A 498,400-nucleotide genomic window follows, 5' to 3' on the forward strand; every position below is an offset into this window, starting at 1 on the left:
AAAAAAAAAAAAAAAAAAAAAAAAAAAAAGACACACCATCCATTTTATAAGAGCTTTCAAGGGAAAAATAGAAGCACTACCCTAAATGTCACATTTACTTTAAAACTAATTAAAAATATCATTCATTTATCCATCTAAACTCTTTCTTCTCAATACCTAAATCAGAATTTGCATTCAAATCTTCTTGATAAATAGAAAGAGTATAGAGATCCTTCTAAATCACTTTCAGTCATTTGGCAGTTGTATTTAGCTTCTCACCAGTGCCTGTGGTCTTGACTTCTTTTAAGATTGACAGTAAATTTCAAACCATATCAAATTATATTAGAATTTCTTCCTCGGCATTTCCTATTTGGTTAAACTCAGTTTTGTTTTTTTGCATGATTAAATTATCTATTATACGTCAAACAGCTTCTCTTAAAAGTTAGCTGGATGGCCGAGCACGGTGGCTCACACCTGTAATCCCAGCACTTTGGGAGGCCGAGGCAGGCAGATTACTTGAGGTCAGGAGTTCCAGACCAGCCTGGTCAACATGGCGAAACCCCGTCTCTACTAAAAATACAAAAATTAGTGGGTGTGGTGGCGCATGCCTGTAATCCCAGCTACTCAGGAGGCTGAGGCATGATAATCTAATCGCTTGAGCCTGGGAGGCAGAAATTGCAATGAGCCAAGATCATGCCACTGCACTCCAGCCTGGGCAAGAGCGAGACTCTGTCTCAAACAAACAAACAAACAAACAAACAAAAGACAAGTTAGCTGGCAACTTTTAACATTTTGATATTCCATAACTGAATAAAGGACCTATGTAATTGCAAATTAACCACACCAACTTCTTCCTCCTTTGAAAAGTCTATGATCTGATGTAAAACACTTGGCAAGTTCGACACTCTTAAATGCCATTACCTTGTGTATGACAGGCAATCACCTATGTATAGAATTTATTTCCATTTCAGTGCTATATCATAAAGACAACTTTTTGCAAAAATTCTAAGCAAAAAAAATGGGGATCCAAATTAAATTTAAATTGAACAACTTGTTATCAACGCACAAAGCTCAACTAGAAGTGACAATAGAATGAAGAGATACTCTGATACACATCTTAGTTCACATATACTCAACAAATAACAACTACCACAACTCCACAACACTCTCCTCTGCTTGGGAACTCCAACTGTAAGAGTTTTCCTGTCTACAGAAATGTAAAGAGGAAAAAACGTAAAAAGGAAAAAAAATAAATAAATAAACCTCAGGCAAATTGGGGTCTGGAACAAAGTCCAGGGTGGGCCCCTTGCATACAACAACAACAAAAAAAAACTTCCTCTCTTTCCCCTTCAGACCAGGAGATATGGGATGTGGACAAGACTGAGCAGAAAGATTATTTTGGATGAGAGATGGGAGTGGAAAACAAGAAGAAGAAAGCAGAAGTCTTGTGTTTTGATATAAGGGGTGATTTTATTGAAGCAAACAAACAAACTTACTACTACCATACCCAAGGGATACTCAGATATGCAAATAATATGTGGTTTCTTTAATCCCTAAAACATGCCTAATCTTTCTCTTAAACCACCATTCTGCTAAGTAATGGCAGCAATTTAAACTTGTTATTTTATAGTATTTTGGTTTTCTGGTTAAATTATCTTCACTCATTTTAAACATTCAATCTTCCAACATTTTGTTTCCCTATCCAACTGGCTTAAAAATCTCCTTCGGATGACTCAGCTTTATGTCTTTCAGATTTCTGCTGTACCCCTTCTTGTCCCTAAAATGTCATTTTGAATATAGAGTATGGGGAGGTGTGTGGCTCATGTAATCTCCAGACAGCAGGGGCTGAAAGGTCCTCTAATCCCTACTGTGTCCTCTGCTATCTCCTCCTATATCTTTCAGCCCCATCTCTGCCCCCTCTAGTGTAATATTTCACACACACACGTATGCACACACAGGGCTGGCTCTAAACCTTACAGGGGCACAGCTTAGGTTGTCAACCCTGCAGCCCTTATCTCAAGCCACTTTAGCCCTCCACAGCAACAACCCCGCTGCACACTGGCAAGCCCTCCAGCCAGTCTCTCGGGGGTTCTAGGTTCCCCATCAAGGATATGAGAAAATACCTAGGTCCTAGCCACAGCTGAGGAATCGAGAGTGGCTTGGGAAATTTCAATTGTGGAATTTCTTCAGGCCACCTTGCTGAGCTTTTGAGTATGTTTTGATGCAGTCACTCCCAGTTTGGTGTGGGGTGGCCTGTGAGGTATCTTCTTCCAGAGTTTCACATGTACAGAAAGGCAAAAAGCCCCAAGTAGAGGGTGCTCCCTCCATTTCTCTGACACCCTACATCTCTATTGTCCAAGCCAAAGCCTGGAAAGGGATGAGCAGTCTCACTCTTCAAGACACAGGAGGAGTAAGCTGGGAGTGGAGAAATCTGATGAGTTCAACTGTACGTATTCTTATCTTCTGAGTGTGAAATGTCTGTGGTACATCAAAGAGGAGCTGCTCATTGGACACTTTGATATGTGGGTCTGGAGTTTAGACAGGGATCGAGGCTAGTAAAACAGATTTGAGAATATTTGCAATATTAATGATAGTCAAAGACATGAGAGTGGATGAGCTCACTCCCCCCAAAAGGTGTGTAAATTAAAAAGAGAAAAGGAATGAAAAAGATACCTGGTTACATTAAGATTTAAAGAATGCACAGAGAAAAAGGAGCAAAGATTGAAAATAAACATCCATAGAAGTGAAGAGATAGAGAAAAAAAGGAGAATCAAAGTCATAGCATTATAAAGTAAGGCATCTACTTTTTATTTATTATTTATTTTATTACTTAATTTTTAAAAAAATTTTAAAAGTTAACATAAGTATACGCTTTATAGTATTCCCCCTTGTGGGGTGTTGGGGACCAGGGACCTGGAGCTGGTTTCATTCAGACTTTTCATCTGCTAACCTGATCTAAGTTTTCAAGATCCACTCTTCTGTGGGTGCTGAAAACTGGGGGAAGGAGGGACTTCTTCATGAAGTGAATTGGACAGAAGCTGGGTTTCAGCAAAGGCTTGCACAAGGATAGGCAATAGCACTCCTGCTGGACAGTCAGCAGGCAAAGTCCTAGCATGGCCAAGGGAAGTCCTCACTGGGCTCCAATGGGAAAGGCAACTAGCAGAGTCCCTGGATGCAAGGACACTGACCTCACTCTCCAAAAGCCCTTGGACACTTGACAATGTCTCTCACAGTGGTCCTCCCCTGAGACAGTCCTCATTCCTGGCTGGATTGGCCCTTTCTGGTCCAGCCATTTTCTTCTCATCGCTATAACCTCTCTGCCCATTTCTTCAGTCTCTCTGCCTCTCCAATATAGATTTAGGAAGATGTTTTTCCTTTGAGGAGTCATGGGAAGAAAGCACTGCTCTTACTTGTGATGTTTCCCCAAGGAACCGTAGGGTTTTTTAGACCAAAACCAGGAAGATATTTTTGGTTTCTCTTTCCACCTTGTCATGTCCTTCCCCTGAGGCGATGAGCTCAAAGAACCTAGTTGCTTGAATTAGGAAGTGGGAGGGGATGTCAAAGGAGATGAAAGGGAAGAAAAATGTTCTATCAGTAGAAAAACATCATTTACTATATAAAATATTACACGGACAAAAAAAGCTGGATAGTGTTAAAAAGATGAGTTGGATATAGTGCAATAAGAACACTATTTGCCTAATGGGATACAGTGACAAAGGCCAATAGACAGTGGTGTAGATTAGGACCTTACTTTCCTTCTAAAGGAGAAGTTAAGATAAATAGATAGCGGTAATAAGTATTAAATTCTTACTGAGGTAGATTTTTCCAGGGCCTCAATCACCCCTCTACACCCAAAATAAATTTGTTATTTTGGACTGGACAATGACTCTTTCTGAGCTTCAGGGTACCATTTAGAATTCAGATTTGTATTATGATAATCAAGAGTCAGGTCATAGATGGAAAAGTTTTATCAGTCAGTATTGACCAGTTTCATATCGTTAGTTCAAACAAATGTGGCTGTTGATTAGTCCATGGAAACTATTTCCCATCCTCAGGTTCAGGTGGAATAACTGACCAGGCCACAGGCCCACAATTGAAAAGGGTAAAAGTGGCACCTAACAATGATATGTCCAACTCTGACCTCATCCTTCACCACACCCCAAGGTGTTAGACTCCTTATAAAGAGAGATTAGGGAATGATTCAAGTTCTTCTTACATATCACTGTCTATGTGTTTTTGAAACCTGGCCTTCCTACTTTAATTATAGGTTTTTGGCCAGTGTTACTTTTTATATAGCATTGATTTGTATTTCAAAACAAATATTAGAAATAATCACCTATATCCCAGAGAAAATATTCTAAAATTCAGAAATGGGAGGAAAATATAATCTTCTGAGTATAGTCCTCTTAATTAGAAGCCAACGTGGTGTAATGGGTAGGAACATTGACTCTGGAGCCAGGTCTCATGGACTAACATCACAACGTCACTAGCTAGATAACTTTGGGCCTAATATATATCCTCTCTGTGCCTCAATTTTCTCATCTGAAAATTTCAAAAACAATCTTGGCATTACATTATTGTTAAAACACTAAAGTTTTTAGGACACTGCCTGCCACATACTAGACACTCAATAAATGTTAAATGTTGACTACTGTTTTACACTTTTCAAAAGTTTCAGTTTGCTACTTAACTTTTTATCTTATCATTTTTCTTAAGGTCCATCTTTAATGCCAAAGATAATAATTAAGTCATTGATAATGATGATAACGCAAGTGATGAGAATGAGTTCTCAGTAAGTCTAAAGGGAGGTTTTTGGTCAAGAGTTTCTTGCAAATCTTGGAAAGATATTATTACAGAATCTGACCCCTACTCTGATGGAGACAAAACTTCAACTCTCAATAGCCAATTTGATTCACATTGTAATTTGCTCAAACAATCTTATTACATAATATAGTTTACTCTCAAAATGTTCATTTCAGTGGCTACAGGAATATATAATTTGTCATAAGACCTATTATTCTCATAACAAGATAGGAAATCAATTAATCCAACTAATTCAGTAAAAAATTCATTACAGTTAAAAAATAGGAATTAGTATTAGTCTGGCATCATCAAACCTTTCTTTAAAAAAAAGAGGTTTTCTGACAATGTCAGAGGGGAGTAAAAATGGACTAGATCATTGAGTCCAAGGTTAGAGATCATGGTCAGGGTGCTACTTTAATGAAATTTCTTATTATAAATGAAAACAGAGTATAGGACTTTTTAACACAGAGGAATAACCACTCTGGCACTTTAGCCCAAAAGGCTAAAGAGAAATATCTTTAATATTAACCTAATATTGTGATCTCATTATACCTTAGTCAGTGTAATCCTTAGCCATTAGCTGAGATACAGATTTTTGTACATGAAGGTATTGTTCTCTCGGTGAAAAAAGTGCCTGTAGAAACATTTCAAACATTTCAAATAATTTATTATAAAAGCTTTCTGGTGAAGCTGTGGGGTAGTGGTAAGAATGTGGAGGTAGGGAGAATGCTATTTTTAAGACTCTAAAATGACTTTCTGATGCTGAGTATAAAATAGCCTGATTTGAACTTCGAATTTCCAGAAGGATTTCTTGTTGAAACAGGACGAACTTCTGTCTTAAGGAATTCTATATTTAAATTAAAAGATCAAGGTCATTGCTGGGTGAAGTCAAAGTATGGAGGAAAACAGGAAACAGCTATATTTGTGCAGTGTAAGGAAATATGCAATATATGTATATTTATGCATGTATATATTATGTATGTATATGTATGTGTGAAGTATGTATGATATGTATAATTTTGTCTGCAGTATGCATGAATGTGCATATGTATATGTATGGCTGTGTCTATTATGTATGCATATGTATGTGTGGCAGTATGTACATCCTGTGGGGAGCCATCCAGATCCACCCTTTATGACCCAGGCATACACTTTGCCAGCTTCAAAGGAGACTGGTTGCAGACTAGTCACAGCTCAGGTCTCTCTGCCAATTGCCACCAGGGAAAGGGAGATGACTTGCTCAAGTTTGTACCCCTTGCTGGGAGAAGTCCCTATCCAATGACTAATCAGTGTGTAGGTATAAAAACCAGACCTCTTTGCCTCAATTTGGAACAACTCTAAAGGACAATCCCAGCTCCATAGCCCCTCTGTGATATGAGCTGTCTTTGTTGCATGAACATTGCTTTCCTCACTCCCTCATAGGGGTTGTTCAGGAGAGCATGCCACCATAAACTTCCCAAATATAAATCTCCATCTCAGAGTCTGTTTTCCAGGGAACCCAAACTAAGACATTAGTATTTATTATTTAGTATTACTTATAATAAAAGGTTCACTAACGAATTCATAAATGTTGAAGAGAGATAAATGTGGGATGGAGTCCTGAATTTAGCTAAACTATTCATTGATACATACAAGTAAAGAACTAAGATGGTGCTTTATGATTTTGTCAGCCTGATCGCTTTTGTGTCTTCTCTGAGGGCAGATTCCCAGACAACTGTCTAAATCATTTTTTGAAAGGCTTTCGATCCAGTTATGTTCATCACGCCTTCTAACCACCCAGACTACTACCATCACTGCCTTTCAAAGACAGTAGTTTTGGGGTTGGATGACCCTTTGAGAGTAGAAGAATTTAAGTGAAGATCAGGCAGATAACATTGCAAGGAAGGATATTTAACATGATAGAACAGCATGCCTTTCCAATATACTGATGAATAATGTGTGGTACTTTAGATGAGCTATAGGTGTCAGAGAAATCCAGCAAGCTGTCATCAGAACATGTCAACCATTGAATCTAAGTTGAGAGCAGGCGTCACTTAGAGATCACAGCGGGTAAGCAGTTGACATCAAAGACATCCAAAAGCAACACAGTCGTGGAACTGAGGTTCAGAGCTCGGTTCCAACATGGTGCACATGGGAAAGGTCTGGGCTGAAGTTTGGTAGGAATATAAGTATGTAAAAAAGAGTTACCATTTGACTCTCCCCTAAGTTCCTCAATATTTTGGTTTCCCACTATTTCCTCCATGTATTTCCATCACAGTAGTAATCACCTTTTAAAAAATGTTGACAATTTGTAATTTTTTGAGAATATTCTTATGGGGAGAAACCAGCTTCCACTGCTGCAGATCCAGCTTCTCAGAGACTAGAACATGGGCATAGGCTAGCAGCTTGGTCTCAAACAAGGCAGAGCCTGGTTGCCAAAACTCAGACATAAAGACAAACAGCAAGATTGAATAGATCCTTAATCAAGTTCTAAGAAGAGGACTGACTGGTTGATTTCAGAGCCTAGGGTGGGGCTGAACCTACAGTTAGGGATCAGGAAATCTCAGTTATGAAGAAAGGAAGCACATGAGGACAGTGAGCCAGGAATAGCACTGCAGTAGGATGGGGGCAAGTCCAGAGATAGTAACTGTCAAGTATTAGTGGGTGCTATGGTCTGAATGTTTGAGTTTCCGCCCAAATTCATGTGTTGAAAACTAAGCACAAATGTGATGCTATTAGGAGCCTTTGGCAGTGATTAAGAATGGGATTATTGCCCTTATAAAACAAGCCCAGAGAGCTGCCTTTCCTGCTTCTGCCATGTGAAAACACAGTGAAAAGACACTGTCTATGAGCCAGAGTGGGCCCTCACCACATAATGGATCTGCTGGTGCCTTGATCTTGAACTTCCCAACCTCTTGAACTGTGACCAGTAAGCTTCCTTGTTTATAAACCATTCAGTCTATGGTAGTTCATTATAGCAGCCCAAACAGACTAAGAAAAGGGGAGAGTGGTATTTCATAAAAGAGAAAATCATTATTGCAAAAAGAAAAAAAGAAAGAAAGAAACTACAGGTACAGAGGGAAATGAGAATGTATACATTCCACGTAATGCTTATGAAAAATAACATTACTCACAAGCATGCAAAGTAGGCCTGTTCCTTCACATGTAAACCTCTGAAGGCTTTCATTAAAGATTTAGAATATGTTCTCTACACTTATTCATCAACCTACGCAGATTTAGCCCCATTAGCTTTTTCCCCTGTGGTTCTGATAAACCCCAAAATTATATCAAACCTAATATACATTGGTCTAAATATATCTTAAGAGGTCAACTCAGATAATGATGACAGTATCTTATAGGTGTTTTGTACCTGATAAAACTTGATTATACATTATCTTACTTGAAGAATGTTATGTACTATTATCATTATTTTATAGATGCGAAAATTGAAGCTATAAGTGCTACTTTAAGAGGCATCTTGCCAGGAAGTATCAAAACCAGGACACAAATAGGTCTCTAGACTTCTAGATTAATTCCCATCACACCATTCTGTAGAAACTCAAACCTAGAACACCAAGACAGAGTCAGATATCCTGTTTATAGTTCATAAATGTTCATTAAAGGAACCTTCTATGACTACCATTATTGACCTGTGACATGACATTTTCTTCCACTTAGTGGTTTGCTAGACCTAAGCATATGAGGTTACCTTTAGGGACTCAGGTTCCAACTATTAAAAAAGAGATTTGAATAGACATTTTTTTTTTTTTTTTGAGACAAAGTCTGGCTCTGTCGCCCAGGCTGGAGTGCAGTGGCCGGATCTCAGCTCACTGCAAGCTCCGCCTCCCGAGTTCACGCCATTCTCCTGCCTCAGCCTCCCGAGTAGCTGGGACTACAGGCGCCCGCCACTGCGCCCGGCTAGTTTTTTGTATTTTTTAGTAGAGACGGGGTTTCACAGTGTTAGCCAGGATGGTCTCGATCTCCTGACCTCGTGATCCGCCCGTCTCGGCCTCCCAAAGTGCTGGGATTACAGGCTTGAGCCACCGCGCCCGGCCTTTGAATAGACATTTTATAAGATTCTTTCAGGGTATAAGATCTAACAGGTTTTTTCTCCAGTAAATGATGCACAAACCTTCACCATCTGGTAGCCTGTAGCAGTGTAGAGTGTGTGTGTGTGTGCGCGTGCGCGTGTGTGTGTATCTGTTGGCACAAAAGATTTTCTCTACTGATTACATCCAAAAGGTTGCTTTTTAGAAGGAGTTTTCATATTTTTACCAGTTTTCATATGAGCTCTGAGAGGTTCAACTATGTTTATATTAAGTTAATCCAACAGGAATTCTCTGCTGTTTATGAAGGGATATTTGATGGTTCAAAACTTGCCTACATTTCTTATCTCCACAGATATTTTTCCTTCCTATACATTTTCTTATGTATATTTAGGTGTATACCTAGTTAATTGATGATTTGCTAGTCCTAGTTAATTAAGGTTTAACTTTTATGACTGTTAATAATCAGTTACCACTAATATTGATGCAAACTGTGACACAGAGTTCAAGGAAACTTATGGAGATATATGCAGGTTTGCATTTACAAATCCAATTGTGTTATAAATGTAATTACTCTTAATTACAATGATATATGTTTACACATATAAATATATGAAAAGTAGAACACTTGGTACATATGGGTTTACAGTTTACAGCTTTCTTTCACATACATCCACAGAACATTTTGTGCAATATTTATGTGACCTTTGAGTCATCCTCACTTATTTCTTTGCCTAGGCTATTGAGTGGCTCTGATTGTCATACATTCTTTCCTCTGGTATGTTACAAACACAGCCCACAAACTTTAGAAATATGCCTACCACCCAAAAAAGCCAGCTTGATGTTTAACAAAAATCTAAAAATGGAGACTAAGTGACCTCAGTTATGTGAAGTATCTAAAATTTCAAAGTAATTCAATTCCATATGCAGACTAGATCATTTGTCTTTTTTAAAAAGCAGATGTACAAAGAAATCATTTGATTGAATCTCCTTATCTGTAAAGTATCCTTTTCGACAATCATGAAATTTTAGCTTCAGAAGAGATTTCAGAAAACTGCTGAAAATATGGATTAGGAAAAACTAGGTTGTTTCTGCTTAATTGTTACTCTTTGTTTCTTTTGATGAAAGCGTGTTCGTCCCAACAAATCACTTAATACAGAGAAGAATGCAAACTCTTACTGTTAAGCGGATGGTCCTAACTGTATGGGGAACTGAGTTCCTGCTCAGCCAGTAATGGAGATTGACTTTCAGCCTACTAATTACTGAGTATGAGAGATTGGACTGCTCAAGCTGACATCATTTTATTTTCATATACTCTATTATTCTTGGTGTACATGTTTGTTTTCAATCAATTTTTTTCCTCTTTTGACCTTTTCCAGCCACCACCTACCATTATTTTATATCGCTATTTTCACAGATTTTTTAATCTAATATTCTTATTTCTGAAGACTTGGATACTTATGAAGGAGGTTTTTACTAAGAATAATACATCAATCCACGTTTGAGCTTTTTCTTTTTTTTTTTGAGACGGAGTCTCGCTCAGTCGCCCAGGCTGGAGTGCAGTGGCCGGATCTCAGCTCACAGCAAGCTCCGCCTCCTGGGTTCCCGCCATTCTCCTGCCTCAGCCTCCCGAGTAGCTGGGACTACAGACGCCTGCCACCTCGCCCGGCTAGTTTTTTGTATTTTTTAGTAGAAACGGGGTTTCACCATGTTAGCCAGGATGGTCTTGATCTCCTGATCTCGTGATCCACCCGTCTCGGCCTCCCAAAGTGCTGGGATTTGAGCTTTTTCTTTTATAAGATGTATTTAACAATTTACTTTGACAGCCTGCTAATGAATTACTGAAGTTCTAATTTAGTTTATCCTAATTATTGTTTCATAATCTGATTTTTATTTTGTTTATACTTCACTTTCTTTGATTCTTCTATTAACTTTTCATGACAATATACAATAAATTTAGAACACAATAAAACTGAGTGACAACAAGATCAGTACCACATACGTATACTCTGTTCTGAAAAGTCAAATAACCACATAGCTTATTTAATAGAATAATTACACTACAAAGTAACATTCTGTCAACACAAGGGATAAAAATAGCCCATTTATAAGTCCAAATGATTGTTTTCCTGGGGTCCATTTTGTAAGGTCTTAAAATATAAAAACAAGTCTTTTAATATCTTTCTGAAAACCAAAACTAGTATGTAAGTTAATTACTCATTTATATAGACATTTGAACACATCTAAAAGCTCAACACATAATAAGACAGAAATAAATGGCTTTTATCATGTCACAAAGATAGAATTATTTTACTGCTTTACTTAGTCGCTACTAAAATGAATTTCTCTATTATGTCATAAACTGGGCCAAGACACCATTATGGTGTGTATATATATATATATATGAATGAGCTGCCATTTTAAATTAATTGTCCTGCAAAGAATGCCTCAGAAATTTGTGGGAAATCCTTGAAGAATCAAACCACTTTAAAAATAAAAAAAAACAATTGAATAGGGACTTAATTCCTTAAGCAAAATTGAAGTTACAGAAATTGCAGGGATTTTTTTCTGACTAAATTTTTTACTTTACTTTTTTTTTTTTTTTTTTTTGAGATAGAGTTTCAGTCTCAAAAAAGTGCAATGGCGTGATCTCGGTTCACTGCAACCTCTACCTCCCCGGTTCAAGCGATTCTCCTGCCTCAGCCTCCCAAGTAGCTGGGATTACAGGTATGCACCACCATGCCCAGCTAATTTTGTATTTTTAGTAGAGACGGGGTTTCTCCGTGTTGGTCAGGCTGGTCTTCAACTCCTGACCTCAGGTGATCCACCTGCCTCAGCCTCCCAAAGTGCTGGGATTACGGGCGTGAGCCACCTCGCCTGGCCTGACTAAAATATTTTAAGAGACTTTTTGATTTGAGAAATCATATTATTAGGAATTGTTGCATTTATTTTAAAATAGTAAATAAAATTGAGATATTTTTTAGAAGAAAATATCCTTCCTATATATTTCTGAAAAATGAACTGACAGATGCTGCTGGGCACATGAACTTAGGGTTTACATGAATCTAAAAGGCAAATATCTCCAACCATTCTAAACATATGGTTCTGAAAACATTTTACCATAAATTGTGTTTGTCAAAGTCCAGCAAACAGAACAAGATATGACTTAAGCCAAATTAAGTCTTTAAATAAGATTCCATGGACATCTGAACAGAGGATACTGCTGAAGTAGATGATTCAGTGTAACATCCCATCTCCCCATTTGCTCCTTCTCAACCCTCATGGCATTTAATCTGGTTAGTTGGTAATTCCCCATATATATGTATACATAATCCAATTTCAGACCTCCAAGGCCTAATCCTTGATCATCAGAGAAGATAGACCTAAATTTTACTTCCTAAAATGACTCTGGACAGAATCATGAATTTATAAGCAGCTGTAGCCTATGCCTAGAATAGAGATATAATTTATCACCAAACCAAGCTATTTTTGAGAGTGTAAAGGGACTCAGTAGAGTTACTGTATTAGTTACCTATTATTTCTGTACACAAATTTAGTGACTTAAAACACCACAAATTTATTATCTTATAGTTCTCAACGTCAGAAGTCCAAAATGAGTTTCACTAGGCCAAAGTTAAGGTGCCTGGAAGACTAGCTTCTTCTGCAGGCTGTAGAGGGAGAAGCTATTCTCTTGCCTTTTTCAGCTTCTAGAGGCCATCTGCTTATCTAGGCTCATGGCTTCTTCTCATGTCACTCCAACCTCATGCATCTACTATCACATTCCATTATCACATCTCCCTCTACTAACTCTGATCTGCCTGCCTCTTTTCATAAGTACTCTTGGGATTACATTGGGCCCACCCAGTTAATCCTGGATAATCTCCCCATCTCAAGACCCTAAATTAATCACATCTGTACTTTCCCTTTTACTATGTAAGGTACAAATTTATAGGTTCCAGGGATTAAGATGCAGACGTCTTTGAAGGACATTACTCAGTCGATCATAGTTACCATAGGCCAGAGGTATAAACTAGGATTATAAACTGGGACTATCCCAACACGACTGAAACATTAGGTCACCCCTTCAAATGAGAGATCAGAAGAGATATCAGCAAGATGATAAAGATTTCAGCCTTTGTACCCCTACAAAAGAAACAACCATTAGACAGCTATTCATGAAGACAAATAGCTCTGGGGATGCTCAGGAGTCCAATTAAGAAGCTGCAGAACACAGTGGAGTAAAATACCTGAGAAAAATGGTACAAAATGGGTAGGAAGAACAGTTTCACTTTGCCTGTATCCTCCCATCTCTGTGGAGTAGTGCTCATGGCTGAGCACTACTCAGCACTGAGAGGGAACTCCCAGGCCATGAGTCCTCCTCCCAGGGAAAGGGAGAGCAAGGTGAACAACCAGTTTCCCTAGCCTTTTGGGGCACTGCCTGCAGGACCCACAGTGTTTCACCCCAAGCAGCCTTTACCACTGAAGAACTCAGTAACCATCACAGCTGCTACAGAGTCCCTACAGCTTTCATTACTGAGGATCCACAATATTTGTTGGAATGAATCTCAGTGGCCTGCTTCACAGACGATCCTGGCAGCTTTTGCCACCAAGGGCTTGCAGTTATTTATCTTTGCAGACTCCAGCTGCCTGAGCTGCCATACCACTCACCCTGCCAGAGCTGCCCCACTTCTGTATGCATGCCCACTGCCAACCCCTGCAGCTGCATGTGTGCATGGTGCCAGCCCCAGCCTCCAAAGCTTCACAAGAACATGCAGCTAGCCCCCACGGCCACAAATGCACTGCAGTTGGCCCAGCCCTTGCCAATGGCAGCAGCCCTCACCATCATGTACTTGCCTGCAGCCAGCCCCTGTCACCAGTGCATGTGCCTTTAGCTGGCCCCTACAGTTGGCCCCTGTAGCTAAGTACATGCATATCATTGTCCACAGTCCCCACCACTGCCTTCCCTGGTCCCTTGCTGCTGTACCTAGAGGTGCTGTTAACCCCAACAGCCTTCACAGCCACTGTGAACCACCCCCACCCATAGCTCTTGCCACCAAGAACCATGCAAGTGCCAATGTTAGAGGGGCCAACTGCTTGTACCATCCAGACACCATGCCCCCAAACCCAGAGCCACTGTATTCCCCCACACTTGGTGCTATGTGTCTTTAGATCCAGTGCCACTAAACCTAGTGCCAAAGCACATTCCAGTGTTCCCTTCCTCCAACAGGCAAAGCTCTCTCCTTACCAAATCCAGTCCATAAAGCCTGGAAAGGTAATTGCTTCTTCAAATATGCGGACACCTAAAAACAAATGCTACAAAAATCACAAAGAATCAAGGACACATGACACCACCAAAAGAATACAATACGCTTCCAATAACCAACCCCAAAATATGGAGATCCAGGAAGTGCCTGACAAATAATTCAAAATAATTGTTCTAAAGAAGCTCAATGTGATATAAGAGAACACAGATAAATGATTTTAACAATATCAAGAAAACAACCCAGGAACAAAATTAGATGTTCAACAAAGAAATATAAAACACAAGAAAGAGCCAAACAGATTTTGGAATTGAAGAATACAATGACTGAACTAAAAATGCAATAGAGAGCGTCCACAGCAGCCTCCATCTAGCAGAAGAAAGAATAAGCAAATTCAAAGACAGGGCACTTAAAATTACTCAGAGGGAAAAAAAGAAAAAAGAATGAAAAGGAATGAAGTAAGCCTATGGGATTTACGTGACATCATCAAGGTAGCTAACATATACATTATGGGAGTTCCAAAAAAAAAAAAAAAGAAAGAAGAAAGGAACAGAAAGCTTATTTAAAGAAAATAATGCCTGAAAACTTCCTAATTCTGAGGAGAGATAAAGACATCCAGGAACATGAAGCTCAAAGGATCCCAAACAGATTCAACCCACGAAGGCTTCAATGAGACACATTATAATCAAACCATCAAAAATAAAATATAAATAACTTTGAAAACAAAAGAAAACAGATTTGTTACATATAAGGGAAATCCTATAGGACCATCTGGGAATTTCTCAGCAAAAGTCTTGAAAGTCAGGAGAGTGGGATAATATAGACGTGCAGAAAGAAAAAGCCTGACAACCAAGAACACTCTACCCACAAAGCTGCCCTTCAGAAATGAGGGCGAGATAAACACTTTCCCAGACAAACAAAAGCTGAAGGAGTTCATTGCCACTAGATTTGCCTTATAAGAAATGCTAAAAGGAGTTCCACAAGCTGAAACAACAGAACTTTAATAATATAGGAAACATGTGAAAACATAAAACTCATCAGTAAAGGTAAATATATAGTCAAATCCCAATTACTCTAATATTGTAACGAGGGTGTGTAAATCACTTATAACTCAAGTATAAAGGTTAAAAGACAAAATATTAAAAATAGCTATAACTACAATAATTTGTTAATGAATATACAATATAAAATTATGTAAATTGTGACATCAAAAACATAAAATGTGGGTGAGTAAATGTGCAAGAGCTCTTGTATATAATTGAAGTTAAGTTGTTATCTCAAAATAGAACAATATAATTATAAGATGTTTTATGTAAGCCTTATGGTAACCACAAAACAAAAACCTATAGTAGATACACAAAAGACAAAGAGAAAGCAATCAAAGCTTACCACTATAGAAAAGTATCAAATCACAAAGGAAGATAGCGGAGATGAGGAAGGGAAAAAGAATATACAAAACATACACAAAAACAACAGAATGTCATTAGTAAGTCCTTACCTATCAATAATGACTTTAAATGCAATGAGAGTTCAGAGATAGAATAGACAAGACTCAACACCTATGGCCAGCTTTTCCCTACATTCTTGCTCAATGCCATTTCCAAGTCCTCGAATGCTCTCCCTCTTCCATAATACCATCTCTGCTATTTGAAATACTTCCTATTGTTCAAGATCCATCCTAAAGGCACCGCCACCATGAAAACTACCCAGTTCAGAGTAATTTCTCCATTCTCTGCTTCCTTTTCAGCATGGATTTATATAATCTCCTACTATACTTACCACAAACTGCTCAATTTAATATAAATATATTTGTGAATTTGTCTTTTCTCCCATACCAGAAATAAGCTCTTATTATTAACGCAGATCTAGTGCCATTACTTATAATGGTGAAACCTGCAATTACTTTTGAACTAACCTAATAATAGGAACCATACTCTAGGCCAAAAGATAGCTGCAAGCATTTAATACCTGCAATGAAAACATGTCTGTAACCATTTTTAGGCCAATATCTGTTAGTGCAGCCTCTCCAAGCCAAATTCCTATCAGCTTATCTTGCCAGCCAGCCAAATGTAGGAGTCACTTGACACACTGGACAACTGAAGAGAACTTTCTACATCCTAAAAAGAAAAACATTTCACTAGAAACTTCCTTCAGACTGGGTTAAATCCAACATTTTGATGTACCTATGTCTATTAACCAAGATGATTTTTATCAATAGGATGCTGCCACCCACATCTGCTTATCCTGGTTATTCATTACAGAAACAAAAAATCACTTTGGATAGTGTTTAACTGTAAACTAAGCACTTTTAGATGTTCATCAACAATTAAAACTCAGCAGCGTTGTTTCTGTATTTGTTTAATTAATGGCAGAAGATGATAACACTGAAGTCTTTTTATCAAGGGAAAAATACACACTGCTAGAATCCCATTCAGTCTGTTATTGCTCTAGAAATTGTACATAATAGTGGGGTGATATTGAAATCCACAAGAAATTATGTTTATTTAGTGGACCCAAACCAAGAAAGGTTATACACTGAAACAACAGCCCTCAGTGCATTTGCTTCACCAGAAGCCCCCACAGCACAGACTCCCGATACTTTTCAGCATGATTTTAGTGTAGCAGAAACTGAGAGAGAGAATAGTAGACATTGTAGAATTCCTTGTTAGGCAAAAGCCTTGGAAGTCATTCTGACCACTTTTTTTTTTCTTTCATGATTAGTCCTACGTTCATTCACAACCCAGGGAAGGAAAGGCCAAAAATAGCCACGAAACCATTGTGAAGCAGCTGTCTTTGGTGCATGAAGGCAAGCAGACAGTTGGAAGTACAAGTTTAGATAGTAAACAGAGGCTATATTGAAACAGTAATCATGCTAATTAATCATCATTTTGTTAGCAAATGTGCTGCACTTTGTATTTTCAAAGCATTGTATCATCATTAATTAATCAGCTGTAATCACTATTGCAGTGGCAAATCAAATTATATACAAGACTTGGAAAGAAATTGTTTCATATGGACTTAAAAAGGGCAAGTCGTTTCTTTCTGTTATTGTTTTTTATTTATTTGTTTGTTTCTCCATCGAACAGGCTGTGCCGTATTCTCTTTCACTTTTCTGCCCTAGCTTATGCTGTTCCTTCCACCTAGATCACAGATAACTCCTGTTCCTCTGTTAGATATCATAAGCAATGCTTTTTCCTAGAGACAGTTCTGCAGTCCTGCTAAGCTATTTTAGGGACTCCTATAGTCCTTTTTCATAGAACATTTTATCCTCTATTAAATTGCCTATTTACTTGTCTGTTACCCGTGCTAGGCTGCAGGTTCTGTGAGGCAGAGGCCACAGATGACTTGTTCATCATTGCATCCCTGGCATGCTGCCTGGCGCTTGGTAGTCACCCAAAATGTGTTTTTTTTAAATAGAAAAAAAAAAAAGAATCCTCCATGAGAGAGAGGTAATAAAAGGCAGTTATTGTTAACGTGAGTTCTCAATATAAATTAATCTGCTCAGCACTCTAGATGCTTTATCTCATTTAATGCCCACCATGTTCCTTTGAGGTAGGTACCATATAGGCAATTGAAGTGACAGAGAGTAAATCATTTGCCCATGATCACACTGAAAGTAAATAATGAAATTGAGGTTGCATCATAGATTTCTCTGATTTCAACCCCACATGTCTATGAAAGCGATGAACAAGAAAATACGAGGCCCTGAAATCCAGAAACTAATCTGACACAACCAGGTTTCAGTGTTATCACAAACTGGACCGATGCTAATGGGTAGGCCATATTGTTCCTCTGTTGAACATTAGCAATCTCACAAAACATCAGCATGAGACAAGACCATTCTGAGACCATGATAAAGTGAAACAAAATATTAGTAAGTCCACTTCGTTATTTTGTCTAAGCACACATCAAAATAAGGCCACTGTGGCAACCCCACAAAATACCAAACATCACTTTCTCCTGGCTAATATGAGTCCCTGTTGCTTCTTTACTAATTATAGCTTTACCCTTGTTCTAATCTGCTGATATGGTTTGGATCTTTGTCCTCAGCCAAATTGCATGTTGAATTGTAATCCCTTGCCATGCTAGAGGTACGGCCTAGTGGGAGGTATGTAGATCATAGGGGTGGAAGCTTCATGGCTACGTGCTGTCTTCCCGATAGCGAGTTCTCATGAGATCTGCTCATTTAAAAGTGTGTGGAACTTCTCCACCACAACTCTCTCTCACTTGCTCCTGCTTTCACCATGTGACATGCCTGCTCCCCTGTTGCCTTCTGCCATAATTATAGGCTTACCAAGGCCTCCCTAGAACCAAGCAGATGCCAGCACCACGCTTCTGGTAAAGCCTGGAGAACCGTGAGCCAATTAAATCTCTTTTCTTCATAAATTACCAAGTCTGAGATACTTCTCTTTTTTTGTGAAAGAGTCTTGCTCTGTTGCCCAGGCTAGAGTGCAGTGGTGCAATATGGGCTCACTGCAGCCTTTGCCTCCTGGGCTCAAGTGATTCTCCTGCCTCAGCCTCCTGAGTAGCTGGCACTACAGGCATGTACCACCATGCTGGACTAACTTTTTTTATTTTTAGTGGAGACTGGGTTTCACCATATTGGCCAGGATGGTCTCTAACTCCTGACCTCAAGTGATCCGCCCACCTCGGCCTCCCAAAGTGCTGGGATTACAGGTGTGAGCCACCACACCCAGCCTTCAGATACTTCTTTACAACAATTCAAGAATGGTCTGATACACCTGCCTTCTTTATACATAAAGTTTATTGAGATACCCAATCATAAGATTTCCTTCACTTCCTGACAGCAGTTATGTGAATAAATTGTTTCCCTAGACTCTTTTCAAAATCACCCATTCAAAGTTCCAATTCTTTAATAAACCTTTCTTAATATCCTCTTATTGAAACAGTTCCCATGGCATGTCTTTTGGCTTGCTGCAGTGAGAAATAAAGTCAACTTTTTCAGCTACAGGGGGTTTCTGGCTAGAGAAACCAGACAGTGGATTAATACAAAAGCACCTATTAGGCTGGAGAAAGAAAACATGGGAACTTTTAATTATAAATTTTTGTTTTGAAAAATAAGAAAAAAATCTTAACCAATATTTAATACAGTATATACACATGGGTCCCTTTCTTCATCCTTCCCTCTGTGAGATGGCCACATGACAAATTAGGTACACACAATAACTAGAGGGTCACAGAAGGACAAATACTGTACAATTCCACCTACATGCAATATCTAGCAGACAAAATCATAGAAACAGAAAGTTGAATGGTGGTTTCCTGTGACCGAGGGGAGGGAAGAATAAGCAGTTGTTTGATAGGTATAGAGTTTCAGTTTTGCAAGATCAAAACGTCCTAGAGAACTGTTACACAACAAATGTATATCTAATTCATACCACTGAACTGTGCACTTTGAATGAGTAAGAGAATATATTTTACATTCTGTGTTTTCTGTCATGATAAAAAAAAAAAAAACAAAAACCTAGAGGGAAGAGTGAGCATTCTACTGGAGGATTTGACATGGCAGCCATAGTCTTTTGTTCCCTTGCTGGACACTGCAACACACTGCAGGTGACATTGTTTCCAGCAACAAAGTTTGTATCTTACATAATTAGTCACTGATAACATACCTTAGTAACTAAAACTTGAACCATGTTATGAGGGTACTGGTACTATTTATTAAACCATGGTAACTGAAATTCATTTGACGGACTTCATCTTTCATTTACATTTTTCTCGGAGAATGTAATAGTATATGCCATGTTAAAAAAATATATGAGAAGGACAAAATCCCTCACTTCAACAAGTTTACAGTTTAATGGGTGTCAATAAAATACATAAATTCTGTAATCTGATAAACATAATGATAAAAAATAATGTACAAGTTTACAGGTGAGTGAAATTACCCTTGGTCAAAGGATCAAAAAGATAATGAAGCTAATGGCATGGAAGACAAACATTTTCAAAGTTATTCCCGTGGTTTCATGGCTTTCTACTGACAGGATCACACTTTTACTTGTTTTTTCCTATTACCCAGATGTTAGTTGTTTTGCTGCTTTAAATAGTGTTACGATGAATAACTTTGTAATTGCAATAACTTTGAAGTGGAATACGTAGACAAATGGGCATGGAGATTTTTAAAGCTGTTGGTGCATACTGCTGGTCCTAAAATGTTTAATGCCATTAGCTTTTATGATCTTTGTCTTCATTCCTCAATCAAAACTACTTTTACTCACCTATGAGCTTTCATAGCATCTTTGATCCTTATGTTCATTGAGTTATATTATTCTATGCATAAAAATGTGGAAACAATACTTATAAGGTATTAGGGACCTATTTTTCTAGGGAGACAAAATTGGGAAAATAGCATGCATTGCTTACTGATTGCCAACAACCAGAGCTGTCTCAGAGAACAAGAGTATCTCCAAAAAATATTTTCTGAGCTTTCTAGGAATTATAATCCATGTGGAAAAATTAACCATATTGGTGAAATATTTAATAGTTTAGGAACATTTTGCACTTTGATAGCTTAAGAAAAAAACCTCTTTGTGACTATTCAAACAAAGAAACATTTTTAAAAAATGTAGTCAACTTGTGCTTGTCTTCCTTCTACCACCAAACTGGGTTCGGTGCCACTAACAGTAAGGGCTCTAGAGAAGAGTCAGGGGATAGATGGTGTGGGAGTGAATTTTGTTTATGTTTGGCATTATGTCTACATAAAAATTTCATACTGGCTTTGAAACCATACACAAACAGTGAGTGATTTAAAAATTAGAATTTTGCATATCTCAGGTTTTACATACCAACATGAAGCTAGAATTACTCTGTACTTCTTTCATGCTTATTCTGCTCTATTTCAGGAGAATGTAAAGATTATATTTCATTAATATTTTTCTCCAAAAGGTTTCCAAAGCATTAGGTACAAACATCAAATGAATATATGGACATTGCCTCACTTTTCCTACATAACAGGCTCACATCTTTGGATAAAAAGTAAAGAACTGGAGACTTTCTGTCTCTAGTCTGGCCTGTGAAGAACTTAGAAGTTGTCACACTTCCTAACAAGAAGCAAAAAGCTGAACAACCTGAAAAATCAACAGCACTTCTTAGATCTGTCAGAGAACTGAGGTCACGGGCAAACCACTGCCCCAAACTTGAAGACAGCAATAGGCAAACACAGAGAATTGGAATTTACCACAGCAGAAACCCCAGGGGCAGGTTAGAAAACCTCAGCCTAAACTAGTAGCAGGGCAGGAAAACTTGAATGTCTAGAGGCCGAGTGAGAACCAACATGAGACCTTAAAATTTTAGGAGGACCCAGGCATAGGGGAGCCCTCACTCTTTGTGAGTTTTAACTCTGGGAACTCTACCGTGACCATGTCCTGATAGTGAATATTGGAGAAAAATCTCTTTATGCTTCTGGCAAGGGAATGAAAAAAGAGTCTATCTGTTCTTTTTAACAAGTCCTGTCCTCAGGACCAGAAGCTAACCTGCTAGAGTTTTATCAGAGCCCATCCTACCTGGGGGAAGGGAAATATCCAATGCCAGCACTCTGTAGCCATCCTGTCCAGTCTAATAGGGGAAATAGCATTGAGAAGCACTGGCAAAGTACAGGCCCACAGAAACACTGAGACCTAATCATAGGATACAGAATGCTTTTCTTTTTTTTTTTTTTTTGAGATGGAGTCTCACTCTGTCGCCCAGGCTGGAGTGCTGTGGCTGGATCTCAGCTCACTGCAAGCTCCGCCTCCCGGGTTCACACCATTCTCCTGCCTCAGCCTCCCGAGTAGCTGGGACTACAGGCGCCCGCCACCTCGCCCGGCTAGTTTTTTGTATTTTTTTAGTAGAGACGGGGTTTCACCGTGTTCGCCAGGATGGTCTCGATCTCCTGACCTCGTGATCCGCCTGTCTCGGCCTCCCAAAGTGCTGGGATTACAGGCTTGAGCCACCGCGCCCGGCCACAGAATGCTTTTCTTCCTTCACACCTTACCACTACACCACTAAAGGCCTAGTTATTAGAGCTTCTTTTACATATACACCATGTATGATTTCAACAAAAAATTATAAGGCATACAATACAGAATATAAAAATTAAAAGGCAAACAACACAGTTGAGAGAGACAGAGCAAGCATTGGAACCAGAGTCAGCTATGGCAGGTATGTTGCAATTATCCGACCAGGAATGTAAAGCAACTATGGTTAATATGCTAAGGGCTCTACTGGAAGAAGTACACAACATGCAAGAACAGACAGTGTAAGCAGAGACATGGAAATTCTAAGAAAGAATCAAAAGAAAGGCTAGAGGTCAAAAACACTTACAAATGAAGAATGCCTTTGATGGACTCATTAGTAGATTGGACATAACTGAGGAAAGAACCTCTGAGCTTAAAGATATGAATAGACATTTCCAAAACTTAAAAGTGAAGAGAAAAATAAAATTGAAAAAAAAAAAAACAACAGAACAAAATATCCAAGAACTCTGGGACAACTGAAAAAGGTATACCACGCACATAATAGGAATGTCAGAAGAAAAAGACATAAAGAAAAGGGAAGAAACAATAACAATATTTAAAGCACTAACGACTGAGAATTTCCCCCAAATTAATGTCGGACAGCAAACCACAGATCCAGAAAACGCAAAAATCAGCAAGCAGGATAAATGCAAAAAGCAAAACAAAAAAAACCCCTACACTAAGGCATACCATGTTCAAACTTCAGAAACAAAAAAAAATTTTTTTGAAAGAAGTCAAAAGAAAATAAAAACCCCCTCACTGACAAAGGAACAAAGATAAGAATTACACCAACTTCTTCCCAGAAACCATGCAAGCAAGAAGAGAGTGGCGTGAAATAAAGTGTTGAGAGAAAAAAAGAACACCAACCTAGAATTTTGTACTCCATGAAATTATCCTCTAAAAGTGGAAGAGAAATAAAGGCTTTCTTAGACAAACAAAAATTGAGGGTATTTGTGGCCAGTAGACTGAGAAATGTTAAAATAACTTGTTCAGAAAGAAGGAAAATGATATAGACCAGAAACTCAGATCTACATAAAGAAAAGAAGAGCATCAGAGACTGAATGAAGGTGAAATAAAAACTTATTTTTCTTATTCTTAATTGGTCTAACAGATAATAGTTTCTTCAAAATAATAATAGCAACAGTGCATTTGATTATATATGCTTATGTATAAATGAAATGAATAACAGCAATGATACAAAAGGAAGGGAGGAAAGAATTAGACATTTGTAAAAGCCCATAGAATGTACAACACCAAGAGCGAACTCTAATATAAACTATGAGCTTTGTGCGTGTGTGGGGACAGGAGGTAAACAGGAATTCTACACTTTCCTCTCAATTTTGGTATGAACCTAAAACTGCTTTTAAAAATAAAGTTGGCCGGGCACGGTGGCTCACACCTGTAAGCCCAGCACTTTGGGAGGCCAAGGCAGGCGGATCACCTGAGGTTGGGAGTTTGAGACCAGCCTGACCAACATGGAGAAACCCCATCTCTCCTAAAAATACAAAATTAGCTGGGCGTGGTGGCAAGTGCCTGTAATCCCAGCTACTCGGGAGGCTGAGGCAGGAGAATTGCTTGAACCCAGGAGGTGGAGGTTGTGGTGAGCCGAGATTGTGCCACTGCACTCCAGCCTGGGCAACAAGAGCAAAACTCCGTCTCAAAAAAAAAAAAAAAAATTAAAAAACAATTTTTAAATAAATAAATAAATAGAAAGTTTAATAATTTTTCAAAGCCCAGCACACTGAGATGTACTATACACCTACACAATGAATAAAATCAGAAAGTGACATCACCATGTGTTGGTGGGATGCAGAGCAACAGGAATTCTCAAATTTTACTGACAGATAGATAAATGGTATCCCTTGCAATCATGCTAAGCAGTTTTTAACAGTTAAACACACATCTACTTGAAATAGCAACTCAACTCCTGTATACTTACCACAGAGAAATGAAAACATATTACTGTAATAAAAGAGTTGCGCAAGAATGTTCATAACAAATTTATTCACAATAGCCAAAGAATGGAAACCATCTAAATGTACATCAACAAGAGAATGAATAAACAAATTACAGTATATTGATATAAAAGAAGACTACGTAGCAATAAGAATGAACTACTGATACATAGAACAACATGAATGAGTCTTATAGGCAAAATTCTGAGCAAAAGTAGCAAAATGCTGAGAAAAACAATTATCTGATATATATTAATTTCCCTAATTATGTTATTACGAAATTGCACATTAAAACAAGATGCTACTACACACCTATTAGAATGACCAAAACCCAAAACACTAACAACAAATGCAGGCAAGGATGTTAAAGCAACAAGAATTCTCATTCATTGCTGGTGGAATGCAAAATGGCACAGTCACTTCGGAAGACAGTTTGGCAGTTTCTTACAAAACTAAACATATTCTTACCATAAAATTCAGCATTTACACTCCATTGTATTTACCCAAATGAACGAGAAACTTATGTCCACCCTAAAACCTTCACACAGATGTTTTTAGTGGCTTTATTCATAATTATCAAAACTTGGAAGCAGCCAAGATGTCCTTCAGTAGTAGAGAAACTGTGGTGTATTCATACAATGGATATTAGTCAGCACTAAAAAAAAAAAAAAAGTTATCAAGGCATGAAGACACGGAATAAACAAATGCATATTACTAAGTGAAAGAAGCCAATCTGAAAAGGGATCATACTCCAACTATATGACATTCTGAAAAAGGCAAAACTATTACAGAGACAGTAAAAATAATTAGTAGCTGCCAGCAGTTAGAGGGCAGAGAGGGAAGGAAAGACAGAGCCCAGAAGTTATTTAGGGCAGCAAAACTATTCCATATGATACTACGATGGTGAACACATGTCATTAAACATTTGTCAAAACCCATAAAATGTACAACACCAAGAGTAAACCATACTGTAAACTAGAGACTTTGGGTAATAATGTGTCAGTGCAGGTTCATTGATTGGAACAAATGTACCACCTTGGTGCCACATGTTGACAACAGGGGAGGTTGTGGATGTGTGGGGATGGGAGGTATATGGGAATTCCCTGTACTTTCTGCTCAATTTCGCTGTGAATCTAAAACTTCTCTCTATTAAAAATAATAATAATAAAGAATTAAACGTGGTTTTTTTTTGTTTTTGTTTTTTTTTTTCCTGAAAAGAGGGGCCGTGAATCTAGTAGACATTGACAGTATAGTGTAAAAAAGAAGAGAAAAGATAGAGGTCAGTCAATACCTATGATGCAAGAATACAGAGTTTAGTTCATTACCTAGTGGGATGTATAAGAAAATATCCCTAAGGTGTCTATAAATGTAGAGATTGGCATTTTGAAAAACCAGCAAAAACTTTGTGGGACTTCACTCATAAATGAAATGTCAACATAAATTGGCACAATTTATATAGCTAGGACAGAAAGGAGAATTTAACCTGAAAGAGAAATATTTTCTTTTCTTTTATTTTTTTCTATTTTTTTTTATTTTTTTTTGAGACAGAGTCTCTCTCTGTCGCCCAGGCTGGAGTGCAGTGGCCGGATCTCAGCTCACTGCAAGCTCCGCCTCCCGGGTTCACGCCATTCTCCTGCCTCAGCCTCCCGAGTAGCTGGGACTACAGGCGCCCGCCACCTTGCCCGGCTAGTTTTTTGTATTTTTAGTAGAGACGGGGTTTCACCGTATTAGCCAGGATGGTCTCGATCTCCTGACCTCGTGATCCGCCCGTCTCAGCCTCCCAAAGTGCTGGGATTACAGGCTTGAGCCACCGCGCCCGGCCGAGAAATATTTTATTTTCAAGAGAATTTTTAAGAATATTGTAAACTGAATATCGTGTTGCTGCTACTACAAGAACAAGTTTATCTCCATTATCGATGACAACTTTCAGAGAATTACAAATCCAGTGTCACTTGGGGCTCCGTAGTTTCTATTTCCTTTGGAAGAACTATAATACAGATATTTTCAGCAAGCAGACAGTACCACAAATCAGCCAGCCTATTTTAATATGTCCTTGTCCAATCAAAGTAAATGATGAATTAACCACAAACATCAACACTGTTAATGTTTATTGGTTATTTAAAATATAATAAACTAAATAGCACAACCAGATTGACACTTTTTAGGTAAGTTTTGTTCATCTGTATTTACTTTTGTTTCTGTTTCTTTATTTCCCAATGTTAGTTAATTAACACATATATACATAGATGTCTACACATTCTCCTCCCAGAATTTGCTGCTTAAAATGTATAAAAGTCATTTTTTTTTATTGTTAACATAGTATTTGTTCCAAAATCTGTTAATGCTCTCTTTCTTCTGGCAATGTGTTAATTGCTAACAAAAATAAGGTTTTGTTTACATAGTCATTACATCGACAAACACTTAGAAAATTTTGTTTGTCTTTTAAGAAAAGTAACAGTATGAATGAAATGGTCACTCACCAATTAAAGATGGTAGCTGACAACCATAAAACACATCATTCTGTTTCTTGTCTCTGCATTTGCTACTTTACATTAAATTCTAAATTTAATAAAATATTTCATTTCTGTCTCTCTCCAATGTCACCAAAATTTTCCCCCAATATCTGCGAGACGAAAATGCAACCTTACTTCCCTGAGACCTTATCCTAAGTAGTCACTGTTCAGCAAGCAGGCAGCATGTGTCCCCTACAGGCACACAATTCAAACCAAGAAATAGAAAAGTCTTGTTGAAAAAAGTTTCACATTCAAAAGCGGCACCTTTGTTGATCTCCAAGAGCTCTGGTACAGTTACTCAGCTTGTTGTCAGTTTTTGTCACTAAAATACTGCCACCTTCAGGAAGAAATGTAGGAATCTGCAACTGCATTAGTGAGGGAATCTCACTGAGAACCATTAAATCCAAATTCCACACAGCCCTTTATTAAAGCATAGCTATAATATATCCTGAGTTGTTTTTTCTATATACCTAAACATTAGTAATCTATTTTAGTAGACTTTTTTCCCTTAATAGCTTTTTTTTCTGAATAGCTAGGCATTACAGTGAAAAGCTGCCCAGAAATAACAAATGGAAGATAATTCACTATTAGAGATAAAAGTAAAACTTCTTCAGTAAGACCAGGAATTCTCAGGTATTAAATTACAAAACATGAAGAACAAGCTCCAAAATATTTTCTATACTCAAATAATGAAATACATACATAGAAAATATATATGTACACAGTTTTAAGAAATAATTCCATGACCCATTATACATTTTACAAGAAATATATCTCTTTAAATCCTCTTTCAGGAGCTAAAATAGGATTTTCTTCCCCTTTACCTTCTAGGTCCTCCTTCATTTATCAGTTAACATAAAATTTAAAAGCAACTTTGTGCCAGCTTTCTAGTGTTTAAATTGAACATTTCAGTTTACATCAAGAATGTTCTCATTCTTTTTCTCTCTCTTGCTTTTAAAAAATTTCTAGAAGTTCAACTCTCTATTTCATCGTCTGCTCTTGGTCTAATTTGATTTCATTTCCTTTCACTTATTCTTTCCCTTATCTTCTTTTCTATCTTCTTCTCTTCTTCATTGGTTGATTTTTACTTAATTTAGAAAATCCATTGTAATTAGCCAATTTCTTTAATGTCCCATAAGCACTATATACAGGGCCCTCTTTCTGTTTTCTCTTTATTCAAAATCCATTCCCTATTCAGACAATGCCAATAAGTACTTTCCATAAACAGGTTTTTTTTTTTTTTAAGTGTATGATTATTGTGGAATGTCACAAATATTTTACAAAACACTAATTATAGAGTCTGATTGGAAAGGACACATACGCAAAGCCTTCTCTTATTTTAATCCTCAGAGCAGTTTGTCAGATCACCCCAGATTAATTTGAAAATTGAACAAATTAAAATTTCAATGTGATAACTTTGGGAAGAAGGAGGAACTTTACAAAATAACTTTGATATTCCCCTAAAGGAATTGAGTGAAGACAATAACCACTACAAATCAAATTTCTGGAAAAAGAAGATTATTAAAAGAGAAGGTATACTATCAGATATTAATAACAATTAAAACTATGTGGAATCAGTGTCTGAAAACAAGAACAGATGAACAGAGTGCAAAAGGAGCCTAGTATAGATACGAATTTAGCATGCGTTAAAGTGAGGGCAGATTGCTTATTTTTAAAATGATGTTAGAACAACTGATTAACTGTTTGAAAAAAAAAATTAGAACTTCTACTTCATAAATACCCCAAAATGAAATAAATCCAGAAAAAGCAGAGTGAGCCATTTGAAAATTAAGGTCTATTTTAAAACACAAAGGAATACTTTTTTGATTACAACGTAGATAAGGAAGAAACAATAAAAAAGATTGATAAGTGGATTAACCTAAAAATTAAAAGCATCTCTGTTTAAAACATCATAAATATAATTAAATGACAAATGGTAACTTGGAAAAAATATTTTCAACATTAATGGCAGCTAAACGTTTAATATCTTTACATTAGAAGACATCTTACAAATAATAAGATAAATACCTACACAGCAGAAAACGAGCATTAACTATGAGCAGACCATTCAAAAGAAACATTCTTGTCTCATTAACATATTTTTTAACGTTCAATCTCATTAGCAATCAAAAATACAAATTAAAACAGGGAGTTTTGCTTTTAAAATTGATGAATATTTTTAAAAACGTAATACCTAGTTTCACCAAGGGTATTGCAAAATAGTGTTGCCATATAAACTTTTGGGATGACAATTGACTATTTCTATCCATAGTCAATCCCCCTACCCTTCAACCAGCAGTTTCTTAGGACGCAGTCCTATATGTTTAAATAAAATAATCAATATGTAAAAAAGATCTGCATATGAGAATAATCACAATGGAGATTGGTAAAATGAATAATGGCACATATATATAAAGGAATACTATTATTTATTCAGTTTAAAAAATAATTACATGGGGAAATATTCATGTATTTACTAAGTGATTAAACAATTATTAAACTATATTATGTAATAATCATAATGTATGCTTAAATACACAGAAGAAACTGAAAACAAATTGTCAAAATATCAAACAAATTTTTTATTTTTCCTGAGCGGTAAGACCATGGTTAATTTCTTTACTTCATTTGAATTTTTTTTTTTTTTTTTGGTTTTTCAAATGTTCTACAACAATATGACATTTTAAACAAAACAAGACTTGTTTTAAACCAGTGAAGACTCTCATTGTAATTCCATTTCAGGTCATGTATATTAACAGAAAAACAGAAATGTCATATGTAACATACATTTTTTAAAAAAAAATGATTCCTTTGTCTACACCCATAGAATGTACACCACCAGGAATGCACCCTAATATAAATTATGGACTTTGGGTGATACAATGTGTCAATGTAGGTTCATTGATTGGAACAAATGTACCAGTTTGGTGTGGGATGTTGATAGTGAGGTAGACTGTGTGCCTGTGGGAACAGGGAACTCTCTGTACTTTCTGCTAAATTTTTCTGCGAATGTAAAACTCCTCTAAAAAATACAGTTAAAAAAAATGATTCCCAGAATGCAAACTGGATGCAAAGTAAATCTGGCATTGCTTAGCACAGAAACATGATTTAGTGAAGAAGGCTTTGAGGTATGCTGAACAGGTGTCTAAGAAATTTTTAGATATCAATTGCTTTGAGCAAATCTATATCTCATATGAGTATAAAATTAATATATAATATTTTCTCATTTGCTTTCTTATCCACATAGGTAGAAGGAAGTGTCCTACACCAGCTCTGTTCAATATAAAATATAAGAGTCACATAAATAATTTTATTTTACTATTTTTTGAATTTTACTTTTGAGACAGGGTCTCACTCCATCCCCAGGCTGGAGTGCAGTGGCATGATTATGGCTTACTGCAGCCTCTACCTCCCAAACTCAAGTGATCCGCCCACCTCAGCCTCCCAAAGTGCTGGGCCAGGCACCATACCCAGCCTCTCACATATAATTTTAAATTATCTGGTAGCCACCATTAAAAAAAAATAAAAGGAAATGTGTAAAATTAATTTTAATAACATATTTCATTTAACCCAATATATCCAATTACCATTTCAAAATATAATCAGTATAAAGATTATTGAGATATTTTATCCATTTTATCATATTAAATCATTGAAATCTGATGTGAATTTTACATATGCAGCATATCTCAGTTTGGTTGCTAAATTTTCACTGGAAATACCAGATTAGTATTTAGATTTCATAAAATTTACTGTTGAAAAAGCAGATTAACATACCCAAGTTTTTCCAAACATAATTGTTTTAATGACTAACTTGAGAATCTGTTTTAAAGTTAAAATTATAATTTAAATTCAGTTTTCTCAGCTGAACTTGCACATGTAGCTAGACGCTAATTTGTTAGACATATCTCCTCTTGGAAGTGGTTAATAGTGAAATATTGTCACATGCTACTTTAGGGGAATAGGCCTGAATACCCCTACTACTCAGTAAGTTGAAATCTAAATTTTAATCATGTTAAAAGAATGTAAACTGTGTATCCTTACCTACTTTCTTGGCCTTCTTTAATATCACTGAGTCATATATGTGTTAAGTTATTCTTAGCAAATTCATTTGCAAAAAGGGAAGTCGTTTCCTACGCTAAAAATGAGGTATTGCTCCCAGTAATCAATTGGCTGCATAATTTCACTTCCCCTTGCTGGATTAAGGGATGATTCTGCCACTATACAATTTCTAATAGTAAAGACTAAGAGTGTGAAAAGTGAAAAAAAATACAGGCACATTGCTATTTATAGTAGATTGATTTGTGACCTCACAGGCAACAGAACTTCCTCACACATTTAAGAAGTCTTGCATGACCCAAAGGAGTGAAACTAATGAACTGTCCAAATTTCAGCTGTGTTTTGCAGCTTGCCGTACAAATTGGACAAGCCCTTTACTATTAGAAGCCATTCCTCCGGTGGCATTAATGGCTGTAATATTTTAAATTCATCACAAACTGGACTCAAATTCTCACACACTGGTATGGAAAGTTGTTTCCTGTACTAGCAATGGAATAGCTAAAATAGAACATACACAAACATGGCTTCCAATGATGATAGTTGTTTGGAAAAATAATAACGTATCATGACGAATGTCCCTTTCATTCCTCGGAATAAATATATTCCCCCAAATGTATTTCTTCACTTGGTAACATAAGTTAAAAAGCAAAACCAGCTAGGATGTGATCTGTGATAAAATAAGAGTGTACATGAACCACTAATTCCAATGTGTCAGTCAATCAGTCATCAAAAAACTGTAATTGTACTGCCTGCCAGGGACTTCAACCATCCTCAGGATACATACGTAAGTAATACAGTTCCTAATTAGGGAGGTTAGATTTGTAGACAGCAGAAGATAAGTAACAATGTAAGGTAGCATGTAGTCAAGTAGCAAGTAAGGGACCCAGATAACAACTGTTGTAGAACTAGAGCACTGGTTCTCAAAGTGTCTGTGGAGGTCCTTGAGACTCAGGGGTTCTGTGAGGTTAAAACTAATTTAAAGTACCAAAGTGATATGTGCCTTTTTCACTTTGCCAGTGTTTTCACTGATGCTGGGTGAAACTGTGGTGGTCTTGGCACCAAGCAAGGAAGTGGCATCAAACTGTAGCCAAAAAAAAAAGGTTCCACTCAAGAATGTACTGGATAAAGCAGTATATATATATATATATATATATATAGAGAGAGAGAGAGAGACTAAATTTATTAAATCCTGACCCCTAGGGTATGTCTTTTTAATATTTTGTGGGACAAAATAGAAATGATATATAAAGTGCTTCCGTTACACACAGATGTAAGATGGCTGTCTAGGAGAAGCACTAGTACAATTGAGTTTCAAGTTGAACTAGTCAGTTTTTTTAATAGAAGAACATTTTTATTTGAAAGAACAACTGACCAACAAGACAAACTGTGGTTATTCAGACATGAATATTTGGCAGATTTTTTTTCTCAGAAATAAACAAAGTGACCCTGTCATTTCTAGGAAAACAATTGACAAGATTTTTTTTTAACCAATGATAAAATTATTTGAACTTACAAGTAAAAATTAAAATATTGGAAAATTTGTATCCTAATATGTAAAATATTTCCTGATGAAATACAACTAATGAATATATTTTTGATATCATACAATGAAATAGACATTTGGAAGAGCTGCATAATTCAGTGAAGGAATAATTTCCCAGTGACCATTACATGCTGTTACAAATCACTCGATATATTTTGCTTTGTGTAAAATGTCCAAGCAATAGACCAGTGGGTTTTAATGTAACAGAATATGAAGTTTATTGATGTGGACTTAAATTCTGCATTGCAATTAACTTTTTTGAAATTATCACTTGAAGGATTTTGTAGTAGTATTAAAGACTATCCACAATTATCTGAAAACACTCCTTTCTTCAGTGATGTTTCTCTTTGGGGCCAGATTTTCTTATGTACTTAACCTACACAACACGTCACAATAGATGAAAATGCAGAAGCAAATAAGGGAATCCAGCTGCCAGATATTAAAGAGACTTCCAAGATATAAAATAACATTTTTCTCAAATTTTTGTTTGGGAAAACTTTTTTTTATTAAAATGTGTTATTTATGTTAATATGTAATGGCCTTGTCAGTATTATAAATTAAGTAATTCAAGTAACATATTTTAAACATTTCTCCAATTTTAATTTCTAATACAGTAGTATCAATAGATGCAATCCACATAAACCTACATAAACAAAAGCTTTATGGGTCTTTAAGATGAAGATATTTGAGAATCACTGGACTAGAGAAAGAGGAGCAATCAGGAGAAGTTAGAGAGACTGTTCCCTGGGACCTGCTATTTCATAATTTCCAAACACACCCTTCCTCCTCCAGCGCTTTATGACCCAGACTGAATGGTGTTGATTATTTAGAGATGACCAATTTACACTGGTGTTCTTCAGGTAACAGGTATATTTGTGGAAATGCAATATAAAATCCTTAAATGCAGCACAATTCCTTCATAATCACAGACCTTCTAGTAAGTGGCAGAACTAAAAACACATAGAATAAATATATGAGATTTTGCCATGTATCAGTGGTTCTTTTTCATGTCCAAAGCCTCCCTTTTAACATTTATTATTATCATTTTCCAACCCTTCCATGGACCTAATATAATTAAAGATACTGTCTAGCAAACAAACTACATTTATTAAGTAACAGTAAATTTATTTTCCTATTTTGGATTGACTTTATGCAATGCCAGGCAAAGCAAAAACAATAGAATTTTCTGCAGTAATCATGTGATTTCTGTTTAGAGTTTTGAAAATTTAATCCCAGCACTTTGGGAGGCCGAGACGGGCGGATCACGAGGTCAGGAGATCGAGACCATCCTGGCTAACACGGTGAAACCCCGTCTCTACTAAAAATTACAAAAAACTAGCCGGGCGAGGTGGCGGGTGCCTGTAGTCCCAGCTACTCGGGAGGCTGAGGCAGGAGAATGGCGTGAACCCGGGAGGCGGAGCTTGCAGTGAGCCGAGATCCGGCCACTGCACTCCAGCCTGGGTGACAGAGCAAGACTCCGTCTCAAAAAAAAAAAAAAAAAAAAGAAAATTTAAAATAGGTTGTAGATTCCTCCCCACCCCATCATTACTTCCAAAAAGCACTTGGTGTATAGAAACTCAAGGTTGAGATCCTCTGTGGCCTATAGGTTTTGGTTTTGGTTTTGTTTGAATTTAGTTTTTGGTTTTTGGTCACTCAAATCATGATAGAAATAAGTTTTCCCATTTTTGCTCAGTGATCAGATATCTGAGAATCCAATGTTTGAATCCCTTATACGGATACACGCAGTTTTAGGGTTTGCAGAGACACAATAAAAAGCCTGGGCTCTAAAATCAGAAAACGGCTTTCCAGTTAATAGCTGTGTAAATGTAGGCAAGTAGATCAAGTTCACTGAACCTTAGTTTCCTTATATGTAAAATGTAGCTAATGATATCTACCTTGCTTAGCTGGTGTGTGACACAGGAAATGATAGACATTATTATTCAGCAAATAAACCAAGTTGTGCTATAAATCCATAAATTGCTTTCGATATTGAAATTGTTGATATTTCATATTATTGCCAATTTGTGGCCAAAAAAAAAAAAAAAAAATGTGAAAGACACTTTTGCGATTGGTCCTTGGTTCAGTTTTGCTCCTTTAAACATGGACTAAAACGTGCCCATGCTCAGTGTGCAGTTCCTTAAACACATTTGAAGGTGAATAGTGCTGGTCCCTGACAAACTTAAAAATTGTTCAGGTTTATCTTTAGGCACAAAGAATAATCTGTGTTCTCAAATGCCATAGTGACCTCTATCCCATGGTTTAACAGCTGTAGGGCTATCCACAGAAGCAGCTGGGCCTCTGGTTTATCTTAGTATCATGAACCCAGTATGGAAATCCTCCCACTCAGATTTACTCACATTACTTCCCTGACCTAGACCACAAGTTAGTCCTTTCTTTCCTCTAATTCCTCCTCTCCTCTCTCAGATACAGATTTGATACTTTCCTACAAATGTTCTACGACTTTAATTCGTATTCATCATTAATTTGAAGAGTCTATATTCTGACATCATGATATGAACTTTCCATGTCAATGAAATTTCTGACAATTTAGTGTGCTATTGAAATTCTTCCCTTCTCTAGTAGTTACGGTTGCATTTCTAAAATCTGTTACGGTGTTGGAAAAATTACATTAATCGTAGATATCATCAAGGTTTTGTTCATTATTGTAATAAAATGAAAACATCTTAGTGTTGTGTTATAAATCCTATAATTAGACTGTAATCCTTCCCTCCCTTCCAAAAGTATTTCAGGGATTAGAGTTTTTAATTGTGCATGAGATTTATAAAGTAGGGGCACAGCCTTGTTACTACTATTATACATTTTGTTTTTCATTTGGATAATTTAGCCGTTATCACTTCAAAAAGCTATTTAGAGACGACTATAATAGCTAGTCTCTAAATTTTTACATTGGATTTTTCTTTCCTCCAAAAAACTGCTCCACAAACCCCCAAATATATTTTTAATTTAGGGAAAAAGTGCTCATATCTGAGAAAATGTGGATTTGGAGAATATATAGAACGCTTCCTCGGGAATTCCGAAAACTCAAGCGCTCTGGCTTACCAAGTGAGGAAGGTTTTCAGGAAAACCCAGCCCCTCAGGACTCTCGATCTGGACCAATCCCAGCTGCCATAGCTCCGCGCTCCCGGGATAGGGCTGTGTTGCCGACGCCTCGCGGCGCAGGAGGACACACACCCTGCTAGGACTAGCTCAGTCCTCCCAGTTTCCCTTCCGAGATGCCTCGGAATCTTTACCACGGTCATCAAACGATTCTGTGGATCAGTAGTTCCCAACTTCTAGGGACAGACGCCCCTTTAAAATTCAACGCAACAGACCACCACCCTCCAAAGAGACTGTGATAGCCGTACTTTTAAATTCTCTACTGATTGAGAAAACTCAAAAACAATCAAAAACTCCAATAGAGCCTACAGTACTTTCAAACGACTGTGTATTTTAATTATAGCATTTGCATACGTCGGAGTTTATTTATCTATGCTGTACGCTAAGTTTACGGGCAGGCTTGGTGCACAGATGGTTTCGCCCACCCGTTGCACAGGGGAAGCCCCCCAGGCGCCCAGGCTCGGAGGCCCAAGGCCGGGCAGCTGCTGCGGTGGACTCAGAGGCAGCAGGTCCTGCTTCTACCCCAAACGTTCAATGTAGTCGGATTCCCGGGGACAGCAGGGCAGCCTGCGTACACATCGCCGGGGCATCGCAGGACACCTGCTGCCCCCTATCGGTGGTGAGAACAATAACCAGAACCCTTTTGGAATCAACTGGAAGAGGCCTTTTGAAAAAAAGAATATTCCAGGACTACGCAGTAGCCAGAAGACTCTCTAACAGCCTGGGTTTCCGCAGTCGTCTCCGACTGCCTCGTTTTAATGCAGGTGTTCCAAAGTGAAGGACAGCATGCTGGATCGAAGAGGAATCTGACACTGCTTCGGTGAAGGCGGGGGTTGGGGAGGGGGCTGTTGAAGGGGTTCAAGATACACCCAAGGGTCTATTCGTTTTCCACCTCCCTATTCAGCAGCCCATCTCGTCCTTATGCAAAGCACTTGCCATCACCCAGGATGGGGACACACATCAGAGCACAGTGTGGTGTTTTCCCAAGCCCCCGAGGCACCTGTCCGCTCACATTACACCTTGAGCAGAGTCCAGTGACCTCTGCTGCAGAGGCGACAAAGGCTCCCGGAGAAGCCGGCCTCAGCGGTGTCCAGGAATGGATTACAAACAGCGTGTTACTCCTGTGGTCCCTTTAATAAACAGGAATATGCTTCAGAAAAGCAAAAATAAATGTCGAGAAGTAAAAGGAAGCTATCGGCTACCCCGTTACCTCTGATGCCCGTGTATGTGAAATTTTCTTCTAAGACTGAGCATTAACATTTGCTTCCACTTGGAAATAGCCAAGATTGCTAACAGGCTGGGAACGTGTGTGTGAGTGTGAGTGTGTGTGTGTGTGTTGCTACATACTCTGGGATTTCTAATTTTATTTTCATCGCTTTCTCCCCGCTTATTACTACCCCCCACCCCAATACACACACACTTGGCAGTATCCTAACTTGTTCACTCTTGTCCACACTTGTCTTGGCGCTCTGGGGAAGAAGGTAAGAATAGATAGATGAACGAAGGTGTGTGGAAGAAAGGAGGGAGGGGAGGAGGCAGAGTCGGCTTCTGCACTAGACTGTGCTTGTTAGAGCAGGAATAGTGGCGGGGTGTCTTCGAGAGGATAACGGAAATGCCCCACCACACGCCCACAGCGCAAGTGCCGGCGTCCCCAATCGGCCGGTGGCAGCAGCAGAACCGGGATCCACTTGGCCCCTCAAGGGCTCTCGCCCGTCCGCTCTGGGCGTCGGGCTGTCCAGTTTCGCTGCGAATCTGGGAGAGGAAGGAGGCTCAGCTGGCTCCGTTCTCCCTCCCAGTCCGCTGTGGCGGCGGCCCCTGGCCAGGGCCCAGCCAACTCCCCGCTCTTGGGCGGCTGCAGGTGCCCAGTGGCCCATCCCCAGCGGGGACGAAACGCCGAGCTGGCCGAACCTTCCCCACGTCCAGCTCGGAGTGCGTCTCAGTCGAGGGGCAGAGGCCCCTGGGCCCGGGCGCTCCGGGTTCCCGCGGCCTGTGGGCGCGGCGCACAAGGGCGCGGGCGGGCGGCGGCAGCTCCCAGGCGGAAGGCGCGGCGGGGCCACGGTCACCGCTGCCGCCGGGGCTCGGGCGGAAGCGCGGGCTCCGGGGGGAGGGGCTGCCGCGCCCCGCCAAGGCCCAGGGATCCCGGCCCCGAGCGGCTGCCGTCCGTGCAGCAGCGGTCCCCGGGCAGCCCTTACCCTCGCCTGGCAGGGGTGAGCCCTGCTCAGGTTCAGCCCCAACCCCGCGCGCGGCGGGGCGAGGCCGAAGCTCACGCAGGTCCGCCCGGCTGTGCGTCTTTCACTCGCACACACGGAGCCCCCTGCCAGGCGCGCAGGCCCCGGCTACGAGGCCGGCTGCTCCGCCGTCTGCCACTTCCAGGACCCAGAGCCGCCAGCCCCGGGCTCCCGGCAAGCTGTGACTTCCCGGATGGGGCCATGCTTTTCTTCCAGGACAATCGGGACTCCTCCCCTCCCAACGATCTTTCTAGGAGGCCACCTCCAGAGATTGCGAGGCAATTTCCTCCCTGCCGGTACCAAACTGTAACTCCTCTCGCTACAGAAGCCGAGAACCAAACGCTGACTATTTGGCGAGGGACCACCACCACCCAGAAAAACACACGGTTCAGGGTGCGTGGATTGTTTGCATCAGCGAGTTCATGGCGAATAGAAGTTCTCTTTCTATTTTTGATAGCCCTGATTTTCAAGCGTTTTAAAAGTTACGTTGTTCTGTTTTCTGCTTGGTCAACAACACGGAAAATAGAATACTGCTTTTTTGTGATTCAAAATCAATTGTAATTACAATGACTTTGAGAATTTCACGGCATCTTGTGAGATAAAATGGAGATGCGCACCTAGGTGAGAGTCACTGGAGTGGATTACGTAGTGGCCGGCTGGATCCGGCTAACAGTCTCTGAGGCTCATTCCCTTCCGTTCTCAGCTCGCCCACTCTAGAAGGACTTTCATCTTTAAATTATTTTTTAATTATCATGAGGCTCTCAGTCTAAGAAAGCAAAGATTGAGCGCCACATTTAAGCAGTTCTCTCAAACTAGCTTTACCTTTCTTGGGGAAGTAATTCCTGGGCTAATAATTTGAGATCTGAGAACAAAAGAAGTTGCTTAAAAAATAAAAATAAAAATAAACAAAAAAAACCCGCAAACTTTTATTTACGCAACAGATACTTATGGAGCGTCTACCTTGCACCAAATACGCACACACGAGCGCGCGCACACACACACATACATGAATACTGTGGACTATACAAATAACATATAACATCTGTTGAATGATTAATATGTGACAGGCAATATACTTGCTATTTAAAAAGCATTCTATCATTTTAGCCTTCCGGGGACATATGAAGTAGAGATACTGTCATCCCTGCTTTACCTTTGAGAAAAATACAAGTCATGAAGTAACTTACTCTAGGTCACCCAGTTAATAAGTGGCAGGACAGGACATTACAGTTTTACGCCCAGTCTAAGTCCTCAGAGACCTCAGCCCAACCTCTACACTGTCCTCCAGTGAGATCTGGGAATCTGTATATTTTGGAACCACCTTACGTGAATGTGATAAAAGTCGAACTTGAAAAGCCTTGACATAATCAAACTTCCTCATTTTCCTGATCAGAAACCTTCCTCATTTTCCTGATCAGAAAAGAAACTCAAAGAAGCAATTTTTCTGGAAACACACAATTGCAGAAAAAGATCCAGAGAGGCTGTTCCTGGTTTCTTGGCTAAGGTCCTTTCTACTATCCAGACTACATTGGCTCCGGAGGAGTTAAAGAGGGTAAATAATTCAGCAGTTACAAAAAGTGTACAGTCAATTCTTGATTATCCTTAGTTTTCCCTTCAAATTGCTTGCCTTCTGGATTTTTGACTGTTAATCTAGTTTCTCTCCCAGAGGGAGAGAGAAACCGTGTGAAACTCAATTATTTCATTTCTGCTAATGTTACCTGGTAAGAACACTAATATTAAAAAGGAAAATGGGGGCCGGGCATGGTGGCTCATGCTTGTAATCCCAGCACTTTGGGAGGCAAGGCAGGAGGACAGTAGAAGTTCAAGACCAGCCTGAGCAACATAGACAATCCATCACCCCCACCCCCGCCATCCCCACCCCTACCCCCACCCTATCTCTACACAAAGAAAAAAAAAACAAATGGGCATGGTAGTGTATCCTGTAGTCCTAGCTCCTCAGGAGGCTGAGGTGGGAGGATCACTTGAACCTGTAAATTCATGGCTGCAGTGAGCCAGGGTCATGCCTCTGCACTCCAGCCTGGGTGTGGTGGTGTGCACCTGTAGTCCAGCTAATCAGGAGGCTGACATGCGAGGGCTGCTTGAGCCCAGAAGGTCAAGGCTGCAGTGAGCCATAGTGCAGCACTGCATACCAGCCTGGGCAACAGACAGACCCTCTTTCAAAAGAAAGAAAGAAAGAGAGAAAGAGAGAACCATGGAGACTACTGTCTTTTCTCAACAATTCTGAGCAAATTATTTCCTTTACTTAAAATCATTTGCTGATCCCCTATCCATTCTGCAGGATAAAATTAAAATTAGACTTATGAAGAAGGCAGATAAAATATCACATGATATTACTGCTGACTACTTTTCTTCACCCACAACTCTGCCTGTCATTGAACTCTGAGCAATACTAAACAGGATGTAGTCCTCTGAACATATAATGCTATCCCCTGCATTATGTTCTTGCGTTATTCCCATCTTCTGGCTGACCTTCCTTCCCCACCTGTCTCTTGGAAAATGTCATTCATTTCCCAAAACCCTGCTCAGACAGCACCACACATGTGAACTTTCCTGACCCTCTACTACCTCCCACAGAGCAATAACCTTGCGCTTGTGAAGCAGGCCTCTTCTGTTCCTTACATAGTCTCTATTATGGCTCTTAATCTGTATAATGAGTTTTTTCCATATCCTTCATCTGTATAATGAGTTTTTCCATATCCTTCTCTTCTCACTAGAGCTCCTGAGGAATCTGTCTATATAAACTTAGTTTAGTGTATCTGAAAACTTAGGAAAGACGCTAAACTTATTTTAAATAGAATGTTACATTTTCAAATAATATCTTCAGTATGTTTAAAGCTATATGTCCATTTGTCATATACTACAGAATGTCAGAAAAATCTGAAAACAGAGGAAAACACAGTGTATTTATTATACTTTTTCACATTAACCCATTACTTTAAATTTAGAGGTATTTAAACTTCTGGAAACTTTTCTGGAGGCTGAGGAAAAACATACTAAGCAGATTGGAAAATGTAACTAAAATACTGTTTAAATGTGAGTATGCACTGTTTCCTGACTTTCGGACACCTTGTAATCCCAGGACCTAACACTATGTCCCAGTTTCCAACACTCAGAATCTGTTGAATTCTTCTAAATTGAACTGAGCAACTAGTTTAAATACCCATTGATCCAGGGCCTTTCAGTTCTAGCTCATCACAGTTCAACCTTCTGTCTCTCCTTTTGGTGAGCTCATATCAGCTTTAGTCACTTTGTCAATCAACCCCTGTATTTGCTCTTTCCATTTGTATTAATGCTTTTAGTTAAATTATAATTATATGTATGCTGTTTACATTTATTAGGGAAGGAGGTCCCTAAATTCTTCTCCATTGGTGACAGTACAAGTTGTTGAGGGTTAGAGACAATTAATGGAGAAATGGAGTAGATGAGGCCTTCAAAACAGCTCCTGGATCATTCATTCATTTATTCAACAAATATTTTTTCAGCATCCATTATGTGTCAGACTCTGAGCCAGGGAATGGCCTCCCAGACTTGTAGAGGAGTCCTGTTTTATCCAATATCCCCACTTGTACTTGTTGCACAGTTTCATACTGCTGGAAGTTTATGAGTGGGCAAATGTTTTCTGCACCATCTGGGACCATGAGGGTGTGCCAAGACTAGCCACTTAAAGATTTTGATTGAATAAATTTTCCATGTCAGTTCAACTCTTTAGTGAATAAAGAACATTGTGTATATTTATGCAAAATTCAAAAGGTAATTGATAAATATTTACAGAACCTCCGGAGCACAAATAGGTATACCCATGGAACACTTCCCTGACAAATGGTCTCAAGTTAACAAACTGATCTCATATGATAAGGAATCTGCATCTCTAGAAGGGTTTATTTCACATTTAATATAATAATACCATGACTATCTTATACATCTATTTAGATATATTAGTAATGTTTATATGCTCACAACAGGTAATTAGAAAGATTGCCTGTGAGATAATAGGTACAGTTTAATATACTTTTTAATATCATTAAAGTAGACTTCATATATCACTAGGGAGGAGAATCTAGAACTCTAGACTCTTTCATTCTAAGGAAAGCAATGGGAAATATGGCAAGCTATGGAGAATTAATGAAGTCTGTAGTTCAGAGAGGAGATTATATTCTCCAACAAAAATACTTCGGGAACTTTTGGCTCAAGATACATTTCTTAGAGTACAGATTTGAGAAATAAGGGATATAAAAATATCATTTTTTTTGGAAATGTAGTTTTGTTTTTTTTTTAATCCTCAGTGACACTCAGGTTGTGTCTCAATTTGCAAAGCAACCAAAAATATCCAGTCGATTATCTGAGTAATTTAGTCCCCTAGATAAATTGCTTGAATTACCTCAATAGTTATCACCATTATAATTGTATTAATTTAAATGAGGAGAGGTAACACAATGTATTGGAAATATTTGGAGCTGGATGATTTGGATTCAAATCCTGACTCTTCAGTTTACCAGCTCTATGACCTTGCATCACTTCTTTCCTTTTGTGATACAGGTATATCTCTACTGCCCTGTCTACCATTATGGGGATACTGTGAGAATCAAATGAGTTACTGGATGTGAAACTGCACTGTGAAACGCACAGTACTGCATATGTGTTTCTGATGTAGGTCACACAATTTTCAATTAAGAGAAATATTCCTTGAAATTTAATCAAAGGAATATCCAAATTGATTCTTGGAATCACTCACAGAATGGAATTTTCTGAATTAGATAGCAAGAAACCACTTTCTCAAATATTTGTCCGTTTTGTTTTGCTTTGTATTTGATCAGGAAAGTGAGTTCTGATACTGCTAGAGCTGCCAAACAATTTCTACTCTGATTCCTAAACTGACGAGGAAAGCACCAATGCAATGACAAAAAGTATCATTGACTTCTTCTGTCCTTTTACATAATTTATTTTACTATGAGTTTATATTATTTTTAGTAATTTATTTTATTGGATTCATTATTAGGATCTATAATGATAGCTAATAAAATATTTATAAGGGGGAAACGGGAAGATGGAGAGAGCAAAGGCTACAAAGTTGCAATTATGTCTGTTGAATAAGGCTAGAGATCTGATGTTCAGCATGACTATAGTTAATGACATAGTTAATGTAGTTAATCACAACGTATTGTATACAGAACTTTGCTAACAGTAGATTTTAGGTATTCTTAAAAAATGTAACTATGTGAAATAAAGGCTATGTTATTGTCTTTACAGTAAAGTAGAATGCATATAAAAATATGATGTACACATATATACACAATTTAAAAATTATTAATTCTGTAGCCATTTATTCAAACATTTGTGAGTTTATATGAAAGGCAAGGAGAAAACTAGACACAAAAAAGTCTCCTACTGCTAGGTCTTCACATTTGATTTTGAAACCATTTTTCCCTAAGCAAAAAGATGCTACAAATTCATACTTTTAAACTACTGGTGCTGTTCAAACTGGAAATGAGAGGAAAATGTATTAATAAAAATAGCTGTATAAGAATTAACTAGCTCATCCTAACTTAAAACAACACCCATTTATTCCAGTTACGTTTTCTGCTTCATTTCCCACCTCTACTCTTCCCTGTAAGTTAGTGATTTGTGATTAAAATGGACATGCTTTTCATAATAATTGCATTAACATGCCCCATTTTCATCCTACCTCCTAACTACTGCAGTAAACAGGAAAATTATTGCAAAATGAAAATAACCATAGGTTTTTTTTTTTTTTTAATTTATTTTGGGTAAGGAAAGGGAAAATTTGAGCATCACTGGCCAAAATAAATTACATACAAATTGTGTGTAAAATTAAGTTCTTTGATTCTTTTAAAATTCTATGACGTTACAATCATCCTGAGTGAGTTACTAAACTAAGCTTCTTTTTTTTTTTTCTTTGAAACGAAGTCTCACTCCGTTGAGTGCAGTGCTGCAATCTCAGCTCACTGCAACTTCTGCCTCCCGGGTTCAAGCGATTCTCCTGCCTCAGCCTCCCGAGTAGCTGGGACTACAGGCAAGCGCCACCACGCCTCGCTAATTTTTTTACTTTTTTAGTACAGACGGGGTTTCACCATATTGGCCAGGCTGGTCTCAAACTCCTGACCTCGTGATCCACCCACCTCGGCCTCCCAAAGTGCTGGGATTACAGGCGTGAGTCACCGCACCCAGCCCTGAGCTCCTTCCTGACAGGTAAAGAAACCAGGTTTGCGCTGGGCGCAGTGGTTCCCACCTATAATCTCAGCACTTTGGGAGGCCAATGTGGGTGGATGGCTTTCAACTCAGGAGTTCAAGTCCAGCCTGGCCAACATGATGAAACCTCGTCTCTATTAAAAATACAAAAATTAGCTGAGCATAGTGGTGGGCGCCTGTAATCCCAGGTACTTGGGATGCTGAGGCAGGAGAATCGCTTGAAACCGGGAGGCGGAGGTTGCAGTGTGCCAAGATTGTGCCACTGCACTCCAGCCTGGGCGACAGAGTGAGACTCCATCTCAAAAAAAAAAAAAAAAAAAAAAAAAAGATTTGAGATGATTTTTGATATCTCTGCAGTGGGGAGGGTAGAATAAGTAACTGGTAACTCCCATCTCTTTGCAAATAAGTGATGTTCGCTGGAGGTTTTCCTAGAAAGGCTGGGAAGTGAGTAATATTCAGTTACAGGGTTGTGAAGGTGTCCAGGGGTTTCTACTATGAGTATCTGTATGTGTGGATATGTTAGAGATTCCTCAGAGGCTAATGTTCAAAAACACTAGACAACATCCACTAGAATTATTGACTCTTCAGTATTATGATTGTATTTTCCTGATTAACTTGGTAAATTAAACTGTTCTTAAGTGGACAGAATAAGAGACAGGTACATGTTTACACAAGATTGTTACAGATGACAAAAGAAGGGGTTTCACGAGGAGAGTCAGGTTAGGTATGACAAGAAAAGAAGGATGAGCAGGCAAACCCTCACAGTACCTCCACGGTGGCAGTGCTTTTATAACTTTCTCCTATTTCTAATCTTTCTTGCAGACTAGAAGGCCTGATTTCTTGCCTTTCCTCAGCTGAGTCCTCAATGCTATTTGAGAGAGATGGCTTTGCCAGCAAGAGTTCCATAGCCACCGTGTTATCTTGAATTCAGCAGTGTGACTAGAGGCTGGAGGCTGGAGTAGATTAACCTGATTATGGACTGGCTTGGAACACGGTGTTCCTGGCCTCAGTGCTTGGGCTTCAGCCTTCTCTCCTGACCCTGAGTGTGTAAATCTGCACAATATATCTTTTAGCACATAAGCTTCCAAAGAATACACAAAATTTCTATTTTACTAACTCTGCAAACACTCTAAACCAGGGCTGTGACTAACTTCTTGCTGTGTTTGGGGCGACTCTTTCTACAGCATATTGACTCATAATTAGTAAAACTGAATAACAGTAAAACTGTTTTCAGCAATTACAGATTAGTAAATGATATTTACAATTTTTCCTAACGAATTCATTTAACAATTCCTGAGCAACCATTACATACCAGGCACTGTTCTAGGCCCTGCAGTTACAGCAAAACAAAACTGACAAAGACCACAGAAGTAGAATTTACAGTGTGTGAGGTGGTGATAAGTGCTGTGGACAAAAATTAAGCAGGGAAGGGCAATGGGGTGGGGGCTATAATTTGTTAAAAATGTCTTCACTGAGAGGGTGAGTGACCTTTAATTAATGACCTGAAGCAGAGCCAGCTGTGTGCAGCATGGAGCGAGAACAGGGCAGGCAGGGAGAGATTACAAGTGTCCAGCCTGTGAAGCAGGAGTGTGCCTGGTACACACAGAAGAGCAGGGAGACCAGTGTGGCTGAGAGAGGGCTGGGGAGAGGAGAAGGAGATGGGATCAGAGGTCATGGGTGAATGGCACAGACCAGAAGCACTGCGCCTTGATGCTGTTGTAAGGGCTTGGCCTTGATGCTGGGTGAGATGGAAGGGTTCTGAGCAGAGATGTGACATGAGCTGTCTTCTGTTTTATCAGGGTCACTCTGTCTGCTGTGTTGAAAATAACTAGAAAGGGACAAAGGTGGATGCTGGGAGACAGCAGCTGCTGCTGTGGTCAAGGGAGGGGTGATGGTGAATAATGGCAGCAGTGGAGGATAATGGAGATGGTGAGGAGTAGCACATGTATTTTGAAGGTACAGCTGGCGGTATTTCCTGGTAACTTTGATAAGGGGTATGAAAGAAAGGGAGGAGTTTAAAAAACAAACTATCAGAAAACCCTAATGGAGCCTGAGCAACTGAAAGGATAGAGTTACCATTACCTGAGTTTTAGGGAAGTCTGTATGAGGAGCAGGTTTGCAGAGGAAAATCAGGGCATTTTAAGTTCAAAATACCCCTATGTGTTCAAACAGAGATGCTGGATAGACAATTGGATAGATAAGTCTGGAATTCAGAAGAAAGATCCCAGCTGGAAATATCCATTAAGAGTTCATTTAAAGTCCTGTAAAGGAGCACAAAGGTGCTATTCAAAATAATTAACAACCAATATAGTAATGGTACTAACCAATCAAAGTACTGGAGTGCAGTTCTAAAGGGTCAGGTGGCAACCTTTCAGAAATTAGATCCTGGAAAGGTCTGAGGGTCCCAGAGTGAGGCCAGAGAGGTCAGAGAGGGCACAGGAGACGGTGAGGAGCAGCTCTCAGCTGGCCCAAATGGCAGCATTTCCACATTTTATCAATAGCATAGCACACCAGGGCACAGCAGGTGAAAATTACCCCCAAAGGAATACAGAACAAGAAGTCCTTCAAGGACTCAGCCATAGGAAGTCCAATATTTAGAGGCTGGGGGAGGAAGACAGCGAGGAGACTGAGCAGAAACAGCCAGCGACAATGGGGGAAATGCCAGTTGTGTGGTGTCCTAGGAGAACAGCAACTGTAAGGTCCAGTTGCCTGAGATGGTCCAAGTTGAGGCCTGTGTCTCAGCTGTACGTAGTAGTAGTACCACCCATCTTTCACTCTCAAAAGTATCTTTATTCTGATGATAAATTACCTGGCCTCCCTACATAAAAGCCAAGTGAAAGAAGTGGTGTAAGTAGAAGGAATAATCAAGTATTTAAATGCTGCTCCTAAGACAAGTAAGAGGAGGACTGAGAAATGGTGGCTGCATTTAGTGTTACGGAGGTCGCTGGGACCCTGTCAGAAAATGGCTTTAGTGCTGCAGCAGGCATGAGGACTTGAGGTCAAAGGAAAATAGGAGGAGAGGAATTGGTGACAGTAAATATAGACACATCTATTAAGAAGTTTTGCTGTTTAAACAACAACAAAAAAAGAGGCAGAAAATTAACGGTGACTGGTTGGAAATAGGCTAGTCAAGACAGGGTTTAGGGAGATGGGAAAATTGCAGTATGCTTGCTGACTTGGGGGTACCCTAAAAGAAAGGGGTAAACTGATGCTGAATGAGAAGAAAAGACCGCAGTGTAGTCAGGGCTATGTTAGGACTTCCATGAGCCCTAGGCACTTTTGCCATCATGGGCCCCTTCCTCCATTAAAATATTTAAAATAGTATGCATTATATAAACATGAATAAATTAACATATATCATTTTCTTTGACCTAGAAGTTCTAACTTTTCTTATGATTTTAAAGGTGCCTGTAAAAGTATCATGAACCCCAGGCACTGTACCTGCTAGCCTGTGGATTCATCTGCCCTCAATGTTGTTAGGTTGGTAAGAAGAGGATGGAGTTGGTGCACAAGTGGAGGGCTGGCCTGAGATGCAAGCCCTGGTTGTTCATCCACAGAACAGGACAGAAGGCAGAGTGCGGGGCACAGGGTAGGTGGGTGGATACAGTGATGGGAATGGGTGCAAGGTTTTTTTGTGTTTTTTTCTCTTGATTGTTTCTATTTTCTCAATGAAATAGCAAGCATAGTCAAAAGCTGAGAGTGAGGATGGCGGAGGAGGCATGGATGTTTGAGGAGGGAGGAAAAAGTATGAAACAGCCACCGAGGAGTGTGGGAGAGTGAATGGACTGGGAAAAATGGCGAAGGATTCCAGGGCAGCAACGAAAGCCCCCTGAGGTGAGGTGAGGAATTTCAAATGAGACCAGTCAGCATGAGTTGTGTGTTTTTGCTCCAGCCATATTCAGCTGCTTAGTTGCAGGGGCAGAGTAGGAGGAGAGTTGGAGTCAAGCGGGGATGGAGTTTTGCCAAGTAAGTATGACAAAGCAAGAGGTAGCTGGACAGTAAGGTGTATGCACAATGACTGTAATAATGGGCCATGGAAATTAAGCTGGGTAACGACAGAAGTGGGGATATGAAGAGAGTAGGGATATTGAAATGATAGGAGGTTTGATTGTGGATCTTTGTGAGTCAAAAATAGCTGGAGTTAAGCTGTAGAGGAATTGAATTGGAAAGATGGCTAATGATGGTATGAGAGTGGGATGCCTGAAATTATGGAGGGATGTGCAGTTATTAATAGGAGGCCTACATGTAACACATGAATATTTTTTGTTGTGCAAAAATTCAAATAACCCATTACCTCATACAACCTCCAAATATTAATATAATCACTGTTAAGAATTTGATATGTGGCCAGGCACGGTGGCTCATGCCTGTAATCCCAGAACTTTGGGAGGCTGAGGTGAGCAGATCACGAAGCCAAGAGATGGAGACCATCCTGGCCAACATCTCTACCAAAAATACAAAAAAAAATTAGCCAGGTGTGGTGGCACATGCCTGTAGCCCCAGCTACTCAGGAGGCTAAGGCAGGAGAATCACTTGAACCCGGGAGGCAGAGGTTGCAATGAGCCGAGATCACGTCACTGCACTACAGCCTGGCGACAGAGCAAGACTCCGTCTCAAAAAAAAAAAAAAAAAAAAAGAATTTGATATGTGTCAAATATATATTACACACACATACACACACTAACACACACACATTTAATGCCTATATTTAATTTTTTTTAACATACAGGGGATTATACTATACTATTAACCCATGCCTTGTTTTTTCATTTAACAATATATTCTGCAACTCTTATGATTGTTTATACAGATCTACCTCTTTCTTTAATGGCTTCACTGTTTTAAGTTAAATGAACTTCTAATTGAACTGTCTATGGAATATTCTAGACATATAGATAACAGTGGATGTGATATGAAACTAATGATGCTCAGGCTCTGGGTCCCTCACTCTCACAGGCCCCGTCCAGGGATCCTGATTGGGGGTTAGCAACACATTCATATGGCCATAGGTTTTTGTAAAATTTATAAGAGTAAGGTATTTCAAATGTGATTAGTTAAGACTAGTCTCTTTCCAAATCTCCGCCATGGCACTCTCCCTGTATTGGATGCTGTTGGAGAAGCTGTGAGCATTAAAAGTAAATATTCACTTCTAACAGAATTCTAATGGAATTCATTTAACGGAATTCATTGCTGAATAAGCATACATTGGTTTCATACCTAATTTTGTATTTTTTTAAGGAGGGCTCTTTATAATTGAATAAGCTTCAGGCCCTGTAAAACTTAGATCTGCCCTTACAAGTTTAGCAGCTCTTCTTTAAGAGTCCATTTCCTCAATGATGTCTAAATTCCTGGATTCCTAGCTATGTCCTGCTGCCCAAACATTTGTTGCTAAACCATATAGCAAAAGCCTCTTCCCTGCTGCCTCCCCAAAAGCCAGGCGACTTTCACTTTCCTAGAAGTCATGCTCTGTAAACCTAAACCAAATTTTTGTGGCAGCAGTTCTGTACACTAATTAGTATGAAGGTATTAACCCTCAAACTGATTTTACATAGTTATGAAAACATACAAGTAACTCTAATTGTCTCAAATACTCTAATTTGGAGTGTTTATTTCTATCATTGTTGCCTTAATTCTGTATCAACATAGATAATCATTAACTCAGAATTTTAGATGTACAAGATTATTTGGAGATCACTTAATCTCATCCTCTCATTTTATAGGTTTGTGAGCTGAGATGCAAAATAGGAGCTATGACTATTTACAATTCTACTGGGAAGGGTAATCATTTCGTAAGGAAAGCTCAGTCCTGAGTTAAGTGTAAGGTGAGAAGATCAAGTGAGGCAGGTCCCAGCTCAGAGACAGAAAGCTGCTAACCACATACTCTTGTAAAATTCAAGCACATTGTTTCTTGCTAACAGACACTAATGACTATAATAAATTAAGGAGGGTTAAGTTAAGCAATAAACAATTACATTGACACAGGGTATAAACTTGTTGTCCTAATTAATGTATTGACCAATAGATCTTTCTAGGCTGAGAACCCTTGTCCTAATTCAGCCATAATACATATGTTCTTTTTTTATGTACTAGAACTGAATCATATTCAATATTTAAATAATAGTTACACAGAGTTAGGTCTTCGAAAAACACAGAGAGGGACTCAGAATAAACCCAAGTTTTGTCACACTTTCCTCTAAGAGTGATGATACTTTGACTTGCCTCATAGTATTATGAAGATTAACAAGATTATGCCTATAAGTATTCTAAGCTCTTTGGATTTAAAAATTGAAGTTGGCTGCCAGTAACATTTTCTTTATGTCTAGTCTGTGTGGCTCATTTTATAATGAGATACAGTTTTAAAGTAAGGAAACTAATCTTGGACAAGCATATCCCATCAAGACTCATGTATCCAAACCTGCTTTGTCCTGCCATGTGGTCACCATGGGAAACTCTGTATTTGTTCTGATGAGGATTCCATTGCTTTTAACATTTCCTGAACTTCTCTTTAGGCACTGCCTTGGAGTCAGCTTATGAGACACAGGAGAAAAATAGCCTCCTTATTAGGGAAATTATGGAAGTACATAAAGTTCTTTAAAAAAAAGAAAAACTACTACTACTCATTTACAAGGTAACTCAGTACCCTGCAGAGACAAAGTTCTATGCATCTAGCAAAGAAGCAATTGCAGAAGATGACAAATGTCAGGTTAAAATTCCTAAAGGGTTGATATAAGGTTCATCAAAAGTATTTTTAAGCACATCTATGCATATGACATTCTTCTGGAAGATAGGAAGAGGAGCTTTTTAAATATGAAAAGTCAAACATCTAGTTTTCAGTTATTTTGACAGGTCATATGTTGGCCAACAATTTTAGTAAGTGTGAACATCTGTGTAGTATGTTATAATTGTTAAAGAGTTTTTATGTGCATTGGTTTATCTTCACAACAACCCTAAGATATTTCAAAGACAAATAATATTATCACCTTCATCTTACTTATATAAAAATTCAGGCTCACAAAGTTAAAAGAAAGCCCAAGTTGGTACAACTAATAAATGAGTCTGATTTCAGACACACCTTCTTCTAATTTCTCACCCTGAACTCTTTCAACATTTCAATTTTTTTTTTTTTTTTTTTTTTTTTTTTTTTTTTGAGATGGAGTCTCACTCTAACACCCAGGCTAGAGTTCAGTGGTGCTATCTGGACTCACTGCAACCTTCGCCTCTTGGGTTCAAGTTACAGTGTCAATATTTCTACCTGACTACCATCTCTCAGTAGGTTCCTCTCAGTTGTTCTCATTCACAGACCACTCTGTAAATCTCATAACACTTGCTCAGTTTTAAAATTTCAAGTGGATATTTATTCTATACCTCTTTATTGCATATCTTTTTCTGTTAGATTGTATGTTCCCTGGGGACATGAGTAATATCTCTTTCATTTACCACTCTTTTTCCAGTCTTTCACCCAAAGCCTGGCCCATAATATGCACTCACAATGTTTTTAGAGTAAATAAATGTTTTTGTCACTCTTTTTTTCCTACCGTGTGGTGCTCATAGGTTACCTCTCACATTCAGTAAGTGAAACATGCCTTTATGCTACCCAGCGGATGTACACACATACCTGTCAGCGTCAGTGTCTCATATCATATGATGATTTCTGGTCCCCACAGCCAGATTTTTCCTAGAGGTTAGCCGAGTATCTAACCATCATCTAGTCATAATAAATGGTATGCTGGGTTGAACAGTGTTCCCCAGAAATTCACATCCAACCAGAACCTCAGAGTGCAATCTTACTTGGAAATAGGATATTTGCATGTAATTAGTTAAATTAAAATGATATCATACTAAATTAGGGTGTGCCCCAATCCAATAACTAGTGTCCTTGTAAGAAGAGAAAAGAGAAATACAGGGACGCACAGACACAGAAGATGGAATACCATGTGAAGAGCAGAAATTGGAAAACTGCACCTACAGGGCAAGTAACCCCAAAGGTTCCTGATAACCAGAAGGTAGGAGGAAGGAAGGAAGGATTCTTCCCTAGAGCCTTCAATGAGGCCATGGCCCTGCTGACACCTTGATTTCAGACTTCTGGCCTCCAGAACCGTGAGACAATAAATTTCTGTTATTCTAAGCCACATAGTTTGTGGTCATTTGTTATGGCAGCCAAGGAGACAAATATCGATGGTGTGTATGGATATTGTAAAACTGAACTAATGTGCTAGATACACCCTTCCTAGCTAAGCATCCACTCTAGGTCTACCTTCCACAGTAATTAGCCCTATGAGCCTATTACATAGAGACTGACCACAATGAAAAGAGTTTCAATAACAAGTCCCCAGCCTATCAAATTGTTAATAGGGGTTGACAATTTATTTGTCATCCCTCTCAGGATATTTGCATTTTAATAAGATACTTAGACATTCAATATTCATGGAACCATTTACTCGCTGGGGTGTACTAAGTGCCCACTACGTCAAGAATTGCTGTAGGTCAGCCAGAGCGCTCTTTCAGGACAAAAAAGTAGCCTTCCCTGAATGCTTCAGATCACACCCTAGCAATCATTCAATGAGCTTAATGCACTTATTGGATATTCTGTCTGGGGAATACAATAACATGTATATTTTCTATTGAAGAAGAGGATGCTCTGTCTGGAAAAGTTATTCTCTGTGTGAGCACAGTTTGGGGAGATACAAATGAAGAATCAAGAGGAGGAAAAGCACTCATATGACCAGTCAAGCACAGTTAGGCTAATCATTGCTGGAGAATTCCACAACACACATTCTCTCGGCTTTACTCCTAGTTCTCTGGCCTCTTCTCTCCACCTCCTTTAAATGTTCATCTCCCTCTGTCCATCCTGCAAATGTTTGTGTTCTTCACCATTTTGTTCATAGGTCTACTATTCTACATACTCTCCCTGAATTTTTGTATCCAGTTCTATTGGTCTCAATTACCATTCAACATATGCTGATGTCTCCCCAATCCAGAACTTCCTCCCAAGCCCCACACCAACTACTTACTAGAGAGCTTCCCCCAGATGTTCTAAAAATATCTCAAATTTAACATTTCAAAAACTCAACCCATTGCTTTAACCATCAAATCTATTCTTCTATCATAATCCACCATGTTCGTTACATAAGAAACCACACTCTAATTGGCTCAATAAGGTTAATATGGTATTTCCATTACTTGTTCAAAATTTAGTTCTTTTGCGCTTTAAGAGCAACCCCAATGCTAGTTTTTCCATGATATTGAGAATACATTTCTGTTTACCCTGTCACTGATCCATATTTCTCCTTTCAGATTACAATCTTAGTTTCAAAAGTCCATCTCCATTTTTTTGGGCCTTAAGAATTACCTTGGTCTTCTCCAACTCTTTCACAAAAGAGCAGCTGAAATTTCTAATAGTAGAGTTCTGTTACCTCAATTATGACATATCAATATAATAAAAAATCATGTTACAGATGTATATTTGTTAATCTAAAAATGTTTATGATTTAATATTATAAAAAGCAGGTTTTAAAACTGTACAGAACATGGTAACAACTTTTGTTCCACAAAACAAGTATGATCACAATAGCCAGGTAAATATCGCAGACTGGACAATATTTACTTTTACTCTTCCTCAAAACTCCACTAAAATGACAATTCCATAAAGGAAATAAGAGAGAAACTGCAGGTGGCAGCCTTAGAAATGAAGTCAGGGAAGACGCCTCTGAGACAACCATGCGAGAGAAGTCATCTAACAGCTGAGAATGAGCCTCTGTGTGAAGAACTGGAGAGAAGCACACCAGGACTAGGGAATAAGGGCAAAGGCCCAGAGCTGGCAAAGGGCTTTTCATTTATGATAAATTAAAACCCAGGAAGAGCCGCCTTTGATGGGTTTTAAATTTGGGAGTGACATGATCTGATTTTTTTGTTTTTTCTCTTGCTATGGCAAGGAAATCTATTAGAATTTGGCAAGACTGGCAGTAGAGGACCAATGAGGATTCCATTCCTGTTGTCCAGGTGAAAAATGATGTCATTTGGACTAGGAGGTGGCTGCTGAGATTAAAAAATAGAAATATATTTTGGTGGTATGTTTTGATGATATATTGATATATTTGATGACAGAGATATATTTTGTGATATATCCTATTTGTTCCCTAGGACTTTAACATCCCTATTTGAATGTTAAAATAAGAGAAATCAAGCATGTCATTAGCTTCCGCAATGTGGCAAAGGCTGTGCCATCTACTGGGATGATATTTATATACTCAGGATATCTATTATGATTGATTGAGCATCAATGGGATGCCCCTTGTTGGGGGTAGAAAACTACTTAAGAATTACATCATTTATTCTTATGTCTAGATGTTGAGACTACAAATTACTTGCACAAAATTTCCAGTTCAGAGATGAATTATTTGAAAGGAAATTCCTAGTTCTATAAATAACTAAGATACACAGTTTTAAAAGTAGACATAATACTGGCTTCTTAAAAGTGTTTTAACACAATCTGTTTCATTATTTTACAAAGAGAACTTGTTCTTATAAGGCCATGGATTCATTTGCCAAAGGAATCCAGGCCTCTGTGGCAAAGGGATGCACTTATTGACTCTGCTTCTTGAGACTCAGAGTTAAGTAGACTTAGGAGGGTGGACAGAGTGGTCCTGCCCCAGGCTCAGTGGCTAAAACTGTCAAGGAAGTCCCTGAAATAACTTTGAAGAATGGGCAAGTCTAGGCTGCACTGTAGAGTCTCAATAGTGTGTGACTAAGGCTAGCCAGAGTCACACGCTTCCCAGGCTGCACTGTGAAGAGTCTCAATGGTGTGTGACTAAGGCTAGCCATGACGACATAGTGATATACAGAAAGTTTTGCTGTAGTGAATAATGACAGAGTATCTGCATGCAAACTAAGAGCTATAATTTCAAAGCCCAAGTTCAGAGCCCCATTTGTGTGCTGACAGGCATTCAGACCAACAAATGCATGACACAGAATAGACAAGCATCTGTTGGCCTTTGGGCACAGTCTTCAACAGTGACACTAGGTACCAGCCAGGAGCAATAGCAATCCTGAGTTGATTAGTCATTACTGATCCCTTTATACCCTGCACTGGGAGCAGGAATGGCCCTGGCCATCAAGCCATCCTCTGCACCAAATAAGTATATCCCTAGTATTCTTGGGAAATTGGCCCGAAGAGAGGAGAGATGAATTGGCCAGGTAGGTAGAGACAGCTCAAGAGTGACAGTTAGGACTTCCGCACTTAGTGGCTTGAAGATGTTTCACAAATAAATAAGTAAAACATATCTGCTCAGATTTATATTCAAATTTGAAGGGCAAATCATTCAAATGTGTATTCCTTCAAAGTTGTATACATATGAATGACATATAAGTGCATATATGTTTAATTTCCCCAAACATTAAAAGTTGTTATCTCTGAATGATAAAATATATAATTTTTTATCTTCAAAATTTTCCAAATGTAAAAATGATATGTCAGAAAAAAAAATAATAATGTTAGTTTTTTTCCTAAGGAGTGGAGGGCCACAGAGTTTAATATAGTTAGTTGAAAAACTCTGTTGTTGTTGTTTTTTTTTCTTGCTGAGTATCTAAGGCCAGTGTGCTACCCACGGAACCCATCAGGTATGAATTTTAAGGAGTTTCCACATCCTGGGTTCCCCTCCACTCCCAGCCCAAAGACTCCCCAGAACCAGCTGGGTAGAAGCAGACACTAATAGATAACTCAGACAAAGTTGGACCTCTGACCTTATAGAGCAGTAGTTACCATCACTTCTTGTGAAAAGTGGGAAGAGCAAGGAGAGTATAGGCTGGAAACGGCTCAGTCATCCCAGGTTACTCAAGAATATGGGTCTTAGTTATTCAGCATGCTATTAAATGTATAGTATGCTTCCTGACTTATTTCAGGAACAATGCTGACTTTCAGATCATTCTGAATGACAGTAGGCTCCTGCTATGATTTGAATGTATTCCCACAAAATTCAGATGTCACAATGTGATTGGGAGGCAGGGCCTTTAAGAGGTGATTAGGTCATGAGGGCTTCTCTCTTGTGAATGGGACTAAGGCCCTTATAAAAGTGGTTTTCAGGTCAGGCACAGTGGCTTGAGCCTGTAATCCCAGTACTTTGGGAGGCGGACGCGGGCGGATTGCTTGAGGTCAGGAGTTCCAGACAAGCCTAGCCAACACGGTGAAACCCCATTTCTACTAAAAATATAAAAATTAGCCGGGCATGGTGGTGCATGCCTGGAGTCCCAGCTACTCAGGAGGCTAAGACATGCAAATCGCTTGAACCTGGGAGGCAGAGGTTGCAGTGAGCCAAGATTGTGCCACTGCACTCCAGCCTAGACCACAGAGCAAGACTCTGTCTCATAAAAACTAAAAAAAATAAAAATCAAATGAAATACAAGAGGTTTTCACACAGCATTCAGCTTGCTTGCCCTTCTGCCTCCCACCACGTGAAGGTTCTTCCACTCCGGAAGATGCAACAGTATGGCACCATCCTGGAAATAGAGAGCAGCCCTCACCACACAACCAAACCTGCTGGCTCCTTGATCTTAGACTTAGCCTTTAGCACTGTGAGAAACACATTTCTGTTTTTTATAAGTTACCCAGCCTGTGGTATTTTGTTATAGCAGCACTTACACAGACCATAGACCAGCTTCCCTCCACCTGGGTACATGCACCTCCATGCTAACATTTCTGAAGGAGTCATTATAAAATCTTTATAATATTGATACTCATGTTCCACCAAATGGAAGTCTATGGCTTCTAGAATCTTAGTTGTATCCTGGTGAAAAGCTTTTAATTCACTTTAAAAATGTTAACAACCATTTATATTATTAATAAAATCTCTTTCTTAAAAGTTTCCAAATGTCTACCCCTTTTCATATAAAAAAATAGACCTTTTTTTTCAGGAGAGAGGGAAAACTTACTTTGTTATAATACATGGCATGAGTCATGGAAAGAGCTTGAATAATTTGTAGACACGTTGCTATTGAGTCATCCGTGAATGATACAAGACCACTTGAATACTGATGAAGTTAAATCCTTTATAATCATAAGAAATAAAAATACTACTTCTTTTTTTATTTTATAAAACTCAATTTCACTTTTACCCTAGAAGAGACACTGAGGCTAGATAGTAACAATTATCATTCATAGTTGAGGAAGCTTATTCCCTAAGAAGCCAAATGGGATCTTCAGCAGAGAGAAAGAATTGGAGGTATAACATGGAGTTGACCACAAGTATTACCTCTCCTTATCCAATAGATTTCTTTTGCTACCACAATAGGTAGAATATTATATTAAAAACCAAACTGTCCCAATTGTGACAAACATCCTCCAATATCTTGTGATTCTAAAGGTTTTAAGCTATATGACTGACAGGGTTTGATGGGTACATTGGAATGCCTGTGATTTATTATATAATTTAAGTGCCCATCTGTGCAGCTGGGCAAAGACATAGCTGATGAAAATATCAGCTGTCCAGCTGTTTTCTCTGCTCCATAAAGGTCATGAGGATTGCTTCTCTGGCTGCCATCACCACTCTAACAACCCCACCTTCTGTCGCAAGGATGCTTCATTTCCATACTCTCCTGAAAAAGCAACGACAACAACACTGGTTCTTAATTCTGAAGAAGATCCCAGATGTTTCCTAGGCTAGTTGCAATTTCATGATCCTTGACATTAGTTAAAGAAGTCATCCTCTCAACCTTTGTGTCACTTTGTGCCTCATCTTCCAGCTAGGTAGCCTGGGACATGGAGGGGCTGTGGTCTGGCCTAGTCTCCTGCTTTTAATTTCTTTATTATTATTATTATTATTATTATTATACTTTAAGTTCTAGGGTACACGTGCACAACATGCAGGTTTGTTACATATGTATACATGTGCCATGTGAGTGTGCTGCACCCATTAACTCGTCATTTACATTAAGTGTATCTCCTAATGCTATCCCTCCCTGCTCCCCCATCCCCACAATAGGCCCCGATGTGTGATGTTCCCCTTCATGTGTCCAAGTGATCTCATTGTTCAGTTCCCACCTATGAGTGAGAACATCCTGCATTTAATTTCTATTTCCTTACATTTGCCCTTCCAACCTTTACAAGAATAAATAAATTACGCAGCACCAAAAATAAGAGACACAACATTACCTTCCCACCTTTCAGGAGCTGCTTAGCTACTGACCTATTCTCCATGGCTCCGGAGTTATTGACAAGTGTGATGACTCTAAGAACTGTAGCAGCAAACTTAATGGTAATTTCCAGTGGGTCTTGTTTTGTTTTAATACGATTCACTTGAACCATATGGGCCTTAGCAGCCCTACTTATTATCCTTTTCACTGAAATAGCTACTCACTAAGTATTGGGGTTATGGTAGATACTCCATATACAAGTATGAACAAGAGGGAATGCTGGACAAGATAGTGAGTTGTTGACTGGTAAGTAGGATCAGAAGAAAGGATTGCAAATACATAAGCTATTTATTTAATATGCCATAGGCACAATGGGGATTCAGACTTCATACTATATTTATTGCCTACAACAGTAATTTAGACACACATCAGAAAATCAAGGAGCTGTGAGCAGGCTGACATTAAACATTAATTTCATAGTTATTGATCCTTTTCTATGTCTTTCAAAGCCATAAGTAGCAATTTTGACCCAAGTACAAACAGCAAAATAGTACCCTCAAATCAGTAGCATAGGGAAGAAAGGAGAGAGAGAGGAGGCATCCTGCAGGTATTAAGAGGCTTCCTGGCTCTGACTTCTGGCCCCCAACTCCATCATCTCAACTGGCTGCCAACGGCACTGGCCCAGGGCCCAAGACTGATTTGCCACCCTGACTTGTCAGGGGAGGCCAAGTAGCAAGTGGCTTAAAACCATGTGCAACTTTTAAAATTCATTATTCCAAAAATATTGGCCAGGTGTGGTGGCTCACACCTGTAATCCCAGCACTTTGGGAGGCCCAAGTGGGCAGATCACTTGAGGTCCAGGAGTTCAAGACCAGCCTGGCCAACATGGCAAAACTCCGTCTCTACTAAAAATACAAAAACTTAGCTGGGCATGGTGGCTTTTGCCTGTAATCCCAGCTACTTGGGAGGCTGAGGTCAGAGAATCAGTTGAACCTGGGATACTGAGGTTGCAGTGAGCCGAGATCACTCCACTATACTCCAGCCTGGGTGACAGAGTGAGATTTTGTCTCAAAAAAAAAAAAATATATATATATATATGTATATATATACACACACACACACACACATACACACATATATACACACATATATATACACACACACATATATATAGGAGCCCTTTAATATCAGTGCATCAGGAAAAGACCTGGTTATCTCATTCTAGTTTTGAAATCTGACTTTTTACCCAATAGCTGTTAATACCTTGAGAACAACTCCTAAATGTTATCCATATTGTAAGTAATAAAAAAATAGGACAGGTCCTATATACTATGCAAATAGCACTTCATTAACATTGAAACTCATTGCTAGTAATCATATGGATTTTCAATGATAAAGGTTCTTCTGTGTAATATATTCAGAAAAAATATATACACCAATGAGAAGATTTTGGGTAAAGTCAAGCAACAGAAGACAGCTAGATTTTATTCGCAGCATTCTAGTCTCCGTTTCTCTGAACCTCTTATTTTGTGGGGAATGAACAGTTCTGGAGGCTTCTCTTCAAATTTCTCACTCATTACAATAATAATAAAAGTATTTGAATAGTGTTTTAAATTTTGTGTTTTAAATAGTGTTTTAAATTTTCATATTCATTTGCTCATGCCACCTTCACTGATTACACAGCTAACATTCCCTTTTACAGGTGATGGGACAAAGGCTCAGAAAAGTCGTGATATACCCAAAGTCGCCCTCCAAATCCCACCCTTTTTCAACTATATCGTAAAGCCATTTATGTTCCTCCATTTTAGCTTCAGCCATATCTACTGCTTGAACTCTCATATGGGCAATTATGAGTCAAAAACTGTTATAAGTAGTATCAATAAAATTAATTAAAATTAAGTTCATAATTACTTATCCTTTCTTGCCTCCTGAGTCATATGTATGAAATTATCATTCAAAGCAAAATTACTGGCATGATAATAAACACATGTGTAGCCCTAACTAAGTATTTCTTTGTTTTCAGTGTGCTACAATTCATATTCTCACCTGTCACATAAGGTATGAACATAGGCTGAATTGTGTTCCTCCACCCAAGTTAATATGTTGCAGTTCTAATCCCCAGTACTTCAGTATGTGTCTGAAGTTTTCACTACCATGGTGGGATTTATGCTGAGCATTAAGGGTGGGTAAGGTTTTGACATAAGTAGCTAAGTAGTAGGAAAAGAAAGATACAATGAAAGTGAAAATTCATAGAGGACAACAAACAGGGCAGTTTGGCTGAAGCAGAAAAAGTGATAAAACCAAGTCAGTTTGGTTTCTGGGAGGAGAGAACTGAAGAGTGACAGGTAATCTCATTGTGAGAGGAGGGTGTGAGGATGAGCTGGACATATTCACTAGCTTCCATTCAGAAGTCAGCCTGTTACCCCATCTATAAGAACAACTCCATTCTGTGCCTGCCCTAGGCATTTATTGAATCCTTTTTCAGAAATATCCAGGGAAACAAATGCTTCTTCCTGTGGCAAGGTGGCTCTCAGAATCACATGGGGACATTTATTCACTGTCCCCATCCCAGACATAGTGAAACAGAATCTCTAGGGTCATGTTCTCAACTTTGGCTGTACATTATAAATCACCTGGGGAGCTTTAAAAAATTCTGTTGCCCAGGTTACAGTCAAAACCAATTAAATCAGACTTACTTGTGAGGGGAGCTAGGCATCAGTATTTTTCTAAAGCATCTCTCGCCTCTTCCCTACCATCCACCCACCACAGGTGATTCTAACATGTAGCCAAGTTTTAGATCCACTGCTATTCTGTAGGGCCTGGCTATCTGTGCTTTTAGTAAGCCTTCCGAATGATTCCTTCTAGGCAACCCATGAAAAACATTTGATCCTCAGCACCGAGGCATCTATCTTCTATTCCTTGGTTAGCTTTCTCTAATGCCCTAAAAAAAAAAGAAACATGTTTCCTCTTGTTCCCCACGCTTTCTTATCAAGAAAACTTCATATTTATTTAGCTAAACTTACTTCCCTATTTGGCAAGATAAAAAATAGTGTTACGCACAGAATATACAACACAGCGTCAGGGTCCTAAAATCAACTTGACATCAAGGCCCTTTACAAGCTATACTATGTATAGATGAGTTCAAGAAGAAGAGTGTTGAAAAATAAGACACTTATGGACCAGATTGTGGAAGGACCAGTTTTTCAGCTACAGACTCAATGGCCTTGAAAAAATAATATAGCAGGAGATTGGCAAGATCAGCATTAATTTTAAGGAAACTATAAAGAAAGCAATAAACCAAAAAAATGTGAAAGACAGTATAAAGGAGGAACAATTGAACTTGAGTGACAGTTAAGTATGTGAGAAAGTTGGGAATTAAAGATGTGATTCTGAAGCTGTAAGCCTGGGTGATAGAAAGAAATGACAGAAAAATGGGAAAATGAAGAGAAGGGGCTGGATTTTCTAGGGGAAAAGTGGCTACTATTACATTTGGGATTAAGTCTTTTTAAAAAAAGAAAAACAGGGGGGAAGTGGGGAGGGGAGGAGGACTGAATTAGGTTTTACTTGTCTGAGATAACATGGCATTTAGAAAGCAAGGCCAGTCTAAAGACAGAGATTTCGAATCTTCTGCCAAGGAGTCTCAGTTGCAGCCAAAAGAGAATATTGGGAAAGATGAGTAGAGAATCAAAGACAGAAATTTGAGAAATTTCAGTAGAAAACTAAGTGGAACCAATGAAGCCAAAAAAGAAGCACCTATTAGATCAGCAGGAGGAAAACCTGGATAAAGTCACAGAGAAGCGAAAAGGGAAAGAGGAAGTGATCCATAGCGTAAAATGGCTAAGGAGAAGGAAGCCTAAGATAACAGATATGATAACTGCTCATTTTGTAGCAGTGCCTAAGACCTTCCATTGGCTTTCCACTGCCTGCAGGTTAATATTAGCCTGATAAGAAAAGGCCTTTATAGTTGTCTCTAGTATACCTTTGTGATGCTTTATCTCCCAGCTGACACTGAACTACATACTGAATATGTATTGTTAACATGTTCTCCTAGGGTTTTTTATACATGCTACTTTCTTTACCTGATGACATTTGACTCATTCTTCAGGCTTCAGCTCATTATGCCAGCTCCTCCATGAATCCTGGCATACTTCTAGTCCCTAGCCAATTACTGTCTAGTCAGGGCTTTGTCAATGCTAACACTTCAGTTTGTACATACCTTAATGGTAGCACTTACCACATGGCATCATTATTTTTTTCCCCATCTGCTTCAGTTACCTATTGCTATGTAACAAATCATTCCAAAACATAATGACTTAAGTAATAACTAAATTATTAGTATCTCAAAATTCCGTGTGTTGACTGAGATCTGCTATGTGGTTCTTCTGCTCCATGTGACATCAGCGGGAGCTACAGTCAACTTGAGGGCTCAACAAAGACGGAGCATGTAAGACAGTTCACACATACGTCTAGAACTTTGGCTGAGATAGCTGGAGGATTGGGTTCAAGCTGGGATGTTGGTGTTGGGAAAGCTGGGCTTCTTTCTCTTCATGATGTCTCTCCATGTGGTTTTTTCATGTGGTCCCTCCACTAAAGCAGCTCAACTTCTTATACAGCTGCTCAGGGTTCCAAAATAAGAGTGTTCCAAAAGGAAGGAATCAGAAGCTGTCAGTCCTCTTAAAAGGGGCCCTGAACTGGCACTGTGTCACCTCCACTGCTATTAACACAAGTCAGGGGCCAGGAACTGCTCAAAGGCATGAAACGACACAGTTCCATAGGGAACACTTTGGAGCTGTTGCCCTCATTAATGTGCTACTTGCTTGAAGAGCAAAGATTATATCTTTTTCATCTTTGTGGCCCAAGTACCTAGTGGGGAACTTAACACATAGTGGACACCCATTAAATGATGGTTGAGTTGGATCTTGAGAATCGAGGAACAGGCCAAGTTAAGAAAATTAAGGGCCAATGCCAAGTTGAGGATGGAAGTGGAAGTATCTCAAAGTTCAACTTCTGGTGTTATATCAAAAGGAGGTCACACCTGCTGTCATCAATTTTGTATCTGAATTTAAAATGTTAATCTATTGAGTGGAAACATTTAAAATATGTCATAATATGTGTAATCCTGTTTAGCATATTAAAAAATACAGAAATGCTACACAGGATCACACATATGAAAGTGGCCTGAGACGCTCCTGACAAGTTGAGAGTCCCCAGGAATAACCATTGTTAAATGTACATGTGAGATAGTAACTTTTAAATTGTGTTGCTAAGAGAAGCCCTGAGAGTTCAGTGGAACTCCCTCAGGGACCACTTTAGAGGGAATGGGAACGAAGGGTGAGAGCTGAGTCTATGGGCCTGTGGACTCACAACCCATCCCTATCCAAACAAGGAAGCTTTTATTGATTTCACTTTTTTTGACACAAATAAGGTTTTATTTGGAAAACAAAGGCAGGTTTTGGGGTTTTCCCCCTACTAAATATGTTGTGAAACTTACATGCTAGGAAAAAAAGAGGAGATGAATAACAAGATTAACCATGAAGACTTAACTGGAATTGGACAGCCTAAATTGGCAGCAGGCCAGAACAGCATGGTCCTATTGGCAAGGCAAATATCAGAAGGGATTAAAATGACCAGGCTGTCTAGGGAGACAGTATGGAGGAGGGAGAGTGACACACTTTGAGTGTAGAGCCCAGATTTTAGTCCAGCTTCATCACGAACTGTCTCTATAGCCTTGGATAGGACACTTAACCTGAGTGGATCTCAGTTTCCCCATATGCAAAATAAGGCCATTGGTCTAAATGACTTTCAAAGTCTGGGGTTCCTACTCTAAGACTCTGTGATTCCAGGGGGTTCATGAAGCAATGCAGGTGATTGACAATAATTTCCAGGCTTTGCATTTATTCATTATTATCAGAGTAACCTCATTTTTGCATGGTATGATGACCAGAAAAGAAAGATGTAAAGTTTAGGAGTTTGAAACAAATTGACAAGAAAAAATCCAACAACTCCATCAAAAAGTGGCCAAGGATATGAACAGACACTTCTCAAAAGAAGACATTTATGCAGCCAGCAGATACATGAAAAAATGCTCATCATCACTAGCCATCAGAGAAATGCAAATCAAAACCACAATGAGATACCATCTCACACCAGTTAGAATGGTGATCATTAAAAAGTCAGGAAACAATAGGTGCTGGAGAGGATGTGGAGAAACAGGAATGCTTTTACACTGTTGCTGGGACTATAAACTAGTTCAACCATTGTGGAAGACAGTGTGGCGATTCCTCAAGGATCTAGAACCAGAAATACCATTTGACCCAGCAATCCCATTACTGGGTATATACCCAAAGGATTATAAATCATGCTGCTATAAAGACACATGCACACATATGTTTATTGCGGTACTATTCACAACAGCAAAGACTTGGAACCAACCCAAATGCCAATCAATGATAGACTGGATTAAGAAAATGTGGCACATATACACCAAGGAATATTATGCAGCCATAAAAAAGGATGAGTTCACGTCCTTTATATGGACATGGATGAAGCTGGAAACCATCATTCTGAGCAAACTATCACAAGGATAGAAAACCAAACACTGCATGTTCTCACTCATAGGTGGGAATTGAACAATGAGAACACGTGGACACAGGGTGGGGATCATCACACACCGGAGCCTGCTGGGGGATCGGGGGACGGGGGAGGGATAGCATTAGGACATATTCCTAATGTAAATGACGAGTTAACAGGTGCAGCACACCAACATGGCACAGGTATACATATGTAACAAACCTGCATGTTGTGCACATGTACCCTAGAACTTAAAGTAACATAAAAAAAAAAGAAGGAAAGTTTAGGAGTTTGATATTGCAGTATAGAGTTCTTAGCTCAGATAATATCTGATACTGACTGTGCATTAAATACTGCTATTGTACTAAGCACTCTACCCATAATATAGCATTTAATTCTCACAACATCTCAATCTGGTAGTTACTGTTATCCCAATTTTAAAGATGAATAAATTGAAATTTAAGAGATTGTCATTTGCCTAGGTGTCATACACCTAATAAGGGATGCAGCAGGGGTTTAAATCCAGGCATTCAAATGCATATCTTTACTTTTTCCCTTATTCATATAAAGTCTGCCCATATTATAAAGTCCTGAAGAGCTAGGCTTCTTAAGCTTAACTCACTTTATATAACCATAGCACATGGCATCAGGCATGCTGGCACCCAGTGGGAATCTTTTTATAATGATGATGCCAGTAGTGTTGACAATATTAATGCTCATTAAACAGAATTTATCTTTGAAATGCAAGTTAACAAACGGAATCTAGAATTTTAATATCAGTTCTATTCCACTGTTTGTATGTAACTCTACAGGAAACTCTACTGCTAAAAAGAAACTATGGAAGAATGGATGCGTTTTCAGAGAAGTTCAAAAATTTCAAATTCTACTCTACGAATTAGGTAGATGTGTAGGTGGCAGAAGCATCCAAAATATTTCACATTTTGGCAGCTTGTAAAATGGATAAGTTTAAAAAAACCTTATATTTGTAAAACATTACCAGACCACAGAGAAACTTCATAAATACTATTTCAGTTAATTTTCACAACTCCATGAACATTATCATCCCATTTTAGAGATCTAAAAACTGAGGTTTATTATAAGTTAAATTTTTTTTACCCAGGGTGATATAGCTAGTAAGGGGAAGCATATTTTTTATCTTCAGACTCCAAGTCCAGTGTCTTTCCATTATACTACAAGATACTTTACTAAAATGCACATTATGTATCAGTAAAATATCACAGCTATTACCTGCTAGAATAGAATTGATTAGTTTTGCCCCCTAGAGGAGGAAATTATATATTTTCCAAAGATTTGGCTGCTACAGGTAACAACTTGGAGTTACAGTATTAATAATACTGTGTTAATACTGTATATTGATATAATATTAATATTGTGATATAGATGGATTAAAATATGTGGCTAACACTCTAAAAGAGGCAAATAAGAAAAAAACCAAACATAACTTGTTTTTTTTTTTTTGAGACAGAGTCTCGCTCTGTCCCGTAGGCTGGAGTGCAATGCCGCGATCTTGGCTCACTGCAACCTCCACCTCCCTGGTTCAAGTGATTCTCCTGCCTCAGTCTCCTGAGTAGCTGGGATAACAGACATGCGTCACCATGACCAGGTAATTTTTGTATTTTTAGTAGAGACAGGGTTTCACCATGTTGGCAAGGCTGGTCTCAAACTCCTGACCTCAAGTGATCCGCCCGCCTTGGCCTCCCAGAGTGCTAGGATTACAGGCATGAGCTATCGCGCCTGACCCAAACAAAGTTTTTTTCTGTTGTTGTTTTTTTTAATTAGGACTGTGAGCCCAGTTAAATGCACTATTCAGTGTATATAGGACTAGGTAATGTATCACTATTTCAATGTTTTTAGGATTTTAAACCTAACTATTATAAATCTGCCCAAAAGCATTAATAGTTTATGGTTGGACTTTAAGCTACTAGTGGTTTTGATATTTAAAGACCTTAATTTTCTTGATCACAAGGAGAAAGCTTATATGCAGTATGTTCTTTAAATCCATATAGATTCGGGGCTTCCTCTGGCTCTATCACTAACTACCTGTGGGACCTTGAAGAAATGCATTAACCTCTGAATCTATGTTTCCTCAAATTTATATGGGGCAATCATTCCTATGTCATTGGATTGGTTTGAAAATTAAATATGAAAGTGTCAACAAAGCATATGGTGAAGGATCTGGCACTCAAAAAATAGTTCTCTTCCTTAAGGGACTTGTGAGTATTTGGTATATTGGGCTACAATGTGCCTGCTATAAAACCAAAATCAAAAACCCCTTCATCTCTACTTGTCTCTACTACTAATGTCAGATAGTAGACATTAATATCTGACATTAAAGAGTGAGCTGTTTAGCACCCCCTCTGGTACCTTGTTCACAGCCAGGAACTTGGTAGGTGCCCAATAAATGTTAGTTGAATTAAACTGAAATCAAATTACCACATCCCCTCAGGGTCTCAAGTGTTTAATTAGAAGCCCACCATAGTCAGTATCTCGTTGGCCAGTATTTGGCCAATATATAAAAGGATGTTGTCCTTGTAACATTCCTCCTTGGTCTCTGGGCCCTGCTTTTTTGTCATGGTTCATTCCAGCTGAACTAAAATTTCCCCAAACATGACTGAAGCGATGGGCCGAATCTAACAAGATTAAGTTTAATAGGGATAAATGTAAAGACTTATACTTCAGTCCAAAAAGAATCCTGTACAAGTGCTAGATGGGGAATATGGGGATTAGCAGCAACATGTGTGAAAAGGACTTAGGGGTTTTAGTTGATATTAAGCTCAATTAGTCAACAGTGTGCTTTTCCTAACAAGAAGGTTGATGTGAACTGAGCCTGCATTAACTCCGGCACCAGCCTGGCGATTACCTGACTGCACTAGTTTTGAAACTTAGCTATATCAGAATCACCTGGCAGGCTTGTTAAAACACAGACCATGGCCCCACCCCCCAGAGTTTCTGATTCAGTAGGTCTGGGGTGGGGCCTGAGAATTTGCATTTCTAGTAAGTTCCCAAATCGGTGCTAATGTTGCTGGTTCTGGGATCATACTTTGGGAATCACTGCCCTCCTTTATTTTGCCTGATCAGGTAACACGGGGACAACTAGTAACAAAAATAGTGAAGAGACTGAAAACATAAGAGGGGCGAGGAAGGAAGGAAAGAAATGAAGAGTTGTTATGTCCTATAGTGATATTAGTACAATTAATAATAATAGCTAACATTTGTTGAGAGTTTATTATGGACTGGAAGTTCTACCAAACATATCATATGCAATTAACAATGGTAATAATAACTACCAACCAGATAGCACTTACTGTGCCAAGTTTTGTTCTATATGCTTTACATATTTAACCCTTACAACAGTCCTAAGAGGTACATATTACTATGCTCATTTTTCAGATAAGGACACTGCAGCCCAGAGAAGAAACCTGCAAAGGCCGCATTCACACATTCACAAGAGATATGGCTGTGATTTGGATGCAGATGTGATGGGCTGACAACAAAACTCCTGTGATATCATGAAGCCTTCGGGAGGCAGAATTGAAGTGAAGATGAAGTTTAGCTTAGAGAAGAAAAGAATAAATACATACAAAACGTTTGACGGTGAATAAACAGAAAATGATGTATCCATACAACAGAATTCGACTCAGCAATAAAAATGAACCAAACTATGGAAAACAAAACCCAACAACAGGAAAGAATCTCAAAATAATTATGGTGAGTGAAAGAGGCCAGAACAAAACAACAAAAAAAGACTAGAAAACGTTGACTACTCAATAGTGATGAAAACCAAGTAGATCGGTGACTGCAGAGGGAGTGGGGGGAAGGGCACCCTGCAAAGAGGTAGGAAGGAAGGGATGATGAACAAGCAGAAGGAAACTTTTGAGGGTGACGGATATATTCATTACCTTGATGATGGAGATGCTTTCAAGGGTATAAAAATGCATCACATCATATGCTTTAAACATGCACAGTTTATCGTATGTTTAATTATAGTCCAATGAAGCCATAAGAAACATATTTGAATTTAGATCTATTTAGTAAGATCCACAAATCCTATGAAGGAGACCAGTATTATTATTCTACCAATAACAGATTGAAAATTGTGTTCGGTGTATCTATAAAACAGGTAATTTTGACATATAGCCCCTTCAGCACATCTAATGTATACTCAGTATGTCGTACCAATTTCCAAGTAGAAATTATCCATTAAATAATAACTTAGGTTCTATTAAAACCTAATTCAATGGAAAAATTCTATTACTAAATTCTAGCTTATTAAAAACCAATTTGGCCATAAGAGGTCACGAATTCTAAAAACTAATAATACTTAAATATATTACTTAAAATTACTTAAGTATTAAATAATACTTAAATATATTTACAATAGTAATAGTAGTAGTAGAAGTAATGCCATTTCCTTATTAAATTTCCCATTTTAAAAATTCCTTAAAACCTCTGAAATTCTTCTTCTGAAATAAATAAGAGGATAGATAGGATTATTCTCATTTACTAGACATTAATTTTTAAATTGCCCGAAAAATGCCTTTTCTACAACTTTTTTTTCATAACTGCTTTGATAACAAGAATCACAATCTGGTTGGAAGTTTGCTTTGCTCAGGGTCATAAGTTGGTTTACAATTCAATCAAATGCCCTGGTTTGTCATGGGAGCTCACCAATAAGCAAAACAGCCAAGTCTTTTAAAGACTAATTAGAAAAAACACAATAAAATCAATTCACACAGCACATGTTTTTTTTTAGACTTGGAAGAAATACACTGTCTATGAGCAAAGAATTCCAATCATATTTGGAGGCACTCCTATAGAACCGTTCCTGGGATTTTTCAGGATTACTAACACATGCTGTTCTCAAATTATTTGTGATTTAGTAGACACATAAAACTCACCTGATTAAGCAATCAAAACTGAATCTACGGAAGAAGTGGGTCTCATGCCCTCTGCATCTTTATTCTAATTTCAAGAGAGAACTGAAATGTTTCTATCCCCTGACTCCATTCTTAGGGAGAACAAAGTCATACAAGTCAAAGATAAACTCAAGGATACTGCTGGGCCTCCAAGATAAGGAGGAATAGAGTGTGGGGCAGCAGGAGTAAACACCAAGTTCTCTGGTTCAGGAAGATCCATTCTCATCCCTCTATTGCCTGGAGGGGTGGTTTGGGAAGGAGGAGAAAAGGCCTCGAGGAGATGACTTCCACCTGCCTGGAAGGCGGCCCAGAAGGAAAAGGAGTACACAGATTCTGTTTCAGCAAGGGACAGAGATCAGGGAGGAATTTGTGAGAAAGGCCATAGTGAAATAATCATGCAAGTGCCTTTGCCATTTCTCCCTCATTCCAAACTATGTGGGGGTAGATGACTGCATAAAAGCTCAGGATCCCAAGACTGGGGTCTTGGCTTTTAACAACTGACAATCAAGTGGGAAGGAATGCAAGCATATACTTCCAGCATGAATTATTGAAGTTCTTTTTTTTTTTTTTTTGAGTCAGGGTCTTGCTCCGTCACCCAGGCTGGAGTGCAATGGCACAATCTCGGCTCATTGCAGCCTCAACCTCTTGGGCTCAAGCGATCCTTCCACCTCAGCTTCCCAAGTAGCTGGGACCACAGATGCAAACCACAAAGCCCAGCCAATTTTTTTATATTTTTGGTAGAGACAGGGTTTCCCCATGTAGCTCAGGCTGGTCTTGAACTCCTGGGTTCAAGTGATTCACCCGCCTTGGCCTCCCAGAGTACTGGGATTATAGGCATGAACCACCACACCTGGCCCTAATTATTGAAGTTCTATTAAGAGCCAGCCCCACCCAAAAAATCTATGATGTCTTCCACTGTGGGATAGATAAAGGTTCTAGTATATTAAGAAATCACAGAATAATAAGAAAAAAAATCACAGAATCATGTTTACATAGCACCTCTATAGACTCAGTCATAATCTAGATTTCTCATGTGTGTCTAGGGATACATCATTTAATCAAGAAACACTAAGAACAAAATCTTGTGGAGAAGGATCTCAGTAACTGGAGGATAACCAGGACTGGTTTTACAAGTGTAGGACTTGTACAGTAACAACAGTAACACAGTCCCCAAGTGCCCCACCCGCCCCCCACATCCCTACTCCGTTTAATAATGCTCTACTCTGCTAAAAAATTCTTAATACATTTTGAACAAGGAGTTCTGCATTTTCATTTTGTATCAGGCAATATGTTTGTAGCCAATCCTGAGGTTAACAATGTAAGATCTGTATTATAGACCTCTCCTTGTTGGGAAATCTCTTCTGTCTGGGAACCTTATTGCTAGTTGCAATATTTGTCAGATGTTTTTCAAAAGGGAACATAATTAAAATAAACTGCTACTCCCTAACCATGTGTTTTATTGTTCTTTAATCATAATTTTAGGCCGGTGTGGTAGCTCATATCTGTAATCCCAGCACTTTGGGAGGCTGAGGTGGTAGGATCACTTGAGGTCAGGAGTTGGAGACCAGCCTGGCTAACATGGTGAAACCCCATCTCTACTAAAAATACAAAAATTAGCCAGGCATGGTGGTGCGCACCTGTAATTCCCGCTACTTGGGAGGCTAAGGCAGGAGAATTGCTTAATACCAGAAGGTGGAGGTTGCAGTGAGCTGAGATCACACTACTGTACTCCAGCCTGGACGAAACAGTGGGACTCTCTCTCAAATAATAACAATAATAATATTTAAATTTTGCAGAGGTCAAATATATTTAATCTAACATTTATTCTACATTTAAAAAGTGTGAGCCATTAAAAGTGGCTCACACTTGTAACGCTAGCACTTTGGGAGTCCAAGGCAGGAGATCTGAGTGAATTCAGAAGTTCGAGACCAGCCTGGGCAACAGAGTGAGGACTTATCTCTATTAAATTTAAAAAACAAAAAACAAAAATTCAGCCAGGCATGGTTGTGTGTGCCTGTTGTCCCAGCTACTTTGGAAGGTGAGGTAGGAGGATCGTGTGAACCCAGGAAATTGAAGCTGCAGTGAACCAAGATCATGCCACTGCATGCCAGCCTGCGCAATATAGCAAGACACTGTCTCAACAAAATAAAATAAAAGTAAAAACTATTTTTGGAATTGAGCATATACTGTATGAGAGACATCAGGTAAAGGGCTAATATTATAAAGAAATATAAATGCCAGAGATGTAATCCTAAGCATAGATTCTTGCAGAATTTTTTTCTTTATGTACCTTTGTGTTGTATTTGTATTCCTTTTAGCAGAGTAACTGTATCTGAACAACTACATCCACAAGTCCTCTGGCCATATCTATATGCACAACCTATTCAAAAGTGTTTGGTCAATTTTTATCTCCATTGTAAAATTATGCAGCTATTTGGATCATCCCGAGAAGTAAAGGTCTCTACTTGTGAGTACAGACTGATCCCCTACTTTGTCCCTTTTTGGCTGCCAATGCCACTGGCAGAGGAACCTCTAACACTATTTTCTAAGGGACAAGGCCCAAGTGAAATTCTGATCTACCAGGACTCGCTAATTATTAAAGTAAAGCTGAAATACCACACACAGAAAAAGTTACTTTATAAGAATGATAAGAATAGGTCCAGGCCATACAACACTGATTTCCACACACACACCTCTATTGTTTTGTGTTATTTTGTTTCCTTTAACTAAGCTAACTTTTAAAGGGCTATGTCTACAGCAGCCTAGGGAACACACACAGCTGTGTCTGTAAACAATGAATTAGATTTTCTGGTTGCAGAAAAGTTACAAGATCTGGGCCTCTTTGGGGTGAAAAGAGAGAGCTGAATGTGAATAATGCTGCAGTAGAGATGATGGCCAAAAAGGATGAAGACTACACAATTAGGATATTCAGAGACGGTTAATGTGAATTACACACTCTCTCGACAAGATCTTGATTTCAACAATTGTCCAATTAATTTCATGAGTACAGTAAAACCTCATTAATTTGGATGCTCTCAACTTAAAATTTGTATAAGTAATATAATAGAATTCTGTTGGTTTAGCTTTCTATAGTGGGCACAAAAATGACAGGTATAGGCCGGATGTGGTGGCTCACACCTGTAATTCCAGCACTTTGGGAGGCTGAGGCCGGCGGATCATTTGAGGTCAGGAGTTTGAGATAAGCCTGGCCAATATAGTGAAACCCTGTCTCTACTACAAATAGAAAAATTTAGCCTAGCGTGGTGGTGCGTGCCTGTAATCCCAGCTACTCAAGAGGCTGAGGCAGGAGAATCACTGGAACCCAGGAGGTAGAGATTGCAGTGAGCCAAGATCACACCACTGCACTCCAGCCCAGGTGACAAAATAAACCACCTCTTTAAAAAGAAGCAATTTTAAAACACCTTCATGTGCTTTATAATTCTTGGCTTCATTAAATAATAATTTGGGCTGGGCATAGTGGCTCACACCTGCAACACCAGCACTTTGGGAGGCCAAGACAGAAGGATTGCCTGATGAGCTCAGGAGTTTGAGACCAGTGTGGGCAACAGAACAAGAACTCGTCTCCATAAAAAATAATAAATAAATAAATAAATAAATAAATAAATAAATAAATAAAAATTAGCCAGGCATGGTGGTGTGTGTCTGTTGTTCCAGTTACTTGGGAGGTTGAGGTAGGAAGATCATTTGAACTCAGAAGATTGAGGCTGCAGTGAGCTGAGATCGTGCCACTGCCTGCCAGCCTGGGCAACGGAGCAAGACACTGTCTCAATAAAATAAAATTTAAAAAATCAATAAAACATATTTTTGGAATTGAGTACATACTGGGTGCAACACATTAGGCGAGGGGCTAGTATTATGAGGAAACATAGATGAAAGGTCTGTCTTTAGTGAGCTTAGAGGCCAGTGAGTGAAACAGGTCAGGTACATGGAAATGTGACTCTCAATACCAGGTAACTCAAAAACTATGGAATGAGGCTGGATGTGGTGGCTCATGCCTGTAATCCCAACACTTTGGGAGGCTGAAGCAGGAGGACTGCTTGAAGCCACGAGTTGGACACCAGCCTGGGCAACCTAGTGAGACTTCATCGCTACTAAAATTAAAAAATTAGCTAGGCCTGGTGGTGCACACATGTAGTCCTAGGTACTAGGGAGGCTGAGGCAGGAGGATCGCTTGAGACCAGGAGTTCAAGGTTGCAAGAGCTATGACTGCGTCACTGCACTCGAGTTTGGACAACAGAGCAAGATCTTATTTCAACAACAACAACAACAAAAAGTATGGAATATGGAGGCTACAGATAATTTGTTCTGTTCATTAGAGCAGAGCTTCTAAAGTATGATGTGGTCATTGCTCTATATAGAATTACTATAAATAATTTTTTAAACTTTTTCTTTTAAGTGCCATAATGCAGATTTTCCTCTTCATTGAAGCACTTACACTTAACTTTTAGTTGTTGAACACCTACTTCAAGTAAGAGATTGTGCTAGGTATTGGAAGGAACTTGCTGAGAAAGATGCTGTTTCTGATCTCGAAGACTTTTCTCAAATGAGTATTGCCCACGCTAAATGAAGTTAGGAAGGGGAAAGTCTAAGTAGCCTGCTATGAGAGCACAGGCACAGTGTATTACATTAGCTTCCACCAGAAGCCAACCATGAGACAAGAATGCACGCACAAGTGGTTTATTTAGGAGGTGATCATAGAAAGCACCAAAAGGGGAGTGAGGAAGTTAGACCAGCCCATAGCAAAAGGTACGTTATGGAATAGATTCCTGCTGTGAGCAACTGGGGCTCAATGCTGCTGGGGAGCTCTGGGGACAGAACAGAAGATGCCTTCGTTAGCCTGAGGGGCGAAGACACCCAGGTATTTATCTTCCAGTTTGCTTCCTTCATTGGTTAAAGGCTACTCCTGAGGAATGAAAATTTCTGGCACTTGTGAGCTGCCCTGGTACCAGGTGCAAGAGGAATGTCCTCAGGCAACTGCTCACGGCTGGAAACCCAACTGTGTTCCTGGAGATGATGTGCCTAGGGGGAAAGGGCAGGGTGCTCATCATATCTCCCATACAAGGGGGAAATATGATTCCAGATCTGATGATGAAGGAAGGCTGCTGGCAGAGGTGGTATTTTTAGTAGGGCCACACAAACATGGAGGTAGTGATGGAGGAATGACAAACGTGGCTGTAGTAACTACAAGACTAAAAGCAAAGAGATGGAGGAGGGTGCACAGTCATCACTAAAAGCAAATATCACTGCATAAACAGAGTTTAGCGTTCACAAATGAGGAGGAATAGAGGGAAGTATGGCCAAAAGACAAACAGTAATCAGAATGAGGCCTCTTTACATGTCCTGTCTAGCAACTTTAAACTCTAGCCCGAAGGGCCTCTATCCTGCAGTCAAGGAGACTAAATATGTTTGATTACTGGAGTGACATGATTAAATTTTTATTTTAGCAAAATTACTCTAGAAATTTTGGCATAATGTTTCAGATGGCCTGGCGGAGGGGACAGGAGACTATCATTAGGGCCAAGGTGAGTCGTAATCAGTGACGGTACAAGGTCATTAACAGTGAGAACAGAGAAAGGAAATAGGTGGAAGATACTCTGAGAGATGCTCCCGGGGTTGCACACCAGAAACGAAGATGGAGAAGAAGAGGAGGGTCTCAGAAATGAAGCCCAGTGACTCACTGGATTGATGTTGTCATAAACTGGGGTAATATATTATTGCAGGAAGAAGATAATTTGTGGTTGGAGTTTGGATCTGTTGACTGCAAGGCAGACTATTAATCTGGAGAAGTCTGGCAGGTAAGGTGTATCCAGAGAGCCAGAGCCAGAGGTATACATTTGGGATGCATCCAAACAAACTGACCAAGGAAGAGGATAAAATGAGACAGCTTCAGTTTGGTATTCCCCCATTATTAATTCCAAATTAATAATGTTTTTCCGTAAATATAATTTGGAACAATCATTTCAGGATACTCACTAATTGGGATATAGAATTTCCCTTTCCAATTTTTGTTGTAAATATGGGAGTAGGAGGGATGGCAAGATGGCCAAATAGGAACAGTTCTGGTCTGCAACTCCCAGCAAGATCAACACAGAAGGCAGGTGATTTCTGCATTTCCAACTGGGGAACCTGGCTCATTTCACTGGGACTGGTTAGACAGTGAGTGCAGCCCACAGAGGGTGAGCAGAAGCAGGGTGGGGCATTGCCTCACCCAGGAAGCACAAGGGGTCAAGGAACTCCCTCCCCTAGCCAAGGGAAGCCGTGAGGGACTGTACCATGAGGAATGGTGCATTCCAGCCCAGATACTATGCTTTTCCCATGGTCTTTGCAACACGCAGACCAGGAGATTCCCTCAGGAGCCTACACCACCAATGCGCTGGGTCTCAAGCACAAAACTGGGCAGCTGTTAGGGAAGACACCAAGCTAGCTGCAGGAGTTTTTTTTTTTTTTTTCATACCCCAGTGGCACCTGGAACACCAGTGAGACAGAACTGTTCACTCCCCTGGAAAAGGGGCTGAAGCCAGGGAGCCAAGTGGTCTAGCTCAGTGGATCCCACCCCCACAGAGCCCAGCAAGCTAAGATCCACTGACCTGAAATTCTCGCTGTCAGCACAGCAGTCTGAAGTCGACCTGGGACACTCCAGCTTGGTGGGGGGAAGAGCGTCCACTATTATCGAGGCTTGAGTAGGCGGTTTTCCCCTCACAGAATAAACAAAGCCACTAGGAAGCTCGAACTGGGTGGAGCACACTGCAGCCAGGCAAAGCCGCTGTAGCCAGACTACCTCTCTAGATTCCTCCTCTCTGGACAAGGCGTCTCTGAAAGAAAGGCAGAAGCCCCACTCAGGGGCTTATAGATAAAACTCCCATCTCCCTGGGATAGAGCACCTGAGGGAAGGTGCAGTTGTGAGTGCAGCTTCAGCAGACTTAAACTTTCCTGCCTGCTAGCTCTGAAGAAGGCAGTGGATCTCCCAGCACAGCATTCAAGCTCTGCTAAGGGACAGACTGCCTCCTCAAGTGGGTTCCTGACTCCCATGTCTCCTGACTGGGAGACATGTCTCAGCAAAAGTCAACAGACACCTCCTACAGGAGAGCTCTGGCTGGCATCTAGCAGGTGCCCCTCTGGGATGAAGCTTCCAGAGGAAGGAACAGGCAGCAATCTTCGCTGTTCTGCAGCCTCCGCTGGTGATACCCAGGCAAACGGTCTGGAGTGGACCTCCAGCAAACTCCAGTAGACCTGCAGCAGAGGGGCCTGACTGTTACAAGGAAAACTAACAAACTGAAAGGAATAGCATCAACATCACCAAAAAGAATTTTCACACAGAAACCCCATTTGAAGGTCACAAACATCAAAGATCAAAGGTAGATAAATCTACGAAGATGACGAAAAACCAGCACAAAAAAGCTGAACATTCCAAAAACCAGAAAGCCTCTTCTAGTCCAAAGGATCACAACTCCTTATCAGCAAGGGAACAAAACTGGACAGAGAATGAGTTTGACAAATTGACAGAAGTAGACTTCAGAACATGGGTAAGAACAAACTCCTCTGAGCTAAAGGAGCATATTCTAATGCAATGCAAGGAAGCTAAGAACCTTGAAAAAAGATTAGAGGAATTGCTAACTAGAATAACCAGTTTAGAGAAGAACATAAATGACCTGATGGAGCTGAAAAACACAGCACAAGAACTTCATGAAGCATACACAAGTATCAATAGCTGAATCGATCAAGCAGAAGAAAGGATATCAGAGACTGAAGATCAACTTAATGAAATAAAGTATGAAGAGAAGATTAGAGAAGAAAAATGAAAAAGAATGCACAAAGCCTCCCAGAAATATGGTACAATGTGAAAAGATCAAACCTACATTTGATTGGTGTACCTGAAAGTGATGAGGAGAATGGAACCAAGTTGGAAAACACTCTTCAGGATATTATCCAGGAGCACTTCCCCAACCTAGCAAGACAGGCCAACATTCAAATTCAGGAAATACAGAGAACATCACAAAGATACTCCTTGAGAAGAGCAACCCCAAGACACATAATTGTCAGATTCACTGAGGTTGAAATGAAGGAAAAAATGTTAAGGGCAGCCAGAGAGAAAGGTCAGGTTACCCACAAACGGAAGCCCATCAGACTAACAACAGATCTCTCTGCAGAAACCCTACAAGCCAGAAGAGAGTGGGGGCCAATAATCAACAGTCTTAAAGGAAAGAATTTCAACCCAGAATTTCATATCCAGTCAAACTAAGCTTCATAAGCAAAAGAGAAATAAAATCCTTTACAGACAAGCAAATGCTGAGAGATTTTGTCACCACTAGGCCTACCTTACAAGAGCTCCTGAGGGAAGCACTAAACATGGAAAGGAACAACCGGTACCAGTCACTGCAAAAACATACCAATTTGTAAAGACCATCGACACTATGAAGAAACTGCATCAACTAACAGGCAAAATAACCAGCTAGCATCATAATGACAGGATCAATTTCACACATAACAATATTAACCTTAAATGTAAATGGGCTAAATGCCCCAATTAAAAGACGCAGACTGGCAAATTGGATAGAGTCAAGACCCATCGGTTTGCTATATTCAGGAGACCCATCTCACGTGCAAAGACACACATAAGCTCAAAATAAAGGGACGGAGAAAGATCTACTAAGCAAATGGAAAGCAAAAAAAAAAAAAAAAAAAAAAAAAAAAAAAGCAGGGGTTGCGATCCTAGTCTCTGATAAAATACACTTTGAACCAACAAAAATCAAAAATGACAAAGAAGGGCATTACATAATGGTAAAGGAATCAATGCAACAAGAAGAGCTAACTACCCTAAATATATATGCACCCAATACAGGAGCACTCAGATTCATAAAGCAAGTTCTTAGAGACCTACAAAGAGACTTAGACTCTAACACAATAATACTGGGAGACTTTAACACCCCACTGTCAATATTAGACAAATCAACAAGACATAAGATTAACAAGAATATCCAGGACCTGAACTCAGCTCTGGACCAAGCAAACCTAATAGACATCTACACAACTCTCCACCCCAAATCAACAGAATATATATTCTTCTCAGCACCACATCACACGTATTCTAAACTTGACCACATAATTGGAAGTAAAACATTCCTCAGCAAATGGAAAAGAACAGAAATCATAACAAACAGTCTCTTAGATCACAGTGCAATCAAATTAGAACTCAGGATTAAGAAACTCACTCAAAACTGCACAACTATATGGAAACTGAACAACCTGCTACTGAATGACTACTAGGTAAATAACAAAATTAAGACAGAAATGAATAAGTTCTTCGAAGCCAATGAGAACAAAGATACAACATGCCAGAATCTCTGGGACATAGCTAAAGCAGTGTTTAGAGGGAAATTTATAGCACTAAATGCCCACAAGAGAAAGCAGGAAAGATCTAAATTCAACACCCTAACATCACAATTAAAAGAACTAGAGAGGCAAGAGCAAACAAATTCAAAAGCTAGCAGAAGACAAGAAATAACTAAGATCAGAGCAGAACTGAAGGGGATAGAGACACGAAAAACCTTTCAAAGAAAAAATCAATGAATACAGGAGCTGGTTTTTTTTTTTTGAAAAGATTAACAAAATAGATAGACCACTAGCCAGACTAATGAAGAAAAGAGAGAAGAATCAAATAGAAACAATAAAAAATGATAATGGGGATATCACCACAGAAATGCAAACTACCATCAGAGAATATTATAAACACCTCTATGCAAATAAACTAGACAATCTAGAAGAAATGAATAAATTCCCAGATACATACACCCTCCCAAGACTAAACCAGGAAGAAGTTGAATCCCTGAATAGACCAATAATATGTTCTGAAATTGAGGCAGTAATTAAATAGCCTACTGGCCAAAAAAAGCCCCAGACCAGACGGATTCACAGTCAAATTCTACCAGAGGTAGAAAGTGGAGCTGGTATCATTCCTTCTGAAACTATTCCAAACAGAAAAAGAGGGACTCCTCCCTAACTCATTTTATGAGGCCAGCATCATCCTAATACCAAAACCTGGCAGAGACACAACATAAAAAGAAAATTTCAGGCCAATATCCCTGATGAACATCGGTACACAAATCCTCAATAAAATACTGGCAAACCGAATCCAGCAGCACATCAAAAAACTTATCCACCATGATCAAGTGGGCTTCATCCCTGAGATGCAAGGCTGGTTCAACATACACAAATCAGTAAATGTAATCCATCACATAAACAGAACCAATGACAAAAACCACATGATTATCTCAATAGATGTAGAAAAGTCCTTCGATAAAATCCAACACCCCTTCATGCTAAAAACTCTCAATAAATTAAGTATTGATAGAATGTATTTCAAAATAATAACAGCTATTTATGACAAACCCACAGCCAATATCATACTGAATGGACAAGAGCTGGAAGCATTCCCTTTGAAAACTGGCACAAGATAAGGATGCTCTCTCTCAACACTCCTATTCAACATAGTATTGGAAGTTCTGGCCAGGGCAATCAGGTAACAGAAAGAAATAAAGGGTATTCAAATAGGAAGAGAGAAAGTCAAATTGTCTCTGTTTGCAGATGACATGATTGTATATTTAGAAAACCCCATTGTCTCAGCTCAAAATCTCCTTAAGCTGATAAGCAACTTCAGCAAAGTCTCAGGATACAAAATCAATGTGCAAAAATCACAAGCATTCCTATACACCGATAATAAACAGAGAGCCAAATCATGAGTGGACTCCCATTCACAATTGCTACAAAGAGAATAAAATACCTAGGAATACAACTTACAAGGGATGTGAAGGACCTCTTCAAGGAGAATTACAAAGCACTGCTCAAGGAAATAAGAGAGGACACAAACAAATGAAAAAACATTCCATGCTCATAGACAGGAAAAATCAGTATCGTGAAAATGGCCATACTGCCCAAGGTAATTTATAGATTCAACGATATCCTATCAAGCGACCAATGACTTTCTTCACAGAATTGGAAAAAACCACTTTAAACTTCACATGGACCCCAAAAAAGAGACCACATAACCAAGACAATCCTAAGGAAAAAGAACAAAGCTAGAGGCATCACGCTACCTGACTTCAAACTACACTACAAGACTACAGTAACCAAAACAGCACGGTACTGATACCAAAACAGATATATAGACCAATAGAACAGAACAGAGGCCTCAGAAATAACACCACACATCTACAACCATCTGATCTTTGACAAACCTGATAAAAACAAGCAATGGGGAAAAGATTCCCTATTGAATAAATGGTGCTGGCAAAACTGGCTAGCCATATGTAGAAAGCTGAAATTGGATCCCTTCCTTACATCTTATACAAAAATTAATTCAAGATGGATTAAAGACTTAAGTGTAACACCTAACACCATAAAAGCCCTAGAAGAAAACTTAGGCAATGCCATTAAAGACATAGGCATGGGCAAAGACTTCATGACTAAAACACCAAAAGCAATGGCAACAAAAGTCAAAATGGACAAATGGGATGGAATTAAACTAAAAAGCTTCTGCACAGCAAAAGAAACTATCATCAGAGTGAACAGGCAACATACAGAATGGGAGAAAATCTTTGCAATCTATCCATCTGACAAAGGGCTAATATCCAGAATCAACAAAGAACTTAAATTTACAAGACAAAAACAAACAACCCCACAAAAAAGTGGGCAAAGGACATGAACAGATACTTCTCAAAAGAAGACATTTATGCAGCCAACAGACATATGAAAAAATGCTCATCATCACTGGTCATCATAGAAATGCAAATCAAAATCACAATGAGATACTATCTCACATCCATTAGAATGGCGATCATTAGAAAGTCAGGAAACAACAGGTGCTGGAGAGGATATGGAGAAATAGGAATGCTTTTACACTGTTGGTGGGACTGTAAACTAGTTCAACCATTGTGGAAAACAGTGTGGCGATTCCTCAGGGATCTAGAACTAGAAATACCATTTGACCCAGCGATCCCATTACTGGGTATATAACCAAAGGATTATAAATCATGCTACTATAAAGACACATGCACACATATGTTTATTGCAGTACTATTCACAATAGCAGACTTGGAACCCACCCAAATGTCCATCAATGATAGACTGGATTAAGAAAATGTGGCACATATACACCATGGAATACTACCATGCAGCTATAAAAAAGGATGAGTTCATGTCCTTTGCAGGGACATGGATGAAGCTGGAAACCATCATTCTAAGCAAACTATCACAAGGACAGAAAACCAAACACCACATGTTCTCACTCATAGGTGGAATTTGAACAACAAGAACACATGGATACAGGGCAGGGAACATCACACACTGGGCTGGGACTGGGATAGCATCAGGAGAAATACCTAATGTAAATGAAAAGTTGATGGATGCAGCAAACCAACATGGCACATGTAGACCTATATAACAAACCTGCATGTTGTGCACATGTATCCTAGAACTTAAAGTATACATATTAAGAAAAAGAACATTAGGTCAATGGAGAATAACATTTCCCCTATATCATCATCACAATCATCACCATTATCATCACCACCATTGATAAAGGCCAGACTAAAAGACATGGCTTAGATGAGGAGCAACAGTGGGCATCCTAATGCTAAACCCTAGAATTAGACAAATTTATCCACCAAGTCATATGCAAAAGAAGACAACCACAGACCTCTCCAGGTGATAATTCACCTTGTAAAACTTCAGGCATGGAAAAGCTGACCAGAATTCATACACCCAGCAATTTATTCTCACGAGTAAAAGAGAAGGGATAGAGCCATGAATGTTAACTTCCATATGCCATACTCACCAACAAATTATTTCTTAAGTCACCTATAGATATGGATGCCCCATATCCTGAAAACTGAATTTAAACAAATTTCTTCCTTGTCACATCCCTCCTCTACCACCTTTAAAGTCATAGTCCAAGGACTTAAGAAGAGTTGGAAAATAGAACACAGAGAAGTCTTCAGAGATCACTTAGTCTGCCTCATCAGTGCAGGAAGGTGAAGTGACTTGTCCAAGGTCACACAGTTAATTAGTGGAAAGTCTTAGGCTAGTATCCCTTAGTTCATAGAGATCTTGGAAAATATGCTGTTACTTGATTCCATAATTTTTTACACCACTCAGAGGTGCCTTTGAGAAGAAACATCAGCCAGATGGTGATAACTTTTTCAAAGAATCTCTAACCCAGAGAGGGAATTTAATGAAGAAGCAGTCTTTCACATGGCCCTTATTTATCCTGATCTGAGAAATGTCTTCTGAGGCCACTAGCTGTGTTCCTTCTCCTACTCTGGAAAGTCCATGTCTTTCTACCCAGAAAATGACAAAGGATTTACTCTGTCCATTGCTTCCGGGGAACCACCTCCCAACTAGAACAGGACTCGATGCATAGCAGGCACTCAAGAGATAGTGAGTGATGAATGAATAAACAGGTTTTCCTCTCATTCAGAGAAGGGTATGAGATGAAAAAAAATCAATGCTATTCCAGTTAAGGCAATAAAGAAACACAATCGAGAATACATCAATTTACTAAACCCTGCCAAAAATATTTTCTAAACATTTTGGCCTGAAATGAATCCAATTATTAACAATTATTCGAATTGACTTAAGTGGAAAGAATGGAAAGGAAAACCCAGAGTAAAGAAACAGTGGGAGAGAGATGCAAGTAAAAAAATTAAAAGGTATTAGAGAACCTCAATATTTATGAGGGACAGTCCTAAGAATCCCATAATTTCCCAGATTGATAAGGGAACAGTGAGCACTGAACCCAGTTCACTCCTGAGTAAAATGCCTCACTTCTGAGTACCAGCCCCAGAGCCTTTAAGATTTATATTATGCCAGGAACTTTACATATCCTATTCTATTTTAACCTTACAATCACACCATGAAGTATGCATCACAAACTCCATCATATGAGGACGTTACGCTAAGTGAAATAAGTCAGACTAGAAAGAAAAATATTGCATGATCTCACTTATATGTAGAATCTAAAAACAATTATTAATATAGACAGAATAAAACAGAGGTTACTGGCAGAGGAAATGGGGCAATGTAGGTCAGAGTATACAAAGTAGCAGATATGTAGGATGAACAGGTCCAGACATCTAATGTACAATATGAGGACTACAATTAATAAAATTATACTGTATTTGGGATTTCTGCTAAATGAATATATTTTAGCTGCTCTTACCACAAAAATATAGGTAACTATGTGAGATGATGAATATATTAATATTAGTTGGCTTCATTACAGTAATCATTTTACTATCTATATATATCCCATGATATTATGCTGTACACCTTAAATATACACAATAAAATTTATTTAAAATAACAAACTCCACCATATACTATACATGTTAGGGACCTTCACAAATGTTAAATTGCTAGATACGAAACTTGTGCTTATAAATGTTTAAGTTTACTTCCTTCTCTCTCTCTCCTTTGGCTAAAAAATTTCCTCTTGTTCATTCATATGTAAGTCCATTGATTTAAAAGTATTTGTTAAGTAATAGATGGGAAAATAGATTAGTATATATGAACAATGAACAATTTGTAATAAAATTAAGAATACAATGCTATTCAAAATAGCATCACAAGGAATAAAACACTAAGGAATAAATTTGACAAAAGAAATGCAAGATTTATACACTGAAAATTACAAAACTTTGAGGAAACTACATAAGATCTAAATAAATGGAGAAACATTCCATGTTCATGGAATGGGAGACTCAATATTATTAATATGACAATTCTGCCCAACCTGATCTATACATTGCATGCAAATTTCCATATGCATTTTTGAAGATATCATCAAGCACAGCTAAACATTTATGTGGAAATGCAAAACACCTAGTACAACTGAAACAATTTTGAAAAAGAAAAAGGTTGAAGGACTTTCAGGTCTTCATGTAGACACTTATTATAAAGTCACAGCTGTAAAGACAGTGGGACTGGGATCAAGATAAACATATAGATCTGGAACAAAATTGAGAATCCAGAAATAAATCTCTATATTTGAATCAATTGAGTTTTGGCAAAGGTGTCAAGGCAATTCACTGGGCAAAAGATTCCATTTAACAAATGGTGATGGGACCAGATGCAAACCAGATGCAAAAAGATGAACTTAGATCCTCACCTCACACCATATACAAAAATTATTATGGATTATAGATTTAAACATGAGCTAAAAAACTTTTAGAATAAAATATAGGAGAAAATCTTCAAGACCCTGGGTTAGGCAAGGATTTCTTAGATATGACACTAAAAGCACAGTCCTTACCAGAAAAAATTGAAAAATTAGACCTCATCAAAATCTAAAACTTTTGCACTTCAAAATACATCGTAACAAAAATAGAAAAACAAGCAACAGACTGGGGAAAAATGTTTGCAAAACTCATATCAAAATAAAGGACTTGTAACTAGAATATATGAAGAATACTTACAACTCAATAAGACAAAAAAACAAATCAAACCATGGGCAAAAGACATGAACAGAAGACATATATGAATAGCTAATAAGCATATGAAAAGATGCTCAACATCATTATTCGTTAGGCTAATGCAAATGAAAACCACAGCGAGACACCATATCACATTCACTAGAATGGCTAGCAGACAGAGAGTAATCAATGTTGGTGAGCAGGTGGAGGAAAAGGAACTCTTAACCATTGCTAGCGAGAATGTAAATTATACAGCCACTTTAAAAAACGATTTGCCAGTTTCTCAAAAAGTTAAACATAAAACTACCATACAACCAAGCGATTCTACTCCTAGGTATCTACCCAAGATAAATGAGAATTTATGTTCACATGAAAACTTGCACCAGAGTGTTTATGCCAGCATATATTAAAGACAACCCAAATGTCCATCAATTGGTGAATGTATAGACAAACTGTGGCATATCATTACAACAGAATACCATTTAGCAAAAAAAAGGGAACAGACTAAGCTCAGTGCAGTGGAGAGAACCTGTAATTCCAGCTACTCAGGAGGCTGAGGTTGGGAGCATTGCTTGAGACTGGGAGTTCAAGACCAGCCTGAGCAAAAGAGCAAAACCCTGTCTCAAAAAAACAAAACAAAACAAAAAACAGACCGTTGACACAGGTACATGGTGAATGAACCTCAAAAATGTTGTATAAAGTAAAATAAGCAAGATACAAGAGATCATACATTGAATGATCCTATTCATCTGAAATGGTTTTTCAAAAAGATACATTTATACAGAAAGAAAGTAGAATAGTGGTTAATTGGGAGTAGGGTTATATGAACTGTGACTGTAAATGAGCATAATGGATCCCATTTGGGGATAAAAATGTAATAAAACCGATTTATGGTGATGGTGGTACCACTTGGTAAAGTTACTAAAAATCATTACACGGTATGTTTGAAATAGGTGAATATGTAAAATACACCTCAATAAAGTTGCTAAAAAAACTTAAATTTTAAAATAAATTATTAAAAGCTAGCATATCTTTGATTTTAGATCTAATGTACATTATTTGCTAAAGTTTAAACCTTACTTATTTTTATCTTTTATTTTTTGAGACAGGATTGCTCTCTGTCATCCAGGCTGGAATGCAGTGGTACGATCATGGTTCACTGTAGCCTTGACCTCCTGGGCTCAAGGGGTCCTCAGCTTCCCAAGTAGCTGGACTACAGGCACACATCACACTCGGCTAATTTCTTTTTTATTTTTTTGCCGTAACAGGGGTCCCGATATGTTGCCCAGAATGGTCTCAGACTCCTGGACTCAAGCAATCCTACCACCACGGCCTCCCAAAGTGCTGGGATTACAGGTATGAGCCACTGTGCCCAGCCAAATTCAAAGATTAAAGTCATTTTTGAAGCATTCCTCCTCTTCTTGGCCATACAGATGAGGCACCAAGGCCTTCTTTATTCTTCCTGTAAATTCTATTGCATGAAACCATTTCTTTCTTTTCCTCTCTAAAATATATATATATATATATATATATATATTATTCATTCAGGTTTTCCTTATTTCCCTTATTTAATTTTATTATAATTGTAGGTGGCTTCCCTATTTTTACTCACTTCCTACAGGTTATATAGCATTAATTACTAGATTAATCTTCTAGTGACATTGGTTTCATCAGGTGGCACTTTATCTCCAGACCTCTAATTGTTCTCATTGCAGGCAGTATACAGTGTGTGATGGTTAATTTGGGGTGTCAACTTGACTGGCTAAAAAGATACTCATTTAACCTGGTAAAGCATTATTCCTTGGGATGTCTGTGAGGGTGTTTCCAGAAGAGATTAGCATTTAAATCAGTTGACTGAGTTAAAAAGATCCCTCACCAATGTGGGTGGGCAGCATCCAATCACTGAAAGCCTGGATAGAACAAAAAGGCAGAACAAATTTGCTTTCTCCTCTGGAGCTGAAACATTCATCTTCTCCTGCCCTCAAACATCAGAGCTCCCCAGGATCTCAAGTTTACACCATTGACTCCCTGGTTCTCAACCCTTCAAACATGGACTGAATGACACCACTGGCTTTCCTGGTTCTCCAGTTTGCAGACAGCAGACTGTGGGACTTATCAGCCTCCACAACTGTGTGAATCAATTCCTATCATCAATTTCCTCATAGATCTCTCTATATATCCTGTTAATTTCACATCTCTGGAGAACCCTCACTAATATGATGTACAAACAATAGCCTTCCTGTTTGGACCCACACTATAGTTCCAGATTTACTTTTCACTCAATACAATTCATGTACTCTATCAGATTGGCTTCCATATTGTCCCCTGTATTAGTTTCTTAAGGCTACTGTAATAAATGACTACAAACTAGGTAGCTGAAAACAACAGTTATTTATTCTCTTACAGTTCTGGAGGCCAGAAGTCTGAAATTGAGGTGTCAGCAGCTGTTCCATCTGAAGGGTCTAGGAGAGGATCCTTCACTGCTTCTTCTAGATTCTGGTGGCTGCAGGCAATCCTGGTGTTCCTTGGCTGGAAGGCACACCACTCCAAACTTTGCTGCTGTCTTCATATGGCCTTCTTCCTGTCTGTCTTCTCTTCTAAGAACACTTGTCATTGGACTTAGGACTCACTCTAACCCAGGATGCTCTCATCTCAAGATCCTTAACTCAATTACAGCTGCAAAGGTCTTTTTTCCAAATAAAATCACCTTCACAGATTCCAGGTGGACCTGTCTTTTGGGAGGCCACCATACAATCTACTGTCTCCCCCAAGCACCCTATGTCCTTTTATACCTTTGGGTATGTTATTTCCACATTAAAAATTTCTTTTTCATTCTCTTTTCAAAATACTGCCCAGATTGTCTGTCCAGCTCACAAAGCCTCTCCTAGTCAGAACACCCTGTATTCGTTTCTCCTTTTTCTGAACTCTATCACACTCACTGTTCCGTACATTTCTGCATTGTTTATGATCATGTTTGTAGGTCCTGCTTGCCAACCAGATTTTAATCTCTTGTAAGAGGATCTCAGACTCTAAAACAGTGTTTCTCAACTTTGGCTGAATATCAGAATCATCTGGGGATCTTTAAAAAGACCACCCCAGAGGTTCTAATTTAATTGGTCTGGTTGTGTGTCCCCGGCACGAGTGTTTTTCTAAAGCTTCCTTATTTCACTCTAATATGGAGCCAAGATTGAGAACCCATGGTTTTAAAGCATGCATTCTCAATGGGGAGGGCTAAAATTGTTTCTCAGTTGGGAGGGGCGTACAAAAGTCTTAGAGAGTAACCATGTTTGTTTTTGGTTTTTTGGTTTTTTTTGAGACGGAGTCTCGCTCTGTCGCCCAGGCTGGAGTGCAATAGTAACTATGGTTTTGTCAGCCTTCAAATGGCCAAAGTACATAAACAGATATATGGTACCATATATTTATGCTATTCAAATTTCATGAGCAAATTTCATGAGGGGGGTGGCAATCAGAGGAAAAAAGCTTATTAGGGGGAAATAATGAAAGGCTGAGAAACACTGCTCTAAAGTATATCAAAATCATTTGTGGAGCTTGATAAAATGTACATGGTCAAGCCCCCAGAGATTCTGAGTCAGAAGTTTGGGCTGTGGACCTGAATTCTGTATATTTCATAACTAATATTTAACACACGCTAACTATATAGTAAATACTGTCCTGAAAGCACCCATATATGATCTTCACTTTACGGATGGAAAAACAGAAGCACAAGGAGCTGCCTGCCCAAAATCACTCAGCTAGTAAGTGGCAGGAAAAAAGAAAGCTACCTAGACATTCGTGTTCATGCACTTAACCCCTAATCACAGGACCTCAAGTATCAGAGCATGAGGACCACTGTCCTGGTAGAAAACATACCTCATAGTTCATTTCTGTTTCCTTCCATAAGCAGTAGAATGCTTCATATACAGGAGAAGTCGAAGGGCACTTTTGAGTAATGACCATGATTAAATAAAGAACCAAAGAATTGCCAGCTAGACTACAGTAGGGCTACAGGGTACAAAGTATCAAGATCACCAGTCAGGGCCACAAGGGGTTAGATTCCATGTGCTGACAGGGTTGGTTACTGTGAAGCTGGTTAAATGGACAAGGATAAAGAAGCTTTTGTCCTTAGTCTGAGGTTTAGGTAGTACTTGGGAAGCCTCCAATATATTAGTGGTGACAATTAACACAGAGTTAAACCAACAGAAATCAATGCTGGCCAGGCGCAGCGGCTCATGCCTGTAATCCCATTACTTTGCGAGGCTGACGTGGGTGGGTGGCTCACCAATCTGGGCAACACGGTGAAACCTCGTCTCTACAAAAAATACAAAAATTACCCAGGAGTGGTGGTGCATGCCTGTGTTCTCAACTAATCGGGAGGCTGAGGTGGGAGGACTGCTTGAACCTGGAAGGTCGAGGTTCCAGTGAGCTGAGATCACACCTCTGCACTCCAGCCTGGGTAACAGAGGGAGACCCTGTCTCAAAACAAAAAACAAAAAACAAAAAAACAAAGAAAAACTCAACACTCATTTCTATTATTTCAAAAGCCACTTGATGGTTTAGGATTCCTTTAGAACAGGGGTTTTTAACTTTTCTAAAATCCATAGACTTCTTTGGCAATCATTTATGATTGCCATGTAATAATATATGTTATATATTATGTCATATAGTAATATACAATTAGAAAATTATTCTGAGAAAGGTAAAGCCTATGGACTACATCTCAGAATAATGTTTCTAAATGTATATAATAAAATTACAAGCTTACAAAATTCAACTATATTGAATTACAGTTATCAAAATATTTTTAAAATGTGTGATAGGGTAATATCTTGTGTTTCCTTAACATTTTTAAAAAGATCTAGTGGCAAGTTGAAAAACAACTGTAATTTGAAGTTGTGATGAATGTAAATGATATTTTAAGCTATTCATAACAACTTAAATGTGGTAACAGAAATATCTGTGATTTCTAATGGTGACAGAGTCATAGGTACTGCTAACACCAATGTGGTTTATTGCCAAATTCATAGTAGAAAGAAATGCTAATTTTCAGTTACAGACTAGTAAGAATAAAGTTTTAAACTTTTTTCCCCCATCCATGAACCTTACAAGTGGTAAGATTCTTGTAGGGATCTGTGGACCCCAGGTTAAAAACCCCATTTACAGCATACAGAACTCCAACAGTTTAACCCTGTCTGCTTAATCCTGTCCAGATTGGCCCATCTTGATTTAAGAAAACTCCTTAGACCAGCCCCATCACTGTTAATATCATTTGGTCATGAAAATTTCTCCAGAAGTTCAGGACACATTCTCTTGATGGCAGCACTTTGGACATGGTGATCCTTATAATGACAAGAATTAAGCAGTGTGGTGGAGAAGGGTTAGTTACAAAAGTGTTTCTGGAAAGGAAGGCAGCCTTTATCTTTACTTTGCTTAATAACCAACTGGGGAATCTATTAAAAAATGCAGGTTCTTGAATTCTAAGGCACCACCTCCCATATAGCTCAAAGCTTCTATTTCAGTAGGTTTGGGGTAGGCCCCAGGGATCTGCATCCTACATTTCCAGGCCAGATGATTAAGCTGCGTGGATCAGGTACATGGGCCTGGAGGCTAGCTTGCCAGAGACCTCTTCTGAGAGCAATTTGAGTTTCCAAGTGGAGGAGAAAGAAGCAAGCAGCAAAGCCTTTCAGGGCATTTCCCAACAGTTGCCAGGTCAGCGCATCAGGTGAGTATTTTAGGCTGACCACAGCCAAGCTCTAGGGATTCACCATCAGGACAGAGTGGTTTATGGCTGCCATCAGAAATAAAGTCTTTTGACTAAATTTTCCTCTTTCTTGAAAAGAAAATTATTTTCTCTCCTTTTCTCCCCTACCTCCTCTATTCTTCCCTGGGGATGCTGCAAAGACTACCAGGGATACCATTATTCACAGAGAGGCTTGAACTCTTAATAGAAATGCCAGATAAATACACTGATGCTTCAAGAACCCTATAATTTTAGAGCACATAAGGTAAGGATTTCTTGGACCTAGGAGGCTTGCTGTTCCACAGTCCATGGGATCACTCCTTTATAATCTACTTATCTGCAGTCTGGAAGATAACTTCAGACTGTGTTAAGAGAACAATGATATAAGCCTCTCTCTCAGTCATTCGATCCTTGACCTTTTTCTAGAAGAAACACTGAAGGGAGGGATGTGGCTTCCTGATCCTTTTGTATCTTTAGTCTCACCAGTCAAGACTTCATTAGAAATTTTACTAGACTCTATCTAGCAGACAAGTGGTAAGATTCTTCATTCAGGCCTCAATGAATCTAAACTGACAGGTTGGAATTGTAGTTTTTTTATGTTAACAAAGAAGCAAATAACATAATTTCCTAAAATATTAAACAATCTTTTATGTATAACACTATGCCAAATTATATTTCTTAGCAATTACAGTGTGATTTATTTTTCCCGTCTTGTTATGGGGCTACTTATAGCTCCTGGCAGTAAATTTAATTTACCAGTATTTTAAATTTTTTAAAGCTTCCTATTTAATAGGTGATTGGTCAGTAAAATGAATAGAGTTTATGAATATCTTTCTCTTCAATGTTCCATCTCCCTCTCACAAATAACAATAGCACTTTTTACTACTTTTGTTTTTTTTCTTTTCCTGGTATCTCCAATGTTTAGAACAAAGTCTAACACAGACAGTAGTTCTTAAATAAATTCCATGCCAGGCACTGTATTCACTACTTTACTGTAGTTAATCTCATTTGGTCTGATTAATTAAATATTCTCCATCAAATTCTATGAGGCCAATTAAAATTATCACACTGTTATTTTATAAACTAAAAAACATGAGTCTATAAAACACTGAGTATATTTCCTAGGTCACAGGGAATCACTGGAAGAATTAATATTAAAACTTGAAGTTGCTTAAGCCTACAGATTCATAACTGCTTAGTCCAGGTGTCAGCACATTACAGCCAAAGGCCAAATGTAGCCTACTGCCTGTCTTATTGAAACTCAACTCACTCTTTATTTATTGCCTATGGATGCCTTCCACAGTGCCTTCAACACCACAATGATAGAGGTGAGAAGGTGCAAGAAACCAATGGCCCACGAAGCCTAAACTTACATCTGGGCTTTTCCAGAAAATGTTTGTCGGCCGGGCGCGGTGGCTCACGCCTGTAATCCCTGCACTTTGGGAGGCCGAGACGGGCGGATCACGAGGTCAGGAGATCGAGACCATCCTGGCTAACACGGTGAAACCCCGTCTCTACTAAAAATACAAAAAATTAGCCGGGCGCGGTGGCGGGCGCCTGTAGTCCCAGCTACTCGGGAGGCTGAGGCAGGAGAATGGCGCGAACCCAGGAGGCGGAGCTTGCAGTGAGCCGAGATGGTGCCACTGCACTCCAGCCTGGGCGACAGAGTGAAGACTCCGCCTCAAAAAAAAAAAAAAAAAAAAAAAAAAAAGAAAATGTTTGTCAACTCCTAGAAAAGCCACTCTGCAAGGTGATCTGAAATAAGGAATATTATGAACTCCAAATCCTTATATCCTAAACCTCAATAAAGAATAAATATGTTGGCTTTGGACTGCAGAATGAGGTAAAGAAAAAACAGTAAAATAAAAAAAGAATAAATATGTTCAAAATATTTGGCAACCTTGTTATGTTGATAGTACTTTAATACATCAACTCTACTTATATTTCCCAGATTAATCAGATCATAAAACTTTCAATTACATAGGCATTTACTAATTTATTTTTTAACTCTCTGTCCTGATGCTTAAGAACTGTGTGACTGTAAAACAGAGATGCACTCTGGAGAAAGCAGAAACCAAGGAAATCACAGAATCCAAGGGCAGGAAGAATCATTGAGTATTACAACTGGAATGAACTGAGAATAAGAAAGCTATCAGAGCCCACAGCCAGTTATGTTTACATCTTTTCCACTTTCCAAAACCACATGATCTCTTATCTCAGTGCTCCCTACTTGCTTATCGAACACACATGACCCACAATTAATACGCCTCAGTGATGGCCTCAGTTGCTATACAACCTTACACATCTAGCTTTTGTGGCCATTAACACAGTTGCTGATTGCATTCTTGGTTCATGCATCTAATGCACAATTGCTGAGAGAATACGTGATATAAACCTCTGTTTCTTCCAACATCGTGGAGGGTCAAATTCCTCAAGAAGGCTGTATAAGGAGAATAAATAGTGTCATCACTAACATATCCTATTATAATTCTTCTCAATGTGATGGGTGTGGGTGTATAGACAGACTGCATTATAAGTACTGTAATGAACCACTATTACTCATGGGCGTATATCACATCTTTCAGTTTTGCTTGTGTGGATAAGAGGTGGAAAACCATACTCTTGTGTGATTTATAATAATTTATCATGCTAAGAAGTAAAAGCTTTGTTATTTTCAGAAATATTATATTTGGAACTAACATAAACATGATGAATGTTGTTCCTTAAAATATTTAACTTGGTATATATCCTTAAACACCAACTGATAATTAAATAGAGGCATTGAGATGCTAATTTGCATGACTTCGATGTGCTATAAATGTTATTTTTCTTTTTGCTCCTTAATCTGACCTATATATTTGCTTGCTTGCTGTGTATTTCTTGTAATATTTATGCTTAGTAAAAGAGGAATACTAATAAGTACCACAATTTTATGAGGCTTGTCAAACAGGAGACTATCTAGTGTGTTGTTAGGCTTTAATGATGTTATCATGTCTCTGTCCCAGTACACCTTGTAGCAATTTTCCAGCACATTCTTAGGATTATATTTATAATGCAGTATTAATCCATTTGAAAACTCACATCTGAGGTTATAATGTTGACCTGCAAAATTAACAGTATACTCATGCCATTCATCTAGCAGCTAAGTATAACCTCCAATTATTTTAAAATTGTTTTGATGGCTGTAGTTTCTTTTGTACATGAAAATGATCATCCTTTCTCAGCTGAACTTACACTTGGATTGTTCCCCTTTGTGGTAAAAAGTACTCATATTGATAAATTAAGTGATCTAGACTGCTGGTGTTTTCCCAGACCAAAGAACAGCATCTTCCTCTATAAAATTACTCTCATCTATCCTGTGAGTGAGACTGATTTGGGACTATGAATTACCAAGCAAACATTTGTTCAGTGCCTACAATATTCAAAGCATTGTGCCAGAAGTTTGGGAGAAAAAAATGAATAATACAGTTACCGTCCTCAAAGAGCTTCTATTTTGTTAGGGAGCAGCCCCTTACACATCTAAACCTTACTAATTGTGGCACATGTTGTAATAGACTAGAGGCGTGGGCAAATGCCATGAAGATCAGAAAAAGAAGCTATTAATTATACCAGGAGTGAGGCAAGAAAAACTTCATATAACCACGACCTTTGAGTTTGGCCTTGAAAGAAAAAAGAAAAATTCAGACAATAGAGGGACAACATGAGAAAGTATGCGGAAGTGAGGCAAAATAATTAAATTAGTAGAAGAATTGTGTTTAGGGTAGCTGCAATATATTACGGAAAGAGGTACAAAATAAAGCTGGGTAAATAAAATGGGATCATGGTATCAAAAGCCTTACATGCCACCACAGCACATTCAAATGAATAATAGATACGATGGAAAATGATTGAAAATGTCTTTGTTTTTTTGATACAGGGCTTCACTCTGTCACCCAGGCTGGAGTCCTGTGGCACAATCACAGTTCACTGCAGCCTCGACCTCCTGGACTCAAGCAATCCTCCTACCTTACTCTCCTGAGTAGCTGGGACTACCGGCACACATGGGCCACTAGGCCCGGATAATTTTTTTCTTTTGTAGAGACAGGGTCTCACCATGTTGCCCACTCTGTTCTCGAACTCTTAGGCTCAAGTGATCCTCCTGCCTTGGCTTCCTAAATATTGGGGTTATAGGCATGAGCCACTTGGCCCATGAAAAATTTTAATTTGGGGATTTACAACTATACATTTGTATTTTAGAGAGATAATGCATGAGGCAATGAAGAATGATCAAGTAGCAATCATTTCATGAATATCCATTTAATATCAATCTATTTTACTTCATTCTGCAATTAAGACATGTATTTATCCATTTACTCATGTAATAACTACCACCCAAGAATCCTATTTTGAGTTATTATGGCCATGTCTATATAACTATCATTGATGGACTAAAGGTTAATTCCTTTTAACTTCAAGAAACCCCAATATTCTTACATTTCCTTTGTACTAAATCTACAAATGCGACTTTCATTAGTAGTTTATCTACATTTATATCAAGTTTGCTTCTTGCTATTTTTAATTATGTAATATAGAAATACATATAATTATTCAAATTATTTTAAAATGGTTTTAAAAACACAAGTTACCAACATCAAGAATGAAAGAGGAAACATTACCATAAGTCTTATAGATATTAAAAAGATAATAAAGAAAAATTATCAATACTTTATGTCAACAATTTCAACAATTTAGATGAATGAATTCCCTGAAAGGCACAAATGAACAAAACTGACAAAAAAGATTCAGAAAATCTCAATCATCTTATATCTATTTAATAACTAGAATTCCATAATTTTTTTTTTTTTTTGAGACGGAGTCTCGATCTGTCACCCAGGCTAGAATGCAGTGGCCAGATCTCAGCTCACTGCAAGCTCCGCCTCCCGGGTTTATGCCATTCTCCTGCCTCAGCCTCCCGAGTAGCTGGGACTACAGGCGCCCGCCACCTCGCCCGGCTAGTTTTTTTTGTATTTTTTAGTAGAGACGGGGTTTCACCGGGTTAGCCAGGATGGTCTCGATCTCCTGACCTTGTGATCCGCCCGTCTCGGCCTCCCAAAGTGCTGGGATTACAGGCTTGAGCCACCACGCCCGGCCTGAATTCCATAATTTAAGTAATGTTCTCACAAAGAAAACTCTAGGTCCAGATGGTTTCACTGGTGAATTCTACTGAATATTAAAAAAAATTAACAAACATGAACTCTTTAATAAAATAAAGAGGGAGGGAATACATCCCAACTTATTTTATGAAGATAGCATTACTATGCTATACACACAAATATTACAAGGAAAGAAAACTACAAACCAATATCACTCCAGACTCAAAAGTTCTCAAGAAAGTATTAACAAGTTGAATTCAGCCATGCACAAAAATAATATTATATTATGACAAAGTGGGGTTTATCCCAGAAATGTAAGTTTGGTTTTTATTTTATTTTATTTTGAGACAAGGCCTCAATCTGCCACCCAGGCTGCAGTGCAGTGGTGTGATCATAACTCAATGCAGCCTCCAACTCCCAGGCTCAAGCAATTCCCCCACCTCAGTCTCCTGAGTAGCTGGGACTAGAGGCATGACTCACCATGTCTGGCTAATTTGTGTTGCGCAAGCTGGGCTTCAACTCCTGGGCTCTATTGATCCTCCTATCTCAGCCTCCCAAAATGCTGGGATTCCAGGTCTGAGGTGTGACCCCAAATTATTTTTAAATCTAAAAAGGTAAGATTTAGAAGACAAAGCTTCAATAAGAGCACATGGTGTAAAAGACTGGTAGAGAGATGTCAGTCCTCATAGCTGATGTCTTATTTTCTTTTAGCTTAATGAACTTTGACCTAGTTGGATACCCAGAGAGGTCTGTGCAACCCGAGTCTAATATAATCAGCAACCGCCCCTCCCCTGGCCACAGTCATTGGTTTACGTGTAGATCCAATCAGAGTGATGTCTAAAACATCTATTTGTTTGTTTGTTTGTTGAGCAAATTGAAGTTTTCTCTTTCTCAGGAATTTGAGTCATACAGATGTGATCTCTTGACCTGCTGCGGCCATTTTGTTGTAAGAATGAAGTTCACATACCAAGATGTCCACTGTGAGAAAATCATAAAAAAAATACAGAGAAAAAGCCCAGATCAAACCATTCACAAAGCCCTTAATACACATTTTTCATAAAGCTAATTGATTTCAATCTTAACTGATTGGAATTTTTTTTATAACTAATAATAGAAGAAAAATCTGAAAGTACAGAAAGTCTACTATATTTCTATTACTTTCTTATTTACCATAACAGTTAATGTGTATGTTCAAAGATTACTCAATATCTGTATCATCTTCCTAAATAATACAAGGTCTCTAGAACACTTTAATAATCTTTCACAATTTATAGCTGTGTATTCTAGCTATATCTTTTTTAGTCTCTCCAAAGTTATTTTTTACAGTGTTTGTTTAGATTTGCCTATATTTTAAAATTTTGTTTTATCATCTCTTCCTGAATCCCAGGATTCAGGAATCTGTCAATTTGGAATCACTGTCTTTCATCGGAAGTACATTTTTTAGAATTTCCTTAGATTAGGAATTAATCACAAATTCAGGTTTTTTTGTCTGAACTGCGTTCATTTTGCCCTTGGTTTGAACTATGTTCTTCATGGGCATGCAGTTCCAGAGTGACAGTTATTTTCTTTCAGCACATTAAAATTATTCTTTCTTTTGTCTTCTATAGTTGTTCTCAGTTTAATTATCTTTTCCTGATAATCTGTCTTTTTCTTTTAGGAGATTCCTTGCTACTGGTGTTCTACATTTATCTACAAGGTGGCTGGGTATAGATTTCTTCTTTGGAAATGAATGTGCATTTTAAATCTTTGGATATACATTTTTCATGAGTTCTGGAAAGTTCTCTACTATTAACTCTTTTAATATTGTTCCTGCCCCATTCTACCTCTCATCTCTTACTGGAATTCCAATTTTATACACGTAGAATCTTCTCACTCTATCATTCATGTCTCAATGTCTTTTTGTTTTCTGCCTCTTTCTGTGTACCACATTCTGCATAATTTTTAGTTCTATCTGCCAGTTCACTACTTTTGACTGCAGAAGTTCTAATCTGTTTTTAAACCCACCTATTGACATTTTTTCAAGTATTGCACTTTTCATTTCTAGAGATTTTATGTGATTCATTTTCAAATCATCTTGATCATCTTTCAGTCTTTTATTTCTTTAAACATATGTTAAATATTTTAAATTACTTAAACCTACCAATTAAACATTGGTTAAACATACCTATTGTCTTGATAATTCAGATAGTTGAAGCTTTAGTGGGTTTATTGTTTCCACTGGTTCTTGCTCATTGTAGGTAGCTTCCTTGTGTATTTTGTGATTCAAGGCACATCCCTTCTGAGAGGATTTGTGCTTACTTTTTCCAAACCTTACACAAACCGACCTGGCATCACTTTAATTTTCACCTTGAAGTTTTTCAGACCACGTGAGTGGTGTGAATTCAGGTTGTAATCCTTGAGGGGAGGGCTTATGATTAGGGGTTCTGGGAGAATTTTCCTCCTTCAACCAGTGCCAAAGTTTAAATACCGCGATTTTCTCCGAAGTTCCCTTGGGAAATGGGGAGTAAGGGTGAGGTTATTTCACTGTCATAATGAGTACGTTTACAGATTCACCCTCAGTGTCTACTTTACTGAGTATTCTGCATCCTGATAAAATGTAATATGGTCTCAAAATTAGACTCTCCAACTTGAGAGGATCTTGGAATCAATCTCTTGTTCCACTGTACATCACGAGACCCTGAGAAGTGAAGTTCAAGTTCAAAATATTTGCAAATACTACCAAAATGAAAGCTATCTCCAGTGTTCAAGTTCATGCTTTAACTTAGTTTTAAGTGTTCTTACTTTCTTGCTATTTCACTGAAGCATTTAAGCCCAAGTTTCTTGTTTTAAAAATATAGGATATTTAGGGTTTTTTTGTTAGTTTGTTTTACAGTGGGAGCATCAGTCTGGGTATTGAGTTCATCATGCTGACAGATATGAAAGTCCTTTTTATGTGTCTTCTCTGGTGCTACTCCCACTTGCTGGAAGGCTCTCTTTCCACACTGTGCTGATTATCTATTTACTGTCTCAAGCCAGGCACAGTGGCTCAAGCCTGTAATCCCAGCTCTCTGGGAGGCTGAGATGGGAGGATCGATTGAGGCCAGGAGTTCAAGACCAGCCTGGTCAACATAGTGAGTTTCCATCTCTATTAAAAAAAAAAAAATTAAATTAAATAAATAAATTACTGTCTCAGTTCCAAATTCATACTTCATTACCTGCTGTGTAAAAATGCAACTGGCCTTTTAAATAGTTTTTATTTGCCAGTGGACATAATGCTAAACTTTGTCAATAGAGGGCGATTAATAGAGGAAGATACTGCAGGAGGAAGGGATTTTCCTTCTTGCTCCCAGTGTGCTCCTGCAGCAAGCTTCTGCAGCATGTGCAGCTTCTCCAGCACCAGGCTTCTCCAGTGCACATGGCTTCCCAGGCACCCACCTCCAGGACTGTGGGCAGCCTCTCCCGCACCAGGTACTGGCAGCTCAGGCAGCTTCTCCAATACAGGGCAGCCAGCACAAGGAGCAGCCAGCATCTTCCTCTAGCACGGGCTTGGGTTATTTCCTAGCAGAGTACATTCAGCAAGATACCTCCCTGTGAACAGCCTTACCCTGCACTCTGGAAAGTGTATTTCCAGGACTTCCATTACAGCCACTTCTCTGCAATTCAGTAAGTCCTAAAGGTCTGGATAGCAGACCTGGGGCAGAGGGGAGAAAGAGCTCTTCCTTGGGTGCTCTGTGACAGTGCTAGGGTTGAGTACTGGCTGATTATTACATGTATTTCTATATTTTTAGAGTTCTCTTTACTTCCTGCAATCCCTCATTAATCAGATCCCCTGTTGTAGTTAATAATTCTTCATATTAAACTCTCTATGTTCAATTTATTGCATTTCTTTTTTTTTGTCTCCTGATTTGACCCTGACTGATGAACATACCTTCGTCTGGTAATATCCTCCTTTCTCAGCAAGATTCATCTCAACTATTACTACCATTAGGATTTAGGTGTATTAGAATGAATTACATAAAAGTACCATTTTTGTAGGTCAAAAATAGTTGACTATTGACAATTTCAAGTGGTTCAAACTAGTATTTTCTCTATTGTTTCCACTGCATACCTCTACCGGCACTTCTCTCACTAATTGAAAATACCAATTTTTGAAATAATGTCACCTACTATAAGGTTGCAAATTCTTGGCAACAATTTTTAATCTTTTATTTTTAATGCCTAAATGCCTAATCTAATTCACAGTAATTACTATATGCTTCAAAAAATAAAATACACTGTTGAACTAACTGAATACTGGCAAATCATGTAGTCTCTCTAATCTTCAATTTCTTTCTCTTCTAACTGGGATCATTAACACCTGCTCTATCTAATTCTAAAGTTCTTAAAGCAGACTAAATGAATATTTGCTCCTAGTTCCTTACTACAGTTGAAGAAGGCAGATAATGCTATTAAATGTGTTATTTCATGTGGGAAAAATAACTGAAGAATTACTCTTTTAATAACAAGTTTTGATTTTCCAAATATTATAATTAATTGTAGCATTATTTGAAGAACACAAAAAGCATTTTAAAAATAAAAGTTATTCAAAATCCTATTAGCCAGAGATAAAGCTATTAATATTTTCATATAATTATTTTCAGCACTTTTCCTGTAAACATTGTAAAAACTAAAATAGAAAAAAACTATATGTGTAACTTTTTATCCTGCTATTTCCATTAATGTAATGTTGCATTTTCCTATTACTCTTTGAAAAACATGTTTTTATTGGCTGAATAATATTCTATGAATAAACATCAATAATTTATCAAATTATTTGAACATTTAAGTTTTAAATTTTTGCAATTAAAATATTATTAAAATAAACATTCTTACAAATACTTATTCATATCTTTTATTGTTTCCTTAAAAGAAATTTGTGGGAGGATATACCAGATCAAAGCATACAAGTATTTCTATGGTTTTTTTAAACTATTGCCAAATTTCCTTCCAGAAACCATGTACTAATTTGTACATGTACTAATTTGTACTCCAACATGAGAATAGCATTTCAGTGCATACTCAACAACAAAATAGTTCAGGGGAAAAATTGCGTATTTAGTTGTTAAAAACACTATTTACTTCCATCTGTGTTTATTTTTAGTAACTGCTGTGTATGTTTCCATAGTTCTTGTTCTCTGTATTCCTTTTGATATTAAGCATCTATTTATTTTGTACATAGTCTGTTTTATAAAAACTGGGATCAACATATTTTAATTTTTAAAAGTTGTTTATATATTATGGCTATTAACCAATTTTTCATGTATTTTGAAATTTTTTTTTTAATTTTCATTTTAGTTTTATAATAGGTTTGCAAAGTATTTATTTATTCATTTATTTGAGATGGAGTTTTGCTTTTGTTGCCCAAGCTGGTATGCAATGGTGTGATCTCGACTCGCTGCAACATCTGTCTCCTGGGTTCAAGCGATTCTCCTGCCTCAGCCTCCTGAGTAGCTGGGATTACAGGCATGTGCCAACATGCCCAGCTGATTTTTTGTATTTTTAGCAGAAACAGGGTTTCACCATGTTAGCCAGACGGGTCCTGAACTCCTGACCTCAGGTGATCCACCTGCCTTGGCCTCCCAAAGTGCTGGGATTACAGGTGTGTGAGCCACCGTGCCCGGCCAAGTTTTATATTTTTATGTAGTTAAGTATCTTGATTATATATTGATTACATAATTAGTCTTTTCCTTGGAGTTTCTTACATTGATTTTATGTTCAGCAGGTTCCTCCTCATCCTGACATCAGAGTCACCTCTATTTTACCTTTTTAAATTCACTCCTGGGTATTTTATTATTTCAGCTCTAGTGTACCACATGATAGAGTATGACTATTTTTTTCTAAACGTGTAATAATGTACTAATTATAATCTGAAAGTTAACCTTAATATATTTGAAAAATCTTTAAAAATACCAGGCATTTTTGGAGGGATGGAAATTTGGAGAAACTGAGTCATGTGACTTTTTAAAAATACTTAATGATAACTATGGTTCTTTATTTGTTTTATGATTGCCTGATGAAGTGTATAGTATCTATAATGGCCTAGCCTTTATAGGTATATTATTATTTATGATTTTCATTAAATAAATTATTCTTATCAACATGTGAGGAAATTCTGTCTGCTAAAATGAATTTTTCTAACTTGGTAGGAAAATTAATGGTGGGCATGTAATAGTCTTTCGAATTTTAAATACTGTCTTTGTTGAAGGTGTAGGAGTGTGTGTGTCCATGTACGAGTGTGTTTTATGCTAGTGAAATATCTGGCAGCAATTCCAGAGGAGTTGTAGGAAATGGTAACTTTACAAAGTGCCCCTTCCTACCCCATTCTTCTGGCTTGCAATGCATTTTCCTTTTGTTGCTTATCACAAAAGATGGCCATCTTGCACTTTTGTACCCCCAGCGAATATCTCACCCATTCAGAGTCCTTGAGGTGGGTTATATGAGGATGAAGGAGGTTCCTGAAGTGTTCTCCTTGGGTATGACACATGCCTTCATGGACTGTATTAGAAATCTTCAGGAGATTTTGGGTCTCCCTTCCCTCTCTGGGAGCTTGCTATATACATTTCCAGCCAGCAATTCAACATAATTGCCCTCAAGACTCTTTGAAAATATGAAATATAGACTTGATCATAGTTAGTACTGGAAAAAACAAACTACCACCCTAGCTAAATTACTTAGAAAAAAATCCCTTAATTAGTCGGGTGTGGTGGCAGGCACCTATAATCCCAGTTACTCGGGAGACTGAGGCAGGAGAATCACTTGAACCTGGGAGGCAGAGGTTGCAGTGAGCCAAGATTGTGCCATGGCACTCCAGCAGGGTGACAAGAGTGAAACTCCATCTCAAACAAACAAAACAAAAACAAAACAAAAAAACCTTAATTTTTAATTTTAAAAACTGTCCACATGACACAGCTACCACAGCAACCGCCACCACTGCAGGATGGATTCTGAGTGGTCCCTGCTTTTTCACAGCCTTACTTCGACTCGGGGTCCAGAGCAGTTGAATTTGAATGGTAGAATTTAAGACAGCTGCAAGGGAGACCGGAAATTGAGTTGCTGGTATTTTCAGTGTTAAGATGAGGGTTACTCAGATCTTATGAGTAAAGGGTTTGGACGCTGGGTAGACATAAAGAATGTCAAATGTCCATTCCCTAAACTCATGAAGATGAACATTACATTCAGTGCTTTTACAATAATCTGGGTGTCAGGTGACCAGAATTCTCAAAGGCATTGATACTACCTCTATAGCTGCTTATTTTACAAATATTTTCTATTAATAATAGAAACTTGCCATGGGCAAAGCAGTACTCCAGGTACTAGTGGGGATGACACAATGTATAAGAAACTCTTACTATCCTTAGCAGACTACAATCTAGTTGTCCAAGCAAGACACACACAAATAAGACTCAAAATATTAACTTAGCAAAAATACAAGAGCAATGCAAAGCAGTCCATAACCATTGTGTTTGGATTTCTCCCAAAGCAGAACCTGAGACAAAGACTTGAGTCAGACAGTCTATTTTGGAGGTGGACCCAGGAGGCAGGAGTGAGAGAATAGGGAGAATGCATGAGGAAAAGCCAATATGCAAGTGTCTGTCATGGGTCAGTACTGTGGGCACTGGGGGCTACTTTCTACAAAGCATACAGAATAGAATTACCCATCTGAAAAACAGAAAGTGAAAGCATTTATCCATTGGTTCCTACACCCCACTGATGAAGAGTTTTCCACAGGGATGATAAATTGCTCACACTTCTGGGCTGAGTTTGTTCATAGATCCTGCAAGTTCCCTGATATTGGAGAAAGCTCCTTGAGCAAAGGCCGTTGAAGAGGGTGAGGTGGGCTGCCCACTGAGAGAGGTGAGTCTGAACATACATGGGCCCTTCCACCACAGCTGCATTTGAAATCAGAGGTGGGTCAAGGGGATGTGACAAGGGCCTGTTATTATACAACTGTCAACCTACAGACACACTTAAGAGGAGTGATACATTCAAATGAGCACAAGGTCACTACAGGCTGAAGTGTTTGGGTTTGGGAAAGGCAGGTTCCGTAAGGAGGCTGAACTCCAGCTGAGCTTGGAGAGAATTGATAGAATTTCTCATGCCAAAAATTTTGCAGCAGATCAGAATCTGGAGCTTTCCAAAGTCTGGCTCTGCTGAAGGCAGAGGTTATATATTCCAGTGCACTGTGCTTCTGTGTTTCAGTCTATATTCTATTTCTCTTCTGGCAATAACATTACATTGAGGTTATGGCATTTAGGCATCTTTCAAATGCTTGCCAGGGTTTGACACTGAAAAACATTCCTTCAATCCAAGTGGTTTCAGAGTACTAGAAGTTCTGATAAAGTTAATAGTGGTTATTTAAAAAGTCCTATGTACAAAAAATATAATCCATGATAATTTAACTTAATGATGATTCTGACAAAATAAGCAATTACTGTTGGGTAAAATAGGGGATACGTTTTCCCCTCTGTATGTTCATAACCTTGCTTATAAAGTATCTGTAACATAAAAATAAAGAAATGTATTTATATTTAGGAGCCAACAATTATGTCAAAGTATGTATATTAAATAAAGTGTTTATAATATTAAAGTAAAATATGGGTCCGTCAGGAGATTTTTTTTTTTTTCATTCACCTCATGTTACTGCTGTCAATATGATCTATTCACTATACTGGAAGAAATAAAATTCCATTTCTCTTAAAAGTATATGATACATACTTTAGCTAAACCAGTCTCACATATTCTCCTATTATTCAGAGTTACAAATAACTAACTGACAAATGCCCCAGGCATAAGGCCACATACTGCATTTGGTTGTTTCCTTCGTTCCCTCACATGCAGTCATTCACTCTGAAATGGGATTCTTTACTCCTCACTGCTCTTCTTCCTCCTTTGAATGATGCCTCCACGGACAACCACTAACCTGAGCTGATAACACTATAGAAAGACAAAGAAATATCATGCATAGAAGTCCCATGCCCAGAAACCCCCTTCTTTCTTTCTCAGGTTAGTGGTAGCCCTACGGAATTTCTCTGGGCTCTTCTCACTCCCAATGCCCTTCTGCTTTCATCAACTGAGGTTACAATTCTTTCCACCAGAGATAACTGCTTACATGCAGAGGTTCTCTTAGATGCCCTTCTGATTTCCTTAGCTTCCTCAACTTTTGACAATCGCTGCTGTAAAATGTCCACCTCTTTGCTTGGTTAAATGAGACAATATTCTTGAATTAAATTTGTACACTGTAAAGCAATGTATGACTGCAGCTTATCGTCATCATTTATGATCTCCCCAAATCACCCAAGTCAAGCCTGATAAACAGTGTTCATAATATGTGCTTCCAGAAAAGGAGAAAAACCCAAAGTTTCATAAATAAAGCTTCTCTTTCCCCTCATTCTAAAAGCACACATTCTAGCTGAAGAGTGAAACAGTCTATAAAAATTGGCTGAGTGCAGCGACTCACACTTGTAATCCCAGCACTTTAGGCGGCCATGGTGGGTGGATCACTTGAGGTCAGGAGTTCAATACCAGCCTGGGCAATATGGCAACATGGTGAAACCCCATCTCTACTAAAAATACAAAAATTAGCTGGGCATGGTGGTGCTCGCCTATAGTCCCAGCTACTTGGGAGCCTAAAGCAGGAGAACTGCTTGAGCCCGGGAGGCAGAGGTTGCAATGACCTGTGATTGCACCACTGCACTCCAGTCTGGGTGACAGAGCAAGGCCTTGTCTCCAAAATAAATAAATAATAAATAAATAATAAAAGTTACCCTAAGTCTGACCATCTAAACTTAGCCATTTTTTCTTCCTGTTTTTTCGTATCTGCATTTTTTTTTATAGGTACGGTCATATTCTTTTTTTTTTTCTTTTTTGTTTTTTGAGATAGGGTCTCACTCTCTCGCCCAGACTGAAGTGCAGTGGCCTGATCTTGGCTCACCGCAACCTCTGCCTCTCAGGCTCAAGGGATTCTCCTGCCTGAGCTTCTCAAGTAGCTGGGATTATAGGCGCATGCCACCACCGCTCAGCTAATTTTTATATTTTTAGTAGAGACAGGGTTTCACCACGTTGGCCAGGCTGGTCTCGAACTTACCTCAAATGATCTACCCACCTTGGCCTCCAGAAGTGCTGGGATTACAGGTGTGAGTCACCACACCTGGCTTGTATGGTCATATTCTACCTGTAATTTTGTAGCCAGCTCTTTTCAATTAACATTATAGTATAAAAACTTTTTGTGTTATTATATGCCCTATAACATAAAATATTTTATTGAAATTTTACATAACAAAAATGCCAGCATCATTAACCTCCCAAATCTTTGAAGGTATTTAGAAGTCCCCTTTAAAACATCCATAAATTTCTCCAGCTATCCGCTTTGATTAAACTTGCCTTTATTCAAACGCTATTAAAAATAAACTCATGCACATTAAACAGGTTAATTGTATGGTAAAGCAATTCTATCTCAATAAAGCTGTTATTTTAAAAATTACAATACAAATAAATATAAATAATGCATTTCCCCTTAAACATGATTATATTTTTAATTAGTTGCTAGTGTGGCAGAATAATTTATTCAAATATTAATTTGTGTTTTGGTCTGTGCATTTTTTCCTGTCCTCAATCCCAGATGTTAGCCTCAAGATTTTATATTTCCTTTCTTCGGAGGTATTTGCATGGCCAAGTAGAGGCTACGTGAAACAAATTTTCTTCTCAACTTGGATACAAATCTAAACTTACCAAAGAGTTTATGCAAACTATCCCACAGAGTGAGGAGAGAAAAGAAAGACCCTTTGAAGTTTGCAAGAGGGAAAAATAAAGGCTGTTCTCTTGCCTAGGGAGAGGTCAGGGGTAGAAGGAAAACAGAACTCTGGGGCAGGTGGCCCTAGATTGGAGTACATGGCAGAGATGAGTTCCAGACACAGACTTGTCTTGCCCCAGCAGTGCCACCAAATCATCAGAACTCCTGAGACAACAGGTGCTCAGGGGCTGGCATAGGTTCTAGTGGAAACTAGGGTTGCCACAAGCATAATCAGATTGGCTTCCCAGGAGCTTTGTGATTTCAAGAGAATCTGGCAATCTTGTGTGAACCCTTTCAGGGATAGCGAGTCCTAATGATCACAGACTAAATCTCTCACGAGTCTGGAGGCACAATACTGCAGGCTCAGGTCTAAACTGGTTTACGGGACAGAAGGAAATGCAATAGCTTTTACTAAGAACATTCATATTCTTGATACTTGTACTGCAACCATACAGATAGTGACTATTTTCTAAATATCACTTCAAGTATGATGTTACTAATCAATTTTTATTTCTTTATTTTTATTATTTTTTTAGAGACAGGGTTTTGCTCTGTCATCCAAGCTGGAGTACAGTAGCACAATCATAGCTCACTATAACCTCGAACTCCTGGGCTCAACCTATCCTGTAGTAGCTAGGACTACAGGTGTGTGCCACCATGCCTGGCTAATAACTTTTTATTTTTTATAGAGATAGGGTCTCACTGTGCTGCCAAGTCTGGTCTCAAACTCCTGGCCTTAAGCTATCCTCCTACCTCAGCCTCCCCAGTTGCTGGAATTACAGACACAAGCCACACACGTGGCTCCTAACCAACTTTAAAAAGGAAGGTTACTCTCCTGTCCCACCCTCCAATGAAGTAGAACTGCAGTATTTTAAATCTGGAAGGGATCTTGTACATCTAGTCCAACTCCGTCATTTTACAGATTAAATATTCAAACCTTCAGAAGGAGGGACGAATTCTCCAGAGGCACAGAGTTAAACCCGGAGTAGAATCCAGTAGTATCTTCATTCAAGGGAGTGTTCCTTCACTTTCTTGAGATAGGATTTGTAGTTGCCACATTAAGGTGCTAATAGATGGATGTGTCATCAAGCCTTGCTGGTCCACCCTATGGATACAGATACTGAGTTGGATAATCACTACATATTTACTTGTGATAAAGCTTGGCTTTATTGCAATTCAGTTGAGAATGGTGGACTTTCAAGTTTGTATAGTTCAACAGAAGAATGTTATTGTCACCAAAACCACACACATCTACTATGGCACTTCTCCAAAGAACAACAATGAGCAACCATCATCATTACTATATACTGTATAAAAATATAAAAAACAGGCCGGGCGCGGTGGCTCAAGCCTGTAATCCCAGCACTTTGGGAGGCCAAGACGGGCGGATCACGAGGTCAGGAGATAGAGACCATCCTGGCTAACACGGTGAAACCCCGTCTCTACTAAAAAAAAAAAAAAATACAAAAAACTAGCTGGGCTAGGTGGCGGGCGCCTGTAGTCCCAGCTACTCGGGAGGCTGAGGCAGGAGAATGGTGTGAACCCGGGAGGTGGAGCTTTCAGTGAGCTGAGATCTGGCCACTGCACTCCAGCCCAGGCGACAGAGCGAGACTCCGTCTCAAAAAATAAATTAAAAAAAAAAAAATATATATATATATATATATATATATATATATACATATATAAAAAACACATTATCCCTTCATTGTTTCTTCTAGTGTTCCTACAGTGATTTCGCAAAGATACACTTTGACCTACGATTTTATTCTTTCTATAATGTGAGGATGTAATTCAGAAGTGAAGAACCAGCAGAAGTGACAAGATAATATACAAAGGGACAGAAATAATGTGAAACAAAAGAAATGATACCTTGTGCAAGGGTTAGTTTTACATAAAGATATGTAATAACATGAAAGATGAAGATGAAGGAGATGATTTTGCTCGTACACTGTTTGGAAAAATAGGATGCTCTTGCTTGTTGTACACTGCTTGGGAAAGTATGGAATGGCATAAGCATGCATAGTTTATTGTGACACACGCAGAACTGGTCTTTTCTTTGTCATCCTTTGTATGCTGGTTAAACATTCGTTACGCATTTTATCACCATTTAAGCACTTTTCCTACTCACTAACTTAGAAGCAATTGAAGCAATTTTAAATTCTCACTCTGGGAAAATAAAATTGCCATTAGAAGAAAACGCAATTACTTTGATTTATTCCTATCAATACATTTTAATTCAAAAATATCTTTTTCTGATTATACCTTTGTTCAATAATTGCAGTTACATAGTATGGCTGTTGTTGAAGGAATCAAATACACTTTTTATTTGGTAAACTCACTAAATTTTGTTCTAAGGTATGGGTTTTATTTATGAGAGTGGTTTCTTTCATTCTAAAAATGCAAATTTGTTAATAGTACTCTCTGGTAAACAGATTAGTTTACGAAATTATTGGGTCACCAACGTTGCAGTTAAAGTTCAGAAACAGGAGTGTCACAGGGAAGTGGCCAGCAACTGCCTTGACAAGAGGGTCAAATGACCTTCGAGGAGTTTCTCTAGGTCAGTAGTGGGTCCTGAACTACTGTGAGACCAATAACTTGATTTTGTCAATACATCCAGATTTGACCATTTCAAGGAAGTAATTCATGTTTATTTAAATTCTCAAGGGACTGACCTATAAACCTAGATGCAAATTTATTCCTTTATAATGGTAGACAGAACTTGGGCTATGATGTCAGCAGAGCTGGGTTCTGACCCACCCTCACCATTACTTGCTATGAGGGCAAATTACTGAATTTCTCTGAGACTCACTACTTGCATCTATAAAATGCAACTGTCGTGAAGATTAAAAGATATAAATAAAGTACAAAGCCCAGTACTTAGTGAATGCTCGCTATAAGGATGAACTTGATGATGACGATGAAAACAAAGAAGGAGAAGGAGGAAAGGGAGAAAAAGGAGGTTGCTGGAATCACAGGGATTAGAAGGCTTGTGCTGGAATCGGCATATTTTCTTTCTGAGATCAAAGACAGTCCAAGAGTGAATTAGAAGACACTCAGCTAGTAGAGAATCAGAGCAAAGTTAATTACATGAAATGCTATAAAAACTTGGGCCTTCACACTATGAGGATCTGGTAGATCCATCTCTATCTTATGGATATATCTGCCTGGCAGAGAGGATAAGTTGTTTTATTCCACCACCAAGAACAGTACCTGGCAAATGGCAGGCCGTTAGTAAATAGTTAATGGATGGACAGGTGGAGTACTCCAATTCATAGGCAGTGCTGCAAATAGTGATCATTCTTTTATCTTTGGTTCACCTATTTCTAGACTCAATAGATGTGTTATTCCCTCCATTTCTCCCCAATCCTCATACTATATGAACACAGAATTCCTTCGGTAATGTAATGAAGTGGTTCATATTTCTTTGTTATATCAATTACATTTAGACATTGTCTAATTAAACTTAAATGCTTTTATCATTTACTTCAATCATACTGCCTAATTCTGTAGCTAGATTATATTTATCTTGATCAACTCAGTTGTGGTCACAAGATTGAGTTCTAACCAATAGAATGTGTGCACAAGTGTTGTACATTTCTTCTAAGCATGGCCATCTTCCTATTTCTGATCTCAAATTTCAATCCAGAAGGAGGTAAAGAATCCAGTGGTCCTAGGAGATGGTGTAGCCAATAAAAGAAAAAGGTTGTGATCTCTGAATAATCACATGGAGCAGAGAGGGAACATGGAGCAAGTTCACATTTCTCTGTTACATCAATTACATTTAGACATTGTCTAATTAAACTCGAATAATTTTATGATTCACTTCAATCATACTGCCAAACTCTATAGCTAGATTATAGTTCTCTTGATCATCTCAGTTGTGGCCACATGATTAAGTTCTAACCAGTTAAAATGTGTGCACAAGTGTTGTACATTTCTTCTAAGTATGGCCATCCTCCTATTTCAGATCTCTTAACTTCAATCCAGAAGAATGAAGAGAATCCAGTGGACCAAGGACATGGTGCAGCTAATAGAAAGGAAAAGCCAGGATCTCTGAATAATCACATAGAGCAGAATTGGCCTCCCTTCTCACCATCACCTCCACACACATAGACCCTTCACTGGACTATGATGAGAATGAAAAATACACCTTAGTTCTGTATTCTGAAAAGAGTTCTATAAGCCGTAAGTAGCCCATGTATTATTTATTGACTAAACAAATGATATAGGTTGAGTATATATGCATTACTACCAAAGGACTTAATATAGATAATGCATATAGCATATGTGAGCTATTGTTATCACTACCATTTTCTAAATATATGTATTTGTGATTAACAAAATAAAATTTTATCTGAATGTAATCATTTGCAATATATTTCTTAACTATAGGCTGCTACAATATAACTACTATCATGTGCATCGAGGGCTCAACATTTTGATACTAAGAAGGGATCCATACTTAAATACCTAGAGACTACTGCTCAACATTCCAAACTATTTGCAATTCCTTGAATGGACAGTGACATTGATTTTGTATATGTGACAAATTCTGTGGCTTGGCTTGCTCAACCTCTACTCCACCTTACTTCATGGGTGCCTTCCTGGGTTGCAGAAGGTAGAAAGCTATCTTTCCCATCTTTTGCAGCAAGGGTTCCGGATGCACAAAATAGATGCATTAGTCTAAGACACAGAAATTGAAAATGGGGTTGAGGCCATCTACCTGCCTTTTTTCAGCTGTTTGTTTTCTACTGGTAAGCAATTTTGCAGAGAATGTTTTCTATAACAGTTTCTGTGTCCATTTTATAGCCTGAGTGTTAAGAGGCAGTTGCAGTGGCAGCATCTAGGATGCCTTCCTGATTCTTCATTAGTGGACAGCAAGAGGTTCTTGGGCTGAATAATTCCAGGACAGTACCATATCTTCTGGGAATCATTCCTGGTGGGCCAGCCTGTAGCTCATTCTTTTGGCCCTTTCATGATTTCTGTCCTAATTGCTTATGGCTTTTAGCCTATTCTTTCTGTCTTAAGATGACTGCATTGGTTTCTGTTTACTGCACTGAACCTTGACTGATACGGGCCTTGGAAAATGTTGCTGGGACATGGAATGCATATCCCCTCCTCCCCGGGTCCCTATCCTTTTCTTATCCTCTGCTCAAGTATCTACTTTTCCCAGACACCTTCACAAAGCCCTTCAGCTGAGTCAAATACTTTTCCTTTCTGTTCTAGTCATAATCCTTGATAGCACTTATCCCTATAGTAATGGTCAGTTATTTGTCTATACAAGTTAACTGGATAAAGCTACATTTTATTAGTCACTTGTCCCCAGGTATGTACACCATAAGAACTTGTGGAATAAATGAATGAATGAACAAATAACAATAACAATAACAATTAAAAATGAGTAACCAGTCCACAAAGGAGAAAATGAAGAAGAGAGAAGATGCGTAGCTTTCTTACAAAATGGTACCATGTGCCAGTATATGTAAAATAAGGCAGAGCTGAAATGCCATGAGTCTAGGTATGTTCTCCTTAGTCTCCTAACAAAGAGATCCATATGGTCTAGACCATATGGCAATTTTTTTTTCTGTAAAGGAACAGATAGTAAATATTATAGGCTTTGTGACTCATACAATCTCTGTTGCAATTACTCAATTCTGCCATCTTCTTAAGAAAGCAGCCATATATAAGCAGAAGAGAAAGCAGATTTAGCCTGCAGGAAGCAGTTTGCCATTCTGTGGTTCAGAAGATTAGGAAAGGCCTGGGTTTACAGTGTAGATGGACTGATTTTTTTGAGTGGATCTTGTACGCTTTTCAATTTTTCCCATATGAAATGAAGATGATAACATTTTATTTATAACATATTTCTGATATTAAACTCATAATGCTTAAAAGGCTTTGAGAGGCATGCATCATTTGTAAATCTCTTTAAGTTCACAAATAGTGGACTATTTTAAGTATGTGATAGCCAACATTTGATGACAAGGCCTTGAATTTCTACACATATGGCAAAACTGTGGTGAGCAGTTATGTGGTAAGAATAAATTCTCTCCATTTACAACATAAATGGTAAAGAGGCCCAAATAATATGTAGATGAATATCATTCCATTTTTGTTCCTATCCACAAATGGACAAATCACATTAACTGAAAATTTCAATAAAGCAGTTGTTAAGAAATTAGTCTTAAACATTAATATCTTCTTCAGCTTCTAGACAAAAACTTTCCTTGGAGCTTTTCAAAGACATATGGAATTACAGAGAGAGAAGGGACACTTCTTCCCACTCCCAATTTACAGACGAAAAAGTCTTGGGCACAGAACTGTCAAAGGACAATTGGTGGCCGAGCTAGGGCAGCCCCTGGTCTTTGAATCCCACTGCAGTGCTCTTCCTACTTTAACAGGTTTAAAAAAAATTCTGCTGCTGTTTTAATAAAAGTTTTAATACAAATTGCCAAACATTAAACCTAATCATAAATGTATAGTTAAATTGTGTATGTATCCCTGAGTTGCAAAGGATTTAACTTTGTTATATAAAACATAGTTTTATGTTATATAAACTCCATGTTACAGAAAACATAGAGATATAGCATAAGAGGCTCTAATTTCTCATCTTTTACTGATAACATTATCCATCACTCAAGATCCTGAGAGGTGAAACTGAGGCGGTTGAAAGATGAAGATTCTGTAACCTTGGAGAATAGAGGGGAATGAGATCAGAAACCGAAAACAAACAGAAAATGGTTCTCGCTATCCAATGGGCAAGTACCACCAACCTTCCTTCTGTTAATTTTCTGCTTCATTTGAGAAATTAAGGCATGACTTCCCAGTTGTTTTGGACATTCTAGACCCTTACGTTTGCCTAAAATTGCCCAAGTATACTGAGCTCTGCATAATTTCACAAAAAAGGTATTTCCCATTCCCTCTATGTTTAAACAACTCACTGAGGCCTATCATGACCATTGCATTTGAAACAGGATGGAACCTCTACCACCACACTCAGTCTCCATATATAATCCTACTCTGTTTTTTTCCCACAATACTAATCCCATTTAGCATACTATGTAACTTACTTACCATGTTTCTTATCTGTTGTATTTCTCCCCTAGCTAGGGTGTAAGCTCCATGATGACAAGGATTTTTGTCTGTTTTGTTCTGTGACTTAAGTAGGTAGAATAGTGTCTTGCACATAGTAGGTATTCAGGAAATATTTGTTGATTTAACAATGAATTTGAGAAAATGAAGAATAGGGAATTAGGAACATCTTGACATGTTATATGGTTACATTTGGAAAGATTTGGACAAAGGTGCGCAAAAAGAGTGGGACAATAGAATCATAAGAAGACAACAAAGGTGAACACTTGAGTGCCACTACATTCCAGGGACAATACTACAGGCTGTATGCCCATTACCTTATGTTTCTCACACAGCTATTATTATTCTCATTTTACAGTTTATGAAACTGAGAGTAGATAACTAGTCTAGGTTCACTTAACTGGTGAGCAGTGAAGCCAGGATTCAAAACCCACATTTATTTGACTCCAAAGGCTATGTGTATAACCACTGCTCTGTAACAGACTATAAGGCCACCCTGTGGCCCAGACAGTACTAGTGGGAGCCATCTCAGCATATGGGCCTGATTTTATTAAAGTTGCTAAATGGACAGACATCTTTCATGGGACAGGTGTCATCTTTCATTGTAGATTCATGCTGAAGAGATTTTGCTTTCCTGAATTGCAATCTCCAAATTTACCATATAAAGAATGTTACTTCCATTAAAGCTAGAAGGATTTCCTAAAAACATCTTTAATCAATAGGCAGTTAGCACTGTTTTCCTTACCAATCAGTCCCCTAAACCAGGGAACTTCAAATATCAAAATTGGTCAAGTTGTCTGAGCAGTAGAAAATGGCTTAGCAGGTTACATACTTGCAGAATCAACATGCTGAGGCAGCATCAGATGTACCTCCGTGGCTCAACTGTCTTTGCCTGTAACTACCTAAGGGTCTGGCAATATAAAGGTAGAGATTCTTTCCCTGAATTCATAGGCATTTGTCCCTTTCTCTTCCTCGCCCTCAATTCACATGGGCACTTCTACACATATATTTCTTCTCCATTTAGAAACTGGAACTTAGGAAAATACATTTTACCATTTTCATGGTTAACAAATTCCTAGAAGCAGAATTAGAGAGCAATCAGAGATCAAAATGGATCTGGAGCAGTGAACAAGACAGGAAGGGTCAGGGACATAAAGCTTGGTTTGCCAGAGACATATGAGACTTTAGGGACAGGGATGGGGGAGAGAAACACCAGCTTTAACAAGTTCAACCACGAAGAGGTTGGAATAAACCAGGGGTTCTCTATGGATACCAATCACACAACTATTAACTTTTGCCTCATCCCCAGCCCTACTCTTTTTATTTTCGGTATGGGGAGTGATGGGGAGACAGAGTCTTGCTCTGTTGCAGAGGCTGGAGTGCAGTGGTGTGATTTTGGTGAATTGCAGCCTTGACCTCCTGGGTTCAAACTATCCTCCTGTCTCAGTCTCCCAAGTAGCTAAGACTACAGGTGCACACCACTATGCCATGCCTGGCTAATTGTTCTGTATTTTTTGTAGAGATGAGGTTCTATCATGTTGCCCAGGCTGGTCTTGAACCCCTGAGCTCAAGTGATTTTCCCACCTAAGCCTCTCAAATTATTGGGATTACAGGCAAGAGCCACTGCACTCAGCTGTCCAGCCCTACTGTATTTGTTTGTTTGTTTTTGTTTTGTTTTTGGACAGAATTTTGCTGTTGCCCAGGCTGAAGTGCCTTGGCCTCCCAAAGTGCTGTGATTATAGGCATGAGCCACAGTGCCCAGCCAAGTCCTGCTCTTTAGTAAAAAGGATAAGCTTAACAATTTAGCTATTACCAGAAAAAGCAGGGAAAGACAATTGTTTCTCAAGACTAGAAGAGAAAGTTAATCATTATTAATCAAGTGATTTGGAAGGGGTTGTTAAGGCATAAAGTACAAAAAAGTTTATGTTCTGTGAAGGTGTCAGGGTATGTCACATAGATATGTCACCCAAGTTACTATTTAAATAATAAGCACAACCTGACCAAGCTTATTTGTGGAACACCATAATTTGTGTGGTCTAGTCATTCTGAAGCTTAGATGTTCATAAAAATCAGCTGGGTTGGACATTTATTTAAAATTCAGAAACTTGCCACATCAGGGCCAGGAATCAGAGCTTTTAACAAGTCACCTCCATGATTCTAGTGAACCACACTTTGAAAAACGCTATCGTAAGGCTATATGATACTAAGCATGCAATGAAAATTTAGAGCTAAAAATGAGATCTTATTCTCCTAGACACACATATGAAGAAAGCTAAATAAGGCCAGGCATGTTGGCTCACGCCTGTAATCCCATCACTTTCGGAGTCTGAGGTGGGCAGAGTACTTGAGTCCAGGCATTTCAGACTAGCCTGAGCAACATGGTGAAACCCAGACCCCAAATTTTTTTTTAAATTAGCAGAGCATAGTGGTACATGCCTGTAGTCCCAGTTACTTGGGATGCTGAGGTGGGAGGATTGCTTGAGCCCAGGAGGTCGAGGTTGTATGAGCCAAGATCGTGCCACTGCACTCCAGCCTGGGCAGCAGAGTGAGACCCTGTCTCAAAACAAAACAAACAAACAAAAAACTAAACAAGTCAAGTAAAAAATACATAAATACTCTGGATTTCTCCAGTGTTACCTAAATAACTGGGAACACCACTATCTTTTGTAAAGAAAATAGAATATTCAGTTCATCTCATCCATTGTATAATACTATGCCACCATATTAAATTTTTAGCAATCCTCAAAGAAAGGCCCTCCCAAATCTCGCAGTCATTTTAATCATCATAATCAGAAGATAACATTTCTATTTATGATCCAGGGCTCCATATCACTGGGCACTAAACATCACTGTATATCACAAGTCACATTTAAAATAACAGCTATTATTTATCGTCAGTGACTGTTTTTATATGCATCATCTTGTTTAATTCTCATAATAACCCATAAGGGTAGGAACCATTAAAATTCCCATTTTACAGTTTAGGAAACTGAGGCCAAAGCCTTGGCAGAATTAAGAAGCCTGGTCAAAGTCATTTCAGTAGTATGACAGAGCTGGTGTTTGAATGCAGATCTTTCTGACTCCAGAAGCACCAGCTTTTAAGCTCTAAGTAATTCTGCCTCCACTGGGAGCCTTAGTTCATACACACCCTATGAACATGTACAGATAAAGCAAATATCAATACAAATTGCATAGCTTACTGAGGATACACAATCCCAGTAGAATAACAGGTCTATTCCATAAGAAATGACATAAAATCAAAATGTAATTATGCCTCTCTAAAATATAAATAAAAACTAAAATCTACATCAATATCTAGTGTTTGCCATTCTTACCAGACATGCTTTAACTATGGAAATAGTCATTCTTGTTGCCAGCACATGAACTATTTTTTGTTCTGCGTAGCTGCCACCTGAAACCTCCAATGTGTAGTATTTTCTGATGTATTTGCTTATAACCACTAATACTTACATTTTTTTTGCTGAATATTCCTAATACATTTAGCCTCCTACAGAAATTTCTGAGGCAAGCAAAATAATCTCTCCCAACCACTCACTAGTACACACAAACCCAAGAGTTTAAAAAGAATAACAGTGACCACACAAATCAAAAAGGACACATCCCAACATGACACAGAATTTTTCTTTCACTTACAATGTAAAACCAAACTAAAAACCTAAAGATCCTATAACCCAGCTTTTTTTTTTTTTTTTTTTTTTTTTTTCCCTTAGCTGACTACAGAAAACCACTTTACTCTTTAAAACAAGCTTTAGCACCCTCAGGTCCTGAGGTTTGCTTTTTCACTTTTATATTCCTCTAGCATTGCAAGCTGGTTTGCTCTGCCTCCATCCCTGATTCCAAGGAATATTTTGTGTTATTTTGTATATTACAGCTGCCTCTGCTGCTAGACCATAAGCTCCATTAGCAGAGGGATCTGTTTGTTGTCTCTTACAATAATCATAGTACCTGGCACAGGGAAGCCAGGTTATAAACGTTGTTGAATGAATTAATGAGTAAATGACCTATACAATTTAGTGACTTCTAGAGCTTGGTTCTTTCTTCTATCCTCACCATAATAATAGTTTGAGCATTATTGGGTGCCTCTTTCTTCTTTACTTCACTCAGGTTTGAAGAGTCACTGTTTTCTCAGAAGGTCACCAAGTCCTTAGACCAGCTCTTCTCCATTCACACTTTAGAGATCCCTTCTGAATTGCTAGCTCTCCTCCTGCTGGAGTGATAGAGGTAATTTCCAGTCAATGACAACTGGGAGAGCAGATATAGCCTCCAAATTAGGAAGGGAAGCCTAGATGGGGTGGAGGTGCTTTCTGCTGCTTGCTTTTCTCTTCTGAACAAAGTATGGCTGGAGAGGAGAAGGAATCGGACTCTACTCAGCAATTAAGGTTTAGAAGGAAGACACACACTAAGTCAGGATGGCTACAGGGGGCCTTGACTCTGCTGCAGCTATGGACTCGGTCATGTCTAGAATAGATGGGGGGGCTGGGCACGGTGGCTCACATCTGTAATCCCAGCACTTTGGGAGGCTAAGGTGGGCGGATCACTTGAGAACAGGAGTTCAAGACCAGCCTGGCCAACACAGGGAAACCCCATCTGTACCCCCAACCAAATATATATATATATATATATATATTAGCTGGGCATGTTGGTACATGCCTGTAGTCCCAGCTACTGGAGAGGATGAGGCACAAGAATTGCTTGAACCTGGGAGGTGGAGGTTGCAGTGAGCTGAGATCATGTCACTGCACTCCAGCCTGGACAACAGAGTGAGAACCTGTCTCAATAAATAAATAAATAAATAAATAAATAAATAAATAAATAAGATTAAAATAGAGGAGATGGGAACTTAGTGGGCATGAAAACCCCTATTTCTCCATCTGGTGATATATCCCAGCTGTTGCTGTAGAGGCCTCAGGAGACCTCTTGCTTCTCTTAATTCAGAGTTGTATATTTAGCAAAAGGTTTCTTTAATATTACTTAATATTATTTCCTCCCCCTCTGCTCCTACTCGGGTCACAGTCCTCTTTATTTACTTCTTTCTTCCTTCCCTCCCTCCTATATTGTGACGGGCGAAATTATTCATTTTACTTTTCCTCTGTTCAATGGCACTGGCCATAGGTCAGCACTTTAACAAATTTGTAACAGTCAATCTGATAGTTAGAAAGAGAACTTTAGCAATCCAACAGGTTAGTTTGGTTTTTGAAGGAAGAAGATGATGTCTAAACAAAAGTGTCAGATGATGGAAAAGAAAAATATCTCTTTCCAAATAGCTAAGTACTGCTAAGTCCTGGAGTCCACTCTTCCCTTGTAAAGGGACTTCAGCCTAATTTCAGGAATAGTATTTAATGCCTCCTTTTGGAGCACTGTCACATTATTCTTTTTAAAGCTGTCCTTGGCTGGTGTTATGGCTCACACCTGTAATCCCAGCACTCTGAAAGGCTGAGGCAGATCACTTGAGCCCAGCAGTCTTGAGACCAGCCTGATTAGTGAGACCTCATCACTACAAAATATTTAAAAATTAGCTGAGTGTGGTGGTGTGCACTTGTGGTCTCAGCTACTTAGGAGGCTGAGGTGGGAGGATCACGGATCACTTGAGTCTGGGAGGTTGAGACTGCAGTGAGCTATGATGGCGCCACTGTACTCCAGCCTGGGTGACAGAGTGAGGCCCTCTCTTAAAAAAAAAAAAAAAAAAGAAAGAAAGAAAGAAAAAAAGAAAAAAATTAGGCTTGTTCTTTCTGGTAGGCCACTTTCAACACACTTGTTTTTTGTCAGCAACTCATATACGTGGGGGTGAACATAGAGGGGAATTTATACAATAACATCATTTAACTTCCCCCCATCTTAGTTTTAGCCCCTTTACCTCAAAACATCATTGTTTTAGTTAACTTCTCAATTGTATGTCCCATCCTACTGCAGGAAAAAGCAGACTTTCTCGCCAACTGTACTTCCTGTATTGCAACTGCACCTTCAGACAATGCTCCTGGCCTATCGCCTATCTCCTGTCTCCAAGCCCTGAAAATCTCACTTCATTTGAGCTTTCAGTTACAGCTTTCGATTACTTGTTTCTTGTAACCTTACCTGTATATGATTCTAATAAAGCCTCCTTTTTCCTCAGCTAGTTTGAGTAGATTACTGTGGAATATAATAGGAAGTTAAAGCGTTTAAAAATTTTCGAGACCACCTAGACCCTCAAAATGAGTTCAGATTTCCTACACTCATTGAATAATACCTGCGGGTCTTAAGAAAATATGCAGTTAAGATTGAACTGTTGAACTCTAACAAAAATCCTTTCCAGAACCAGTCAATGAATATAACAAATAAATAAACACATAAAGGAATACTTTATTTCTGAATATTTGCAGATGTAAGGTCAGGCCATAAACATTCTGAATAATTCTAGTTAAATGTCTTGGGGTTGAGGGGAAAAAGGTGAATTCTGCAAATTATAGAATGGTAAAAGAGACATTGAGCCTAGATAAGATTCTAGAAAGTGATATGTAGTAGAATGCCCATTACATCCTCCTATTCCCATGCTCACTTTAGAAGACTGTTTCTGCCTACAAACACCAAAAGAACAGCCCTCCATTACAGCTGAATCCTTGCCCTTCACCTGGTGACACTGACACCTAGTGACATAGAGGTGTGTGCTTTTGTTTCCATGCTTAGTTATCGTTAAAGCTCTTGAATTCTGTGAGAAATCCCCAAGAGCAGTACAATTAATTTCCCCCTTTTTAAGGCTCATCTGAGTAGCTTTATGGCCCTTGAAATTAAATGAAATCTAAGATAGGCAAATGTAGGAAAGACCTGTGCATACTTAGAAAAGGATGACATAATTTCTAGAAGCCAGCACAGTGTCACCAAGACTAGCCTAAATTTATATTGCTTTTGTAACAGGGTTAATAAATGATAGCTCAGTTGCATGGTGGCTGTTGGGGATGTTATAGATTTCTTGTTTCCACCTGTCTGGTATCTATTTGCCTTCTTCTCTTACTAGTTCTCTACTTTTACACTGGTAACCAAAAAGCCTTCTTTGCATGCAATGTTTTTTTTTTTTTTTCCTACTGTTTTGTTAAAGTTTATTTTTAAAATATTTGATACATATTACAAAAATAATGTAACATTTATATACCTTATAAAATGAACATCTGTGAATCCACCAATAACCATAGCGTTACCAATACATTGTATCCCTCTAAATATTTCTGTCCTAACTCGACTTCTTGTCTCCTCCCTCACTGTACCTCCTCCCCACACAAGGTAAGCAAGCAAAGTGTCCTCTACTACCCTAGCCAAAGGGTAAGCACAAAACATGGTGAAGCCATTCTCCCACTCTCTTTAGTGGCATGATACATGCATGGAAAAGAGTTTGAGCAAATCCATCATAATGAAGATACTCTAACCTAAAATGATGTCAATACCTGGAGGTGACACTGTTTTGGGGCTTTCTGAGATCTCATTCTCTAGCTTCTTTATTGCTAGGAGCTATCCCATATCCTTCTATAATTTCTTTTTCTTTTTCATTTTAATCAACCAGCATTGTTAAATACCCCACTTACCAAAGAACTCTCTGATAACATTAGCAAATGCAAATTTCTTAAACCCTTTTTGATAAAGTTACATCAGGTATTTTAATAAATGAACTGCAAAAAATATGGATAGGATGAGAGTGAAATGACACAATAACGGTCACCTCTGGGGAGAAGCGGAAGAGGACTGTACCAGGGAAGGTGGTTTCAACTGAATGTGCAATGTTTTACCTCTTATAAATAAATCTGAGGCAGTATAATAACATGTTAAGTTGTAATAAAGCTCCTGGGTGGCCGCTACATTATATTATTCTCTATAAATTTCTTTAGGTTGAAATAACAAAAATTTAGGTGAAAATAGGTGACTCTATCATGGCTCAACAACTGTGGCCATGGGAGTGCTAGTTAATAAATCAATGTTAACCTATTGGGAGGCGGGTGCTTTTCAGTTCTGCCTTGGACAATGCTTTTAAAAATGACTTGGAAAAAATGTAAAGAAGCCATGAAATTTGTGAATGAACCAAGATGCTGAGATCAATAGCAAATGTGTTGAATAAAATGATTATATACAAAAAGATGTTGGCAAAGTGGAATTATGGGCTGAATCTCATCGACTAAAAAAAAAAAAAAAAGAAAATGAAAGGAAAACTCTAATGTTTAGTGTGTGCTTCTTACGTGGCAAGAACTGTTTTAAGTATTTTACATATATTATTTAATTCTTATAATAAACTTAAGAGGTATATTATTATTATCTCTTTTTTACATGAGGAACCGAAGCAAAGGGAAGTTACATAATTTGTCCAAGTTTACAAAGTTAGTAAGTGTAGGATCCAAATACTGACCCATCTTGGTATAACTCCAAAAACTCAGCTCTTAATCACTGTACAATACCAAGGTTAAAAAGGCTTATGTCTCAATATGTCCCAAATAAATGATACAATGCAGAATGTAGGAGACACGGCTTAACAGCCCACGTTTTAAAAACTTTTTTTGTTTTTGAGAATAAGCACAATATGGGCCAGCAGAGTGATTTGTAACAAAGTGACTGCCAAAAAATCATGCTCTATCTCAAGCTGCATTAATAGAAATATTGTATCAAGGAGCCACGGTCATGCTGTTCTGCACACTGCCTCAGCTCCCACCTGCTCTGTAGATCACACATCAAGGAGCACAACCACAAAGACAACAGGCAGAGTTTGAGAGACCAAGAATCAACAATGGTCCCTAGGAAGAAAGTTTTAAGGACCTGGGACTATTAGCTTGGAAAACGCACAACTCAAGTCAGGGGGCAGTCATGATAGCTGTCTTCATATACATATATCAAGTGCCACATGGAAGAGGGATTAGATTGTTTTTTTTGTGGTCTCAAGGGGGTAGAAAAAGAAACAATGTGAAACTTAAAAGGAGAGAAATGATGTTAAAATACCAGAAAGAACTTTGTAGTGGTCAAAACTGTCAGAAGATGAAATAGACTGTCTTGGCAAGAAGGGAGTTCCCAGGATCTGGATGTGTCATAGCAGAAGTTCCGTGCTAGGGATGTTGTTGAAGCTTCTAATGGGACGATGGCTAGAAGGACCTCTCTGCTAACGCTAAAGCATACTGATTTGATGATCAACTCCATTAGTGTAAAATCATTGTCCACTTAGAGATCTATTCTTATAGTACGATCCTTAAGTGTCTCCCTGGCCACTCCCCTCCTCCTTCCTCCGAAAAAAAAAAAAGTAGACAGCTTCCAGAATGAGGAGTCTAGGACCTTTGTATTAACCCAACTTTGTTACTAGCTTTATAATATTAAAGGAATCATTTAACCTTTCCTTGCTTTAATTTTTTTCATTTTAAAAAGAAAGTCCCTCTATCTGTCTCACCTACCTCATCTGGATTTTAGTGAGTATGCTAGGCTGTCTCATGTAAAAGTGCTTTAGAAAATTAAAACAATATACAAGTATAATTTCTAATGTCTACAATGTAAGTTCTGTTTACCAGATATCTGGGACCCCCCAACCTTTTCTGACACTTCTCTTATCCTTGGATTCTTTCTGAGCTTCCTCAGAATTTATGGTATTTTTGTTTGTCTTTTTCATTTATTTTACAAATCTTTGTTGTTACTGTTACATGTCAGGCAATTTATTAGTTACTGTTCTAGCCACTGTTGGAAAACAAAACCTTGAAAGAGACAACATTTTCCTCAAGGTGTTTGCCATCAAATAAAGATCTCTACCAAACACACATAACATAATGCAAGGCAAGATAGTTGAATGCCTTAAGAATACTATACATCAAATGCTATAAAATGTCACAGGAGAGTGGGAATTCAAAGATGTTTGGCCCCAAGAATCACCCTAGGAAAGCAGGGTATTCTCCTCTTTCTTTCTTATCCCCAAGTCTTCCGGGACACAATAGAAGCTGGTTCTCTTCAAGATTATGAATTTCTGCATTGGTGCTAAGAAGTGGTCCAACTAACCAAGCTCTAATTTGTACTGCTTTTGCATTGGCCTGAGGAGAAAGGTATGATTTTCCCTATTTATTTTCCTATAGAAAGAGATAAAACACTTTTTCCTATAGAAAGAGAAAAAACACTGAAGCTCAGCAAGGTCAAGTACAAGTCATAAATTGTTATGTAAGGCAGACCCTCATCATTGTAACTATCTGGAGTTTCAGTGCACAAAACAAGGCCTGTTTCAAAGAGTGATTTATTACAAGTTTGCTTTTTTAGGTGCTTAATAATGCCCACCCAATAAGATGTTTGCTTTATCCTGGGATCAGGCTGACATCTCTTTTATGTGCAGAGGCGGTGGAGTTGGCAGAGTGTAGGTTAAAAGGAAATTGCAAACACTGGGCAAGTAAGTTGTAACAGGTTCCATTTGATATGATAGTTAAGTCCTAGAACACTTTCTATAAAGCATCTGTCATTGGTTTGTCTGGGTGGAAAGATAAACACAAACAATACTGATTGAACCTTTAGTATGTTCCAGGCTGATGCATTTTGTATATATTGTTTCAATTATGATTATTCACATTTGATAAACAAGGAAACTGAGTCAGAGTGATTACGGAATTTTTCCAGTTACCCAGCTAGAAAGTGGCAAAATCAGGGCCGGGCGCGGTGGCTCACGCCTGTAATCCCAGCACTTTGGGAGGCCGAGGCGGGTGGATCATGAGGTCAAGAGATGGAGACCATCCTGGTCAACATGGTGAAATCCCATCTCTACCAAAAATACAAAAATTAGCGGGGCATGGTGTCATGTGCCTGTAATCCCAGCTACTCAGGAGGCTGAGGCAGAAGAATCGCTTGAACCTGGGAGGCAGAGGTTGCAGTAAGTGGAGATCGCGCCACTGCACTCCAGCCTGGTGACAGAGCGAGACTCCGTCTCAAAAAAAAAAAAAAAAAAGAAGTCACATATGAATAAAGAAATAAATTGTTATGTGTAGACATTCATTTAAACAATATATGCATTTGTTTATACACATTTAAACACACACTTAAATTTACTTTCCCAAAATTATTTTATGTCACAAAAAATGGCCCATATAAAATTTAGAAAACAGACAAAACCATGAGAAGGAGAAGTAGGATAGTCATGTGAGTTTAGTCTATGATTGGTCATCAAACGTGAAAACAAGAAGGGAACAGGGTCGTCCCTTTTTAATGCCATTTTGCCCAAGTAACCAACCATTGTTTTTATTTTCATAACCCTACATTATAAAAATTAAGTAAACTCCATGAAAGCCATGATTTTTCCTGATATATTTTAAATTTCAAACATAACTAGCATTTAAAATTTCTTGATATTTATTCTCAAATGAGGTAATAAACATTTTTAAAGTACTTCCAAAATGGTAAAATACTACATTGAACTTAGTTCTAAACCTCCTTTCCTTACTTAGCAGTGAGGCCCTATGGATCACACAGGAGAAAGGAATTCTATTCTATCCCTTCTTCTAAGAGCAGGCAATTTTCCTCTCCTGGCATCCGACATGCACAAGAGCACATAGAACCCTCTCAATAAATATTCTGCCAAAGAATACTGAAAAATGGCTTATGCCAGAACATGATGTCCAATGGAAATACACTGCCAATATATAATATGTATTTTAAAAAGTGTCATTCTCTCAATCTGAAGGCCCTGTGAACCTACCAATTTTCTAGTAGCAGTAATGACTTATAGGAAGTCACTGCAAAACACTTTATGCTCTTCCGCATCAGTCTTGATCAGTTAGTACTTGCACTGTCAGAGGTGTCCAAACTGGAATGCAAAGTCCTGGGGCATGTGCTAGGACTCTATCATAGGAATCCACACTTCTATGGACTATGGAAGAAATTAAACTCTCATTTATTTTTTATCTCATGCTTTTAAATTTTGTTTTTGTAAATATATGACTTATAATAATAAATAATATATCTATGCAATGGTGCATTTTTTTTTTCTTTTTTGATAGAGATAGTGTCTCTCTATCTTGATCAGGCTAGTCTCAAACTGTTGGTTTTGAACCCCTGGCCTCAAGCAATCCTCTTGCCTTGGCCTTCCAAAGCGCTGGGATTACAGATGTGAGCCACGACGCCTGGCCCAGTGGTGAATTTTTAATGTGTATGTGAATATACATATTGAGACTACATGCTCAAACATTTGACTGATAGGAGTGTGTGATCTAAAAGTTTGAAGACTGTAACTCTAAATAATTCTGCTAAGGTAAGTGTAATTCAACAAAAATGTCTTGTGCCCATAAAAATATGAAGAATGTTTTCCTATGGTTGGAGGCTGGGGATAAGAGTGGGGAGTAGGCTAGTCTTTTCTATTTTTCACAAAATAGTTCCACTAGCAAATAATGCGCAACGCTTCTCTCTGCCATTAAATATAGCAACTCTGTTGACTTTTTTTCCTTTTCAAAAAGGAGCACAATGAAATACTAAGAAAGTTTTTTTGGTTTTCCCTCCAATTCCCTCTTGTCTCTGAAGTTCATGATTTGGAGGGAAGGGTTGTCAAATTACTCAAAACCTGGGCTGGGTATTAAAAGTCCTAAGTTTAAGTTCCTTCTTCACTGTCATTCTGTGCAATATGGAGCAGGCTATATAACTTGTCCCTGACTCATTTCTCCTATGGGTAAACTAGAGATAATAATACTTAGCACTGACCTCAGAGCAGTGTAGTGTGGATAAAGAACATTTTGTTCTTTGTGTCAACTAAATGAAACTGCCATTAATATAACTTTTTCTTTTTTTTTTTTTTAGACAGAGTCTCGCCCTGTCCCCCAGGCAGGAGTGCAATGGTGCGGTCTCGACTCACTGCAACCTCCACCTCCTGGGTTCTAGCGATTCTCCTGCCTCAGCCTCCTGAGTAGCTGGGATTACAGGTGCCCACCACTACATTCGGCTAATTTTTGTATTTTTGTTAGAGACTGGGTTTCACCGTGTTGGTTAGGCTGGTCTTGAACTCCTGACCTCAGGTCATCCACCCGCCTCCACCTCCCAATGTGCTGGGATTACAGGTGTGAGCTACCACGTCCACCCCTAATATAAACTTTGATATTATCTGTTTAAAATGCTGTGATTGGCTGGGCGCCATGGCTCATGCCTATAATCCCAACACTTTGGGAGGCCGAGGCAGGTAGATCACCTGAGGTCTGGGGTTTGAGACCAGTCTGACCAACATGGTGAAACTCCATCTCTACAAAAATACAAAAATTAGCCGGGCATGATGGCAGATGCCTGTAATCCCAGCTTACTCGGGAGGCTGAGGCGGGAGAATCTCTTGAACCCGGGAGGTGGAGGTTGCAGTGAGCTGAGATCACGCCATTGCACTCCAGCCTGGGCTATAGGGTGAGACTTCATTTCAAAAATAAAATAATATAAAATGTTGTGATTTTTATATACTTTTCCTTTTAAAAATGATTTTTCTTAAAAAATAAACATCACATTTCTAAATACCACTTTGTTTTCTGAACTTTTTAAACTTTTCTGATTTTGTTTCTCTTTCTCCCTCTTACACAGGAGTGCTCGCATGCCCACACACACTCTTTTAACAACTTTATGGATGTGAGAGAAAAACCTTAAGACAGCATCAAGGAAATAAAAGGGGAATTGAAATAAGTTCTCTTAGTTAGGTTTTCTTTAAGTTTTAAAGCTACATACCTAGGCCATAAAATCGTATTTGTTTATGTAATCTCCAAAATGTTTGTATTTAAGAATAATTCACCGACTCTTAAAATGGAAGGAACCCTAAGAAAACATCTAGGCCTAAGATAATGCCTGACACATAGTAGATGCTGAATAAACATTTAATTGAGGGAATCTGGAAAAGTTTCTTATTTTATTCTTAAAAATCAAAAACAAGTCTGAGCACTAGAGAGTTTAAGTAACTTGCTCAAGATTGCTCAGCTGGTTAAAGAGTTTAATCTACAATTTATTCCTTCTAATTTCCAGCTTTGACTTCTTTCCACCAACCTGTTGACTTATTTATATTGAACTGTCTGATATAATCTGCCGAAGCTCCATCGTTGAAAAACAATCAGAAAGACCAGTCCTGAGGTTCATCATCTCCAAAAGTCATGCAACGTATGGTGTTCACATGAGATGTGAAATACGTAAAGAATCATATATTTTTATGTATAATATGCAAAATATAAATCTTGTATATACTGAATCAAAGGTCTGTTTTGAAGGCTAAGAGTCAACAGCCAATCTTCCAAGACTTATTTTACCTAATAGCACAGTTTGCACGTCCACACAGGTGATGGCAGTCTACTGACCAGCTAAAAGTTGTTCGGCTATTTCAGCAAAATGTTTATCTTTGTTTGTTGTTGTTATATTGATTTTTTTGAATTTACCTACGAATGAGGCATTAACAACCTCAATGCATTAGAGTCCTAATAAACTTACCTTGCACTATTTTGGCCTATGTGATAGCTAACCCATTGACAGGAGAAATCCAAGGTGATAAAAGCCTTTCTTGGTCACTTGTTAGCCGGGTCAGGCTGTAAAATCGTAACACAATGCAGGCCTCTTCCATGGGGCAGCAAAAGGCAGCGATGAAAAACCCCCCTCACTTCCATATCCAGTGGAGTTGTAGTTTATTACCATAACCCTCCCAAGTCAAAAGGACACCAGTTTCAAGCCCTGCAACTTGGTGCAGACAGGGGATTTCCCCTTTACCCCACTCTGCTGGGCCTCTCTACCTGTCCTCTCCTACTGTCTACAGGTCCCGAACATTAGAAAATAGAAAATGTGATGATCTTTGTGTGTCTCTGTAAAATGTGTGTATGTGTGCGTGTGTTTGGGTGTAACGGGCCTTTTGTTTGGCTGAGCGGCCTGTCCGTCACGGCGCGGGCCAATGGCAGGCTGCCTTATATAAAATGAGTGTTTTCAGTCTCTCCGGGTTGCATGTACTGTATGTGGAGCAGTGTACAGTGAAGCGGAGGCAGAGCGGCTCCGCGAGCTCCTCTCCACTTTCCCATAGAGAAACCCTGACTGGCCGCTGAGGGCTAGCTACACACACGCCCTCACGCCCGGCGAGCCCGCGAGGTAGGCGCCCCCCATCCCCAGCCCTCCCCGGGCGCACTCCCCTCACTTTCTGTTTTCCTACTCACTTGCGAGCCGCCGGGCTGCAGCCCCAAGGACTCCGCGGCAGGAGCAGCGGCGGCGGCGGCGGCGGCAGCCGGTAGGGTGGACTTGAGGAAGACGGAGGGAACCCCGCGCGTCCGGAGCCGCCGCCAGCCGGCCCGCTCCCTGGGCACTTTCCCCCTCCGCCAAAACTTTGGGTCGGGAGAGGTCGGGGGCGAGGGTCGCGGCGGCCGAGCTGGCTGGGGCCGGGGGGCGGGGGGCGCGGAGGCAGTGCCCTGCGAGCGGGAGGCTGGGGGCCGGGCTGGGGAGTACTAGGCCAGCCGGTGCCAGGCTGCGTTTGCAACCAGCACCTCTCGGCATACAGGCAGCGCCGCCCGAGAGGGGCACGGGCGCCGGGGCGCGGGCTGGAGCGGCCCCAGGAAAACAACAACAGAGCCCTCACGCCGGCGGGCGGCTAGTGGCCGCCCGGGGAGCCCCAAACTTCATCTCGGCGAAAGTACGTGGAGCCCTGCCTGGTCTCGGCTGCCGGGGAGGTGGGGCCTGGGGAGCAGGGGCAGTGGAAGAAGGTACGGGGAGCCAGCCTTCGGTGGATTTATTCAACGTTTCGTGTGCGTTGGTGACCGGGAACAGCAGCCCAGTTGCTCGTTCATCTGGAGAGTTGGGATTTGGGTGTTCCGGCCCCGCAGATCAGTGCCCTCTCACCCCCCACCCCTACCCAAATGCGCGGCGAGTAGAGAAAGTGCTGTTTTAGTGCCAGAGTAGCCTGGAGGAAGAATAGGGGGAGAGGGGGAAGAGGGCGAGGGAGAAGGGGAGAGAGAAGAGGGAGGGAAGGGGGGGGAGAGAGGGAGACAGAGAGAGAGGGAGAGAGAGAGAGAACGGGAGGGAAGAGAGGAGGGGGAAGAGGAGGAGGGAGGCTGTGTCAGGATTTTGCTTGAATGTGGGATTATGTTGTGTCAATAAGTTTAAGGTGGAGAGAGCGAGGCTGAGGGTGGTGGTGGAGGGAGGGGAGGAGGAAGGCCTTGGCCGTTTAAAGTCTTATTTCTGAAGGTAAGTTACGGCTTTGCCTGGTCGCGATGACAGAAAACTTGCAGATCCTTTATCCGGGGATGGGGTCGATGCCTCTAGAAAGAGCTCCCCAGCCCTCTTAAGCCACACTCATGTTACACTGTTATTTGCTGCGATCCGGGTCGCTAGTAAATTACAGAAATCAGACTCGAGGTTTCTTTTCCTCCTCCACCTCGTCTCGCTCACTCACCCTCAGAAATTTATTATCATATTTTATTTATTTTTTTAGTATTGTATGAAACTTAACGTAACTGAGACCGAACCCGAGTCCTGTAATTTACAAGGACCCTGAATCCCAGAATCTGGAACACGTTTATGTGTGAAATAGCCGCGATCATTTCTGCTAAATGAGGAAGGTAAAACGAAACGATGCAAAAAGCTAAGACACAACATGTACGACAGAGGGGGGGGGGAGAGGGAGAGACAGAGAGAAGCTATTTTTTGCTTTCCTTTCTGTAGGAAGGAAAATAAAGCGTGCATTCCCTTTCCTTCCCGGTGTGTAGGGTCTAGTCAATATTTTAACTGTCTGTGGACAAATTAGTCCAGGTGGATCTTGTTGAAAAGTTTCGCGAGGTGGGGTGGAGGTGGGGGGGGGCGAAGGGGAAGGTGGGTGGAGGTTGTGGGGGATGGGGACGGAGCGAGCTCTGCCTCTGCTAATGGTCATTGGCCTGGGGCTTTGAAACCATTGCCTGTCCTGCTAATGACACGTCCAGTTCTCTTCTCCCGGCCGCGGACGCCGGGCTGCCGTTCCTGGGGTGGCTGACTGGGACTGGGGTACTTTACCCGCGCGGGGAGGGGCGTTCTTCGCCATCTCCTGGGGTTGCCCACTCGCGGCGTGGGGGCCCCCACGCGGCCCCCCGCCCCTGCGCGCCGCCGCCACCTCTGATCGCGCGACTTTTGTAGGCAGCCGGCGGCCGAGGGGCGCGGGGGGTCCCCGGCGCGGACGTCCCCGCGCGGCTACCCCGCGTCCGGCCCCACGCGCTCTGCGCCGCGCGGTCCAAGCCCGGAATGGCAGCGCCGGGCCGGGCGCCGGCGGTGCCTCCCTGGGGGGCAGCGGAGGCAGAGGCAGTGGCGGCGGGATCTTCGCCGGGGCCCGCGGGAGGAGGAGGAGGAGAAGGAGAAGGAGGAGGGGAAGAAGGAGGAAGAGGAGGAGAGGGAGGCGTTTTCTGCCCAGACCGTCGCCAGTTCGAGCAGGCACGGGCACGGGGACACCCCACTCGTTGCTCCTCCGTTATGGAAAGGTGTTTAGCAGACTTTTACGCCCGGAGTGTGGTATTTGCACTTCATTTTTTCCTCCCCCCTCTTTCCCAAAGCAAGATGGACTCTATTCCCTTTCTCTTTCTCCCTCTGCCTCTGCCTCTGTCTTGTCAGCCTTTAAGATCGACATTTTGTACTAAGATGCAAACTTGATGGTGACCAGCAACAAAGCCGGGGTGGGATCCCTCGCTCTCTTCCTCCCTCCTTGTTTCCTAGCTCCCCCCACCCCGACCTCGCAGACCTGGTGGCCCTGCACTTGCCGCTGTGGGCTTTGGTGAATGTGTTTTCCCCGGTTGGTTCCTATCTCCAATCTGGGGATTGTGACCCGGACTGGGTGTTTGGGAGACGGCTGTGGCCGCCCAGGTCTGAAAGGCTGAGGGCTTCGATACCTGGACCCGCTGCCGCCGCGGTGGCACCTCCCGCCGGCTCCTGGGCAAGGCGAGGCTTGGGCTGCCTATCGATCCCTATGATTTGGTTACTGGTGTATTTGTCCTGGGGGTGGTGATCACTTGTGCAAGTTGATGAATGATCGCGGTGTGGGTTTTGCGTTTGCAGAATGGATCAACTTTCTGCTTTGTACATATGGGGAGTAGGAAGCGAGGGTGCTGGAGATACCCTAGAATGCCAGTTGGGCTGTCCCCCAGCCTCTGCCCTTTGAATACGGGGAGCTTCTTTGCCTTCTGTTCCCACAGTTCTCCAGTGTGGGGGGGTGGTGGAGAAAGGGGAGGGGTTAGTGGGAGCTGGACTCCTGGGTTTTGGTACCCTTTCTTCGTAGATGTTACAGGACTTGGGACTGTACTATTGTAAAGCCCTACCATACTGATGATGTACCTTTATTTGATACTTTATAGGTCACTATCATATGACAAAGGCTTTGCTGCAGTTCAGCAGTTCATCTTCCTCCCTGTGTACTTTCCATTCGCCTTCCTGGGTAAGTATGCAAACTCTTCATACAGGGAAGCTGGATGACAATTAGTAATGACATAAGGGTCTTTATGGTTCACATAGGAAGATGCTTTATTGGGGTTACAGCACCCCAGAAACCTTGTCTCACTTGAGTTTCCCACAGCATAAGTCAGTTTATGATTCTTAGTGTTTAGAATTCAGCTGTGAGTTATTATTAAGATAGTAAATGTTCATTTTGTGTTTATCTACAAGTAATTGTCATTTCAAAACTTATTTTCAAATAGGCATTTTAATTTATAATGAAATTTTACATAGCATTGAAGGTCTAGTAAATTTAATGCTAGACAATACTATAGGAAGATTGCAGCGTATGAGTGGAAAGAATTATTGAAAACCCAAGGAAGCATTGTGCAGAAGGCCTCTCTAATTATAGTGACTGACATTTGCTTACTCTCTCTCAAGTTCTCTTTCTTGAGTAACCTGTGGTGTTTGTAACAGTTACTTTTGGGGTGGGGAAAGGTGGGGTTGGCAGTGTAGTAAATCTAGCGTTTAGGGCCCTAGTTTGATTCAAAATTGATCATAATTTCTTTCAAAACTTACATGTTTGGAGAAATTAGGAACAATTCGGTAGCCTGTAAATCTAATAAACAATGACTTTGAGATCTGTCGTTAAGTGCCTTTTTCAGATATATGACTCCCAAGTGGAAAAATCTGCAAAATATGTGTGGGACAGTAAGTGTGTGGAAAATTTGTGAGAGGTAACAGTGTGGATAAGAACTGAGGGTTTATAGAGTGTTTGAAAGCAGCACAATGAGCCTAATCTGCAGAAAACACCTTGTAAGTTTGCCCCTCCGTTGTAAAGGAACACCCCAGGTACTCTGAGTTGTTGATGTTTGGAAACTAGTACTAAATTGTGTAAATCAGCTGTAGTGCTTTGTAATATTACCATAGTGAATTTAGAGATTGTATTTTGTGAATGAAAATGAACTTACTTTTCCTTGAAAGGAAATTTGGAGACCTCGTCTATGGCATTTCCTGGATTGCTGAGATATTGTGTACATTAACAAAATTCTTGTCTTAGTATTAAGGGTATAAAATTGTTGTCTTAGTATTGAGTTAGAGGACTAGACCTTTCTGGTAGTGTCCATCTGGTAACAAAATATACTTTTGTATTATTGAGGACTTTAGATAATCTGTGTAAGTTTTGCATCGAACATTTAGACAATCTAGAGGACTTTAGAGAATCTGTATATGTTTTTCATCGAACATTTTTTTATGGCATATAAATATTGCATTACTACTTATAATTAGGTGGTTTGTTCAGTTACCTCAGAATACATCACATACATAGCAGGCCAATCAGAATGGTCAAAATGAGAAGGTTCTGTAAGATGAATTTAGTGCACACTGAAATACATGGATTTCATTGTCTTTGAGTTTTTTTTTTTTTTTTTTGAGACGGAGTCTCGCTGTGTCTCCCAGGCTGGAGTGCAGTGGCGTGATCTCAGCTCACTGCAAGCTCCGCCTCCCGGGTTCACGCCATTCTCCCGCCTCAGCCTCCCAAGTAGCTGGGACTACAGGCGCCCGCCACCACACCGGCTAGTTTTTTGTATTTTTAGTAGAGACGGGGTTTCACCATGTTAGCCAGGATAGTCTCGATCTCCTGACCTCGTGATCCACCCGCCTCGGCCTCCCAAAGTGCTGGGATTACAGGCTTGAGCCACCGCGCCCGGCCGTCTTTGAGTTTTTTTTAAAGCTTGTTTGAAAAGTTTCATTTTTGGCAAGAGTATTCAAAATGCATTCTTGATTACTAAAGAACACCACATTTATGCTGTTAGACATATTATTTTGTTCATTGCAACATTTTCATTTATAAAAGTTCATTGCAAACTTTTAATATTACTTCTTTCCCCATGGAAATGTATTTGACCAATTCAAAAATTAATATGAGAGGTTAGTAATGTTGAGAATAAAAGTCTGATAAGTGCTTGTATTTCTTTGAGATATCAAGTGACTGCTTCATTAAAACAATATTTTCAAGAACAGTCTTGGACTTTGAAGTCAGTGAAGTAGTTCTGATAGTGTAAATCTTGTAATAGTGATCTAAAAAAAGTCATTTTGACAATGAATTGCCAGTTATTGGCATCTAAAATGTATTTATTAGATTTGAGGCTTACTTATCAAAATAAGAATTTGAAGAAGTTTTTGCTTCTCCATTTCCAAGTGTTTCCAAACTTCCCATTTTATTATTCTGCATGTCTCTGTTAGATTCTGAAACTGAAGCCTTAATTTGCATTTCACATTTAATGCTAGCTATTGAAAAGGTGGCTCATCTATATTGTTTCCTAGTGTTACCTCTTTGGAGGTACTGAGGCAGTTTTAGGAAAAATCTTTCTCCAGAGACTTAGTTATTTTTTAAAATTTGCAATTTTTGAAACATTAAAAAAAGTATCTTGATCTTTGTATCCATTTTTTTAAAGCTCAAGGTATATGAGTTTTTTAGATAACTGTGCTTTTAACAGATTTTGAAAATTGTATACATAGTACCTTTGACCTTTAACCTTATAGATCTGATTTTTATACTTAATCCATTGAAACAGATTCATGTAGACATTGAATTTAGAACATATCTTTGAATGAAAATGAGGATGCACATATGATTATGATTGGCCTCTGCTGTAAGTAACTATGTAGTTGATAAGTTTTCTGTATGTTGTAAAAATAAAGAATAGGTCTGAAGATGTTGTGCAACTCATGAAAATCTAACTCAGTAGCTAAAATATTTATAAAGCCATACTTTTCAGTAAAATTACAGGCAATTTCTAATTATTAGTCATTAGTCAGCCTATTAACAGTATATGTTTTCCTACATTTCATAAAGAACATGGGTAAAAGCAAGGGCTATATTTTTAAGTAGATCTTGTCATGAATTTCAATTACTTTTATATTAGAAATCTTTAATAGAAATAATAAAGGCTTCATACCTCTATACTACTAAAAAAAAAAACTTTGAGAACAGTTCCATTACAGATGGGCCTTTTTGCTGTACTAAAGGAAGTCCCTGAAATCATTATTAGTGTCTTACAAAAGTATATAAAATGTTTACAATGGTTACATCAGATGCTCCAAATCACTAAATATAGGCATTAATTTTGACATATGACATTGCCACCAACGTGGCATACCTGTGCTTTAAGATTTAACCTTAAGCAGGTGCTTAACTTAAGAGGAAGATACTTTTCTTGAACTTGTACCTTGAAGTCCATCTCATTATTTAACATTTCACCACTGAGGGTACCTTTTGAAATGGGCCTGAGTGGTATCTTTCCTGTATTTTTTGTCAGATTCCTTGTTGTCACTATGAAATGAAAACAAACTCAACTTTACTAAAGACATTGTAATCTTACTGCTTTGTTTTTATCATGTGTCCCAGGGAAATCAGATGCAGGCAGTCCTCAGTACACTGAACAACACTGCTATGAAGGGAATAGGTAAAAAGAAAGACTGAGACTGAATGGAGGCTCTTCCAGCTTGAAGATTCTGTGACTGTCATTCAGTCACTGGGTGTTGTACTACCTCAAGGGCAGTCATCACATACTGTGTCTAATTGTTGATATTTCTGTATTTTAAGTCATACCTGTGGAAAGCACTTTTTGAATACAACTTTGCTCAAAGTTCACATGTGATATTATCCTTTAGAAGGCAATTATATTTCCTTGAAATGCCAGTACATCATTTTAAAACTGTACAGATATACCTAGAAAATCCTCATGTATTAATGGGGATCGTTTTCATTTTTTTTTCCTTTCAAGGAAACAGGTAAGAACTGAAATAAGTGCCAGTTATGTGAGAGAATGCAAAAGAAGCAAGCCAGTAAAGAATTTCATCTAAAAGTATATATAAATAGAAGATGAGAGAATGAAAGACTTAAAAGATTAAATGTAGACCATGAAGCACTGATATTACCAAATGTACCAAAATGTAAACTTAATAAGTTAAAATATGTAAGTCAGTTTGAGAATCTAGGTAGTGAAGTAACTTCAGATAATGAGAAGGTTTGTATAAAATACAAAGTAACAGCTAGGTGTGGTGACTCACACCTGTAATCCTAGCACTTTGGGAGGCGGAGGCCAGTGGATCACCTGAGGTCAGAAGTTTGAGACCAGCCTGGCCAACATGGTGAAACCTTGTCTTTACTAAAAATACAAAAATTAGCCAGGTGTAGTGGTGGGCACCTGTAATCCCAGCTACTTGAGAGGCTGAGGCAGGAGAATCCCTTGAACCCGGGAGGCAGAGGTTGCAATGAGCTGAGATTGCGCTACAGCACTCCAGCCTGGGTGACAGAGCAAGACTCTGTCTCTAAAACAAAACGAAACAAAAAACAAAACAAAAAAAAACCCCACAAAGTAACAGTTAATGAGAATGAATTGGATTTTATGAAATCTTAAAAACTTGAAAATATTTAAAAATGTTCATTAAATAATTATAGCAATAGTTAAACATGGTCCTCGGATGAAAAGTTCAGGGAATAAAACAGAAACTCCTGGAGCGGAATAACTGAACTCCTAGAAGGAACATACAAGGTTGCATCTTTTGTAATAGGAATAATTAAAAGGCCAATAACTTACTTTAAAGGAGAAATAAGAATGGGGATAAAAATTATTCAAAACAGCTGTATTTCTTAAATACTTTTGACTGAGGTATATTATAAAAAATACATTTAAGATCCCAATCCACATAAAAGAACTGAACAAGTTTCTTGAAACAGGACAAAGTGCAGTGCCCTCTGATATTTTCTGTTCCCAACTGATCTTTATAAATCCAGTATGTTTCAAGCCATTTTATTAAACAAAAAATACTACATATTATCTACTAAATTGATTTCATGACTTATAGTTTGGAAAACACTGGCCTAGAGTACTTGCTTTCTTTCTTAGAAATGGAGGTCTCTAGGCCTCATCCTTTGATATTCTCATTCAGTGTTTCTGGGGTGGTGCCACAGAATTTAGATTTTAGCACATATAGCAAGTGATTCTAAAGCAAGTAGGAGGTCCCCCGACTGACTTTGAGAAACCTTGATGTGAAGGACAGATGGCCCAAGACTGGATAGGAGTCATGTTCTGAATGTGGGGCTGAAGTTCCTTGACTTATAAGGTGTCTTCCATCTTCACCATTCTTTGGCTGTATTTCAGTGTGTTTGCAATACTGAGAAGGTGTTCATCACCCTCTGTAGATGCTCCTGTAGTAGATGTTGTAGTACAAGGAACAGAGGCCTTGCCACCAAAGAGCTCTAGGTTCCACTCCTGCTGCCTCTATTGCTTATTAGCTGGGGGACTCTGAGCATGTTACCTCACATCCCTTAAACTTTCATTCTCATATGTGCACAATGGATATGGTAATATTTACCATGCAATAATACAGGGATTACATAAGACGGTGATGAATGTAGGACCCTTATTCACAGTTAGCGCTCAATATATAGTCTCTGTTTTTATAATTACATCTCATCTCACCCCGTCCTCCACTGTTTGAAATTTCTGAAAGCCTTTTAGTTTTTTTTTTCTCTAAAATGATTCTCACCTCTAGTTGTCATGAAACATTGGTATGTTTTTAACTAGACATGAGGTGCTGGACAAGTAATTTGTTAGGGAAGGAAATAGTAAGAGTAACCAGAAGGAGAAAAGCCACACACAGCTGAGGCATGCCACGGTTAAGTACGGTGCTCCTTCAGGTTTGGGGAATGATTTTCCCACCTCTTTGGAAAGGTAGAGTATGGGACTAGAAAACAGCTCTTTTCATATTTCAAGGTAGGTAGTTGTCAGCACAGGGCATTCTCTCTGGTGACTGATAGATATTAGAATGTCTTAGAGTATCAGTTCTCAAACTTTCTTCCATCAAGACACATGTGTAATCCCAGCCCTTTGGGAGGCCGAGGAAGGAGGATTGCTTGAGCTTAGGAGTTTAAGACCAACCTGGGCAACATAGTGAGACCTTGCCTCTACTAAAAGGAAAAATAAATTAGCTGGGGGTGGTGGTGTGTGCCTATAGTCCCAGCTACTCAGAGGCTGAGGCAGGAGGATCACTTGAGCCCACACGGTCGAGGCTGCAGTGAGCTGTGATCATGCCACTGCACTCCAGGCTGGGTGAAAGAGCAAGGTCCTGTCTCAAAAAAACCAAAACAAAAACACGTGACCAATGTTCACATATGAGACATTATGATTTCCCCTGGTTAACAGACAGGTAAATTATGCTGTGGGTTGTATAGGTAGTTCACAGTGTGATAAAGCCACTGCTTTTTAAGAAAAAGTCAAGAAATCATATCAAATTGCAAGCAAGAGTGGTGTTATCTTAATGAAAACTTTGAATATACTTAATATTCACATGGGAAATTGTAAATTGTGGTACTTCAGTTGTTCTAATTGGGGCACTCTTCATAAACAATTAAAACTTATCCTTGTGTCAAGGCATGGAGATTGAGAAGTGTTACATAGGTAGTGCTTAGCAAATTGCATTGCACCAAATAGGCACTTGAAAATAGGGGCAAGCTAAGGAGAAGATAAATAGGGAATACATTAAATCCCTGAAATCTCAAACAATGTGAAACCCAAAAGCTAGGGAAATGTAAAGAAAGTACAGAAGACTACAGGTATCAGGGTTTTCAAACTGTACTGTCTTACTCAAATATACGTTGACACAAAAATTTGTTGAAGTAGTCTCAACAATCATTAAATTTGTTTGAATAAATTAAAATTAAGTGACTCTGGTATTTCCTAATTTTTAAGGTTATATTTGCCAGGAACATCTTCCCACTTTGCTAAATTTTAATTTGCCATACATTTTTGATCTCCAGTAAATTAATAAGCTCTGTATATTTTGAAAACGCCTTTGTTCTTTGATGTAGTAGTATTGGAAATAGATTCACAATCTTTTATCTAAAAAGCTTGAAAAACTAAAAGTTTTTTTTTTTTCCTTCAAAAGTGTGACATCAAAACTCATTTGGTACCAAAACCTAACCCAGACTGTCATGGGATTGTTTAAAGTAGTTTTCAAGCCCGCTTAGAATGTTCACATATTTTGCTGGAAATATTAATATTGATTTGTTGTGCGGTATTATCCTAGATCTAGCTAGGAATGTTATGTTATATGTGCTATAGGTAGGTACCATTTTGCCTTTTTAAACCCCACAAAATTCTGAATCCTGACGCATATCAGGACCTGAGGGTTTTAAATAAGGGATTGTGATCCCATTGCATTAACTTCCTTGGTTGGTAGAGTGAAATTCTCTGATATTACTAACCACTTAACCCAATGAAAAATTATTTTGCTAACTTTGATCACTGATCATTGAACAGTTTAAGTTCCTTGCCAGCTAACAAATGATGAAAGATTTTTTGACATTGTATATTACCTCAATCAAACTGTCTGCTGAAATCCTGTGGCTCCAAATGTACAGGTGTAAGGCATGAGGATGTAGTCAGGTAAGCAAACTGGTAGTCATTGACATCATTTTTACCGTCTAAGTTGAGCCAAGTTAAAGGCTTCTAGGTAAGGAAAGCTTAAACCCATGCAGAACCTGGTTAGTTCACATTTAATGGAACCTTTTATATTCCATTTTGATGTGGTGATTCCTTTGTTGTTGTTTTTAGTTTTATTAAACAGGCACACACTAAAATGTGCATAACATTTGAAACCTGTACCATGTTGAAAAATGTTTCATATGTAATGAATGAAATTCAGGCTACTTTCATTAATGGTTTATTGTTATCAGAGGTTACATTTCCTTTATTATATTGCTACCTGCCAATTTTTTTTTTCTGTCTATCAGGAAAATAAAAATAGAAAGTGTTTTCTGTGATTTAGTCTGTTCTCAGGTGAAAATGTTTTTAGGTTATATTGTTTTATAGAGGTTCTAGATACCTTTATTTTCAATAATTAATTATGAAATGTTCAGATCTTGCCTTTTAATTTCCTATAAAACTACTTTAGAAAAATGAAAAATATGTCATGGGGAAGAGTCTGTATGGCACTCTAGGAACAAAGTAATAACTTTATCTGGTTTGTTATGGTAAGACTTAATTCAGTCTTCATTTGATATAGACGGGAACTGTTAATGCTAAAGAATTGTTTATTGATAGGACTTTCATTATTTATTTACATGACTACATTCCTTGGTGTAGGAAAGCCACAGATTAAGTAATTCAGAGGGAGTCTTATTAGCAATGCTGATTCTTTTAATATTAAAAATGCTGGCTTGTTTTTCAGCTTTTGGTGCACCTCTCAAAACTCACCCAAGTGTAGAGTTCTCATGGACTGCAGAGGGAATGTGGTGGAGCATGGAACAAAATGAGAAAATAATTCTTTACATCCAGCTGTCAGACTTTGATTATCTTTTGAGTTACTGAAATAATCATTTTCTTCCCTTCCAGGTTTCCCTTTCTTCCTTTTCCTCCCTCCTTCTCTTCTCCTTCCTCTCTCTCATCTCTTTTTTTCTCTCCCAGTCTATTATATTTGGTAATGTGCATCTGTGATACTGCATAAAAATATTTTAGAATGGGGAATCGGGAGTTGAGTTTTCCTTTTTAAAAACACCTTTGTTTGAGTTTAAAGATCGATTTTTAGTTTTTGAATCCTTTTGGTATTTATGACTACCTATATAAAAATTGTTGATAAATGAGCTTCAGACTTATACACATCTCTACATATGAAAGTGTCAGTTAGGAAGGGATTATAAGGAACCTTTAGCAGGGCTCTGTGAAATAAAGGCACCTGTTGTTTTTATGAAATAATGGAAATAAACTCCTTATCCAAACATTTTCAGTTTCAGGTTGATAGAACGACTACACAGTTTCATTTAAACTTCAGGAAAGTTGAATGCATTTTGTAGAAGTTTCCCAAAGAGTATTTTACACTGGGAGGAAAGGAGAAAGATAATCTGGACTAAGGCCTGCCTTATGAGGCTCAGTTTTGTTTTTATTACTTTATTTTTCACTACAACTTTCTGATGATAAATACTCAATTTTAATGACAAGGAAACTAAAACTCAGGTTGAATAACTTGTCTGAGGTCGCACAGCTAGTAAGTGATCACGCCAGGCTTAGACTGCCTGTCTGCAGTGCCACAATCTCCTGAGGCTTTTTCTGTATTTACCTGCCATTAGGGCTGCATTCCAAGAAGTTAAAAATGAAAGGTTTGGGACAACTTTTAGTTAAGAATTCTCCCCAATTTTTTTTTTTTTCTCCTAGAAGTGAAGTCTTCATTTTCAAGTAATAAGGTTGAAACTCTGTACTTTATCACTTGTAAGGAAAGTTACATGAAAAATTCTCTGACCTGGGGCTTGTAAATTTTCATCTGTAAGATCATTGTCAAAGACTAAACCTTTGTTTATAAACTTAGTATATATTTGATGTTTAGTCAGTTTTGTTTCTAGTTGGTATATCTAGTATAGAAATGTCTATGGCAGCTGTTATTTTTAATATTTATTAATTCCTCTGGTATATCAGTAGAAATTATTTGTTCTTTCATGAGAAGTTGAGTCTTCCTAGCTGAATATATCGTTTGTGCTTTGGTCCTTTTTTTTTTTTTTTTTTTTTTTTTTTGAGACACAGTCTTAGTCTGTCACCCAGGCTGGAGTGCAGTGGCACAGTCTCTGCTCACTGCAACCTCTGCCTTCTTGGTTCAAGCAATTCTTGTGCCTCAGCATCCCAAGTAGCTGGGATTACAGGTGCGGGTCACCACGTCTGCCTAATTTTTGTATTAATATTTTTAGTAGAGACAAGATTTTGCCCTTTTGGCCAGGCAGGTCTTCAACTCCTGGCCTCAAGTAATCAACCTGCCTTAGCCTCCCAAAGTGCTGGGATTACAGGCGTGAGCCACCATGCCCAGCCTGTGCTCTGTGTTTTTAAATACTTAATCAGTGAATATATTTTACTAAAGGAATCAACAGTATAACATGCATAGTGTTATAAAATGGTTACTTCTGACATTTGCTTTGAAAGACAATTCCATATTAGTGGAAAAATTAATAAGCAGATTCATGGCCATCACTTCAGAGTGCCTGATCAAACATGAATCAGATGTAGGGTCAGTCAGCAGTTCTAATTCATCGGTTTAGGAAGTGATTTAAGGGTGCTTTTAATTTCACCTAAGGAACTTATTTCTGCTGTGCTAAGTGGAAGAGATTTCATAAATAATACTTTTGTATACGAGTAGCCAAACATTTTGAAAATACAGCATAACATGTTGCTTTTTTGTACTAAGAGCCCTATTCATCTGAAATTAAAATCTTTTATCTTTGCAAATTCAGCAAAGTCAGAGCCTAATTCAGATATGGAAGATTAAAAGTTTGTCTTTTTTTTTAAACTGGCTTTTCTTTTTCCCTGATCCATGAAACATGGAAATAGGGTGTCTATTTTAGCAAAGTAGCTTTTGTGGATGATGATCTTACTAAGAGTGTGCTCTTCTTGCATTGTTTTAGCTGAATAATGCTTTTCCGAAGGTGCTGGTCTTCCGTTTTTGTGTTTCGTTCCCCCCCAGTAAAACACCATTCACATTGGTTGGTAAACTGAAGTTAGTTTAAACTTTATGTCATTTGACACCTTTCTTTCTGCTTTTCTTGGGTGATATTCGAAGAACATTTTCCAAATTAAATAATTAGGTCAAGTGTTGGTGAGGCTAGGGTAGCAGAAACTATTACCAATTTTTTCGGCATTCATCGATTGAGTGCCTACAGAATGTTGGTGCTTGACCTAGACTTTGGAGATGTAAAGATGAATACGGAACAACCCTTGTCCTCAAAGCAAACATGTTCTACTGGCTGGAAAAGGCTAGTTGATGTAAATATCTATCATGTAAATTAATCTGTGCTAATTGTTTTAATAGATATCGTATGAAATAGTGCTGAGTAAATATCTGAAAAACTGGCCAGTTCCAGCATAGGAGGTAGACCTTGAAATATGGGACGAGTTTCTTACTGTGGCATTGTGTTTGCCCATTAAGTTCGTAAAACTAATTTGGCCTAAGCATTACAGTGAATTTTTAAAAATCAGACTTCTAACAATAATTTCATTTTTATTTAAATAGTAGTTCATCCTTTTGGCTTCTGATATTTTAAAAGGCCATTGACATTTTTTGGATAAAGCTTTAAACTTATATTAAAATTATATTTCAGTGAATAGTTTTGAACTTCCTTTTTATTTATTGCTGTTAACATCACAATGTGTAAAGACAACATGATTGATTGAACCAATGAGAATTGTTCAGCTATATAACATTCGAAAGAGCATTCTATACATACCAAATAATGTTAAAAGCACACTTAATAGATAGTAAGTTTGAGCTAGATGTACAGGGGTCCAAACCATATGCCAATAAAAATATTGCAAACTACTATAGCTGATACTTTTAGTTAAATAAATTATACTGATTGGGAGTATATTAATAAGAGTTATAGCCCAACATGGGATTCCAAAACGGTGAAAATGTGTTTTCCTATCTTGAGGACTAATAGATTACAAATTATGCTCAAAGCTTCCATCAAGCAGTTTTTAAGTTTTCCAGGATGTCTTCAACCTGTGCTTACAGTTGTGTTTTGTCTTGTGGTTTAGTAAGCCATGGCCTGGAGAACACCCATGAGTTTGATCAGTCTTCTCTTTTACGCGTAGTGATCTAGGTCTGGTCTTTGATTCATGACTTTTGTGTTTGTTATACCTCAGCATGTATGTGTTTTCACTCAGTTTTATTTGTGGCCCTTAGTTGACTGGTCACTTCTGGACATCAGCCCGGTTTAGATTAAAACTTTGTTTCTGAAATATTGTGTTCAGTGTTCCAGATGCCAGTGTGCTTTAATAACAAATACATTCATATGTGAAATCATAAAGAAGAAGCTGACCTGGGAAGAATTTTTTCAAAGCTCACATCAGTAATAACTCCAATGTTTACATTAAAGCAGCAAAGAGAAACAGAGACACATGGAATAGTAACTGTGAGTCTTTCTTCCGTTCTTTGTCTTGGGGCTGTTTGACATCATAGAAGCACAACCATTCCCATCTTGTTATGTACCAGTCTTCATGGTAATAAGAACTTCTTTTTAAGTTTTGCATGTGGACATGCGTTCTTATCTCATTGGGTGTAATACATGCTTAGACCCAGAGAACATGTTCAGGTTATCATAAGACTAGGGTTTTTTTATGTTAATAATTTTCTACAGGTAATCTCTGCATGAGTGATGCAAATTCATACAAATTTTTTTGTAGTTTTCCAAAAATCAGTCTTGAGGAATGGGATCACACATGAGCACAGAGTTATACATTTGAGGACCTGGTCTCACGTATATGGTGATGTGTTTACTGCATAAGGAACTGTGATCATGAATCAGTTGCTGTTTCTTTTACTTTAATTTTTTAAAAATATGACCTTATATGGTCATTTCTGATCTATATATTTCAAAAACAGCTAGATGGCTTTTAAGTCTAGTATATCCTTAAGAGTTAGGATGATCTGTACTTTTCTTCATTAAATAGATGTTTTTCTGAAAAGTTTTGACTTAGTTTTTCAAATAGAACTGTATTTTTTTGATATACTGTAATTTTAGAATGTCTCATATTTATTTTTAATTGATCTTCAATTAGCAGTGGCTGTTGGTTTTACAGATGGAGGCTTTAATGTTTCCAGGTCTCTATATTAAGTAATCAATGGTCTATAAAGTATACATAAGGGAGCTTTGAAAAGGATCACAGGAACACAGTACTAATCATTGTGTGAAGAGGAATAATCTTTTTTTTGTTGTTTGTTTGAGGCTGGGTCTTACTCTGTTGTCCCAGCTAGAGTGCAGTGGTGTAATCATAGCTCAATGTATCCTCAAACTCCTGAGCTCAAGTGATCCTCTTGCCTTAGCTTCCAAGCTGGGACCACAGGAACATGCCACCACACCCAGCCGTTTTTTTTTTTTTTGAAACGGAGTCTCGCTCTGCCGCCCAGGCTGGAGTACAGTGGCCATATCTCAGCTCACTGCAAGCTCCGTCCCCCGGGTTTATGCCATTCTCCTGCCTCAGCCTCCCGAGTAGCTGGAACTACAGGCGCCCGCCACCTCGCCCGGCTAGTTTTTTTTTTATTTTTTAGTAGAGACGGGGTTTCACCGTGTTAGCCAGGATGGTCTCGATCTCCTGACCTTGTGATCCGCCCGTCTCGGCCTCCCAAAGTGCTGGGATTACAGGCTTGAGCCACCGCGCCTGGCCCAATTTTTATTATTTATTATTTTTTTAGTAGAGATGGGGTCTCACCATGTTGCTCAGGCTGGTCTTCAACTCCTGGGCTCAAGTGATCCTCCTTCCTCGGCCCCTCAGAGTGCTGAGATTACGGGTGTGAGACACTGCACCTGTCTAGAAGCAATGTTTAGTAAAGCAATAATGTTGCTTTATCATAATGTCCTTTATCATAACTGTTTGGTAATTCTGGGTACAATATATTGAATTATCTTTAATTTTTGCAAGATACAATTATTGAAGACCCATAATATATAAAGCTGGTTTAGGAATTCTGGAGCTTGCAGAATAAAAAAGGCAGCAGCTCTGGTCTCAGGATATTTCTAGTATAGTAGTGACATACATATACCAAATGTGAAATAGAAAGTAAACATGCCATTATATCCATGAGTTGCAGGGATGATGAGTGTAGGGTGATGGGTGATTAGGGAGGGAAAATTGGGATGGAATTGAACTTTGAGCTTTGGTTGTATAGCTAGACGTCTAGGAATCCTTGCAAAATGCTTGCTTAATCTATCAGAGAGAAAGTAGACCAGTGGAGGGCCCAGGCTAACCCCACCTGGGCCAAACAACTCGCCCCAAATGTGTGATTATCCAAGTCAATGACCCTCCAGACTTTTAAAATGCTGTTCCCCTCAGTGGAAGAATTTGAGCATGTGTTCCTTGATATGTCTACATTTCTTTATAAATTATATATACTAGGCTATTAATATAGTATGTGTATATCGAAATATAAATGACTTAGAAATGGAAAAAGATAAGATGAATTGAATATAAATAAAAGTTTAATATTTTCCTGTCACTCACTCCAAGTAGACTGTCTTGTTCATGTTTTTGGTGTTCGAGAATCTCACTTTGGAGACCACTGGTCATTATTGAGCAGTGTCACCCAAAGTTTAAGTAAGTTTCATGAGACCTGGGACTTAGTTTTTTTCACTGCTTTATCTCTAGCACCTAGGACATGGTAAAAGCTCAACAGATACTATTAAATGAGTATGTAGAATTAGGCTGGTTGATAAGGGATGAGAGCAGTCTAGCTCAGCGTGGGGATCTGGTAAGAACTGGGACAATTTTTGTTTACTGTTCTATCTCCTATGCCTAGAAAAGTACCTGCCAAATAGTAGAGACTCAGGATATATTAGTTGGACAGTGTTTATGTAGTTCAGTATGAGGGATCTGGCAGAGGCCATAGACTTATAGACATGAAAAGTTAAGTTCTAGAAGCTCCCCTAAAGCAGTACAGCATATAGAGGTAGACTAACTATGGGTAGGCAGAAAGATACAGCCCATGGGGGTCAAAGTGTTAGCAAGAACATTTCTGAGGAGTGGCTTTGGTGACCTCATATCTTAAGGCAAAAACTGTGACCATCTTAAGCAATAAGATCAGGATCTTAATCATGTTTGTATCCCAAGTCCTAGGATGCAGTATGGTAGGTGTCTAATAAATTTTTTTGTTGAATTTAATTACTCTGTTTTATATTAATGCTATGTACTGGGTATAGGAGGCCCTGAGCCTACTGGAATGGATCAGCATCAAGATCAGAGGCCTGTAAATGAATCCTGTTTCGAATGAAGCAAAGCCAGTGATTCTGGAATTATATGTAAAAAATTATTTTAAGCCCTGCCTGTGTAGAGGTACTCTAGTGACCAAAATTGCCAAATGACATTATGTGTATATTTCTTTAAAAGTTGCTATTAACGTACTTTTATTAACATACTACCCTTTAAGAATGTGGAGTTTATGATTGAATTATTTCATGTATGCTGCTATCCTGTTCCTTCTTCCCTCATCACTAAAGTTGGGATATGGCCTGGAGCACCCCAACCTGTACTATTAAAATTAGTACTGAATTTGTTTATAAATATATAAAACAGGGTAGTTTATGTATTCGCTCCTCTTTTTGGAATTTTTTTACTGAGACTTCCTTTTTAAAATGATGGTAAAAATTCTTATTTTATGGTCATAAAATAAATCTGTCATGCACATACTTGAGCATCATCAGAGTTGGGGAGAACAAATGTTTCCTCCCTGAGAAGTATCTTTCTCCTTTAGAGGCTGGCCACATGAAAGCATGCCTCGTTGGCTCTCTTATGCTTGTTATTGCAACTTAGACTTTACATTGTGATTTCACTGACGTTGCTTTGTTTGCTGTGTATAACCATGTTCTGAGGTAGGTAGTAGGGTGTCATTATTCCCATTTTACAGATGAAGGAACAGGCTCAAAGTTGTTAAGTGGCTTAACCTAGGATATTGAGTTTGCAGTGGCTCCCGTGCGACCAGTACTCATATATTCTGGCCATTCGTCTAGAGAGCTGTCCCCTGTGCAGTGCAAAATTGATCTTTTTGAGCTAAAATTTGTTTGTTCTTTTACTTAATTTCAATCTGATAACTTATTATAAATATTTGGAATAGCAATGGTGAAGAAAATCCCACGCTAATTTTGTTCATGCCCTGTGGGCTACAAAATATCAGTTAAAGTCCATTTAGGGCCTTAAATTTTGGGTGTACTTAAATTTATTTGTGCATTTAAATAAGTGTACTAAAATTATGTGGAAAGACTGTCCATTTGACTTAACTTTTTTCACAACTTGTGATGGCAAATTAAATGTATAGGGACCACATACTGACAAACAATGAACTTTTAGGTGTATATTGGAATTTGTAAGTGAGATTTGGATTATATTTAGATTATATTAATCCCCCCCATGAGACATATTTCTGAAGTTACAATGAAAATTAATTAGAAAATATAATTTGATATTCAGATACCTGAGCTACTCCCATTTCTGTAACATGTTCATATTGTAACTTGATATTAACTGATGTTTTTAAAGAAGTATAAGCAAGTTCTATAATTTTTTTTTTTTTAAGAGATGGAGTCTGGCTCTGTCACCCAGGCTGGCGTGTGTCAGTGTGATTTTAACTCACTACAGCCTTAAACTCCTGGACTCAAGTGATCCTCCTGCCTCAGCCCCCTGAGCAGTTGGACTACAGGTGTTTGTCACCACAAGTGGATAGTTTTTCTTTTTAAACTTAAAATGCTTTTTAGTTTGGCACTCTGTAGAAGAGGAGGTTCCAAAGGCCAGTAAGAGAACCTCTGCCAACTATAAAAGAGAAGATATTTCTATCTACAAGTTATTTCAGGATCAATTATTCAATTAATATTTTATATAATAGAAAGGTTTTATTTGTTAGGACTTTATCTTAAAGGTCCCCAAGAGTAAAAAAAAGAGTATTATTATACTGTGGGAGAATGATAGAAGACTGATTACGTTAGAACTCCAGAACTTTTTTTATTTAAAAGATTTAAGGTTTGACATAAAAGCAGTTTATTTTGGAATGCTTATTTCTATAGATTCTCATTACTTCAACTCAATTTTCATAATTTGTATTTGAGTACACTAACTTTGGAACATAGTGTAATATTAATGGCTACAGAAGAGGTTTGTCAAAGAATTGTAATTTGAAAGAACAGCATATGTTTATTGAAGAGAGCATATAGAGATGGAAGTGGTTAGAAACTATGAACTTTCTTTAGTTTGGCTTTTCATATAAAGTGGAGTGTGAAAACAAAAGTCATAAAGACAGTTCAGCAGAGTTCCCCTTCACCCTGTTTTTAAGCCGTGATGTAAACCATGAATTTAATCTTCCCACCCTCTTTTCTACCATGCAACAACCCTGTGAAATAGGAACTATCTCCACTTTAGATGAAGTAGTGAGTCTCAGAGGCTCAGCAACTTGCCCAAGGTCATTCTTCTGGTAAGTGGTGTTGCTGGCATTCCATCCCAGTTCATTCTGTCTACTGGAGGCCATGCTTACAATCACTCGTTCCCCTATCGTGCCTCCTAGGCTTCCAACATGGCATTCATACCACTCCACAATGCATGGGCCAGTCTAGGCTCCCACTGAACTTCTTAATGCCTGTAGCGTAAGGCATGGCTTTCCAGCCCAGGGTAAAGGAGCTTTTTCTCTATTTGTGTTTCTGCATTGTTAAGCTGGTTGTCATACACACAGTTGCTCCTCAGTAACTTATTTTTTGACTCATTCTAAACATATGGTAAACTTCTAAAGTTAAAAAAAGTTAGTGATATATTGAGATGAAATATCTGTGATTAAGAAAAATGAACATCATGTCACAATACGAAAAAGAAAATAGGTTTGGATTCAGATAACTTAAATCCAAAGAGAATTATATTTTAGCTTTAAAAGGGATTCCACAGATGATCTTGGAGCATTATAATCTAGCATGATAAATTTGAAGAAAGGGAGGCCCAGATTAAGGAACTAGGACCCAGGCCATTTGAGTGGCAGAGCTGGCACTGAGATGTAAGACTTCTGGCTTGGTGTTTTGCTATAGAAATCTGTTTCGCTCCAGAATGATGTAAAAAACATATTTAGCCAATTGATGACACCATCTTCACGGCAGGAATAGGTGAACAATTTGTTGTTATTGTTTATAAATGGTTAAAAAATTAAACCAAAATGTTATTTATTGTTAGAATGAAACTATAGGTAATATATTATACATGTCAACTTTGAAGTTATTATGTTACTAGTTCTATTTTATTTAGTGGTATAACATGATTTTAGTAGTTAACAGATAATAAACTGTATATGGCTTCGGTTTAGCTCCCTGTGTCCTGTGAAAACAGAGCAAGAATTTGCAAAACAATAACACATTGTTAAATGGCATACCAGTTTATCAAATGTTCTAAGTTTATTACAGTCTGATTTTAGGGAAAACCATTCCAGCTTCACAACAGCTCATCCTAATCTTAAGCAAAAGAGTCTTTAAAAGCCATTTTAGGGCTGTTAGATTTTGTTCTGTCCATGAAAGCATAAACTGCTTATAGCTTTTGATCAGGAGAAAAGAAGTTTGTAAAGCCATAACAGATTTAGTTGTGAAAGAGTCATTTAACTGATTTGTGTACTGCGACGCCTCATGGTGGCTGTATTAAGAAACTACTGTAGTGAAATATTGCGACCACATACCTTGTCACTCGGACTGAATCCATTCACATGTATGCAGACTAAACATTAGTAAGTTAAAATTCCAAATACTATTTTTAAGGTTAGTATATTTGTAAGTTTTATTTGGGAGAAAATATCCTTTGTCCTGCAGTTCAGGGAAGAAACTTGGTATGCCTTATCACAGTTCTGCTCCTGGGAGTTCACCTGGGGAACGACCATCATTCAGCCCTGAACTTGCAGAAAACACTAGCCAGGTAATCTGGGCAGCTGCGACTCTATTCTGCTCCTTTGTGTAAATGAGAAAAAAGTTACCCCTTTTTGTGATACTTTATTTCTAAGTGTTGGAAAATTGTCATAATAGATTGATTTTGTTAGAACAAAACACTTTACTGCATTTTGAAATGTCATCACAGAGATACAGATCTGTGCTTGCTGATGTGAATGGCATCTCTTAGAGTTCTACATAGCATGACTTCCACAGGTGTATACAGAGACCCTGCAGGCAGTTATATCCTGGGAAACCATGTCTTTAGGCATGAGATGTTAAAACATCACATCTGGAAACCTATACATATTATATATTTATTGAATGTAAAGTGCTAGTTATTTGTCAAATTGTTACTTTAAAAGTTGTAAACATAATAGAAGCCTGGCACAGTGGCTCACACCTATAATCCCAGCACTTTGGGAAGGCCAAGGCAAGCGGATCACTTGAGGCCAGGAGTTCAAGACCAGCCTGGCCAACACAGCGAAACCCCATCTCTATAAGAAATAAAAAATTTGGCCGGATGCAGTGGCTCACGCCTGTAGTCCCAGTACTTTGGGAGGCCAAGGCGGGTGGATCATGAGGTCAGGAGATCGAGACCATCCTGGCTAACACGGTGAAACCCTGTCTCTACTAAAAATACAAAAAGAAAAAAAGCCAAGCATGGTGGCGGGCACCTGTAGTCCCAGCTACTTGGGAGACTGAGGCAGGAGAATGGCGTGAACCCAGGAGGCAGAGCTTGCAATGAGCTGAGATCTGCCATTGCACTCCAGCCTGGGCAACAGAGCGAGACTCCATCTCAAAAAAAATAAATAAAAATAAAAAATTTAACAAGGTAATAGAAATTAAGAGAATACATTATAGAGACATTTATTTACCTCTGCAGTTTATTGACAAAAAGCTTTACATTCCATTACGTATCTCTTGGCCCAACCAATTTAATATATTTTCAAAGTTAGTCTGTCTTTTAGAGTTTCATTAAAGAAGAAAATTTTCTGACCTTTATTAAAAAGCTTTTCTTTATTAGATGTATACAGTAATAGAATGCAAAATGACTTTAAGCATCTACCCCTTTTATCCATCATTGAAAGTTAATTGTCACATCATGTAAGTGCAACTTGATGGGATTTTTAGCGTACCAAAAATCGGCAATCTCTGATGAGGAAAGTGGGCTCTGTGAGGACTCAAGTTAAGAGAATGAAAGGAAAAACGAAGCTTTTATAAATCTTAAGTGGCAGCTAAATGGAAATAAAAGCTTTTAATTTTTGTAGGAGAGTGGTGATAGCAGATCAGTACCTTATGTTTTGTTGGAAACCGAAGTTTTCAGAATGCGCTTGTATGACTTCTAGGGTGGTGGTTTGGGCCACTGAAGACTGTACAGGATTGGTTCCTTATGTTTGGAAAGACTGTACTGCCTTCTTTATCTTTGTGCTTTCCATGGAATTATTTTCTTAACAAGAGCAATAATGACCTTTTTTACTCCTCCTTAAGGAATGGCAGTTGGTGGGATATTCAGTAGGAAATCCATTACCTTGTTTGTGGCTTGGGTAGTTTGTGGTGCTCCCCTGGTCCAGTCTGGGTCTTGCTCAGTAGGTAGTGATGATGCATTAAGTGGATAAAACCACAGTCATGCTGGGGCTTTCATTTGGCTCAGTGACATGGTTGTAAAACACAGGGTTCCAAACAAAGATTTTTGAAATGGTGCTCTTTTACTAATCCTCCTCTCAGTTTGGTAGAAAGGGCACTAAAATGTTGCTGGTTTGTAAAAAGTAGAGTGCTTGTTTATCGTAGCTCCAAGGTGCTAATTGTTTCTAGCAGGAGTATTACACATGAAACCTCAAGGTCATGCTTAACCCACTGGCTACTGAACAGTTTGACTGCACTGTAATACCCAACCTGTCCCAAGCTTTCATGCAACTTCCTAGCTTGGACTCATTAGATAACGTTAGTTTGTTTGAATCAGCACACTCTTCTGTGTCTTCTGAAGATCTAAGACCTGGGAGCTACTGACCATCCATACTTTCATTCCTTAACTCCTAAGACTGTGCCAAGATGTTACTTCTTCTCTAGTCATTCCTGCCTATAAATTATTTGTAATTTTGTTTTACTAGGGTCATAAATCTAGGAAATTTTAGTTTGGGCAGCTTAAGGACCATAGTTTTTATGGCCCATTGTCAGAACACTGGTTATTTACTTACTTTTGGTGACATAAAACCCAGATTTTTTAGATTCCATGATACACAGAGCCACAGGATTAAATCAGTTGTTATTATGTAGTTATAGTGACAAATCTTTTTAGGGATGCATCACCTTATCTTACATGAGACAGATAATTTTTGTAAGAAACTTGTATCAGAAACATGTAGCCTGTCTTGAATTTTTATTACTTACTTTGTTGTTTATTGAAAGGGTTGGGACTTCTGAGTTAAATAATTTAAAAAATTATACTTTACTGTTACAAAACTCCATGTTAATCCAAGAAGAAAATTTCTGTTAAATGCCTTTTTGATTTAAAATGTGTGAATTAGATATTTCATCATGATTTGGGACCTGAAAAACTATCTTATTTCTTTATAAATGTAATATAGTTACTGTACCTGAAAGTAATACATGGTTCCTTTATCCTGTCTACTACTGCTGTATTTTCAGAAGGAAAAGCAATTATATTGATTTGCTGAGTAACTTTTTACTCAACCAGTTTCTGTTATAGTATATTAACATAACTGTTCTGTTAGTTTATTTATTCTGACTTGTGAGCAATGAATATTTTAGGTAAACTTTATAATGTTCAAAGTAGTCTGAAAGATTAATCAATGCTTATTTCCTTGCTTTACAAATGTATAAGAGCTATTCAAGTAACAGTTATCTAAACAAGTTGTTTTATAATGAGATAGTATTAGAGAAATATTTTCCTAGACAACTTGAAATAAAACTCAAACATTCTCAGTTTTTTTGTTTATGAATATTTATAGCTTTGAATCTTAGCTGTAGTCGGGAATGATGGCATAAATTGTAATTATACTGCGGAACTATAAGAAAAATTTGAAAGAATCGATGATGGCTCTAAAACAGTATCTTTAATAAGCTAATGGTATTGGTGACCATTCAGTAAATATCTGCTCAGTAAATGAAATTATTGAACTTCATCTTATTTGTGTAAGTGATTATTGTGCCCTCCATGACTTCACAGTACCTAGCTCAATACCTATTAAATGAGCATTCATGAATGAATGAAATGTAAGGCTGAATTTAGAATTTTGCAAGCTTTTTTGACATACAGCTTTAAGATCTGATCAGATCTCTCACAGATTCCCATGAAACCTATCCCAGTTGGTTTTATTTTTTTATATTTGTTCTACCCTTCAATAAATGAATAAAATATGATACTAAATATAATATGTACTTACTACCTGTTGTATACCCAGCAGTCTTCTGTGTACTTTCAAATGTCTCACTTTAAAGATCGTAACAAATCTTAGTGGTAGATGTAATTTATCCAACCCGCAATTTCTTGTTTCCTCCACTCCCCCACCTCACTCTGCTCTGCTTCCTTCCCCTCCCCTTCTTCTCTCCCTTCTATTGATCCTATTCATTTCTCTGTTCTTTGACAAGTTTTGAGACTGAGACTTCGAGAAGTTGAGTAACTTAGGTGGAATCACACAGGAGGACCAAAGCCAACTCCTTTTCCACTTTCATCACGTATCTAGGGACTCTGACACCTAGACTCTTTAATTGCTGATTCCTGGAATGGTTGCTTGTCTTTGTCATTTGTATGGTTTCTTTCTCATGATATAAAATGCAATTCTGGGCTCAGCTACACTCTTAGAGCCTAATTAAGTTGGTCTTTTAAATAACTACCTGGGAGGCATCGAGGTTTGGACTATGATTGTGTGTCAGACAACTCCTGTTTGAATGTCATTTGTACCACTTCTTAACTGTGTCAATATGGGCAAGGCACTTGACCTCTTATTTCTAGTTTCCTCATCCATAAACGAGGAAAATAATTGTTACCTTTTAGAGTCATTTTGAAAATTAAAAAGACGTTACCTATGTAAAGCTGCTTACTAGTCATAAATTTATACTCTTGCAAAAAACACTTTTGCCTTTTTTGTTAGATGTATTTTGACTGTGTTTATGTGTGTGTTCCATTTGTCTTATTTACAAGCATAATATGTGGTCTTATAATTTATAAATAAATAAACAGATGCAGAAAACAGGAGGTTTTTGGGAGAGATCCTAATTATGGTTAGTAGTATACATTTAAAGACAGAGCAGAATATTATTTAAATAGTTTCACTGTGGAAAGCAGTTAGGAGATTTCTCAAAGAATTTAAAATAGAACTGCCATTTGACCCAGCAGTCTACTACTGGGTATATACACAAAGAAAAGTAATTCATTTTGTCAAAAAGACACGGGCTGGTATGTTCATTCCAGTGCTGTTTATGATAGCAAAGACATGGAATCAACCTAGGTGCCCATCAACAGTGGATTGGATACAGAAAATGTGGTACATAGTCACTGTGGAATACTATGCAGCCATAAAAAAGAACAAAATCATGTCCTTTGCGGCAACACTGATGCAACTAGAGACCATTATCCTAAACAAATTAACGTAAGAACAGAAAACCAAATACCGCATTCTCTCAGTTATAAGTGGGAGCTAAACATTGAATACATCGTAGACATAAAGATGGGAACAGCAAACACTGGGGACTACTAGATGGGGACGGGAGGGAGGGGAGCATGGGCTGAAAAACTAACTATTGGGTATGCTCACCACCTGGGTGACAGGACCATCCGTATCTCAAACCTCAGCATCATGCGACATACCCATGTAACAAACCTGCACTTCTATTCCCTGAAACAAAAATTTTAAAAAATAGAATATGAAAAGTAAATGGTGAAAGAATTGTATTTATTCAACAAACATTTATCAAGCTTTTACTCAATAAATGGGGTAGCTCCATTCTAGTTCCTGGGACTACAGTAATAAGACCATTAAAAATGCTACCTTTATGAAGTATACTTTCTAGTGGGGAAAAACAGAACATAAAATATGCCGTATGGTACATATTAGATGGTGATATAGGAAAAATAAAGCAAGGGAAGGAGGGAGAGGGGAGGTTGCCCTCTCTAGACTGTGGTTTGTGATGAGATAGGGATAATACTCTCAGGAATTATACAAGTCCAGGATAGGTGTGTGCAAAGATGGTGAACAGTGTGCTGACCTTAGGGATCCCCGTCCTCTTCCAAGACCTGCACATCTTTTTCTGCACCGTTTTTAGAGTAGCTCTGGCAGACTTGGAGACATTCCTGTTCAGCATGAAAGGTTGTACAGAAGTTTGTACCTGGTGGCAGACTTTTGGGAATCCACTGTTATGCTTGGAAGAGGATGCCTGGTACTCTGGATGGCTTTCTCTGTAGTTGGCAGAATTAGGGGCAAGCCATGTGCATTCCTTGCAGCTGAAGTACTGATTCATACTTCTCTTAAGACTTTTTCTTGAAATTCCTAATAGCAGTCAGGTGAGCTAGTAAGTGGGCGTTTTGGACTGAGAAAATGTGTCTGAAGTAAGTGTGCTGCTTTTTTTTTTTTTTTAAATACTGAATGGAAGGAAAGGTGCATTTAAATTTTAAAATAACTCTCAAGGAGCCAGGACAAGGGAGAAGAGCTAATATTAATTTTTCAAAAATTCTTATGGGAATAAATACATTCTTTTCCTCCACCCTCATACAGTCATTTATAGATTATTAATTTTTTCAGCATATCTTTATTGAACATCTCCTGTATTCTAGGCACTGTGAATGTTACAAAGTAGATAAGGATAGGTAAGATACATGCTCACAAGGAGTGTATACAACAGGAAGGGAGAGGAAGAAGTACAGAAATAACTTTCTTATGAGACCTTAATGAGATAACACAAGGGGAATAATCTAGCACATGCCTGGGTATAGCAGATGCTCAATACCAAGAGTGAACACCTGTGCTGACTCTTGGATAAAGTGATTAGTCACTCTGGAGAGGTACAGACAATGTAGTCAGATGAGGGATCAGTAACTTTTGATGCTATTGTTGGGGAAGTCCTCATGGAAACTTGAAATGGGCCTTGGAGTTGAATGGGATTTGGGCACATCCACCCGAGCATGGGGAGATCACCTTATTTGGCTTTGTATTTTTAGCAGGTGGTACAGAATAAGTTGGAAATAATTTCTTTTAGATGAATAAATAAGGGGAAAGGACAATTTTGGTGAGGGGTAAACCGCAAGCAATGGCATGCCAGAGATTGGGAAGTACAACAGAGTTTAGGGACTCCAGCAGTGATTCAGTTCACCTGAAGAAAGAGTAATTACAAGGGAAATGTGTCTTCTAAGTAAGATCAGGGTCAGATCCTGAGGAGGTCATAGTTGCCAGGCCAATCATGTAGGATCTAAAGCAGGCTTGGTAGCCAATACTGGTGACATTGGAGCAGGGTATGGGTGGCAGGAGCCTCAGATGAGGAGACTATTACGGCATCAGAGCTGGAAGTAATTACTCATCTAGGGTGGCCATAGGGACTATAGAGACCTGGATAGAGGCAAGTGATATTTTAGAGGCTGAATTGACAGCTCCCTAAAGTGAGTATCAACTGTAGCTCAGTGGAATGATTATGAATACCTCCTTTTACTATAGGAACTCTTCTTGAGAAAATGAAAACATCAAATCAAATATCCTGGAACAACTTTTTTGGAGAGTTTAGTGCTATCTAAGTCATTCTCCCAGGAGCCCTTATAAAACATTATGAAGGCAAAAAAAAAAAAAAAAATGTTAAGTAAAGTTATTATATCAACAGTTAGGTAATTTACAGCACAGTTCAATTTTTATACACTGTAAATATACTTTTATAGTTCTTTTGGGCTTTTGTGTATTCTTTTGGGCTTTTGTGAGTTATAAATACTCACATACAAACACACACATACCAGGAAAGGAGAGAGGAAATACAGAAGTAGCCACGTGTTAGTTAATTATTTGATGCTGCATCTTGGATTACTAATGAGCCCAGTGATAACACTTTGTTGATTTCTATGTGAGAATTCTTTATGATCATCAGTTTTATGAAGTGGTTTCCAAGAAAGCATTTCAGTGATCTTTTTCTTCTTTTAAAGAAACATTTACAATAGTGATGCTGTTTAAGTTTTGTTAATACAATGCATTTTCGTTGGGAAAAGCATTCTTCCAAAAAAACCATATCAGCTTTTGCTTTCACATCTAGCATAAATGTATGACTGTAAGAAGAGGCAATATAAAAATGTAATATGCATGATCCTTTCTTTCTAGCATCACTGACCTCATTAATAGATCTGTGTGTAAGGGAATATAGTCCTGAAAATTATGAAACCAGATTTCAACCCTGGCTTTTACGCTACTGATGTGAGTATCCTATGCCAGATACCCTATTTCAACAGGCCTTAGTTTTCTCATTTATAAATAAGAGGCTGCCCTGGAATGATCAGGAACATCCCTGTGGGAGTAATTCTCTGTGACTCTGTGCCCTGTTAAGGGCACATGGGGAAGAGCCTCTCATAAACGTTGACAAATTGAAATATGTTAAAATTCAGGTTATTTGGTATTCTTCACAAGTTCCAGACTAGTTTCTTTTTTTCATGTAAGAGGCTGAAGAAAGCCCCATGTTTACCTTAGTTGCAGAACATTGAGCTTTTCTGAATAGGGTACATGGCACATGGAAGATTCCCCAATAAATAATTGCTGGCTTTGTTTCAGCTGTGAGAGATAGTAGAGTGTTAAAGGATTGCTCCTGGGGCTGGGTGCACTGGTTCACCCCTGTAATCCCAGCACTTTGGGAGGCTGTGGCAGGCGGATCTCTTGAGCCCAGGAGTTCAAGACCAACCTGGACAACATGTCAAAACCCTGTCTATACTAAAAAATACAAAAAGTTAGCCAGGCATGGTGGCCCACACCTGTAGTCCCAGCTACCTGGGAGGCTGACGTGGGAGGATCACTTGAGCCCAGGAGGTCGAGGCTGCAGTGAGCCGTGATCATGCCACTGCACTCCAACCTGGGCAACAGAAGAGACCCTGTTTCATTAAAAAAAAAAAAAAAAGAATTGCTCTTGGACTTGGTCTGATCCTTTGCTCATGTTAGAGAAGCAACTGAAAAAATTCTTAATGTATTCAAAAGTACACTCTTAAATGGATAACCCCAGAAACCTAGGCATGGTATTAAGGCCTGGGAATATGAAGTAAATAAAAATAGGTACCCCCCTGAATTTTCTCTATGGTAGGGAAAATAGGCATTAGGGACTTGGGACATACAGGATTTATTCCATTATTACAGATAGAAAAGTGTGAAATCAAGTGACTGTTCTCTAAAATCATTGTTGAAAGTAAAATTGTGTTTTAAAAATCAGTAAAAGTGCTTAAAAAATTAAACACAATTGGATTCATCCCCACTTCTCCTCTCCCAACTAAAGGTTATTTCTTTTGAAGTAACATGACAAATTCTAATCTGGTTTCTTCATAATTTCCTTGTTTCAGGTCTGAAGAACAGGTATATTGCAGCTAGTCTTAACATCTGTGTTGAGAGGCAGGGAGATATGCAATCTCTAAGGACACTGCAGTTCCAATTATATAGGGATTTATAGATCAAAGCCACTTTTAGTCATTTTTGCTGAGGTAGTGAAGACCTAATTTTACCCACCCTTTAAATGCTATACTTCTTTTGACTTCATAAAGAAAAATGTTGATTTCAAAAATTTTATTTTGATATTAACAGTGATCTCAGGATCTGCTAAATTTGCTGAGTTTGAATGGATTGGTCAGTAGTGAAAAGTTTGGCTTATTTGGTATTTAGGCATCCCATTAAAACGAATGATGAACATTCTCATTGCATTATACTGTTTTCATAAAATCTTCTGTATTCACAATAATAATTACTACTGATTATGGAACATTATGTACCAGACAATGTGATAGATATTTTAAACCATCTTATTTAATCTTTACAAATAAGACTAAGAGATAGACATTATTGTTGACCATTTTATCTATGAAAACCTAAGACTCCAGGTGGTTAAATATCTATCCATGCGGCCGGGCGCGGTGGCTCAAGCCTGTAATCCCAGCACTTTGGGAGGCCGAGATGGGTGGATCACGAGGTCAGGAGATCGAGACCATCCTGGCTAACACAGTGAAACCCCGTCTCTACTAAAAAAAAATACAAAAAACTAGCCGGGCGAGGTGGCAGACACCTGTAGTCCCAGCTACTCGGGAGGCTGAGGCAGGAGAATGGCATAAACCTGGAAGGCAGAGCTTGCAGTGAGCTGAGATCCGGCCACTGCACTCCAGCCTGGGTGACAGAGCCAGACCCCATCTCAAAAAAAAAAAAAAAAATTTATCTATGTAGCTATTTCTATGCTTCAGGATTTGAGTTCTGGTCATTCTAACTCTTGAGGCTAAGTCAGTTACCATACTGCTACTTTCTCCCCTGCTCCCAAGTAATTATTGCTAAAATCTAAGCCCTGGCTTTTTAATGTATGGGCTAAAGGACAGATTGGATGTATGAGAACTGTGTCTATGAGGGCAGTATGTGGCAGGAGTGACCTGGGGCCTAACAGGAGAGGTAGATTTTAGAAACTGAGGTGAGGACAAGAAAACTGTAGCTGGTAGGAGAATCCAAGTCAGCAACCGAAAGATACTGTATCATTCACTAAAGAGGAAGGTTAATGAAGAGGTCACTGAGGACTTGAGGTCTAGCTGTGATTTCTGACTACTATCTCACTTATCTTTTGAACCAGTATTAATTTTACACAAAAGGTATGGTTACTTACCCAGTTCAACTTATGCATATTTTATTAATTCTTTAATTTATTCTGTCTAGTATTATTAGATCTTTAAATCCTGAGTACTTGTTTTCTAGATTTCTAACAATGGTGGACTATGTTTCAGGAAGATGATAGTATTTTAGGTTTGTTAGGTTTTTTATTTTTTTCTTCTGGATTCTCAAGATAGGCAGTTAATTACCCTGAATTTGTCTATTCCTGAACAAATAAGAAATTGAGAGTGGGATCCAAGAATGTATGTTTTTCACAGTTCCTGCAGTTGATTATGATATGCATCAAATGTTGATAGGAAATCGAATATGCATATAGAGAAGGTAAAGGGATTTGGGATCTAAACCCAGGAGTGCCAGATATGGGGAAGGCTGTCCCTTTACTGGAGAGCAGAAGTTGAAGATGAAAGAATAAAATAGATAGTGGTGAGGGATTATTGATTACAGATTTAGGGAATTAGTCATTCTTAATTTAAAAACCCCTTTTGGCTGTTACTTGTGGAAAATCAATTGGTCTTTTTCGCTCACATTTTCTGTGTGTAAAATGGTCTGTTTTTAATGACCGACCTGGTACCCAAGAAATTGTAAGTAGATTGATGTCATTTCACTTATTTTTTGAAACACATTATAGAACAGTTGGAATACTTTTCTTGTGTTGGTCCCTTGGTTTAAGATTTTATATGTACCTAGCTCACAAAGGAATATGTGGATTTCCAAGGGCCTTTTAGCAAAGGGAAGGTGATATACAAATTTTAATACACAAAGTAACCAAAAGGTATGTTACTCGCGGAGCTTAACTTATGCATATTTTATTAATTCTTTAATTTATTCTATCTAGGTTTCTTTAGATCTTTAATTCGTGAGTACTTATTTTCTAGATTTCTAGAAAGATCGTGCTATTGCACTCCAGCCTGAGCGACAGGTTGAGACCCTGTCTCAAAAGAAAAGAAAAAGAGAATTCTTAATTGTGTCCTGAGTCATTAATTTATCAATGACATTTTAAAAGATTGATGAAGTCATGGTGGCTCATGCCTGTAATCCCAGCACTTTGGGAGGCTGAGGCAGGTGGATCACCTGAGGTTGGGAGTTCAAGACCAGCCTGACCAACATAGAGAAGCCCCATTTCTACTAAAAATACAAAATTAGCCGGGCATGGTGGCACATGCCTGTGATTCCAGTTACTCGGGAGGCTGAGGCAGGAGAATTGCTTGAACCTGGGAGGCAGAGGTTGCAGTGAGCCGAGATCATGGCATTGCACTCCAGCCTGGGCAACAAGAGCGAAACTCTGTCTCAAAAAAAAAATACCAACAACAACAAAAATACATATGTTTCTACTTTGTTTTCATAGTATTGATATTTGTTTCTGGTAAACCAAAGCTCCTATTTGAGGTATAGTTGCTCAGTTTCCCACCTCCTATCTTCTCTCTGTTTGCATATACTTTTGAGTAGATGGGGTGAGAACAGGATTCTTTAGGTAAACAATATAGAACAGTTGGAATACTTTTCTTGTGTTGGTTCCTTGATTTAAGATTTTCTGTGTACCTAGCTCATAAAGGAATTTGTAGGGCATTTTAGCAAAGGGGAGGTAATATACAAAGGGCCAAGTAATTCAGCAATTGGATCATTAAGACCCAGACAAAGCTTGGAGAATGCTTGTTAACTTTTCAGGAAGACATTGACTTCTATGATTACATTACCGTTAGGATCATGAAGGTCAAACAAAAAAGTTACTCATTGGAAAGCAGAACTGGAACCAAAACTAGTGTCCCACTCGTGTTTAAGAATGTGGTGTTCATGTTCTGAAAATACAATTATGTATCTCTCAGTTAGAAAGATGTGAATTAAAGAAGCCCCAAGGAAAGGCATCTGTAACATTGCTGGGATGGAAAGCTGCCATTGAAGAAGATTCTCTTCTTGAATGCTGAGAGCATCTCTGGTTTCATCCTGTGAAATCATGGATGAAGCATCAAAGGATTAATGACTCAAACTCTGGTGAATCTGAACAAGTAGTAATTTCTTAGGGTCCTAAAAATTTCTGTATGAATAGTCCTCCCCTTGTGATTCATGACTTTCTTAAATATTAGGGCAGAACTGTTATAAACTGTTGTCCCCAGAAAAGATAATAAAAAATACATATTTCTGCAAAAATATAATTTAAATACATTTGTTTGTGATGGAAACATAATGGGGCATTATGGCAAGTAGGAGGCTTTGAAGTTTATCCCTAATCTTGTGAGGTTGATGTCAGCCTTGAGAAAGCCATGTTCTTCCACAGCAAGTCCTTCTGCCCACTGACCTGCGTGGCTCAGGGATCTGCTCAACTCTTTTGGTTCATGGACTCTGATATTATATCACTCTTTGCTGCTGTCCTGTCAAGTTCTTCCAAGACACTAGGACTTTGCCTTTCTTTTAGAAAATTACTGACTAATAGACTCCAATCCCTGTTTAACACTGTGATTCAGTAGATGTTTATTGAACAGGTGTATGTATTTATTAGTATATATAAAAATGGCTCATAGTAGATTCATAATTTTGATATGCGTGTATTTTTTTTTTGAATTAGATGCTGTTTAGATGCTGGCCTTGAGTCAGAACCATTTTGCCAAGTAAACTTTCAGAGCCCTTCTCTCTGCAGGGAAGTATTACATGTAAATGCTGGGTGTTAGGCAGCTTTTTAAGTACCTGGTACCTTTCTGCAATTATTCCTTTAATTAACAGAACCCATGAGGCTGTTCCACTGGGGTCAGTGTGGTTGTGCTGATTTTCTGATATTTATTTTTCATGAAGAGATTGCTTTAGGAAATGTGTGTTAAGGCACAGACTACCTTAAGTATTAATCTTTCCAGGTTACCCGTTATAAATTTCCAGAAAAGGCTCAGTTTATATAAAATTACCAAAGAAGATGTTGGGAAACTTTCAGGAACCAAGCATCTTTGGATAGATTCTGGAACTACCTCTTAAATTAACCTGGAAGCTAGAATCAGAGGGATCTTTGGGTTTCTTAGTGTGCTACTTCATGCATTTTTCTACTAAAGTACTTAAGTGGCAGAGGGAAGTAAACTATTATATTCTTATGAAGTCAAGGTTCATAGCCCAAATTTTGTTGCCAGAGCTCAGGTTTGTTGAAGTTTCTAGAATGCTTTATCTTAAAAGTCCATGTAAATATTATATTGTATTCCATAAGGTATACCTTCTTTTGATTTTTGATTTTTTAAAAAATTGAGGTAAAACTGACATACAGTGAAATGCATGGGTCTTAAGTTCTGTATACAGTTTGAGTATTAACAAAAGCACACATTGGTATAATTCACATACCTATTGAGTATATACTGCATGTTTTAACATAGAAATAGTGTTTGAAATTATTTTCCATCAAGAAAATTGATGTCTTAGAAATATTTTCTCTTTTTCATTTTGTGGCTTCTGCTTGATATACCACACTGTATTCTTGAGGAATGATGGCAGTGGACAATGGCATGATTATTCCATTTCGAGAAGTGTGGCCTTCATCACCAAGATAGCTGTGCAAAATGATTAGACATCATAATGGACTTTCTGTAGCTAAAGCCTAACATTAGTTGGAGAAATTGGCTAATGACCATTACTGACTGAAACACCAAAAATTCCTGTTTCTCTAATTGCAAACAGTTTATCAAATCAAACCCTAGATCTATGATCAGGAAATTAAAGAGTCAGTCACATTCATTGTTTTTGCTGGTAATCTCTTTTATAGTAAGGTCTTATTCATATACGTGTGATCTACTATTTAACTCCTTTAATATCCTTTCCAGGAGAACATTTGATACTTTCCAGTACTCACCCTCCAGGAACTCCACTGATGACCTGTTTCCGGCTTTCATTCCCATTTCTTGAATTATTTCTTGAACATTGCCTGCAGCAACTCTTAGTGTTTGTACCTTCTTTTCCTCCAGAGTCTTTCAGGGAGTAGATATTAAAGCTCTGTTTCAGTAGGGACCAAGTTTTAGTTATTGTATGTAGTACAATGCATACCTTAAGCGCAATAGATTGATTTCAGTTGTTAGTGTTAAGTAATAAAGGAGATACAAAGTTCGGTAAGGGATAGATAGACTCCTATGGTCAAGGAATGTTTACTAATATTAGCAAGGGAGGAAAGCAGGATGAGGAGGGCAGCGGTCCCTGGACTAGCTGGGTCAGCATCACCTTGTAGAAATACCTCTACCCAGGTCTCCAGAATCCTGAATCAGAAACTTGGGGGCTTGGCAGCAGTCTGTGGTTTAATAAGTCTTCTAGGTGCTTCTAATGGTGCTAAAATTTGAGAACTACTGGGTTAAAGGAAGAAGCCAGGCAAAGATATGGGTTCTGCTAAAATCAAACTTCAGCCAGATACTTCAGGGAGCTTTGGAGTGTGAGTGGCACTTTAGAGTTGTCATTAAGAAAGAGGGCTATCTTGGCCGGGCACAGTGACTCATGCCTGTAATCCCAGCACTTTGGGAGGCTGAGGCTGGTGGGTGGGTCACCTGAGGTCAGGAGTTCGAGACCAACCTGGCCAACGTGGAGAAACCCCGTTTCTACTAAGAAATACAAAAATTAGCCAGTTGTGGTGGCTTGCACCTGTAATCTCAGCTACATGGGAGGCTGAGGCAGGAGAATCGCTTGAACCTGGGAGGTGGAGGTTGCAGTGAGCCAAGATCACACCACCATACTTCAGCCTGGGCAACAGAGTGAGACTCTGTCTCAAAAACAAACAAACAAACAAAAAACAGAGGGCTATCTTGATACTCCATATTAATCAGGTATGGGCGTCAGGGGCTATCCTAGTTGACAGACAGTGAGAGAGGGGCATAATTTCCCAGATTCTTTGGGCAAGTTGGCTTTCAGGCAGCTGTGAGCTGATAGCATCCAACAACCACAGCATCTGGGCAGTGGGTATGCCAACCACGTAAAGGGGGTCTAGATGGGACATTACACTGAGTTACAGGAAGTTAGTTAACTAGCTTAAAGTTCCACAGCTAGTAGTGGGGTTTGAACTCAAGCAGTCTAGCACCAAAGTCCGTCTTTCTAACCATTAGCTATACTATGTGCAGTAGTCAGAACGACAGTAGCAATAACAGCATGGGCGTAACTGAACAAGAGATGATTGAGAGGAGGGAGTTGCTTCTGACTGGGGTGAAAACAAAGAAGTTATCATGGAAGGGGTGTCATTTGATTTTGCTCTGAAGTAATAGTTCATGTAAAAATTTATGTAAGAGGCTTTTTAGGCAGAAGGAATAGCCTGAGAAAAGGCATAGTGGCCTGCAAGTGTGGTTTGTGTATAAGAAAGTTGGTTATTCTGTTTGACTTCGATTGGGCTTATCAGAGAGAGTGCTGGGAGAAAAGTTATTCAACATTGGTTTGAGGCCAAGTAGTGGATATCCCTAGATGCCAGACAAGTGAAGATTTTTAAACTGGGAAGTGGCATAATCAGAGTATACTTTAGAAAGATTAATGTGACAACAGATGAATAGGGGAAATTTTAGGAAAAGAAACTGGATCGGCCGGGCGCGGTGGCTCAAGCCTGTAATCCCAGCACTTTGGGAGGCCGAGACGGGCGGATCACGAGGTCAGGAGATCGAGACCATCCTGGCTAACACGGTGAAACCCCGTCTCTACTAAAAAATACAAAAAACTAGCCGGGCGAGGTGGCGGGCGCCTGTAGTCCCAGCTACTCGGGTGGCTGAGGCAGGAGAATGGTCTAAACCCGGGAGGCGGAGCTTGCAGTGAGCTGAGATCCGGCCACTGCACCCCAGCCTGGGCGACAGAGCAAGACTCTGTCTCAAAAAAAAAAAAAAAAAAAAAAAAGAAGAAAAGAAACTGGATCAGATAAGTAAGAGGGGGACAAGTCTGGAAGCAATCAATGTATAGGATAAACTGGGACCTGCTCTCAGCTGAGGCAATTAAACTGGAAAAGAAATAGATTGAAAAGATACTACAGAAAGAAGCAGTACAGAAGTTGGGGGACTGAAGGAGAGGGAGCCACTGCAGGTGCTAGCTGCTTAAGGGGATGCTGGTCCTTTTACAGATATAATAGATACAGCTTCTGAGGTGGAGGGTGATGAGAGTGTGTAGAGAAATTGCAGTTCAGGAGCATGCAGTTAGGCAAGAGCCATCCCATGTGAAGATGTCAAGCAAGTAGTTGGAAAATGCTGAACTAAAACTCAGGGATGAATATGTAGATTTAGAGAAACTTCATTGTAGAGGCAGTCATTGAAAGCTAAAAGGGCTGATAATAAAATTGCCAAGGATGGAAATAGTAAGAGCAAGTCAGTGTCATTAAGATTAGAATTGTTTTTTTTTTTTTTGAAACAGATTCTCGCTCAGTCACCCAGGCTGGAGTGAAGTGGCATGATCTCAGTTCACTGCAGCCTCGACCTCCCAGGCTCAAGTTATCCTCCCAACTCTCAGCCTCCCAAGTAGCTGGGACCACAGCCACACAACATCATGCCTGCCTAATGTTTGTATTTTTTTTTAGAGATGAGGTTTTGCTTTGTTGCCCAGGCTGGTCTCGAACTTCTGAGCTCAAGCAGTCCACCCACCTTGGTCTCCCAAAGTGCTGGGATTGTGGATGTGAGTTACTACACTGGGCCGAGATTAGAAATCTTGGTCTCTTAATCTCTTGTTCAATTTTTTTTCCCATCGACTCACATGCCCTCCAAATGCATACCGAAGTTAAATTTTGCATATTAAATGGAAAGAAAGTTAAAACTCTTACTACTTTCTAATTCAGTGTAGGGAAAATAATGAGAAACATGAAAAAAAAAAAAAAAAACAAACCTCTGGGATGGGTGAAAGCAAACATGTGTCTTCTCAGTTCCTCCTAGGTGGTATCTTGACCTTTTATCCCCTGTCTTGTTTTTTTCCAAAAAAAAAAAGTAATTAAATGATTTCACTTTAAAAGTCTTTCTTGCTCTTACTATACTGTGGCTTCGATTTATAAATAAAAGAAACAGTGAAAATGTCAGCTGAGATACTAAGTAAAGTCAACTAGGAAGTGAGAGTAGGATTTCTTTCTGATAAGCCGTGAGAGTCAGATTTAGTTGTATTTGCGGTTGTTTCGGTTTAGATAATGCACAGTTCAGAAAGAGATGTTGTAAATATTCTGATTAATGGGGTTTATAGAATGGTGTTAGTTGTTGTAGCAGTCTCCTTATTCTGAATCCAGCTGTTTGTGGTGTTAGAAAACACTTCCATTAGAGGTCACTGCTTATTATCTAAGGAAATTCTAAAGATTTCCTAGGCCAAAAGTTTCTGGCATTCATATTTGGCCAAGGATTGTAAGTAAATTTGTGTTTCCAGCTTAAGCTAGTACAAGCAAGTGGATAGTCTATTCTTCAAAATTTAACATTGGAGAAAGTGAGTTTTGGGTTATCGGGTATAACTAGGAGGGAGGTATACTGAATAATGAGGGAGTCTAAAAGTGTAACAATCTAATTAGGAAGGAAGACCAAATTAAAAGAAGGGAGAGACTGGATCTTCCTATTGCTAGTGTACTATTGATATTTTAGTTTGGAGAGTTCTTTGTTGTGGAAGGCTGTCCTGTGCATTGTAGAATGTTTAGCTGCATCCCTGGCCTTTTAACTGCTAGGTGCTGGTACCACTCTCATAGTCATGACAATCAAAAATATCTCTAGACATTGATAAATGTCTCCTAGGGGGCAGAAATCACTGGTTGAGAACCAGCATGCTAGCAAACCCAAGGGGATCAAACAAGAATGTGAAAGTCTGCGTGGTCCATATCTTAAGTGTTGTAAGATGTGGAATAAATGAATGTTTGCCATTTGAGAAATGGATTTTTTGAACACTGTGCTTAGGACAGATTGTCCTGGTTATGTAGAATCCATTCCAAATAAGGACACATTGGTCAACCACTGAGGGGAGCAATTTGCCAGTATCTAGCACAAGTTGAAAAATACATAGCAATTCTATATCGATCTATATACCCTCGTGAAACTCTAAAACATCTGCATAAGGACTTATGTATAAGAATATTCATAGTAGGCCGGGCGCGGTGGCTCAAGCCTGTAATCCCAGCACTTTGGGAGGCCGAGGCGGGTGGATCACAAGGTCAGGAGATCGAGACTATCCTGGCTAACATGGTGAAACCCCGTCTCTACTAAAAATACAAAAAAAAAACTAGCCGGGCGCAGTAGCGGGCGCCTGTAGTCCCAGCTACTTGGGAGGCTGAGGCGGGAGAATGGCGTGAACCCGGGGGGCGGAGCTTGCAGTGAGCCGAGATCGCGCCACTGCACTCCAGCCTGGGAGACACAGTGAGACTCCGTCTCAAAAAAAAAAAAAAAAAAAAAAGAATATTCATAGTAAAATGTTTTTGTAATAGGGAAAACTGGAGATAGCATTATTGGCCACCAGTAGGGAAACAGATACATAATGGTGTATTCACATGATGGAGTAAATATGCAGCAGGTAAAATGAATGAATTATTATGGATTAATCGCAATAGTGGTCATAGAAAATACACCTATTGCAGAATAATTTTTACTTTATATCATCTGTATATATTTTAGAAACACCCTCAGGATGCTATATATTATTTACTCAAAATTATGACAATATCTGCTTCTGAGGAGAAATGGATGAAGAAGAATCAGACTAGAGAGAGAAAAAGGATGGCCTCAATTTCATTTAAATTTAAAGAAATTTTTAAAAGTCTGAAGTATATGCTACAAAATGTTACATTTAGGTGGTAAGTTCATGCATATTTGTTATTTTATCACTATTTGCACTTTCATTATTTCTTTTTCAGTTTAATTCTTTGTGCTTTCATTAATTCTTTTTCAAAAATGTAAAGGAAAAGACTTGATAGCACAAATTGATGTTCTTGATTGCATTTTGGGATACATTTATTTGTACCTTTTTTGAAATACCTTTTAGCCATGGATTTCATTTAACCCGTGATGTGTTTGAAGAAAGTAATTGTGCTCTGTGCCGTTTCCTATTCACATTTCCATGCACTAAGTCATGGTTTCATGATTCATTCTTGTACAAACGTGTAGATCTGGATTCTCACACATTGAAATAAACGCAGCTGTGTTTATTTCAATGCGATTACATTCAAATAAACACACATGGGATCCCTTGTGAGCGTGAACCCATAAAACACTTGTTGATTTGGTTCTGAAATTGTGTGTTCAAATAAACACACTTGTTTTAAGGGAAGTTTCGCTTTACTCAAATGTTCATGCCTTGAACATGTGTTTTATAGAGGGCAGATGTAGAGTGTCTTAAAAGAATAGTAGTTCTTTAGAGGCTGAGTCATTGCTTTAGACAAATGAAGAATTTATTTAATGGGCTATTTTTTAAAATATGTTGGTAATTGTCTATGTAAGTAATAAAAATCTTTCAATATCTCATTTTATGTAGTAATTCATTTAGTTTTGACAGGTTAAGTGAATGGAATAGAATTTTAAACAAATTAATATGTAAAATATATTAGTGAGTGTATTTTTAAGAAACGTTAATGATAAAATAACAAGTGAAGGAGCCTTTTTTAATTTTGGAAACTGCTTCTTGCTTAAGCAGACTTACAAAACTGTTTTTTTACACTTCGTATTTTAGAATGAAAATAAAGTTCTAAACCAGGAAGGATGCTATTCACATTTATATTTCTGCTGAAATGGAAATGGATGAGGAAGAATCAGGTTACATGTGTAACCTGAAAAGAAATGAATTAACATGCTTCATACTTGTACAAAGTATTTTAATCAAACAGAAAATAACTTTCAAATAACTGATATTTGATATTATCTATTTTTACCAAATGAACTGCAGACTGTAACAGCCAGTGGTCTTTTTTTTCCTCTCCAAAATATGGGGGAAATTTATATGTGTGGTGTCATGCAAATATTTAGGAAATATCCAAACTGACATCTCCTTTTGACCTGGAAGCCTGAGAGTTTGTATTTTATTGTTAGGTTCTTTGGTTCAGAAGTCATGTTAGGCTCACAGCTTTGCCTCCCGTGTGGGAGGAGTGCTCAGGGTCAGTGATTTATGTGTGTGGAGGGAGGAAAGAGGTGGCAGGTTGTCAATGGAGGGATCTCTTCCAAACATCTCCTTTGCCCAGTCAGGGCCTGATTGTTTGTGGCCTCAGAGGCCCTCCTCTTCCCTGCCTTCTTCTCAGGATCCATGGATTTTGTTCACATACCCCGGTGAAGCCCCTAGTAGATTTTAGGTCCATCTCACAGAATCAGACAGAAGGCAGTACCCCCTACTTCGTACCACAAGGAATGTACAAATACCTCTATACAAAGCCTGCATTTCTTTTTATTAAACTCGTATTTTCTGGTCGGTCATTGCTGGGTTTGGCCTTTTAGGAATTTTTATCCAGACATCACAAAAGGTTAAATATTATTATGTGCATAAATTCCCCAAATATAAAACTTCTATAGAGAAAATAAAATTGTATAAAGTTTTAAAAATTGTTGTTTTTACTTCACAAGTAATACATAAATACATTTTTTTGGGTCAAAAACCAATACATTTCAGAATAAAATTGTCCTGTTTCATTTTTGTACTAATTTCTGAAATTATTTTAAATTAAAATAGAAAACATTTTTATTATTTGCTATTTTACATGTTTATAGCCTACCTCTCTAGAAAGGAAGCTTCATGAAAACAGGGACCTTTGTTTTATTTGCCCTTTATATCCAGTGCTTATTACAGGGCCTGATATATATTAAACACTCAACAAATGTTTGTGATTCAATACTGAGTGAATAAAAGAGCAAATTTTCCTGACTTTCATTCTCAGCCTTAATGTTTTGCCAGCCCATGTCCACCAATTCCCCAAGCTACCTACTTTGTCACTTCGGTGTGTATTCTTCAAAACCCTTTCAGTGCATTTGCGTACTTATATATGGTTTCACAGAGAAAGCAGAGCATAGTTGCTATTTTCCTATACCTTTGAAAAACTTAGTATTATCACACTTTTTATTTTTTTCCAGTCTGATTTGCAAAAAATAGTATCTTGTTTTAATTTGAATTTTCCATGATAACTGAGGTGATTTCATCTGTTTATTGGCCAGTGTTTTCCCCCCTGAAATTACCTGCTTGTATGTCTTGCCCATTTCACTATTGGGCTCTCCTTCCTTTTCTACCTTTTCTTGGTACTGTTTGTGAATGAGCTTTATATATATAGTCTGTATATTATCTCTTTGACTATATGTATGTATGTGTTAGACATGTATTTATATGGCAAATAGTTTTTACAGTTTTTTTTTAATCTTTGTAGTGTCATGTCTCACGGGGATGTTGACAGTTTGCAGGTAGTCAACTTTATCAGTTTTTCCCTTTTTATGTCTTTTTGAACTTTAAGAAACTCTTTCCTACACCAGTGTCATTGATATAGGTTGAGTCACACATGTTAAGCCCTTTAAAAAATCTATCTGCAATTTATTGTTAATGTTGTGAGATAAAGATGAATCGTTTTGTCCCTCCCATCATCTCCATCCTCCACACAGGGGCGGACAGTTGTTCCAGCCCCGTCTGTAGTCTAGTGGGTGTTTTCTCTAATTTGAATGCTTTTATCACGTACAAATGTTTTTGAGATGGTTTTTGAATTTACATGTTATATTCTATCAATTTATTATTGTATTTCTTTGGAAATAAGTGATTGACTTACAGCTTTATAATCCTCTTGCTATCTGATAGAGCAAATTCTCTAAATTTTTTGGCGATTCTTGAATATTTATTCTTCTAAATGAATTTAGAATTGCCTCTTGATTCTAAATGTTGCATTTGGATTTTTATCTGAATTGCATGCAACTGATAGATTCATGTGGGGAAAGTTGTCATAAAATACTGATTATCCATCCGGGAATATTCACTCCATTTACTCAAGCTTTTTCTTCCATCTTTCAGGAAATGTTGTTTTTTTCCCTACAAATCTCACACATTTTTTTTCTTGGGTTTATTCTCAGATACTTTATAGTTTTTGTTGCCATGATGAAGGGGATTTGTTTTCAACAATTGATTATTGCTGTTATATGGAAACTATTTTATTTTTTTCAAGAAAATCGCCCATATATCTGGCCACCTTGTGAAACCTTTTATTTTACTAGTTTGTCAGTTGATTTTTTTTTTTTTTTTGTCTCATACAAAATCAAATCATAACAGTTGTGTCAACCTGTTCAATCATTTGGTTTTCTTCTCTTTATTTATTTATTTTTTTGGCTAGTACATTGGCTAGCACTTCTAATATAATGTTGATTGTTCTTAGTGATAGTGTACATCCTTATTTGTACTTTTTTTTTACATATTTTAATTAATCTAATATTTAACTACTATTAACAATAGTTTTATTTACTTATTTATTTATTTTTTATTTTTGAGATGGAGTCTCGCTCTGTTGCCCAGGCCTGGAGGACAGTGGCGTGATCTCAGCTCACTGCAAGCTCCGCCTCCCGGGTTCAAGCAATTATCTGCCTCAGCCTCCCACGTAGCTGGGATTACAGATGCCCACCACCACACCTGGATAATTTTTGTATTTTTAGTGGAGATGGGGTTTCACTATCTTGGTCAGGCTGGTCTTGAACTCCTGACCTCGTGATCTACCCGCCTTGGCCTCCCAAAGTGCTGGGATTACAGGTCTGAGCCACTGCGCCCGGCCTAGTTTTTTTTGTTTTTTTTTTTTTTTCAAACGTGTAGTGTGTTTCTCCTAGACCTCTTTATCAGGTTAAGGAAGTTTTTTTCTATTCTTAGCTGAGAAATTTTATCATGAATGCATGTTAAGATAGTTTGTTGGGCCAGGTGCGGTGGCTCACACTTCTAATCCCATCACTTTGGGAGGCTGAGACAGGAGGATCACCTGAGGTCAGGAGCTCAAGACCAGCCTGGCCAACGTGGTGAAACCCCGACTCTACTAAAAATACAAAAAAGTAGCCAGGCATGGTGGCATGGTGGTGGGCACCTGTAATCCCAACCACTTGGGAGATTGTGGCAAGAGAATCGCTTGACCCCCCCAGGAGGCGGAGGTTGCAGTGAGCCGAGATGGTGCCATTGCACTCCAGCCTGGGCAACAAGAGCGAAACTCTGTTTAAAAAAAAAAATGTCATTTTCTTCCTTACGTGGTTAATGTAGTGAATTCCACTGATAAATTTTCTGATGTTACTAAGGAATTTTACATCTACTTTGAAGTGTGAGTGGATAATAACTTCGCTTTGCTGTTCTTACAGCTTCTAGCACAGGGTTAAAGTGAACCTCAGCTAAAATAATTTTCTATAACCTCTCTGTGCTATGGAATAATTCACTTAAAGAGACAATTATTTATTCGAACTTCTATGAAACTGCCTCAGGACTTGTACTTTTTTTTTTTTCTTTCTTTCTTTTTTTTTTTTTTGAGGATGTAGATCTTTGGCAACTGCTTTAACTTTTTTCCTATAGTGGTTTTGTTGCTGGGTTTTCTGTTTGTTCTTTGGTCAGTTTTGATAATTTATATTTTGTTATCTTCCCGTCCACTTCATGTAGGCTTTGGAGTTTTTGGTATAAAGTTGTTCTTACTGTTCTTTTCTAATGCTTAATCTTTTTTGTGTCTCTAGTTTTTGTTGCTCATGTATTTATTAAATTCTTTTATCCTGATCAGTTCAATTTTTGTTCTTTTTATTTTGTTCGTTTTTCTAGTTCTTGTTTTGAAATAATTCATTTATTTTTAAACTTTTTTATTCTCTAAAATGCTATTGATGCACTGTTTCCTGTGAGTACCATTTTGATGGTATATCACAGTTTTCTCAGGTAGTGTGGTGGTTGTCGTTCAGTTTGTTTTTAAAATTTAATCATTTATTCTCAAACCAATACATTATTTTAAAATGTGGTTTAAAATTTCCCATTTTTTTGGTCTGTTACTTCACTATTATGTTACTGTATTTAGGTTAGTGAGTATGATCTGCAGGTTAGCAGTATTTAGAAATTTGTTAATATTTTCTTCGTTGGCTGCTGTACAACCATTCTCTGAATATTCACATCTTTGAAAAGAAAGTCAGTTCTTTTTATGTGGGGTCCTGAGTACGTATATTCATATCAGGTTAATATTATGTCTCTTAGGTAGATATGTATTTGTTATTCCTAGCCTTCATAATATTACTTATTTTTCTTTTGATTTGTCTCTTATTTTCAGAGAGAGGTGTTCTAATCTGATTGTGATTGTGAAGTTGTGTTATGGGTTTTGTCTTTTTTTTCTTTATATATTTCAAAGCTGTGTTAAGTATATAAATAATTGGTGATTGTTATCCACTTTTGGAAGGTTATTCTTTTTGGTGGTATAAATATTTCTTTTTCCCTTGTAATGATTTGCTTCTTGATTACTTTTTTGTCTATTGTTGATACTGCTATACCTATTTTTTTCTTTTCATTTGCCCGCTGTATGGTTTCACATCCCTGAATTTTAAACTTTTACATGTCATTTTGTTTTAGATGTGTCTTTTATGGATATGGACATAGCTGGGTTTTGCTTTTTGGTTAGTCTGAACATAACTCTGAATAGCCTATTTATATTTATTGTGACTTAAACCTCCTATTTTTTTCTGTTATCCTTTCTCTTCATTTCCACTTTCCAGACTTTTCTTGGGATGATTAAATTGTTTTATTCTTTAGTTGCTCTGTTGGTTTGAATAGCATACATTCCTTTCTATTTTGTGGTTGCCTTTATATTGTTAACATACGTATTTAAACATGTTTTTCTCACAACATCTACAGTTATAGGTATCTGTAGCTTCTCCCTAAGCAAGAGAACTTGAGTATCCTCTTATTCTCCTCCATTCTCTTTCTTGTACCTCTCAGGTTGATAAAAAAAAAAAAGGAAAACATCTCCTGGATTATTGTTAAAAGGAAGTTTGGTGCTTCTTGTGTGTATAATCTTTTGTTCTTTTCCTGAGAGTTTTTAAGGATTTCTGTTCATCCTTGCTGCTCAGAATTTTTCATTGATATGTCTTAGGTGTTTTTGTTTTTAGTTTATCCCAATTGGCCACCTCCTTTCAATGTGGAGGCTGTTGGAGTCATGTTCTTCAGTTATGTCAGATTCTCTGTTTTCTGTTATTTTTTTTTTTAGACGGAGTCTCGCTGTGTCACCCAGGCTGGAGTGCAGTGGCGCGATCTCGGCTCACTGCAACCTCCGCCTCCCAGGTTCACACCATTCTCCTGCGTCAGCCTCCCGAGTAACTGGGACTACAGGTACCCGGCACCATGCCCGGCTAACTTTTTGTATTTTTAGTAGAGATGGGATTTCACCATGTTAGCCAGGATGGTCTCGATCTCCTGACCTTGTGATCCACCTGCCTCAGCCTCCCAAAGTGCTGGGATTACAGGTGTAAGCCACCGTGACCAGCCATTTTTTGCTATTTTCTTATGTTGCCTATTCTCCAATCTCTCTATTCTTACCTCTTGGAACTGCTAACAGATGGATGGAAGGTAGATTTGTCCTCTGTGTCTCCTAATTTTTCTTTTTTTAACCATTTCTTTCTTTCTTTTGCATTCTGGGGACATCCTTGGCCCAAGTTTCACTCATAATTCTTTCTTCAGTGACATTCTTTCAGTGGTGTCCTAACAGTCTAATCAGTCTTATAGTTCAATAAATAAATTTTTAATTTCCAGCTTCCCAAAATTGCATTTCCAGTACTCAAGGTTCTTTTTAGATACATCCAGATGTTTTGAAGTCTATGTAAAATATATGTCTGATCCAAGCATATAGATTCCAACAATCACACAGAGCTCTGTTCAGATCTTGTTTCACTGCCATTAACTGTGTTGTGGCTGATTACCTGTTGCATCTGAGGTTCAATTTTCTAGCAAAACTGTGGTAAAAATACTATACTGCCTATATTGTTGTAGGGATGAAATCCCATAGTTGTAATAATATTACCTAACTTAGCTAACTAGGTGCCAGGAACTGTACTAGGCTATTTTACTCACATATGTTATTTCATTTAATTGAGCAATTCCTTCATAACAATCTTAACAATATGTCCTTGATAGTTTCTTGATATCCTACTCCTTTGAAAGTAACCGAACTTGTTGCTTTAGTTGTTGAAATTTATTGCAAGAGCGAGTCTTTGATCACTGGTTCTCCTATTGCTATCTCAAACTTACCACGTTAACAGTATTTTATAGAGGTGTGTTTGGCCTACCCTTGATTGTGTTTCTTGTTTAGAGTGATTGCTTTTTTATTCTTTTAAAAATCTGCTCAGTGTTTGGCTCTGTGTTGTCCTTCCACATTATAAAAATTGATTTATTCTTGAGAAGGAATGACTCAAGGCTGTAGAGGGCAGTATAAGCCAACTCAAGTGGACTTTCCTGGGTTAGTGAAGTGGTACAACTGTTGTTAATGTTGAAGTGTCCACATAGGTTTGATACCCCAAGTATCTGACCACTGGCCATTAGAATTGTTTCAGACTTAAAGGAAGATAAAATGGAAAGTGTTTTAGAACCAAAGAATCACATAAACCCACAAAAAGATGGCAATTATGCAACAATGTTCTAAGAGCCCTTAGAAACTCTCGTGGCAAAACCAAAGCCATTACCTGGATAATCTCAACCTGAAAACAATTCATCTCAGTGAACTTGATGATAAAGTTGCTTGTAAAGAATTTACTTTCTTTACTTGTCTAGTTCAATAATTTCAATTAAAAACAGTAAAATCCTCCACTGTCCTCCCCTTTTCCTCACTCTACCTTCACCAACTTATAACGACATGGACTGTTTAGTTGTTTACCAAATGATGAGCTATTACTAAATTTAGAAAATAATATCAGTTCAGGTTTATTTGACATTCTCTTATTCTGTTGGCAGTGTTTATGGACAGTTTGATTATCCAGTGTTTGCTTGATTATATCACTTTTCTAGTTAATAAAATGTTTTTGGACTATATTTTCATTAAGTTTTATAGGTTTTCATTTAGGGAAAAAAATCCTGGCAATATTGTCACCTTTGTTGCCTACAGTGATCATCTGATGGGGATGAACATCTAGAGAGAAGTAAAGTACAGGATAATGACAATTATATATTTTAGTTAGATAGCATTTTATCTGCTCATTTCTTTTGGTGTTTGGCTTTAGAGAAGTGTAGTTTCCATGGTTGAAAAAATTTTTTTTAATTATATCTAACAATATCTGATGATGTAATATCGGACATTCTACTAATTTCCTCGGATAATTAGGTCTAATTTAAATAATTTTAATAGGCAGTAGTCCTTGAGTAACGTAGTATCTCAAAAGTTTTAATAAAAATTAAATGGCAAGTTTTCTAAATGTAGATAAATGAAGCATACATGCCAGAAATGATAGCTGTGCTGTCTTCAGGTCTTTCTTGTATGTTTGACAATTTAAAATGTGTTGAGGCCAGGTGTGGTGGCTCATGCCTGTAATCCCAGCATTTTATGAGGCTGAGATAGGAGGATCAGTTGAGCCCAGTTGGTCAAGGCTGCGGTGAGCAGTGATTGTGCCATTGCCTACCAGCTTTGGTGACACAGCAAGACTTTGTCTCAAAATGAAGTGATGAGAAAAAGAAATGTGATAAGAACCAAGGAATATAAAATTAGTTCAGAAAAATAAAAATAAAAATGTGAAGACACCAAATGTTCTTATCATATTCTCATTTAATTTTTTACCATGACCAGTGGTTGTCATTATCTTTGCAAATGTGGGGAAACTGGGACTCAGGCAATACCAGTGACATGCTGAAGTTGAAGTGGTTCATAAATTATAATACTATAACTTTAGTCTTGCCTATAAAATTTGCTTAGAATTAAATAGGTATTTTATGATTTTATTGGCACAAATGTGATTTTCTTCAATATCTTTTTCAAAACACTACTTACATTTTGTTGAATGAATAACTGACTTTTTTTTCTTTTAGCTAGAGAAGATGTTGTCTGAAAATTCTCATCAGTTTATTGACCTCACTAATTCCGTGACTTTGGGCAGTTTCTCATTTTCAGTTTTGCCTTAGAAGATTTTTCTGTGTGTTCTAAGGTATAGTTAAGCTTGATTGTGTATTACATGTGTGTGAAAGCCAAAGTTTAAAAGAATCTATAGAACTAAGAGCAGTAAGACATTAATCAGACAAAATTACAAATTGAATAAATTTGTGATGCAAATTTACTTTTTGACATTCAATATTTTTTAGATATAAGTCAAGATTCCAAATATTGATTGATTGATCTATCTAGTTATTTTTACTTTGTGATTTTTGTTTTAGCATTAGGGGCTTGTATCTTTGGTTACAGGGGATTGACCAAAACTTATGATTTTTCTTTCCTCCCAAAGCTCTTTATAAGCATTAAATTGCAAGAAGATATTTATTTATTTATTTATTTATTTATTTATTTATTTATTTATTTTTGAGATGGAGTCTCGCTCTGTCACCAGGCTGTAGTACAGTGGCGCGATCTTGTCTCACTGCAGCCTCCGCCTCCTGGGTTCAAGCAGTTCTCCTACCTCAGCCACCTGAGTAGCTGGGACTACAGGCATGCGCCACCATACCCAGCTAATTTTTGTATTTTTAGTAGAGATGGGGTTTCACCATATTGGCCAGGATGGTCTCGATCTCCTGACCTCGTGATCTGGCCGCCTCAGCCTCCCAAAGTGCTGGGATTACAGGCATGACCCACCGTGCCTGGCTGAGGATATTTATTTTTTATGGTATCTCTGAAAAGCACATAAAATTCGTTGCCGTGAATCTCATTATTAAAACACTGAACTGGATCGCTGATACGCCTGTTCTTCTCTAAAGAGGAGGGGGTGGACTCAGTATATGGTACTGTTGGTGTGAGTGTGGATCACAATATGATTCACCCAGCTAAGAAGTAAACCTATATTTTGGTTTTAAATTTGTCAAAAGAACATTTCCAAAGGGAATGCATGGCGGGAATGGAAGGAAAGATTGGAAAGTAAAGATATTCTGCTACTATCTTACTAGGAGAAGAATTTGAGGCCTACTTTAAGGGTATATGACTTGGGCGAGTTACTTAAACTTTCTAAGTCTCAGTATCTTCATCTGTAAAATGGGAAAGTAATAGTACCTGCCTCACTGATTATTAGGCATAAGGAATAATAGAATGATGAATAGTGAGATAAGGCATATAAATGGCTTCTGTAGTACTTGACACATGGTGTTCTCTAAGTAATTGATAATAAATGGTAAAAGTTAATTCTTATTGCTGCAGTAATCGTAAATGAAAATTAATGCCTGAAATTCAGTGGTGGCAAAGGGACTGGAAAGAAAATATCAAATGAATGAAGAGTTGGTAAGTAGACACCATAAGCGCTTAGTGACTGATGTGATGTGGGTATTGCAGTAAGGAGGCTCACCAAGATGACGAGCCTGGCTCAAGCATAGAGGGCTCTATTAGAAGTACTGTCTTATCTCAAGAAAGTAAGGTTTTCAAATATCAATGAGGCAAAGAAGTAGGGGGAAAAATAACCTTGAGAACAACTTCTGTTTTTATTTGACACACTTGTTTTAATGAATTTGTATCTAACATTCACCATTTTTCAGTGGTTTTAGATGAAGCGCATTTTTGCCGCTGCTGTTCTTGTTGGTTCTCCTACCTAAGCAATTCAAGTTTTCAGAACTAATTTGTTTGACTAGTCAATGTTCTCTCTTAAACAGCTAAGTGACAAAATTCCTGCCATTGCTCTGTCATAAAGAATCAGCTTTTTAAGATAAACAGTATCTAGAAGCATGGCCAGGTGCATTCACTGCACTGTAAGAGGGAGACATGGGGGGAGTAGTCAGGAAGCATGTAGGTGGGAAGGGTTTCCTGTTTCCAGGCAACAGCAAGGAGCTACAGACAGAAAGCAACTTGAATATAAATTCATTCAAGAAAGGACATTTTACCACCTTGCCTTCTAAGCAGTGGGGACACAGACTTGACTGAAAGATAGGGTGAGGTTGAAGCTTCATTTGTCAGTGGGTAAAGTTATTAGAAACCTATTTTTCATTAGGTTTTATGTGTATGAAAAATATCACATACTAGTGGCCAGGTTAGCATTTTAAAATATTTGAAAAATAGTAGCATCTATGCTTGCCTTCCTTCCAGTTTTCCAGAAACATGGGTTTTTTGTGGCTTCATTTTCCTATCTTTCTGCCTGAAGAGCAGAGGGGCTCGTGGCCCCGAAACAGGCTCCTTCCCTGCCTGACTCCATCTGCAGGAAGGAGAAGCACAGCACACTCAGTTCAAAGAGGGGTGTCTTCTCCCTTGAAGAAGTCCATCCAGAGGTTCACAGGGAGCAGATGAGGGAAGAGTTCCTCCTGCTCCCTGGACCAAGGGGAATGTGGACCTGTCCCCTGCTTGTGACATTTTCCCCATCCTGTCAAATGCAAGAGTAGCAGATTTGGAAGAGTGGAAGAAGGCAGTTGCAGGCGGCAGCTACCTGATTGGGGTGAGTTATTCTTGAGGCATTTGAGATATTGAGTTGATGATTTAAATATTGGCCCACTAAAGATTTGAGAAGTAGTGTAGTCATTCCTTGGGCCCTGAGGGACCCTCTTGTTCTATACTGGAGCCCTTGCTTAATGAGAGGGATTACCCATGCTCAGAAGAGATACGTGTGTCAAACCCATGCATTCTTTTTTCTCACTTCCGCATTGTGTTTCCTCTAGTTGTTGAGGTGAACTCCTTTTAAGATAGACTTTACTGTTTCATTATACTGCTTATATTTAGGAGTTTTTCTTCAAAATCTATGTCAGAAGATAGGTCTCATAAAGGGCGAGTAAGCACTGGGTGAATCATGCACTGGGATTTATCTTTTGATTAAGTTTGAGAGTGTGCCTGAAACAGTTGGGTGTTTCATCTCTCAGTCTGGAGCCTCCTTTAGTAACTTGTCCTGAGACTACAGGCAACCCACTAGCTAGTTATAGGGCCACCAAAAGAGCTGCCCAGACACTTAAGCAAACACACAGGGTCCAAGCTTCATACTGGATCTCCTCTTGCCATGTATTCGAGGATGAATCACTGCTTGAAGGGTCTAATCTGTCTCCTTATTGTCCTGTCTGGAAGGGTCACATTATTTAAGTGTAACTCCTGAGAGCCTGGCAGGTCTTTTCACACAAATGTTGATGGATGCTTTGCAGTCCCTCCCATCCCAGCAGATTTCTTTGTGCCTCTTTTTACATAGACACTTAACCTGTGTTGAGGGAGCCTCTTTTATGACCAGAAAGAAGGCGTTCAAGGAGTTTAATCCTCCCTGTTGGTCTAGTTTGTTCTTCCCCAGTTTGCATATTCGGCTTTTAGTTAGATGTCGAGCTGCCTGTCTCTTACTGTATCAGTCTTCATTCTATCACTTGTGTTCTTAAATGTCTTGTGGGAACATGAAAAAAGTACCTATGATGGTTGAATATCTTTAGTTTTACTATCATTTTCTATAGAATTTTAAAATCTAGTTTTAAGAACACAAGTTGGCAAGCTCTGGAGTATTTTTTGTTAATTATATAAATTATATATTTATGGCAGTGGATTTTTTTTTCCCACGTAACTTTGGATTGTACTTGAGAAGCTCATTTCAAATCAGCACAGCAGATTTTAAAAAGCCAATAATCTTTTATGTAAAATTTGAGTTACTTATGGCATTATATATGCAGTTAATTGGGTCTAGTTCATTTTAATCGCTTGACATCAGTTATAGAGTCCAATTTCAGACATAGGAAATTATGAAAGATTAATGTAATAAAAATAGGCTCTTTATCATGCTTTTTTCATGAAAAAATAGTTTCACTTACTAGGAGTTTATGTTGGCTATTTGATTTTTAATGATCTTTTTTCTCTTGTGAGAGTATTTTGGACAGAATGTGAATTTTAAATCCACAGGTTTTTTTGTTGTGATTTTTAAAATACTATTTTCACTCTCCTCCAACATTGTTATTCAGTATTATTATACAAGCACATTCATGTGATAATATATACTAACAATTTGTTTTATTTTACTGAAGATTCCAAAACAAAATTTCCATATGGGATTCAATTAGTAAAGAACATTGTCTTTTGGTGTAATTATGGTAAATTTTAGTTTAATCTTAATATTTAAATATTTACCAAAAAATATGACTCTTATATGGGTAAGTTATCAGGGGAAAAAATCCTATGATTTTAAAAGTGTTAAGCTCTCGCTCTCTCTCTCTCTCTCTCTCTCTCTCTATATATATATATATATATATATAATTGAGACAGAGTTTTGTTCTTTTTTGCCCAAGCTGGAGTGCAGTGGCACGATCTTGGTTCACTGCAACCTCCGCCTCCTGGGTTCAAGTGATTCTCTTGCCTCAGCCTCCCGAGTAGCTGGGATTACAGGCATGCATCACCATGCCTGGCTAATTTTGTATTTTCAGTAGAGACGAGGTTTCACCATGTTGGCCAGGCTGGTCTTGAACTCCTGACCTCGGGTGATCCGCCCGCCTCAGTCTGCTAAAGTGCTGGCATTATAGGTATGAACCGTGACACCCAGTGCAGTCAATATTTTTAATAAGAGACAATAAATGTCATGATTTTAGTTAGTCATCTGTAATTATGCAAACAAATGTTAAAATATGGTTGACCTACAATCTACCTACTATCTGGTCTGAGTGTAATCTTTAAATTGTTATTCATAAACGAATTCTTGAATGGGTTTTGCTTACAGACAATCTTGTATTTAACTAGGAGCAAATTTAAACCAAGCTTTTAGTTTTTCATATTGAAGCTGATGGTTTTGCCTTAAAATATCTTTGATCATGTTTTTACTTATTAAGCTTCTATAAAATAGTTACACTCATTATTATACGCTTAAATATATTATTATTACACATTTGTTGGCAGTGTAGGGTGGATAAAAGAGAAATTTAAGACGTTTTCCCTGTGTCCTAGGAAGGAAATGGCCTTTTCCCATCTCCTTTGAATCTTTTTTTGGTTATGCAGGCCAGTCTCTTTTATGTTTCTTAAACTTAGAAATTCCCCTTCTGTGAGCTTTCATTTGAATCTTGTTCCTACCAGGTTTGAAGTGAACAGACTATATTTTGTTCTAGGGGCTTAGCAGTACTTTGCATGTACTAGACAACTAAAAATTGTGGAATTAAGCATAGATTTTTAAAAAGTAGCTTTGATAATATAAGTATATGCCAAATTATAATTAGTGATTTGGTAATTGGTCTTCGTGCTTTGGGCATCAGCTGATTGTTCAGTTTTTATACACTGCTCCATACTCCGTCATTAGTGTCCTTGAATTGGCTGTTTCTTTTACTTTGCAAACAGGAACTTAAGATAAGAATTTGAGTTCTACATGAAGAATTTATTTATCAGCAGCAGGGAAGAATTTATAGAATTTGTTAAATCTCATTCTTAATCATGTACTATGTCCTCTAGGGAATAGTTGTCTGACATTTTCAGAAAAGAATTATGTTATTATCATTACCATTAGAATGCTTTTTTTAAAATTAGAATCTAGATTACCTTTATCAATTTGTACACAGTATTACTACATCTGTAGTGGCATATTGGTAAAGTATTTACTTGAGTATAATATGTATATATATGGGCCACAGTATTTTTTAGATTCTTTAACTTTTTATTTTTAATGTTTTCCCCCAAAACTTTAGGCAGAAGCAGTTATTTCTTCTTAGCTTGCTAGGGCATCCGATTTTCACCAAATTTCGCCAAACTGTCTGTTTTAAAAACATTCACATTTACCTAGTAGAAGTATTGTTAAAGTACTTTCTATAGGTAGCAAATATTGAGCAAAATCATATTATATTTTTTGAAAATATTTGGAAAAAATTCGTGCAGTTTTTACCTTAAACATTTTTAGCACACATATCACATATGGCATATGTAGAAGCTTTTTTTTTTTTTTTTTAAAACACATTTTTGTTTTAAGTCTCGTTGGATTGAGTTTTATCCCAGTATTCATACAATATTTACAAAGCTAATATTTTTTAATAACTGATTTTTTGACAAAAAGATGGAAGTTGTATCTTTATGGTTGAAAGATTGTCCTAGTCTGTCAGTTGTCATGATTGAAAACCAATAGCCACCCAAAGTCAAACTATTGATAGTAATTTTAAGACAGTTCCCAGGGACAAATTTCAACAAAGGAGGGAACATTCTCCCTGTTTTTATAGTTTGCTTGTTCGTTTTTAATCATGAGTGGAGAACAGTTCTTTCCTTATTGTCATACTAGTATTATCCTACCTTAAATCTGTTGGCATATAAGTAAAGTAGTATTTCCTGTGTTAATGTTGTATTGATGGGAATATAATATGGTGGGAAGTTAGTATGCTTATGAGTTTAAGTTCCAGAACATTTAGTTTTAAAAGTTTTTAACTTAACGGTCAGAGTTAAACTTTTCAATAATGATCTGTTTTTCTGCTTTGCTAAATGGAATTGAACAAACATAATATTACTTTTTTTGATAACTCAAAATCATCTCTGTTGCTGTTAGGACTAATAGAAAGGTATAGGTATGGGCTGTGCGGTGTACTGTGCTCTTTGCTTCGCTATAAACGCTCTACGATGCTCTTCTTTGGAGAACGACCTGTGCTTTAATACTTTTTTATATTCTCTTTTTCATATCATTAGACTCAAGGCTGTTAGCAGCCTTGTTACATGATTTGCTGCTAGATAATAAAGCACCTATGGAGTATTGCAACTATAACCAAAATAAAAATCAACATATGAAGTTTAAAGAACTACTTTAAGTATATGGGACTTGTCAGATATCAGTAAAATCAAGTTTTGGCTATACGGAGGACCTTCAATGTTTTTATAAGGCTTATACTGTTTGGTATTTTGAGTAGTTAAGAGTCTCAGAGTGAACTTTCTGATTAACTCTTAAACTTTCAAAAGAGTTGGAAAGGAACTTGCAGATCAACTGCTCAACTGCTTATAAGTGAGGAAACAGAACACGAATGATTTACTTGTTTATTACCAACAGCACAAGATAATAGATTTTGGAGTAATCGAATCTTTATTTATTATTTTAGGAACAAAGTGAGTGACTGAGTAGTTTTTTTTGCATCTAATTTTTTATTGATATGTCATAGTTGTACATACTTTGGAGGTGTATGTGATATTTTGATACAAGTGTATAGTGTATAATGATAAATCGGGATAATTGGAATATTTATCACCTTGAACATTTATCTTTTCTTCTCCTCTAACCATTTTGAAATATACAATAAATTGTTAACTGTAATTTTTCTGCTGTATTATCAAGTACTAGAAAGCATTCCTCCACCTATTTTTGTACTCATTAACCAACTTCAGGCTGAAGAAATGTTTATTCCACTGTGTATATGGCTTTCTTCATTATAGCCTGGTTTCTGATGAGCCTGAGCAGATTAATGATTCTGCAAAATAGTCCTCAGTTTTAATTTCTGGAACTATTTTTGTAGGATTATTTTGTTATTTTAATCTTCAAGATAAATTATACTTTATACATAGTATTTCTAATGTTATTAGTTCTTCTGGACATAATTCAACTAACTTTGCAGTTGGCTTGTTTTTAACACCTGAATCAAATTGAAACAATACTGTTTTTTCTTCAGTTTTGCAGACATTTTAGAATTAAAAATAGTAGTTGTCAATTTAGTTTGTGAAACTTGTCCATTCAGATCTTCATGTCTGGAAAACTATGTGGTGGGCACTGGGGATGATAGCCCCTAACGTTACACTGTAATGATGGTAATCTACACCAAATTATTAATAATGCAATTATTTTAATTGAAATTGTCATAAATTCTTAACAGCAGAAGAATGGAATACCAAGAGGATTGGATGATGGGTGCAGAATTGATCAGAACTGTATGGGGTGGGGAAGGCTTCTTTAAAAAGTGATATTTCTGTTGAAATCTTTTTTTTTTTTTTTTTTGAGACAGAGTCTCACTCTTGTTGCCCAGGCTGGAGTGCAGTGGCATGATCTCAGCTCACTGCAACCTCTGCCTCCCTGGTTCAAGCAATTCTCCTGCTTCAGCCTCCCGAGTAGCTGGGATTACAGGCATGCACCACTACACCCGGTGGTTTTAGTAGAGACAGGGTTTCACCATGTTGGCTGGGCTGGTCTCAAACTCCTGATCTCTGATGATCCGCCCACCTCATCCTTCCAAAGTGCTAGGGTTACAGGCGTGAGCCACCGCCCCCGGCCTCAGTTGAAATCTTAATAATTACTGGCCTTTGAGAGACAAAAGTGCAGGTGAGTATATAAGAACAAGGCTTGGAGATCCAATTCAGTGGCATGAACCGTACTGGGGTTGAGAACTGGCCGTAGAAGCAGGAGGGAAACCAGGAGAATGTCCAGTCAGTAATCCACATGGAGGAAACAATAAGGTGAGGAGGTAACCCACCACTGCATTTAGCAATATGTAGGCCATTGCAATGATGTGGAGAGGTGTTCTGGAGGAATGGAGAAGGGTCAGAGCCATCTAACAGTGGGTTGAGGAGAGAGAAGGAAGAAAAAGGTGATAGTTATGTTGACAAATATTTTTAAAGTTTTTCCTGGAAACGGAGACGAGAGATAGGATGGTGGGGGTGAAGTTGATAGTTGGCTGGCTATTTATACTAAAATAAATAAGATGTATCTTCATACCCAAGTAGAAAAAGATAACTTTGGAAGCTAATGAAGGCTTAGCTTCTTGAATGGTCTATACTGTATATGAAAGCAAGTACAATTAAAAAGTCTTTTAATTGTTCAATTTTCTATAATTCTAATGCTCCTAAGAAGCTCCCCTCCCCACTGCCATTATGGGGCTCTTACCTAACTCAATATACCAAAAATACTATCCTATTTCTTTATCTGTGGTCTTTATTTTTTTGGGAAAATGTTTTATCAAAATTTATAACTTCTAATGATGCTAAATTGGCATAACTACTTGAAAAAATAAGAGAAATAGTCCCAGAATAGGAAACTTGTGATATATCTGACTCTCTGGAGAACTAAAGTAAAAATTAAACTAAAAAGTGAACTTATTTTAATTATGTTGTTAAAAACACAGTAGGAGGATGTAAGAAAATAAGATATTGCGTTATATTTATTTCAGAAAAAAGGTCAGTGACCCGTAAACTAAGAGGTTTCCCAAACTTCAGATTTTACTTGACTATTACTCTTGGTTAGGGTCACATTATAATTTTTGGATATTGTTGTGAAAGAACAATACAAACGAGTTTTAAATATGTTTTCTGATGTTCTTTCATATAACTGTGTTGTTAAATATTTTCACTTGATGTTTAGTATTCTCATTTTAAGAAAAGCCAATGCAAAATCTGAAGTTAATAAAAAAAATAGATGGTGATTATTTGGCTAAGATAATTCACCCACATCATTCTGTTAACAGTAATCTGATATTCTAAAGAGGTTATTTATATATTATTAACTAACTTGTCTACCAGAGAACTGTGGCTGATGGCAGAGAAATTTAAAATGAAGAAATTTAAGACTGCGGCCGGGTGCAGTGACTCATGCCTGTAATCTTAGCACTTTGGGAGGCCGAGGCGGGTGGATCACGAGGTCTGGAGATCGAGACCATCCTGGCTAACACGATGAAACCCCATCTCTACTAAAAATACAAAAAATTAGCCGGGCGTGGTGGCACATGCCTGAGGTCCCAGCTACTTGGGAGGCTGAGGCAGGAAAATGGCCATGAACCCAGGAGGCAGAGCTTGCAGTGAGCCGATATTGTACCACTGCACTCCTGCATGGGTGACAGAGCAAGACTCCGTCTCAAAAAAAAAAGAAATTTAAGACTTTTGAATTTTAATCACGAATGAACTTGTATGCAGTTTGTTGTACATACATATTCTGGTACTACAAATATATATTCATTTCTTGAGAGATATTTTTAATTGTGTTTTTTAGATCTGGATTTCTGAAACTTGAGTCAAGTAATGGACATATCCTCAGGGGTCACCGAGTTTTTAATGTGAATTTAAAAAGAATTTTAATGTTTCATTTAGATGATAAATATAAAAGAAATAATGAATGTCTTCTTGGTTGCCTGATTAATTTGATTATAACTGAGCATTGCTGTTGGATTCTCATCATAAAGTTTGCCTTTGTGTTTATGAGGCCATGAAATGCCTACCTAAAATGATTGCTTAACAGTTAAGACTGTTTTCCTTGGGCTGGTTCACAGAGTTGTCTGTGGATTTATTTTTGTTACCAAGGCTAAGCAAGTTTGAGAAATAGTGTCCTTGATAACAGTCTGTAATTATTGTGATGTTGTAAGGAAGTGATTCCACACTTTTTTTGGGGGGGATGGAGTTTCACTCTTTTTGCCCAGGCTAGAGTGCAGTGGCATGATCTTGGCTCACTGCAACCTCCGCCTCCCAGGTTCAAGCGATTCTTCTGCCTCAGCCTCCCGAGTAGGTGGGACTACAGACGCATGCCACCATGTCCAGATAATTTTTGTATTTTTAGTAGAGATGGAGTTCCACTCTGCTGGCCAGGCTGATCTCGAACTCCTGACCTCAGGTGATCCATCTTCCTCGGCCTCCCAAAGTGCTGGGATTACAGGCATGAGACACCGCACCCGGACGATTGCACACTTTTGAGAGTTTTGCCATCTTATTTTGCTTCATTTAAAAATATATTCTCTCATTTCTTATGAATGTTTTTAAAAATTAAACTAATATTTTAAAAGAACGTCTCTACTAAACATACAAAACAATTAGCTGGTTGTGGTGGTTCATGTCAGCAATCCTAGCTACTTGGGTGGCTGAGGCAGGAGAATCACTTGAACCTGGGAGGCAGAGACTGCAGTGAGCCCAGATAATGCCACCACACTCTAGCCTGGTGGACAGAGTGAGACCCTGTCTCCAAAAAAACAAAAAAAAAGTGAAATTACTTTTGGTAAGCTTTTGAGAATTTAGTTACATTTTGGAATGATTTGGATCTTCTTGTAATTTTAGATAATCTGCTCTAGAAATTGCTGTTCTCACAATTCCTAAATAATTAGTTGGGAATATGTTACAAAGTTTTTCCATTTGCTGGTTACTGTTAGTTATTAAATTTTGGGTTTCTGTCCTAAAGCAGATCCTGTTTGGGGGCAGATGCTTAGAGGAGCCAGGCAGGAAGCATGAATATGTGAATGGGGCCTTGAGTAATACCATAGCAAATAGTCGGGATCGTGACTTAACAGGAGATGTGTGCCTCACCTGAAATCATTCGAATTCATTTTCACCTTCACTGGGTAGGCCAGACCAACAGAGATTTGTAGGCTCAAGGCTCTTGTAGGAGTTAACAGTCTAGTTGGGGGAAGCAAAACGTACAGATGAAATAGTTTATCTTTAATCCACCGATTTATTCATTCATCTATCCATCCTCTTATTTATACTTGCATTCATTTACTCATCGCTGAAGTACGTATTATGTGCCAAGCTTTAGACATAAGATGGAATCCCTACCTTTAGTAATTCACAGTTTTACAGCAAGTTGGCAGAAAGCCAGCCAAAAACTAGTACAGGAATCACGATTTTTAACAATACGTATCACTGACCAGAATTATCTTTGTATATTTTTACCTGTTTTCTGTTCTTCTTATGAAGGTAGAAGTCTTTTTTGCTTTATTATTCTCTTTTCTATCCCAGTGCCTAGAGCAGTATCTGATACACAGTACGTGTTAACTGCATAATTATTAAATGATTTGAATGACTGAAGGTTCTGCTTGGTTAGCTAAGGCTTTATGGAGGGGAGGCGTATGAACCAGGTCTCAGACGATGATTAGGCCTTGAGGAGGTAGAGAAAGGAAGAAGTGACTGACAGACACTTTGAGGGCTGTGTGAACAACATGATCACAAAGTAAGCAGGGGCCTGGAGCAGGGAGTGGGGAATAATGGAGTGATGTGGGTAGGAGGATCAGTAAGGAAGCCAGCCTGGATTGAGTAGCCGTTTCATGCTGGAGACAAGCCAGGAACTAATGTGTTGGAATGAGATGTAGGTGGAAGGATGAGAGGGGTGTGGCACACTTGCACTCACAGAAGCAATTTGGTTGCTAGCATGAGTTATGGAATCACTTATGTTAAGATTCAGATCCCAGTTTGCCACCTATAAACTGGGTAACTTTGTTTAAGCTGCTTAACTCCTGTGTGCCTGAGTTTCCCATTTCCAGTTAAAAAATACCTACTTTGACCATTAAGATTCTGTTCATTGATGTTTTTAGTAACATGGGGAAATGCTTATGCTATTTTTCCTAAAACTGAAATAATGGAATAGAAAAGAAGGGAGTAAAAATTGAACATATAACATGATTTAAAGGCAGTGTGCCTCTTTATGTGCCAGGGTTATAAAGAAAAAAGACTGGGAATCAAAAATATCAATAGTGATGTGATTATAGGCAATATTTATTTAATTTTAAAATTATATATTTAGTCTACTAATCAACACCCATGAATATAAGAAGTTAAATCTCCCAAGTTAGGTGAGAAATACCATAAATGATGTCTCCAGAGAACATCTGTGTTATCAAAATTAATGGGGATATGTTGCACCTACTTAGATTTCTGTCATTTAACCTGCCCCATGAACCTTCCCTTTGACCTTTTTTACATACCACATTAGAATCTTTGGGTATCATTTTATGCTGTTCTCCCATTTTTTAACGTGAACTTAACTTTAGTGGAGGAAAAATTGAGGAACTGTTTCATTGTATTACTTGAGCTTGTTAATAACACTCAGTGAGTAAATATCTTTTGAACATCTACTATTTGACCATCATCTTAAGTTCTTACAAAGGTCGATAAATAAGTGTATTTGGTTCTTTACCCTCCAAAAGAGCTGAGAAAACAAAGCTATTAGAAGAAAATGATTAGTGGACAGTTAAAGTCTAAGCAGTTTAATCCTAATTCTGAACTCTTTTTCTGTTTTTGCTTTCTAATTCAGTAGTCTTTCCCTTGCTTCCAAATTACCTTTTTGATCAAGTTATTTGGTCCTCCAGATGGTTACTTGAAAATAAAAATACAGCAAAGAAATGACCACTCCTTTCAACTTAGCAGCACCGGTTTAAGTGATGAAATGATTGTAGTTGGCACTGTTTGAAGAAGTTCCACCGAAGGAAGCATGAAAGCCCAAGTCTTGACTTGGTTTTTGAGCAGTGCCACAGAGTTCTTTTTCAGTTTCAGAAGTGAAATCAGACTCTTCATTGTCTCTGGGAAGATACCAAAGAGGGCAGTTAAACCTGACTATTACTCAAGTACAGAAAAAGCTCCGAATTTCTCCATGCCTGTTTTGAGTATTTTGGCCTTCTTAATCACAAAAAAGTCACACAGATGTATTTAGAGAAAGAGCAAGATCTAGCAAAACAAAATTTGTTTTAAAGTGTGATTTTCATAGTTGGCTAGAGATTTCATGCTCTATGAATTCTGATTAGTTGTTTATGCTTTTATTTTATTGCTTTCTATCATTTTAAGGTCTAATATGGTACTTTCATTTTTTTATAGATCTTAAGTCTCATTTTTTTTACCCCAAGAATATGTGGCATCACATGTGTAACATAGTTTTACAGTTTCAAATATGAAGTATTTCCCTTAAAGTGAACTTTTATAAACATCTCTGAAAATATTTTTATAAATAATCATTGTGTGGGACCTTTGTCGGTAGGGTTGTACCACTTTAAGTATAAAGATTTTATAAAATTATTACCTATGTGCATTTTTTTAACATGGTTAAGCAGAAATTTATATATATTTATATATGCGCATCTATTTTTTATTGATATGTAGTAATTGTACATATTTATGGGGTATTTGTAATATTTCGATGCATCCATACAGTGTGTAATGATCAAATCAGCATAGTTGGGATATCACCTCAAACATTTATCATTTCTTTGTGTAAAGAACATTGCAAATCTTCTATGTATTTTGAAATACACAGTAAACTGTTGATAAGTATAGTCACCCTACTGTGCTTGCGAACCCTAGAACTTACTCCTTCTAAAATGTATTTTTGTACCCATTAATCAACCTCCCTTCCACTTGCCTACCCTTCTCAGTCTCTGGTATCTACTGTTCTACTCTCTACCTCTGTAAGATCTTGTTTAGCTCCCATGTATGAGTGAGAACTATACACATCTATCTCACATCAGTTTTCTGAGTCTCCACTTCTCTTGTTTTACCCATTCCTCTCTTATTTCTTTAAATTGCTCTAAAGTTTGAGCACCATCAGAGCACCTCCTACCTACATAGATCGGTCCCTTTTCTTTCAGTGAGTTGGGCTGCTTGTTCCTGTGTCTTACATCTTGGAGCTTATTTACTTGTTATGTACTCCATTTTCAACAGCTATAGCAGTGAGCTGTGCCTAGCACTTGGGTTGGGGACAGATAGTAGGAATTAAGCTGCTTTGGAGTATGGAGTCAGGGTTCCACTCAACAGTGGCAGCACAAGTTGCAGGTGGTCCCAGTGGAAGTCAGTTTGCCTGCTGCAAAGTCAGTTTGCCTGCTGCAGTATTGCCGGAAACTTAGTTACTGACCTTTCATGACTTTGCTTCCCTAACACAACTTGAAATACCTCCAGCTTCCAGGCATTACCCACCCTTGCAATTTGGCCAGTTTCCTAAAGGTTAATGCCATTCTGGATAGATTTCTTTTTCCCCCAGTCTTAAGTATAGAATAATATATAAAGCATGTATAGAATAATATATTAAGCAGAGAAACACATCATTCTTTTTCAAGGTTAATATCTCTTATTGGTGCTTTCAGTTCTAAAGAAGACCTTTTTAAGGATTTTTTTTTTTTAACTGTAATGCCCATCTGAAGAAAAAAGCAAACTTAGTTTTCCAATAAGCTCCTTAACATTCTTCATTTTTCATAGGACAGTGAAGAAAGTTATAAAACTTACAAACTAAGAGTAAAATGGGTCAAAAGCATGGTTGGAGAATTCAGGGGAGGAATGTAAGTCCATTAAAAAAAGCTTATAAAGACTTGGTTTAAGATCTATAAACAGTCAGTAAACTGCTAAAAGAGGTTAAAAAGGAAAGGGGGAGATATTTATGTTGTGTTATTTTATTTTATTTTTTGAGACACGTCTCACTATGACTCATGCTAGAGTACGGTAACGCTATCAGGGCTCACTGCAGCCTCAATCTCCCTGGCTCAAGTGATCCTCCTGCCTCACCCTCCCGAGTAGCTAGGACCACAGGCATGCACGAGTATACCTGGCTAATTTTTGTATTTTTTTGTACAGATGAAGTCTTGCTTTGTTGCCCAGGCGGGTCTTGAACTCCTGGGCTTAAGCAGTCCTCCCACCTTGGCCTCCCAAGTGCTGGTATTACAGGCATGAGCTGCCCAGCCAGTAAATGTTACATCTACTAAACACTTTTAAAAGGAAGGTCCAAACCCCACACTGAAATGTTTTCTTGAGGCAGAGTATTATAGGTGATTGAAATGTTCTTAGTACAATTTCGTGGAAGTAAAGGGAAGATACTTGAAATTATGTGGTGAGGAGATTCTGAAACTTGCCAGTGTCTTTATGCTGGTTAGCCTTTGTAATCATTATGGTGCGAAAATTGTTATTTTTGAATATTTTTGGCATTGTATATATAATTTCTAGTTAGCTATGACTGTGATTTCATATTAGAGATTAACCCCATCAAGAAGTTAATTGTCTCCCAGTTTAGTGTGACTTTCATATCCAGGAAAACTTGTAAGCTTGTCTGTTTACAAAATGTAATCTACTTACTGTTCCTTTATTTTTCTTAATGTTTTGGGTTCAAAATGGTGTTTTAAATAGCCGGGTTTGGTGGTGTGCACGTGTGGTTCCAGCTACTCAGGTGGGAGGATTGACACTTGAGCCTGGGGTGTGAAGGTTTGCAGTGAGCCGAGATTGCACCAGTGCACTCCAGTCTAGGTGACAGAACGAGACCCTGCCTCAAAAAAAAAAAAAAAAAAAAAAAGGTATATTAAGATGACTGTATGTTCTTTGTGAGATTACCGATTTTAGCAGCCTTAGTATTGAACAGAATGCTCAATCTTAAACGTCTATTGGAGTCCAGTAATACAAGGACATTTTAGGGAAATGTGAAACTTTTAAAAATAGATTTTTACATAGAACTTAAAGTTTAAATTTAAAATGTATTTATGTATTGATATTGCTGTGTTTACCAGTATGTATGAGGTTATGTTTTACTGATAAAAGGGGCACTTGTAATATTTAGGAATGCCGAGGTAACTTTTTCAGATGTTTCAAATAAATATATTTAGATTCATCAAAATAGTAATAGAATTTGGGGAGTTTCGGGAATATTATAATAAGTGATCCTTGATCCTGAACCTCCCAACTCCACACATGTCTTAAGGGCCAACAGTTTCTGTTAAGTTGTGCAGCTTATCTTGTGGGAGAGTGGTTTTTTTAGATCAAGGTCAAATGCTCGTTTAGCTCTATGTTTTTCAAGGACCCTATACAGAAATAAAGAACTATGATTTTTTTTAAGGTTTTCAAAATTGTCTCTGAGTATGTATAATTTAAACTTTGCACTGCTAAAAAGCAAATTATCTGATCTTAAAGTCTTACTGGTGTTTTGCTAAATCTCTTAACACCCTCATTGGGAGTTCAAGGATTGTCTGCATTTGGCCTGTGGCAGTTCTAATAGCAACAGTCAATTAATCAACCAATATAAAAGTGTTTATCTGACACTGACCTTGTGCTAGGCACTTTGCTAGATATTATGGGATAAACAAAGCCCTTTGAGCTAGGTAATAAATTTTAAGTGATCATGACCCTAAGGCATATCTTTTGTTTGAAAACTGAATACTGACTATTTGTTCACCAAAATGGATACTGAAACATCAACCCAAGGGAAGCTTCCTTTTTATTTTCCCAACCAAGTGCCATGCCAGAGTAATCACTCATCCACTAAATCCTAATCAATTTTGGTGATCCAAGATTATTACTGTCTAAGGAGATAGACTTCCAGAGTGGCAACGGAAACCTTGAAGAATTCAGAAAACAGACTTGAAAACTTTCAAATAGTTTTTCTTCCAACATTTATTGAGTGCAGCACAGCATACTAGGTGCCGCGGTTGTAAAGATGAACAAGACATGGGTCTTCTGGGGGATCGTAGAGGATATTGGAGAAACCAGATCTATAGTCACAGATGGGAGTCATCTGCTCTCTAAGTGGGTATGCAGAGTGTTTGGGAGTACATAGGATGCAACCTATTTCTGCCCAAAGGAAGTGGGCAAACTGTGATTTCCCTCAGTCCCTGTAAGTGGAAAACAAAACAAAACAAACAAACAACCCTCCCGCCAAAAAACAAAAACAAAAACAAAAAAAACAGGCTTTAGTTTTAGACAGAAGTTGTAGAGGAAAGTAATGTGGATTAAAGGCCCAAAACACAGTTATTCAGAGGAACCCAGAAATAACATTGCATGCACATATGATTTAAGATTTGCCATAGAAATAGAATTGCAGTTCAGTGGTTGAGAGGGAGGTTTTGCTGGGCTCTGATATTTCAGAGGCAAATGCTTTTCTTTGTGCTTGTATCAGGTCGTCAATGAGGGGTGATTAAAATGATCACATTTTTCTCTTAGAGTCAGATAGCAGTGAGTTAATAGACAAGGATTAGACCCCAAGTTGTATCACAGACTAGGTATTTGCTATTTTTCTTTTAGTATTATTTTAGGCATCGGATAAATTTTTTTGTATGTAAATTCATCTTTCTTGAGCTGTTTCCCTTTCCTCCCCGTTTCAAGTAGCTGATATTTTTTCATGTTCACAGTTGCAGGCCTCCATTTAGTTCGTCCATTCCGCTGCACATTATTCTTTTCCGGGGACCAGCTTCTTTGGTGACTTCTTCCCTGAAGCCCTTACTCCTGTCAGTCTCACTTAGTCAAGTTCTTGTCTCTTTATGTCTCATCACCACTGGGGTGCTTCATAGACCTAGCCCCTCTAGCCTAACTATAGACAGGGTCGGTGATGGCAGCAGAGATGACAATGATGGTGGGGGTGGTGGGAATAAAGGCAGTGCTGTAATTATATCATTTCCAGTGAGGCCGTATTTCTGACTATGAGCCCTAGAGTCAGGCTGCTTAGCTTCAATGCTAGCTCTTTCATTTCTTATTTCTGCGACCCTAGGCAAATTGCCTTACCTCTCCTAGACAAGGTCTTTCCTCACCAGTGAGACAGGAATGAAAAGAATAGTATTTACCACATCATAGGACTGTTGGGAGAGTTAAATGAATTAACATATGTCATATAATAATAGCTTAAAAATGTTATGTTCTTATTTTTAAATTTTTGCCACTGTCCCCTGCCTGAAGAAAAAAAAAATATTATTATTTGGTAAACTCAAGTTGCTAACTGGCATGTACTAAGGATACTGTCTTTTTTGATCCCTCAAAGTTGCTGTTATTACCTTTTACAGATGAGGAAATTGAGACTTAGAAAAGTTAAATAATTTGCTCACAGTTACGTTGTCTGGATTCAAACCCACATCCGTGTCACTCCAGAATGTCTGCTCTTTAAAACTCGATGCCCCACGGGAATCATAGAACAGAGCAGGAATGCTGCTGCCGTTCCTTGCGGCAGAGTCTGTGTTTATCCTAACAGAGCTGTTTCAGTGGGGCAAGCATGTTTACTAGGGAACTGGGCTGGACCATCCATCTGGAGGCTTGAGTTCTAGTTTTGGCTTTCATCTGCTGCCTTTGTGACCTTGAGCAAGTCACTTAAATACATACGAGGTTCAGATTCAAATCATTAACCTGGGAATAATGGCAGAGTTGCAGAGAGGATCGAGTGAGAATATAATAATAGTAACCTTATAATAATTTATGGAAGAGAATAAGGGGCCTAGCTTACCATATGGGCATTTTAAAAAACAGAATACCTCCCCTCTGATGTTACTTGAATTTTATTTGCTACTTCTTGAAAGTGAAAGGTTTATTTCATGCTTCTAGGAATGAACCTGAGGTTTCAGACAGGGTGAACCAAGATCTTGGAAACTGAAGCTTCAGACTGTCAAACACATTAATAAGCAAAAACATTTAGTGCGGAAATAACTAATAAAAGTATAGCAGTACAGACTTGTGTGAGTGGTTGAGAGGGAGATGGATTTGACACTAAAATGAATGAGGATCACAGATTAAAAATATATTAGGCCTCTCCTTTCTGTGACTCTTTTGTTATGTCAGAGCAGACTGAAGTTTTGTATGGAACACGTATAGTTAAATTGTTCTATACCTTACTCAGCAGTCACTATCAGTGGTCCAAAATGCATATGATCTCTAAAAATAAATTTCACAAATTTCATGTAAAGCTTACTTTTGAACAACACGGGGTTTAACATGCTGACCCCTGCACAAAAATCTGTGTGGAACTTTTGATTCCGCCAAAACTTAAATAGCCTACTGTTGACTGGAAGCCTTACCAGCAACATAAATAGTTGGTTAACATATAATTAGACTAGTATCTACATATGTTTTGTGCACTCGTGACATACCTAATTTTGTCGTAATTTTTTTGATATTTCTAGGCTTTGCAGTTCGTCTGTGAGTTTTCACAAATTGTCGCAAATCTCCAAATAGTTTTCCAATATATTTTTTTGAAAAGAATCTGTGCATAAGTGGAATCACATAGTTTAAACCTATGTTGTTTCAGGGTCAGCTGTATTTTATAGACAGCACACTCATCTCTTACTCAACCTATTTTTATTAGAATTAAACAGATCTAATTAATTTTTTTGGCTGATTTCCATGCCTACTGCAGTTAGAATGCAGGGGTTGGGGGCAGGAACCGGGGTAGGGACTTCATGCAGTCATTCAGTGTTGAGAAGTGATAGGAGGAGCCTTACCAAAAGGGGGAAAATATCCATAACATAGTAAGTTTTCTTGATATGGAATCTTCAACTAAAAAGTGTATTCACATCTTTGCACTCATGTCAGTTTTGTGAGATAGTTTAAGAAAGTAATGGTATTAACAACTTTTTATGGGGAAGAAAGTTGGGACCCAGAGAGTTTCAGTGCCTCTCTCAGGGGCTAGCAGCTTATGTGAGATAAGCTAAGCCAGGAATTGAACCCAGCTCATAAGATTCCACACCTTGCAATTTCCTGGCAGAGATGCAGAGAACCAGACCAGAGCAGCCTCCTGGGTCTTGGGGGCATTATGTTTGAGTGCTCGGTGGGGTTAATGTTACTGGTCATTGCCTGGGAAACACTAATAAAGGTTAAATTGTGTTAATGTGGTCCATCTTGGGAAAGAGTTCCCCATTTTGACAACATTTTCATCTAGATTAGTTTAAAATTAGAAAACAAAACTGTTTGGTACTCAACGAGTATAACCACAAATATCTGGAACACTTAGTTGATCAAAGTGGCTCATTTCCTGAGGGTCTAAATTGCTGTTTTCTTTGGTTTGTTTGTTAGTTTTTTCACTCTGTAGTGACACTTGAAAGGTATTTTGTGTTGTGGAATAGATGAAGAGTAAACCAGTACAGTGGCCTTTAAACACTTTTACTCCAGTAAAAGAATTTTGAAAACTATGGATTACTTTATTGACATTTGAAGTTTTTCATCGTAAGTCTAAATCATTTGCTAATGGTGTAATTGCCATTTTATTGTAAATATTGGCATTTCTGAGTAAAATTGCTGTATTCTTAAATATATTTTTCTTAAGCAAAGCCTATAACTTTATAATACTTTCTGTTATCCACTTATGAGCTACTCTTTATGTGAAATTTTTGTGTTAATTGAAACTCTTTCCACATTTTATCTTTATGTATAGTTATGTTTAAAAATCTATTATTGATTACCCTATCATATTTCTGGATAAAAAAGTTAATTTTCTGTGATCATACGGCTCCTGGTGATTTTTTTTTTAAAAGTATCATTAGAGTGATGATTAGAACACAGTAGGTCAAAATACACATGTAAATTGCAAATCTTTGAAAAATATTAGAGATAAAAATACAATTTTCCTAGAAATTTATGTCTTTATGCATCATTGGTGTTTTTCTTCTAATTAATTCATAATTAATATATGAATATTATTGAGGAAAGAGTTCAGCATATTTTTCATTCTTTTTTACTATATACACTCTGAAATTTTGTTTACGTAAGTTGAAGAGAATGAGAGTACTTATATAGCAGTGTTACTCATTTCTTTCAATGATTTATCATTTAAAATTATTTTTAATGATTTAGTGATTTATCAGCTGACAACTCAATTAGGTCCCTTCTCCAGTTTTATTCTAAACAAACAACTGGCAAAGCCACCTGAGTTGCAAAAGAAGAGTGATTGATTAGGGCCATTCACTTTTTCACCAACGGTATTTCTTATTGTCCCCTTGTGTCCTGGCCAGAGGTATTCTTTTTTTTTTTTTTTTTTTTTGAGTCCGCTACCCCAAACAATGCCCCAGAGTGAGAGGCTGATGATGGGTGAGCTGTGTGCCTTGATTTTGTAAAATGGGAGAATGAGGGGTTTGGGAAAGGGAAGGTAACATAGGGGAATCTGTTCCCCTGGAGCATTCTCAGACAGCTCAGTTTTAGGAGAGGGTACTTGGAAAAGCTGACATGGAAATTGATTTACTACCTGTGTGCCTGCGTATCCTTTGGAAAATCATATGCTTCCAGAATTTCACTTATCCGAGTTTGAAGACTTTTGTGATAGTCATTGCTGTATTTTGGCATCTTAATTTTTTAATAAGAATTTCTAGGCTGTGTGTGTGTATATGTCCCTTAAACTTAGAACACTGCTGGCCAAGGTAAATTGTTTATGCTGTCTACGGTAATGTCTTAGATCTTTGGTCCTGATTGTGTCTATGCATCTGTTTATAAATTGTCTTTTCCTGAGCATGAGTCTTTGCAATCCTAATTCTCTGTAAGTTTTCCAGATCAGGATTAACACTTGAACTACCTGTAACTTAGCCCCTTTTATAGCTTGCGCTAGTCTTACTCGCATTGACTAGTACTTTGGCAAAGCATATCTAAAATAGCTTAATATAGGGAACTGCTTGCAATTTTGAGTAAACAACAAACAATTGACCACAGTAAGATTACTTTCTGCCTCCTGGCTTATTTATTTTGAGTGTCAGTTTGTAAAATTACAATAGTACAAGAGACTGCAGATATAATTTATATTAATTCTTTAGTTTTACAGAAAATGAAACTAGAGAGGTTACGCCAATTGTCTGAAGTCACATAGGTGGTAGGGAAAAAGTAGAACCTATGTCCCTTAACTCCCAGTATTATAACCTTTGCTACAATCACACCTTCTGCTGCCTTTTGCTAAATTGCATTCCTCACCTCAATCCTATTTAATACTATTTCTCTTGAGGGCTGATTAGCTTTTGGTGATTCAGCATTATTTTTTAAATAGAAAGGCATTTACTTTCTCATTGAAGACTTTCTCAAAACAAAAATACTGCTTACCCCCTGGCAGATACTTTCTGCCCCACAACAGGACACAGCTAGGCAAGCCTGGGGCCCTCTGGCCCCAGGCAGTGGCCCTGGGGGAGGAAGGGGATATTAACAGGTCAGAGTAGAGGTGGATTGGCAGAGCGGGGGCTGGTGGGAGGTGGGAAGCTTACATCATTTCCCTGCAACTGGGCTCTGGCGGGGCTGTAAGGCCTTACTTTCCCCTGTGTAATAGTTTACCAGATTGACAGAGATTCGTAAAAGGAAGGAAAGGTATGGCAGGATGGATGCTCACCCTGTTTATAAATCTGTGCTATTAGATGAAACTGTCAATAAGTAACTAGAAGCAGCCAGGACTGTCTGTGCTTCGCTCTCTCCCCCAGCTCAGTTCCTTTCTGCTCCGCCCCATCCCTGCTCTCTGCTGCTCAGATCAGCTTCCTGCTTCTCATGAAAGCTGTTCCCCTATAAAGCTGGTCTGCTTTCACTGAAAGAATTATATTCATAACTCTGAGGCTGGTTTTGTGGAAGTATTGTTGGTTTGGTTTCCTTTGGGGGATGAAGGAGGAGGAAAGAATTTTAAAAAAACAGAGGGGGGCAGGCTGAAAGAGCAAAATCATCTTGAATTTTGTTGTCACATCGTGCCGGTGTTATAACCAGCTCTGTAGACTGCCGCACTGAAAACATTTCTGTGAGAGGTATGTGCTTGAAAATGGAAAGGTGACTGTTGGCTGTGGAGCAAACTGCCCGTCCAGCAACTGCTTAGATGGCTGTAAGGTCGTAATTCTAGCTAGTGTTTTGATATGGAAAGGGTAATCCTTATTTGAAACGTAGCACAGTTAACCAGCTTAATGGTAAAAAAGGTTAAATATATGCTTCGTTCCCACATCAGGACTCCTGAAATGCTCGTTCAGGCTGAAAACGTCTAGTCAAATCCACGGTGTTATTCCAGGCTCTTTTGGTGGCGGTTGTCTGTAAACAAGATGATGATTTTTAATACATCTCTCATTATTTATGAACCACATGACAAAGATTAATGAGAGAGACTCCGAGTAGCCTAGAAGAAGCTTCAGATTCATTAGGAGCTTTTTGCACTGACAGATGGCAAAAGTAAAAGGAAGTGGGTGATGATTTATTGTAATCTAAAGTGAAAGTTTTAAAGTTTTTAGAGGGTGTGTTACATCTAAGTGGAAAAATCTGGAGGGGCCACTAAAATTTAGAAGCATAGCCTACAACCATTGATGCCTGACCTATATTAAGGCCAGAAGCCTTTTGAACACACACACATGTATATTTTCAAAGGAAATTAAGAAATCTTTATAAATGTTTTTATTCAGTAGTCAGAGAAAAGTATTAAGAACAAGAATCTAACCAACACCTAAGGAAGCATGGAGAACTGTATAGTCGTTACTAAAAAGCCAGATTGTTCTGTTATGGAAAGTTTTAGAAATGTTTAAAGTAGGAAAATATATAACATTTTATCATGTACATTAGATGTGCTACTGGTAGTAGAGACCATTCAAACTACAAAGTAATTTCTACTTGATTTCAATTGTTCTATCATGGAAGATACTGGAGAACATTTGAATGTTATTATGTTTTAAATTTATTTTACAACACTTGGAAAATTAAATTGTTTAAATTAATTTACATACAAAGGTGCTGGCACTGTTCTTTTCCACAAAGACAGTAGTGCTTAAATCTTTGAAACCTTTTATTCATGAATAGAATACGCTGGCTGTTATAACCCAAGCTATTATAAATTCTTGAGAGTGTACCATTTAAATTTCGTGTCTTCTCAAGTATTATAAAAAGGAGTTAATCTTCATGATCATAGAGGATAATGTTGGGCCTAACAAGTTAAAAATATTAGAAGTTCTAGAGAAGAAGGAATCTGGGAAGTAAACCTAATACAGGCCTCTGAGGAGGACTCACCTCTACACCAGAGAGAGACAGGTGACCATCCTGACTGTCCATGTGTACCTCGCTTTACTGTGCTTCACTTTATTGCACATCACAGATACTGTATTTTTTTTTACAAATTGAAGATCTGTGGCAACCCTGTGTCAAGTCTATCAGCACCGTTTTCCCAGTGATATGCCCTCACTTCCTGTTTCTGTGTTAAATTTTGGTCATTCTTGTAACATTTCAGATATTTTCATTATTACCATATCTGCTATGGTGATCTGTGACGAGTGATCTTTGTTGTTACTATTGTAATTGTTTTGGGGCACCACAAACTGCACCCATACAAAACTGCAAACTGAATTGGTAAAAGTTGTGTGTTCTGATTGCTCCATCCACTGGCCGTTCCCATTTTTCTCCCTCAGGCCTCCCAATTGTCTCAGACACAACAATATTGAAATTAGGCCAATCAATTACCCTGTAGTGGCCTTTAAGTTTTGAAGTGAAAGGGTCTCATGTTTCCCACTTTAAATGAAAAGCTAGAAATGATTAAGCTTATTGAGGAAGGCATGTTGAAAGGTGAGAGAGGCGAAAAGGTAGGCCTCTTACACTAGCAGCTAGCCAAGTTGTGAATGCGAAGGAAAAGTTCTTGAAGAAACTTAAAAGTACTACTCCAGTGAACACACAATGATAAGAAAGCAACAGTCTTATTGTTGATACGGAGAAAGTTTGGTCTGGATAGATCAAACCAGCCACAACACTCCCTTAAGCCAAAGACTAATCCGGAGCAAGGCCCTAACTCTCTTCAATCCTCTGAAGCCTGAGAGAGATGAAAAAGCTGCAGAAGAAAAGTTTGAAGCTGACAGAGGTTGGTTCATGAGGTTTAAGGAAAGAAACTGTCTCTATAACATAAAAGTACAAGGGGAAGCAGCAAGTGCTGATGGAGAAGCTACAGCAAGTTATCCAGAAGATGGAGCTAAGACTATTGATGAAAGCAGCTACACTAAACAACATATTTTCAATGTGGACAAAATAGCCTTCAGTTGGAGGAAGATGCTATATAGGATTTTCATAGCTAGAGAGAAGTCAATGCTTAGCTTCAAAGAGCTTCAAAGGACAGGCTGACTCTCAGCTAATGCAGCTGGTGATTTTATAAGATAAAGCCATTGCTCATTTACCATTTCAAAAATACCAGGACCCTTAAGGATTCTGCTAAATCTGTTTTGATTGAGCTTTATCAGTGCAACAGCCAAGCCTGGATGACAGCACGTATGTTCACAGCAGGGTTTACTGAATATTTTAAGCCCACTGTTGAGACCTACTGCTCAGAAAAAATGATTCCTTTCAAAATGTTACTGCTCATTGACTATGTACCTAGTCACACAAGAGCTCTGATGGAGGTGTACAAGGAGATTAATGTTGTTTTCATGCTTGCTAACACAGCATTCATTCTGTAGCCCATAGATCATGCAGTAATTTTGACTTCGAAGTCTTATTATTTAAGAAATACATTTCATAAGGCTACAGCTGCCATAAATAGTGATTATAGTGATTGCTCTGATGGATCTGGGCATAGTCATTGAAGACCTTCTGGAAAGATTCACCATTCTTGATGCCATTAAGAATATTGGTGATTTGGCCAGACATGGTGGCTCACACCTATAATCTCAGCACTTGGGAGGCCAAGGCAGGAGGATCACTTGAGCCCAGGAGTTTGAGACCATCAGCCTGGGCAACATAGTGAGACCTTGTCTCAAAAAATATATATTGGTGATTCATTGGGAGGAGGTGAAAATATCAACATTAACAGGAGTTTGGAAGAAGTTGATTCTACCTCTCATGGATGACATTGAGGGATTCAAGCTATCAGTGGAAAGGATAACTGTAGAAGTGGTAGAAATAGCAGGAAAACTGAAATTAGAAGTGGAGCCTGAATATATGACTGAATTGCTGTAGTCTTACAATGGATACTTGAACAGATGAGGAGGAGTTGCTTCCTGTGGATGAACAAATAAACTGGTTTTTGAGATGGAATCTACTTCTAATAAAGATGCTGTGAACATTGTTGAAATGACAACAAAAGATTTAGACCTTTATGCAAACTTCGTTGATAAAGCAGTGGTGGGGTTTAAGAGGATTGATTGCAGTTTTTTGTTTTTGTTTTTTGAAATGGAGTCTTGCTCTATCGTCCAGGCTGGAGTGCAGTGGCAAGATCTCGGCTCACTGCAATCTCTGCCTCCCAGGTTCATGCCATTCTCCTGCGTCAGCCTCCCGAGTAGCTAGGACTACAGGTGCCCGCCACCACACCCGGCTAATTTTTTTGTATTTTTAGTAGAGACGGGGTTTCACCCTGTTACCCAGGATGGTCTCAATCTCTTGACATTGTGATCCGCCCGCCTCGGCCTCCTAAAGTGCTGGGATTACAGGCATGAGCCACCGTGCCTGGCCTGATTCCAGTTTTGAAAACAGTGTGTAAAATGCTATCAAACCACATCTCCTGGTACATACAGATCTATCTTTTGTGAAAGGAAGAGTCAATGCATTAAATTTCCTTGTTACCTTATTTTTTATTTATTTATTTTTTTGAGATGGAGTCTCGCTCTGTCACCCAGGCTGGAGTGCAGTGGTGGGATCTCAGCTCAATGCAACCTCCGCATCCCGGGTTCAGGTGATTGTCCTGCCTCAGCCTCCTGAGTAGCTAGGATTACAGGTGCATACCACCATGCCTGGCTAATTTTTGTAATTTTAGTAGAGATAGGGTTTCACCATGTTGGCCAGGATGGTCTTGATCTCCTGACTTCGTGATCCACCCACCTCGGCCTTCCAAGGTGCTGGGATTACAGGTGTGAACCACCGCACCTGGCCTCCTTGTCATCTTATTTTAAGAAATTGCCACAGCCACCCTGACATTCGGCAACCACCACCTTGATCTGTCAGCAGCCATCAACATGGAGGCAAGACCCCTCAGCAGCAAAGAGTATGACTTACTGAAAGCTCAGATGATCACTAGTATTTTTAAAATATAAGATATTTTAAAATTTAGTACATACTTCTTTTTTTTTGTAATAATATTATTTGCGTACTTAATATAGTACAGTATCGTGTAAATCTAATTTTTGTATGCACTGGGAAACCAAAAAGTTGGTGTGACTTGCTTTATTGTGATACTCGCTTTATTATGGTGGTCTGGAACTGAACCCATATTATCTCCAAGGATTACCTGTCTTTACCTTGGTCATTCTCAAATGTAGCTGCATATTAGAACCCCCAGGGAAGTTTTTAATTCCTCCCATTGCCCAGGCCTTTCCCGAGAGATCTTAATTTAATTGCTTGGGGATGGGGCCTGGGCATTGATAGTTTTAGAACTATTCCCAGGTGTTTCTAATGTGTAGTCAGACTTGACAGTTGCATTGCCTGAACATACCTAGTGCTGTCGCAGCCTGTTCTGTGTTGGGTACTGTTTGTATCTACTTTGGTTTGTGTCTTCTTAGGTCGGAACTCTTCTGTCACCGAGCAGCTCATCACATATTTAATATAATCTCTCCATCAAGACTTAGCTTTCCCAGCCTAAATAGTCCTACTTCCTGCAGTCTTCAGGACTTGTTTTCTAGGTTCTTCGCTATTCTGGTCACTCCCCTTCCTGGAATTGCTGGTTTGTCACTATCACTCTTAAATAGGGTACTTTCAGGACTGAGCCTATCATTCTAGATGTCTGGGGCCCAGCAGAGGATGCAGAGGCTACAGTAAAGCTGTAACTCCATGGTTCTGTACATGACACTTCTGTTATTGGTGGCTAAGATTACATTAGTTTTTTTGGCAGTCATGTCACACTGTTGACTCATGTGGAGCTCAAAGTCAGCTCAAGCCCTTAGTTCCTTTTCAAGTACATAAACGGCTTAAATCAGGCCTCTCCTTCCCCATACTTACATGGCTTCCCCCCTCCCCCCACTTTATTGCCAGGATTTACATTTTTCCTTTTGAAACATAAGAGGAAAACGCAGTGGATCAGTTATTCCACACAGGGAAATAATACATCGAAACTGAATGCCAGAAATGTATTACATGTATATAGCAACAATTTTAAAGAATGATCCAGGCCCTTCATTTGGATCCACAGTTAAATATATTCTTATTTCAGTTCATCTTTCCAGTGTGCCTTTTGATTCATTACTCAAAACTCACTGTTTAGAGTTAAGAATTTACTTGACTACATAGCTTGTTTTAATGTTTGTATTCAGTACTTGGTGAGATGCCTTTTCACAATCAAAATACATTATAACCATTGCATTCTCCTGAACTATTGGCACGCCACCTTTATTTTAAAAGGAAATGTGTTGTATCTGTCATAACATTCTTGATTAACAACAGAAGGCAATATTTTGTGAATAAGCAGGTGATTTGTGTATAGTTCACTACCATCAAGCCTAGAACCCAAATCTAACTCTACTGGTCCCCACTTCAGTACTCTTTGTATCAAACTGCAATAGCTGATGCAATTTGTCATTTAGGATAAGACTTCAAAGAAAACTAAAAGGAAACAGAAGCTTCCATGGATTCTTCACTTTCTTTTTTTTTTTTGGGGGGGGCATTTAATATTAAACCACACAGCATTTTAACATATAGCTCAGTCATGGATTTGTTAGTCACTCAGTGTTCTGCCCAAAGCAATAAAAAGAGGAGTAAAATAACTAGCCAACATTCCTAAGTTAACTGCAGAGAATAGTTTTCTTAGGAATTAGGGCATCCAAATTTTTACTTTCCTTGGAGAGTTAGATATCCCTTCCTCCTCCTACCACCCTCTCACCACCCAAACACACAGTTGATGGTTCAGTAATATCATTTTGCTCTTAATAAATCACAGTATGAGAACTTTTGTATATAAAGGGAGAGGCATATATGTCCCATCCCCTCATTTTGCAGATGAAGAAATGGAAGCACAGGAAGTGAAGGCTTGCTGTAGCCATAGTGCTTAGCCAGGGTTCTTAGTACATAAGACATGCTTAGTAATTACCTGGATACTGAGCAGCTTTCTTCAGTACTATTTTCCTGTTCACATAGGAATTGGATTTTACCTTTCTTGTCCCCAGGCTTTGCTCTTGGATACTCATTGCCTTAACTGTTGAAAATGGAACAGATTTTTCAAGAATACCTATTAATTTCGAAAATCTCCAATGATATAGTAAAAGTGCAGATAACCAGGTTTATTTTTCCTGCCCTTGACTTATAGGAAAATAAGCTCTTTTTCTTCCCTTTAAAAATTGATTTTAAATAGTTGTGGTTGAAAAAAGAGGAGTTTCCAAAGAATTAATAGCCTAGGGTCAGTTTGTATACATATATAACCCAAATGTTCACATCTTTGTTTGGGTCCTGTGAGAAATAATGTTCACAGCAATGCTTATCCTAATATATGGTGAGACCCATGGTCGACAGTGGGAGATTTAATTATGTTCACTATATTGTACTTACTAAAGCAAGGAAGTATACTTTAATATATTTTAAAATGGTTTGCAATAGCAGATGTTTGAAACAAAAAGGCTTCAGAAGTAAAATTAGTCAACCAGACTGGGCTATTCCTTCAGCCTTTTGGTTAATACAGGTTGATTGTGTTCCTCCATAGTTTGGAAGCCCCTGGTTTTATTAACCTGAGGCTGGCATAATATCATCATAATACCATGTGATGCTACACTTTTGAAACATCCCTTGCTTTCTCTACCCCAGTATTTCCAAGTGTCTGTTTCCTATTTTGTAGGATATTTTATATTACTCAATTAATATTGGTTATATTTTTACATGGCTATTTCTCTCTTTTTAAAAATGTTTTATTTTGAATTTTTGTGGGTACCTTGTAGATACATACATTTATGGAGTATATGGGATATTTTGATATAGGCACACAGTGTATAATAATCACATCAGGGTAAATGGGGTATCCATCACCTCAAGTCTTTAGCCCTTGTGTTACAGACGATCTGATTATACTCTTTAGTTATCTTTAAATGTATGATTAAATTATTATTGACTGTAGTCACCATGTTGTGCTATCAACTACTAGATCTTATTCCTTATAACTACTTTTTTGTACCCATTAACCATCCCCACTTCCCCCTCAACTCTCTGGTAACCATCATTATACTCTATTTCCAATGGTTCAGTTGTCTTAATTTTTAGCTCCCCCAGATTAGTGAAAACATATGATGTTTGTCTTTCTGTGCCTGGCTTATTAACATAATGACCTCCAGTTTCATCCATGTTGTTGCAAATAACAAGATCTTACTCTTTTTTTTTTTTTTTTTGAGATGGAGTCTCACTCTGTTGCCCAGGCTGGAGTGCAGCGGCACTGTGTTGGCTCACTGCAACCTCTGTCTCCTGGGTTCAAGCAATTCTGCCTTAGCCTCCTGAGTAGCTGGGATTACAGGTGCCCACCACCATGCCTAGCTAATTTTATATTTTTGATAGAGACAGGGTTTCACCGTGTTGGCCAGGCTGGTCTCAAACTCCTGACCTCAGGTGATCCACCCACCTCAGCTTCCCAAAGTGCTGGGATTACAGGTGTAAGCCACTGGGCCCGGCCAAGATCTTATTCTTTTTTAAGATTGAATAGTATTCCATTGTGTATGTGTACCACATTTTCTTTGTTCATTCATCTGCTGATGGACACTTAGGTTGCTTCCAAACCTTGGCTATTGCGAGTAGTGCTGCAATAAACACGGGAGTGCAGGTATCTATTTGATATGTTGATTTGCTTTCTTTTAGGTAGTATATATCTAGCAGTGGGGTTGCTAGATCATGTGGTAGCTCTATTTTTAGTTTTCTGAGGAACCTCCCAACCGTTCTCCATAGTGGTTGTACTAATTTACATTCCCACCTGCGACGTACAAGGGTTTCCTTTTCTCCGTATCCTTGCCAGCATTTGCTGTTGCCTGTCTTTTGGATAAAAGCCATTTTAACAGGGGTGAGATGATACCTCATTGTAGTTTTTATTTCCATTTCTCTGATGATGAGTGATGTTATGTACCTTTTTATGTACCTTTTGCTGTTTGTATGTCTTCTTTTGAGAGATGTCTAGTCAGATCTTTTGGCCATTTTAAAATTAGATTATTTGATTATTTTTCTTTAGAGTTATTTGAGCTCCTTATATATTCTGGTTATAAATCCCTTGTCAGATAGACAGTTTGCAAACATTTTCTCTCATTTTGTGGGTTATCTTTTCACTTTGCTGATTGTTTCCTTTGTTGTGCAAGGAACTTTTTGACTCGATGTGATCCTATATGTCCGTTTTCTCTTTGGTTGCCTGTGCTTATGGGGTATTACTCAAGAAATCTTTGCCCACTCCAAAGTCCTGGTAAGTTTCTCCAACTTTTTTCTTTTAGTAGTTTCATAGTTTGAGATCTTCGATTTAAGTCTTTAATACATTTATCCATTTTGATTTTATTTTTGTATATAGTAAGATATATGAGTCTAGTTTCATTCTTCTGCATATGGATATCATTTTCCCAGGACCGTTTATTGAAGAGACTGTCCTTTCCCCAGTGTATGTTCTTGACATCTTTGTCAAAAATGAGTTCACCATAGATGTATGGATTTGTTTCTGGGTTCTCTATCCTGTTGTATGTCTATGTGTCTGTTATGCCAGTTCTGTGCTGTTTGGTTACTGTAGCTCTGTAGTGTAATTTGAAGTCAGTTAAGGTGATTCCTCCAGTTTTGTTCTTTTTTGCTCAGGATGAGTTTGGGGCTAGTCTGGGTCTTTTGTGGTTCTATATAAATTTTAGAATTTTTTTTCTATTTCTATAAAGAATGTCGTTGCTTTTTTGAGAGGGATTATATTGAATCTGTAGATTGCTTGGGTAGTATGGACATTTTAATAATATTGATTCTTACAATCTTTGAACATGGAGTATCTTTTCATTTTCTTGTGTCCTTTTTGATTTCTTTTACCAATGTTAAATAGTTTTCACTGTAGAGATCTTTCACTTCTTCGGTTAATTCTATGTATTTAATTTTATTTTTGGCTACTATAAATTGGATTACTTTTTTGACTTCTTTTTCAGATTGATCACATGTAGAAATGCCATTGTTGGCATATAGAAATGCTGCTGATTTTAGTATGCCGATCTTGTATCCTGCAAATTTACTGAATCTGTTTATCAGTTTTAATAGTTTTTGGGTGAATCTTTAGGATTTTCCTAATATAAGATCATATCATCTGCAAACAAGGATAATTTGACTTCTTCCTTTCCAATTTGGGTGCCCTTTATTGCCTTTTCTTGTCTGATTGCTCTGGTTAGGACTTCTAATGCTCTTAACAGTGGTGAAAGTAGGCATCTTTGTCTTGTTCCAGATCTGAGAGGAAAGGCTTTTAGTTTTTTTCATCCTGTTGATATGATGTATCACATTGATTGATTTGCATATGTTGAGCCATCCTTGCATCCCTGGGGTAAATCCCACTTGATTATGATGAATGATTTTCTTAATGTGTTGTTGAATTCAATTTGTTAGTATTTTGTTGAGGACTTTTGCATCAGTGTTCCTCAGGGATATTGGCCTATACTTTTCTTTTTTTGATGTGTCTTTATTTGGTTTTGGTATCAGGGTAATACTGGCCTTGAAGAATGAGTTTGGAAGTATTCCCATCTCCTCTATTTTCCGGAATAGTTTCAGTGGCATTCGTATTAGTATATTTGGTAGAATTCATCTGTGAAACCATCAGGTTCCAGGCTTTTCTTTGCTAGAAGAATGTATTATGGCTTTGATCTCATTACTTGTTATTAGTCTTTTCAAGTTTGGGATTTCTTTATCATTCAATATGGGTAAGTTGTATGAGTCTGTGTGTCTAGGAAATTATCCATTTCTTCTAATTTTCCAATTTATTGGTAGGTAGTTGGTCATAGTAGCCTCTAGTGATTCTTTGAATTTCTGTGGTGTTGGTTGTAATGTCCTTTTCATCTCTTATTTTATTTATTTGATTATTCTCTTTTTTTGTTAGCCTGGCTAAAGGTTTGTCAATTTATTTATCTTCAAAAAAACCAGCTTTTCATTTATTGATATTTTGTATTGTTTTCTTTATTTCAATTTCATTTATTTCTACTCTGATCTTTATTTCTTTCCTTCCACTTTAGGTTTGGTTTGCCCTTGCTTTTCTGGTTCTTTAAGATGCATCAACATGTAGTTTATTTGAACTTGTTCTTCTTTTGATTGTAGACACTTATAGCTATAAAATTCCCTCTTAGTACTGCTTTTGCCTGCATCCCATAGGTTTATGTTTCCATTATCATTTGTTTCAAGAAATTTTTCAATTTCCTTCTTAATTTCTTCCTTGACCTACTCATCATTCAAGAAGACATTGTTTAATTTCCTGTGTTAAAGTTTCTTTTATTATTGATTTCTAGTTTTATTCCATTTTGTGGTCAGAGAAAATGCTTACTATTATTTTGAAAGTTTTAAGATTTGTTTTTTGGCCTAAGATATGGTTTATTTTTTAGAATGATCCATGTGCTAAGGAGAAGAATGTGTATTTTGCAGCTATTGGATGAAGTGTTCTGTGTATATCCATTAGGTCCATTTGATCTGTAGCACAGATTAAATCCAATGTTTCTTTGTTAATTTTCTGTCTGGATGATCTGTCCAATGCTGAAATTGGGGTGTTGAAGTCTCCAGCTCTTATCGTATTGGTTGGTCTCTCTCTCTCTCTCTCTCTCTCTCTCTCTCTCTCTCCTCTTCCTTTCTTCTCTCTCTCTCTCTCTTTAGCTCTAATAATATTTTATTTATGTATCTGGGTATTCCAGTGTTGGGTACATATGTATTTACAATTGTTAGATTCTCCTGTTGAATTAACTATTTTATCATTATATAGTGATCTTCTTTGTCTCTTCTGGTTTTGGTCTTGAAACCTATTTTGTCTGACATAGGTATAGGCACTCCTGCTCCTTTTGTTTGGTTTCTACTTGCATGGATTGTCTTTTCCCTCTCCCTTTATTTTCAGTATTTGTGTGTCTTTAATGTGAAGTATGTTTCGTATAGGCCACAGATCATTGGTTTTTTTTTTTTTTTTTTTTTTTTTAAGCATTTAGTCACTATGTCTTCTGATGGGAGAGTTTAGTCCATTTACATCATACATTATTATTGATAAGTTAAGACTTACTCCTGCCATTTTGTTATTTGTTTTGTGGTTTTGTGGTCCTCTTTTCTTTTTTTTCTTACTTTTCGTCTTCCTTTTAGTGAAGGTGATTTTCGCTGGTGGTATGTTTGAATTTATTGCTTTTTATTTTTTGTTTATCTGGTGTATGTTTTTAGGTTTGAGGTTACCATGAGACTTGCAAATAATATCTTAGAACCTATTATTTTAAACTGATAACAACTTAACACTGTTTGCCTTAACAAACAAGCAAAATGAGAACTATTAAAAACTGTATATTTTAATTTCATCTCCCCGCTTTTTAACATTTTGTTTTTTGTATTTATATCTTATTATACGGTGCGTGTCTTGCAAAGTTATTGTATTTTTGATTACTTCATATTTTCGTCTTTCTACTTAAGATTGTTGTCTTTACATACCACAATTACAGTATTATAATATTCTGTGTTTTTCTTTGTACTCTTACTATCAGCCATGAGTTTTATTCCTTCAGATGATTTCTTCTTGCTCATAATCTTTTTCTTTCAGATTGAAGAACTTCCTTTAGCATTTCTTGTAGGACAGATTTGGTGTTGAAATTTCTCAGCTTTTGTTTGTCTGTGGGAGTCTTTATTTCTCCTTTATGATTGAAGGATTATTTTCACCAGATATACTATTCTAGTGTGAAAGTTTTTTGTCTTAAGCATTTTAAATATGTCACGCCACTATCTCCTGGCCTGTGAGGTTGCCACTGAAAAGTCTGCTGCCAGACATATTGGAGCTCCGTTGTATGTTATTTGTTTCTTTCCTCTTGATGTTTTTAGGATCCTTTCTTTACCCTTAACCTTTGAGAGTTTGAATATTAAATGCCTTGAGGTAGCCTTCTTTGGGTTAAATCTGCTTGGTGTTATATAACCTTCTTATACTTGGATTTTGATATCTTTCTCTAGGTTAGGAAGTTCTCTGTTATAAACCCCTGGAATAAGCTTTCTACCCCTCTCTTTCTACCTCCTCTTTAAGTGCAGTAACTCCTAGATTTTCCTCTTTGAGGTTTTCCGGTTCTTGTCGGCATGCTTTATTCTTTTTTTCTTTCTCTCTCCTCCGATCGTGTATTTTCAGAGAGCTTGTCTTCATTCTCACTAATTCTTCTGCTTGATCAATTCTACTATTTAGAGACTCTGATACATTCTTTAGTTGGTGAGTTGCATTTTTCAATTCCAGATTTTTGCTTGATTTTTTAAAATTATTTCAGTCTCTTTATTACATTTATCTGATAGGATTCTGAATTTCTTCTCTGTTATTTTGAATTTCTTTGAGTTTCCTCAAAACATATTTTGAGTTCTCTGTCTGAAAGGTCATATAACTCTGTGGTCACATAGCCCTGTCTCTCTGTGCTTGACCCCTGGTGCCTTAGTTTGTTTGGTGACATCATGTTTTCTTGGATGGTCTTGATGTTTGTGAATGTTTGTTGGTGTTTGGGCATTGAAAAGTTGGGTATTTACTGTAGCCTTTGCAGTCCAGGTTTGTTTGTACCTGTCCTTATTAAGAAGGCTTTCCAGGTATTAGAAGGGTCATGGGTATTGTGATCCATTTTTTATCACAGTAGTTGTGTCTGTATTAGGGGGCACCTCAAGCTCAGCAATGCTGTGGTTCTTGCAGATTTGTAGAGGTACTACCTTGGTGATCTTGGATAAGATCCAAAAGAATTCTCTGGGTTAGCAGGCAGAGACTGTTGTTCTCTTTCCTTACTTTCCCCCAAACAAGCGGAATCTCTTTGTCTATGCTGAGCTCTCTAGAGCTGGGGGATGGGTGACACAAGCACCCCTGTGGCCAGCACCACCTTAATTGTTCTAGGTCAGACCTGAAGCCAGCACAGCACTGGGTCTTGCCGAGGCCTGCTGTAACCACTGCTTGTCTACTGCCTATGTTCGCTCAAGGCCTTAGGGCTCCACAATCAGCAGATGGTCAAGGCAGGCAGTCTTGTGTCCTTCTGTTCAGGGTGGCAAATTCCCCAGGCCCTGGATGGATCCAGAGATGCTGTCTGGGAACCAGAGCCTGGAGTCAGAAACCTGAGAGGTATACCTGGTACTCTATTCTACTGCAGCTAAGCTGTTACTGAAACCACAAGACAAAGTCCTTCTTACTCTTCCCTCCCCTCTCCCCAGGCAGAGGAGTCTCTCTGTGTCCACAACCACCACCACAGGCCCATGGGGAGTAGTGCCAGGGTACCGCTGATGTGCACTTAAGGCCTCAAGCGCTCTTTAGTCAGCTTGTGGTGAATGTTGCCAAGCCTGGGTGTTACTCTTTAGGGCACTGGGCTCGCCTCTGGCCCAGGGTAGGTCAGAAATGGATGGCTATTTCTTTTATCTCGTATCCTAAAATACATTCCTGTTATCCTTTTATTATTTTCATGTCTCATGATGATGCTCTTAATCAGATGTTTTTAACAGGAAATAAAATTTGAATATATATACAACCATGATGAACCATGTATATATGTGTGAACTATATAGAATTGTACAGTTGAAAACTGTAATGTGTGACAAATAGATAAAATATAATTACTAGTAGAATTAGTTAATTCTTGAGTGGTACTTATGAAGTATTCATATTAATTTGATAACAGAAATAAGATATCAGGAAAAAAACCCATCACATTGGGAAACAGAGATTCAATACACATGCTTTTTGTTGTAGAATTTTAAAATGTAGAGATTTAAAACCCTAACCTCTGAAAATTATTATTCAGAGATTGCTTATAGACATATCTTCTATAGCTTCCAACAAATTATTTTGTACATGGCACATTGCAGCAGTCATTTTCCTATTTTTGTCTTTGTTAATTGTTTTTATTATTACTGTTAAGAGACTGAGTGGAGCTCAATAAACTTTAGAAAGAATACTGTATAGCTGAAGTTCAGGGTCAACATACATACCATGTTTTGTTTTGGTTTTTGGTTTTTTTTTTTTTTTTGAGACGGAGTGTGGCTCTGTCGCCCAGGCTGGAGTGCAGTGGCGCGATCTCGGCTCACTGCAAGCTCCACCTCCCCGGTTCATGCCATTCTCTTGCCTAAGCCTCCCTAGTAACTAGGACTACAGGCGTCTGCCACCATGCCTGACTAATTTTTTGTATTTTTAGTAGAGACGGGGTTTCACCGTGTTAGCCAGAATGGTCTCGATCTCCTGACCTCAGGATCCACCCGCCTTGGCCTCCCAAAGTGCTGGGATTACAGGCATGAACCACTGTGCCCAGCCTTTTTTTGTTTTGTTTTGTGTTGTTGTTTTGAGATGGAGTCTTTCTCTCTGGACAGGCTGGAGTACAGTGACTCAATCTCAGCTCACTGCAACCTTCGCCTCCTGGGTTCAGGCGATTCTCTTGCCTCAGCCTCCCGAGTAACTGGGACTGGAGGCACACAGCACCACGCCCAGGTAATTTTTGTATTTTTAGTAGAGATGGGGTTTCACCCTTTTGGCCAGGATGGTCTTGATCTCTTGACATCATGATCCACCTGCCTCGGCCTCCCAAAGTGCTGGGATTATAGACGTGAGCCACCGCGCCCTGCCCATGTGTTATTTTTTAAACAGTGAACTTAAAAACCTCTAAAAATTGTGTATATATATGAATACTTTAGCAACCAGTATTCATAAGAAGTAACAGTTATAGCTTAACTGTGAATGACAAAGGCTGTTACTAGAATTATTATTATTGTACTTCTTATGTAGAAAGCTCCCCCCCCCAAAAAAAGGATGTCAAGTGACTATCCAATTAGGCCCAAGTTAACCTAAACATACATGTTACTTATATATATAAATAAAATATAGTTCTTCCTTATTCTCTGTGAAGGATTGGTTCTAGGACCCCTGTGGATAGCAAAATCTGAGGATCCTCAGGCCCCTGATATTAAATGGTGTAGTATTTTCATATAACCTACTCATGTCCTCCCATATTCTTGAAATCATTCTAGATTACTTCTATTACTTAATACATTGTAAATGCCATGTAAATCATTGTTATACTGTATTTTTTATTTGTATTTTTTATTGTTACCTTTTATTTATTTTTAATTTTTTCAGGCTACGGTTGGTTAAATCTGTGGATGTGAAAGCCCCATATCTGGCAGACTGACTGTGTACTAGGTAGATTGGTCTGGGAGCGGTAGGAGGAAAGTGCAAAGGCCCTGCAGGGAGAATACCAGAATACCTTGGAGAAACTAGAAAAATCTTACTACGGCTGGAGTTTAGAAATGAGCGTGAAGAGTGGCATGATGTGGGTGGAAACCGGACTATGTGGGATTTTGTGTGCTTTGATAAGGATTACTATAAGCACAGTAGTAGCAGTGAAAAGTTTTAAGCTAAGGAGTGAGGTGTTTGGATTTGCATTTTGTAAAGATCAGTCTCTCTGCTATAGCGGGAATGCTTTCGAGGAGGGGACAAGTAGAGCTACAGAAATCAGCTAGGAGACTGATATATTGGTGTTTCAACGAGCTAGCTGTGTTAAAGATGGGAAGAAGTGGACTCACTGATCATGTATTTAAGAACTTGAGTTAATGGTGCTTTATAATCTAGTATATATGAGAGTAAGAACGAGTAAACCAGACAACAGCTTGAGCATCTGGGTGCATTGGATTGTATACTGACATCTTAAGTCCGTTCAGGCTGTTAGAACAAAATACCATACACTGGGTAACTTACAAACAACAGAAATTAATTTCTCATACTTCCGGAGGCTCAGAAGTCCAGGATCCAGGCATATAAGGTGTCTGGTGAGGGCTCATTTCCTGGTTCATAGATGGAATTTTTTTGATGAGTCCTTATATTGTAGAAAGAGCAAGGCCGCTCTCTGGGACCTCTTTTTTAAGGGCCCTAATCCCATTCATGAGTACTCTACCATCATGATCTAATCACCACCTCAAAGGTTCAACTCCAAAAACCATAACCTTGGGGGCTAGGCAATTATCAATTATCAACCTGGCAATTTTGAAGGAACACATTCAGACCATAGCAAGTGACAACTACTGAAACAGAAAGATCCAAGGGAAGCAGATTTGGGAGCTGTAGGGGAAAATACTGTTTCAGTGGTTGAGCTTGAAATGCCTCTGAGATACCTAGATTGAGATATTCATTTAAAAGTAAAATATGCATGGACTTCAGAAGAGTGGTATGGGCTTAAAATACAAATTTGGCAATCATTGCCATATGTTAATTGAAGCCTTCAGAATGAATAAGACCAGATTAGGAGGAATGTAGAGCTAGTAAAAAGCTCTACTTGGTAACCCTGGCCTGAGGCCCTTCAGAGGAGACGGGCCCCACTCGTGGAATGAGAACAGTAGGAGAAGCACACGCTACTCACCTGCTTTTGTTTTTTGTTGTTGTTGTTGTTATTGTTTAAAAAAATTTTTTAACTAAACTTTTTATTTTGAGATATGGATTCACATGTCGCTATCAGAAATACAGGTTGAGCATCCCAGATCTGAAAATTTGAAGTCCAAAATGCTCTGAGATTCAAAAGCTTTTTAGTGCCAACATAATTCTCAAAAGAAATGCTCACTGGAGCATTTCAGATTCTGGATTTTTGAATTCGGTATGCTCAAATTGTATAATGTAAATATTCTAAAATGAAAATACTCAAAATCTGAAACACTTCTGATCTAAAGCATTTTGGACATTTTGGAAAAAGGTTACTCAGTCTGGAATACAGAGAGATCCCACGTGCCCTTTACCCAGATTTTTATGATAGGTGCATATTCAGTTTTTGTTTTTGTTTTTGTTTTAAACTTCCAAATGGTTTTCCAGAATGGCTGTGTTTTCATTCCCACCAGCAGTATATGAATGATCCAGTTTCTCTGTATCCTCAATATCATTTGGTGCTGTCATTGTGTGTGTGTGTGTGCGTGTGTGTGTGTGTGTGTGTGTAAACAACTTAAGCTGTTTCAGTAGGTATATGGCGATCTCACTGTGGTTTGAATTTGCATTTTTGTGATGGCTAATGATGTTGAACATCTTTTCATGTTTATTTGCCATCTTTATCTCTTTTGGTAAATTGTTCATGTATTTTCTCCCTTTTCTAACTGGAATTTTTCTTACTGTTGAATTTTGAGTGTTCTTTGTATATTATCGATACTAGCACCTTGTTATATATGTGGGTTGCGTGTATCTTCCTCATCTGTAGCTGGTCTTTTCATCATCTTCTTAGGGTATTTGGAAAAGCAAAAGTTTCAAATTTCGAAGTCCAAATTACTAATTTTACCTTTTATGGATCATGCTTCTGGTGTCAAGTCCAAAACTCAAATTTAACTAGCTCTAGATTCTAAGATTTTCTTGCATTTATTTTTCCTAAAATTTTATAGTTTTGCATCTTACATTTAAGTCCATGACCCATTTCAAGTTAATTTTTGTATGAGTTGGTCTCAAGTTAAAATTCTTTTTGTGCCTGTGTAAGTCCACTCGCTGTAGCACAGTTTGTGTGAAAAGGCTATCCTTCCTTCATTGAATTCTCTTGCACCTGGGTTAAAAAGAAGACAGGCATATTTGGTGAGTTTCTTTCTGGGTTCTCTATGCTGTTCTATTAGTCTATGTGTCTGATTGTCCATCGATACTACACATTCTTGATTACCATAGCTATTTAAATATTGAAATCAGTAGACTGACTCCTCACACTTTATTCAATTTTTTTTTTCAAGTTGTTTTAGCTAGTCTAGTTCCTTTGCATTTCCATGTAGAATTTAGAATCTCGTCTATGTTGCTGTGTCTACAAGATTATAGGATGTGTCAAATCTTTATAATCAATTTGGAGAGAATTGCTGTCTTCACTATGTTTAGTTTTCTAATTCATGAACACTGTATGTCTCTTCAGTTATTTCGATCTTCCTTGATTTTTTTTTCCATCAGCATTTTACAGTTTATAGCATATACATCCTGGACATGTTTTGTTGGATTCACATTTAACTATTTTTTATTTTAGCTATTATAATCTTCATTTTAGGTCTACATGATAAAATATTTTAATTTTGATGTCCACATGTTCATTGCTCATATATTAAAGTACAATTGATTAAATTCAATATTTAACTGTTATCTTTTGACTTTGCTAAAGTCACTCATTTTAAAAGAAGTTTTTGTAGATTCCTTGGGATTTTCTATATAGATTACTGTCATCTATAAATAGGGACAGTTTTGTTTCTTCTTTCAGTTCTATATGCCTTTTATTTTCCTTGACTTATTGCACTGGCTTGCACTTCCGGCACTATGTGAATTAGAGTAATGAGACTGGCCCTTCTTGTTCCTGATTTTAGGAAAAATATATTCAGTATTTTTCTCTTATAATGTTAGCTGTAGATAATTTTTAGATGCTCTTTTTCCAAGTTAAAGTTTCCTTTGATTCCTAACTTCATTTAAGTTTTCTTTTTATCATGAATTGGTGTTAAATTATATCTAATATTTCTATACGTCAATATGATTATATGATTTTTCTTCTTTATCCTGTTAATATGGTAGAGTACATTCCTTGATTTTTGAATATGGACTTATTCTTGTATTCCTGAAATAAATCCCTGTTTATGTTGTACAATTTATTTTAGATATTTCTGAATTCCTTTTGCATATGTTTTGTTAGGGATTTTTGTATCTGCATTCATGAGGAATATTAGTGTGTGTCTTCTTTTTTGGCACCATCTTTGTCTGGTTTTGGTTTGAAAGTAATACCAAAATTGTTTTTCTGTTTTCAATTTTACTGATTTCTGCTGTTGATTCTTTTCTTAATTTCTGCTTATGTTAGGTTTATTTTGACTTTTTTTCAGGTACCTGAGGTGGGAATTTAAATTATTGATATGCATGATGTCCTGTTTCAAAAAAAAGTATTTAGTGCTACAGGTTCCCGTTTGAGCATTGCGTTTCCTGTTCTACTAATGTTGATATGCTGTATTTTCATGTTCGTTTGTTTCAGTGTTGTTTTCTCCCCCTTGAAACTTTTGACCCATGGATTATCTGTAAGTATGTTGTTTAGTTTCCACGTGTTGGGGTATTTTCCTGTTTTCTTTCTGTCACTATTAATAGTTTCTAATTTTATGCCCTTGTGACCAGGGGAGCCACTCTGTATGACTTCAGTTCTTTTAAAATTTGTTGAAGAATATGTTTTATAGCACAACATGTAGTCTGTCTTGGTTTGTGTTTCCTGGGCACCTGAAAAAGAATGTGTATTCTGCTGCTGTGTCAGATGTCATATAAATGTTAGTTAGATCTTATAGGTTGATGATGTTGAGTTCTTATATAACCTTTCTGATTTTCTAATTGTTCTATCAGTTGCTGAGAGAAAGGTGTCAGTGTTTCTTACTGTAATTGTGGATTTGTCTGTTTCTCCTTTCAGTTCTGTTAGTTTTTGCTTTATATATTTTGTAGTTCCATCTATGCATATACATTTAGGATTGGTATATTTTCTTGACGATATGCCACTTTTATCATGACATAGTGTTTCTGTCTGTCTGTGATCATTGTTTTTTGCTCTGAAGTCTACTTCTTCAGATTAATATAGCACTCCTACTTTATTTTGATTGATATTTGCATGATATACCATTTTTCTTCTTTTACTTTCAACCTACCTGTGTCATCATATTTGAAGTGAGTTTCTTGTAGATAGCATATAGTTAGATCATGTTTTTTAACCACTGCCAATCTGACTTTTAATTATTGCATAACCCCATAACCCCTTTATGTCTCTTTACTTCCTCCATTTGTAATATAATCATCTTAAAAGCTTTCTTTAACACATTTAGATCCACAACAGACAGTATTCTGATTTGTTCAATCATCAAACATAACTGTAAAATTCAAGAGAAAGAAAACCTATTGTGTTTACCCATATTTTTGTTTACTTTTTTTTTTTTTTTTGTCCTTTCTGATGGATATCAGGTTCCTTCGGTTTTTCTTTTCTGTTTGTTGAATGTTTTTACCTGCTCTTTTAGGGTGGTCTTTTGGCGAAAAATATCCATGTTTTTCTTTATTGGAGAGTATCTTTATTACCTTTCCATTGCTGAAGGGTATTTTCACTGGGTATAGGATCCTGGATCGACAGTCCTTTTCTTTTAGCACTGCAGAATGTGTCATTCCTTCTGACCTCTGTGGTTTCTAATGACGAATATGTCATTGGAATGTTATTCCCATATAAGTAAGGTGTCTTTTTTCTCTTATTGTTTTCAAGATTTGAGGAGGGGAGATGATTAATTTCCAGAAGTTTGACAATGTTGTGTCTTATTATATATGTTTCTTTGCCACAATTAGGAAGTTTTCAGCCATTATTTGAGTACTTTTTCAGCCCTGCTCTCTTTCTTATCTCCTTTCTGAATTACAGTAACATGGATTTTAGTTCTTTTGTTACTGTTTCATAGGTCCCTGAGGCTCTGTTTATTTTTTTCAATATATTTTCTTTCTTTGGCTCAGACTGGGTAATTTATTTTGTTTTATTTTCTCCTTTACTGATCTTTTTCCCTCTGTCCCCTCCATTCTACTGTTGAGCCCATTCATTAAATTTTTTGTTTTGGTTATTGAGGCTTTTAGTTCCAAAATTTCCATTTGGTTCTACTAATATATCTTCCGTTTCTTTGGTGAGACATTTTATGTTTTCATTTGTTTCAGGCACAGTTACTTATTAAAGCATTTTTATGATGGCTGCTATAAAATCTTTGTCAGATAATCTAACAACACTTTCATCTTTGTTTTGTTGTCTGTTGATTGTATTTCTTCATTCAAGTTGATGTTCTTGGCTTTGGTGTGAGAAGTGACTTTCCATTGAAACCTAGATATTCTGAGTATTATGTTGTGAGACTATGGATTTTACTTAAACCTCTTGTTTTAGTGGTGCCTTCTGACACTGCTTTAGCAGCAAGAAGAGGATGGCACTATCTTATTATTGCAAGATGAGAAGTCTGAGTTCCACCTGTCCTCCATTGATACCTGAGGGGAAAAAGGAGTTTTTCATTCCTGTTGGGCAGGGGCACAGTCTACCTTTCACCAGTAGGCTTCTGCTGATATCACCCTAACTGGAAGGGATAGGAATGACTCATTACTGTTCTATACATGGTCTTTACTGATACTGTGGATGTAGATGTGGGACAGGGGGAGGTGGCCTCATTACTACTGGGCAGTGGTCAAAATCCTGCTACTTCACTAGGCCCGTCCTGATGCCACGCAAACAGGGAGAGGAGAGAGACATAGCATAGGGAGTTGAAAATTCTGTGTCACCACATGATTAATTTCTGTAGAGTATGTGTGTGTGTGTGTGTGTGTGTGGTGTGTGTGTGTGTGTTAGGGAAAGAAAATCGGAGGTCACTACTTTTGCTCCTCTACCACCCCCTCAGTATTAGGGTTGTGGCTCATCTTTATAACCTGGCCAGGGTAGATGTCTAGGTTTAGTCCTCAACCATAGCCGGCATTGGTTGGTGAGGGGCCACAGTTTTTTTTTTTTTCTGTGATGATTGGCTTGTGTAGAGCAGTTATAAAAGTTTTCTGTCTTGCTATGCTGCTCCTTTCCTGCTCCTTTGGCTAGAGAGAACTGGCTTTTGAGGGGAGCTGTCTTTTTTGTCTGTGCCCTGTTGGCATTTCTGGATTGCCAGCTTCTCCAGTTCGAAGTTGCAGATAATACGAAGTGAAAGGAAAATCCAGGAAACTTGCCACTGTGTTGTTTCTTGGGTCCCCAAAGTCCCTAGCTGCTCTGCCCTTTTTCTACCTTTCACAGTCTTCTTAATGATTGTTTTATATAAAATGTCCAGTATTTAAAATTCTACTGTGTGGATATGCACATGTTTCATTTTGCTGGAAGTGGAATTTATTCACCTGCTTTTTAATGCAGCAGAGAAAATAAAAATGCTGCATAGATTACATTATAAAGAATATAGCTTAGAACCCTAGGTAGAATTATTAACATTGGAATGGGTCTTTCGAAGACAGATTCTCATCTCAGGTAATTTAGATATCATTCAGCTTGAAGAACTGAGTTGCTGCCTGGTGACAGGCAGTGACACAATGTTCTTTGATTTTCTTTCCATGTGCTATTTTGGTCTTGGTTTTGTATATACAGTTAAAGCAGGAAGCATATTGGGTAGGATTATACCTTTGTAAGTCATTTTCAGCACTGATGCAGTTCGGTTGATCTTACTGGCCTTCAGTGCAATGGGCCGAATTTATTTCAGTCAATGAACTGATACAGCCCATCCCCTTTAAATACTCTTATTCATAGATACACCAGTAATTTGTTTTTCTAGGTTTGCTTTTTTAAAACTTGGGACCTAAAAAAACTTTAATTTTTCAATTACCAGCAGTAATACTGACTTTTTGTGTGTATCATTCTATGAAGTTTAAAACATGTATAGGTTTCATTTATAGTTCTTTGTTAAAATTTAGAAAAGTTTCGTCACCTGAAAAAATTCTCTTACGTTATTCATTTGTAGTCATACTTTCCTCCCAACCCTAACCCCTGGCAACCCCTGTTCTCTTCTTCATTACTGTAGTTTTGTCTTTTAGGGGCGTGCCATATAAATGGGGTCATGTGGTATATAACCTTTAGAGATTGGCTTATTTCACTTAACATAATGCTTGAGATTCATCCACATTGTTGCTTTATATCAACAATTCATTTCCTTTTTGTGCTTATCAGTAGCTCATTATATCTAACTATATATAGGCAGTTTATTTACCCCTTGGATTGTTTCTACTTTATAGTAATTGTGAATAAATACAATGTAAACATTCATGTACCCATTTTTATGTTAGCATAACTTTTGATTTCTCCAGGGTTAATACCTAGGAGTGGAATTGCATGGTTATCTTTTACATGCATGTTTATGCAAGAAATATCCAGATTTTTTCAGAGCAGCTATATCATTTTGTACCCCACCTGTAAGCCCTTTATCTTTCTATCCTTTTCAAGGGCATTTACCTTTTCTTGTTAGAGAATTTTTGCAAAGCCTCTTTAATGTCTCTATCAGGCTATTTCACCATCTGTGTCATTTTAGAGTTGATACCTATTGCCTGAGTGTTTTTTTCTGTGCAAATTGAGATTTTTAAATTTATTCACGTGTTGACTGATTTTGAATTTTATTCTGGACATTTTGATTGTTATGATACTCTGGGTCTTTTTTACACATCCTGTAGAAAACATTGAGATTTTCGTTTCAGTAGGCAGTCGACTCATTTAATTTCAGGATTCAAGTTTGATCCAGCCATCTGTGACTTGTGGTTCCTATGTCAGTTCAGTTTTCAAAGTCTTTTCAGTGTTAATTTGAATTTGTCCCACTTATTTGCCACCCAGTGGCCAGTTTGGGAATTTGGCAGTGCTCTGTTCAGTAGTTCAGTACTCAGTGCCTGTCTGTGCTGTTTAGGATCAGATCCATGCTTGTGTAGCTTGGGATGAGATGAAAAGTTCATAAATAACTTGAAGGAATCACTGCCCTGAACTACTCCCTCTCTGCCATCGATGCAGTGCTGTGTTTTTGGTTCTCTGGCTAGGAAGCTGGGGTCTTTAATTACTGTGATCTGCTGTGCAGTTTCCATGATTGTGCCCCTACCTGGGGACAAGCAGTGGGATGATAAAGAAGATAAAAAACAGGGGTTAGCCTTACCCTCCTGAGACCAGTATTCCGTCAGTCAGGGATAAAGGTTTTCCACTTTCAGAATTTTTGCTCCGTTTCTGTGGGCCCCGGTTTTTTGTGCCTTCTTCCTACCTCCACAGAAATATTTGAGGCCCAGCATGTGAGAGAACAGAGAAAATGGTACTTCAAATTTTGTTATTCTTCCTCTATTTCCGTCTACTTTTAGCTGCCACATGCATCTCGTCCAGGTTTTGTAGCTGCTTTTTGTGGGACAGACGAAGTGAGTGTGCTTACTCCTTGCTCAGAACCTGGGATCCAGTGGGGTTGCTTTAGTATGGAAATCGTTAACAGGACGGGCAGGAGTAGATCCAGGTTAATTTGGAGACCCTCTTTAAGAAAAGGAATAGAAAGTTATGAATATGAAATTAAGTACACTACTTAGAAGGGGTTATGAAAGTGAAGGCCCCTGAAACGTAAAAGTTTCATTGGTTTTAATATAAACCTGCCTTTGGGAAAAAGATAAAACATAAAGAAATACTGATTATGGGTTGGATACTGTACAGGGTGATTTTAAATTCATGTTTTCACTTAGTATTCATAAATATAAAAATGTAACCTATTTTACCCTCTATTTTACGGATGAGAAAAGCAGATGTAGAGTAGTAATACTGTGTAGTAATACTGTGTAGTATTTAACAAGTGTTAAAATTGGCCTTTAAAGCTCAAATGTAGCAAAATTCCAAAGCACCTTATCTTCTGAATACCCATCGCACTTTATGAAAGAGATTACGGATGATGAGCATCAATCTAGGCTGATGGTTGAGTCTGCTCGGAAGCCAGGCTGCCAGGGTTCAATCATGTCTCTGCTATCTGTGTAACTTTGAAAAAGCTTCTCAACCCTTCCTTACCTCTGTACCTCTGTAAAATGGGGATAATAGAGCCTACCTAAGGGGTTGTTAATGAGGACTAAGTGGTTAATGTAAAGCATTTAGAATACCTCTGGCATATAGTAAGTGCTTTTTATCCATTACATAAAACAAGGCATTTAGATAAATTATATCACACTGTCTTTGCTGTAAGCTCATTAGCCTTGTTTTTTGTGTGTTTAAAAATTTTTATTTTTTAATTTTTTTAGAATCCTTTTTGCTTTGGATTCTATAGGCTAATAAACATCATATTTACAAGCTTAAAAGCAAAAAATATACAGTATTTGAAAAGTTTGTAAAAAATTCAGCAGGGCATAATAAAAATAGAACAATTTTTATCACTAAAAATGTATAACATATTAATAGAATTATTATAAAATACAGGACTAATTTCTTTTAATTAAAAATAGTTGGTCGGGCGCAGTGGCTTAGACCTGTAATCCCAGCACTTTGGGAGGCTGAGTCAGGTGGATCACCTAGGGTCAGGAGTTTGAGACTAGCCTGGTCAACATGGTGAAACACCATCTCTACTAAAAATACAAAAATTAGCTGGGCACAATGGGTGCCTGTAATCCCAACTACTTGAGAGGCTGAGACACAAGAATCACTTGAACCCGGGAGGCGGAGGTTGCAGTGAGCCGAGATCGTGCCATTGCACTCCAGCCTGAGCAACAGAGCGAGACTCCATATCAAAAAAAGAAAAAATAAAAAGTAGTTTACATAGGAGAATAACATTCATAGTTTGCTCCTGAATTTAGGCAAATGGTAATTAGGCTGGTTATAAAATTCTTGGGCCATGACTGATAATTCTTTTTTTTTTTTTTTTTTTTTTGAGACGGAGTCTCGCTGTGCTCCCAGGCTGGAATGCAGTGGCGTGATCTCGGCTCACTGCAAGCTCCGCCTCCCAGGTTCACGCCATTCTCCCGCCTCAGCCTCCCAAGTAGCTGAGACTACAGGCGCCCGCCACCACGCCCGGCTAGTTTTTTGTATTTTTAGTAGAGACGGGGTTTCACCATGTTAGCCAGGATAGTCTCGATCTCCTGACCTCGTGATCCACCCACCTCGGCCTCCCAAAGTGCTGGGATTACAGGCTTGAGCCACCGCGCCCGGCCTGATAATTCTATTATTTTATTTTCTTCTAGCATTGATTGTTGGAGAAGGTACTGCTAAAGCTAACTGATTTTAAATAATTTCAAAGAGAATTGCTGGACAACTTTGGAATTTCTTCTTTCTGCCTCATTTGCTTCTTGTTCTCTTTCTGAGACTTAAGAGTTAGACCTTACTGTATCTCCTGTATGTCTTACCCTCTATTCTGTAATTTCTATACTTTTATCTCTACACGATTCATTTTGATTGTTTTATTCCAATTTGCTTCTAGTTCACTAATTTTCTCCTCAGCTGTGTATAATCTAATTTTATTATTATTTTTTGAGACAGAGTCTCGCTCTGTCTCCCAGCCTGGAGTGCAGTGGCACAGTCTCAGCTCACTGCAACCTCCACCACACACGTAGTAGTGATTCTCTTGCCTCAGCTACCTGAGTAGCTGGCATTTTACGGGCATGCACCATCACACCCAGCTAATTTTTGTATTTTTATTAATAGTAGAGACAGAGTTTAGCCATGTTGGCCAAACTAGTCTCGAACTCCTGACCTCAAGTGATCCACCTGCCTTGGCCTCCCAAAGTGCTGTGATTACAGATGGGAGCCACCGTGCCTGGCCTGTATAATCTAATTTTTGATTCATCCATTGAGTTTTTAACATCAGTTATTTTTTTGCATGTCCAGAAACTCTGGTTTTGTTTTGTAGTTTCTTTCTCTTTGTTAAAATTCTTAAATTTGTTTTGGCCTTTTGGCCATAAATGCTTACAGTCTGTATATAAAAACTTCACCATATAGGTGTCTTCATCTAGGTCCCCTGTAGCTCTAGAATTGTTGTCTTTTATTTCTCTTTGTTTTTATTTTATATGTAATTTTAACATTTATTTTAGATTCAAGGGTATGTGTGCAGGTTTGTTACATGTGAAATTTTTTAAATGGACAAATAATAATCGTATCTTTTCATGGGGCACATAGTGATGTTTTCATACATATAATGTATATACCTTACTTCTTGAGTTACAAAGACAGGTTATGAAAAAAGGGGATTTTCACTTACTTACAAATAGGTTCTGGACATATTACAAGCTTGGCACACAAGCTGAGACATGATCATTGGTAAAATAGGCTCCAAATTATACAATCAATAATATATTTTCTGTCAACAATTTTAAAGTTTTTAAAAAAGTTTAGGAACATTAATCTATTTAACAAGCAAAGCTAGAAGAAACATGTTCTATATGGGCGATTGGAAAATTTGGGATATTATAGGTTAAATGTTTTGGTGAAATGACCAAATAATTAGTGACAAAAAGAGAAAGAATAGTTCAACAAAAAGATATTCCTCTTCCTAGCATATCTGATACCTTCCTGGGCTTTTCTGTAAAATAAAAACAGTTGTAGTATCAATCTGTATTAGTTATCTGTTGAAGTGTAACAAATTATGTGAAACTTAAAACAATGAACATTCATTATCTCACAGTTTCTGTGGGTCAGGAATTTAGGAGTCACTTAGCTGTGTGATTCTGGCTCAGGATATCTCATGAAGTGCAGTCAAGATGGTGGCTTAGGCTCTATTCATGGGAAGCCTTGACTAGGACTGGGAGGATCACTTCAAGGTGGTTCACTCACATGCCTGGCAAGGTTGTGCCTGGCTTGCAGGAGGGCTTATGAGGTTCCTCACCATGAGGACCTTTCCATAGGACTTTCGTTTGTTTCTTTGTTTGAGATGGAGTCTTACCCTGTTGCCCAGGCTATAGTGCAATAGTATGTTCTCACCTCACTGCAATCTCCACCTCCTGGGTTCAAGTGATTCTCCTGCCTCAGCCTACCCAGTAACTGGGATTACAGGCACCCGCCACCATGGCCGGCTTATTTTTGTATTTTTAGTAGAGATGAGGTTTCATCATGTTTGCCAGGCTGGTCTCCAACTCCTGACCTCAAGTGATCCGCCCATCTTGGCCTCTCAGTGCTGGGATTAAAGGTGTGAGCCACCGCACCTGGCCTTCCATAGGACTTCTAAATGTTCTCATGACATTGCAGCTGGTATTTCCCAGAGCAAGTAGTAGAAGAGAGACTGAGATAGAAGCCACAATGTCTTGAATGATCTAGCCTCAGAATTCTAAATATCATTTCTTCAGTATTTTACTGCTTACGTGGGTCAGCCCTATTCGTTGTGGAAGGAAGTACTACCAGGAAGTGAAAATCACTGATTGGGTTTACTAGCTACCACCTTATCTTACCAGATTACTGTAGCAATTAAATGAGATTATTCCAGTGAAGGCTTCTAGAACCTAGTAGGTGCTCATTGAAACACCTGTTTGATTTAGTGTGTTTCCTATTGATGGTACTGGGCAGAAGAAACCAATTTCTGACTGTTTCCCAAATGCAGAGGCTTATGTGTGTCTATGAAGAAGAGATGAACACTGATCTCTGGCCAAAGAGATTAAATCTTGAGATCATTATTGTAATTGTTAGTTTGTTTAGAAGCTTGATTGGTTGTTATTTAGGTATCAAGTGGTAATAGCAATTAAGTTTTGAGGCAGGAATATTGATAAATGCTGGAAGCCACAATTTTGACCCACAGTGAACTCTTTAATTTGATTACCACCTAGCACGTAATCATTGAAGAAGAATAATGCATTTCAAGTGTTATACATGCATTTTTTTTATGATTGAATATCTTTTACTTTCTCTAAGTTTAACTAGGTTCAATTTTTTTTTTCTTTTCTAAATTGACCATATCTCACTATTGATAGTGATATAGGCATGGTTTCTTTATAGAGGGCACTGATTATTTAAAAATAATATGTAACAAGAATGTAAAATAGTTATTTTTATGTGTTGTGAGAAAGAAAGCATGAAGTTTCTTTTTTTTTTTTTTTTTCCTTGCTCTGTCGCCCAGGCTGGAGTGCAGTGGCGCGATCTCGGCTCACTGCAAGCTCCGCCTCCCAGGTTCATGCCATTCTGACTCAGCCTCCTGAGTAGCTGGGACTACAGGCGCCTGCCGCCACGCCTGGCTAATTTTTTGTATTTTTAGTAGAGACGGGTTTCACCGTATTAACCAGGATGCTCTCGGTCTCCTAACCTCGTGATCCGCCCGCCTCGGCCTTCCAAAGTGCTGGAATTACAGGTGTGAGCCACTGCGCCCACCAAAAGCATGAACTTTCTTATTTAATGTTTTTCTCTGAATGAATTTTTCTTCAGTATCTGAAAAAGTTGCTTCCTTTTTTCTTAGAATGCCATTTTGATACTGATTATGTTTTCAATGAGTTTTTTTCTCAGTATAGCAATGAATAATAAGGGAACTATAACACTGGAAAATGTCCATCATTTTATAATATCTAGAGTCTGATTACATCTGGTTATTTATGAATGAAATTAACTGAAGCAATTATCTTCTTTAAACATAGGATTAAAACGAGTTCATAAGGAGGTGGTACCCATGGCAATCAGTAGAATATCTTGATTTATCATGGTATTTATATTTGGCCACTGGAGGGCTCCATATTTTAAAAAATTATACCAAAGATGTAAATGCTTACTGTACCAATTTAAAGATAGAAATTCTATACAATTTTAAAGTATAGAAAGATATAAAGGATTCTATATTTTGTAGTAAAATTGCTAATAAGTAAAGATATTGAATTAAAAAGCAACTGATTATAAACGAAAATTGTGTGCATGTGCAAGTAAAGTATATTTAACAGGAGTTTGCTTCTTTTTTTATTGAAATGAAAAAAATAATATTACCCAATTTTTAAAATAAAATACCTCTCAACTTAGATGTCAAAATATAAAACTAATCATTTGAAACCTCTCAGTAAAGAAAGAAGTTGAAATAGATTAAATAATTTTTTTCTCATATCTTTTTTATATGTACCATTTTTACGTGAGGAAACCTGTTTTAGGATTCATTGAGATTATTATTTCCATTTAATTTAATGAACTCTCCAGTTATCTCAGTGACATACTATTAAAATTCACAGAACGTTAGGTCACATTGTGAAAGGGAACCAAACATAAAATAGATGTGTCATCAAATAGTTGGTTATCACTGATTTTTAGGGGTTTTTAATACTTAAAATTAGTATTTCTTTGATCAAGATGTGCAGTTTACACTGTCTTGCTCTGAAAATTGGCCTTCATAGCTTGTTTTTCTTTATTAAAATGAAATGGGAACTTACAGGGGTGAGAGATTAGAAACTCCATGTATTAGTACCCGAGAGAAGGATCTTTTTGTCTAGAACAATTCTAGATAGTAAACTATATCATGTTTATCACAAACAGCATTTTTTTATTTCCTTGATCTTTTTCCACTTGAAAGAAGTGTTTTGATTTCTTTGTAATTGTGAAGTATTTACTTTTTAAATGTTTGAGCTGAGCTCTGGGAAGCCTGCAATTTCTAAGGTAGTTAAGCTCTTTTTTCCCCACCCGATAAGATTTAGGTCTCTCTGTACTCAGCTTGCAGAGCTGAGGATGTGCATTTTGGGTGATTTGAGTAGCTAAATTCTCAGGTTGTTCAGTAGCTTTGTTCCTTAGAACCTCCTCTTCACAAAAGGAAGGTAAGATGCAAATTAATTGCTAATGAGGAGGAATCAAAACAAAATAATATAAAAAACAAACAACTTCCTTATGATTTCACTTGAAAACTATCCAGGGTCTATGGATATATAAATCCCCACTTATTTCTACATAGAAGGGCCAACTACTAATATAGGGAAAATATACCGATGAATTATGAGAGAAAGCTATCCCTAAATTAGTACCCATTATGCACATGATGTTGAGCACCATTGTGGAATGATGTTTGAAGCTACTGTGAAATAATTGGGCAGCCTCATAGAGGATATAGTCCCCCTCATCTCCCCTGCTCATTGGTATGTTAAAGATGATAACCAGTGTCATTAACTTTTGGCCATGGGAAATGTTTGTTGTTGTTTTTTTTCTACAAACACATCATTTATTGCCAAACGTGTTCCATCTATTTAATAATAATCATGGCATACTTCTGGTTGGAGCCTCGTGGTCACAAGAGAAATTTTGACTTTCTCTTGTAGCCACAGAATGCATTCTTAATATTAGTCAGCTGAGTTGCAAAACATGTTTATCAAATGTGATGGTGAACATAGGAAGGGGCACGATGAACAAACCACATCTCTTCCTTACTGCTTTGTGAATGTAAGGACAGTTTCACATTGCGTATATTGAGACTTTCCTCCAACACCATTTTTTTTTTTTTTAATACACAGATCCATTCAAATGTGTGACATAAACTGGTGAGATGCCTGTCTGTAGAGGTACAGTCTTGCCATAAAAGAGAATAAGCCTAACTGGTCTGATTCAGTGACCATTTTAAACCCTCCACTTTAATCCTCTGAGCTCATCAGTCACAAATACTGTCAGTTTTTAACACTTAATTGTTATAACTTCACCCCTTCTATATCCATAGTGGATCTCAAGCCTGACTGCGCCTTAGAATCACTTGGGGAGCTTTTAGGGCTCTAGATGCCTGAGACCAATGTTCAGGATTATTCTGATTTAATTGGTTTAGGGGAGGGAGTGTGTGGGTATCTGCATATTTTAAAGTGTCTCCTGTGATTGTGTTTTGTAGTCCAGCTTGAGAATGATAGATTCAGAAAGAAGAGGCATTGTGGAAACTTTCTGAGGTCCATATAAATTCTGAGTAGTTAAATGTCTCAGAGTAAATACAAGGACTCTTTATATTTGAATATGTTCTCCCTCCTCCTCCCCACTCCTTTGCATGATGCGGGTGGGGAACTCTGGTATTATTTTGGTTGCTATCATTGCCTAAACTATTTTGGACTGAACTACTTACATTTCTGGGGTGGAAGTGGGGAAAATGGCGTTCAGTTTTCAGATAGAATTTGCCCCGACCCAATGAGTTTGCCATTTCTGTTGCCTGCCAAAGCAATGAGCTTATCTTTCATCTTTAAACCAATTCTAACAGAAAATAGGATGTGATCTGGCCAAGGGAACGTAATTCAGCGAGTAAAACATGCTTTGTTTGAGTATAGATATCTTTTGAAATGTGTGGAATTATAAGGAAAAGTTGTGGAAGAATATGTATGTAGTAGACGCATGTGCTGTCGGGAATGGGTACTTGAGGATTAGCTTGCCCAGAGAATGAGTTTAGACCAACTCCTAGAAATACTCAACAGTGTCAGTTATGGGCAAGAGTGATGATCTGTTTATGTTTCTTTCCTAACTCTTCTCACAATGAAAAAGGAACTGTCAAAAGCCAGGCTGTGAAGGTTCCCTGAGATTTCAGCCCATGGGCCGCTGATTTCCCTATTCTCCTTTGGGGAGGTCCCTGGGTGACATCTCTTCACCATAGGTTTAATGGTGTGTGTTTAGATGACTCACAAATCTTCCAGTCTGCTCAAACTTTTTCTGATTCATTCGTTATAACACCCCATGTCAAAGAGATCCCAAACTGGATCTCTGCCTGACTAGAACGAACTGTTTAGCTTGCTGCTCATCTTAATCACCTGGACACTCGTCTTTTTTTTTTTTTTTTTTTTTTTGGACGGAGTCTTTCTCTGTCGCCCAGGCTGGAGTGCAGTGGCGCGACCTTGGCTCACTGCAAGCTCCACCTCCCAGGTTCACGCCATTCTTCTGCCTCAGCCTCCCGAGTAGCTGGGACTACAGGCACCTGCCACCACGCCCGGCTAATTTTTTGTATTTTTAGTACAGACGGGATTTCACTGTGTTAACTAGGATGGTCTCGATCTCCTGACCTCATGATCTGCCCGTCTCAGCCTCCCAAAGTGCTGGGATTACAGGCCTGAGCCACCGCTCCGGCCGTCTTTTCCATCACAATAGGGAAATTACCACCTTGTTACTCTGCCCAGCCCTCTAAGCTTTTGGGCTTATTTTTAGGCTCATCCTAGGCACATCTGACTATAGCCTAATCAAGCGTGACTCATAAAGCGCCCAGGCAGGCACTTGGATAAAAAATAGTGAAGATGTTTATATTAAAACAAGGAAGAAGAAAATCACCATAGGAGATAAGTGTGGTGGAAGAAAGTGAAGTGTTAGAATAAAATTCAAAGTGTCAAGTAAGTCTCCCAGTGTAGGTCATCTAGAGGACTTTAACCAAACATTTTTGTGTTTGATACATAGTGTAAGTTTTATTCTGGCATATTTGGGTTAAAAACCATTCTCCTGCTTTAAAAAAAAAAAAAAAAAAAAAACCTAAAAATAAAAATCTAATTAACTTCAGACAGGTTTCAGGGTTCTATTTTGTTTTTAAAGTCATCACCATTTGTGTGGGGGTCTCTTACCTAAAAATATATTACCAGTGCATGCATTCTTTTTGCTATTTATAGATTATTTATGGCAACCTGATGACATTTCAATTCCAGGTCAATTTTCCTTAGCTACGGAAGACTCTTTAACTTCTCTGCAGTTGATATTTTTCTGCCTTGTGTCATCTAAGAAATGTAAAATTGATTTTACTTTTAACCATAAGAAACATAAATAGTAGTTACATTATTAAATTTGTTATATTTGAAAACTTAAATTATTTTTGCATATATCATTTTAAGAAAATGTATTTATGGGAGAAGAAGGTATTTCAAAGTGATTTGAAAATAGTTTTCAGAATTCTTAATTCAGTTGCCTTTCTTTAGCACTGGCAATCAAGACCTGGCCCACAGGTTTCAATTTCAGATCCTAGTGGGAACCTCTGGTGCAATCTTAGAAATGCTTTTAATTTTATTATTATTATTTTTTGAGATGGACTCCCTCTGCCACCCAGGCTTGAGTGCAGTGGCACGACCTTGGCTCACTGCAACCTCCACCTCCTAGGTTCAAGTGATTCTTCTGCCTCAGCCTCACCGAGTAGCTGGGACTACAGGCGTGCATCACCACCCCCAGCTAATTTTTTTGTGTTGTCGTTGTTGTATTTTTAGTAGAGACGAGGTTTCATCATGTTGGCTAGGCTGGTCTCAAACTCTTGATCTCAGGTAATCTGCCCGCCTTGGCCTCCCAAAGTGCTGGGATTACAGGCATGAGCTACCACGCCTGGCCTTAGAAATACTTCTACATGTTTATTAGTACTTTCAGTTTTTGAAAGTGTCTGGGTGTGTCGTCTACTTGTAATCTATTTGAAGTTAATTTTTATAAAGGAAATATTATTTTTAAATTTAGGGTTGTGGGAATTTTATCTATGTCAGATGTTTGGAATAACCTTCAGAGAAGGGTTCACACAATGAAAATAAGTGATTAATAAAAGAGGTCACCTGTTATCAAAGTAGTTGTCTGTACAGTGGAATTTTAACTGAAAGGGAACGTCCCCTGCAGGGGAAAAATGGTAAAATCCCTTAGGAAGTCAATTATAAGGCATGTTAATTCTACAAAGATATTAACCTCATGATCTTCAATTCTGGGGTGCATTCTCTACCCTGCAAGGTCAGCTAAAAATATGCTGAAAAGCAAATTTTATAAGATAATGAAATAAAAATGTGAATCTAAGTCTGTAAGATACAAATTAGAAGATAAAATCCCTTGTTAAATGATTCCAAAAAATCCTTTTGCACTTTTACAATTAGTAGCCTGTTCTTTTGGGATGTTCATAAAATACTGATTAAAAAACAATGACAACCAAAAGTAAAACAAAACTGATGTGCATAGAGAAACCTTGTAGTTGAATGATTTACCCATCTGACAATTTGTACTGTGGATTTTTTTTTTTCATATTTGTACAGTTAATGAGTATAACTGTAGCTATTTTTAGCTCTGTTTTCATGGGGGAAAAACTATAAGTTACTATAATAATTTTTAATAGATTTGAATGTTTCTAAGTACTTTGGATTTCAAAAAACAGTCCTATGAAAATAGATAATGATGCTATTTATTTTGAATTTCATGTTAACAGTTTCAATTTAGTGCAAAAAAATGAGCATAAGCTAAATATATAATAATTGAATTACATTATTATTAAATTTTTTGATTTTATGAAAAGTTCTATACTATCTTTAAATTAGAAACTGGCATATGATCAATTCTTAGTTCCTTAAAGAGTTTGATATTAATAATGATATTAATCATGATTTAAAATGCATATAATCTGAACTTTTAAAAATGTATTACTGCACTAGCATATTTGGTGCAGATCAAAGGGATAGAGCTGTCATCTCCGGGCATCACGACTGCGGACGTGATTGATTTCAGGCATCATGGTTTCCAGCTCTCATTTGTTTTGTTTTTTGAAAGCTAGAGAATCTTGAAATGTTAGAATCTCAGACTCTAAGGCCTCAGTGCCCTGCACAAACATCCAAGAGGAACTCACTTCATTTTTAGACAGATCTGATGGTTAGAAAGAATTTCCTCATACGGAACCCCCAAAACTGCCTGCTAGAAACATCTGCTTATTGATTTCAGTTTTAAACTATGAAACCACCATACAAAATTATGTGTGATGTCTCTTCCTTAAGACCATAAAAGGATGTGAAAAGAGCACTTCTTATTTTCCAGAGTAACATTTTCATTTCCTTCAACCATTGTGCCCCCAGCAGGATTTCTTAGCCCCTCTCCATAATCTCTCAATAGTCTTTATGTTCTTACCAGATATAGACAGATAGCACCAGATAGAGTGGGCTTTCATCTCTTCTTGCTAGCCAGCAAATTCACAGTGTTGACTCATATTACAGTTTGTCACTTTACGTGCTTTTCAGTTAAGGTAGGCATCCCCTCTCTGTTCTCTACTTTTGAACTTCTATTCATTGTACTCGATGCTACTAAGTTCAGACTATAGGTGATACCTTTCAGTAATATAAACAGATACAGATGACAATGCTTACTTATGTCTGTGGGTATGCTTACATGCTACCTCGTCTTATTACTCCACCGTTGGATTTTTAGCTTAGACTGATGTCTGTTAGTATGCATTATTTGAGTTCTCGTGCTAGAACGTCAAAAGAGAAACCTAGAGTTTCCCTCTTAACAGCATCTGTCCTCTCCTCTACCTCTGTTTTCTGATGTACCATTCTCAGCTCTATGTAGAATTAGTACCATACAAAATATTCAGTAAGCATATTAAAATAGCTTTGGAGGGAGGACTGGAGTATGGAGACAAAGCAGGACCTAATTAGTTAATTAAAATTAAGTATTTTCTAGCAACAGTGTTGAACTGTGTTGGAGATTTTACTGTAAACAAATAACTTTAAATTTCAAACCTATTCAAGTCTATATCGTAGACAATCTCTTGAAGATCCCCCAAAATTTATTATATGAAGCTTGATGCTGATGAGATTCATTGAAGGCTATAAACCATGATTCAGAATTGGAATCCAAAGCGTGTTACTATTCCTGTTACTGTTCACCCTGACACTAGAATAATTGAAGTTTGCTTTTACCCTTGTTATCAAAGCAGGCTTTGGCATTTCCCGAAACCCGTAAAAGCCTTGTTGATATAGCTAACATTTGGAAATAAATCTTAGGTCTGAATTTACATTTTATGATGCCTTTCTTTCTATCCACCTTACCTCCAGAGAATAAACAAATATTTTTGTTGTTGCTTTTAAGTTATAGCAAGTACTCTCTTTGTCTGGAATCTGAGTAATGGTAGAGCTCAGTAGTTTGAAGTTTATGTTTTTGGTTATATGATGTTTATATGTGACCATATCACATACATTAAATTCAACTTTTATGAAAGAGACCTGGGTCAAGTAAGCTGATATGAGGGATCTAGTGAAGAAAATAATTATCATATATATTATACGATACCCAACTCTTGGGTTCCTTGTAACTATTACCATCTATAAAAGTAACTCAAACACTGTGCCTTTTCAAGCTATGAACATTTTATTTGAAAATTGTATTCAGAATAGTTTGGGTATTGATATATTTTGCTTTAACTCCTCAAAAATTGGTTATGTTTTTCTGGAGGCGTGTATGATAACTGTCACTGAAGTGAAACACGGTATTCCAAATGAGTCCCTGTTTTTGTTTTGTTTTAGTTTTTCTGCTAAATCTAAGAAAAAATATCAGGCCATAACCTTGAATGGAAAATGAATTATGTGTCACTGTCCACTTAAGTATACTGCCATACATAAACAAATTTCAAGATATTGAAAATACTGTAGAATTAGTTTTAAAAGTCAAATTAACATTTGCCAGTTTTTAGTATTTGTGTTGAAACCTGAAACTTATCTTTATAGGAAATACAACTGAAGGAGAAACTGGTATGTGTAGGGAAAATGTAAAATCTAAACATCTTGACTTATTGAATATCATCATGTGCCAAAAATTTTGAATAAAGTTATTGAGGTTAGGATTTGAAATAGAGTAAAATAAATCAGTATTCTCTTTCCTTTCTTTTCAGGAAGTATATATGTGGTTCAGTATTTTCATCTTTTTTTGTGTGTTGTTTTTTGAGATAGATTCTCACCCTGTTCCCCAGGCTGGAGTGCAGTGGCACCATGTTGGCTTACTCCAAGCTCCGCCTCCTGGGTTCAAGCGATTCTCCTGCCTCAGCCTCCGGAGTAGCTGGGATTAACAGGCACCCGCCACTATGCCCGGCTCATTTTTGTATTTTTAGTAGAGATGGCGTTTCACCGTGTTGGCCACGATCGTCTCGGACTCCTGACCTCGTGATCCTCCTGCCTCGGCCTCCCAAAGTGCTGGGATTACAGGCGTGAGCCACCGCGCCCAGCCAGTACTTTTATTTCAACAAAACTGCTAATTGCTCTACTCTCTATCTCCTTTCCCTTTGGGCACTGGGAATAATATAGCATAAACTTTGTATTATTTATTTGCATGCTTTGCCATGATTCAGGTTTCTTACCCATTCATCACCCAGCTGCAGTGTTCATGAACATGGAATAAGCTGAGTGGCCAAGCCTGGGTGATAGTTCTATACCTGGAACCCAGGTAGAATTAGGTCAGTTCCACTCAAGGAGCCATGGAATATTTTCCCAAAATATATATACATTCAAGGTACATGGAGTATTTTCCTAAAAATCTAAGTGCTTTTACCAGGGAATGGGTGGGGGGGGGACTGTATGATGAACAGGCAAAAACATACATGTCTATAATTTGCTGCTTAAGAAAAGCCAGTATGGAAAATATACTTATGTAGCTGATTATTCTGCTATTTAAATCAAGTTTCTATATGAGACTCCTTTTTAACTTGAAAGGTGACAAAATCTGATTTTGTTAATTATATAAGAAGTTAAAATTTCAAAATACTTATTAGCAGTATTAAAAACCATGGCTATTACAGGTATCTCTTAGGCTGCTTCGGGATAAGCCTTTTGCCATTTGCCTTGTAGTACTTATAATTGGTGGCCCCTGGAGTGGTATAGCACTGATTTCTGTGGGTTACTACACTGGAATTAGTGACAAAGGATAACCCTATGTCTACCAATGGAAATAGTTGGAGAATATTTCCTTTGCTATTTTGAATTGGCTTAATCTAATCTAAATGTGTTGTATTTCTTTAAATATTGACTGCTATGGGAGCAGTAGATCTAATGCAGAGGGCATTTATTGAGGATTAATTATTGGTAGAGCATTTATATTATACAGAGGTTGTTACTGTAGAGAATGTGCTTAGTTTTAATGGAGAACATAATTTTAATTTGTATTAGGCATTTCTAATGCGGTGAGCATTTAAAGGAGAGTTACTCTTCATATATTCTCAACTGGCATTGGCTTGCTATTTATTCTTCAGTCAGTATATAATTTTAATGTAGTTAGAATGTAATAAACGGACATTAACTTTTTAAAAAATAGTAGACTTTTTTTTTTTTTAGAAGTTTTAGGTTCACAACAAAATTGTGTGGAAACTACAGAGAATTCCTCTATACCATCTACACTGACATTAACTTTTTATTCTAAGGTATTTATAGGAATATTTAGGAACACAAGGAAATATTTTACATGCTCACTGCTATAGCTAACAGGCTGTAGAAGGCATCTTTCTTTGCCTTCAGACTAGAAAGGAGAAAGTGTTTTAGAGCCAAGAAACATTTTCTGATTCTGACTGAACATTGACAGTAAAAACTTAGGCCCTGGTTTTATGATACTTTTCCAGCTGAACGCTTCTGTAGAGGAACACAGGAAGAGTAGGGATGCGTTGTAATCTGGTCTGGAGCCTCCTGCTAGTCTGTGGATGACAAACTGCAGATCAAACGGATTGATCATATTCCAGAAGGGCAGTGTGATACAGGGCAAGTGTACTGACCATGGCAGTAGCCTTGGGTTCTGGGCTACCTCTGCCTCTGTCTTGGCTGTGTGGTTGATGGGTTGAACTGAGTGGCTTCAGACTCTTACCTGCCTCCAACATTCTGTCATCCTGTGATTTCACAGGATGTGTGATAGGGAAAAACATCAACTCCTACAAGGGCAGCAGTGTGAAGTCATGAGAAAAGCAATGTGAAGACCTGGGAAGTTGTCACAGCTCTGTCATAAACCAGCTGATGGTCTTTTGTGTAGTCACTTAAACTTTCTGGGTCCTACTTGGCTTCAGCTATGGAAATGTGATTGGACTTCCCTGATGGACTCTAAGGAAAATTTCTTGGATTCCTTCCTTCCCTCCCTTCCCTCCCTTCTTTCCTCCTTCCCTTTACTTTCTTCTTTCTTTTCCTTTCTTTCCTTCCTTTTCTTTCTTTCTCAAGGCATTGAGACAGGATCTTACTCTGTTACCCAAGTGGAAGGCAGTGGTGCAATCATGGCTCCCTGCAGCCTTGAACTACCAGGCTTAAGCCATCCTCCCACCTCGGCTTTCCAAGTAACTGGTACTAACTATAGACGCAAACTACCAAGCAAAACTAATTAAAAGAAATAATTTGTACAGGCAGGTCTCACTGTGTTGCCTAGGCTGGTCTTGAACTCCTGGTCTCAAGCAGTCCTCCCACCTCAGCCCCCCAAGTAGCTGGGACTATAGGCGTACATCACTATGCCCAGCAATTTTTAAAATATTTTGTACAGGCAAGGTCTTCTCAGTGTGTTGCCCAGGCTGGTTTTGAACTCCATGGTTCAGGTGATCCTCCTGCCTTGGCCTCCCAAAGTGTTAGAATTATGGGCGTGAGCCATGGAACCCAGCCTAGTTTTCTGATTTAAAACAACTAATTGCCATGTGATATTCTTTGTCTCAAGGATAACTGCTTTGTAATAAGTTACTTTAAAGGAGCATATTGACAGTTGCCATTGGTCACTTTTGAGCAGACTCCTTTGTGTCTTCATGATCAGGAATATCCTTGCAATTAATATATCTGGAACAAATCTTTCAGCGATTTGCTGCAAATACATTAGACACACTTGAAACAGGTACTTTTTCTGGACAGTAGTTTTTTGTTTTTTAAAAGTAACATATGACCAGGCACAGTGGCTAATGCCCGTAATTCCACATTTTGGGAGGCCAAGGTGAGAGGACTGTTTGAGCTCAGGAGTTAAAGATGCCAGTGTGGGTAATGTGGAGAAACCGCTCCTCTATGAAAAAAATAAAAAATAAAAATTCACACACACACACACACACACAGAGACAAATTAGCCAGGTGTGGTGGCATGTGCTTATAGTCCCAGCTACTCAGGAGGCTGAGGTGAGAAGATCACCTGAGCCCAGCAGGAGAGGTTGCAGTGAGCCAAGATTGCACCATTGCACTCCAGCCTGGGCGACAGAGCGAGACCCTGTCTCAAAAAAGCAAAGGAATATATTATAATTTTTGATCCAAATATGCTGTTAAATGACATTATTTAATATATTAATAAGGGAAAATAAGAGATCAGTGTCCTTTGCTTCTTGGAACTGAATATTTTCCATTTAAAATTATGTAAACTGATAATTAATGACTTCCCTTTTTATCAAATGACTTTGGACTAAAATTTTTTTATTAAGAATGTGATTTTTTTATATATTGCAAATTATTGCCAAATTATTGCTGACGTGAAAGCAGCCAAGGAAACACTTTCTTGCCTCAACAGACAAGGTGGTCTTAAGGTTTCTCCGGTGGGTTTCATTTGCAGAACCCCTTCCTGAAGGTGCCGACTGGTGCCTAAAGAGTGTAAGTCAAGGTTTTCTTCAGCTAACCCAATCTCTGAGGGGTATCCTATGGGGCTGGGGTTATCTTCACTGTTTATTTTCCAGCTTAGTTCTCAGTGGCTTGATAGAGCTTATGATCTTCCCAAAGATCCTGGAGCTTCCCTGTCATTATTCCTGATGTAGCTGCTGGCAAACATGTTTTTATACCCTTCCTGGAAGTGAAACTCTTTTTGCCTTAAATGTGTGATGTCCCATCCCTGAGAAGGTCTCGTTGATACAATTCATATTTAAAAGAGGCATCTGACTGGACTAATGCCTACTCATTTTACATCTCCACTTATGGAAACTGCAGACATTCATGGTTCCACCATGGCCCTTGCAGCAAAAATCTTAAGGCAAGTGCTCATTATAATAAGATATTTGTATTATTAAATCAGCTAATATACATTGAAATTGATAGGATTAAAAGTGAGACTGTCAGAATTAAATATATATGAAAGCCATCTAAATTAAAATAAAATCTATGGTGAAATAACACTTGAGAAGTAGCAATTCATTCAGCATCCAAATGCTGAGAATAGTCAAGGCAAACTTAAGTGTGTTCACAATGTAACTTTATTAAATGCTTTTCTACCCCTTAGTTTTATCTCTAATGAGATTACTGACATTTATTGAGCACCTATTGTATACCAAATGCTGTGAATTTATAATATCTTCTGATAATTCTGAAGGCAACCATTAGAGATGTAGGGATTGTTATCCCAATTTTGCTGATGAGGAATAGAGGCTCAGAGAGGCTCAGGAATTGGCCCACAATTGCAGGATAGTAAACCTAAGGCCAGTATGCTTAGTATACCACCATGCTGCTAACATTAGTCTGCTATTTAGGAAACTATGGAGAGAAAAAAGAGCAAATCACATTGCTTTCTCATTTGCCCACATTTCATGTCCTACTTTCTCATGTGAACCCTGTACTTCAACCAGATCTGCTGCATATGCCTCCTATCCCTTCCAGCAAGTCATACTTGCTTTAATATTGAAACTTTGCTCATCCTAGGCCTTTAACACTCTCCTCCATCCTGTCTGTCTGTATTCCCAATTGCCGTTGGTTCTACAGGCTCCAGTTTTATTCATCTCCTGTGTAGAGATCCCCTGGAATATTCTAACTTTAAAAAATTTCTTTGCTTACCATTTTGACATTTATTACATATTATGCTATTAATATTTAACTTTGTGTGTTTGTGTATGTGATCACCCAACTATATCTCATCAGCTTTAAGAAAGGAGTAACTCTTTTATAATAGTTGTTTGGTGGTTGTTGTTGTTTTGTAAGATGGAGTCTTGCTCTGTTGCCCAGGCTGGTGTGCAGTAGTGCAATCTTGGCTCAGTACAACCTCCGTCTCCCGGGTTCCAGTAATTCCACTGCCTCAGCCTCTGAAGTAGCTGGGATTATAGGCACCCAACACCATGCCCAACTAGTTTTTGTGTTTTTAGTAGAGACAAAGTTTCGCCATGTGCCAGGCTGGTCTTAAACTCCTGACCTCAGGTGATCCACCTGCCTCGACCTCCCAAAGTGCTGGGATTAACAGGCGTGAGCCAGCACGCCCACTCTAATAGTTTTTGCAGTGTTAATGCATAGTCGGTTAGTAATTTCCCAAATAGTAAAAGCCTACATCATTTGCCTTGCTATTCTATTGGCATATAGGTAGGTGGTAGGTAATTTTTCTTTTTTTTGTTGTTTTTTTTGTTTTTTTGTTTTTGTTTTTTTGTTTTTTCGGGACTGATGCCCAGGTTGGAGTGCAGTGGCCCTATCTCAGCTCACTGCTACGTCCACCTCCCGGGTTTAAGCGATTCTCCTGCCTCCGCCTTCTGAGTAGCTGGAACTATAGGCCCACACCATCATGCCCAGCTAATTTCTGTATTTTTAGTAGAAATGGGATTTCACCATGATGCCCGGGCTGGTTTTGAACTCCTGAGCTCAAGTGATCTACCTGCCTGGGCCTTCCAAAATGCTGGGATTATAGGTGTGAGCCACCACACCTTGCTGGTCATTTTTAAAAATAAGTTTATACTTGATTCAATATTGAGTACTGGAGGGGAGAGGATTTGCAAATCTTTCGTCTGCTATTATAAAGGGCCCATCTGAAACAATGAATGCTGTAGTCTTCTGTCCCTGCTACCTAGTGTTTTCTGATACTGTTTTTGGAGAATCCAAACAAACGGACAAATCTGTAATTACTTAGTAGTTCCTTTGGTTTATTGCCAAATTATCTAGGGAACTCTTAAGACCTGTTTATATTTAATGTTTTTCAACTGAAAGGCTCTGGGAGTAATGAGGAAATGCCAAGGTAGGGGTGGGAAGGTGACAAAGAGGTAATTCAGATTTGCATTTTTTTTTTGAGAGAGATTTCCATTCTCAGTGTAGCTGACATTGTAATTTCAGTTAAAGACTGGTGCCTGGCCAGAAATGCCTGTGAAACAGCTGTGGTTTAAGCTTCAACTGTAAAAGACAGATGGGTGATTTTAACAAAAGTTTTGTCTTTATTCATAGTTTATGTTGTCACTTTTATTTTATATGTGTGTGTATGTGAGTGTATATATGTTCCTGCAGTTATCTTTATATGAAGATATTTTATTTCAGCAAATGATTTAACTAGAGATCAGACTGTCAGTTTATCATTTCTAGGCCTTTAGCCTGTAGTGGACAACAGTGACCTGAGGCATGGAATTCATTGGCCAAAATTGCATAACAGTTGGTATAACAACATCATTTTCAGTACTATAAATTGCATAATGTGTCTGAGGCCACTGTTGGGAATAACAGAATATATGGAGTGGGAAAGGGTTATGCACGCCCAGGACAGGGAAGGCTTTAATTAAATCAAGAATTTTTTGACTACAAGCACGACTACATTATATTACATGGAAGTAAAAGCTTGCTGATTAAGTTCATTTTATCAACATGTAGTATATAAAATAGTGAGTTGATCAGAAGATAAGAATTGTATTCACATAAAGGTGGAGAAGTAGTTTTATAGTAGGAAAAATCTTTTAAGAAAACTTGCATTATAAAGTGGAAATTGGAATACAGTACCTACTGAGGAAATGGAGGAAGTCAGTGGATGGTTTTGTGGAAGAGTGGGTATTAGAACTCCTAGTTTGTGACCTGTACTTGCTTTGGGTCTCAGAAGTCATGCTGGCTCTTAGATTAGAAATACAGCCTCTTTGAAAGCATAAATGTAGTTGAAAGCAATAATTTAAAAATTTGCTTTTTCATCCCCTGCCTCCCCCATTTTTAAGGTATAAAAGCATGAGTATTCTGTCTTCCGAAGGATGAGGAAAAACAATCCTTATTTCCTTTTCCATCAGTTTGGCTATTTTTGTTGTTGTTTTTACTGCATAAATGGAGAGGCGTCTGTACCATGCATGGTATCATGCCCAGCAATTTTTTTTTTCATTTGAATGTAATTGTTCCTTAGCAAATAATTGCAGTCCAGAATGACTTTTATTGAGCTTGATTGAATTAGGGGTATGTATGAAAATGAGTTAGTTAAAGCTTAATCTATTACCCAGAGAATTGATGAAAATATCAGAAAAGCAGTCATTCATGGGGATTAAATATTCTTCTGTGTAAGTGGGCAGCATGGTTACCTCAGAGTCCCTTCTGCACTGACTAGGTAGTAGTGACATCAGGGTGCAAAACACAGATTTGGCATACTAGGGGATTTTGCAATGACGTGCCTTTGAATGTTATGCTGGACATTAACGCTAATTGGGAATCTGCCTCATTGTAACAGGTGGCACCTCACCTTTTTTTAGAATAAAAAGCTTTTTAAAACAGCACCTCAAGGGGGAGTGTGAGAGCTGTGCCAAAAAGCCAGTTGCTTCAGCATGTTTCAGTGGTGGTTTAGGCCACATCTGTAAGATAGGTTTTTCAGATGCCAAGTCAGATGCCCTGTTTGTAAGGGACAAATAATATATAATACATGGCTGTCCCGCCTGCCATTATGAAGTTTCTCAGAGGGAATCCTGGACTGTGCCAGATCAGTGCTGGCTAGGACTGGGAAGGGAGTGTGCAGTGTCATGGGTGGGAAGCAGAGGCCTTGAAAAGGGAAAGACAAGTTCCTAATGAGGCAGTGGAGCTAATCACCAGGACTCAGGAAGCCAAGGCCCTGTGGGGGTGATTGGAGGTTAAAAGTAAGCCAAAGTGGGACCCAGAGAACACAGACAGGTACCAGGTGGCTCAGATGAAAATCTGCCCAGGCGTTGGTCTCAGCGCACGTTCAAGTCACCGTTCTGTAGGGCTGTGCTCATACTTAGGGCATTTGCCCCTGCTGGCCCACCTGCCTTTCTGATATCTCACATCACCACTCATTTCCATCAAATCAGAACGCTCTCTGAAATACTAGTGATTTAAATGCAGACCAGACTATGCTGCAACTGCTTTTCTGAGGCTACTCATGTGGCCATTTGTAATAGCCAGATAAAATTTGGAGGGTTTCTTATGATATTCAGTTTCCACAGTATGTAGCTTACAGATTGAGAAGAAATATATTGTCATAATCTGCCTAGAGCAGGGAATTGTTTCTTTTAGTTGAGTGTGGATTTAGTTTCATCACTGAAGCAACCTAAATCTGTCTTACAAAGAAACATAAATGATAACTTTTGAATTCTTAGAAATGATATGGTTTAGGGATATATATTTGCAGTGTTATTAAAATAAAATTCCATTTAGTTTACATGTACACCATTTCACTGATTTTGATCTTATATTTACTTCATCCTTTATCCTTAAAAAATAAAAATTATTTTCTATTTGGACCCCTCACCCCGGGTTGCTTTCTTGTTTGTTCGTTTTTACTATCTTGCCCTATTAACTTTAAATTATTTAAAAGGTAAATCTTAAATATTAATATCTGAATCACAGTTTATCTAGTTGAGTGGGGCCAGTCATTTAAAATAACTTGGATTTAGTCAGGGTGTCAATTTAACCCTACGTTTTTCCAGGGGATTTGCCTGTAATTCTACACTTAATTATAGCCAAAAGGCCAAGAAGTTACTGCCCATGATTAATTCTTAGTATGTGTAACCTTAATCTCAGAATTTCCATTGAATAATTTTAATGACCGTCTTTTTGTTAAAATTGACAGTAAACACTTTAGGCCACTTTCTCTAGCCAGCATTGGCGTAGGAGATTTGCCTCATGTTGATTGTTTGGCTGGTAATTCATTTTATTTGGAGATTATTTTGCTAAAGAGAATGAATGTCAGCTTTATTTGAAAGACCTTCCTGGCTCACCATTTTAACTACTTTTTTATGAATCCTTCACAGAATCCCGCTGCATCACAGAAGCTGGAAGTTCTGATGTTCCACTGAAATCACAATGGAAAGTCTTGACTTGACTGGTAAGAGCTGTTGTGAAGGTCCATCTTACTAACTTACCTGGAAGCAGTGAGGCAGTCAAGAACTATGTGCTGTCAGAGCTGGTCTCAACTTTTCCCCATCATCCATCTTGATCAAGGAAGTGTGATAATTGGATATTTTTTTTCTTGTCAATTTTATTATTTTTTAAAGTGTGACTTTTATTAATCTCCATTATCAAGTAAGTTAAATTTTCTTTTAAAATCATGAAAATTTTAAAACTAGCCGTTTCAAAATCTCTGATTCGTTTCTCCACAGTACTGCGTTATTGGTGAAAGTCAGTTTTCTAAAGTCCTAGATACTGAGAGGTTATATACCTAAATAGGTATTAAATTGATCTATTCCCCCAAAAGCTGCTTTTTGTACTCCTGTTGGCTTTAATTGAAAAATGAATCAGTATCGAAGCATTATGGAGTTTTTCTTCCCTGTTAAAAATAATAGATGTGGGTGTAGCTGCATCTTGAAACCATTTTAAATATGAAAACCACATAATGAAGGAAAAAGTTGAGATTTTAAAATATATACATGTGCCAAATTATATAAAATTCTGAAACTTGCAGATACTGTAACTGTACCTTTGTATGTTAGTTATTTTCAAAGCTGTTGTTTTAGGGGAAAAAGTTTTTAACTTTAGTGTATGGCAATAATATTTTAAAATTAGTTTTAATAATAATTACTTAAATGCATAGAGTTTCCCCAATCTGGGAATCAGATGTGGGATTGCTTTACTGGTATCTGAATACTTTATGGTGAACTGATGATATATAAGACTGAGGAAACTGTTGTGAATTAAAATGAGCAAATATAGTAAATATTGTTTAGTTATAGTTTTCAGGAAAGGAACTTATTCTTTAACTTTTTAATTAAGATTAATCCAAAACCTTTTCTGTTTTAAAGTATATTTTGTAGCTTATTACATCTGTCTAGATTATGTGTCTACCTTTCCCTTTTGGTAACTATATCACTGAATGTTGCTTCTGTGATGTCAGCATAAATATAAGGCCTCTGAACCAGTCTCCTAAAAGTCGTCGTCTAGGATTGTACACATAGTAAAATGTATATGATTTACTTGAATGTATATTTATAATAGGGGATTTAAACAACAACAGAACTTTAATGCCAGTGAGAAGATTGGAATTTAATTATTGTTTTTCTTCTTCACTGTGCTATCCTTCAAGGCACATTTGTTACAAATATTAATACAAATTCTGAATTTAAGAATGCCAGCCAGAATACAGTTAATTATGGTTTTATTGAGTCAGCAGTATAGACTATGGAATTTTCAAAAATTGATACTGAAATTTTAAGTATGTTCTCATTTGCTAATCTAAAAGAGAGTTGAGTATGGTGAGGTTTAAAGAAAATGGGATTGGTAGCAGTATTCTGAATTTGCTAAATATGAATACATATACAGAAAGCAAAGTCCGGACCCTTTATCTGACCTATTCAGAAAAACTAAGTAATTAACCAAGATTACTATGGCAGATTTCACTAAGTAGCCATCTGAGCCAACTATTTCTGAATGTTACTCGGATTATTGCAATAGAATGTTTTATTGGCTATAAGCAGAAATTGACAGAAATTCACACTAATGATAAAATTTAAAATGGAAGCTGAATTGCAGATGGCTAACACTGCATACTTTCTAGCTGACCTATATGTTTGTCTTAAATACAGTATTAACTGAGAAATAGAAAAGATGCCATACAAAACCAGGAGTAATTGAGGAAACAAATCCTAGAAGATGTTACTTGGCAAAAGGATGCCAGGGTTCAATAAATCTGGGAAACAGATCAGTCAACTTAGTCAGTTACATTTCAATATCAGAAGAGCCTCCAAATCTTAGTGGTTTATGGCAATAAACATTTATTTCTCATTTATGTTCATGTCCCTGATTAGTCTCCTGCCACTCTGCCCTGTGTCCTCTTCATTCCTGAACCAAAGCTGAAGGAGCAGTCTTTCTGGCACGTACACGTCTTGCAGAGGAAAGAGGAAAGAGAAAAGTGATGGAACTATGACTCTTAACAAGGGTGCTTGGAAGTGGCACATGTCATTAACTCTCATGTTTAATTGGCTAAAGCATGTCACAGAGTGAAACCTGCATCATGTGAGAGAGTGGCCTTGTAAGAGGGGATAGGGAAAGACTGATAGGGAGAAACAGTACATATTTTAACTATTGTATCTGCAAAATACCATCTACTGCTTTTTAAGAGACAGAGTGCACATAATGTATTAAAGATTCCAGGAAGTTCTTCAGTAAATTAATCTATTTAACATGTCAGATTATTTGACCATGAATCTTTTTGTTGTTACGTGGAATGCTGTCAGTGACAAGTTTTAGGGATACAATCCAAGAGTTTCTTGATGTTTTGAACCTTACAACTTTTCCTAAAACTTAGGAAAAGTTTCTAATGTGTATAATAGACTTACATTATTCTTTTATAGGTAATTTTAAAATGAATAAAACTTACTGCAAACTGGACCCTCTGTAATTTGCATACAGAATTAGAGAAAGGAAATATGATACTTAAAATAATTCTTTTACCTATATATAATAGGTTACAGAACTTTGACAGATATTATCTAATTTGATATAGGATGAGAATGAGGAAATGGGTACTTTGCTTTTTCCAGTAGTAATATATTAATCGTACTGGATATAACAGTAGCCAAATGCCTTTGTCTACTTAAGTTCAATTTCAAGAATCATTGTAGTGATGAAGAATGCAGACACCATAGGGAACTTAACAATTGCATCCGGGAGTTTTCTAAGATACTCTACCTGAGGTCACATTTACTATACAGTGACTTTTGCATTATTATTATCTCTTAAATCTTCTAGAAAATTGTTAGCACATAGAACTCCTCAGCCAATGGTGATTTTATTCATCTCACAGATATCAAAAAACATTATTATCAAACTTGTGTGGATTAAGATGATTGGTTTAAACATCCAATAGTATATAAACAATGCTTTGTGATAGTTTATAGTTCCTTAAGATTGGGAGTAAGGAATATGCTTAGACATCTGTATTAGTCTGTTCTTATGCTGCTAATAAAGACATACCCAAGACTGGGTAATTTATAAAGGAAATAGGTTTAATGGACTCACCGTTTCACATGGTTGGGAGGCCTCACAATCATGGCAGAAGGCGAAGGAAGAGCAGAGGCGCGTCTTACATGGCAGCAGGCAGGAGAGCATATGCAGGGGGACTCCCCTTTATAAAACCATCTGATCTCTTGAGACTTATTCACTATTACAAGAATGGCATGGAAGAAAACCCACCCCCATGATTCAGTTACCTCCCACCGAGTCCATCCCATGACATGGGGATTAGTACAATTCAAGGTGAGATTTGGGTTGGGATACAGAGCCAAACCATATCAACATCTGTATCTTAAAATATATATATCTAGATATAGATATAGATATATCTATATATATATACACATACACACACACACACAGTTAGAAGGCAAGACATACAGCAAAACATGGGTTTTGGATTCAGAGATATCCTAGTTTTGGCACTTTTTAATTGAAAACATTTGGGTGATTATATTTGACCTCTCTGAAATGTTGTTTTCTCATTGTAGTATAGGGATAATGATCTCTACCTTGTAGCATTGTGAGAATTAAATGAGATAATTGAGTTAATTGCCTGAAAAGAGTCCCTGGCACATAGGAGCACTCAAGAAGTAGTAGTTTGTAAAAGAAAGATGTGATCAAAGTTCAAGAATCTTGATACCCTGTACCATACCTCTCTGATAGACATCCAACAGTGCATATCTAAAATGTGTTTGTTTATAAACACTTATGTCCACACACCTGCCAACGGTTTTTAAAAAAAATTGTCCTGAATGCATAAGAACTTACGCATTCTTCTTTACTTCTACCGGAAATTGGAAGTGGCTTTATCCTTACTGCTGAGAGAAAGGGTGAATCCTGTAGAAATATTAGTTACCCCATGATCTAATAATTAACTTCTTGTCACTAAGAATTTAGAAGTCCCAAGGACAGAGTGATGGCCAAAAGCTCATATACTTTATGGCTTTTACTCTGCATATTAATAAGGTCAGCATTAAGTTGCAAAAAGTATCAAATTTTATATAATCTTGAGGCAAGGTACAAGAACAGAAAATGGTACTACTGAAATTTTTTTCCTCATATAGAGCAAATACTGTTTGGTTTCAGAAGAAATAGCATTTCTATTTTAAGATGTTTATGGTACTGTTCTCCAGTATGAAGGTTTAACTAATTTAGACTCCTTAAAGCAGGGGTCCCCAACTTCCTGGGTCTGTAACTGGTACTGGTCCATGGCCTGTTAGGAACCGGGTTGCACAGCAGGAGCTGAGCACCACCTAAGCTCTGCCTCCTGTCAAATCAGCAGCAGCATTAGATTCTCATAGGAGTCTGAACCCTACTGTGAACTGCATATATGAAGGATCTAGGTTGCATGTTCCTTATGAGAATCTAATGCCTGATGATCTGAGATGGAACAGTTTCATGCCCAAACCATCCCCCCGACGACCCCTACCGTTCATGGAAAAATTGTCTTCCATGAAACCTGTCCCTGGTGCTTAAAAAACTTGGGGACCACTGCCTCAAAGAACTTCTCTATTGACATTGTCCCCTTGTACTTTCAGAATCAAGTATAACATAGTAATATCTTTTATGATTCAAAACCTTATGCTTTTTCTAAAATGACTATTTAATTTTAAAATCGCACATGTATATAAAAATGATTTTTTGGGGCCTGAATTAGTCTTCAAATTGTTCCAGGCTCTTCTCTTTATAAATGGAGTATCTTTGTAACTATTAGTTGCTTATTCACCTGGATTATTGGTGGAGTAAAACCACCTCAAAAAATATAAACTCTTCATCTTTAGAGGTTGTATTAGTTTGCGTGTGTTGCTGTAACACATTAAAAAAAAGTGTCAGACTGGGTGGTTTAAACAACAGACATTTATTTTAAGTTGAAAGCTCTGGAGGCTAGAAGTCAGTGACTAAGATGCTGGAAAAGTCAGTTTCTAGTGAGGTCTCTCTTCCTGGCTTATACCACCAGAAGGGGCTGCCTTCTTGCTGTGTCCTTACATGGCCTTTCCTCTGTGTAGGCCGTGAGCTCTAGTGTCTCTTCCTCTTCTCGTAAGTACACCAGTTCTTTGGGATCAGGGCCCCATCCATATGACCTTGCTTAACTTTTATTTCCTCTTTATAGGCCCTGTCCCATCACATTGGGTACTGGGGCTTCAAAATATGAACTTGGAACGGAACACTATTTCATCTGTAACATAGGTTTTTGTTTTTCTTTACCACAGAATGAAGTAAAAGTGTTTTAAAAAATACTTCCTACGTGATTTAGTCTATAAACAAGATACCTGGTTTGTTACAATCTTCTAAGATTCTAAAAATATCTTTGATACTTTTCAGGAGGGAGACGTTTGAAATTACTGAATTCCTGTTTCTTCCACTTTGAAGTCACCATCCATTAAAATAAGGTTCTTACAAGTGAAGGAATTAAGCCTAAGAACTTGAAAATTCAAGTGATTTATATAATGGAGGAAGTACATCATTGTAAAAATTGACTTCCATGTGTATTTATTGTTATCTAGGAATACTGGGAATGTATTTGAAAATTAAGTTGAAGAAGATAATTACTCTTTTGGGTTATACCTGTTTCTGTTTACTGTATCAAGCCAATTCACATTTTGTAACGCAATATTCTTTTACTTTGTGAATCCGTTGAGAGTGCAAACAGGGAAATGGCATATACTTAAGATTTTGGTAAACAGAAAAAAAAGATTCTGTATTTGAAATAATGCCAGCAACTTCTGCTCAGCCTAAGTCTGATAGATATATTTAATTATTGTCCTGTCTCCTTACCTGCCTTCTTTCTTTTTTTCCAACCCTTCATCAGCGACCCTGTGAGTAGAGTACATGTGAAGGTTGTGAGATTTAGGGCAGGCACTTTGGTTCATGTTGGGCTTTAAGAGATGCAGTGTGATACCTGGCTTCAGTTAATGTGTACCAGAAAGGTTGACTAAAGTCAACATTTGAGTGTTTTGTTCTGGGAGGTATTTGTAGGATATTGCTGTATTCAAATTGATCTGTGAAGTTGATAGACAAGAATATTGTGTTTATTTTGCATTATCTTGTATAACCTGCTTAATTTGCAGTTGTTCTGCCTCTACTGTGGCTATATTACTGTTCATATGAAACAGATGAGTTATCTAATTATTTCAGTGTTCTTAACATTTACTATAAAGCAGTTTATTACCAAGTGTCTCCTTATGGCGGAAATGCTCCGTTTTAGGATATTAAACATTACCATAGGCACTTAGAGTGCACAGGTTTCTGAGAGAGCCAGCCAGATGTGGGGGAACTGGCTTCTAAAGAGGGCTTAGCTACCTACTGTTTATGTGGTGAGCACTGTCCTAATACATTGTGTCACAATAGTTATACTGAAGAATTGCCAAATAAGAGAAAAGTAAAACCTATCAAATGTGAAGTGTATCCACGTGCAGAGTAGCATATACCCTCCTGTCCGTGAAGGCAGCACCTGGATGGACATGAAACTCCGTCCGTGCCTTCAACAGAGTTTTTGAATACCACTATGTTTTCAGCGTTGTTAGAGTTACCAAATCATTCAATGGGTGTATTATAAAAGTCAATACAGAAAAATTTGAAGTCAGCAGCTATTGTCAATCCCCTTAAATACCAAACCTCTTTTTATAACAATCATTTTGTCAGGCCATTTGGAAGGACAGAAGCATACAGATCATCTTTCAATTCATTTGGTGAAGTGAACATTTAAATAAATTATAAAGTTTTCAGTTTTGAAGGTTTAGTTCCTGTTAAAATGCTGGGAGTTGCCTATCTTTATTATTCACCTAGAGTTTCACTTTTTAGAGAACAAAAGATACATCTTTCTAATAAGGCTATTATATCTTATTGATAGTAGAAGTGTTTCAATCATGTCTCTTTTTATGAGTTTTTCCCTAATCAGCAAAATTATAGATTTTTTTTTTTACCGGCTTTCTGCTATAATAGAATATTTTATACATTGGAGTTTATTATGCGCCATGAAAAAATATTTTAGAACTTTTACTTTTGAATACTTACAAAGATCTTGATTCCTACCTCTAGATTGTCAGCTGCAAAATGCTCACTATTGATTCCCAGATATTAATATGGATAGGCAGAAACTTAAGAGTTTCCTTATGGGAGACAGATCTAAATGGATCACTTAAAAAAAAGTGGTTGTTTTGTTTTTGTTTTTTTGTTTGTTTGATTGTTTTTAACTGTAGAGTGATCTCTTAGAAACATGGGCTGTGGAGTCAGATAGACCCAAGACTACACTAACTCGGCTGTTTACCGTAACTGGGATGTGGTAAAGTTACTTAGCTTTCTGTGAAATGGGGCAAATACCTGCCATGTAAAGTTGTTAGAGGATTAAAAGTACTAGAGGGTATAATGTCAACCCAGCATATGGCAGGGACTATTAAGGAAATGTGTTCTTAAAATGGACAGTAAGTAAAAAAATGATCTATAACTTTTTTTGCTTCTTAACTGCTCCTTGAAATTTAATGTCATGTTTATTACTATCTCCATTCACAACAAGAGAAATGGTCCGGCTTCAAACTGTACATTTTTACTATGTTGGGAAAATCTTTATTGAATACAAGATGGACTTGCTTTCCTGATGATTTCATTAGGAAAGAATAAATTAACATTTACTCTTATTGTTGGATTTCTTAAAATATTTTCTGTACAATTGTAAGTGATAGAAGTTTGATTTTATTTGAATTGTACCTCCTGCAATTTTGCAATTTTAGTAAAGCCCAAACATATGAAAATACTAGGAAATAAGTCATTTGTCATTCAGTGGATTATAGTTAAGAATATTATTGCTACCTGCTATTAGTATTAACAAGATTATCAGCCCAAACCATGTAAATTTTTTAAGCATAAGAACAAATTTATATAGTCTAGATGATTTTTTTCAAAGACTCTAATTATTTGAACAAAACAAGGAGATATAGTATGATTCTTAATGAGAATTCACTAAGTATGGGAATTTAAAGTATGATAATTAATTTTTTTTTTTTTTTAGAGATAAGGGCTTGTTCTGTTGCCCATGCTGGAGTGCAGTAGTTTCATCAGAGCTCAGTACAGCCTTGAACTACCAGGCTCAAGTGATCGTCCTGCCTTAACCTCCCAAATAGGCAGGACTCCAGGCGTGTGCCACCACACCTGGCTAAGTTTCCTTAAATTTATTTTTTGTAGAGATGGGTTCTTACTTACTATGTTGCCCAGGCTGGTCTTGGCTGCAAGTGATCCTCCTACCTCAGTGATCCTCCTTCCTTAGATTCCAAAGTGCTGGGATTACAGCCGTGAGCCACCATGTCCTCCTGAGTGCTATTTTTTAAAAATATTACACACTGATAATTATATAAATATTTAAAAAATTTAAATAGTTCATTCAACCATGACCTTATTCTGTTATTTAATTCATAAACTTCAAAAGAGATGCAAAATTTTCCTTTATTTCAAGTTAGTGGTTTAACATTTCATAATTAATTGGTCCAAGAGAAAAAAATTTTTTCTCTATCTTCAGAAATGTTCTGTGAAAGTATTTATTTTCTAATAATTTTCATGCACATAAGCATAAAAATCAATACAACTTGGTCTCTGTCCCATGTATCAATAGCTATTTTGTATTAATTTTGAATATCTCTCAATAATTAATATATCTGAACTTGTTTTCAAGGTATTTTAGTACCCTCTATGAAATACCTTGGTTCCTTCTAACAGTTGCTTCTTATTTAGTGTATATGTGTTAGGTGTTTGTGGTTTTTTTAATAGCAATTTTGCCTTTTCCTTGTTGAGTATGTAAACATCCAAACCATAACCACCATGGATTTTATAGACCTTAATTGTATACTTTTAAAATTATTACTATATATTGAGAAATCGAAACCTTTCCAGACTGCTTGTGAGAGTTTGTGCTCTGGATCATTATCCCTCTTTAATCTTTCTCCCGCTCTGTTCTGTTTCTTTTTAGAACCTGAGCTACCTGTAGTAATCTCACTGGAAAAATGTTTTCTTTAAAGATAAATAATGTATTTTCTATTCTTCTGTATAGCTAACAAATACTTACTAATTATCACGTGCAAGGCAGTGCGTTACACACTGCCAGGATCAGAATGTGGTAATATAAGGCAAAGTCCAGGCACAAAAGAGGGAGATACACAAATAAACTTCTAGTTCTGAGGAAGACCTTAAATCCCACTTAAGGATATCAGGGAAGACTTCACAAAGAGGAGGAAATAACAGAAGTGTGGAAGGGTGAATAGACTACTTGGGCCAGTGGGATGGGATATATGTAAAGTTACAGTGGGAAACTTTGGTGTGAAAGCAGAGATGTAAAGAGGGTCTTGAATGCTAAGGTGAGTTTCCTTCCCCCCCGCCCCTCAAAAGGCAGATGGGCCACTGAAAACTTTTGAACGATTGATATAAATGAGATGGAACAGAAGGGAAAAAGGTAGACATTGGAAAGACTGGTTTAGGGGGCTTTAGTATTATCATAGGTAAGAAAACATTCATTCTTCTGGTAGTGTGTTGACAGGTGTAAATGGGGCTATAATGAGAGACATTAAGAAGGTTATACTCTGGATCTTGAAATATTTTAGATTGAAGTATTCCAAGTTACAGAACTAGTCTTTCCCATTCACAGGGCAAAAGTTAATGGATACTCAGTTTTAAGGATTCCTTCAATGACAATTTTCTAAAACACTTGATTCCTACTACTATTTAGCCTCTGTTTTGTGTGTTTAGTTATTGTAAATTTAGCTTTCACTGTGTTTCTTGAATATGAATTCTAAGTATCTATCACCTGAACCAATTTAGAAACCATTAATCTATAGAACTTGACAATAGACTGAACTTGTTTTGGGGATGTAGAGGGACAGAGAGGGAAGGAGCAAATGGAGGGTATTTAAAAGAAAGTCAAAGATAGGTTTTTAATTTAATTGTGGATGTTCACAAGAGTGCTAATATTGCCATCAGAAGTAAGGAGCTGCTAGTATTACTGATTTGTGGGAGGGGGAGGTGAAGTTTGGGATGGATTGGATTCGAAACACAGAGGATATCCATGGCATTATATTTAGGATGTAGTTATAAATTTGAGATGAGGTTTGGTAGAGATTCAGGCTGAAGACAGGTTTAATAGAAGAGTGAGGTAACAGCTGAAACTTTGAAAATTGGTGAAAGATAATATGCCTAAAGTGGAACTGTTGAAAATATCCATTCTTTGTTAAGGGAAGTCTAAAGGAAAGAAATTCTATCAGATCTGTGGTGGGAAAAGCAGAATAGTGCTGTGCAAGATGGGGAAGACTTTCAAGATTGACAGTATTGAAAATTTAGGGATATCTAAATGCCTGAAAAAAGTTCCTTGAGTTAAGTAATCCAGGGGTGAATAACCTTTGGAGAAAGCAGTTTTTATACAGCAGTCAATGAAGTAGCCATGTTGTGTAATCTTTCCAATATTCCTTCTTTGAGTGCCAAGTTCTTGATTTTCTTTTTAGCTGAAACTATGTGTTGAGTCACTGTCTTCATTTGAGTAATCCATAATGATTTTCAAATCCTCTCCCTCAGAGCATAAAACTCATCTTCTGTAAATGTAGTTGTAATATTCTTTAAATATGTTACCTTAGACTATTTTAAATCAAAGCTCATCCAGGTATTAATATCATTTCCTCAAATGCACTGAAGTGATTTTCTTTAAAATGCCATCAGCAAACATACTTTCAAATGCCTTACTCGTAAGTCTTATATTTATTATAATTGGCATTACAGAGAAATGAATAATGAATTTCCTGTCATTGTCAGCTCTTCTTTCACACTTAGTGAAACTTAAAATAAGGCCTACTCTTTTAATAAAGATCCTTTAGAGAGCCCTTCAGAGTATTTAGGCCAACTGCATTTGCTGTTTCCGGTCTAAGAACCAGATGCATAGCCACTTTGGTTTTCATCTTCAGAGAATGGGGGTAAAGATAAACTAAGACTTTCCCTAGGTAGTAATGATGATTATAATAATTAAAAACTACAGCTGTTATTTGTCTTTTGTGTGCTCATTTCCGTGTGTGTGTGTGTGTGTGTGTGTGTGTTTGTGTGTGTATTTTTCTTCCTTGTCTTCACAGTGAGCCTTAAATGTAGGTGTCATTATTCCTATCTCATACAAGAGAGAACTGAGTCTCAGAGCATATAAATAGCTTGTCTGAGCTTCTTGACTTGTTAAAAACAGACCTGAGATTCAAATCCAGCTCGTTGTTACTTTCAAAGACTATATTCTTTATATAGTCTATGCAGTTTTATGATGTGTCTGAAATTTGACCTGTAACACCTTTGATGGCAACTACTGACCCCAGTTTGGGAACTCAGTGCCTTATTACCTTCCTCCCTTTTCTACCAACTTGGAAAGAATAGATCACTACTTTTCATTTGTTTAAATAAACATATTGCCAGATGCCATTATTAAGTCAGTCATTCTTCTTTATATTTAATACTATTATATATATATTTAATCTTCACATCAGTCTGATGAGAGGTAGGCATATTTTCCCCCAACATTTTATTGTGAAACTCTCATACTCGCCACCTAGATTTGGCCATTAACATTTTATTATATTTATTTTATTACATATCTATCATCTGTCCATCTCTCTGTCCCTCATCAATCCAACTTAATTTTTGAGGCATCTGAAAATATAGATGTCACTACACCTCCCTAAATGCTTCAGCATTTATATTGTGTAATATCTATATTAGCAAGTTCAATATTTATGTATAATTTTTTTGATGTAAGTCTACATTCAGTTGCATGCACATATCTTAAAAATACATTTTCTGAATTTTGGGAAATGCGTATACCTGCGTAACCCAAATACCTATCAAGATATAACCTATTACTACTGGTAGGTGCCTCTTTTTCTTCTCATTTTTTAGATGAGGAAACTGAAAGAACAGAGAGGTGAAATTATCTGCCCAAGGTTACGCTGCTAGTAAGTGGCAAAGCTGGAATTCAAACTCAGGCTGTCTGGCTGCAGGGTTTGTGCTCCTAACCACACCACCACACTGTCTGTAGATTATCCTCACATGTTTGGGTGTCCTTTTACATTCGTGTGCATGAATGCACTGTTTATTTTTAATGTAAGTGTGTAGACACAGAAGTGGTACCCTGGGTTTAGTGAGAGTAGAAATGCTGTTCTAGCAACGCATCAGTTCCTAGCAAGAGGTTTATGGCAGGAGAAATTAAGAGGGATGCATAATATGACAGATTCCCTTCGTTGAAGTAGTAGGGTGAATCTCTATGTAATAGCTCTGTCTTAACTGGCATCCTTGATTAATGTTTCCACACATATCAGTGAAGTGATAGTGAGTTTTCTAATGACGACACTGAGGTTCAGGAAAATCCTCAAGTACCACTTGAGCAATTAACGGTAAATTATGTTCAGTATAGCTTTGTATTAAGCATTTTTGCTCTTTTATAATTAGTAGAAAATTGTTCATCTGTGTGTGATATATATAGTATCATTCATCTTGATATCTCAGACTCTGAAATAATATAATTGACTAATTTGGAATTTGTAAGTTAAGAAATTTATAAGTTTTTTAATAAAGAAATTTGTAACGGAATTATTTGACTTTTCCAAATAAATTGCATGAAGATTTAAGTATTGGAACAGTTTATATTAAGACTTTTTTCTGGTTTGCAATACTTGGGTGGCCTGATGAAAAGAAATTATTCAACTTTAGTATCTTTCCTGCATTGTGTTCATACCACTCATATCCTAAAAGTTGACCAGTACTTTTTGTTCACTTCTTAAATGATGAAAAAGAAGCCATCATGTAATTTTTTTTTTTTAATTGTAAGTATTGTGCAAAAAGCATTTTAAAAAAATTGCATGTAGCTCACAAAACCTAGCCAGTCACTAGAGGGCAGAACAGTACTGTACTTTAGGCCTTATTTGAAAATTTCTGGTTTAAAAAATGCTGAACATGATGGAAAATATATTGATACACAGTTGAATAGAAATTTCTTTGTGTTCTTATTGCCTTATTTTGCTGTAAAATCCAATAACCTGCTTATACTTTTATCAAAGGAGCTTTTCTGGCAATTCAATTGAATGTTACTAAAAGGGCATGATTATTTAGAAGAGTGTAAGTGCCCCTCAAAAGAAAATACTCATGCATACAAAGAGCAATACATTTCATAATTTCTACCCTATGAAGTACCCTGAAATTGGATTGCAATGTAGACTTTAGGTGAGACATTGTAAGAGAGAACAAGTAGTTTTGAGCACCAGTTCTTTACTAGTACTTAGCTCTAAGAATTCATTGAAATGCAGAACATTGCTTTATCTTTCCAGTCAGCTGAAATGTGTTGAATCATTAAGACTGAAATTACAAAGTTGTAGAAGCAAATTAACTAACTCTAGCCCTTTTAAAAAATTTTTTTCAAGTGACTGTTCACTTAATTTCATTTCTGTTCTAAATTTTTTATCATTCCGATATTTTTATTCAGATTTATTTTTTTCTGGTATATCTTAAAAATACCCTAATGAGTAGCCTGAGTAATTCAATGTCCCATAAAATAGAAAAATTTTGTCCTTAATTATGTTTATTTGAATTTTATTTTACAAAACCAGTTTGGATTTCTATAATATTCTACTAGGGACTACATAGGATATCAGAAAAAGCAGTGGATTTTGGAATCAGAAAATTTGGGGGCCTCGATTATCATTTATTTGCTTGTGTCTTGGGCAAGTCACATTACCTCTCTGACCTTCATTTTCTAAACTGGAAAAAATACTTCCTTATTTACAGCTGGGTTGTTTGGAGGATTGTGTGTGTAGATGTATCTCCAAAGATGAAACCCTGTGAAGATGAATTTTAATGGGTAAAGTTACAAGCTCAGAAAAACCATGGCAATAACTTCAAAATGGTTGACTGTATCACAGATTTAGTAACATGAGGGCACATATTACATGAGTAAATAGTACCAAAAATGTGGTTTCAAAACCAAAACCCAAGTTCAGATTGCCAACTTCCTCCTGTCTGATTTCTCTGGCTGCTTAATCTCTCCGTTAACTTCTGACTCTTTTGCTCCTCTCAGCTCTTTATTTCTGTCCTCTGTTTATTTCCATGTTTCCTCTCTCTGTGTTTCTCCTGACTGTCTCTGGTCTCTCTCTGTGTTTTTCTTGTCCCAGGCACCCTCAGGAAGACCCCAAGCCTCTAGCAGTACCTGGTATCATCTCCAGCATGTTATAGATGTGGAGGATTCACTGGGATATTGAGAAATACCAGAGGCGAATTGTTCCACTGTAGTAAGTCATTCAGCATTTGTTAAGTGACTACTGTTCACGCAGCATAGTCGGTGGTCCTTTTGAGGAAGAAGAATTTGTTAGGACACAGGACAGAAGAAATAAATTTGTAAACTCTTGTCAGTGGTTCTTGCAGGCTAGACAAACATGCAAATGAAAACAACAATGACAAATTAAAAAGCTGACAAATAATCATATAAACGAATTGTGTTTTATGTGTGCTGACGGGTCCTAGGGTTAATGGAGTAGAGAAAGCCAAGTGATATTAATCAGATTTCCTGCATGAGTTTAAAATTAGGTTTTGAAGTACATTTGGAAGAGAGATGAGGAAAAAGAGAGTGGAAGTGAGTAATTTCTGTGGGGCTTGGCAAGTATTTTTGCTTCCCTGTGAGTGAATCCCTGACAATGGGGGGTAATGAAATGAAAGTGCTAAGTTTCAGCCTACCAACAGCTAACTTTACTTCCAGTCTTAGAGAAATTCCAGTTATGAAAAGAAGTACAGCCAAGTTGAGACTTTCCATAAACATAATTGGGATCCGCTGCCAGTTTTAGAATTTATAGGGTTTAAGTGTAAATTGTGATTATATGAAGTAATAAAGAAGTACTATGACATAAGATTGATACAGACCATTAGAACATGATTCAGGGATGCATTCTAAATAACATAAACTGAAATAGTAAGCTGAAATAGAACAAGTCTGGGTTTTTTGTTTTGTTTTGTTTTGTTTTGTTTTTTGCATTAGAAATTTATTTTCGCTGTTGTAGTTTTAGACAGTCCTACCTAGTAGATGCGTGGTTTTCACATTTGGGTATCAGAGTTAGATATCAATTGAATCCCAACTATGCTAGCTTTTAAACGTTGGGCAGTCTACTTCACAGTGCTGAATCTCAATTTCCACATGTGTAAACTAACGCTGGAAATATTCACCTCAAAGAGTGATGTGAATTAAGAGATAATTTTACGGAGTCCTGAGTACATGCTAGGTACTTGCTACTTGCGAATACTTAAAAATACCTTTAAAATAGTTTGTTAAGTAAATATAATGTTATTTCTGAGAACTTTTTAAAAGTAAGAATGCTATATATACAAGAATGTTTGTATATACAGAAAATACTATAGATACAAGAATATTTATTGTGCATGGATATTAATGACCCCTTTATACCTTCTAATAAAACATATTAGAAAACTGAGTTTCACAATGATAACAGGTATAATGTCACAATACTGAATTAGATATTAGAAATGGTGAATTAGACTCTCTGTATGTCCCTATGGTGTGCAAGCTGAATATGTGCCTTTAAACAAAAAAATTTATTAACTTGAGAAATAAGTTTGTGGCTATAGTCAGCACCCTATTATGCTACCTTCTCTACCATTATCTGTGTTTATAATTCTGCAGTCATATCTTTAGAATCAGGATGAATCTAAACTATGATAATTTCTTTTTGCTACCCTACACAAAAATACTTATACTATGTAGGTAAGGTACAAAGAATAGCATTAACACGAATAACTGAGAACCTACCACTAGTTTGAGAATAGAACATTACCAGTTTCTTTGTAGCCCACCGTGTGCCCCACCCAGATTCCATTGCCTCTCTTTACCCCCTCACCACAATCCTTAATGTTGAGTTTATTACTTCTGTGTTTTTCTTTGTCATTTTTCTCATACTTATGTACCCCCTACATTAAATTTTGCTTGTTTTTAAATTTTATATAAATAATACTACATGTTTTCTTCTGCAACAACTATTTTTCCTGCTCAACATCATATTTATGACTCATTCCTGCTTGTCTTTGTAATTCATTTATCATCATATATGTATAATCTTTTATTGTATGAAAATACCGCAATTTATTTACTTTCTTTTAATGGCTATTTAAGCTGTCTTTCTTTTCTTTTCTTTTCTCTTTTCTTTTCTTTTTTCTTTTTGTCATTAGAAATAAAGCAGCAGAGGAAAAGTTGTTGAGTCCTGTATATGCCCTCTTTATGTACATATTATTTCTTCAGGATATATGTTCAGGAGCTGAACTGTTAGGTGATAGGGTACGCCAAACCTGGAATTCCACAAGATAATGCCACGTGGATTTCCATAGAACTTATTACATTTTATACTCCTACTAACAGAATGTAAGTATTCTCTCTCTCTCTGGCTCCTATAGTTCTTTAAAATTACTAGATTTTTGTTTGATATATTCACCATATCTTTATGAATGATACTTTGCATGAATATGACTATATCCAAGCAGAAGTTTAAAAATGGAAAACATTTTTGAGTTTGCCTGTAAACATTTTAACAAAAACCCTGATGACCCTCATTTTTTAAAAGTTAGTTTTACTCTTTGTGGAAGCTGCTTTTATTTTTCTGTTTCCCAAATTGTCACTCATACCTTTTCTCAAACTCATTTAAATCTAGACATCCTGAAATAGCTGGATCTGTGTGCTTACTAAATGTTTTGCCTCCAGAAAACCTTATCATAAGAATAAATGTTCTCTTGCGATAAATGAAAACTGTCAACTTTTTCTGACTTCTAAGAAACAGTTTTTGCAGAGAATGTACATTTCTTTTCTTTTCCCCCTAATTCTTGTTCAGATAGAGAAAGAGTGACCCACGGAGGACTATTTGCAAGCTGCAGAGCCTTGATCAACCCATGTTTTGTTCTGTATTGCAACAGTTCCAAAAACTTGAGTAAATAACTCACGTCCCCTTTTCTGTCGTTCACCCTCTTTTGTTTTCGTTAGCCAGTGATTCTTTTGGTATCTGATATTTGTACACACTGTTCCAATTTTAATACCAAAAATTCCTCCTAATCTTGTAACGGGTACTTCGTGTTTTAGAATTTTAGTTGACTAATCTCAATATTTTGTCTTTTGTCAAGCTTGCTGTCACTACTACACATATCTTCTGCAGTTTCCCAGGAAATATACCAGGATCTATCCTATTTCCTGGTACTTATTCAATGGATATTTATTGAATGTAGAAAGGAAAGATGTAAATGCAGTCAGCACTGAAATGCCTTTCCCCTGCTTAGCTACAATAATTTCCCTAAAAGCACTAGGCCAAAATCATGAGTACTGTAAATAGTTTTGCTAGTAAGTAGCTTTGTTAAACCATAGCCAGTCATTTCTTCTTGAGCTTTACTTTACTTTTTTTTGAAAAATTAGAGTGTTAGACCAGTGATCTGTAAGATTCCTTTTGACACCACAATTTTGTATTCTATCTTCTAATTGAAATGAAAAACACTTTGTCACTATTTGTCTGGGCACCACTACCAGGGTCTGAATCTATCTGCCTTACTGGGCTTTAGGCCCATAACTGTGTCACAGCAACCTGCCAGTTATTGTCTCATAACCCAGCAAGTGGGGGCATACACTGAACTTCTCTTCCTCTCTTTGTTCTTTAGGGTTGATTTGTTCTAGTATAAAAAATGCCTTTGGCTTCCCGATTTCATTTATCAGGCAACCCAGGCATTGTTCAATGCTAATGCTTGATTTCTGCCACCTTGCTCCTTCTTCTTTTCCCTCAACCCTACAGCCATGCCCAGGGCAACTCATCCTAACCTTTGTTATTTGCTATACAGCATAACCCCATGTCTTTTCTCACACTCTGGTTACCATCTTTGAGTCAGTATTGGTTCTTTCTGTTGGGCTTTTCCTTGAAGTCAGTGAGTCTGTCTGTATCTGGTGCTGAAGGCAAGTTGTTTTTTCCTTTCTGTTGTGGTTCCTCTGCTTGGGACGCCTCAACTCCAGGTGAATGGTGAGTGAGAGCCTGACTTCTTTCCTTGCTACCTTCATGCAGTCTTTCCATTACTATTGCAGGGAATCGCTAAACCACTTTCAAGGAGTTATTTGACTCCAGATTCTCACATGACTAATATTTCGTAAATGTGTTACTGGCCCTGGATTCATCTTGAGTACTTTTGAACTCTGCACCAAAGGCAAAAGATGCCAGAAATCATGCTACAGTGGGAAGGGGAACCAACTTCCTTTGAATTCTCTGTAGATTGTAACCACGGCCCAATCACTCCTGAGGGTGAGCGGGTGACTGGTGAGCTTTGTATTTGGTCTTTAACCAAGGTCATGTATAGACTCTTCCTGACCTTTATTCAGCAATACAGACTGTGTACATTTCTGTTGTGCTTAGCCAGTGGACATGTTTCTCTCATGATGTTATAGATCTGGTTTTGAAGATTCCATTTAAGTCTTGCAACTTTTAGTGTAAGATGAGAAGGCAGGAGAAAACTTCTACAACTAAAAAAGAAGGAAAAAGGGGGAAACTTTTTTAGTGAAGGATTTATTTTTAATAACACTAACTGAATTCTGATTCAAATTTGGAAGCTTAAAAATTGTGAGTTTTTAAAATGTCAAATTATTTGTTATTGAAAGCCTAGCTGTTAACCTGCTACCCCCAGCCTCCAAACACATAAAACACCCAAGATTCACTGGGCTATCCAGCCATGAGGCACAAGAAGCCAGACTATCTGTGAGAATTCACCCCTCCTAACTAACTGCTTACTTGACAAAACTCTTAAGGAAACGTATTATACCAAATGTTCTGTTCACAGAAGCAGTTAATACCACCCTATCTCAAGAAGAACAGATTACTTTTTGTTCCTCAGGAATTCAAGGAGAGAAACATTCTGTTATGCTTATCAGGGAAAAAATGGGAGAAATTACCTCACATGAAAACTTTACTGATTGGAGAATGTTCATTCTAACTGTTATTATAATGTGTCTTTGATTAATGTAAAAGTCTTGACCTGTTAAGTATTCACATTAATATTTTATATTATCAGTGATAAAAGTTTCTTTTGTAGTATTAATTCACTTAGTATTTTATTAATTTAGACAGGCTTCAAAGAGCTTCATAAAACCTACCACATTCATTTAGTATTCTCATTTTGATTTAATGTCTTGTCTTCTGAAAGCCATATATTCTCTAATGATTTAAGTTTCAATGAATATTAAAAATAAACTATTATTAATAAAATAAGTTGGACCATCCTTAAATACAGTAGAAAAATTTATAAATATGTGATATAAAATTTTCTTTCTGAGGATGCTAGGAAATGCATTTATAATAGATTCTGCATTGGATGGGCTTAATTTGGAAAAGGTTTTATAAATGCTAAATTAAGAATAAATTTTGAACTACATATATTTTACTCTTATAGCATGTCTATTATACAGTAAAGTTGGTAATAAATATAAAAGTAAGCTCAATGTTGAGGTTTATGTAATTATTCAAGGAAGTATTCTAAAAATAGATTTATCTATATTATTAGAAAGTATTTTATTAAAATAGTTTTGAATAGTTTCATTCAGATTTAGGTCTTGCTTGAATAACAATATTCATTTTGTCTTGTAGTTTGTATTTGAAATTTAAAAAGTAAAATATTTAAATGGATCTGTAATTTTGATGAAAAAGAAGGGAGCAATGAATCTGTTTTCTTGAATGTTTTCTAGTGTATTACCATTTATTTATCTTAGCTATAAAAATTTACATTTCCAAAAGCCTGACTAGGTTTTATTAAATCTGAAAAATAAATCGCTGATTGTTTCTGTAAAAACAATGGAACAGAAAGTAGAGCAGCTGCACTTTAATATTAATACTTACTTTGAGGAATTGGGACCCTTCTAGGAAGCTCACCTGCATATTATGTTGTTGAAGATTTCTAAATATGGTTTTCTTCTTCTATGCACGTGCCAAACTGTTTTCTCCCAGCAAATCTTACTCAGAATCTGTGAGCTTCTTTTGTGCTTAGCCAGTGGACACTACTCCTTTTTCTTGTGCTAGCCAAGCACTGTGTCTCATTTGAATGATGACATTATTGCACTTATGTTAAGGTCTGTTTTGAGCTTAGAGGAGTCTTGGCTGCCGTTTTCATCCATTTATAGTTATTTCCTGTTACTTAACCCCTACACAGCACATATAGATGTGTGTTTGTTATAATCAGGTTGATGGCAGTGTTATTTCTATGAGCCTGGAGCTGCCCAGTAAACATGGGGCTTGTGTTTTCATCCCTTAGTAACCAGCTACCTGCTAAGAACCACTCTGGACCTAGGAAAGTTCGTGCTCTGGAACTCTGAGTCAGAGAACTAATAGAGCTCAGTGCCAAGGCAGGAGTGGGTCTGATTTTCACTGAATGGAGTCATCCAGTCAGCTGTTCCTTCAAAATTAAAGCTCATGGAGACAGCCTTTCTTCTGCACTCATTGGAGCTTAATCAAGGATTTATTTGAGTACGTTTCCTTTTCTTTCAATCTTTAAAAAATGTGCCGGAGACTTTTGTTGATTTGTTTGAAATTATTTGCATTTAAAAGGCTTCCAAGACAGTTTTCACGCAAAGGTCCTGGCTCTTATTTTTTGTACTTACTATGGTTGACAAAATCATGATGGGACTGCGTTCTCCTTTTTCTTGATTTATGCTATTATGGCAACTTCAAAGACAAATAAGGGAGACACCTACTTTTTCCCATCCCCCTCCCACATTCAGAGGTTAAAGTTAAGGATGAACCATGGAGGATGTTAACTTCACAGATTTAAATCTACGGTCTTCAATGGGAACTTTAAGACTCCCTGCCTATAATTAAGAGGCTAGCGATGATGATGATGATGATGGTGATGTGAATGTTTCTGAAGTAGAGGTACAATAAGAGGCTGAGTCACAGATTTAAAATTATCATTTGAGATAATAATAGAATAGTGTCACAAGGCAGTTTATGGCTCATGCTGTAGAGAGTTAAGAATCTAGAGGAAGAAGATGTTATTTTGCTTAGGATCATATTTGACTTGCATCAAGAGGAAGAGAGAAGGGCCGTTTTAAATAAGGGATCTCTGGACAAATGATAAGAGGCAAAAAAGTACTCCATTGCAGGGAGCTGGGCCTTGAGTAAATCTTCTGGAATATAGTAAAAGGCAAAGGAAGTTTGAGGCCAGGTTTTGAATATGTGGGTGGGGAGTCAGGTGGGAAGGGGCACAAAAAAGATGCAGAATACCAAACTAAGGAATTAAATTCTAGGAGTAGACCGTAAAGGGCCACTGAAGGGTTTGATTTCACGGAGTGAAAACCTCAAAGCATGATTCTAAGTAAATCTGGTACAGATTAGTTTGAATGGAAATTATCACTTAGGAACTGCTATAGTTATCTCTTGGGTTGAAGTGGTGCCAAAGGATTTGAAGAGGGAAGGAAATGTGCATTTTTAACAGTATGTATACAAGGCAGCATATATGAGGTACTCTAAAAGGGATTTTTCACATTTATTGTCTGTTTCTGTTGTAACCATCCTGTGAAGTAGGCCCTAGTCTACTTTTACAGATTAATGAACAGAGGTCCTTAGGTTAGATAACTACTAGTAGTCAAAATTCATAGCCAGGCCTGACTGCCAAGTCACCAAACCTTTTAACACCCCTGCTCTGATTTCATGAGCATGGAAATGGAAAACAGATAAACTTTTTAGTTCTTATTTCCAAAATATTACTTTATTAGAAATTATGAAATGGATCCAAATTAGGGTTATATTCATACATATTTTTATATCTATTCTTTCATGTATATTAGTACACCTGAGTTTGAATCAGATGTTATGTATTAGACTTAGCTAATTAGATTTAACTATTTCTTATTCACAGCATTTGAGGAAATGCACTTTAAATTCAGAGAAAATGTCAGTTAATAAAATAGATCACTAATACATTTTTAATATATCACCTTAAAACATACAGTAAGAGAATACACTTTCTACCAAATAGTAATTTTAGTATATTAAGAAATGAAACTAATGTCTTAATATTCAAGAATAAAAATGAGATTTGTTAAAGGATATAAAATTACAGCGAAATAGCAGGAATAAGTTCTAGTGTTATACTACTGTAGAATAACTGTAGTTAACAATAATATATAGTTTCAAATAGCTACAAGGAAGATATTGAGTGTTCCCAACAGGGAGAAGTGATAAACGTTTAGGATGATGGATATGTGATAATTACCCTGATCTGATTACTATACACCATATGTATTGAAATATCAACACCATAAATATGTATAGCTGTTATATGTCAATTAAAAAATAAAATAAAAAATTTAAAAAGAATAAAAAGTATAGAATAAACAGGAATATTTAGAAAAGAAGAGTTTAGGTTACTTTATTCATGGACAGCTAGAAAACTTTTTAGTTTCATATTTGTATTACAAATATAAAAATGTTTAATACACTTGACTGATTAATAAGAAATACTAGAGGGAAGCTTATTTTTTAACGAGAGGATCACTTTAATGAATAATAATTATTTTACAGATGTTTGAAGAAGTAGGTACTGACACCCAATTAATTGCCCACTACCAACACCAACAACATCTCCACCTCTGCACTCCCTGCACAAGACATTCTGAGAGGTTGGTGTTTGTTTTTAATTGATGTTAGCTTTTTATAATTTGTCGCTTTTTTCTAAAAACAATATTTTTAAAATGTGGCTAGTTGAGGAATATCTGTTAGTTGTGTTCTGAGATTTACATAGATCAGATTGCTGTTTCATCGTTAAACATGTTAAATGGATCCTTTCTGTTGAGCATTTTTAAAAACTTTTTTGGAGGATTCTGATTTTTTTTTCATTGTACAACCTGCGCCTCCTTCAGTAAAAATAGTTTTGGGTTCACAAACAAGAAGCAGCTGTCTTAAATATGTTCATTGACTCAGCCGAGTGTCTGCAGTTGCCCAACAAAAGTTATTTGATTTTGGGTAGTGCAAAGAAATCAAAATAAGCATTCAGATTATATTTTGGCTGCTGTAATAAGAGCTTCTGTCTGTAACTTGAAGATCGGAAATCCACATGAAGTGTATTTTTATCTTAAAATTTGTAGAGATTTAAGCCTAAACACCACTGAGACTATTAAGAGAGCTTAAGTGATAGAGCTCAGTATTTCTTTTGAATTATTTTTCTGATCCTCAGAGGAAAACATTGAATCTTCATTTCAAGATTGACCTAACAAGGGCTACATCTCAATGTTATTCACAAACTGAGAAAAAAAAATCATAATTTTATGTGTATTATTTGTTGAAACTAAGTGAATGCTTTAGTTCACTGAAGAAAGTCAATTCAAAGAATGATATGGACAAGGCCAGAAACATATGGAGAAATATATCTCAAAAAGACTTTTCAGAATTGTAAAATTGAGTGCAGCAGAATAAAACAATTCACACATTTTATTAGATCCATATACACTGCAGACTCATTGCCTCCTTGAGAGACTGTTGCTGTAAATATGTAGGGAGCAAAAGAGTGTTGATGAGTCTCTGACTTAACTAAATATTCATAATGGATTAGCGTGCTGCAAGAATAATGACCACACGAATGCAGGCTAGTTTTACGATTCTGTTTTCTCACATCCTTTTTGAAAAATCTTACATCTTCAAAGTCTCTACTTGTGATTCTTTATCTCAGACAGTTACAGAAAGATCAACATGGTTTAGAAAAGTCCTAAACACCAAATTTTAACCAGTGATAAAATGAATTTTAGAAGTTTTGATATCCACATGTAGTGTATTTTATTTGAAACTTGGAGACAAATTAGAAAAGGATATCTTCTGTTTGATAACTTTCTAATGAGGCATAATCTTATGTCTGGACTGTTAAATTGAGAATTAGAGCAGATGTCTTAGAGTCACTTGTATGAGACCTTAAGTATCTCTTCACCTTAGCTCCCCAAGTGTAAAATAACTATGTTAATTATATAACTCTTAGTGCAGGTTATTTGAGAAAAAGTGTTCTTATCTTCAAATCACAATCTACAAAGTAAGTATTGAGAGGATTTGACCTATTAGGAGAAAGGTCCTGGCTATTTTATAACCCTGTGATACAAAGTGATATTTTGAGTTAAAGGGGATCTAGAATAATATGACTGCAGTGTTCAAGCATAAGTTGAATGTGGCATTTCATGAAAAGAACCTATGTTGGAAACATTTTGTAGTTCAGGTAGAAAGTGTGTATTTTTGAAGCTGTGTTGTACTAGTGCCAGTTCTTCAAGATAACATCTCCTAATAAGTATAAGGTATGAATTATTTAGCAGCTGAAGTAAGGAATGGTAAAAGAAAGCAACCAGAATAGAGGAAGAGTATCAAACTAGGGTATATTTTTATTAAATAGTGGAGTCCATTGGAGTACAGTGTGCTGAAATATCAGGATCTTAGAATAAGTATTTAGTTCTCGTATATTGTTTTGCCTTTTGTTTTTAAAGGGCTGGCATAGCCGTGGGTGCTCACTACATTTACTTTGAATGTGGAATGACTGTTGGTCATTTTAATGAAGTAAATTTTAATGAAGTAAAATTTTTATCCTTTGTGAAGAGTGTCACGATTTACTTTTTTAAAAATTAAATAAACTTTGGTTGGCTTTAGAATTGTTAGTCTTTCTCAGTGATAAATGAAAATGAAAAATTAACCCCATGAATGACTTTGTACTGGCCCCAGCTCTTTCATCTTGAGCAGGTTCCAGGACCTTGAGAAAATTTCTTAATTTTGTCCTGAATTTTCTTGTCTTTCAGTAAGGGAGTTAAGTTGGATAATCTCTGAAGTATGTTCTGACTTCCATAATTTTGTGATTTTGAATGAAGTTAAGTAAAGTAGGAGTTCAAAATGAGTAGAAGATTATTCCTAAATCAAGTTAGATGAAGTTAATAAGAGTTATTAACAAGAGTTTCACGATAACAGACTTTTGATAATAAAGAAAAGAGATCAAGTGTCAGAGAAAACGTTCCTTGTAGTAGAAATGGTTTCAGGAGTTGCAAAACCGTATATGGGATGTAATGACATTTAGATTTGTTTGATTAGGGCAAAGAGTTTTTCTTGGGGTATGGTAGTGAGTTTTCCTATTATGTTGATAAAGGCTCAACAATTTCTAATAGCCATTTAAAATCTGTTTTTAAGAAAGCTTTAATCTACATTTTTTTAATGTAGATTAAACCCAGCATTTCGGCTTCTGTACCTGTTGCCTACCCCAAAAAACCTTCACAGGAATCATATTTGTTTCCTTTTTAACAGTTGTATAGTTCCCCTGAAAAATTCAGGGCATAGGCAAAGATAAACATTCCTAGACTCTCAAAGAATGAAAATAATACTGATTAAAAGTATGCCTCCTTACAATAAAGTTTTCTGTTTTATAAATTGCTGCTTATTAGAGACAACCAGATAATTATTATAGTAGGACCCATTTCAAATTTTTTCTTAGAAATTTCTCTTATTCTGGATAACATTTGACTACTGTAAACTCTTGAAAATTACCATAAAATACTACCCGTAGAACTGTTTTTAAAATGAAGAAGCCCACTTGTTAGAAATACATTTCTTCATGTTTAAACACATACCTTTTCTACATTTGGAAGTCCTGTTTCATGTAAAACACACATAGAGCAGTTTGACAAAAGAGACACTGTCCTTGTGACAGTCTTCAAGTATTTTATTTATATTGGTGGACAGATGTGAACTGTTCTTTACAGAGTGGTATGGCCACAAAATGTAAAGTTAATCACTCTCTTTAGAAAAAAAAATGCATCCAAACTTATATATGATATAATTTGACCCAAACCATTAATAATACTTTTGATGATAATTTTTCAAGGGAAAAGAACGTGTAAGTCATCTATAGTCCCTTAAAAATTAGAAATACATGTCAAAGGAGCCTGAAAAACACACATGTAAATATCTTTGGAAATTCTGACTATGTAACTAATACTAAAAACTGCCTTTTGATTCTTCTCGATTCTTTTAATAAGTACCATAATGCCTTCGAGCCAGAAAGGTGTGTCTGAAGGTTCTAACACACACATTGTAGAATTCCTAAGTCATTGTCTTACTACCCTTCTAATTTTTGACAGATTATTCCTAGCATTTAGCAGTAACATAAAAAGACCTCCTTTGTATTGATTTTAAACTTTTATATCACCTTGGAAGTTTTAGACTAGAAACCCTTGCACTAGTAATGACTTTGGGACTCTGGACGTTTAGCTGGATGACTGATCCCAGTGTATCATTGCCAAGTGAAGGGAAGACATTGAGGCGTGCGATGCGTTGAATTGCTTTGACTCACTTCTTTCCCCTGGCAGTGGTTGCAGCCTGGCGGCAGCAGTACCAAATCTGTGTACTTGCACGTTTGAAAGCTGCTTTTCTTAGGCTCCCACAGCAGTTTGTATAGAAGAGGAGCCAAAGTAAGACATCTAAAGAGACTTTCTCAAAAGCAATTCACATGTGATCTTACAAAGAACTCCTTTTAGATTTGGTCCTATCACTACACTCCTCAGACTTCTGTTAAAGCCTTTGCTAAGAGGTAGTGTTAGGGCAAGGCCTGGTAAGTTCTATTGTGTTGAATTTGTTGCAGAGTGTTTTTAAGAAATAACAGGCTTAGAGTAATTTAGAGTGTAGGGGCCAGCCATCTCCAGATACGAAAGAGGGAACCTGATATTGAGAGGTTAGGTGATTTAGCCAAGACATGCTCCTGCTTACAGAGTCCAGGTTTTCAGACTTCCACTTATGTGTGCATTTATCATGTCAGAATAGGATTATGAATAGTAAGAAGTAAGTCGCAGAAGAATAACAGAAAGGACATTTTAACTATACCATAAAAGTTAAACGGTGTCAACTGCCATTAATCTGATAGGAAGATCCAGATTAAAGTTTCAGACCCTGGAGACTGGAATGGGTTCAGAGCTAAAAGAAGGTATAGTGTATCTATCCTTACTCTGTGAGATGATGAGAGGTAAAAGATGGCAGTTTTGAGGGAAATCAGAGCTTTTCTTCTCAAATCCTGAGGGTTAGTTTGTGAACTTCTGTTTATTGGCCATCATGTTTTGAACACCTGCGGAGGAAATGCTGCTCCCTCAGCCTCAGCCAGCTTAAGGACTGTGCTGATGGGAAACAGAAGCAGCTCCTTGTGCCCTCTTAGTAAACAGCACAGATTCTCACTTCAATAACTGATGAGTCTGTTCTGTTGTCTCTCAGTCCCCTTGTCAAAACCACTGATCTGGATTGCTCTACAGAAGCTGCTTTGCCCCTCTCTTCTCTGATGATCGTGGAGGAACTCAGTTTTAATACCGTCATTTGCGTCTGATACACTTAGGCAGCAGTTCCCTCATGGACCTTTTAGATCAAAATGACACTACAGTACCTTAAGAAGCTTTTAAAGGAGACATTCTGTTACTCTTTGGGGAAGAAGAAAAAGGCAGTATGATATAGCGGAAAGAGTTCTGATTTTGTGGTCAAGAGATCCAACCTTAACTCTGCCACTAATTGGTTTGGTGAACTTGAGCTAACCTTTAACCCCTCTGGGTCTTTTTTTTTTTTTGTCATCTGTAAATTGGGGGACAAGATGATCTCCAAGGGCTGGATTTGCAGTCCCCATCAAGTCTGTGTTGAAGGGTTTCATTTTTAGAAGAGTAGCTCTTTAAACAAATTATCCTATAAATTTAATATGACACCAGAAATAGCAGTGACAAATGGAGAATTTTCCTAGGGGAGCCAGTTATGACAGGCTACAGAAAACTTTTTAAAATAAAAACTTATTGTCAGACAGTAGGATGCCCTACAAATAAATTGATAAGTTCTGTTTTACAATGTAGGAATCTGAAAATATCTAGAAAATTAGAATTTTTTTAAAAAAATTGTAGAATCTGCTTCCAAAGATCAAAACAAAACAATGAGTCTATAACTAAGGTAATTTAGATAGATATGAATTTCATCTGATTAAGTTTAATTATAAATTGTATCTGAATTATCAAAGTCTAATACTATAAATAAATATTTGGTTGGGTATCAGTCTTCTATCTTGCCTTATGTATTTATGCTACATCAGTTGGTTTCATTAATACCATTTTAATTGATCATAACTTGTGTTACTGCCACACTGATAGTAAAAAGAGCCTTTACAGCTGTGTACATGTAGGGAGGTGGTACCGCTTTCACGGCTTTGCTGGAAACACTACACTGATTTCGAAATATCAGACATAGCTTATTTAGAACCAGTAAGTTTGTTTTCATATAGTGTAGGGCAGCAGTAACAGTAATTACTGTCCTGATATAATGATGCTAATCTTTTATCATCATCATCTGAAGTGAATGATAAAAACATGTTAAATTGAATCTCCTTTCTAACTTGTGTTGTGCAACCATTATAGGTCCTGGACCACTTAGGAGATAATTGGGCTGTTCCTTATTCTTTGTGGTAGTGGCAGATATTCAACTTGAGATTTAAAATCACTATTACCAGTCAGAGTTGTGTGTGTTTAAAATATGTTGTTGTCCACCAGCTCAGACCAGTAATTGGTGAGGAAGCGGTGTAAGGGATAGCTGTTTTTTCATGCAGAATAGCTTTTTAAAAGATCATTTCATCAAGATTGAAATGTAAGCAAGCAGAGAAATTTTATAAAAACATCCACTAGATGGCATCTTGTAATTGTGTTTAGCGTTATCCTGAAGCATTCTTGATAGCGGGTATAATTGGAACAGAAAGGGTTTTATTTTTTTCTCTGAAGGTTGGTTGTTCATGAATATATGAATTCACATATACTTTAAAATAATCTTAAAGTGAAAAAATTTTAACCAGTCATTTTGACATACTGCCCACTCATCATAGGAAACATTTCTAGAACATCCTGATACGTTCTCAAACATAGCATGACATTGGTAACCTGTATTAGTAACATCGGGAAACTTGCTTTCCTAACCATTTTACATTCTTAATTTTATAAAAATATGGAAAGCAGAGAAAATTGGTCCCCTGCTAGTTAGAAAATAAGTTTTGGTATTTTGCTTTGGTAGGGCATTGTGCTTATAGCAGAGATAGAGATTATATTTTTGGTGTGGTTCCAAAGTTCTTTTAAAGTTCTAAGAACTATTGACCTTGATCCTGTGAAAAATTTCTTAGTGTTGAATTTATTTTTCAAATACAGATGCTCTTTGACTTAAAATGGGGCTACATCCTGATACACTCACTGTTAAGTTGAAAATATCCTGTCAAAAATGCGTTTAATACATCTAACCTCCCAAACATCATAACTTAGCTTAGCCTAGCTACACACTCAGAACAGTTGTATTAGCCTACAAGTGGGCAAAATCATCTAACACAAAGTCTATTTTATAATAGTGTTGCATATCTTATGTAACTTATCGAATACTAAAAGTTTTTCAAGCACGTTTAACCTAGGTTAGGCTGTGATATTCAGTAACTTAGGTATATATTAAAGACCATTTTCCACTAATGGTATTTTTAACTTACTTGTAAGTTGAGAAATGTCTGTATTAACAAGCTAACAATCTTATTCTTAAGTGCATACAAATTTCCAAATGATTTGGTTAATCTCTTTAGCCTATTAGTATTTTTAAAAGCTTATTGTTTATGGAACTATACAGTATACCCCAATGTCTTATTTTTTTATTTTTGAATTATTTGTATTTTAAGTTAAAGAAAAGCTAGAAAATAGAATTACCAGAAAGAAGAAAACCTCATCCATAATTTTATCATAGATAATGTCGTAAACAATTTAGCGTTCATTCTTTCAGGCTTTTTTGGTTTATGTATATATAAGCACATATTTATTATGTATTTTTTAAAGGAATCAGGCTCCTTTCTATGCAACCTTTTTTCCCACTTATCTTGAGTGTCTTTTTATGCCAATAAATGCATTTTCATGGAATTCTTAGTCACTATACATTGTTATATTTTAACCAAGCTCCTGCTGTTTATATTTTGCCCCCCCCACCCCCATTTTTTCTCTACCCACAGATTTTTGACATGCAGAGGTATTTCTTTACCTAATGGTATTGACTGATGAGAGCACTAGATTAAAGCAGCATAGGTCAACCTAGCACAACATCTGGTTAATAATAGGTTCTCAATAATATTGAATGAATTTTTTACTTTTTTTGGTTACATGAGTTTAATGGTTAGAAGTTATTATAGGCATAGCACGGTGGCTTAAGCCTATAATCCCAGCACTTTGGGAGGCAAGCCGAGGCAGGAGGATTGTTTGAGCCCAGGAGTTTGAGATAAGCCTAGGCAACACAGTGAGACCTTGCCTCTGCAAAAATTTGAAACGTTAGCTGGGTTTGGTGATGCACGCCTGTCGTCTCAGCTACTCTAGAGGCTGAGGTGGGAAGATCACTTGAGCCCAGAAGGTCAAGGCTACAGCAGTGAGCTGTATTTGCACTACTGTACTTCAACCTGGGCAAGAAGGGCAAGACCCTTTCTCAAAAAAAAAAAAAAAAAAGTTGTTAACTGTAGTTTATTTCAAGTTGATTTGAATGCTTATAGTTCATGATTAATTATTATGATAATGATAGCAAACCTTCATTTGCACTTACTGCAAAGCACTACTCCAAGCAGTGTATGTGTTTATAAAAATTGGCTTAATCCTCACAATGAAATAGATACTGTTATTATCTTCCTTTTACAGATGAGGTTGCCAAGGCACAGAGAGGTTAGGTTACTTGCCCAAGATTACACTGTTTGCAGATATTCTAATAATTTATAGATGCAGGTTTACAAATTCAGGAAAAAAGAGAGTTCACACTTAACATGTATGTCAAATCACATGAGATATGAAGCATAGACAAAGGGAAATTAAGCAGGATGGTCTAGGATTTCTTTCAAAGCCATATTTAAGGGCTTCATTAAAAAAAAAAAAAAAGCCAAAGATTTGTGTAGTTCTTTTGAAATGGCATCAGTGCCATTTTCGTATTGAATGTAAGATCGCAAGTTGTAAAGTTTGTAGTCTAAATAATATAGTTTACAGTTATGTTTGACACCATGCATATCTTTGACACAGATGATACATAATTTTTAATTTGTATGGAATTTACATATCATGATAATAATTTGATGTATATTAACCAAAATTCAGGCTCATAGAGTTTTCTGGGCTTGAGTCACATGTTTTCTTAGCCTTGTCCAGGTCCTGCTGTGCTGAATATGGAAGCTGTGTGGTTTCCCAGCAGCAGAGCCATTGATTTAATGGACATTTATTAAGCACCTAATATATGCCAGGCACAACAATAGCACTGGGCATACAAAGATAAATAAAATACCACCTCTTCAGGAAGACATAGTGTGTGGCTAGCAACATTGAAAAGATCCATCCCGGAAACAACAGGATTCTGTTAAAGTGCTTGCTTACTTGCTTTAAGATTGTTTCTTTATAAAATGGAAAAAATAAAACATGAACAAGCCGAACCAGAAAGGGATTAGTACAGTCCAGGCTTTCTCTTTCCTCAGAACTTGTACTGTGGGGGCTTTATTAAAAAAACCCCTCTCATCTTGATGTCATAGTACCTAAAATTCCTTCATGAAGAGTCATTAAAAATTACTCTTCCCCAAAGCCATATTTTAAAATGAGTTTTAATTTATTATGTTACTTAGCCCTTGTTGTCTCATTGGGAAAGCCTAGCCTGTGACAACCTGGAAGGACTCAGAACTGGCGTTTTAAAACAGAAAGTCTATCGGCAATGAACAGGTTCAGTAAGAAAGTAGGGTCTGAGTCCCGGGGATCAGGGAAGGCTGGGAGGAACAAGTGTTCAGTGTGAACATAATTCAGGATTTCAGATACTTCCTGCTGAGCCCATAAGTGTTACTGTGGCCAGAAGGCTGTCAGACTTTGACAAGTGAGCCCTATTTTTGGATGATGGAGAAACAAGCCAAACCTTCCTCACTGGCCACATGGGGCTTTTTTGGTTCTTAGGAAGGTCTGGAAAAGCTCCTCACAGACCCAAGTCGAAGGATGGCATAAATGAACGTATCTGACTTCCCTATTTTAACTAGAGCTACTCCTGAGTTGGACTCCTTTATCGCCTCTTAGGAGTACCTCTTTACAAAGCAATTATTCCAAAAATCCAAATAGGATTTCAGAAGCCCCATATTTCTAAGAGGAGGCCAAGGGGTGCAAGTGGTAGTAGACGTGCAGAAAGTAAGGGTGAAGTGGTTTCCAAGTAAAACGAGGTTGTTGATTACTTGAAGAGGTGACAGAGCCAAATTTATGAAAGCGTTAGGGTTTTTCCATACCTGACAGTATGGCTTGTTGGAAAAAGGAGCAGAAAGAGGCTGAATTTTCAGTCAGAAACCACTGAAACCACTATTTATGTAATATTTATAGGAGACCATGTGAGATTCAGTTGAATTGCTAGGTCTCGCTATAGCAGTTTTTAAAAGCTTCTTTGATTGTTGACAGGTCCGTTAAGACATGCTGCACATGTAGATAAGGAAGACACTCAAGTTTCAACATCCTCACTAAATGATCATGAAGTTCTTATGGTTTAAAAAAGTTCAGATTTACAATTCCATGTAACCTTTCATTAATTAAACAAATTGGATCTTTGTTACTCTTCTGAAAGTTTTAGAATTGCACTTCATGTTTTAGAAATGACTCATCAGCTTTGCATTGCTCTGCTGACCAGGAAGCCTAAACTTGCAAAAGTAGTGTTTTTCTCTGGATTTTGGAGTGTGCCTCTTTATGTGTGATGTACCGTGGTGGCCCACCATAGAGGGTGTAGCAATTGACTCCCTTCCTGTAATGCTTTTCAAAATAACACCTGAAAAGTGGAAGCCCTGATGGTAGTGCTAATAAATAATGCTTTAGAAACCTGTTCTAACAAAATTAAGCCAATTTGGATAGCTTATAAGTAATCAACACAAATAGACATAGAAATATTAATGCAAGTTTTATGATATCAGGATTGTTAACAACCAGAGATCACGAAGAAAATATTTACATCCACCAAGGACACCTTAAGCATATAGTAGATGAGTCTTGTATGTTCCTGGAAATAGATGGGGAAAGGTTTAGTTAATATAGTGTTATGAAACGTCTTTTTTAAAGAGTCTGAAATTATTTTTAAAATTCAAATTTATGTAGTGCATTTATTTAGAGCAGTAACCTTCAACTGCGGATCCCACAAACCTACAAGGAGTGTTTAGAAATTAGTGGGACATTATTTGGTGAAATGCTACAGTCTGGGATTGGGTGTAGGGGTCAAAGGGCAGGGAAAGAGCCTAGATATATGTTAACTCAGCAGGAAGTGAAACAGTCTTGCCAAGTAAGAAACTATCCCATTCACGATGCCAAAATCTTCCTCACTGAGAAATGCTGATTTTAGAGTACTGGATATTACTGTAAGTTAAGCCTAACCAGAGAAGTAATTGAAAGTGTCCGCCCTTTGGACTCTGAAGATGCATATCATATACCGAAAGAATAAGGTAGAATGTCCTGTAGAGAAATTCTGGAGATTTCCACACTTACTATTTTATTAAAGTGAACTACCTTGTGGATAGTTTTACTCAGTTGCTTAACTGAGGGTAAATTTTATTTCTCCCTGTTAGAGTAAAGCTAGCAACAGGGGGGCTATAAATATAAATTTCCAGAATCTTACACCTGCTGACCATAAAAGTCAGTCTAGATCACGGGGGAAGCTGCACCGAAAGCATGTTTTCAGCAGCTACTGATAAAGCTAACATGAAATAAAATCACACACATTCAATGTGCTTCATAAGAGTGCAGTATAATGAAATCCAGAGGCCAACTGATAGTAAAAATCAGGTGTTGTAAAAGTGTACTTCACATAAAACTAATTTGGTTACTCTTTTTAAAAGCAGATGTAGAGTAAATTCATGAAGATGTTAGGAACATGGGTAGGGTGAGTGAGGTTGGAGAAAGGAAAGACGACCTAAGTTGTTGGGAACTCCTCTTATGGGAAGAACATTTAATAGTTTCCCCCCCACCCCGGTGTTATTGAGGTTATGGATGATTCACTATGATTTCTTAAGCTGTCTCTGACATTTTCCCCAAGTTATTTCTAAGACAGTTCACTCGTTCATTCATCACGAAGAATTTGTTCTTTGTAGTAGGTATGCTTCTATCAAGTGTGGAAGACAAACCTGCAAACAATAAAACCCCTATTGAAGGTGATAATGTCACAGAAGCTGTGTAGATAAAATAATGTGGGACGGAAGGGTCTACTCCAGCAAACCAACTCCAGCTTCTGATCATAATAGGGCAATCACTTAAGTTACCTAGAAATGAGATAAAACAGTATTTCTGCTCTCACACTAGATCCCATAGCATTGGCTAATAATCTAGGATGACTCTGGTATAAACAAACAACGGAATTTTAAAGTTCATTCTTAATTAAGATATGATATGTTGAGAGTCTGTTTTATTCCCATGTATGTAGTCAAGTAAGTGCTTCACTTCTAAATGCTGAAACTATAAGACGTCCCGCGGTAATTGAATTACAGACAAAAAGGCCCATTTGCTGCAGTTGCAGTAATTATGTGGTGAAGCAGTTAATTTTGAGCAAGTGTGAAAAGATGTCACATTGTCACAGAAAGGATCAGGAAGAGAAAATCACTTTCCACTGCAGCATATTGATCTGACACCTCAGAAGCCTGATACTTTATCCTCCATTAAATCACATTTAAAATATTTTATTTTAAAATAACTTATTGACTTTCTTTTTTGTCTGTAAAATAATACATGTTGAAGGAGAATAACACCAAAATGCATGGAGACAAAAATATCAGTCAATGCATATACCACTGCATATCCCTTGTGAACATTTTATTGTTGTCCTTGTAGCCTTTTTACTAGGCATTAACATAGTTGAACAGTTTCTTTACTTTTTAATTAGAATTATGGTATATAAATGTTACTGTAAATGCATTTAATGGAACATTTTTTTATTGATTGATTTTGCCATCAAATTCCTATGCCTGCCCTTGTTAGAGGTCCCCCCTGCTTCCGATTTTAGTGTTTTATTTGATTTCACAAAGATGGTGGGATTCAAGGTGTGATATGGTGTAAACTTGTACATTTTAGAAATAGATACTTCCTCATATGTTTGCTATGTATCATAAAATTACTGCCATTTAGTAGGATGGAAAGCATAGTTTTCTTTTTCAGGGAAAAGAAAATAGCTATTTTGCTAGAGAAGGAAAACTTCAGGGTATTATAAGGATTTATTTGTGATCACATTTGCCTGATGCTAATAGATACAATGGTATACACATTGCTTGTTTAGATTTTCATTCTTTTATTCTGCTTTCTTAACTTTGCTGCAGATGCTCTTAGTCACTGCATGTTCACATACTGGAGTGGTTAATGCTCCTTTTAGAAGCTAAGCTATCAGACTGTCAGTCAAGAATGTACTAACTGCTGACTTTATGGATGCATCCCAAAAGTTAGATTTGGCATTAGAGGTCACATTCATACAAAACTCTGTTTTATGAGAGCAAGGAATACTTTACGGTCCAAGGGCTGTTGGCAGTTTTCCAGTTTCTATCTATGGATCTATCAGCTCTACACTTCGTAGAAAGTAGGCATCCATGTGCCTGCACATGTGTTAATCTTAAAAGTATAGTTCTTTTCCATGAAAGCTGCTTTATTTTTTCTTACCCAGAAAGATTACATTGTGGTAATGGGAACTTTTAACCCAGGATTATAAATCTTCCTTAGGCTTCAGTTAGATCCTGCTGTTGCTCTCCACTAACTGAACTTTAAGCTATCAAAAATAAGAGCCTTCCCATTGTTTTACTATGTCAATATCTGTTGTTTCCTCCCTTTATTAAAAGTCCCCAGATGGAAAATTGTCTTTCTAAATTCCCTTCAGCAGTACCTATTGCAGGTAAGAAAATATTTTTAAATAAATGTTATAATGTGGCTGCTATTTATCTTCTCTAATTGTTTAACATGAACCATGGAGATGACAGGGCTATTTTATTGTTTTAAAATAAGCTTGTTTCATTCTATATATCATCATTAGACTTGGCATAGCAGTAAATATGAAAGGTTAAGAGATAGATTCCATTTTTAAATATAAAACTTAAACTATGTTTCAGTTTAAGGTCTTCAAAATTTTTCCCATAGTTGCAATATTTTTTTCTGAGATAATAGGCCCTGTCCGAGGGGATGCTGAATAACTCTCCAATGATGTCCAACACTGTCTGACATCCCAGAGAAGGAATTGAGAGGGTCTCCCAGGTAGTCAAATGGATGCTGTTGCTATGGCAAGTTCCTACATCACCATGACAAGCAGAAATATCCAAGGAAGCAGCAGTGGCGGAGCAAAGGCAGCTACTTCTAGCCTGACAACTAAAAGCTGAAAACTCACATGACTGAATTTCAGGGAACATTTTTCCCATAGTTGAGAGTGGGGTGCCTAACTGAATCATCAATGTCAGCTATGAACAGTGAGAAAAATGCTTTTGTAAGATCAAAGACAGATACTGTATTTGGAATTTGTTCAGGAAGAGTAACTTTGCAATTGCAAATATACTCTTAACTGCAGTATTTTGTTATCTGTCTTTGAAGGAGAGCTGCATGTTGATAGGCCACTTCCTGCCTTTCATCTTTTTTTCTGGGATTGTAGGCAAAGTGGGTGGGGGGAAGCAGCACCATAGAAGTGTCAGTCCTTTTTTATGAGCTGTTTTAAAACATGGGCAACTGAATTACACATTTTAGAAAGTAAAGTTGGTTCTGAAGAAATGCAGTTGTAATTTTGTGGTAGGGTCACTACGAATGGCTTCCAGGAGACTCTGCCAAATAATAGCAGAGGTTAACAATATAGTCTATAGAGAAACTAGAGAACAGAAAATAAGAATGTATTAGTTTTAGGAGCCAGGGTGTTATATAGACTGACAGGAGGCTGCCAGGGTCAAGAAACAAGTTTTAAGAAAATAGGAAGCCCATCTGATAGGAGACAGTATCCACGAGAGTAGACACTGATTTGTCAGTTTGACAGGTTCTTGTTCGTGGAATCAGCATAAAGTTACCTTGATCCACTTTAACCTGAGGGTATTTAATCAGGTGTTTGGTGTAACAAATGTTGAGGATAGTAATTTGGGGCCACATTAGGCTAGTTGCAAAGTCACACTTGAGCAGCCTTAACCAAGATGATTTTTCTAAATGAAATTGAAGGAAGCAAAGGGTAGGAAACTCATGAAAGGTTGCTGAAAATTACATGTAGAAGATACACTATTCCCTTTCCTTCTCAGCCTTCATTTTTCTTCATCAGCTCTCACCAGTGCTGCATCTGTGAGAGGATAATGCAGGCTATCCTGCCATGAGTAATGGACCTTGATTTCCACTTTTCTGATTGCTTGCTATCTGCTGTAAGTAATGCCTTACAGGCATTCTCCCTGTGTGCTGGAGCATTTTAACTAATACTTATTTGGACAGAAGTCCCAATAACCACGGATTTTTTCATTCAGCTTTTCTAATTTTTGCCTTTATTGATTTCCAGTAAAACTCTCAGTGCAGATTTTTTGTACATTTGTTTTGTAACTACAAGGTTTTTTGTTGATATGTACCTTTTCTTTGTGATATTCTTTCCTTTGAGAATAGCAAGGAACCCTGAGAATTGGTAGATTGTTCTCAAAATAGATCACTTCTTGTCTGCTCCACTTGGCTGTGACTTCTTTCATTAGGATAATAGAATAAAATTGCCCTTTAGAAGCTTTTCCTTTATTGATCCAGTTCATTTCAGAGGCGGAAAGTGAAGAAGAAAGTAAGAGTTCTTTTTATTATCTTATTGTAAATAAACCTGGCCATTTTTACTCTTAAAAACAATACTGTACTCATTTTACTCTTACTAATAGTAGAAATTCAAGTAATCTCAGGTTTATAATTTAATAGGAAAATACGTAAATATGTGTGTGTTTATGTGCAAAACATTTAGTTTTAACTTACCCTCTTGTGGACTCAGTTTTACAGATCATTAAATTGGTGAGTTTAGATCAGTTCTAACATTGTACGGTTTTATTAATGATTCCCAGTGTATGCTTCATAAAATCTCAGATCTAGAAATAACCATAAGAGATACCTACTGCTTTACCTTTGTCCGTTTGAGCAGTAGTAGATTTAATATAAGAAGAGCTGTCTGTGTTTTTTCTTGTTTTTTGTTTTTTTTTTTCTTCTAGCAAATTTCCAAGACTGTAAACCTATGATGATTTTTAAGTAGGAAAGTTTTTAAAACTGTTCTTGGAAGATAGTTGAAGAAGTAGTGACAGTAGTTGTCTGGGTTTAGCAGTATCAATAATTTAGCACTTTTAGTGGTCAAGGACAGACCCTTCTTTCCACTATTCATGTCTAGGGACACTTGAACTCCCCATTGATTTTTCCATCATGCAGGAGCCCCTCAGTGTTCAGTTAGTTCTTCCCTGAGCACACGAATGGTTGGATTGATGTGAGGCCCACAATTTAAAGACCCAGGTTTGGCCATGTTTATTACTTGTCTGAGCTGTAGACTATTGTGGTGTTCGCATTTTCTAGTGTCATAGGCAGTTTTTACCTCAGATTCTGAATAAATGCAAAAATAGGGCAAGGTGATTTAATCCTAACCAACCTGTTAAAGGTCTAAATCTCCTAATTTCTGAAAGTTTAACATCTCCATAATAAATTATGCACTGAATTGTGTCTAAAATAAAAAATTTATATTTACTGAGAGCCTCTATGACTTTGCTTTGAGGACATTAGAAATTGACTTTTTTTTAAGGAAAAAAATATTTCTCAATATACTTTCTAAATAGATGTTGGGAAGTCTTATTAAAATGTTGGAAAAGTTATTTTTTCCTTAATACAAAATTCCAAGAAAGCACATCAGAAATGTTTAAAATGTCAGATGTTACAAAACAACTTAATGATGGTATACAAAATTCAGCTTTAAGCCAGTTTTCAAATCATAGAATCCAGCGTTAATTAATAATGGAGGGCGGTTTGCGTAAACTGTGGGAAAACAGGGAGTGGGACAAATACACAGAACAGCTGTTACAGTTTTTCTGAAGACTCAGCTATACAGTTAAGTTTCTTTCTTTTCTTTTTTTTTTTTTTTTTTTTTTTTGATGAGTGTAAAGGCTATGTGAAGTCCTGCTAAGCTGATTTATTGTGTCTTTATTTTTCTAGTAGAGAGTGGAGAGAGGGGAATGGAGAACTTACAGACAGAGAAGGGGGGACTGCAGGACAGCCTGGCCCCTGCTGGAGATAAGGAGGTAAAATCATAGCATACAGTGGTAATAACAGGCCTTCATGGTCATCTAGCCCAACTTTCTGATGCTTGAAGACTCCACAGTTTTTCAACTTCATCAGTTGCGAATTTTGTCTTGAACCGGCCTGACATTGGATCTGTTTTTCCTTTTGTGAGGTGAAAGCCAGGACTAGACACTGGTCATTTTTACTCTGTCTGATACCATTATTGGTCCCATAGTTCACTATGCAAAAAGTACTCTACAAGCAACAGAAAATGAATATGAAAAGTACAAAATGGGCTAGGCACGGTGGCTCACACCTGTAATCCCAGCACTTTGGGAGGCCAAAGTGGAAGGATCACCTGAGGTCAGGAGTTCGAGACCAGCTTGGCCAACATGGCGAAACCCTGTCTCTACTAAAAATACAAAAATTAGCAGGGCATGGTGGCACACACCTGTAATCCCAGCTACTCTGGAGGCTGAGGCAGGAGAATTGCTTGAACCCGGGAGGCGGAGGTTGCAATGAGCCAAGATCGCACCACAGCACTCCAGCCTGTGTGATGAGCGAAACTCCATCTAAAAAAAAAGAAAGAAAAATACAAAATGTTATTTACACTTTATTACACTTTATGTCTATTCCCAGATCGTCTTTGACCATTTTTGTATGAATGCCACAAAATTGCAGTTCTGTTCTCTCTTCAGCATTACTTTCCTGTGAAGGCCCAGCCAGTGCTTCCCTAAGGCAAACCTGAGATTCCAGGAATGGCCAGTCACCTGACTTATTTCCTGGGATCACATACCTTGAAAGTTGCTGAACCTACCTAGTCCTAAATAATAGCACAACAAGTAACTGAACAGTTCTTTTCAGACTCTTTTTAATGTGTTGTTGATGCCCAAAGTAAGAGAATCCAGGTCACAGTTGGCAAAGTTTGCAGTGGCAGGAAGCTCTTGGGGAACCCAGGGGTTCATTCTTGACGGTGTCTGCGGCAGTATGGATAAATTCAGCCGTTAGTTATAAGGGTTAATAATGGGACAAATTGGGATCGTCAGAGGGAGTAAAGAGAATTGTCTGAATTCTCCAATGGCTTTTATAATTGCCAAGTGTCCAGTGCCGAGAATGTTATACTACTATATATTATCTATTCTCTAATGGTTCAGACCACATTTTTTGCACTCTATTACCTGCTGCCTAGTTCCCAAATGGTTTTATTATTATATAGGTTTTCTCTCACCAACAAGTTCTTTATTGTTCCAACTCATATTTTATAATCACTGTCATCTTGCTTAATGCTAGTCCATTAATAGGCCCTCAGAAGGTTGATTTGGGATCAGAAGGTCTCCTTAGAGGAGTTATATAAGAGCTACAGAAAGAATTTGCCCACCTTTTAGTACAGATTTGGCAGTCATCAAAGCAAATGGCTGGGAGAGCTCAGCAAGCAGAATTCTCCTTTGACTCCTCAATGGGCCTTACCTTTCCGTTCAAGGGAAGCTATAATATGAAATAAAACGTGTCTGATGTTTGCTGTTAGATTGTGATTTTTGGTACACAGCAGACAATGACAGGTTTTCCTTATTTTTTCCCCCCCTTAGAATCAGGGCGATCAAGTATATTTTATTTACTCCAGTTGGTTCTTTTTCAAACTTTCGACTAAACTTACTTTTATTCTTAAGCCATATAATAGTACACGTTTTAAAATCTAGCAATACTTGGACATTTCTGAAGACCTTTTTTGGTACAAAATGTCTTTTGAATTTTTCTTGTGCTTAAAAACATTTACAGTAAACACAGGAAGTTGTATGCTACTGTGAGATTATAGGGGAGGTTTGTGGAGTGCCCTTCCTTTACATGCTGTGTTGCTTATGGAAATGACAAGCTTTCATAATATCTATTAAACTGTAACCTGCCTATTGTGTTCAGTGCAGAATGCTGAATTTAGTTAAAATGTTAAGAAATGTTTGTTCCACCTCTGCCTCTCAGAAAAATTAGATGGAGATGTGTGTGCTCTCCATCAATAAAGCATATTTGTTTTGAAAGATGCAGCACTCATGGGCTGTCAGTCATAACGACTTCTGAGAGTACTTAAGAGCTGCAACATCAATATTTACAAAATACAAAGTGAAGAAAAGTACATTGCGTCACAGACATGTGCTGTCTTGTTCCGATTCCCTCCCTCCTCAGTGTATTTAGTATGGTTAAGTCTATATGGAGGAGTATTTTGAGATACGAATGGAAGTTTGGGATTCCTCTAAAGTAATTACTGAGAGACATGATTGAAATACCAACAAGGCTTGTAAAATGGAATTACTTTTCCTCCCAAAGTAAATGTATTGATTAAAAACTAAGATCAGTGATACAATCAGATGGAAGAAAGTACCTATGTTTAACGTCCAGAGACTTTATAGGCTGTGTTCCTACTTTGCTCCTTAATGACATTATAAAGATTACATAAATCCCTCTGAGGCTTCTCTCAAATGGGCATAATTATACCCATTTCATGGGATTTTATAATACTAAAGAAATGTGTGCAATAAAGGCTTTGTAAGTTATAAAGTGGTACATAATTGGAAAGCAGCAAATAAGGTAGCCTAGGGGTTTTTAATGGCAGTACTAGCTTTTTGTATAAGAAAATTATTTGGAACTTATTAATGAAATGTACTCAAGTTGTATATTATGAAGTGCTTTATCATAAAAAATTAAAACAGAATTTATTAAATATGTCAGAATGATGACTTTATTATTCTATTATAATCTATCTTTGAAAAAAAATTAAAAGCAGCATGGGCTCACTTTTAGCATATAGTCCCTGTTATTTATCCTATATTCTGCCACTAAGTCTTGTGGCCTGATAAATTACTAAGTGAAAGCATTCTCTCCCTCTTGTTTCCCCAATATAATGCCATTGTGTAAATATGGAAAGGCTTGGTTAGACACTTATCACAAAGTACGTTGGAGATTCCAGGTAGAAAGGGACTAAATTAATGAGAAATGGTTTTAGCAGGGTTAAGAATCTTGCTTAGGGGAAAAATGATATTAAATTTGAAAATTCCTGGGTTTAATTCAGTATGTGGATAGTTACCTCTCCCCAAAATCAGCAAACACAGTGTTTTAACAATATAAAAGAGCTTCTTAAGTGATTTCCCAGGTTTATATGGTTTATGATTATTTTACAGAGGAGCTTTTTTTGATATTATAAAGCATTACCCTTATATTTAAATAGGATGCTAGAAGATAAAAATTTGGCCAGCAGAGGGAGCCAACTTATGTAAATTGGGCTGTGAGGAACATGCTCTAGGGTACCTCAGTAAACGTATATCTTGTGGGTATTGGTTTACAACATTCTTGTACTGTGCATTGAGAAGAAAATTAAAGGAAGGAACTTCAGTCATATTAAAACCAGTTCTTTATTGCTTTTATTTTATTTTATTTTACTTTTTGAGAAAGAGTCTCATTCTGTTACCCAGGCTGAAGTGCAGTGGCAGGATCACAGCTCTCTGCAGTCTCTACCTCCTGGCTTCTGAGCTCAGGGGATTCTCCCACCTCAACCTCCTAAATAGCTGGGACCACAGGTGTGCACCACCATGCCTGGTTAATTTTTAATTTTTTTGTAGAGACAGGGTCTCATTATGTTGCCCAGGCTGGTCTCAAACTCCTAGGCTCAAACGATTACTCCTGCCTCAACCTAACATAGTGCTGGGATTACAGACATGAGCCACGGCACCTGGCCACTCTGGTACTTTTTAAAAAAGAAAAAAGGCAGGCAAATAATATACAAATAGGAACTGTGTTTTGTTATTGTTGTTATTCTCAGACATGAAGAATCTTTTATAAATAAATGTCATCAATTTAATAAATTTAGTAGATAAAAATAAGGTTTTAGAACTTGGCTCTGGGGTTAGAGCACATTCATTCTAACATCTACAAGGAATATAAATAACACATGAAAGAAATATAAAAGGAATTGTTAATGTTCTAAACAGAGTACTGTTATGACTGAATCATCAAGTAAGCACTTACATTTTGTATCATATATATTAAATCATGAAATTGGAAAATATTTAAGATAAAAATTTCACCCAGCATGAAGCAAGTATAAAACAAATGGTTTTCTGCTCAACACTATATAGAAATTAATCATAGCACCCTATGCATTCTAATTAATTTCCTTGGCAAATGTGCAGGCTGATATAAGATGATTAGATTCATGCATTTCAAGTACTAGTTATTAAATACATATATTCAAGGAAGTATTCTAAGCATTTGGAAAGGTAAAGGTAAACCACACCTACCTTTATGTAATTTGTAATTTAGTAAATGGTGAGTGTAATTCGAGTGTGCCAAAGTGTAAGTAGGTGGGTGATGCAGCAGCTAGGATAAGCAACTTCACTAAACACTATACTGCTTAAAATAAGAAATAAGTATTCTTTTTTTGCTTTTGAGAAAAATATGTTTGCTTTGCAACCATTAAGACTGAGAAGTTTAGCTTTATAAAGTGAAGTCGATTTAACTGTTACTTAAGTTATTTGCCATCTTTCTTAGAGTAAAGAACAGTAGCTAAGGAAAAAGATTTCCAATCAGATTGTTGATTCTTAACTAAATCATTGTTTCTGCATTGTTTTTTAAAATTATAATTAGAGATCAAGATAATAGAAAACATCCAGACCTTTTTATTATTTTTAAACTAAAAACGACGACTAAGTCATATAAAAGAAAAATTATCCTTTTAAACTTTTACCATTTTAGATGAAATTTAATGTATATCTGTTTTTTAAAAAAAAAATATGTATGATTGCTCTTAAAATTCAAAGAGGTAGGCCGGGTGCGGTGGCTCACACCTGTAATCCCAGCACTTTGGGAGGCTGAAGCAGGCGGATCACAAGGTCAGGAGTTTGACATCAGCCTGGTCAATATGGTGAAACCCCATCTCTACTAAAAATACAAAAATTAGCCAGGCGTGATGGCGTACTCCTGTAGTCCCAGCTACTTGGGAGGCTGAGGCAGAAGAATCGCTTGAACCTGGCAGGCAGAGGTTGCAGTGAGCCGAGATTGTGCCACTGCACTCCAGCCTGGGTGACAGAGCGAGACTCTGTCTAAAAAAAAAAAAAAAATCAAAGTGCCCTATGTAATGTAGCATGGAAGATTAAAAATCAGTGTTCGGTGATGGATACAGGAGAAGAGGGAGTGGATAATTATTTCTCTTCCGAAGTCGAAATTACAAATAGTCATTTTTCTCCCTTCAGATCTGCAATACTTAGAAACTATTTCTAAGTAAATAAAATCACCAGGTGTTTTAGTTTGGCAGTTTGAGTATGCTATTTGAGTAATTGTTAGGAATTTCTGAAATGGAGGGTCACACAGCAGGGCATGGCAAGGATGGATTAGAAAAGCAGGATGGTGAACAAGGAAAAGGACTAGGGGCAAGAGGAATGGACTTCAGGGAAGAGTCCTAGAACTCATTCATTCAACAAGTATTTATTTGTGCCTGCAGTGCATCTGGCTCTGTGTCAAGCCCTGGAGACACATCATGGTGAACATGATGCAGCCCCTGTTCTCTGTCACAGTTGAGTGTGATATAAAGAAGGAAACAGGTCATTTCACTGTAGCCTATTAAGTGTAGGGTGCTGTGGAGACACCTCTCTGAGACTTGAAAGGACCAGAAGGGGCATGAGGTGAGATCCAAGCCAAGCCCTGAAGCAGGAATGAGTTCCGCCGGAAGGAAACAGCAGCCAGGTTCCAGGAGGTGGGAGTGCATGGCAAGCTCCAGGTATGGCATGTGGCTCAGTATGGGTAGAACTTTGAGAGTGAGAATGGACCAAAGAAACATCAGCTGTAAAGGCAAGCTGGACTAGGTCAGGAAGAGTCTTAGGTGTTTATGTGAAGGAAGGAATTTGGAGGTTTTCTTTAGTACACTGAAGGACTGTTAAAGAGATTCCCTTTAGGAGAAGGATATGAGCAGATATTTGTTGTGTGGAGAATTAAAGTCAGCAGAGCTATAGGTAAGAAGGCCAGACAGTTGAACCAGCCTTGTGGGGCTGGAGAAGAGTAGACTCTTTGTAAGAGGTAGAAGGGACAGATTTTTGAGAGATTAAATGTCAAGGTAAACAGCTAATTGCAGTGATTTCAGTTTATGGAGAGAAAGTTGCAAAGAAAGATATGCTTTCCAGATGTTTATGTGAAGGGAAGGGATGTCTAGTTTATATTCACCAGGCTCTGACATAACTCCACAAGGGTATGGTGGAGGCAGAGGCCTGGCTCATACAAGATATTTTCTCTGAGAGGATAGAAATTAAAGACATGTGAGTCATAGTGAGGTAGAGAAGCCAGAGGTGATAGGGACGTTGGAACAAGTTGTAAGCTCTTTCTAGGAAACTAATCCTGAGGTTTAGAAACAAGAAAATTAGGAACCAGGTCACTTAGTGAAGCACATCGTTGGGTGTGGAGGCTGTGAACAAATGACAGTACCAAGTAGGCTGGTTCTTGGATCCTAGCCACATTAGGCAGTACCATCGCCTAAGGGCTAGAGGCCAGTTTGTAGGAAGAAAGGATTAGCTAAAGGAGGGTGAGAATTCAGACAGGACTTTAGACTTCATCAAAGTAACTGAAAGACTAATGGCTCAGGATAACAGGAGGGAAACATATAGATTGGGGGTGAGGTGAGGGAAGGAGTTGACCTTGAATCTCTACCTTTGAAAGAAAACAGAAGAAGAAAAGAAATTTTGAAATTGGTAGGCAAGATGAGAATTTGGGAGGGTTCAGGAAGGTTAACACCTTCCTGCTAGTTAAGCAGGAGGCAAAGGTATTTTCTTAGAGTGACAAGGATTGCAGGTGGGCGGGAAGGGCAGTATGGGGACATGATTGAAAGCTCAGGCTCCAGGGAACGGAAGACCTTGTTTTCATTCCTGGGCCCATCATGTGCTGGCAGAGTGGCCTCAGGCATGCTGCTTAAGGTTTGTCATTCTCAGTTGCTTTATACCTAAGGTATGTTCATTGTAGTATCTTTCACCTAGAGTTGTATTAAGGATTAAAGAAATTAATTCACGTAAAGTGTTTAGCATGTAGCAAATGTTCAATCGAATTTATGATGATGAAGCAATATCGTATAATGGTCAAAAACCAGACTCTGAAGCCAGACTGCCTGAGTTCAAATACTGGCTTCACCAATTACATGCTAGTGGTATGATTTATAAACATAATTCATAGCTCACCAAGTGCTCAGTAAATATGTATTCGACTGCATTGACAATAAATATGGAGACTCCATGAACCCGTCTTCCTGTGCTTCCAGTTCTTGCCAATGCGATACTTGTGTTCTACCCATGTGACAAATGGATGTGGTAAAAACCTTTGGTAATTTATAAACTAAAGGAGGCGAAATATGTTATCTCAGCCTCAGTTTTCTCATCTGTAAAAAAAGGGGATAATAGTACCTACCTCTTAGGCTTGTAAGTTAAGATAGTTAATAGATGTAATCTCTTAGCTCTGGTACATGGGAAGCATTATATATGTCTAGCGAGGATTGTCATCATTTATCCTTGCTCACCATCATCAGCAGGAATTGAGAAACAGAATTTATAATGGGCACTGTGGGATTGACTGTGTAACTGAGTAAGACAAGTAAAAAGGATAAAAGTAAAGAACCAAGTAAAAAAGCACTTAAGACCAACATGAGATTGAAAACTTTTGTAGTAGGGTCAGAACACAGGAGCAGCCAGAAACCTGGAGATAGACCTGAGAAGAAAAATGGTTGGATAAGTTTAAAGTTAGGGTTTATTGCTGGACCATTTGTGAAAGTGTAAGAGAGCCAGTGAGCGGAAGGTATAATAGTACTCTGTTTTGAGAGAATAATGAAAGTCATTGACAAATAACCAGAGAAGGGAATAAACGAACATGTTTTAGACAATTGTTTGGAAGTGGCTTTGATTTTATTCTGTTTATTACATTGCCTTATCAATTTGCTTGTTTCTTTTCTCTCTCCTTCCCCATCCAAACAACCGTTCCTGGCTTCTTATTTCTTCTCTGCATATCTCTTTTCAAGCCTTATGTCCCTTCTGCCTTGTAGCAAAACAACATAAAGAAAAGCATAATAAGAAAGCAGAGAAGTATTGTTTCTATGTTCAGTTCTCCACATATTCACTGAACATCTATTCCCTGTCTAGCACAGAGATCTTTGCTCTGACAGATCCAAAAAAAGCATCTGGCATGTTCATTACCCTCAAGGGTCTCTGTGGGAGGAATTCACATGAAATCATTATACATACATTGTACAGGAAAATGATAATTGTCATACAATCAAGTGTCAAAAATTATGGCACAGCCATTAAGTGCTGCAGTGATCAAAAAAGGTGCTCAGAAAGGAGAGAGACATGAACTGAGGCAAACACAGCCTTTTAGAAATGGATGTTCGGAGAGGCCTTGCGTAGAGAGGGAGAATGGGGGTGTCGGGGACGGTGTGCAGGCCTGGGAGAGCAGAGAAAGTTCTGCGCAGAAGCATGTGGCGGGTGTGGAGAGCAGGGCAAGCACCAGCCCAGCAGGAGGTGAGTTGAATGGGAGGTAAGGCTGGACACTTAACCCTTACAGAGCATAGCTCAGCAGGTGATCAATACATATGTGTTCAGCAGCATTGAGAGTAAAGGAGGAAGACACATCCATGAGCTTATCTTCTTGTGTTTCAGCTTCTTGTCAATGTGATCATTATGTTCTAGCCCTGTAATAAGTGCATATAATAAAAACCTTTGTGAATTTGTAAACTGAAAGAGGCAAATACTTTTTTGTTAGGTCTGTTGAAGAATAGGAATTCAGTGACTTTTTGATTAAGAATGTAAACACCTCCATAAAATTACAGGAAAACAGAAGGTTGCATTTTTGGAAGAGGTGGTGGGGAACATGTCCTAACTTGCTACTGACCTCTATGTATATAGCTTTTCATCCTCAAGCCACCTCTTTGGCTGCCTTATCTCTTTCAAGGTAGCTTTTGTCTCTGTTTGTAGCCTAGAACAGCATTCCATTTGAGAACCATGTTAAGCTGTCCCAAGGCTAAGCGTCATGGAGTGCAGGTATTAGAGATCTTAAATATACATATTTCTTTATGAGTTAAAGGCAGAGGGACCAGAACTGCCAGTACAGCTAAGCCCTTCTTTGAATAGTGGGTGCCTTATTAGTATTCATGAAGAGCATATCGATAACATCTTGACAGAGTTAAAGTTTCAACTTGAAGAGCTACTGCTTTTCAATAAGGAACATATTTAAAGACACTTTTTGCATGAATAGTGAGTGAATTGCTTCTAAATGAGAGTATTTATTGAATGAGATATTTTTCATGTAATCTGTCTACAGTTTAGAATTGTCATTAGAATTACAATAAATAATAATGATTAGCACTTGTAGGGTTTGTATCTTCAAAGAGTTTTATAGTTAATCTAATTTAATTGTCACTTGGCATCATCAGAGATGTGTACTTGCTTTTCTACCATGAAAAGTGGTGTTCCCTTACCAGCCCCTTAATGCTTCCTTTTGGTATTTTCATGGTCTATGAGCTGTTTGTTCTACAGGAAATAGTTAGAGAGTTGCAGATTGAAGAGCTTTATATTACAGCTCTTTTTCCCAGGTAGCATTTGGGTTCTTTGAGCTAGGTTTCTTGGGTCCAGTTCCAGCTCCTCTACTTGCCGTGTTACCCTGGGCAAGTTACTGAAACCTGTTGCTTTAAGTGGAATTCATCATAGTAACTGCATCAGAGTGTTTTTGTGAGGATTAAATGAGAAAGTAAATATATAGCAATTAAATATTTAATAAGTGTTAGTTGCATATTAGAATTTTTAAAAACATTTAGGAGCATGTCATTCTGAGAAGCCATATGTGGTTAAGTGTTAGATGAGGAAATTATAAGCCAATAAATACCCTTTTCAGAAACTGCTGTGTAGTAGGCTCCGTGCTAGGCACTGAGGCTGAAAAGGTAATGATGGCACCTGCACTCTGAAGGTCACAACCTTTTGTGGACGTGGAGATGTCTTAGTCCATTTTATGTTGCTATAACAATACCACAAACTGGGTAATCTATAATGAACAAAAATTTATTTGGCTCACAGTTCTGGAGACTGGGAAGTGCAAGAGCATGGGGCCAATATTTGGGGAAGGCTTTTGTGCTTCATTATTCCATGGCAGAAGAGCAAGAGAGGGTAAGAGTAAGAAGGGGCCAAACTTGCTTTAATAACAAACCCACTCTGGTGATGACTAATTCACTCCCACAATCACAACATTAATCCATTCATGAGGGCAGATCCCCCATGACCTCATCGCCTCTTATTAGGTCCTACCTCCCAACACCGTTGCACTGGGAATTAACTTTGGAGGACACATTTCATCCAAAGCGGGGTACAGGGGAGTTGTCAAAACACTCTAAGTGCTTGACCTAACAAAGTCAAGTGCAGCCAAAGCTCATAGCAGAGTGATAGACTTTGACTTAGGGCTTTCAGATAAAAGAAGAGATATTTGACCTGGGTCTTGGAGGATGAGAAGGACTTTAAGAGAAAATGGGAGACTTTTAAGGTGAGAAGGAGGAAGGCTTCAAATTTGGAGTGTTTGCTGTCTTCTGTGGCAGCAGGATCCCTTGAAAGATTGAAAGCAAGGTGTGACTTGAAAGTCCCAGAACTCTTTAGAAAGAATGAAAGCAGGCGGGTCCGATTTGTGTGGAAGTACTAGAGTTTCCACGATGTTACAGTGTCTTTGGGCTGGTTTTTCCTCTCCTCCATAGACTGGAGAAGGCTGTGAAGTTTTGTAGTCCTAGTTGGACCCAGAAGAGGCCCTGTTTGTGGTTAGAATATGTAGTTGTCTAGCAGTGGTATTTAATGGGCCTCCCATATATACTCTCCTGTTTCACTGGGCATGAATTTTAATGACCGGGATTTGAGTGGAATTTCATTGGACTTTTAGGAAACAATTTAAAATACTACTGTGACACAGTTCAGTGTATACTAATGTTTTAAAGATTGAGGTGTAACTGATTGCCTAAATTGTAAGACAAGACAATAGACGAGAGGATCTTATTCGCAAAATTTATGATGGTGCCAAGGCACTGTTTCTGACTGTGTATCACTCAGACGAAGGAAACTCTCCATCTTATCAGTTTCTGAGGCTGCAGAGTACATCATCTGGGCAGCATATGGACTGCCATCAAATGGGAGGCATCTGTGCTCCCTTTTGAATAGCATCTTAGGATGAGTTTAAGTAAGCAGATGCTGCCTGTTAAACCCATGCTCCCCAGTCTAAAAAGCTTGTTGAGTAAAGGGGGGATTTGCCAACAGTGAACGGGAATCTTCTAGACACTGTGCTGGGTATTACATATGTGTTCTCACAGTAAAGCTATTATTTAATTTTCACATGAGGAAATATCAGCACAGGTATTAACTTTCCCTTTCCAACAGGTAGTTTGTGGTAGAGACAGGATTCCAAAGGAAGCCTATCAGGCTGCAGTGTCCTTTTTTATTATTATTATTCTTTTAATAAATATGGCATTTGCTTTGTGCTGTTTCCTTCTAAAATCTTTCTTCTTTAAGCTTCTCATGAAGTCCGACCTCAGTAAAGGTCCTTCATGAATGGGCTTGCTACTTTTTTTTTTTTTTTTTTTTTTTGATTCAGAGTCTAACTCTTTTGCCAGGCTGGAGTACAGTGGCGTGATCTTGGCTCACTGCAACCTCTGCCTCCCGGGTTCAAGTGATTCTCCTGCCTCAGCCTCCCGAGTAGCTGGGACTACAGGTGCACGCCACCACCAACCAGCTAATTGTTGTATTGTTAGTAGAGACAGGGTTTCACCATGTTGGCCCGAATGGCACGATCTCTTAACCTCGTGATTCACCCGCCTTGGCCTCCCAAAGTGCTGGGAGTTTACAGACGTGAGCCACCACGCTCGGCTCAGGCTTGCTACATTTGAAGAATATGATTAAATGAAGTTTTTCCTAATTTGTCAGTTTACATTGAATTCAGTAGAGGATGTCTATTTAGGGTCACCTGTCCTGCCATACATAGAAAGGGGGCGAAGGGGGGACATGTGAGTTCGTTTGTTTTCACCAGATACATGTTGGTAGGTGTTTTAGATCATCATTTGACAGTCTCAGCACCATAATTTGATGATATTTAGTTTTTCAAATACAGAGTCCATTGATAGTTAAATAACCTGATTTCAATGATTCTAAAATTGCAGTGCAGAATGGAAGAAGAACTCCTTTTGAATGAAGTTCAACATTTGCTTCATTTACAGCATATAGATTGTTAGCTTAATTTCCTCTTGTCCTAAGACCAAGAAACCAAACTTTAAAATGTGTGGGCTTTTTAGTGGCAAAATAATTACAAGATTAGTCCTCTGTCACTTTAAAAATTAACAATTTCACCTCCTCCTCATTGTTGAAGTAAGATGAGTGATAACATTGTCTCAAAATTATGCTTTCTTTGCCCTTGTCTTTCCCACTTTTTAAAATCTTTTTAAAATTATTCTCTCTTGCTTTCTCATTACTTCTGAATCATAATCAGGAACATCATTTCCCTTCACTGTTTTGCATTCTTTCAATAATTTGAAAATAGATCCATACAGAATTAAGAACAAATTAGGTAACTATGAATTATTAAAGTGCACAGTTTATACTTTGAGGTATTTCATAGTTATTAGATCAATTATGGTACATTTTTCTTGATTATTTCATCTGAGGTATACTATTTCCAATTCACTTACTGTTTTATTCATCTTCTATACCTGCTAAAAGTGTACCTACTTTGTTCCAGGCCCTGTGCTAGGGGTTGCCAGCCTCATTTCTCCACAAGCCTGTGCATCTGGTGGTTCTCAGACATCACATGCCACCTTGGTCTGTGTGTCTGAGTTGTGCACAGTTTTCAATTCCCTTTCTTTCCCACTTAGAAAAGAATATCTAAATTCAGGAAAGTGTAAGAAATTGTAGTTAATCTTGAAGCTATCTTAGAGAATATAAATAGTGAGTCATCATCACAATTTGGCACAGGATTTTGTATCATTGTTTCTGACAGTCCTCACAACTAACTGGTCTTGATCTGATGTGCTAGGATGTTTCTGAGCATATAAGTATAGTCTCGGAACATTAAAAAAAAGGCCTAGCAATGGAGGTATGATGTATCTAAATAATTACAATTCGTGGGAAAATGTGGTAAGTGCCGTTAGCAATGTAAAGTCTTTCTAATGTATTTCTGGGTGACAAAGATTAATTTCTGGAGTATCAGAAAAGGCATTTTCTCCAAAGTGGTATATGAGCTACGTGGAAAAACTTAGAAGTGACAGAGGACTGAATGCGATTATTTTGAACCCAGAAAGAAGCCACATATTCCCCTCATTAATTTGATTCTTCAGATCCTGTTTTCTCTTTGAATATTGAAATTTTATATATATATACATATATATATATACACACACAAAGGTACATACCCACACATATATACATTCACACATAATTAAATAACAATTTAATTCAAAATTTTGGGGGCTAAAGATGTATTTTTCTCTTGGCATTGGCAGTCGTTTTACCCTCTCCAGTTGATAGAAACTGCCTTACTTACAGTTTCCCGCTGATTTCTTTTACTATTTAAAATATTAGACCCTCAAATGGGTTTTACTACCGCTCAAGCAACTCATCCTGAAGTGATTACTATGCTACAGAAATAACCGTTTCCTCTTCTCTCTACATAACATTGGCATTTCTGGAAATTGGGTTACCTGTGCCAATTTTTATTTGTAGATGCAATGGGAATTGTTAAATGGTCTATCAATTCACAAGGTGTCTTCTCTTATTAAGAGCACACCAGATACCTAATTCCATTTAGTTTTCGGTAACTTCTTATATTCTTGAGTCAGCCACACAAGTAATTCAATTGTAATTCACACAAGTAATCACACAAGTAATCCAGCATGAGTTTCTTGCTAAGAAAGCCACAAGAGCATGTTTTTCTTTTCCTGCTTTCTTTTTCTTGACTGGAATAGCTTTTAATAAATTAATGATGGCTGGGCGCGATGGCTCACGCCTGTAATCCCAGCACTTTGGGAGGCCAAGGCGGGCGGATCACAAGATCACGAGTTAGAGACCAGCCTGGCCAATATGGTGAAACCCCGTCTCTACTAAAAATACAAAAATTAGCTGGGTGTGGTCGTGGGCGCTTGTAGTCCCAGCTACTCAGGAGGCTGAGGCAGAAGAATCGCTTGAACCTGGGAGGTAGAGGTTGCAGTGAGCCAAGATTGCGCTACTGCACTCCAGCCTGGGCAACCGAGTGAGACTGTCTCAAAAAAAAAAAAAAAAAAAAAATTAATGAGAACTTTTGTTAAAAATGAAGGTTTTTTAGAAAATGATTTTATTAAAATGAGGAGTTTTATTGTAGCACAATAATCGCTTCATCAGTAGTAGACTCGGTAAATTGTGGTACATTCATTTTTAGAATATTACACAATTATTTTTAAATTAGAACAATCAGCATGTATTGACCTAGATAGAAGAGTATGATATATGCAGCTTAAATTTTTTAATGGCTGTTTATTGATATATTTGTATATTTAAAAAGATGTAGAATGATATAGTCCCTAAGGACATTGAAATTGGTCAAAGTAGTTGGAGGGAGGTTATTAACAGAAGATAATCCAGAAATAGACTCGTATACATGTGATAATTTAATGTAGCACAGAAGGAATAGTGAAAAGCTGGATTATTTAATAAATGGTATTGGTATAGTTGGCTATTTTTTAAAAAAGAATAAGCTAGATCCTTACCTCACTTACTTTATTAAAATGAATCCCAGATTGATCAAGTATTTAAATGTTTAAGTTGAAGTTGTACAAGTTCTAGGAGAAAACATGGGTGAATATTTGTTTGAAGTAAGACCTAGGCATGACCCAGAATCCAGAAACAAGGCAGACAGATAAATTTGCCTGTATCATATTCTCTGAATGGCTTGAGAACTACATGAATCTTTATATTATGTGTTCATCAATCCTAGTTTCTGTTTTAATATGATGTTAAAAGTTTAATGGTATCACTTCTCAAGCATTTGGACTAATGCAAACATAGTGAGCAAATAGGCTGCTACTTGGTGATTTTAGCAACTGTACTTATGTTTGTATTGTCAGCATTCATGAACCATTTAAACTGATGGCATTTAATTGTATTGTTTGAGTTTTTCCATGACGGTAATTTCTGTTTTAACATTACTTTGAATGAATGAATGAGAAGTAACATCAGAAAAAAAGTTGTGAGAAAACATACAGGAAACTAACATGCAGTTCCCTCTGGACCATGGTGCGGGACATGATGGAGAGGGCAAACCTCATTTTATGCGATTTTTACCTGTTTAATAGAAATATGTATTGCTTTTCTCAAGGAAAAGAACTATTTTTTACATCATTGAAAAGTAATTCAGAGTATTAGGCGTCTAAACGATTTTTGTCACGTTGATAGCTTGGCCATTTCTTAGCTTAGCCAACTGCCCAAATCTAAAACTTTGGATTCTTACAAATTACTCATTTTATTTAGTAATGTTATAAGCACAGATTTAACATGGTATAGAATGCAAAATACATGTAAATTGTTATAGTAAAATAGCCATCAGAGAATGCCTGGGGGGCAAGTCCCTGTGAACTCTTTAACTCTCTTGGGAGGCATCCGTCGTGTTCTTCTGATGGGAAATTGAGAAATGCTTCCCTGAGTAAATACACACAAGTGAAGGTAACTGGTAATATTCTTAAGCTTACTGGGGTTTTAGGTTCTGAAGCTGTGTAGCGGAGGGAAGTAGATTTCACAAAAGGCAAATTTTATTAGCTCCATTTGGCCCGCTAAGATGAATGTTTCATTATGTATTTTGGATTCCCACTGAGTCCAGTAAATGAGCTAGTAGATAGTTTAGTCATTAAAATTATAATTAATACTAAGGGAGCTAAATAAACTAATTTTAATCAAATTTACTTTGATTTATCTCAGTGTCTCTCTTTCTCTCCCTGTCTCCCTGTTTCTGTCTCTCTCTCTTCCTATTACAGGTCACAGTAATGAAAGGCAGTAATAGAAATAAGGATCATTCAGCAGAAGGAGAAGGGGTTGGAAAACGACCAAAACGAAAGTGTCTTCAGTGGCATCCATTGCTAGCAAAGAAACTTCTTGATTTTTCAGAAGAGGAAGAAGAGGAAGACGAAGAGGAGGATATTGACAAGGTAAGTCCTATATTTACTGTAGAAGTTTCGAGTTTATTAGAGCAAATCATAATATTCTAGAAACAATAGTGAACATGAATGATATTACAAAAGATGTGTTTCCAAAAGCCTGTATAGCTTGAATCCTGTTCAATTACTTAGTGTACATTTTTATTCCAATTCTTGATTGCTCTTGAAGTATTTGTACTTCCTAATAATGTAGACTGAGACACAGCCTTTTAAATACTATTTTTGTCACCTAACCAATGATTTGTGAGTAATATTCAAATACATTGAGATGGGGATGTTCCTAAAACTTGATGTGCTCATCTGACATTCTACCCTGTGGCTTTTCTGGCCTCTCTGTCTTGGCTTCTGGCCTCGCCCTGCCACCCTTGGCAGTCTTAGAACTGCTCTGTTTGTCTCTATCCCTGGCGTTCATAGCTTCTGGCTTCACTTGCCCCCAGTCTTTGTAATGACTCATTCCTCCTAGTCCTCTTCTCTGGAATCAGGCCTCAGCAGCTGGCTCTCAGTCACATAGCCATGCAGGTGACTTAAGAAATCATCTCGGCCAGGCACGGTGGCTCACACCTGTAATCCCAGTGGTTTGGGAGGCCGAGGCAGGCAGATCACGAGGTCAGGAGATCAAGACCATCCTTGCTAACACGGTGAAACCTTGTATCTACTAAGAATACAAAAAAACTAGCTGGGCGTGGCAGTGTGCGCCGGTAGTCCCAGCTACTCGGGAGGCTGAGGCAGAGAATGGAGTGAACCCGGGAGGCGGAGCTTACAGTGAGCCAAGATCGCACCACTGCACTCCAGCCTGGGTGACAGAACAAGACTCTGTCTCAAAAAAAAAAAAAAAAGAAATCATCTCAAGTGCTTGTCGCACCCAACACATTCAAAGTCAAAGGATTTTCTTCATGGCGCTTATTGCTATTTGCCGTGTATTTAGCTGTATACTTCTTTATGTCTGTCTTCTCTCAGACCAGAATAGAAACTCAGTATAAAAACAGGGGCGTTGGCTGTCTCGTCCTTTCCTCTTGCCTCAGAACCAAGAATGGTGCCTGGCACATAGTAGGTATTAAATATAGATGTATGCTGAATGAAATAATAAATAAGTACATATTTTGTGTCACTACAAATTTTATAAACATGTTTTTAATATTTCTCAGGCCTTCAACATCCATTCAGTCTCTTCTTGGCTTTCAGCAGGAATTAAAAACATTTTTCCTCTTTTTCAGATATCACCTGGATACCCTCTAAAGCCTCTCTTACTGGTGACCTTTTCTCCTTTTTCACAGAGAAAATAGAGGCCACCAGAAGTTACTCTTTTAGCTTCTTGTACACACCTCTGTAATTGTCTCACTCCTTGCTAATCTTTCCTTCCGCTTTTCCTGTTTCAGAGAAATAGGTTTTATTCTTCTTACTTGAGGGTATTATCGAGCTTATTCTTAGTTTCATTTTTTAAACACATTTGCATGTGTTGATCACTTGTTCATTGAAGCAGTCTCCTGTTTCTGTGAGGGCACCCACTCCTGTTTCTCTTTCTTCTTTCCTTTGGCCACCCACACGTGTTTCTATTTATCCTTTCTTTTTCTTTTTTGAGATAGGGTCTCACTCTATTGCCCAGGCTAGAGTGCAGTGGCACCATTTCAGCTCACTGCAGCCTCCATCCACTTCCCAGGCTCAAGCAGTCTTCCCACCTCAGCTCCCTGAATAGTTGGGACCACAGGCACACACCACTAAGCCCAGCTAATTTTGTTTATATTTTGTGAAGTCAGGGTCTCACTATGTTGCCCAGACTGGTTTGGAACTCATGGCTTCAAGCAATCCTCCCTTCTCAACCTTTCAAAGTGCTGAGATTATAGCATGAGCCACCATGTCTGGCCCCTCTTTCTATTTCTACCTTCCCCATTGTTCCTTCCCAGTTTCTTTCAGTTAATGTCCCTGCATTATTTTCCCCTCAAATGATGTTCTCTGGGCCTCCAATCTTAATTTCTATCTCCATCCTGGGCTTTTCTTCTGAACTCTGGACTCATATTTCTATTTACTTGGCATATCCATTTAGATATCAACTAGGAATCTCAGTTTGAATGAATTCAAAACTAAGCTTTTGCTTTTCTTCTCCCAACCTTCTCCTGCATCTTCCCTTTCGCAGTAAAGCGCAACTGCAACATTCCAGTTTGTCAGACCTGAGACCTTGTAGTTCGTACTTTACTGCTTTATTTTGCTCGAACTTCACATCCATCCGTTAGCAAATCCTCTCAAACTCTACCTTCAAAATACGTTCACCGTTTTGTTGCCCTTTTAACAGTTCCTTCATGTACCACCTTGATCCAAGCCATCACCATTTCTAGCAGCGATTATTGTATCTACCTCTCTCTCTCCTAGCCTCTGCTCATGCCCTTCTGCAGTCCATTCTCAACAAAGTAGCCAGAGGAGTCCCTTCAAAATGTAAGGCCAGTTGTGCTGCTCCTGTTTCTATGAGGTCACAGGCTCTGTGCTTACTGCTGTCTGTGCTCACTGTGTGCTCACAGCACCTAGTAGAGTGGCTGGCTCATAGCAGGAACCCAGTAAATATTTAATGGGGGAAGGATTAAAGTCATTGAGTCCTCTTCTCTTTTCACTCACACTCAGTGATCTAGTCCATACTTTTAGTCTTAGCACCTTCTGTTTATTGGCATCTCATTGTTATCCTGCAGACATAGGTATCCACACAGCATTCCCCATAGCCACTTCAAATTCAGCCTGCCTAGCACTGATCTCTGCGCTCCACCAGGCCTGATTTCTCTCGTTTGAGAATAAGTTTTTTTTTTGTTGTATATGAAGAAACTTTGCCACCCAAGCTAGAATCACTCTTCCTTTTTCTGCCTTCAGATCCAATTAGTTACCAGCCACTCTTGGTTCTGCCTCATAAATATTGTCCCTGTTCTCACTTCTCTGTTCCCATTACTGCTGTCTAGATTTCAGCCCTATCCCTTTTTTGCCTGGACAGCTGGGATAAATTTTTAACTGGGTTCTCTAGTTTGGGTTGCTTCTAGTTTTACTCTTAAAATTTATGCTGTTGTTAGAAGTTATCTCCTTAAAATTACAATTTAATGATGCCCCTCCACTGCTTAAAATCACTCATGGCTCTCCATTACGTCGATCCAGCTGTGGGGACTAGTGTTGATTTTTCTTAGAAAATATTAATGAGCTCCTGGGGAAAGAAAAGTAAGTTCTAAACTCTAAGACAGTTTTTATTTCTATTTTGTTATTCATATATTTATATATTTGCTTTTTGATTAATAATTACATTAAATAGCAATTAAAACATTTTTCAATGTTCATAGTTGGCAGAATAAAAAGTTGACAAACTGTGTCAAATCACATGTTTTTATTGGTCCATATAGTTCCAAACTACTGGTTTACATGATCAAAAGCATGCGTGTAAATATGGCAGAGCACATTCTTCCTGAAGTGCGCAGATCATCTTCTGCATCCTTGTCTCGCAAAGCCCTGTTCTCTTTTACATACCAGTATTGTTGAACTGCAAGTTGATGTTCAGATAAACCAGCAAGCCTTAATACCTGTTGGTTCCCCATGTCTCTCCATTGACGACCTGACACATTCTGATTTGTTTCTCCTTTTTTTAATTTTTAATTTTTTAATTAAAAAAAATTTTTTTTTTCTTTCTTTCTTTTTCTTTCTTTTTTTTTTTTTTTTGAGACAGAGTCTGGCTCTGTCACCCAGGCTGGAGTGCAGTAGTGCGATCTTGGCTCACTGTAGCCTCCTTCTCCCAGGTTCAGGTGATTCTCTTGCCTCAGCCTCCAGAGTAGCTGGGATTACAGGTGTCCGCCACCACACCCAGCTAACTTTTGTATTTTTAGTAGAGACTGGGTTTCACGATGTCGCTCTAACCGGTCTTGAACTCCTGACTTCAGGTGATCCACAGCCCCCATTGACCTCCCAAAGTGCTGAGATTAGAGCCACCACACCTGGCCTGATTTGCTTCTCAAAATTTAGCTCGGGCAACCTTTTCCAGGGAGGCCTTCTTGCACTTCTTCCGGTCCACCAGTGCTTTGTTACGTTGCTGGTTTCTTGTCGCAGTCAGCATACTGCTTTTAAATTTATCTTTGTATGTTTTTCTCCCTCCCAAAACATGAGGTCCTTTGTCTATCTGTTACACGCTGAATTTTATAATTTAGTAACTGAATGAAAAGTTACTCTTTTCTGAAGGGTGGAAATATAATTGCTTCTTCATCTTATATATTAATAGTACACTTTTTAGTTTTTCTTAGCTTCCTAGTTTCAGAATGCTAAATAAAACTCCCTTGAAAAATGCAAATTATTGTTACTATTATATACATAATGAGGAAGATAAATACGTAGCCTTCACCCCCAATAATAATTTCTAACATATCTCCAAATTAGATGGCTGTAACCTCAAGATTTTTTCTGTACTCTTTGTGTTTGAAGGTAATTAATGATTAATTGATTGCATTTGCAATACTTAACGGCAAAAGATTTTTTCTTTCTTTTTTTTTTTTTTTTTGAGACAGAGTCTTGCTCTGTCACCAGGCTGGAGTGTAGTGGCACAATCTTGGCTCACTGCAACCTCCACCTCCTGGGTTCAAGCAATTCTCCTGCCTCAGCCTCCCAAGTAGCTGGGACTACAGGCACGTGCCACCACTCCCAGCTAATTTTTGAATTTTTAGGAGAGATAGGGCTTCACCATGTTGGCCAGGATTATCTCAATCTCTTGACCTCATGATCCTCCCACCTTGGCCTCCCAAAGTGCTGGGATTACAGGCGTGAACCACTTGCCTGGCCAAGACTTTTTAAAAATACCAGTTGGATTAAGCAGGTGATTAGTCCTAAAGTATCTGCTTGTAACAATTGCCCAATAAACATTGTAATAAAAGAACATGGTTGCCTTACAGTTGTGGTTCTCAAAGAGTGTTCCTCAAACCAGTAATATCAGCATCACCTAGAAACTTGTTAGAGATACAAATTCTCAGGACCCGCTCCATACCTCAGAATCGGAAATTCTGGGAATGGGACTTAGCTGTGTTTTAACAGAACCTCCAGGGATTCCAGTGCATACTCAAGTTCAAGAATTAACCACTCTACTGCATAATGCAGGCTAATGGTTACAAGTTGCATATCCCTAATCCGAAAATTCGAAACACTTCTGGTCCCAAGCATTTTAGATAAGGGATACTTAACCTGCAATGTGTCCTGCTTGATTTTAATTTTGAAACCAGAAATTAAGGAAATGGGCTTAGTAAACCTTGTGAACTTCCGTTTATAGTTACATTGTTTCTAAGAAACATTATAGAATCATTTTAGCCTTATAAAATATTTTATAATCATAATATGTTCTGAGATTCTGTAATCAGAGATGTGCTTTAAGAAAGTTAACCTGGCAGCCATATGCAAGAAGTATTGTAAAGAAGATGAAAAACGGGAAGACTAGGCATAGGCCAAAGTGGTACTAGGGCAGTGGGAATGAGAATTACCCAGATGGAATGGACAGATTCGGAGCTTTGTGGAAGTCGTTGAAGACCTTTAACAATGATTGAATGAAGTGTAGGAAAAAAGAGTATTCAAAATTGATTTTGAATATTTAAGCCTAGAGGAGTTTATTCCTATCACCAGAGCATTTCACTAAACAAGAAAGCTTGAAATTTACAAGTTTGAAGATTTATTGTATAGTTCTTTCAAATAATCATATTAAATATCGATTTTGATTTTTGTATGCTACAAGACTCTACTTGTGATACTTGCAGAAACATTGAGTAGTCTATATTATCTTTTTATTTCTTACTTTCATGATAAATATTGTCATATTATTAGCTGTAGAAAAAGACACTTTTCAAAGCAGAGAAAGACACAGCTACTATTCATATATTTTATGTGGATATTGTTAATCTTGATACCCATTAACCATAGAATGGGTTTATTCATTCAACAATTAGTTAAGTATTAATATTATATCAGACATTGAGCTAGGCACTATGGTTGTAAAGGTGAATAAGAGCTTTTGTCCTCAAAGAGCTCACTGTTTAGTGAGAGAGAAAATAATGTAAGCAATTATAACACAATGTAATATATGCTGTAATAGAGACATGCACAGGTTGCTATAGAAACTAAGCAGAGGGCTACATCATAAGTTAGTTACCAGCCATGAACAGTGGTTGTTGATTTTTTAAAATTATATTTTTTTCAATATGTAAATTGTTTAAATGGAGCTAAGAAAAAATGCAATTTGCAAACCAAGACTAACTGTTAAGTCAAAATTATCCAAAACATGTTAAAGATCTGGCTTTGTTTTTGGTGGTAATAGGTTCAACTTCTTGAGGCCGATGGCCTAGAGCAAGATGTTGGTGAAACTGAAGATGATGAATCACCAGAGCAGCGAGCCCGGAGACCAATGAATGCATTTCTTTTATTTTGCAAACGCCATCGCTCTCTTGTACGTCAGGAACACCCCAGGCTTGATAACCGAGGTGCTACCAAGATACTAGCTGATTGGTGGGCTGTTCTTGATCCAAAGGAAAAGCAGAAATACACAGACATGGCCAAGGAGGTAGGTTACAATGACAAGGTATTCTGATAGCTAAAAGCAACCAGTCCTGAAACTCCCAGTCAACAAATATGAAGCACCTGTTGAAGGTCTAGCAATGAGAAGGTGAATCATGAATCAGATGTTAAGCAAAACCATAAGTGCTTTCTTTGTATGACTTGTTCCTGTTCCCCTGCTCCAAGTCCATGTAGAAATGCTGGTGGAGGTGCCAAGAACAATATATTAACAAGAAGTTTTTTCTCGTTGTCTATACCCCACTGATTGATATAAGGGATTGATTTATTGTGAAGGTTTATTATGAATAGTTTACAGTGAGTGGTGATTTGTTTATTTATTATGGTAATTTATTATGAATGGCGACTTTTTTTCTTTTTTAAGTTTTTCTAGAAACTCTACTTTTATTGTCAGAGAATGCCCATGGTAAAGTTGACAATCTTAGGTTACTCTAGTTATATCATGGGAAAGAGTCTTGATCTAGTTCTGATGCTAAGTAGCTTTGTGACCATATCCATAAGTCAACCTCTGCATCTCAGCTTCTTTTTTTTCTTTTCCTTTTCTAATGTTATTGGAATGAGAAAGTTGGACAAAGATTTGTATCCTTTCTGATGCTAACATTTTTTGATTTTGTAATAAACAAAATTATCAAGAAATATGCTTTGACTTGTTTCTGTTCTGTAGGTAGTGCCGTATGAATATTTAAAACCAATAAATGATTGACTGCCAGTGGAACAGGATGTACTGCGAGGTGTGCATGCCTGTAAATACTGTGTAGGCAGTAGTTAGTGGGAAGCATTTCCATGCTGGAAGGCTATTCAGAAAGGTGGGACATTAATCACTTCCAGAATGATAGCAGTTACTAAATTTCTTCAAAAATTGTATCGTAGTTCTTTTACTGTATTTGGAATTAATGTGAGACCATTATACATTTAAATGTATTGTGATGGATTTAGCTCTGAGTAATAAGCAAAGCAATATTATTGTGGCTAAACTTGACAGGAATAATTCTAATATTATTTCCTCAGCATTGCAACTTGCAAAAAGATCTTGGTTCATGAAGACCCCTGTCACCCAAACACTTGGTTGAGTTTTATCAAAAAATGAACCAGCAGGGGACAAAATACAGTTTCAAGACATTTTAGTAGACATCTCAGTATGTGAAAAAACAATTCTTCCAGGTGCTGTGCCTTTATTGAGTTAATTAGCTAAAAACATCAACATTAAACATAAAAATTTTAAAAAATACAACATAAAAATTTCTTAAGAAATGTTCATGGAAATTTGAATCTTGAGTAAATTATTAGCATAGTTGCTACTATGAATTAGAATTAGTAATTATATTAGCATAATTATTAATTTATTAGTATTAATATAATTATTAATTGTAATAGTAATGATTATAATGATTGTTAATTATAATAGTATTAATAATTATATAATTAATCATATAAGACTTCAAGAATTGACTGTTAAAGACAGGATTTTAACTATATAGGGCCTGTGGAAAATTTAAAATCAATTACAGTAACCTACATGATTTTAAATATTTCATTAGATTTCCATAGCATAACAGTAATTAACAGTAAAACTTTCCCATTAAATAGTCTTACATTTTTCATAGTCATTCTTATATAGTAAAATAAATAATTATCTGAAACCTCATAGGGAAATGCATAAGCTTCCTATAATTAAACACTTGAGTTTGTTTTAGATTGCCGTTTTGGGATAACATGCAGCCTGTCCCCAGTATATTGTTTGTTTTTTCTTAAAAACGCCTAATTTATAAACCCAGTAGGTGGCCACTTTTAAGAAGAGGAAGTATTATTTTCATATAGGAAATCCCTTACTAATTACTTAATTAGGTTCACAATATTTGCCATTGTGGCACTAAAATGAAATCTGTTAAGGTGGCCCAGTGCAATCTACTAAATGTGGAGACTGTAACTGATGTTCCACGTTATAATTTGCCTTGTTTGTAGTTGCTGTTATGAAATGTTGCTTCATTTCTACTGCAAAGTGTAGAAGATTCAGCTACTTTCAAAATTATTACACAATTGGTCCCTAGTTGTAAGTGATTCCTACTTGTTTCAGCTTACTTTCTAAATGATTTTGCAGTTACATTAAAGGGCATATAATTGTGCTGGTGCTTTTTATGTTAATATTGCAGCCTTAATTGGAATGTCAGTTCAGTGAACAAATACTTAATAAGTGCCTTTAATTTGGCCAGATTTTGTGATAGTAGCTAGCGATACAACGCCGTTAATAAATGTGGTCTGTTTTTCAAGACTCCCCCAACACACAATCATTTTTAAAACTCTTTTTAGATGTGTAATCTTTAAATTTTACACCTCAAATTTTAGATGTTGTCCATTAGGGTGCAAGACAGATTCTTTCAGCATAGTGTGTGGATGGGGGTGTGAATGCTTAGGTGGTGTTTGCCGGTATCTGTCCTGCCATTATCAATTGAGTGAGAAATGTTTTCTTTTTCTTGCTGTTTTTAAAAGAAGTATATTTTAAAAGCAAGAGTGAGTAATAATACAACTTTGAAAAGATTGTCTGTTTACCTGTTCATGAAAATTTCCTCTGACCCCTTTCCTTGCTCCTGATTATCCTATGTTATTGCATCTGGTAAGACAAAGCACCTGTTCTGGGATTTGTTTTTAGTTTCTTAAATTATTTCCCAGTACTAATTTCAGTTGCTGGAAAAAAATGGCTGATTGCGGGTTTTGTGTTCTCTGATGAACCTTATTAGAGCAATAATTCGTTAGTAATTTTAAGAAGACTATTCTAAGGTTACAACCTGGGTTGCTTTCTTAAATTCAGTAATGTACATGATGATACAGTGTTGTGGATGTTCACAGGTTCTAATTTTTGAACGTGTGACTGCCAGTTAGGAGGCACAGAAACAATTATATCTTTCCTTTTAACATCTTCATGTATGTACTCCTACAGGAATACAGATCTCTGCATTTTTGCCTACAATACTGCTGGAACCTTCTATTTGTCATTTAAACTAATTATCATAATGAATTAAGGATAAATTGAGAGGATCACACATCTTGAACTTCAGCTAGAACACAGTACAAAGAGGAGGGAAGGATTTGGAAAGCTTAAATAATTTGAATGACCTTTATCATACCCATTGTTTTAGCATCATAGGCATGAGACAGAATGTGTGCATTTATTGATTGATTGGTCCTTTTTGTGCTTAGCATATAACATAAGCACCAACCTGTAAAGTGAGTTAAGATTATTCCCATTCTTCAGAGCAGGAACCTAAGGAGTTAGTGTCTTGACCAACCATACATTTAGTATACAGTGGAGCTGGGATATTCTTTCCCATTTGACTCCTGTTTGTTCTTCTAATATGTATATCACCCTGTCCACTTCAGATGCCTGAAAGATAAGTATATTGGGGTAATTATGGCAAGAATGGTAACAATAAAATGTCATGAGTCTTATGGGAAGAATCTGCTTGTGCTGGGGAGGGAAGTAGGTGGAAGTGGATCAGGAAAGGCTTTACAAAGTAGGCAGAATTTGGCCTGGGTTTTCGTATAAGGATTCAGAGAGAAGGAAAAGGGTAAGAGTAGGTGTGGGAAACTGAAATCAATTTCAGGAACCAGATAGTTTGTTTCACCTGGAGCCTAGGTTATGCATAGAAGAGTAACAGAAAATTATGATATAAAGGTAAATAAGGCAAAAACCCACAAGAGACCAGACTTAAAAGTTTGGAGGTTCAGCTGTATGCCAATAAAACAGCTATGGAATTAAATGTAATAAAATGCAACTTGAAGGTGAACTATACTAGCCCTTTGAAAGTGCTGGTATCTATTTTTGTCAATATTCTGGGAAAGGTTTTGACCACCACAAAATTCCATGGGTTTTTTATTGATTAGTTCTTTTATGTTTCTTCCAGACAAAACAAATCTATTTTTTAGTATTTATTTTCAGCTGAGATAATTTTTGTAAAGACCATTCATTCCCTTGTTTTGGGTTCATCAGATATGGACTCTTTTCCAAAGAAAATACTCTCTCATTTTCTCTTGTATTATACTCTGGAGAACTTTTCTTAACTGTTATACATCATGCTTAACAAATAGTATAATTTGTATTCTAGCAAGCATGCTATTGCACTTTGCCTACTATTAGATAGCACCTCATTTATCCAGCATTCTGAGAAACAGCTGCTATACCTAAATGATTTCCACAGAGATGAAACTTTACTCTTCTTTTAAAAACTTTTATTTTATATATTTATCCTAGAAATTTCATTAAAATTTTGTTTACATACTTTCTCAAAGTATTCAGAACATCTTTTGACTTTTTTTGAAACCTTTAACATGTTATTTCCACAGGAATTACTTTATGATCTGTGACTTGATGAGACTTTTGTGAATAATGTTTTGTCTCTTTGTAATTCTCAACTATTTTATTCTTTTGAATATCCTCTCTGCTTTTCCATGGTAGTTTTGTTTTTTGTTTTGTTTGGGTTTTTTGCAGGTGTTGGGGAGTCTACCCTCAGCTAGCACTTGCCATTTCTCTCCTTCGTCAGCCCCCTTTTGCTGCTTCTAATCAAATGGCTTATACTTTTTGAGTATGGTTTAATTAGGGACCCCACCACATTTGTGGGATATAGATAGTAAACCTAAAGATGTCAGCTTTATGTTTCACAACATTGCTTGCTTCTGAGACCTTTTCCATTCCTGTGTTCTAGATATTAGAACTTTCTTACTGTGTTTAAAGAAATATTCAGATGTTTGCTTTTGGTATGATAATAATAACTTTGTGAACATTGCTATATCATGTCCAGGTTCTTTTATAAACATTTAAATGTTTATAAACTCTTTTATTAAGTTACATTATTAAATTCTAACTCATTTAACCTCCCTTCTCATACTGTTTTGAATTGCCACATCTGTAAAATGGCAATTAAGATGCCTGCCCTCACAAAGTTGATGTAAAATACAAATAAGGAAATATATGTACAAGCATTACATAAAGTTTAAAACTCTATGCAAATGTTTGTTTTAGGGTTATTTCTGATAAGCGGCTTTATGTTGTTTCTGTTTCATACTTCTCTATCTACATGATTTTTATTTTTATTATGAACTGTTAATACATTGAAGGCCTACTGAAATGCAAAAATTAGTCTTTGAAACACAAAAATGAACAAAACTAAAAATATCATTTGCCCAATTTGGCCAATACTATTCAGTGTTATCACTAGCTTTTAGCAACATAGATGTTTAATTAAGTGAACTATTTGATTTTGAATTATTAGTCCATTTGCCAATTGTTTAGTAAACACTTGTATTTAAATATTCAAATAAATTTAAAAAGACTATAAAAACTCCGTAACTAATGAGGAATAAATTGAGAATTTAAACTGTGTCTCTCAAAACTCGTTTTAGTATTTGGTTTCAGATGTTAATTTTTAGATTGACAGATCTTAGTAGTCAGATCACTGTCTACTTTTTAAAAAGTAACAAAATTACATTTTTAAATAAATTCTGAAATTTCCATTTTTAAAATTAGTGCACACTGATTAAACTGACTCTTCTCATAATTACTCAGATTAGGGAGTAAAATTATACTTGTAAAAAAACTACTGTTGCCATAATAATTTTCACCCTTATAGCCACATGAAGTAGCCAGTTTCTTTGCTTTCAAATTTTCATTTATGACATTTCTACAACACAACAACCAAATAATTTCCTGGTCACATATTCAAACCACTTTTTCAAGTGTATAATTTCTGTTGGAGTGACTTTATTATGAAAGTTTTGCAGGTTTAATGTAGAACTTAAGCTATTGTTGTTCAATCAAACCATAAATTTAATTCAGTGTTCTGTCATGTGAAACAGTCTAATTAATTTTCTTTCTATTAAAAACAGATAGCAAGAATAATTCAGATCAGATAATGCATTGAGTTGTATTATCTGAACGATAATTTTGAATTTTTATGAAGGAAAGGTCCTCAAGACTAAGAAAGTACAGATTAGTACCACTTATCTGATAATTCCTTCTCTTCTTTTACCCTTGTATAATGTGATTTCTGCTTGTGGATGGGAAGAGAAACAGCTGTCTCAGAATTTATTATGCTAGAGATTCACTTAGCCCTCTATCCACATATATGATTATACAGTAAAACGTGTTATAGCTCTTTCTCAGAAATCCAGTAATTTCTAGTTTAATCTCTTTTTCACAATTTTGGTAGATGATACTTCATATGTTTGCACTGGAGTCATCTGTCTTTATTTATACAGACATTCTCGGGGTCCCTCATTACTGAATCTCACTAGGGCTGCGACTTCTCTTTCACCCTCTTGAAAAGATCTAGACCTTAATAATAACTAGAAATACTAGTGGACTTTTAGATAGCACCTCCTCCCAACTAAAAACAGGCAAATGGAGAACAGTTGGTAAGTCTATCTTTTATTAAAATTAAAGTGCTTTTGTTTATCAAATTTGCATTTTTTTGTAAATGGTCTAGAAAAGTAATGTTGAGACTCCGTTTTTAAAAGATTGACAGAATATTGTCTTTTGTCACATAAGAATGCCATTATCAAATATTAAGTAGACAAAATACTGTGACAAAGGGTATTTGATGCCAATACTGAATAACAGTAAAATCAGTAGCAGGATTTCTAATTTATTATTCTTGCTACTGAAACGTGGTAGTGGATGGGGCCTGAGAGAAGGGATCCAGCATTTACCAAGCACCACAGGTAAGTCAGGAACTATGTGTCTACTGCAAAGTAGGATTCCCTTAGCTTATCTAATTGGTTGGAAATTTGCAGAAAGAAATTGGAAGCCATAAGATGAATTTTTATTTAATGGGAGAATTTTGAAAATCAGTATTTTTAACAAAAATTTTGTTATCTGACAGAGTCTTCCGTTGAAATCTTAGGACCGATAGCTTGTTTGATGTTTTTGGAGGATAAGTGAGCTTCCCGTCCCACCATCAGTATGAACAGTCTGGCCTTGGATATCTGGGGCCTGTCTCTTAGGCCTTTTCAGTCCTGTAATGAGGGATTTTGCCCACATGATTGACCTGCACGCTAATAATTTCACTCAGATATTCACTTCAGAGGTGTATACAGAGTCTTCCCCCATTTCTCCCTTACCCAGCCTTCTCTGTAATTCCTTTCCTAATAGTCTCATCACAACAAATGATTAAGCCTTTCTACTATTGTCTCTTTTAGCTAAATCAGAGCAAGTGATTGATGAAGTGCCAGGTTCCAAGAACAGATAGACATCCTCATACCCTGAGGCTCTTCCTGCCTCCACCCTCGCTTGATGCTCATATACTGCTTGTGTTAACTTGTGTTTTTACATGAATTGATGGCATCTGTATCTAAACTTCAAACTCCTTAAGGACAAAGACTGTGTGTTATTCTGTTCTCTCTCTCTCACATTCTTAACTCTTCCACTCAATGTATACTTGATTGAACTCATGAACGTGGTTTTGAACATCTACATTGAGTTTTAGAATCTGCAAGATTAATATTGTGATACCGTTACAGAGTGTAGACCCTTATAGTAAATTCTGTTATTGTTTTCCATAAAACCCCACGTATTCCCGGCCTTTCTCTTGCCCTCTGTTATTCCAACTCATATAGGTAGGTAGCCCTTTTGCAGATCCATTGTAAAACCATTTTTCCTGCCTGAGCCAGAGGAAGCGATGGTCCAGCCTTATGGACCATGTGTAAAAAGAAATTATATATTTTTTTGTAAACTGTGGACTGTAAGCAATATGAAGACAGGGACTCCATCAAATTCATACTCTTTTCTCTCCCCAGTGTCTAGCAAGTGTCTGTCATCTAGTCAGTGCTCACAGAATATTTGAGATGTGGATAGGTGAGTGGAATACATGCAAGAGAAATTGGGATGTGGTGATTATAACTGCTCTATGTGATTTTCAGCACCAGCTCCCCATTGTAAATTAGTTTAAGCTGGACTCTGTTGGTATGATTGGTGCTTTAAAATTAGTTGATGCTGGCCATCATTCTGGTGACACCTGTCTAGCATTTTCCACAATTATGACTTCCTTCTTAAAATTTTTAAACTACTCCCTCCCAAAAATAGATAATTTTATTTATCATGACAAATATGTTAATCAATCTGTTTGAAAGTCTTTTGACACTTTATAAAGTGGTGACCTTTGTTCAAGTGACTGTTCATCTGACACACCCGGCCTGTGTGCTTTTACTGGGACACAATAATGATGCATGCGTCTGCTACTTCCATTTTCACCTCACCCTGCCATTTGTCACTTTCCACTTCCAGACAGCAGGCAGAGCTGTTTGTCTGCCTCAGCTTAATATGTAAATCCCTCATGCACATGAATGCACTGTGGTAGTGTGTCTCTTGTATCACATTTGATAACTCCTGACACGTTCTGCTTTTTGATAGTAAATTCTAGTTTGGCCTTGTGTCCAATTTTAATTATTTTTGTAAGAAAAATGGGACTGTATTCTACAGTTTTTTTATGCTTACTTTCCTTCTACATGTATCCATGTATCAATAGGCATATATATCTTACAGGTTAAAAAAAATGGATTATTCAGAAACTTTTGAGTTAAGATAACATGAAATAATTCTACACCATTGTCAGTTAACATTGCATAATTATCTACATCACAGTTTTCATTTATATGATTTAAAGAGAAATGATAGGAAAAAAAGTATAGCCTTGGTATAAGGAAAGTACATACCAAGGAGAAAGGACCTTTTTCAGACTATTGGGTAAAATTAAAAGCTGTTTGGAGGTTATAATGAGTTAATGTCACACATTAAGTTACCATTTTAAAAGGCAAGCTTATGGGATTGAATGAATTGTATTAATTTAATAAAATATCTAGCAATAATAAAAATTGAAGAATATGTGGAAAATACATTCTTAACAGATAACTTTTGGCAATATGTAACAAATAGCAATAAATGTATTTTGCTTCATGTTATTGTCATGCAAGACATAAAAGGTAGCAGAATTGAGAGAAATGGTAACAGGAGCAAGCCACAGAAAAATGAAGGAGAAAGATGTTGTCAGTGAAGGCTGAAACCTCCAAGTAAGACAAAGTTTGTGATGGATTATTGCAACATCACATATCAGCGCTCTTAGAGCTTGTTTATATATTCAGTTATGTATGCTCATTGCAGACCCCTGGCATGGTGGCAAGTGTGGTTACACTTTGTAAGTGGAGGAATTGAGGCTGAGAAAGGTTTAATAACTTGCTTAATGTCCACAGCTAGCTAAAGAAATGGTCGATGCACTATGCACCACTGCTTCCAACAACCCTCGGCACTGGTGGTATTATTCTCAGTTTATGGAATCTAAGGTTGAGGCACAGAGAAGCTACCTTCTCTTCCTTGGTTACTGTAGCCCTAAGTGGAAATTTGAGGGTTTGAACCTGCTTCTGTCTCCAGAGCCCTAGGCTCATTCCATTATAAACAACTCCCTCTCCCCACCAAGGTCAGAAAGCTTTTTGGATACTACTTTTTAAAGTTGAGGATTAAAGAACACAAAGTATACAGCTTCTGAATGCTTATCCCATAAATGGATTAGATAACTCCATGTCTTATCTCTAGAACCCTATGCTGAGATTGTCATTCTTCTACAAGGAGAGCCACAGAAGTCACTGAAATTGTTCTTCTCACTTGGTATCTAAATAGGGGAATGGTGTGACAGCCCTTAGAACTTTTTCAGTCTATTTGTTAATTAAAATCTACTATCTGTCCTTTTCTTTGTAGTATAAAGATGCATTTATGAAAGCAAATCCTGGCTACAAATGGTGTCCTACCACAAACAAGCCTGTGAAATCCCCAACACCCACTGTCAATCCACGAAAGAAACTTTGGGCCTTCCCATCTGACTCTTCAAGAGACTTGCCAAGCCCCAAGAAAGCAAAGACTGAAGAAATGCCTCAGCTTAACTTTGGAATGGCTGGTGAGTTGAGACACTATTTCCACCTGTTCTTTAAGGACAGGGCAGTACATTTCGGCAGCATTTTAAACAATACAGGGGGCAGGGGGACAAAATGTATGACCAATATTAAGCAGTGGCAAAGATATAGCGTATTTTCAAGCATTGGATCATAATATATATATAGAATACATGTAATTTTAAAAAGGGTATATAGCCTCAGTGGTAGTGTCATTATAAATATATGTGAATTCCTGACATTGACAGTATGGAAAAGTAGACAGCAACATGGAGATTGTTAGAAGCCTTGGAAATTTTATGTTCACAGAACGGCTTACACACACATACACACCAGTAAGCCATCCCAATATGCACCTTAGTTATCATGCTACTTAAAAAGCCACAATCATGTAGATCATCTGGGTATTGGAAACATTGAGGGCACGAATATGAACAAGTACATCACAAATCTGAGATGGACCTGACAGCTGTGTCTTAGAATTCCCATCCTATCTGTCTCCTCTTGTGTCCATTCATGTATGGGTCAGACAAATTTAAAATTCCAGACGGTGCCATTTGTTATGGGACCTTTAGTGCTCTTTGGGTGGTAAGGTATGCTAAATCATGTATTACCATGAAATAAAGTTCTTATATTCACCCTGCAAGTGGCTCTGTCTTCCCTAGCTATTGCAATACAGTAATCAAAAGAGGAGTTTGCCAGATGAAATTAGCAGATTGAGCAGGGGAAAGGCAGTGATGCTGCGATTGAGCTATAGGGTTCCTATTTCGGTATTAGAAGCAAATTTTCTTCCAAATCAGAGTATTGAGCTATTTGCATATGGAAAGGTTGTGGAAAGAGGTTGAGTGATATTGTGATAACACATTTTTTTAATAACCAATAAATTTAACAAGACTTTATAGTTCACTGTGTGATTCATAGTATATAAAGTGTGTGGCAGTATTCTATATAATCTACAAAAAATATTATTTTAATCAGTCATGTGTGGTGGCATGTGCCTATAGCCCTAGCTACTTGGGAGGCTGAGATGGGAGGATCACTTGAGTCCAGGAGTTCGAGGCTGCAGTGAGCTGTGACCTTACAACTGCACTCCATCCTGGGTGACAGAGCAAGACCCTGCCTCTAAAAAATGAAGTCTAACATAATGGCAGCATTCTAGGGGGGTGGTGGGGAAGGATGCAGGTGATTGCTATGTGGGTGTCTGTAGTGTCATTCTAAATAAACTCCCAAAATGATGCTTCTACATATCCCAGAAGAGTCAGACATAGATATCTGTCCTTGCTTTAGCTGTCACTTTGTACAATTTTATCTTCAAACCACTTGTTATTAGATAGTCTTGGTGAGCTTTCTGGACTTCCCAGGTTATATCAGTTGGAGTACTTTCTAAAATATCGTATTATCAGAACCCAGAAAGAGTATATAGATGACTGGCATCCAGCTGAATTTCTTTGGGCATCATGTAACATCCATTGCTTTTTCTCCCAATTCTCAATCTAGATCAGGGTATGTAGTTTGTTGGTGTTGTTGCCTTTTTTTTTTTTTTTTTTTTTTTGCATACATCTGCTCTTCACAAACCATATAACAATTGTGGGTGAACTGCAGAAAGCTATGAAAGATATCTTTTTTGTAGCACCGTTTCTGATACTTTATTAATCTGCCTTTTACCTGCAAATCGAAAGTCGAACCCAGACTTCAAACAGGATCTTTACAGATCAGTATTTAAGATATGTGTTCTCAAAAGAAAGTACAGGAAAGAAGGATAACACCTTCCTTGCATTTATCTCATTATATAATGGCTTGGGTTATATGTTGCAAATCCATGTTCAGAACTCTTGATAGGCTTGCATATAGCGGATAACATTGATCTGATATTTCCAGGTATGTTCGTTTTCAACAAGATGAAAGTGAACTGATTTGTCTTTAATTAAAACCTGGTACTTAGGCATGTGAATCTAAGAGACAATAGAGGGCTTCTAAATGCCAGATTGTTTTCCTCAATATGGAATCTCTTTTGTTTTGTTTGCCCAGTAGTCCTTGTCACATGACATTTTGCAATTCTCAATAACCCCATATTACCAAATGTATGATTTCCAAGAAGGGAAAGCTGTGTATATTGTAATTTAGTGCAAGCCCTTTCATTGAATTGCACTAAAGAAAGCATCCTATGTATGTGAATATGTTTTTGATAGTTCTAAATAACATTATGTAAGTGTGAATTAATATAAAGGATGTTGGTAATTTCTTGGCCTATGTTTTGGTATCTGTATAGCAAACTTATTACAAAGTCACATTGGTATATAAATTATCACATAATCATGTTCCTATTTTACTTTGTAATTTGAACTAACACATTTTTATCTTTAGAAAGCTATCATCCAATCCTCCTGATCTCTAGGATGACAGCTGCAAAAGTATTTCTCTTTTAAAGAACCAAACTAAACATTTATTTTCTAGCAAATTCATTTCCCCCTCTTAATTTTTAAGTAGATTTAAGTATCTATTTCTGCAGCCACAGTAGTTCTTAAACTTAACATTTAGTTAAAGTTGGAGTCTTAAAACAACGCCAGAGAGCCTTGTTTCATCAAAGCAGCTACTGTTTGTCTGCGTTTTCTCTGTATGTGTCTTCCTATGTGGCTGCCTTCCAATGCTGAGCTATTTTTTGACCCCCTGATCTTTTGGTAACATAGTTTTTCCTTTAATAACCTCTTCCCCCAACCCCTACCCATTTTTTTTACTACCTCAGAAGTTTTTTTGCAATTTTTTTTAAAACTATTTATAACATGTAGTCACAGTTGTTTTATGAGTTCCTAAGAGCGGTTGTATACAAAGATGTACTTAAGGACCTATCTTTAACCCAATAAAGAAAAGAAACAACTAAATTTCTTTGTGCAACATTATGACTGATCCTCATTTTCAATTGTAGATTCCTGAAATTAAATATACATTGATTAAGGGCCTTATATGCACGAGGAGAGACACCGAGTTAGGCATTTTGACATATGTTCTTTCATTACACTTCTGAATTTTAATTCAGGACAGACTTACAGGACACAGGTGCCTTTTATTTGATAACTTCTTTGTTTTTATTTATTTTCTATTTGTTCATTTAATTTTTTAGAGACAGGGTCCCACTCTGTCACCCAGGCCTGGAGTGCAGTGGTGCGATCTTAGCTCACTGTAGCCTCAAACTCCTGGCATTAAGAGATCCTCCTGCCTTGGCCTCCCAAAGTGCTGGGATTACAGGCATGAGCCATTATTCCCAAGTCTGCTTTCTTTGTTTAGATACAGCCTGGGTTATAGATCTACCACTTTGCTGTTTTTATTTTCTCTGTTTATATTGATTCTTGAAATAGTGAAAACAAAGAACTTTGATAACATAAAAAGCATTAATTTTATACCTTGAAGGCATTTTGGGCATGTGTTTGACTACCCCTAAGATTTAAAATGTCAAAAACACATCAGTTAATGTAAATTTATTTTTAAAACTTTAAAGAAAGGTTATTTGAATAAAACCTACCAGATTTTACAGGCCTGATTGGAAAACTTCTCTCTGTTCTCTAGTTATCTGATAGCCTATTATTTTAAAATTAGTCCTGATTTCACATGGCAGAATTAACAATTTGAGAATAACACTCTTTTGTTTAAAAAATCTTATCTTAACTCCCCAAGCAGTAAGGAAAGAAACATTACATTAGAAGATAAATTAATGTTACAAACAGCAGTGGTATTGAAGAAAGTGCTGTTGGAATGGTGAGACAAGAGTGGTATTCAAGAGGCTCACAAAGTATGAGCACTAGACACATATATGCCAGGTTATTGTTGCATAAAGAGTTTTTAAAAGTTTTTTTATAAAAAGTTATATGTGGTTGTGCTGGATTTCTAATTGCTAGTCTTTATGAGTATTCTTTTTGACTCTGTGGATTGTATGTACTTTGTGCTTATAAGTTGATGATTTGTTTTTGACTTATTTAGATCCTACTCAAATGGGAGGCCTGAGTATGCTGCTGTTAGCTGGAGAACATGCTCTTGGCACACCAGAGGTAAGCCAGTCCTTTTCCATCTCCACTCTGCTCATGTTGCGGGTTGGGAACACAGTTACAGTCTGTTTACGTTGTTCATTCTGCATTTTCACTGTTTATAGCTCATGAACAAACTTTATAATCTTTCTCTTTAAGATCTTTCTGTGTATTTTGTGTGTTGAGTGTAAAATAAGTGGTGTAAATAAGGCCATGAGGATATAAACACAAGTCAGGTGTTGAGGTTTTCTGAACCTACATGTAAGGTTGTAGTAATGCAATATATAGATCACTGGTGTTTGCCATGACTGTATCGTGGTTATGTCAGTTGGGTGCTATAATTCATTTATTCGAAACATTCTCTGCTTTGGTGATGTTCACATGCTAGTGGGAAGATAATAGCTAAAAATATGCAACTGTCAGTCTCTCTGGTACCTGCATAATTCCAAACAGCTGTTTTGAAAATTAGGAAACATGGCATTTCAGGATTGTTTTATTCTTCTTTCCCTTCCCCACTTGAGACAGGTTCTCACTCTGTTGCCCAGGCTGGAGTGCAGTGGCATGATCATGACCTCCCAGGCTCAGGTGATTCTCTCACCTCAGCCTTTGGGTGATTTGGACTACAGGCATGTACCCCGAAGCCCAGCTAATTTTTGTATTTTGTGGAGAGACAGGGTTTTGCCATGTTGCTCAGGCTGGTCTCGAACTTTAGGGCTCAAGCGTCTTAGCCTCTCAGGGTTCTGGGATCACAAATATGAGCCACCGTGCTTAGCCTGTTGTAATCTTTAAAACGGAAAAAGGACCTAGGCTTTCATGAACTTGGTTTCATGATCTAGTTATTGGACTGCTTTGGCTAAACATTTTTAGGTATGATTTTGACGGGCAGATAGTGGCAGTTAACCATGCACAGTCTGCATTTGTAGAATTCCCTTATTTCCCACAGACGTTTAACAGAGGCCAACTGAATTGCCCTACAGGTCATGTTATTTTACCACACTCAGGTTTTTGAGATGGAAATTTTTCAATCCCCAACCAGAATTGTTGTTTAGGGCCAAATAACAATGACTCAATTTTATTTTGGGTCATATTTTTTACTTTTTTTTTTTAGTTGTGATTGTGTCATACTTATTATACTTGAAGGCTATTAAATAGTGGTTTTTGTAGAAATATAATTAGATAATAACCTACTTACATTATAAAAGGTTTTTGTTTTTTATAGTTTACATGTGGGATCCACAATTGTTGACTATATATTCAATTTAACAGAATTATTTTGATTCTGTTCACTTCAGTGCAGCAAGAAATGTACAAATGTGTACAAAAATACACTGGTAGTTATTTACTTTCTGCTAATCTTCAGCTGGAAAAGCATACATGTCACTTTGTGCCTTTGCATACTCATTATTCATCATGTTTGTAGTTTCTAACATAATAGCATTGTCAGGCATCGTTTCACTTTCTAACACATTGCTGCTACCTCTTAACAAATCAAACTGTCATTTAGGTGTAGAGTATCCCAAGCATGTTCCAAAGGTGAATGTTGGAGTAATAATATGCACTTGACCTTTCAACACGTCTGACTCAATATGATTTCCAAGCATGCATTGAATTGTGAAAGCCAGCATCATCTTTCTTAACTATTAGAATTATCGTAGTGTTTCATTCCCAACATCTATTTAGTGTTCTTTTTAAACTTCAAGTACAAATGTAAACAAATCAACATCTGTAGAACTCATGGATGCTAGTCAAAGAAAAGCATGGTTTCTTTTTCCCCTTTTTGCTTAAAGTTTGCCTTTTGGGCTCTTTTCAATGAGACGTTCTCCTACTCCTTCTTAAGAAGGCAGAGTTTTGACACATGCAACTCAACACAGTGGTGGACCTTTTTTATCTCTGAAGTAGAAATGTTTTGAGAATTCTCAAGCTAAAGAATCAAAGAAAGCTAAACGATTGAAAGAAGGGAACCATAATGGGAGAAGAGAATCTATGCTAAGGAAGAAGGTGGTAGCAGTTAGGTCTTTAAGAACCACTTCAAAGAACACAACTCTTTCTTCATATTCAGTATTTCGCATCTCAGAGATATTTAGGTCATTATTGAAAATAATCTTGAGATATTTAAACAGTGAAAGTTGTATAAAATAATGCTGTCTCTAAATATAGGTAGTTTGAGAATTTACTTTACAGCTCTCAGTAGACTGCATTAGCACCCGAATTTCTATGTGAAGTCTTATTCCAGATATGTAGACATGATCATAGAACTTTAAGGGCTTATATACATAGGCAGATGAACATGAGACAAATGTAATAAATATGTACTTATGTTTCCCTAAGAAGACTAGCAGGATAATGAGATAAGAGAAATACAGAAATTTCATATTTCTGACATTTAGAAAAATTACTGTGAAGCCTGTTGGTACTGTGAGGTAAGACCAAAGTGACATTTTACAAAAATTCTGCCACCAAAAAATGGTCTAATCATAATCGCTTTTAAAAATGCCATGACAGAACCCTTATTCTCAAATATTATTCTTAAACAGAGAAGGTTTTCTTTTGTTCATTGACCTGAGACCTAACCATATAGAAAAAGTCCTCAAAAGACTATTTTTTAAATATGAAAATCTTAACATAAGGAATAGATTTCTTTAAAAAAAAAAAAAAAATCTCTAGAAGGTAGAGAGGCTTACTGTAACTGAAATAATAAAGTCCCAGATTAAAAGCCTATACTGCTTCCTAGATCTGCCTGAAATGCACTTAGAGTTTTAGAGAGAAATTATAATTTCTTGAGATATCAACGGGCAAATAACAACAAACAAAATGTTGTGTATTCTCTTTCTTTCTGTCTCCTGATCAATTCTTAATCTACCATAATAGATTTTTTGCATTATTATTTCAACGTTTTTTATGTGCCGCTGTTACTAAGCCTAGCGTGATTCTATAGTCTCATTGTGGTAACTGGGTCTGTGATTAAGCAAATGGATGCATTTTGATAGTTTGTTTTATTTCTTTTACTTTCACATAATCGGCCTTTTTTTTATACCCAGAGTACATTGAAATACATAAATTTTTGGGATAAATTATTTTAAACAATGTTGGTTGTTAGAGAATTTATTGATTGAGGAAGCAAAATCGATACACTGAGCAAGAAAGACATAAAGGAGTGACTCCTGGCTCAAAATAGCAGACTAAGCATGTCACTACCGAGACCTTTTAAAATAGAAGCATAGAAGTCTCATTAGTAAATAACCCCATAATAATGAAGGAAATGGAAAGGAGTGTGTCCAGTGAATATGAGATTACAACAAATTATTTAAATCAGAAATCAAATGTAGTTGTTTAATCCGTAAAATGTAAGTGCCAGACAAAAATAGGCTGACAGGGAGCTGCAGCAGAGATGAGAGCCTGTCTATTCAATAGAATGCCCAGAAGTTTAAATGAATGTCTCCCTTTTTTTTTTTTTTCTTTTGTTTAACTTTAAAGAAACAAATAAAAATGCAGAACAAATAAAAGTAATCATGTTCACATCACACTCAGGGAAGAACTAATGAGAAGGCAGAGAATTAAGCCCTTGTGTTTCATACCAGAAAGTTATCTAAAGATGAAAATACAATAAATTGTCAGTACTTGATCTAGAATTTCTAGAAGTAATCTCCAGGACTAGAAATCTGTTATATTTGTTAGTTACTTTAATAAAAATGGAAAGCTAAATTAAATTTTAAAAAACAAGGCAGGGAGTGATATAATTCAGATTGTGGAAGGGGCAGTTATTCACCATATCATGTATACAACAGTTTGGATTAATCTCAGAAAGGATGACATCCAGTATCAGACCTAAGTGAGCAACATAAATTCATCTTGGCTAGAACAGAAGGGGAGGGTGGTTGGAGAAAAGTAGAATATAAGTTAGGCAGATTAATTATAGCTGATGAAAAGCTTCAAAGGTATCAATATCTATGTAGTTGAATGACTGTTTGAAGCCAAACTTTCAAATATATGAGAAGTACCTTAGACTTTGGGTCTGTGCTTTTAGAATGCCTGTTTTGTTGGAGCCAACAGATAATGACAGTAAAGTAGTGATCAAGCCACTTTTTTCTTTGCCTTCCATCCCGTGAAGTGGAGCTAATAATAATATCTGCTTGCCTTCAAATCTCAAGGCTACAGTGAAGATTAATTAAATAAAACCTGTAAGGCACTTTTAACTCTCCTGCAAATAATTCTTACAGGTATATAATATTATTGCCATTAGTTAAGTTATTCTAGGCATTTCATATTCAACTTGCAAGTTTAAATTATATCAGACATTTCTCCCACAGGCTGTAATATGCTTTACCAGCATACATTCACACACACACACCACACACACACACACACACACACACAAACAAACACAGAGAGAGAGAGAGTTCCTTGTCTACTGAAAACTTAGCAGAAATTACAGTTGTAATTTACTGTCTTTATCACCAGGTGCTCAAGAAGGAGATAGTTTTTTAATATCTGGGAGAAATCAGTATAGGAAGTCCAAAGTCAGCAGAGTAGCTGAGTTAGTGTCAGGTTAGTGGAGAAGATGCTAATAGATGATGGCATACCTCCATAAAAGGACTGTAAAGGTCATGTTCTCTGAGAATTGAACAGTGCCGAACTGTGTGCCATCTTTTCTTACATTTAATTACATGACAAGTGTTTATTGAATGCCTTCTATGTATCAGGCACGTCAGGGAACAAACCAGACAGCACGAAGCTGATACTGTCTTAAGGTTCAAGTTTTTAGATATAGCAAATTCTTCACATGATACTTCTAGCTTAAAAGGAAATCACATTGATTTTCATTTGTTCACCATGATCTGCCCATTTTAAAATGTTTAAAGCTTATATATCAAAATTTCTTAAACTCCAAAAATACAGGTTAAATATTGCTTATTCAAAACTCTTGGGACCAGAAGTACTTCAGAGTTACAGTTTTTGGAGGGTTTTTTGGGGGGAATATTTATATGATCCTCACCTTTTGGGCATCCCAAATCCAAAAAACATGAAATCTGAAATGCTGTAGTGAGCATTTCCTTTAGCATTATGTTAGCACTCAGAAGGTTTCAGATTTTTTTGAGCATTTCAGATTTTTGGATTAGGGGATACTGAACCTGTAATAAATATATTTTGCCTTGTAAGTTTGTAATACCAATCTGTCACCTCCTCTAGGAAGTCCTTCATGATTATGATTGCCTGAGCCAATTCAATTCCCTCCTTATTCTAATCTCTCATATCCCATATTGTTAGTTTCATACCTTATAACACTGATTATATTTAGTTTTAGAGTTTATTATAAACTGTATAATGTCTTATATTTTAAAAAATTTCATATTGTATTATATGTAAGTATTGTCACTGGAAGACTAAGAAAGTTGGGATCAAAAACAATGACAAGATTTAAACTGCAGTAGGTCTACCCACTTGCCTGGAGAATAGTTGTTATTATATCACAACTAACATGTATTGAACATTTTTTCCAAGGCTCAATTCTTAAGTGTATTACATAAGAGTAACTTAATCCTTGTAACAATTCTGTGAGTTAAGTCTTATTTACCTTATAAGTAAATATTTACCATTAGGTGAGGAAACAGGCAGAGAAGGGTAAAGTAACAGCCCATGATGGTGAAGCTACAAAGTGGCAGAACTGGGATTCCAACCCGGGAGAACTAGCTTCAGTCTTCTTGCAGCACACAGGGGCCTTGATGATTCCGCCTCTGCCCGTCCAACCTTAGCTCTGGCCACTTCTCCTGCGTGCTGACCTGTGCTGCACCCTTACTGAAGCTCATCGCTGCCAGAGCAGGGGCATTTTGTGAGTGCTTTCTGGGGCCAGGCACTGTGTTTACAGTTGACATTGAGTAACTCATTCTCTCAAGAACCCTATGAGGCTAGTTTATTATTTTCCCCATTTTATAAATGAGGAAACTAGGTCAGAGAGGTGAAATAACTTCTCAAAGGTCATAGAATGAGAAATTCATAATACTAGGATTTAAAGCCACATCGTTTTTCATTAAATGATGAGATAGGCAAAATCTGAGACAGAGAAAAGTTTATTTTTACCAATATTTGTTGAATAAAGGAATGATTATGTCCACATCTTAAATGCTGAGTTTTTAACAATTTCAAACAAATACAGATTTAAATAAAATGGAAACTTTTCACTTTCTTTATTCTAATTTCTAACGTCAATGAAATGAGGCAATTTATGTTTCTGCTTGTTGGTGTGTTTGAATTAATTAGATATGTGCTTCCTTTAGGCTACTGTATTGGACTATTCCAGAATACTTTAATCTATTGAATTCCAAACTCCTTGCCCCAATGTCCTACCTGAACCTCATCAAAACTTTTATTCCCTTCCCAAAGTTTTATAGCTTACTTTATTTAAATTCTACCCTGCAAAGGAAATGAGCTCTCTGAGCTTTCTCTTTTCTTGGGTGGCTCCCCCTTTATGTCACTCTTCACTGCCCATTTTGGCTGGACCTGCCCATCCAGCCAAAGAGCCCAGCCTCTACCATCTGTCCACAGTGGGGCTCAAGCCCAGAGAATTGGGTCCTTTTACCCAGTTTGATTTACAATCACATATCCTCCATAAGTCCCTAGGCTGCATTGATGACACTGAGTATCCTCCTTGGGCTCTCAGAGATGAAGGCAAAGGTAGTGTGGAAGGTGGGCAGAAAGAGAGCTGGGCTCAAAAGAGAAGGGTGGAGAGCAGGAAGATAAAGGAGGCATCCTTCACAAGAGAGGTGTGGTTATTGTCAATTAGGTGGTTGTTGGAGAGCACAGTGATGTACACTGTTGCATGTTATTCTCACAGTTTCCTGTGAAGAAGGCAAGTAGGCAGAGTGGCATTGTATCTACTCTATCAAATGAGGAAACTGAGACAGGTGATCTGAGTTATCTCAATTGCTACTGCAGTTCTTTTTACAAGTGGCCTGGAGTCTGTTCTGGACTTTCATACTGGTGCTCAGCCACACAGATTATAGTGTTAGGAGAACTTGACTCATGGGGTAAAATCCATACTCCAGCAGCCCCAGTGCCCTGAGGAAAACCAAGGATGTGTTCTTCCATGTAGCCAGATGACTCGACATGTGTTCTGCTTGTGGGAGTGCTCAGCTCTGTGCTGCTGTTCGGTTATGCCCGCCATGGCGGCCAGGGACTCTTCTCAGATGTGGTGCACCACTGGCATCAGGTAGCCAAGTGCAGTGCGCTGGTAACCAGCTTCTCCTTTAACTCTCAGATGGAATCGTCTACCCCAAAACCATCTCTTCTCATAAAAGACACCCACTGCCTCCATCCAGACCTCTTTCCATCTCTCAAATTTCCTTTTTAACTTACCTTGGAAACACAGGCATTGTATTTCTGACCCCTTTCCCTCAGCTCTGACTTCTTGCCAGACAGTTACTGAAGCCTGGCAGTTACCATCTTTGATTCAGTTGGGGTCTCACATCTCAGCTGGCTTATTTCCGTAATCTTCCAGTTAGCCTCCTACCTCCAGTCACCCCCAGCCAGCATCACCCTGCACTCCACTGACAGAATTACCTGACTACACATCTCTCTGACTGAAAACCTCAGCTGGCTCCTCATTGCCTCCAGTCCAATTTTCAAACTTCTTCATGTAGAATTCAGATTCTCCCACTATACTCCGATGCATGTATTCTTCAGCCACACTGAGAAAGTCACTTTCTCAAACACACAGGGTTCTTGCCTTCATACTTTTCCACCTCCTGTTACCGCATCGTTTCTACACTTGTGAGAGAACTCCTGGTTTTCCTAAGGTATGTCTTAGACGTTACCTATCTTCCTTCCAGCTGTTCCCACGCAGAATGAAGGCTGCTTCTCCATCCTCCTGTAGACCTTGTCATATTCCACCATTATGCACTTACATTTTTGTATATGATGTTGCTGTCCCCTGCACATGAGTTGCAAGCAACTAAGTGTTAGTTAGGCACATTTCCTTTGGTCAACGTTTTATTCCCTAACACCTACTAGATACAAGTAGAATATAAGCTTCTTGAAAGTAGCAGTCTTTGTGGCTGGCATGTCATAGGTATCTATTAAGTATTTGTTGAATGAGTGAGTAATCAATAAATGTTTGAATTAGCAAGGGTAGGAATGTATGGCTCAGATACTACCAGTGCAATACCCCTTTTGTTGACCATGTGTTCATGCCAGCAGTGCATGGTTGTGGTCTTGTGTCTTGCAAAGTAAGGACAGGCTCATGATAACAACCTAGCTTTCCAAACTACTCACAGTGCATGTAACTGACTTGATCTTGTTTTGTATCAGGAGGCCAGTTCACATTTTTATGTATTCAATTTCACTATATGAATTGCTCCTGTGAAAAAAATACTACATTATTGAAATTCTTAATTATACTAATCACTCCCCTTCCATGGTTATTGAGAATTATAGCTAAATCAAGGAGAGGATTGAATTTGGGTAAATCAAATGAGTATGTACTTAACAAAAATCCCTTTAGCTATTTCCGTTTTTGGGCGTATAGCAACACCTAGTGGCTTTACCGATTATTTCAGAGATTATTTCTAGAAACAGCTTCTTGGGTTTTTTTCTCCCTTATTTAACCGCTACTTATTTAATATTTTTTCTTTCCTCTTAATTAATGAACAAATGTCTTTGGCCATTTATTTTGTATTTAGAAAGTAAACTGGCTCTAGCATAGGAATAGATATTACAAAATTGATATTTATCTATAAAAAGTGTGCCCCACCTAATAAAAATAAATGAAGTACTTTAAATGCTGACATCAAGATGATATAGCTCAATATTTTAAACATTTCACAACCTCTGGAACCTTCTGAATAATGACATTGCTCAAATGGGAGCCTTTTGTGGGAAGTATTCTCTCCCTTTTATATAGATAGAATTTCTTATTTCTTTATCAAATGCATGTGTAGATCAGTGTATGCACAGATATATACATTTTATGGGATGGCTTGCTTATCAGGTACTCAATAATGAATTCTTCATGTTTATATTTGCCATGTCATTGAACTGTTTTTATGTTTTGAGATTTTAGATCCCCAGAAGAAATATGTCTAACCTGTGTCACACGGATTTCTGCCTTCTTAATAAGTGATGTGTTTTACAGTTTTTCTTACCTTGACAACTTAGAATTACGGTTGCAAATAATTATTGCATTGAGCTGATGCCTTCTAGAGAACTTTGGGGGCTATTTCCCTATTCAGTTTGTTTTAGACAGACTCCAGTGCTTTATGAAACATTTGTATCTGTTCTTTACAGCTTTTCTGTCTTCTTCTTTTCTTATCCTGCTGCTGACATTGTTTCTTTCTTTCCCAGCCCGCTTCTTTTTTCTTTTCTTTGTCTGCCCTCTTGGCCCCTTCTGATACGTTGTCTCTATTCTTTTGTGGACTAGAGGGTCAGCTAACCAAGTCGGCTAACTACATAGCTTAGTACTAACCCAATTCTCCTGGCTCCTAATTTTGTGCTGTTTCCACTATACTACACTGAAGATGTATGCAAAATCTGTAATGCTTTAAAGTAAGAGTAACTAGGTTTTGAGAGAGGACATGGTCCACTAGAGTAAAATCCACAGCATTAGTGATTCTATTACTGTTATTTTAGCCATTGAATAGCATTTGTTGTACTCCTGGCCTGGTCACTATGTATGTGAGATTCTTCCTATTCACATACATAGGGAGAGAATTAAGTTAATCAACAGATATTCATTGTGCATCCCCTCTTTGTCAGGAGCATGATAAGCACAAACGTGTAGACTTATTTGATTGCATGCTAAAATTGACAAACCATGTGCAGGATTATAGATGCCTTCATAATTATGTGTTCAAATAGGAAGTTTTATATGAGACCATCCATCCTAAAGATTTGCAAAGGGTATTAATGAACTTTTCAACTTTCTGAATTGATGTGTTGTTGTGGCCAAATAATCTATAAATGACAGTTAAAAGAAAGTTGAATTTTCTTCATGCTGTTAATATGAACTCTAAGCCATAGGGCAGTTTACCTCCTCCTAAGTGGTCACTATTTCTTGTGCATTGTGGGATCTGAAATAAGCATATATGTTATATAGACTTTATGCAGTGTAGCTACTCTAAATAATAACACATTTAATTCCAAATATCTTCTATAGATTTCTGTCTTATGCACACCTATTTTATTAAAGCTTTATGAAGACATTTTATAATTTTCAAAAAGTCCTAAGCTTGAATGTAAATAAAGTTTTGATTATTTACCAAATAATCTAGGAGTCAAACACATAGGTTTTTTGATAAAGCAGAGAAGTTGATTTTTTAAAAATACTTCTAACTTATAAAGATATATTTTGTTCAGGTATTCTTCCAGTAAAGGAGTTCCCAGTTTTTTGTGGCTATAAATTTCAGGATTTGTTGGCCTTCTTTTTAGTTCATTTTGTGTCCCCTTGGTGGGACATTTGGCACAGCATATCAAATAGTCAGTGACAATAAGAGGGTCAGGCTTTGCAGCCAGACCACAGGTGGCAAATTAATTAAAGCTTCTGCACCTTCACTAATGTGCTTCTCTCTGGGAGAAGGTGACCATTACTCTTTAAAATCCAAAGGTGACAATTAAAATTTCAAATGTTTGCTCCTGCCCCGTGGCCTGTGACATTGTTAGAGAAACACATCCTCAGTGTCTTAAGAGGGTCAGTGAGAAACTGTTTTTAGGAGCATGATCTGGGTGACTAGTGGCTCTTTCCATAGGATTTACCCATCAAATATAATCACATGCAGCTATTAAAATTACACTGGAGAAGACTTAGTGATGCAGAAAAATTAATATTAAAGTTTTTTTAAAAAAAGAACATTCCATAACTGCAGTAGAATGTTCTATTTTCGTTTAAAAATTACCTACATGCACAACTGGAAGAATATATAAGAGTATTAACAGTGCTTATCTTTGGGAGGTAACATTGTAGGTGATTTTTCTTCATTTTGGTGGGTTTTTTTTTTTTCAGATTTTTAACAGTGAACTTGGATTATTTTGTAATCAGAAAACAAGTTATTAAAAAGTATTTGTAACTTTCATTTTTTTCTTTAACGTGAAAGATGATTTTTCCCCCTAGACTCTCTAACTTCATTATTCAGGAAAGTGGGCAGGAATCACACTGAATTGGGATTAAGAGAACTATTGTCAGCTTTCATTAGTTCTTTCCACAAATACTTGTTGAGTATCTACGTTGTACCCAGGCAGTGTTGGAGATAATGCATTAAATAAAGCCCCTGGGAGAGGAAGTACAATAAATAAATATTTACATCTTGTGGTGATCAGTGTTTCAATAAAGACTAAGGGGATTTTTTAGCATTGGGAGGGGAGGTGTCAGTTTCTTCATCTTTGAAAAGTGAGGGGTTTAGATCAGAGGAATAATGAAATCCTTCCCTCTCTAACATTCTGAGCCTCCTATGACTTTTGAATAACAGTTGACTACCAAAGCAATTCTCACCTAAATGCAAAAGTGGGTCAATGTTAGCATTGAGATAAAAGAGGAAATGTATATCCTGAGAAAAAGACTTGATTAAAAAGTGATGTTTCTGTAACTGTTGTTGATAATAAAGATCAGAAATGAAGATAGAGCATTAAATGTTTACCTAACACAGTAAATAGTACAAAAGAAAATATGGTATCTTTCTTTGTTTCAGGTATCCTCTGGCACATGCAGGCCTGATGTTTCAGAATCTCCTGAATTACGTCAGAAGTCACCATTGTTTCAGTTTGCCGAGGTAATATATTACAATTGATACTTAACTAACGAGGAAATTGTAAAGTGGGCTTAAATTGGGGCTGATAACAGTAACTGAAAGCAATGAAGAACTTTGCTCAGCTCAACCATAAGTGGGAAAATAGAATCCAATTTTGGAAAAGGTATTTTGGGTCTCTAGAGTTCTTAATTAAGAAATAACTACGTTTATGCATTTGTAGAAGCTTATCGTTAAAGTCATACTAAATATTATCAACCTCATTACTAATTTTTACTCATGGATAGTAAGGTTAAGAATATATTGAATTGCTATTAGAATTTAGTAATTTATTGATTGTTTATTTAATAAAACAGAAGACAGAATCAGCTCATGGTTATTGGCTATGCAACTAATCTATGCATTTCTTTTTCTTTTCTTTTTTTAGTACACCTTCATCTTAATTGAAACTTTAGCATGAGGTTGGCAGTTTTCAAAGTCATCTTTTGTCAGACTTATTCAGCTCAGTAGGTCTCTTGACACTGGTTCAAAGAGATGGTGTATAAAAGCACATTATCCTTGATATCAAGTCTAGAGTTTAAGACTGCTCAGAATATCTTAATTTACTCTAGAACTCAGTATGAGCCCTCATTAATTGATAAATTTTTTTCTTAAACTTTAAGCCACCTGGTCTTTCCTTGATCATTTGAATTGTCTTCGACCATACTTTCTTCACCACTGTCATCCTTCCTGGTGTTTGCCCAACTGTTTTACAGTTTTGTACAGGGGGAACATTTTTTATTTTTTATTTTTTTTTAGAGTCAGAGTCTCACTCTGTCGTCCAGGCTAGAGTACAGTGGCATGATCGTAGCTCATTGTAACCTGGAACTCCTGGGCTCAAGGGATCCTCTCGTCTCAGCCTCCTGATGACTAGGACTGCAGGCGCATGCCACCATGCCCAGCTAATTTTTTTTTTGTTTTTTTAAACAGGGTCTCGCTATGTTGCCTAGGCTGTTCTTGAATTACTGATCTCAGGCGATCTTCCCGCTTCAGCCTGTCAGAGTACTGGATTACAGGGCATGAGTCACCACGCTCAGCCTGCACTCTTTTTTTTCAGAAGCAGTTATAAGCGTATAAGATTGGTCCCAACTTTGAAAGCAGAATGGCTTAAGAGATGATCCTTGAACCTTTAAAGATCTAATGGAACCTCTAAAATTTCACAGGAAATTTTGGATATGTTAGCATGTGTACACTTTTGTGGCTTTTAACAGCATTTCTAAGATCCAGAGAGATCCCTGATCCTATTGCTTTTATATAAAAGGTCTCTATCTCCAGGAGCTCCTATGTATTTATTAATTGAAATCCTTATCTTAATATTAATTTATAATAACATCCCCCCCTTTTTTTTTAGAACTTATGAGATACTTTTTCACAAAATTGGATAGATTATAACACTGGTTCTATTTTGTTCACTGCCTGATTTAATTCTTAAAGGAATGTATTGTATTTAGGTATAACCTACAATATTTATGTATTTCCCCTTATATACATTGTTTATTTTTTTCTAACTTTTATAAAGGATTGGTAGGGATGAAAAGTAATGTCTGAAATAAGTTGTACTGAGTTTATAATTCCTAAGACTTAAGGAAGATTTCTCTGGGTTCATTTTTGGATTCTGTCATACTTGCACATGGCGGTCACTTGAAATGACAAGATTCATGGTTTGACCAAGAAAAGTTCTAAAATGTTATCCGTGAATGTCTTCAGAACACTTGGTTAGATCTTACAATGGATAAAATGGTTTATTTCTACCTAGTTTGTTAAATTGGATTTGGTTGATATTTATTGTTCTTACTGATATTTATTCTAAAAATGCTTATCTGATTAAAAAGCACAGTAGAACGAAATTTTCCTGATGGCTTCAGCAGTGGATACAATTAATTACTCAGTCAGTCTCTCTACTTAATTATTTTTTATTTTTATTTTGAGACGGTGTCTTGCTATGTTACCAGGCTGGTCTTGAACTCCTGGGCTCAAGTGATCCACCTAGCCTCCCAAAGTGCTGGGATTACAGACGTGAGCCACACTGTGCCCAGCCTCCTGATTCTTTCTCATTCCTAAACATCACTTTTATACTGTACAACTATGTGGCCCTGTTGTTTTTCTAACCAGTTTAACTAAAATGAAAAAGCAGTTTTTGTAATTAAAGAGTTTTGATGAAGGTGGATTTACTGCTTAGTAAGTAACCTTTGATGGAGTTGTTGGTGAACAGTTACTTGAAGGAAAGACTTGTGGGATTGGGAATGGGCTGAAGTTATAATGCCCAGGCTTTCTGCTCCTGTGACCCACTTTTATCCTGTTTTATAGCTGAATAAAAGGATTTTTCACTTTGGAACCAAAATTACTAACTCACCTTGCTCCCAAAATGTCCTTGAAAAGTATTTCCACATGTTCCTCTGAGCAAAGTCAAAGGAAGCTACCATAATTACCAACTGGAAACAAAAGGTCCCCTAGTTGAATCAAGTATAGGGTGGCAGACTCTATTCATTGTCACCCACTGACGTGTGTGTGCGTGTGTGTGTGTGTGTGTGTGCATGTGCGTGTGTGCACATGTGCGTGCATGTGTGTACGTGTGTGTGTCCACGTGTGTGCCTGTGTGTGCGTGCGCACACGTGCGGGCGTGTGTGTGTGCGCGCGTGCGTGTGCATGCGTGCGTGTTTGTGTGTGCATGTGTGTGCGCACGTGTGTGTGCGTGTTCGTGTTGGTTGGGAGGATGCAGGAGCTATGAAAGAAGAAAATACTTTTCATATTTAGTAAACTATTTATTGAGTTCTGGTGCCATGCTAGGTAACATCTTTTATGGCTTCTTTTTTTTCACCATAATCCTCTAAAATGCAGATTATTTTCATCATCATCAATTTACAGTGGTGAAAAGTAAGTCTCAAAAAGTTTAGCTGAGCTGGCCAAGGTCATGTGGGTAAGTAAGTAGCAGAGCTGAGATTCAGTCTCCCAGATACCCTGACCCGCATCCATATGCTTCACCAACACTGCATCACAGCTGCCTCTAACTAGAGAAGAGCTTGGAGGGAGTGATGTTGGGAAGAGAGTGAGGGAGTGGCTTTACTTGCAGCCTCCAGCTTTTAATAATACACATTTTTTTCCTTTTTTTTTAAGTAAAGAAATTTATTTCAACAGGTCTTCTTAACTGCTATTTGATATATACCTGGTACCCTTACCAAAGACATAGCAAATGAGCCATACTCAGTCTTTGTTCTTTATAATCATCTGTTTTTAGAAACATGGCCTTTGTCTTCTCTTATCAATTACAATGCTCTTCTAAAGGGATTGAGGGTAACGACTCATTTTTAAATCTTTATCAGTGTCTACAGTTGAAAATATATGGCAGAATCTTATGGTCTGATGTGGAAAAATGTCATTGTGCATTAAGAATTGCTCGTTTCCTTTCAGATATCTTCAAGTACATCCCACCCTGATGCTTCTACAAAGCAGTGTCAAACATCCGCTTTGTTTCAGTTTGCAGAGGTATGGCCTTTTTAAAATTCTTTTTGGGCTAAGAAAACTTGTTGAGCTCAGGAATACTGGAATGGAGTTTTTATAATGTATAGTGAACTTTAGGCATGCCTGTTGTCATTATTAACATAATGTACATAACAGAATATTTATTGCTTTTTCTGCTGCCTTTGATGTAATCATAGTCAAATCAGCTCCAGATTTTACACCCATTTTATAAGCATTCATCAAAGAGTTCATTCAGAATACCAGTAATGTGTTTATTTAATTTTATCTTGTTTTTAATTTATTTTAAAAGCTTGGAAAAACTGCTGTCAACACGAAGGCCAGAAGGTTTCGATTTATTAAATTTTTCCAATAGTGAAATTGATGCTATAATTCATGAATAACTCTCTCACAGTGATTGCAGTGGTGAATACGACCTGTTAAATCAGGTTAAATTAGCTTTCAATGTGATGTAGCTTCAGCCAGTATTTTTATTAGTGTGTAATCCCAGGCTTAGATCAGGTCAGCTTTTGTAAGATCTCAGATTTCTTTGGTTTGTCAGCCGAAGAGAGCACACACCAGAGAGCAACTTTTTTGGTTGGTATGCTGCAGAGACAAATCTGATCTTCTTGATTTTGCCACAAAAGCCCTGGCCTCAACCATATGTTCATTTCTAATGAGCACTATGTGGCAAATAATAAAACGTATATAGTTTATGAAAATAAGATACTATCTGCTTTAGGTCTTTTCTTCTTTTCGTTTTTATCCCAACTAAAAAATGCATATCATAAACCAAGCAATTTTTTATAGGGTTGAGAGAAAATGACAAGCAGGACTGCGCTGTTTAATATTGATGTATTGAATCGCTTTGATTCATTTGAATAAAGAGTACTGCGTAAATGGAATGTAAAATGATATCCTTTTGGCAGAAGAAAATCTACCATCTTACTTTGAAAATGAGAAAAAATTACTTTTGGCTCTTACAAAAAAAAAAAGAAAAAAAGCTGTTTCCTCTTGGGACAACTTGTGTCAACTACTATGACTTTATACCATCGGTTGGCCTGCTTATGTATTAGGCTTCCCTGCCATAGTATTTGTTTAGCTGCTGAGGGCTATTGTATAAAACTGGTAACAAAAATATATAATGTTATTTTGTAAAGAAAAATTTGCTTAATTAATCTGAATAGATTAAGATTTTGTTCCAATTTTCCATTATAATAAGGAAGCTGTTATTTTCACTGTCTAGGGGAAATAGTTTTGTTAATAATACTTTCTTGCTTTCTTCCAGTTATTGATGCCCATTAATTCTTCAGAGTTAAAAAGGAATTTTGCCATATTGACTAAATTTATTTTTAATGTTGATGTCTGAGCCAGTTCTATCCAACTTTTCAGAAACGTTTTTTTCAAAGCAGAATTGATTTGCCATGTATTCTGTTTGATTAAATTCTATACTGCATAGCAGGAATATTAGAAAGGTAGTGGCTCATCTTTGACACATCTGATATTTACATATGCATTGACTACCAAGAGTATCCAGCTTAACTTAAAATACCAGTATGGAATAATGGAATATCTCAGCTCATGCTGGTTCTAACTCTTATCACCGCTCAGCCTATGATTCAGTGTATGATTTTTTTTTTTTTTTTTTTTTTTTTTTGAGACGGAGTTTCGCCCTTGTTACCCAGGCTAGAGTGCAGTGGTGCAGTGGTACCATCTCGGCTCCCTGCAACCTTCACCTCCTAGGTTCAAGCGATTCTCCTGCCTCAGCCTCCTGAGTAGCTGGGATTACAGGTGTCCACCACCACGCCCAGCTAATTTTTATATTTTTAGTTGAGACGGGGTTTCGCCATGTTGGCCAGGCTGGTCACGAACTCCTGACCTCAGGTGATCTGCCCTCCTTAACCTCCCAAAGTGCTGGGATTACAGGTGAGAGCCACCATGCCTGGCCATGATTGTTATTTTAGCAACACCATCATCACACTTGTTAGCTCCTGAAGCGCTGGGGACAGCTCTAAGGGACCAGTTTGGTGATGTAATAGCCACCATCCTGTGATTCTGCAGGATGAGATCCCATGCCTTTCATAAACTAATTTGTCCTTGCTGCTCAGTACACTAATTCTTGAATGAGATTTGGTCATTGCCTCTTAATTATACTAAGTTTTTTTTTCTAGAGAAGAAAAGAACTTCTTACTTGGAGGAGAGAGTCATGCAGGGTGGCATTTCCAGAGGTTGCCCCTTTGCTCTACAGCACTCATCTCCTGAGGACTCTTGGGGTTTTTAGCTATAAAGTATATGCAGGATTTGAGGAGCCTTTTAAAAAATAATTAATTTTTAAACTTAATTAGGAGTTGTTTCAAAATATAGGAAGGCATATATGACAGAAAGACCAAAATAAAATTGATGGTGTAAAAATATACATGTTCTGTTTTGCCCTAGAATGAGATGCAGTCCCCACAAGTATATAACTTTTCCTGGTTATATTTTGCAACCATTGGTAATAGCCCTAGTTCCTCAGCAAATTAAATTATTGTATCTTTGGCTATTTAGCTGTAAATGTTATATGTGTTTATACAAGAGTAGTTCATGGTTCTCAAAGGATACATAACCTCTCTCTTCACTTTCCTCCTCTAACCCGACAGTACCCTAACTTTCAATCTTTAACATCTTGCAATCTGACCACATTGTCAGACCAATACTGGGCTGGTTTTATTTAAGGCTAAATAAGAGCTAAGTAGATGAACTAATAAAAATATCTACGAAAATCTGCTATGAGCGTGTGTATTGCAATAGAAATAGAATAGGCTGTAATTACTCACTGCGATATCCCTAAAGCTCTTAGAATTATTTCGTAAAACACCATCACCTTTGAGAAAACCCAAAGACTCTTGAAATTCTTGTTTTAATTAGTCAAAAGCAAAGGTTCTCAAACTTTATAATACATCAGAGTCACCTAGAAGGCTGTTTACACACAGATTGCTGGGCCACACCGCCAAAGCTTCTGACTGATTAAATCTGGTGCTGGACCTGAGAATTTGCATTTCCAACAAGTTTCCTATTAGAGAACCACAGTTTGAGACCACGGCTCTGTAGTTATGTGTTTTTTTAAAAAACCCAAATTATTAAATCATTATTGTTAAGGCACTTATTAATATCTCTGGGACTTCACGGTGGAAGGGTCAAGAGAGGAAGGGATTGATGTATAATAGAAAATTACTGAGTGGAGCACTTTATAGCCCTTCTCTTTTCAGAGGGATTCCTTGTCCTATTATGTACATTTAAAGAGAAGTGGGTGTTTATATAAGCTAGGAAACAATTTATCTTTTAAAAATATTTAGCTTTGTAATATCATTTTAAGATCAGGCATGCAAAATTCTCAGAAACTATTTCTGTTCATTTTATTTACAAACTCTTATAACGCTGGGAAGAAGTTAACTAGATTTTCTCTTGGAAATGGGTTATTTGTCGTGTGAAATGTTTATCTGAGAAACATACTTTTAACAGTAAACCTGGTAATTTCTTTAAGTGGAAATGTTTTGTTTTGTTTTGTTTTTTTCATTGAGTCCTGATCTCTTCCTTGCAAGATGAGAAAGATATTTTTCCTTCTTAACCAAATCTGATCATTGAAAAACTCATTGAAGTTAATCTATATGGAACCATGAAACTGAATAAACATATTTGTTTTTAGGTACCTCATAAATGTTTACATTTAAGAGGAGAAAAATCAGGATTTTGAAAGAAATACAGAACGCAGGGACAGTTTCTCACTCCCCACCCCCGGTTTCAGCCTGTCTGCCATTCCAAGGTGACAGTCATATTTCATCCAGATTCAGCCTGGCCCATCCAAAGTGCCATCTACTCTGTGTTTCCAGGCTCTGATCCATTAAGTTGGTCAGAATGAGTTTCCTAACTGCATCTTCTGTTTACAGGTAGTGACACATCAGTCACTTTTTAGATCTGGTTTACCAAAGACTAATGACCAAATATAATGTCAGAAAGGAACTGTTGTCTAATTATTTAACAGGCTTAAAAGCCATGACCAATCCACATATTCTCTGATCTGCTCTGTGGCTGACTCTTACACCTAGAGGATATCTTTGCATTGAAAAATTATATTTACCTTGAAGACACAGAGCTAATCTGGGTGATTTAGATAGATTTGGACTTTAAAACTTCCCTTCGAAGATATTTACTTTGCCTATATAAATATAACTATAATGTCACCAAAATTAAAATATTGTCACCATTGTATATAAGCAGTAGGTATAAATTTAATGCATTTATTTTCATGAGGGAATGCTCAGTTTGTTACACAATATTACAGTCAATTTAAAACACCATATACTTACACTGTGGCTCACGCCTGTAATCCCAGCACTTTGGGAGGCCGAGGCAGGCAGATCACGAGGTCAGAAGATCGAGACCATCCTGGCGAGCACGGTGAAACCCCGTCTCTACTAAAAATACAAAAAACATTAGCCAGGCATGGTGGCGGGCGCCTGTAGTCCCAGCTACTTGGGAGGATGAGGCAGGAGAATGGCGGGAACCCGGGAGGCGGAGCTTGCAGTGAGCCGAGATGACACCACTGCACTCCAGCCTGGTGACAGAGCGAGACTCCATCTCAAAAAAAAAAAAAAATACTTACACTGTAACTAATCAGTGGATGTATTATGTGTTTTATTGGAAGCACTAATATTTCTTTTTAGATAAGGAAGATAAGGAAAGGAACACCTTATTTGCTCTTTGACTCACTTATTCTTTTAACAATTATCAGTCATCTTCTCCCAAACTACAATATTTACAATACCTTTATAATTGCAAAAGACTTCCACCATTACCTAATTTGATTCTGGTCTTTACCACCTGTTTGTTCACCCACCTCAGACAGCCATAAAATTAGCAATTTAACATCCAGGGTGATCATTTTTCTTAGCACTTTAGCTGTACCTCATGTACTGTCACATCTACCCTGTAGCTAGCCTTTATGGTTGAATATTGTTTATCCGAACATCACATAATAGTCAGAAGAGAGACTACAGTGAAATTAACTTATTGGCAAGCCCTATCCAATTTGAGGAAAATAAGAAGCGTGCCCATGAACATCCTATGCAGTCTGGCCCACTAGTGCCCTCTACCTACCAACCTAGCAAACACACACTGCCCTCCAGACTGACCAGTCATTGGAAAACAGATGTTAACTATATTGTTCCTATCTGAAAGGATGTATATGTCTCTTAGGCAGAACAGCATGGGCAGGAGTAAACAGTGATATAACAAATCATTGTTGTACTAGCTGTGCTTGAAATTGAAGCCATCAGCATAGATGAGAGAGGGCCCTAAGACAAAATACTAAGGAAAAACATTGAAGGGATTGTTATGGAAAGAAGAGCCAGCAAAGAAGAACCACGAGGAGTGGCCTGAGACATATGAGGAAAGCAAGGACCCTGCGGTAACGGAAGGGCAGGAAGGAGTTTTCCTAAAGAAAGACTAGCACTGTCAAATGCTGCAAAGAAATTAAGATAAGGACCAAGCCATGGAAATTAACATATGCTCTGTTTTCCACACTTCCTTCCCTCAAATTAAGTTTTTGATTTAACTTTTAGAAATCATACCTCACACTGTATAATGCCATAAAAATGTTACTGTTAGGAGATTCTGGAAATGTCGGACTACTAAAATATGTTGAACCTCCCCCCACACATGCCCTTTTGGGAATCAGGCTTCCAGCAACCTTGAGCATTTAAAATGCTTCCCTGTACCTGCAAGCAGGTGAAAATCCTCCCAGAGGCAATAAGGAAAACGGTTCTCACTAAACCGAAGGGGACCATTCTCAAGCCTCCTCTCTGACAGCTGTGCTTTAACTCTAAGGGCAGGTAGTGCATCCATGCAGTCAGTCATTCATGAGCCTCTCAGTGTGCCATGCACTGCATTGGGCACAGGATATGTGGGAGTGACATACACAGGGAACGAAAACCTGCAGTGAGGTTTCAAAAGCAACAGCAGGGGGAGCCGGTGGAAGACGCAGAAAAACAGCATGGGTGTGAAGTGCAGCGCTACCCAGCTTGTGGTCCTTCAATAATTCTTGAGCGTGTCATGGGATTATGCGACAAATTTAATGCTCTCCAAATTACTAAATTTAATAACTATCTGCAGACACTGCTACTTTTAATTCTCTTCCACTTCAGTGTGTAACTAATTTTTCGAGTTGTACTAAAAAGGTGTTTATGTTTAAGTGTTAAAGATAAATCATTCTCAGTAATAATTGGGCCATTTATTTAGAGCATAATATCTCTTCAGCACTGCCCTACACTAGCATCCAACCTAATCTTAACAGCATAATTCCGGGCAGGTATTACTGTTCGTATTTTGAAGGTAAGGTAAATGAGGCTCAAAATCTTATTTGCTTAAGTCCACACAGCAGCAAGTAATGAAAGCTTGCCTGTCTGGCACAAAGGCCATATTCTTTGCGTTGATTCAAGGCACTGGCATTTATGTTCAGTCCTTCATTCCCTGAAGCACTGAGAGCCAGTGGTATTAATGTGTTTGTTTTCTCTTAGTCTCCTGATGAGGTGAGTAATTGAATTCAACATGTCTAGAAAAGGTAGAAGTAGCATTTATCAGTGAAAATTCGGCAAGAAGAAAATATTCCAAACTTCAGAAAGATTGAGCCCCATAAATTCATCTTCTAAAGAAAAAGTAAATGATAGAGATGAATAGAAAAACGCTCTGTTAAAACTGATAGCGCCTAGGAGGAACTTCCTTAAGCTAGGCCCTTTTTAGTGGCCTAGGTAGGCCATTATTAAATACATGCTTCTACAAAGACCTGTTATTCAGCAAGTATTCTAGGGAAAATCTCCTCTAGCACAAAGCACCCAGTGTCTCTGGGAGCTAGCAACTTCATAGAATCACCTGTGGGATCTGTGGTCACCTTTAAGGATATAGTCATAAGCAGGATTACCTACTAAATGGAAATGAGAAATAGCTTTGTTTTTAACTGAGAAAGAATTCAGAATCACAAAGGATCTAAAAGCTTAGACCATAGCTATCTACTCTTAACAATGACAGAACTTCTCCGGGTAAAGATGCTTTGTAAATGTCTTTAAGAATGTATGTCTTTCTCAGCTCTTATCGAGGCTAGAAATTGAAAATGAAGTTTTTATTAAAAAAATGAGAAAAGACAGCGCTGTTCATTTTTAACAATGCCCAGCCACTATTTAGCCAAATTTACAGAAGATTATGTAGTCAATGTTAATGTCGTACATATGTTATATGCAATACAGCATAAGCCATTAACTGTACAACTCAGATTTGTGATCTTGATTATCAGTCTTTGCATGTACATTAGAGCATACTCTGAAAGCCAGGGTCAGTGTTTTATATAAAACTCTTAGGTTCCTAAGCTGCTGTCATGTGGCCTTACACATATATGTTGGATTCTAAACAAAATTTGTTGACTGACTTGATGCTGTCTTTCCACAGAGATCCCAAATATATTCCTCAAAAAAAAATTGTTTGGTAAATGCAAAATAACTCTAAATCTCTTTTATATTTGACTAGTTGTTAAGTTGGTACTTAAATAGAAATTGAAATACATTTCTCACTTTAAGGTTATAGAGTTAAATTTAAAGCCTGGAATATCTAAGACAATATTCTCACTATTAAACAGCCATACCGACTTTTGTTATTATTTTTGAGGTCATTTACTGAAAATGGTTCTCAAAATGATCATCCCAGATGTGACGTGTTTTGTTATTTGGTACACAAGAGCAATGATACTCTCAAAAACTAAGAAAAATTCCTGAATGTGTATGAATGAGAAGCAAAGATTCTGGTATCACAACTAATATTCTCTATGTGGATTGTCTTTAATATAGATTTCTTCAAACACTTCGCAGTTGGGTGGTGCTGAGCCTGTAAAACGCTGTGGAAAGTCTGCACTCTTTCAACTGGCAGAGGCAAGTTCCTAAGAATATATAGAGATAAGATCTGCAGAGGTGGAAATCGCAAAATATTCTAACAGTGTTTCCTAAACTGCACCATCTCTCCTGTGACCATAAAACGAGTTACATCTAATTTTCAACAATGAGAGGGTTAACCTTTAATTTAGGAAAACTGAATTTTGCCACTAAGAGTCATTAAGCATTGGGAAAGGTTACCCGGCGATACTGCAAAATTTTTTTCACAGGTAATATTTTAAAATAAGGTTACTTCGATTGGCTATGTAAGTCCAGCCTGAACACAAAAGAATAGCTGTGGTTATTTTCCCCTTTTCTGATTCCCATAAACCATCTATAAATCTCCAGAATGCGCTGCTTTTACATCAGATGGTTGATGTTTGAATTTTTGTTTTCCTGGTGAAGAATTCATATGACATGTTCTAAAATCTGATGTTATAAGATGAATCAGTTGTACATTTGATGTGACGTGTGTAAAATGCTACTCTTCCATTGGCAAAGTAGAAAACGTGCTTTCATAAAGCTGGTGAGGAACAGAGCCCTTACTGGTGGGGGATGGATTGGGGAGGAAGACGCCGGAAGCACCTGTTGCTAGGGTGGGCAAGGCAGTGGCTTTCTCTGCCAGCCTGTGACTGCCCTAACTCAAGGAAACATACAGAAGAAATGTTTCCAGCACCTGGACATTCTAGTAGCAGTTTTCTCTGTTGGTAAGATAAATTAGGAGGTAGAAAGTGGATGACCAAAAATCTCATACTAAACTTTTTTTTCTTTTCTCTCATTTTTCTGGTTTCCTTTCAATGAGCTCCCTTTGAGTTCTTTTGTAAATTTTTTGTAGTTTATTTAACTTAATGGAATAACCAATCATATTCTAAAATTTCTAAATTTTATGGTAATTTGTATCATAAAAACTTATGCATTTAAAATATATAATATCTTTAAATTCGGTTTTTAAAGATTACCAGGTCCAAATTAGAAATATAAAAATACAAAGTCCTTAAAAAGTAAAATTAATAAACAATGGAACAAACTAACCCATTGTTGTCTGACAGTACATTGACATGCTTCCTGTGTAGGACAAGTTCAGACCACAATAGAGTGCTACAAGTGACTGGGAAACTCCAAGGAAAACTAATGAAGACAGCAGGGAATAGTTCTAAAAAGAACTGCATGAGTCAGTGCAAAGTACTACTCCAGATACAGCTGAAACAGTGAAGATCTGACAGGAGAGTTCCTTTGGAGTTAGAGTTGTAAACAAATCCTAGTAAACAGACAGACTGTGAGGTCATGCATTTGTCTAGTAACTCTAAGACTGTATAGATTGTCAAGATAATTTATTTGAACGAAGTGATTATTTTTCTTGAATAATATGGGTGTATGACCCTCTGCTTGTGCTGGTTATATAATTGCGTGTGTATGTATGTGGGCATACATATATACAAAAATACATATGATTTCTTAAATATTAAACAATACTAAAATATAAAACCAACTTTCAATATGTGATATTTATCTTTAAACAGTTTTTTTTGTTAAAAATATGTGAACCTTTAGGGTACTTTGCTGCATGGGGGGCTGGTAAAGAGTGGATTCGTCTTCTCGTTTTCTTTCTTAGTCATAGCAGTCATAAAAAAAGGATTCCTTATTAAATCAGAACTCATTAAAAAGAACACTTTTCTAATTTGTAGGGATGCGTCCCAAATATGAAACAGATGCTATGGTTTAACAGATGTTTGAATGTTGGTATCATAATTTAACGGGGTAAAATGACTGAAATAAGCCTATTCCAATTATAGCAAATCAGCTTACACTAAGACTGAGTTTCTTATGACATTTGAGCAAAAATATATACTTTTAATAAAACAGAATCCCTAAAAAATAAGAAAACTTTCTTGCATTGTTATTTGCACTGAATCACTGTGATGTCTTAATACTAATACAGTGTATTTTAGAATAACATTCTAAAGCCTTCCAGTTTCTAATTAAACTTAAATATATGCACAATGGTTAAGCAGCATCTCCAGATAATCACCAGTAGATTTATGCTTTCTTAATTTTTTTATTCCATGTGTATTTGATGTCCATTTTTCATTCACAAAATATAACATTTAATTATTTCTGATGCATTTTAAGATAAATAAATATAAGATATTGAAGATTTTTCCTATTGCCTAGAATTGGTGATGGTGTCTGCAATTTGAAGACACAGCCTTAAATTCAGACATTCTAAAAGGAAATCCACCAAGAAACTACTTCCAGTTTGGGCCACACCCATCTCAGGATTTCTAAAGAGATAGCCTAATACAACTATTATCTTATTTAACACTCCAGGAGTTCCTCCTCTTATCCCCACTCCAATCTCAAGTCATCCGTTGGTAGAGGGTTATCATAGGCTATCCACACATCTGGAATATTTTGCCTTTTCTCTGTGTCCCAGGGAGGAAAGGAGAGAAGTAATTCTCATTCTTTATCTATGTCCCATGTCAAGGAAAGTGAAGGCAGCTCCAAGAGAAGCACTGTTAAAGATTGAGGGAGGTACATGCAAAAGATGTCTTCTTCTTCTTTGGCAAGAAACAAGAAATATTTTAAACATCAATTTATTGCTGGATCCTTTACCTATCTGACCAGGCAAAAAAGAAAACTGAAGGAAGTTGGCAGCATGGAGAGACTCAGAATGGCCTGCTGTACTCTTAGTTGGGCATTATAAAGATGTATGAGTTTCCCAAGGGTCAAGTGGATAAATAGAAAATAGATCCATGTGATCAGGCAAAAGACTGTTGGACAGTAACAGAGAGGGGTTGCATAAGGTAGGCCTGGGACAGTCTCTCACATCAGGGGAGAATATGGTAGAGATGCCTTTGCTCGGGACCCTCTGAGGTGTGCCTGCAAGCAGGAGTGATACTCAACTGATTTGCCTTCTTTATACTAAAGCACCAAGATACTTCCTACTGTCAGGAAAAAGCCTGTAACCCAACCACCTGAGTACCCTTCAGCACCTGGAGGGCACATCCCCTCTGATTAGGTGGCACCCCTGCCTGTTAAATGTTTTGAATATCACCCCTGCCTATGACATCCCCTGAGAACGCCATTGAGTCTTGTGTAGAGTTAGCAGGAACAAAGAAAAAAAGAAAAACATAACCATGGGCAGTTAGTTGTACCTCCCCCATTCTGTCTTCTATTCTCTAAATGAGAGGTTTTAGGCCTTGTGAAAGAAGGGCCAGGAACGAGCCCCAAACTAACTACTCACCTTTCTCCAACTCCATTCCTGTGGGTTGGAGTAAGAGGAGTGAATGAACAGTCCTTCCAAACATGGGGGTCGTTACTTCCAAGAAATGTCTTCTCCTTAGTGAGAAGTAAGAAATATTTGGGGCATATATTTACTGCTGTGCCCTATACCTGCGTAAGTAGGCAAACAAACAAACAAACAAAAAATTGGAGGAAATTGGCAGCAGGCACAGAGATACTTGGATTGGCCTGTACTCCCAGCTTTGGCATTGTAAAGACTCGCTCCCTGTTTTCCCCCTCCCCGTTCTCCTGGAGCCAGGAGATTTCCTGGGGAAGGTCCTAATTCAGGTGTGTGATTGACATTTTAAACTAGGTAGACTTTTAATAGCTGAAAGTGCCCTGAAAATTCTGGGATTTGTTCCAAATATTTTTAAGGGTTTTGTCTGAGGTCAGGGAGTTGACAAAAATACAATGCTTTATGTTGGGACCTCCACGAAGTTCATACTGTTCAGTTTATCCGTCATTTAAGTTGTGCAGGTACTATAAGGTATTGTGTTTCCTTTCGTTTTGAAATTAATTAGGTCAGGTCATGTGAAGAACAGCAAAGCATCCCCACTGGAGATCATTGTGTATTGTAGTGGCTGTAGTAGGAGGACACTGAAGAGGGTCAGAGATAGCTGAACCTGTGTACATTCCAGCAAAGAAAAATTCTACCCTTGAAGATCCCTAGTACCAAAATTGTCTAATATAAAAGTAGAACAGCTTGTTCATTTATTCTCACAATGGTTGTTGAGGATGTATTCTGTGCCAATAACAGAGATGACTGAAGTTATCTGGATGTGTATATACACATATTTTTGGTGCAATGAGAACTAAAACCTGTAAACCTTCTAAGATCAGTGATATAGGAACACGGTACCTCCAAGTGCGTTTTAGTGTTTTGGAGTGTGATTAGAGGCTGGAACATAAGCCTAAAAGATTGCTGTTCTGCTTCTCACTTTTCAGAAACCATTTTGAATGTTCTTTAAAATGCATTATACATTTTTATAGCAGCTCTTTCTACAGATAAATTATGTTATCTAACCTAAGATGATAATGACTGACATTTATAATCTGCTGTGTGTTAGGCACTGAGTACTTTATATGTACTAATGTAATTCTCACAGCTGTCCTCTGAGGTAGCTACTATCATTCTTCTTTTACACATTAGGAAACCAAAAGGTATAGAAGTTGTATAACTTGTTTAAGGTCACATGGACAGTAAGTGTTAGAGCCTAGATAGGAACCCAGGCAGTCTGTCTCCATAGCCTGCACTCTTAAACACTAGGCTGTTCTCATGCCTTGTTTTAGATGAATAGAAAAGACTGTGCAAGTTGCTTGTTATAGGAGTGTGCACATTATAAAAGTCTCTATGGAAGACAGCTTACTCCTACACATGTATGTGTGGCTGAATAAGATGACAGATCGTCCAAGACTGCTGTCAAATAAATGGAGCTCATATTTTCTTTTTAAAAACTCTGTGCTTTTGAAACTGCCAGGATGCATCTTACAACCTTAAATAAGTGTTTGTTTGGGAATGTACTTTGGAAGATACTGTGGGAATTGTAGGAAATTATGGTATACAACTCCTGTCCTCAAGGAGCTTATGCTCTAGTTGTAGAGATATAACAATTTAAGGAATAAGAAATAGTGCAAGTGATTTTAAAAGGAATCATTCAATGAAATGATGAAACTCCACTTGAGTGATGAGTGACACACAAAAATGAATGTGTGAAACTAGGGAAGGGAGAAAATATTAGCAGGCATGTTTTGGAGACCAAGCACAGGGGAAAGAAAAACAAAGATGGTTTTCAATGAAGGGCTTACTTAGGCACCACTAGAAGCTGAAACTAGCAGTCTCTGGGTGACATCCAACCTGCAGAGATCCTTTGTTTGGCCTATATTTTGTTGACCTATATTATATTTTACAGTTCAATTCATGGCTAATATTTGAAGATTAAAACTTCAAATAAATACAGATTTCTGACTTCTGAAAATTTAGAGGACCTAGAGACATCAAGCTGGCCTCCCTGCATGAGAACAATTGGTCAGAGTTGATTAGTGGTTGCCCTCTTCGATGCTTGTTCTCCAAATGACTGTCCTGTCCTTTCCCTGTTGAGCCCTGAGTCTGAGGCCAACAGTCATTGCCATTATCCACTAAAATTTGCTCACTTCCCTCCTTTATACCTGACCACCGTATGTAGCGGGGATTGTGACTTACACATAATTAAATGGACAGCTGGGGGAGATAAAGCAAAGGGATTAAGGCAAGCACAGGAGAAAGGTGGATGGTAACAAGTCTATCAGATTGGCAGGAATAGAGGACTGTGTTTATGGAAGATGAAGGTAAAGTGTAGCTGTGAGTCAGAATTGGGAGAATGTTTAGTGCAGAACAAATAAATATGTACTTGAAAATAATGAGGAGCCGTTGAAGATTTGGGATGGGGTTACACAGTGATAAAAGCAGCACTTAGAGAGATCTTCTTGGCAGCTATGTATGGAATGGAGTGGAAAGCCCCTGTGGACATCAGGTATGAGAAGATAAGAACCAGAATTGAGAGAGCTGACAGTGGGAAAGGGAGGCAGAAAGAGATTCCAGGGGTATTCAAGTGAATTGTTTGAGTGAGTCAATGTGAGAGGCAAAGAAAAAGAGGAGTCAAAGATGACTCCAACACTGAACCTGAGTGTTTGACCTTGACCTTGTAGCCCTGCTTCAGGAAGGTTGGTTGGTTGCAAACAAAGAGTAAGCCCTGCTAGTAGAAAAGAAGAGCTGAAAGATGCTGAGGGTAGGGGGAAGAGAAATTCAATAATAGAAAAGTGGAAAGGGAGAAGATTGCTAGCCAAGTAAATAGGAAGCAGAAACCTGCATTCCTGAGAGCACAGACGACAGAGACAGTCACCATAGATCCCTCCACTGTTCCCAATTATTGGTGGTATTTGATCAATGTATGACTCCATTTAAGACTTCTGTTGTCTTCATATTATTGATGTGCATTATCCATCCTATTATAACCCCCTTAAAACCTAGAACATCCCACCTCAGCTCCTCCTACACTATCATCATATAAATGAATTCTAATACTTAAAATACATTTAAGGGGACCTTTGTGGTAGATTTCTTTCCTTATCATTTTATACAAAGTTGTGAGTTGTTTTTAGAAAACTCCTGTTCTAAATCTTTTCGCCTCATCCCCAATTGCACTAGATTATTTTTGGAGGAACAGAAAGTATAGGAATGTACTTAATGACTGCCCTTAACCTCTTTGCGGCAGACTTTAGTAGATGGGCTTATGGAGCAAAGGCCACCTCCACCCCATTCAGAGTCTTCAGAAACAGTACCATTTCTGAGGAAATAGTGAGTTGAGAAAAATATTTCAGTCACCATGTTACCTAGTCCAGTTGTTTCAGCAAACTACAAAACTGTTAAATACACCCAGACTTTAGTGTTGAGAGAAGCTTAGACCACTGTTCTGTGACCAGTTATCTCTTATGATAAACGGAATTGAATTTTTTAGCAGCAATGCTATTCTCAGAAACCATCAACCAGTGTGTATTTCTCTGGCACAAGCATTCGGGTTTTATTTAATTATGGGAGAAATGCTCATCCTGAAAAACACTGCTAAAATGCCATCCTAAGGTTATGTCTACACTGTTTTGGCAGATAATAAGCCAGTACAAAATGATTGTAAATATACCTTGGCTGCAAAACATTTGTTTTGTACTAAAAAGCAGAGATTTGGAAATGGAAACTTCTTGATTGGTGTCAGTAGGTCTGTTTTCACACTGCCTTGTTTTTAATCTAGCCAACTCCTTTATAATAGACAATGAAAGACAACGTATAATTAAGAGCAAAATTATATGGTGCATTTTGGAACTACTTACCATTTCTTAGGACAGGTTGAGCATCTCTAATTTGAAAATTAAAAATCCAAAATGGTGTAGAATCCAAAACTTTGAGTTCTGACATGACCTCACAAGCAGAAAATTTCACACCTGACACCGTTGCTTTTTGATAGTTCAGTGTACACAAACTTTGTTCCATATACAGTTATTTCAAATAGTGTATGAAATTACCTTCAGACTATTTATATACAGTGTATATGAAACATAAATGAATTTTGTGTTCAGACTTGGGTCCTATCCCTAAGATGTCTCATTATGTATGTGCAAATATTTCACAATTCTAAACAGTCCAAAATCTGAGACACTTCTAATGCCAAAGTTTTCGCATAGGGGATACACAACCTCTGCCAGTTCAATGGTTTCTGCTTCTGTGGTATTACTTTCTATCTAGTACACATAATTTATTTTTCCACTGATCATTTTATTAAATCTTTTAAAGCAGAACACATTAAAAAATGAATATCTTAACATCAGTGGAAAAGAATACATTTTAAAATACATCTGATTCAGAAAGATTAAAGCTTGATGCAGCCAAGGTTTATTTTATCTTTAAAGCGAGTCCCCAATAACAAACTGAGCCTAAGGTATGGTTTTACCTGAACTAAAAGTGTGACAGTCCCCCTGAACCCAGGAACATAAAATATAATCCCTTTACTACACATTTTATCTCACCCCTTCAGTATTTCTATTGAATTGTTTTCTTTGTAATCATTTTGAAGAAGAAAACTTTTTATTCATGGTCTAACATGCACATCCTTAGGAATCCTAGGTATTAACATATTGATTTTTGTTTTTCTCTTGGGAGTGAGTTCCATTTCTTCCAGCACATCACTGTCAGACCCTTCTGACTACACAGAACAGTGAGAAACCTCAGTATGGTTTTTATTGACAGAGATAAAATATTGGTGATTAATTTCACTGGTATTCTTGGGAGGTATAACTAAGGACAGTATGATTGCTGGGCTGGACCAAGCGGTAGCATGGTCGTAATTAGCATTGTTTTTGTTGTTGTTGTTGTTGCTATTTTTTGAGACGGAGTCTCCCTCTGTTGCCCAGGCTGGAGTGCAGTGGCACGATCTCAGCTCACTGCAACCTCTGCCTCCCGGATTCAAGCAATTCTCCTGCCTCAGCCTCCTGAGTAGCTAGGATTACAGGTGCATGCCACCACACCCATCCAATTTTGTATTTTCAGTAGACACAGGGTTTCACCATGTTGGTCAGGCTGGTCTCGAACTCCTAACCTCAGGTGATCCACCCGCCTCAGCCTCCCAAAGTGCTGGGATTATAGGCATGAGCCACCGCACCCAGCCACCATTGTTTTTTATAGACTTGTAAAGTAACTCTTTCATTGTATGAATCAGAATACATTTTAAATTCATAGATTACCTCAGAACTAATGAACCATCCTATTAAACACAATTATCTGTTGAATGCCTTCTTTTTGAAAGGTACTAGGGTATTCTTGAAGGAGAATACAAAGGTGAACAGAATACATTTTATGCCCACTGAGTTACAGTTATAAAAAAATAAAGTAGTACCTGAGGGAATAGACGATAGTTATCAAGTATTTATGCCCATCATTTGATTTACAACATTAACATTTTAACTTCTTTGAATGCAGTCACGGGAATTCCATCTCTGGAAAGTGTCCAGATGATTTTTCATTCTTTTTAAAAATGTTATTGTCCAATTTAAAATAATATTAGAAGAATACATTGTCATTTACTGAGGCATGTACTGTTTCAATACCTGATTAATAACTCACCCTCTATTAAGGGCAACTTGAGTAAATTAATAATAGCCATTAATTCTGTTTCCCAAAATGCAGCCTTATTCACTTGAGTTCACATTGATTTATGTTCTTTTATGTCTTCTGTGTGCTTGTATGTGTGCCCATCCATGCATACATTTGTCAGTCCCACTACAGTGTTGATGAGTGCATCCAAAAGTAGATGTGAGTGGATCTACTTGTACCCCAGAGTAGAACTGAGCTTTCTTACATGTTTCTTAGAGTTGCTTCTTGAAAAACAACTGATTTGAGGTCTTCCTGAATCTAATTTTGTTGTGTATTTTCTCCCAATGATAGAATCATTCAACCCTAGAATGAACACTTAGAGCAAGGCAGTCTACCAAAGACATGTCATGTTATTAATGATACTAATATGAATATTACTGTTAAGCTAGTATTTATTCCGTATGGCATAAGGCCCCAGAGGGATGGTTATTACAATACATTATTTTAGCTCTGTACTAGGCACTATTTTAAGTACTGTTACATGTGCAGCTCATTGAACCTCACAGTTTTCCCAAGGCAATAATTTTAGCATGCATATTTTATAGATTGAGAAACTGAGGCACAGAAAAATTTAGGGAAAATAGCTAATCAGTAGCAGAGCCTGTCTATAGTCCTAGACAGTCTGGCCCTGGCTCCAGCATCCCTGCTTTTTGGGGGGGTTTGGGGTGTGTGTGTGGGTGGGTGTGTGCATGTTTTCTTTTTTTCTTGAGATAGGGTGTTACTGTGTTACTCACACTGGTCTGAAACTCCTGACCTGAAGCGATCGTCTTGCCTCAGCCTCCCAAATCGTTGGGATCATAGGTGTGAGCTAACCTCACCTGGCCCATCCCTGCCTTTTGAAACTGCCTTCCAGTACATCACTGTCAGACTTTTTTGACTACACAAGACAGTGACCACCGATGGCTACCGACTGCCTTTCCTCAGCTCCTGTGTCCCCTGCTTCCACCTGAGTTCCTCCAGTAGGAGGCACTGGCTGGAGACTGGGGAATGGGAGGACGGGAGAGGCCAGGGATTTGCTTACATCCAAGAGTGATGCATCTTATAAATGTTACTACATTCGTATCTGTTCCCAGGTTTTGTTTATATCTTGTAGAAATGCCTAATATGCAGTGGAACAAATATCAAAAATAAAAATTATGGAATTTATTTGTAATTATTTTCATATTAATAGACAAGAAACTAAAGTGCTTAGAAGAAGATGCTTAAAAGGAGAATACTTTAGAAGGAAAATGCTTTAAAAAGTCAAATATATACTTTTCACGTAAGGAAAAGTCAGTTTAAAAACATTCAGAGACTGAACATGCAAATAAGCACTAAAATGGAAAAAGGACCAAGGTCAATGAGAATGTCTGTCTGTCTCTCCACACACATATACACATCCAATCTCAGTAAAAGAATGAGGAAGATTTTTTCAAATTGTGATTATGCATAAACTCTAATGAATTCATTTGTAAAAGAATATAAATCTTGCTTGACAACCAAGGAGAAATACAAAAATACAAAAGTATGGTATTGACTAGTAAGAAAAAAGTTACTCTAAAATCCAGTATGAGGTAGGGCTTGGCAAAAACAAACAAATCTTAAGACAATTTTCAGCTGTTGAGAGCTACATCAAGAAATTGGCTTTGTCTGGATTAGAGAAAGTAAAGCCAACAAGAAACAAGAGAAGGTAAACTATATAATTATTGCTTTTGTCACCATTTGGTGGGGGGCAAGGAAAATTATGATCAAACCAAAAAGTATAGGTAAAAAAAGAAGATAAGTATATATTAAATCAAAGTTAGAAAAAGCTAGAATATGATTCCTCAAGGATCTAGAACCAGAAATACCATTTGACCCAGCAATCCCATTACTAGGTATATACCCAAAGGATTATAAATCATTCTGCTATAAAGACACATGCACACGTATGTTTATTGCAGCACTGTTCACAATAGCAAAGACTTGAAACCAACTCAATTGCCCATCAATGATAGACTGGATAAAGAAAATGTGGCACATATACACCATGGAATACTAGGCAGCCGTAAAAAAGAATGAGTTCATGTCCTTTGCAGGGACATGGATGAAGCTGGAAACCATCATTCTCAGCAAACTAACACAGGAACAGAAAACCAAACACTGTATGTTCTCACTCATTAGTGGGAATTGAACAATGAGAACACATGGACACAGGGAGGGGAGCATCACACACTGGGACCTGTCACAGGGTAGGGGGCTAGGGGAGGGATAGGATAGCATTAGGAGAAATACCTAATGTAGATGACGGATTGATGTTGCAGCAAACCAGCATGGCACGTGTATACCTATGTAACAAACCTGTACATTCTGCATATGTATCCCAGAACTTAAAGTGTAATAATAATATATATAATATATTGTTTATTTTATATATTATTTTTATTTATATATTTATTTTATATATTATATAAAATATATTATATATAAATAATACACACACACACACACACACACACACACACACATATCCCAGAGTCAACAGGGAACTGGTAAAGAGGCATCAGGGTAAGCAAAGGCAGCTTCTCTCCCATGGATGTGAAGATACATATATGTATCCAATTTTAAAAAAGGAGAAAAAGCTAGAATACAGTACACATGGTCTTAGTATATTAATTCAGGTTTCTGACAATGGAAAAAACAGATTGTAGGATACCACAAGACCTTGCAAATTGGGTTTCAATCTCACTTTTGGTAATCTTTGACAAGTTGTGTGAAATAGGAGAGCTCAATAGGAACAAAAAGGAGAAAAGTTCACTGTAATTTTTAAAAATAATAAGCCTGATTTCTAAAATACAGACTATTAATTCCTAGAAACCTTTGAAAATTATTTTAATTGGAAATTCATTCTAATCATGTTTGAATCCACAGAAAAGAAGATGAAAACAGAGAATTATCAAAGTTTCTCTGAAAAGGGTCATTGTCAAATATGCCAGAGTCTCTTTGCCCTGCCCACTGCCTTTTGCCCCACGTGACTGCTGACTGCCTTTTCTTGGCTCTAGGCCCCCTGCTTCCACGCAGGTTCTGCTAATGGGAGACCCTGGCAGGAGATTGGGAGATGGGAGGCAGTGAGAGGCCAGGGTCAACAGGGAACTGGTGAAGAGGCATCAGGGTAAGGCAAAGGCAGCTTCTCTTCCATGTTCCAGCGCTCTCCAGATAGGTGCGCCATGCTTCCATCTTCCACTGGGCTTCAGTGTCACTCTTTCCCCATTGTTTCTTCTGTGGCTTCCTGCTGTCCCTAACCCCTCACCACCTCCTGTGTTGCCTCACCACCTCCTGTTTGGGTGTCTCAGTTCTTCGTGGCCTGTGTAACTAACCTAATCCCTGCCTTAAATTCCCACTGCTAGTTACGCTTTAGGTTGCTTCCGTTTGCCTAATTAGACCCTGACTGGTACAAAAGCCAGCCTCATTTTCTATTTGGTATAGTTACGGTTGGTCATAAAATTGAGTAAGAGAATGCTGTTGGCATGCCGTATCCAGATTTTAGCAAGACTTTTGACAGATAGTGTTACAATGTTTTGTGAACAAAATGGGAGGATTTCAACTGGATGAAAAAAAAGTATTCTTAGATTGCTGAAGTTTATTAATGTTCAGATCATCTTCATGAAAGGGCTCTAGAAGTTTGGCAGAAGGCCCTGTCCTTAGCCATGTTTTACTCAACATTATTACCAAAGATTTGGACAAAGACATGAAAAGCAGCTTTATTTAATGTGTGTATAGTACAAAGATGGAAGATAATTCACATTTTGAAGAGATAAACGTAATAAGAAAAAGGGGAAAGTCTTGCATCTAAGTGCAAAACATAAATTATAAAAATACAGAATAAAAGAGACCAAGTTTACCAGCCTATTATGTGGGTATGGAAATCCAGGATTTTACATGACCATAAACCCAACATAAGCCAGATGGGTGACCTATTTTTAAAAAAATTAATCTCTGGGTCCCATTAAAAGAGCATTCCTATAAACTGACAAGTAGTTATGCCTTCTAATCTAGTATAGGCTAGGAACATAATCTTAGACAGATATTGTTAAGTTGAAATAGCCAGCCAAACGCAGTGGCACATGCCTGTGCTTCCAGCACTTTAGGAGGCTGAGGCAGGAGGATCGCTTGAGGCCAGGAGTTGGAGAGCATCCTAGGCAACAGAGCAAGACCCCTATTCTCTACGGGGGGGAGGGGGAAAGGCCGGACACGAGCCTGTAGTCCTAACTACTCAGGAGGCTGAAATGTGAGGATCACTTGAACCCTGGAGGTCGAGGCTACCATAAGCTATGATCATGCCACTGCACTCCAGTCTACCTAATAGAGCAAGACGCTGTCATTCATAGATAGATAGATAGATAGATACATACATACATACATACATACGTACATACATACATACATGCATACATACATAGCTAGCTCTCTGATAGATAGAAAAAATTTTGAAGTATCCATTTTCCCCAACCTTTGTAAAGCTTTGTATCATTTACAAGTTGTGTTTGCATATACATTTCTTCACTTTTGCCTCACAACAGCCCAATGTAGGATATACTGTTACCCCATTTCTCAGCCTGTTTCCTCGTAGGGCTTCAAGTCTAAGTTATATAGCTTACTTTTGTGGCTTGAAGCAAACTAGGATGCTTGGTCATGAGCCCAGCCTCTTTCAATAAAACCCATCTCATTTCAGGATACCTACTGCATCTAGGTAAGAGGGACCCAACTTTTGAAGTGTGGAAGCATTTACATGTGATGAGCTGTTAAGGGAAATGGGAAGAGACTTCCGGGAACATAAAGTCTGTCTTCAAGTATCGTATCTGTGCTATGAGCAAGAGGGAATTCATGTGCTTCAGGGAACAGAACTGAGGCTGATTGATTTTTGCTCAATATTTTAAAAATTCCAGCAGAACTGTTGTCTGATAGAGTGATATGCACTGTCTTTGTGCAAAAGTTGGTTAACTAATTCTCAGGAATACTATAGTAAAATGAATTCCTGCAGTGGGTAGGTTAAAGTAGAAAACCTAGAGTGACACCCAACTCTGAGAGTCTGATTGGGTTTTCGGTTAATGAGTAGATTTGCGATTTGTAGTTTTAATTCAGAGTTATTTGATTTACATTTATAGTTTTACTTCCGGCAATATAATTGTTTTTCCTATAATTTAGGATTAACATACTCTGTTTGTGAAAAAATTCTTAAGAGCCTGAAATGAGGAAGTAAAGCATGACCAGTGTTCGGTGTAATTACCTACACAAGAAATATTGTGCTATTTCCCAGAATACATCCCCAGAGTGAATGTGTGTATTTGCTCCATTTCATTCCTAGCTGTAGAATCCTATCGGGGTGATGAGAGAATCATTTTGAAATATATTGAAGCCTAGAATAGAATTTGCAAAGTATTATTAAGTTTGCTAAGATGAACCTGTGCAAATGCAAACTGTCAGCATACCACTAAAAACTAGTGCCTGTATGATGAAGGTTCCTGAAGTGACCTATTAAAAGCCACCAGAGTGACAGTGGTGGAAAAAACATAAAATGTACCTTGAGAATGCTTTTCTAGCCTTCTCTCCAGAACTAGTATAATTTCTGTCCCCCAACATGGGATAGGTATTCATGAAGGGCTGTAGTAATTGAGAAAAGAAAATAAAAATTATTTCAAAACTGATATAAAAGCAGTACATTCTCCCATAAGAGTAAAACATGCAGGGAATATTAAAGGTTTCAGTGATTCAGAATTAAGATAACATTTTGCTTTGAGCTTATTTCTGGTTATGTTTAATAAAGAGAAGTTCATAGTCTTCATAGCCACTTGCTGAGGTCTAAAGGTTAGCTTACCTGAGTTCCTGAAAAAGACAGCTCTGTTGTGAATCCTTAATATTTCATGTCTTCCCTGTGAATGATCTGAAGGGCTGTGTGCTCTTGTCATGTTCATTTTTTTAATTGCAGTGTCTGCCTCTCCCCACCCTTTCTTTAATTTCTTCCCAGACTTACTAATCATAACATAATTCTCACAGGAAGATTGGTGATGCATTGAAAATACTAAGAGAAAAATGAGGTAAAAGAGCATCTGGTATTTAATTCAATGTATTATCCACCTAAAAATGAATTTTACAGATGGTAATGATCTCTGACAACTTGCCATTTAATAAAATGATGGTTTTTAAAAACAAATCAGTTTCCTACCCATGTGCTTGATTTTGCATTGACTCAGCAACTCCCAATACTCTTTCCCTTCTAAGTTGCTAATACGAAGTTGATAAAATAAGTTATGACTGAGACTTCCTTTGCTGCCCTTGACCAAATCAGCATCATCAATCTCTTTATAAGTTCCTCAAAGGCAGACAGACATGACCTTACTGATTTTCGTATCATTAGTGTCCTCCATGGGGGCTGGCATTTTGGGAGCCTTGCAGTTAAGTGTGTATAAATGAAAACCCAGACACTGAAAACAGGTTTTGCAATAAGCTTAAATTTCCCCTTTTGAAAAATAGCTCTATATTAAAGTTTCAAAGTATCTGGGAGCCAGAGAGGAAAATGACAACTTTCCCCTTGAATGTTCTGTACATGAAATTTGGGGAGTTTTGATGATGAATATAAAAACTTAACCAAATTGGGGCCAGATGTGTTTTGGTATTCAGAATCTTTCAGATTTTAGAAAAATTATACAGTAGATACATATTACACTAAGTAACTTCTCCAGTGCATATTCGAATGCATCACTATTCCAATACCAAAAATGTATGAATGGTCACAGTAAGTGAAATAAACTGTTTAAGACTCAAGTTTCAGGTTGGTTCAGGTCAGAATTTGCAGCCAATTGAGTTCACATCAGATCAAATTTGCCAGCAAATGAGTTAAGAAAACAAAAACAAAAGTTTGTTCTCAGAGCTTTTGTGACTTCAGAGTTGTCTATCAGCATTTGTGGACCTGTAATGTTTTGTTCATTATTCAAAACCTTCTATAATTGTTTAGCAGTTCATCATATCATTTCTAATTTCAAGTGGAGAGGTAGAAATTATTTCTGTTTTCCTCATTTCCCTTGGAAAAAAAGAAAAGGCAAACATCTGAACAGAGTTTGGGGATTATTAAATACAGGTTGAGCATTCTTAATCTGAAAATCCAAACTCCAAAATACTGCCAAATCCAAAACTTTTTGTGCACCAACAAGAGGCTCAAAGAAAATGCTCATTGGAGCATTTTGGATTTCTGCTTTTCAGTTTAAGAATTTTCAACCGGTAAGTATATAATGCAAACATTCCAAAATCAAAAAAATATCCAACATTTGAGACACTTTTGTTTTCAAGCATTTCGGATAAGGGATATTCTACCTGTACTACAATTAAGTACATCGTCTCACTTAGACCACACAGAATCCTCTGAGATAGGCTCTAGGATCATTTTCCTTTTACAAAAGCGACAGAGGAATGAGGGGGCAAGTGATTCATTCTGGGTCACAAAGTTAATAAGTAGCAAAACTAAGAATCAGACTTGGGTCTTTCAACTCCGAATCCCTTCCTCCTTCTACCAGGTCTTGTTTTCATAGGAAAAGCTTCTGTTGAAGCTGGGAAATGACAATTCAGAGATATGTTTGACGAGAGTTAAATGACTGTATAACAGTGCCCACAGCCTTCTATTAATTTGATTCATTTCAATTAGTTTGGCAGAAGTGGGCTGATTGTTGTAAAGTTTAAAATGTGTTTTGATTATTTTTAAAATGGATATAAATGAAAACTTTAATTTTGAAGGTGGAATAATAAGGATATTTTTGGATGCTCTCCCATTTTGTTTTAATTGTTTAGATGTGCCTGGCATCAGAAGGGATGAAAATGGAAGAATCAAAGCTAATAAAAGCAAAAGAATCGGATAGTGGAAGAATTAAAGAATTAGAGAAGGGAAAGGAAGAAAAAGAAATTAAAAGGGAGAAAACAGATGAAACCAGGTTACAGAAGGAAGCAGAATTTGAAAAATCAGCTAAGGAAAATGTAAGAGATTCTAAGGAATTGAGAAATTTTGAGGCATTGCAAATAGATGACATAATGGCTATAAAAATGGAAGATCCCAAAGAAATTAGAAAGGAAGAGTTAGAAGAAGATCAAAAATGTAGTCATTTTCCTGATTTTTCTTATTCTGCCAGTAGCAAGATAATAATTAGTGATGTTCCCAGTAGAAAGGATCACATGTGCCATCCTCATGGAATTATGATCATTGAGGATCCTGCAGCATTAAACAAGCCAGAAAAGCTAAAAAAGAAAAAGAAGAAAAGCAAAATGGATCGACATGGAAATGATAAATCCACACCCAAGAAGACTTGCAAAAAGAGGCAGTCTTCTGAGTCTGACATTGAGAGCGTCATATATACCATTGAAGCCGTCGCAAAGGGAGACTGGGGAATAGAGAAACTTGGAGATACCCCTCGCAAGAAGGTCCGCACATCCTCAAGTGGCAAGGGAAGCATTTTGGATGCCAAGCCACCAAAGAAAAAAGTAAAATCAAGAGAGAAGAAAATGTCAAAGGAGAAATCCTCAGATACCACCAAAGAGTCAAGACCTCCAGATTTCATTAGTATTTCTGCTAGCAAGAACATTTCTGGTGAGGCGCCAGAGGGTATAAAAGCAGAACCATTGATGCCCATGGAAGATGCCCTACCACCCAACCTATCAGGACAGGCCAAGCCTGAGGACAGTGACTGTCACAGAAAAATAGAAACTTGCGGTTCCAGGAAATCCGAGAGGTCTTGCAAAGGTGCTCTTTATAAAACCCTGGTGTCTGAGGGCATGCTCACCTCTCTGCGAGCTAATGTTGACAGAGGTAAGTAACTCCTACAAACCTGAAAAGAATTCAAAAACCAAGCAGAATTTCACCTTTAGACCTATTGAAAACAACTGCCATAAAGAACAACATGGTATCAAAATAATTCCTTATATTTGTATATTTCTTTACGGTTTATAGATCATAATTATTTGTTATTTTACATGTTTTCTAGCACCATTAACGGAAATGTATTCATTTTTTAGGTAGTTCTCAGGATGTATTTAAAGTAATTTTAATCTCTTCTTCCACCCGCTGGTATTGGCTGGCTCTTTGTTTTGAAAGATGACTATTAAATATTCAGAGCTTTGGGTTTGGTTTTTAAAACTGATGGAATTTCCTGAATCAAGCACGTATGTTTGTCAGAATCTTCACCTGTAGGCTCCAGAAGCAAATGTCTTATGTAGTTCTCTTCATTAGGTAATCAAAGCTGTAACTGAAGTGGGCCAGGCACAGTAGCTTATACCTGTAGTCCTAGCACTTTGGGAGGCTAAGGCTGGTGGATCTCTTGAACCAAAGAGCTCTTTAAAACATTATAATATCCAGAAAATAGTTAATGTGTTGACCTTTATTCCATTGAGTGTTTTATATAAATCCTCTATTTTAAAATATAGCATCTGGCTGGAGGACTACCTTTTGCCAAGCTATATTCCAACAAAAAGTGTGAATCCTAGGTTTAACAAGCCCCAAATGAAGATACTTGGGCCTATTTCATCCACAGGGATGTCAATTCAGTGAGTTTTAGGGAAATTAGAATGGATAGTGCCCACCAGCAAAGGACTCCCATACCTTGGCTGGTTCTCGAATGGAAAAGCTAGCAGCAGTTAGTCTGTCTCTTTGAGTCATGTGATACCTGTTGAATTATGTGACAATTAATCCCAGAAGCTCTAAGTCACTTTTCTGCATGTTCCATTATTAAAGGTGGTCCAGCATGAATCACTCTGAGAACTCTGAAATAGCTACAGTTAGCATCATGCAAATGATGTGCAAGCAGTCGAGAGGTTGCTTGTGAAACAACTAAGATCATCTCCCCTCACCCACCCATATACCAAACACATCCTTTGTCTTGAATTTTCTTAGGAAAACGAAGCTCAGGAAAAGGAAACTCCTCTGATCATGAAGGGTGTTGGAATGAAGAAAGCTGGACATTTAGTCAGAGTGGGACCAGTGGGAGCAAGAAGTTCAAGAAGACAAAGCCAAAGGAAGACTGTCTCCTTGGGTAAGTGCCTGTGAGCACAATCACCTGTACTACACAAGCCTCAAGTGTGGGTAGGATTTTCAAGGTAACAAATCACTGATTACTCATGCTTGTTCTTTGACTACTCACTCAGCACTGCCTGCAGTCTTAGTAGGCACCCTAGTGAACACAAATCAAGTGCATCACATCATTCCTGTTGTTAACATGGTCATGTGAATGACAATATCATTCACATTTTGAGAACAGTGAAAATATATAGACTTTAGACTTGGACCTGGGTTTGAATCGACATCCCTTCACCAGGATGCATTTTTCCATGTGAAACTTAGAATGGATAGTATTAGCATGTTTACATTTTACCCATTTTACGTACTGTATGTATTTATTGTTTATAAAATATCATGACAGCTGAAAAATGTAAGGTAAATGAAATTATGCTTCTATCTCCAACCTTATTTTGTTCAAGCTGTCTTCTGTTGCTCTAAGCTAAAAATATGAGGTCATATATTCTGCTGTAGAGAACATTCAATACATTAATTGTGTATTGAAATGCAGTATTAAGCAATGGCATGCATCAAGATAAAATCACTAAGAATTATTTTATATTTAGTGTTATGCCAAAGACTGTTAATAACCATCTTAATATAAAGCATTTTGTTAGTTAGGAGATCCAATACTTTATATTGGTGAGGAAAGTATCTGCATATTCAGTTAGACTATTTTGAAAATTCTTGAGATTTGTAGTTGGCTCAATTTGAAAAGAATACTTTGAATAGAAATAAGTACATTGTTAATAAGTACATTGTTAATAAGTACAATGAAATAAGTACATTCACCATATTTTTTTCAAAAGTGTGTTTAAAGCTATGCAAATTGTATGCATTGGGTGTATTGTATTTGGTTTATTCATAATATTTGCATATCTGTTTGTGGAATAATATATTTTTCCTTAGATGTTACAGTGCTTTAAGTCTGACTAAAGACTCTAGGTCATCACAAAGTAGCGAGGTAGAAATTATTTCCCATAGTGCTGGCTCTTTAAGATTATTTTTATTGAAATGATATATTTATAATTTTATGTATTTCATTTCTAATATTTTAAAAAATCCAAAGTACTTAAAATTAGTTTTGCTTATAATTTTATGTATTTAATTTCTAATATTTTTAAAAATCCAAAGTACTTCAAACTAGCTTTGCTTACATTTCACTTAAGTAATGACATGAAAATCCTCATATTTCAGTGTCAAATTATAGTTTAAATGCCGAATATCTTTTTAAAATGACCTGCAAGCATCTAGACCAGTGCTCTCTGTAGTCTAGAATTACTGCCACTGCCTTGTGGGTCTGCACACCGAGAGAGGAGCAGGTGTTATGTAGGCAGTGTGAGGTCCTAGGGGAATAAAGCAAGCATTGAGGCTCCCCAACAGAAGCATTTCTCTGATGCTTCTAGTAGAAACTGCTGAAGCTGTAAGAGAGATTTTCATCAATTTTCTTTGAGGAACAAGATAAGTGAAACAATCTTGAAAATCTGTTCCTGAAAAGAGATTGGTATGTGGATTGTATGTGTTTGTTTTTTAATCATTTCTGAGGAAGGCACATGTGTATAACTGGGAGATGTTTTTTTTATAGCTTTAAATTAACAGTAAACTTCAATGCCTTTTCCTCCTTTCTCCCTCTAAATATTGGTCTGTCAGGATTTGAATATTTGGGTTTGCCTTGTTCAGAACATGCCAGAATAATACTTAAGCAGGGAGAAATGCCATTTCCTGTCAGTCTGCTCTGAGATTTGTAGATGAGCATTTTAAACCTTTTTTTATCTCAGAAAATGTGCTACCTGTTAACTGTAGCCAAGAAAAATTTTCTCAGTATTGACAGATCTAATTTTATAGACATCTCTAAGAAAAACATAAATGATTATTATTGTTCTCTTTTTAAGAAAAGTCTCAAGAGACCTTATGAGTTACATCTCACATTTTCTGTTTTCTTCTGGGTATTCAGAGTATCTGAAAAATTCACAACTTATAGACAGCTTTCTGATAGTATTTGATTAGTATCCAATTGTATCTGATTTTCCATCAGAATAAACATTTTTTAACTGAATGAGAAATGGTGATGTTATTAAGAGAAAAACATCACCTCCACCTGTCACCCTTCATTGCTTTGATAGAACTTAGTACAGTAGTTTCCCCTTAGCCATATTTTTACTTTCTGTGATTTTGGGTCTGAAAATACTAAATAGAAAAATCCAGAAATAAACAATTCGTAAGTTTTAAATTATGCACCACAATGAGTAGCATGATGAAATCTCATGCCATCCCACTTCATTCCACCCAGTGCATAAATCATACCTTTGTCTATCATATGCCGCTGTACAATATGCATGTATAGGAAAAAAAATGTAGCATATGTAAGTTTCAGTACTGTCGGTGGTTTCAGGCATCTACTGGGGGACTTGGAGCATATCCCCCCTCCAGTAAGGGGGTGCTTCCGTAATTCCCATTTCCTGTTGACCATTCAATTGGTCATCTGACCCTCTTATCTCTGCTTCTCAACTCTTGTATATTCCTCCAAAACAGTTGTAGTTAAAAACATTTTTAGGACACCCCTTAGCTAGCAGCCTAACACATTTGCTTCTTATAAGCTGGTACTATTGCTCTCCTCTTCCCAATACACCTTCCATTTTCCATCTACCAGACACAACAGGTCTCCTACAGCCTTTTCCATCTGTCTAGGTTGCATGTTAGTTTAATAAGTCTCACTAAATGGAAGTCAGAAGCCAGCCTAGGATCCAGCAGGCATGTTGCCATTGCTGTGGGGCCCTAGAGACAGTCAGCACCAGCCCAAAGATTGCCCAACTTTGCTGGTGGCATTTCTGAAGTCATTGGTGATTTAAGTTAAAGCATGTTGCCTCTGTGCCGTTGCATTCATTGAAAACTGGCTTTACTTTGCTCATTGAGTGTTTTATCTTCATTCTAGTCAACTCTCCAGAATGTTTTCCTAATATTAATGCTTTTTGTTTTGTATGTTTTAATCAAACAGTAGTCAGTAAATTTTTTAAAAGAAACTAATCTTACAAAACTACCAATATATTACCAATAAGCTTGCCATAAATACATGTATATGAGTCTGTAAAATGAGAAACTATATGAATAGAGTATGCTTTGTAAAGAACTCTATGAAAAACTCCCATGCTAGTGGAGAGAATGCCAAATTCCCCACTTCAGAAATATTCCAATATAAATGATGTTTCTACTTTTCTAAGGTAATAACATAACCTGTCACATGAGTTTACTGAGAAAACTGTGTTGGTAAATCTCAAGCATTTCAGAAAAGGTATTTTTTCCTTGTACAGAATTTACTTACATGCCCTAATTCCCAGAGACCCTGTTTTCAAATAGAATATCTTAAAATCTATTTCATGTCATTTTCTGTGTCATATTTGGTCATGTGCTGATTGATTCCCCTCTCCCCTTTTAATAGCTCCGCAAAGCTGGATGAAGAATTTGAAAAAAAATTCAACAGCCTCCCTCAGTATAGTCCTGTTACATTTGACCGGAAATGTGTACCTGTCCCAAGAAAAAAGAAGAAGACTGGAAATGTGTCCTCAGAACCGACTAAAACCAGCAAAGGTTAGATGTGACCTGTACCTTCCTGCCGTGTGGTCAGAATCTCAACTGACCCTTCAGCTAAGCTTTTAGCTCCCTTTAGACATGTAATTGGATTTGGAATTGAGGCAGTAGGGAGTTAGAATCTCAGGTTGCTTTCCAAGGTTATCTTTGTCCCTTTTTTCTTCCTTATTTTCTGTAGCTCCCTTGGCATCTCCGTCTGTATATTTGCCCGTAATGATGTAGCTAAGCTTTTGCAAAAATGTTATACATGGTCTTCAACCTCCTGCTCTCCAGAATTCTAATTTGGAATGTTAACCTTTTCTTGAACAGAAACTGCTGGTTGAATCCAGTTCTTCTGTTCCCTGTGTCTGCAACAGGTTGAACTCTGGGACTGTAAGTCATTCTTTTCACCTGATAAGCGGATGCTAACTACTCTTTACTGGCATTATAGACCAAAGGAAAATAAAACTACCTGAAATCCTCCAGCAACATGTGTGTATGTGTGTGTGTGTGTGTGTGTAATTGGTTTTGTTAAATTTAAAGAATGCTTTGTTTAGTATATTCATTTTCAAGTAATCAGCTTCTCCGCTGCCTATATCAGGGAAGCTTTTTTAAAATTATCAACATGACTTGGATGGATCTCAGCATTCATCAGTGACAATGCTGTAATCCTAAAGGGGACTGTAAGAGGGTGGGGGCATTTTCAGTGGTCTCATCACCTGAGACCACTGTTGACATTTGTGGGACAGGTACTGGAGTACTAAACATCTTGCCCTTCAAGCACACTGAATGACTGTATTACTCAAAATGGCAACATTGCTTGCATTGAGAAACTTCTCTTCTGATTTTTCTTAAAGTCTAAAGATTGGTAGGGAAAATGTACCTCTATGTTTCCATACAGATGTGAAAGACTTCATTCAGTTGGCTCTCCTATAAGGACATGGAATAGAGAGATGAAGAACTTGGGTGGCTGAGCTATAGTTGCTTTCAAGATCAAACTCAAGCAGGATTTGCTGGAAGAGTTCTTTTAATTATCCTGCAAAAGTTGCTGCCTATTGCCTGCTTCATCAAATTGGATAATTTAATCAAATCAAAATAATTCCATTCTTTTGTATTTTAAATAGACTGATTAATCCATCAGATATAAATATTAACGAAGAGATATAATTTCATGCATTTTAGGGAATATTTAAGGTATATAGATGAGGGAAAATTACGGTTTATTCTCTGGAGAAACCTGAACCTTTCTCCTTCAAAGCCTAAAAACGCTTTGCACACTGGAATTGACACAACCAAACAGGGTCAATTTGAGATCTGTATCTCAAGACAGAACTGAAAGGTTGAAGAAAATTTCCGCTTCATGATTAAAGCCAGGGAGGTATATAAAAGTCATTTTAGAATTAGCTCAGTTTTCCTCTGTGGTTAATAAAAACAAGTCTAGTGAATAAAGAACTAAAAAAGAAATGTTGTTGCATCGTCAAGTTTGCTCATCTGAGAAAATAAAATAGGGTTGTATCAAGATCTTCCAAGGTAGAAATAAAGTAGACTTGTAGACAGGTAGGGAGCTGAGCACCATAATGGATTGCCAAATGAAATGACAGTCTCTGTGCCCTGGAGATATTTAGGAATAGGAAAAGTAGTCCATGAGCCGAAAGATGCCAAGTGTCTTGAGCTCCCATAATTCTTAGATTTAAAGTTGCTGATAAATACCTGACAAGCCAATAAAATGGAACTTAATTGATAGATGGGCACGATGTTATTCCTTCTTCCACTCCCAAAACATTCACGTTAGAGCTCTGAAGTTGGCTGAATTATCTCTCAGGGAATGTAACAATAGATTTATTTTTGTAAAGCTATAAAACCCTGAAGTTAGGATCTATTTTCATGAGACCTTCTCTTGGGTCTTAGTTGTCTGTTACGATTTTTCTCTCCCAGCTGAGATTAACAGTATTTCTTTTGATGTGAAATAGCTTTTTGGAGCTTTGGATTATACTTCATACAATATCATCTTAACTCTTCCATTATACCTCTCAAGCCACAAAGTCACTGGTTTTTACACAGTATATCAGTAATTACATTTGTGGGGAGTCTTCCAAGATGAGATTTTGTTCCACCTTCTGATTTGTGAAGCAAAATGCAATTAAAATAAGCAGAAATTAAATAATACATTATCTATTCAGCAAACTAAAGAAATAGTATTTGTGACTGATTGTAATTTGGCATTAGCAGCACCAATGTATTAGACTACAAGTTATTATTAATGAAATTATCATACCAGCTGTGCTGTAATTGCCTGATCTTTAGGGGATAGAGGAAATTATTTTCTTAGACTCTAGACCCTTTCCACCTCTGCATAATGAATCATTCAGAGCAAACATTGTGTATGAGATCATTAGTAAAAGAGTATATGTCCATCAGAAACCTAATTTTTCCTCTAATAATTTGCCATTTGTCTATATTTTATTTTTTCCTTTGTCATCATTCAATATTCATTATATTTTCCTTCATGACTTATACTAGGTGCCTTTTTAGGTACTTCAGCTTACATAAAATGTATAGAATTTTTCTAAAATGTGATTTCTAGTAGAATTTTGTATGTATGTATTTATGTAGTTGTATATCTCAAAGTCATAGTACCTGCTTGGGTTTATTCCTCTGTTTACCCAGTAGTCTCATATTCGTATCTGCATTTCTAAGGAGTCTCTTTCTATCTTTCCCATGGTTATCCTACTATCTCTGCCCTGCCTCTTATGTCTATGTCATAGGTCTTGTCAAAAACTTTACAATGAAAAGGGATGAAAATAACTTTAAAAGCCACTTGGGCTATGTTATAGTAGAACAGAGCATGATGACAGAAATAGGATTTCCCTTTCCTTCTAAAAATGAATTATCCGGTAAATTCTAATCTAACTAACTCACAATGCAATTTAGCTGAATCAGCCCAAACTTGATGTTTTCTGAGTTATCTCTCTGTTATTTTAAAACATTTTAAAGGAAAGCTTTAAAATATATGTCTAAATTTAATTGTAACTTCCTAAGAGATTTGTTTTACACGTTTACTTGTACTGATAATGTATGAAGCATTGTTTACGAAAGTATTAGAAGTCAGAGTTCTCTGTAGAATAGTAATTTTTCAGTGAAAGTAGGATCATGGAGAAAAAGAATTGTGTTGAAATTATGCCTCATCTTGACTTACTAGACTCACTTCTTCACTGTATTCCTTCTATCTTTACATAGTTCCTTGGCCTATTATCAAGCGTACTATTGATCCTTCTTATGTTTTTTTCAATCCACACTTACATTTTAAGACTAAAATTTAAAAATGTTAAGGCATTGAGTATTTTAAAAAATCACAGTGGGAATAAAAGAAGCAGGTTTACAAGATTGAAAAGATAGAATCCCCTGTTTGGGGTGGAGCCAAGCCAACCGTAATTTCAGTTTTAGAGAACTGAGGTGTGATGATAGATCTCCTGTTAGGAAATTTTAGCTTCTAGGTTGGGTAGAGATCTGTATCTTTCTCCATAACTGTTTGGAAGTCTCTGCTGCCACCAAATTTCTTCAGGAATATGGTGGCAGCACCTTTGCAGGTATAAAAGGTATATCTGATACAATTTTGAGTTCCTTAACAATGTATGCATGTCCAGCCCAATGAAATGGCTCCTCCCTTTCAATGAATCTTAACTTGATTGTGACTGATTGACTCAGAGAACTTACTCAAGTCAGTAAAGACACATGCCCTGCAGGTGGGAGCACATTGCTATAAATTATTGCATAGGAATATATTTTTTCATTGGTTACTCATTACTTACAAGTCCAATACAGAAATGGCAGCCATTTGTATATAAAGAGCAAGGGTTTGTTTTAGAACAAAACCCTTGCTCTTTATATATATACCTGTATATAGTTCAAAAACATGAAACTATAGAACCTGGGCAAAAGCCACCACCACCAGAGTTAAGCCTGACATTTGTTTCTAACAACAGATGTAAAGGGCAGGTTCACTTAATTCACCTTACTCACTGACCTTGAAAAAAGTATCGTGCTAGGCTCATGCTGAAGTGGCTTCTGTGTCACTGCAACTTCTCACCCCAAAACATTCATTTTTCAGCAAACCTTGAACATTAATGTTCTGGAAAGGTTATCATCATGTCCTTCTGGCACCCCTCTTAACTTCTCGGCTTGTCGTTTGGCCCTTTTGTTTTCTGCCCAGCTGTGAAGTTGAGGTGCAAAGGAGATTGATACCTTCAGAATACAGGTCATCTGCCCAAAAACTTAAGTGGAGACCTAAGCCAGTTTGCATACCAGCAGTGAGTGATTTTTTTTTTCATAAGGAAGCTGAAGCTGATGCAGATATTCCCTCAAGAAATTTGGTAGGGAAAGAGATGGGACGGAAGCTTGAGGTATCATAGTAGAGTGAAGAACAGTTGTGAATATGTGTTTTCTGAATGATTCCTTCTAAATCCCTTCTGCATTTTACTTTCTACCATTCTTCCTCCTCCGTGGATACTTCTACATTAATGTAATAATTGACTAAGGAAAAAATATAATAGCAAATGTCCTTATATTTGGTATTTATTACAGATTTTGACTTTATTTTCTTTAGACAAAATACCCAACATATACACTATGCTGATTGGCAGAAATCAAATTTTTCACTTCTTGACTTTAAAATGGCTGCTTTTCAGTGACTACAATTAGATCTTATCTATTTCTTTTCAAGTTTGTCACTTTGTTTTTTTATCTGAAGTTGTCATTTACTTAGAGTAGTTTTATGTGTATAATTTGGGGGTTGGCCAGAAGAAAGGAATTTTAAAAATTTAAGTTTACAGAAGCTCTTCTACGTACAAAACTACTATGATTGTTCTTTTTTCATGTTAAAATTGACAAGCTCTATCTGTAGCTTAGTCTTTAAATTACTTTTTAGATTTCTCTGAGTATGATTGGGTCCAAAAATATATATTTCTTTTCTTCTTTCCTAACGCACTGCATACGTCAAATCATTTTGCTTCTGTGAACTACTTCCTTATATCATTCTTCCTATGAGCCAATACCCTTTTATTAAGTTATTTTCCTGCAGGCAAATCACTAGGATCTTTATAATCCCGAGTAGTAATTTTTCTCCTTTCTCCTACTTTTGTTTTCCATGACTGCCTATGTATCATTCAGGTCTACTAGCCTACAGTTTCCTGGGTTGTATAAAATACATGAGGCAGTGATTGCAAACAGATTTTAGAGACATCTGTAATATTAGTGTAGTATGTACATGTGATATATTTTCTTTGTAGTTGTTCAATTTATTTTCTTTTCTCTTGTTGCTCACTTTTTCCCAAAGAAGCAAACAAGGAGGCATTTCTAGTTTCGTTTCAAACCACCAGTAGCCAATTTAGAAGCATTCGCTATTGGTTATTTAGAAGGATTGCTTAGTGTAGTCATCAAAAAACACTTGCACAGATTTATGGTATCAGTAATAACAGCAACAGCTGTAATTTCTTGAGCTCTTACTTTGTGATAAGCAGTGCATTAAGAGCTTTATTTATTCATTAAATAAATATTTATTGAGAACCTGTCATGTGCTAAGCACCACTGTAGGCATTTAGATTATATCTGTGAATGAAAACAACCCTACTGCCATCAAGATTACATTATAATGGGGGAACCAGACGATAAATAAGCCTAAACAATAAGCAAAATATATAATTTGTTTGAAGGTGAGACGTACAGTGGAAAAAGAATTGGTTGATAGAGCAACTAGGCAAAAGATCAACAAGAAAAGGCTTGAACCAACACTACAAACCAACTAGAAGTAACAAACATATAGAACTTTCCACTCAGTAATGGCAGAATGTATATTCTTCACAAGTGTACATGGAACAATCTCCACAGTAGACCATATGCTAATCCATAAAACAAACCAATAAATATAAAAGGATTGAAATAATACAGAGGGTGTTCTCTGACAATAGTACAATGAAATTTAAAAATCAGTAGTAGAAAAAAATTGGAGAAACTCACAAATATATAGAAATTAAATGCACTCCTAGATAACTGTCACATCAAAAAAGAAATCAAAGAGAAATCAGAAAGTACTTTGAAATTAATAAAAATGAAGACATTGTGTAAGAGAATATGAGATGCATCTAAAGCAAAACTTAGAAGGAAAATTATAGCTCTAAATGCCTGTATTAAGAAAGTAATATCAAATAAGTAGCCTAGCCTTCTACTGTAAGACACTCAAAAAAGAAGAGCAAACCAAACTCAAAGGAAGGAGAAGAAAGGAAATAACAAAGATTAGAGAAGTTGTTGATGAAATGAAATTAATTAAATAATATTAAAATAGAGAAAAAAATCAATGAAACCAAAAAGTAGTCCTTTGAAAATAACAAAATTGAGAAATTTTAGCTAGATTTACCAAGAAAAAAAAAGAAGATTCAAATTATTAGAATCAGAGATGAAATAGAAGATATTACTACTGACTACAGAAATGAAAAGGATTATAAAACAATACTATGAACAACTAAAGCCAATAGATGGGATAACATGTATGAAATGAACAATTACAGAAAGACACAAACTACTGAAACTGGCTTAAGAAATGGATAATCCTGAGATGTATAACTAGTAAAGACATTGTACTAGTAATTTTTAAAGTACCTGGAAAAAAAAAAAAAAAAAGCCCAGGCCTAGATGGCATCACCACTGTATTCTACCAAACATTTAAAGAAGAATTTACACCAATTTTTCACGAATGAATCCAGAAATTACAAGAAAAGTAAACACTTCCCAATTCATTCTGTGAGGCCTGTATTACCTTAATGTCAAAGACATTCAAGACATTCTCAAGATAAAGACATCACAAGAAATGAAAACTGCAGATCAATATCTCTTACAAATATGAACACAGAAATCCACAACAAAACACTAGCAAACCAAATTCAGCAACATATAAGAATTATACATCATGACTAAATGGGATTTTTCCTCAGGACTACAAGTTTGCTTTAATATTCAAAAGCCAATTAGTGTAACATACCCTACTAATAGAATATAAAACAAAAACCATTTGATCATCTCAATAGATCTAGGAAAAGCATTTGATAAAAGTCAGTGCCTTTTTATGATTTAAAAAAATCAAACTAGGATTAAAAGGGAACTTCCTCAACCTGATAAAAGGTATCTACAAAAAATGCACAGCTAACCTGATACTTAATGGTAAAATATTGGGTACTTTCCCACTAGGCAAAGGAACAGTACAAGAACGTCCACTCTCACCACTTCTATTCAACATTGTACTAGAGGTTCTAGCCAGGGCAATTAGGTAAGAAATAGAAACAAAAGGTATCTAGATTAGAAAGGAAGAGGTAAAATTATCTTTATTCTCAGATAACATGACTTTCTATATAGACAATCCTAAGGAATCCACCCAAAACACTATTACAGCTAATAAATGAGTTTAGTAGAGCTGCAGATTATAAGATCATTAGATAAAACTTAATTGTATTTTGATACACTTGAACAATGAACAATCTAAAAATGAGATTAGGAACACAATTCCATTTACAGTAGCATCAAAAAGAATAAAGTACTTAGAAATAAATTTAACAGACAAAAGTACAGTATAATGAAACCTACGAAACATTGTTGAAACAAATATGATAGAAATTAATGGAAAAACATCCCATGTTCATGGATTGGAGGACTTCTTATTGTTAAGATGGAAACACTCTCCCAAATTCATATACAGATTCAACCCAACCCCTCTTAGAATCCCAGCTGACTTCTTTGTAGAAATTGACAAATGAGCCTAAAATTAACGTGGAATTGCAAGATATTCAGAAGAACCAAAACAACCTTAAAAGAGAAAAAAGTAGTGGTTGATTTCAAAACTAATTACAAAACAATGATAGTCAAGAGAGTGTTGTACTGGAATAAAGATAGACATATATAAATCAGTGGGATGGAATTGGTAGACAACCTGTCATAAACCCATACATTTTTGGTCAACTAATTTTCAACAAGGGTGCCAAGAATACCCAATGAGAACAATCAGTAGAGTCTTTCCAAAAATGATGCTGGATCAACTGGGTATCTATATTCAAATAAAGTTGGACACTTACCTCATATGATATACAAAATTTAACTTAAAATAGATCAAAGACTTAAATGTTAAAGCTAAAACAATAAAACTTTCAAAGCAAATGGGCAAATCTTTATAACCTCAGATTTGGCAGTGAATCCTTAAATATGATACCAAAAGCCCAAGCAACAAAAGACAAAATAGATAAATTGGACTGTATCAAAATTTAAATCTTCTGTGCTTCAAAGAACGCTGCCAAGAAAGTGAAAAGACATCCCACAGAATGGGAGAAAATATTTGCAAATCACATATCTGATAAGAAACTTTTATCTAAACTATATAAGGAATGTTTACAACTCGGCAGTAAAAAAGACAGCTCATAAAAACAGGCAAGTGATCTGAATAGATAATTCTCCGAAGAAGATATACAGCAAGTATATGGCCGATAAGTACATGAAAATACAGTTAACATCATCAGTCATCAGGGAAATGCATATCAAAACCACAATGGGAAAGATACCATTTCACATCCTTAGGATGGCCATAATAAAAACACAGATAATAACAAATGTTGACAAAGATGTAGAGAAATTGAAATCCTTATACACTGCTAGTGGGAATGCGAAATTGTGCAGCTGCTTTCTTAGACAGTCTAGTAGGTCCTCAAAAGGCTAAACAAAGAGTTACCACATGACCCAGCAAGTCCATGTCTAAGTATATGCCCTATAGAAATGAACACCTGTGTCCCACACAAAAGCTTATACTTGAATGTTTTTAACAGTGTTATTTATAATAGTCAACAGGTGAAAATAATCCCAATATCCACCAACTGTTTTTGTTGTTGTTGTTGTTTTTCTGAGACAGAGTCTCGCTGTCACCAGGCTGGAGTGCAGTGGTATGATCTCGGATCACTGCAGGCTCTGCCTCCTGGATTCAAGTGATTCTCCTGCCACAGCCTCCTGAGTAGCTGGGACTACAGATGCATGCCACCACACGCAGCTAATTTTTGTATTTTTAGTAGAGACGGGGCTTCACCATGTTGGCCAGGATGGTCTTGATCTCTTGACCTCATGATCTACCTGCTTTGGCCTCCCAAAGTGCTGGGATTATAGGCGTGAGCCACTGTGCCTGGCCCACCAACTGTTGAATGAATAAACAGTCCATTAAATGGAATATTATTCAGCCCTGATACGTGCTATAGCATGGAAGAGCCTTGAACACATTATGCTAAGTCAAAAATCACATTATATGATTCTATTTATATGAAATTTCCAGAATAGGCAAATCTATAGAGACAGAAAGGAGATTAGAGATTGCTTAGGGAGAGGGGGAATACAGGTATGGGAGGAGTAATATTAAAAAGGTTTGAAATTTATTTTTGAGGTGATGAAATGTTCAGAAATTGGTGCCAGTTGCAAATGTCTGAATATAAACACAAGTTGCATACTTTAAATGGATGAATTGTATGGTATGTTAATTCTATTTCAACAAAGCTGTTTTTAAAGATCAGTTAAAAGAATAGGTTTGTGAGGGAATGGGAGATAAGCGATGGGCATAGGATTGGCTTGCAGTTTTATATAGAGTGGTCTGAAGGTAGTTAAGTAAAGCCTTGAAGGAGGTGAGGAAGTTAGCCGTGCGGACATCTTGGAGAAGAACATTTTCTAGGCAGGGTAATGGCTGGTTCAGAGATCCTAAAGTCAGGAACACTGAGACTACATGTGCAGGCGACTGCCAGGAGGCCCATGCAGCTAGAGAGACTCAAAAGGAGAGGAGTGGCAGGATGTGAGGTTATGGAGGTAATGGAGCTCTGGATCTCTAAAGTCCTTGTAAGATAGTGTAAGATTGCTGACTTTTCATATACACTCAATGTAAGAGGTCTGGCTGGGGTGATGCATTTTTGAGTCTTCAACCTATAGCTGGTATTTATTTTATTTATTTTACTTTATTTTATTTTAAAGCCCTGAGATTAGAGGTAATCACCAGATGAGTGAGAATAGAGAAGAGGACAAGGACCAAGCCCAGAACTTTCCAAAATTAAGAGGTCAGGGAAAAGAATAAGCAAAGGAGACAGGGAAAGATCAGTGATGGAGAAGAGAAAAGAAGAGAAGGTGGTATCCTAGAAGCCCAATGAAGGAGGCATTCAAGGCAGAGAGTGTGGCTGTAGTGGTCAGGAGCTACAGGAACAGCCGGTGCAGTAAGGACCCACAATTGGCCTTCACAGCATAGGGGTGGGTACTGGATGACCTCTTGAAGAGCAGTTGTTCCATGAGTGGCAAGGCAGAAACCTAGTTGTAGTGAGTTTAAGACAGAATGAGGTTGGTCACAATGGCTCGCACCTGTAATACCAGCATTTTGGGAGGCCAAGGTGGGTGGATTGCTTGAGCCCAGCCTGGACAACATGGCAAAACCCCGACTTTACAAAAGAAAAAAAAAATACAAAAAATTAGCCAAGCCTGGTGATCCCCACCTGTAGTCCTAGTTACTCGGGAGGCTGAGGTGAGAGGATTGCTTGAGCCCAGGAGGTGGAGATTGCAGTGAGCCAAGATCATGCCACTGTACTCCAGCCTGGTAACAGAATGAGACCCTGTCTCAAAGAAAGAGAGAGAGACAGAGAAAGAAAAAGAAAGAAAGAAAGGAAACAGAGAAACTGGAGACAGCATGGGCAACCCTTCTGTGGAATTTTTGCTACAGGAGGAATGAAGAACTAAGGCAGTAAGTGATGTGAGGGAAGTTTGGTTACAAGCCACCTTTTTCTTTTCTACGTTAAAAGAAATTATGTTTGTATACTGATGGAATGGCCCATTAGAGAGGGAGAAATGATGGTGTTGAGCTGGACAAGGATGGTGGGGCTATGCCACGGGTGGAGGAACTGACCAGATAGGAGTGTAAGATGCTTCACCTATGGCCAGAAGGCAGAGCATGTAGTTGCAGCCGTTGGTAGGTGGAGAGATGCCACAGGGGCTTTGGGGAGGTCAGCGCTGTTGCTGGTATTTCTGATTGTTCACTGAAGAAAATCTCAATTCTGTTTCTTTATCTGAAAAAACTAAGAATCTGAAACATCTCCCCCTTCCACCCAGAATAAAGTTTTTTGGCAAATATTTTCAATTTTTAAGTCACTTTTTTCTTCCTAGGTTATCCTCAGAAAAGGCCAGAAAGCTGTCTAATGCTGTCAGGTCAACTGCTGTCCTGAAAGTGCTATCCTTGTAGTGAAAAGCAGTTTCGTTGGAGACATAAAACACATATGCCATCCTTTCCTTCATGGTATTTAGGAGTCTAAAGTAAAATCTTTTCTGTATTACATACTCTAGCCATTTTGCTGTTATTGGTTGTAGTTTGTTTCTACTCACTGTATCTGCAGTTTCTGCTTAGGGAGTCCCAGCCCTAATGGAGGCTTTGCCCAATACATTTCTAAGGAAAATCTCACTGGGTTTAAATAAGCCCAAAGAAGGGGGTTGAGCACCATTTAACTAAGTGAAAGATGCAAGATGACATTTCTTGAGACTCAATTTGCTTATTCTATAGGAGGGAGGAGGGTGGAATTGTTGAGAAATACACAATTTTTTTATGAAACATTGTGAATTTAAAATATATTTATATTAATATTGTCTGTAGGTCCTTTCCAGTCTCAGAAAAAGAACTTATTCCACAAAATTGTCAGCAAATATAAGCACAAAAAGGAGAAGCCCAATGTTCCGGAAAAAGGTATTGGTGCCCTCCATCCTCCATGAAGGGTTCTTGGTCACCTCCATTGTGATTCATCTTTGAGTAATGCTTCCATGCACTGCGTTTGCCTTGTCCTCCCCTGTGCTTGCTTCAGTGCCATCAGCTCTTGATGCGGGTGTTTTCATTCTTTCTGGACTCTGCAGCTAATTGCAAATCTCCCTTCACTTGGATTCCTATTCAAATCCATATTTGTCTCTATTTTCAGAGCCCCATATGAATCCTAAAATTGCTTCTTCTCATCTGTATTTGGTGCGTTTTGCAATTCAGTCTTCTTGACCACTTATCCATTTATTTTCTTTGACTATTCTTGGTTTTCACATGTTTGGCAGCCCTTCATACCATGACCACATTTTCCTACTTCATGAAATCTTAAGAGTTTCTTATTCATGTAAAAGTGCCACTGTTTCTGTACTTCCTCTGACACTTGAGGATTCTTGTGGACCCTTTTCTCCACTCTTAAGTTGTAACCTGACTCTTTTTCCCCCACTTCTCATTTGCCAGGCTCTTCTTCCAACCTCCTTCAGTCACATGCCTGTTATTTGAAAGGGCAGTAGAGACTGATTGCACTCTGTCCCCTCTTTACTCGGAACGTCTGTCTCATTGGTATGATCTTGATGAGCCTTTAAACCTATTCAGGGCTCATCTTAAGATCTCTTTCTTCCCACAGTGCAGGACTCCTTTTCTTATTTCACATAAAAGATAAATCTTCCCATCTGGCTCAGTGCAGCCAAGTATTCTGTAGGTCAGGTTTTCTTTAGCATCTCCCTGCATGTTAGTGTCGTGAGTGCCATAAACCAACTCATCCGGTGCCCATTTGCAACCTACTTGCATGGCCAGATGTGAAGCATTCCGTGTTTCTTGAATGAGGCTTTAAACGCAGCTGTCTCCTGTGTGTAGACATGTGTGCCTGTATGTTCCTGTGTGTAACCTTTTACTTAATTTGGGCTTTCTTTTCACTTCCACTTCAGCTTCGTAGTTTTGTTTTGTGTATTGATATTATTTTTTCTTCTGCTTCCAGGAAAGAAACACTATTCATTAGGTGAAAACATCAGCTTTTTTCGTTCTCTTTTACTGATCTTCAGATTACTTTGATTAAAGTTACAGAAATAATCCAACACTATACTTCGTAAAAGACAAAAACTTTATTTTTAATCCATTTTCTGTACAGCCTCATTATTTTAGTTGGCAAATACAATTTTAAGAATTAAGTAATTGAAATAAAATTCAGCTTCATTTGTGTGATGTTTCAAAAGTTAGTTTGTATATCATCTTGTTTTTGTAGTGTGGCTATCTGCTAATAGTAGAGTTTCACTTTTCTCTCCTTTTCTGTCATTGTTTTTAGGAAGTGGGGATAAATGGTCAAACAAGCAACTCTTCTTGGATGCCATTCACCCTACAGAAGGTAAGACAAACAATGTTATTTAATTTCAGACAGTCGGAGCTGGAAATGACATAAGTTGTATAGGTTTTGAAAAGGTATAATTTATATAGGTTCAACCAACAACATTAGACTTATGTGTTCATAATTAGGTTATTTTTAATTTTCACATCAAAAGTGCTGTCTGGGGGACTCCTGCCAAGGGTCAGACAATGTGTCATGTGGTGTTTAATCTGTTAAAGGGCAATTTGTAACCTTTGAATCGCATTAATCAGAGATTAGAGTTTTTCATAGCTAAATATATTCAGCATTGCAGTTCATGTTGCAGGCAGATGCCTATGCCCAGTGGAAGTTGGAATAACAACCTGGTTGGCTGGGCACGGGCAGGCCTGCAGGAGTAACTTCTGACCTGGATGTTTTCCTAGCCCATTAAAAATGAAACGACCCAGCAAGGCACAGTGGCTCACGCCTGTAATCCTAGTACCTCGAGAGGCCGAGGCGAGCAGATCATGAGGTCAGGAGTTCGAGACTAGCCTAACCAACATGGTGAAACCCCGTCTCTACTAAAAATACAAAAATTAGTTGGCTGTGGTGGCGCGTGCCTATAGTCCCAGCTACTCAGGAGGCTGAGGCAGGAGAATCGCTTGAACCCAGGAGGCGGAAGTTTCAGTGAGCCAAGATCGTACCACTGTACTGCAGCCTGGGCAACAACAACAACAACAAAAGAACAGAACACCCCGAGGCTTATGGGTAGCCCAAGAAAAATCCAATATTAACTAGTCATGTTATAGGTCCTAGGTACAGATTTGATTTTGAAATTTCTCATGGCCATATTTATTTGTGACTTTATATAATTACTGTTAAACATTGAGCCCTTAGGTAAAGCCTAATTTCTTCAGTGGTTAAGAGGCCACCTCTCCCTTCTTCCTATTGATTCTTTGCTTTTCATTGCAGATATTTTAAAAGAGCTGACGTTTTTGTAGTGCTTAATTAGGAGTCACTTCATTTGAAAACTAGAAGGGATTTTAGAGATCATTTGTTTCGACTGCTTTGATTCACTTATATCCAGAAATGGGAACTTCATGACCTAGTCCACATCTTTTGACTCTCAAATATGCTATCATTCCTTTACTGAAAATGAGAAAAAAATAAAATGCACAATTGACTTAAGTCACTTATCAGAAATATTCATGTTTTTAAGAGAGCTAGCAAAACTGGTCAAGTTTGAGTTCATGTTAAACATAAGTATTTTTGGTTTATTAGGCATCGTTTACATGAGCCACATCAGCTTCCGTGTCATTTTACTTTTCCAGAAAACGCCAGCACTACATCTGTTATCTCACTTGCTAATTCACATTCACAACCTCTATGGAATATTCTGCTTCAGTGCTGGCAAAACAAAATATGAATTGTGCTGTTCACAGCATTAAATCCTAACATCCTTAAATTGATACATTAGCTCTTGTATATTTTAAAAATATATTCCATATAGTTTTTATAAATGTAAGGCGCTGATGAACTAGCAAAGAGTTTGAAGGACGTTTAGGACCACTTTACTCTTTACTTAAAATGATACTGTTCTAAGTACTTTGTTCTGTTGTTTAAATACTGAAAACCCTACAGAGGTACCAGAGCAAGTGCAGTGTGGTAGAAAGAGCACTTACCTGGGCATTAGGAAATCTGGGTTCTAGTCTCAGACCTGCTACTGATCAGCATTTTTCAGTAGGACATATTGTTTAACCTCACTAGGATTACTCTCCGCATTGGTATTAAGTACATATATAATTTGTGTGTTTAGAGATTGGGTGAATGATGAGATGTAGTAGTACACAGACTGTAAATTCTATTTCCCCTCTAACACTTGATAATGATTTTATTGCTCTGGTATCTTGAGTAAGTATTGTGATACTAGAAGTACTATATTCTGTAGCCCTAATTTTCTGCTTTTGGGGGCATAAAAGTAAATCACTTTTGAGTCTTATCGGCAGTCCCAGGCTTTAGTAGAAATACAGTTATTATTGGTGATATTTAATTATATTTATTATTAATGTATATGAAACAACTTTTGGAGCATATGCACTGAAAAATGCATGTCCATTATTTAGTGTAGAGTACAAACTCATTTTATTTGGCCAGGAAAAACAGGAATCAATTTGAGCATCAGAAATTACTAGTAATTTAAAGTAACCATTTTTGTTTTTTTATTTTCTTACTATCTCCAACATTTACTTGTTTGTGTAGTGACTATGTGCTTTGTGACTTTTCTAGGCCTTTACTCCTTTCTCTCATCTATGACTATATCATTGCTTATTGAAACTTCACCTTGGAGAGGGTATAAATACGTGATGGAAAACATAACAATAGTATAGAATAATTTTAACATGTGTAAGGTTAAAATCCTGCTCAAATGTTAGGCAGGAATTGTTTGTAGCTGATGTCTTTAATAGAAATATTGAGTCAACTGACGCCATGTAACTGTTTAGCTATTCTGACTTCTGCTAAAGTAGATGACTTCAAGTTCACTATGTTTTCTTTATATCACCCTGTGTACAGGCACCTTGCAATCTTTTTTATTTCAAAATATCAGAAATATTTAGATGCTTAGTCATATGTTTAAATGCTAAGTTTATAATGTGTCTTAAGCTCTGGGCTTTTACAATTCAAAATTGTTAAACCACTTTCTGAAATTTCGGTATATATGTATAAAAAAAAATTGTCCACAGCCTGGAATTAAAGGTGGGGTTTTCAAATAAACCAAGAACACCTACCTGCTACCTCTGCCACTGTGTTTATCTTTCCACCTAGTTATGGTGTCGTGTGTTCATGTTTTAAGCTGGAAGTTTCTAATTGCAGTAATAATGATGATGATAACTAACACTTACTCCCACTTTATAGTTTAAGGAGGCTTTCATATATATATATTTTAATTTCATCTTAACAGCATTCCCAGTGAGTTAAGGAGGGTTTATCAGCCGCGAATTCATGGTAAGGAATTATGACCCGAGCAACACAAGCAGACAGGGAAGAACCCATGTCTCCATTTAAGTACATAGGCTAGTACATTTTCCGTTCTTCATATATGTAGACTTTTAACCCTCATTTGGGTCAGGTATTGAAAATATAAATGGTATTTCACAAGGGCAAAAAAAACCTAGGACTAAGAATCTCTGTTAAAATTTGCTTCTTTGCAATGTATAAATCTCATTACAGGCAAGAAAATTCTGGTTTATAGTTAAATTTTCACACACGATCCACAGTGCCCAGTGTAACTCGATCTCTTTTCTTAAGTTTGAAATAGTTGCTATATAACTTCAGCAAAGTCTCCCAGGATGTTGGATAAGGCTCATTCGTTTCTTTTTCCTGTGTTCTATTCAGCATCTGACTACCGTTTCAGCTCATGGGAGACCTACCAAAGGCAATTAGATTCCAGATCTGGCTATAATAATTTCAGTGCAAGTTTGAAACCCCAGTTGGAATGTGAATTCATGACTCTGGAGCACTCTAGTGGCCTCGTGGGGTACAATACAAGAGCAATGCTGCTTTCCCAGAAAACCTACTCCACATTTTGGGATCAGAGTTTGGAAAACAAGATGATCTCTTATTGCTACATTCCTGATGTGGCTCCAGGAGTGAGCTTGCATTATCACTCTCAGATGATACGTACCAAGTGTGTTATGGTTATTGTTTTGGGTATAAAAACTAGCCCTGTGGACTTGTTCTAAAGTGCTCGGGTAGTTTTGTGTGCTCAATTAAAAGCCGGAAAAGAAATGACTAATTTGTTTTGGAGCCACAAAGCCTTTCTTTTCTTACATTTCCATTAGGTTGGGGGTTGTCGGGGGAAACTGGCTTGCTATCTTTGTACTCAGCTTTTGTGCTTGTTTCCCTCTCGGAACTGTTTTCATCTCATGTCCCTCACCACCAAGCTTTGGTTTGCTTTGCCAGTGTCGTTGGACTCAGATCTACTGTTTCGTTCCAGAAAACTGCTTCTTGGACACAGTCCCATCTGCCTTCCCTAATTCTTCTGTCTTAGGGGAAGGGTCTCCCTGAGGACTGATCCTGAAGGCTGTCGTCAGTCTAAACCACCAAACAAGACAGTATGTGCTGGGATTAACCCTTGGGAACTTATGAGAACTTCTGACATAGTCTCTCTTTTTTTTTTTTTCGCCTCTTCCACTTGGTCTGCAGTCTGATTCACTCCTTTACTTTCCTCCAATATACTGACCCTTGGGACTTGAGTATTGCTGGCCTGCTTTGGGCCCCCAGACTCTTTGCCTGCTGGTTTCCGAGCTTTCCCTAGTCGCAGTCTGGTTTTAGGCAGAAAATGTACCTCCATTTGCAATCAACCCTTTTGCAGCTGTGCCTTACGCTTCTTACTGTGTTTTTACCAATTCATCTGGAACAAACTAGAAAAGGAACAACCATTAAGTAGAAATGAAACCATTTGAAGGCTCACCAAACAAACAAGAACAGTGCTAGTCACGGGAGTACCGTTTCCCAGCCTGTGACTCTGGAGCTGACTGGTGGCTTCTTGTTGTTGCCTCTGGCCAGATCTCTGATTGTAACCTATGTAGCAAAATTATTTTAGGGCTAGATGGCTCCTTTAAAGCTAATATAGTCCAACCTCCATCTCTGAATGAAGAAACAGAGGCTCATGGTCGGTAGGACTGCAGTTAGTAAATTTAAAAGTCAGGAGTAGAATTCTGGTCTCTCTGTGACTGTTACTTCCATTACCCCATGGTCTCTGTGTGAAAAGCAAGTCATCTTTCCCAGCCGACTTGGCCTTTTTCTGGTATCCATGCCTTTTCGTTTACCTCCTTGGTTCTTTCCGCAGTCAGTTCTGATGTAAGATATGATGCACCTTTCCATCTTTGGAACCCCACTATATACCCTTATTTCTACATGTTCTGTACTTTCCTGGGAAGGGGAAGTAGAAAAGGGAAGAGGTTAATGTTCTTTCTGGAATGTCCATCCACAATGTAGTGATTCTATTGGAGAGGTGAACAAGACTCCTTCTGTAATCAGAAGGGACAGCTGATGGATCTGGATAAGAAATTAGAAATCTTGAAGCTTCTGAATGTGCAATAGATGTTATTTAATGCTCATTGTAAATTCAGATTTTGGGCTTCTTTATACTTAAAGGAGGCTTTGAATTTTAAGGCTAAAATAGAATCGTGCAACTTCTTTGGAGTGTTTCTAAGCAAATTATTTTTTATTTTGCTGGAAACTTTTATTGAAGTTTAAACTAAAAAAAAAAAAATCTTAAAATATGTACCACCACTGGCCTATGTTAAGCTAAATATCAAAGTATAAATATTCTAAGACTAAGTATCATAACTGAATAAATTAATCCACCATCGAGGTAGATCTGTTTGACCTAGGAATAGATCTGCAATCTAAAAGGAGTATTTTTTCTGACTTTTGATTACTTACTTGAAAAGGTGTTTGGGAGCATTGCCAAGTAGTTTTTTAAAACAACTGTTATCTTAAGCCTGTCTCCACACAGCCATCTGTTATGCAATATTGAGGTAAGGCCAAACCACAAATGATGGTGTGATTTCTGCTTTACATACTTTCTTTTGATGTAATTGAAATTATTTCCCACTTGTTTAGGAATGTGAAGTCTGGAATCAGCCCTTCTTTTGAAACATATTTTAAAGACAAGGTGCCATGATTTCCAGGACAAAAAAAAAATCTTATTAATTCATAGCCTTCTTTCTTGAGGATGTACCTAAATCCATTAAACACCTAGATTAAACATTTTAAATGAGGGCTGTACAAGTGTTTATACCAACAAGTTCATTTTTTCACACCCTGAGTCATTCTTGCTCTAGTTTTTTTCCTCTTATTTTAGTTTATCTTCCAAATATATATATACACACATATATATGTGTGTGTGTGTATATATATATATATGGCTTTATTGCCAATATCTACCTTCAGATATGCCTCCTCTGGATTTAGTTTGCTTAGGGCTTGTCATGTCTGACATTAGTGTTCTGACCCACATTCTCCTTTTCTTTGTCAAAAATGACTTCTATGTCTATCCTAAGAAATTGGATAGTTAAAAATTATGAAAGTGCTTCTTTTCCCTGCTTAAAAGCCCTTGGGTCACTAGAATTCCTTTAAAGTCCCAATCATAAAACTCAACTATATTATACCCCTAAACACTTACTAAACTCACAGCTACACATCTTTTCTTACTTTTAAGTTAAGGTCAGGAGGGGGCGAACTGCAAAGAACATGAATATATAAGAAAAGACACAAGCATCCCCAATCTATGTAAACCAGGAGAAGTCTGTGGTACAGGTGTCTTCCTTGCTCTTGACAGAGTAACTCAGAATATAGGAGTGTGCTGTCAAATGATTTACTGGGTATACAATTAGGATACCTAAAACTAGCCCCTCCACAAGCCAGGATGACATGTGGGACTTCATTTAATTATCTCACTAAGTGTATTCCTTGTTTTAGAATTCAGTGAATGAAAGAGAGTTTCTTTCCTTGGCATGCTGGCTTCAACAATATTTGTCCTGTCCTTACTGCACAGTCAATCTACATGAAACAAAGGCCTCAGTTTCTTTTCTGATCAATTCAGCCTGGTGCTTGGAAGCAAATGTCCCAACCAAAAATATAAATTTAAGAAGTACATATTTAATTTTACTGTCCTCTGAAGAAAGAAATTTCTTTTACCAGCCTCTCCAGGCCAGCTGGCCAAAAGGATCTCTCAGATAGGGACCCTGATCACAGCTAGGACTTGGGGTCTGTGAGGACATAATTTACTCAGATTTACCTAAATTATCGTCCCCACCAATGTGCAACATCCAAAGACTTAGAAAATGTAAAAAAGAGTGGGTATCTTAATTCACTGCATTTAATTTATCAAACAAATATCAATTGGTAGTAAACAAGTTACGGGCAATGTTTTATTTCATTTTTTCCATCAGTACTTTGAAAACTCAGTGTAAATTCTCCATTCAGATGGGTCAGAAATTTAGACATGTTTCCTTCTAAGAGCAATGTTGGTGCCTTCTGTTTTTGTGCATAACTATGCATGGTATTTCCTATTTCAGCCATATTTTCAGAAGACAGAAACACCACGGAGCCTGTTCATAAGGTTAAAAATATCCCATCCATTTTCAACACTCCAGAGCCAACAACAATGCAAGAACCTTTGGTGGGCAGCCAAAAGAGAAAAGCAAGGAAAACCAAGATTACACACCTTGTCAGGACAGCAGATGGCCGGGTATCACCAGCAGGAGGTACTTTGGGTAAGAAGAGAGAGCTTTAGACCAGAGGCATCCAATTTTTTGGTTTCCCTGGGCCACATTGGAAGAAGAATTGTCTTGGGCCACAAATAAAATACACTAACAATAGCCAATGAGCTAAACAAACAAACAAAACAAAAAAGAACAGGTCAGGCGCGATGGCTCACGCCTGTAATCCCAACACTTTGGGAGGTCGAGGCGGGTGGATCACGAGGTCAGGAGATCGAGACCATCCTGGCTAACACAGTGAAATCCCATCTCTACTAAAAATACAAAAAATTAGCTGGGCATGGTGACGTGCACCTGTAGTCCCAGCTACTCGGGAGGCTGAGGCAGGATAATGGTGTGAACCTGTGGTTGGAGGTTACAGTGAACCGAGTTCGCACCACTGCACTCCAGCCTGGGTGACAGAGTGAGACTCTGTCTCAAAACAACAACAAAAAAAAAAAAAACGCAAAAAAATCTCAGAATGTTTTAAGAAAGTTTACAAATTTGTGTTGGGCTGCATTCAAAGCTGTCCCAGGCCACATGCAGCCTTCAGGCCATGGGTTGGACAAGCTTGCTTTAGACAGAGATAACTAGAGCAAGCAGGTGACCACCATGTCAGCAAATGACTGTAAGCAACTGTGGTTCCTGCTGAAAAATGAGTGTATTCTGCACCTTTCTACAGACCTCCAAACATGTTTTATTCCATGTTTAAAATCATAGCTAGTTTTCCAAGAGCATATCTGAATTCCTAGAAAAGAAAGATAGTTTTTAGGACTGTCATCTTCCCTTTATCTTTCTCAATGTGCACAAAGCAGTCTTAATTCCAGGAGATCCTGGACTTTTAAAGATACTAAATGAATCAGTATTTCACCATGATCTGCTATTCGGGTCACTACAAGCCAGATTACCAGGCATTCAAACCAGTAGATTAAGTTTAAGATGCATCCAACATCCACTTCCTATATAACTGGTTCAGACCATGCAGGGAGCCTGAGAATGCTTCTGGATTTCTGATTTAATTCAACCAACTGGTGAATTTCTCCATTGTCAATCATGGCCTGTGGTCTGTTTGCTATTCCTGGTAGCATCTTTGGCAATAGAATGACATGACCTGAGGAGCCCAAGGTAAGGGGTGTGGCCAGTGAATGATACTGAGACGCCCCCCAGCCCCAAAATCTTGGAGTGCTATACCAGCTAGGTACTAGTGGCCTTGGCTGTTGCCTTTCTGCCTCTCAGTACTTCCACAGTTTTATTTTATGTGATTTGGGTTAATCTAGGTGTTAATAGAGGTGAACTGTTTGCCTAGTTAGAGGACAGTTCATGAATTCTGTGCACCTTTTTGTGTGTTTTGAATATATAGATTGTTAGAAACAGAGTAGATTAAAGGCCCTGATTTTGCCCTGTCATATAAGAGAAAAAAATCAAAGAGGTGGAAGTTTTTGTTTGAGTACATTCAATACAATAGAAGTAGAATGAGGACTAAAACCTAGATGTCCTGATGTTTAGCCCAGTAGGCCCCTCCCTCCTTTTCTGTCCAATCTGAGTTCTGTTTTGTGACTTTCATTTTGTAGATTGTTATATCCTCATTTGTTTCACTTGGAGGAGGAGTGAAAAAAGATGAGAAACACTCCTGTTTACATAGAAAAGTGTCATACCACTTTTGTGTCCTAATAGATAATATTTAAAGCTTTTATCGGTCATTTTCTATATTTACAATTTTTTTAAACTATGATAAAAATTTCCCTTCTCTATAATGGCTACATAATAAAGAGAGTATACTCATTATAGCAGGCATCCTTGCACAGCATTTCATCCACTTCTTTGTAAATACCAGAGGGTTTTGTCTTCTCTCCGGTAGATCTTTAAGCAAAATAACAACTTGGGCTCTCATTAGAACTGGTTAATGTGATGTATAGGCCATCCTAAGTGTTGGTATCACAGCATACCCAATGTCCAGGTTGCCATAGTAGGGCATGCTACAGCTTCATGAGAAATGTTTAGTCAGTTGGGTTTTTAAGGGCTCTTTTACAGCATCTACAGGCCCCTCTACAGAAGTCCCTTGGGTTTTATTTTAGCCGAGGTTCATTTTTCCTTCTCACTCCAAGGCTGACCCATTCTTTGACCTCCGATAAAACACAGCTTCTCTTCAGCTCAGCCTCAGGGCACAGTGCCGTCCATAGTTGCAATTGAGCTTAATAAAAGAGCTTTGTTACCGAGGAGAAGAGATTCTGTACAAGCCTTAATATTCGATGGATAGCAAAAGTGAACAGTAGAGAACGTTAGCTCTTTTCACGTTGACCGGCATGGCGTTTTCTATGTCTCTTCTCTGGAGAGAACAGAGTGATCCTCTCATGATGAATTTCTGTTTTGTTACAGATGACAAACCAAAGGAACAACTGCAGAGGAGTCTCCCTAAAGCAACCGAGACAGACTGCAATGACGAATCCTCACACAACACCGAGGTCGAGGAGACACGGAGCAGTACTCCAGAAATGCCTGCTGTGTCTGCGTTCTTTAGCCTCGCTGCACTGGCTGAAGTGGCAGCCATGGAAAACGTGCACAGGTTAGTCATGGAACATGGAAGGAGAAAGCAACATGGAAACCAGATCAACCTCTTTGATGTGGTTTGTGACGTTTTTTACAGGGCATTGGAGTTCAAACTTGGTTCAAGAGCACTATTGGTTATATGAGGTATTACCAAAGTATATATGCTAATTAGCAGTGTGGGAAAATACCAGGGAATAGAGTCTGCCAAGTATTTTATTTTGAATATATTATCCTGTGGCTAAACTTCATTTCCATAAAAAGCCTGGGAGCAGGGAAGCAGTATTATCTGACCAGTGAGCTTTGGAGTCTCATTGCAGACTGAGGTTTGAGTCCTAGCTCCATCACCTGCAAACCAAAAGATCTTGACCAAGATTATTAACCTCTCTACGCTTGGTTTTTTCCTCTAAAAAAGCAGGGGCAGGTGGCACACATTTCATAGAGATGCTATGTGGGGTAACTCTAGCATCCCAGTGCTGGTGTGTGGAACACCCCTTATTGGTGATGGTGTTGGTGCCATCACCAGCCATCAGAAGACAGTGCAGTTCAGGGGAAAGAGCATCTTGGGACCTGACTCATGGCAGCCAGAGGCCTGGATTTTGCTTCAACTCTTCTGTGATTTCCTATAAAGTAACTTTTTTCTCTGGACTTTAGTTTCTCACTTTACATTGAGCATAATGATATCCCCAAAGAATTACGAAGTTGTAAGCATCAGACGAGCTCATAGATGTGAAAACCTTTTGAACTCAGCGAAGCCCCACAGGAAGTATATTAAGTTCTAAGTGTATAATTGGGTATTCTGCTACTTAATGGATCCTTTGGGAAGGCAAAAAAGCCTATTGTAAATTCAGGTATTTTATATTCCTATTCAAAGTGGATTACCCATGGATGAGCTGCTTTCTTAGACTTTCAGTCTTCAGTACAAAAGAGCTCGCAACCCAGTGCAGCTGGTGTAGCCAGCTATAGGCCCCATGCTCCTTTTTCACATCCAGATAAACCTGGAGTCCCTGACGTGAGCTTAGTTTGCTTCTTGCTATTTATCTGTCATATTACAGTTTGAGTACTTCCTCGCATATAGCCTCTAGATATTTCCAAGAAGTCAAATTCCTTTTTATGTGTACACTGCAAGTTCCTAATAGCAAGTGAATGCTGACAGACATTGTTAAAATTCACTAAGGTCTCTGAGGGAGACAATGCACAGATACTACTCCACTCGTGGAGTTGTACAGTCAAGAATAGAGGACAGGCCGGGCTTGGTGGCTCACGCCTGTAAATTCCAGCACTTTGGGAGGCCAAGGCGGGCGGATCACCTGAGGTCAGGAGCTCAAGACCAGCCTGACCAACATGGAGAAACCCCGTCTCTACTAAAAATATAAAACAATTAGCCAGGCGTGGTGGTGCATGCCTGTAATCCCAGCTACTCGGGAGGCTGAGGCAGAATTGCTTGAACCTGGGAGGCAGAGGTTGTGGTGAGCCGAGATCACGCCATTGCACTCCAGCCTGGGCAAAAAGAACAAAACACCTGTCTCAAAAAAAAAAAAAAAAAAAAGTAGAGGACAAACACATACACATTCAGTGAGAACTTAAAATATCTGCCTGAATGTTATTAAGTGTCTCTGTGAATTGTGGAAATAAGAGGGAATCCTTAAGAATGGAGTGGGGGATAATAATTCAGGGGTTGGAAAGGCTACCACATAAGCATCTTGGCTGCTGCCTGCATTCTAAGCATGGTCACACCGTTGCTCTGTTAACCAGCCCTCCATGTTTCCCAATTTGCATTAGCAGAAAGCCATAGCAAACCCTTCCAATCTCATTGTCCCCGCCCTCCACACTCTCTACCCTGCAGTTGTGTGGAATCACTTACCCCTTTCCAGATACGCCAAGCTCTTGCCTTGTACATCCTCTGATCAGGTCAACTGCTCTCCTCCTCCCCACCCTAGTCCCCGGTCCTCTTCTCTCAGTCCTCCTGATGCCCTAGGCTGTGTGCTTCTTGTTGCTCCTGCGTGCTGTACTCACGCCTCTCTCAGACCACATTGGGATGTATTGATTTGTCGATGCTTCTGTCTACTTTCAGTATGTTTTGAAAGCAAAACAGTGGTTTTATTCTCTGTGTTACCAGCTTGCTGAGTTCCTGTTACAACAATTGATAAGTGAACAAATAAGTGGGTGAATGAATAAATGAGATAGTCTCTGAAGTATAACTGCCTAAGTTAGATAGCAGGTATAGAAAAATAATGTGAGTAAAGGTTCTTTCTTTTTTTTTAACCTTCCATTAGAAAGAATGGTAATGATTACTAGAATTTTACCATCAACCTAATAAATGGTTAGCGTTCTTAATAAGTAGAAGGACAGATCACCCTGGAGAGTCTTAGCTGTAACTTGAGCCCTTACCTGTTAAAGCAGATCTACCCCCAGGCTTCTACCTGTAGGCTTACTGTAATTGAACCTGGGTTGCATACCAATGAATTAAGCATTACTTCAGCATCAACTGGGTTCATAGTTTAAAGGGTGGCCCATGGAGTTAGGGGTGGAAATATATTACCTGCACTCATGCCATGAAAAAATCTAACATTAGGTTCAGAAACCTAACTTAGACAGTTTTACAAAATGCACAAAATAGAGAATTGTAGCAAACCTTTGTGAAGAGACCAGTTTATTTACTAGAAGTTAAATTAGCCCTCCCGAGTGAGCCTTTTTATTCCCATTTTAATGACTGTTAATTAACTTGCCAAGAGCACACAGCCAATTTGTGCCCAAGTCAAGATTTGAACTCCATATCTCACGTACTGCCAAAGGAAAGCTTCAGTCATGTCAGAGAAAATCATGAAGAATCTCACCTGACCCTTCCTCTGGGAGCTAGAATCATCAGTTGCAGCACGTCGTGCTCTCCCACTGTGATTCTGACTTCTTTCCTTTTTCCATTGATTTAGCTGGACTCTCACCCCAATTTCTCTCTCTTTCTTGCCATCTTTTTTTACATTGCACTTTTCGTCTTTTACTTTTGTTTCTTTTCCTTTTTTAATACTTATTAAAATTCTTTTGGATCTTTTAATATCTTAAAAGTAAAAAGTAGCATTTTAATTTCATCTTTCTTGAACAAAGAGCTGAACATATTGAACAGGTGGTATCTATAACATCCACATGTGAATAGCTTAATCCAGAGGTTTGATTCTAAAATGTTTTGCTTTTCTAAAATCCTAAATATCTTGGGCTATTAAGTGATCATTTCATTCTGAAACCCCCAAATGTTGTCATTTGTCTACATTATTTTTCTTTTTTGTGCATCAAGAGAAACTTGAGTGTAGTTATAGAGCAGGCATAAGCTAAATCTTGAAATAGCTCCTTTTGTTCTGTGTACTCTGAAGAAGATACGATATTGAAAGGTCAACCCAATGAAAACATTGCTGATACATCACATATTTTCAGTGCAGTGTTAGGCACTACAGACCATTGTAGGTTGCAGAGCAGCGAGTGTGCATTTTCTAGGATTGGTAGGCCTGTTGGAAAATGTCAAGGAAGTGCCCAGTCCTCTCTTTTTAGAATGAGAAGCTCTGTAGAAATTACCAAGAATTTTGGATAGTTTTCTCATAACCATGAAGTAAATTATATTTTTACTACTAATTATACAAAAGCTGAATGAAAAATCAGCTATGTTTGGCCTAGGTTCTATCCAAATGATGGAAATTTCCATGAATTTTCTAGTCCTGTCTGGAGTTCTCCCTCCATGTGTGTTGATTTTGGCCCAACTAGGGTAGATTTTGTTAAAATCTAAAATCCAGCATCAGTACTTGTTTTCTTCCTCTAAACACTCTCTGTCCATGTGCATGTGAGTTCAGAGAGTTTTATTGTTTATTGTTTCTTCATTAATTTTTTTTTTTTGAGTCACAGTCCATCTCTGCTTCTCTTCCAGACTCATTGCTTTTATTATCACTATATTACCTAAAGGTTACAAATTACTATAGGAGAACTTTCCCTTCAGGCAAGTCAAGAAAAGGAATGTGTCATTTTTAATATCAATGGATCAACAGGGAAGTTATTGTCCCAGAACCCCAGTCCTTGATTGAAATTTTCCCACTTCTTAAAGAGTTGCCCCAAATCTGTTTTTAAATTTCATCTCTTCCAAATGGAAGTGGTTAGTTGTTTGAGGTCAGAGGATATGCTGTTGAGTTGTATGAGGGGAATTCAGATATGAAATCTTGGGAAGGGAGACAGAATGGGAAGGAGGAAGGGGAAAAAAAATAAGGAAAGGGACAGAAAAGAAAAAACTCTAAAGCAAAAACAGTTTTCATCAAATGACGTAAGTAACAGCAGTAACTGTTAAACAAGATATTGGAACATATCTGTTATTCATCGTCCTCTCCTGTCTCTAATAACATATGCTGAATAAGTGACTGTTTTCTTCCTTTTATTTTACAGAGGTCAGAGGTCAACTCCGCTCACCCATGATGGACAGCCAAAAGAAATGCCACAGGCTCCTGTACTTATTTCCTGCGCTGACCAGTGAAGCGCCCTTTCATTGTAAAACATTGTGCTTTACCTACTATCCTAGCCTTGTCTTTACCGAGGGATGCTAGTGAGTCCAAGTGGTGGAAAATATAGACTGCAAACAAGTGCTTGTTGCCCCACACGGCCCAGATTCACTTGAAGCAGAAGTTAGCATCCTGGGCCACTTTGTTCTCTCACAACCCAGAATATTTGAGGGTAAGGTTATCTGTCTGATATTGAGCAGAAACAGAATGGTCCTGGAGCTTTGCTTTCTATTGAAGGCTTTTGACGGTAATAGGTGGTAACTTGGTAAAAGGCTGCCTTTACTGTAGCTCATCCAGCATCTCTTTTACCAACCAGAGAGTGTGAAACTAGTTTCATATATTACCTAGTTATTCTTTCAAAACAAAACAAAACAAAAAAACAAAAACTGACGCACTGCACTAGTTATTATTAGATATTCTTAGTCTTTTTTGTACATGGAGATTTAAGTTCTAAGATGGTTTATATAATAGGTTATACCTACATTTATATTGTAGAATAAATATTAAAAAGCCTGTTCCAGAGACTCCCAAGCAGCCTGGGCAGGCAGATGTACCATTGTTAGTGGTGTATGCTCGGCCTCGTGGTCCATATATTCTGCACTTTTATATTTGCCACCAGAATGGTAGTTTGCTGGCAAAAAAAAAAAAAAAAAAGAGAGAGAGAGAGAGAGAAAATTACAACTCTTACAATCTGAATTTTTTTCTTAGCCTTGAGTGACCAAGAAGAATTTGCTTGAGGCAAATTGTGGCAAATATTTTCCCAGACAGGGGAAGAGTCCTGCAGATTACAGATTACTGATGTTTTCATGCCTTGAGGATTCTTTTATTTTTACACAGGGGTCTAGGTGACCAATGGATTGTTCATACAAACAAAAAAAAAAAGACAAAAATATTATTCAGAAGTGACCTTAGTATTACTTCACTATTCTAAACACATTGAAGACACTTACTTCATGTGGACTTGGAACTACAGACCTTTTACATCCATCACAGATTGACTGGACGGGTTGCAATTGCTATGCACAGCCTAATTGGCACTGCAGGTTTTTAGAGCCATTTTGAGTTTGTGTTGTTTAGGAGGTATTGAGTCAATGATGAGGGAGGTATGCCTGACCAGAGTGGGACTCTCAGTCATAGATCCACCTGCAAGTCTCTGTTTCCTTTTTGTGTTTTGTTGCTTTTGAACATAAAACCAACGATACATACGCCAGCGCCAAGTGGATTAACTGGCTTAGAACATTCAACATATTGACTTAACCACCTGACGTTCACAGTGTCTTGTTTCCTAGCAACAGATGCAAAGTGATAAATCAAAATTAGTCTGAGGCTACAGATTTTACAGGGTATTTGTTCTATAGCACAAAGTATTTCCCCACTCTTGCGTCACAGCACAAACTACCAAATTTTAATTATTGGATTCCAGCAATAATTTTTAATGGTTTTCAAACTGGCGGAATTTTGACAGTGCTAGTTCGAGTTTGAAGCTTTTGAATTAGATCTCTAAATGGTGACAGTTTACATGGTTTTATCTAGCTTTCTTATTTATACTTGACTGAATTGTAATGATTTTTTTTCTAATTGTAATTTGACTTAATAGCCATACAAAAAATGACTCTATTCATACTAGGCTTAGCTTCTCATGGTTGTAGATATTACTTCAGTTCCGGTGCTGGAAAATATGTACAACATACTAACAGGATTGAAAAAAATATAGAGGTTTTTCGTCTTTTTTTTTTTCCAAAGCAGGTAAAGAGGGTAGCAAAGCATCGGAATGATTACTCAAAAATGCATATTCCTGGTGGGGATGGAGGAAGAAGGAATTAGTTAAAGGTTAATCAGAAGTTACAGCTTAACCGCATTCATATAGGAATAAATCAAGTGAGCAGTTCCAGACTTTAGCATAATATTTTTACTATGATGCTGTTTTATTAATATTTTCTAAATTTCAAAACAAAAAGTGAATGTTGGAAATTGCTGGGTCCCGATGTTGGTGGCTGTTGGAGTTTTGGACCACTCGCTAGCAGTGATTTGAAGATTATAATTAGCTAAAATCCAAAACAAAAAACCAACAACAAAAATTGTACGGTGCAGAACATGCACCTTGACAATGGTACTTGTTATTCTATAGAACATGTTAGAATAGATCTATTTTTGCCAGAGCACCCTCCTTCAGTCCTCCAATTACATTTCACTAGAGTTCCTTAAGAGACTGCTGTATATTCATGGGACCTTTTTTAAAAAAAAAAAGCAAAACAAAAGATTACTTTTTTCTATGTGATTAATATCTTACTTGATCTGCTTTTCCTAAACCTCAGTGGCTTTTCCCTTAGGCAGGGTTGGGGGTGGGAGGGCAACTTACTGGAGATGACTGTTTTCAGATACTTTAAAACAAACCTTTTTGTAGAAATGCTTAATTTTTAAGCGGTTAGGCACCGAGAGTAGCAGAAATCCTGCAAAGCTTTATAGTTCCTTAGACTCACCTTGTCGATTCTCTGAGTAAAGTCTTGATTTCAGTAATTGTGCTTCTTGTGCCCTGAATCTGCTGGAGAGGAGTGTTGTTATTTTCTGGTAACAACATTTGTTAGCACAAATATTTCAGACCAATATGTAGTGCTCTCCTCCCCACCCCTCGTTATCATTTTCATTTCATTTCTCTCGTTCTTTTTATTTTGGAAAATCATATTGCTATAGTGTGTACTTTAATCTGCCAGCAGATACCATCTACACTAACATTTGTCCCACAGCATCCTCAAGAGAAGAAGTTGTTGCACCTTATATATATCTCAAGCAAACCAAAATATGATGCTCTTCTGCTTTGTTTTATTCTAAATTGTTGTATCATATCTTTCTGAAACCATTCTGAATTTAGTTGAAATTATCAATATTTATGCTTTTAACCTTAATTTCTGGATTCAAGCCTGTATATAAATCTTTTGAAAAAAAAAAAAAAATTGTCCTAGCCCTTCTCTGCGATGCTGGAAGTAGAAGATTTCGTCTCAGATGGAGACGCAGTACTGTTCCAGTTTTCTTTAGCCTTTTATTTATTTAGTTATTCTGGGTATTTCCTATGTAATTTTGAAGTGTGTAGAGTATATTATAGTAACTGAAGCTGCAGCTCTAAGAAGCTGAGTGAAAGAAAAAATACTGTAAGACATCCTTAAAGTTTTTATTTGTTTGGGTACTGTATATGAGATCAGGAAAAAGAGAAATGTCCCACAGCCACATTGGAAATACAGGTTCTTGTCCCCAAATTAGGTTAGTTCCCAGATTTTAGATCAAAACTGTTAATTCATTAAAACCCCTTTTAAAAGATAAATTCTACTGTTGTAATTCCGATAGTCATTTTCCCCACAAATATCAGAAATGTATTTATTTAATTCTGTCAGACGAGCTTTCTCCCGATGCCGTGTCCCAAAGCGTGTTAAAATAATTCCAACGTTAGCAGTGTGATTATACTTCCTGCCACTAAAATTGCTGGAGAAACAAAATAATGATGGAACACTATGAACAAAAAGGAGCATCTGAACTGGTCTGGTTATTTAGAATCCAATGTGTTCAAATCCTTTTGTTTTCTTATTAAGTCAGATGCTACTGTAAGTCAGATAAAATTTTTGTTTGCACTCTGCAGTCTTTGGCTCAATGTATGGAAATGTTTGCACCTATGTAAAGTCTCAAGCTAATTACACATTGCTACAGAACAGGAGTAAGCTGAAAACTGAATGCCATGTTTTGTTTATAAGGTGGGGAGGGGAGGGGAAATACCAAAAAGCTCTGTTCCAAGTTTGGCATTTGACATTAATGTGAAGCAGTGGGACCATGCTGCCTGCTAAAACTACTGTATGAATTGTAAGTGTTCTGAAGACGAGCAGCTGGAGGCTGGAGGATGGCATTCCACACAGCAAAGGAGAAGCACCACCACTTCGTCGGGGAAAAAGAAGGAAGTTGCGGGAGGCCTGGATCCATCATTTGTAAAGGGGATGTCGCGGGGTGTGATGCTGTTGAGGAGATTGACCTTCGATTGCACTGCTCCACAGAGCCCTCATGTAAGGCCAATCCTAATGGGCTACCTCGGCTTTAAAAGTTCATTTCAGTAAGTCCTGTTTCAAAAGTTTGTCCTTTTTTGCTTCTACCTTCAGTGCCACTATTTTCCACTGCAGTGTTTTGACTTCACAAACCGCCTCCTCCAGAGAGAACAATGTATTGCTGAAAATGGGCAGTAGAAGCAAATGCTATTGTTACATTTGACCTATAAAGTATTCAGAGTGACTGCTAGGTAGAAATTAAAACTTAGCTTTCCCAAATAGCTCCTTATTTTGCACCTTATAAAAAGTATACTAATTGTTAATTAGATGTTGCTTTTGTTTATACAAGCATTCCCAAAGAACTAGATTTGGATTTTGTTCTGAGTTTTGGATTTTTAAAAATTATCTGATTTAGATTGACTAACAGCATACTTACAATTTGAAAAGAAGCTGTTGTTCAGTTCATCTTACCAGATGTGTCTGGCGAAGTATTCAGGGTTTGATGGACTGCTTTGCTTTCGTTTGGAAGTGATAGCTAAGTTTATTATACTCTATATTAAACAACTTGGTTCATTTCACTGAGGACCTTATCTTCCTTATATTTCAGAACAAAGAAACAACAAGCATGAATAAAAAGACAAATGTATTTGACTTCCTCATAATCCCCATCTGTATGTGCTACCCTTTCCTTCAAATATATAAATGTGCATCTTTTTTAAAAAACAAAAAACAGAGGTTCCTCTTCTGGCCAAATTTGATCTATGGTGGTATGATTTATACTGTTAAACTGAGAGAGGAAACCTTGTGGTTGAAAATTCTGTGGCCGCTGTTTTCTTTTTGCAGTCAGCGGTCAAAACTGATCATGCCCTTAAATTGATTTTTATGCACAGAACTGGTTATTGTGAACATTACTACTCCCTCCAAAGATTTCCTGATAACTTGGGCCAGAGCTGGTTACTGAGTAACAAGGATCTAATTCAATGCCTCAAAACTCTTCCACCCACAATGCAAATCTTACCTCACAAGCGCTAACCTAAATCATAGAGACATGCATGTTCATGCATTAACACTGATTTTGCTCTGTGGCCCCCCAGATGGGTGGGCTCACGTCCCCTGACTCCTCACATGAGTGCCTCAGCTCTAAGAGCCGTGGAACGGGGGGTAGGGAAGGTTTGCCATCTGGAGCTCAGCAACTGGCTCAGCAATGTTTTTTCCATTTCATTAGCACTAAACAAGTCTCTTGTTCTCAGGAATTTGTCAGAAAAAGAATAAAATCACCTGAGACTCCACATACCAGATTATAAACTCTTCTCATAGGTTTGAATTGCTTACTCACATGTCATAAATTAACCACAGCTTCATTTGACCACCAGGTCTAAAGTCTGTTGACAGTTTCAGCATGACTGAATCGCTCATATGTTTTTTTTTTGTTGTTTTTTTTTTTTTTTTTTTTTTGCTTTCAGAAATTGGCTTGGTTCTCTTTAGCGTTGGTATAAACATGCCATGTAATAAATGATTTCCACTTAATGGTACAACAGAATTATTGCTTTCTTAGATGTATGTGTAGTAAAAGTCAATATACACATTTATATAATTTCTTTCTTCAAAATCTTATACCTAATTTGATATTTCTAAAAATTGCACATGTAAGTCATGTGTATAACATGCTAAAGTACTTTAACTGTGATCTTAAAACTGAATAAAAATATTTAATAAAACTTTGAAATATTTTAAAGATATTATTCAAATATATTTCTTTATGTTCACACTACTGGCCATAGAGTATGTGCCTTTAATGTACCATTTTCACTAAAAACAGTAGGAAAAATATTAATAAAAGTAAGATATTTCAACTATTTAGAACATCGAATGATGTGTCCCCCTAAACTGTGTTTGCCTGTGATTTGCCATTGCCTGGACAGCCTGGGTGGTTTTTCCCAAAAGTGCAGGGTGGTGACCAGCCCAGTAGAAGAGGATATGCTTCAATACGCCACTTGGGATGGACGCTTCTGGGGTGCCCTCCTGGGACAAGTGATCAGAACACACCATCTTTCCCTCAACTAGGACAAAACTGTGGAAGCGATTTCATTAAGAGTGTTACCTAAATATAAACTCACACCTCAGATTTGCTGAATACAATGTTTCTAAGTTTTTTTTTTTTTAATCCTTTGGAAACAATACTCATGCATGCACACAGTATAATTATCAACAAATAGGCTTTGCATTCAGACAGTTCTTCTACCCATTACCATTGGGTTTTTTTTAACCTCCCTGATTCAGATGTATTGATAGTGATGATACCTCCTCATACCATTGCTGTGGGGAAGGAAAGACAGTATATATGAAAATACTGTCATAGGGCCTGTAGCATAAATGCCCATTACATGGTAATTATTGATTGTATTATTTTAATTCCAACTCTAAGCATTTTTTAAGTACATTCAAAAGATATGATGAGTATAACTATTCAAGATAAACTTTGATGCTGTAGAGATAAGCTGTTTCAGGAGATTTGATGGTATGGAAAACTCAAAATAGGTAAAAATTTGCACCCATTAACTCATAACTTATATGTAGCACTATGTAAGATTTTTCTATAAAATTAGCCTGTCTATTGAATTATACGAGATACTCTAGCACACCTCCTTTCCATTGCTGAGAATAAGGGGGGTGTGTGTGTGTGTGTGAGAGAGAGAGAGAGAGAGAGAGACAGGGAACATGGGGACCATACCAAAGAGTAAAATTCTCTTGGGAAAAAAAGTGACAGGATATACATAAGTGTAGTTTTATGGTCCTATGTGTATTACACAATTGCACCCATCCTTTTGAATAGAACAGAAACCCTATTGCAAGGAAAAACAAAGTGGTTCTAATCAACAGCTAAAATTAATAATACTCCATTTCATACATATTTTAAAAGGATTTATACTAAAGATAAAATTATGGATCATAGTTTATAACCTTTTTACCTTTTTGAAATTAGAGGAATTTTCAAATACAGTATATGCAAAAGTAGAGAGGTATTTTGAACTCCATATGCACATAATCTAGCTTCAACAAATAACATTTTCCCACCTTCCTTTATCTGTGTCTGTTTTTTCCTCCACCTCTGTTTTTTCCCTTTTACCTACCCCAGAAGATAGGCATATCCCAGAAATATTTCATCCGAGAAAATTATCAGAGAAGCCTTTAAAAGTGAATTTTTTGGTACGCACAGATTTTAATTTTTTAAATATTTTCTCCTCATGATTCCAAAAATGTTGTCTAAAGCATAAAGGAACCCATGAACCCAGATTACAGAAGTGCTGAAGTGAAAGTCATCTGGAATTAGAAGACACTGTTCAGATTTGCTCTCTCTGTATTTACCCTTTTTTTGATCCACGGTGTCCCGAGAGACTTTCACCTTACTTCATCAAAGAGAGCCCTTCTCTATGGTGACTTTTTTTTAGGGGTTGTGGGGAGGGTTGTTTATGATTCTTTTTTCCCCAGATGACCTAATGACTCAAAAGGCCCAAAGGCTAAAACTTAGATTTGTGTCAACTGTATGTCCTTACACTTTTCCTTCCCACACTATTCCCACTGCATTTTTTTTCTCCCCTAGACTTGCAAGAGAAAAATCTGTTGGAGGGGTAGAGAGAATATTTTAGATGAGCCCAGGAAGGCAAGTTGCCAAAGGTTTTAAAAATCTGAAATGCTAGGTCAGTTGGCCCAAAATTAAAGCATGAAATGAAATCTCTTTCTGGAAGAGATAAAATGATAGTTTGGCTCACCCCACTTGGAGATTCCTTACCCTTTGGAATTTTACAAAAGGTCATTTTGTTGCAGGGTTGTATGTAGGAGAGTCAGAAGAGAAGAATGTGAGGATTGAAAGTCTCTTAAGGATGATAGAGGATGAAAGGGGAAAAGGGGAAGTTTATATAAAATAGGTTGTGGATATCTTATGTTTAGAAGTTAGAATGGTTTTAAAGCCAGCATGAAAATATGTCCAAGAAATACGGTCAAGTACAATGATTTTTTCCTGATCTTTTCTACTGTTGGGCATCATTATCTATGGTGCTTATAAAAGGCCAATTAAACTTCAGATAAAATTTATATCCTCCAGAAATCAACATATGAGGCCCTGAGAAAATATGTACAAGCAATATAAATATAATAGATACAAAAACAGGTAATGATTTGCCATATACTTTGAAGCATTTATTCAAATATATTTAATAGAAAAGCTAAATTTGTAGAATAAAAAAGTTTCTCCCAGGTCAAGATAGATAATCCTTGAGATAAATACTGGAAAAATTTAGACATTGTTTTATAAAATTTAATATTTTCAATTTTCCCATACCATATATCTTGGCTTGGGTATTTGGTAGCGTGTTAAAAATAAGTTTAAAAGCAATATTCTGCACATGAATCCTTGAATACCTTAAACCTTTTAATACATAGGATATGAAGTATTTAACACGTAAATGCTAGCCTCACCTGCATTAAAACCTGTATTGTATGTCAATCAAAATCAAAACTGTATTGTTAGAATAAAATTGCTTACAAACAGTTCTTCATTCCATTACTCTGTTTCAAAGCCCGTGAAAAGTTATTTCATCTCCCATGCTTTGACTTCAGAAGAGTTTTCTGTTACCCACAGCTCATATCGTGCACCCATAACAATAATCTGCATTGGATGTCTATTCTGTGCAAGTACCAAGAAGACAGTCTAGCAGGGGTTAGCGACAGTCTGTTGAAATGCAGTACAGATGAAGTTGGGGATCGAAGTCTGTCACGGGAAAATGACATAAGAGCTCATGAGAAACTCGATAATCTGCATTTTGAAGACATTAAGAAAAAAAATGGACACGTTACTGTTCTTTAAAATTTTATTTTTAAAGCTTTTTCTCACAGAAAAGATCTTAGCGCAAGGAAAAAAGGAACTGCTGAGACAAGGCCACAGAGCTCCAAGACTGACAAGTATGTGATCAGAGTCTTTGGGGGAGATCCATCATGCTATGTACATTTCCTTTCTGAGTGGCTTAGGATAGGGAGCATCTCACCCTGGCTGGTTCCAGGACTGATGTCACTGTGGGACTGGATAGTGCACCAGCTACAGCCTTGACATAGCCTAAGAATATTTGGAAACTAAGGTCAGGAAGTACAGCTCAAACATTTGGCCCAGGAAGGAGGTGGTTCTGTCGCCAGATAGTGTGATTCCCCAACTCTTCCTTCTCCCTGTGCCATACCCTTCTTTCCTCACCTTAGTTCTAGCTCTCACATACTGCTGAAATCTAATTTTTTTCAATCGTTGATTTTTTTTTTCTACAGTGATGGCACCCCGCGCCCACCAGAGCTATTTTAGATTTCCCTTTCTTTTTTACTTTTTTCTTCACTGAGAATAGCGGTAAGGTTTTTATGGCTGAGGGAATGACTCAAGAAATCCTTTGCTCTAGGAGGATTCCTGGAACAAAAAGGAGCTGCTATAAAGGGTTCTCATTTTTGATGTGTGCTGCCCCCACTTCGTTTTGGGTCTAAATTGGGCACGTGAGCCCTTGCTAATCCTTATCCTTAAAAAAAGGACTTTACTACAGAAGGCACCCATTCTTACAGGACTCTCTGGGATTACTTTTCCTTTGGGAGAAGGGAAAGTTTCGTTTCTACTTTTTAAACGTTCACCTTCGTGTGACCAAATCAAAATCCCCTTTTCTGGGATTGGTAGTTAAAGGAATTCTTTCTTCTAACTCTGAAAACATCTTTTAAAAAAAGCAAAACCATCTCTCTTAGGTATGCAAGCTGCACTGTAATTTATGTATGTATGCAGCAAAGTTTTAGAAATTTAGAGTTTAATTTAAAGTTCATCAGGCACCTGTCTGCGGCCCCTGAAGATTCAATCAATAAAATCTGTGTTACCAAAGGTTTAATTTGAACTTCCTCTCCCCACTTCTCAAAGATCTGACTTTAAGCGAGTTGGTGACATATGGAGCAACATTTCCTAAGCACCTAATGTGTACAGAGGACTGGCTGAGCAACAGGCAGGCTGCTTGTCTTCAGACACCTCCACATGCCCACCTGATACGGCACCTAAAATTCTAACCACAGTGCATAAGGGTTGACCCTAATAAGTATGCTACATTCCTCCTTGGGACACTGAAATTGGAATCAGACCAAGATATTTTCTTTTACATATGGACATTTATCCATGTGAATTACTTTTTTGGCTTCCTCTTTCACTCCCCTGCCCACACATCCAATATTCCGTATGTCTTCTTTTATTTTTATTTTTTATTTTTTATTTATTTATTTATTTATTTTTTGAGACAGAGTCTTGCTCTGTCGCTAGGCTGGAGTGCAGTGGCATGATTTCGGTTCACTGCAACCTCCACCTCCTGAGTTCACGAGATTCTCCAGCCTCAGCCTCCCCAGTAGCTGGGACTACAGGCGCGCGCCACCACACCCAGCTAGTTTTTGTATTTTTAGTAGAAACGGGATTTCACCATGTTGGCCAGGATAGTTTCCATCTCTTGACCTCGTGATCCGCCCCGCCTCAGCCTCCCAAAAGTGCTGGGATTACAGGCGTGAGCCACTGCGCCCAGCCCATATGTCTCCTTTCAAAACAAAACAGTTTTCTGGTCCGGGTGTGCACTTTTCCTTTTCCGAGTTGCCTTTGTGTGACATTCTAGCCTGCCACCGCCACCGCCTGCTCCTCAGCCAAAGTTCTATTTTAGATAGAATCCGTCTCAGCTTTTGAGCCTACTTCAGAGAGCAGCAACATCAGTAATTAGTGGTGGCAAGATGAAGCAAGTCATAAATTAACTGATGAATAATATTTGTCGGGGAATAGCAGGGCTTCACCCACATTCAAAGGGAAGGCAGAACCAACCAAGTGGCGAAATTCCACAGCAGACGGGACGCTGAGAGATACTCCAGTCACTCAGCAGAGAGCAGTTTTTCCCCCACAGTCCACCTTGCCCCGCTGAGGAGCACTAGCCAGTGTCATAATTCTCCAGGTTTTGGAACAGAGCCAGAGTTTCCAAGATTCAACTGCTGCAGATGAACAGCGCCACTCACACTTCCCAGTGCCTCATTTTTTGTCCTAGTCAATTTTATTTTGAGTTTAAAACTTTTTCACTTGAATGTTAACCTCATATTAGCTTTTCTTAATTGTACCTTCTAAACTTACAATGTACATACACACTTCCGGGTTTGAGCATCAGACACAAAGGCGATCCATTGTCATGTAAACAATGACCTTGTGTTGCCAGCACACAAAGGCTAAGAAACCGGCACTTGTCCCACCCCTTTGCCTCTGCTTTTTTTTTTTAAACACAGCTTTTTGTTGTTGTTGTTGTTTAGCACTTGTGTTGCACTAATTACTCCAGATGTTTATGCAGAATTATACGTGCTTCAGAGTCACTCAACAGACTGATCTACCTTTTCCATTTTTGAGAAAATCTGGGTTTTAGGCTGGGTGTGGTGGCTCAAAACTATAATTCCAGTGCTTTGGGAGGCTGAGGCTAGAACATCACTGGAGGCTAGGGATCCAAGACCAGCCTGGACAATAAAGCGACACGTCATCTCTACAAAAATTTTTAAAAATTAGCCAGGTGTGGTTGTATGTGCCTGTAGTTCTGGCTACTTGGGAAGTTGAGGCAGGAGGATTGCTTAAGCCCTGGAGTTTGAGGCTGCAGTGAGCCACGATCCTGCCACTGCACTCCAGCCTGGGTGACAAAGCAAGATCCTATCTCTAAAAAAGAAAAAAAACCTCAAAATAAAGGATATGGGTTTATCCCCTCCGTTGCTCATAAGCTGCTGGTTTTACTGAGCAATTGCTTCTATAAGGTTGGATAAACCTAACTGTTCACTTCTACAGAACCTCCTTTTCTTTATCCATGCCAGATATGTGTGACTCAGTTTGTAAATCATTTGAAGACAGTGTCTCCTCTCAACCTCCTTGCACTTCTTATACCAGAGCTGGAGAACTGTTTCTTAGGTATCATCAGAGGCTGAATGTCTGGCTTCTTCCCAGATCAATAGGTGCACTGTGGCCCTGCAACAAGGCCTCCAGGAAACCAGAGAGAAAGGAACTGCTAGGCAGCTTCACTTCATTTGTACATTCCACTTGGCTATGATTATCAGCCAGAGAATATTCTCCTGAGATGGCTGAGACCAGATCTATTTCAAACGACTTCGAAAGGACAATGCTCTCATCGCATACTTGAGAAAAATTGCCGGCTGCACAGAGGAAGGGAAGCGACATTCTGAAATGTGATAGTGAAGCATAACAGTAAAATGGAAACAATTTAAATGTATTACTGGACAAAAACCATTAGCCCAATGAACATAAATAACCTGACTGAAGAAGGTCACTGTTCCCAGATAACTTCTTGAGTTTGGTGGAAATTTCTCTCTTACTAGAAAACCATTGAGTGTCATTAGAGTGGTTTGCAACTGAAACATGTTATCAAGGAGTCAGATTTTTCCACTTGTGTAAACAACTCTATCGGAATTACTGTGTGACACTTTTGCAGGCAGGGAAGCCAATAACGACCTGGTATCACCAGAACCAGGCAATTTTGCTTTGAAAGAAGGGCTGTCAATTCCTGATTGTTCCTCTCAGATTATCCTTAGCAGATGCTGCCAAATACTTACTGACATCACCCACACCATTAACCATTCCGTGAAAGTCTTTGTATTGTTAACTCTGTTTTTATTTAATTCAGCAAAAACTAGAAGACAAATCTCTAGACTCTGGAAAGATGCAAAACTCAGAGACCCCAATGCTGCTTTAGGTTGGTGGATCCAAGTAGGTGGAGGTTGTGCATGGAAGATATCATTAGGATTATCCATAGTGCATCATCATCATAATTTCTTGCTACATTAGTAATACTCACACTGAAGAAGCTTATTCAGCGTCTCAATGGTCCATTAATTTCAGGGGTTGTTATCCTCCTGCTGAGACTCTGAAGGTGGTGATCAGCAGCCCCTAGTAAATGTGTTCACAACGGGGCCAAAATACAGTATGTCAGTTTGAGAGGTGAAGCCAGCTGGACTTCCTGGGTCGAGTGGGGACTTGGAGAACTTTTCTGTCTTACAAGGGGATTGTAAAATGCACCAATCAGCGTTCTGTAGCTAGCAAGAGGCTTATAAAATGCACCAGTTGGCACTCTGTAAAAACACCAATCAGTGCACTGTAGCTAGCAAGAGGTTTGTAAAATGCACCAATCAGTGCTCTGTAAAATGGACCAATCAGCACTCTGTAAAATGGACCAATCACCACTCTGTGAAATAGAACAATCAGTGCTCTGTAAAATGGACCAATCAGCAGGATTCTAAAAGTAACCAATCACGGGGAGGATTGAGAAAAGGGCATTCTGATAGGACAGAAACAGGACACCAGAGGGGACAAATAAGGAAATAAAAGCTGGCCACCCCAGCCAGCAGCAGCAACTGGCTGGGTTCCCCTCCACTCTGTGGAAGCTTTGTTCTTTCACCCTTCACAGTAAATCTTGCTGCTGCTCACTCTTTGGGTCTGTGCCATCTTTAAGAGCTGTGACACTCCACCAGGTGTGGTGTCTCACGCCTGTACTCCTAGCACTTTGGGAGGCAGAGGTGGGTGGATCACGAGGTCAGGAGATCAAGACCATCCTGGCTAACATGGTGAAACCCCATCTCTACTGAAAATACAAAAAATTAGCTGGGTGTGGTGGTGGGCACCTGTAGTCCCAGCTATTCCAAAGGCTGAGGCAAGAGAATGGCATGAACCTGGGAGGCGGAACTTGCAGTGAGCCGAGATCACGCCACTGCACTCCAGCCAGGGTGACAGAGGAGACTCAGCTCAAAAAAAAAAAAAAAAAGGCTGTAACACTCACCACAAAGGTCCGCGACTCAGCTCTTGAAGTCAGCAAGACCACGAACCCACTGGAAGGAACCAACTCCGGAGGCAAGTTCATAGGGTTTCATTTTTTTCTTGCTTTGGTATTGTTTGTTTTGTTTCTGCCAAAGGAGGAGAAGGAGTTTCCAGGACAATCACTTGGACTCTGAAAAAAATTTTTAAATTTCTTGGCTCAAGGTATCTGCCCCCAGTGGGGGCTGGAGGACAATCACTCCAGGATGGCGGCTAAACACTAGATGGAGAGCATCAGCCTCATGTAAGTGATAGGGGTGGGAGGACTGGGCACTCTGAAAATCAGGATCTTCCTTAATACAAACCCTCAGCCCAGCACAAGCAACAAATATACATTCCCCAGGAGTCAGTCAGGCTGGGAGGAGGGGAACTGGTTTGTACAGCTCTGCAGCAACTCGGTAGTGCAGTGCCAACATATCTCTAATGTGGCCATAATAACATCTAGCTCCACGGGTCATTTGGGGATGCTATATTACATTTGAACAAATTGTGTGAACTCTAAAATGCTATATACGAATATAATGGTTAAAAAATTAAAAAGCTTTAAGAGAATGAAAAGAGAAGCCATAGACTGGGAAAAAAATATATGTGCAAAACATGTATCTGATATAGCACTTGTACCCCAAATATACAAAGAAGTCTTAAAACTCAACAATTAGGAAACAATCCAATTAAAAAGTGGGCAAAAGATCTGAATAGACATCTCAGGAATGAGAATCTATAGATAATAAGTAAGTATATGAAAAGATACTCCACATGATATGTCATTAGGGACTTGTAAGTTACCACAACAATGAGATACCACTATGTCCCTATTAGAATGGCCCAAATCCCATACACTGATGATATCAAATGCTGGAGAGGATGTAGAACAACTGGAACTCTCATTCATTGCTAGTGGGAATGCAAAACACTACGGCCACTTTGGAACAATTTGGTTGTCTCTTACAAAGCTAAACATAGTCCTACCATACAATCCAGCAAATGTCCCTAGATATTTAGCCAAGTGAACAGAGACATATGTCCACACACAAAAAATCTGTGCATGAATGCTTACGGCAGCTTTTTTCATAATTGACAAAACTATAAGCAACCAAGATATTCTTCAAGAGGTGAATGAAGAAACAGTGATACATCCAGACAATTGAATGTTATGTGAGCTATCAAGACACAAAAAGACATGGAGGAATTTAAATGCATATTGCTAGATGAAAGAAGTCAATCTGAAAAGGCTGCATACTACATGCTTCAAACTACTGTATATGATATTCTGGGAAAAGCAAAACTATATAGACAGTAAAAGAATTGGTATTTGCCAGCGATTCAGGTTCAGGGAGGAGTAAATAGGTGAAGGACAGTGGATTTTTAGAGCAGAAAAACTATTCTGTGTGATACTATGATGGTGGGTACATAACATTATATATTTGTCAGGAAAAAAAAAAAAACCATACAGGCCAGCTGTGGTGGTTCACACCTGTAATCCCAGCACTTTGGGAGGCCAAGGAGGACAGATCGCTCGAGGCCAGGAGTTCAAGACCAGCCTGGCCAACATGGTGAAAACCCTTCTCTACTAAAAGTACAAAAAAATTAGCCGGGCATGGTGGTGCATGCCTGCAATCCCAGCTACTCAGGAGGCTGAGGCACAAATCGCTTAAACCCAGGAGGCAGAGGTTGCCGTGAGCCAAGATTGTGCCACTGTGCTCTGGCCTAGCAATAGAGCGACTGTGTCTCAAAACAAAAACAAAAACAGAAAAAAAGCACACACAGTGTGTGACACAAAAAGTGAACTCTCATGTAAACTATAGACTTTACTGAATAATAAGGTATCAATATTAGGTCACCAATTGTAAGACAAATGTTCCACACTAATGCAAGATGTTAATGATAGGGAAAGTTGGTGGGGGAGGTGGGAGGGAGTTGGAAAAAAGGAGGGGTATGTGGGTATTCTCTGTCCTCTCTGCTCAATTTTTCTGTAAATCTAAAAGTACTCTAAAAAATAAAGTCTATTAAGTCAACAAAAAAATTAGAAAGCCTCCTCCAAGTGTCTGCTCGAATATCACCAAAGAGGAACAGCTGCGCTGCTAAAAAGCCATGCTAATTTTCTCAATGCCCTCTTTTTGTTTAATAAAGTAGGTAAACTAAGTTTAAAAAAATGGCATTTTCCTCCTTTGGGCCTCAACAAGGCTTTATTCTCTACTTCGAAAGGAAAAAACAAATCACTGGTAAACTTGTTCTTTTCATGAAATGGTTCATATACCAAGAAAAAAAAAAAAAGGTAAACATGGTATCTAAATGAAAATGAAAGGAAATTAATGTCTCTGGAGGACAGTCATCATATTTTATACAGGTGCTCTAGCTTTGTTTGAGATATGAAATAATATATTCATAAGTATACTCATCAGAAAGTCCTGATGCAGTTCAAAAAGGAGGCAGTTGTGACTTGTGTTTGACTAAACTACTTCAGTGTTTCAGGTTTAGAAAAAAATGACTTACGAACTTTGCCACTATTAGGACACCCATTTCATAGCGGGTTTGCTTGTACTACGTTGATTAGGGACTGAAAACATAATCTGGGAAGGATGGATCTATTTTGAGAGGTGGTGTATCTTCATTCTCACACAGATTCATTTATCCATTCACTCAGCAAGCATCTACTGAGCCCACTGAAAACTGGGGGAGAGGTCATGTTCATGCGGGAGACAGCGGGGAAAGATCTTATTTCCGCCCTCAACAAAATCACAATCTGTTGAGAGGACAAGAAATGTGATCATTGCAATATAAAATAATAATGCTTTCAGTGCTTTAGGAATGCCGTAAAGGGAGTTGTTCCTTTGCCTGAGGGAGCCAGGAGGCTTCTCAAAGGATATAACTAATTAGCCTGGAATCAGGACGAGCCATCTGAAATCTATTTCTGACCCACAGAATCAGGTTTATCACAGGCCAACCCATCTTTCACTGTTGGCAGTAGAGTAACTCGTTTATCTTCTACAGGAAGCAGAAAGACCGTGGCATAAAGAGAGAAAAAGCATGGATGTGTTAAAAGAAACAAAACAAAACAAAACAAAAAAACCACACAATTTGTAAATTTAGAAAAAGAGGGGAGACTTAGGGTTACAGCCTGCATGGTGACCATCCCATCCCACAGGCTGGAAAGCGAGACTCCAGCCGAGACCAGAGACAGGCACTTCAAAAAAGGAGGGGTTGGAGTAGGAGCTTTAGGCTGAACAGGTTGGTTAAGCATGCCTATTCAACAGGTTACAGGAGGAGTTATGAATATTCATGAAGATGCTCCTGACACATGGGTATTGAACAAACATGTGTGTTACATCCATGTTCACTTTGGGGTGGAGGCTTCACATTTAAATGTTAGGCTCTAGATGTCAGAAGGTCTTCTCAGGACATGAAGGCACGCAAGTGCACAATCTCCGTAAAGTGGCCAAAACCAGTTACTGAAAAATTACTCAAATCAGTCTCTTGTCCAATCAAAGCTGTTAGTTATGGCTGGTGGAACAGGGGGCTAGTTACTCAGCATCTGATGGTGAGCTGCAAATTGTGTTAATATTGCTTATCTCGAGGCCAGTGCTTGTTCAGCTGCCAGAGAAAAAGAAAACCCTTGTGGCAGTGAAGAGCATAGTTTATTCCTTAAGCGTAGGGGGAGCGTGACTTAACCCTTGCCCGGCATAGCCTTGGGTCCTGTTTATAATTTAGTATCTTATTGCCATAGTCTGTTCTTTACGTCTTATGATCTCTATTTTCACATGAATGCTGGTCAGTTGTTATGTCTAAACCATAAATGCAAGGGGAATATAATGAGGTGTGTCTGACCTCCTGTGCCGTCCTGGCAGGGAACTCGGTCTTAATGTTTTTCTGGGCTCCCCTTGGCCACAAGGGAGCCCCCTCAGCTGGTGGAGGGACTTAGGATTTTATGTTTAGTTTACAGATGGATTTCCAAGTGAGCACAAAAGTTTCAAAATTTGATCCTTTAATCGTATTTTCCCTACAATGTTTTAGGTTCTTTACAATGTTTCAGCTGGCAGTGCTGAAACCAAATCATTTTTATTTAATTAGAGTTTGGTAATAAAATTGTTTATGATCTTCAGTAATACTAAATTAGAAACCATAATCACTCTTTGAATTTTTATCAAAAAGGTACTGATTATTTGGTTTTAAATATTCCCATCCTGGGCTCCTACACGGGTTGTCAATGGCCATCTGCCCTTGAGCACATCTACACTGTTTTAATAATAGAGGGCAGATGCTCTTGTTTTGAAAGTTCAAGACCTGTCCTTCTGTACTGCAAACTGGCCCTCACTTGAAGCACTAGATTACCAAGACAAATTCTCAGTATATTCTTAAAGCATCAGCAAGGCTGGGGCACCAAAAGAAACATTTTGGAAATAAGTTGACATGTGCCTGATTTGAATGCGTCATCTATCTCCTGCTGGGACTTGACTAATGCAATATTGACAGGGTCCAGTACACACTACTCCAAAATCTGGCATCTTGGCTTAGTAGGGGAGGAAAAATATCTTTCTCACTAGGTTCATGGCTCAGGCCCCTATAAGAGAAGAGATTAACAAGAGAAAAGCATACAAACTTATTTATTAAATAGTATACATTTTGTTTGACATGGGAACCTTTATAAGAAAATGAAGACACAGATAAATGGTGTACTAGTCCATTCTCACACTGCTATAAAAAACTGCCCAAGACTGGGTAATTTATAAAGGAAAGAGGTTTAATTGACTCACAGTTCAGCATGGCTGGGGAGGTTCTCAGGAAACTTACAATCATGGTGGAAGGCACCTCTTCACAGGGCAGCAGGAGAGAGAAGAAGCGAGCAAGAGAGGAAATACCAAACACTTATAAAACGATCAGATCTTGTGAGAACTCTCTCACAATCATAAAAACATCATGATCCAATGATTGGATCATGCCCCCGTGATCCAATCACCTCCCACCAGGTCTCTCCCTCAACACCTGGGGATTACAATTCAAGATGAGATTTGGGTGAGGACACAAAGCCTAACCACATCAAATGGCTAAACCTGTATGTTTTATGCTAGATTTTATGAAGAGTAGAGTCATGGAGAAATATGATAGGGCAAAAAGGATATGATTAAATGGTAATAAACTGCAGTAGGTGGCGGGGTGGGGAGGCACTTACCAAGACCTGTTTGTCCAGATTCTTCTCTGTGACCCTTGATCTCCAGAGATAAGGATGTTTCTCTCCTCTAGGAGGGGAGAGACCCTTTCTCATGAGGGTCTATGACCTGCTTCAGGGAAAGGCCAGGAAATCCTTCCTAGGTTTTATGATCTGCTTCTGGGGAGAATGGCAGGGCAAGATAAGAGTGGCCTTCCTGCTTCTGCAGTTTTCTCACATTCCTGCAGCTTAAAATATTCGCTATGCAAGGTGCCGTATTTTTGGGTAGTGTGTCCTGAACCCTGTCAGTATTGTATTAGTTAAGTCCCAGCAGGAAATAGATGGTACAATTGAATTGGGCAAATTTACATTTCATAAAGGAACTATTTACCAAGGAATAGTAGGGAAACCACAAAAGATAGTGCAGGGTCCTAGGATTGATGACAGTGGCCCTGGGACCTTCTCCCCCTAGGCCTGAAGGATCAAGGTCCTGGGAGGGTGGTCATAACCTCGAGACACAGTGCTGGGTGGGCAGGGCAACAGAGAGCCACTGCCAGCCCATGGTGACATTGATGTCACTCTCCTCTCTACCACTCTGTGCCTGCTCCCTCCCCCAGTGGCCAAACTCAACTGGAAGCTAGAGAGCAATGGAACTAGCTGAGTCTGTTCATTCAGCCCACAAGACACAGAGGAGGGTGGAGAAAGGTGAAGACTGGAACAGGATGGCAAACAGAAGATATCCAGCATGGAATGTATTCACTGGTGGCACCGAAATAGCCTTGACTTATTTCGTGTCTTAGTATATTATTTTGAAATACTTGGTTGGAGAGAAGCCAGTTTTTTCAGGCCTCTAAAAGTCTTCATCGGTCCTCCTCATTTGGTATGTCTGACCTGAAGAATAAGGATGGTATAATTTGGTACTCATCAGTCAACTCCAGCCCAGAATATCAAAGGCTCCCAAGGAGGGACCATATGTTCTGCTCAGTCTCAGTACACTGGCTGTGACCTTGAGAGGGGCTCTGCTGTCATCCTGAAGGGCAGGGCAGAGCTGTAACCTGCTGACTAGGCCACACATAGGCTCTGCCACCAGACAGACCCCCACACCCCCACAACCTCTGTGTCTTTCCAGTGACAACAGCATACTTGAAGCCTGTCAGGGTTAGAGAGACACATACTTCAAGAGGCAAGCTGTCCCACTGGAGAGAGAAAAAAGCAAACAAGCAAAGCGCGGAGTCAACACACAGCCAATTTAGAAAATAATCGGGGTCAGCACGGAGCACCCCAGTGGATTTTTCCAGGGGAAAATGTTTGTGTTATTTAATGATGTTGATATCTCTCACTAGCTCTCAGCAGTGAAAAGCAGCAGAGTGTCTTCATCTGCGCTCCGTACCAAAACAGAACATTTATATTTAAATATTTGAGTTAAACGTATCTTGTGTTTGTAGAGCATTAATGCTGTTGACATTGTTCCATAGCTGTACTCTTTAGGGAGTTCGACTCTGTCTTCGATATTAGTCAACAAACCTAAGAAAACACTTTAGTAGGAATCAGGACTGTGCAGGCTACTCAAAGAGGCACTTGAATTGGAGGAGGGGGATGAACTCCGGCAGGATGTGACAAAGGCAAGGATTGTAGAAAGATACCGGCTGCTATTCTTGCTCCCGCCAATTTCACTTTAGAGGGCATGCATTTGTCCTCGGTACAGTATGGAGGCTCCACTTCTGGAGAAAGACGTGGTTCTCTCCACAGCAATGTACCTTCTCCCTTCCCCGTGAATTCCTAGAAAGCTCTTCTCTAGCTTCTTGGCACTGACCTCACACACTTGAGCCCACTTCCCTCTGCTTAACCTGGCCCCTAATTCAGAAACTATGTTCTGATGTCACAAAAGGAAAAGTAATTGACTAACTGGGAGCTGAGCCATCGAGCCGGTGAAAGAGGTAACAAATGTTTCTGAGAGGTGCCACACTCTATGTCTCACACTTGCCTCTGTATCTGTCACGTCCCCACCTCACTTGCCCTAATTTGTGCCTCTGGGACCCTGTATGCCAGCTGAGGTCTGTGGGTAAGGGAGCGCCAGTCCCCAGGACAAAGGGAGGGTTGAATGCTCCATCCTCAATCTGACCACACAGCCCTATGAGCTGTTTCTAAGAGCATGAGTTGCAAGGATGCTTTATGTCGTGGGCCTCAGGCAGGTTAGGGAAGAAATTAGAGAGCCAATGGGAAACTCTGAGTTGTCATCAGTGACTTCCGCCTGCCCTGGGGCATCTGGTTTGCAGGAGGAAAAATGCATGAGATCAGATGCCGGTTACCCAGAGGCACAGAGTGACACAGCACAGTGGAAGGGAAGGCAGTGAGGGCAGATGGCACCTGAGACTCAGGGAAGAGGAGCGATGACAAACACACCCACTCCACCCCTGCCTGCTCTGCCCAGTCTCCCCTCATGAGCCCCTCAAGCCTTTGCTCCCCTCATACCCAAGCCTTCTCCAGGAAGGGGTGGGCAGGTGCTGTGGGCCTGACTCTCCAGTTCACACTGACCCGCGCAGAGGAGGGGAGGAGGAGCTCCTACCTGTCATTGCAGTTTGAGGCCTGGGACCACGGGAAGGTGAGCATGTCCCTAGTAGAACACGTGCATGGCAGCAGTAGCCCCAGTGCCCAGCCAAAATGGAGACAAGGCAAAGGCCATTGTGCTGTTAGGACTTGGGGGTTCCCGGGGAGAGGATATACTTGTGTTATTCAATAGGGGCCCAGAAATGTCATCTGGGCATCGCTGTCTAACTCTACTTCCCAGGGAAGAGGCGTGAGCAGCCAGAGTGGGTGCCATGGACCCACCTCAGTCCATCACTGGAGAGCTGCCCGCATCCCCCACCCATTTCTTTAACAGTCCCCAAGGGTCCCTGACACTCTTTCCAGCCTCAGAAGCCGCCAGGGACCCAAGGAGCCAATTCTCACCTTCCTTGAGCTGTTTCTTTTGGAAGAACAGCCACTTCCACAACCACTACTGCTGGTTGTGGTTATTAACTACTACTGCGTTAAAAGAACCCCCACATCTGAAGGTGTGGCCTCAGGGCTCGTTGCCCTTGACCCTCAGCCGTTCTATCAGTCGACCCCTCTGCCTTCACAGCCTTCTCCTCCTCTGACATTCCCGGCCTCCCCGTGGCCCGCCTTCCCCCGTCTCCCTGGCTGAGCCCACCCTCTCACCTTCACTGTTTCCACTAGGTTATTGAGGCCTTTTGGTCATGAGCTCCTTCCACCAAATCAGTGCCTGAGGCTGCTGCATAACAATCTCCTTCCTTGATTAGAGCGTCTTAATCATGCTCCAGGAATTTGCTTAAACAGATTAATCATTCTGGAGGACAAATTTAGAAGCTGTGCTCGCTGAGGGATCTGCTCTGAATGTCCCCGGGGAGAGTCTGATGACAACCGCCTGTTGGGCCTTTGCCAAGGCCTTGGATGCCTCAGAGACTTCGACACCGGCTGGAAGCTCTACACCCTCTGCAGGCTTCTCTTTGCTCCTATGGGCCTGCAGAGCCATAGAATGTGAAACATGGCGGGAGTTTGAGAGTAGGAGGCCCTGGTGCCCCCTTTCCCTTCCAGTGGACTCGCTGTACTCTAAGGAGTGGATCTGTGGGCCCCTCCTCAATAAAGTAAAGCCTTAGTCCACTCACTTGTGGCAACTGGGCACCACAGATATTGGAGCCTCACCTCCGACCAACTTAATCAGGATTTCTGGGGTTGAGCATCTCTAATTTTGCAGGAACAACTGAAGAGCCCACCAGGAGGTTCTAGTATATGCCTAGGTTAAGGAATCACAGCAAAATCTGAGCACTATGAGATGGTTTACTTCTGTGCACATCAACGTGGAGACTCAGCCCCAAAGTTCTTTGGCACTGAAGATAGATCTACCTGGTACTAATGGACAATAATTAGTGTGCTCAGATCTACCCAAAGCAGGTGTTTACAAACCTCCTTTGTAGACAATGTTTCATGCGGTTTAAAAGCCAGTGCTTTGGATCAGACTATATGGATTTAAGTGCTGTTCCCCCATTTCCTAGCTCTGTGACCTTGGGTAAGTTAACTTCTCTGAGCCTCGGTTTTCTCATAGGGACTGTACCCACTTCTCAGGATTGTAGAGAAGGGGAATAAGACTGTACATGGAAGTTGCTTAGAGCACTGCCTGCCATACAGTAAGCTCCCACTTAAAGTTAGCTCTCACTATTTCCTCATTCTTCTCCTCAGCATCACCATTTGGCTCAAGGACAGAACAGAATGTTCCTAAGAAGCCAGGTCAGGAGGTTTTTCCCAGTGACAACCAATGAGGCTGAACTTGGAGCAAATCAGTGACACTAAGCCGGTCCTGTACCAGTTCCCTACCTACGTGAGGACTAACCAGGAATGAAAATGCATTCCTTTCAGGGCTTGGAGTCATGGGAAGAACCAGATTATTTTTTGGAAATTTTAAAAAAATGGTTGGGAAGGGAATGAAAAACAAACAAAGCTGATCTAGTCAAAAGAGTGAATTCAGAAAACAAGTACAGGCAATGGTCCTCAGCACCACACACTTGTTTTTCATGTCATTGCTGTCCTGATCGAGCCATGCTTTATGCTTTAAATCTTGCTATATAAGGAACTGCTCAAATTCCATAGTTTTACAGAATGGTGGAAATAGTATTGCAAGCACAGGGCAGGAGAAGTTGGTGTGGTCTTGGAGAAGGGCACGTAGCTCGGTCTGGTTGGATGTACATGGCGTCTGCAAGAACACACAGCCCTGAGCCATGCCAAGGAGTATACAACTGACTCTGGAGGTTAGGGGACTCACTTAATTATGCAGGGAGACTAGTCTAGAAGGAGTTTGTAAACAGATTTGGAGGAAAGATTGGAAGCAGAGACACTGGTCAGGAAACATGTTTAATCAGAGAAATAGACAAATGCAAAAATATTTAAGCATTTGTTAGAATTGTATTTAAAGCCTTCACATCTTTAGGAAAAAAAAAATAAGTGATGTAAGTTTTAAACGAACTAAGACATATCCTTGGCACCAGCAACTGCATGCTATGTAAAATCACATTTGTTTTCGAAAATAGGGAATTACATTTCTAGATTGAGATAATTTTCCTTTTCCTTATATTAATCTTCGTTGCTTTTATAGATAGTAAATTGTCAACAGAAAGATAGATGACCCTTCATTTCACTTCAATAAATGCTTTTTGCACATCTGAATATGTATGATGCCATGGGACACTGTAGACTAAATTAAACATCTTTATAAGGGATGCAAAGGAAGACGCATGTAATTCACCATATAGAGTGTGCTGGCATGGGAAGAAAATAAACTGGATATTAAAGTGGAAATTCTAAAAGGTCTTAACAGGCCAGGTGCGGTGGCTGACGCCTGTAATCCCAGCACTTTGGGAGGCCGAGGTGGGTGAATCATCTGAGGTCAGGAGTTTGAGACCAGACTGGCCAACATGGTAAAACCCTGTCTCTACTAAAAATATAAAAATTAGCCAGGCACGGTGGCATGTGCCTATGATCCCAGCTACTTGGGAGACTGAGGCAGGAGAATCACTGGAACCCAGGAGGCAGAGGTCACAGTGAGCCGAGATCGTGCCATTGCACCACTCCAGCCTAGACAACAAGAGTGAAACTCTGTTTCAAAAAACAAAAAAAGCCTTAACAGACTAGGTGTGGCATTGTAGACAAGGTGGAAAGAGAACAAGATTTGGTATACTGTGACCTGAGCTCAAGTTTTATCCCATGGAGGACCAACATTGCGAACTCTGTGCTAGTTTGTTTTTCAGTCTCAGCTTCCTCTTCTATAAGTTGGAGGTAAAATACGTGGACTGAGTCATGTTGTTTCAATCGTGTACTTACACAGCGTGTTTCTTAGGCCCCAGTGGAAAACTTTACATTTATCTCTGTAGAATTTCATCATCTTGGTAGCAATTTTCAAACATGTGAAGGGTTAGTCTATTTGTGGAGGGATTAGACATGGTCCATGTGTCCAGGGGCTAGGAGCAAGACAGATATGGGCAATAGAAAGATAGAGAAAGGGGTCAATATGAAAAAGTAATTTTCTAACTTTCAGAACAATCATAGTGTGCAGCCTTGGTGTCAGGAGGGGGTGGTTTCACCTGACTGGAGGTGATCCGGCACAGGTTGGCGACAACTGGATAGGGACATAGTGGAGAGGATTCAAGCATCGAGTGATATCTTTTCCAAACACAAAGTAGAATGACAAATGGCTCTAAATGAAATCTTATCCACATGCAGTGAGGGCACGCAGCAGGGGCAGCCTTCTGGTTGAAGACTAATGAGAAAGTTCCATTTAGGAATCCTACACTGCCGTGAGCTGACTTTGCATCTAATACCTCTTCCTCTTACTCTGTTTCTGAGTATTCTTTTAAATAAATAAATTATTTATTTATTTATTTATTTATTTGAGACAGAGTCTCGCTCTGTTGTCCAAGCTGGAGTACAGTGGCATGATCTCAGCTCACTGTAACCTCTGCCTCCTAGGTCCAAGCTATTCTCCTGTCTTAGCCTCCCAAGTAGCTGGGATTACAGGCAACCACTACCAGTTCTGGCTAATTACTGTATTTTTAGTAGAGACGGGGTTTCACCATGTTGGCCAGGCTGGTCTCAAACTCTTGACCTCAAGTGATCCACCCACCTCAGCCTCCCAAAGTGCTGAGATTACAGGCATGAGCCACCGTGCCCAGCCTATTTTAAATAATTCTTGAAATATATTTTACGGGGTGTACATATAAGACCTCCTTTCTTTCTGAAAAATGTGATTTCAGTGAAAAGTCGTTTAATCCTAAAGTACCCAAGTAAGCTTAAAAATACTAGATAATTTTAAATTTCTCTTGACAGCTAGGAAGATATATAGATACACATACATTATACACACATATATTTACTCATTTATTCATTCATTTATTTTTGTAGAACTTGTAAACTTTTAACTATCATTTACTGTAACAACTGAACTATAGGGAAAATGAAATAGGTCATTTTGTAAACATACATTTAATTACCAAGAATTTAGTATGGGGAATTAATTGCAGAAAACTTAGCTATAATACTGACTGAAATCAGTATTTTTCCACATGCCTCTTATCAGCCTCTTATCAGCCTCTTATAGACTCACTCCTGAGGCGATGAGTTTTGAAATAATTGTTGAAAATGATTTATTGTATTCAATCTGGATGCTTGATGAAGTGGAAGCATTTATTGCTTTGTCATAATTATGTATTTATCTGAATGTTCTTAAAGATAATTACTTGGAATATTTATTTCAATGAAACTTATTAGGTAGAGGTTCATATAAACTATTATGTATGTGAAATTCCAAATTCATCTATCTGGTCTAAAATGCTCTCTAAAGAGGCAGGCCTTGAAAATGTCTAACCCTACAGTTGAGTCAAGCATTCTCTGACTAGTGATTCTTGTCACCTGCATCCTGACTGGGAGAAGCAGGTCTTAGGTGCCAGGGCCATTGGTAATGTCCCATCAAAGGAGGTGGCCACATCTGTTCCATTCATTAAGCATGACCTCAGCAAGCTATTACTGACCAGTTTCTTCACGGAGCTCTATTTGCAGGAGGCAGGTCCCTATAGTTAGAAGTTTCATGTGCCTTTCTGTTCCAGCAATTTCTTTCCTGTTTTATGCTCTGAAGTCATACAGCAGTACTATCCTAATAATTCTCCACCCTGGATGCATATTTTAATCATTGGAGGTGAAAAAAAATACAAATGTAAGTAGATAGAGCAGCAGCAGTTCTCAAACTCTACATCAAACTCACCTGGAGAGCTTGTTAGATATAGGTGGCTGGGCCTATTCCCCATTCCCATCTCCATCTCTAGCCCCAGAGTTCTGATTCAGTAGGCCTGGGTAGGCCTGAGAATTTGCATTTCTAACAAGTTCCCAGGTAATGTTGAAGTACCTGGTCCAGGGCCCACACTTTGAGAACCACAGACCTAGAGAACTGGAATTAATTTGAGTATTTACAGTTTTAGAAACATCCCAGGTGGTTCTAATGTGCAATTAGGGCTGCAAATGACAATTAAATCTGGTGGACTTCTTTCTCTAACATGTACCTTTTTATTTTATGTCAAGCTTAAGTGCAATGTGAAAAATCTTATACCAAATACAAAGGTAACATAGCACCAACTGCTGAACGTTGAGTGTGACCTAATTTTGAATGCATTTACTGATTTAACTATTAGCAATAACTTCAGTTGTTAGCTCACATCATACTTGTAAGGCTATGAATATCTTCTTAAAATAATTCTTACTGCATATTTAAGAAAACATAGGTACATGAAATTGCACTCCCAAATATTTTTCAATTTGTTCTACTCAGACCTTCCTAAAGTACTTATAAGAGTCTAACGAGCCCGGGCACAGTGGCTTACGCCTGTAATCCCAGCACTTTGGGAGGCCGAGGTGGGTGGATCACAAGGTCAAGAGATTGAGACCATCCTGGCCAACATGGTGAAACCCTGTCTCTACTAAAAATACAAAAATTAGCTGGGTGTGTTGGTACGTGCCTGTAGTCCTAGGTACTCGGGAACCTGAGGCAGGAGAATTGCTTGAACCCAGGAGACGGAGGTTGCAGTGAGCCGAGATTGTGCCACTGCACTCCTGCCTGGTGACAGAGCGAAACTCTGTCTCAAAAAAAAAAAAAAAAAGAGTCTAACAAAATGTTGAATAAACATGGAGAAGCTAAGCAAACAATGTGGTATTGACTATAAATAACATGGGCACCGTATAAAGTATTTTAGATATAATAGGCCTATTTCAAATTAATGCCATCACTAAAGAGCCTATAAACCTTGATTTAGAATTAAATCTTATGTTGTTATCATGTATCACTCTGGATCAATAAAGACAGAATAAGCAAATAGATTTGGGAAATTTTGTTATTGATAAATCATTGAAACAGAGTATTGGAGAGATGTTTTTAAAGGTTCACAGATATGTTTCCCTGCATACATGCCCTGAGACTCTGCATCACGGCTCCCTTTTGGGTACCAGTAGACATTATCCTAGAGAAGATTTTTTTTTTTACCAGAAGGCTGAAAAGTTCTAGTTAGCACATAGCTTTGCCTGTCAGGGATTATCAGGACTCCAGGGTAATTTGTAATTTCATACAATAGGCGTGTGCTGTGAATAGAATTCTTTAAGACAGCTATGATTCAAATATGGATAAGGGGAACTTTCAAATATTAAGTGGCACTGGAATTTTAAGAGTATTTTTGAAAAACAAAAACAAAACCCTGAAGTGAGTATGTATACCTATTGTGAAAGCTTCATTTCTACCTGCCATTACAGAAGGGTTCCTTCAGATGGAACATGATAGGTAATGTTTTCACAGCGCTTTACAGTTTTCAAGACACTTCTACTTATATTGCTCATAGAATCCAGGCTGTTTTTAAAAATCACTATTTAGAAAGGCTGAGACAGGAAAGTAGCCAATAATGTGTCTGCTTTTGTTCAATGACATTTATCCATGAACCATATTTGTCTGGTAGCAGCTGAACCTGAGGTAGCAGACAAGTCACAAACAAAGCAGGAGACGAGGAGGGGGTAAGGAACAGAGCTGCCTGCCGGAAAGATAGAAACCCACTGCTCTGGGCAAGGCTGTCCAGGAACGCTCAGCTCCAGAGCTGGATGGCTCTGAAGGCTGCAGATGATCAGGGCAGAAGCCCGGGGGACCCAGAAAGGAATCTAAAACCAGACACATGAAATTGGACACCGAGAGAAATTCGAGGTCAAGGACACCATAGCCAGAAGTGGCCAAGATACACAAAACAAAAACAGAACAGAACAGGAAAATGGAGAGAAGGAAGGAACATAGAATTAGGGAACCGAGCGCGGCTGCAGGGGCCAGGCCAGTGCATGGCCACTCTTTTTCCCGCGGCTCAGCTGGCATCATCCTCTCACCATTTTCTCCTTTGGGAGGAATCAATGCCACGGTTTCAAGCTTACACTTCCCCCGTTGACTCTTGTCTTGATTCTGAGAGAAACCATGCCTTGGATAAAGGTGTCTTTAAGGATCTGTTGCATGCTTTCATATTTTCTTTTATCAAAATAATAGGCCACCACCTCAGATTAGCTTAATAGGCTTGTCGTATCAGTTTAAAATATTAAGAAATATGTTTCCCATAGTTTTTATGTGGTGGAAAGATGGGTCCGGGTTAATGAATATTCTTTGCTACGGTCAGAGAAAATAAAAAAGGGCCCACACAGTTCTGAAGGCACATTTTTAATCCCCTTCATTACCAGACTAGAAAGGGTATCAGTTCTCTTCTTCCTAGACATACAATAATGAGTACCAGGCTTGAGTCCTTATCGCCCGCCTTCATTCCTATGCACTAAAGCAGCTTACCAAGCCCGATGCTCTCCACGTGACTCGGCTCTGCGTTCCATCCACGGAAGAAAGCGCCACTCTGCGTCCTATTTGCAAGGCCTATTCCTTTCACCTTCTAAGTCACATTTGTTATCTCTCTTGTCACAGAAGCTGATTCGACAACACATATTCAGTTATATCCTCCCCTTCATCTCACGCCGCAGCCAGGATGAAGGGACGCACCTGGCATGTAAACCTGGGTGCTGAAATGCCTCGTGGCTTAAACCGCTCGCTAAGGATTCCCACTTACATCTTTGCAACAGCTACATTTTGGTAAACGAGTAGTCTGTGCTTCTTGAATGGAGAGGCTGGCTATTTCCCTGCAGCCATATTCTCCTTATGGGCCATCCCTTGAGCATTCTCCTTAAGCGGTGCTTAGAAGAAGATGCCCAGGGGTTCTGAACACAAGGCCAGATACCAGCATCAGTTTTCCGCATTGATGGAATCCTGCTGCTGATCACAAGGCTAAGCAGCAGCAGGGGAGAATGGGGCGGGGCCAAAGCCTGGGTATTGAGAGGAGGGGCAGGGGGCGGAGTGAGCAGGGGTAATTGCTGATCCCCAGTGCAGCCGCCCCTCTGTAGAACAATCCTGGGGAGTGGGCCTGGCTGCCAGGAGAGGTTCTGGCAGGTCGGTAGGGAGGGTGGGCAAGGGGGACCCAGGCACAGGGTTCAAATGCCAAACAATCTCAGGGACACACAGGCAGTACCTCTGGTAGCAAACGAAGCCATCAGGCACCCTGAGGGATGAGCTGAGCCCACCGTGGGGTCTCAGGCAGGGCCTCCAAACGCAGCAGGTGTGACAGGACCAGCATCATGGGTGAGGCAGTGTGCGGGCGCACAGGGCCCCGAGCTTGTTTGAGGCTCTGCTGCCGCCATCTTGAAATTTTAAATAATTCTTTCACTAGGGACTTGGCATTTTTATTTTTTAAATTTAATTTATTTTATTTTTTACTGTGCCAGTCCTAAAAACTGCGACCTGGATTAGGGAGGGGAGGTCAGTGTTTCTTCTAAGGTGATGGGATCCCAGCCAACAATTTAGGGCTTGGGGTAAAACTTCCCCCAATTCCACAATCTCCATCACTCTCTATCTCCTTCCCCTGCTTGATGTTTCTTTACAGCAGTCTTCACTTCCTGAAATTAAAGTGATTCTTGTTTACTTTGTTTATTGCCCATCTCCCTTTTGCCTGTAGGAAGCAAGGACTTCGTCTATCTTGTTCACGGCAGTATCTCCAATCCCTACAACAGCGCCTCGCACATGCAAACAAGCGCTGAATGAATGACTAACTTCAGGCCTTGGGAAAGGTAAGACCCCAGGATCCCAGAGGAATTGCTGCATTCCATGGGGATGTAGGCAGTGTCTGGAAGTATCTCAGTCCTGTGCAGAGTCTCAGGAAGAAGAGGAGCTCTGTGTCAGGACAGGAGGATCCTGTGTCTAGGGAGAGATCTGCCATAAGGGTGAGATCGGTGGATATGTTGCAGGTGGGAGGATCACTAGGGAACCTGAGGCAGGTGAAGGTAGCGTAAATAAGATTGGAGGTTGGTAACACTCAATTTTTTTTTTTTTTCCTGCCTGAGAGTAATATCCAAATTGGCAATTGATATGCCAGCTTACGTTGGCTTGTCCCAAAGGTAAAGCTAAAGTGGAAATGTGCTAAGTTACTGCCCAGCAGAGTAGAAGCAACTTCCAAAGTTTCTCAAAAGCATCTACTGATTAGAATTGCCTATGGAGCTTGATTTAAGACCGCCACTGATGAGGCCACCACCCTGTAACATTTTAGGATTGTCAGAGCACGAACTTATGTCAGTGCACTTCTCGTTATCTGTCAGTGCACTGTGCTCACGAGGCCCTGGACCCTGAGGTGCAAATGCATGTAGGCGTGACCTGAGCCTGGAGTGTACCTGGGACTCATGAGCGACAGCTCTGAACCTTCGGAACTGTTTTCAAAATGTTCCAAATGAAACAGACTTTTCTCTTTATGATCTGAGCACTTCCAAAATATTTTCTTCTCTCTGAACTAGCCTCCCACCTCCCCCTGACTTGCGTGATGGACAAACCGAGGTGCTGTAGCTGTGGTTTTAATAAACGATAAGCTTGTGTCCCTGTGAGCAAAGCATAATAAACTTTTGGCCGGGTGCGGAGGCTCACTCCTGTCATCCCAGCACTTTGGGAAGCTGAGGTGGGCAGATCACGAAGTCAAGAGATTGAGACCATTCTGCCCAACATGGTGAAACCCCATCTCTATTAAAAAAAAAAATACAAAAGTTAGCTGGGCATGGTGGCGCATGCTTATAGTCCCAGCTACTTCGGAGGCTGAAGCAGGAGACTCTCCTGAACCCGGGAGGCGGAGGTTGCAGTGAGCCGAGATCGTGCCACTGCACTCCAGCTTGGCGACAGAGCAAGACTCCGTCTCAAAAAAAAAATTTGGAGGCATTGGCATTGAAGAAGTATGTTGATTTCCAATTAGCCTGAATGACATGTTGGAAAACTAGGTAAAGCAAAAAAAAAAAACAAAACAAAAAACAAAAAAAACCTTTAATTGCCAAACATGCTGCTGTGCCCAGTAGGGTCACTCCTCCTGGTCTCAGGTTAGATGAAACTTTCACCTCCATCAGTCAGAGCAGGTGAGCACCAAAGGATGAGAGACTGTTGGGTTTGTCATTTAGGCAGGATGTGAGTTTCATTTAATAAGGAGGAAATTATGTTTTCAAGTGTTTTGTTTTTTCCAGCTTTATTGAGGTATAATTGACAAATAATTGTGTGTTTAAGGCATACGTGATGTTTTCACATATGTATACATTACAAAATGGTTACCACAATCAACCTAATTAATATATCCATCACCTCCCACAGTTAGTTACCTTCGTGTGTGTGGTGAGAACATGTAAGACCTGCTCTCTTAGCAAATTTCTAGTATAGAATACAGTAACTATAGTTGCCATGCTGTATGTCAGAGCTCCAGAACTTCTTTAACCTGCCTAAAATGTTGAGCCCTTTGACCCCATCTTTCCACCCCTGCCCCATTCCCCCTGGCAACTATTATTCCACTCTCTGCTTCTATGAGTTTAACTTTTTTATTCTATAGAAATGAGATCATCTAGTATTTTTCTTTCTGTATGTGGCTTATTTCACTTAGCACGTCCTTCACACTCATCCATGTTGTCTTGGATGACAGGATTCCCTTGTTGTTTTAAGGCTCAGTAATATTCCATTGTGTATATACACCACATCTTCTTTATCCATTCATCATCAATGGACATTCAGGTAGCTTCCATATCGTAGCTATTGGGAACAGTGCTGCAATGAACATGGGAGTCCAGATGTCTCTGACGATGATGAAGTATTTTATTTTTGCCTTCTCTACAGCATAGTGGTTAAGTTCAAGATCACTGAAGCCAACATGCCTGGGTTCAAATCCCAGCTCTGATACTTGTTAGCTCTGTAACCTTTAGCAAATTAACTTCATTGTGCCTCAGTTTCCTTATCTGAAATATGAATTCCTAACATATTGGGGAGGAATCAGTAAATTTATACATATAAAACGCCTAGAATGGGGCTTGGTGTAGCCTAAGAATTCAATGTATTTTAGCTGTTCTTGTCATCTCATTATTCTTGTCACCATTTTTTCAGCCCATCTCTTCTGATGGGGAAATCAATGTCTATTCTCTCATTTATCCTATTCCTGTTTGGATTTACAGCTCTTGAGGCAATGGTGTGGACTGAGTTTTATGACATCTCTCATTTATTCATCTATTACTTAGTCAGTAAAGATCTCCGCAGTTTAGAAAAAGGCATAGCATGAACGTCTTTAGTGCAGGGAGTGGAATGAGTGCTGATTCTGACCTCTGGAGGCCTGACCTAATGATCACAGTGTCACGGCTGAGTTTCCCGCCTGTTAGACACAAGCTGTTTAAGGTGGTGACCAAATATATCAGGTGACAGGCAAAGAAAGATGAACTATGGATGTGGAGAATACCATTTATGGTGTTCATTTAAGGTTCCCTAGAGTCAAATCGAGTCTAAGACTCACTGGAAAGAATAAGAACCAAATCAAACCTGTTATCACAGTGGAACATCTCTTTCCAAGGCACCTTATAACCAGGCATAACTCCAAGTCATGTAATCTGCAAAACGGAGATAATTACACCTGCCTGCTCTGTGTCACACAGAGGCAGTGTGAGGATTAATTAAATAATGACTGCCAAGAACGCCAAGCTCCTTTGAGATAAACGCTCTGCAAATGCAATCTTAGATGATTAGTCAAAATTTTATTCTGTAAATATCAGGACAGACCTGCAGCTTATGAGACCAGGTTCATAAAGACCACATCTGCACTGCTGGAATTCCCCCAGAGGATAGAAGGCATGTCTGGAAAATTCTTGACACCAAACTAATACATTTCTAGAGAACCTTTGTTGTATATAGGCCCACATAACTCGACACATGCTTTCTTAACTGTTATCAGAGTCTCACACCAGGTGCCTGCATTTGGAGTCGTATCTTCCATAGTGACGTTGCTCCCTTCCAAATGAATACCTCTGCTGTGGTTGGGGCCTCATTCAGCTGATTCCACTTCATGTGACTTTATCTTCATCATTGTAGGGTGACCCTCCCAGTTTTCCCAGAATGCAGGACTTTCAATGCTAAAACTGGGGCTAGTCCTGGGAAATCAGGGTCAGCTAGTCAGCCTAACATGGTGTGCAATAATAATGATACTGTGTTGCTTTGTAACCTCCTGGAATTTAATTCTGAGTCTTGGTAACCTGTTCTATAAAATATCCAGGCCAAAACTGATAACAAGAAATTCTTTTGTGAAAGGTGCAGTTCTCAATTATTTATGCTTAATACCAGAACGCCTGAAAGAAGGCATTATCATTACATCCATTTGACAGATGAGGCACGTGAAGATAAGGGAATTTGCTTAATGTTACTCAGCTGGCAAATTGGCAGGGCTGGAGCGCCTCGCCAGGTGATGAGGTACCAGGCCCCTGTTCTTAAGCATCATGCCATACTGGCTCTCTAAGAGAACTTCTAGGGCTCAGAATTGATAATTTTCATATAAAAAGAGGCCATTTTGTTTCTTTATTTCTATCTATTATAACAACTCAATAAACTAAAGGGACATATCTTCTCTTTTTCTCTGATTGAAAAAGCAAAACACCTTAGGACTCCCTATGCAAAATGAGCAGCAAATATGTTATCTCTCTTTTGATTGCTCCCCTCCCACTGAACCATCCCATGCTGCAGGCCACACCAGACAGGAGGGATGATGCTCCTTGCTTGACCGGCTGAGCTGCAGCTCTCTATCCACTGGGTCAGAATTGGAACAGGCATCCAGCGCCTCATGAATGCAGACCTTTCCCCACTCCGCTCCTCAAAAACTCAGGTATCCTGGGGTCAAGCTTCTTTTTCTTTTTCAAACCGCAGATAAAAAGTACTGGCTACAACTCCTTTCCATTGCAATTGAGTTACCGGCTCACAGTCCAAAGTTTGGTCAAGCAAGGAGCATCATTGCTCCTGTCCTGTGTGGCCTGCAACACGAGCCGGTTCAGTGGGAGAGGAGCACTCCAAAGAGAGAACAGATTTGCTGCTCATTTTGCACAGGGAGTGTTTGCTATGCGGCTGCCGCAACGAAACACCACAGACTGGGTAGTTTAAACAACACACTTATTTTCTCACAGTTCTGGAGTCTGGAGGTTCAAGATCTGGATGCCACCATGGCCGAGTTCTGATGAGAGCCCTCTTCCTGGCTTAAGGGTTAGCTGGCTGCCTTCTCACATGTGTAGGAGTGAGAGGACGAGCCGGTGAGCCCTAGTGTCTGTCTCCTCCTATAAGGAAACTAATTCCATCATGAGGGACCCACCGTCATGACCTTATCTAAATCTAATGATCTCCAAAGGCCACATCTCCAAGAAGCATCACATTACGCATTAGGGCTTCCACATATGAATTTTTTTTTTGGTGGCAGGGAAAATCACAATTCAGTCCATAGCAAGAGCTAATTGACTATCTTCAGGGTAATCACTCCACTCTAATGGGGGAGAACTAACTCTGGTAACTGAAAGGTTATTTTCTCCCCTGATTGTGCCTAAACCAAAGTGGCTTTCTCATCCCTGTCTTGTTTCTGTATAAAAAGAGCAAAAAGTAATTTTCATGTGCAGGAGAGGTTCTCATTCTACCTGTGAAAAATAGTATCAGCTTACTTAGTTTGGGGCTTAGTGTTTTAAGGATGGTAGCTCCAAGAGGCCTTGGCATATAACATTCCTACCCTTGAGTTTGAATTCAAAATTCAGATTGAAGTGGCTCAATCAAAGCAAAGTATTATTTTTTTTCCATTCTATAATTAGCCATCGCCAATAGCTAGTTGTCTAGCTGTTAATTCCTGTTTATATCCTGTAGTTCTTCAGCACATGCAGAATCGCTGTCACAAATCAGGGAGCGGAAAACAGACATCATGTGAAACAGAGGGAATATGATTGGCTTGCTGAGCCAGAAAGATTAGGCCTCTGAACAAGTGGTCTCTGATTAACTCTGAATTCTGACTGATTGAAGGTGTTTCACACATCAACAAATTCCACGGATGTTTCTATCGTCCACCTTTTGTTTGTTTTCATCACTATGCCCAGCCATTCCACCACTCAAGCTTTGGTTTCATGAAAAAAGCAAAACATTAAAACATTTAATATGTGTTTCTGCTATCATGCCACCTCCCTGGAGACACCAGTCATTTTCTGAGGAGAGTAAACACTAGGTTAATTATGGGAGCCTATGCTAGAGGTGACCTGGCACGAATCCCACCTTCCATGCTTTTTGTTGGTTGTCTTTGTCTTACGGTTTTTGCAAGAATTAAATAAAATAATTTGCATATGTAAAGCGCTTAACATGGTGCCATGTGCAATGAATATTAGTTCATTTAATTATTTTAATAATCCTGTGGAAAAAGTGATTTTCCCTTTGTATGAGATAAGAACAGGCAGCTGAATGAATATTTGTTGAATGAAGATTATCTAGACCAATGGTTTCCAGAATTTCGGATTTCAAGGCTCATTAAAACTAAAAAGGAAATTGGGATTGATGCGGGGCTGCTTTTTATTTTTCTAAGCTGAGGCATGTGAAAATTAATTTCCAGCTACTAGCAACAATATGGTGTTACAAACAAAAGAAGTTGTACTGCAGATATAATATAGAATTAAAACAATAGATTTAACTTATGGAAAGGCATGTCTTTACTCCTGTTTTTCTTGATTTGTTGAGGAATGGTGGAAGTAAGGTGGTCTGGCAGAGGACACGAACTCACATTTAGAAATCTCTAATCCCATCCAAACCTTTGCCTCCATAAACTGTCTGAGCCAAGTGGTTGTCGTTCCTAATTTTAGGGATCCTTGGGCATGAAGATTTCACAGTCTTCCTGGCAGCTTCTTCTAAAGTTTAATCATGCTTAAGTTATGTCTGAGCCGCCAGAGGATTGAATCCAACCAATGAAGAAAAAGCAGCCTGACCTGTCTGCCTTCTGGGCGGGCTGTGCCTTCTGAGGTGTTCACATGTATAATCAAATCTCCTTGTGGTCATTCAGATTTGAAAATGAGCCTCACTCGGAGCAAGCAGTCCTAGAATTAAAAAGAAAAAAAAGTAAGCAATATGTGACTCTAACTGAAGGCTTTTTGCCCATTCTCTCTGGGAACATATAAGAATTCTGAAAGTATTTGAATCTATATAATATCCTTATGTCAAGTCATGAGATCTTCAATCAGAGTAAATATGAAATTACAGTAAATATGAAATCAGAGTAAATATGAAATATGTCATGGTCTGGTATACCTCAACATAAAATCCCGCACAGCCATTTGAGCCATTGGGTATGTTTTACTTTTCATAGAAATTTCTGGGCCTCATAAAAGGACTTTTCATGTAAAGTAGTTATAAGAAAATGAAGTCAGACTCTCTCCACTTGACGTTTGTCACAATCATTGCAATGATATAGTTTGGGTATTTGTCCCCTCCAAATCTGATGTTGAAAATGGATCCCCAAAGTTGGAGGTAGGGTCTGGTAGGAAGTGTTTGGGCCAATGGGATGGATTCCTCATGAATGGCTTAGTGGCCTTCTCATGATTAAGTTCTCACTCTTAGTTCCTGTGAGATCTGGTTATTGAAAAGAGTCTGGCACTTCTCTCCTCTCTTTCTCGCTTCTGCTCTCACCACATAACACACTGGCTCCCCTTCCCCTTCTGCCATGACTGGAAGCTTCCTGAAGCTCTTACCGGAAGCAGATGCTAGCACCATGCTTCTTGTACAGCCTACAGAGCTGCAAGCCAAATAAACCCATTTTCTTTAGAAATTAGCTGGCCTCGGGTATTCTCAAGGGTTTCCAATCTTTTGGCTTCCCTGGGCCACACATAAAATACACTAATGATAGCTGATAAGTGAAAAAAAATTGCAAAAAAAAAAAAAAAAAAAAAATCTCATAATGTTTTGAGAAAGTTTACGAATTTGTGCTAGGTAGAATTCAAAGCTGTCCTGAGCTTCATGAGTCCCATGGGCCGCAAGCTGGACAAGCTTACTTTATTGCAACACAGACTAAGATATGCAAGGATCTGAAGTTTGTTGCTACTCACAATGTTCAGTAGTAATCTGGGAGGCTATATATTCCTTTTGGGAAAGGGTCAAGTAAAATAGGAGGACTGACTTTGTCAAGAAGATTAATTCATGTTACAGATAAGTTCCACAGTGGGGCTGAATTCTCTTTATCCTTTAAAAATAAAAGCACAGTACCAAAAATCCATCATTTTTTTTGTTTCTTTTAAGTTGGGTCTACACAAGGCAGCTAGTTACAGAATATGTTTCATTATTTGCATCCATTTGGTGTCTACATATAGCCTGAGAATGGTGAGAAGATTCAAGAGAACACGAATTTAACTTGAAATAAATTTAGAGGACAATCGAAAGAATTATTCTAAGACTCTTCCTGATATAACAAATCAATAGAAATTTTGAAGTAAAAGTTGGGCTAAGGTTTTCTTACATTCAGTATCTTATTAAATCATGTTTTACAGTCATTTACCCTTCAGTCCTTACCTAAGATGACATCTTTTCTGTAGCCTCCAATCAGGACAGATGATTCAACAGAACAGTTGAAATTGTTATTATACTAGAAAACTTCAACATGTGGGTTAACTGTATCTGAATGCGAACAGAAAATGACATTATAAAATATCAACCTGTATTCTCAATCATCAGGATATTTACATATTTTAGTGTTTTTTTTAAAAAACCACCTTCAAATGAGTCTAATGAATTTCTATACACACATACATACACAGACATTCATGCCATGAACCAGGGAATTGCCAAAAGCACACTCCCCATTGTGACTAAATGTTACCACTACATTAAAATGTTTTCTAGTTCTGAATCAATAAAGAAAGGTTTATGTTTAAAAAAAAAAAAAAAAAAAAAGGCTCCCAAGAACCCGACAGACAGCTGAAAAACAGGAAATATGTTGGCTTTAATCAATACACACCATTTTAAGTGAAAGCATCACTCCTCAGAAAAGGGAGTGTGCTTTGGGGAAAGCAGAAAGACATTGTTCTGTGGGGGGATTTCTCTTATCCAGGTGACTCTTTGTAATAAATTCTGAAAACTAAAATTAAACAGTAAATGTAGATTCCCTCTATGATGTGTGGGTGTTTTGAGTAAAGTCTTAATTGTGCCCTTTGTCCTCCTCCCTCAGAAAATAAAATCTTTAAATAAACAGGGAGGGCCCAAGACTATATGAATTCACTCAATAGGACTCTTGCCAAAAGGAAGATGTTAAAATAGAAATGGCTCTAGTGGGCTTTCACAATCTAATGCCCCTGCTTTTAGCAAATTCAAGAAACTAGGACATTACTGGGTCCATATACTATCAAGGGATTCTCTTTTGAATACAAAGCACAGCCTAGACTGTGTGAAGGACATCCGAGAAGGCCACAGAAACAGAGCAGGGAGAATGGTGGTAGTGTTTGAAGAAAACCTTCAGTGGAGTGATTGGAAACCAAGGCCATGTAAGGATAATGCTTTCCAGGATGATTTAAACAATCATCCTCAAAGGTGCAACTCTCCAAGTGAGTATGGACCATGTGTCCATAATGCTGTGTCTTTGCTAATGTATTACAGCATTAGTGCTATTTATAATCAACAAAATTACTAACACTGTAATCATGCGAGTTTGGTGATAGTAATTATGACAGAATAAACAGCAGTCAGAATGCCTTTGCTGCAGTTATTGATGTTGATGGCAAACATAGCCAAGGAAAGTTGGTTTTGTTTGTTTTTTCCTTTTTTCGGGAAGCCATCCAAGCAGGCAGAACCTGCAAGTGTTGGCCCAGAGAACGGTTTTATATACCTTTTAAAATTAGACTTCCTGAAAGGAGATGTCACAAAGGTTCATTGGCGAAGATTTGTAAATAGTTCACTTATTTTAAAAAATAATCACATATATGTTTCTGTAAATTATACTTGCAAACATACGCTCACCATTCCCCCTCGTGGAAAGGCTGTGGCTAATCCTTATTTGGAGCTGACACCCTTTCTGGGTCCCCTCTTTAGCGAGATCACGCACATGTGCTGCTGCCCCACCGAAGCGCCTGCACATTAGAGTTCCTTCTGTACTACTCTGAGCAGTTCCTTATGCATCTCTTACCACTGATGTTGGCTAAAAAATAACATCCAGAGACTTTGCTATCTATAATTAAGAGCTCTAGTGCTACTAGTGATATAAGGATTGAACTGATTGAGAAACAGACATTTTATCTTCTGGTTGGTTTTAATTCCTTGTGGATTAAATTATGAGTGAATGTTTCTCTCATTTCTTACTTTCCCCATAAGTAGTCTTTTCTGCAGCAATATTACTACTCATTCTTAATAACTACCAGATGATAAAGTGAGCTGTCTATTTGGGAGACAGTGGGTGTGCATTCCAGTTATTCCATTCATCGTGTTTGCAGGACAGCAAAGGGGAGGGATTTCTGGAGTCTCTGGAGAGGGTGGCTTAAAAGACTACAGGAAGTTAGTATCAACGCTTTGCTTCTTGTTGGAAGACAGCTTCATGATAGCTCTGGGATTGAATAGGCGAAGGCAAATAAAACAAAATCAATCGCCTTACAGTTAGGAGCTCTGTTAAACAGAGCACTTGTTTGAGTTTGTTTTTAAAAGTCCATGCCCTTTGACTCAGCAATGAACACTTCTAGAGATTTATCTTAAGGAAATAACTAAATCAGCAGCGAACATTTCTAGAGATTTGTCTTAAGGAAATAACTAGATCCATGGCAGAGATGTGCATTCGAGGATATTGTCCATATCATTGTTTATCATAGTCCCCATCTTGGCTCAGAACAGGAGAGATTAGGACTTGTCTGGATATAGGTAGTTTATTTCCAAGATGATCCTGGGAAGCAAGAGGGAGAGAGTAGGGAAGAGGGAAAAGCAAACGTAGCGACGCTGATGCCTTGGGCTGCAGGGACTCAAATCCACAGCGCCCTCTTGCGCAACACTCACAAGGTCTCCTGAAGCATTTATTCACCAGTTCTGTCCCCACTGGTTGAAGGTTATTTGGAGTGGGGGTGGGGGTGGGACTCTGCTTTGCCTCAAGGCTCTTTAGCATCGGAAAAGGGAAGAGCCGCTGTGCTGGCTTTCCCATGTGGGGCTGTCAGTACCAGGTGAGGCTGAGCTCTCAGGACAATGTTCATTGCAGCTATGGCTGAAACCAGAGGCAGGTCAAAGAACACAACCCCGGGAACCAGAGGCGTCCATTATTATGAGCCGAACTGGAAACACCCAGAAGATCCACTCACTGGAAACTGTTTAAATAATTCTTACAGATACACACAGCAGAGGGTTTTGTAGTTATCGGCAATTATGATGTCTGTATTTATTTGTGGACATAAAGAGGCATGTGCCAACAATAAAAAACATGTTACAAAGCAGGATAGATACTATTTTTTAAAATCTGTAAATGTACAGATGTACCGCAGGTTATGAAACACACAACAGATATGAATTCATTTTATGCAAATTGCTCCATAAGGTACATAATTTAATTTTAGAGATGTGGACACTTGCACATCCAGTGCAAGGCTAAACGTGGGAAATACATTTCAGAGCCCCACAGCCCCTTTCCCATGCTCCTCACTGTGTCCCCACCTGTCTCCGTCACCTGCTGTGATCTCTGTGTGTCAGCCACGCTAATTCCATGTTGTTTGTGTCATTTCCCCTTTACTGCCTTCTAATCACAACTGGAAAGTGCTGATAAGGACAGAGGCTAGGAGTGTATTTGAAGGCGTAAAGGGAAAGATCCACCACCCCTAGTACAAAGTTGGTGGCTAGACACGGGTGGCTCAATAATTTTAAAGACCTTTTCTTTTTTTTTTTTTTTAAATAATTTTTAAAAGGAACGGTAACACCATGAATGGTGATACAAAAAGCCGCAGAAGCAAATCGAAAGCATTTCAATGTATATGAAATACGATTTACTTAAGACCTTTGAAAAACTGATGATTGCATAAATTGCATAAGTTGGAAGATGTCTCTATTCCCTAGGAAAAGTGATTTTCTCTGGATGGTGGAATTTCAAATTATATTTCTTTGTTGGCATTTTCCCAATATTTCTCAAAAATTATGTTAGTTAAGAAAGCATGATGATGACAGAGACAGGGATGAAAGACACAGCATCTTTTTAGTCACTTGCAGTTATTGTGGGAAATTTCCATTAATAAACACAAAGAGGCCGTTCCAGAGCATCTATGTAGGGATCTGTTGGAAGGAGCAAGCTGAACCGGTGTTTCATAGCACTTCAGATAAAACAGAGAAAATGGCAATTCCGATTGTCTGTGTTAACAATGAGGGAGAGTGGCTTATAGAGATTATGGACAAAGCTCCTCCTCGCCACCCCCTTCAATCCCTGACATCTCCTCTAGCCATCCTAAAAGGTGGCGCCTGGGTGACCTTGCAAGCGGCAAGTGTCTGGCTGGGATCTCACCTCTTTCCATGATAACACAAAACCAGCCTTTTGACCTCATAGCAGAGCAAGGCCAGGTGGTCTGGAACGTGGTTAGCCACAAGCTGACTTTCTAACCAGCCTATTTTTTCCCTCTGACAACACTGGGCAGTTTAGTGAGTCCAGATGGTGATTCCACACATGCGAACTGTTTTTCTATGTGAAATAAATGCCAGCTGTATCTAGCTGATCAAACTAATGTAAACTTGTTGATTATGGGTGCTCCTTTAAGAACACTCTTTCTGGTTACTTTTTAAAACTAGGTGGTATCTTACATCTTTAGAATACAATCGCAGTTATTTCCTAATTATTTTTAAATGATGCTATTTAAAAAGTGCCGTGTAGTTAAAAAATGTGTATGTGCCCCAGTTGAATGCAGCTATAATAAATCCTATGAATTGAAGTTAATAAATATTTAGACTTTTCAGTGCATAAAAAAACGAAGGTTGATGGGCACTGAGAAGAATGGGGACATTATTTAAATGTCATGCATTTTAATGGAAGAAATAGTTTGGTCGTTGTCCTCCCTTTCGTCAAAGCCATGATTTTTCAGGCTTGGATTTTCAACACCCCATGCACTCTCCAATTATCCCAAGGGAGGCCACAGAATTGCCATTGCCTTGTGTTCAGCTCATCGCATTCATTGATTTAATAAGTCTACCTGGACATTTTTCAAAGCCAGTAATTGAAAATGTAGCTTGACAGGTTAGCAGGAGTGGCAGGGCCTGGGCAGCAGGGGTGGAGTGGAGGAGGGTGACTACTTTCTCATCAGCAACTGTAGCAGGTGTATCAAATGCTGGCACCCAAAATGCTGACCCAGGGGCTACCCAGAGACCAGGGGACAGAAGACAGATGCATCCCTTCTGGGCACTGACTGGCCTCAGAGGAGAGCTCAGAGGCACATGAGTGGTAGGAGACTCATGTGCCAAAATCACCCTGTTTGCCACAAACCCAATAAGGTTCAAAAGCAATCAAGTTACAGAGGCCATGTGTTATTTTTTTTTTCCTTTTCTTTTCCTCATTACCTGAAATTATTTTGTGTGTGTGTGAGATAGACTGTTTCAAGCTCAGCGAATCCAGATCTATTTCTATGCATCCATTATTATTGTTGGTAGCAGTAATGGGATTTTAAAATATTAACGGATGTTTCTACCTCTCTGCAGTGTTTTCTGCTGCTGTCTCCATTCCTTCAGGTATCCAGGCAATTGTGTGCTCATTATCTCAGGAAGGATGTGATTCTGTGGGAAGCAGGGGAGGGAGAAGTGTGAGCAAGCCAAACCTCAGGCCTCAGGGGAAATTGTCGGGGCTTTGAGGAAAAACAAAATGTTTGGGAAGAAGGATATTATAAGGGAAGCACGGCTCCTTCGAGGACTGGAAGGGATTTCCCCAGACTGGGTGAGGAGGCCAAACAGCAGAGGACAGGTGTTTCCTTCCTGTTAATACCTGGCTAGCCCTAGAGATGATCTTAGAACGAAGTGACAGATGAGAAAAGCTGACTAAGCCCAGAGGGCCTTCAGAGAGAATATGGGAAGAGGGGCTGTAGATAGCCTCACGGGAGCCTGTGCACCTCCAAGGAAGCATAGACACAGCAGGGAGGGGTGGAGCCTAAACGTGCCAGTTGGACGGAAAGAAAGGATGTCACTTGCAGCCTGTGTGGATCAACAACTGAGCCTGTGTGGATCAACAACAAGTGGACGCCCCAGCAGACATCTGTGTGGAGAGATGACCCTGGCAACCAGGCGACTCCTACCACATCCACACCCTGAGACTCTGTGAACCCCCAGTATTCCATAGGAAGGAAACACAAGAGTGACTGAGATTGAGTTTCTAGGCTTAAAATACACATTAAGTTTAGTGGTAGAAAGGTTACATTTTTTTGTACATTTCAATTATGAATACGATTCATGTCACCTAGTGTTATTTGTCCTTACCAGATGGTGTGGATGTTAGAATTATGAAACCTATCATTTTAGATTTCACTGTTTCAAAACATTTCCATGCTTTTTTTTTTTTTAAAGTGAGCTCCTCCAAAAGTGTGTGAGGTTTGGAGGAAGGCTATTATCCTTACAACAGAGATGAGGATGCTGGAAGATGGGGAGAGAGGTGAAGGAATTTGTTTAACATCACACAGCTGGTATCCACATCCTGTTTCACGAGACCCTTTTAAAACCATCCTGCCACCATCTTCTCCCACCACCTACCACTTCTTGTACCCCTTCCCTACCATAGAAATAACACATTTCACATCCTTTTTAGCATAGCAAATCTTTTTAGAGATTTTTGCAGTCTTTTAAAACAAATCAAATGGTGTATTTGAAACAAAACCAAGGCATCAAGGCAATGGAACAAAGCACCGCTTTGCTTTCAAAACCCGTTTCACCTACCGCCACAGCTCTTAAGTTAGTATTACCACATTAGTAAGTCTCCAGAGACTTTGGAGACCACTTGCTATAGTCCCCTTCCACCTGTAATGAGAAGGATAGTCATTGTTCAAGGCCACACAGTCAGGTAGGGGCAAACTGACGGGTAAAACCTAGCCTCCTTATCTACTGTTCAATACTCTTTCCTATACACTAGATTTCCAGTTAGCTTGAGCAAAAATAAGTTCAAACTTTGATGAATTTAGCAATGTTCCCCAAACTCTATTTGTAAAAAATAGCCCTTGAACCAAAAAAAAAAAGTTGGCATATAATCCTCTCTTTACTTGAGACGCTTTAAAAATTTCTTCTGCAGAAAAAAGTAGTCACGATAAATTTCTCATATTGAAAATGTCAAGCTCTATTTGTTATATCATGATGTCAGTGACTATAAAATATGAATTTCTGCTTGAGGATAGAAACTCTACAAAGATTTGGTTTCTAATATCTGTTGAGATATGAGTGATAACTAGGAAGTTGCTTTGCTTGAGTTGTTTTGAAATAGTTGTTATGACTGTCATTGTTCATTGCAAGTCTGTATATGTGCATGTCTGAGACGGAGATTGCAGTTACTGATAATTGTACTCATATTTGTCACTGTCACCAAACTCCAAAACGGATATTGCCAAAGGGTTTCATTTTCATGCAAGACCTTGTGGCTGACAATGGGAACGACAAGACGCCAATATTTGTTGAGTATCTACTATGTATGGGACCATACCAGGAAGGTAGAGTACTTCTACTTCTGTAGAAAATTGGCAGAGCTGAACAAACATTTGCAAAATTGCTCAGCATCACTAATGATCAGAGAAATGCACATCAAAACTACAATGTGATACCACCTTTACTCCGGCAAGAATGGCCATAATAAAAAAATCAAAAATAATAGATGTTGGTATGGATGCAGTGAAAAGGGAACACTTCTACATGGCTGGTGGGAATGTAAACTAGTACAATCACTACGGAAAACAGTGTGGAGATTCCTTTAAGAACTAACAGTAGAACTACCATTTGATCCAGCGATCCTGCTACTGGGTATCTACCCAGAGGAAAAGAAGTCATTATACGAAAAAGATACTTGCACATGCATGTTTATAGCAGCACAATTCGCAATTGTAAAAATATGAAACCACCCCATATGCCCACCAATCAAAGAGTGGATAAAGAATTGTGGTGTGTATATATATACACACACACATATGTATACACACACACACACACACACACACACGATGGAATACTACTCAGCCATAAAAAGGAATGAATTAATGGCATTTGCAGTAACTTGGATGGAACTAGAGATTAGTATTCTAAGTGAAGTAACTCAGGAATGGAAAACCAAACATCATATTTTCTCACTCATAAGTGGGAGCTAAGCTATGAGGATGCAAAGGCATAAGAATGATACAATGGACTTTGGGGACTCAGAGGGAAAGGGCGGGAAGGCGGTGAGGGATAAAAGACTACAAATTGGGTTCAGTGTATACTGCTCGGGTGATGGGTACACCAAAATCTCACAAATCACTATTAAATAACTTACTCATATAACCAAATACCACTTGTTGCCCCCAAAACCTATGGAAATAAAAATTTTTTTTAAAAGATAAAAAGAAAATTGGCAGGCCTGCAGTTGCTTGAAGATGCTATGACTAACTCACATGCCATTTATCAATATATCCATGTAACAGATAGTCTGCAAATATGCACTGGGCTCCTAGAATATTACAGGTATTGTTCTAGGTGCTTGGGATACAGCAGTGAACAAGGAGACAAGTTCCAATATCTCCTGGAGGTTACATTCCAAAGAGAAAAGAAAAATAAAAAATAAGCAAATAAATGCACAAGCTAACTACTTTCTTTCTGCATTGTGGTAAGCACCTAATTGCACTACATCATTTAATTACCACAACAACCCGTATGGGTACTACAATATTCATTTAATGTTACACACAAGTAAAATAAAGGACAGAGAGGGTAAATAACTTGACCTAAGGTCTCAAAGCTCATGAGAGGCAGAGATGAAATACTAACCCAGGAAATCTTATTTCAGGGCTTATGTTCTTAACCACTATAAAACTGCTGTAGATTAAATGTTTGTGACCTCTCTCCCCCAAATTTATGTGTTGAAACCTAATCCCCAATGATATGGTATTAGGAAATGGGGCCTTTGGGAGGTGATTAGGTCATGAGGGTGGAAGCCTCATGAATGAGATTAGTACTCTTATAAAGAAGGTCCCAGAGAGTTTCTTTGCTCCTTCTTCCATGTGAGGACACAGCAGAAAGACGGCTGTGTATGAAGAGGGCCCTCAACAGACACCCAATCTGCCAGTGCCTTGCTCTTGGACTTCCCACCCTCTAGAACCATGAGAAATAAATTTTTGTTGTTTATAAGCTACCCAGTCTATGGTGTTCTGTTATAGAAGCCCAAATGGACTAAGACAAAAAGTTTATTTATAAAACAGCCTACTAAATGGTAGGACAGGTGAGGAAGACAGAAAACAATGATACTATGCAACAGGTGGTATACTTAGATAAGCAAAGTTAGAGTAGCGGCATATAGGAAGGGCAACTCATCCAGAATTGAGGTGTCTGAAAAGGATTTCTGGAGAAGTTGAGGCCTGATCTGGGCCTTGAAGAATAAATGGAAATTAATGAGGAAAAGGAAATGGAAAAGCATTGCAAACCAAGGGCAACTTCAACTTCATGCTTCAGGTGGTGGTAGTACATTGGGGAGCTTTGAGACATGAGCTAAAAAGAAGTTAAGAGCTAGATTCAGAAGGGCCTCGGGTACCACTTCAAGGACTTTGGACTTTTCCTCTAAAGATAATGGGAAGCTATTGGCTGATTTTAAGGTATGATCACATTTGCATTTAAATTTTTTTTTTTTTGAGACAGAGTCTCCCTCTGTTGCCCAGGCTGGAGTGCAGTGGCCCCATTAAAGCTCATTGCAACCTTCCTCTCCCGGATTCAAATGATTCTCTGCCTCAGCCTTTCGAGTAGCTAGGATTATGGGTGGGCCTCACGACGCCCAGCTAATTTTTGTATTTTTCGTAGAGACAAGGGTTTCACCAGGTTGGCTAGGCTGGTCTTGAACTCCTGGCTTCAAGTGATCCACCAGTCTTGGCCTCCCAGAGTGCTGGGATTACAGGTGTGCGCCACCACCCCCGCTCTATTTGCATTTTCAATAGTTTCCTGTGGGATCCTAATCCACTAGGTATTTGGAAGAGTTAAATCTCTTTCTCTCCTACTCCCTAACCCCCAGCTCCCAGGAACAACTTGGACCAGATCTGTGATATTCACCCCAGACATCCTACCACCAGTAAAACATGCTACTATTGACATAAAGAAAAAGATTTCAGGCAATACTTATGAAAGGATTTAAATTCTGGGTAAAAGATTATTAATAGCCATAGTTATTCCTGAGTTTGATCTTGACTTAACATTTGCTCCTAGTTTCAATTTAGCAAATTTTTATGGAGGGCCTTCTCTGCACCTAACAATTTTAGATGCTGAATGGGATTCTAAAGAAATACTGCATATAATTTAGTTCCTGTCCTCGACAAGATGGTTTTTTCTCTTTTGACAAAAATATACAAAGCAGCATGTGGGTCTTCAGTTACATGTCATAAAACACCAGGACAGGAAGAAATCCCTGGATGAGGTTGTCATGGAGAAGAGGAGCCTTAGATGAACTTGGAAAGATTAGGCTCTCAGGATGTAAGAAGATACCAAAATGAATTATTTTCAGTAATAAGAGTAATCTCCATTTCTTCATGACTCAGACAGACTCAAATGTTAATTGTACTTTGCACTGGAAAAATTAAACAGTGGATATAAAACCATGCAAACACTAGGACAACTAAATCTTTGTGCTTCACCATTTGTTCCTTGTGAAATCACCTTTTAATAATTAATTGTTATAAGAAACTGGGGGAAGGAACTGGCCTCTGAGAACAGCAAAATAAACTCTCTGAGGTGTGAAAATGAAATCTCCTCCTTCTGCTTTTAGCTTTGGAATTGTAGTGGACACAACAGAACTCCCCTGGGTGTTGGCAGAAGCTTGTCATGAACGCTCTTGGACAAGCTTGAAAAATTAGCTGAAAAGTGTTTTGAGGAAAGTCAGTTTGAATATTCACCATTATGTAGATTGTAAACTTGGTAAAGGCTCTTAAAAAATTGTCATCTTTTCTGACAGCAATGTCTTTTGATTTATATATATATGTACACACATATCCACATATATACACACATGCACATGTATGTATATTCAAATAGTTTCATAATTTAAAAAACGCAATCATACATTTGTAAAACTGACACCAGCTATCCCAAAGCCACAAATCACCACACAGAGAATCCTTGTTGCCTCCTCACTCTTCTCTGGTTTGTGGGCGCCCACCTTGCTGACCATCTCCATGGAGAGCCTCAGCAGGACTGACCCTGAAGGAAATGAGAAATTTCCCTTCCTCAGAGAGAACAGGGGCGTGCCTCTGATAGTCACGTCTTTTGTAAAGTCCATTTCTCTCTCCGTGCGACAAGGGCTTATCTTTAAGCCTAGAAGCCAAGGGCGATTCCTTCTAATTAGGCCAGTAGTCACCATTCTGGTTCCAAGAAAATTAATGAAATGACTAATTAGATGCAGAATATTATGCTACCGTTACAGTCCACTAAGGAGTAAAAACGTGACAGTCTCTGCTTAAGAAGCTTATAACCTAAAGGAAATACAAACAGACCTCAATTTCTTTTTTTTCTCACTTGAGTGAATATATCTTACACTGTTCTGTCAAATCAGAAAGGCTCTGTCAGGGAGAATAAGCTCCTTTTAATATGTATGCAGAAAGAAACCTGAAGAGTTAGAGCAGTGAGCACAACAGAGTCACCTTTTCCAGAGGCTTAGGAAAGTCCTAGCAAGAAACAGCCACAGAATAGATTTCTGGTCTACTCATTCCCAGTCTTGAATCCAAAGCACACACTCTCCTTCTAAAACAACGCGGAACGTAATTTTCGAAAGACAGAAAATTAATGGTTGTGAACCCTCTAAAAGAATGTTTTATTTTACTCACCTAAATTATTATTTTCATTGCAAAACCATGGTCCTTTGCCCTGCTGACTTAATGCTGTAATGCTTTGTGTACCTGAAGAGACAGGCTTCAGATACCTCAAGAGCTGTCTGTATCTGATGGACAGACGAATAAGCCCTAATGCTCTTCGTGAAGGGCAACCCTCATATTCAATAAGAATTGAACTACGTGGCGCTTTTCTGTGAGTAACCCAGAGTGAAGGTCTGCTGATTGTGAATGGAGGAATTAAAACATGTCTGAGAATAAACTGATGATACCTATAAGCATGGAAGGATCGTTTTCCCTACGTCGTATCTGAGTAAAAATTTGGAGGCATCTGCTTAAAATTCCGTTCAGTTGTTCCCTGTGGGTTCCTACCTTTCTTTCCCTACCATGTGTGAAAGGTGCTGGTGCCAAAATGGAGTTACTTATGTCAAACCATAACAAAACGGAGTCAGGGGAGGCCGTGAAGAAGAAGGCTTTACGCACACATGCCTGTAACAGGCCTTACAGAAGACATATACATCAGTCACAGGACCTATCTCAATGACTTCCTTGAGATGGCAGTATTCTGGATAAGCCACTTACACAGGGACAGGTACTTAGCAACAGTCTCCACCAGCGAACAGACATTAACTGCTATGAACTTGTGACCTATAAACCTTACTAAAAAGCAACTCACATGGCCTTCTCTTTGTCTTTAAAAGCTTCCCCTTTGCCCCGACCTCCTTGGATGTGCCTATGACCTGTCACAACACACATATCCTGTATTGCCATCCCCTGCTGTTGCCAAATAAACACATTTGTTCTGGAGACTCCATCTCTCTGAGTTTCTTCTTAGATGGACCCATGTCAGTTTCCTGAAGTTAATGACCAACAGCATGTAGCTCTTTTAGGGATCTGCACTCAATTTGTACACGTGAAAGAAAGGATGTATAGCAAGAAAAATCCTCATGTTAGGCCATGTTAAGTTCAGACCAAGTGACCTTCCGGAAAGCGAAGGCGCTCTCAGACCAGTGGACTCTAAAACCAACTTCAAAACCTTGAGCTGTTTTGTAAGCCCCTTGGAGCTTGTCCCCTCCCACCTGGAAATGATTTGGAGTTGTTTTATTGGTCCTTGGATTTTGGCTTCTGCTTTGATTCCAGATCCACTTTTCCTCCCACCCTCTGCCTCTTTCTTTTTTCTAAAAATCTCTTTATTTGCTGAGGTCGGCCTTTAGTGTCTGGTTTTGTGCCTCAGCTATACACTTTGTTCCTCTTCAATTTTATACTGTAAAAGCCTTCAATTTTGTACTCTGAAAACTTTCCCTTTTATAACTCTAGGGAGAAAATGCAATATCCCTGGGGCGGAGAGCCTGTGGTAGCTTCTAGCATCTCCCAGAGACCTGCTACAGGTTTGTGACAGGTGGGAGCTATTGCTTTTGGGCTCCTGTCAACAGTATTTTTCAGGAAACTGGGCACTCCAGTTGGTGTTAACTATTTGGGCTCCAGTACAGGAAAAAAGCAGAAAGCAGAATACATGTACCCTGGGAAAAGTACTTTGAAAAAGCACTTGAAAACATCTGAGTTCTGTGTTGAGGTATGTGATACAAATTGCTCAATTATCATAAAGGGTGAATGTGACAAAAAATTAAGTGGGACCAACATCTGGCCATTCCATGTATTGAATTAATGAGGTTTAAAGGCCCTTCTGATCATCAGATATCTCCCCAAGTGGCCTGTCATTTCATCTGAAAACTTACATTTTCCTGTCCAGAAGGCCTTGGTTCAAACGCAACCATCTTTTTTGGAAGGTACATACAAATTAATCATCATCAATGTATTAGATGCAGTAAGTGATTCTGTGTCCCAACAGAACAGGCTCTGAAAAATAAAACATGGAAAAAGAAGATTTTAAGCCCAGAGTGAGTCGAGAATATTTTGGAGTTATGCTGTTTAAAATGATGGACACTAACCATACGTGGCTATTTCATCTTAAATTCAAATTTAAATTAATTAAAATAAAATAATTTAGTTCCTCAGTCACATTAGCTACACTTCAAGGGCTCAGTAGCCACATGCGGCTAGTGGCCGACATATTGGAGAGTACAGATATAGAACATTTCTGAATGTGCTGAAAGTGGATGGCACAGCTGTGGTCTAGAGTGCAGGGGACTTAATGGGGAGAGCATGTCTAAATTGTTTCTATGTTGCATGTGAAATCCAGAGAACAGCCAAGAAAGTACTAGAAAAAAGGTGGGTGGGGGAGGGGAAGAGCTCCAACAGAGAAATAGGATCACATAAAGTAAGGGTGGTAGGGAGACCAAAGGCAAGCATTGCCTGTCTCACAATGTTGCTTGGAGTCTACTGCTTACGTATTCTATGAGGAAAAGGCAGATTTTCCCAGCAAGTTATGCCTAGGTTCAAATCCTGGTTTTGCCAAATACTGGCTGGGTGGTTGTAAGCAAGGCATTTAACTCTTTTTAGTTTTTCCTCATCTGTAAAATAGAGATTTTGATTCCTACCCTGCACCACTGTCATGAGGATTAAAGAAAATATATGCAAATCTGGTATATCGTAGGTCCCCAATGAATTGGAGCAATTATATTATAATGCCCTTTACTCTGCTTTGACCCACTGACAGTCACTCACATCTTTGTATCTGTCTACATGTCCAGCACATAGTAGGCATTCCATAAATAGTTGTTGGATTTAATTGAAGTTGAGGACACTGACCTTTCCTCTCTCTCTCTCTCTCACTTCCTCCCCGCCAACCCTCCTTCCCCTCTCTCTCCCTCTTTCTCTTTTCTCTTGTTTTCCTTTTTTTGAGACAGGGACTTGCAGTGTTGCCCAGGTTGGAGTGAAGTGGTGCAATCATAGCTCACTGCAACTTGAACTCCTGGGCTCAAGAAATCCTCCCACCTCATCCTCCTGAGTAACTAAAGCTGTTACAGTAGGTAGTCCGGCAGACACGAGCAGGACAGAAAGGCCCCCACCTCACCCCACTGGAATGTCAGGCAACCATTAGGTGATGGTCAGGTGGTTGTTAAACTCTCTCTAAAATAATAATTTGTTGTAGGCGGTGCCAGGAAAAGGCAGTCTCTCAATGGATAGAAACACCTGAAGCTGCTGATTAGTAGCTTCCCAATAAGATCTCAGGAGTTGGGCCAGTGGGCTCAAGCACTAAGGGGCATTCTTCCCTTACCAGGGAAGTATTCCTAGAGGAAGGTCCTATACCAGTTAAACTCGGCTCTTTTGCCTCCTAGTTGCCTGATATTCCTTACGGGGGAGGGGGCTCTCCTGCCCTGTGCATGTCTGCCTAACTTACTGTAACAGGACTACGGGTGTATACCACTGTATCTGGTTAATCTTTTTAATTTTTATTTTTAGTAGCGACAAGATCCCACTGTGTTGCCCAGGCTGGCCTTTCTTTTTTTAAGCTCTCATTTTCACTATGAATGAAGACCCAGTGAAAGAAAGATGCTGTGCAAATGCCAGTGTTATTGGTATTGCAAAAGTAATTAATATGAAAAGGATCAGAAGACAACAGTCCCTTGGAAGCTAATCCTTTTAAGTTAATGGAATTTAAATATTATAATTCATGAAATAGCACTTAAGTAGCACTGCTTGGACAGTTACTGCTTGTTAGCTGTATTCGCTGAATTTAAAAAATTATACCCTTCACAGAATTGCTTGAGGGCACAAGTACAAAGAATTAATATATTAATTATCATAAGTGAATCATTAAACAGCAACAGTAATTAACAGCTTAAGTTAATATCTTTAAAAAACCTACACAAACGAATAGTCTTAGTGCTCTCCTACTGGGAAAAGTTGGTTGGAAGAAGAGCTGATTGGTGGAATATCAGATGTGAATGTGTAATCATGAGAGTTCATCTCGTCCCTTCTACTGCCTTCATATTGAACCACTGTGGACAAATAAGCCCTCACTGTAAAGCTCGTAATAAGACATTTAATAATCTTTCCCTGGTGCCATGGTTAATACTGAGTGTCAACTTGATTGAAGGATGCAAAGTACTGATCCTGGGTGTGTCTGTGAAGGTGTTGCCAAAGGACATTAACGTTTGAGTCAGTGGGCTGGGAAAGGCAGAACCACGCTTAATATAAAGCAGGCAGCTAGAATATAAAGCAGGCAGGAAAACGTGAAAAGACTAGATGGGCCTAGCCTCCCAGGCTACATCTTTCTCCCGTGCTGGACCTTTCCTGCCCTTGAACATCAGACTCCAGGTTCTTCAGTTTGGGGACTTGGATTGGCTTTCCTTGCTCCTCAGTTTGTAGATGGCTTATTGTGGAACCCTGTGATTGTGTGAGTTAATACTACTCTGCTATATTTTATATATATAGCAGAGTAGTACATATATATATTCATATCCTATTAATTCTGTCCCTCTAGAGAACCCTGACTAATACACTAGGCCTGCACTTATTGTTGAGACTTCTTTTTCTTTGTATCATCAGTGTGTATTTTTTCATGGATATCTAACCTGTCAAATGAGATGTTTGAAACTTTGAGAGGAGAAGTTTTAAATGTGGGCTCCATGGAGTCCAGAACCACTCAGCAACTTGGGGAACAGAAAGAAGGTAGGATGTGTGAGCAGGAACAGATCTGATTTACTCTCTTACCAACCCTAACACTCCCCTCCCAACCTTGATTAAGCTCATAACACAAATTTTATATATTTAATTGGCTTGCTTTAATTAGGTTTGCAGAAGGGTCTCCAACAACTTAATGTCTTTTTTATATCTTGTATCTTCTTTTTTATATCTTGGTAAATTATTTTGAAAATTACCAAATTTGATCCTTCTAAATTTCCTGTTCACTTAAGTCCTTAGTTCTGAACCCTCACTGACAAATTATATCCACACATATTCTGATTCAGTAAATTTGTGGGGGACTCTAACATTTGAAAAAATCTCCCTAGAGGATCTCAACTTGCAGCCAGGGTTGAGATGTATTGTTCAGTCCAATTGCATTGATTTCCTTCCAGGTAGAAATGAGTAGGAGAAACATTTCATTTTTTTTTCTGCTAAAGCACAGTTTTCCCAGGAAAATTTGTGTTTGTGGAGCTTATTTTATTCTTTCTTTCCATATTCCTATATAATCAACATTCCCATCTTGACATCCCTCAAGTAATAGCTGCTATGACTCTCAAACCATTGACTTTATCATTTAATTTTATGAATTTCTGTTATCAAGAAGAGATGGGTTTCATTTAATTAAGATGATGTCTTTTGGCCAGGCGTGGTGGCTCACGCCTATAATCCCACCACTTTGGGAGGCCGTGGCAGGTGGATCACCTGAGGTCAGGAGTTCAAGACCAGGCTGGCCAAGATGGCAAAACCCTGTCTCTACTAAAAATAGAAAAAAAAAAAAGAATTAGCTTAGTGTGGTGGCATGCACCTGTAATCCCCGCTACTTGGGAGGTTGAGGCAGGAGAATTGCTTGAACCTGGGAGGCGGAGGTTGCAGTGAGCCGAGATCGCACCATTGCACTCCAGCCTGGGTGACGGAGTGAGACTCTGTCTCAAAAAAGAAAAAAAAGAAAAGATGGTGTCTTTTAGTAAATCTGTAAGTGTCCACCAACAAATGTTATTGTTGAGATTGTTATACAATGTTAGAGTATATTTTTGCCTTACATGTGTTTGTTTTGTTTGTTTGGTGTGTGTGTATATGTGTGTGTGTGTCTGTGTGTGTGTGTGTGTTTTGAGACAGGGTCTTGCTCTGTCATCCAGGCTGGAGTGCAGTGGCACAATCACTGCTCACTTTGCCTCCTGGGCCCACGTGATCCTCCCATCTCAGCCTCCCAAGTAGCTGGGATCACAGGTGCGTGCCACCACACCTGGCTAATTTTTGTATTTTTGTAGAGACAAGGTTTCACCATATTGCCCAGGCTGGTCTCAAACTCCTGGGCTCAACTGATCCTCCTGCCTCAGCCTCCCCAAGTGCTGGGTTTACAGGAATGAGCCACCGTGCCCAGCCAATGTGTTATTATTATTAGTTTATAATGACAAAAACCTATTATTGTGTCTTGCATACAGTAGGCTCACACTGAATGATTAATGTCACAATAAGAATCCAGAAATAATTCTACCTATCTGTTACAACATGTGTAAACATTCAGCTGCTACCATGTACCACGTACTATGAGCTAAGTGTTTTCCATTAGTGTAGGACCAGGATTAGCTAACAAGGGCAACATTCCAGGGTTTTTTTTTCTTGCCACCACTTTTGTGTTCCAATTAAGTGGCAACAAATTTGGTAAACAGGCAACAGGTGAACTAGAGAACTGGTATAATCTTCTGTTCTTAACAGCTATGAGTTAAGCTGTTAACTGGTATGAGTGACTGAGTCAGTAGGAATAGAATCTGATTCCCTCTCTCCCTTTCTCCCTTTCTTCCCTCCCTCACTTCCATTTCTGAAAAGACAAGGAAGCAGAAAGATATAGAAAATGGTATTGCAAATACCCATATATCTGTCACCTAACTTTAAGTCTTACCATTTTTTAATATTTCATCTAATATTTATTAATATGGTTTGGCTCTGTGTCTCCACCCAAATCTCATCTCAAATTGTAATCTCCATGTGTCAAGGGAGGGACTTGGTGGGAGGTGACAGAATCATGGGGACAGTTTCCCTGGTTTCCCCCAGGCTGTTCTCCTGATAGTGAGGGAGTTCTCACGAGATCTGATGGTTTTAAAAGTGGCAGTTTCCCCTGAGTGCTCTCTCTTTCCTACCACCATGTAAGACATGCCTTGCTTCCCCTTTGTCTTCCTCTATGATGGTAAGTTCCCTGAGCTCTCCCCAGCCATGTGGAACTGAGAGTCAATTAAACTTCATTTCTTTATAAATTACCCAATCTCAGTTATAGCAGTGTGAAAATGGACTAATACACTTAGTTTAAGAAATAGAAATTCACAATTAGAATTGAAGCTACCTTTATAACAACACTGCCCTTAACTCATACTCTTTCCCAGAGTTTGCTACACATTAGAATTACTTGGAGAAATTTAAAACTCCTATTGCCCATGTCTCATCTCCTACCAATTAAACTGGAATGTGTGGGAGAGGCAGTCATTAGTATTTTGTAAGCTCCCCAGGTAATTATTACAATGTGAAAAGTTTGGAAAATACTGTCCTATTTCCCACTACGAAAGTAACTTCCATCCTATATCTGATGTTTATATTTTTACTACATATGTGTATTTATAAACAAAATAGTTTTGCATGTTTTAAAATATACAAGTTGTACAAATTTATATTCTATAATGTGCTTTTTATACTCAACTTACCTTTTTGTGGTTTATCAATATTTATGCGTGTAGTTATAATTTACTCATTTTAACTGCTATGTAGCATTCAACTTTTAAGTAAACCATATTATTTGTCCACCTTCCTATTGGCAGATGTTAACAGTATGACTTTATGTTTATGGATTTTGTTCATTTATCCATTTATTTAGGTCTTTTATATATCTTGGTAAAGATCTTGCATGTCTCATGTTGGTGTAATTCCTCAATATCTAGAGTTTTTCTGCTATTGCTTATGGTATCCTTCAATCACATATTTGTCACTGGTCCATATGAATAAAATCAATTTTAGTGGGTTGACTGTGTGTCTAGCAACTTTGCTGAATTTTCTTGTTAGCTTAAGGAGATTTGGTGTATATTCTCAGATTTCATTTGGAGACAATCATATTACCTGTAGTGAGGTTTCTTTCTTTCCAATCTTTATAAATTTAGTGCCTTTCTTTTATCTTATTATACTGTTTAGAACCTCCAGCATAATGTTTCATAAAATCTGTGATAAAAGAAACCCTTAGATCCTTAGCTTCTTTCTGACTACAAAGGGAATGTTTCTAATGTTTTACTTTTTTTTTTTTTTTTGACACAGAGTCTGGCTCTGTGGCCCAGACTGGAGTGCAGTGGAGCTATCTCGGCTCACTGCAAGCTCTGCCTCCTGGGTTCACGCCATTATCCTGCCTCAGCCTCCCGAGTAGCTGGGACTACAGGCCCCCGCCACCACGCCCGGCTAATTTTTTGTATTTTTAGTAGAGAGGGGGTTTCACTGTGTTAGCCAGGATGGTCTCGATCTCCTGACCTCATGATCTGCCCGCCTCAGCCTCCCAAAGTGCTGGGATTACAGGCGTGAGCCACCGGGCCCGGCCCTAATGTTTTACTTTTAAGAATTATGTCTGCTTTGAGTTTTTTGTGAGTTCCTATTACATATATCCTTTATCAGATTTAGAAAGTTTTCTTCTTGTTTTGCTAAGAGTTTTTATCATTAAAAGATGCTGAATTTTATTGTGTGCTCTTTTTTTCATCTACTAGAAGATTATATGGTTTTTTTCTTTTGATCTGCTAAGAGGATACATTTATATGACTATACCCTGTTTTAAATAATATTATATGAAAGTAATACGTACACAGACTTAGTTTTAAGAATCAAATTGTACCACTAGCATTATAATGGAAAGCACTTGGTACCTGGCTCATCATCCAATATCTGAGGCAATCATTTCTAATTATTTTATGTGTTTCTTCTGATATTTTCCTTCCTATTCAAATAATAACAAGTATATACCGACTTATTTTTGTTCTGAAGGCTATTTTGCTTAAAATTAATGAAGATACTCCAGTTTTTAAAATTAGTGTTAGCTTTTTATTTATTTCTGTATCTCTTTACTTTCAACTTATCTGGGTTTTTATATTAGAAGTGAGTTTCTTGCTACAATATATAATTGGATCTTTTAAAACCCACTTTGACAATCTTTGTCTTTTAGCTGCTGTATTTAGATAATTACATCTAAATATCAACTTATTAATGTTGTGAATTAATATTTATCATGTTTATAACTTCTTTATTTGTTGCATTTATACTTTCTTTTTCCTCTTCCATTTCTGCCTTCTTTGGTTTTAATTGAGCATTTTATACTATTTCAAATTTTTCTTCTTCTTTTAGTATAGCAATTACACTTTTTTTACACAACTTTTTTTAGTAGTTTCCTTTGAGTTTGTTATATATGTCTACAACTAAACCAAGTCTACTTTCAAATAGCACTGTTCTACTTTAGGGGTAGTGCAAGGACCTTACAACAGAATATTTTAAATTCCTTTCTCTTGTGACTTAAGATATTACTGTCACTGATTTCACTTATTGATATCTATGATTACCCAATAAATTGGTATAATTATTGTTTTAAACTATCTCTTAGATTACCTGATAAATTGGTATGGTTATTATTTACTTTCATCTGTTCTTTCTCTGATGATCTTCCTTTCTTTCTAAAGATCTAAATTTCTAACATGTACTTTTTTCCTTCTGCCTGAAGAACATTTGAACATTTCTTGCAGAACAGGCAATGAATTCCCTCAGTTTTTGTTTGAGCAATCTTTGTTTCATTTTCAGTTTGGAAGGATAATTTTGCTGCATATAGAATGCTGGGATGGTGGGGTTATTTTCCAACATTTTAAGTCTTTTACTCCACTCTCTTTTGCTTGCATGGTGTGCAATCGGAAAATTTTAAATAATTATTATTCTCTTGTTCTATAGATAAGATTTTTTTCCCATTTTTTTGAATATTTTTCTTTTTGTTTTTGATTTTATACAATTTGAATATGATACGCTTAGGCCATTTTTGTTGTTTGCTTGGTGTTTCTTAAGCATTCAGAATTTGCGGTTTGGTGTCTGTCATTATTTTTGAGAAAATTTCAGCCATTATTACTCCAAGTATTTTTTTCTGTTTCCCTGTCTTCTTTTTCTTCTTCTCGTATTTCAGTTACACACAAGTTACGCCTTTTGCCATTGTTCTACAATTTTTCTGAATGTTCTATTCTCCTTCTTAAATTATCTTTTCTCAGAAATCATTGTACCAAAAGGGTACCTTCACTCATGTTTATCACAGTACTATTGACAATACCAAAGTGGAATTGGCCTTAGTGGCCATTAGATGATTGGATAAAGAAAATGTAGTATTAGATGATTGGATAAAGAAAACGTGGCCATTAGAAGATGATTGGATAAAGAAAATGTGTGTGTACACACACACACACACACACACACAATATAAATATATACAACAGAATACTATGCAGCCATAAAAAAGAAGGAAATGTCTTTTGCAGCAACATGAATGGAATTGGAGGCCATTGTTTTAAGTACGACAACTGAGAAACAGAAATACCACATCTTCTCACAAGTGGGAGCTAAATAATATGTGCACATGGACATGGAGTATAGAATAATAGACAGTAAAGACTTGGAAGAGTGGGGAAGATTGGAAGGGGGTGGGTAATAAAAAGTTACATTGAGTGATGGATACACTAAAAGCCCTGACTTCATCATTATGCAATATATCCATGTAGTGAAATTACACTTCTACCCTATATATTCATATAAGAAAAAAAGAAAAAAAGGCAAATGTGAGCACAACTTTTTAAAAAAATAAATACATTCTCTTTTCTCATTGCATTTTAGTTTAGGAAGTTTCTGTTGACCTATATTAAGGCTCTCTAATTTTTTCCTTATCTGTATAATATCTACTGTTGAGCAAATTAAAGGTATTCTTGATTTCTGTTACCAAGGTTTTGATTTCTAATATTTCCTTTGAGTTCTTTCATGGAATTGCCATGTCTCTGCTTACATTTTCCCTCTGTTTTTATGCATTGTATACTCTTTACATTGCAGCCTTTACCTTTTCAACCATGGCTAAATTCTGTCTTATAATTTCAATGTTTTCATATCTGAGTTGGATTCTGATGGTTGCTTTATTTCTTCAGATTGTACTTTTGTTTCCCATTTGGTATCCCTTATAATCTTTTGTTAAAAACTGGAAATGTTGTGTCCGGTAATACGGATTGAGGTAAACAGGCCTGTATGAGGATCTGGCTAGGAATTTGTCTGTGCTATGGCCTGAATGCTTCTGTTTTCCTCAAATGTTGAATCCTAATCCCTAGTGCGATAGTATTAAGAGATGGGGCTTTTAGGAAGTGATTAGGTCTTGAGGACAGAGCCCTCATGAATGGGATTAATGCCCTTATAGAAGAGGCCCAAGGGAATTCGTTTATCCCTTCTGCATGTGAAGACACAGTGAAAGGCACCATCTTCAAAGCAAAAATGGTTAATACCCAAGCTCTTGCCAGATGCTGAATGGTGAACTCCAGCCTCCCGAACTGTGAACAAAAAAATTTCCATTGTGTATAGGTTACCCAGTCTAAGGTATTTTGTTATTGCAGACTGAACGGATTAAGACAGATTGTGTTTAATGTTTTCTGTAGCTATATGTGCCAGAGGCTTCAAATTCGTCTAGTGTCCTTGCTTTGTCTCTACTTGTGACTTTGGGCTTTCATTACCCTCAGTCTGTGTTTTGCAGCTCCTTTAGCTGTATCCAGTGTTATTTTGGAGCCCCGATGGTGTGGCACTAAGATGTATGGGAGGGAAAGTGTTCTATCATCTTCTAATTAAATTAAGTCTCAGTCCATTATTGAGTCTATGTTTCAAGTCTTTTGCCTTCAGAAATATGTCTCCAATAGGACATCTTCCCCCGTCCCACCCCCAGCACCAGTCTCCAACTGTTCTCCTAGCTGCGGTGTTCCCAGTCTACTTCCTCAAACCCTGACTTCTATTCTCCCTCCCCACGCCCCAGGCCTCTTTACAGAAAACAAGATTAGGGGGAGCTAGAGCTGGAGAAATGTCCTTTCTGTAGCTGAGATAAAGCTATGGCAAAGTCTTTTCCTCGGGAGATCTCTGGGTGTATTTCACAATGATTTCCTGGCCCACCCCTGCTCTTCCCAGCCAGAGTCAGAGTCATCAGGGAATCTCTCTTAGATCTTCACCTTGAGAATCTGGTAGAGTCCCTGGAGGTAATGACCCTGAAAAATGTGCCCTGCCCCCTGGGCCCCAAGACTGTGTCTTCCAGGAGTTTCTGACCCTCAGGTTATTCCACACTCAGCTTCCAGCAATACATTAAAATTACCATTTAAGTGTTCCTAATGGCAGCTTCTATTTCAGGTAATTGGATCTCAGCTGAGACTCTATGGGTGCACCTGCCTCTCCAGATTTCAGGACAGTGGTTTCTCTGCAAACTCAGTTCTATAGTGAGTCCAAGAAAAGTCATTGATTTTCAGTTTCTCCAGCTTCATTTTGTTGTAAGGGCAATAGCGACAACTTCTAAACTCTTTACATGTTAGAGAGGAAACATGAAGTCTTGACTCCAGACGTCTACAGTCCATTTCAAGAATCCTGGATTCATGTGGAAGAGGAATGGATACAGTTTTAGTCCTCCCTGCCTCATTATGTAAGTCCCAGTTCCTGTTCCTATATGGGATTAACACCCAAGCCCCTAGGTAATGGAAGCAGGCACCAGTCTATCTCCACAGCTGCCACAGCATCATCTCATGCATTTTTTACTCTGGTTTCCAGTTTCCTTTTTGTGTTTGGCCTTTGGGAATTTTCTTTTCTTTCTACTATTCTCAGATGAAAATGTATAAGGATGTGAATTTATATTCACTTGGCATTTCTTGGTGGATGGACAATTTTCAGATTATTTAGTCTATAACATTGCTAAAACTAGCCTCTTACCAATTTTTCTGTTCAAATATTTGGTGAGCTGGTGGGTGCTGTGACTCCTGAAATCCCACTGGCCCAGGCAAAGCCCTAGGCAGGGAATTGGGACTCCCTAGTATTGCTTGCTGTTCTGCCCCTGACTACCTGACTATCGTGTCATGGTGCATGGAGAAGCTTCTCAGTACAGTCAAGTCCTGGGCCCAGTGGGAAAGCAGCTGAACGGATTAAGATAGATTGTGTTTAATGTTTTCTGTAGCTATACGTGCCAGAGGCTTCAAATTCGTCTAGTGTCCTTGCTTTGTCTCTACTTGTGACTTTGGGCTTTCATTACCCTCAGTCTGTGTTTTGCAGCTCCTTTAGCTGTATCCAGTGTTATTTTGGAGCTCCGATGGTGTGGCACTAAGATGTATGGGAGGGAAAGTATTCTATGGTATTCACAGCAGATTTGCCTGAGCCCGGTGGATGCTGTCTACGTAGTTTCTCCTGTTTGTGATCCTGATAATGCTTATCTTCTTGAGTACCACAGCTCTCCACTTCTGGATTTCTTTGGAGTGTGGCTCTGTTGCACTTGCCTGCCACATCCTAAGCAACATTGAGCAAGATTTTGACAGACTTGGATCAGTGTTTTCCACCTCTTCATCCCCCCTCTGCCTTATCCCCAGATTCCAGTATATGACTTCTCCTCTAGAGAAGGGATTTTGCAAATCCCATCTCCTTCTTGGTGATATAGCTTGCTCTTTTTCAATATATAGCTTTGACCCAGGGACATATTGCAGCCAAATCTGCACAATTACTTTGAAGAACTGGGATACCCAAGTGATCAATCTTTGGGACTTAATTTGAGTAGGTGCCCCAAGCCTTATGGGGGAGGGGAGGTGCATATGAACAAGAATTAAAGAATTTTCTCAAATATTCTAGTTTAGTTACTGAAAAAAGGAATGGATGGGTCATGACTCTGCAACTCCCAAGAAAGAAACCTTATTGTGTTGGAGTATAGCAACCTTAGTATCTGAGTATTTAAAAGGAGCACTTTATTTTTAAGTATCTCCTTTTTTGTGAGATAAGAATATTAAAACTTTAATTTCTGGGCTCCGGGTCAAGCTCCCTTAACAAGCACTGTGGGTGGGATGTTTTCTGATTCCTCTCAAGGAGCTCCTCATCAAACAGTCTTTTGAAACTGAGCCAGCAGGTAGAGGCTGCAGAGAACAAGCTAAGGTCACCCATGCAAGAGGTTGGTTAATTCAATTATAAATCAAACTGCAAAAGGACAGCAATTTGCTGTAAGTTCTTGAGATGCTCATAATGAAGAATGCTTTTTCCCTTAGAAGGACTTAAGCTCGCTGGCTTTAAATAAATCCTACAAAACTCAAGTCCATAGGTGCATATTTCTGTGTAAGCATTGTGGAGTAGTTAGTGATTAAAAGATATGTAATCTCTTAGTAGGGAAAAGAGGAGGAAATTAAAAAATGGTGCCGTATCCTATGTAGGTTTACAATGGTGTTGATATACATGATCTTAATTCTCAGGCGGAAACTTTCGAGATTTCATCTATTATTAACTGAGACATAGTCAAAGACCTTGCAAAAACGTTAAAACCCCCATTTTAAGAACTAACAGGCTCCTCTGTCTTCCCTGTTTTCAGGCGCCCCTCGGGATTTCCCCTTTTATAGCTACCTTACTGGCTTTATTAGACCATATAATTCCTGGTTGTCATTTCAGCATCAGATGGACCTCACCTCCCTCGGGAATCTTTCCTGATTTCTTTCCTAAGTCCTATTGCCCACTTCAAGGCCCCCACTCTGGAGCTTCCACACTATCTCTCAGTGATTCACTATTATTTAATATCACATCCTTGAATGCCAGTCTCCCCTCAAGGCTGTGAGCTGCTACAGGGCTCTGTCTTCATACAATATTTTCTTCTGTCACTCAGTACCCAGCACATACAAAATTGTTTGGTTTATTTTTTAATGTAAACTTTTAAATTAACATTACCCAATGTAGAAAATTACACAAGTCACACATGTACAGCTCAGTTGATTTCTGACCATAGACACACCCATGTAACCAGCACCCTGGATCCAAGAATGGAACATTTACAGAGCCCTGGAAGCACCCCTTATGTTTTCTTTCAATGCCTCTCACTTGCTCGAAGATAACACCTATGTTGAGTCCTAATGCCATACATTCATTTTGCCTAGTTTTGAGCTATATAAAAGGAATAATACAATTTGCATCCTTTTGTGCTTCCTTCTTTCATAAGCCATTATGTTTGTAAGATTCATCTAAGTATTTCTGAGTGTGTGGCTGTAGTTTATTTTCCTATCTTGATCACTTTATATTATATAAATGCACCCTAATTTATCCAGTCTGTTGTTCTTGGACATGTAGGTTTTTAGTTAGGGACTATCATGACTAGTGTTGCTATAAACATTCTGACACATGTTGTTAAAAGATACATTTAGACACATTAAAATTTTGAAGAGTTTATTTGAGCAGACAACCATTCATGAGTTGGGCAGCAGCAGAACACAAGCAGTTGGGCTCTACTCACAGGACATGACGGGAAAACTCTTATGAGGTGTTCTTGGAAGCAAGACCAAGAAAATATATTTGACTGGTTAAAGTGGAAAGTCCTTAGTTAGAGGTTAGTTTGGTGGTTTCTGATTAGTTAAGCTTAAGTTTCATTAAGTTTCATTACTGTTTACATTGAGTTGGGCTTTTGCTTGCTTATATAAGAGACCCAAGGCACTGGAGCCAATTCAGCCTAAAGGGCTTCCATCAGTTTTTCTTAACAATGTATTTTGGTGCACATATATTTGCAATTCTAAGGCAAAAATTGATAAATAATAGGTTTCACATATTTTCAGCTTTCATAGAAATCACCAGTTTTCCAAAGTAGGTTGCACCAATTTTTATCCCTAGCAGTTCAACAAATATATTTTGAATAAATTATTACATGAGCAAAGGAATTAAAGTATTTCCTCCCTAAGCTTGACTCTTAAGGGGGACACAATCTCTATAGCTACCCTGAAAAGAAAAAGTCTTCTGTTCCTTCCGTATTTTTAATTTTCTTCTTATATCTGTTAATGAGTGACAAACTAGGGCTAAAATGGAATTGTCTATAAATGTTACATATGAGAAAATTCCCAAGTCATTGAAATAACCTATAATGTGGATATTTCCTTTCCTGTCTTTATTTTGTAATTGCTGAACACCATTCTGGGAACAACTAGCTTTGCTGAAATGCCAGGTTGTGAATAATTCTGAAAGTCTATTTAATTTTTCAGACAAATGTGAATAATATGTATCTTCCTTTGTGGGATTACTTAGTCTCTCATCTTGCTGTAAACATATCCTAATCAAAAGTAATTGTGAATTTAAACAATGGAGACCAATTAAAGTGCAGTTACCGTTGGTTATGTGAGTTCACCAGTGTAAATGCCCCTCTGCGATGGGATTTTACTTTCATCTAGGCAGCCACATTACATTATCTGGTCTGAGCATCATCAGATCTCAGCGGGTGAGAATTGAGTCAAGAGGAAAAAACTGAGTGTTGCTAAGACGTAAGGTAACTTATTCAGGAAACATCACTGTTCTCTGAGAATTGATACTTAACTGGCTTTCCTGCTTGAATGTCTATGTAATTTGCTGGAGGGCAGCTTACATTTGAGGATAGAATCAACACAGGATGGACTTTCTCAGTTCAGTGCAATTTTACTTATTCATAGGGTCTCATCTTTCATGCATATCAGGGAAACCAATTGAGTAGCCTCCTGTGCTGGCCCTGTGTTGGGACTTATCAAGTACAGTCATGTGTTGCTTAAAGCTAAGTGGTATAGCCTATTGGTCCTAGGCTACAAACCTGTATGGCATGTTACTGTACTGAATACTGTAGGCAACTAAAACATGACGGTAAGTATTTATGTCTGTAAACATATCTAAACATAGAAAAGGTACAATAAAAATATGCTATAAAGATTTCAAATGAGCTGGGCACGATGGCTCACACCTGTAATCCCAGCACTTTGGGAGGCCGAGGCAGGTGGATCTCCTGAGGTCAGCAGTTTGAGGCCAGCCTGGCCAACATGGCAAAACCCCGTCTCTACTAAAAATACAAAAATTAGCCAGGCGTGGTGGCGGGTACCCGTAATTCCAGCCGCTCGAGAGGCTGAGTCAGGAGAATCTCCTGAACCTAGGAGGCAGAGGTGGCAGTGAGAAAAGATTGTACCATTGCACTCTAGCCTAGGTGACAAGAGTGAAACTCTGTCTCAAAATATAAAATAAAATAAAATAAAATAAAGATTAAAAGTGGTACACCTCTATAGGGAACTTACCATAAATGGAACTTGCAAGACTGGAAGTTGCTCTGGGTGGGTCAGTGAATGACTGACGAGTGAATGTGAAGGCCTAAGACATGATTGTACACTGCTGTAGACTTTATCAGCACTATACACTTAGGCTACACAAATTTATAATAAAAATTCTTTCTTCCATAATAAAATGAGCTTACTCTAACTTCTTAACATTATGAACATTTTAATTTTTTAAAACTTGACTCTTTTGTAATAACACAGCTTAAAGCGTAAACACTTTGTACAGCTGCACAAAAATATTTTCTTACTTTATAGCCTTACTATGTAAGCTTTTTTCTATTTTTAAATTTTTTACTTTCTAAACTTTTTTGCTAAAAACTGAGACAAAAACCCACACACTAGCCTTGGCCTACACAGGGACAGGATCATCAATATCATGGTCTTCCACCTCCACATCTTGTCCCACTGGAAGGTCTTCAGGGGCAGTAACACACACGGAGCTGTCATCTCCTATGATAACAATGCCTTCTTCTAGAATACTTCCTGAAGGACATGCCTGAGGTTGTTTTACAATTAACGTTTTTTTTTTTTTTTTTTTGAGACAGAGTTTCTCTCTTGTTGCCCTGGCTATAGGGCAATGCACGATCTCTGCTCGCCGCAACCTCCACCTCCCAGGTTCAAGCTGTTCTCCTGACTCAGCCTCCTGAGTACTGGGATTACAGGCATGTACTACCACGCCTGGCTAATTTTGTATTTTTAGTAGAGATGGGGTTTCTCCATGTTGGACAGGCTGGTCTCGAACTCCCGACCTCAGGTGATCCTCCCACCTCGGCCTCCCAAAGTGCTGGGATTACAGGCATGAGCCACCGTGCCCAGCTACAGTTAACTTTTTTAAAATAAGTAGCTGGGCACAGTGGTGCCTGCCTATCCCAGCTACTCAGAAAGCTGAGGCAGGAGATTGCTTGAGCCCAGGAGTTCAAGGCTGTCGTTGGCTATGATCTCACCTGTGAATAGCCACTCCACTCCAGCCACTGCGCTCCAGACAACATAGTGAGACCCCATCTCTAAAAAACAACAAAAAAAGCAAAAGTACACTTTAGCAATAAAAAGTTTAGCACGGTAAATACACAAACCAGTAACATAGCTATTTATTATCCAATATTATATACTGTACATAATTGTATGTGCTATTAGTACAGTAGGTTTGTTATAAACAAACACCAGCATTACCACAAACACATGAGTAATGTGTTGCGTTATGACATTTCAATGGCTACCACCTCACTAGGGGACAGAAAATTTTCAGCTCCATTATAAACTTACAGGACCATCATTGTATATGTGGTCCATCATTGACCAAAACATTTTTATCTGGTGCATGACTGTAATTGTGTTGCTGCTACTATAACAGTAATGAGAAAAACCTGTTAACTCTGCCTCATTTCACTGTCTCTGTAGTTCAGGTCCACAGTCTTGCCAGAAGACCTAGTGAAAGTGGGACTGACAAAAGCTCATGTCAAAGATTAGAGGAAATGTCGTGGTTACATGCAAAGGTTTTAAATTGTTGAGCTTTCTTCCCTGCCTCAAATGTCTTTAAAACACAGGCCTCCAGCACTTTGGGAGGCCGAGGTGGGCAGATTACCTGAGATCAGGAGTTCGAGGCCAGCCTGGCCAACATGGTGATTATAGATTCATGGTTTCTACTAAAAATACAAAAATTAGCCAGGCTTGGTGGCGGGTACCTGTAATCCCAGCTACTCAGGAGGCTGAGGCAGGAGAATCCCTTGAACTCAGGAGGCAGAGGTTACAGTGAGCTGAGATCATGCCACTGGACTCCAGCCTAAATGACAGAGCGAGATTCTGTCTGAAAAAGTAATAATAAAAAAAAATAAATAGGCCCACTCAGGGGCAGGGCAATGGTGTGCCTTTGCCTACTGACATCAATAGTAAAATACTCCATTTCTGAATTGTGGTCTCTAGCACAAGTAGTTCCTGTAAATGGTGAGATGCAAACTAAATTAAGCAGGCAAGAGAGTTTCATTGTCTTTAAATTGTATCTTTGTGGATTAATAGAGTTCAGTTCAACTGGCACTTATTAAAAAGGCACTGTGAAAGAGACAAATAAAACATTTCCGACTCCATCAAACTTTTAATCTCATAGTATATTGACATGAAATAGGCACCCTTATCCCTACTGGGTCTGTGCCTGTCTTCTCTGGGAAGTAAGGCTTTTCTACCCCCATGGTAGGTCCAATCAAAAGGACTTCAGGACTTGTAATCATGGCCCCTTGGATTAAGACGTCCAGGTAAAGAGGAGATATCAAAGGCTATCTTTTAGTCCCTAGGGAAAGTTCCCTGATATGGATAAATTTAAAGGTGATTTTCCCTTTCTGGACATAAGGTTGCCATTAGTGAAGCATCAGGAAGGAAAAGCTTTTTCTCTATTCTCTTGGGTTCAGAAACTGGGGGTCTAAATACTAAACTACCAAAAGACATGTTAATAGGAGAAAAAGCGCACAATTTGTATTAATATTTTATGTGTACAGGAGATAAAGAAAATAAGTAAAGCTCAGAGAAGTGGTTTGACCAGGAAGCTTGTATTCCTTTCTTGACAAAAGAAAGAGATTTTGGGCTTCAAGGGCTGATAAACTGTGGGGAAGAGACTAGGAAATATATGGGGAAACTGACAGAACATAAGAGCTATTTTAGTAAGGTCTGTTTATGCAAACTCATCTAGGTATTGACTCCCCATTTTTTATGACAAGATTCCCTTTTCTCTTCCTGGTACAGGGTAGTGGGTGCAGAGTCAGGGTACCTTCCTCAATGGGAAATTTACGCCTTGCCCTTAGTCACATAAGGGAAGGGCAGAGAACTTGTCCAGCATCTGCTGATTCTCAGTTGTCTTCAGCTCAAAATAATCCTGATGGCAAAGTGGCTTCCTTTGAGAAAGCACATTCTGATTCCTTTCAGAAGGAGGCGCATTGGTGCCATGTGTGGAACGATAGTGAGTAGCTTCCTGGTTCATCTCTGGAATACCTTGCCTTAAATCTTCCCTAATGGCAGCAAAATAGAGAATGTGGAATCCTGAGAAGCACACACTTTGGGACCATATGCAAACCTTCTGGGATGAGTGGGAGAAGGTCTTTGAAGCTTAGCAGAGGAAAGAAGCAGCTCCAGAAACAGGAGGTAGGATTGGAGCAGTTGTGAACGGGTGCAAGGAGGTGCCAGAGATGGAGTCACCAGGAACAGCAGAGCCTGGAGATGGTCTGAGCAGTGGCTGGAAGACACCCTGCTGGACCAGGCCTCCAAAATTCCCAAAGATAGCGGAAGGAGATTAGGAGGTGGTGGTTGTTGTTTTTTCATGAGAACATTTTTTCTGAAAGAGAAAGAGGGGAATTTAATACAGTTGAAGCTCCAAGAAAGCTGGGTGAGGATTTAAGCCAGGTAGTATATGAAGCAAGATCCAATCTTGGATTTACACCAGCAGCTGGATCCTTAGAAACTGGGTCAGATATATGATATGACATAATATAACCATGTCCTTCCGTGGGTATTCAGAAACTGAAAGCAATCTTCCCTTTAACTGGGGCAATGAGGACGGGAAGAAAAGGTGATCATTCCATGTAGTGTGACTACTCAATAGGCAACTTCCTCATCAGGTTCCTTCTGATATTGGGTAGAATGGAAGGAGATGGTGAAAATGTGTAGCTGATTCTCAAATGACAAAATGTGAAGACAGAGAATAGTCATGATTATTACTGGTCACTTTTCTCCTCCCTTCTCACATCTCTAAGACCAAAGAAATGATCACAGTGATCAGACTATTTGGGTAGAAAAGGAAAAATATCTGAGGATTTGAATTAGAAGACCTAGGCTGAAGAATGTTCTGACTATGCCATTTATTAATTATATGACTTTGGGCAATACATTCAACCCTTTTGACTTTTAGAGAAAATAATATCTATCTGACACACCAATTGAAACAAAGAGTTTATGTAAAGGTGCTTTGTACAAAAGTTGCAAAATGCATACAAATGGAAGTAAGATATTATATGAGCAATTCAAACTAAAAAAATACAATGATTACCACTTCAAACCCTTAAGATGGCTGTAAAAAAGACATATAGTAAGTGTTGGTGAGGATGTAGAGAAGCTGAAATACTTACACACTTCTAATGGGAGTGTAAATATTATAGCCACTTTGGAAGACAGTCTGGCAGTTTCTGAAAATGTTAAATATAGATTTACCACTTGATCCAGCAATTCCACTCCTAGGTATATGCCCAAGAGAAATAAACACATATGTCCACACAAAAGCTTGTACATGCATGAATAACATAACAGCATGATTCACAATAATAAAAGGTGAAAACAACCCAAATGTCCATCAACTGATGCATGGATACATGAAAGCAGTATATCTGTACAATGGAATATTGCTTAGAAATAAAAAGGAATAAAGTACTGATACCTGCTACAACATGAACAAACCTTGAAAACATTATGCTAAGTGAAAGAAATCAGTCACAAAAAATCACATATTGTATGATTCAATTTACATGTGATGTCTAGAATAGAAGAATTTAGAGAGACAGAAAGTAGGTTAGTGGTTGCCTGGGGCTGGGAGATGGGTGGGGAAAAATGAAGAGTGACTGGTAATGAGTATGGGGTTTATTTTGGGGGGAACATAAATGTTCTGAAATTGACTCTGGTGATGGCTGCAAAACTCTGTGAATATACTACAAGTCACTTAATTGTACACATAAAGAAACTTCAGTGAATTCTAACTTCCTCTGTGAACAAAACCAGTGCAACACTAAATTTGTCAGCAAGAAAAAGAGAATTCAAAATAATATACTTAAATAGGCATATTTGGGTATATTTTGTACTGTTTTCATATCGATAAATTTTTAATTTCTGTATTTATATACACATGAGATTTCTGGGACTGGCAGATTGTTAGTTACTCACAGTAACAACCTCCTCAGCTCTCCTTTTTCCTAATTCTTCCCCTTGGAATGATGTGACCACAGCTGGAGGTCACTCTACATGTAATGGGGTTGGTACTGTGGTGAGGAAGCCCCACAGATATGAACCGGGGAGCTTGTATAAAATTTCCCCTTCAAGGACGAGAAGCAAACTGAATCTCCCTAATGTAAACAAACTCTCCTTGAGAAGAAAAGGATGATTTTGGGTTGCTACTCCTTGAAATATAAATACATGTCTCCAGGGGAAAGGAAGACACAACCATCTCTGAGTTTACAACCTCTGGAATGTCTCAAAGGCTTTGGGTCTCATCCCTCACTTGAAATGAAAACACAAACCTCCTGGAAGGAAAATCTCTTACCATCTAGTCAGTCATCATTTCACTTCCAAAACCTGTCTTTCAACCAGGTCCCAGTAAAATTTGCTTGGAAAGCTCTAACCATGCAGAAATATACAAGTATTCACTTTCTGACACACATCGGAAACATCGCTTTTACTCAAATACGTATTTTAAAGGAACATCCATAGTGTATTCTTCTTTCTAAATCACAAGTATCATTTAGAAAAGCATTTGTCTATTTAGGTCAGAGTCAGAGATCCCAAAATATCACCGTATTGTATTTTGTGGGAAATTTATGAATTTTTAAATCATCTTGATGTCCTCATGTATTCATTTACCATTCCTGTAACTTTCACTCTACCTCACAGGCAGGGCTGCGTAGAAGAGGCTGTGGAAGAGGGGCCGTATATTTAGTATTCAGTGCTCCTGAAAATAGGCATCTGACTGGTATGTACTAAAATATCCTCAGTCCTCTAATAACTAAAAGTCGAGATTGCCTTTCATGGCAGATTGTATTTTCCAGAACTGTCTGCAATAATATTTCCAGCCCCACATTCTCCTCCAGAACCTGGCCACATCCACATCAAGAAGCAGAGCCTATGCCCCCTCTTTTTGAACCTAGGTGGGCCTTTGTGTTTGTCTTGACAGATAGAGTATGGTGGAAGTGATGCTTTGAGATTTCGGAGACTGGAGAATGAATGGTAATACAGCTTCAGCTGGGCTCTGTGTCACTTAGGAAAAGAGCCTTTGGAGCCCTGGGCCATCTGTAAGATGTTCAGCTACCCTGCTGTTGCTATGCTGAAGAGACCACACAGAGACAAAGAAGCATTCCTAGGGTCCCTAGAAGTTCCAAATCCCAGCTGTTTGAGCAGTCCCAGCCCACATGCCAGCCATGTGAGCATCAAGCATTCAGAATATTTGAGTATCAGCCATTGTCTGACAGCAAGTGCATGAGACACTCTGAATGAATACTGCCTAACTGAGCCCAGGCAACTTCCCAAACTCGTGGGAGTTAATAATAAAATGATTGTTGGTATTTTACACCACCAAGTTTGGGAGTGGTTTGTTATGGGGCAATAGGCAACCAAAATACTCTTTGATTGTTAAACTAGCAAAAGCAATCCATGAAAGGATGAGATTATCTGTAGAAGTAACATCAGATAATATCTATAAGTGTGCAGTGGAGGAGACTTGGGAACACCAAATTCAATAAAGGCAAAATCTCAGGGACGAAGGAACAGATGTGGCTGTCATCATGAAAGCTGATTCTCTCGATGGTAATGTACCAGATCTACAGAAAGACTAAAGAATGAGGAACGTGAAATCTACATAAAAGAGGGTTACCAACAAGATTATATTGGTTTCTATCCCACATTGTTTAATAAAGAAATACATCGAATCTGGTGAAATATGGGAACAGGAATGATTTGTGGAAGTTTTACTATGACCTGGGTTGTGTGTCCTCTAACACTAACTTCTCTCCCTTGTTCTGATCCCCTGCCCACTGAGGAAGCTGATTAGTTCCCGGCTCCCTTTTAGACCTGCCCACAAAGAAAAAATGTGATGATCACATCAGCGCACAGTACTGTGGTGACCCAAGTGGCAGTTATCATTCTGTTGAGTGATACATTGTACATCGGGTTTATATATCAGTGCCTTCCAAGATTTGTTAACATAAATCGGTCTCCTATAACCTTGTCATCTCAGAGTGCATTGATAAAAATTGAGTTTCTAGGTGTGCACATCTGACAAGTGGAAAAGCACCCTGATAACTCCTAAAAGGCTTTGTCACTGTGGCATCCGAGTTGGCATCACACACAGCCCTAATTATTCAACTCACATCTGATTAACAGAATTGCTATTTGTAATGATTATTTCTGTTTAGCAACATTCTACACAAGACCTTTTACTTTATTAAATTAGAATATTGAATTTATAGAATCAACAAAAGTTTTGGACTCTTACATTGACTAGATCCTAATCTTTGTTCTGTAATAAATGAAACTGTTTCTAATTTATTTTTGTTTTTCTATACTTTTGTCACCTTAGTCAATGGTAACACCACCACCAACAACAACTAACATTAATGCTTACTGAGTGCTATGCACACTGTTCATGAGGACTTTTAAAAATGTTTAATCGATATATAACGATATCATTAGTGACTTTTTAAAATGTCAGGTTATTAAGGTATCATTTACATGGAGTAAAATGCACCCTTTTAAGTGTACAGTTCTATGAGTTTTGATGAATATGTGCCATCATGTAAATAGTACCCCATCAAAATACAGAATATTTTCATCACTCCGAAAAGTTTACTTGTACCCCTTTGTGGTCAGTCTCCTACCTCCACCTCTAGACTCTGGCAACCACTGAACTGTTTTTGGTCCTTCTAGTTTTACCTTTTCCAGAATGCCATATAAGTAGAATCCTAAAATATGTAACCTTTTAGCCTGGCTTCTTCCACTGAGCATAATGCTTTTGAAGTTCATTGATGTTGCTGCATCTATTGGTTGTTTGTTCCTTTTCATTGCTGAATGGTATTCCACAGTATAGATACATCACATTTTGCTTCGTCATTCAACAGTTGATGAACATTTGGGTTATTTCCAGTTCTTGGCAATAATAAATAAAACGGCTAAAAAATTGTGTATAGGTTTTTGGGTGGCATATGCCTTCATTTCTCTTGGGTAAATACTCCCAAGAGAAATGGGTAAATACTCCTAAATATTTACCCAAGAGAAATTGGTAAATATTTACCCATTTCCTAAGTATTTACCCAAAGAGAAATGGGTATTTACCCAAGAGAAATGAATTGTCAGGCTGTGTAATGAAGAGCTTGAAATCTGTCATCTATCTATCTATCTATCTATCTATCTATCTATCTATCTGTCATTTCTATCATCTATCCATCCATTATCTATCTATCTATCTATCTATCTATCTATCTATCTATCTATTTATCTATCATCTATTTATCTATCACCTTTAAATAGAGATGTGGTCTCACTATGTTACCCAGGCTGGTCTTGAACTCCTGGGCTCAAGCGATCCTCCTGCCTTGGCCTCCCAAAGTGCTGGGATTATAGGCATGAGTCACCATACCCAGCCAAAGAGCTTTAAATATATTATGTTACTTAATTCTCACCAGCAGTCATCTGTGGAAAACATATTGTTAGTTTTTTTTTTCAGGAATGAAAGCTAAGCCTTACAGAGGTTAGGTATGCCTAAAATTACATGGCTAGTGCAGATGCAGATGAAGCCAGGCTGTTTTTTTGTTGTTATTTTTGTTGTTGTTTTTTTTTTTCTGAGACGGAGTCTAGCTCTGTCCCCAGGCTGGAGTGCAGTGGCGGGATCTCAGCTCACTACAAGCTCCGCCTCCCGGGTTCCCGCCATTCTCCTGCCTCAGCCTCCCGAGTAGCTGGGACCACAGGCGCCCGCCACCAGGCCCAGCTAGTGTTTTGTATTTTTAGCAGAGACGGGGTTTCACCGTGTTAGCCAGGATGGTCTCGATCTCCTGACCTCGTGATCCGCCCATCTCGGCCTCCCAAAGTGCTGGGATTACAGGCGTGAGCCACTGCGCCCGGCCCAGGCTGTTTTACTGTAGAAAAGGAGGCCTTAACTATTACTTCTTCTGTAGCTACTACTAACTTTACCCAGCTAATGGCTGACCACCATGAAAATAAAAGTAGAAAGTATAGCCTCATCACCCCTGTGATGGAATGTGGTACACTTGGCTTCAGATGGAGAAATGAAAAGATTCGAGTATAACATGAAAAGCTTATATAGAATCAATATGGAAAAATTGATGTGGATTCACAAAGTGACAAATATATGGAGATGAAAGAATTCAAAGCTCAATTCAAAGATGTGCCCTGACCTTTACCTTTGTATCCAGTTCAGATAGTATAGGATTGTGCCAAGCTGTAGCATTAAAATAGAGCTCTGGTCAATGTTTCTCATAAGGCTCTCAAATGCAAGCATAAACAGTATATCCCCTTAAAACATACACAAACATTTGTGAATTTCTAACATTCCTTTATCACAAAAATAATAGTATAAGAATAATTTACATCTTTAATAGCTGCATTTTCTATTCAAATAATCTATTGCCTTGGATTCCAAAATGATATTTGTGATATGAACAAAAGAGAAATTATAGTAAGATTAACCTCTAAAAATGTATTGTCAAGATTTTGCAGCTCTTCTGTAGAATTGGAAATAATGGAAAATTGGCAGTGAAATATAAAACTAGATCATGAATAGTTAATACCCAATTTTTCCATGATGAAGGAATTAAAATAATGACTAAGTAGTCACCACAGTGACAATTTAAGACAAATTTGTCATCTCCCAGTGCCTAGCACAAGGTCTTGCATTTATTATAGCTGAATAAACATTTGCTGGGCTAAATTTAATCTTCCCAGGATGAATGTTTATAGGCACAGTGAGGCAATAGTGGCAACTATTCTGTATAAAGTCTACAGGTTTGGTATTAATAAAGGCAATACATTTTTGTCTTACTAACAAAACAAAATGGAATACAAGTGTTTTAAATATGGTAACCAGCTTCCCCAAAGAAGTTAAAACTGAGAGTGATTGTTGACGGTTGTGACTGATGCTTGTTCTTGCCCCAAATGTTTCAGCACTAGTGCATTCTTTACTCACAGAATTTAGGTTCTGGGGAAAACCCTCATAATGTCTTTCTGAGGATCACACACTGGAGACTTTAGCAGAACAAAAGCAAATAAAAAAGAATCCAGAATCTGGACTCTTCCGCCTGTGATGCCACAGGTGGCATTCTCCCACTCTGGGATGAAATAGACGCTCCTTCTCCTGCAACCAGTACATTGACTCAAGCTGTAGGCTCTGCCTGCAGGATGCACCAGCTCCTGTTTGAATTAAATACAGTGACTTGAAGAAGGAAGAACTCTACAGAGTCTAGGCAAGACCAGGAACAGAGGCAACAGGGCATTCAGCTTCCGGAGACAGCAGTGGTGCAGTTCCAGTGGTTTCTGGCCTCTACAGCCTGCCAGGAACAGAGGCAACAGAGCATTCAGCTTTCGGAGATGGCAGCGGTGCAGTTCCAGCGGTTTCTGGCCTCTGCAGCCTGTATTCTTAGCGGTTTATGCTCCAATTTCTATGCACATTGTTAGTAGCAGCGGTGTCTTCATGAGACTAATTCCGTGGTGTAATATTGTTTGAGGATGCTTATGTTTGTAATCACGGAAATTTAGTGATTGCCTCCCCAGCATTTATTCTCTCTGTTCCCTTTCTGATGGGGACATGCAGACTGGTTGGGACTAATCTCACAGCAGCTCCAGGGATGGGCCCTAGTTGCAGTCGTTGGGATGGCATTATGATCCAAACTTTGTCAAAAAGAGAGAAAGAAGATGTTTGATGGGGAGCATCTGGAGAATAAAATTATTCTGTCTTTCATGGATGCTAAAAAAAGATGCTCCTTTCATCCACTGGTTGTGAATGAGGAAGAAACACCCCCAGTTGGTCTGGTAACTATGTTGATACGGTGAAACTATCAAAATAGTTTTAGGGCTATTCTGCCACTGCGGAAGGCTGAGTAGAGACACAGAAAGGAAGTCGGTCCTGGGACATCTTTAAACTGCTGGAGCAAGCTTTGCCCAAATGTCAATTCAGGTCATCTGGTAATCAGATATGGAGATGGAATTACCAGCGTCCAAGTTTTATTGAGGTAATGTTTGTGAAAGATAAAAGCAAGGCACAGGAAATGTATGGGCAGCAAAGCCCTTCAGACCTTGATCCAGGCCTGACGCCTATGGAAACAAAGGGAAAGGCCGCAGGATTGGGCGGGGAGGGCCTCAGACTGTGATGCAGATTTTGTAAAGTCCGCCAGCACCAAAGGGAGATCTAGAGCAAAGGCTGCTTGTTGGAAGAGTATGACAATGGGGGGAAATGCCCAGATACTAGTCCTCCCGCTGTACTTACTGGCCAGGGCTGTCGAGAAGCTCAATACTGTGGTTCCAGCTCAACACTGTAGAGGACCTCTAATACCCACTGGCTGGTGGCTGTTAGTTATCAGCAGCATCCTGCACGCATAGATAGTTTGTTCTTTTTTGAAGGAAGATCCAAGTCATACATGTCCTTCCATTTCTGGGTTTCTTAAATTATTTGAACCACAAAATCTTTATATTATTACCCTTGTTGCTGTTATTATTATGTAAACAGTTAGACCGATTTTCTGTTACTTGTGAGCAAAGGAACTGTGATTGGTATGTGAGTAATATTTTTAGATTTAAAAAGATTGTCAGTTCAATTTAACATATGCTTAAGAGGCAAGATACTTTAGTTATATTATCTCTGACCTTCAAAAGCAAACAAATGAACAAATGAACAAACCCAGAGCCTATCACAGAAATGTTATGTGGTTGGAACTAATAAATGACAGCTGGAATGCTTCATCTCCATTTCAGTTATATTGCTCTTCAGTGTTTAATAATGGTAATTGGGTTTTTAGTTCCCAAAAGGTGACTTTTTTTCTTGCACAGAAGTTAATGTTGATAGTTTCTTATGATTGTGTTAATGTTGACCTGACAAAAAGTATAAGTTTTATAACTTAGTTTTTATAAGCCTTTACTTTTAACTCACAAATCTTGTTGCTATATTTGCAAATCTAATAATGTTGTTATAATTTTAAGCACTTAACTTCATTTGTTATTTAATTAATGCTCAGTTTATAAATTTTATGGATCAGATCTCTCAAATGTTAACAGTATATAGAAACTTTATTAACTAGATATTTTTAGACATTTCAAACAATTATTACCAATTTGAAAACCAATTCTCCCAAATAATTCAAACACCTCTTAAACAAACTTACAAATCTAACACGCAAGATATTTGCGATCTTTATGAAAATCTTATAAATTTAATAAATTAGACAAATTTAATAAAGCAGATTCTCTTATCCATTTCAAACATCTTAAAGCAGATAAAGCATATATGAAGCAACACAATGACTATAAAATAGCTTACACATGCAAAAATCAATTCCACTTAAATCTATACTTCCTGGAGTTGGACACTTAATTACCCAACTAAGAGGATGGTTACCCAAGTAACCATCATCAAGGGCCTGCTGTGGTTATTTGTGTAAAAGTTGGGAGCATCAGAAGGTTACCAGCTCAGGTTGGGGTAGGGACTGTGGCCTGGGAACACTACCTAGGTGTTACCTAAAGAATAGTACTACATAAGCCACCAAATAATTCCTTCCAAGGCTCTTCCTACAATCTGGTTTTAGCTTCTTCATCCCTGGCAGACTCCAAGCTTGTAGATCTCAGTTGGGAAACAATTTAGTTTCACAACTCAATTTATCATGTGTCTCTCAAGTTTTATCTTTACCTACATTTTCAACTTTGTATTATTTGATTCCCATAGACAGAATCTGAATTCCCTGTCTATATTGCAACTTATATCTTTGCTGCCTGATTTGACATAGAAATTCAGCACCATCTTTTTTTGTGTCTCAGCTCTATCCCAAAGTAATTTTTGGAGAACGAAAACATCTTCTCTGCTCTTAAGCTGTTATCATTCTAGCAGAGAGAGCCAAGACATATACATAAATCACCTACACTAAAAGGCAGAAATGAAGATGACCATAAAAGTGTTATAAGCAAATTTCTGTAAGATCACCGTGATAGAATTCTAAGATGGTCCCGATGAACGTTGTCCCCTGGTGTTACTCCTCAAATTATGTTACCTCACATGGTGAAAAAGGATTTTCCAGAGTAACTGAGGTTAGTAATTAGTTGACCTGAAGACAGGAAAGCTTTCCAGATGGACCTAATGTAATCACGTGAGCCCTTTAAAAGAAGGTAGTTTTCTCTGGCTGGTAGCAGAAGAGGAAGTCAGACAGTAAAGCATGAGAGAGAAAGAATGTGCAGGAAGCTGTCTGTTTTTGAGATGGAGACAGCCCCAGGGGAAGGAGCTGAGAGTGGCCTCTAGGGGCTGAGAGTGCTTCCCTAAGTGACAGCCTCCGGGGAAATGTAGATCTCCATCCTATAACCATAAGGAAGGAAATTCTGCCAATAGTACGAATGAGTTTCAAAGCAATTCTTCCCCAGAGGCTCCAAAGAAGAGCCTAAACTGACACCTTGATTTTAGCTTTTGGAAACCCTAAGCAGGGAACTCAGTTGGGCTTGCCCAGACTTCTGACCTATATAACTCTGAGCTCATAAATGGATGTTGGTTAAAGTTGCTATGTTTGTGGTAATTTGTTATGCAGAAATAAAAAAACAAATACAGTCACAGAAAATTTCTACTTCAGCTTAAAGACTCAGTTCATTAAATTTGAACATGCGTATGTGTGTGCATGTGTGTGTGTGCATGTGTGCATGTGTATGTGTGTGTGCTTGTGTGTGTGCATGTGTATGTGTGTGTGCATGTGTGTATGTGTGCGTGTGTGTGCGTGTGTGTGTGTGTATGTGCATGAAAGCATCTTTTCAGGTAAGGAGATCTCAGCCTCTAACATCTGGTGTTTTCACGTGGAACTAGTCGATGAGACTAAAAAATCAAGACTTGGTTGAATTAGGGAGGGTTTAGGAATCTGAGTAAGAAGGTTTAATTGAAAAAAATTTCAAGCAAAGCTGTGGAATTTTCCTCTATTGGCCTTGTTATTTTCTTTTTGCCATTTTCTTTTTGTCATAAGCCATTAAAATGAAATGTCTTCTAGGTTGGATAACACATTTTGCTATTATCAGTGAGAGACATTTTTGGCTTATATGATTTATCCAGTTGGTAAGTTACTTAGCAAGACTAAGAGAATGGAGTTCAGGGTAGGTCAATGCTGCCAGTGGGAGACAGGAATAGAGAAGACAAAGACATAGAGGTGTTCTTGGGAGACAGGTACAAGTGGATCTACAAGGAGAAGCTTTCACACCACGCAGAGGCAGAGGGTACAACACAAAAGGGAAGTATAAGTGCAGAAAATATGATAAAGGAGGACGAGGATGTGTGACTACACTGTCATTTTTGTACAGAGCTTGCTTGCACCTAAACATGAGAACAAACCCTAAGCACCTTTTATTTTCCTCATGAAATCCCATGTACAAAGAAATGGAAAAAAGTTATAAAACAGCCAGCCACTTTTATGTTGTATATACCTTTCCCCCCTTATGCTTTCCAGGAAGCAGTAATGATCAGCAATGTCTTTAACTCAGGAGCACTTTTAACTTTTTCAAAGCATAGCCTGTACAAAGATCTTTCATATCCTGACTGGTCATGAGGATGAAGTTTATTGTCTTTTTATTGCTACTATTTGGACATTTTCACACAGTTTTCTCCACATAGCATAGAACATGTTACCCCTTGTAATTGCTTTTATATACTACTTGACTTATAGATTGTTTCAAACTTTCTTACTCCTAAATCATTTTTATTTTTAGGCAGTTAGAACAAGGGCTAGATGGTTCTTAAAAAGTACCAGAGTATTAAAGTTGAGGGTGTTTTTTACTCCTTTCTTATGTTTGTCTACCTAAAATAAAATCAGTGCTTTTCAAAGGAATGAGATAAAAAATATTTTGAGCCTTTACCCTATCTAAGCCCAGTTGTTATTATAAGTAATATGTGTATATGTGTATTAAACCTTCTGGCAGATGAATATAATTGAGTTAACTTTCATGTACTTTGCTTTTATATTAGTTAATACTTTTTATTTTACTGAGATTTAGGTTGGACAGTATTCTGATGATCTCATCACTGGTATTTTTATGGGTGGTAATAACCATTACCATCTGTGAGATGTCCTTAGGGTACCAAGAGTTTTATAGAACCTATAACATGGCAAATTCCTACTCACAGTCTTATTCAAAAACATATTCTTCTATACCCTATCACTTTTAATGGTGAAAAAATTACTCAATTTTGCAAAATATTTTATCCCCAATTCTTTACCTTTGTCATCCACTAAGGTTTTATTTCAGAGTTTTTAAAATTAAAGACTCCAATCTTTATTTTAATAACATTTTTATTATAAAAACTCTAACTCCGAGAAATGGTTATAAAATTACACCTTTCCTAACAGGAATGTAAGTTTCTCACCAAGCACCAGGCACTCAAGATGCTGGAACCTCAGTGTGCAAACATAATTTCTCAGGTCCACAGTCCCTATTCTCAAGGGCTCAAACTGGAAAAAAAAAAAAAAAAAAGGTATGCAAATAAATAAATAAAGGTATGTATGTAAGCTTTGGACCATATATTCATTATATTGCCAATGATTGTGTGCATTCTTTGCATCTATACAAATGTCTATATTGAAAGACAATATGTAAAGAGTTTCATGAATGGAATAAGCCAAGTTCTGTAAGAATATGGGAGAGAGAGGGTTTGGGTAAGGAGGAAAGAATGGAGTCATTGCCTTAAGATTATGGGACTTGGCCGGGCCCAATGGCTTACGCCTGTAATCCCAGCACTTTGGGAGGTCGAGGTGGGTGGATCACTTGAGGTCAGGAGTTCGAGACCAGCCTGGCCAACATGGTGAAACCCTATCTCTACTAAAAACACAAAAATTAGCGGAGCATGGTGGTGGGTGCCTGTAATCCCAGCTACTTGGGAGGCTGAGGCAGGAGAATCACTTGAACCCAGGAGGTGGAGATTGCAGTGAGCCGAGATCACGCCACTGCACTGCAGCCTGGGTGACAGAGGGACTCTGTCTCAAAAAAAAAAAAAGACTATGGGACTTGTCCTGACCCTGACTTTTATTAAAGAGACTTTGGACATATTGTTACCTGAATTTCTGGGCTTCAGTTTCCTCATTTCTAATAATAATTATTATAATAACAATAACAGCAATTATTATTTATGAAGAAGTTAAGAATAAGAGCTCCTGATGTATACAAATTGATCAATAAGTATAATTTAATATTTTCCTCATTTGTTGTCTATAATGCCTCTAAAATAAAAATTAATATCAAGCTTCCTTATAAAAGATTCTTAGTCCCAAACAGGTTTTGATCTACCTATCACATAAGATGACAATGTGAATGGAGAGAAAGGAACGTGCAGGAAATCTCTTCCAAAAAAAATTTTGATGACTTACTGATTAACCAAAACACATTGATATTTTCTAAACCAAAAACTAAAATTTTTGACCTATGTTTATATCTCAATTTCTAATGACCTGGGCTGCAAACAGCAATACTTCATCAATACAGATATTTAATTATTTTATGAGTCAGTGTGTTGGTAGTAGGTAAGCAGTTCCAGGGTGGATCCAGTGACCCAGTGACAGTAGTAGGGACTCAGGTCCTTTCCATCCATTCACTTCAACATTCTCAACACAGTCACGTTTTATCTTCAAGTTGTCACACAACTGCCACCACAGTCTGGGCATAATGTCCAGATTGCAGAAATCCTTTTCACTACACATTAGGAGAAAAGAAAATCCTACCCTCAGAGCTATTTAATATATACTCGGTGGTTATGATTAGAGAAATTACAGATCAGCTCCCTGGGATTAATGACACCTGTGCAACAGAGCAAGCATGTCAGAAGAACAATGAGACAGAGGATTTGTGTTTTTTCTATCCTGACATTTTGCTTCCTGTTGCTTTTAATCATATTACAGATGTAGTTATTTAGCTCTCTGCATTTGTAAGTCAGAAGCACTGTACTAACATTAGCTTAATAGCTGTAAAAGCCTTGAATTGAGAGGCTATTTTAAATGTAAGTGGAAGCCATGGGTCCTCTTCCTCTTTAATTCTGAAGAAAGTTTACATTTTCGAAGTGAAGAAGTTTGAGTGACAGGAGGGAATAATGCCACTGGATTGTGATTCTTTACCTGTCTTTGCCCTGAAGCTAGTGCTATTCTGTGATGCTTGGATGTGGCTGTTTGTTGGGGGGACAACAACTTTCCTCTTTGTGGGGCTTTGTGTACTTCCACAACCAAAACATGGTTACCTACTATCAACACCCAGTGAGCACTGCCTGTGTGCAGTTTCCTCACCTCTGGGAAAGCATTCATCCTGTATGGAACGTGATGAACTAGACTCAGTTATAATGCATCCCTGGAAAGTTTAAGATTAAGGGATACAGGCTGCGCAAACATCACAGCAGCAATCAGCCTAACAAGTAGGGGTAGATGTTCTCTGGGATTTTAACCATGGTTTCTGAAATCAATTAGGTAAGCCAAGAAGCTGTAAATTCTCATCTGGAAGTGTAGAAACATAATTGCTTTTTAACCTTTGGAAACAGCCAGGTTCTGCTCTATCATTCATATGATTCTATAAATAGCCATAGAATGGGATCATACATGACTTGCATCTCTACGGCTGTGGTTCTCAAACTTCAAGGTAAGTGAGAATCACCTGGAAGACTTAAGATGCAGATTGCTGGGCTGTAGCCCCCGAGTTTCTGATTTAGGAGGTCTAGAGAGGGTTTTTTTCATTCCTTTGTTCTTTTCTATTTTTTTAAATTGACAAATAAAAAATCATATCTATTTAGTATGTACTATATGTTTTGGAATATGTACACTGGAGAATTTTTATTTCTTGTAAGTTCCCAGTTAATGCCAATGCTACTAGTGCAGGGACTACACTCTGAGAGCTACTATTGTAAGGAAATGATTTGAAGTTCTGGTTCTCCCCATGTCACGCTTTTTCGGGTGAGTCTCATTTATCCAAGTGTAAGCTGGATTTTTTAGATGACAGTGGGTCTAAATGATTCACACATTTTAATTGTGAGTCAGCACTGGGAAAAGAGCACCGGCAGTGGCATTGGTCTTGCTGAAATTTGAGTCCGTTTGTGCCCTTAATGCAACCCGACTAAGCCAAGGCACGGAGGCCTGAAGCTAGAGAGGCTGCAGGTGTGCAGCACACGTGTGTAATTCAGTTAGGGAATGACAGCAGTGTCACACAAATCCCCGCCTTGGCTCCAGATAAGAAAACACATTTCCCCTGCTCAGTGGCAGGGTTTTTTCATACCTCTTTGTTTGGGGTTTGTAGAAGTGGCAGGCTACCAGGGAGGTGTTGCTGTCTGTGAGTTTTCTCTCAGTGGTGCAGCAGATTTTATCTTTCCACGGGTTAGATCGACTTGACCTGAGGGGGGCTGCATTTCTAGGAGAAGCGCAGTGCCTTCCTGGGGCACAGAAACGGCTCCACACACCTACCACTGTTCTTTTATGAGAGGGGATTGATTTCCCTGTGAGTGTATGGATGTGTGTGTGTGTGTATTTAAGAAAAACCTCCAACACCTTAATTGCAGGTTCCTTAATAGCACTGTATGAAAACACTCGTAGCTTACAGGCATTTATATAATCTGGGTCCTTAGAGTATCTCTTACACAGCTTTTTGATCTTTGAGGTTTTTTTTTCTCCTCATTTACTCTGCTTAACTTAGATGAAATTTGTTTTCCATCTGTGCCACAAATTTCCTGTTAAAATGTCTAAAAATTTCTGTATGGGAAAAGCAGGATGAGCCTCTAGGTTTTTGACTATACTGATGCTCTGTGATCTCTACCTTTCCTTTGTGTGTCTGGAGCGCTGTGTGGAGAGGAAATGCCTTGTTCTCTGAAAATGAAAGGAGCTTCTCTTGATGCTCCAGATAAAAGGTTAGGCTTATTACTTAGGAGTCTATGAGTGATCAACTCAAAAACCTGAACGATGCGGGGATAATTAATACTCTCCTAATTCTGTACTTCACAGCCCAGTTCTCCCAGAGGGGAGTGTGGTTAGAAGGAAGGCATGAATGTCTGTCATTACATCAAATTCAGAGGGCTACAGAGGGCCTTGTTGGCACATGCATGTTATTCGTGTATGTTAAAGCATCTCTAGTCTACATATGTAGTTAATGTTTGAATTCCTTCAATCAGCCTCTGCTTGGACACAGGGAAAAGGAACTTCCAGCCTCCTGGGACAGCCCAATCAATGTATTTGAAGAGAACTTCAATTAAGTGTATTTCATTCATGTATTTTTTCATTCATTCGACTGTCACAAAGCACATACAATGTGTCAAACAATCCTAGCTCTTTGGTATACAAAGACGGATAAGACATGATTTCTATTTTGAAGAGAGAAAAATCTAACAGGAGAGAAATGCATGTTAAAAAATGAGTAATCAACTAGTGTGAGAGGGTTGTTATACATACTTCATGTAGGAGGAGAAGCTAGGGCCACAGCACAGGTAGGGAGCAACTCTTCCCTGGTTGGCAGCTAGGTAGGTAGAAGGTGAGAGAAGGATTGGAGGAAGCTTGACAGAAGAAGTATTCTGAGCTAACCTTGAAAGATAAAAAGGGCACTAAGGAAAGGAGGAGTCAGGAGATTCTAGAGAGCCAGGGCATGTGCGAATGGACCTAGTCATGAAGCTATGTGGATCCATTGAAAAAACACCATGTGCCATGGCCTTGGTGGAGTAAGCATGGAGGAATGAAGCAGGGGCTCAAAAGGCATTCTGTTGCCACTTATAAAAGGTCTTGTACATTACGCTATGGAGTTTGGACTTCATTACCAGTAGTCTCCAAAGTGAGATAAATCCGTCTACACAGTTATCTACTAGGCTGAGAAAGAAAATATGAGAATTTATATTGATACTTATTTTTTTCAACAAATAAGAAAGAAATTAAGCTTTGCTAATCTGTACTGTATGAACTGAAGGTTGGTACATTAGGCAAAAGCATTTTCCCTAACATATATTTCTGTTGGGGAATATAGTACGGACACTTCTAAGATAAAATGGACAGAACTTGATGACTGAGTAGTTACAGAAGTGATGACTCTGAGTTTTCAGTTTTGTTTGAGTGATAAGGAGATGGTAGGACTGCTTACCACAAACAGTTGTTCCATCTGTGTCCTTCACAAGGATACCCAGCAGAGGGGGTGCGAAAGCTAAAGTCTTCTCTGAGCACCCCTGTCCACTCTGGTGCTGGGGAAAGCAGGCTAGAGAAGTGCTGCCTTTTGTTAATTCATCCAAGACCCAATGTGTGCCCGTAAGGGCTCTGATGGTGGTTCCATCAAGTGGCACAGAAGTTGAGGAGAGTGGGTTGAGGGTGTAGGGAGACTCAGGTTTGATTTTAGGCATGCTGTCTCTGTACTTATTAGGGACATTCAGCTGGGATGTCTAGTTGACAATCGAAAATATGGATCTAGAGCTCAGAGGAGGGCTGGGGTCAGGAGACGAGAGCGGGATTGTGAAACACATCAGAGAACAGGTGGTAATTCAAGTCATGAGCATGATTAGGATCACGGGTGGGCATGTAGAGTGAGAAGAGGTAGGCATGACCTAACCAAAGGGGCAAGTAGACGGTGAGGAGCCATCGGAGGGACAAGAAATAATACAAGGCAGAAAGCAAACCAGGGAGGGTGGCACCACAGGAGCTATGGAAGAAGAGAACTTTAAGAAGGGAATGGCCAATGGAGAAAGAGCAAATCAAGAGAAGAAAAGTTCTCTATGGGATTTGGAGTTAGGAAATTGTTAATTCCCTTAGAAAAGTACTTCATTGGTGCAATGAGTCCAGATACTTGATTAAGTGATTAAAGACTGCAATGGAGGTAAGAAAATCAAAATTAGAAATGTAAAAGATATATATTAAGATGTTTGCATAAGAAGGGAAGGATAGAGATTAAGCTCATATGAACCTTCTCAGAAGCCCTTGAAATGTCATTGAACAGGTATTGATTTCTTCTTAGCCCAGTGTTAAGATCTATGTCTCTCTCTATGTGTGAATCAGGCTCTCTGACCTCCCAGTATATTTTCCCTATTCAGTCGCTTTGCTACATTTCATGTCCGAAATTGACCCAGTTTTCAAGATATGCACACACCATGATTTTGTGCAAAAGTTAAAGACATTTTCCAGTTTGTTTCTAGTTCTCACTCTAATGATAACTAGAGCTTATTTTCCCTTTTGGCTTTAGCAACACATTGGCCCCACATCTTCAGGATACTTTGTAAAGCAATGTTGCCCCGCTCCAGAATTTGCATACATGTACCTTGCACATAAAAGACACTGAATATTTATTAATTGGACCAATTATGTCAGAGGCTATAATTTTGGAAGCAATTTTTGTTCCTTTTCTTAAAGGTATTTCCTCTGAGTGACCCATCTTGAAGCTCGCATGTCGTATTGTACCCCATACAGACTCAATGGTTTCCTTCAGTTACCATTAAACCACCTAGAAGCATCTACTGGCTTTGCAACCCTGAAGGTATTCCTTCTTCTGTATTTCCTCTTCCTGATCATTTATAAAATACATTAAGTGGCACTTTTTTTCCAGAGAGGCTACTTTTTATGTTTCTTTCTCCAGAAAAACACTTACTCGGCCCTCAACTTTGACTTGTTTCAAAATCTCTTAATGAACATTCCCTCCGATAAGTCCCCACCCCAACTCAGGCTGACAATGTTTTAAATTACTTTTGAAAGAAAGCCTTGTTTAAGGATTTTGAAACACGGAAATAAATTGAGTTTCCTGGAATCTCCTATTTTCACGCCTGCCACCTCCAAGCAGTCTGCTGGCTCCATCAGGATCATTTCCTCTTATAAAAGTCATCATGCTTTATTTGTGATATATGCTGAAATGTTTAGTGATTCTATGGTTTATGGCATTATAATTTTGCTCAGTTTTCCCGAGGTCTGTCTGCCAGGGACCTCATCGACTGTGGCAGGATGCCTGTTTTGATCAATATGTACACAATTCTGGCTATAAATTCCCTCAAAATGCTTGGGTGGGTACCCATGATTTATTTATTTCCATTTGCCAATTAGGTCTAGAGAGCCTTCCTAATAGACTCACTGGAAAAAAAACAGAAAGAAATCTTGGAAGGAAAGAGCTGAACTGAAAAAGAAAAACCTTTCTGCTCTCTAAATTTAGAATAAATCCATCACCATTTTTGTTTTACCTCAATTAACTTTATCCCTCTGAATTCATCTAGTCTCCAAAGAAATCTTACAGCCTGGAGAGTTCCTCCATCCGTCTGGACTTTAAAAAGTTCTTGTGAAATGTATAGTCCATGTGATCCGGGAATCTGAGTATATTGGTAGTTCATTATTATGATGGCGCTTGTGGGCGTCAGGAACGATAATGTCTGTATTTAATGGTATTTGTGGCTTGCCCCTGGCTTGCAATTACCTGACAAGTGTAGTGGCTGGATTGAAAGCATGATTGCAACGGCCCATTTTCTCTTAGAAATCCTACTGGCTCCTTGATGATAATTTGACCTAAAGCATTGTGAGTGTGTGTGTGTGTGAGAGAGAGTGTGTGTGTGTGTGTGTGTGTGTGTGTATGTGTGGTGCTGTCACTTCCTCATTCCTCCTGTGCAATAAAAGGAAAGTTCCCAAGGAATTGAACAATTCAAATAATAAATTTTTCAATACTGGCCTTGCTCAGCCAGCTGAATATTTTGGATAAAACAGCAGTTGCCTGTCCTGAACCCCCACACCTTAGGCAAGAGACACCTGGTATGTGGAGAACGTGCTGAGTTCACATGTGGCCACAACAGCACTAGATTGTGACAGAAGTGTCTGGTCTCAGGAGAGGTTTATTGTCCACAGGTCTTAGGGTCTGCCAGGAGCTGTTGATGATTCAGCCATTTTGCATTCATTTGTCTATTACGAGTGGGGCAGCAGCGGTTACTGTTTTATATTCTTAAAATAAAAAAAAAAAACACTACACAGTTTAGGCAGCTATACAAGATGACCCCCACCGCTAAAAGTTGAAATACTGATGTTGCATTTACACGGGGTTGGCTGTGAAGAAAACACAATGCAAGGCAGGACTTCAGATTCCCACTGTTGTGCAAAAGGAGAGATAAAAATAATAGCAGTGAAAACTCATGCAAATGCATCAACCTCAAGGCTAAGAAACTTAATGCTCCTGAGTGGAACAGTAGAAAGCTTATGACCATTGTTCTCTATCTGATGTATTGCTTGGCCAGTTTTAGTTATTTTATTTCCATTTAAAATAAAAGTTAATTAAAATGTCTACCAGCTATTAATAGTTCACACGTTAAAAAGAACTGTTTTCTATGTTTTGTACGTTTTTCTTGTAAAATCAATGTACAATCACTGGAGAAAAATTAGGGGCAAGAATAAGCAAAATAAAAGAACATGAATATCTAACAGTTAAATTCCTCGGACAGCATGCCTGGCAAAATTATAAATGATTTTTACATATAAGCTCATTTAATTGTCAAAGCAACCTTATGAGGTATGTTTTTACCCATCCCTTTTTTGCAGAAAAGGAAACTCGGGCACAGAGAGGTTAAACAACTTGCCCAGAGTCCAAAAAACAGCCTGACTCCAAAGTCTACACTGTTTACCACACTATTGTACTTATCTCTACAACCATCCACAGTGCCCCTCACTCAGGGATGACTTACAGTTAAGCTTAGTATACAGCTTTCTAGATCTTTTCTCATTAATATAAACAAGTATATGGTACACTTGAATATCATGCATCAATATATTGTCTACATATGTTATATTTCCTACTATGACTCTCAAAGTAGTCTTTTTAATTTTTCTGACTTTATGAATGAGGCAACAAGCTTAGAGGGGCTGAGTGACTTGCCCCAAATCTCATAGTTGTGGTGGAAGAGAAACCTTTTCCCAGGTCAGCTACCTCCATCAAAGGGATTGTTTTCTCTGCACTAAGCTGCCTCATGGTCTTTTAATTTTGACTGCGATGAAAGCACACAGTTTCATCGTGGTGGGATGCATCTCCAGGTTGAAGGTGATTAGGTGGTGTAGTGGAGGCTCTCAGTGCCCTGCCAGCTCTGCCTTACCAGCTGGTGCACTTGTCTCCCAGCAGCTGCAGTGCTGGCTAGTGACCACGCCTAACTGTCCTCCCCTATAGAGAATTGCTTTTGGTCACATCATCCCTTGCAGGGCCTCATCTAGAAAACTGGACTTGGGACAAGTGGTGTTTGATAACATGACCCCCCTGTGGGGAACAAAACCCAGCACCCACATTGAGGCAAGGGCTGCCTTTTGGAGTCCTACAACAGTTTTCATAATTTTTAGCCATACAGTTTGCCTTGAATCAGTAGGACTTTTTTCTTTCAAAAAGTCCAGTGACTATTTTTTCAAAATGTTTTATTTAAGTATTTTGTTAAGGTGACTTACATGGACCAAAGAAAGCCCTAAAAACCATTTCAAACACATTTAATTCAGGGTCATTTCTCATGTTTCCATATTTCTAAGCTTTAATGCTTTTCTATTTCAAATCAATTACTTTCTATTCATTCCTTAAGCACACATATTTCAGAGTTATAACAGAAGAATAGCTATGAATAACTACCCTGCCTCCTTCTTTAATTTCACAGTACTCCCATCTGCCTTCCATCTCCCTTGCTGAAAATTTTCTCTGCTCCATCACCACAATTTCACTGTTAGCTTTCTCCTACCAACTTCTGGTACATCTCGCTATTAAAGTCTTCTCTGTTATAGCCATCCTCTGTGTCCTCTTCTAAATGAACACTTCACTTCTGCCCAAACTGTCCTTCTTTTGAAATCGTATCTAGGCACAAAATCCAAAAATTTTTAATTGATTCTTTAATCTAGTTACCATCATGATTTTATAAACCTGACTTTCTGAGGTTTGCCAATGGAACTATCACATAGAAGAGGATCTGGAACATTTGGGCAATACTGTAATTTTTCAGAAGTGGAGATTATACTGCCATGCAATTTAATGATGTTTGAATTTTCCTAAATTTCTGTCTCTATCCCCATCCCAGCTGACTCATAATTTATTTATTCATATTATTGCAAAATCCTCTGAGCTGAGCTTCCTGCCTCCCTTCCCAATCCAATCAATCCATCCTCTATAGAGCTGCAAAAGAAACCTTCCTAAATCTCGTTCTCACCATGGTACTTCCATGTTCAAAAACCCATCCGTGGCTCCCCATTGCCTATGGAATGCTGTATTAGAAATGTTTTAGACCAATCAGACCAACCCCTAACATTTGCAGGACTGCAATAAAAATGCAAATAAGGTCTCTGACTCACCCCTCTTTTCAATTCCACAAGGGGCCAAATAGGCATGTGTGTGAACAGCCACCCTGCAGTCAAATGCTGTCCATAACCCTGCAGCCTTCACGTGCAAGCAGTCACCTCTTGGCCATTCTTGGATTTAGGGATGTATGCTGGTGGTGTGGTCTATCCTTAAGAGGATGGACTAGAAGAAGAGGCTTGTTCAGGACCTGGAAGTGGGGTCAGGGCCATTGAGGCAGCAAATTCCAGGATTCTGAACATGAGAATGAGCATGTCTAGAGGGGGAGGACAGTCTTGGGAGAAGGTGGACATGGTCCCTTATCCCTATGGATTACTAATCCTGTGTAGAGGGGTATGGCTAGAGGAGGGTCAGAGCAGGGCCTTCTCAAACACAGTGCTAAGGGAAAGACTCTCTTGCAAGATTTAAGGGCAATTCTGAGTCTGGCATGGAAGACTTTTCATGATCTGATCCCAACTTACTTTATCAATATCATTTCATGCTACTCCCAGGTGTGACCCATCCACAGTGACCAGTTTAGTCCACCTACATGTCTTTGGGGCATGATCTTCCTCATCTACCCATGTGACTTTCCTCATGCTATATACCGGATCCCAAGTTCACAGGGACTGGGTAAATAAACGAGTGCCATGGGCCAAGTGGGGCCCACAGAATGCTGGAGAGAGCAAACCCTATCTAAATGGCAGTGCCAATTTTCAATTCCAGTCAACTGGTAGCATGAGAGACTGTGCACCCAGTATTGTCAGGTCATTCTTATATTAGGTCAGAAATACAGATTTTTCATAAGAAATCTCTTGATTTTGGGATATTGACAACTAATTAAAATTAAAGAAGAAAAACACTCTGCTGTCCAAATCAAGCTCCACTGTGGCTTCAATTTGGCCTGTGTATGTTCTGTAAGCTGATATTGTCTGTGTGCTTCCCCCCAACTCTGTGAATCTTTTCTTTCTTCAATCATGGACTCAAATTCTGCCTCCTTCATGAAGATTTCCTGGATCACTCCAACCACAGAACTTTCTTTTTTTCTCTGAACTGTTCTAGTATTTACAATCCAACCCACTAACTTGACACCATTTGAAATTCTCTTTTTATATCGAATTGAATTGAGATTAGAGAGTAACAGTCACACCTTTTTTTGGTTTATCTCATAGGGTCTAAGAGTTCCAGTCTCATGGTATTTGTTAAATCATCAATAAATAAAAACAAAATTGTACCATGCTTTAAAGAGTATATACTTTAGACCAAGGAATTTAGTTTCTAATAATTTCAACTAGGGAAAAAACATAAAGTGTGCCAAGATGTATGCATATAACAGGATATTTCTCATAGTATTAGTTGTTAAAACAAAAATTTGGACCAACTAGGTATCCATCAAATTAAAATTGTAGTATACAATGTAATTGCTTGAATGTCTCTTAAGTGTCTTTTTCATCTATAGTTTTCTCCTCCATTTCTGTAGTGTGTGTTTACTTGATAGTTTTTTTGTTTGTTTGTTTTGCTGTGAGGAAGCTCAGTTTAGTTAGGTTTCACTCATCAATTTTTTTTGGTCACAATTACTTTAGAGAACATAGCCATAAATTCTTCGTCAAGGTCAATATCTACAATAGTAGTCCCTAGCTTTTCTTCTAGGATTTGTTTAGTTTGAGGCTTTACATTTAGAACTTTAATCCATCTTGAGTTGCTTTTTGTATATGGTATAAGGAAGGGGTCCAGTTTCAATCTTCTACATAGGGCTATCCAGTTATCCCAGCATCATTTATTGAATAGGGAGTCCTTTGCTCATTGCCTATTTTTGTCAGTTTTGTTGAAGAGCAGATTGTTGTAGGTGTATGGCCTTATTTCTGGGTTCTCCGTTATGTTCCATTGGTCTATGGGTCTGTTTTAGTACCAGTATCATGCTGTTTTGATTACTGTAGCCTTATAGTATGGTTTATAGTTGGGTAATGTGATGTCGCCAGGTTTGTTCTTTTTGCTTAGGATTGCTTTGGTGATTCAGGCTCTTTTTTGGTTCCTTATGAATTTTAGATTTTTTTTTCTAATTCTGTGAAAATGATGTTGGCAGTTTGATGGAATAGCATTGAATCTTCATCTTGCTTTGGGCAGGTTAACCATTTTAACGACATTGAGTTTTCCAATCCAGGAGCATAGAATGTTTTCCCATTTGTTTGTATCATCTATTATTTCTTTCAGCAGTGTTTTGTAGTTCTCCTTGTAGAGATCTTTCACCTCATTGGTTACATGTATTCCTAGGTATTTCATTATTTTGTGGCTATTGTAAATGGGATTGTGTTCTTTATGTGGCTCTCAGCTTGAATGTTATTCATGTATAGAAATGCTAGTAAATTTTGTAAATTGATTTTGTATCCTGAAACTTTACTAAAGTCATTCATCAGTTCCAGGAGCCTTTTGGTGGGCTCTTTAGGGTTTCCTATGTTTATAATCATATCATCTGTGAAAAGAGATCATTTGACTTATTTTTTTTCCTATTTGGATGCCTTTCATTTCTTTCTCTTGCTTGATGGCTCTGGGTAGGACTTCCAGTACTATGTTGAATAGAAGTGGTGAGAGTGGGAATCCTTGGTCTTATTCCAGTTCTTAAGGGGAATGCCTCCAGCTTTTGCCTGTTCAGTATGATGCTGGCTGTGGATTTGTCATAGACAGCTCTTATTATTTTGAGGTATGTTCCTTTGATGCCTAGTTTATTGAGGGTTTCTCTCATGAAAGGATGTTGGATTTTAGCAAAAGGTTTTTCTGCATCTATTGAGATGATCATGTGGTTCTTTGAAAGGATAAACAAGATTGATAGATGGCTAGCTACATTAACAAAGAAAAAAAGAGAGAAGATCCAAATAAACACAATCAGAAACAACAAGGGTGACATCATAACCAATCCCACAGAAATACAAAAGATCCTCACAGACCATTGTGAATACCTCTATGCATACAAACTAGAAAATATCGAGGAAATTAAATTCCTGGAAACAGACAACCTTCCAAGATTGAATCAGGAAGAAATTTAAACCCTGAACAGACCAATATTGAGCTCCAAAATTGAATTAGTAATAAAAACCTACCAACCAACCTGTGAACCAGATGGATTCACAGCTGAATTCTACAAAATATACAAAGAAGAGCTGGTACTAATTCTACTGAAACTATTCCAAAAAATTGAGGAGAATGGACTCCTCCCTAATTCATTCTATGAAGCCAAAATCTGGCAAAGAGATGACAAAAAAAGAAAACTACAGGTCAATATCCCTGATGAACACAGATACAAAGATCCTCAACAAAATACTAGCAAACTGAATCCAGCAGCACATCAGATAGTTAATTCTCTGTGATCAAGCAGGCTTATTCCTGGGATGCAAATTTAGTTCAACATATGCAAATCAATAAATGTGATTCATCACATACACAGAATTAAAACCAAAAACCTGAGTCATTTGGACATCATCCTAATGTTCCTGCACACGTTCTTTGCTTTCTGGTATATGATGTTTCAGTCTTATCTTGTTCTTTTCTTGCCCCAGACCTGGAATCCAATCTTTCTTCAATTAATCCTATTTTCTTTTAGTGAAAAATGGTATTTGGAGTCTATAATGTTGGCATTAGAGGTGTTCTTTGCTCCTGGGTTAGTCATTGTCTCTAGGCTTTTTCAGTATACAGAGCTTAAAAAATACAGTTTTTGTTTTAGGTAAAATATATTGTGAGTTCATATTAATACTTTCATTTTAAACTCAGAGTTTTGGCCAAATCTCTAAACAACAAAAATCTGACTCTGGTTCAAACAGTTAAAAAATGATATGACAATCAGGAAAAAATAAACAGCAAATTTATATTTCATGATACTAAGAAATTAATTTTAATTTTTAGGTGTGACAATTTTAATTCTATTCATTAGAATAATCCCATGTCTTACAGAGATACATACACATTGAAATATTTGTAGATAAAATTCCATCGTGTCTGAGATTTGCTTCAAGATAATATAAGGGGTTGAGTAGGAGAAGTAGATAGTGTATGGATGAAAGAAAATTGGCCATGAATTGATAATTGTTGAATTTGAGTGATAGGAACACGAGGTTTATTATTTTGGTGTCTCTCTATTTTTATAGGTTTGAATTTTTAATTGCACATTTAAAAAGAAGACATGCTAGAATATTTCATGACATAGATAATGTTCATATATAATTAAGTAAAAACCTAGTGTGGTAGGACAAAACTGGGTTCTTGTCACACGACCAGCAAAGATTTGGCTCACAGTCACTTTGAAAGGTGAGGAGTAATGGAATTTATTGGGTGAAAAGGAAAAAAGGAAAAGCAGCTCAGCGAAGTAACGTGGAGTCCTGCTAACAGGCTCTCCACCTCACTGACTGAATCCCAGGTTACCACACAGGAACAAGACGAGCCAGACTCCTCCCTGCTGCAAACCGCATGAACTTCCCCAGGCTCCACCCCATCCTCCCCGTGTGCAGGCCAGTAGGAGATCCTCTGGTGACCCCTTTTCACTTGGCCGTCTCATTAGCTATACTACTTTCATAAAATAAGCTCAAATTTGTAGAAGAAATGTAAATAGACACAGATGAGGCTAAAGGACTTACCCTAAATGATGAATGTTCCTCTGTGTGTTACAGATTATTTTCATTTTTGTCTTTGTGTCTTTCTGCATATTCCAATTTTTCAATATGAAAATGTACTACTTTCATAATCAGACAAAAATATAAATGTTATTGACTAAGTGACTTTAAAACAATGAACAGTACTCTATTTCCTTGTTTGTATGCTTTTATGATAATGATAATGGCATTTTCCATTTTCAAGCTATTACCAAATGCTTCCACACTGTAGCTGCTTGAAAGCCTGTATGCCCCCTTCTCCTCCTCTGTCACTTTCCTCCACGCTCCGTCTTCCCTGCCATAGGAGGTCCTCATCTTTCTTCCGCTGTTGAGTGCCCAGAGGCAGAAAGTCAGGACCTTAACTCAAAGTGAAAAAGAATATAACTTTACTCCTCTCTGCTCAGCGTTTCTTCTCTATTCCTTGTCTGGCTTAATTTTATTTTTCTGTCTCTAGATTTTCTTCCTTATAGCTTATGATTTCTATCAATAATATGAGTAAGAGTACATGGTATTTATAGCTTTTGCTAAGTACTAGGCAGTTTGCTAATTAGTAGACATATATGAATTTTTTAAGTCCTCAAAGCAGCCTTAGGATTGAAGAATTACTCCTAATCTTTACAAAAACTCTACAACATAACGATTTGTATCCAAGCTGAATGGGTGCAGCTCGCAGAGACCTTACGCAACTTATCTAGCCACACTTCAGGCATGAGACAGCATTGGTTCAAATTCATGTGTGTCTGGGTCCATGGCTCATGGTTTTTTTCACTCTGACTTGCTGCCGTCTTTTAAAAAGAAAAGAAGGGAAAAAAAAATCTCAAATTATTCTAAAGCCGAGATCTGCTTTAAACAGATAGGATAATCTTATATAAGATTTTAAAAGGGATTATGTTGTATTTGTTTAATTGTTATGTGTCCTATGTGTATTTCACATCAGCTCTTTCATTTTCATAAAAGTAGAATTCAAAATGCACGATAATAAAATTTTGGGTTAAACAGAGTCTTATTAGGAAGGATACAGGGAGCCAGCAATCTAGGGGTGCTCTGTGCAGAAGGGAGAAGAGCCCCAAGACCAAGGACAGCACTCCCAGGAAGGTTGGAATGTGAAGGGGAAAGGAATCCAACCCCAGTACCAAAGGAAACCCTTGGACCCTGGGGCTGTGCCTGTCTCGGGATTCTAAAAGCAAGCAGAGGAATGAAAATACATCCTTTTCAAGGCAATGTCTGCACATCAACTTTAACATTCTGAGTAACATTATCTTGGGCACAGTTCTCCTTAATGAAAACATGTTCTTCTAAGCTGTAAAAAATAGAAAGTCCCTAAAGCATAAAGCATGCCTTTTAGAAATGAACTAAACAGTAGATCTCATTGAAGTCCCTTTGCTAATAAGTTGAGTTCATCTTTGGTGTTGCTCTCTTCACCCTTTGGAACAGTCTGTTCCCACTTTTCCCATCTGATGGCCATGATCCCAGAGCAGAGTATCTTGCATGGACAGCCCCCTTCCTTGGGCTGTTAGGGCCTGCTGGGCAGAAGGATTTTTCTTCTTATCGAACCACACTTCTTCTTCCTTCATAGACTAATTTGGTGCCGTTGAGAGCCTGCTGCCACACTGTGTCAAAGAGAAATCTAACAAACCATGGAGATGTTACCAGTGAGTCAACTTTCCTAAGGGAGATCACTTGTATTTGTACAGGAGTCTTTAGGAGAAGATGCCTTGAGCCAGAGGAGAGTGTTTAATCATGGAAATTTCAGACTTTGGGACAGATATAGCCATATGCACCCATCAAATCACACTGTATATGAAGCAAGACAATGGACATGAACTCTAAACAGAAAACAGTTCAGGGCACAGATGTCTGTGGACATTTTTATTATATTGAAAGCAAGAGATAGGGAAGTAGGGGTAAAGTAGGAAAGGAGAAACAGGAAGAGGATACTGATAATAAACAGTACAATATAGGAAATATGCACATAGTAAATGACTTCTAAGTATTGGGGGAACTACTGGGTTAAATTCATCTGGAAGTTTTTCTCTTCCCACAGAAATCCGGGAGAGTCCACAAACCCATCCCATCGTGGCTGGGCAAGTGGAAGAGTCATTCTCAGGAAGCTACAAGCAGACATTTTTAAGAACTACAGAAGAGATATCCCTCTTGAAGATGAGAAATGTGCCCCCAATCTATGCAGTAGCACCAACAGAAATAGCTAGATATAGGGGAGCATATTTGAAAATACTAAAAAAAAAAAAAAAAAAAAAAAGAGAGAGAGAGACACTTGACAAACCTTCAGCTGTAAGCAAATGCACACACGTTCTCTGAAATTGTATTTCGCCCCTTATAAGGTTCTGACTTATTCCGCATGAATTGTGGTGGGACATCGGAAAACATGGTCAAGTACAAATTAGAAAGGGGTCAGAACACAATGCAGAATCAGATCCCCAGTCAAAACCAGAATCAAACCCGACCCTCAAGGCAATTTTGGCTAATTAGTTTTCTTATAAAGAATGTTTAAGAGTCTTTACTATGTTCCAGACACTCTGTTTTATTCAGTTTTACAAAAACACTTAGAAGTAGGTACTATTTGTATCTTCATTTTATAGATAAGTCCTTTGTGACTAAGAAACAGATAAGATAATTAAATTGGATCAAAGTCATGTGATTATGATGGCAGAGCTAGGATTCAAACCTAGAGCGTCTTAGCTCCAGAGTCAGTGCTCCACTGACAGCTACTAGTGACAACAGCTTATTCTATATCAATTCATCAACTGTGGAAAACAGGACCACATCCTAGTGTTCTAGGCCCCAAACACAGAAGCATGAAACTGATTATATATTCCTCCCACCCCCTTCCCCAGAAGTCTCTTTCCTTGATGGACACTGACATCTTTACCCCTAGCCCAGCCCTTCCTGTGAATGGCCGCAGTATTCCTTTCTTTGCCCTACTTCTTCAGTGGGGCATCTTTGTCCATGTACTTGGACATTTAATATGACTCTTCCTCCTGGAAATGCAGAGTCTATTCTGTCCTTTCACTTCCGGAACAGCCTCTCTTCTTTACTTTGCTCAAGATCAATGACTCATTTCTTGAATGCTTTCCTATATGTTTCTCCTCTACCAGGCAGCCACCAGCCTTCCAGGAAGCTAAATTCTTAAGCAATATTGAAAGGAAGTTGAAGAAGAGGAACCCAGAGTCTCCTTCCAATATTTGGAAGGTCAGGATCTTTTTAACAGGATGCATGGGAAGTACACCAGGCTATAACTCTGTATTATTTATAGCTTGTCGTATACTTAGTAAATTGTGGATCATTCACTTCATTGTGTTGGTTCAAGCACTCTCAGTTTTCCTTTTTGTTATTTTCACTGAGTTCCGTGGAAGAGTGTCTTCAACTACGACAAAGGCAGTAGAGAGGTACTACAAAGTAGGTCCCCCCTCAACTCTTTTTTGCAGTAAAAATTCTGGGTCCCAGAGCGTGCAGAGAAGATAAACACCAGCATCCCTCCCCTGGAGTGGAAGCATCCCTACCTTGGAGTGGAATAACAGGCTTATTCCTAGTCAGATGCCCTATGCATCTGTCACTTATGGAGCATATGACGAAGTCGGGCAGGACAAGCCCTGTTACTGTTTCTTAACCACTCTCACATTTCCACATCAGCAAGGTGTCCGAGTCTACTCAGGTAATGGTGTTTTGACTTAGTGTGGCCTCAGTTTGTGCCCTGATAATCTTAGAGGAATGGAGAACCTGGCCTAGCCTTTTGGGCTGACTCTCCTAACTTGCTAACTGACAAGGGGATGGGAGCAACATGGCGGAATATTTATCTTGGCTTCCACATATAAAGGCTGGTGTCCAGGGCCAATTGTTGGCAAAAGAGAGGAGTGGGAAGATATTTCCCCAACCTAAGATTCTCAGCATCCTTATTCTAATCCCTTGTCCTCTTTATCCCACACCAAGTTCCCCAAGCCTTCTCTTTTTCCTTTAGTTTATCCATATCTGAACTCCAAAGGGATCTGCGATCTCTCCACCATATAGTGGATACGGCTGGCAACTTTATAAAACCGAACTGGGATCTGCTTGCCCGGCACAACAAAGACAAACACTGACATCAGGATAGCAGCAAGAGAAAGCCAGGCATTTATTGGCAGGGCACCAAGCAAGGAGGACCAGGCAGCTAACGCTTAAATCCTGACCTCTCCATTGGCTTGCAGGAAGTGTTTTTCAACACAGGAGTAAATTTCAGGAAAGCAGATGTTATCGGTAAAATCATCAATCAATACGTAGAGGTTACACACTGGTTTTGGCCTAAAAGGGAGAGATAGCTTGAAGTGGGGGCTTATGAGTCATGGGTAGATTCAGAGATTTTCTGATTTGCAATTGGTTAAGGAGAAGCTTTGTTTAAAAATGTAGGATTGGCCGGGCGCGGTGGCTCAAGCCTGTAATCCCAGCACTTTGGGAGGCCGAGGCGGGTGGATCATGAGGTCAGGAGATCGAGACCATCCTGGCTAACACGATGAAACCCCGTCTCTACTAAAAAATACAAAAAACTAGCCGGGTGAGGTGGCGGCCGCCTGTAGTCCCAGCTACTCCGGAGGCTGAGGCAGGAGAATGGCGTAAACCCGGGAGACAGAGCTTGCAGTGAGCTGAGATCCGGCCACTGCACTCCAGCCTGGGTGACAGAGCGAGACTCCGTCTCAAAAAAAAAAAAAAAA

The 498,400-nt window shown here is 38.1% G+C and overlaps 1 protein-coding gene and 1 long non-coding RNA gene across 5 annotated transcripts; one reads left to right on the top strand and one right to left on the bottom strand.

Annotated features, from left to right (window-relative positions):
• Positions 1-128,492: 128,492 nt before the first annotated feature.
• On the top strand, positions 128,493-401,678 carry BBX (BBX, HMG-box containing). 4 transcript variants are annotated; one of them, XM_025375460.1, is made up of 18 exons: positions 128,493-128,664; positions 131,877-131,956; positions 247,526-247,599; positions 303,020-303,190; positions 309,501-309,743; positions 319,491-319,686; positions 323,654-323,721; positions 335,367-335,447; positions 338,871-338,945; positions 346,790-346,870; positions 363,627-364,635; positions 365,716-365,854; positions 369,314-369,462; positions 381,128-381,217; positions 382,581-382,640; positions 389,684-389,881; positions 392,243-392,429; positions 396,827-401,678. In XM_025375460.1, exons 4-18 carry the CDS (start codon positions 303,029-303,031, stop codon positions 396,912-396,914), a joined length of 2,826 nt encoding a protein of 941 aa, XP_025231245.1. In that variant the 5' UTR covers positions 128,493-128,664; positions 131,877-131,956; positions 247,526-247,599; positions 303,020-303,028; the 3' UTR covers positions 396,915-401,678. The 4 variants fall into 4 exon arrangements, with proteins under 4 accessions (XP_025231245.1, XP_025231246.1, XP_025231247.1 ...); XM_025375461.1 differs by lacking the exon at positions 381,128-381,217; XM_025375462.1 differs by lacking the exon at positions 363,627-364,635.
• Positions 401,679-433,466: 31,788 nt separating this feature from the next.
• On the bottom strand, positions 433,467-446,826 carry LOC112619284. The gene is made up of 5 exons (XR_003118204.1): positions 446,729-446,826; positions 445,469-445,659; positions 440,457-440,669; positions 435,474-435,578; positions 433,467-434,008 (listed from the first exon to the last, which is right to left on the bottom strand). It is a non-coding gene; the product is annotated as an uncharacterized LOC112619284 (long non-coding RNA).
• Between the last annotated feature and the right edge of the window lie 51,574 nt (positions 446,827-498,400).

Source organism: Theropithecus gelada, chromosome 2 (genome assembly GCF_003255815.1).
Source record: "Theropithecus gelada isolate Dixy chromosome 2, Tgel_1.0, whole genome shotgun sequence".
In the NCBI taxonomy this organism is placed as follows: Eukaryota; Metazoa; Chordata; class Mammalia; order Primates; family Cercopithecidae; genus Theropithecus; species Theropithecus gelada.

Coding starts and splice junctions, on each gene's coding strand:
- BBX (XM_025375459.1), top strand. Junction 303,191..309,500: donor AAGAGGAGGATATTGACAAG/GTAAGTCCTATA, acceptor TGGTGGTAATAG/GTTCAACTTCTTGAGGCCGA. Junction 335,448..338,870: donor CATTGTTTCAGTTTGCCGAG/GTAATATATTAC, acceptor GTTTCCTTTCAG/ATATCTTCAAGTACATCCCA.